Source organism: Toxotes jaculatrix, chromosome 19 (assembly GCF_017976425.1).
Source record: "Toxotes jaculatrix isolate fToxJac2 chromosome 19, fToxJac2.pri, whole genome shotgun sequence".
NCBI lineage: Eukaryota > Metazoa > Chordata > Actinopteri > Toxotidae > Toxotes > Toxotes jaculatrix.
In genome coordinates, this window is record NC_054412.1 from 10,613,850 (window position 1) to 11,174,460 (window position 560,611).

General features: G+C 40.0%; 20 protein-coding genes and 1 long non-coding RNA gene across 33 annotated transcripts; 7 read left to right on the forward strand and 14 right to left on the reverse strand.

Annotated features, from left to right (window-relative positions):
- Nucleotides 1-6,389: 6,389 nt before the first annotated feature.
- Nucleotides 6,390-14,309, reverse strand: LOC121199785. Its single transcript, XR_005896463.1, has 3 exons — nt 14,195-14,309; nt 13,094-13,134; nt 6,390-6,587 (listed from the first exon to the last, which is right to left on the reverse strand). It is a non-coding gene; the product is annotated as an uncharacterized LOC121199785 (long non-coding RNA).
- A 3,981-nt stretch (nt 14,310-18,290) lies between these two features.
- LOC121199379 (alpha-N-acetylgalactosaminidase-like) lies at nt 18,291-22,936 on the reverse strand. The gene is made up of 9 exons (XM_041064002.1): nt 22,715-22,936; nt 21,952-22,108; nt 21,256-21,396; nt 20,290-20,501; nt 20,107-20,201; nt 19,799-19,960; nt 19,449-19,646; nt 19,194-19,334; nt 18,291-19,052 (listed from the first exon to the last, which is right to left on the reverse strand). Exons 2-9 carry the CDS (start codon nt 22,104-22,106, stop codon nt 18,852-18,854), a joined length of 1,305 nt encoding a protein of 434 aa, XP_040919936.1. The 5' UTR covers nt 22,107-22,108; nt 22,715-22,936; the 3' UTR covers nt 18,291-18,851.
- An 835-nt stretch (nt 22,937-23,771) lies between these two features.
- LOC121199380 (alpha-N-acetylgalactosaminidase-like) lies at nt 23,772-27,015 on the reverse strand. The gene is made up of 9 exons (XM_041064003.1): nt 26,894-27,015; nt 26,140-26,296; nt 25,689-25,829; nt 25,202-25,413; nt 25,029-25,123; nt 24,783-24,944; nt 24,434-24,631; nt 24,177-24,317; nt 23,772-24,045 (listed from the first exon to the last, which is right to left on the reverse strand). The coding sequence occupies exons 2-9, from the start codon at nt 26,292-26,294 to the stop codon at nt 23,851-23,853; spliced, it is 1,299 nt and encodes a 432-aa protein (XP_040919937.1). The 5' UTR covers nt 26,295-26,296; nt 26,894-27,015; the 3' UTR covers nt 23,772-23,850.
- An 840-nt stretch (nt 27,016-27,855) lies between these two features.
- On the forward strand, nt 27,856-30,818 carry LOC121199378. Its single transcript, XM_041064000.1, has 2 exons — nt 27,856-27,899; nt 29,030-30,818. The coding sequence occupies exons 1-2, from the start codon at nt 27,857-27,859 to the stop codon at nt 30,418-30,420; spliced, it is 1,434 nt and encodes a 477-aa protein (XP_040919934.1). The 5' UTR covers nt 27,856; the 3' UTR covers nt 30,421-30,818.
- A 752-nt stretch (nt 30,819-31,570) lies between these two features.
- Nucleotides 31,571-40,284, forward strand: LOC121199377 (adenylate cyclase type 3-like). Of its 2 annotated transcripts, none has more exons than XM_041063998.1 (20): nt 31,571-32,251; nt 32,782-32,931; nt 33,896-34,032; nt 34,115-34,226; nt 34,398-34,525; nt 34,788-34,946; nt 35,025-35,184; nt 35,312-35,419; nt 35,644-35,720; nt 35,856-36,017; nt 36,175-36,262; nt 36,534-36,650; nt 37,504-37,772; nt 37,859-37,940; nt 38,147-38,305; nt 38,727-38,873; nt 39,008-39,124; nt 39,265-39,391; nt 39,481-39,605; nt 39,695-40,284. In XM_041063998.1, exons 1-20 carry the CDS (start codon nt 31,571-31,573, stop codon nt 39,875-39,877), a joined length of 3,288 nt encoding a protein of 1,095 aa, XP_040919932.1. In that variant the 3' UTR covers nt 39,878-40,284. The 2 variants fall into 2 exon arrangements, with proteins under 2 accessions (XP_040919932.1, XP_040919933.1); XM_041063999.1 differs by having other exon boundaries at nt 39,481-39,594.
- Nucleotides 40,285-41,549: 1,265 nt separating this feature from the next.
- wdr26b (WD repeat domain 26b) lies at nt 41,550-55,732 on the forward strand. The gene is made up of 14 exons (XM_041064213.1): nt 41,550-42,284; nt 44,366-44,465; nt 45,819-45,875; nt 48,025-48,161; nt 49,305-49,402; nt 49,520-49,676; nt 50,069-50,207; nt 50,779-50,919; nt 51,326-51,445; nt 51,939-52,084; nt 52,300-52,378; nt 52,491-52,620; nt 52,841-53,035; nt 53,266-55,732. Exons 1-14 carry the CDS (start codon nt 41,980-41,982, stop codon nt 53,289-53,291), a joined length of 1,830 nt encoding a protein of 609 aa, XP_040920147.1. The 5' UTR covers nt 41,550-41,979; the 3' UTR covers nt 53,292-55,732.
- A 2,182-nt stretch (nt 55,733-57,914) lies between these two features.
- Nucleotides 57,915-69,763, forward strand: si:ch211-57i17.1 (uncharacterized protein LOC565010 homolog). Of its 2 annotated transcripts, XM_041064528.1 has the most exons (10): nt 57,915-58,282; nt 61,447-61,555; nt 61,803-61,919; nt 62,448-62,589; nt 63,429-63,556; nt 64,021-64,170; nt 65,149-65,224; nt 65,443-65,508; nt 65,933-65,960; nt 66,373-69,763. In XM_041064528.1, the coding sequence occupies exons 1-9, from the start codon at nt 57,975-57,977 to the stop codon at nt 65,941-65,943; spliced, it is 1,107 nt and encodes a 368-aa protein (XP_040920462.1). In that variant the 5' UTR covers nt 57,915-57,974; the 3' UTR covers nt 65,944-65,960; nt 66,373-69,763. The 2 variants fall into 2 exon arrangements, with proteins under 2 accessions (XP_040920462.1, XP_040920461.1); XM_041064527.1 differs by lacking the exon at nt 65,933-65,960.
- A 132-nt stretch (nt 69,764-69,895) lies between these two features.
- si:ch211-57i17.5 (usherin) lies at nt 69,896-73,398 on the reverse strand. Its single transcript, XM_041064821.1, has 6 exons — nt 73,218-73,398; nt 72,109-72,290; nt 71,781-71,885; nt 71,296-71,367; nt 71,031-71,204; nt 69,896-70,766 (listed from the first exon to the last, which is right to left on the reverse strand). The coding sequence occupies exons 2-6, from the start codon at nt 72,163-72,165 to the stop codon at nt 70,677-70,679; spliced, it is 498 nt and encodes a 165-aa protein (XP_040920755.1). The 5' UTR covers nt 72,166-72,290; nt 73,218-73,398; the 3' UTR covers nt 69,896-70,676.
- Nucleotides 73,399-118,041: 44,643 nt separating this feature from the next.
- LOC121199626 (estrogen-related receptor gamma-like) lies at nt 118,042-145,139 on the reverse strand. Of its 2 annotated transcripts, none has more exons than XM_041064483.1 (8): nt 144,888-145,139; nt 132,265-132,516; nt 131,957-132,114; nt 130,127-130,243; nt 124,787-124,897; nt 124,101-124,283; nt 120,051-120,320; nt 118,042-119,916 (listed from the first exon to the last, which is right to left on the reverse strand). In XM_041064483.1, exons 2-8 carry the CDS (start codon nt 132,501-132,503, stop codon nt 119,672-119,674), a joined length of 1,323 nt encoding a protein of 440 aa, XP_040920417.1. In that variant the 5' UTR covers nt 132,504-132,516; nt 144,888-145,139; the 3' UTR covers nt 118,042-119,671. The 2 variants fall into 2 exon arrangements, with proteins under 2 accessions (XP_040920417.1, XP_040920416.1); XM_041064482.1 differs by lacking the exon at nt 144,888-145,139 and adding an exon at nt 137,339-137,728.
- A 677-nt stretch (nt 145,140-145,816) lies between these two features.
- gpatch2 (G patch domain containing 2) lies at nt 145,817-156,064 on the reverse strand. Of its 2 annotated transcripts, none has more exons than XM_041064877.1 (10): nt 155,929-156,064; nt 154,882-155,125; nt 153,543-154,087; nt 153,015-153,079; nt 152,570-152,767; nt 151,935-152,055; nt 151,385-151,424; nt 151,135-151,199; nt 150,816-150,904; nt 145,817-148,513 (listed from the first exon to the last, which is right to left on the reverse strand). In XM_041064877.1, exons 1-10 carry the CDS (start codon nt 155,976-155,978, stop codon nt 148,344-148,346), a joined length of 1,587 nt encoding a protein of 528 aa, XP_040920811.1. In that variant the 5' UTR covers nt 155,979-156,064; the 3' UTR covers nt 145,817-148,343. The 2 variants fall into 2 exon arrangements, with proteins under 2 accessions (XP_040920811.1, XP_040920810.1); XM_041064876.1 differs by having other exon boundaries at nt 153,540-154,087.
- Nucleotides 156,065-157,175: 1,111 nt separating this feature from the next.
- Nucleotides 157,176-174,004, forward strand: lpin1b (lipin 1b). 3 transcript variants are annotated; one of them, XM_041063807.1, is made up of 20 exons: nt 157,176-157,395; nt 163,931-164,134; nt 164,237-164,332; nt 166,121-166,407; nt 167,414-167,527; nt 167,625-167,748; nt 167,845-168,196; nt 168,350-168,443; nt 168,538-168,722; nt 168,823-168,916; nt 169,126-169,195; nt 169,894-169,986; nt 170,181-170,242; nt 170,365-170,503; nt 170,604-170,752; nt 171,251-171,337; nt 171,471-171,623; nt 171,770-171,884; nt 172,073-172,176; nt 172,288-174,004. In XM_041063807.1, the coding sequence occupies exons 1-20, from the start codon at nt 157,321-157,323 to the stop codon at nt 172,460-172,462; spliced, it is 2,772 nt and encodes a 923-aa protein (XP_040919741.1). In that variant the 5' UTR covers nt 157,176-157,320; the 3' UTR covers nt 172,463-174,004. The 3 variants fall into 3 exon arrangements, with proteins under 3 accessions (XP_040919741.1, XP_040919743.1, XP_040919742.1); XM_041063809.1 differs by lacking the exon at nt 157,176-157,395 and adding an exon at nt 157,937-158,000; XM_041063808.1 differs by lacking the exon at nt 157,176-157,395 and adding an exon at nt 160,977-161,214.
- Nucleotides 174,005-174,761: 757 nt separating this feature from the next.
- Nucleotides 174,762-182,065, forward strand: gnpat2 (glyceronephosphate O-acyltransferase 2). Its single transcript, XM_041063810.1, has 16 exons — nt 174,762-174,858; nt 175,940-176,140; nt 176,232-176,408; nt 176,551-176,680; nt 176,850-176,977; nt 177,069-177,144; nt 177,343-177,494; nt 177,814-177,944; nt 178,432-178,673; nt 179,490-179,747; nt 179,830-179,909; nt 180,097-180,237; nt 180,602-180,701; nt 180,805-180,898; nt 181,033-181,094; nt 181,258-182,065. The coding sequence occupies exons 1-16, from the start codon at nt 174,847-174,849 to the stop codon at nt 181,308-181,310; spliced, it is 2,037 nt and encodes a 678-aa protein (XP_040919744.1). The 5' UTR covers nt 174,762-174,846; the 3' UTR covers nt 181,311-182,065.
- Nucleotides 182,066-188,218: 6,153 nt separating this feature from the next.
- On the reverse strand, nt 188,219-221,910 carry itsn2a (intersectin 2a). The gene is made up of 38 exons (XM_041064212.1): nt 221,814-221,910; nt 215,539-215,610; nt 210,665-210,757; nt 210,477-210,540; nt 209,790-209,965; nt 209,152-209,373; nt 207,286-207,379; nt 205,242-205,384; nt 204,883-204,946; nt 204,327-204,464; nt 204,131-204,237; nt 203,776-204,038; nt 203,543-203,692; nt 203,309-203,449; nt 203,109-203,196; nt 202,875-203,014; nt 200,782-200,921; nt 200,164-200,581; nt 199,732-199,901; nt 199,449-199,509; nt 198,249-198,475; nt 198,106-198,146; nt 197,769-197,935; nt 197,634-197,667; nt 197,386-197,507; nt 196,114-196,210; nt 195,036-195,227; nt 192,136-192,257; nt 191,915-192,021; nt 191,345-191,528; nt 191,142-191,240; nt 190,866-191,033; nt 190,398-190,610; nt 190,150-190,271; nt 189,973-190,055; nt 189,648-189,731; nt 189,349-189,522; nt 188,219-188,926 (listed from the first exon to the last, which is right to left on the reverse strand). Exons 2-38 carry the CDS (start codon nt 215,543-215,545, stop codon nt 188,775-188,777), a joined length of 5,067 nt encoding a protein of 1,688 aa, XP_040920146.1. The 5' UTR covers nt 215,546-215,610; nt 221,814-221,910; the 3' UTR covers nt 188,219-188,774.
- Nucleotides 221,911-222,905: 995 nt separating this feature from the next.
- On the reverse strand, nt 222,906-228,610 carry LOC121199914. Its single transcript, XM_041064919.1, has 2 exons — nt 228,479-228,610; nt 222,906-227,641 (listed from the first exon to the last, which is right to left on the reverse strand). The coding sequence occupies exon 2, from the start codon at nt 227,611-227,613 to the stop codon at nt 223,267-223,269; it is 4,347 nt and encodes a 1,448-aa protein (XP_040920853.1). The 5' UTR covers nt 227,614-227,641; nt 228,479-228,610; the 3' UTR covers nt 222,906-223,266.
- A 396-nt stretch (nt 228,611-229,006) lies between these two features.
- On the reverse strand, nt 229,007-235,834 carry ddx1 (DEAD (Asp-Glu-Ala-Asp) box helicase 1). The gene is made up of 26 exons (XM_041065052.1): nt 235,662-235,834; nt 235,489-235,540; nt 235,289-235,352; nt 235,168-235,197; nt 234,938-235,034; nt 234,681-234,728; nt 234,460-234,543; nt 234,243-234,326; nt 234,084-234,160; nt 233,905-233,977; nt 233,710-233,786; nt 233,509-233,623; nt 233,092-233,230; nt 232,766-232,826; nt 232,519-232,617; nt 232,260-232,349; nt 231,897-232,085; nt 231,635-231,686; nt 231,303-231,449; nt 231,108-231,199; nt 230,858-230,930; nt 230,619-230,691; nt 230,463-230,505; nt 230,281-230,376; nt 229,815-229,935; nt 229,007-229,662 (listed from the first exon to the last, which is right to left on the reverse strand). Exons 1-26 carry the CDS (start codon nt 235,675-235,677, stop codon nt 229,532-229,534), a joined length of 2,223 nt encoding a protein of 740 aa, XP_040920986.1. The 5' UTR covers nt 235,678-235,834; the 3' UTR covers nt 229,007-229,531.
- A 153-nt stretch (nt 235,835-235,987) lies between these two features.
- nbas (NBAS subunit of NRZ tethering complex) lies at nt 235,988-377,227 on the forward strand. Of its 2 annotated transcripts, XM_041064337.1 has the most exons (54): nt 235,988-236,087; nt 236,590-236,641; nt 237,163-237,199; nt 239,086-239,163; nt 239,847-239,894; nt 241,064-241,107; nt 244,700-244,833; nt 246,299-246,432; nt 248,586-248,684; nt 250,459-250,597; nt 250,676-250,741; nt 250,871-250,999; nt 251,404-251,467; nt 251,979-252,172; nt 253,926-254,201; nt 258,143-258,268; nt 258,626-258,777; nt 258,927-259,064; nt 263,841-263,919; nt 265,705-265,809; nt 266,353-266,489; nt 269,627-269,713; nt 270,992-271,145; nt 274,984-275,169; nt 277,170-277,343; nt 277,710-277,843; nt 280,234-280,296; nt 281,974-282,096; nt 282,183-282,285; nt 282,529-282,606; nt 282,747-282,901; nt 286,717-286,829; nt 288,561-288,674; nt 292,150-292,263; nt 294,290-294,447; nt 295,667-295,750; nt 297,760-297,936; nt 298,606-298,719; nt 299,889-300,012; nt 305,097-305,173; nt 306,049-306,186; nt 313,842-314,065; nt 314,316-314,426; nt 329,087-329,337; nt 332,229-332,569; nt 334,411-334,635; nt 338,257-338,459; nt 341,340-341,429; nt 342,426-342,609; nt 360,898-361,037; nt 363,206-363,229; nt 365,650-365,797; nt 366,847-366,981; nt 375,955-377,227. In XM_041064337.1, exons 1-54 carry the CDS (start codon nt 235,995-235,997, stop codon nt 376,228-376,230), a joined length of 7,146 nt encoding a protein of 2,381 aa, XP_040920271.1. In that variant the 5' UTR covers nt 235,988-235,994; the 3' UTR covers nt 376,231-377,227. The 2 variants fall into 2 exon arrangements, with proteins under 2 accessions (XP_040920271.1, XP_040920272.1); XM_041064338.1 differs by lacking the exon at nt 363,206-363,229.
- Nucleotides 377,228-409,255: 32,028 nt separating this feature from the next.
- lratd1 (LRAT domain containing 1) lies at nt 409,256-411,612 on the reverse strand. The gene is made up of 2 exons (XM_041064525.1): nt 411,468-411,612; nt 409,256-410,957 (listed from the first exon to the last, which is right to left on the reverse strand). The coding sequence occupies exon 2, from the start codon at nt 410,918-410,920 to the stop codon at nt 410,132-410,134; it is 789 nt and encodes a 262-aa protein (XP_040920459.1). The 5' UTR covers nt 410,921-410,957; nt 411,468-411,612; the 3' UTR covers nt 409,256-410,131.
- A 98,288-nt stretch (nt 411,613-509,900) lies between these two features.
- On the reverse strand, nt 509,901-510,662 carry LOC121199672 (mitoregulin-like). 2 transcript variants are annotated; one of them, XM_041064554.1, is made up of 2 exons: nt 510,408-510,662; nt 509,901-510,217 (listed from the first exon to the last, which is right to left on the reverse strand). In XM_041064554.1, exon 1 carries the CDS (start codon nt 510,583-510,585, stop codon nt 510,415-510,417), a length of 171 nt encoding a protein of 56 aa, XP_040920488.1. In that variant the 5' UTR covers nt 510,586-510,662; the 3' UTR covers nt 509,901-510,217; nt 510,408-510,414. The 2 variants fall into 2 exon arrangements, with proteins under 2 accessions (XP_040920488.1, XP_040920487.1); XM_041064553.1 differs by having other exon boundaries at nt 509,901-510,222; nt 510,412-510,657.
- Nucleotides 510,663-511,025: 363 nt separating this feature from the next.
- scml4 (Scm polycomb group protein like 4) lies at nt 511,026-526,726 on the reverse strand. Of its 5 annotated transcripts, none has more exons than XM_041064013.1 (8): nt 526,634-526,726; nt 526,246-526,527; nt 521,488-521,761; nt 517,458-517,651; nt 516,299-516,428; nt 513,904-514,116; nt 513,099-513,244; nt 511,026-512,930 (listed from the first exon to the last, which is right to left on the reverse strand). In XM_041064013.1, exons 3-8 carry the CDS (start codon nt 521,720-521,722, stop codon nt 512,805-512,807), a joined length of 1,044 nt encoding a protein of 347 aa, XP_040919947.1. In that variant the 5' UTR covers nt 521,723-521,761; nt 526,246-526,527; nt 526,634-526,726; the 3' UTR covers nt 511,026-512,804. The 5 variants fall into 5 exon arrangements, with proteins under 5 accessions (XP_040919947.1, XP_040919950.1, XP_040919948.1 ...); XM_041064016.1 differs by having other exon boundaries at nt 521,488-521,733; nt 526,250-526,527; nt 526,634-526,720; XM_041064014.1 differs by having other exon boundaries at nt 526,250-526,650.
- Nucleotides 526,727-527,769: 1,043 nt separating this feature from the next.
- On the reverse strand, nt 527,770-540,583 carry sec63 (SEC63 homolog, protein translocation regulator). The gene is made up of 20 exons (XM_041064011.1): nt 540,349-540,583; nt 539,343-539,442; nt 537,652-537,766; nt 537,347-537,459; nt 537,125-537,186; nt 536,645-536,703; nt 536,393-536,443; nt 536,149-536,257; nt 535,878-535,972; nt 535,587-535,719; nt 534,939-535,031; nt 534,630-534,775; nt 534,397-534,544; nt 533,895-533,977; nt 533,624-533,692; nt 533,314-533,469; nt 533,045-533,221; nt 532,627-532,827; nt 531,180-531,284; nt 527,770-530,242 (listed from the first exon to the last, which is right to left on the reverse strand). The coding sequence occupies exons 1-20, from the start codon at nt 540,470-540,472 to the stop codon at nt 530,105-530,107; spliced, it is 2,277 nt and encodes a 758-aa protein (XP_040919945.1). The 5' UTR covers nt 540,473-540,583; the 3' UTR covers nt 527,770-530,104.
- A 1,003-nt stretch (nt 540,584-541,586) lies between these two features.
- Nucleotides 541,587-543,861, reverse strand: iyd (iodotyrosine deiodinase). Its single transcript, XM_041063760.1, has 5 exons — nt 543,570-543,861; nt 542,553-542,750; nt 542,272-542,431; nt 541,969-542,125; nt 541,587-541,822 (listed from the first exon to the last, which is right to left on the reverse strand). The coding sequence occupies exons 1-5, from the start codon at nt 543,766-543,768 to the stop codon at nt 541,640-541,642; spliced, it is 897 nt and encodes a 298-aa protein (XP_040919694.1). The 5' UTR covers nt 543,769-543,861; the 3' UTR covers nt 541,587-541,639.
- Between the last annotated feature and the right edge of the window lie 16,750 nt (nt 543,862-560,611).

The window sequence follows — 560,611 nt, forward strand, 5'->3', positions numbered from 1 at the left end:
CCAGTTCACTACTACAGATTCCTCCTCAGTGTAAACATTTTCCTCTTTCTCCCACATACACTGTAAATCTCACATCTCCTTTGACCTATATCTCGACTCCTGCCCAAGGTGCTTTATAGAAGCATAGAAATGATAAATGATTCAATGTGTACCTCTTATCTTTCATTTACATTACCTTCTCCTGAATAACTTTCATCTGTTTTCAAGGTAACTCTAAACGAGGTTACATTTTCCAGATTTTCTGTTGTGTTTGACAGCGTTATCTCATATCAATAACCTGGTATCTCGTGATACCGTGTTATGATACTGCCATGTCACAGGAGCTGAGCTTTTGCTGTAGTCATTCGGTCAAAGTTGATCCCTTCACGTTGTCAACCTTTCCCTCCTTTTATAGTTTTTTTTCACCCCACATCTTGCTCTTTCTCTCCCCCCTCTATGACTCAGCCCTCTGATCTCACTCCCTCAGGGCAGACACTGAATCATTTTTTTTTCCTCTTCTAAATGACCACGGCAAACTCTGACCAGAACATTTCACTGGCATCATCTGCCCAAGATAATAAACATGCTGTGCAGTGTCTCCTTGACTTTTCCCATAATGAACCCATCTCCTGTCCTTCACATACTCCTCTCACTGAGTAACATTTCACCGACAGTTCACTCAAAGTGCTGTAGAAACTGTAAAATGTAAAAAATATTCTGATCCACATTTGTTTATGTTGAGTAAACTTATGTTGTGAAAGCTGGGTTTAAAAACTCGCTATATGCTAAGCTAACAGCAATTTATAAACATGTTAATTAGTTAGCTAAGATTCCTTTACAGAAACTTGAAAATTTTAGGTAAAAGTAGTGAAACAGTTTAAAGTGATTGATAAACAGCTGAAATACTTAGTTAAAGTTAATAAATTGTTTCAATATTTAACTGTATGTATAAAAATAAAAAATCTGTATTAGATAAACCATTAAAATCAACCATTTAAATTATAGAGGAAATTGTAAAACAAAGGAATAAACACATACCTGATCAATTACACTACACTCTACACTATACTCAAATGGTGAGGAGTTCCTCATCTGCTAGGGTGAGTTTGGGAACCACTGGGTTACCAAATTATTTTATGACAATGATAATTGTTATTATCAATGATAATGATAGTTGTTATTATCATTGCCATTGATTTTGATGAATCACAGTATATAATGGTGTTTTTTGTGTTAAAAAAATAGTTACACGTGAAAAAAGGGGTCTGTGCATTTTCTACACACATCTTTGCACACAAAGGCATCTGCAACATGATATGAGCAATAAAGTCAGAGTTCGGCTTCAGACAAGTGATCTGCCAGTACAGCTACACCACTTATCCATGATTAATGGCTGCTTTTAAACATGTGAGACACCATAATGTGTCTAACAGCTCGGTGTGAAGTCACTGAGCCATGCCTCGTTGTTTTAATGTACACCCTGACTGGTGGTGCGGCTAATTAGCCATGGCTAATTGTTGGTAATGTGTAGCACAAAGACACGGTGTCCAGGAGCAGTAGATATTTGTGAGAGATTAGCAGTTTGAGGGGCCAGTGAAAGGTGAGATTAAGACATTCCCTGCATGTTCTCTGTGAAATCCGCCTATTTGTGACCACTTAAATCATTTACATGTGATTACTTTCGCTTGGCTGAAGCTTGCCAGTCTATCAAACTGCATGTTAGAGGAAAGCGAAATGGTGAGTTCAAGTTATGTGGTCAAGTGTCTGATAGCGGCGACCATTAATGAGAATGCAAAAAAAATTGCATTCTCATCAATGGTCAATTGTAAGATCTGGTCCAGGTTACTGTTTCTAGTGTGACCCCAGTACTCAGTTTGTTTTTTGTTCAGTCAAGTTTGTTGGTGGCCGTTTACAATTAACTTGCTGGTCATGTACTAAAGGCTGATTAGTATACATGTCTGTGTGTCTTTGTTCACCTCTTTTTGTTGCCTCAGGTTAGTCAGTTATTTACTACTTATTTACTAGGTCCCAACCCACCTGCCACATGATGTCTCTAGTCTTTGCTTACATTTGTATTAAGATGCATCAAACTGTGGATGAAGTGTCATGTTGATATGCGCAATTTAACACAAGATCCCTTGTTTTTTAATTAGGCCCACATAATGTGTGACCTTGTCGCATTATTTCTCATGTTGTGATCATACACTATATTGCCTATACATTAGGGTAATAATCTAAAACCCTAAGTGGATTAGGTGTAATCTGCTTACTGTGCTATATTTAAGGATTTTCACATACATGGATTGATAGCTACTGCCAAATCCATTCAGGAAATCTAGCACCCTATCACTCAAAGCTGTGCTAACTTGTAAAGCTGCGTCAGTAGGGCCTTCTGCTATATCACAGTAGGAAGTGCTGCCTCACAAAATACACACCTATATCACCGGAACCACCACTGAGAGGGTACTGATGTGAAACTGATGTGTCCCAGAGCACAGTACAGCAGCACTGCACAGACAACCGTATCACAAGTCCAACAGCTGCATCGCCAAGTGAACTGTTGCAGCATGTGACCCGAACAGCTGTTACATCATACAAGGAATTGGCTGCATCACAGGGTAAACCGTTGAGAGGCCTCTGTGTCACCACCGAGACTGGAAACTCAGGATGTGTCCAAAACCACTCCCTCGTTCACTCATTCTCCCCTCCCCATGTAACTGACACAGTTGTTTACTCAATAGTGAGCAGTAAAATCTGATTCTGGACACTTATTGATCATCATCATCATCATCATTTTGCGTCATCACTGTCAGCTCTAGAGAAGTAGAGTTGCACAACAGTAGTTTTCTCATCCATAAAATGTGAAGCATTATGTTTTAGGATTTGAAGAGTAAAATCTGAGCTGTGAAATTATTGCACTATAGGCTATAGTAAACAGAGGGGGATTTGGGATACAGTTACAGCAAGCAAAAAAAGTGGTCCTGCAGTGGTTAGCTGCCAGCCAATGAGAATTAAGTATTTTCTGTGGCCAGTGGTATAACAGATCTCCCAAGAGGAGATCTCTTATTACAGTCATTACTATCATTAGCTTTGAAAACAAGAAGTTCAACAGTCTCCCTGAAGAGAGTAAACTTTATTTGTTATGTGATCCAGTTGAGTCTGAAGATGGAAGCCAAGTTTCCATCCAAACATAGTGCAAATTTAAAAGGAATTTCCAGAAAATCAGCAAGAGAAAATGCAAATTAATGTGCAACTCCATTCACTACTGTTATGCAAATATTAGGAGCAGGTTCACCAAAATAGGACAGCTGGTGCTGCTAATTCTGACAATCTCCTGTCAGGAGCCATTAAAGTGTTGCACAGGAAGAGGCATAACGACATAATTAAAAGGGTGGCAATCAAACATCAAACAAATAAAAACAGTTTGGAAAATGTGATGGAAATGTGGCATATATGCTTGTTTCATGTATTCATTTGTGGAAGGTTACAGTCTCCTCATTGATCCACAGATTGGATGTTTTTGTCTGCCACCATTTTTCAGGAGCTTCACTGATAGAAAGTTCTTTGTTCTTTGAACGTAATGTTATATGTTCATCGCTGCAATGTATTCAAGTATTTTTGATCCTTTATAAGTTTATGCATCCATTTGGGCACCAGTGTTTTTTGCGTGACTGTCCTCCCAAGAAAAACGAGAGCGATCAGATATAAATGTTTACGTGCAAATGACAAAGTAGTCTGATGTTGTTCCAGGACCACAAAGTCTGTGTGTGGAGGAGTTTGGGGTGGTAGGAAGGATCAACAAAACATTGGCGGCCGCTGTTAATTTCCTGTTTCCTACAAACAGTGGGGTTGCTTTCTTGTAACTATGACCACGATCGTGTGGTCATTCCCTCACCTTAGCCAAACTGGTCATTATTGTTACCATGACAATGAAGGACCGCTAACATTACTAATTTTAACCGAAACCATGATCTTTCCCCAACCCTCACCATGCTGTTTTTGTGCCTAAACCTAACCGAAACTAAAACCAAAGGGGTTGTGAGATCAGAAAAATGCTTTATTTTTGAAACAGTGATTTGAGACAGTTTTAGAAGGTGCAGACAAACAAAGCCACCCTGGTAATGGTTACTTCAGATCAGAAGACGCTCTCATCTGTCTTCTCCGTCTTTGGAGGACATAAACCTACTACTATAAAGAAGTACCTTAATAAAACCACAAGCTCAGCTTGTCATTAAACCCATTCCATGCAGTCAATAGTAACCCCCTCACTGTGAAATCCTTCTAGATTCAGCTGCCAAGCACAGCAGAAGATGTCTGCACAGCGTTGTGATTTCATCTGGACATCGGTGGGAGAGACATCCAGGGAATACTGAAGATTTCCAACTTTAAAAAAAGCATGACTGATCCTACGCTCTCTATTTGCAGGCCAACCCAGGTTCATCTGGCAGGCTCAAGCTCAAGGACAGACAGATAAGAGGACACACACACACACTGGGCTTACATTCACACAAGTTTCCAAGACTAAATCAAATATTTATCAAATTCAGGCAAAAGTTAGAAAGGAATGAAACATTGCCTCAATATCAAGTCCGGCTGAAGACGGGGCCAGTGTGGGTAATCCATGCAGTATTCATTAAAACTCCAACATGTCAACCTCTTCACTTCAGCCTGAGGGAGTAGGTATATATGTATGTATGTATGCTTTGCTGTGGCCTTGTGCAGTAAGGCTATATGGACTTCACAAGGCATTTTCAGCAATAACAAGATAACAAGCTCCCATTAAGAATGCATGTCAGGTACTGCAAATGTACTATCAACAATCAGGCGAGCTTTAATGGGATTTCACTTCCTGCAGTGTGTACACAGACTGGATAGACAATGTTCAGTTAGAACAGATGAAAGAGATGAAATCTTAACCCCATCTATACCATGTACAGTGTATTTTTAAAAGCAGAATCCTTCCTTACTTCACCCAGGAGAAAATCAAGAGAGATAAACATGAACTCATTGACACCTGATCGTTACAGCCCCACATTACACTTCTCTCTCTCCTCTGCCAACTATCTCTCCTTTTCCCCTTCCCTCTGCCTCTCATACCTCCCATTCCTGCCCCCCCCCCCCCCCCCCCCCCCCGGCACTTGCCTGCCCCGAAGTGTATCTCATTTTAGCATCGACTATCTGTAAGCCAAGAGCTGCTGTCACCAGATCCCCCAGTCCTGCAGGGTTCTTAGGAATGGCATGTGTTCCCAATTGGCAGCTTAGCAGACGTCGACCACACAACTACAAACCAGGGGCTTTCTGGAGGCCAAGGTGGCCAGAGCTATGTTGTGTCTTGCAGCTTTTCGGTCCCATTATGCAGAAAACTTTAAGGCTGGGATTCACAGGGAAGCAGCTCCTTGAGGTTTCTGACAGAACAGATTTGAACGTCCAGGAGGCTTGTTTATCAGATGCACACAGGTTCATCTACAGTCTTGTGAGGGACAGGTGTTACTGCTTTGATTTTTCAGCAACCCCCTGTTACACCTTCCTTTCCAGCGCTTCTACACACAGATAATGTCAGTGTTACTTCTCAGGTTTCAGAAGGAAGCTGCACAGGGAGAGCCAGAAGTTTCTTGGAAGTGACGATGGCCTCAATTCATGGCGCAGCCAAATGTGTGGGTGTGATTGTGTACATAAATATAATATATATATTTAAGTATCTGACAAGCTTGTGTACCCGTCGCTCATTTATGTGTGACTAATTGAAAGCATGTTTATCATGCAACTCACACTCTAACACATATGCACACTTTTTCATTTACATTTCCTCCCTGGCACACAGAGCAAGATTTAAAAAAAGAAAAAAATAATAATTTATAGCTTTGGCTCCTTGAGCTTGTGCAGCAGAATGTCACTGGGAGTGGAAACATTAAGAGGGAATATACAGTAAAAGGTCAAGGTGAATGTGGAGACAAGAGCAGGAGCATTGAAACTACACCATGACTCTGTGTCTCTCTCTTTTCCATTTTCCTCCCTTTTCCTCTTATTGATTCACTAAAATCATTTTAGCTGAGTCATCCCAGATGTTTCTATCCTTTAAGCCACTCCCTACCTGCAAAGACTTGTATTTCTTTATTGTTCTTTTGTCCTATAAATGTCTTTTTGTTATGTTGTTTATTGACTGCTTCATTTATCTCACCCACACCCCACATGCAGCAATACCTGAACTGAGCAATAATTGAATTTCTCCATCCTTCTCTTGCCCTCTGCGCTCACTCTTTTCCATGTGTTTCCCCCCGAGGATCGACTGTAGTTGTTATAATCTAGTTTACTATTCAACTAGGACCCAGATGCAGACACAGGCACAGAGAGACACAGAGACAATAGTTGAGTTCAACAGTTTATTTCCACTTAGGAAAAGCAAGAGTTTGTGTTCCAACTAGACGAGTGGGCAGCCAGGCAAGGCAGGATGATTTCAGCTGACTCCCATGTAGGTGGAGGGGTGAATCCAGGTTGGATGGAGAGGTGTCTGAGACTGAGGCGAGGGACTGAAAGCGTGGGTGAGGTCTTTTCCACGGAACTGGGTGCAGTGAAGGTGGAACAAACAGGTGGTTGTGTGGTTGGTGATCCTGTGGCACAGGCGAAACAAACAGAGGTTAGTATCCACAAACAGACTAAGATTCTTCAAACAAAGATGAGTTCTTTTCTTAGCAAAGTCAACCAACATTTCTACTGTGAGTGATGACAGACGCATCGGCGAAGAATGGGCTGAAGCACCGGTCTTTAAATAACACCAGGAAGTGGGTGGAGTAATGAGCGGATTCTCAACAGGTGTGCCAGTGAGATGGCGGGAAGCGTGACGTCCCCACACCGTGTCCAAACAAAAACACACATTCAAACACAAACAGGGAGAACAGACACAACACGCCCAATAACACACACCAGGAAGGGGAACACAGCAGAAACACAAGGAGAAGGAACGGAGGCCCCTACCTTATCCTAACAGTAGTAACATTGGTGAGCCGTTAATTTTTCATCAGGACAAAAATGCATTTCGGCCATGTACACGTTAAACGTTATCGACATGTTAATTGCTGTTGCGTGAATGTTAGTTTGCTGACATTGACATTTAGCTCAAATCACCACTGTGTTTAATTGCGGCCTCAAGCCAAATATAAGTCTAAGTTGTGGCAGTGGAAATGGAGTGGGAGCATGAAAGCAATTTCTTAGAAACAGAGCTAGGCTACATGACATATTTAAACCTTCTCCCTCTCTCTCTCTCTCTCTCTCTCTCTCTCAGGTCATTTCCTCACCTTGTGTTGATTTTTCAGTCCCACTCCAGAATGTGTCTCTGTCTCATTTTATTTGTATGGAGCAGCATACACATTATTTTTGGGACATTCTGGTCAAAAAATATTTCATAGCATGAGGCGAACCATGCAGTAATGCAGTTGAGGGATTCCATTTACCTCAACCCACATCCTCAAACCTCTTTCTCCTGCAGACACTGGCACAGCCAGGCAGAAACATAGATATGCGCACTCACATGCATACGCTGACACACATACATACACAGAGGTAACCCAGTAATTAGGGGTACTGTAATTGTGACCTTGCATTGTAAACTTGCGGGGCAGTGTTGCCAGGGAAGGTTTGTTGACTGTAGGATTATGACAGGGAACTTAAATGGTATGTGTTTATCTACATTCTGCAGTGGTGAGAGCTGCCGTCTAAAATATCCACCAGGTTGTCGGTAATGGAGTTGGCTCAGGCTGTAAAGTTTAAGCGGTCATCATCGTCGTCATCATCACAATCACTGTAACTGGCAACTTCTCTTGATTTATTACGGGCTTGGCAGCAGGATGTTGGACATAAATATTAAATTGTGTCATGCACATGAGTTACTTTTGACTGCATAATGTTTGTTTGTGTTTCCGCGACTTAGCTTTTGTCCACAGTGGTGGCAAATTACATATGGTAAGTGCAAATTCTTTAAAAAATACTCAGGGATGTGACAAGTGAAGACAACGTTGTGGTGACTCACCTCCCTCTCTTGAACAAATAGCTGGTTCCCACTGGGAAAACTATTACGTTTTGGGGTTAACACCTTGTTTTTCGGTCAGTATTTAAGGTAAGGTTTGGGGTTGTATAGTTATGGTTAAATTTAGCTCCACCGCTACGTACACTAAGATTACTGTCTAAGGACTGAGAGGAAGATACTGGCCATCAACCAGCAATTCAGTTACACAAGATACCACACACACAGCCAGAGACCTATATGCTGTTACTGTCACTGATAATGCCAATAAATGTCTTCAGTTTAAAGATTATTCTACTTCCAAATGTTTGTATGTGTGTTTTGGTGCGAGGGTACCCAGATGGCCAGCAGGGGCCCTGGTTAAATTTAAGGTAAGTACTGAACAATGTTAATGGCAGAACTAGAAATTATGGAGGCAAACAGAGACTGAGACCGCATGAAATTATACCTTCAAGGAGCAAAACAAATGGGGAAACTTTCCCAGTTATTTTAAAAAGGTATCAGCTTGTCCACAGTCATAATGCCAGACACAGTGTCAAAAATTCCTTGATTCATTGCTTCACTGATACATTCATCTTAAACTGTCTGCTTTCTGTAAATTTTTATGTCTCAGTTTCCTTGTTCTTATTTTCAAATATATGTTCATGTCAGATGTTGAATAGCTGTCTCCATCATGTTACAAGTTGATGGACCATGAAAATTCCAGGAACAACCTTGGAAATGAGCCCAGGACTTTATCGTTCTATCCCTGACAGAAAAAGTCAAAAACCTCATGTGTTGTATTTTTATAAATATACTACAATGTTGTCAATGAACCAAAACCACAAAACCAAAGTCTTCAGGGAATTACTGAGTCAATGCAATGTCCTCCCATGTGAGAAAAACAGGAGACTGTGTGTGCGCGTGCGCGTATGTGTGCGTGTGCGCGCGTGTGTGTGTGTGAGAAAGAGAGACAGGTGGTTGTAATGACAAAGTCAAATATTTGACACAGGGTAATTACAAAGGTAGTCTTGTGACTTTATGTAGTCATATTTTCCATAGGTGTTGAAAATAAGGCTTTTGTTGTATCCAGTGACATGTTGTTAAACTGTACACATGAATGTATACATACCATAAGCAAACACACATACAGTACACGCACAAGCCTGCGTGCGAGCGTGTCATAGTTTTATAGTTTCGAGTCTGTTCATTCATCCTTTCATTCATTCAGTCAAGTTGTTTGAGCAAACGTTTTTATTCTGCTGTCATTTCAGATCCTGCCGCTCCCACCTGTCCTGCTCCTCCTCCCCATTCACCTGCTCACCTGTTCCCCTTTGTCTCATCAGTAAGTGTATATTCTGGTCCATTTCCACTCGCTTTCTGCCAGATTTTCTTTGTGTCTTGTGCCTTATTTTTTCCAGCTCTTTGGTCTTGTTTTGATGCTGATCATGTTTTGTTTTTGTTTTTGTTTAGTTAACTCAGCTTGACCATTTGAACTTTTTTTTGCCTGCTTGGATTTGTGTATCCTGTTTTTTTTTCTAAGTAAATACTGTTTACTTTTACATTTGCCTCCTGAGAACCAGGATAGTGTGTGTGTGTGTGCGTGTGCGTGCGTGTGTGTGCATGCACATGCAACAAGTAGACCATAACAGCAGGAAACCCAGCATCAGATTAAAATGAAACCTATCATATTTTCTCTTTCTTTCTCAGCCCCCCTTTTATTTGAATTCCCACACACAACCACAATAAATCCTCCCACAACAATATTTCCATTCATTCCACTGCAAATCACATTCATCAAAGTCACACATTTCCAGGCTATTATTCCTTTTTATGGCATTCTCAAACTCAAATTCCCATGTCCCAAATTTCCATATCCTTCACATGAGTGGCAGATCAGCAGATTTTTTTTTCCACCCTGCTCTGAAATAAACAATAGCTGCTTTTCGGGACTTCAAAGTGCTGGAGGGGGTGAGAATGGGTTGCTGGGTGCATAAAATATCAAGGTGAGAGATTAGAGCTTATCAGAGATTTCCTTTGAGAAAAAAATGTTTCTGCCTGTGGCTACTGCTTGCCTGAACAGCAACTAGCAGAAGTGGAAGAGGTGTCCATGTGTTGCAACAGGGTAAGAGGGTCAACCGCAGGTGGTTTATGAAGGTGAAGACTGTGATCTGCACAAGTTGTCCTCTGGTTCTCCAAATCTCTGCCTTTCATTTCTGTCCCCTGTGGCTCTTTTGCCAATGTGTGTTTGTGTGTTTGACCTAATGTACCCTCTGACCAGAGAAGCCAAATTACAGGAGAGCGTTGACTTTCCAGGAAACAAACAATTCGTACACAACCATACACTTTCGAACACCACAGCTTTTGCAACAGAATGGAAAAGGGAAAAAAAGAATTAAACAATCTCAAAACAGCCTGTTGAGTTCTTTACCGCCGTAAAGTCTAGTGGAATGGATTCAGTTTCCAGTGTGACTCATTAGTGTGGGGCAATGGAGACAAGGTCAGCTAAAACTGACGTGACACCAAGTGCCAGTCATTCATGAAGGTTTGGGTCATTCAGGCAGACATGTGGGTCTCTGAGTTCTGGAAGGAATATTATTTGGGATTAGATCCCCCATCACGGGTCAGGTAATACCCTACCGCCCCCCAGTGGCCATGGGGCAAATGCAAATGACCTTGGAGGTTGGGTCACATGCATTTGCCCAGTTGAGTAGACATGACAAAGTAGGATCAAAATAAATGATCTGTAAAAATGGTTAATGTAAATAAGTAGCAAAAACCTTATTAAAACCTTTGGGTACTTGTATTTCTTACATAACCTGTCCTTATGTTTACAGACAGGTGACAGTTTAAAGAAAAAACCTGAATAAATGAGTGGAGAAACATAACAAACGCAGGTTCTTCCCCACAGGTGCACTGCATGGTAAAACAGTCAGCATCCAGTCACATTCTTTGGGAGGCATAAAAATGCAGAGAAGGACCAGCTGATTCTGATTTTGTACCAAGATGGCAAGAGGGAAAAGATCTAAGTGACTTTGAAAGAGGGTTCATTGTTGGGGCACAGGTGGCAGGAGCTTCAGTCACAAAGACAGTTCAACTGGCTACTGTTTCAGCAGGAACAGTGACTAAAGTGACATCTGCATTCAGATCTATAGGGAAGAAAGTCAGTAAATAGGGTTGGAAGTGGTGGTCGACAGTGCACGTTTGATGACCATGATGCTTGTGTATTGGTGTGGTATGTAAGGAAAAACAGGAGCAGCTCTTCCTCAGGTGACTGAGAATGTCAGTGCAGGACAGACAACAACAGTTCGTCAATAATTACGTAGAGAGAGATCTTATAGTAGCGCTGCAGTGCATAAACCCCCCATTCCAAAGATGAATCTACATTTTAGAGTTCAGTGGTGCAAAAACGAAAGGCACTGGTCTATAGAGATGTGGAGAACAGGGACATGGTCAGATGAGTCATCCTTCACCATGTTCACCGCAAGTGGGCGAGTGCATGTGTGGCACCGAGAGAACAGCACAGCCCAGAACGGTGAGGTGATCTGGTGACTCTGTTACGCTGTGGGTGGGACTCTTTGCATGGCATGGTTTGGGTCCACGTTTTGCCCTTAGAGGTAAGGGTGACAACAAATCACTACAAATCAAATGCAAAATAAGTTGTTCTGAGTGATCACTTTTATCCTACGATGAAACTTTTCTATCCTGATGGGGGTGACCTCTTCCAGGATGACAATGCTTCCATCCATAGGGTGTGAGGCAGTCACTGAAGGTTTTGATGAGTATGAAAATGATGTGAATCATATGTTATGGCTTTCACAGTCACCAGATCTCAACACAGTTGAACACTTGTGGAAGTTCTTGGATGTTAGACAGTGCTCTCCACCGCTAACACCAAATGAGGGAATATCTTTTGGTGTTCAGAATAGTGTTCACCCCTCAGAGTCCAGAGACCTGTAGAATTAATGCCAAGGGGCAGTAAAGCTGTTCTGGCCACCTGTTCCAACACCTTACTAAGACACTTTTGTTGATTTTTTTTCCTTTAATTTCTCACCTGTCTGTAGTTGTTTTGATCTAAGGCAATGAAATAATTGAACAAGTTACCAGAATGCAACTACCTTGATAACATGTTACGATCTTACAATTCATTTATCAGTGTGCTTCCACTTCTTCAGGCAAGTAGCAATCAATGAACAAGATTGAGAGGCAGCAAGATAAAGCAAATCTGATTGTGTACCTGCTTGACACAGTGGTACCATAAGTCATTAACAGTGCCGTACGTGACAATGTTCACGCATAACTTGACTTGACCCAAAATCTCCCCTGACACTGTGGCACAGAGTAGGGGACTTTTACGTCACAGTTTTGACAAGTAGCTCCTTTCTTCAGCGCACACAAAGCCTCGACTGTGCTCATAATGGACTGAGAGAACAGCTGCTCACATGTCAGCTCCAAGACTGTGAACCACACTGACTTGTGAAAAAGGCCCAGTGCTGCAGGTCTCCACAGCACAGGTGGGCCGCTGGGTGCAGGTGCCCATCACACCCCCAGTAGTGCCAGTAGGACTCTAGTCAGGCTGCGTAAGGACAGCTGCTGCTTTTTGCACCCTGAACTCTGTTTCTCACCAACGCTGCAAGAAAGTGATTATGACAGAGACTCTAGATTTCAGGCATCAGCATCTTCTTCTTTCTGTTTCTATCTCTCTGCCATTTAGGAAGTTAATTAATAACACATGTGGATAACACTTCACTGCTAGACTGCAAAACTTGTAAAAAAAAATGGAAAGACATCTCTCTTTGCATATCTCTTCATGTAGACTTACATAACAGGCAGCTAAGACTACACACTCGTGTACATGCATAAGTGTATGCACACCACACATGCATACTCAGATCATTAGACTAAACTGTGCCCAGTCCCCAGAGTTAATGTTTAGACGGACTGTGACTGCTGAGATATACGCAGTAAGCAGCAGGGGCGCAGGGCTGAAGGTCAGACCCACATGTGCTGTTTGATCTTTTCCAGCCTACAGCAAGCCAAAATGACATGGATTTAAGGACCGGGGCGGGTGGGAGGGAGGTTGGCAAGGCAGCACAGTCTTCACAAGCTGTGACTTACCTACCTGACACAATGCTTTTACCGAAAAGAGACACGGTCACCTCGAGAGAAATAGGTCGATGAGAGAGAAGGTTAGAGAGAGAGAGGGGAAATGGAGGCTGACTGGGATAAGACAGGTTGGGATGCGTCCAAAAGAATGGGATGTTCAGGATACTTGTTTAACAACTGTGTGTGTGTATGTGTATGTGTATGTGTATGTGTATGTGTATGTGTATGTGTATGTGTATGTGTATGTGTATGTGTATGTGTGTGAGCATAAGAACTGTTGCTAAGCAGAGCAATAAAGTCATCATTATTGTTATAAAGGCAAGGTATCAACAATAGCACTTCTTTGTTTCCGTTCCAGCTCATATTAACATGGTGTTCCAGCTTTAGGAATATTTTGTCCTCTGAACTAAATAACACAGTGAAACAGTCAAGATTTTATCAATTTACCCAAAGGATCATTAAACAGTGACTTGACTGTAGAACATTTTGTATTTTAGTCTATTTTAATACCAGGGATAGTACCATTAAATGTAGCCTTTTTCAATACCGCCACTAACTGCAGTCATTTTATAGTCAGTCCAATTGTTATATGACTACGACATATGAAAATGTAAATATTAATGAATGAATAAACAAAAACAGCAATGCTAGCAGCTTGCAAGCCTGTATTTAAGACTAAAGACTAAACCTACAAGTCCACTACTGCATAGTCGGTATTTCAGCTAAATCATTTGAAATTGCCAGGCAAGTTTCATGTTCATTTGCATAGACTTGAACATTTTCAACTTTTGACCCTTCCCTTTTTTTTCCACACTGCTGGTCCTGCATTGCCAGGAAAGTAGAAAGTATAACATTCACCATGTTCACAAACTTTGTGTTAAAATACTCACATTTGCTAAGTAGCATTAAACATAAGGAACAGCTGATGCTGATGGGAATAATAATTTCTGGGTATGTACAAAACTTTTGCATGCTAGTGTGGCTAATAATGTACTGACAGCCATTAGGGTGTAGCAGTGCTTATGGTGTACAAGGGCAGTGTACTGAGCTGAAATCGAATCATGGTGATTTCATTGGTCTTAATTAATTCATCAATGACAAGCTATGACCTACTGTTCATGACACCTTGACTCGGAGACAGTTAATCCAAGTGCTGCTGTACAAAGAAGTGACAGATTGACACGCAGGCAGGCCAAAGTGATCTCGGTGACAGACAAACTCACATGCCTAGATGGGTGAAAAGACAATTGTGAAGGCCAGTAAGTGCAAGAACCCAGCTATAAAAAAAAGAAAAAAGTCTAAACGCTGATAGACACAGATAAAAATAGTACAGAAAATCATGCACATGGATATTCACGGACCAGAGTGAAGGTGAAGCATTGTTGACCGATCATGCTTCTGTTTTTATTGGCCGCCCCCACACATGACTCCTTTTTGCAGACTAATCTTGTCAGTCAGAGTTTCTACAGCATCATGCTGTGTTTCATTATGGACCCCTACCCAAAAATAGATGCATTCAGTGATCAGCAGTGCCTCAAATGGCATCATGTTACCTAACAAATTGTTGCTTTGTGAATGCATATCTGTGCAAAATGCAAAACTGTGACCCTCACCACACACGTACACACACACACATACATGCATATTCAGAAACACACTTGCCAAAGAGCTCCACCTGCTCCTTCCAGTCCTTTCCAACCATTCTTCTTGAAGCCAATTCTGAACAAATCCTGCGGCTGTGTTGGCTGTGCTCTCCTTCAGCCAGTGAAAAGGATGATGGGGTTTTGTTCTCCTGCCCAGAAAGGCATCGGGATCCGACGCGGAAACCTCAGACGGGGAATAGGGTGGAACACAGGAATACAGTGAGGGAATGGGGAGACCACACACACACTGTCACAGATTGACAGTATGTCTGCAGGAAGGTAAATGTGGTCACAGTACCCCGTGGGATCCAGGATATAGAGGATTTGTCTGTACAAGGGAGGAGAGGGTGAAATGCAAAGAAAGGAGAGAGATGTTCAGTGTGTCTGCACTGTCAAGAAGGGGAGATATAGAGTTAAAGGGAAAGAATGAGATCATGACAGAGTGTATGTAGTCAAAGTGTCTGTGTGTCTGTCTGAGTGTGTATGAGATAGAAAGAGAGAGAGCAGTATTGGCTGACTTTGACCCTCACAGGCTGCCAGTAAAGCAGGCAGCTGACAGCTTGGCCAGTTGCCACGCGAAGCCCAAGCCTCGGCAACGTGCAGCCTGCCTCGTACACAGCGGCGTCGTGGAAACAGTTACCAGGCACGTCTGTTTTACTGAGTCAACAGCGGCCACTGGTGAACAAATCCAGACATTCATTCACAAAAATCCCTACCACAGAACTGTTTCTTATGAAGTCTAGTGGTTGCAGAAGACAGTTATATGGAAGTAAAAACTGCACTATAATCAAAAATATTTTGCACTGATGTCATGTAAGGTTTAATAGTTGATGAGTCATAGATGAATCAGTAACTGTATCCCTCACAGTTGCAGACATAACACACTTTTCCCATCCTGCAAGCACATTTCCACAATTCCCTGGCTATACATGTCTTGCTAATGCACCAGCAGATATTTCCACACATTCTCACTCCAGCTGAAATAACAGTGTCTGTATAGAGCCAGCAGGACATCCTCTGCTATAATAGCCTATGGGCAGACGAGGACAGGACAACCTCCACCAGGCATCTAGAGTCAAAACCCAAATCAATTTAATGCCCCAGCAGATTTGGATTAAAGGAGACAGCAGGTCGAACAATGAATCTGCAGCAAGCACACTGTCCTTTGCTTCATGGGTGACAGAGTCCAAGAGAAGAAATGTAAGCCACTGTGGCAAGAGGAGGAGATGTCTGGTCTTTGCCTAATGCATGAGCAAGTAAAAGTAGGAGGGAAAAGACGTCAAAGCTGCACTAAGAGGCACGAGTGGTGCTGCAACAGAGAAGTCCTTGTTAAGTAATACCTTGCAGACTTTCCATGTTTGCACAAAATAAAACCGGAGTGTCTGGTCTAAACGGTAATGTGGTAGTAAGCAGGATGGTCCGTGCTGTCTGTCTCATCTGCTCTTGTGTCAAAATGGAAAAGCTGGGTAATGCAGTTCCGTGGCTGGGTAATGCAGTTCTGTGGGAATAGCTAAACCTAATAATAGAAAAGCAGACCACACCAGATTAACTATTCCTTCTAAAGGTGACGAGCCTATGTTAGCAGAGTAGCAGTCACCACCTTCACCATCTTTGTAGTTAACTCCTCCACTGTCCAGTGTTTCCTTTTCATGAGCATGTTTTATTGTATTTGATCAAAGGTTTGAATAGCAATAGGGGTCGAACAGTACAGAGGGATGAGATAACAGTGTTTCATACCTTTTCTGCACTGGATCAGACCTGAGGATGGTGCTGTTATAAGTCAGAAACCAGCTATGCAGACAGGCTGCACAGGAGGGAATGATTATGTCACCAGGGATGAGCTGAAGGGCACAATGCTAGTGTTTGTGTGTGTCTGTGCACGCAAGAAATTATGTTCACACACTTCGTTTGGCTACAAAACTGTAGTTTTTGTGACAATGCAGCAACGTTACATACCTCGGCAGGCACGTAACAGGCACAGCTCAATTACTTTTCTTTTTTGTAGCAGCACCTTAGGGGTTTTTAGTGTGTGGCCTCCTTTTGAGATCATGCCTATATTCTGACCTATATGCAAAACCCTGTTTGCATCCTATCCACCCCAGTGCAGCTGTGAGTGTTCAAGCCCACCTTCATCTGGATTGGATTTTAAAGGCGTGAGGCAGAGCGTGTGACTACCAGCGTGACAACAACGAATGTGTTGGTCGAATTAGCTGGAGGGGGGGGGGTCAACAGAACTGAATCAGCGGTGTCGGTTTTGGGGGGGGCACAAAGACAAGAGTGGCAACTGCGCCTCTCTGCAGCTGTGGGCCTACGTGAGCATCGGCAGGAACGCTCTCGTCTCACCCCCTCCCTTCCTCGTTCCCTCACTCTCTCCCATCTCTCTCATCCCAGCACCCCCCCCCCCCCCCCCCCCCCCTTTTGCTCATTTGCACCTTCTAATAGACCCCCCCTTTCTCCTTTGCCGAAATCCTTCTTTCACTGTTCTCTCTCTCTTTCTCTGTCATAACTCCCCCACTTCTCCCCCCGCGTCATGTTCCCAAATGGCAGAGACCTTGACAGTGAGAGATGTGTCGTGTTCAGAGAGCCAACGGATATCTGAGACGACTGAAAGGGAAAGAAGGGAAAGCAAAGATCCTTTTTCCCACACAAATACACACACACAGACAGACAGACAGACACACACACACGCAGCCAATCTGGCCTGAAATGACCTAGAAGGGATGTGTGTGTGTGTGTGTCACTCAAAGAAAGTTCAGTGTCATACGTACGCACATGCAGTAGCATGCATGCCAATGCACACTCATGTGACTACTCCTGTATCTTGAGACTGTGTGCAAACACAAGGCTTTGAGGCCAAGGTCAGAGGTGATACTATACACAAGATTTAACAGAATGAGACAAGAAAGAGGAGGATGAAAGAAGGGAGGAGCAAGGATGAGGAGGCAGAATGAATACAATGAAAAACTAATAGATAATTGATAAAAGAGAGGGGAGGACAAAGCACAGTGGAAAAGAGTTTATACACTGTTGTACTTGTGTAAAAATGGGAGAAGGTGATGTCAGAGGAGAATAAATCAAAACAGAAAGATAAAGGACCGAGCCGAATTGGATTCACTGTCCTTGTGGTGTTAAGCAGGTGCAATTTTTGGCAGAGGATGAGACTGGAAGGCCTGTGTTGCTACGTCTGTACACACTGAAAGAGCAGTGCTGACCTCTACTGGCTCAAAATGGCTGTGAGTCTGGTGCTAAATTATAAGGTTTCCCTTTTATTCTGAGCTGTATTCACACTAATGTGTCTTAAGTTTCTGCTAACTCTGTGTACAAAATGCCAGATTATTCTGTAAATGTACAGTGCACATTGTTTAGTACACCTTGCAGTAGCTGGCAAGGACAGTAGTACTGTATATAGCCCACATAGCAATTGTATAATTTAAAACCACCATGAGTTGAGACTCATAGGGAAGTGAAAGCGTCTATTTTCATTTTAGGAATAGATTCTGCTTACGTTCTTAGAAGCTGAACTGAAACCATGTCACATCCATCGATTTGGTTCATTCATGACTTGATTGAAAAGTAAAACTTATTTATTTAAATGAACATTCACAGAATCATTTCTTATAAAAACCTCTTTCATTTCTTAAACACAACAATTATCCTGAGGAGTGCAACAGATTCTTGACAGAATAAAACAATTAAACAAAGTGAAATTTCAATGTTCTGAAAAACTAGCATGGCCGTGGCCTTTGTCATACTTCTTTGTTTTTTTTTTTTTGGAACACAAGATACAAACTAATTCCCATATCACCACTTTTGTGACTATGAAGTTTTGAAACCTTTCACTTAATCAATCTACAAGTGCAGAATTTGAGCGAATGATCACAGCGAATTTCAGATTAGTGACATATCTGGATGCAAAATGGCTGTCCCTGAGCTCACAGTAGTGTCATTACTTTCAGTAGACAGTGTCTTATGATAACCTAATTTTAGTCACTGGCACTTTGTGGTTAATAGAGAAACAAGTCCTTTGAGTACAAGATGATGTGCATGTGAGGTATCGTCAGTAAACATTTCTGCACTGAAGCAGAATCAGTGATATGATTATCAGATGGAGTTCAGAGAGTGAGCGGTCAGAGCAAGACATGAGGAACGGCGTTTTCATTGTCACGATAGGCGGATCCCTGCAGTTTGCCACCTTTGTAGAACTGGCGGAGGTTCAGTTTGGCAGGTGCAGACACATACCACATGACCACACCTGTGGGGTTCACTGACACCACAAAGCTGGTGGAGTCCTTCAGCATCATGGTCTTGTCAGTGAAGACATCAAATATCTGAGGAGGTGAATAAAACTGTATCATCTGCTTTAAAGTGCTGATTAGGAAGAATATTGTTATTTCTGTGTAATGTAAATAGGACCAAGGCTAGACCTCTGTGGCACTCCATTACTGTCTAGAAGACCTTTAAAGACATACCTTGTAGCTGCCGGTGGTGTAGTTGAGCTTGCTGAGGGAAGTCTGGTAGCGGTAGGGCATGTCAGTACGACGACTGAAGAACACCAAGGCACTGGCATTTCCTGTCAGGGGGCGCCAGAACACCTCAATGCCACTTTTCTCCTGGCAGAGAGAAATGGATGAAAACATGTGAATAATCTCAATAAGACGTGAGTCAAAACTCTCCCCAATTCATTTCAATTTTTTAATCTTGAGCACTTGCAAGAAGTGTGTTACCTTGACAATTCGTCTTCCCTGAATGCCCATGGGGTCCTGGTTGATGCTAATGGCCATTTTGTTCTGCAGGATGGTGCGGGCCCCGCTGCTGATGGTGCGCAGGTCATTGGACATGAAGAGAGGAGCGGCCATAATTGCCCACAGAGCCATCTGAGTGCGGGACTGTTCCATGCTGAGGCCAAAGTCACCAATAACCAGCTGCAGAGGTGAAATGACATGAAAAAACTAGAATTTCATACTACATGTTTCTCTAACTTGGACCATTGGTGGGTCCTAACCTTAACAATGGAACATTTAGTAATCAGTATATATATGAATATGCTGTCAATCACTATGTCAGTTAAACCGACCATATCAGGGTCATTCCATCTTCCAGGTCCAGCTGCTGGAATTAGGACATCCTGGTTGTCAAAGAACCAGTCAATAATGTTCAGGACACTGTCCCAAGAGTCCTCGATGTCGCCATAGTTACGCCACAGGTTGCAGATCTCACCCAACTGAGTGTAGTTTACCTGAAAACACAAATACGTTTCACATTGTGAAAAAGTAAAAGTTGTAAGAAGGAAAAACAATGTTTTCAGTGAAATATGTTTAACTGTCAGGCCTAAAGCTTCAGGGTTAAAAATAAAAAACTGAAGACGTTTTGATTATACTGTACCTTTGGTGGAAGGCCACCCTGGTAGGCGGGCCAGCTGCAAGAGTAGCCAATAGGACGGCCTGTATCATTTAAAGCCTTTGACATGAGAGGGTAACCTGTCCAATAGAGAAAGAAGTATCAGACAGCATCAACACAGAAACATCTTAATAACCACAATGAAAAAGTCACTTCTCCTTTTCTTACCCTGCTCCTGCTCTGTACTGTTAGAATAACAGCCGTCGTATTTGAACATGTCCACCTCCCATTCTGCAAAGGTCTGAGCGTCTATCTTGATCTTATCCAGTGGGGTGCCAGGGTAGCCCCCACAGGTGTGTGTGCCCATGTCCCCGTAGATCCCCAGCTTGAGCCCCCTGTCGTGCATGTAGCGTGCCAGCTTATGGATGCCTCCTGGGAACCTGAGGTAAGTGTGATAAAATAAAGTTTTAATGTCATTCCAAAGTGCATAAAAAATTACTGATTAAGGATGTAATACTTGTCTAATGGTGAATCAAACTGTTCCCCTTCACCTAGTGAAGCACAGGTAGCAGACACACTACTCTAAATAGGTCCACTGTTTCATTCAGACTCCTTTTTTCAAGCTGAACGTTGTGAAAGAATGAAAAGATGTAGATTTAATTAAACCATGTATCGAAAATACGTCAGCTGATGCAACTACAATGTATAAAATCTTATCTTGCTACCATGCTAACACATTTACATTGTACATAACCACTAAAATAGTGAAGGTCTAAATCATAAAAGCCAGCGGTTGCTTATTTTTCACAACAACCATAGCAGGATTTTTTCACCTGCTTTCACTTCCACCTCTTAGGGAGGTCAGAGGTTTTTTTTTTATCATATTTATGCTGATGCTGCATGTCACACAGGTTCATGCTGAAGCTTTTTTATATATCATATGATTCATGACTGTCACACTGGAACATCTTTAATGGTTTTATTGACTCACAGGCTTAGAAGCTGTAGAATAGTGTTTGCACTGAGGAACAACAGCTTCTGTGTGTGTGTGTGTGTGTGTGTGTGTGTGTGTGTGTGTACGTGTACGTGTACATGTGTGTGTGTTTGGGCGCGTTTGGGTGTGTGTGTGTCGGTCTCTGTGCACACAGTATGGTGTATGTACAGTATGGTACATACAGTATGTATGTACCATACCTTTTCGGGTCAGGCTGCAGCCGACCCTGCTTGTCTCTCTCCATGGAGGACCAGCAGTCATCTATGTTCACATAGATGTAGCCAAGTTCCCTCCAGCCGTCCTCTGACAGTCTGTCGGCCATGTCGATGAACAGATTCTCACTGGAAGAAACAAACAAAGGTTTTATTAAAAGGTGGAATAAATTAATCAATTATAAACATACTTAAGGAATGTACTTCAGTAATATCACCGTAATTTGTTTTAATGTGGTGTTTGGTTTAAAATTGCTGATGGCCGTGGTCAAAAGAAGAGATTCTTGAACTGATAGGCAAAAACGTTTTTGGCAATTAAACAAAACAGATGTAAAGACATCTAAAAGGACTTTGAATTAATTACAATTGTGTTTCCTGTGAAACAATTCCCCTAATAAGTACCACACAGTTTATTTATATATCTAAATTTTATATCTTTCAGTTTACAACTTGATCCAGAACCTGAACTGGAAAAGTTGGACACTGAATATTACTTTTTTCCAGTTGTGATATCACCTAAAGGGCCAGTTCAGAGTTGCCTGTTTGTACTTCAACATGTGAAAAAGTCCAGCTTAATGTTTAAACTCGTCTAGTCTTTATAACAGCAAACTCCACCCTAAGATTATTTTCAATAGAAGCTCCAGTGAGATCACAGTGTGTGATATTCATATTATGTTGACTTGCCTGATGCAGTTCTTGGGGTCGTGCTCACAGTCAATGTCACAGCGGAATCGTTCCCATGCCAACCAGCCCATGGGAGGGGTCCTCATGAGACCATTGTCGAGGGCTAAGGTGGTCACAGAAAGCACTGAAGCAAACACAAGCACCGCCAGATGCATTCCTGCAGAGGAAAAATAAATCAAGTTGAATAAAATGGCACACGTTGTATGCTGGATGGCATCAAGGTTAAACACACAGTCTCAGCTGAAGCACAAAATGATTAATGACCATGTGTATAAGGTTCTACAGTTTCTATGTATTTATATCCTGCATCACCTGCAGCTAAATCCCCTATTTCCTTTGACAGATCTCTCTCACACACCTCCTGAGTCTCACCTGACTGGGTGTGACTGTGGCTAAAAGCAGCTACAACCTGCCAGGTGACTTCTACCATCGTACAGTCTTAAAAAAAAATCCTCTGACTAAATCAAAAAACGCAACAAGTCCTTGCAACACAGAAGATACAAAACCGGTGGAAACAAACCTGCATCACTAAACAGCATGACTTATCTCCTTTCACTGTACTACGAACTGTAAGTTCGTTAATACCCGGCACTAAACGGTTGTTCCTCTGTTATAACCACTGTCCAGTAATTCCCTTAATACAGTATATTTAGGACATTTAATCTAAATAAATGTATATAAAACATATTTTTAAATGGGTCTAACAGCCAGTCTTTGCTGGTATAAACAACAAACAACACGGTGAAAAGATAAATTTACTTACCGAAATTCAGTGACGGTAAAGGGAAGATGAAAGAGGAAGGACGGCGAGGAAGGATGCGTTCAAGTCTCCTCAACTCAAAATCTCTGCTGATAGCTTCACTCCGCTCGGTCCTTTAAATAAACCCCATGATAAACTCTTAAACACATCGACCGTAAAGAAATAAACTAAACTGCTCCTGCAGTAAAGAAAGCTACAGTCATGTGACACAGCGACATCAGCTGACCACAGAGCAGGAAGCGAGAGGGAAAGATCCGGGCCGCGAAACCCCCCTCCTCCCCCTTTTTTTCTCCTCACCTCAGTTCCTTCCCTTCAGTCATTTCCTCGTCCTTGCAGTCATTTTCTATTAATTTATTTATCAGTGGTTAATTAATAGTTTACTAATGCTTTATAGATCCGTCATAAACTATTAACGACAACACTGGGTTGCCAGGTTGTGGAAAAACCTCCTCCCAACATGATATTTTTGCTCATCTTTTTTAACTCGTTATGGAGACCCCTGAAGTGATCAAGTGCACAGGTGGTCATGCATTAATTAAGGGCAGTTAGTTTCTCACTTTCTAATAAGCCATCAGCAACTCAAAAGTTGTTAGTGGTGCAAGGTTAAGAGTATCAGAGTTTAAGAATTAGATGGGATGTGAAACTTTTATGTGAATAAAATCCATTACCATTTTAGGAAAACATGAAGTTATTAGAGGCAGAAATGAAACCATGTCCTGGACAAGTCATGTCTTAAAATCTGATTTATAATTGGTAAATACAGCACTCGAGACACCCACATGTTAAACCTGAACAAGTTATCCTAGAACAGCAGTTGTAGTCAGAGTTAATACTACATCAGGATAGGTCATCACATCATGATAATTGCACTTAAATGGACTGAAACACACAGATACCTGACTGAAGAGTGAGAAAAAAAAAAGTTTTATTCAAATTTCAGAATGCCATGTCAAAAAAAGTGCTTTCCTTTGGACTTTATCGAGATTGATGCTGAACATGTAGAAGTTGAGAGAAGGGTCAGAGAAATTATCTTCAAACACCAAACAATGTACGTGTGAGGTCTCATCAGTAAACACTTTATCAGGAGCTACTACACAGAGGCAGAATCAGTGATAAGATGGAGTTCAGACAGTGAGCAGTTAGAGGAAGACATGAGGAATGGCATTTTCATCATCAGCAAATCCCTGCAGTTTGCCACTTTTGTAGAACTGGTGGAGGTTCAGTTTGGCAGATGCAGACACATACCACATGACCACACCAGTGGGGTTCACTGACACCACAAAGTTGGTGGAGTCCTTCAGCATCATGGTCTTGTCAGTGAAGACATCAAATATCTGAGGAGGAGAAGACAGATGGAGAAAGTGAGATTCTCCTGCCATTTTCATATATTTGATTAAAACTACAAAAAAACAATAGTGCTGTAAAAATGCAGCAAATGAGTTTAGCACAAATAACTAGGACATACATTGTAGCTGCCGGTAGTGTAGTTGAGCTTGCTGAGGGAAGTCTGGCAGCGGTAGGGCATGTCAGTACGACGACTGAAGAACACCAAGGCACTGGCATTTCCTGACAGGGGGCGCCAGAACACCTCAATGCCACTTTTCTCCTGGCAGAGAGAAATGGATGAGAAAATGTGAACAATCTCAAAAAGACGTGAGTCAAAACTCTCCCCAGTTAATTTCAATTTTTTTAAATCTTGAGCACTTGCAAGAAGTGTGTTACCTTGACAATTCGTTTTCCCTGAAGGCCCATGGGGTCCTGGTTGATGCTAATTGCCATTTTGTTCTGTAGGATGGTGCGGGCCCCGCTGCTGATGGTGCGCAGGTCATTGGACATGAAGAGAGGAGCGGCCATTATCGCCCACAGAGCCATCTGAGTGCGGGACTGTTCCATGCTCAGGCCAAAGTTGCCAATGATCAGCTGCAGAGGTCGAAAATCTGTTTAACACTTGTGTCCCAAACCAATAGTACACAGGATTACTTGTACCATTAGTGCTTCCAAACAAAACAGACAGAGCATATAGCAAGTAGAATAAATGTGTGAATAAAGGAGGTGAGAGTCTTTAACAGACCATATCAGGGTCATTCCATTTGCCAGGTCCAGCTGCTGGAATCAGGACATCCTGGTTGTCAAAGAACCAGTCTACAATGTCCAGGACACTCTCCCAAGAGTCCTGGATGTCATAGTAGTTACGCCACAGGTTGCAGATCTCACCCAACTGAGTGTAGTTTACCTGAAACAGTTTCACATGGCGAGAGTTCAGGCGTGGATGGCAAAAACTTAAAGACCTTAAAAGTTTTGGACATCCTGATTATACCTTCGGTGGCAGGCTGTCCTGGTAGACGGGCCAGCTGCAGGAGTAGCCAATGAGACGGCCTGTAGCATTTAAAGCCTTTGACATGAGAGGGTAACCTGTCCAAGAGGACAAAGAGAGTCAAACAGGATCCAGTCAACAGGATCACAATACAGAGTCCATACTCCTGTTCTTACCCTGCTCTTGCTCTGTAGCATTTGAATGACAGCCATCAAATTTAAGCATGTCCACCTCCCAGTCAGCAAAAGTCTGAGCATCTATCTCAATCTTGTCCAGTGGGGTGCCAGGGTAGCCCTCACAGGTTTGTGTGCCCATGTCCCCATAAATCCCCAGTTTGAGACCCCTGTCATGCATGTAGCGTGCTAGCTTACGGATGCCTCCTGGAAACCTAAGATAGAGAGAAAAATATGAAACTATATCTAAATGACTATAACAAACATGTTGATGCAATTTGTAAGACTGTATTTCAATGTAGGGCTCAATTCATCCAACGTGGTGAATTATTCATTGTTACCTTTTACAAAACAATACTTTTGTGTTGGGTAAAGTGTGCAGCAGCAAAAAAAAAAAAAAAGTCAGTTGTTCAAGCAAAACTGTTTAACTCAGATGTATCAAACACTGTCCTTTGATGCTGAACATTGCACACTGAAAACTGAAAACTACCTCTTTGGGTCAGGCTGCAGCCGTCCCTTCTCATCTCTCTCCATGGAGGACCAGCAGTCGTCTATGTTCACATAAACGTATCCAAGTTCCCTCCAGCCATCTTCGGACAGTCTGTCTGCCATGTCGATGAACAGATTCTCACTGGAATAAAGAATCAACACATCAGATTATATTTTACATAATTTTTTAATCAAACTCTTAAAGATGAGCATGCAAAGAACTAGTACTACTGGTTTACAGAATGTGAAAGTATTTCCTGAAAGTATTTATTTTTCCATTTTACAGCAGTAACAAATCAAAGTCTTCTGGCTAAAAAACAAAACAAAACAAAACAAAAATATACATTTTGAGCACTTCAAAGAAGGAAAAGGGGGAGCTGGAAAAAAGTAGACATAAAACAACTGAAGTGTAGTTAATTAGACAAAGTTTTAGACAAAACATTTTTCCTTGCCTGATGCAGTTGTAGGCATCGTGTTCACAGTCTGTGTTACAGCGGAATCGTTCCCATGCCAGCCAGCCCATGGGAGGCGTCTTCATCAGCCCATTTTCAAGAGCGAAGGTGGTTACAAAGAGCACCGAAGCAAAAATGAGCAATGCCAAATGCATTCCTGCAGAGAGGGGGGAAGAAAAATGGTGTTTAAGTTGTTTGGACATATCACAAACACGATGACCTGCTGGGAATATGTTGTTTAACTGTATTTTCTTCATTTTATTAATGCTTGTGTGTGTGTGTGTGTGTGTGTGTGTGTGTGTGTGTGTGTGTGTGTGTGTGTGTGTGTGTGTGTTCTGAAAACAATTTAGTTTGGCCCACTCATCAACATGATCAGCAGTTGAAGCTGCAGAGTGCTGACACAGCCTCATGGAAGCAGTTAAGGAATGCTACTGGGCCAATTGCCCCATAGTCGGAACTCACACATGCATAGGTTCACTGCAATCAGGAACTGCTCATGGGTAATTCGGCTGACTTAGTGGAACCAAATTACCAAAATATAAACAAATTCGTGCAATATATTCACAGTTGTCTCAATTATGTCTAAGGGAGGTGTGTGTGTGTGTTTGTGTGTGTGTGTGTGTGTGTGTGTGTGGGGGGGGGGGGGGGGGGGGATTTATTTCCACTCTGCCTGAAAGCTTTACCAGCTACTAACATTTAACAAAATACACTGTATGTCTGGGCAGCCTCAAACGAATAAGGATGCGGCCTTTACCTGAAACCTGGTGAACTCAACCTGCTCTCGGCGGTCGCTTCACTCGTCCCCCGCAGCGCTACTCCCTCGCACTCGCCGCGTGTTCAGGTCGGTCCAGGACTGCCAGCTCTCTTATTTTTCTTCGTCTACTGTCTTTGTTGAGCATTTTGCCCCTGGCTCGCTTATATTAAATAAGACCCGCCTTGTTGACGCTTGGAAACCAATGAGATGACACATGACAACCTTTGACCAGACAGCCTCTCATTTGTCTTAATTGGGTACAGCCTAATGATCTTAACTGAGATGCAAAAGTCATTAAACTTTATTTTAAAAATACATAGCAAGTATAGCCTACCTCAAATTACACACAACAGAACTTGGGGGCTATATATATATACAACTTGTGTATTATCCATGAGATAATACACCTTTAAAAATTAAGGATAAAGATCATTATCTGTATATTCCATCATGGGCACATCTGTGTTTTCTACCATTAAAGAGAACATAGAACAGCAAATACTAAACACATCCAGTAGGAGGAGCACTAGGACTAGAAAAAGTCCATTCATTTCAGCTGCAAATGGTTTAACCCTTTTCACATTATATCTTGTATTCAGTTTTGATCTCATGAACGTAGAACAAAAGAACCTCAGAGAATGCATTGCAGTATTGGTGTCGTGGTTATGTTGTGGTTTTGAATACATAATATGGGAGCTGTCAACTCTACAAAACCTCCAAAGATAATAACTTTTTGAGACTGTTCTGCCCTCTCACTCACATTTTGGTGGGCGATGAGCTGTGTATCAGTAAATAAATATAAATCACAATACACTAACAGTGACAGCAGTCAAGATTTTTAATTTCTACACATATAAAACCTGACAGCATAGGTCGATCACCCTGATACACTCCAATGTTTTCTCTGGTTGGTTCTGCCCACTGTCAGTTAAATGTGACATCAAAAAGGAAAAGGCGGAGCTTATGAGCCCGTTGTCACAGGGAGCCATGACAGAAACAAGCCTAGGTAAGATCACTTCAGAAACACACTAAAAAAAAAAATGTCCATATGGAAGGCTAGAGTTGAGATTTTTAGCAAAAGTATGACTTAAATGCTTGCATGTGCTGGACAGAGGACTCAAAGTTGTTATTTTAACAGGATCTGAAAGCTACAGCCTGTCAGGTCAGAGTTGCTGTGGTGATATCTGAAATTAATCAGAAGACAGACAGAGCACAAATAATCATTTTTTTCAGAGAATCAGCTGCACTGATACAGGTGTATAAGTAGTGGGATGATCTGTTGAAATGTTTGTTGTTCTTTCTGTAGTTCAGCCTGTCTTCCTGGTTTTAAGTTTCAGCATGGACCATTTCAAGTGTGCTCGCTCTCTTCTTAAAGTGACGGCAGCCGTTCAGCACATTCACAGGACAGTCTCTTTGTAGAAATGGTGGAAGAAGTAATCAGATTCTTCTCTTAAGTAGCATATAGAAGCACGCCATTACCCCTAAAAACCCTGTATTCCAAATTTAGTTAATTAAAGTTCAGATATATTGTATTAAATATATATACCAAGAATAATAGTACTCCTGAACTATATTGACACCTTTTAAAGTTTCATACAATACAAAGTGAAAATTTCTGATAAATAGTAAGACCAAAGGACAAAATGAAAAACCTGTATTTCCCATGATCCAACTAAGTAGCATCTTTTACTACCCTGAAAAAGCCCATATCTTTCAAACTCCATGCCATGGTACATAACATGAGCTTTTTTGTTAAAAATTTGTAGTCCTGGGATGCTCCACAGCTCAGGCGTTAAATCACCAACTGTGAACCACAACATCCCTGGTTCAATTTGGTGACAACAGTTTTAATCCAAGGTTATTTAAGGTGCCGATCATGAATCACAGCATCCCTGATGTGGTCATCCAGTTTCTCTCCCTTCGTTTCCTGTAATCACTCTACTTTCAGCTTGCTAATAAAAGAATAAATTTCATAAATATTTAGAAACTGAAGTCTCGAAGCCCAGACCAAGATAACCCTCAGGGCATTATTTGGGTTTATTTCCCATAACGGGTGAATGAACTTAGTTACTTTCAATTAGCAATAAAAATGTAGAACATGCTCAACTTAAATCATCATGTCTTTACTCCTCCCAGGAATTTCCGGTGTGGTGTCGACAATCCTAAAAAGTGCTGCAGCAGGTTTTGCGTTTGGAGAAGCTGCAGTATTTGCAGTTGATTCCACACTGACTGAAGATGGCATCCTGTTGAATGCTGCAACTGTGGCAGCCCGTCGAACCAGTTCCACAGGTGTCGGGGTAGTCACGGCGTGCCTCGTGTTCACCTCAGCGCTCATTTCTCTGGGAAGTGGTTTCCTCCTTGCTGCCATGGTGATGAAGCTGTTGACCAGAGTTGGAGTGAGGCTGCCGTGGTTAGTGGAGGCCATAACTGGGGCCTCTGTTGTGGTGGGTGCTGTCGCTACTGGAGTGTTAGTGGGCATCCTTCCACCATGGATCTACGTTGCGGCCCAAGCTGTTCTCGTCCTTGTAGTCTACTCATACTCTAATATTAACGACATGACCACAGCTCTGTTAATCATCTTCACCACTCTCTATCTCAGTGTTGTATACGGTAGGATGGGTGTCCTACTTGGACTCTTCATCATGGGATTGACTATCAGTGTCCTTTGTGCCCTACGAAGGGCCCTGACAGAGAGGATGATACAAAAACCACAATCTAAGACCGGGTGCCAACTGCTGGAGAGGATATTTTTCTATTCTGTTTGCGTGGGAATTCTGGGATTTTCAGTGGGTTTAGTGGCAGGTGAGGCAGGAGAAGGGTCAGAGGCAGAGGTGGTTTTGATTCTGAAGTCTGTCCTCTGGGTGGCGTTTCTGTCTGCAGGGCTGCTAGGAGCTGGCCTGGGAACGGTGGCCATGGTTGGGCTTGGGCCAGAGGTGGCTGGGAAGGTCTCTTTGGGAGCTGCTATAATATCATCAGTGTCCTTGAGAGCTATTCTGCAATCAAGCTCTTCTATAGGGGCCCGCAGCAGCATGGGGGCAACGTTAGGAGCAGCTACAGCAGCGGGGGTGTCACTTGGAGCTGCAAGTGTAGCAGCAAAACAAGCCTTCGGATCTAGAAATTCAGCTTTAACAGTTTTAGGCTCCGTTGCTGTCAGTGCAGTTCTGGCCACACAAGGTGTAGGACTGAAAGCCACTCTGCTGACAACATCAGAACTTATAACCATCACTCTTGTTGCAGTGGGGGCATTTGTTTTGGGTGCACCGAAGAGCCCGTTCCACACTCAAGTGAATCTACAAAGGGGCCTTCTCATGGGCTCAGAGCTAATTAAAGAAATCGGCATGGAGACAGTCACCGCAGCAGCAGCACCTATTGGAGCTGGGGCACTTGGGGCTGCAGCGTTAGGCACCGCAGCTCTTGGGAGACTGGGGACTGTGGGAGTTCTGGTGGCTATATTGTTGGCTTTGGGAAGTACACTGAGTGGCATGACAGGAAAATCACCACCGACAACAAGTGCACACAGAGACTGACCTGCTGGTCACTACAATAATGTCCCCGAACACAAGGCCAAACACTTTGTGAGTCTAAGGAGACAGTTTGCGTGGATTTCCACGCGCATGTATGTATGTACATGTAGTTGCATTGCTGCATGTGTACACTGCAAAAAGTAAAGTTTTACGTTACTTAAAATTTTGCCCATTATGTGATGCTCTTTTTCAGATTTTTTTTGTTCGTTTGTTTTTAACATAAAAATCCTTTTTACCATTGTTCAAACCTGACAGTTGTGTCATGTACATGTATTATTGTCACTACCAGTATTTGATAAACAGGTGAGAAATGTTAACCTGGTGTGTTTATTCACTGATACACTGATCCCTGAGAAAACACAGGACTCATTACCATTAAACACCAGAGAATGAAATAAATTGTCAATTAGTTGACTTTTTGCAGAGTAGCCTTAATGATCTCTTTTCCTCACTTCTTCGCACCATCACTGCCACATTTCCCAAGACATGATTACAAGCTGGCAGTTACTTTGGTTTCATCTTAGCAACAGTAACAGAGGACTTGCTGTTTAGAAGAAAACGGAGAGGGGAGGGGGTGGGAGTGGGAGGAGAAAGAAGCAAAGAATAATATCAGAAGACAGAAGAGCATCTTAGAATAGATTATGTTGTGGAGAGCTCACTTTGAAAAGTCATGTAATACTCTTTGAAGTGATTTTATGTTGCATGATGATGGATATTAAGCTGATGCTCAGGGTTTTGCTGGTCTGCCATGATGGCAAACAGGACTTCAACTGCAACAAGAGGCTACAAAAAGTTTTTCGACAGCCTTAGGACAACAGTCTCTAAGAATCCTCTGTATTTTAAGCAGTTAAATAGTATAATTATATGAAGAAACATGGTAATAAATTCTCGAGGTAAGAAACTTTTCATGGTGGATATATGGTAAAACTAGTTGTTGGAAGTGTACTCTTCACCCTGGAATACGATTATTTTCTGCACGAAATGTTTTTAACTCATTTGGATGGATTTCTTCACTATTCACTAAAAGCTTGATAATGTAATTATTTCCAAAGCACAAAGATGGGACACATCAGGACTTTCCCGTGGATTCTGGCAATTTGTGCACTTCAGGAATAGTAACATGAATCAAGAGGATTACTTTCATTAAGCCAACATGTCTCTGAACCGGGTCCACACAACAGACACGGAGCAGTCTGCAGAGTACTCTGCGGAGTATTCGGCGCAGGTTCCCAGTGACCCGGGTCACGGTGCGGGTCGGACGCGCGAGATGACCGTGATCCAGTCGAGCTGCTGCCGCTGCCTGCCCCGCGCGGTGCGCCTCACCTTCACGCCCGAATCACTGGAGAGGCTTTATCAGAGCTACTTCCGTCGCCAGAGACAAGAGAACCTGCTGGTGCTGGTGATGTTTACCGCTCTCTTCAACAGCTTCATCATCATCATGTGTGCCGTGGTGTATACTGAGGACAAACTGGCGATGGTGGTGGTGGCAGCGGTGGGGCTGGCCGCGGACATTGTCCTCTACTTGCTATGCTGGTTGCAGAAGCTCCCAACCTCACCTGTCTCACGCGGAGCCGTGCCGTATATACTGTGGCTGATGATCACCGTCCACGTTTTATGTTACATGGGCCTGAACTACGAGCGTTTCCCTCAAGCCAGCGACTCAGTGGGCTGGCAGGCCTTCTTCAGCTTCTCCACCTTTCTGACACTGCCACTGAACCTGGTGCCTCTCCTGCTGCTCACAGCCCTCTCTTCTGGCATACACACCTTGGTTTTGGGGGTGACTGTTGCTCAGAGGTTTGATGACAACCTGCAAGGGCCCATGCTGGTGAGACAGGTAAATGTGGCCTCTCAGTAAAGTGACAAAAGCATTTGGGGGGTATTCAAGGTTTAAAAAAGGTAGGTGTGGATAGGAACGGGGAGGAAGGAGGAGTGCAGTGGGAAAGGAAAGTGTGTTGTTACATGTGTCAAGATATCTGAATTAATGTAAGTTTAAAAAAAAAAGATTTATTCATTTCTACATTTTCCTATTTTTTTTTCTTTTCTTTTCATGTGAATTCAATATTTACATTTTAAGACCTTTATTTTGAAAGGCCATTCCAATCTGCTGAGTTTATCTTGAATTTCTCTCTGAAAAAGAAATGTGCCAGCTTGGTTGGAAAACAGTTAAACAGTTAAATAAATTTGCTTCTGAAGACGTTTAGGCAAGAAATACATACATTCAGCATTTATCTTCAGTAATTTAGAAACAACAAAGTTTGAGTTTAAAAGAGATTAGAAATCTGTTTCCACATAGCATCATAAACAATGCATGCAACGTGTATGACCCCATACACACACAAACACACATTCTCTCTTCCTCTTCAGCTTTTAGCCAACATCATGCTGTACCTGTGTGCCGCCATTGTCGGTGTGATGTCATACTACATGGCGGACAGGAAATACAGAACAGCTTTTTTGGAAGCACGTCAGTCACTAGAGGTCAAACTCACCCTGGAGGAGCAGAGTACCCAGCAGGTCAGTGGAGCACAGAAACACACACATACGTATACACATTCACACATGAATGATTTCCTTAATGAGGTAATACATGTTCTTATTTTGGGAAGACATACACATACGCACAAACACACAAATACGTGTGTGAGGTAGAACGTCCTGTGCTGCCTAATTATGGTGTGTTTTGCTCAGAGCAGGGCTAATAGGTTGATTAGAGAGACGGTTGTTTTCACCAGCAGAGGCACCGTCAGGGACCAGACACAATATGATCATCTTAAGTTCTGTGACAAGTAATACAACCTTTACCAACACTGTGGGAAAATATGATTTGACCTTTTTTTTTCTTTGAGGATATTAAGTTTTCATTGTATATTTAATCCTTCCTCATTCTGCTTACAAGTTACCATTTGATCTCCGTTTGATTTGCTTTTTTAGCATTTCTTCTTTGATCCCTCCTTTTCTTTCATTTTGAGCTTCAATAGTGTCTAAACATAATTCATTTTTAGTGCAATCAAATTGTGAATCAACTGGCAATGATACAGTGTTCTGTTCACAGCCACTACCTTTAATTCACTTAAGTAAAAAATTATGCAACCTATACTGTCGCCAGCGTATTTTTTATTCATTTAGTTCCTCTGCTCTTGCTTCCCTCTTTCCAAGATCTCGACTGTGACAACAAAGAGAGCAGACCTGTGAGAGTTGTTTAGGCGGGGGTGAAATGGTTATAGGCAGATGAGGATGGAGAGAGAAAGAAACAGAGGAAAAAGTGGAGGTAGAATTCCCAAATTGCCTTTTAATTGGGGGTTTTGGTAGAAGACAGATAAAACCATCAAACCAGAACACATCTGACCAGATGACAGGATCTCTTGAGGATCCCTTTACTGCCTCAGTCATGCTACATACACACATGGGATAGTTTATTCTTTCTGTCATTACTGAACATGGCTAAACCCACACTTTCCTTGACTGTCTCTCCATGTAGGAGGAATTATTACTGTCTATTCTGCCCAAACATATCGCTGATGAGATGCTGCAGGGCATGCAGAACCAGGCCAATCAGAAAGAAGTCCAGCAGCAACAGTTCAACACTATGTACATGTACCGCCATGAAAACGTCAGGTCAGGTTCACAAAAAAAAAATCAGCTTTTTTGGAGGACTTAAAGTGAGGATGTTAAAGGAAGTTTTTTACTTTCACTGCAGTATCCTGTTCGCTGACATCGTGGGCTTCACCCAGCTGTCCTCAGCTTGTAGTGCCCAGGAGCTTGTAAAGCTGCTAAATGAACTGTTTGCGCGTTTCGACAAACTGGCAGCAGTGAGTATCTGTTTGTATCTTACTGGTTGTTGCACTGTTCACGTTTTATATGACAGATACGTCATCTTTTCCAACTTTATGGTAAATAAATGCTGCCAAAATAACTTGAGATGAAAGTTGAGGTATCGGTGATGTGTAATTTAAATCTGCACATCCGGCCTCATTTTACAGCAACATCACCAATTGAGAATTAAGATTCTTGGCGACTGTTACTATTGCATCTGCGGTCTTCCTGACTTCAGAGACGACCATGCAGCCTGCTCCATAATGATGGGCCTCGCCATGGTAGAAGCCATCTCGTAAGTAGTGCCTTTAGTTTCCTAGTTAAGAGTTACTATGTTACTAGTTACTGTGATAAAAGGGGAGAAATTACAATTAAATTAATTAAAGTATGAGGAGATATGGGAATGCAAAATAATAGATAAAGTTATTAAAGCTGTACATTTCTTTGGAATAAGAAGAGGCTCTGGAGATTTAGAACTTGAAAAAACGTTGGATTTTTTTCTCTTATAATGACTTCAAAGATACCACATTGATCTTCTGCTTCCCCTCTTGTTCCAGCTATGTGCGCGACAAGACAAAAACTGAGGTGGACATGCGTGTGGGCGTCCACACAGGTACGGTGCTGGGAGGAGTGCTCGGTCAGAAGAGATGGCAGTTTGATGTTTGGTCCACCGATGTCACTGTAGCCAATAAGATGGAGTCTGGAGGGATTCCTGGGTAAGAGAGTGTACTGTCATGGCGAGCACTCAGATTTTTAAAATGCATTTTATTTTAATCGGTGTGTGTGCTACACAGGAGAGTGCATATTTCCCAGTCCACCAAGGACAGTCTGCATGGAGAATTTGAACTGGAGGCGGGGAATGGTGGAGAGAGGTGCGAGTACCTGCAGGAGAAAGGCATCGACACTTACTTGGTTCTAGTGCCTAAACAAGAGCCAAAAGGGCTCAATGGAAATGTGAGTGGTTTCAGGCCTAAGGTTTGTTTGAGTCAAATAAATCAAATAATAAGTATTAAGAGAAATATAATTTTCATTTTTATTTATGTAACATTAACAGCTGTTGTTGCTGCTTCTCTGCCCTCAGACACCCAGCACATTGTCCAACAGAAATTCAAACCAGCTGATCAACACCACAGCAACCAATGGGAACGCGACCTCACCCCAATCCACGCCCACTGAATCTAAACAGGAGGTGAACTATAATAAATGTTTTTATTCGTGATCCATAAACCTTTGTTGAAGTTAAGCTTCGGCTACACAGAGGTTCATATCAGTACTCATGGGTAAAGAGTGTATTGACACCCATATATATAGAAACAACCACATAATGTGTGTAATACTCAGACTTTCTCTGAAAAATCTCATGTAATAAGTGCACTTGATCATCTCACCCTTGTCTGTTTTTCTTACTCTCAGAGGCATAAGATGGTTGAGGAACAAGTGATCAACAGACGACTGCAGCAGGAGCTGCTGGAGAGAGAAACGCAGCAAATGTAGGAGAACAGGATAAATAAAAAAGGGATAAGATGAGCAGATGAGATTGGAAGGATGTTAAATTTAGCAAACAAACCTGGATACAAATGTACTCAGTTATGAAGTAATACATATACGTCCTGTGTTTCCCACAGAATGAAGGATCATAACATCAACCCAGCGTCACTGCGTTTTGTGGATGGAAAGTTGGAGGAGCATTACTCCTCAGAGAAGGAGAAGCGAAGTGGAGCGGCCTTCTGCTGCTGCATGATAGTGCTCTTTTTCATCACAGCGATGCAGGTGTTCATAGACCCACTGTGAGTTTGTATATATGATCTGTGAATTCATAGTTGAGCCACTGTGCCTTGGACCATGTTTGAAACCAGAGACATTAATTAACTTATATTTTATTACATGTTTTGTTGGAGATAGTTTATTTGTCAGAAACTGACTGAAGATGTGTGCTTGTTCTAGGTTGGCTGTGAACTATGTGACTCTCGCAATAGGAGAGGTATTGTTGCTAATCCTCACAGTGTGCTCCCTGGCTGCCATCTTCCCCAGGGTGAGAAAGCAAAAAAAAGTATCCATGGTTGCCGTGATGGGAAGCAGAATTTATTGTATATACTGGAAAAGAGGAACACTGAAAGATATTTTTATTTCAATGACTTATTCTCAGAACTGATTTGTGACTTAAGAACGATGTTAACTTATAATTACAGACCATATGTAGAGGATTTGTGTGAGAATGTGTGCTCATTTTATTTGTTACATGGGCGTTTCTGCACAACACTCAATTTTATGATGATAATAACACTGGTGTTTGTTTGTCACAGATGTTTTCCAAGAGGTTGGTATCTTTTTCATTGTGGATTGATCGCACCCGGTGGGCAAGGAACACTTGGGCTATGGCAGCCATATTTGTTCTTACCATGGCTGTGATTGCTGACATGGTACGATTCCAAAGACATCACCAAGTTCTGATACACTGCATGCATGTGTATTGATGTTTTAGGGATTGGCAATTATTTTTTCTCATGGTTTATGTAATTTTATAACAGAAGAAAAAATGTATTGTGATATGGGAGCTGTTCTGGGATTTCAATTGAGAAACCATTTATTCATAAAATAACTAGATGGAAATATATGTTTTTTTCTAATCCAGTGAATTAAGTAGCCCAAAAAATTCAAGTACGTAGATGCACAAATCTCATAAATCTACTGTAACCATGGCTTTGTACTGTATATCATCATGCCATGCAACCACAGTATGTGTTGCATCTTTCCATTTGCGTCCTTCCACTTTGTCCTCATCAAACTATCAGTGCCATTTATGTGTCTGACTACATTGTTCCCTGTGGGGTCCATTAGTTGTCTGTCTCACTGCCTGCTGGCTCATTTGTCACGGCCCCACAGGAGCAGCCTGTTACACACACTGCTGCCTTCAAGGTCTGACAGGAATAGAGGACGCCAAAGTGAACATTCATTTCTCTGTCTTAGCTGTCATTTTGAGGTGATGGTCACACTTTGAAAAAAAAAAATGCCTGATGTTTTACTGTTCCTTTTGTGGTTTAGAGTAATAACCAACATTACATAGGTTCATACATTATTATACACAGGTTCATGTTTAAACACACTGAAATTAAGAAAAAAATTTACTGAATGCATAAATGAACTGTAAATTTTAATTTGCATGGCATGGTACCCACTACAAATGTCACAAACTGTCCTAGCTCATAAAAACCCAAGCTACATCACAGGTGTTCAACCGAAAATGACTCACTCTTTTTATTTTTGATGTTGCAGTTAAGTTGTGCACCTCCATCCCTCCGGATCTTCAACAGTTCCTCTGGCCCTGTCTTGGAGTCCCTTGGTGAAGGCTGTGCCGAAAATCCAAAGCACTACAGCTTCATGGCTGTTATGTCACTAATCGCAACCGCCATGTTGGTACAGGTCAGCCACCTGATTAAACTGGGCCTCATGGTGCTGGTCGTGACAGCAACTGGTGCTGTTAATATCTACAGCTGGCGGGACATTTATGACCTGTATGACTATGTGCAGTTTGCCTCCTACAGGTGAGACATGGAAAGATCAGTGTAAATGTAAGCACAAAGACCTTTACGTGTTATCGCTAAACCATTCTCTATTGTTGTGTTTCCAGAACATCTATAGTGCCATCAAAGTACCTCATGACCATTATGATTATTGTCATGATGATTGGCTTCTACTTCTTCGCCCGCCATGTGAGTCACTTTCTCGCATAAACCCACAGTGCCACACTTTGCTGACCCATAGCCCGTCTGCTACAGCCCTGGAAGTCAGCTACCACACAGAAAACATTCCTCCAACAAGGGGACAAAGCAAATTCTCTCAATTTGTAATGGCACATATTTCTCTCCAAATGCCTTACTAACTTACTTTCATCTTTTTTTATGGGGTGTGTGTGCAGTTGGAGCGTCAGTCCAGGAAGCTGTTCCTGTGGAAGATTGGCGTCCATGACCAGAAGGAGAGAGTGTTTGAGATGAGACGCTGGAACGAAGCGCTTGTCACCAACATGCTGCCTGAACATGTGGCCAAACACTTCCTGGGGTCTAAGAAGAGGGATGAGGTGTGCTAAGTTACAGTGTCATTTAAATATGTGGGTGTCTGCGGTTCAGTGAGCATAGAAAAAAAATTATATGAGTAAGGGATGTCAGGAAGGAGGAGGAGGAAGCATGTGAAACAACATGATGCTATTTAAGTCACTCCTGCTTATACCTTCATCAGTGGTGACAGACATAACTAATCAAAAGCAACTTAAGCAACAACATATACTTTTCTTAATTGCACCATTAAAGTAATGATAACACCATTTGTGGCACCTGCTCCTCATCACAATGCAATTTACTGCACTTCAGTGCCACCTTGTGGTTTCACAATTACATATTATTGCTCTCTGGTGTATTCTAATACTCAGTGATAATGGGCTTCATCAAAGGGAAAAAAAAGCAACATAAGAGCAAACTAACATCTTCATTCATTATTCATAGGAGCTGTACAGCCAAGCTTACAATGAGATAGGTGTGATGTTTGCTTCCATCCCCAATTTTTCTGACTTCTACACTGAAGAGAGCATCAACAATGGAGGCATTGAATGTCTCAGGATTCTCAATGAGATAATCTCCGACTTTGACAGTGTGAGTTCTAGCAGTATTCCTACAGCTTGTTGCAAATTGACTCTCATCTCCCTTCTTCATGGTGTGAACAAACTGCAGAGGTTTTAAATGCCTACGACTCCCAGAGACTAAGTCATGCCCACTTTCTCCACCAGTTACTAGACAGGGACGAGTTTCGCTGCATCACTAAGATCAAGACAATAGGAAGCACCTACATGGCTGCATCAGGACTCACCCCAGAGAGCAACACCAATGGATACAGCAACCGCAAGGTGTGACACTTAAACAGCTTCTGTTTTACAAATAAACATATATATTGCACACATAACAAGCTGGTACACAGTTTTATCTCCACTAGTTCTGTCACCGGTGACGATGGCCATCATGAGAGATTTATACTGTTGTTCCACAGCCAGAGGACCAGTCACTGATTGAGCGCTGGCAACACCTTGCTGACCTGGCAGACTTCGCCTTGGCCATGAAAGTCACCCTCAACAACCTCAACAAACAGTCCTTCAACAACTTCATGCTCCGAATCGGTCAGCGCTTGTGCATGTGTGTGTGAATGTTTGTCTGTGTGCACAATTGCAAACATATAAGTTCATGTTTCCATGTTTATCCCCTTCAGGTCTGAATAAGGGGGGAGTTCTGGCTGGAGTGATTGGAGCTCGTAAACCTCACTATGACATTTGGGGCAACACAGTCAATGTGGCCAGCAGAATGGAGTCCACCGGAGTGATGGGTAACATCCAGGTAGTACACACACACCTGAACGTCTCCTATTATTACTCCCCATTTTCTCATTTTATTGTCATTTTTAAACTTCCTTTTTCTGCCCTCAGGTGGTGGAGGACTGCTACGACATCCTGAAGGAGTATGGCTTCCGCTTTATCCGAAGAGGGCCCATATTTGTAAAAGGGAAAGGGGAGCTGCTAACCTTCTTCATGAAAGGCAAAGACAAACCCAGTAGCAATGGTGGTCCAGTGACCACTACCCTTCCACACCAAGTTGGGGACCTTTCTTGACAATTCTCACCAGATAAAATGTCATTAACACAAGGATACGTCTGGACAGAATGTCCTCTCCGTTTCTCTCATATACACAGTTACTTTACCTAGATCTTTTTCATACGCACTGTAGCAATGTAAAACTTATGGAAGTAGACCAACACAACAAAATAACATTATTATGAGCATTACAGCTGTGAAATACCACTTCACCCACAAAGAAATTTAAAAACAATAACTGATTCTGTATAGTTGTAAATAATTCAGGAAAACAGCTGAATATCTCGCAGAGCTCCTGCATTAAAGATTTTATCACTTTGCACTTGATTCATAGAGTGCTATGAGAATTAAAGCTTGGAACAGGCATATAAATTACTTTTGTTGTTTTACTTTGAGCTCAGGTCTTGTAAAATAATGTAGGTTGAACGCACTGTATTTATACTGTTAATAAAAAAAAATATTTGCACCACGTTTTTGAGATGTTTTTTTTTTTTTTTTTTTGGCATGTGGTGTGGATGGTAATGTTTGTTCATGTGTCTGTTGGTCAGGGCAGTGATTGAATGTAACATGTACATGCACCTTTTATGTGAAGGCATCCGGGTTGACCAGATAAATGACCAAGTTGTGGGATTAAAGGCCTTGCATACCTATAAAGATGTTATCAAGTATTCTGACTAATTAGAAATATCTTAAATAAAGAGAAAATTCCAATTTATGTTTTAAGTGATGGCACCAGTCTCACTTGTAAGATCTGTAATTGGATTTTGTTTTGTTGGGAAAATAGAAATTAATTATCTATGCCAAACAATACTGGATGCATTCATTATGTATTCATTCATTCAGTGTAACTGGTAATTAGAACTGATTAGGGTGATAACTCTTCTAATTATGAATACAGTGGAGGTTCCTCTGGCCAATTGTTGCTTGTTTATTCATTCATTAACTGAATAATTAATTCATTTACACATAAGCCCTGCTATCAAAAATCAAAACAACTGAAACCCATCTCTTATTATGCAGACTGGCTCCCTAGAATGGTTTATAGAACACTAAATGAAAACAAGCCAGGACAATATTAGTAGTTACACCTGTGCTGTTCCTGTCTGCTGTTAAAAAGACCTATTTTTGTTAGTGTTCCTCTCAATATTCATATGTAGCCTGATAAAAATAATCGTCTATATTAACTGGATACTATTAATAATGTTGATCATGGTGGTTTATAAAAGTGAGTGGAATTAATGTATTGACTAAAGTGATACCTAGACCAAAAACTTCTAAGGACCCAGAGGAACTGGCAGTACCCAAGGTGTGACAGTGGATGCATTTAACAGGGGAGGGGGACCCACTGAGGCTGCATATGACTACTAGGTCAGCATTAGTTAGGACGAGCTGTTGCTTTTTTAGGCCCATTATTGACGATATTTATTTCGGAGGCTACTTGATTTATTGAGATGTTAATGGTTTATTATGAAAATGTAAAAGCTGGACACCTGTGGAAAAACAACATGGGGTCCACACATTATGCTAATGCTAAATTTCCGATATATTAAATACAAGTCTCTGGAGACATTCAACTGAATTTCAATGAGATGTGTTATTGTTGTCGGATAATTATTATGCTAACTAAGTTCTTATGCGCCACCCATGGATTATAATTCTACCCGGAAGCCTGGTAGTGTAGGAATTTCCGGTTACGTCAGGGCGTTAGGACTCCATTAGAGCTGCAGCTGTTTTGAGAGAAACAACAACAAAAACGGGCTAACTGTCACGGCTACTGTAGTGACAGTCCGCTCTCAGCCCGACAACGAGGCCTTAAATCTGGAAGCTTAATCTTCATTTCCCACCCGGAGCTCCGCCGGCTTCTAACCACGGCCGCTCTCGGTGAGGAAACTCTGGCCTCCGCTTCCTCCTCCTCCGACTCGGACACCGGCGGAGCGTCGCCGCCCCCGCGGAAGAAGCACCGAGCCTCGGCGGCGGAGGGAGCAGGAGAGCCCGGGGCTTCAGCAGTTGTAACAGGCCTCTCTGGAGTTGTCCTAGGACTTGCTACGCACTCTCCGCACTCTCAAACCACCTCTGCCATCCACTTTAACCGAAGTGTTGTCAACAACCTCAGCAGCAGCATGCAGGCAAACGGGGCAGGACAGGGACAAGAATCCTCAGAGCTTTCCTGCCTAAACAGCGCACAAAACGGGGAGTCATCCTCTGCCGGCGGAACCCACTCCAATGGGCTTCTCTCCAGCACAGACAACGGGAATAGTGTCGGTACCAGTAACGGGTCCTCAACCGGGCCCGGTTCGGGGACTTCGGCTGCCTCTACGACCTCGGGCTCGGAGGTCGGTTCGCTGAAAAAGAAAAAACGACTATCGCAGGCGGAGGAAGATGTCATACGATTAATAGGGCAACATCTCCACGGACTGGGGCTGAAGTAAGTTTATTCAGTGTGTCAGTCGAGAGAAAAACTACAAAAGCATGTAACGTTAGCGTTGAACATACGAAGTGGAATCTGTATTACTGGTGTTTGGTGTGAAACTGCGAAATTGCTGCTGGTTAAAGCGCTACTAGTGTGCTTGACAGACACAAACATGGGGGGATGGGGTAGTTAGCCTGTGAGCTCGGCAGTTGGTAGAAAGAAGGGGTCCATCTTGCACAATAACAGTTAGCTTCATAGCTAACAGCACTACCCTGCGCTGAGCTGTTGTGTCCTGGCATCAAACCTTCACATAAACCTAAAACATAGGCCAACATTTGGCTGTTTCACAAGTCCATCGTGGGCTGAAATCTGTTTTAAATGCCAGTAGCGCCATGATGTGTTAATTAACGTTATAGATTTCGCACTGAATAAAGACATTACATCATCTAAAGCTTGTAACGTTTATTCAGGAAAAAACAAGCTCTACCGACTTGTTATTGTTGGCAAGGCACAAAATCAATATCATGGGAATAGAGAAACTTGATTTAGCCTCTTAATTGAGTGCACAAGCAGGATTATAGAGTTTTCAGTGTTTATTTTTGCGTTTTGAAGGGCTGTTGCGCAAAAAAATGCGGAGGAAATGTTAATGTGCGGTTTGTCAGCGTCGGTTTTCGCCCTGATGGCTGGTGGTTTTCTTCGTTTTCCAGCTTGGCTGCCCCGGGAAAATAACATGGTTTTTGCAAGACTGTGTGGGAGGAACATTAATAGGTCGGCCACACTGTAATAACGAGCATGGTTATGAAAACTGTCCTGGTTATTTTAGTATTCAGAGTGGACTCTCTCTCTGCTGCACGTCTTGAGCTGTCATTTAGATCAGCTCTTTTTTTTTTGATTCATCAGATCAATCACCATTTTTTTACAGCTACCTCATGAACACGATAACTTTCTTCCTAGATTATTGTCTTCATTTTTCCGTCACTGTCATTGTGTCAGAGCAATGTGTCAACACCCAGTCACAAATAGTGACATGCATGTATTAGGGCATGTTTTTATTTAAAGGCAGCAGTCAGTACCGTGGGCGACAGTTGGTCCTGAATTGAACAGAATCAGTTGGTTTCATGGCGGCTGAGGAATGCGCTTTCAGCCAGCTGTTTTAGATGGAAACGCAGTGTTTGAATCTAATTATAGCATAGTGGGATCTCAAGAAATGTATGTCTTGCCCTCTTCTTCAAAGTGGCTGTGGTAGCCACTGCTGGATAGCTAGACATCCGCTGGCCTCTTCCATCCAGCTGAGAAAGTGTAGCTTCCATAATAAGGCATTATAAAAGACAACCTGACATCGCTATGTTTACAAAGAGGGAGGGGGGGCTTACATGGCATTGCCTTCTTTGAAACAGAGCCCCTACATTTCAGCTGGGGAAATGCAAGTGAAATCAGTGTAGCAGCCAACTGGACGAGAGGCTCAACACAGAGCTGCTGCGCCACTCCATTGATACCTGAGAATGATGTCATCAGTGCTGAAGGTGTCAGCACCCTCCCTCACTCCCAACCCACTTACATTATATCTCTCACACACACACTCACTCATCCCAGCAGACCTGTTTGTGGTGGCGGAGTGCGTTTAGCAGGGAGGTGGTGTTTGGACAGATGGTTTTGGTTCATGGTTGACAGGCTGAGAGGGTGATGTCAACTGCAGTGGAAGCCGGGTTCATGTTAGTGGACCTCCCACTGTCCACAAATAATGCTCTGGTGACACAACTGCTCTGGGCTGGCTTCCTCCAGATACTGTTGACCATGAATTTGCCTTCGTCCCATTGTCAGCCAGTGACGTTGATATTGTCCCTGTGCTAAAATTATTGTTGCAGATCTCTCACTCACTTACTTGTCATCCCTTAAAAAAACTCCCTGGAAAGGCCACTTCACATGATCCTGTGCTAACCTTATAACAACATGCTGCGTGCAATATCATTCTTAGGCTTGATTTGTAAGTTTGATTTGTCATTTTTAAAGGCATCCTCTGTTTTCCCATCTGTCTTGTGTCTATATGCCTGCATAACTTTGTCTGGCCCTCTTCCTCTCTCTGTGTGTCTCTGCAGTCAGACAGTGGACCTGCTGATGCAGGAGTCAGGCTGCAGACTGGAACACCCCTCAGCTACCAAGTTCCGCAACCATGTCATGGAGGGGGAATGGGACAAGGTTGGTCTGGGGTTACCATGGTTACGTAATAGCAAGCACTTTGATAGACAGGGAATTAGTGAACCTTCTTGGGATCTGTCGTCCATATTGTGCTGTAGCTTGGAGTGCTTGTTTGGTTAAGAAACCAACAGACTTTGGATCAAAATTATCTCTTATGAAGTATCAGCCAAAACAAATGTGATTCCTATTAGAAGTGGCTGAAAATATAAACAAAACACATAGAGTAAAGTCTGCTTTTGGGCCACAGTTACACAAGTCCAGTCTTTAATTTTGTACAAGACTCATATACATTCTTGACAAGTGTCAGTGGGACATAAAACTATTTTCTTGACCAGCAGATCTTAGTGTTGAGGTGCCTTTGGACTTTGGAGCTGGCAGCTGTAGTGTTCATAGCTTTGTGGAAACTCAGCTACAGTCAATCACAGAATTAATGTATTTTCTGTCTGATTTGTGTTTGTCAGCATGATATTTTATCACTTTATAATTGTTAATATTTTGAACTCAGGGGAAAAAAAATATGACTTCAAGTGGTTGAGAATAATGTTTGGTTGGTCAACTAGTCTGAAAGATTTAAGGAACACAGTATATGGTAAAAGTAAAACTGATTATTATTGTTGTGTAAGATCTGCCAAACCGTTTTCTGTTGTTTTTATAACAAGGCACATGCCTCATTGAGGGCCTGATATCATATTAAAAGATCAAAATTAATGTTTATGAGAACACCCAAAGCATAGCACAGCATAAATGCAGGATTTTCGTGAGGGCTCCATTAGGTCTGATAGTGTGGAATTTGAGAACATTAGGTTTAAATTGGCACATTTTACAGATTTTTTTTTAAATCACCAGTCTTAGTTGTATTACCCTGTTCTGGCCACAGAATAGTTCTCATTCCAACATTTTAGAGCTGCTGTGTGAATCTTCTGGAATAATGAACCTGTGTAAGAGCTACAGGCTAGAAAATTAACGCCAACTTTGAGCCACATTGTGGTAAATTTTTGGATGCGACAGGCAGGTTTGTCCTTTCTACAAACAAATAGTAAACTAGATGTTCATTCAACATTTGTTTTGATTCCAAAAAGTATTTTTACAGGCAAAATAGCAAAATTATTCAGAATTTTTTTAAATTTAAAGGTACTATGTTTCCTTCTATAATTATAATAACAGCACTTGGACATCAGCTCCATTGTTAAAACCTCAGTTTACTTATCTTAGACATGAATGTGACCATAGATCTGTGTTACTGATCATGTAATAACTGTTTTTTTTTTTTACTGTGCATGGGTGGAAACTGCTGAGCTAACAATTTCTCTCCCTTTCTCTCCCCTCCATCAACCTCCCTTTGTTTTGGTCCAGGCTGAGAATGATCTCAATGAGCTGAGAGCACTGATGCATTCTCCCAACGCTATTGTGGTAAGCTCCCTTTGCGCAAACCTGAACTGGGCTGAATGCAGTCAGTTAGTTAGCAGGCACAGCTGGAGGTTCTAGAACGGTACCGGTATAATGCAGGGCCGCAGGTTCTTGTTGTGGAGCAGTGAACGTGAAAATGTTCTGGATGACGCCTGGGAAAGTGTAGTGAAAGGATGTCCCATTAGATTCAGGGAATGAGTCTATCAGTCTGTTTCACATAGAGCTGAAACAATTCGACAGATCAATAAATCAATCAATTTGTAGATCAACTGAAAATTACTCGGAGACTGTTTTGATCATTGATTGATTATTTCAGTTGTTTTTCAAGCTTCTTTCCGACATCATAGTAAACTTAATATATTTGATTTTTAAACTCTTGGTCATACAACTGAGGCGATTTGAAGATATCACTTTGAAAATTGTGATCAACATTTTGCACTATTTTCTGATATTTTATAAACTGAACAATTAATCAGATAATGGCAGATTAATCAATAATGAAATTAATAAAGAGTTGTGGCTCTTTTTCAAAACAGGTCCATTGTTTTTGCCTTATCTTAGTGTTTAGAGTATAATGCAACAACATACTTTGTATAGTAACTACTGACATAGATGGGGTGAATACTTATTTATAGTGAATACTTATGCAAACCAGTATTTTGTATTTGTGACTCATGTACATCCTTTTTCCGCTTTGTTTTCACTTTGACATTAAAGGGTTTTCTGTCGATCAGTGTCAGAAAAACCACATAAAATCTGCTATGATTCAGTGCTGTAAGACTATAAAACACAAAAACTTACATGGGGATTAAATACCTTTTGTAAGAATTATAGTTGCATGAATTTTAGTGGTTTGAAAGAGGATGCTTCACTTTTATAGAAAATATTGTTAATTCAGATGTTACTGTAAGAGCAACATCTGAGCTGTGTCCCATTTCCATACCTTGTAGTATTTCCAATCAGGTTTTGAGTACACACTGTGTCTAGTCTACGTTATCACTACACTGAAGTGATAAGAGTTTGCTCCAGGAAATCTTTGAAAATAGAAAATATATTTTTAGAAAAACATTTTGCTTTCTGTTAAAGCTTGCAGATTTGAAATCGGGAGTTTGGTTGGCCCATTGAAGTCTTTTTGTATCACTTTTTTGTTTTGTTACAGCAAAATGATAAAATGTATAAATTATTTGTATACAAACTGCCCTAAACAGTATAGTGTGAAGACAGGTATGGCAGTACTTTAAATTATTAGTTTGGAACTGGGTCTCGGCTCAGGTTAAGTAGCCTTAGCTAGCATGATAACTGAAAAAATGAGCTCCAAAAATGCTCCCCTGTGTCTCTGTCAAATGTCTATGTGGCTGCCCACTGCCAGTTTAGTTCTTAAGAGAATTGATGTAGCTGTAGATTTTAAACTGTATCTGTGATGTGAGTAGCCATTTTAGATCTTGAGTTGTGGCAGGTTAGTGTTATCATTGTCTGACAACATTGACCTTCACTTCACTTGTAGGCAGTCTGCTTATATCACAGGCCCAGTTGGAGGTGTGTGTGTGTGTGTGTTTTTGTAGACATTTGTAGGTGGATGTTTTCTTGAATTTATGTGTAGTAGGTGTAACTGTATTTGCACCAGTTGCCAGAGCTGTGGCTCCCACTGCATACCTGAGATAAGACAGAGACTCTTAATACAGCAGATGTCAATATTGACCAGCAGCAGTGACTGATAAACACTTGCCAGTGGTCTTCAGTATGAAGGAAGTAGGCAGTTGATGTTGACTTTACCATATGTCTTGGGCATATCTATAAATATATTTTGATAATGAGATCATGCAGCCTTGTAATATTTTACCACCACTTTGAGTTTTAATTACAAATAACGGCATAAGTTTCATATAGATATCATTTTATTATGTGTTGATTTATGTTGCAATCCACAGCTGTACCCCCAGCAATGTAAAATATTTTGGCCTTCTATAGTTGTGCAAACCATCTGTTGTTGGATCAGTGGTTGAAATCGTTTCTCATCAGTGTTATAGGGAAAGCAGTTTAAAGTAGTTTAACCGTATTTATCATTATTTTCTGTCTTCCTTCTCTACTCTTGTCTTTTTTCTTTGTTAATAAAATCTCTTCTCTTTACTTGTGTTTCTCTTCCTTTTCTCAGCGAATGAAGTTCCTGCTGCTGCAGCAGAAGTACCTAGAGTACCTGGAGGACGGCAAAGTCCTGGAGGCTCTGCAGGTGCTCCGGGGAGAGCTGACGCCTCTCAAGTACAACACAGACCGCATCCACGTACTCAGCGGGTACTGTTACAAGTTTGATACTGCATCTGTCTCATAGCAGTCATCAGAAAGTTCACCCTGTCTACATAAATACACAACTAAAAACAGCTACTTAATATACACATGTAGCTCTTAAAAAAGCTCTAAAATTGGGTTCTGTTAGAGGACTTACATATGCTAAATTTTACACTTGTATGATATAAATGGTTGTGCTTGTTTGCTGAGAAATAAGGCAGTATTAAATTGCCAGATATTGTAATGGAGTCTGCTTAGTCGTTGGGATGGAAAATAATTCTCACATAACAAAACAGTTTTTAACAAATAAAACCTGCTAGGAAAATTATATGATAAATGATGAATGAAGCTTTAATTTTTTATGTTGTGACACAGCTACTGTTTATTAAGTTAGCTGATACAATAAGTTGTTGGGTAGGATGCTGAATTTTTGTGTGTATTTTCCTTGAACAGGGAGAGCTAACAGTGTCACACAGATGAACAGTATTTACCCTTGACTTTTGTTTGTAGTCTGAACCCTCCCTAATATAGATTGCTGTCGCCAGATTTTAGAAATCAATGGCTTGAATCAATATTATTCCAAGCTCGTTATTAACTTGGTTCTCCAATATACAAATACTATTAATGTGTTCTTACATACAGCGCAAGTGTCACTAGCTGTGTGATAATCTAATCCATAGTCTGGTCAACACATAGTCCCCATTCTTTCGGCAAATACATTTTTGTCATACATTGCCTAATCAGTTAAACTGAGTGGAAATTGAGCATTCAACACCACCTACAAGCCTGTTCGTCAGTTGAAAGACTAATTTATTGATCTGTTGTCTGTCTTAGGTCAATCAGTCAGCTGTATCCAAATGTGTTCTTAACGCTGCTCTGTAATGCATTTCGGACAGCTTGTTCCTCAGTCAGTATCTGCATTTGATGCACTAAATTTCCTCATTTTATGTTCTGCAGCATACTGTATTTCAGGCAACTAAAGCTTTCATTCAGTGTGTGCTGTTTATCTCCATTAAATCTAATCTGTACTTCACAGGGGCTTGTACTAGGAGGAAATTTAGTACCACAGCAGTAGTTTGTACTAACTAGTAACTAATACCTTGTGTGTTGTTGTTTTGCTTGAAATGTTGTTGTTGTGTTTTTGTGCAGGTACCTAATGTGTAGCCATGCTGAGGATCTGAGGGCCAAGGCAGAATGGGAGGGCAAGGGTACTGCCTCCCGCTGCAGACTGCTGGACAAATTACAGAGTGAGGAGACGTGTCCATATCCTGTGCCTGTAGAGCTAACACATATTGTCATAGAGCTACACACATAAGCCATATGTGTGGTCAGTATGTTTTTTTTTTTTTTATCTTCCCTTGCAGCATACCTGCCACCCTCTGTGATGCTGCCCCCGCGGCGGCTGCAGACCCTGCTGCGACAAGCAGTGGAGCTGCAGAGGGACCGCTGCCTCTATCATAACACCAAGCTGGACAGTAACCTGGACTCAGTCTCTCTCCTTCTCGATCATGTCTGCAGCAGGTAGGTACTGCACAGTTAGCATGCTGCTCTGGCCCCTTTAGACCCTGCAGACTCAGTGTTAAATTGTCAGACCACAGCATCTGATATTAATGTATCAGCTGACCCCCTGCTGTTACAAAGCTAAAATGCTGCAACACATGCACTAAAAGCCTTGACCCCCCCCCCCCCCCCCCCAGCATCTCCCTCCCCCTTTATGGCTGCACTGCTTCTGTTCTCCCATGAGTTTTAACGTCTGTAATTTTCTCCCTTCTATGCTTGCCTTGTATTGTGTATTTGAATTTACTGATGTGGCGACATTTTGAGATACAGACAATATAAGGTAACAAGACCAACCATTGCTGCCATACGCAGCGAAGATTTGAACCTTTGATCTTTTTATTTCCCTCTCACAGGAAGCAGTTCCCCTGTTACACCCAGCAGATTCTGACAGAGCACTGTAATGAGGTGTGGTTCTGCAAGTTCTCAAACGATGGCACCAAACTAGCCACTGGCTCCAAAGACACTACTGTCATAATTTGGACAGTGGACCCGGTGAGTGTTAAAAATGTCTAAATAAATATACACAACCTCTATCTCACTACCTTTTTATGATTTAGTCCACAGCTAAAATCACCCTGTCGTGATGTAGTGGTTAGTTCTACTTGTATATTTAGCTGGCAGGTTTGTCTTTTGTTGTGTATCTGACAGTAAAGTATTTTCTTTGCATTTACACATAAACATCCTTATGATTAAAGCAGATGTAGTTGTATAGTCACCTAAATTACTTGGTAAATGTATAAAAATAGAATTTGTGTATCAGAACCAGTGTATTTTACAGAGGCCCTATAAAGGTAATATTATCAATAATAATAATAATATCTAAATATCTTTCATTGTTTCACATGTATCACTAAATACAGTATGTGCTCTTACATCCTTTTCTCTTAGGAGGAACCATCACTGGTATCTGTTTTTATTTAAAAGCTGTTTGACATTTCACCTATTTGCACTTTTGACTTTGGTTTGAATACTTGTAATCCAAGCAGCACTCAAAATGAGAGCCAGACCCTCGGCGTGTCTACATTAATTTTATCATAATCATCTTAATCCTGTCTTTGTGTAGGAGAGCCACCAGTTGAAGCTGCTGCGAACCCTAGAGGGTCATGCATACGGAGTCTCCTACTTAGCCTGGAGTCCCGATGACACCTACCTAATCGCCTGTGGACCTGATGACTGCTCTGAGCTTTGGCTCTGGAATGTTCAGGTAGCACCCCTCTGTATTTATACAGATATCAGATATACGGATATCTACTTTATACAGTCCTCTTGTGATATCTCTAACAGTGTTTCCATATGGCAGTCCCTTTTTTTCTCTGTACTTGATATCGGAAATACAAAGTAGAACATGTTAAACTCTTGAGCTAATTCAAATTCAGTAAACAACCAGAAAAGGAAAACATCCATTGACCCTCCCATAGATACTCTGTAGACGGTGTGTACTCACTGACCTCTCCTCTTCTCCCATCCCATCTCTTCCCCTCCCCTTTCTTTTCCTTTTATCCACCCCTCCCCCACTCTTACTTAACGTTTCTTCTTGCTGTCTCCCTTCCCCCCATTTTTCCCTCCTCCTCTGCTTTTCCACTGTCCCTGTCAATCTCCTCGTTGACCAGACGGGGGAGCTGCGGACCAAAATGTCCCAGTCCCATGAAGACAGTCTGACCAGTGTGGCCTGGAACCCCGATGGCAAACGCTTTGTCACCGGAGGACAGAGGGGGCAATTTTATCAGTGTGTAAGTGAATGGACAATTTTCCCCCTTTACTATCAGTGGATAGCATTGATTTCAATATGTGTTCATTAGTAAGTGCCCTTTTCCTCTCAAAAATTACGTATCACTTCTGTATTCAATCCATGCTGAATGCCTTCTCTGTCTTGAAGTTTTATAGTTGAGGGGGTTAGAAAAAAAGGGACGACACTGTATGTGAGTGAGGGTGTATATATAGCAACTGCTCAAGTGCTGCACTGACCTTAAACAGACAGCTTCAAGATAATTGTATCTTTCCATGTATTGATTTTCCAGCCACGAACCCTATGAACCCATAGGCATGTGTTTGTTTTTTTTTTAATGACACTTTGAAAGATGGTTTTATGCATGCACAAATGAGCAGCCACAAGAGAGAATCAAGACAATCTAGTGCGTCCTCTTGTACAATAAGGTTATTTGTCCATGTTTTCATTCCCCTGTCAAGAATAAGAGATGAGGGGTCTGCTGTCTGTGTTGTCAGGACCTGGATGGTAACTTGTTGGACTCCTGGGAGGGCGTGAGAGTGCAGTGCCTGTGGTGCCTGAGTGATGGCAGGACAGTGCTGGCCTCGGACACCCACCAACGTATCCGGGGGTACAACTTCGAGGACCTTACGGACAGAAACATGTGCGTGTCAACGTTCCTACCGCCTGTACTGTTGTATATGTAGATAAATGTTAAATGCTTAATTGAGTTTTCTGCTATTCGACAAACCAAACTGCAGTTAAAGCTGAGCCACAGATCCCAGTGAAATCTACAAACTCACTTTAAGTGGCTATCTGTCTAAGTGTTGGCATTTTATGTACCTGACTGCTTGTGTCTTGTTTACCTGTCCTTTACAGAGTTCAGGAGGACCACCCTATCATGTCTTTTACTGTTTCAAAGAATGGAAGATTAGCTTTGTTAAATGTAGCAACTCAGGTAAGCCTTTTAACCAACCTCACCACTGGCGGTATCTGTGTATCTGCTTCTAAACCACACAGCCACAGGCAGTTTCAGTAGTTATAGTCTGTTCTTCTACATCCTTTTGTAGGGAGTACACCTGTGGGACCTCCAAGACCGGGTGCTGGTGAGGAAGTACCAAGGTGTGACCCAGGGCTTCTACACCATCCACTCTTGCTTTGGAGGACACAACGAAGACTTCATTGCAAGTGGTAGTGAAGGTATGTTCAAAATATTTGAAGTTATGATACCAGGATTAAGGCTTCTTTTGATTGTGATTCACTAGCTCAGCTAGTGTATCACTAACTCTAACTCAGCACTCAGACTGCCTCTGTCCCTGTTCCCTAGACTTTGATTGGATTGTTTATTGACTGGCTTGTCTTCTCGCATATTCACTCACATGCATGTCTTTACTTTCACCTTGCCATCTCCTCTCCACAGACCACAAAGTGTACATCTGGCACCGGCGTGGTGAGCTTCCCATTGCTGAGCTAACAGGCCACACACGCACCGTTAACTGTGTGAGCTGGAACCCAGCCATCCCAGGACTCATGGCTTCCGCCTCAGACGATGGCACAGTGCGTGTCTGGGGTCCTGCACCCTTCCACGACTCGCAAGAGGCGGATGGACTCAACGGTAATTGCCAAATCTGTTTTTACCACAAGTGCAAGTGAATATTGTTAGTTCAAAAACTGTCATGGATACTCTCCACTTGAGGTAACTGACAAACTCATATCTGCGGTTTTAAATGTAAAAATGATTCTGTTGCTGGTCTCTATTATTGTTATTACTTAGTTATTAACCACCAAAATTACTATGACAGCTATATTTACCTAATGTCTTTTTTTTTTTTTTTTTTTTTTCAGAGAACTGCAGTAACATGGACAGTTGATGGTCACTCATGGAGCAAATGGCATCTCTCTTTGACAACAATCCAAGGATCCCACAATAAAACAAAATCTAAACGGGCAAACAAAATCTAACAACCTAAAGAAAGTCAAGAATAAGAAACAGAAGCCACCAAGACAAAAGAGAAAACAAAAAGTGAGAAAAACTTGTCTCCTGACTGGCCTAGACACAATGGTGGAGGTGATGACGGACACTCTGAAAATTCAAGTCCTCATCCAAAACCTGATCCTGACCCAGATGCCTGGAAAACCAGTCAATGCTCAGCGGGATACCACCGCCATCCACTGGTGAGCTGTAACAGGCTGTTCTCCTCCTCCAACTGACCCTTCTCCCCCCCGATCTTGCTGCATGGTCACCAGCCATGCCAGGTCCTCGTAGAGTTTCCCAGGAAACCCACCTCCACCTTGAGCTTGGAGTACATCAAGTCCCTGTGATGCCTCCAGACAGACACGGCAGACCAGCCGTCTACTCATTGGACTACATCTGTCTGCCTGTTTTGTCTTTCACGTTACCTGTATAATGTCTCCATGGACATGGGTGGGGTGTTGCTGGGGGAGGATGGTGCATAGGGGGATATAGCAACTCTTCTGTATGTATGTTTTTCCTCTTCCCCTCTTTCTTGCTATATTCTTCGCATTTGAAATGTTGGACAAAGGCCGAAAATCCACCATCAAAACACTGACCGACCAGCTGACAAAGAACACAAAAACAAGGCTATGCTAAATGTTGGAATTTTTTTTTATGATAGTCATAGCGTTTATTCTCATTTAAGAGGTGAATCTTAGCTTGAGTAGTGCCCGTGGAAAGCTTTAGCGTCAAGATTCCACTTTCAGTTTCTCGACACTAGGAAAACAAACTTTTTATTCCTTAATTTAACTTCTAACAAGGACAGTCGCTGTAATGTTTCAAACTGACAGCCTCCCCTCCTCCAAAAAAAAACCCCTCTGTCAAGCTAGCTACCGCACAACTCCATTACATCTGCCTAAGAGGAGAAGGACAGAGGGATTCACAGGTCACATATCAGCAGTGAGGGGGTCAGACGTTGTCGGTGAGGTGGGGTTTCCACTGTCAGGACATATACTATGACCCTTCTCAGAAGATATGCTTTCAGATGTGAAAGGGTTCAAGTGCATTTTTAACTGCACACCGGTGACTGCTGTCCCTCCTCTGTCTGTGTGTGTGTGTGTGTATGTGTGTGTGTGTGTGAGTGAATGAGTGAGCGATTATGCATACACACATTGTGAGAGTTGACATTTTTTGTGGGTGCAGGTCTAATTGGAGCGTGTGTTTGTATGTGTGTTCAATTCACACCAGCAGAAGATTCTCGCAACTCCCCTCCTCTCTCCCCTACGCTCCTAATCCCATAGTAAAATTGTAAAGAGGATTTTAAACCAATTCTAAGTTATCCAAAGCCCCATAGGGACCTCTATCTGTGGAACAAAGACTACTTGAGAGCCATTTTGTAAAAGAAAACCTTTTTTTTTAATCTGGGGCTTTGATTTTTACATTTGACGTTTATTTTTTTTTCTCTCCTTACCACGTGGCATTCAAATGGCACTGAGTTATTGGCATCCAATCACCTTTGTGGGGAGAAAAAGAAAAGGAAATATAAGAAATAGCAGTTGGTTCGAGGCATGTTTCAAAAGACTGTAAAGTGTTGTGTTATTAGCAAAGGGTCATTTCATATGAGGAGTCATTGATTGTAATTACTGGACGAGTAGCTAGCACGGCCCTAGAGAGAAGAGGCACCAATATCCAGAACCACGCTCTGAGCCCACAGTGTTAGGGAGTGTCATTGCAATCCTGAAACACACACAAACTGCCTTCCTGTTCATACAGTTGCACACAAACCTTCAGTATGTATGACACCCTCCCACTGCACTTTGAGTGGTCTTTTTGCTCTCTTGCACCGACTGCAATGGCATAAATCCGTAAGGTTCTCATCGCCTCATGGTCGCCACACTTTGCCGTTCTTTTGGCTGAAAAGGTTGCATTGGCAAAGACTTAAAACCTAACAGGAGATTGCTAAAGGATTCAAGCCCTCTTTATGCCTCTATGCACCCAAAAGCAGTGACTGATTTATCTAGTAGACATTATTAAACTCAACCTCTCGCATATAAGGCATAGCAGCCTCATCTCGAGGGTACCGCTCTTGGAGCTTAGAGAGAACACAGCATTAACTCCCCCTTTGCTCTCCAGCCAAGTTATTCAGTGGTCAGTGCACCATTCAAAGCTTTCTTCCTCCCTTTTTCAGGGTATGTAATGACTATTTGCTACAGACTGATATACAGTAAAAATGTTTAAAAACAGTGCTTTTCTGTCTGTTTTTATTGAACTTTTTTGTTACTTAAATTTTTTGTTCACATTATATCATTTTTGGTTGACCTCTATCCCTGTATGATCATATTAAAATATAACCAGACATTTGGAGTCCTCACTTTTTTTTGTAATCTTTATAATCCCTCTTAACTTTCTTTTATACATTTTTTTTGTTTGTATTCATTTGCATTTTATCTACCACTACTATTACAAATGAATATGCACAGTAACACCCATGCCAATAGGAGCGGGAAGAGTCTTTAGGAAGTGTGTTACCTACAATCAAATCAGGTTTGAACTATCCACCCCTCGCCTTTAAAGAGTTTCCTTCATGTGAAAATCTCCTTTATCGCATGTCTGTGTAATTGACCGAAATCTATCTCTTGGTGTGCCATTGTTGATTGACAGTTGCCACTTCTCTGACCCGTATCAAAGCCAAATCACTTGAGGCACACGGTGGTGTTTTCTGTAGGTTACGTTTGTCATGGTCTGATATTCACACTCTGGAAACCTCTTTCTCAACTCCTGGACAGCCGAATGGACTCCTCTTCCACACCAAACACGATTTCAGAAGGCTTGATCTTACACTCTTTAGAACCCAAACCAGAGGTTCAGTGAAGCCCATTATTCACCTGCTGGTGGCAAATGCTATGTCTGTATGCAACCTGGTGTCTACTCTGTTCTTTTGTCTGAGTTTACCAAGGGAGTTGTTTCTGATTTAACTATGTCTTATTTCTCTCTCAGAGGTGAAGGTGGTGGTTGTGGGTAGGGGGGCTGGGTGGGGAATACTAAGGGCTTACTGTAGCATCTCTAAGTTCCTTGGGCAAGGGCGGGAAGGGATGATGTGTGGGTTTTGCGTTCAGTGTGTTATTTACAAAAGTGATTGTACTGTTTTGTATTGTTGTGTAGGAAAAGTGTTATGTATGCATATTTTCAATAAAGCATTCAGGGTTTTGAAAAAAAAAATGGCCCATGGAAATTTGATGGGGCATGAGATTGTGAAGGCCACCCATCAGATGCCAAGAAAACGTAACCCCCCCCCCAATGATAGGCGTGCACATCCAGGTTGGCCCTGTATCGCTGTTTTTGGCAAAGCATGTGTCATGGGGTCTCTGGTGGAAAACACTGGGTTGAATTTCTGTCAAAATTCTTCTTTGTATTCAGTCCTGATTTCTAAATGTCTTGAAAGCAATGTCTGGGGCCAGACCATCTGGTAAGAGGCAGACTTCAATGCCAAAATTAGGAATAATAAGAACAATTGCCAATAAAGTGACATTATTTTGAGTAAGCTTTGTTGTTGGCCTTACATTTCTACAGAAAACCTGCCTTTTACTTTAGGAAGTAGGTGCACAATGCATGGGTGCTGGTAAAATGTGAGAATATCTTTTTTGGTTTGGTGTTAAAAATATAAATAAGTCATGAAAGGACATGAATTAAATAAAAACAACCTTCAACAATTTATATTATTTGAAAAAGAAGCAGGACGAAATACAATTTAATCATAGTGTGACATGTTTCAAAATCTATTGGAGTATTTCACGGTTCCATATATAATGTCTGTTATATACATGTTCACATGATTATTTAAGAATATGTAATATCGAACACTTTGGGCCTCCATAAACCTGCAACATCAGTTTCACTGCGCCACCTGGTGGTATCTTTCGATGTCTAGTTATCTTCTAACATTATGATGTAGCTGTCATCTCTGCATCCATCAGGATAACATCCACCCTTGTGGAATTTATTCATGTTTATTCAGAAAATCAATTGTAACTCATAAAATGTTTTCCAAAGAGAACTCACTTCCTTTGGATGAGTATGCATAGGTGTGCATAGGACAAAAAAACAAAAAACAAAAGCACATACACAACAAAGACAGACAACAAATCTGGAACAAAACAAAATATTTTAAAAGGCGTCGTAAAACCAGCAGTACATAACATTTGGACACAGGCGCACATGATAAAGACTTAGATCCACATTTTACTCAGATCATACCTTTGCAGGTGATCAGCTGATCCAACTTTATTCCAGCAACATTAAAGAGATGTTTTCATTAAACGGCAGATTAAATATAAAGTTAGAGGTGTTGCCTTTTCTGACCAACAGTGATAAACACAAACCGCACAACACTCTTATCTATGATAAAGCCCATTAGACATGGGTTTGTTTTGCTCCATCTGAAGGGGGAGGGGCGTGTACGCTGACGCCACACATGCCCGCCCCCTCCCTCTCTTTCTCCCTCTCTCTCTCTGCCTCACCGTCTAGTCCAGTGTCTCGAAGCCGAAAACAGAGCACCATCGAGGGGTCTAGCTGGCTGTCAACCTAGCTTCCCACGGCAGTCATGGCGGCGCCGTTAGCCCACTTCGACGAGGACTGGCAGGACTTTAACGAATTCAAGCCGTCCTCGGAGTCGGCCGACCAGCTGGATCAGCTGAACTCGAATGTGGTCGACTCGTCGTCGGGCCTAGACGATTTCTCAGACCTGGACAACAGTTTCTCGGGGGAGATCTGCAGCTTCAAATCGATGGAGGACCTCGTCCACGACTTCGACGAGAAGCTGACAGTGTGTTTCCGAAACTACAACACCACGACGGAAAACATAGCCCCCATTAAACCCATCTCGGAGGAGAGTTACTTGAAAAACGACGAGTGAGTGTGGTTTTTGTGCGGGTCTGTTTTTTTAAATTTACGCTAACTTTTAATCTCTTAGCTAGCTAACCTGCTTTAGCCTCGCCGAGGCTAGCCTAACGTTGGTGTTGCCCGGTGAGGGAATCTTAGCTTAGCTTTAATCAGTGTCGAGCAAACTTTACCCAGCTAGTGTGTGTTTGCTGAACTAGAATACACTCATTTGGCTGCCTCAGACTCCTAAATTTGGGTTTACTTACTTTAGTTTTAAAAATGGAAAAGCGGTAAAAAGTTGAAAATGACAAAATACAGTTTATTAACATAATTTGACTGTCTGGTCCCTTAGTCTACATTTTTATGCGTTTGTGATGCTGGTTGTGCTCATCTGTGTGTGTGTTTTTTTTGGGAGGGGAGGGGGCATGCCACGTTACCAGTACTCTGATTTCATGCTAGATTGGTTGATGTTCGCTATTAAACCAGTGATCCGTGAAGTGTATATTGAGAGTCAGTGACTGTCTGTTGACCCGTGCTTATGTTGAATATGTGAAACCCAACAATTGTGACATTGTCTTGAATTTTAGGAGCCCTGTTGTTCCCTCTCACTGCTAACAGACACAGCATGTCATGTTTCATACATATAATCTTTGCTCTCTTAAAGATCTCACTGTCAGCATCTCTACATGCCACCTTTACAGCCCTTGTTATCTCTGCTGGAGGTCCCCAGCAGTTTGTTGTCTGTCATAGACACACAAATGTCACAACTACATATCCACAGGACAGCATGCCATTACTTCACATCAACTTGTCCCATTAACTCCACACTCATCACAGACATCGCTGTAACTTCAGAGCTGCATGAATCAGCCTCCTCTTGCGTTCTGCTTTCTGCGTTAACACTAAAACATTGTGACACTGTTTGATCTGGTCACATAACGTATGCAAGCTCCCCGTTTAAGATGCACTGTGAAAAACAATGGTTTAGAGCTGAAATGATCACTTCCCTATTAGCGTATAAGAGCTAAGACTTGGTCAGTTGATTGAAAGTCTGTCGATAGAAAATTGTTTCATTCATTATCTAAATTGATCAGTACTTTCACTTGAACAATGACTCCAGCTCTACAAGGATATAAACTAGGTAGTGTGTTAATATTATGCTGGGTAATTAACATTGAAGCTAGTATTAGATAAATAGAAGTTCAGCAGCAGACCTTGGTAGCTTGGATGCTGAGTTTTTACTTGGATTTTCTAATGTAACTCAGATTTTATCTCATACTTAGAAACAAACAAAAGCTTGTAGTGACAGTTATGCACAGTTTATTGTGCTCTGAATGTCTGGGGAAATTTAGGAGGGCTTGTCAGATGGGGGCGGGGGGGGGGGGGGACTTCTATGGCTGTTATAGGTAAAGAAAGAAAGGAAGGAGGGAATGGAATAATTGGACAGCAGCCTGGTGAAGCCCAAAGAGCAGTGCCAGACTCAGTGAGAGTCTTTTCTGGATGGCTGCGCTTTTGCAGGACGTGCCTAGGCGCTTAACAAGTTCTCCAGTAAGACCATGGAAGAGACGAACAACAGGGATGACAAGGGGGAAATGTGTTTCGGTTAGTGTGTACAGAGAAAGCAAAATGTGTTTGTGTTAAAGCCAAGTCGTGCATGTGAATTATGTGTTTGCCCATGTGTACAAAAACATCTGCAGAAATGAATTCGAGCAAGTAAATTGGCACAGAGTTGAAGCAGAAACATGTGAATTGGCTCTTTGAAATCGGGACTAAGCTTGTTTTTAAACGCAAATGCTTTCAGAGAAACCGAAGCTAATGGTGCTTTTTGGCATCCACTCACGTGCCTGAGACAGTGTCATCGCTTGCGGCACAAAAGATATTTCCTGCCAGCCTTTGCCCTATTTAGAGCAACCCAACAGCCCCCCACTCACCAAGCTGTGCGTGAGCACTTCAGGGAGAAACATGCAAGTTACGTAAACATTTGTCTGTGTGTGTGTGTGTGTGTGTGTGTGTGTGTGTGTGTGTGTGTGTGTGTGTGTGTGTGTGTGTGTGCGCGCGCGCGCGAGTGAGTGAGTGAGTGAGAGAGGGTATGACGATGCAGAGCCACTCTGACACATGGGTTCACAGCATCCATCCTCGCTCTGCTCGCAGCAGTTAGGGCCATGAATAAAATCACAGTGACTTGCATGTGCATATGAATTTTACATCCTGCACCGACTTCATAATCTGTCAGGGTGTTTGAAAAACATCCACAATGTCTGCAGTAGTTAGTTTTTTTTTTCTACCAGTTCTACCAGTTTAACATTTTATAAAATTGTGCTTACCCTTCAATGACGTCTCCAACTCTTTCAGAATAAAATTAAATTAATGAGACTTTTATTTCCTGGAAGCATGAGCCGCAGCCAGCTACTGCCCACTTGAGAGTCTAATGCGTACTGAGTGTAGGGTTTGACAAGCACTGCATGTTTGGAGCTCATACTGACTGTTGACTATTCATTCATTTTTTAAAATAAATTTATTTTTGACTATATGTAAAATGTGTGCAATTATGTACAAGGTCCTTCAATATGTTTTCTAAAAGACGATGGTGGTTGCTTATTTCACAGTTGAAAAATAAACTTATTATGATTAACAGTCTCCACTCCATCATCTGTGCAACTGCAATATGTGCTCTACCAGCTTGCACGTTGCACAGCATTGTAAACATTCAACAGTCTGTTGGTATAATGTATACATGGTTTCTGAATTAGCCAGTCTTGCTGGCAAATTTAAATAAGGCTTCAGTGATGTGAAAGGACAGTTCTTCAAATGTGAGTTTACAGAAATGAATTCCAGATGGACTGCCAAAAAAAAGACCTTTGTTGTAAGGTCAACATGCCGTGCATGCGTCAATGTGTCTCACCGGGGAAGGGAGCGATTAGGGAGTTGTTGCATTCGTCAGTGGATCCAGGCGACTGCTGGGAGATACAGCAGCATGAACATAGTGAAGTGGTGAGGGGGTGGTCAGAGAAGAGGCCACAGCGCTGCCAAGTAATGCTGCGTCACAGTAAAAAGAGAAGGAAACAAGGCTTGTCTTATTTACTGTGCACTGAAAACCCTTCACCCTCTCTTCTCCAAACTTTATTTTGTCCCCTATGACTGTATATAATTCTCCAATCCTTATTAAATCATAAATCCTTCTTACTTTCTTCCAGAGTGTGGAACACTCTGACAGATAACTATGGCAACGTGATGCCTGTGGACTGGAAGACATCGTACACTCGCTCCCTACACCTGCCCACCCTCAACCTCACAGATCATGAGGTACCTCAGAGAGACACACACACACACACTGTCTGAGATGTAGACTCAGGCTACTCTTCCATAAATCTGCACGCTTTTTTGAAATCTTAACCTCCTCCTGAAGAAAAACCACTACACAAACTGTAAGCAGTTTGTGCTTCTCCCTTCAATCTGCTTAACCACCTGTTTGTTGTCTCATCCAAGTTCTCTCTCTCTCTCTCTCCCTCTGTGTCTCAATCTCCTCCTGCCCTCCTTCCCCGATGAACAGAAGTTTGATAACCAGTCCTTGGATCTGTCGGACGACGAGGAGCTGAGGGAGCAGATGGATATGCACTCGATCATCGTCTCGTGCATCAATGACGAGCCCCTCTTCACAGCTGAACAGGTGATTCATTCACACTGACATATGCACAAAGTCAACAGTGTTTTGTATATTTTATATTCACATAGTTATACACAGGATTATTTATAAATCAGATAGCTTTTAATTTAAATAAATAAATACATCATTGGTCATAATACACCAACCACCTTCAGATACAGTTACAGTTGTTAATATTGAAATGCATACATCAGGGGTTCTCCTGGTTTTTCAGATTCAAAACCATCAGCCTTGTGTCTTGTTGAGCTTAAAAATGAAGAACTACAAATTCTGTGTTTTTATTTGAGCCTCTGTGTTTCTGTGCTGAAGAGTGTGTGCAACTTTAAAACAGAAATGTAAAATTTCTGTCAAAGAATCTGACAAAACATCACAGTAGGATTCTTATTTAAGGTTATATTCAGAAAGGCTACTGGAGTAATTACATACTGCTGTGTTAAAACAAAACAACAGACATGAAACATGAAACCCCCGGCTGGTTAACCGGTACCTGAACATGTTTTCTACGTGTCTCTTTTCTGTGGTGTTGTCTAGGTGATAGAGGAGATAGAAGAGATGATGCAGGAGTCTCCAGATCCAGAGGACGATGAGAGTCCCTCCCAGTCCGACCTGTCCATGCTCTCTCAGGACCTCCACGCTCTGAAACGCTCCGGCTCCAACACCAGCTACGAGGACCGTGAGTACCACCCCTGAGTCGTTTGCATTTACAGTGGAGGGAATGATAAACACAAAACTTCTAAAGTTATTGTGCTCACCCTGTTGTGAGCACCAATGTGCTTCTGCGCCTCTTCACACTCCGCTGCCATTTGACAGCTATCTAAATCACTTAATGAAGTGTGATAGGTCACACAGTTCAGTACGTGAAGATACCATTCTTATGTAATGTCTCACAAATACAAACAGACAGCTATGTGTTATATAATCTACAGCATATATTTGGCTTGAACACAGTTTACATTATGCAGTGTGTTTTACATATTAGACCGCTCCTAATGAGTGTCACAGTCTATGCATAATATTTATTCTAAGCCATTTACTCTCAGTCGGACAGATAAAAATACACAGACACACTGGATGTTGCTACAAGACATGTAAAGTGTTAACATGTTTTCCCTTTAATCCACATCACATCACCTGAACGGGTGTAATATCATGTGCTTTGCATTTTATAGCTATATTTAAAAGATTTACATTTAACATTGAATTTACATTTAACCTTGAATGGATAACACATTTTTCTTTTTAAGAAGAGGTGTTTACCTTTTACATAAAGTGTCTGTATCTCAGTTTTTACAAAGATTTTTGTGTGACACTTAACTAATGCTTGTATTGGGAGCAGCAATATTAATTTAATCATTAACAAAAAAATTATAATATAGTCAAAGTATAACTTTATGAGCGGTCAAAGTACTTGTCATTTTGAATTCACATTAACACTTCTATGTTACCCACGCACTCAAGAAATGCATACATATACTACACATCACATGTAATATATCTGTTAACCATCCCCAGGCCTGCGTCAGATGTCTGTGTCTGAACTTACTGAGACTCTGGAAGAAGTGGAAACGGCCATTCGCCGCTACAGTGAAGAGCTGATCCAGGCTCTGGCCCTGCGAGACGAACTGGACTATGAAAAGGAGGTACTTTGATTTCTTCTTCTTTTTTTTTTTTAATCTTCTTAAGGCAAAAGCGTGAACTGGATCTGCGTCTGTTGTGTTTTTGAGAAGCCGAGAACCAGGCCGAAAATGACCAGATTATAAACAGCAGTCAGCTGGCTTTAAAATCATAATCAGTCAGACGACTGTAGAGTAATGCTTCATTGTGAAGAAGCTTTTAAATGTTAAGAATCAAATTTGAAAGTGGGGCCATTTGAACATCTGTTGTGCAGTGAGAGCAGACTGCAGTGCTCACAGGGTTCTGTAGGCCACTGAAAGAGGTCAGCGAATCACTGGCTGCTTCATTTTTGCAATGTTATTTGCTTCAGTGTTGTAGGTGTGTCATAGATTTAGCAGTACACGTATGACTAAAGTAGTGCAAAAAAAAGTGAATTGTAGTATGATCTTAAAAACCAACACAAGTACAAGGGAGTTCTGTGTAAAAACAGGTGAAGAACAGCTTCATCTCGCTGCTGATCGACGTACAGAACAGACAGAAGGAGCACCGCGAGCTGCTGCGCAAGAAGAAGAAAATCAGAAGCACGACTACGACCGGACCCAACGGCCAGAGAACAGCCAGCACGCACATACCAGGCACAGTGAGTCATGTGATGGCACAGTGTGGGAGGCATAAACAAAGACAAACACATATGCCCTTTATGCATGGTGACAATGATGACTAGAGAAACAGACACATGTATACGCAGCCATGCACTTGTTCAGAGTATAAATAGATACACATGATGCATGACCTGACAGTTTAAGGCTGCTTTTATTCTAGCTTTAGGGGTCTTTGCCGAGCCTTTTCCTTCTCTCCCCTAATATACTCTGTAGAAGCCTTATCTCTCTTCACTCTGTCTTTTTTTCCCTCCTTCCTCTCGCTCCTTGTAGCTCCTCACTTTGGAGGGACTCTCCAATGTCATTCAAAATGGTCTCCGTCAAACTTTTGGCAACACAGGAGGGGACAAACAGGTGCCCCTGCTCTTTCTCTCCACTGCAAATCAAACTCTGTGCTGTTCTTATTTTGCTTTCTTTCTTTTTTTATTTCCCACTGTAGTGTGTTTGTTTCCTTTTCTACAGCTACCACCACTTGGCGCTCGGTGTAATTTGCTCTCATTGCTTTACTCCTCTTCTTTTTGTGGGTGATTTGTTTGTCTCTTTTTCTCCATTTCAGTCATTTCTTCATCTATTTTTTTCACTTGATTTCAACAAAGTATTACTCAATCACTTGTCATTTTTATTTTGCAGCTTTTACTGCGTCATCATTTTATTGTTCCTTTTGTTTTAAGCCAAGAAGATGCTGTTGCATAATCACTGCTTTTTTTTCTTTGCATCAGTGAACATTTGCTCTAATAGGCCCCTGAAAGGTTTAAATCTACTTGCAGTTACACACAAATCTGCTCTCACTTACCATGTGTTCACATGATCCTCATGACACTGACAGACAGCATGTTTTAAAACCACGTCACAAGAGTTTTCTGTTGCAAGATTAAGTTAGAAAACAATTGAAGCAGTAATGGACAATATTTTTTTTTTGTAATTGTTCAGTTGTATTTTACATCATCTTTTCCTCTCAGTACCTGACCACAGTGATCCCTTATGAGAAGAAAGCAGGCTCCCCGTCTGTAGACGACCTCCAGATCCTCACAAAGAGTGAGTGCACCAACACACACAAGTACACACATAACGACAAAATTAGATGTGGCTTTCTCCTTGGCTTGTTTGTGCTCAGGCCGTGAGACATCATTTTCTCTGGTTTACCTCGCAGTAAGTTTTGTTTTCAAACTGTAATGCACTGCTCTATTCCTCTCTCCCTCCCTCCCTCCCTCTCTCTCTCTCTCTCTCTCTCTCTCTCTCTCTCTCTCTGTTAGTCCTCCATGCCATGAGGGATGACAGTGAGAAGGTTCCTGCCCTGCTAACAGACTACATTCTCAAAGGTAAACATACTTTCCATACTTTGACCTCAGGGAGCAAATAGCTGGGTAACTGCAGTCATGGCAAGATGTGTTTTTTTCTTTTTCTAGCAGCAAAAGCCTGAGAGGAATGAAAGCAATTTGTTCAAAGAGTGTGTACCAAAAGTGACTTATGTTTCGAGGCATGTGTCACAGCCAGGGGACTTTTGATTGTGTCAGTTCCACCTGACATCTAGTCAGACATTCTGCCCCCTTTTGCTCGAAAGTGGAAGTACAAAATTAATTTCTCCGTTTTCAGTGTAGCTGACAGAGAAGAGAAAACGATTAACACTCAACACAAACATTAATTTTGTGGTGGGGGAGAGGGGGTTGCTTTTCTTTTCCGCCCTTCACTGTTGACCGTGTACCCTCCTTGTCTCCCGTCTGTGCTGCATTGTCCTTTGGGTAGCTCTGGTATGAGAGCAGTGGAAACAGAGGTTTGTGAGGCACTGACACATTAACACAGATTCTTCACCTTCAGCCTTCTATTCTGAGCCTTTTCAGATGCCCCCTTTTCTCTTTCTCTCTCTCTGTGTAGTAGCACTTTCTGCCCTCAAAGCAGCAGCCTTCCCTCACTTGCTCTTCGCTGTAGCGCCTGTCGTGCTGTGCAGTGCTTGTGGCTGCACTACACCTACCCCCTCGAAAACACCCTAATTCACTCACGCACATAACCCCCCTTTACTGCGAGCTTGTAGTAGCAGCTGTTCACGTGTTTGCTTCTCATCTGTAGCTACTGTTTCCTCTTTTCTCACCTGACATTCCTCCCTGTGGTAGTTGCTCTTCCATGCTTTATAGCTCTCTCACAGAAATAACACTGATGATTAACTGACCCTGTTTTTGTCTCCACAGTTCTTTGCCCCACGTAAAGCCAAAGGCGAAGCCTCGCGTTCCCGGGACCTTCCACTGGACCATCGAAAGAGGTTTCTAGTAATCTGGAAGAACCCAGACAATGGATTAAAATCCAAACCTTCCCCCCTGTTTTTTCACGACATAGACTTTCTTCCCTTGTGGCATTTTGTTCCTCTGCCACTGTTGTCGTTCCTAAGATTTTAACTCTAGTTAAAACTCCTTGGTCTGTATAGTTATTTTCTTTAATCTTTTAACTTTTTATTGCCTGAGTCCTACAACCCTGTATATCCTGACTGCATGATGACTTATCAATGGATGCCAGTAATCAGTATTAGTCTGAGCACCTCACTTCCTGATTTGCCAGTGGCTCTTGAAAGGTAAAAGGTCAGGGAAATAACATGGGGTTTTTTTGTTGTTGTTGTTTGTGTTTTGAATCTTGTGGGCTTCATCAGCAGGCCTGTGCAAGGGAAATGCAGTCCAATCTGTTTTGTAAACTGAATGCATTTGCATCTGTGTAGTTCATGCTTGACAGGGAAAACAAATCCTGGCCGAATCTCTGGATCTTAAAGTGCCAGGCGAGTTATGGTGTCCAGTATAGAACCTTTAACGCTTTAATGGCATTTGTTGATCAATTGCGTTTAATGCCTGGAGGTTGAAAACTCTGCTTGCTAAGGCTGAAAAAGAACAAACCCTTTAATTTAAAAAATCCCAAATTGTATGCCCACCTGTCTTTGCATGTTGGCTTTGGGTTTACGCTCAATATTAGCTGTTAGTTGAATGTTGAAAATTAAATATTTTGTATACAATTAAGTGAAATTGCACAGTTTTGGGAACTTTTCACTTTTTAAAAAAGGGGAGGGGAAGGGTGAAACGACTCAAGAAAGTAATAGCTGGATGAACAAACATGTAAAGCATATTTTTGGATAAGGAGTCTCTCTTTTTTGTGTGTGAGATTAGGGCCTTGTCAGTAGCCACTTTTATGACCACATTGCAACATCATTTTGTAAATGCTGTCCATTGACCTCTGAGCCCTCAAATAGTGACCCCCATCGAATCGTCATCACGTTAGTCTGCAGATACCTCATGTATTACACTTTTGCATTATTAGAAAATGGCCTATCTTGTTGTATCATTAGATAAATAGTGTAGTTAAGATTATGTCAGATTTAATAATTGTGTAGTTAAGCTTCTGCTATAAGTTGTGGGTTTTCTCATGTCTGTTAACCCTTTAACTGTTAAATGTAAACTTTAGGGATTCTGTGGTAGCACTTCAGTCTGTCAGTGATCTGGTCATGTAGTAGTGGAATATGTGATGGATGTACTTTAGAGTATGTCTCACTAGATTAGTGTTAGATGAAGCTTAGATGCTCAAGCTAGCGGTGCAGAAAACACCCATGACATTTGTTGCCGTGCGTCCTGTTCCACCGATTCACCGTATCTGTCAGCATGAGCATGAGAATTTAAACAGCCTTAAAGGGGCGCTCCACTGATTTTACATATCATAATGAGCACTGCTCGGGCTGTAGAAACAGTTGTATGACGTCTTCTGTGGCTTTGGAGGAGCTTTGTTGAGAAAATAACCCTGACAATGTCATAGTGATGTCATCAGGGTTATCGTGGGTTGGGCTCGAGACTAAAAAATTCATTAGCAGGAAGTCTGTGTTAAAAACTCAGGGCATGGGGTTTGAAAGATGACAGTGTTTACCAAACAGGGAGGGATCTAACAAAAAGAGGGCATCAAGTTGCACTGTGGGAACTGTAGGATCCATACTAGGGGCTAAAAGTCAGAATATCGCAGCCTCTTCTTTGTTTTTTGTTTTTAAATGCGTGTTTTTCGCAGCTCCCTGCTTTTTATTTATATCAAATCACTGGAGCACCCCTTTAAAACGACGCAACGCCAACCTAGCACTGCTGTTCACCAAGTTGGTACACTAACGTTCAGATCACCAGCTACTACAGGTGCACCACACACTGTCAGATCAGGTCTGGTCTAGCTCTCAGGTACAATCATCAGTGTTAGAGGTTTAAAATCTTGTTCTGAAAGGTACTGACATTCCTGAGTCGCTCATTGTTCCTCACAGCATTTTAACAGCCAGACTTCAACTTGCAGCACTTTTTTAAAAGAATCTTTTCACGCTCTAAATCTCACTCTAAACACCTGGACGAGCAGAAGGAGGTACTTAATCATGGTAGCCTCTTGACTAAATCAGGGTAGCATTACAGATGTTGAATACGTCGTGATTTTTTTTTTTTTTTGAAACAGTCGTAAAAGTCCTGGATTCTGCTTAGTAGTAAAACTAGTAGGTGTAGCTAGCAGTGTAACGGTACATGCGAAGGCCTGTCAGTAGCATCCGCTCGGTGTAGCAGTCTAGTGACAATAACGTAGATGCAGTTGCAACATCCAGCAGCAAACTTCAGTTTTCTAGAATATTGATAGGTTTGATTTGTAAGAGAAGGTAAGACTCCTGAAAAAGGAATTTACTTTTACTGGTTTAAAAAAATGTGAAGCATAGCTTTCATGCCCGTAGCCAGAGGAAAAGGGCGCAAGAGGAAGAAAAAGGGTTATGATAAAGATTGTGGATGTTGGGGAAGATTGCACAAAGGGTTACTTAAATACGAGGGGTCCATTTATACTTTTGTAAAGGATAACAATAGCTCGTAGTGCTGTATTTAACTATTTGATGTACTGTTGCCAGCTTTGAAAACGTTAACAACCTAGCATGTGCTGCATGCACTTTACTGCCGCAAACACATTTCTAATTATGAATAATTTTATCTTGTTTACAGACAATATTAATATCACACTAAAGGGACAAGTGCATGCTGAAATGAAATGCAGAAAATCTTTAAATAAGCATTTATTCTTCACTGGTACAAAGATATGAAGTAGGGCAAATAAAATGCCATTTTAAGAAAACGCCCCTCAGCTGATCATAACCTGGTAAATCAAAAGCTTAAGTGAAAACTCTCGCGACACCAACTGTGTGAATTTATCCTTTGTTTTTATAATGAAGTGGCAGGCAGCACGGAGGTCACTGACGGATCTTGTCTCAGGCCAGAGCCCCTCACCTGGTCTCTTCTTAGCAGACATATCAGTGTAACTACAATTTAGAGATTTATATTTATATATGTACAACAAAACAAGCAACAAAAAAAAAGAGGCTGCTTTTGTAAATGCCTGAATTTTTTTTGTACATTAAACTGATTCCTTTGTGTTTTTAATGCAATATAATTCCCCAGTTTTGGGGTTTTATGTTTACTGTCTCATGTGGTACTGCAGTATATTAATTTATTATGTAAATGTTCATTTTGTAACCATATTATTGACTGTGATGGTACAAGTGTTTGTGCCCACATTGCATTGCAACTCATTTCAAATAAATTGATATGTGAGGACTTTAATATGGTTTGGGCTCTTTGTAGGGTATGTTTGTGTGCTGGTGTGTGTGTTTGTGCAAACTGTGAAAAACAGTATTTTTATCACAACTTTATTAGAACCATCATGCATCTATCCAATAGAACTATCAATCAATCAAGTACCAATTTTTAAAATCAATCAGGCTTTTGTTTAAGAGTTGCTCCCTGTTAACCAAACATCTTCCTCCTTCGTGTTTGATGCCACCATCTAACCAGACTTCATTTGCTCATCGTAGTTTGTTGACATTACTGCTCAGCTTCTGGACAAATGTCAAGTGAGTATTGACTTCTCATTAACTACTTGATAACTAAATGGCACTTGCAAGCTGCATCCACAAGACTGATTCAAGTTTCCTTGGATCCACCAGTCAGTGCAAGTTCACAACAGATTTTGCTGTTCCATTATCAAAAAGCCCCCACAGATGAGAAAATAATCACAAAAGATGAATTCAAATGAACTTGAATGTAAATTTAAAAAAAAAAAAAATTACACAGTATGCATCTTACAAAATTCTCTGTTCTGTATATTTCCTTAAAGAGTTCTCGACACAAGCAGGTGCTTTCTCTTTCCACTCAGTTTTTGTCTGGTCGTGTTTAAATATCAGCTCCGTGACATTTTACGCTTCTTTCTTCTCGTAGTTGCCACATTATGCCACAGTTGCCACAGTTATTCCAACAGTCAGGTCATGAATCATGTCGGGTTCCCATTCATTCATTTTTCATTGCAGGAGAGAAGAAACGTCGCCTCAGCTGTCGTTTACCTCTTGACAACTCCTAACCAGCTTCAGTGACACGTTTAACTGGTCAGAGTCGGACACAACAAAACAAGGTGGGTTTAATGCGAGTGTGCGGCCGGTGTCCTGTCAGGTTCAAAGGTCATCCTCGGGTCACAGGTTGGTGTCAGTGAACATGGTGTGCTCCTTTCTCACGGTGCTGAAACCTTTGATGGTGTCCACGAATTCCTCATCGTCCATGAACTAAAAGGGAGAAGAACAGAGTTCGTTAAACAGAGGATAAAGGACTCAATATAACTTGTAGTCACTTTAAAATGTTTGTTTTTGTTTCATAGGTATTTCCACGCCCGTTTAAATGTCCAGGTGTTTTAAAGTCTCTAATTTTTCCACCCATGTGCTGATATATTAGTGCAAAGATGTGAGATTAGAAAATGCTGTAGCCAGGTAACAGTTTTTCAAGTGGCTGTAGTTTGAACAGGTGCAGCATATTTTTTTCAGGTCTCTCACCATCCCACTGTCATGGCCTGAAATGTTTGGGTCCCACGTTTCATCGTCTCCTGTCAGGGACTTTCCGTCCATGACCTGGCTGACGCTGCGTCTCAGAGAGTTCACACTGAGGATCTCGAGCTCACGTTGAGGAGGGACCTCATTAGCGGGCTCGCATTTAGCTTCCAGCACATCCTGGTAAGACAAAAAAAAAAGACTAAACATATTAAGTGCATGTACAGCAAAGCTTTTGTTTATGTTTTTTTTTTTTTTTATAGAGTTTTACCTCTATCTTCATGCTGAAGCCCTTGAGTGTTACGGAGTTGGAGAAGCCTGTTGTGTCAGGCACAGTGTCAAACTGAGAGAGAGAGAGAGAGAGAGAGAGAGAGAGAGAGAGAGAGAGAGAGAGAGAGGGTGAGACTTTACCAAGAGGGGGAAATGTATACAAACATTACACTGTATAAGTAAATTCAGTTTCCCTCTTGTTATATATGGAGATATATTCCTGCCTCAGATTTTCTTGCACTTATTTCTTTGTGTGATGATAATTTTTCTGCAAAATCTAATATTTGTGCTGCAAACAGTCTTTTTCTGTGTTCACAGTTTGCTGTTGCGATCTCAGGAATGAGGAACAAATATAAATCCATAGTTACAATAGCCAATATAGTTCATTTAAATTATCCCACAATACAAAATAAAAACAAGTGAAAAAGATGGTCCCTAATCAAGTCTGATTAGTAAATAAAGAACCGGGGTAAATTGCCCTCTCACCAAAACAGAGTTGGAGGGTGGGTAAACAGCCATGGGGCTCCTCTTCTGCATGGGCAGTGCCACCAGCGGGGGTCTCTCTCGGGTGAAGGGGGGTTTGTTCAGGGCCTAGAGCAGGATGAGGGGAGGAAAAGAGAATCTATCTGGGGTTTCTTTATAAGAAGTGGGTCACTCACACATTCAGTACAGCGCAGTATAAACAGATTTAACCAAATGTTCCTGGGCTCTCCATTCTTACTCTCTCTTTTCTCATTCACCCGTGATGTTGGGATGACAGCTGGACCTTTCCTGGCTGTCACCCTCAACATATACACTGAGTAATGTCTCTCACCTTGTGAAGTATGACACCCAATACAACAGCCAGCAGCAGCAGGGAGATGCCTGCCATCACTACGATGAACCACAGCTCCTGGATGACAGGCTTGTCTCCCTGACCTCCCTCTGCCCTCTCACTGCCCCCTCCTCCTCCACCTCCTCCTCCTCCTCCTCCAGGAGGAGTGAGGCTCTGTGAATCTGTAGGGAAGCACACAACCAGTTTGTAAGTTTGATAGTAATTGTTAAATTTCAGACATCCAGCAAACAGTCCTCCTTAAAATAATTCACTTATTAAGACGTGTTTTTTATGTTACAGAAAAATGCCAAGAGCATCATTTTTGGGGGGATTTTATTATCATATATTCAGAAAAATTATCATTACCTAAAAATTTTTATCAGATAATATATGTAAAACATATCCTTTTCAAGGCAAATAATAATTTGTCAAATAATTTATTAGCAAACCAAATATTAAACAATTATTAATCCACTCCTTTCTGATAGTTTTACATGTTTAGCCAGATGCACATGGATGAGAGGCGACCTCACTGACCAGTAGGTCAACTTTAAAATTAAATTTTGACTTGCTCGTCTAAATCAGCAGGTAAACGAGGATGTTTTTTCTGTTGAAACCATCTTTTCCTGTTTGCCTAGACTTCTGTAAGGGTTCCATTTGATAGAAATACATCACAAGTCGATGCTGTGAGAAAGAAAGACGATCACACATGTACTGTGGAGGAGATAACAGTGTAACTGGAGACTTACTGGTTTGCATGGCCTAGTTTCTGGCCTGCAGATAGCACCACACTCCTTAATCAGCCACTTTTATCCATTTATATTTCTACAGACTTCTGTAGTCTTCAGTATGTCAAGACTTTGAATATGTATTGGTAGTTTATACAGTTTATTTATTGATGTGTCAGCCAGTGAGTATAACCATTCTGCTATTTCATGCTCCTTTCCAGCATGTTCCAGGAAAGGCTCTGCAGTACAAACCTATTTGTATCCAAGCTGTTGTAGGTTTTGACTTTCTTGTTATAGACTTACAGAAAGAGAAAAACGTGGAAGGAATCATAGAAACAAATAACTGCAGAGAGAAAGAAGTGTGTCCACCCAGAGACTCACCAGTGCTGAGGTCCGTGGTTCAGCCTGTGGCGGGGGTGCTGGCAGCCCCTCGCTGTGCGATACATCGATCAGAAGGGCAAAGACCCTGCTGGGCGTTTAGGATCACACCTGTCGCCCCATCAATATTTTACACCTGATACTTTTACTTGCTGACTTGCTCCCTTCGGCACTGCACAGATGAGGCGAGACTTGAGGAAAATATTTCCACGTCTTGTTCCCATGCCCAGAGGCTAATGCTGCCTAGGAAGCACAAGGAAGAGACATAGTATCAGAGCTAAAGGAGCCTCAGACAAACTGCATGTGTACTCCCCTAATCCTTAAAAAAATTCCCAGCAACCTTTGCTTTTCTGCAGCAGTGCTACAGTGCTATGGCAACAGCCAGGTGTCAGGTTTCAGTTTACCTGAGGAGGCATGGTAGACGCCATATCACCCCTCTGCTCCTCCAGTGTACAGGAGCCTTCAGGCAGCTGCATATTCAGTTGAACAGAGGATTTTTCTGCATTAATTAATCAAGTGTCACATTTTACTTATGGCCACATTTTAGACAGCTTCATCATTTGAGTTTTTATGTCCTGCCACCATGATAAATGTTACACTAGACTGGCAGAGCAAAAGTCTTCTGTCGCTTGTCTACGTGTTGACACTTTTATGAACACAATAATAGTCTCAGTGACAGCGTTTGGTGGTCTGCAAACTGCTACAGCCAAGCATTCCAAGTTAATATTAATTATTATACGTTTTAGTCTGAGTACAAAACAGGAAAAGATGTGCGTTAATGAGTTCAGGCACCACACACACACTGATAGCTTCTAGCAGAAATACTGTGTATTTGTTCCTCCCTGTGACTTAATTCATCAAAGAGCTTTTACACTGTGTTGAGAAGAAGCAACAAATGATTAATGCATTAATTGTCTTAATTACCTCATTAGCAAAATCAGTCATTTTATAATGAGAGTCTGCCCCAAAGTAACAATAGGAAATTTCTCCTTGCTATCCTAAACAGTGACATTGAAATTATATGTTGTGGCTTTTATGTTGCGTTAATATACAACTGAATATTTTATCATAACAAACCAAATCCTGTCCAAGAATAAACCTCCAAAAACTGAAGACTGAGGAAACTCAAACTAATTAGAATTTTAGGGTGAATGCTCGTTTTAAAAGTTGATCTCTTTAACTTACAAAAGCTTTTTTTTTTAACCTAATTTGGGCTCCAAATGTTTCTGAGAACAACATGACCTCAATGCTCAAACCAGAACACACAGTGTTCCTTGCAATATGCTCTATAACCACACGATGGCGCTAAGCAGCAGCTGCTGGTCTTGCTGTTTGCCAGGCAGGGTCCAGTTTAATGAGTCAATAGCTGCAGAGAAAGAACTCATTATGCAAGTACAGCTGCAGTGGCCCTTATCTTCAGTCCCAGATATTTTATTGCAGTAATGTCACGCTGAGGTTGAAAACAGCTGCATTCGTGCTCATGAACACATCTCACTTCTTGTCTTTCATTTCAGGACAGACCAGCACGGTTCCGGTGAGCTGAAGGCCCTGATGTGTGTCGTCCTCAAACGACCTCTAACTGTACATGTACAGTTGTCCATCTGCTGTGAGGGAATGATTGAGAATGACAGGTAAGAGGTACGGCAGCAGATTTAGTAACAGTTTGTCAGGGTGTTCGTGGTGCCGCAGGAAGGCATAAAACTTTTAAATGTGTGAGCAGCTCGGGTGGATGTCTGAGAGGATTTGAGGCGGTTGGATCAGGATCGCTTTGAAATATCTTGCAGCTCTTTGCTCGTGTTTTCTTCTTCTACCTGAAAATTGCTCAATTAAACATGATTCCCCAAGCCGTACGGGGGCCTCCCAGTTGATAGTATTTTAATAAGATTAATCTTAAATTCCCCCCTTCACTTAAAAAAATGTGGTTTATTTGGATGTTTAACCTTCACTGCGCAGAATGTTTTTGTTGTCTGAAACAAGATGGTTGAAAAGAGATCTTGGAAATATCTCGTTTGAACCAGTTAAAATCTGAGTGAATATTTGCACATTCACAGACTCTGGATTTGGATTTTTCAAACGGATGTATCAGATGTAATTTTAAGAATTTTTTCATTAACACAGTTTTTGTATGTAGTAAAAGTTTATTCCTTTATTAGTCCCTCCTTTTACCAAATGTCCTGAGTGGACCTCTAAGACTAACAGTTTGTGAATGTTGTAGAAAATGTCCTTAATAAAGATAGAAACTAGTGAGTTAATGATCATAAAAATTACAAATCATTATCACACCATGTAACAGGTGTAACATGCAGCTCATCTTCCCATTTATGCTCCTCAGTCTTATGTCCTTTGCAGGACATCAGGTGTTAATGCTGCAAATCACAACAAAAACACATCTGAGTGTGTTAATAAATCATGAGAATTATAATCATTATACATAATTATCTTTTTAAGGACAACATCACCTTCAAATTTCAGGCTCAGTGAGATCATTTCAGCACCATTCTTAAGATGAAGCCTTTCAGGATTAGTTGGGTATCAAGGGGCTGTTGCCTGCAACAAATTAACAACCAAACAAACAACAAAATCTGAAATCTGATTTAGCATGTATATGTATATATTAGCTACATAATCATATGAAACAAGGTGATTATTTAATACCTTATATATTGAGTCCTTGGTCCCCAGTTCCAGACATCACTGCTCTGTATCAGAGGGGCCTAAACATTAACTAACAGCTTATTTGATTTATTTTTACAGACAAGCTCTCCTCTGTCTAATACCCTAATCAGCATTCATACCTTGCTGTGATGATTCGGGACAATGCTTTTTTATTGAGGAAGTGATCTCACCCCTGAGTGCCAGAATCAGCCTTTTTTTACAGCCCATCTCCTCAGGGCCTCATCCATCACCAAGGTGTCTGGGCGACACGGCCACTAGACACATACTAACTCATTTAAGGAGAGGGGACATGCGGGGATATATCACTCAAGATCACTAACTCACTTACTGACGGCCGATGTGGTGAAAAATCTCCAGCTTGTCCCAAATCCCTCGGTGCGCTCCGTAAGTTTTAACCACAGGTAAATAAGGAGATTATTTAGCTTCTGCTGACAGAGAAGGAGGTGTGAAGGACAAATGGGTTCACTTGGACTTTGATTTGTCTTTCTATCTGTTCATCCATCTTTATTCTTCAGGTTTTCCTGGCACTCTCTCCTCTCCTCTGTTCTTCTCACATCTCCTCTTTAAATACCTAATATAATCTAGTATTATATTATATTTTATTATATTATATATTATCTAGTAGTAATGAATTTATCAACAACTATATCTCCTCCTATGAAGCAACCGTAACTGGTGTATGGACGGACAAAGTTGGAATTGAAAAAAAATATGGACAAGATGCAGCTGAAATAAACTTTGCAAGACGACCTTTATTGTTTCTAAGCTCAAGGACGAACATGCTCATAAACTGTTTTAATTTTTCCCGTGAATGATTTCTACGTGTGAAAAAAAACCCAAAACTGTAAGGATTTGTCCTTGTGCGATTGTTCGACGGGTTATTGGTAAATACGACTTTCAGTTTTACAAGCTAAAATTGATAAATACATTAATGAGTAATAAAATTGTATTTAACAAAATGGTCCATGTATGTTTTGGTATTTGAAATTTCCTTCAAATGCTGATATTAAAAAAATTTAAAAAGAGTGCTTATTTGATTTTCGTTTTAAAATACAAAAAACAAAATTGAAATAAGAGGCATTTTACTTTTTTGTGGGTCTGAAGGGAGTCCTCGAAATTTAAAAATTACTCAGATTTTTTTTTTTTCTGCTTAGCGTAGCAAAATACAAAATCACGAAGAGGCAGAAATGAAAAAGGAGCATTTTCTTGTGTCCGGAGACCGGATGTTATCATTTTCTTCTTATTTTATTTAATGGAGACCTGCTGCCTGCTACCGGCTGCAGGATTTTTGCCACCTACTGTTCTTTATTTATAATAATCTCGTGTTTGGGCGAACAGCAGAATCCAGCGGCCAGGAAGAAGAAGATAGTCTAGTTCCTGTCAGAGTGATGCACCCAACAAAAATGTCCTTGGAACCTTACAGCCAGATTATTTTAGCCATGGCTAAACAAGGCCTTTCATCTGCAAAAATCTCTGCACGAATTGAACAAGAAAGCGGGGCCAGAAGAGGATTTTCTGCAAGAAATATCAGAAAATTTTGTGCTGCAGTTTAATGAGACTGCCCGACACGTTTGGAGTTGGAGTTGGCAAAACCCATAGTTGAGGTATGAATCTCGTTGCGCTACAGATGCAATTTTATGCTCATTCATCGCTACTGCAAGGAATCACTGGTATCCTTACTGGTGCAAGCGTGTTCAGTCTGATTGAATGTTGTGTTATTCCTTGTATTAGAAGTCTCATTGTAAGGTCTATTGATAGATCAGTCACACACCAGATGGACTCTCTGGCTGAGACTCGTCTTCTGTCATATGTTGAAAAACCAAAAGATTTATTAATTGATTGGATTTCTCCTCTTTATGATGATGATAATGATGTTGATGTTTGATTTCGTCAAAATCGGCCAAAAAAGTCAAAAATTTTATTGGCGTCAAACTCGGCCAAAAAAAAGTCAAAAATTTTTTTGACCTCAAAATGTCATAAAAAACGTCATAGTATAGTATGGCGTTTTTTTCGGGCAAAAAAAGTCAAAAATTTTTTTGACCTCAAAATGTCATAAAAAACGTCATAGTATAGTATGGCGTTTTTTTCGGGCAAAAAAGTCAAAAAATTTTTTGACCTCAAAATGTCATAAAAAACGTCATAGTATAGTATGGCGTTTTTTTCGGGCAAAAAAAGTCAAAATTTTTTTTGACCTCAAAATGTCATAAAAAACGTCATAGTATAGTAAGGCGTCAAAATCGGACAAAAAAAGTCAAAAATTTTTTTGACCTCAAAATGTCATAAAAAACGTCATAGTATAGTATGGCGTTTTTTTCGGGCAAAAAAAGTCAAAATTTTTTTTGACCTCAAAATGTCATAAAAAACGTCATAGTATAGTAAGGCGTCAAAATCGGACAAAAAAAGTCAAAATTTTTTTTGACCTCAAAATGTCATAAAAAACGTCATAGTATAGTATGGCGTTTTTTTCGGGCAAAAAAAGTCAAAATTTTTTTTGACCTCAAAATGTCATATAAAATGTCATAGTATAGTAAGGCGTCAAAATCAGGCAAAAAAAGTCAAAAAATTTTTTGACCTCAAAATGTCATAAAAAACGTCATAGTATAGTATGGCGTTTTTTTCGGGCAAAAAAAGTCAAAAATTTTTTTGACCTCAAAATGTCATAAAAAACGTCATAGTATAGTAAGGCGTCAAAATTGGGCAAAAAAAGTCAAAATTTTTTTTGACCTCAAAATGTCATAAAAAACGTCATAGTATAGTAAGGCGTCAACATCAGGCAAAAAAAGTCAAAATTTTTTTTGACCTCAAAATGTCATAAAAAACGTCATAGTATAGTAAGGCGTCAAAATGGGACAAAAAAAGTCAAAAATTTTTTTGACCTCAAAATGTCATAAAAAACGTCATAGTATAGTCTGGCGTTTTTTTTCGGGCAAAAAAAGTCAAAAAATTTTTTGACCTCAATATGTCATAAAAAACGTCATAGTATAGTATGGCGTTTTTTTCGGGCAAAAAAAGTCAAAATTTTTTTTGACCTCAAAATGTCATAAAAAACGTCATAGTATAGTAAGGCGTCAAAATCGGACAAAAAAAGTCAAAAATTTTTTTGACCTCAAAATGTCATAAAAAACGTCATAGTATAGTATGGCGTTTTTTTCGGGAAAAAAAAGTCAAAAATTTTTTTGACCTCAAAATGTCATATAAAATGTCATAGTATAGTAAGGCGTCAAAATCGGGCAAAAAAAGTCAAAAATTTTTTTGACCTCAAAACGTCATAAAAATGGTCATAGTATAGTAAGGCGTCAAAATCGGGCAAAAAAAGTCAAAATTTTTTTTGACCTCAAAATGTCATAAAAAACGTCATAGTATAGTAAGGCGTCAACATCGGGCAAAAAAAGTCAAAATTTTTTTTGACCTCAAAATGTAATAAAAAACGTCATGGTATAGTATGGCGTTTTTTTCGGGCAAAAAAAGTCAAAAATTTTTTTGACCTCAAAATGTCATAAAAAACGTCATAGTATAGTATGGCGTTTTTTTCGGGCAAAAAAAGTCAAAAAATTTTTTGACCTCAAAATGTCATAAAAAACGTCATAGTATAGTAAGGCGTCAAAATCAGGCAAAAAAAGTCAAATTTTTTTGACCTCAAAATGTCATAAAAAACGTCATAGTATAGTATGGCGTTTTTTTCGGGCAAAAAAAGTCAAAAATTTTTTTGACCTCAAAATGTCATAAAAAACGTCATAGTATAGTATGGCGTTTTTTTCAGGCAAAAAAAGTCAAAAATTTTTTTGACCTCAAAATGTCATAAAAAACGTCATAGTATAGTATGGCATTTTTTTCGGGCAAAAAAAGTCAAAAAATTTTTTGACCTCAAAATGTCATAAAAAACGTCATAGTATAGTAAGGCGTCAAAATCAGGCAAAAAAAGTCAAATTTTTTTGACCTCAAAATGTCATAAAAAACGTCATAGTATAGTATGGCGTTTTTTTCGGGCAAAAAAAGTCAAAAATTTTTTTGACCTCAAAATGTCATAAAAAACGTCATAGTATAGTATGGCGTTTTTTTCGGGAAAAAAAAGTCAAAATTTCTTTTGACCTCAAAATGTCATAAAAAACGTCATAGTATAGTAAGGCGTCAAAATCAGACAAAAAAAGTCAAAAATTTTTTTGACCTCAAAATGTCATAAAAAACGTCATAGTATAGTATGGCGTTTTTTTCGGGCAAAAAAAGTCAAAAATTTTTTTGACCTCAAAATGTCATAAAAAACGTCATAGTATAGTATGGCGTTTTTTTCAGGCAAAAAAAGTCAAAAATTTTTTTGACCTCAAAATGTCATAAAAAACGTCATAGTATAGTATGGCGTCAAAATCGGACAAAAAAAGTCAAAACTTTTTTTGACCTCAAAATGTCATAAAAAAACGTAATAGTATAGTAAGGCGTCAAAATGGGACAAAAAAAGTCAAAAATTTTTTTGACCTCAAAATGTCATAAAAAACGTCATAGTATAGTAAGGCGTCAAAATTGGACAAAAAAAGTCAAAAAATTTTTTGACCTCAAAATGTCATAAAAAACGTCATAGTGTAGTATGGCGTTTTTTTCAGGCAAAAAAAGTCAAAAATTTTTTTGACCTCAAAATGTCATATAAAATGTCATAGTATAGTAAGGCGTCAAAATCAGGCAAAAAAAGTCAAAAATTTTTTTGACCTCAAAATGTCATAAAAACGTCATAGTATAGTATGGCGTTTTTTTCGGGCAAAAAAAGTCAAAAATTTTTTTGACCTCAAAATGTCATAAAAAACGTCATAGTATAGTATGGCGTTTTTTTCGGGCAAAAAAAGTCAAAAATTTTTTTGACCTCAAAATGTCATAAAAAACGTCAAAGTATAGTATGGCGTTTTTTTCGGGCAAAAAAAGTCAAAAATTTTTTTGACCTCAAAATGTCATAAAAAACGTCATAGTATAGTATGGCGTCAAAATCGGACAAAAAAAGTCAAAAATTTTTTTGACCTCAAAATGTCATATAAAATGTCATAGTATAGTAAGGCGTCAAAATCAGGCAAAAAAAGTCAAAAATTTTTTTGGCCTCAAAATGTCATAAAAAACGTCATAGTATAGTATGGCGTTTTTTTCGGGCAAAAAAAGTCAAAAACTTTTTTGACCTCAAAATGTCATAAAAACGTCATAGTATAGTACGGCGTTTTTTTCGGGAAAAAAAAGTCAAAATTTTTTTTGACCTCAAAATGTCATAAAAAACGTCATAGTATAGTATGGCGTTTTTTTACGGGCAAAAAAAGTCAAAAATTTTTTTGACCTCAAAATGTCATAAAAAACATCATAGTATAGTATGGCGTCAAAATCGGACAAAAAAAGTCAAAAATTTTTTTGACCTCAAAATGTCATAAAAAACGTCATAGTATAGTATGGCGTTTTTTTCGGGCAAAAAAAGTCAAAATTTTTTTTGACCTCAAAATGTCATAAAAAACGTCATAGTATAGTCTGGCGTTTTTTTCGGGCAAAAAAAGTCAAAAAATTTTTTGACCTCAATATGTCAAAAAACGTCATAGTATAGTATGGCGTTTTTTTCGGGCAAAAAAAGTCAAAAATTTTTTTGACCTCAAAATGTCATAAAAAACGTCATAGTATAGTATGGCGTTTTTTTCAGGCAAAAAAAGTCAAAAATTTTTTTGACCTCAAAATGTCATAAAAAACGTCATAGTATAGTATGGCGTCAAAATCGGACAAAAAAAGTCAAAACTTTTTTTGACCTCAAAATGTCATAAAAAAACGTAATAGTATAGTAAGGCGTCAAAATGGGACAAAAAAAGTCAAAAATTTTTTTGACCTCAAAATGTCATAAAAAACGTCATAGTATAGTAAGGCGTCAAAATTGGACAAAAAAAGTCAAAAAATTTTTTGACCTCAAAATGTCATAAAAAACGTCATAGTGTAGTATGGCGTTTTTTTCAGGCAAAAAAAGTCAAAAATTTTTTTGACCTCAAAATGTCATATAAAATGTCATAGTATAGTAAGGCGTCAAAATCAGGCAAAAAAAGTCAAAAATTTTTTTGACCTCAAAATGTCATAAAAACGTCATAGTATAGTATGGCGTTTTTTTCGGGCAAAAAAAGTCAAAAATTTTTTTGACCTCAAAATGTCATAAAAAACGTCATAGTATAGTATGGCGTTTTTTTCGGGCAAAAAAAGTCAAAAATTTTTTTGACCTCAAAATGTCATAAAAAACGTCAAAGTATAGTATGGCGTTTTTTTCGGGCAAAAAAAGTCAAAAATTTTTTTGACCTCAAAATGTCATAAAAAACGTCATAGTATAGTATGGCGTCAAAATCGGACAAAAAAAGTCAAAAATTTTTTTGACCTCAAAATGTCATATAAAATGTCATAGTATAGTAAGGCGTCAAAATCAGGCAAAAAAAGTCAAAAATTTTTTTGGCCTCAAAATGTCATAAAAAACGTCATAGTATAGTATGGCGTTTTTTTCGGGCAAAAAAAGTCAAAAACTTTTTTGACCTCAAAATGTCATAAAAACGTCATAGTATAGTACGGCGTTTTTTTCGGGAAAAAAAAGTCAAAATTTTTTTTGACCTCAAAATGTCATAAAAAACGTCATAGTATAGTATGGCGTTTTTTTACGGGCAAAAAAAGTCAAAAATTTTTTTGACCTCAAAATGTCATAAAAAACATCATAGTATAGTATGGCGTCAAAATCGGACAAAAAAAGTCAAAAATTTTTTTGACCTCAAAATGTCATAAAAAACGTCATAGTATAGTATGGCGTTTTTTTCGGGCAAAAAAAGTCAAAATTTTTTTTGACCTCAAAATGTCATAAAAAACGTCATAGTATAGTCTGGCGTTTTTTTCGGGCAAAAAAAGTCAAAAAATTTTTTGACCTCAATATGTCAAAAAACGTCATAGTATAGTATGGCGTTTTTTTCGGGCAAAAAAAGTCAAAAATTTTTTTGACCTCAAAATGTCATAAAAAACGTCATAGTATAGTATGGCGTTTTTTTCAGGCAAAAAAAGTCAAAAATTTTTTTGACCTCAAAATGTCATAAAAAACGTCATAGTATAGTATGGCGTCAAAATCGGACAAAAAAAGTCAAAACTTTTTTTGACCTCAAAATGTCATAAAAAAACGTAATAGTATAGTAAGGCGTCAAAATGGGACAAAAAAAGTCAAAAATTTTTTTGACCTCAAAATGTCATAAAAAACGTCATAGTATAGTAAGGCGTCAAAATTGGACAAAAAAAGTCAAAAAATTTTTTGACCTCAAAATGTCATAAAAAACGTCATAGTGTAGTATGGCGTTTTTTTCAGGCAAAAAAAGTCAAAAATTTTTTTGACCTCAAAATGTCATATAAAATGTCATAGTATAGTAAGGCGTCAAAATCAGGCAAAAAAAGTCAAAAATTTTTTTGACCTCAAAATGTCATAAAAACGTCATAGTATAGTATGGCGTTTTTTTCGGGCAAAAAAAGTCAAAAATTTTTTTGACCTCAAAATGTCATAAAAAACGTCATAGTATAGTATGGCGTTTTTTTCGGGCAAAAAAAGTCAAAAATTTTTTTGACCTCAAAATGTCATAAAAAACGTCAAAGTATAGTATGGCGTTTTTTTCGGGCAAAAAAAGTCAAAAATTTTTTTGACCTCAAAATGTCATAAAAAACGTCATAGTATAGTATGGCGTCAAAATCGGACAAAAAAAGTCAAAAATTTTTTTGACCTCAAAATGTCATATAAAATGTCATAGTATAGTAAGGCGTCAAAATCAGGCAAAAAAAGTCAAAAAATTTTTTGGCCTCAAAATGTCATAAAAAACGTCATAGTATAGTATGGCGTTTTTTTCGGGCAAAAAAAGTCAAAAACTTTTTTGACCTCAAAATGTCATAAAAACGTCATAGTATAGTACGGCGTTTTTTTCGGGAAAAAAAAGTCAAAATTTTTTTTGACCTCAAAATGTCATAAAAAACGTCATAGTATAGTATGGCGTTTTTTTACGGGCAAAAAAAGTCAAAAATTTTTTTGACCTCAAAATGTCATAAAAAACATCATAGTATAGTATGGCGTCAAAATCGGACAAAAAAAGTCAAAAATTTTTTTGACCTCAAAATGTCATAAAAAACGTCATAGTATAGTATGGCGTTTTTTTCGGGCAAAAAAAGTCAAAATTTTTTTTGACCTCAAAATGTCATAAAAAACGTCATAGTATAGTCTGGCGTTTTTTTCGGGCAAAAAAAGTCAAAAAATTTTTTGACCTCAATATGTCAAAAAACGTCATAGTATAGTATGGCGTTTTTTTCGGGCAAAAAAAGTCAAAAATTTTTTTGACCTCAAAATGTCATAAAAAACGTCATAGTATAGTATGGCGTTTTTTTCAGGCAAAAAAAGTCAAAAATTTTTTTGACCTCAAAATGTCATAAAAAACGTCATAGTATAGTATGGCGTCAAAATCGGACAAAAAAAGTCAAAACTTTTTTTGACCTCAAAATGTCATAAAAAAACGTAATAGTATAGTAAGGCGTCAAAATGGGACAAAAAAAGTCAAAAATTTTTTTGACCTCAAAATGTCATAAAAAACGTCATAGTATAGTAAGGCGTCAAAATTGGACAAAAAAAGTCAAAAAATTTTTTGACCTCAAAATGTCATAAAAAACGTCATAGTGTAGTATGGCGTTTTTTTCAGGCAAAAAAAGTCAAAAATTTTTTTGACCTCAAAATGTCATATAAAATGTCATAGTATAGTAAGGCGTCAAAATCAGGCAAAAAAAGTCAAAAATTTTTTTGACCTCAAAATGTCATAAAAAACGTCATAGTATAGTATGGCGTCAAAATCGGACAAAAAAAGTCAAAAATTTTTTTGACCTCAAAATGTCATATAAAATGTCATAGTATAGTAAGGCGTCAAAATCAGGCAAAAAAAGTCAAAAATTTTTTTGGCCTCAAAATGTCATAAAAAACGTCATAGTATAGTATGGCGTTTTTTTCGGGCAAAAAAAGTCAAAAACTTTTTTGACCTCAAAATGTCATAAAAACGTCATAGTATAGTACGGCGTTTTTTTCGGGAAAAAAAAGTCAAAATTTTTTTTGACCTCAAAATGTCATAAAAAACGTCATAGTATAGTATGGCGTTTTTTTACGGGCAAAAAAAGTCAAAAATTTTTTTGACCTCAAAATGTCATAAAAAACATCATAGTATAGTATGGCGTCAAAATCGGACAAAAAAAGTCAAAAATTTTTTTGACCTCAAAATGTCATAAAAAACGTCATAGTATAGTATGGCGTTTTTTTCGGGCAAAAAAAGTCAAAATTTTTTTTGACCTCAAAATGTCATAAAAAACGTCATAGTATAGTCTGGCGTTTTTTTCGGGCAAAAAAAGTCAAAAAATTTTTTGACCTCAATATGTCAAAAAACGTCATAGTATAGTATGGCGTTTTTTTCGGGAAAAAAAAGTCAAAATTTTTTTTGACCTCAAAATGTCATAAAAAACGTCATAGTATAGTAAGGCGTCAAAATCGGACAAAAAAAGTCAAAATTTTTTTTGACCTCAAAATGTCATAAAAAACGTCATAGTATAGTAAGGCGTCAAAATCGGGCAAAAAAAGTCAAATTTTTTTTTGACCTCAAAATGTCATAAAAAACGTCATAGTATAGTAAGGCGTCAAAATCGGGCAAAAAAAGTCAAATTTTTTTTTGACCTCAAAATGTCATAAAAAACGTCATAGTATAGTATGGCGTTTTTTTCGGGCAAAAAAAGTCAAAAATTTTTTTGACCTCAAAATGTCATATAAAATGTCATAGTATAGTAAGGCGTCAAAATCAGGCAAAAAAAGTCAAAAATTTTTTTGACCTCAAAATGTCATAAAAAACGTCATAGTATAGTAAGGCGTCAACATCGGGCAAAAAAAGTCAAAAATTTTTTTGACCTCAAAATGTCATAAAAAACGTCATAGTATAGTAAGGCGTCAACATCGGGCAAAAAAAGTCAAAATTTTTTTTGACCTCAAAATGTCATAAAAAACGTCATGGTATAGTATGGCGTTTTTTTCGGGCAAAAAAAGTCAAAATTTTTTTTGACCTCAAAATGTCATAAAAAACGTCATAGTATAGTATGGCGTTTTTTTCGGGAAAAAAAAGTCAAAATTTTTTTGACCTCAAAATGTCATAAAAAACGTCATAGTATAGTATGGGGTTTTTTCGGGCAAAAAAAGTCAACGTTTTTTTTGACCTCAAAATGTCATAAAAAACGTCATAGTATAGTAAGGCGTCAAAATCGGGCAAAAAAAGTCAAAATTTTTTTTGACCTCAAAATGTCATAAAAAACGTCATAGTATAGTATGGCGTCAAAATCGGACAAAAAAAGTAAAAAAATTTTTTGACTTCAAAATGTCATAAAAAACGTCATAGTATAGTATGGCGTTTTTTTCGGGCAAAAAAAGTCAAAAAATTTTTTGACCTCAAAATGTCATAAAAAACGTCATAGTATAGTAAGGCGTCAAAATCAGGCAAAAAAAGTCAAAATTTTTTTTGACCTCAAAATGTCATAAAAAACGTCATAGTATAGTATGGCGTTTTTTTCGGGCAAAAAAAGTCAAAAATTTTTTTGACCTCAAAATGTCATAAAAAACGTCATAGTATAGTATGGCGTTTTTTTCGGGCAAAAAAAGTCAAAAAATTTTTTGACCTCAATATGTCATAAAAAACGTCATAGTATAGTATGGCGTTTTTTTCGGGCAAAAAAAGTCAAAAATTTTTTTGACCTCAAAATGTCATAAAAAACGTCATAGTATAGTAAGGCGTCAAAATCGGACAAAAAAAAGTCAAAATTTTTTTTGACCTCAAAATGTCATAAAAAACGTCATAGTATAGTATGGCGTTTTTTTACGGGCAAAAAAAGTCAAAAATTTTTTTGACCTCAAAATGTCATAAAAAACATCATAGTATAGTATGGCGTCAAAATCGGACAAAAAAAGTCAAAAAATTTTTTGACCTCAAAATGTCATAAAAAACGTCATAGTATAGTATGGCGTTTTTTTCGGGCAAAAAAAGTCAAAATTTTTTTTGACCTCAAAATGTCATAAAAAACGTCATAGTATAGTCTGGCGTTTTTTTCGGGCAAAAAAAGTCAAAAAATTTTTTGACCTCAATATGTCAAAAAACGTCATAGTATAGTATGGCGTTTTTTTCGGGAAAAAAAAGTCAAAATTTTTTTTGACCTCAAAATGTCATAAAAAACGTCATAGTATAGTAAGGCGTCAAAATCGGACAAAAAAAGTCAAAAATTTTTTTGACCTCAAAATGTCATAAAAAACGTCATAGTATAGTAAGGCGTCAAAATCGGGCAAAAAAAGTCAAATTTTTTTTTGACCTCAAAATGTCATAAAAAACGTCATAGTATAGTAAGGCGTCAAAATCGGGCAAAAAAAGTCAAAATTTTTTTTTTGACCTCAAAATGTCATAAAAAACGTCATAGTATAGTATGGCGTTTTTTTCGGGCAAAAAAAGTCAAAAATTTTTTTGACCTCAAAATGTCATATAAAATGTCATAGTATAGTAAGGCGTCAAAATCAGGCAAAAAAAGTCAAAAATTTTTTTGACCTCAAAATGTCATAAAAAACGTCATAGTATAGTAAGGCGTCAACATCGGGCAAAAAAAGTCAAAAATTTTTTTGACCTCAAAATGTCATAAAAAACGTCATAGTATAGTAAGGCGTCAACATCGGGCAAAAAAAGTCAAAATTTTTTTTGACCTCAAAATGTCATAAAAAACGTCATGGTATAGTATGGCGTTTTTTTCGGGCAAAAAAAGTCAAAATTTTTTTTGACCTCAAAATGTCATAAAAAACGTCATAGTATAGTATGGCGTTTTTTTCGGGAAAAAAAAGTCAAAATTTTTTTGACCTCAAAATGTCATAAAAAACGTCATAGTATAGTATGGGGTTTTTTCGGGCAAAAAAAGTCAACGTTTTTTTTGACCTCAAAATGTCATAAAAAACGTCATAGTATAGTAAGGCGTCAAAATCGGGCAAAAAAAGTCAAAATTTTTTTTGACCTCAAAATGTCATAAAAAACGTCATAGTATAGTATGGCGTCAAAATCGGACAAAAAAAGTCAAAAAATTTTTTGACCTCAAAATGTCATAAAAAACGTCATAGTATAGTATGGCGTTTTTTTCGGGCAAAAAAAGTCAAAAAATTTTTTGACCTCAAAATGTCATAAAAAACGTCATAGTATAGTAAGGCGTCAAAATCAGGCAAAAAAAGTCAAAATTTTTTTTGACCTCAAAATGTCATAAAAAACGTCATAGTATAGTATGGCGTTTTTTTCGGGCAAAAAAAGTCAAAAATTTTTTTGACCTCAAAATGTCATAAAAAACGTCATAGTATAGTATGGCGTTTTTTTCGGGCAAAAAAAGTCAAAAAATTTTTTGACCTCAATATGTCATAAAAAACGTCATAGTATAGTATGGCGTTTTTTTCGGGCAAAAAAAGTCAAAAAATTTTTTGACCTCAAAATGTCATAAAAAACGTCATAGTATAGTAAGGCGTCAAAATCGGACAAAAAAAAGTCAAAATTTTTTTTGACCTCAAAATGTCATAAAAAACGTCATAGTATAGTATGGCGTTTTTTTACGGGCAAAAAAAGTCAAAAATTTTTTTGACCTCAAAATGTCATAAAAAACATCATAGTATAGTATGGCGTCAAAATCGGACAAAAAAAGTCAAAAAATTTTTTGACCTCAAAATGTCATAAAAAACGTCATAGTATAGTAAGGCGTCAAAATCGGACAAAAAAAAGTCAAAATTTTTTTTGACCTCAAAATGTCATAAAAAACGTCATAGTATAGTATGGCGTTTTTTTCGGCAAAAAAAGTCAAAATTTTTTTTGACCTCAAAATGTCATAAAAAACGTCATAGTATAGTATGGCGTTTTTTTCGGGCAAAAAAAGTCAAAATTTTTTTTGACCTCAAAATGTCATAAAAAACGTCATAGTATAGTATGGCGTTTTTTTCGGGCAAAAAAAGTCAAAAATTTTTTTGACCTCAAAATGTCATAAAAAACGTCATAGTATAGTATGGCGTTTTTTTCGGGCAAAAAAAGTCAAATTTTTTTTTGACCTCAAAATGTCATAAAAAACGTCATAGTATAGTCTGGCGTTTTTTTCGGGCAAAAAAAGTCAAAAAATTTTTTGACCTCAATATGTCAAAAAACGTCATAGTATAGTATGGCGTTTTTTTCGGGAAAAAAAAGTCAAAATTTTTTTTGACCTCAAAATGTCATAAAAAACGTCATAGTATAGTAAGGCGTCAAAATCGGACAAAAAAAGTCAAAAATTTTTTTGACCTCAAAATGTCATAAAAAACGTCATAGTATAGTAAGGCGTCAAAATCGGGCAAAAAAAGTCAAATTTTTTTTTGACCTCAAAATGTCATAAAAAACGTCATAGTATAGTAAGGCGTCAAAATCGGGCAAAAAAAGTCAAATTTTTTTTTGACCTCAAAATGTCATAAAAAACGTCATGGTATAGTATGGCGTTTTTTTCGGGCAAAAAAAGTCAAATTTTTTTTTGACCTCAAAATGTCATAAAAAACGTCATAGTATAGTATGGCGTTTTTTTCGGGAAAAAAAAGTCAAAATTTTTTTGACCTCAAAATGTCATAAAAAACGTCATAGTATAGTATGGGGTTTTTTCGGGCAAAAAAAGTCAACGTTTTTTTTGACCTCAAAATGTCATAAAAAACGTCATAGTATAGTAAGGCGTCAAAATCGGGCAAAAAAAGTCAAAATTTTTTTTGACCTCAAAATGTCATAAAAAACGTCATAGTATAGTATGGCGTCAAAATCGGACAAAAAAAGTAAAAAAATTTTTTGACTTCAAAATGTCATAAAAAACGTCATAGTATAGTATGGCGTTTTTTTCGGGCAAAAAAAGTCAAAAAATTTTTTGACCTCAAAATGTCATAAAAAACGTCATAGTATAGTAAGGCGTCAAAATCAGGCAAAAAAAGTCAAAATTTTTTTTGACCTCAAAATGTCATAAAAAACGTCATAGTATAGTATGGCGTTTTTTTCGGGCAAAAAAAGTCAAAAATTTTTTTGACCTCAAAATGTCATAAAAAACGTCATAGTATAGTATGGCGTTTTTTTCGGGCAAAAAAAGTCAAAAAATTTTTTGACCTCAATATGTCATAAAAAACGTCATAGTATAGTATGGCGTTTTTTTCGGGCAAAAAAAGTCAAAAATTTTTTTGACCTCAAAATGTCATAAAAAACGTCATAGTATAGTAAGGCGTCAAAATCGGACAAAAAAAAGTCAAAATTTTTTTTGACCTCAAAATGTCATAAAAAACGTCATAGTATAGTATGGCGTTTTTTTACGGGCAAAAAAAGTCAAAAATTTTTTTGACCTCAAAATGTCATAAAAAACATCATAGTATAGTATGGCGTCAAAATCGGACAAAAAAAGTCAAAAAATTTTTTGACCTCAAAATGTCATAAAAAACGTCATAGTATAGTATGGCGTTTTTTTCGGGCAAAAAAAGTCAAAATTTTTTTTGACCTCAAAATGTCATAAAAAACGTCATAGTATAGTCTGGCGTTTTTTTCGGGCAAAAAAAGTCAAAAAATTTTTTGACCTCAATATGTCAAAAAACGTCATAGTATAGTATGGCGTTTTTTTTCGGGAAAAAAAAGTCAAAATTTTTTTTGACCTCAAAATGTCATAAAAAACGTCATAGTATAGTAAGGCGTCAAAATCGGACAAAAAAAGTCAAAAATTTTTTTGACCTCAAAATGTCATAAAAAACGTCATAGTATAGTAAGGCGTCAAAATCGGGCAAAAAAAGTCAAATTTTTTTTTGACCTCAAAATGTCATAAAAAACGTCATAGTATAGTAAGGCGTCAAAATCGGGCAAAAAAAGTCAAAATTTTTTTTTTGACCTCAAAATGTCATAAAAAACGTCATAGTATAGTATGGCGTTTTTTTCGGGCAAAAAAAGTCAAAAATTTTTTTGACCTCAAAATGTCATATAAAATGTCATAGTATAGTAAGGCGTCAAAATCAGGCAAAAAAAGTCAAAAATTTTTTTGACCTCAAAATGTCATAAAAAACGTCATAGTATAGTAAGGCGTCAACATCGGGCAAAAAAAGTCAAAAATTTTTTTGACCTCAAAATGTCATAAAAAACGTCATAGTATAGTAAGGCGTCAACATCGGGCAAAAAAAGTCAAAATTTTTTTTGACCTCAAAATGTCATAAAAAACGTCATGGTATAGTATGGCGTTTTTTTCGGGCAAAAAAAGTCAAAATTTTTTTTGACCTCAAAATGTCATAAAAAACGTCATAGTATAGTATGGCGTTTTTTTCGGGAAAAAAAAGTCAAAATTTTTTTGACCTCAAAATGTCATAAAAAACGTCATAGTATAGTATGGGGTTTTTTCGGGCAAAAAAAGTCAACGTTTTTTTTGACCTCAAAATGTCATAAAAAACGTCATAGTATAGTAAGGCGTCAAAATCGGGCAAAAAAAGTCAAAATTTTTTTTGACCTCAAAATGTCATAAAAAACGTCATAGTATAGTATGGCGTCAAAATCGGACAAAAAAAGTCAAAAAATTTTTTGACCTCAAAATGTCATAAAAAACGTCATAGTATAGTATGGCGTTTTTTTCGGGCAAAAAAAGTCAAAAAATTTTTTGACCTCAAAATGTCATAAAAAACGTCATAGTATAGTAAGGCGTCAAAATCAGGCAAAAAAAGTCAAAATTTTTTTTGACCTCAAAATGTCATAAAAAACGTCATAGTATAGTATGGCGTTTTTTTCGGGCAAAAAAAGTCAAAAATTTTTTTGACCTCAAAATGTCATAAAAAACGTCATAGTATAGTATGGCGTTTTTTTCGGGCAAAAAAAGTCAAAAAATTTTTTGACCTCAATATGTCATAAAAAACGTCATAGTATAGTATGGCGTTTTTTTCGGGCAAAAAAAGTCAAAAATTTTTTTGACCTCAAAATGTCATAAAAAACGTCATAGTATAGTAAGGCGTCAAAATCGGACAAAAAAAAGTCAAAATTTTTTTTGACCTCAAAATGTCATAAAAAACGTCATAGTATAGTATGGCGTTTTTTTACGGGCAAAAAAAGTCAAAAATTTTTTTGACCTCAAAATGTCATAAAAAACATCATAGTATAGTATGGCGTCAAAATCGGACAAAAAAAGTCAAAAATTTTTTTGACCTCAAAATGTCATAAAAAACGTCATAGTATAGTATGGCGTTTTTTTCGGGCAAAAAAAGTCAAAATTTTTTTTGACCTCAAAATGTCATAAAAAACGTCATAGTATAGTCTGGCGTTTTTTTCGGGCAAAAAAAGTCAAAAAATTTTTTGACCTCAATATGTCAAAAAACGTCATAGTATAGTATGGCGTTTTTTTCGGGAAAAAAAAGTCAAAATTTTTTTTGACCTCAAAATGTCATAAAAAACGTCATAGTATAGTAAGGCGTCAAAATCGGGCAAAAAAAGTCAAATTTTTTTTTGACCTCAAAATGTCATAAAAAACGTCATAGTATAGTAAGGCGTCAAAATCGGGCAAAAAAAGTCAAAATTTTTTTTTTGACCTCAAAATGTCATAAAAAACGTCATAGTATAGTATGGCGTTTTTTTCGGGCAAAAAAAGTCAAAAATTTTTTTGACCTCAAAATGTCATATAAAATGTCATAGTATAGTAAGGCGTCAAAATCAGGCAAAAAAAGTCAAAAATTTTTTTGACCTCAAAATGTCATAAAAAACGTCATAGTATAGTAAGGCGTCAACATCGGGCAAAAAAAGTCAAAATTTTTTTTGACCTCAAAATGTCATAAAAAACGTCATGGTATAGTATGGCGTTTTTTTCGGGCAAAAAAAGTCAAAATTTTTTTTGACCTCAAAATGTCATAAAAAACGTCATAGTATAGTATGGCGTTTTTTTCGGGAAAAAAAAGTCAAAATTTTTTTGACCTCAAAATGTCATAAAAAACGTCATAGTATAGTATGGGGTTTTTTCGGGCAAAAAAAGTCAAAGTTTTTTTTGACCTCAAAATGTCATAAAAAACGTCATAGTATAGTAAGGCGTCAAAATCGGGCAAAAAAAGTCAAAATTTTTTTTGACCTCAAAATGTCATAAAAAACGTCATAGTATAGTATGGCGTCAAAATCGGACAAAAAAAGTCAAAAAATTTTTTGACCTCAAAATGTCATAAAAAACGTCATAGTATAGTATGGCGTTTTTTTCGGGCAAAAAAAGTCAAAAAATTTTTTGACCTCAAAATGTCATAAAAAACGTCATAGTATAGTAAGGCGTCAAAATCAGGCAAAAAAAGTCAAAATTTTTTTGACCTCAAAATGTCATAAAAAACGTCATAGTATAGTATGGCGTTTTTTTCGGGCAAAAAAAGTCAAAAAATTTTTTGACCTCAATATGTCATAAAAAACGTCATAGTATAGTATGGCGTTTTTTTCGGGAAAAAAAAGTCAAAATTTTTTTTGACCTCAAAATGTCATAAAAAACGTCATAGTATAGTAAGGCGTCAAAATCGGACAAAAAAAGTCAAAAATTTTTTTGACCTCAAAATGTCATAAAAAACGTCATAGTATAGTAAGGCGTCAAAATCGGGCAAAAAAAGTCAAATTTTTTTTTGACCTCAAAATGTCATAAAAAACGTCATAGTATAGTAAGGCGTCAAAATCGGGCAAAAAAAGTCAAATTTTTTTTTGACCTCAAAATGTCATAAAAAACGTCATAGTATAGTATGGCGTTTTTTTCGGGCAAAAAAAGTCAAAAATTTTTTTGACCTCAAAATGTCATATAAAATGTCATAGTATAGTAAGGCGTCAAAATCAGGCAAAAAAAGTCAAAAATTTTTTTGACCTCAAAATGTCATAAAAAACGTCATAGTATAGTAAGGCGTCAACATCGGGCAAAAAAAGTCAAAAATTTTTTTGACCTCAAAATGTCATAAAAAACGTCATAGTATAGTAAGGCGTCAACATCGGGCAAAAAAAGTCAAAATTTTTTTTGACCTCAAAATGTCATAAAAAACGTCATGGTATAGTATGGCGTTTTTTTCGGGCAAAAAAAGTCAAAAATTTTTTTGACCTCAAAATGTCATAAAAAACGTCATAGTATAGTATGGCGTTTTTTTCGGGAAAAAAAAGTCAAAATTTTTTTGACCTCAAAATGTCATAAAAAACGTCATAGTATAGTATGGGGTTTTTTCGGGCAAAAAAAGTCAAAGTTTTTTTTGACCTCAAAATGTCATAAAAAACGTCATAGTATAGTAAGGCGTCAAAATCGGGCAAAAAAAGTCAAAATTTTTTTTGACCTCAAAATGTCATAAAAAACGTCATAGTATAGTAAGGCGTCAAAATCGGACAAAAAAAAGTCAAAATTTTTTTTGACCTCAAAATGTCATAAAAAACGTCATAGTATAGTATGGCGTTTTTTTCGGCAAAAAAAGTCAAAATTTTTTTTGACCTCAAAATGTCATAAAAAACGTCATAGTATAGTATGGCGTTTTTTTCGGGCAAAAAAAGTCAAAATTTTTTTTGACCTCAAAATGTCATAAAAAACGTCATAGTATAGTATGGCGTTTTTTTCGGGCAAAAAAAGTCAAAAATTTTTTTGACCTCAAAATGTCATAAAAAACGTCATAGTATAGTATGGCGTTTTTTTCGGGCAAAAAAAGTCAAATTTTTTTTTGACCTCAAAATGTCATAAAAAACGTCATAGTATAGTAAGGCGTCAAAATCGGGCAAAAAAAGTCAAATTTTTTTTTGACCTCAAAATGTCATAAAAAACGTCATAGTATAGTATGGCGTTTTTTTCGGGCAAAAAAAGTCAAAAATTTTTTTGACCTCAAAATGTCATATAAAATGTCATAGTATAGTAAGGCGTCAAAATCAGGCAAAAAAAGTCAAAAATTTTTTTGACCTCAAAATGTCATAAAAAACGTCATAGTATAGTAAGGCGTCAACATCGGGCAAAAAAAGTCAAAAATTTTTTTGACCTCAAAATGTCATAAAAAACGTCATAGTATAGTAAGGCGTCAACATCGGGCAAAAAAAGTCAAAATTTTTTTTGACCTCAAAATGTCATAAAAAACGTCATGGTATAGTATGGCGTTTTTTTCGGGCAAAAAAAGTCAAAATTTTTTTTGACCTCAAAATGTCATAAAAAACGTCATAGTATAGTATGGCGTTTTTTTCGGGAAAAAAAAGTCAAAATTTTTTTGACCTCAAAATGTCATAAAAAACGTCATAGTATAGTATGGGGTTTTTTCGGGCAACAAAAGTCAAAGTTTTTTTTGACCTCAAAATGTCATAAAAAACGTCATAGTATAGTAAGGCGTCAAAATCGGACAAAAAAAGTCAAAAAATTTTTTGACCTCAAAATGTCATAAAAAACGTCATAGTATAGTATGGCGTTTTTTTCGGGCAAAAAAAGTCAAAAAAATTTTTGACCTCAAAATGTCATAAAAAACGTCATAGTATAGTAAGGCGTCAAAATCAGGCAAAAAAAGTCAAAATTTTTTTTGACCTCAAAATGTCATAAAAAACGTCATGGTATAGTATGGCGTTTTTTTCGGGCAAAAAAAGTCAAAATTTTTTTTGACCTCAAAATGTCATAAAAAACGTCATAGTATAGTATGGCGTTTTTTTCGGGAAAAAAAAGTCAAAATTTTTTTGACCTCAAAATGTCATAAAAAACGTCATAGTATAGTATGGGGTTTTTTCGGGCAAAAAAAGTCAAAGTTTTTTTTGACCTCAAAATGTCATAAAAAACGTCATAGTATAGTAAGGCGTCAAAATCGGGCAAAAAAAGTCAAAATTTTTTTTGACCTCAAAATGTCATAAAAAACGTCATAGTATAGTAAGGCGTCAAAATCGGACAAAAAAAGTCAAAAAATTTTTTGACCTCAAAATGTCATAAAAAACGTCATAGTATAGTATGGCGTTTTTTTCGGGCAAAAAAAGTCAAAAATTTTTTTGACCTCAAAATGTCATAAAAAACGTCATAGTATAGTAAGGCGTCAAAATCAGGCAAAAAAAGTCAAAATTTTTTTTGACCTCAAAATGTCATAAAAAACGTCATAGTATAGTATGGCGTTTTTTTCGGGCAAAAAAAGTCAAAAAATTTTTTGACCTCAATATGTCATAAAAAACGTCATAGTATAGTATGGCGTTTTTTTCGGGCAAAAAAAGTCAAAAATTTTTTTGACCTCAAAATGTCATAAAAAACGTCATAGTATAGTAAGGCGTCAAAATCGGACAAAAAAAAGTCAAAATTTTTTTTGACCTCAAAATGTCATAAAAAACGTCATAGTATAGTATGGCGTTTTTTTCGGGCAAAAAAAGTCAAAATTTTTTTTGACCTCAAAATGTCATAAAAAACGTCACAGTATAGTATGGCGTTTTTTTCGGCAAAAAAAGTCAAAATTTTTTTTGACCTCAAAATGTCATAAAAAACGTCATAGTATAGTATGGCGTTTTTTTCGGGCAAAAAAAGTCAAAATTTTTTTTGACCTCAAAATGTCATAAAAAACGTCATAGTATAGTAAGGCGTCAAAATCGGACAAAAAAAGTCAAAAAATTTTTTGACCTCAAAATGTCATAAAAAACGTCATAGTATAGTATGGCGTTTTTTTCGGGCAAAAAAAGTCAAAAAATTTTTTGACCTCAAAATGTCATAAAAAACGTCATAGTATAGTAAGTCGTCAAAATCAGGCAAAAAAAGTCAAAATTTTTTTTGACCTCAAAATGTCATAAAAAACGTCATAGTATAGTATGGTGTTTTTTTCGGGCAAAAAAAGTCAAAAAATTTTTTGACCTCAATATGTCATAAAAAACGTCATAGTATAGTATGGCGTTTTTTTCGGGCAAAAAAAGTCAAAAATTTTTTTGACCTCAAAATGTCATAAAAAACGTCATAGTATAGTAAGGCGTCAAAATCGGACAAAAAAAAGTCAAAATTTTTTTTGACCTCAAAATGTCATAAAAAACGTCATAGTATAGTATGGCGTTTTTTTCGGGCAAAAAAAGTCAAAATTTTTTTTGACCTCAAAATGTCATAAAAAACGTCACAGTATAGTATGGCGTTTTTTTCGGCAAAAAAAGTCAAAATTTTTTTTGACCTCAAAATGTCATAAAAAACGTCATAGTATAGTATGGCGTTTTTTTCGGGCAAAAAAAGTCAAAATTTTTTTTGACCTCAAAATGTCATAAAAAACGTCATAGTATAGTATGGCGTTTTTTTCGGGCAAAAAAAGTCAAAAATTTTTTTGACCTCAAAATGTCATAAAAAACGTCATAGTATAGTATGGCGTTTTTTTCGGGCAAAAAAAGTCAAAATTTTTTTTGACCTCAAAATGTCATAAAAAACGTCATAGTATAGTAAGGCGTCAAAATCGGGCAAAAAAAGTCAAATTTTTTTTTGACCTCAAAATGTCATAAAAAACGTCATAGTATAGTATGGCGTTTTTTTCGGGCAAAAAAAGTCAAAAATTTTTTTGACCTCAAAATGTCATATAAAATGTCATAGTATAGTAAGGCGTCAAAATCAGGCAAAAAAAGTCAAAAATTTTTTTGACCTCAAAATGTCATAAAAAACGTCATAGTATAGTAAGGCGTCAACATCGGGCAAAAAAAGTCAAAAATTTTTTTGACCTCAAAATGTCATAAAAAACGTCATAGTATAGTAAGGCGTCAACATCGGGCAAAAAAAGTCAAAATTTTTTTTGACCTCAAAATGTCATAAAAAACGTCATGGTATAGTATGGCGTTTTTTTCGGGCAAAAAAAGTCAAAATTTTTTTTGACCTCAAAATGTCATAAAAAACGTCATAGTATAGTATGGCGTTTTTTTCGGGAAAAAAAAGTCAAAATTTTTTTGACCTCAAAATGTCATAAAAAACGTCATAGTATAGTATGGGGTTTTTTCGGGCAAAAAAAGTCAAAGTTTTTTTTTACCTCAAAATGTCATAAAAAACGTCATAGTATAGTAAGGCGTCAAAATCGGGCAAAAAAAGTCAAAATTTTTTTTGACCTCAAAATGTCATAAAAAACGTCATAGTATAGTAAGGCGTCAAAATCGGACAAAAAAAGTCAAAAAATTTTTTGACCTCAAAATGTCATAAAAAACGTCATAGTATAGTATGGCGTTTTTTTTCGGGCAAAAAAAGTCAAAAAATTTTTTGACCTCAAAATGTCATAAAAAACGTCATAGTATAGTAAGGCGTCAAAATCAGGCAAAAAAAGTCAAAATTTTTTTTGACCTCAAAATGTCATAAAAAACGTCATAGTATAGTATGGCGTTTTTTTCGGGCAAAAAAAGTCAAAAATTTTTTTGACCTCAAAATGTCATAAAAAACGTCATAGTATAGTATGGCGTTTTTTTCGGGCAAAAAAAGTCAAAAAATTTTTTGACCTCAATATGTCATAAAAAACGTCATAGTATAGTATGGCGTTTTTTTCGGGAAAAAAAAGTCAAAATTTTTTTTGACCTCAAAATGTCATAAAAAACGTCATAGTATAGTAAGGCGTCAAAATCGGACAAAAAAAGTCAAAAATTTTTTTGACCTCAAAATGTCATAAAAAACGTCATAGTATAGTAAGGCGTCAAAATCGGGCAAAAAAAGTCAAATTTTTTTTTGACCTCAAAATGTCATAAAAAACGTCATAGTATAGTAAGGCGTCAAAATCGGGCAAAAAAAGTCAAATTTTTTTTTGACCTCAAAATGTCATAAAAAACGTCATAGTATAGTATGGCGTTTTTTTCGGGCAAAAAAAGTCAAAAATTTTTTTGACCTCAAAATGTCATAAAAAACGTCATAGTATAGTAAGGCGTCAAAATCAGGCAAAACAAGTCAAAAATTTTTTTGACCTCAAAATGTCATAAAAAACGTCATAGTATAGTAAGGCGTCAACATCGGGCAAAAAAAGTCAAAAATTTTTTTGACCTCAAAATGTCATAAAAAACGTCATAGTATAGTAAGGCGTCAACATCGGGCAAAAAAAGTCAAAATTTTTTTTGACCTCAAAATGTCATAAAAAACATCATGGTATAGTATGGCGTTTTTTTCGGGCAAAAAAAGTCAAATTTTTTATTGACCTCAAAATGTCATAAAAAACGTCATAGTATAGTCTGGCGTTTTTTTCGGGCAAAAAAAGTCAAAAAATTTTTTGACCTCAAAATGTCATAAAAAACGTCATAGTATAGTAAGGCGTCAACATCGGGCAAAAAAAGTCAAAAATTTTTTTGACCTCAAAATGTCATAAAAAACGTCATAGTATAGTAAGGCGTCAACATCGGGCAAAAAAAGTCAAAATTTTTTTTGACCTCAAAATGTCATAAAAAACGTCATGGTATAGTATGGCGTTTTTTTCGGGCAAAAAAAGTCAAAATTTTTTTTGACCTCAAAATGTCATAAAAAACGTCATAGTATAGTATGGCGTTTTTTTCGGGAAAAAAAAGTCAAAATTTTTTTGACCTCAAAATGTCATAAAAAACGTCATAGTATAGTATGGGGTTTTTTCGGGCAAAAAAAGTCAAAGTTTTTTTTGACCTCAAAATGTCATAAAAAACGTCATAGTATAGTAAGGCGTCAAAATCGGGCAAAAAAAGTCAAAATTTTTTTTGACCTCAAAATGTCATAAAAAACGTCATAGTATAGTAAGGCGTCAAAATCGGACAAATAAAGTCAAAAAATTTTTTGACCTCAAAATGTCATAAAAAACGTCATAGTATAGTATGGCGTTTTTTTCGGGCAAAAAAAGTCAAAAAATTTTTTGACCTCAAAATGTCATAAAAAACGTCATAGTATAGTAAGGCGTCAAAATCAGGCAAAAAAAGTCAAAATTTTTTTTGACCTCAAAATGTCATAAAAAACGTCATAGTATAGTATGGCGTTTTTTTCGGGCAAAAAAAGTCAAAAAATTTTTTGACCTCAATATGTCATAAAAAACGTCATAGTATAGTATGGCGTTTTTTTCGGGCAAAAAAAGTCAAAAATTTTTTTGACCTCAAAATGTCATAAAAAACGTCATAGTATAGTAAGGCGTCAAAATCGGACAAAAAAAAGTCAAATTTTTTTTTGACCTCAAAATGTCATAAAAAACGTCATAGTATAGTATGGCGTTTTTTTCGGGCAAAAAAAGTCAAAATTTTTTTTGACCTCAAAATGTCATAAAAAACGTCACAGTATAGTATGGCGTTTTTTTCGGCAAAAAAAGTCAAAATTTTTTTTGACCTCAAAATGTCATAAAAAACGTCATAGTATAGTATGGCGTTTTTTTCGGGCAAAAAAAGTCAAAATTTTTTTTGACCTCAAAATGTCATAAAAAACGTCATAGTATAGTATGGCGTTTTTTTCGGGCAAAAAAAGTCAAAAATTTTTTTGACCTCAAAATGTCATAAAAAACGTCATAGTATAGTATGGCGTCAAAATCGGACAAAAAAAGTCAAAAAATTTTTTTGACCTCAAAATGTCATAAAAAACGTCATAGTATAGTATGGCGTTTTTTTCGGGCAAAAAAAGTCAAAATTTTTTTTGACCTCAAAATGTCATAAAAAACGTCATAGTATAGTATGGCGTTTTTTTCGGGCAAAAAAAGTCAAAAAATTTTTTGACCTCAAAATGTCATAAAAAACGTCATAGTATAGTATGGCGTCAAAATCGGACAAAAAAAGTCAAAATTTTTTTTGACCTCAAAATGTCATAAAAAACGTCATAGTATAGTATGGCGTTTTTTTCGGGCAAAAAAAGTCAAAAATTTTTTTGACCTCAAAATGTCATAAAAAACATCATGTATAGTATGGCGTCAAAATCGGACAAAAAAAGTCAAAAATTTTTTTGACCTCAAAATGTCATAAAAAACGTCATAGTATAGTAAGGCGTCAAAATGGGACAAAAAAAGTCAAAAATTTTTTTGACCTCAAAATGTCATAAAAAACGTCATAGTATAGTCTGGCGTTTTTTTCGGGCAAAAAAAGTCAAAAATTTTTTTGACCTCAATATGTCATAAAAAACGTCATAGTATAGTAAGGCGTCAAAATCGGACAAAAAAAGTCAAAATTTTTTTTGACCTCAAAATGTCATAAAAAACGTCATAGTATAGTATGGCGTTTTTTTCGGGCAAAAAAAGTCAAAAATTTTTTTGACCTCAAAATGTCATATAAAATGTCATAGTATAGTAAGGCGTCAAAATCAGGCAAAAAAAGTCAAAAATTTTTTTGACCTCAAAATGTCATAAAAAACGTCATAGTATAGTATGGCGTTTTTTTTCGGGCAAAAAAAGTCAAAAAATTTTTTGACCTCAAAATGTCATAAAAAACGTCATAGTATAGTATGGCGTTTTTTTCGGGAAAAAAAAGTCAAAAATTTTTTTGACCTCAAAATGTCATAAAAAATGTCATAGTATAGTAAGGCGTCAAAATCGGGCAAAAAAAGTCAAAATTTTTTTTGACCTCAAAATGTCATAAAAAACGTCATAGTATAGTAAGGCGTCAACATCGGGCAAAAAAAGTCAAAGTTTTTTTTGACCTCAAAATGTCATAAAAAACGTCATAGTATAGTAAGGCGTCAAAATCGGACAAAAAAAGTCAAAATTTTTTTTGACCTCAAAATGTCATAAAAAACGTCATAGTATAGTAAGGCGTCAAAATCGGACAAAAAAAGTCAAAATTTTTTTTGACCTCAAAATGTCATAAAAAACGTCATAGTATAGTATGGCGTTTTTTTCGGGCAAAAAAAGTCAAAAATTTTTTTGACCTCAAAATGTCATATAAAATGTCATAGTATAGTAAGGCGTCAAAATCAGGCAAAAAAAGTCAAAAATTTTTTTGACCTCAAAATGTCATAAAAAACTTCATAGTATAGTATGGCGTTTTTTTCGGGCAAAAAAAGTCAAAAAATTTTTTGACCTCAAAATGTCATAAAAAACGTCATAGTATAGTATGGCGTTTTTTTCGGGCAAAAAAAGTCAAAATTTTTTTTGACCTCAAAATGTCATAAAAAACGTCATACTATAGTATGGGGTTTTTTCGGGCAAAAAAAGTCAAAGTTTTTTTTGACCTCAAAATGTCATAAAAAACGTCATAGTATAGTAAGGCGTCAAAATCGGGCAAAAAAAGTCAAAATTTTTTTTGACCTCAAAATGTCATAAAAAACGTCATAGTATAGTATGGCGTTTTTTTCGGGCAAAAAAAGTCAAAATTTTTTTGACCTCAAAATGTCATAAAAAACGTCATAGTATAGTATGGCGTTTTTTTCGGGCAAAAAAAGTCAAAAAATTTTTTGACCTCAAAATGTCATAAAAAACGTCATAGTATAGTATGGCGTTTTTTTCGGGCAAAAAAAGTCAAAATTTTTTTTGACCTCAAAATGTCATAAAAAACGTCATACTATAGTATGGGGTTTTTTCGGGCAAAAAAAGTCAAAGTTTTTTTTGACCTCAAAATGTCATAAAAAACGTCATAGTATAGTAAGGCGTCAAAATCGGGCAAAAAAAGTCAAAATTTTTTTTGACCTCAAAATGTCATAAAAAACGTCATAGTATAGTATGGCGTTTTTTTCGGGCAAAAAAAGTCAAAAATTTTTTTGACCTCAAAATGTCATAAAAAACGTCATAGTATAGTATGGCGTCAAAATCGGACAAAAAAAGTCAAAAAATTTTTTTGACCTCAAAATGTCATAAAAAACGTCATAGTATAGTAAGGCGTCAAAATGGAACAAAAAAAGTCAAAAATTTTTTTGACCTCAAAATGTCATAAAAAACGTCATAGTATAGTATGGCGTTTTTTTCGGGCAAAAAAAGTCAAAAATTTTTTGACCTCAAAATGTCATAAAAAACGTCATAGTATAGTATGGCGTCAAAATCGGACAAAAAAAGTCAAAATTTTTTTTGACCTCAAAATGTCATAAAAAACGTCATAGTATAGTATGGCGTTTTTTTCGGGCAAAAAAAGTCAAAAATTTTTTTGACCTCAAAATGTCATAAAAAACGTCATAGTATAGTAAGGCGTCAAAATGGGACAAAAAAAGTCAAAAATTTTTTTGACCTCAAAATGTCATAAAAAACGTCATAGTATAGTCTGGCGTTTTTTTCGGGCAAAAAAAGTCAAAAAATTTTTTGACCTCAAAATGTCATAAAAAACGTCATAGTATAGTATGGCGTTTTTTTCGGGAAAAAAAAGTCAAAATTTTTTTTGACCTCAAAATGTCATAAAAAACGTCATACTATAGTATGGGGTTTTTTCGGGCAAAAAAAGTCAAAGTTTTTTTTGACCTCAAAATGTCATAAAAAACGTCATAGTATAGTAAGGCGTCAAAATCGGGCAAAAAAAGTCAAAATTTTTTTTGACCTCAAAATGTCATAAAAAACGTCATAGTATAGTAAGGCGTCAACATCGGGCAAAAAAAGTCAAAGTTTTTTTTGACCTCAAAATGTCATAAAAAACGTCATAGTATAGTAAGGCGTCAAAATCGGACAAAAAAAGTCAAAATTTTTTTTGACCTCAAAATGTCATAAAAAACGTCATAGTATAGTAAGGCGTCAAAATCGGGCAAAAAAAGTCAAAATTTTTTTTGACCTCAAAATGTCATAAAAAACGTCATAGTATAGTATGGCGTTTTTTTCGGGCAAAAAAAGTCAAAATTTTTTTTGACCTCAAAATGTCATAAAAAACGTCATAGTATAGTATGGCGTTTTTTTCGGGCAAAAAAAGTCAAAAATTTTTTTGACCTCAAAATGTCATAAAAAACGTCATAGTATAGTATGGCGTCAAAATCGGACAAAAAAAGTCAAAAAATTTTTTTGACCTCAAAATGTCATAAAAAACGTCATAGTATAGTATGGCGTTTTTTTCGGGCAAAAAAAGTCAAAATTTTTTTTGACCTCAAAATGTCATAAAAAACGTCATAGTATAGTATGGCGTTTTTTTCGGGCAAAAAAAGTCAAAAAATTTTTTGACCTCAAAATGTCATAAAAAACGTCATAGTATAGTATGGCGTCAAAATCGGACAAAAAAAGTCAAAATTTTTTTTGACCTCAAAATGTCATAAAAAACGTCATAGTATAGTATGGCGTTTTTTTCGGGCAAAAAAAGTCAAAAATTTTTTTGACCTCAAAATGTCATAAAAAACGTCATGTATAGTATGGCGTCAAAATCGGACAAAAAAAGTCAAAAATTTTTTTGACCTCAAAATGTCATAAAAAACGTCATAGTATAGTAAGGCGTCAAAATGGGACAAAAAAAGTCAAAAATTTTTTGACCTCAAAATGTCATAAAAAACGTCATAGTATAGTCTGGCGTTTTTTTCGGGCAAAAAAAGTCAAAAATTTTTTTGACCTCAAAATGTCATAAAAAACGTCATAGTATAGTAAGGCGTCAAAATCGGACAAAAAAAGTCAAAATTTTTTTTGACCTCAAAATGTCATAAAAAACGTCATAGTATAGTATGGCGTTTTTTTCGGGCAAAAAAAGTCAAAAATTTTTTTGACCTCAAAATGTCATATAAAATGTCATAGTATAGTAAGGCGTCAAAATCAGGCAAAAAAAGTCAAAAATTTTTTTGACCTCAAAATGTCATAAAAAACGTCATAGTATAGTATGGCGTTTTTTTCGGGCAAAAAAAGTCAAAAAATTTTTTGACCTCAAAATGTCATAAAAAACGTCATAGTATAGTATGGCGTTTTTTTCGGGCAAAAAAAGTCAAAATTTTTTTTGACCTCAAAATGTCATAAAAAACGTCATACTATAGTATGGGGTTTTTTCGGGCAAAAAAAGTCAAAGTTTTTTTTGACCTCAAAATGTCATAAAAAACGTCATAGTATAGTAAGGCGTCAAAATCGGGCAAAAAAAGTCAAAATTTTTTTTGACCTCAAAATGTCATAAAAAACGTCACAGTATAGTATGGCGTTTTTTTCGGGCAAAAAAAGTCAAAATTTTTTTTGACCTCAAAATGTCATAAAAAACGTCACAGTATAGTATGGCGTTTTTTTCGGGCAAAAAAAGTCAAAATTTTTTTTGACCTCAAAATGTCATAAAAAACGTCACAGTATAGTATGGCGTTTTTTTCGGGCAAAAAAAGTCAAAAATTTTTTTGACCTCAAAATGTCATAAAAAACGTCATAGTATAGTATGGCGTTTTTTTCGGGCAAAAAAAGTCAAAAATTTTTTTGACCTCAAAATGTCATAAAAAACGTCACAGTATAGTATGGCGTTTTTTTTCGGCAAAAAAAGTCGAAATTTGCTTTTGACCTCAAAATGTCATAAAAAACGTCATAGTATAGTATGGCGTTTTTTTCGGGCAAAAAAAGTCAAAATTTTTTTGACCTCAAAATGTCATAAAAAACGTCACAGTATAGTATGGCGTTTTTTTCGGGCAAAAAAAGTCAAAATTTTTTTTGACCTCAAAATGTCATAAAAAACGTCACAGTATAGTATGGCGTTTTTTTCGGGCAAAAAAAGTCAAAATTTTTTTTGACCTCAAAATGTCATAAAAAACGTCATAGTATAGTATGGCGTCAAAATCGGACAAAAAAAGTCAAAAATTTTTTTGACCTCAAAATGTCATAAAAAACGTCATAGTATAGTAAGGCGTCAAAATCGGACAAAAAAAGTCAAAAATTTTTTTGACCTCAAAATGTCATAAAAAACGTCATAGTATAGTATGGCGTTTTCTTCGGGCAAAAAAAGTCAAAAATTTTTTTGACCTCAAAATGTCATAAAAAACGTCACAATATAGTATGGCGTTTTTTTCGGCAAAAAAAGTCGAAATTTGCTTTTGACCTCAAAATGTCATAAAAAACGTCATAGTATAGTATGGCGTTTTTTTCGGGCAAAAAAAGTCAAAATTTTTTTGACCTCAAAATGTCATAAAAAACGTCACAGTATAGTATGGCGTTTTTTTCGGGCAAAAAAAGTCAAAATTTTTTTTGACCTCAAAATGTCATAAAAAACGTCACAGTATAGTATGGCGTTTTTTTTCGGGCAAAAAAAGTCAAAATTTTTTTTGACCTCAAAATGTCATAAAAAACGTCATAGTATAGTATGGCGTCAAAATCGGACAAAAAAAGTCAAAAATTTTTTTGACCTCAAAATGTCATAAAAAACGTCATAGTATAGTAAGGCGCCAAAATTGGACAAAAAAAGTCAAAAAATTTTTTGACCTCAAAATGTCATAAAAAACTTCATAGTATAGTATGGCGTTTTTTTCGGGCAAAAAAAGTCAAAATTTTTTTTGACCTCAAAATGTCATAAAAAACGTCATAGTATAGTATGGCGTTTTTTTCGGGCAAAAAAAGTCAAAAAATTTTTTGACCTCAAAATGTCATAAAAAACGTCATAGTATAGTAAGGCGTCAAAATCGGACAAAAAAAAGTCAAAATTTTTTTGACCTCAAAATGTCATAAAAAACGTCACAGTATAGTATGGCGTTTTTTTCGGGCAAAAAAAGTCAAAATTTTTTTTGACCTCAAAATGTCATAAAAAACGTCATAGTATAGTATGGCGTTTTTTTCGGGCAAAAAAAGTCAAAATTTTTTTTGACCTCAAAATGTCATAAAAAACGTCATAGTATAGTAAGGCGTCAAAATCAGGCAAAAAAAGTCAAAAAATTTTTTGACCTCAAAATGTCATAAAAAACGTCATAGTATAGTATGGCGTTTTTTTCGGGCAAAAAAAGTCAAAAATTTTTTTGACCTCAAAATGTCATAAAAAACGTCATAGTATAGTATGGCGTTTTTTTCGGGCAAAAAAAGTCAAAAAATTTTTTGACCTCAAAATGTCATAAAAAACGTCATAGTATAGTATGGCGTCAAAATCGGACAAAAAAAGTCAAAATTTTTTTTGACCTCAAAATGTCATAAAAAACGTCATAGTATAGTATGGCGTTTTTTTCGGGCAAAAAAAGTCAAAATTTTTTTTGACCTCAAAATGTCATAAAAAACGTCATAGTATAGTATGGCGTCAAAATCGGACAAAAAAAGTCAAAAATTTTTTTGACCTCAAAATGTCATAAAAAACGTCATAGTATAGTAAGGCGTCAAAATGGGACAAAAAAAGTCAAAAATTTTTTTGACCTCAAAATGTCATAAAAAACGTCATAGTATAGTCTGGCGTTTTTTTCGGGCAAAAAAAGTCAAAAATTTTTTTGACCTCAAAATGTCATAAAAAACGTCACAGTATAGTATGGCGTTTTTTTCGGCAAAAAAAGTCGAAATTTGCTTTTGACCTCAAAATGTCATAAAAAACGTCATAGTATAGTATGGCGTTTTTTTCGGGCAAAAAAAGTCAAAATTTTTTTGACCTCAAAATGTCATAAAAAACGTCATAGTATAGTATGGCGTTTTTTTCGGGCAAAAAAAGTCAAAATTTTTTTTGACCTCAAAATGTCATAAAAAACGTCACAGTATAGTATGGCGTTTTTTTCGGGCAAAAAAAGTCAAAAATTTTTTTGACCTCAAAATGTCATAAAAAACGTCATAGTATAGTATGGCGTCAAAATCGGACAAAAAAAGTCAAAATTTTTTTTGACCTCAAAATGTCATAAAAAACGTCATAGTATAGTAAGGCGTCAAAATGGGACAAAAAAAGTCAAAAATTTTTTTGACCTCAAAATGTCATAAAAAATGTCATAGTATAGTATGGCGTTTTTTTTTTCGGGCAAAAAAAGTCAAAAAAAATTTTTTGACCTCAAAATGTCATAAAAAACGTCATACTATAGTATGGCGTTTTTTTCGGGCAAAAAAAGTCAAAATTTTTTTTGACCTCAAAATGTCAAAAAACGTCATAGTATAGTATGGCGTTTTTTTCGGGCAAAAAAAGTCAAAAAATTTTTTGACCTCAAAATGTCATAAAAAACGTCATAGTATAGTATGGCGTTTTTTTCGGGCAAAAAAAGTCAAAATTTTTTTTGACCTCAAAAAGTCATAAAAAACGTCATAGTATAGTATGGCGTTTTTTTCGGGCCAAAAAAGTCAAAATTTTTTTGGACCTCAAAATGTCATAAAAAACGTCATAGTATAGTATGGCGTTTTTTTCGGGCAAAAAAAGTCAAAAAAATTTTTGACCTCAATATGTCATAAAAAACGTCATAGTATAGTATGGCGTTTTTTTCGGGCAAAAAAAGTCAAAAATTTTTTTGACCTCAAAATGTCATAAAAAACGTCATAGTGTAGTATGGCGTTTTTTTCGGGCAAAAAAAGTCAAAAATTTTTTTGACCTCAAAATGTCATAAAAAACGTCATAGTATAGTAAGGCGTTTTTTTTCGGGCAAAAAAAGTCAAAATTTTTTTTGACCTCAAAATGTCAAAAAACGTCATAGTATAGTATGGCGTTTTTTTCGGGCAAAAAAAGTCAAAAAATTTTTTGACCTCAAAATGTCATAAAAAACGTCATAGTATAGTAAGGCGTCAAAATCGGACAAAAAAAGTCAAAATTTTTTTTGACCTCAAAATGTCATAAAAAACGTCATAGTATAGTATGGCGTTTTTTTCGGGCAAAAAAAGTCAAAAAATTTTTTGACCTCAAAATGTCATAAAAAACGTCATAGTATAGTATGGCGTTTTTTTCGGGCAAAAAAAGTCAAAAAATTTTTTGACCTCAAAATGTCATAAAAAACGTCATAGTATAGTAAGGCGTCAAAATCAGGCAAAAAAAGTCAAAAAATTTTTTGACCTCAAAATGTCATAAAAAACGTCATAGTATAGTATGGCGTTTTTTTCGGGCAAAAAAAGTCAAAATTTTTTTTGACCTCAAAATGTCATAAAAAACGTCATAGTATAGTAAGGCGTCAAAATTGGGCAAAAAAAGTCAAAAAATTTTTTGACCTCAAAATGTCATAAAAAACTTCATAGTATAGTATGGCGTCAAAATCGGACAAAAAAAGTCAAACATTTTTTTGACCTCAAAATGTCATAAAAAACGTCATAGTATAGTATGGCGTTTTTTTCGGGCAAAAAAAGTCAAAAAATTTTTTGACCTCAAAATGTCATAAAAAACGTCATAGTATAGTAAGGCGTCAAAATCGGACAAAAAAAAGTCAAAATTTTTTTGACCTCAAAATGTCATAAAAAACGTCATAGTATAGTAAGGCGTCAAAATCGGACAAAAAAAAGTCAAAATTTTTTTGACCTCAAAATGTCATAAAAAACGTCATAGTATAGTATGGCGTTTTTTTCGGGCAAAAAAAGTCAAAATTTTTTTTGACCTCAAAATGTCATAAAAAACGTCATAGTATAGTAAGGCGTCAAAATCGGGCAAAAAAAGTCAAAAAATTTTTTGACCTCAAAATGTCATAAAAAAATTCATAGTATAGTATGGCGTTTTTTTCGGGCAAAAAAAGTCAAAAAATTTTTTGACCTCAAAATGTCATAAAAAACGTCATAGTATAGTATGGCGTTTTTTTCGGGCAAAAAAAGTCAAAATTTTTTTTGACCTCAAAATGTCATAAAAAACGTCATAGTATAGTAAGGCGTCAAAATCAGGCAAAAAAAGTCAAAAAATTTTTTGACCTCAAAATGTCATAAAAAACGTCATAGTATAGTATGGCGTTTTTTTCGGGCAAAAAAAGTCAAAAATTTTTTTGACCTCAAAATGTCATAAAAAACGTCATAGTATAGTATGGCGTTTTTTTCGGGCAAAAAAAGTCAAAAAATTTTTTGACCTCAAAATGTCATAAAAAACGTCATAGTATAGTATGGCGTCAAAATCGGACAAAAAAAGTCAAAATTTTTTTTGACCTCAAAATGTCATAAAAAACGTCATAGTATAGTATGGCGTTTTTTTCGGGCAAAAAAAGTCAAAATTTTTTTTGACCTCAAAATGTCATAAAAAACGTCATAGTATAGTATGGCGTCAAAATCGGACAAAAAAAGTCAAAAATTTTTTTGACCTCAAAATGTCATAAAAAACGTCATAGTATAGTAAGGCGTCAAAATGGGACAAAAAAAGTCAAAAATTTTTTTGACCTCAAAATGTCATAAAAAACGTCATAGTATAGTCTGGCGTTTTTTTCGGGCAAAAAAAGTCAAAAATTTTTTTGACCTCAAAATGTCATAAAAAACGTCACAGTATAGTATGGCGTTTTTTTCGGCAAAAAAAGTCGAAATTTGCTTTTGACCTCAAAATGTCATAAAAAACGTCATAGTATAGTATGGCGTTTTTTTCGGGCAAAAAAAGTCAAAATTTTTTTGACCTCAAAATGTCATAAAAAACGTCATAGTATAGTATGGCGTTTTTTTCGGGCAAAAAAAGTCAAAAATTTTTTTGACCTCAAAATGTCATAAAAAATGTCATAGTATAGTATGGCGTTTTTTTTTTTCGGGCAAAAAAAGTCAAAAAAAATTTTTTGACCTCAAAATGTCATAAAAAACGTCATACTATAGTATGGCGTTTTTTTCGGGCAAAAAAAGTCAAAATTTTTTTTGACCTCAAAATGTCAAAAAACGTCATAGTATAGTATGGCGTTTTTTTCGGGCAAAAAAAGTCAAAAAATTTTTTGACCTCAAAATGTCATAAAAAACGTCATAGTATAGTATGGCGTTTTTTTCGGGCAAAAAAAGTCAAAATTTTTTTTGACCTCAAAAAGTCATAAAAAACGTCAAAGTATAGTATGGCGTTTTTTTTTGGGCCAAAAAAGTCAAAAATTTTTTTGACCTCAAAATGTCATAAAAAACGTCATAGTGTAGTATGGCGTTTTTTTCGGGCAAAAAAAGTCAAAAATTTTTTTGACCTCAAAATGTCATAAAAAACGTCATAGTATAGTAAGGCGTTTTTTTTCGGGCAAAAAAAGTCAAAATTTTTTTTGACCTCAAAATGTCAAAAAACGTCATAGTATAGTATGGCGTTTTTTTCGGGCAAAAAAAGTCAAAAAATTTTTTGACCTCAAAATGTCATAAAAAACGTCATAGTATAGTAAGGCGTCAAAATCGGACAAAAAAAGTCAAAATTTTTTTTGACCTCAAAATGTCATAAAAAACGTCATAGTATAGTATGGCGTTTTTTTCGGGCAAAAAAAGTCAAAAAATTTTTTGACCTCAAAATGTCATAAAAAACGTCATAGTATAGTATGGCGTTTTTTTCGGGCAAAAAAAGTCAAAAAATTTTTTGACCTCAAAATGTCATAAAAAACGTCATAGTATAGTAAGGCGTCAAAATCAGGCAAAAAAAGTCAAAAAATTTTTTGACCTCAATATGTCATAAAAAACGTCATAGTATAGTATGGCGTTTTTTTCGGGAAAAAAAAGTCAAAATTTTTTTTGACCTCAAAATGTCATAAAAAACGTCATAGTATAGTAAGGCGTCAAAATCGGACAAAAAAAGTCAAAAATTTTTTTGACCTCAAAATGTCATAAAAAACGTCATAGTATAGTAAGGCGTCAAAATCGGGCAAAAAAAGTCAAATTTTTTTTTGACCTCAAAATGTCATAAAAAACGTCATAGTATAGTAAGGCGTCAAAATCGGGCAAAAAAAGTCAAATTTTTTTTTGACCTCAAAATGTCATAAAAAACGTCATAGTATAGTATGGCGTTTTTTTCGGGCAAAAAAAGTCAAAAATTTTTTTGACCTCAAAATGTCATATAAAATGTCATAGTATAGTAAGGCGTCAAAATCAGGCAAAAAAAGTCAAAAATTTTTTTGACCTCAAAATGTCATAAAAAACGTCATAGTATAGTAAGGCGTTTTTTTTCGGGCAAAAAAAGTCAAAATTTTTTTTGACCTCAAAATGTCAAAAAACGTCATAGTATAGTATGGCGTTTTTTTCGGGCAAAAAAAGTCAAAAAATTTTTTGACCTCAAAATGTCATAAAAAACGTCATAGTATAGTAAGGCGTCAAAATCGGACAAAAAAAGTCAAAATTTTTTTTGACCTCAAAATGTCATAAAAAACGTCATAGTATAGTATGGCGTTTTTTTCGGGCAAAAAAAGTCAAAAAATTTTTTGACCTCAAAATGTCATAAAAAACGTCATAGTATAGTAAGGCGTCAAAATCAGGCAAAAAAAGTCAAAAAATTTTTTGACCTCAAAATGTCATAAAAAACGTCATAGTATAGTATGGCGTTTTTTTCGGGCAAAAAAAGTCAAAATTTTTTTTGACCTCAAAATGTCATAAAAAACGTCATAGTATAGTAAGGCGTCAAAATTGGGCAAAAAAAGTCAAAAAATTTTTTGACCTCAAAATGTCATAAAAAACTTCATAGTATAGTATGGCGTCAAAATCGGACAAAAAAAGTCAAACATTTTTTTGACCTCAAAATGTCATAAAAAACGTCATAGTATAGTATGGCGTTTTTTTCGGGAAAAAAAAGTCAAAATTTTTTTTGACCTCAAAATGTCATAAAAAACGTCATAGTATAGTATGGCGTTTTTTTCGGGCAAAAAAAGTCAAAATTTTTTTTGACCTCAAAATGTCAAAAAACGTCATAGTATAGTATGGCGTTTTTTTCGGGCAAAAAAAGTCAAAAAATTTTTTGACCTCAAAATGTCATAAAAAACGTCATAGTATAGTATGGGGTTTTTTCGGGCAAAAAAAGTCAAAGTTTTTTTTTACCTCAAAATGTCATAAAAAACGTCATAGTATAGTAAGGCGTCAAAATCAGGCAAAAAAAGTCAAAATTTTTTTTGACCTCAAAATGTCATAAAAAACGTCATAGTATAGTATGGCGTTTTTTTCGGGCAAAAAAAGTCAAAAATTTTTTTGACCTCAAAATGTCACAAAAAACGTCATAGTATAGTATGGCGTTTTTTTCGGGCAAAAAAAGTCAAAATTTTTTGACCTCAAAATGTCATAAAAAACGTCATAGTATAGTAAGGCGTCAAAATCAGGCAAAAAAAGTCAAAAAATTTTTTGACCTCAAAATGTCATAAAAAACGTCATAGTATAGTATGGCGTTTTTTTCGGGCAAAAAAAGTCAAAATTTTTTTTGACCTCAAAATGTCATAAAAAACGTCATAGTATAGTAAGGCGTCAAAATTGGGCAAAAAAAGTCAAAAAATTTTTTGACCTCAAAATGTCATAAAAAACTTCATAGTATAGTATGGCGTTTTTTTCGGGCAAAAAAAGTCAAAAAATTTTTTGACCTCAAAATGTCATAAAAAACGTCATAGTATAGTATGGCGTTTTTTTCGGGCAAAAAAAGTCAAAATTTTTTTTGACCTCAAAATGTCATAAAAAACGTCATAGTATAGTATGGCGTCAAAATCGGACAAAAAAAGTCAAAATTTTTTTTGACCTCAAAATGTCATAAAAAACGTCATAGTATAGTATGGCGTTTTTTTCGGGCAAAAAAAGTCAAAATTTTTTTTGACCTCAAAATGTCATAAAAAACGTCATAGTATAGTATGGCGTTTTTTTCGGGCAAAAAAAGTCAAAAAAATTTTTTGACCTCAAAATGTCATAAAAAACGTCATAGTATAGTATGGCGTCAAAATCGGACAAAAAAAGTCAAAAATTTTTTTTGACCTCAAAATGTCATAAAAAACGTCATAGTATAGTATGGCGTTTTTTTCGGGCAAAAAAAGTCAAAATTTTTTTTGACCTCAAAATGTCATAAAAAAACGTCATAGTATAGTAAGGCGTCAAAATTGGGCAAAAAAAGTCAAACAATTTTTTGACCTCAAAATGTCATAAAAAACGTCATAGTATAGTATGGCGTTTTTTTCGGGCAAAAAAAGTCAAAATTTTTTTTGACCTCAAAATGTCATAAAAAACGTCACAGTATAGTATGGCGTTTTTTTCGGGCAAAAAAAGTCAAAAAATTTTTTGACCTCAAAATGTCATAAAAAACGTCATAGTATAGTAAGGCGTCAAAATCGGGCAAAAAAAGTCAAAATTTTTTTTGACCTCAAAATGTCATAAAAAACGTCATAGTATAGTATGGCGTTTTTTTCGGGCAAAAAAAGTCAAAATTTTTTTTGACCTCAAAATGTCAAAAAACGTCATAGTATAGTATGGCGTTTTTTTCGGGCAAAAAAAGTCAAAAAATTTTTTGACCTCAAAATGTCATAAAAAACGTCATAGTATAGTAAGTATGGCGTTTTTTTCGGGCAAAAAAAGTCAAAAGTTTTTTTGACCTCAAAATGTCATAAAAAACGTCATAGTATAGTATGGCGTTTTTTTTCGGGCAAAAAAAGTCAAAATTTTTTTTGACCTCAAAATGTCATAAAAAACGTCACAGTATAGTATGGCGTTTTTTTCGGGCAAAAAAAGTCAAAAAATTTTTTGACCTCAAAATGTCATAAAAAACGTCATAGTATAGTATGGCGTTTTTTTCGGGCAAAAAAAGTCAAAAATTTTTTTGACCTCAAAATGTCATAAAAAACGTCATAGTATAGTATGGCGTTTTTTTCGGGCAAAAAAAGTCAAAATTTTTTTGGACCTCAAAATGTCATAAAAAACGTCATAGTATAGTATGGCGTTTTTTTCGGGCAAAAAAAGTCAAAAAATTTTTTGACCTCAAAATGTCATAAAAAACTTCATAGTATAGTATGGCGTTTTTTTCGGGCAAAAAAAGTCAAAATTTTTTTTGACCTCAAAATGTCATAAAAAACGTCATAGTATAGTATGGCGTTTTTTTTCGGGCAAAAAAAGTCAAAAATTTTTTTGACCTCAAAATGTCATAAAAAACGTCATAGTATAGTATGGCGTCAAAATCGGACAAAAAAAGTCAAAATTTTTTTTGACCTCAAAATGTCATAAAAAACGTCATAGTATAGTAAGGCGTCAAAATGGGACAAAAAAAGTCAAAAATTTTTTTGACCTAAAAATGTCATAAAAAATGTCATAGTATAGTATGGCGTTTTTTTTTTCGGGCAAAAAAAGTCAAAAAAAAATTTTTGACCTCAAAATGTCATAAAAAACATCATAGTATAGTATGGCGTCAAAATCGGACAAAAAAAGTCAAAATTTTTTTTGACCTCAAAATGTCATAAAAAACGTCATAGTATAGTAAGGCGCCAAAATTGGACAAAAAAAGTCAAAAAATTTTTTGACCTCAAAATGTCATAAAAAACGTCATAGTATAGTATGGCGTTTTTTTCGGGCAAAAAAAGTCAAAATTTTTTTTGACCTCAAAATGTCATAAAAAACGTCATAGTATAGTATGGCGGTTTTTTTCGGGCAAAAAAAGTCAAAAATTTTTTTGACCTCAAAATGTCATAAAAAACGTCATAGTATAGTAAGGCGTCAAAATCAGGCAAAAAAAGTCAAAAATTTTTTTGACCTCAAAATGTCATAAAAAACGTCATAGTATAGTATGGCGTTTTTTTCGGGCAAAAAAAGTCAAAAAAATTTTTTGACCTCAAAATGTCATAAAAAACGTCATAGTATAGTATGGCGTCAAAATCGGACAAAAAAAGTCAAAAATTTTTTTTGACCTCAAAATGTCATAAAAAACGTCATAGTATAGTATGGCGTTTTTTTCGGGCAAAAAAAGTCAAAATTTTTTTTGACCTCAAAATGTCATAAAAAAACGTCATAGTATAGTAAGGCGTCAAAATTGGGCAAAAAAAGTCAAACAATTTTTTGACCTCAAAATGTCATAAAAAACGTCATAGTATAGTATGGCGTTTTTTTCGGGCAAAAAAAGTCAAAATTTTTTTTGACCTCAAAATGTCATAAAAAACGTCACAGTATAGTATGGCGTTTTTTTTCGGGCAAAAAAAGTCAAAAAATTTTTTGACCTCAAAATGTCATAAAAAACGTCATAGTATAGTAAGGCGTCAAAATCGGGCAAAAAAAGTCAAAATTTTTTTTGACCTCAAAATGTCATAAAAAACGTCATAGTATAGTATGGCGTTTTTTTCGGGCAAAAAAAGTCAAAATTTTTTTTGACCTCAAAATGTCAAAAAACGTCATAGTATAGTATGGCGTTTTTTTCGGGCAAAAAAAGTCAAAAAATTTTTTGACCTCAAAATGTCATAAAAAACGTCATAGTATAGTAAGTATGGCGTTTTTTTCGGGCAAAAAAAGTCAAAAGTTTTTTTGACCTCAAAATGTCATAAAAAACGTCATAGTATAGTATGGCGTTTTTTTCGGGCAAAAAAAGTCAAAATTTTTTTTGACCTCAAAATGTCATAAAAAACGTCATAGTATAGTATGGCGTTTTTTTCGGGCAAAAAAAGTCAAAAAATTTTTTGACCTCAAAATGTCATAAAAAACGTCATAGTATAGTAAGGCGTCAAAATCGGGCAAAAAAAGTCAAAATTTTTTTTGACCTCAAAATGTCATAAAAAACGTCATAGTATAGTATGGCGTTTTTTTCGGGCAAAAAAAGTCAAAATTTTTTTTGACCTCAAAATGTCAAAAAACGTCATAGTATAGTATGGCGTTTTTTTCGGGCAAAAAAAGTCAAAAAATTTTTTGACCTCAAAATGTCATAAAAAACGTCATAGTATAGTAAGGCGTCAAAATCGGACAAAAAAAGTCAAAAATTTTTTTGACCTCAAAATGTCATAAAAAATGTCATAGTATAGTATGGCGTTTTTTTTTTCGGGCAAAAAAAGTCAAAAAAAATTTTTTGACCTCAAAATGTCATAAAAAACGTCATAGTATAGTATGGCGTCAAAATCAGGCAAAAAAAGTCAAAAAATTTTTTGACCTCAAAATGTCATAAAAAACGTCATAGTATAGTATGGCGTTTTTTTCGGGCAAAAAAAGTCAAAATTTTTTTTGACCTCAAAATGTCATAAAAAACGTCATAGTATAGTAAGGCGTCAAAATCAGGCAAAAAAAGTCAAAAAATTTTTTGACCTCAAAATGTCATAAAAAACGTCATAGTATAGTATGGCGTTTTTTTCGGGCAAAAAAAGTCAAAATTTTTTTTGACCTCAAAATGTCATAAAAACGTCATAGTATAGTAAGGCGTCAAAATTGGGCAAAAAAAGTCAAAATTTTTTTTGACCTCAAAATGTCATAAAAAACGTCATAGTATAGTATGGCGTTTTTTTCGGGCAAAAAAAGTCAAAATTTTTTTGACCTCAAAATGTCATAAAAAACGTCATAGTATAGTATGGCGTTTTTTTTTTCGGGCAAAAAAAGTCAAAAATTTTTTTGACCTCAAAATGTCATAAAAAACGTCATAGTATAGTATGGCGTTTTTTTCGGGCAAAAAAAGTCAAAAAAATTTTTGACCTCAAAATGTCATAAAAAACGTCATAGTATAGTATGGCGTTTTTTTTCGGGCAAAAAAAGTCAAATTTTTTTTTGACCTCAAAATGTCATAAAAAACGTCATAGTATAGTATGGCGTTTTTTTTTTCGGGCAAAAAAAGTCAAAAAATTTTTTGACCTCAAAATGTCATAAAAAATGTCATAGTGTAGTAAGGCATCAAAATCGGACAAAAAAAGTCGAAAATTTTTTTGACCTCAAAATGTCATAAAAAACGTCATAGTATAGTATGGCGTTTTTTTTTTCGGGCAAAAAAAGTCAAATTTTTTTTCGACCTCCAAAAGTCATAAAAAACGTCATAGTATAGTAAGGCGTTTTTTTCGGGCAAAAAAAATCAAAATTTTTTTCGACCTCCAAAAGTCATAAAAAACGTCATAGTATAGTAAGGCGTCAAAATCGGCCAAAAAAAGTCAAAATTTTTTTTGACCTCAAAATGTCATAAAAAACGTCATAGTATAGTAAGGCGTCAAAATCGGTCAAAAAGAGTCAATTTTTTTTTTTACTATACTATGACGTTTTTTATGACATTTTGAGGTCAAAAAAAATTTTGACTTTTTTTATGACATTTTGAGGTCAAAAAAATTTTTGACTTTTTTTGGCCGATTTTGACGCCTTACCATACTATGACGTTTTTTATGACATCTTGATGTCAAAAAATTTTTTGACTTTTTTTATGAAATTTTGAGGTCAAAAAAATTTTGACTTTTTTTTGCCGATTTTGACGCCTTACTATACTATGACGTTTTTTCTGACATCTTGAGGTCAAAAAAGATTTTTACTTTTTTTGGCCGATTTTGACGCCTTACTATACAAAATGCGTATAGTAAACGTCACTTACCATCTCTAAATGAAATTGTTTCAAAGTCTTCACCCACCCACCCCTCCTTCCCTCCCTCTTCTTCTCTTTATTGAGAAAGATGACACTCAAAGATATTATGAGCTTTGCATCATGGGGGATCATCTTTATTGCCCAAGAATCCACCTGAGAATGAAATAGCACGGCACAGCTCATCCAAACAAAGCTTATTTGCATCTTTGAACTTCTCTGTTGGAATAAGACATGACGTATGTACAGCAAAATGTACAGAACATACATTTAAGCTGTCATATTGCTGCCGTCATCTTGTCACAGAAATACACACATTATAGTGTCACAGTACCTTGCATTAAGAAGAGAAAAACTAAAATAAAGAGCACAGCTTTTTGTTTCCTTCCAAGTTTAATCCCTTCATTTAACGTGCAGAAAAAGAAAAGACAAATTTCAGACAGAACTACTCTTCACACAAAACACACAAGATTAACAGAGTGCCATCAACAGTTTCCCCAAACTTTATGGCTAAAAGCAAAAGTAGTGCACAAATTTCATCCTACACATAGATTTCTACCATAGAAAGGACATCAAGCGCCTCCCTAATCCAGATTATACAGTATGGCAGCCATTTCACATAGTTAAAGTTATATCTATGGGTCTACACGTCTCTATGACATTATGATCTTCAAGTACAGACTCCACTTATAATCATAGTTGTCTTGAATTTCATGATACGGTACACGTAGGTATCAGTGCTTGAGCAGAGAAGCTAGTAAAAAAATTATCTTACACTGACTCATTTAAAAATCTTTAAAAAATTATTATCCACTGTAATTGCTTTAATCTACTCTTCATTAATGCCACGTTAGTAAATAAAAAATAGCAAAAGAACAGAGCCACTTTTAAATAAATATCACTTTGCTGTTGTACAGTTGTATCACGACATGTTAAGTATTCTTTCCCTGAAAATTTTCTACTAAACTCAGGAGGCCGGTTATTGTTTCATGAGATGCTGATCACTTAATCGCTTCCCTTTAATCACCTATATGTGAATGTAGTGACTACATAGATATTTTTGCGATAGACAACAGAGCAGGGATGCAGGTTATGTGAATGTCTTACAGGCCACATAATAATGTTGTGGACGTTTGCTGGTATTATTCAATAGTATGAGTCTTTACTCTTTGGCAAGACTTACTGTACCTCTTAGGACAAATTTACCTTTTCTATACAAAAAGGACAAATAAAAATCAGATCATTAAAAGGCTCTCTAAATGCACTAGAATGCAGATTAACAGGCTTCAAGATGGATGAAATAATCCACAAGGATCTTCAAGTATCAGGTGGTCTTTTGAGAAAAGAAGCTCTACTTTTGGCATGTAACTGTAAATATCTCTAGAAGGCGATTTCTTCTGCTTTTACACTGTCTGGTCATCTGTCTTCAGCCTTTGAAGCGTGTCAACACACTTAAATTAGTGTCACAAACATTAAAAGACGACAACGTCCATGGCGTCAGGACACTAAATGCAAATTTGACTGCTTCTTCCAAACATTCATTGGAAGTAGAAGGGGTGTGGCTTTAAAAAAAGTATTCCAGCTGCTTCCCGGCGACTGCAAATTCAAAACTTTACTTTCAAACGCAAGCTGAAATGGACAAATACACGGTGTCATACCTCACCATTACCCGTTATCCTTCACTTCCTCTTGTCCTAACCTCTGTGCTGGAGATCAGGATGAAGCTAATCACCGTCAGTGTTCAGGTCAGGCTTTGGCCTCCAGCAGTTCGAGGAACAGTTTGTGCATGGGCACACGGCCGTCCTGTTTGATGCTGCAGAAGTGCTGGACAGCGCGGGCAGCTGTCTGACGGAGGAGAGGGAGGGTCATGATCAGTTTGCCAGCCCGCCGCGGGTCCTCTGGGTGGTGGGTGGCCTCGTAGTCCTGGAGGGCCCCATGAAGGACGTCCTGGAGTCTCTGAACTGCCTCTGAGTCCTCGATTTGCATGGAGTCTGATGGAGGAGAGAGGGAATTGAGAAATGAAGGTATGTCAAGAAATATAATGCTGAAATTAAACAAAACATAAGATACAGAAGAGTGGAAAAAGTGTGTAGATAAACAGAAAAAGTAATCACTAACTCTGTACCTGAGTTTGCCAGTGCAATGGCCTTGAGGACCACAAACTCCTCCTTGTCCAGCCCCATGGTTTTGTACTTCTTCACCAGCTGGAGGATGGCGTTGTTGAGGTCGAGCAGCCCCGCCAGCTTCGACTGCTCCTCGTCCATGATGTAGTCCTCGGCGTATACCAGCTTGTCCTCAAAGGCCAGCGAGCGGAACACCACTCGTAGGATCAAAATCTCCATCCAGCCGCTCTGCAGTAGACTCATCTGGTCTGCCAGGGAGAGGGAGGGAAAGCCTGGAAAAAAAAGACAGAGAATAAAATGGACAAGTTAGAGACACTGCAGTGGATTAGAACACATTTTAAATTTTGATTTATTTAAAAGCAGGGCCACACAGCAAAGGGCATAACAAAGGACAGGAGCAGTGAATAGTGAATAGGCAGTGAATTTAATTACACTCTGTGGGACACACCTACTTTGATTGACAATTACACCCCACAGGAGTATGATTAAACCTGATCATGTTCTCCACATAAACCTGCACACACACGTTTACTGTAATTAAACAGATGATTTTACAGAGCGAGGTGGAGGAGGGGTTTTCTGTGTTTTTGACACCATCAGTGATGGTTATCAGGATCCACTCCTCTTTACAGTCGCCACGGGAACGTCAGTGGCGCCCATTTCCCCACTATCGCTCCCTGATTGATTGGAAACGCTGTCTGTGCACAATTTCATTGGTCGATAGGGATCAGTATTCTGGCACCGGACCATTGATCAAGGACGGAGACCTGTGTGAATATGTGTATGTGTGTGTTTGTGTGAGTCTTCAGGTCTGTGATGAAATCTCAGGAAATATATTGATAGGTTTTAAGGTCAAATACAAGTTAAACCTTCAATAAAGAGAAAAAAGCGTGTCTTCAAGAGACAAAGCAAAGGACACTGAGGGCAACAAGGAGTGTTGACATTTGGGGAGAATTCTGTTGCCAGCGTTAGTTGTATCTTATCAACAACAACACACACAGCCAGTCACACCACTGTCGCCCTCTCACACACATTCGACAGCCAACTTGCAGCACAGACTCAAAAAGGCCAAAAGCAAAGAGGGCAGTTGGTCTTTAGCCAGCTCATCTGCCAGTCTGGCCCTCAGACTTCAGACCACATCACTGTCAATCTGCCTGATAAGAGCAGACACAGAGGAGGGGGAGCAGCCAGGACAGTAGCCCCGTCACACTCACCTCCCCCTGGGCAAAGAACTCAGATGGCCCAGGCCACTTTGCCCAGGACCCTGGTTCTGCCGGCGATGGGGGCCGTGTGGCCTGCCACTCATCCAGAGCTGATGTGACATGGCCATTACGCTGCTAGGAGGGGGCAGTCTTTTTTTTAATACCCATTCTCTCTGTGTATTTGTCTCTTCCTTGTACCTTTCTTTGTCTCTTTTACCCTCTCAGCCTGTTCCTTTAATGATACTATTGTCCCCCTTTTGTCAGGCCACTCTCACTTTTTCCATTTCTGCCTTTTTGTTCATCCTTTTTTTCTTTATCTGTCCTTTTCTTTCTCTGTCTCTCTGCCTCTGTCTTTTTCTATTGCCAACCAAAAATGTCCCTGCCACTTGAAGGACAGGGTAATGGAGTGATATCAGTGATAACTGATATCACTCAGTATTGATAAATTCACTCAGTATTGATAAATTCTTAGTTTTAGATGCTTTTTTTAATCTTTATTTTAAATGAGCCAGAAACTAAGATATAGGGAGGGAGAACAAATGGATAATAAAGTTAAATTTGGTTCAAGTTTTTGATTTTGATTTGGTCTACACAGTCTTAAAGGTAATGAAAAATGCTGTTCAGTTGTTATTTCAGAAGAAACTATACTGTTTTTAATTTAGTCTGAGAAACAACCAGAAATACCCCAACAACATCACATTATTCTTGAAGGATTGTATCATAGCCCCTGTGTAAATTAGCTGTGGTATTTGGACAAATATTTGTTTTTAGCTTTAAATGAAAGCATCAAATATTAAATGACACTAACTGATCAGATCTTTAAAATCTTATTGCTTTCTTTATTAATATACGTATCGCCTGTATTTGCCTCAGCTTGCCTGATGGAATTTCACCTATTGTTTTGCATTTTATTTTATTTTATTTTTAAGACATTTCAAAAGTTTCAGTGAGATGTGCTTGACAGTTGGATGAAAACATGGCTTCCTATCCCTTCCTCCCTCTCTCTCCCCCTCAGGTGGGTATCTGCCTCTCACCGTTGCTCCACTTTCTTAGCTAAAGCCTCCACTGGCAAAGGGCTACAAATACACCCATCAGTCGGACTCCGTCTGTCTCGTGCGCTGACAGAAAGAGCCGACAACGAGAGAAGAGAGACAGACAGCAACAGCCTGGGGGGTGTGAGGAGGAGGGGGAGGAGGAGGAGGACGATGGGAGAGTCTGTTATCTTCTTCCTTTTTTTAACAGAACAATGGAAATGTTGATGAGACACACCAAACACCAGCACACGCTCAAATGGTTGCTTCATGTCCACTTTGTAGGAAGAAATGTGGGGACAAATATAGTACAGAGGGATACACACACACACACCTGCTTTGTTTGTTTTGTAAGCATTTCAGAGACAAGACATCAACAAAAAACCCAGGTGTTTCCCTGATGATGTTTTGGGTGTGGATAACTTCAGTTAGAGGAAAAACAGGAAGAAGAGAAATCAGGAGATTACACCGGTCACTGCTGGAGCCTCCATCTAAATTATGATGATTCATTTATTGTGAATTTTTTCAATTCTTAGTTTAAACCTTTTAACATCCAGTTGTCCCAAGTTATTTCCAACAATCAGCTTGAAGCAGCTTGAAAGTCTGTCTGCACAGCATGACCTAGTAACAACTCACACACAGGCCAAATTAAGTTACAAAATGTAAAAGCAATTTACAAATAGTCGATTAATTGATTGACAACAAATTTGAGAAGTAATTCTAAGAATTATTGTCCTTTTTCAAGCAAAAAAGACAATAATTCTCCTGAGGCTAATTTTAAATTTAAGAAAACTTTTTTTATATAATTGCAAACTGAATATCTTTGGGTTGTTTGACTGTTGGTGGGATCAGACAAGCAGTTTGAAGACATCAACTTGTGCTATGGAAAACCGTAATTGATATTTTTACCATTTTGTGACATTTACTGACATGACAGGCAATCAATTAATTGATCATGAAGCAATTGTTATTTACAGCCCTAACGTGTTGTCAATCAATTTTTTGGTCATTTGAATAAATGATTAAAGGACTAATCATCAGCACTAACACCAGCATACGTTTAGTAACAGTACTGGTGTTCATTATTTGTGTCATTTTATTTCATTTAGGTTCCACATATTTAACTTTTCCTACGCTCGATCCAACTGTAGCTTTAAGAAAAATTAGTTTCTCGATTCAGAGCAGCTCACACCCGAACGTGGCCCCAAAACACACATCCCAAAGTGCAAAAAGGGCCTCTGAATAATGCTGTTTTCCATTTGTGAGAGTCTCCAAAGCAGACCTGCAAACCTCTGTTGCCGCCGCATATGATTACGACCGTCAACATCGCTGCACTCCAGCATTTTAATCCCACTAAGCTGTCAGAATACACTTCCCCTCTCTTTTCCACCCTCTCATCCTTCTGCTGTTCCTGTGTCAGAGGAGAAGCTAAGTGTGTCCTAAGTGTCGGGAGGATTTCTGTAATTCAGGCAGCACGGGGAGACAGCTGCAGCTCAGGAAGTGAATTAAAACATCCAGGTGGCCACTGGTCATTTGGTTGATATATTAGGAGTGGACACTGGTCAACAAGGGCATGGCACAAACACACACACGCAAACAGAGAGAGCATGACTGACAGATAACACACAGCCGTGCCAACATGCCCTCCTCTCTCCTCTGGGCATCCAGCGAGTGTCTTAGCAACCACAAGTCATAACAATCTCCTCCTCTGATCTGATTATAGACTTAATGTGAGCTAATGTGTGTGGGGAATTCTGTGAGCGAGCAAATAACTGACAGAGTGAGTGGGTGAGACAGGACGTTTTAGCCTGAATCGTACCTGGGATGTGTTTGGCCCAGCCGATGTTGACCACCAGCTCTCTGTCAGCCAGGTCGCACAGAGTGGTCAGAGCCTTGATGTCGCTCTCAGGTACGGTGGGGTCGGGCATGGCGAAGATGCCCTCGGGCTCGGCCACCAGCAGCAGAGACACTACTTTGTTCTCCACCACACCACCAACAGAGACTGAGAGGGAGAAAGACAGTGGGAAAGGAAGATTTTTATTTACTATAACCACTTTTATTTAATCAGGTAACCAGGTGACTGGGGTTAAGAGCTGCTTTGCAGAGGGCTTATCTGAAAAATACATTAGCTCATGAAAAGTTGACATTTTGGAGATATGTGTTTTTTTTCTCAGGACAACTGTTTTGTTCTGCAAGTGCAAAGTAGACAAGAAGTTCATCACAGCAATTCAAGGCTTCGCACTTCTCACTTCAAATATTACAGCTGGCAATGATTAATACCAACTCATTAGCAAATACCAGCTATAAAAATGATTTAGTGTTCTCACAGACAACATCACAGGAAACACGACTGGACTGTTTTAAACTCACAGACCACAACACAGATAAAACAAGAGCCTGTCATATCCACAATAAGGTAATCCATTAACGCAGACCGAATGGTTAACAATTAAAGTCATGTTTGTGTGCGCCATAGTTAATGTAAAGTTTTGTTTGTGCACCCACATGTCTTTTTCTGGGGCAAGGCGTTCTGTGGGTTCAGATAGGGGCTGTTCTCAGCATCTATTCTCCTCTTGTACTTCTGTCTGCCGCCTCGGACCCGGTCCAGTCGGACACCTACAAAAAAAAACCACAAACACGGGGGCGTTAATGATGCACGACCGTCACACTCTAAATATACACAAGGCTTGGTGACTTTATATTACAGGATAAAGTGGTAAAGGAACATTCACTCACATTTACTGGATAATATTTGATGTGTTGATTAAAAAGGGTATTTAGGTTGGTTTAGGTTTAGGTTTGAAGATTCTGGTAAATTTGGTTGAAATTCGGGAAGATTTCGGAAACAAAGTAATCAAAATAACAGCCAATACTATGATGAGAGAAGATGAGTATTTTTAATACAAGGACCATAACTCATTGTATTTCTATAAACATCGATGAGTAATGTCCGCTCAGTGACTCCAAATAATAAATTTATTGAAACAGAACATCTCAGTTCCACTTGGATCTTCGTCAGAGATAAGATTTACTGGTTTGGATTCAGAGTGCAGGCGTTAACTTTTGTCATCAATAAAAGACAATGACGGTACTTTCAAGCAGGTAACCAGTTTTCAGAAAGAAGGCTGGATGTTGGCCGAGTCATCTGCTCGCTTGTCTTGACGGACCCGAGGAGGCCGAACAGGACAAGTCTAATGTTGGCACAGCATCATGCATCCTGTAACGCGACACCGAGCTGATGACAACTGCTCATCTTAACAAGCATTGTGGCAACCTTGTCACCATGGCGATGCGGATTTAACAGTGTGTGTGTGTGTGTAGTCGGCAGTTAGATGAGGAGACGCTGAAAGTCACAGTCACCAAGTGCATCTCTAAAGAAAATGCATGCGCCCTGACGGGTGTGAACGTGACTCAGGAAGCCTTTAGTAGTGGTGTTGGGTTACCTGATCTACACAGTGTAAATGGCCAGAGCGGCCCTGAATAGATCTATAATGGCACTCACGTCTGTGAGAGACACTCTGAGGGTATTATTTGCCCACTTGACACCTCACAGTGATACTCCATCCCTTTGAGCCTGCAGCCTCCTGTACCTATTCTTACTTATGCAGATATTTATGGAGAGCATGCATCAGCCTCCACAGCATTAAATAACATAATGTCCTCCTAATAAGGCATATAAAATGTGTGATCCGGTCAAATCAGTTTATGGCCAGGTTCTTGGGGGGGGGGGGGGGGGGGGGGGCATTGCAAACCAAAGCTATTTTTTCTCATTTTATAGTTGTGCAATTAGCATAACAATTTTAAGGAGTTTCTGCTTTATTAATCAATGGATCCTTAACAGATATAGGAGAAAGAAAGAGTGGAAAGAGGTTCCCGCTAATAAAAATATAATGGTGTGAGAATGCAGTCCTGCTGACCTTTTCTGTAATCCAGTTCACTCTTCCATGAGACTATTATGAAATGTCATGCTCAGATGTTGTATGACAGTACACTTCCATATTTTAAGGTGGAACATTTTTGACAGAGAGACACTTGCAAAATGCTTACCTACCCACCTCCTTCAAAGTCCCATTATGATACTGTATGTAAACCTGTTTTATAGGTCTATGAGTTTCTTCACTTTGAATGATGGGGTTAGAGTTTGACTAATTTACATTAGAGATATCTGCGTTTGAGCTGTCTCCGGGTTTTATAACTAGTTTGAAGTGTGCAGGGCTCAGATGGAAAAAGGTGGTGTTATGTATCTTCCTGCACAAATCAGGGATCAACAATATTTGAATCAAAATCTGAAGATCGGTTGTTGGGTTGTTCACTCATTTTGCTAGCATTGTCAGTCAAATCTGATCAATTTGGTCCGACGATGGTTAGATGGGTAAGAAGTGAGTTGGCAGTTTGGGAGTTAAGAGGAAGGCCAGAAAAAGAAGAGCTGGCACTAGAGAAGATTAGTGGGGTATTAAAGAAGAGACTAGTCAGGTAAACTCAAAGCTCCCTGACCCTCCGGTGATGTCACGGGGGACAAATAGTGAGTGTTAATTGGCCTGGGTACTTGGCAGGTGCCGCGCTGAGGTGCGATATGAGGGATGAGAGACGTGCTTAATTGTGTATTGAGGCCAGATTTAATTCTCACTGTTGGCAAACACTGGATTAAATCGAACACCTCTGGTAGTTGATTTATAGAAAAAGTGTCCGGGTATATTTATGTGTGTGTTTGGATCTGACAGGTTATCCAAACACACACATCAGGGCTAAGTGTAACTCTTCACAGTGAAATGTGCTGACAACCAAAAGGCCAGGAATAGCTTTGGTGGATAACAACACAGACACACACTCCTCCTCGCTGTTCTTTTGTACAGCCCATCAGAGTTCGATAAACACCGACTACTCAGACATTGATCTATTTTTTGCCGCTTTCATCACTCAGCCTTTTTTTTTGAGAGTGTCTGGATGTGCGTATGAGGAGCTTTGCAAGTTCCCAAAATGCACACAGTACAGCAGGATCAGGATCAGGAGCGCGGACATGCAGACGCTGAGCCTGGCTGATCCATTGCGGCTACCCCCGGCCGGCATGTATTCACTATAAACAATCCCACGCTTCTCAGGTGGTGTGAAAAATGTACACATGACCGCCACCAATGCCACTGTGGCGAAAACTTCCCTGCATGCCACTTCTTTGTCGACAAATGAAAAGAAAAAGGATTTGGAAAGTTGGCAGCAGAAAGTGCGCATAGTCCCTCAGTTCTGTTCTGATGCTTTTCTCAGAATGCAGATTAACACAGCATGATTAACACACCTGAGACCTAATAACTTCAGGGAACAGGAACTGGGGACGAGACAGTGAGACAACATGAAGCAAGGAGGTTGTGTGATGAAGGTATTGCCGCACCAGTGCCCGTATTTCTTAGAAACCTACTCTGTTAAACCAGAAAAGTAGAGAATCACGCAATTACGTCTATATGATTAATTGTACGTTAAAAATATTGCACACATTTTCTTAACATGTATTTTTTATAATCCTTAGAAGCGACAGCAACTCTAGAAACGCTAAACAGGGCTTAATCAAATCCTGCCTGGGGTCTATATGTCTTTTAGCTGTGTATTTAATATGGCTCTGACTCTCCCCATTAAACCTCACAGCTCCACTGTCTCGGCCTTTACTGCGGCCTCTCCGGGGAAGAGGGGCATTACGAGACACGATGAAGCGCGTTACGAGGGCGCTTACGACGGGAGTTACGAGGGGCAGTTCGCATTTCACGGAGGTCCAGGAATCCCACAAGGCATCTGGTGGAATTTACGATGGGGGGAGGGAAAGCAAAGAGGGTGGCTAGAAGGGGCGGGGTTGAGAGGCGGACTGGGATGCTATTGATGCCCCTACCCTCTTAAAAGCAGCTAATTTAGAAAAAAGGCACACACTCACACACAGACACAGACACACACACTCACGAAAACACACAGAGGTGTGTGGATAAATGTGAGCAGAGACTGACATGTTTAAACAAACTCATATACACAAACTGATACGCGTGTAAAGATGCTATAACTCCGTGTATACATAACTCAACGCACACATTTGTGATCACACACAGCAGCAGCAATAAACAGATGCTCCTGTGGTTTAGAGATGAGTAGGTGGCATTAAAGGATCGTTCCAGTTTATTACAACTGGGATCTTATTTTCATAGTTTTGGCTCATCATTTCTATTGGTTATGATAGTACCATACTCACAAAAGTAACTGCTGAGATCTGGGAACATGGCGATATGGCGACAACAAAGTCTGACAGGCCAAGACAATTACACAGATTGTAAACAAGTCAGCAATCCAGTTTCTATATCACTTTATTTAGAAGTGAAACTAAAAGTGAGAGCCCTCAAAATTGCAATAGCAACCCCTCGTTACATGGAAAAACTGTGAGGGCAACTACAAGATGTGCGTATGTCCATAAACAATGTTTACAATAGACCGTTTAGGAAATAATTTTACCATTTTCTCTTCCAAATAAGTTTGGCTAACCCGGAGTTTTGTGTAAAGGGCCTAGACAGAAATTAAGAAAGTTTTGAGATGAAATCAGCTGATTTTGAAGTTCAACTTTGACCCACAAATTTGAGAGAGCTGGAGAATCCAGAGCTTTTTGCTGTTGCACCATCTACTTTGATTTAAAAGAAAAAAAAAAGAAAAAAGAAAAAGAAACCATAAACTGCTCTGAAAGAGGAATGGTTTGTAGACAGTTCTGAGAAAGGAATAAATTACCCCCCCCCCCCCCCCCCCCCCCAACCGCACACACACACACACACACATTTTATCTGCCCTCCTTTCTTTATTATCATCTCTTGGCCCTACACAGCAGGCAACAAGAGGCCGGTACAGTAGGAGGTCGCTAATGTTTTCCTTTTTGAGTCACTTCTAAATCTGGACAACAATATGTCACCAGGCAGGCACACAGTCAGACTAAAAGAGCACCTGACCGCTGTCACTGACTCTCTGTGGAATGTATACATGTCGCCATTGTCATTTCATATTTTTGCATGTACATGATGAAGTTTTGCATAGAAGAAATTAGCTGTATAACTTTTTTTTTTTCAATTACTATAATTATTTGGTGTGGGTTTTATTTTTTTTTTTTGTTTTTGCCTTACTTCAAACAAGAAGAGTCTGTACATGGGTATAAATACACTACCAGGTACTGTAGCACCATTGTGTCTATAATTCAAATTCAAACAGACAACACACAAAGCAATGAGCTGGGTTTGGTGGGTTACTTGTCCCATTCTCACTCATTACATTTTAATTTTTGTCTTGTCCCAGGAGCCCTTGGCAACACACACCTACATGCCTACATGCCTACACACACACACACACACACTGGCAGATTTCCAGAAGTTATTTCTGAGGAACACTGGTGAAGCAAAGACTGACACAACTGAACAGTTAGTGGCCGTCTCCTCCCTTCTCAAAGACACGGCTATGCATTGTTCAGCCCTGTGTTTACTACACACAGACCTACACACACATCACAGCTGGCACGAAGGGCCTGAAGTTTAACTGTCAGAGGTTTTAGGTTTCACAGGAGTTTACACAACTACAGTACATGCCATCACCAGTTTATCAGGTGAGACATTAAGAGAATCTCAGCTGGTAATCAGGGTATTGTTTTCTGGAATGCACAACAAAGAAACTGCCGTCAGACTTGTCTTAGCCTTCAGTCTCGGGCTGCTTTTTCTCCGTCTCAGCCGTCTAAAGGATGAGATTTGAACTTCTGCCAAGTCTACCGACCGATCAATCCCAGGAAAGGCAACTCAAACAATGTTTTGACCAAGGTCTGAAAGTCATTTTCAGTGTATAACTGACCTTCTCTCAACATGCCCACGGCCAGACATTTCACAAATCGACAGGCCTGGCAGGATTTCCTTCTTCTCTTGGTGATTTCACATTCGTTGGACGCTGGGCAGCTGTATTCAATGTTACCTGGAAAAGAAGAGAGAATACAGATTTTTTAAAATTTTAATAGTATCATTTACCATCTCTTTATTTAACTCTATCATAACAAAATTCTCAGATTTGTTGTTCACAGTTTTCATGTAAATTAATTTTACTTTATTTATTTATATGTAAATAAATAAAGTTAAATGTTATGTAAATATGACAATTAACATTCAAAAGCGTTTTTTTTAGACACCTTAAATCCAGCCCACTCGACACCCTCCATTCCAAAGCCCTCCAAACCCAAGAGGTGAGCCCAGAAATGAAGCCCCTATGTCAGTTGGTGCTGAGACTAAATGTCCCCTCTCAAACACAGTCCGGCCAGTCTCACAACAATAGTGAGAGTAAAGCAAATTATAAAACAAAAAAAAAAAGAAAAAAAGAAAGAAACCTATCTGAGACATTGGAAAGAAAAAACTAAAAGCCAATATCTCTGTTCTCTAATTCCAAGCTTCCATGAAATCAAAATTAAAAATACTCCTAGGAGAAGGAGAGAGGGGACATCTTGCTGCCAAATATAAGTCAACATGCCACAACTTGAGACATAGTGAGGAACATGAGTCTTGGTGTTGTTTTATTGTTCTATTTATGTTATCATAATATCTTAATTGGGTTTAGATGCTTTGAGACACTGATGCCAATAAAGCACCTTTGAATTTGATAACCTGCCATCATGGTTATTATTTTTCCAAACTCCCTCTAGAGGATATAATAGTTTTGTAACAGTTTTCACAGACTGTAAAGTATATGTGTAAATATATATTGTATAAATATATGTCATTATAGATAAATCGAATTATATTTAATTTAGATTTGTCAAATCTGGTCATGTCATTCAAAAAAGGCTAAGTCCTTTTTATTTGGATTTCATATTATTAGTAAATATCATGTATTAACATCAATATGTAGAAACATAATTCATTGCGAATATATTGGTCAAAATCTGTGCAATGAGATACACACACACACACGCACACACACACACACACAAAGTTCCCAACATGTAATCAGGAATAATAGCCATGGCAGCCAAATGTGCATGTTAAGCCCGATGGCATTCAGCCAGTTGCAGGCGCTCTCAGCTGCCACCCTCCATCAGAAACAGGAAGTATCTGATGAGCCAGACATCAGATCTCCCCATTTGATCTGACAGCCGCTCATCCTGTTTGCCCTTTGAACCCTTCTACAGTAGCCAACTTCTAGAGGTCTTAATGCAATGTAGCCTGCCAGGTCGTCGACCTGGGCCACGAGCCGACATAGCACAGGACAATCCCTTCAAAACACTCGCACTGCGTGCCGCTGGCTCTCGCTGCTAACGACTTTCAGGGCTGGAGCAAATGCACACACATTCAGCATCATTTGTTATCTGGAGCTTTAAAAGCCTAAACTCAAACATGTTGACTATATACACGATGAGCTGTAAGTTTAGCTGCATATCAGCTGTTTGCAAACAGGTCTTTATTTAAAGCCTTTCTGCAGTTTGATAAGCGGAAACTGTGAGCTAACTGATGGGGTAAACGGGCCTTGTTTATACCAAAACAAACTCTCATCGTCCGACTGCATCTGCACCATGTTGCTCGTAAAACAGGTTTATATGATGCAGGAAGGCATTATCAGCCATGCACAATAAATTCTGTTACTAAGTATAAAACGGAGCATGTTCATGTGTGTTTTGCGAGTTGTATGTCTGTCTCTTACCCTGGATGGTCCTCTTGAAGAAGGCCTTGCAGGCTTCACAGGAGGCCACGCCGTAGTGGTAACCTGAGGCCACATCACCGCACACCAGACACAGCCGCTTGGCCACTGAACCCAGCATGAACTCACACTTCACTTGGCCTTCATCCTCACCAAACCTCCTGGATAGAGATGGAAATAAAGACAGGAAGAGAGGGAAGTGAAGGGAAGAAATTAAGAGGAATGTGCTCAGATAGTAGCAGTGCTTCCATTTCACACCTGAAATGGAGTGAAACACAAAAAATAAGGGACAACGTGCTGTAAACACCAACCTGTTTGTTCCTCCATTGTTGGCCAAACCCACAGTGTGACCATAAAGACTTGGTGAGTCAAGCCCATTGCTGTGACCGTGGCCCTTTGTCAGGGGCCCGTAGCTGGAGTTTGTGTCCGAGGAAGAGCTTCCAGGGCTGGGCTGGGCCGGGCTGACGTCTCCCTGGGAGCTGGGGCTGGGGCTGGAGGGCTCACGCTTTATAGAGGAGGGACAGTTGGGGTCCAAGCCCCTCACTGACATCCTGCCCAGATGTCTGGAGGGAAAATTGAAGATTTAAAATGTATGATTTGTGAGTGTATGCATCTTATTGTAATACACATCAATGATGGTGAGAGATTTAACTCTCAGGTCAGCTTTATATAATGAGTCACCTTGGTGTTGTCATTAATATTAATGACCAGTAGTTGACCTTCAGGTCTGTGGGCTGTGATTGGTTTTATGAAGTCAGGCATCATTTACACTGATAGTAATCATGTAAGTGTAAGTCAAGTAATAACCAGGTAGGAAGAATTATTATCCTTAATTTATAGGTTCATATGTGTATTTTCAAACCACAGACAGAACCACAAGGGCTCAGAAAGCTCATGTAATTAGAACCAACTCTTCCCCCCTTTTTTTTTTTTTGGAGTACTTCCACCTCTCCCCCTCCAGATCCCTTTATTCATGCATCCATCCATCGTGGTCTTCTCTAAACCAGCCGTTTGTGTTTCCCCACATATGCAAAACTGCTGTCCATTACACTACTTTGTTTTCAAAGAAGAAGATTGCTTAAACAAACCTAGGGAAATATCCAGGCCAGCAATCATCCGTATCATCATCGCCATCATGTTCAATCCAGCCGCACTCGTCTTTCTCTCTCTTCTTTTTTTTCTGCCCCTTTCTATTGTCTCTTTGTGTCTTTCAGTCACTCATCTCACTTGACCTGTCAAACACTGCAAGCCTACCACAGTGAGCAAGCTGCTGCAGCAGTTAAAGCTTTTATTGTTTTATGCTTGTTGATTTTTTTGTTGTGTGTGTTGTACAGGAAAAGCCGACCCAAAATTCACTAAAAAGGACAACAAAGAATGGTTTCAAGAACAACATACTTCCCTTTTTTCTTGTTCATAAATCTAAACATTTTCTTTTCTTATTTGCATTTTAAAAATATTTTTAGAAGCACTGTCTATGAATATTAAAATTTGTATCGTTACTCTATTATTGGATTGAGATGTGACACCATGCTCTCTGTCACCACGCCGACGAGAAGAAAAACATCTGAGACCAGTTGAGGTGTACAGCAGGCTCGCAGGCATGTGATCTGCACTCACACACGCACACACACACATCCTCAAAAACACACACACACTCACATTGTGGCGTCAGACGTTCATGTGTGGGAGTAAAAATAAAAATCATACACAGTCTCCCACTTCTCCACGTACACTTCAGATTCACACGATGAGGAACACGCTAAAGCACACACTTACAGACACATTTTAAAGCATGTGTCTTCATAAACACCCCGACACATACTTGCATGCAACTGTTTGTCGCCAGGACAACTTTTAAAAAAACCCTCTGCTGTCTCGCACACTCTCGCATGCAGAGAAACACACACACACACACATCAATACATCTGTCCCAATCTAATCTCAGTCTGGTGAGGTTGATGTCCAAGTCAGTCTGTTTCCTGCCATGTAAATCAGTGTTCTCTCAGCCACAAGTCATTTGGTAGGCAAAGAAACTGGCTGCTTTTAACCACCCCCAGAGTAAACCATGGTCACGCGCTATTGACCCCTCTACAGACCCACAAAAGAAACACATAAAGACACACAGTAAAAGAGACTGACAACAAGAAAAGACAACAAGTAAGCCAACAAGTAAGACACGTCTTTAAGAAAATGAAGCAACTGTAGTAGTATAATGATACTGTCTGCTGGCTTATAGAGTTGGATATCAAACCCCAAAACTTTTAGGTACAGATAGAAATTTGCTCTTTGCTCCCAATATCAAAATCAGTGAAGAACCAAACTTGGCCTTGAATTTCATACATATTTTACTTTTTCTTTTCTTATGACAATTTTTTGATTTAAATCATGGTTTTGGCTTTTTTAGGCCAAAGCTTAGGTTAAGCTTTTGTACGACTGCCTGTTTTTAGACAACATTAAACTTGTGTTAATTGATTTTTTTGGTCACTTACAGTTTTGGCAGCTCACTAAGCTAAGTAAATATAACATGAAATATTTTTACCTCATAAATGAGTTATGGCAAATATGCTGGCAAACATTTGCTTCTCACACATCCAGCAGACACAAAGCAATATTAGCATTCATTTGGAATAATGTAAGCCCAATATTCGCTCTTCTTTTGGCTCTATTTTGGTCTCCACCAACTTCTGTGGGAAAAATTTTGATTGTAGCTGCTTTAAACTTTTAAGATGTTTTTGTTACATGGAAAAAAAGTTTTTTTCCACAGGGTAAGGTCTTAAAACATATGGTATTTTGGTATTGTATCAACATTATTATCAAAAAAAATTCAGATGACTCTGAGTCCTAATTTTAAACCCCCAAATTGTCCCTCACTGACCAGTGAACCAGCTTCATCCTACACAACTCTGATGCCATTTTGCTCCACAGCTTGGCCTCCATCTTCAATCTCACCAATCCACTTTGAAGACTATAAAAAGCAGCACAGTGAAGAGATTTCAGTTTCCTTTTAAAATGACTCAGTGGCACCCTTATTGGCTATCCATCACAGTCATCCATATTGCTGTGTCAAGTCTCTGACAGGTACAGAGTGAGATATACTCTGTGCTCTCCCATTATAATGCATCACAGGAGGTAGAGGAGGGTGAGGCAGCGAGGGGGGTGTTGGTGTTTTGCTTTCCTAATGAAATGGCATTAGAGTGGGGTGATCAAATGTGATGTGATATTCACTCTGACAGATTACTAATCTGCAACTCCATATAAAAGCCTATCAAAAGACGGTAGGTGCAGCTTGTACAGCCAATATTTGAGAGATAAATCAGAGTGGATGTGTGTGTCTGTGTCTGTGGGTATTCAAAGTTATCATAACTTACTCCCTTTTGTGTCCCAGTATCCAAAACAACTCTAATTGCACCCTGGCAACAAAGGCCAAAATGCGGCGTGAAACGACAAGGAAAGAGAAAGACAGAAGAAGAGGAGGAAGAAGAAGAGAGGCGGGAGGAAATTACAAGAGAGGCAGACAGAAAGAGTGAGTGTGAAAAAGACGGGAAGGGACAGAAAGAAAGGGGCAGTCCTGTGGCTCATTAACCTGGGGGTGTTGAAAGAAAAGAGAGAAGGCAACACTCACTTTCAAATGAGCACAGTCATAATGCAGACAATGACCCGCAGGGAGGGAGGGAGAGTGAGCGAGAAGAAAACAGGGAGGGAAGGAAATTCAGAAAATAAGAAGGAACTGACCGAGAGATATAAAGAACAAGGAGTAAAGGGAAATCTACAGACCTGGGGGAAGTGAAAACAAACCACAAGGCGACAGAGATTCTTCCTGCAAAATCTCAAGAACACACAAATACTTCTGAGGTCCTGTTGACTAACCTTTTGGCTCTAACCCCAACCCTGAGGAATATCTATTTAGGTCAGTGGGGTCTCAGAAGAGGGTTTTTTTTTCTTTCCTTTTCCCTTTTTTTTTTTTTTTTAACTAATGAGCCAGTAGGAGATGAGCAGGGATCAGTGGCACCCCAAGCCAGCCATAAGAGCCTTAGTCAGGCTTTGGACGAAGCTGTTAGCTGGGAGATGAGGTGCCTGTGGCTGGAGCTTGGACCCGTGGGCTCTGGAAACACGGATAGCGTGCCATACATGGGGATCATCTGCGGTCGTCACCGCCTTTTCCCCTATTCTTTATCTGGTTGCATCTGTCACCAACAATCAGTCGACCTGTACATCCACGTCTGCTTGTCTTCTGCCTCATTTTGGTCTTCTGTCTGTTTGTCTCCGATTCAATTTCAATGCTAAAATGCTCGATGAGATGTGCTCTCAGGGCAGAGTGATTATGCCACAGCTGATAAAAGCGCAGCAGTGATGATAATGAACATGATTTTTTTTTTATGATTACAGCAAAGAAAGGCAATCAAAAAGCAGAGTCTGGGTAATCAACCAGCTGCTTTGCACATCTCCTCACAAGCTTTCATTTGCTTTGTTCGTGTCGGCGTGTCTGCAGGTGGAAGATTTTCACCAGCACTTGGATGACCCAGGCAGTATTCCCACTCACCCACTCACCATCACTATCAACAAACAAACAGGCTGAACAATGACAACTGTAAGCAACGCATACAAACCTCCACAGCTGGGAAATTTTTATCCAAACTTTCTCGAAGCAAAGAGAAAGAGGGCTTTATATATTAACTTTTTTATATCAATCCCTTTTCCTTACACCTCAGCAGAGCAGCAGAGCCAAAATGCTTGAGTCATTCTTGAGGCATAACTACCAAACGCTCTGCAGTTTCAGATTCTAAATTTTGAGAATTTGCCGCTTGTCTCCCGATTTTAATATTACAAAAAACCCACTTAGTGGGAAGAACTAGAAAAGGCTGCAGGCCTAAAAACTGGTAATTAATAGCAAAATGTTTGAACTAGTTTAATTCAAAGGGAGATGGGGGAGGTCTCAAATGGTTACATGGCATATGTGCATTACTTTCTGATTTGTGTTATCCTTTCTCACTCAATTTTCCTCCAGAGGAACCTGATTCTCACACTCCAACTGTCTTATGTGATAAATACTTGTAGTAAGTTTACACGGATATGTTTGCCGTGCTTACAGTTGGAAAAGTTCTCTGAAGTATTAGGATCAAGTAGCAAATCATAGGCAGGGCATTGTAATGCTGTGAGTAACAACAGCACACAAATACAAAACGTGATAAATATGTTAACAGACGAAAACTGACGTAAAGTCATACAAAGACATAGTCCCACAAATCAAGCATCAGGAAGAAGCTGTCAGTCATTAATACTGACTAATTTCAAACCCAATATCGGCTCAGTTTACACCAGTGCAATACTTGATCATTTTGAGAGTGCACACATCTCGCTCTGTAGAGTCATTTTGAAAGTACTTACTCTGTGTCAGAGTGGTAGGTGAAACACTCTGGGAGGTAGAGGTCGACTAAATCCATGTGCACTCTGCCACCATACTCCGAAGAGGAGAAAAACGTTCTGTCCAGGGACGTCTCCTTGTTTCTGCTTTCTCTTTATCTTATTTTTTGTCTTCCTCTCCTCTACAGCTTTTATAAACTCTGTCTCTTGCTGCACTGATGTCAATTTCTCTTTATTCTGCCTCCAAACTTTGTCTCCATCTACTGCCCTCTCCCCTGTTATATCACGCTCTTAGCTCCTCTCATTGTTCCTCTGTCTGTCTTCTTGTCACTCACACTTCTCACCAATAGCCCCGGGCTGACTGGCTGCCTTTGAAGTCCTGACTGTTGTGACTAGCTGTGTGTGACAAGGGTCTCTAAGCAAAGCCGGCCCTCATGAATACCAAGCCACACCATTTGAATGGCCTTCCCCCCCAGAAAGCTGAGCTGGCAGCCAATTGGCTGTCGTCTGAGCCAATGAGAGCCGGGCTCTCACTGGGGCAGGTGGATATGACAAGAGAGGATGTGGGTATTTAACGGGTTTTAGTTCTCAGGATGGGAAAGTAAAGGGTGTATTCACACTTATTAGTATTTAACTTGATATAAAAGGACACATATGACATTACCTACCACTAAATATACATACAGAATGGAGATAATTTTACTACTGGCCCAAAAAACAACTTTGTTTGAACAACCACAAGTTGTTTTCAGTTTCAGATCTAACAAGAAGTGGGCTTTTATCAAACAAAACATGCCAGATTCCTTGTCTTATATGATTGTAAATTGAATATATTTGGGTTTTGGGGACACTGGTTGGACATAAAAAGCAAACTGAAGACATCACCTTGGGCAGTGACAGGTATTTCACACTGTTTTCTGTTAGTTTATAGACAATAACAAGATTCTATGACAATAGTGACAATAGTGATAAAATAATTTTAAAAAACTGCCTGTGCCAGCTCTAAAATGAAATCCACATCTTTCTACATGTATAAAAAAGCATATGGACGCTCACACAAAGACACATACATGCACAGTGTGTAACCAAGTCTTAACCGACTTCCAACTTGTACTTTAATCTGATCTAATCAGCTATGGCTATGTGCCTAATGTGATGCTTTGGGCCTTTCACAGACAACACACACGTGCACACAAAGTGAGAAGCACACAAAGGAAGTAAAAAAAAAATGCAAAAAAAAAAAAAAAGGGAAAAGAAAAGGTTAACAGGTGTAGTGAGATATGGTCACCGCACTGGAAACCGCAGCAACATTTAGAACCTTTAACCTTAAATCTCAGCGTTCATTTGTATATTTGTGTCAGTGATGCAAAATAAGTAAAATAAGGTTGTTTGATCACATGCAGTTAATGAAATTCTGATGCTTAGCAACATGCTTTCATTCTTGACTTAAATTGAATTCTGTCTACATAAAACATTAAATTGCATTTTTTACAACAGTAATAAAACAGTAATTCAGTTCATCAGAACGCTAATGAATAGTGTCGTTTCTCCTGTGAGAGTGAAGCAGCCCAGAGTTAGATGAGACTTACACAACCTGTGGTCACTATGTCCTAATCCACTTAAAAGACAGATAAACACGTGATCTGTCCAGGTCATCAAAAATCCCTCTTTATGCAGACACACAAACACACATTTGTACAATACATCCTGGCAGTGTGTTTGGTTATGCTGAGATATATTAAGATTCACTCTTGAGCCTTACCAAGAGGTCATGGGTCAAATTCAAATCCCGATGGTATAAACCCTGAGGTCCCAGCACATCATTCTTTACTAGACCACGGTATGAATGCATGCAATGGAGCATTGGCTATATAGAGAGTATAACAGGGCTTTCTGAATTAATATATGTCACAGTATCAGGCTCCTTGGGGAATGAATGGAATATTTTCAAGCTCAAACTCTGATGCGGAACATGTGGTTCTCTATTCATGACCAGCAATTCCCACAGATTTAAAATAAAAAAAAACATAACAATTTGTGTATCCTGTACACATTTTTAAATGTTTTCTCTCCAATTTTGTTGAATAAGTTCACTGAAGGGGGGAGGTTGCTGAAACCCCACCCCGTGTCTTTCAACATATGGTGACGGAAGAACAATTGTTTACAGTCAAAAACTCCCTCAGATGATCACAGTTGGAAATCACAATTTAGTCGTGCAGATGTCAGAGGGAGTTTTGGTATTCATAAGCCTCAGAATTTCTGCTCTTTTTCTTGTCAGCCTCGGTCTGTCGCTTCCTCTCTCATCGACATGACGTCGCACTCTGAGCTGACCCCTGCCAAACCAATCTCCACAGGAATGAAATCACCTGCACTAATCTGCAGCTCAGATAAAGGCCAGACAGGAGACTGCGTGGAGTGGGCCTTATCTCATTATGCACCACATGAAACAGCCAGCCAACAGAAACCCACACCGAATTAAAGCAGCCACATGCAAAGACATGTTACATGTGCAAACAAATATGAACGCAAGCATGTGCAAACAGCACATACAAAAGCCCATAGATAAAGAGTCTGATTTTTAACAGCAGATAATTTTATCTCAAACATAAAATAGAAAAGCCAGACAGGGCGCTACTATCGTATCAAATCTTCTAAAGTTAATGTATCACATAAAAAAAATTATCTACACAGAGAAATTATCTTTTATAAACCATTTAGGAAACTGAATGTTGACGTTAAAGCGAAGTGGCTCTTATCTGTCAGAGGCTTTTAGTTTTCCAGCTGCCATCAATGGATTCATTATTTGCTCAAACAAAGCTGAGGTGTTTTTCACCTGTTCACAAAGAGGAAAAGTGCCAGTTGAAATTAAAACAGAGATTAATAATTTTATCAGTGGCTGGTATTTTCCTTGGCACCAGCTGAGTGGGCTTGGGGCGCACCACAACAACAGTAAAGCACACTTGAGTCAAGCCAGAGTGGCGTCAAGCGAACCACTTGAAGGAAAGGAACACTCCTGAGTAGTTTATTTTCTCTGATAATTTCCTCATTACTGTACGCCACTGTACACAGTGTTTTTGTTTCATTTTGCAGTGGCTCTCTGTCAAAGTTTGACATGGTTTGAGACACTCATGGTGCCCAGAGGATGAAGTCTATTGACTCATCCTCGATTTTCCTCTAGCGCCACCACAAGATTCACATTTAATGCTTTGAGCGAAACGTCTCAACAGCTATTGAGATTGTTCACACAGGATGACTTGTAATGATTTTGGTGATCTATCAAGTTTTTATCTGGTGATAACATTAAAAATGCCGAATCCAAAGTGCCCAGAATCCAAAGAAACACCTTAAATGTCTATGTTTTGTCCAAATAACAGTACAAAAAAAGTTCTGTTTTCTGTTTATCAACTAATCAACTTTGTTGGATCTTATATAAAGGACTGATAAAATATACTGTAGCTAATAGCAGATATGCCGCATCTGAGTATATGTGGGTCAAAAAGTAACAAGAAATTGCAGCACAAAAATGTCAAAGATATGGTAATTTAGAAAAAGTGTGTCCATTACATAATTTGTCCACCACCAGAGTACAGATAACTTAATTTCTAAACCTTAAAATATCACACTCAGTACATGCTGTGCTCCCAAATCCTTACAAAAATAATAAAAATATAAGGGATGGTTGTCAAAAATGTTTGTTTTAATTTGTTTTAAAGTACCAAAATATTATTATTATTATTAATAATAATAAAAATAATAAACAAAATCAGCCTTAAAAGTCAGTATCCCGCTGGATGTCAAAAATGTATTTCATAAAAATTTGAAAGGGACAAAAAGCAGCTTGTACAGATGAGGTGCATTAAAGGGTTTACAAAAACAAAAAAAAAACAACTTCAGACAAAATAAATGACAAAACCAGGCACTGAATGACAAGTGAACTCAGAGCAGAGGACAATGACATGAACCTAAGCAAAATCCAGAAATGACAAGAAATAGAAACAAGCCAAATGCAGCAAAAGAAATCCAACACGCATGGCTGCAGTTAACCATCAAAAATATTTTTACACTGCTGAGGCTGAACCGAAGACAGGAGTTCAATAACGCAGCACCCAGCTGCCAGCTATTGACCCAACACCAGATGCATCCAGTTTTCTCAGAAGAAAAGGGAAAATGTGGCTGAAGCAAGCACCATTACGTGTGTGTGTGTGTGTGTGTGTGTGTGTGTGTGTGTGTGTGTGTGTGTGTGTGTGTGTGTGTGTGTGTGTGTGTGTGTGTGTACCCCTTTTCTCCCCATCCCCTAAACTCACAGCCACCAAATCTCAGCCCCTGGGGGACAGCTGTCAGATTGACTTCCAAAACTGGACAGTAACTCTGCAACTCCAACCACCCCCACCCCCACCATACACACACACACAGACACACATTAGCATCAGCTCTCAGATCTAGTGAGTGTAATCTGCTTAGTTTATGCCTGACTCACAGTCATCCGTCAATTACTGAGACAGAGGGAAAGACTATTGACACTGTGTGCAAACACCATTGTCTCGCTGCTCCGACACGGAACCTCTCACACACCCAAATGGTTTACAAAAGGGGGGAGACCGAGGGAAGTAGAAGGGGAGAAAGAGAAAAGGGAGGAGGAAGATAAGATGGAGGCATGTATCGAGAAATAAATAGAGGAAAAAATAAAAACAAGATACCTTATAATGTAAAAATAGAAAAAGGCTTCAATCTCTATGCATGCTTTACAGTTTGGTGTCTTTAAATAGATGGATGGGAGGGAAATGATACATAAAATGATGGATTGACTGACAGATGAGCCCCTGGAATAGGATCAGTTTCATTCTATTGATCTGTAGCGCACTGTACAGGGATCAGAGGTCTCACACACACACACACACACACCAGAAACCTTAGAAAGCCTCTGGGAGAAGCTCAAGGCAACGTAGAAATGTCACTTAGAGCTACTGGGACCTGCTGCTGCTGCTATCCTCAGCGGGTCAATGGTCTTCAAATGGTTTTCACTTATCTGGAGATCCTACAGTCCCACTGGGGAGGAAGTGAGTCACTGCTGGGAAACATACACACACAGGAAGGCATTCAGACAGCCAGGATTTTATTACAACTAATTTGGGATCATTGAATGAATTTTTGAAATTAAATGCACAGAGAAAATCTGTACAATTGCAGGCTCACACTGCTGGTTTTACCCTCCTTAGCTTAACTTGGCTGGACTGCCCCCTAGTGGGGGAATTTCTTTGACATTCACAGAAGCTTGTCACAGTCCCTTGAACTGACCACAGGTTTGATAAGGGTTGTTTAATAAAAGAAAAAGCAGCCTTAAGGACTCTAATGGAACTCTAATGTGACTGAAGTTCAAACAGTTTACCCTGATTACGGAGCACGCTCAGAGTTGAGTGCGTTTCATTGTTCCTCCGTCCCGTCATCATGCCACGTTGTCTTCTCTGGAGGTGCCCATCTGGATGTTCTTAGGCTGATTATGTAACCAAGCCTCCCCTAACAACATAATGTGGATTACCAAAGCACAGGCCCTTCATATTCTCAATAAGCAGTACTGGATTAACTGGTCAGCTTCTGGTCTAACATTTGCTTCAGTTCACCCATCCCCTGCCTCTCTGTGTTTGGACTGGGAGGGGTCTAACCATCACCTGACATTTTCTCTTGACCATATTTATATGTGGGGGGAAAAAAAATTAAGAATGCAGAACTTTTTTTTCCCCCCTCTTCTTCTTTCCTTCCACGTCAATCATCTCTCGAATCCTCAGATTTATCTTGCGACCTTTTGGAGGAACCCAACCCCTAGGTTGAGAACCATTAACTATTAACTACTCAACTGAACTGTATATAAAGTTGTTAAAATTATCTCCAAATAGACTTACCACAGCAGTTCTACTAATGCATTGATGAATCAGTACTAACAATCTAATAAAATAATATATCATAATATCAGTCACCAGGGTCATTTGTCTGTGGAATCAGTATTTTTGTAAATGCAATGTAATGTAAAACGTAAAATTATATTGACTTGCCTTGAAAAGATATGGTTCATACACAGACATACTGTCACAGGCACACACACACACACACACACACACACACACACACACACCTGGCTCCCAGAACTATCTCAGGTGAAAAGCCAACAGTGCGGGCCCAACACACACTGAATTCTGGGAGTCAGCACCACACACACCTACTGCTGATGTCAGGAACTATTAAACACGCTTTCACATACCCCAGCCCCCCATCCTCAACACACACACACACGCACACGCACACACACACACACACAGCACAGTCTATCTCATCATATCACTTTTATCTCCACAGGTGGTAAATTTAGCCCTCTGGCTCATTGTCAGCATGTGTACAATAAACAAATCAACACAGACGCACACATACAGACTAAAAGAGCTATCCTGTCATGTTGGTTTAAAAAAAAAAAAAATCTACCACAGCTTTGTGTATTCACCTTCTGGCTTTCTTTCCATCTACCCATGCATCCAGGCACCCCTCTAACGTGGCCTAACACATTCTGTCAGCAGCTCCACAGGTGAGCCAGTCTCATCTCACGACTCCGTCTCACACCACGGAGAGCTGATACCAATACTCGTCCCTCTTTCCCTGATTCCTTCACCTCCTTCCATTCCTCTGTCAAATCTCTCACACCATGATGCCACCTTTTCTCTCTTTGTTTCTTTTTGTCTTTTGTGGAAATTTCTGTGTTATGACTCCCTCCTGTCCCTCCTCATCAGATCATACGGATGCACCCAGGGGCGCTGCTAGGATTTCCAGGCTTCCAGGCAAGACTTGACAAAAAAGTCCCCCCTCCCCTCCTCACAAATGTCTCATGGCTCCCCCCTCAACCCCACCCCTTCTCCAGGATTTTGAGGGGGGGAGTCCTCCTCTCACAGTAACCTCATCCTCAGTGAGTTAGCCCGCTCAGCACAGCCCAGTGATTCCTGGCTACGCCGAGGTACACCAGTCAAAATGTAATTTTCTGCAAGATTACACATGATAATGACTCGCTTTGGAGGGCCGCCATAAATGATGACTTCCAATTATAGATGCATAACTATCGATCTGTCAACAGAAGCTGTGATAAAGCAGGAGAGGAGTGAGGAGAGCAGGGAGAGGGCTGTGGAGATGTACAGTAATGTTATGTTTACTGACATCTTTCTTTATACCACACACACACACACACATACACACAATGAAACAGTGGACGCTGCTGCAGACAAACTGAATAGCTGAACAACTGCTGAACTGCTTACAAAGTCCTACGTATAGGCTTGAAAGCAAGTATTGACGGAAGCCAATAAAAAGCCTGAGAAATGAGTTCACCTGGGAGCAGAGTAGACCTTCACCTGGTCAGGCGCACACAAACACACACACACACACACACCACTGCTTCCATTCAAACACCACACTGGACTGTTTCTAAGCAGACAGGAACAAAAAAAAAAAACACATCAGTCCATTTGCTGCAATTAAAATAAACCCTGCGCCTACTTCTTCCCATTTGCTCGTCTTATTGCTTTGGCTCAGTACTCACTGTCAGTTTCATCCACTGGCTGGCTGGTCCTCCGCTCTACAGCTGCAGTCAGTCAGTCAGTCTCAAGGACAAACGCTCCAGCTCTCCTTGCCTCCGGTCTCTGTAGCTCAGCGATGCAGCAGCAGCAGCAGCACTCTCTCACACACACACTTCCAACACACACCAATACATAAACACACACATTCCCCTCTCCCTCTTCCTCTCCTCTCAGCGTCTCACTCTGATCCAGTGCTGAGTTTACCTACCTACCTGCCTAGCTTGCTCGCAGGGGAGTCCTGAGAGAGTGTGTCAGACAGAAAGTGTGTCTAAGAGAAGTGGGTGGTGGGGAGGGGGGGTAAGGGGTAGTGGTGGTGGTGGTGTGGAGGACACAGCCAGCGTTCCCTTATATGCAGAGGGAGGTGGTGAGTAGAAGGGAGGGTAGAGGACACACAGCGCTCCTGTATTCCTATAGATACAGAGCAGGGTTTTCTATTGCAGCCTTGCAAAGATGGAGAGAGAGAGAGAGAGAGGGAGAGAGGGAGAGAAAAGAGGGAGGGAGGGGAGACAGAGAGAGAGAGAGCATCATATTTCAGCGATGTTGAGTCAGCATGTGAATGCGATGCATGTGTTGACGGAGTTGGAAATGTTTAGAGGGCATGTTCTTATGTGCAGTTTTGGCTTAAAGCCCTCTTCAAAGGAGGCTGTGAGTGAGTGTGTGTTGGTGCACGCGCTGTCTCAGAAGACTGGAAAGTTCTCCGGGTTTGTGTTTTAATCGATGGTTGTCATGGTCGGAGGCTGAAACGGAAACTGGCTCCGTTGGAACTGGACATAAAATGTATTCCAACAGGTTAATTTTACAGTCCACTGTTTCAGTCTGAGAAGAGAAAAATTTGAATCTGGCAGGAAAGTAATTTCAACCGCTAACAAACACAGTTCTCTGTTGGCAGCTTTATCACCTGGAGAGTTCCTTTTATTTAACTGGCAGACAACAGACATGGGCAAAAATTAGAACTCAATCAACATGTTGGCATGGCCGATATAACTAGCTCATTTTAGCATCTTACAGATATAATGTAATCCGGTATTGGTGTGAATATCAACCACTAACAAACAGGATGTTGTAGTACAGAAAGACATTCTTTGGTTTCTCTATCATAGAGATCAGTCAGGTTTATTTTTCAGCTATAAAAAATTTAATGTGTAAATATTTTGGTCAAAAACATTCAATAAACAAATTTAAGGGAACGGTATTGAAGAAGGTTATGGATTTAATTCTCAAATACTGAAATGAAATTGTTAGTTTCCTTGATATAGACCTGATAATAGATAGAAGATAGATAGAATAAAACGAAGGGCAACTTGAATGTAGCCTGGGAGGAACTCGCTGCTGCTCCTCACTCTACAGACCTTTATCACAGCAGAAATTTTTATGTCATAGCTGGAAGAGCACAGGTGTATTTAATTACATTAATCCTGGTATTGTACGTACTGCCTGACTGAAACAGATAAATTAAGTCCATCTGTCCTGCTATAAGAGGTCACATTGTCTGCTGTGAGAATGGTGCATTGATATAAGCACAGTTAATACTGATATCTTTAATAAGCACAGGGCTGGACTGGCTATTTACTAAAAGGTAAATCAATGTGCTAAATGCAGGGGACAAAAGTACCATTTTGAAAAGTGATGGGACGTGTCCTCCACTACTGCTAGATGAAATTACACCACCGGGTATGGGCCTAAAAAAAAAGCATCTTTTGGGCTCTAGGTAAAATAAATTATCAAATGAGCCATTGGCCATGATTTAGTATAGCAGGATTGGCCTCATAGGACAGAAACAGCCACACAGTTTAGGCAGTCTCCAAGTTTAATGCTTTTTTTCTGTCACTGACAGCCCAACTCACACTTAATTGGCCTTGGCCTAGTTTGGGGGAAAAAAAAAAAAAAAGGTAATTTTGCTGCTCCATGGTTACAACAAAAATCCAACCTCTTTAGAAGAAAAAAATATATTGTTACAGTTACTTCCTGCATAACCTCTAATTCATATTTCCATGTTCTTCTGGACCTCAATCTGTCAACTGCATTTAAATTTGTTTCAAATCTCTATTCAAAAAGATAATCTAAGCTGGCAGGCCAGTGTGATAACTAAGCAATATTCCCCAATAGTCAAAATACAAACTCATTAATGTATCACAACAAGGTGAATAGCAATGGATCAACAACTAATTAAAAAATATTACATTAATTAAAATAATAATTAGAGTGCTTCTTCTATTGCTTTAATTGTAGGTAGGTTCCGCACATCCACTCCTTTTAATGTAATACAACAGCAACACTCCTTTTTTTTTCTTTCAAATTCTGCAGACACTGAAATAAGCTATACTTATTAATTTTCTGCGCTTCACTAGAATTTGCAAACCTGGGTGGAAATACTGAAATGCTTAACCTGACAGTCATAGAGTCATTTTGTTATAACCTGTGAGTAAAGTCACTGAGCATGGCCACGGTAGGCTAATACTGCAGCGTGTAGTACAAACATTTGTCAGGATAAAATCCCTAAACAAACTGGGTAAAATAGGACAGTCGAGGAAGTCGTTGGAAAGGCTTTACCTCACGTGTTTTGTTAGTAAACGTCAGCAGAAACCTGCAGCAGCCACAGCTGCACATGCATACATAGTGGTGCTAAATGAAGGGGAAAAATTGTGGTCTTGATTTTTATCTTTTTTTGTTTTTGGGTAGATAAAAACATTCTGATGACATGACTTCTTCCATTAAACGTACGATAAAATGGATGGGAAAAAACATCCAGATATACCGTCACGCAACCATACAGTGTACCCTAACTTCATCATTAAAATAAAAACAACTTAAAATAAATCTTGAGGTACGGCCCTACTCAAATAGTCTTTGATTCCAAATTTCATATACAATATTGGACAGAACCATTTATCATTAACTCACTAACCAATACCACTTACTGAAAACAAACCATAACAAAGTTTCATTACTGTCGCGTTCTGGAGAGCTGCTCTCTGTATGCGATCAACAGTACCCCAAGTCTGAGGCCTGTGGCGCTGGCATCTGAGGTAACAGGGCTGAGGCAGCATGCCAGCTTAACACACCAACAATGAGGCATCAGTGTCATTTATTTTCTCCAACATGGAGTTTCGTGAGAGGACATGGTTGCAAGAAGTATTTTCTCCAGCTCAGCTGCAGTCTTTCACTCTCATGTCTGTGTGGATATCCCAGGCTTCCTGTAGTTTCCCCAATATGGGAAAGTTTCTCTTTCAGCTCAGACTCTAGGACAAGGCTCGCTCCTTCTTCCCTTCTTATGACTCACATGCCTGGATTATTCTGGATCTTTTTTAAAAATGTATTTTTCATCACCCTGAGCAGCATTTCATCTCCGTCACTCCTTGTAGCTCTTGGAGAGCCTTGTCCCCAGTCTGCTTCAGGTTCAGGATACAGAAACTGAGTGTTCAGTTGAAACCCAGACCTGTGCCTTTGGGTCTCTGTGTGGCCCGGATGGGCTCAGTGATGCCCCTTCCCTCTGGACCCAGGCCCATTCCCGGGCTCCAGCCCATGCTCTGCAACATGCGGTTCCCCATGTTTGTGTCTGGGATGGGAGGAGCGTTTTCCCCAACGACTCCTAAACGCAGAGGTCACAGGTTAGAAAAGAGAGACTTGGACAGCTTGTGTGTAAGTGCACACATCTTTCAGTCATGTAGGGAGAAATAAAAATTCAACAATTATCTATTACAATAAATCACATTACAAAGTAAAGTCAACTATTTTCATTGTTGAACAATTGTTTCAGGCATTTTTCAAGCAAAAATGGTAAAAATCCATGAGTTCTAGCTTTACAATTGTGAATATTATCTGGTTTTCTATGATAGTAAACTCAATATATATTGAATGTATGTATTGAATGTGGGTATTGGTTTGTAAGTCTGACAAAACAAGACATTTGAAGACATCAACGTGAACTTGGGACCATGTGACGGGCATTTTCTCTACATTTTTACAACTGAGAAAATAACTGGCAGATTAACTGATAATGAACATTCGCAAAATGAAGATCCGACATTCACATCACACCCTCTTTACACTGCGACTGGTCAGCCGGGCTCGGTATTTCTCTCTCTAACTCTTTTTCCATTTACACAACTAGTGCAACACCGAATGTCTTCCTGGGCAGACTGTCTGAAAATGTGGACCATTGTCCCCGTTTTTAGATGATATTGCGTCTGCCACCCCGGCCCTCAGCATCCCAGAGTGGAACGATTAGAAACTTATAAACACATTTGCTTTCCCTAATGGTCGGACAGCACGTCTTTAGAACTAGGTCTGACTGTACTAAGACACTGCCTTGCGTGCAACCTAATAAGATCCACCTTTCGAGCAGTTAGTGCAGTTAACTGATTCGCTGATTAACAGAAAGATAATCATCAACAATTTTAATAATCAATAAACTGATTAGTAAATTTCAAGTAAGAATAACAAACGGTTGTTGGTTCCAGTTGCTAAAATTAACCGATTATTAATCCAGTCAACCTCATCCAATAATGAAAACAATGAATTAATGGCAGGTTTAGCAGCACTGTTTGTAATTATAATTTAGCAATTGAGGACTCTCGTCCACTGACCTCATCACTCCATTAAAACTGTTAAGCTCCTCTGAAGGCGATACATCTAAGTCATGTAATCGTGTAATCGACTTAGCCACATTTCCAGTCGCGCGGCAAATAAATCCAGTGCGAGGACGACTACGCCTGTCTCACACAGACAGTGGTCATTTTGTCCTCTCTCTTCTTGGAACTTGAAATCCTGTCTTTATTTGTATGCAGCACAGGGAAAAAAAAAAAGCTGCCCGCCTCATTTACACACATGATAGTCAGGTCCCAGATGGGTTCAAGCCAGGATGTGAATCTGGCAGGCCTTTGCCACCAGCCCGCTGTGAGGTCGGCACCTGCTGGTCCTGAGCAAGTAGCAGACATGCTTGATATTTGCCACGCACCACTGAATGTGTCACTTTGGACAATGCAAATCCAGCAATTTACAGTACATGAAATTTGCATGAGTCCACGACCTGAGTGTTGCTGCAAGTCTGAACTGATTTCATCAAAATTTACATGCAAATAGCTATTTAGGTTTCAGTTACAGAGTTTGGTTTTGCTTTTGCTTTTTTGTTTCCTACACTCTCTTTTGTGTGCTCTCTGTTTCTCATATTTTCATTTTATAAACAACGCTTATTTGTGTGTTGGGTCAGGGGATAAATAGCGAAAGGGAGCTCACACCTGCAATAAAACTTTTATGATTTTTGAACAAGCTCGTACTCCACTGTGCGCACAATTCTGGTGTCAAGTTGTAAATTATGATCAAAAATGGGACACGGCCTCAGGCTAAACAACTTTAAATGGGACTTTAGAGCCTCACAGCTTCAGACTTTGCAACCTCACCCTTCCTCCTCCAAAAGCATCAACTGGCCCAGAGTTAAGGAGAATGGTTTGGGGGGTGGGGGAGGGGTGGTGATACACAAGTGTAACTGGCTACAAGCTAATCCAGTATCTCTGCTCTGACAGCATGACTTAGCCAGCTGACTCTTGTCCAACAAAGCTTAGGACGAAAAGGGGGTTAGGAGCTAAAGCAGGGTTTAATAAAGAGAGAGGAAGGGAGAGGGAGCAATACGATGGTTGAGAGACACCCTTCTCACAATTAACCCTTCTAAAAAATGCAGATGAAACTCTAACTTCCTATCCCAGTTCCTTGTGTTTACATCAGTGTATGCATGAGACAGAAGGCGAGGAGGAAAGCAGGCTGGTGAACATACTGAGCTCGGCCAGGAGGGGGAGGAAAACGAGAGAAAATGAGAGCCAAAAATACAATAAAAAGGGCAGTTGGTAATAAATGCCAGATGGTGTGTTAGGTGTAGCTAGGTGTGCATCCAATACCTGAAGGGGCGGTGGAACCGAGGGGGGCTGCTTTTCGCCTCCGCTTGACATCCCCTGTACAGAGAGAGCCCAGGTGCCCGCTGGTCTGTCTGCAAAACCAGCCAGGCAGGACAAAAATATGGCAGCATTAGTTTGATCTCAAATAACGCTACAGAAAGTATTCTTTGTTTGAAAAAAAAAAAAAAAAACACCATTAAACGCTGTGAAACCAATAGGGAGTTATGTCGATGAGACTGCAGCAGAGACACAAGCAGGTACTAAAGGAAATTAAATCTGGCCATAAATCACAGGTGTTTCAAGTTTGAAATGTTGTTCTCACCTGCTGGCTGTTTTTACCGAACAGCTTCTCCGATGCCCTCTGTCTGTCCGTGGGTCCCAGTGCAACTGAAGTGTCAGTGGAAGACCAGAGAGGAAAAACAAAAGTAAATGTTCAAGCAGCTGGCAAATTATCCTTACAATGACACACTTGTGTATATAACACCCTAGGTCCTTGTAGTAGATCCAGATCTAAACCTTGCACTTAAATCCATTTGACAGCGAATAAAATGCAATACAAAAACATGCCTCACCTGTCCATGTTCTCTCCTCGAGCCTGAGCTGAACCACGGCCTGTTGCAGATATAATAACGTAACTGTAATTTCCCATCAAGGCAGCGTTCCACAGACAGAAACCAGTCTGCTATTCATCACCATTTCTTGCTGCAAGTGAACGGTTGGCCCTTGTCCACCACAGGAACTTTCACAGAAACCCACAAGCCTTTCTTTTTGACATTACTTACTTGATTTCAACTGCAGGAACATTTTACAGTTTAATCCTTAATGTGGAACCAGTAAGAAAATGATCTATATATCATCTGCAGTCAAATAATATGTCTGTATACTGTACGCTGTGATCTGTGTTCTAGTTTACATTGTTTTAATATTGTGTTATTACTCCTTAAAGCTGTCTGCAAAGCAAATCTGCAAAGCAATTAAAAATTATATCTGAATTGATCTCAGAAGAAAACTGTGGATGCTTTTCTCAGTGTCAACTACTTTAGATTGGATTGAAAACATATATGAACAGTGTCACAATTATCAGAACAGTCAGAATCAATTTATATAAAGACAGGGACTCACTCATGGGAGTCCTGGGTTTGTCTACCCAGTCTGTCGTTGAAGCCCTGGCTGGAGCTGCCCTGCAGCCCCGCCTCAGACGCCTGCTGGTTACCATGGAGACGGCTCAGTCTTGCCTGGAAACCTGATGAATATATAGTAAAGGTTCGCTAGCTAGTTTGTTCAGTGTAACATTTAAGTGCAGAGAAGAGGTTGTGCTGAATGAGAAGCAGCTGAGCCCCATATGCCCACAGAACAGAGGAGCCACTGAAGATGCACTGTATTTCATTTAATACTCAGAAAGAATTGTATTGTTTTTGTATTTAACCTTGAGCACACACACACTAATGTTAATTGGGCTATTCAATTGTCATTTCTAATTATGTGTGAAAAAAATGTTGTTTCTATTTAATACCACATGCTAAAACCAATGCCAAAGTAGGAGGCTCCTTATATTTAATATACAGCAACACATTATTGCTACAGTGCCTTTTGCATCTGTGTGTGAAGTGTTTGCCTCCTACTGGTCATGAGTGAGATTGCAACAACACTGTAAAATTTATGAGTGTATTCTGGGTCCCAGGCCCTCACAATTATACTGTAAAAGTGAACAATATTCACATTATAATGCAGTTTTTCAGGACAAGCTTCCACTATACCTCTCTGTGCTCCAGGGCTCATGAGTGGGAAGGATCCCGTGAGGATGCTGTTAAAAACTGGGTCGGCTAGGTCCAGCTCCTCTGACCCAGTCTCCCTCTCCCACCACGGAACCACTCCCGCTATTCCACAAGCTCCTCCGGGCCCTGAACCGGAGCCCGGCTCACCCTCATAGAACCAGTCGCTCTGCTCGTCGTCGCCTGGAAGAGAGAGGACACACATCCCTGGTTCATGAGCACTGCTAAACAAGTATCAACTGTGTGACTCCAACTTTTTCTGTGTGTAACCATGTTAGGACATTGTTGTTCCAATGCACTTTCAGGCTGGACTCAGCTTAATAACAGGTGTCCCCTTACTCACTTACATATACCTGTGCAATCTACACCAAACAAAAAAAATTAGTTTTCCAGTTTAACCTACAGTTTTAGACAAAACAAAGTAAAGTACCTTGTCTCCCCTCATCATTGGTGTACAGGCCACCGTCACTGCTGTTACTAACGCTGCTGGTTTCACTGCAAAAGAAAAAGCAGGAAAAGGAAAATAGAAAATACAGTTAAGACATTTGCTGTGGGCTGGCTATTACTGAAGATTTAGAAATCTTCTAACTATGTTTTTCAACAAAATCCCTTTTTTTCATTTCACAACATAAGCAGAACCCAAGGCTCTTAGATGTTACCTGTAAACTAAACATAAGAAGCTGTAAAAGAACAATGGCCTGAAAAAACTGTCTGAAATTAGCAATTATTTCATTTTAAACCAGGAACTCTCTGACCAAGTTCTATGCCAGCTTTTGGTATCTGATTGTTTTTGATACTGTGCTGAGTGTTGATGTTTGGTACCCAGCCCCACAAACACCTTTACCTACAGACTCAGACACATATTTGTACATATAGTACACAGAAGCAGAGACAGAGGAGTTGCAATATCTGGAAACACAAGGCACAAAAAGAAAACGGAAGTCAAAACACTAACCACCTGTCACTCATGTCCTCATCCGAGCCCTTCTGCTCCTCCAACTCCATCTTGTCCTTGGAGCCTTCCACTGGAGAAGAGATGGTGTCCTCACTCTCGACCACCACCCCTTCATCTGCAGCCTCCACTCCTAGCCTGTGGGTGGCCAGTTTCCTCTTCTTCACCCTGTTTTTCCCTCCCCCCAGTCCTACCAGACCACCTCCACAGAGCTCCATAGCACCCCTGTCCTCATTCGAACCCAGTCTATGTGGTCTTCCACCAGCACGGGCTTTGGGGACAGGTGGAGGCCCGAGCATGGTGGAGGAGGGTTCTGGTTCTACAGGTGGGTCTACAGCCATACGTTTGACCTTACGTCGCCGTCTGAGGCTGCGAGTTCCCTCTGCAGACCCCAGGACACCCAGGTCGTCTGGCCAAAGTGGCCGCTTGCTTCGCCCCATGTCAGCGGTGAGAGGAGTGCGCCGTTTGGGGCCAAGTTGTTCATCCGAGTCACTGTTGTCACGGGCATGGCTGTTGGCAGCAGAAACACCTCCTGTGCTGGCACGGTAGTCCTGCAACAAATGTCAGTGTGTTAAATACTAGACTGTGATGCTGATGCTAAATTAAGAAACTGGGGGGGGGGGGGGATTGTGTGGATGTCAGGCTAAAGCAATCGAAGAGTGAGGCTAAATTAATGCAATACTGACAAATTTAAATGGGTAGAAAATTGTATCTTAAAAAATGTATCTAAACTCCTTATTGACTTAGGGTTAGGGTTAGGGTTAAATAAGGATTTGTACTAAGTACAATTCTAACTTCATGAGTAGGCCAGTGATTTACGTTCACCAAAGAATTAGACTGGGACCAGATTAAGGTTTAACTGCTCTTGCAATTGAGTGAGATAACCATTAAGATAGGCACAAGCTGAAAATGAGAAAAGAAGTGATAAAAGATCTTTCTGAATAAAGACTTCTGAATCACTGCCAAGATCTAAGTTTTTTTTGGGATGTGTACGTTTTCAGCAATTTGATTTAAATAATCCATATAATTAATGGTAAATAAAAATCAGTCTGATTATCAATCTAACAAAGGAACAGAGAGGAAAACAAGTTTCTCTTTATCAGCTCTATGTTGACAAAAACAAGGAGATGTTTCCTGAGAAATACTCACTAAATCTGATTATTTGAAAAGTACAAAAGGGGCTAGCACCCATGTGTTCCCTCCTATATTACATTTTAAAACATCAGGGTGAGGAAAACTGGGTGTCTTAAGCCCATCTGAAGTGTTTTGCTCAACGACCCTTCAGTCAGTTTGTTGACACAGGGTTTTAAACATCATGGTCCTCCATCCACTCACCCCACCTCACCTTATGTTCCTCCACACTGGACTCCGAACCCTCACTGAGGTGGCCCGTCTCCCAGGGTGGGTGTGGGTTGTCCGAGCGCCGTTTTCTACCCCTCCGCTTCCGAGCCTGCCTCTTCAGCAGACAGCCCACTGCCAGTGCATGGTCACCCCCATCACCAAAACCACCACGCGCAGCCTGCTCTGAGCTCTCCTCCAGCGCTGACACCAGGTCATGGACCAGCTCGTCCATCGTCCGGCGAAAGTGCCTGAAGTGGAGGAAAGAAAGGGTTACTGTTAAGCATGGGAGACACAAGCATACAACGTTTGTTTTATCGGGCAACTAGCCGTGTTTATGATAGTTATGGGTGCTCATGGGACACGTATTGGCACAGAAGGCCGTGTAAAAACAGTGAGAATCAAAGTAGATATGATTGTGGAGTTGCCATCAGTGGAGGAAGCGACGGGCAAGTGTGGGACCATCATAAGCGTCGTAATGTTAACTAGCTTAGCTGTAGGGCTGCCAACTGCTAGATGTGAGTGAGTTAGCCGTGAAACTCACATTTGCCCGATAATTAATTATTCACATATTACACATTTCTCCATCTCTTTCGACGAGCAAAGTTAGAGCCAACACCCGAGTAGTTCCTTGCTTAATACTTACGTTAATAAATCTCCCAAATGTCTAATTAAGAGCCTGCGATGTCGTTTGCAAACTCCTCTGAATTTAACACTAACACGACTCTGCTTTAGTTAGCGATTTTGGTTGTTATTAGCTTTGTAAGCTAACGTTTTCTCGCTAGCTAGCTAAGTCCACTACAACAAACGTCCACCTATGGTTACTTTAAAGCCAATTAACTATCGCTAAGTATCGACATTCCCAGCGCCAATGTATGGCAGTTTTAATGACTGTCGCTTGAAAATAAGCAACAAAGAAACCCTCTGACATTAAGAGCAGCTTTGCTATTAGCCAGCTAACGTAGCTAGCTTCAGCCCTCCAGCCGGCTGATTCACGAGAGTGGAGTGGACGTTAACAATATGTTACGTCTCAGTGATTTCAAAGACCACCTACCAGCCGGTTCCCGCTTTGCCGATGGTTTTTAGATTAGCTGCACGGAACATTAAAGCCGCCAAATACCAGATACCTTTAGCCAGAAACAACGGACAAACACTGACACACCACAGACACCATCCTGACACAAAAGCTAAGGATCAGCTAGCTGGATCAATATGCGACAAGAGGGGGACACCGTGAAGCCAGCTATGTTGCCTTCACCGTAAGAACGTACTGTAGGAAAATTTAAGATTGGCATCATGACATGAGAGGACAGCTGCATTGTCAAGTAATAACAGTAGTAAGAATAATAATGTATATGCATTTTAGATGTAATTTCCACTTTCGTTGTGTCTAATGTTGTGGTTGTCATTATTTAGACATTTATTATACTGCTTATGATAAAGCAGTTTTCTCCTATTCCAGTAATAATGTCACGTTTTCGTTACAATAGAGAAGACTGGGGAGGGCACAAAATCTGGCTAAACCGTAGGTCTAGAAGCACTTTTCATGGGACATGTTACAAAGAGGGTGTGTTTTGCTTCTATACATATTTAGTTATCAGTAACAATCAAGGACACATTGGGCTTAAGAAAACGAGTCATCCTTTTTGTAAATCAGATTTTAAATGTAGCAAGTGAAGGCAACTCTTAAGTCCTTAGCTCCGAGTTCGCTGTATTTACCTTTTTTGAACGCTGGAGGGCGGTGTAGTCTAAAACTGAATGAACTACAGAGATAGATACCATGATTGCAAGCAATCAGCTGGACTATCAAATATAAACCAAAGGTTACCAGTTCAAACACATCAGTGACAACAGTGTCATATCAATTACAGTGCTCACTGGAAGAGTCACTGGGTACCAGTGAGACTTGGACTTGACACCTGACCCTGTGCGACAGGTGCTCTGGTCTTCTCTGAATGTCATGTGGTCCACATGAGGTCAACAGCAACAACAGGTGTCACACTCACTGCGTTAAGTAATGAGAAATTTACACACTGAAAACACCATCAGACAGGCATTAAGGAGGGGGAGTTCGGTGCCAGGCTAATTGCCGTTCTCTGATTGGCGTGTGATCTTGTGTGACTGAGGAAGTCCACTCAAACTAACGTTCAGTCAAGCAATCCTAACAGGTGTCACCTCCTCAAATGCCTCAGAAGTCAGAGGGTATGGTGGATGGGTGGATGGTGACCACTCCAGGACCGTCTCAGGTTTCTGACTCGCGGGTCCAGGTAAATTTAGTAAGACGCTGTCCACTTGCACACAGCAGTCAGACTCTTGACATGCTCCAAGAGTGAAGACACAACTTCTAGACGAGACCACACTTGAGGAGTTTCATACTTATACAACTTCTGAGAGGTTGCTATACAGACAAGAGATCTACAGCTGGGATCAAACACATTATGGAATCATGATATCAGCAGAGGATGGTGAAGAGTTAGATGAGACTGTTGAACAATATGCCACTGACACCACCTGGAGTTGGGTAAAGTGATTTGTAAATTTTTTGCATGTGTGGAAGAAAAACAAAAGTATGAATTATGGGTAATAGACTATACACCTTGATGAACTCAATCAGTAGATCCAGAGTTGAAATTCTTAAGTATTATGCTTTTACATGCACATAGTTTACAACATGAGTGGAATGAAATGAGAAAAACAGTTTAGATACATGTATGCATGCAAGCTCATGTGTTTGTGTCCTGTCTTTACTCCATGACAGGACTAAAGGACAGGACTAAAGACATTCAGTATTTATCCTCTGTTTTCATTCAAACTTATCATGAATAAAATAGTAGCGACAACTTTTTAAAAGCCCTGGAGCTAGTTCTTAGAACGGAGACAGTGAAACCAGGGGTGTTGTGCTTCAATAATCCCCCATGTAAGACGATCTGCTCCGACTGAAGCTTGGGAAGGAGAAGAAGGATGTGGTTGGCAGGAGAAGAACCTGATGGATCAGGTGGTCTTCTCACCCCTTCTGTGGTTTTCTGAGTTTAAGTATTTGGTTTGAAGGGATTGTACCTTGGAAGAAAACAACACATTTGTCCAGCAAATTGACAACTTGCAACTCAGATTCATTGGTTTCATTAGGTAAGATAAAGGCTATGAAGTATCTAAGTATCTAATCACAGATGTTTTCAACTACATGTATTTGTGAGTCTACTGTATATTTACAGATTTCAAAGTTCTTGATCAGTTTGTAAACAAAATACCCTACAAGATAGTGGACGCTTGTATTTATTTATGAACTATGCACATTTTAAATCCTGAGTTAATAAAAACAAAATGTTCATCTAATTTTGTCCTCCTTTTCACATTCTACAGCAACAACTCAGCAATATTACAGCCAGGAGGAGGTTTAAACCCCTAGCTAATGCTCATAATCTCACTAATTAAGGACAAAGAGTTTTTTCCTTTTAATCTCTGTATCAGGGTTTGGCAGTTCCAGTTAATGTTTCTGTCAGGTCTTATGACTCTCAGGCCAGAATAGCCTGAGCCAATCAGAGGCCTTGATATCAACCAAGTGTGTAAAAAGATTATGCAATAAATTGAAATGACATCTATACAGACTAACCCGTACCCGTAGTTCATAAATAAATACAAGCATCCACTATCTTGTAGGGCATTTTTGGGAGACGTTAGTATGTAGAGTAATCAAATGGTTGCCTTGATACAGTACGATTGCTGCGAGGGAAGCGGTCAGCAAAATGTAAGATAGTTTAGTACTCTGGAAATCTCAACCAAATGAAAATGAGCTTTATGTTCTTTCCTGCTGACAAATGTTGCGGAGTGATTTAGTGACAATGTTATGTGACAGCTTGTTTCTTGTAGTCTGATATGGGTCACGCTACTGGCCATACATGTTAAAAATGAAATTGCCATCATGTGCTGTTTTGTGTCCTGGGTACATGGCTGAGTTCAGCTCTTCTTGGCAAAGCAGGTTGTTCTTACAAACAGTGTCAGTGAGGGCAGCTGTGGGGCTCATGTGTCCTTTAGAGAATCCAGCGACACTGACATAAGGACTGGCATGGCGACAGTCTGTTTATGTAGCACTGCCAGTATAGACAGACTGCTGGTAGTACTTTACCACTATGGGGTGTGTCATATCTAATTATTAAAGGATTGTTTGCAGATTCACTTTGTAAGCAAGATGGAAACAGTTCATGTCACGTTTGTTAGCTGATCTAAAAGAAAGTAGACCTCTGACAGGCAGAAAGTCTTTAGTTATTGCTTTATTATGTTTTTTTGTCAGTGTAACTTTCAGGGTTAACATCTTTCATATTTATAAGTTGTTTTGAACTTTAGCTACAGATAAGAGAAGCACTGTCTTACAAAATACTTTACCCATTGCTTATATTTAAAATTTGCAGTGAGGAAAAAAAATACTCAGTGTGAGAGAGAAATGTCAAAAGCACACTTTGTGTGCTGCATCTCACAAGAAAGGCCCCAGTTTAATCAGGGTTTATGGAAAGTGGAAACCACATGACAGTACATTTTACATAACATATTATGCCGTAAAAGGAATACTGTAGCTATTCCAACAATCTTCCCATTCATAAAACTGCTTAACGTCAGCTGAGGTTCCAGGTTGCTGCAGCTTCAGCACTTTAACGAGACAAAGTGGTAATGAAACTAAACATAATGAACGTGCAAGGTAGTAAACCACAAAACACACGTTCACACATACACACACACACACACATATACAACCAGAGCAGTACAAGATGAGACAGCAGCTGCGACAGTGTACAGTGTGGCATTTTGACATGCACTTCTTGTTACTCAACAACTTATCAACCTGCAAACTAGTTCCAACTCATGAACAAAACATGTTTTTGTCATCTGGTTGCTATTTTTTCCTCCTTAATTTGAATTCACAACAGTGTCATCTAACAGAGAGCTCAGCGTTGGTAGACTGTGATGGAAAAAGCCAAACATTCTTCCTTTTCTGGTTTAGCCCAGAAGGACTGCTTCACAGTCTGGAAAAACAATTAGTTTCTGTGCGCACGCACGCACACACAGACACAGACACACACACGCACACACGTTGAACTGACACTTGTTATAGAAGAGCTGCACGTGAGGCTGTTGTAGCCTGTAGTCTATCAAATGTTTGGCCCGTTGCCAGGAGGTCCTACATAAAGAGAGAGAGATTTTGTTGTCCAGATATTTTGGCTTCATTCCCACTTCTTACACACACACACACACACACACACACACACACACACACACATTTAACAGCTTAGTAGACCTACATGTAGATGCACTTAGTGCATCTATATGTGCCTCACTGTGTGTGTGTGTGTGTGTGTGTGTGTGTGTGTGTGTGTGTGTGTGTGTGTGTGTGTGTGTGTGTGACTGATTAAATATTTGGTTCAGCTCTGCATAAATGCAAACACCAGTCACCCACATCCTCCTGAAACACAGTCTCACCGCAGGGTCTCAGGCTACAACTGCTAACATCGCATGTGCCACCAGGCAGGGCTGTGATTGGCCAGAAAGATCACCTCACTGCATCAGACTGACTCGGTGACTCGAAGTGCTGACGTAGCCCCTCTATTTCCCGCCGTCAGAGCAGAGAGTAACTGCTGGAGACCATTTCCTCCCGTGCTCTTTAAACCGAGACGCAGTAGCGTGGGAAGGTTGCGCTGAAACTCACAACACAAAACGTTTTTGTTATAGGATAAAAATCACAATTTCGTTAACTCAAATTACAAATTAAAGACAACCTAATGAAAAAAGTAGAGAATTAGTGGCATTTCGGGGCTCGGCCGACTTGTATAAATAAATAATTAATATAATAATGAATTGAATAAAAATGAATATAAGTCATAAAACACACCAAAATCTTAAAAACTTTTGAGAATACCAACTATGACGCAACCGCTTAAGTGGCTTCAACAATGTGAGCGAGCGGCTGCTGTTTTGTTGCCACTGTGGCGGCCGAAGCGATGAGTTTGGCAACGCAACAGCTCAACAGCTGATTGGTCAGGAGGCGGGTTTCCGCTGCAGGTGATGTCAGCCCCTGACAAGGCTCCGCGAGATAGAGAGAGCGAGAGAGGCGGACTCAGTCAGTGAGAGAAATGAGAGTCGGTTTGACTTAAATAGTCCGTTTTTTTCTTTTTTCTTTTTTTTTGACGCTATAACTCGATGACAGCGAGTCAGGGGCTACATCACAGACTCAGACATCACCTCTATAGGGAAACAACTCTTCTATAATGTGTTGTTGTGCTGTCACGCGCCGCTGAGGAAACGCCAGTCTCCGTGTGTTGGTAAAGGCTGTCAGCATATTCAGCTTTAAAAGGTAGGGGTCTATATTTGTAATGTGTTTGACTGCACCTGGCCGTTTAAATGGTATGAGCGATGAATGGACCTTATCTGCTCTGTTTTTCTCACAGCTGGACATACCTGTCATGATCAATACTGTGTCCTTGTAGCTATTAATCATTTATCATACATTGCTTACATTTTCCATTCGCACTGTTGTACTGTTAGGATGATATGAGTCAGCAATTCACATAATAATATTTGATATTTAAATTTATTTCTCTTTAAAGGTGTGGTTGGATTATTTGGAGCTGAAGAGTAACTGTTAGGGACATGTAGTCATGTGTATGAGTCTTTTTATTTAAACTACTAATTCATCACTTACATCCTCCGCCTCCAGGCTGAGGCTTTTAATTTTCTTAAATACATTTTAGGTCTGTAGATTATATTTTGTGGGGCATGTCTGTGTCGTAAAAAGGGACTAATGAGACTTGGTGAAAACGAAAGTCTCCCTGCTCATACAAGCAACACATGATCTGCTGAGTGGCCCAGCCAGATTCCAGCCTGCAAGGAAATCTTCATAACTGCAGCTTTTTAAATCCATTGAACTCATGAGCAAACCACATCCAAACCACTAAAGGCTCTGTTTAGTTGTTCTGTAAATAAAGGGTACAGTTTTAATCACCACAAGTCATTTTTTAAACCAAGCAGTCCTGTCAGTGTTTTGAGACATTGTTCCTCTTTTTTTTTCATCTCATCTGTAAAATCTATTTTTGGGTGACGCTGCCTTGAAGCGTGTAGCATTGTTTCAAAGCAAAAGTCCTCTGCTTTGAAAATCAGCTGGGTTTACTGACAGCTTTGTAACTCAACACCTCAGTGAGAAGTGCAATTAATAATTTAATGTGGTGAAGGTCATCTATAAGAGATATTTCAAGATTCAGACATGGCCCTGACTCCTCCGATTCATTTGCTGGTCTAAAATTAGGACTCCTGGTTTTCTGTAAGGGGCCTCTTCTCCTGGTCACATGTTCTCAAAGAGGGGGATGGGGGGGTTAATGTTGGCATTGTTCTAGGCCTCTCTTCCCTTGTGCTGCAATCATTTTTGGGGCCCACTGCCAACTGAGTCAAGGTCAGACCCCCCTTCCTTGTATTAGACAAGAGTTAAGCTATACAAGTGTAATTTATCACATTTGGCCATTGGTGTTTTTAAATTTATTTAATTTATTTCCTTACATTCTTTACCTCACTCTGTGCTAATATTGCTCAGCGCTAAAGCTATATGCATAATGTCTTATTCCTTACAGTAGTTTGTTTTAAAGTAAAACTGTCACAGATATTTAGTGGGGAAATGTTTTTAACTCAGATGTAGAGAGTAGTACTTTAACACAGGGTTAATACTTGAGTGGAGAATCTGTGTGCCTACACTGAATAATGTGTAGTGATAACTGTGTTTATTGGCATGTCATATATCAGAGAGAACAAAAGATCATTGTCTTTTTTTCTGATATTTTTGCATGTTTTTACTTTGAAAGCCCTTTGTCAGTAAATTTGACTTGATTCAGAAATTAACAACAACAACAAAAAAGAACATCAGGACTAAATGTTAAAACTAACAGGAAGACCGTTTTCATGGTTTAAAGCCTCAGAAAAGATAACTTGTTTCTCCATGACTCAAAAACTCAGCTTATCTGCTTCATCGGGACGATGTGGGTGCGGTTTTATCAGATTTCAATGACAGTGACCAAACAACAAATGTCATCAGATTCTGATTCAGATGTTGCTAAATACAGATTGGTGCTTTTACATGACATCACCTTTTTATTCAGCTGAGTCCACTTCCACTTAAAACAAGAAAAGAAAGAAAAGCTATAGAAATTGAAGCTGATTGAGAAAATACGTTTTCAGGGGCTTCAAGGACTGAACTACATTGAAAGAACAGAAATGTGATCACACCACTTTTATCTTATGTTACTCTGCGGACATCATTAGTCCACAAACAAAAACTGTGTACAGTGTTTGAATAACATAGACTGACAAAGTGGTCTGTAGGTGTTAGAGGACAATGGAAAGATGAACAGCATACTAATCCTCACCCTGAGTCAAGTATTTGTGCGACAGTATCCATTTTCCTCAAATGACATTTACATTGACAACATTGACAGCTCTTTTCACACGTCGCCGAGGTGTTTTTGATCTCACAGCGCCTTAGTTTAGCTCTGCACCTCCTTCACCAGACGAGCACAGACTGGTCTAACTTGGTATGTCCTTTGACCTCTGGCATCTGAATGGAAAACAGTTGGACTGGATTTCCAGACTTGTCAGAAAGGGTAAAAGAGGCTGGGAAGGTCAAAGTGGCAATAGGTTCTTTTTACAGTATGTAGGCCACAGACTGTTACTGATCAGTTACTGAACAGGAACCAGCCACTATGTCCTCTGTCCTCAGTCATACCAGTCATAGTGCTGCTCAAAGACTGACTCCAGATCAGAGTATAAGAATAACTTCACCTCACTTCCAAGGACAGTTATGTGAAGGAGTGTTATACGTCATCAGTGGCTTGATTGACAGACTGAAGAATGGTACGGCAGTTGCCTGATCATAAACACCTCCTCCTCTGGAGTTCACGCCATGGTTGTGTCCGGTGTTGTGGAGCTTAGTAATCACGATTGCGTGATTTAAGTTGCAAATTTAGACCTTTTGTTATGGATGTAGTTTAAAGTTTTAACGCTGAATCATTTCTTTTGTCCTCCATCAGACCCGCCAGACCATGAACTACGTGGGCCAGCTGGCAGGCCAGGTGTTTGTCCAGGTCAAAGAGCTGTACCGAGGCCTCAATCCCGCCACCTTATCCGGCTGCATTGATGTCATTGTAGTGAGACAGCCCGATGGCTCTCTGCAATGCTCGCCCTTCCACGTTCGCTTCGGCAAGATGGGTGTCCTCCGGTCCCGAGAGAAAGTGGTAAGGAGATAAAAACAAGTGATTTTTTTCAGGTAAAAGTTCAGTGTTGTAGTTTGTTCAACTCTTAAATTCTCGTCTTCGCTCCCCTTCTCTCTCCTCCAGGTGGACATGGAGATCAACGGAGAACCTGTGGATCTACATATGAAGCTTGGGGACAATGGAGAGGCATTCTTTGTGCAAGAAACAGAAAATGATCAGGTACGAAGAACATTACTTTTCCTTTGGTGGCGACAGCTGTAACAGTGTCTGCATGTTAAAACATTTTGTGCATAACCATAATTGTTTCAGCACTGGCCTAATCATTACTGTCTTAGCCTGCAGGGGAAAAACTGACAGAGCAGTAAAGCACTTTGGAAAAATGGTCTAGACTGTTATATTCGTTGTAATTCAAATGGTAATACAGCATTTCAGTTCATTCATTGGCGCACGTTGATTCAAATGAAAACACACACCACTCTCCACCCCTGTGATGTGCTGAAACTTAGACACACCCATGTTTACAACCGAGAAGCATTATCCAAACTGTCTTTCTCTTCACACGCAGTCATAGTAGTTTCAACAAGGTCACGCTGTGTGCAGAGTTGGCACAGAAGCCAGGAATGTTTTCCTTTCCTTTTTGGCTGAACAGCAATCCTCTGTTCATTAGCAGCCGAGAGTCCTGAATGTGGCACTTTCCGATCCAGGCTTTCTGACCTATATTAAATGCTGTGGCCTCAAGATTGAGATGGAGTGCAGGTTCTTTGCAAAGAAATATGCTTATAGAAATTTTAAGTAGAGCCTGTGCATTTGTGAGATTGGCTTGACTATTAGAGAAATGCTTAAAGGTTGACAAATTAAATAGGTGAAGTCAGAAATCCTCTGTTCTTTGTAGTTATGCTTGTTTTATGAGAACCATTCAAAACTCAGTTTAAAATTCTTTTTCCTCAGTTCTTGGAAAGCTGGCGTTTTCAGTGTTTTGAGTTGTAGAATATAAAAAGTTGCGTCATGTGTGCTGTCACAATAATATTTTTTTTAAATTTTTTTTTAATTTTTTTTATTGCACACACATGAGGATGTGTGTAGCCGAAAGACATAAACAAGCTCTGAACTACTGAGGTTGGGGCCTGGCTTCAACAAGGGAAATGGGTGATTTATTCTCCCCAGAGTGGTGTCAGATTCCCAGCCGTGGAAGAGAAAGGAGGGGAGGAGGACTGTGTCTCTGAACCCTTTTTCTTGGCACAGGGAAGAAAAACGTGAGGGTGCATTGTCAGACCACAAATCTTTCGGTTGTACCACAGTTTTTTCCTTCACTCTCTCTCTCTTTTTCTCTCTTTCCATGCCTCTGCACACACACACACACACACACACACACACACACACACACACACACACACACACACACACACACACACACACACACACATTTAAACTCCCCCTTGCTTTGACAGCAGGAGACCCTCCTGGAAAGCCTTTTCCTTTCCTAGAAGGAGGGAACATAAAATAAAATAAATGTCCTGTCACAGAGGAAAGGATTGTGAGGAACTGTTTTGGATTGGCTATTTCATTTTGCGGGCAAAAAATAGCTAGAATCCATGCCAGACAAGATATTTTGGAAGTAGTGTTTTGTTTTTCAGTGTGTATGCATACGTGTCAGTGTTTGAAGTTAGTGCTAAAGGTAATATCACTGAATATCAGTTTTTATTTGGTCTAAATAACAACAGCACAAATGTAAAATACCTCTATAACATTTAATTTCAGCAAATTTCAGAAATATTTTTTAGCAAATATTTTTTAGCAAATATTTTTTTATACTGTAGTATTAAATCAGTTGTAGTACATATGATTTACTGAAATTGCACAGTTTCTATATGTTGGTAGTCTTTAGTGTGAAGATCTGGTTAAAATAAGAAATGGCATGAGGAAGCATCTCGTCTTCTAGGTCAAATTATTGTAAATAAATTTCAAAGAAAGCACTCATTGTTTCACTTCTGTTTCTCATCTTAACAGGAAGTGGTTCCCTCCTACCTGGCCACCTCTCCAATCTTGTCAGATGGTTGTGTTCTGTTGAGCTCCTCCCTGAAGGGGAAGAGCACTGGGCCACCTGTACAGACCCTGGGCTCCACGGGGAGCAACGGAGAGACCGGCAGCGGAATGATGAAGAAGAGGAGGAAGAGGAGGAGGAAGGCTCGTGCAGACAGCATGAGGAGAGAGGAGAGTGGAGACTATTCGGAAGACGAAGACATGTTCACCATAGACATCAGCTCCGATGAAGGGACGGAGATGGAGGGCAGCAGGTGAGAAACTGCGGAGAGAGAGCAGAGGGAAGCAAATGAGTGTGAGGGCGTTGGTAAGAGGAACAAAGAAAGCAAAAAGAAAGGATGTTAAAAAGTGAAGTAACTGGAAATCGTGGAAAAACAATGACATACACGTGAGGAGTAAGCGACGCACGTGACAGAGTGAGGGAGGGGGAAATGGGTGGACAGTGAGACTGTGATAAACAGTACAATACATCACTGAAATGAGCTTTGAGAGCAGCTGTAATGGAACTGGAGTCCATCAGGCAGGAATAAACAGACCAGCCTCTGTAGCAGAAAGGCCTCCAGCTGTGGTTCTGGCACATACACACTGATAAGACAATCAGGACCATATGGAAAACTCTCTATCAGCCCTGTGAGTTTTACTGAACATGAAAGAAGAAGTTTTACATGGGAAAAGAGGAAATAGCTTCACTCTGTGTGTGTGTATGTGTGTGTGTGCTTTTGTGAATGAGTACATGTTTACTTCTGTTTACACACATGTGCATATGTGGCTGCCACGGCGTAACTTGGCCTCTGGTCTGCAGTGGAGTATTTGATCCATAACAGCTTAGCATGTGTAGTATGCAGGTCAGGCATGCGGCTATAGGATATACATGCTGTATGTTAAAAGTCCACTCGCCATGAGTACAGCAGCAGGTGTAAATACGCATCCAATGACAGATTTTTTTTCATCTCTGCACATGTGTGGGATTCATTACATCTAAATTCCTGTAAAACAACACCAGGATGGCTTTCTCATTTGTGAACAGTTAGACTCAGAATTTTACACAATATTCAAATATCACACTGGGTGAAAAAAGACAGTTGCCCGTTCTTCTGCTGACTCAGTCTCAGTAGAGCATCCTGAGTTGTAGCTTTAAGACATGTTTTGAGTGCAGGCAGATTGGAATAAGTGCATAAGTCCAAAAACAAGTGGCAGCACTTGTTGCCACTTTTTTTTATTTTTGTTTTGGGATTTGGTTGAAAAGTGCTTGTGTTTCAGGTCTACATCTCGGGATGTCTTAAGGGACGAGACAACTGTTGGTTCAACTAGCAGTTCTTACAAACAGGCTGGCATCTACACCCGTTCGGATGGAGAGTGGAGTCCCATCCAGAGGTGCCCAACTCACACGAATAAAAATCTACACACAGCTACATGCTATAATAAACAGAAAATAAACAGATCAGAGTTTTATCATCTCTCCCTCTCTCAGCCCTGGAAACTCTCGCCCCACCTCTCCCAAGAGTGACTCTGAGCTAATGACCAAGCCGTCAGACACAGGCGATCAGAATCCAGCCATGCACTGGGCGTGGGGAGAACTGCCACAGGCTGCCACGGTAACCAAAATGTCCTCTGTGCATACATACAGATAAAGAGTGTCTCTCGTTGTTTTCAGTCCACATTCTCTTCATCCTTTTACCCTGTTTCTCCAGCCATCCTTCCTCCCAGTGAAATCCGACCCTCCATCTGTGTGCCCTGTCTCCATCCCTGTGTCTGAAAGCACACACTTCCGTGTGATTACCCATGAGACGTCTTCAGAACAGTATGGACCCTGCTCTGAAATATCAGCACTCAGACTGCTGATGCCGGAGGAGACGGTAGTCACAGAGGAAACAGTCGACACAGTTGGGATGGAGTCAGAATCCACGAGGATGGAGTCCCAGATAGCAACCTCAGAGACACAGGTTATGACGGGGGGACGTGTGGTGCCTCGTATGATGGCTGACATGGAGGAGACGATGTCGCGTCCGCTTGGCAAGACTGACTCGCCGTCCAAGAAGAAAGGTAACATTTGAAGGGCACTTCACCCAATAACACAATAAAATAACACAAAAAAACTCAATATAGTTTTTATAGTTAATAAAATAAAATCAGTTGTTTTTTTTACTCAAGTGTTTTGAATTGACAAGACAGATAAAAAAACTGACTTCATTGTAGACAAGAGAAGCCGCCATCTCGGTTCTGATGGCATTTACCTGGATGACATCACAGAGCTCGAGCCTGAAGTGGCAGCACTATATTTCCCTAAGAGGTATGTGGACACACGCATACCCAACACAGAGCTGTGCAAAATGACTTGAGAGTTTCTGGTCCATCCTGATAAACACGCCTCCTTTGCTCTGTAGCGAAAGCAGTGCAACGGTGAGGAGCATCTCAGACCCGGGCCTCCACAGCACCAGTCTGTCCCCTCAGTCGGTCAGCTCTGGAGGAGACAGCGGAGTGGACAGCTACTGTGACCCCATGTCTGACTTGCCGTCTATCGCCATCTCTCTGTGTGGAGGTCTTACTGACAACAGGGAGATCACTAAAGGTAAGATTCTCCAAACGACTGATGTCTAGATGTCACGCTCAGTGTTGTAAGCTGTAGCAGGGGGACAATGAACAAATAATGTGTATGTGTGTCTTCACAGAGCAGTTCCATGAGAAGATCATCTCCTACCAGCAGTTTGTGGAAAACCCCTCCATCATCGATGACCCCAACTTAGTTGTAAAAATAGGCTCCAAGTAAGACATTCTCACTTGTTCGAATAAGAAAATATTTGTGTCTCGATAAAGGCTGTTAGCTTTATAAGGATTTATGTGCCACACCGTGCAGTAAAAATGACCATGTTTTCGTTATTCTGTGGGTCCATGAGGTTTTTGTAAAGAAATTTAGGGGTTTTTTTTGCATAATTTATGGAAGTGATATAAATATATTTTGTTATCTCCTTCAGGTACTATAATTGGAGCACTGCGGCCCCACTTATGCTGGCTATGCAAGCCTTTCAGAAGCCTCTGCCAAAGGTAAGAAATTGATAAGCACACAGCACAGACACTCATGTTTCAGGCCCTAGGTTGGTTGTATTGCCTGCATACCACTCCCCCTTTTGGTTGAAACTGGTACTGCATCCTGTGTGTTCATATCTCTAGACATAGACAGTACTTCTACTCATCTATTCAATATGCTGCTTAGTGTCTAGGTTGCAGTATATAACCTGAAATCCTTTAGTGCAGCCTCAGTCAGACAAACTTCCATTGAATCTGTCCTGTCTGGCCACTCAATTTAAACTTTGTCTTCCCCTCTGTTCTCCCTCCTTCTTATTTTATCACTCCCTCCTTCTTTGCTTCATCGCTACATCTGTTCATCCATTAATCAGTCATCTTGCCTCACTTATATTCACTCTGGCTTGGAGTTCCTTCTTTGTTGTGTGACCGGTGTGCTGGGTTACAGCTCTGTATGTCAGAACCAGTGCTCACTTTTTTCTCATGTCCCTTTCTTCTGTTGTTTACTTTCTCTGCCTCCCTCATTCTCCCTCCCCCTATCAAACACCACCCACGCACTTGCTTTCTCTCACTCTGTCCACTTTATTTTTTTCCCCCATTCCGGTCACAGACACATTTTTGCTTCTGTGTCACTGTTTGTTGATTTATGGTCTGGTTTCAGTTTTTTAAGTGTGTTTTTATGGCGTTGTGGTTGTTTGGGGTTGTGTGCTCCACTCCAGGCCGCGGTTGAAAACATCATGAAGGAGAAGATGCCAAAGAAAGGAGGGAGGTGGTGGTTCTCCTGGAGAGGCAGAAACAACAGCACCAAATCGGTAATTTCTATGTTTCTGTTGATAAAGTCAAAGTTTCTGTAGGTGATGGTCTTTTCTCGGTCTGTGGCAGCCATGTAAATAAAAAAACAAGTCACTGTTAACAGACCTGAAACTGTGATTATTCCTTATTTAACAGACTTATATGCCATATGTTGAGTAAATGAGTGAGTAACACAGATTATCTTGTTTTGTAGGATTCAGTCTCTGAGCATGGGGCCTGTGGTTCTGCTGAGCAAGCTGGGAAAATGACAAGCAGGTAAAAAACATCCCTGGCTAAAAAAAAAATAATAATAAAATCTCATAGCCAAGGACTGAACAACTGATTAGTTAACTGATTAACTTTCCTATAAATATCAACCTCATCCCGTCTGAAAATAGGCATAAAGAAGAATCGTCCTCAAGTGATGAAGACCACATAGCAGCCAACCAGAGCACTCCCACCATCCAATCAGAGCCTGGGCTCGCATCAGGAGGCGTGTCTTACAAGAAAACACTACGACTCACATCAGAGCAGCTGGTGAGGACTTTGGTTGGAGTACTCTGCAGACTTATTTAGTCATTATAAGAGTTCTTACCTTCATATATCATTTGTTCTTTTCTTTCTCACACACACACAGATGTCTCTCCAGCTGCAGGACGGTCCTAACGATGTCGTGTTCAGTGTGACCACTCAGTACCAGGGAACATGTCGCTGTCAGGGAACCATCTACCTGTGGAACTGGGACGACAAGATAATCATCTCAGACATAGATGGAACCATCACCAGGTGAGTGATACACATAAATATATACTGTGTACATACATTTACATTTACATCTGCATCTACAACACAGTTGAACTGGAGTGAAAGTGGAGATACATATGGCAGAGTCATCTGAAAGCTGTGTACCCCTGTGGCCTAAATTACTTTTTAATGGATTGGAGGCCTCAGTAGGATCAAACCATCTTTTCACATCAGCATCGTTTGTCATTTTCACTCACTATTGACATTGGGGCAGTTTTCGATTTTTGTCTAAAGATTAAACACACACGGCTTCCTGCATGCCAAGATTTAACCTTTGATTTTTTCCGCAGTGAGATAAATGACATGGAGTGAGCAGATCAACGGCCCGGTTTTCATCTAACTTTTAACCTTCTCTCATCCTAAAAAGAATGTTTTCATATCTCTCTTCTTTTTGTCCAGGAAATCAGTTTTTATTATTCTTTTTCGTACTAAAGAACAGACACTCACATGATCAAATATCACTTGTGTGTTTGTCTACAGGTCAGACACATTGGGTCATATCCTGCCCACTCTGGGAAAAGACTGGACCCACCAGGGCATTGCCCACCTTTACCACAAAGTCAGCCAGTAAGCTTTCATTTATTAACACACATCTGATTGTTTTTTATCAAAGCTAAAAATGTTTTTATAAGCAAAGCGTAAATGCACAAACGGCTAGAGGATTCTGTACATATTTTATTTTGGACTCTCGCTCCACCAGAAATGGCTACAAGTTCCTGTACTGCTCAGCTCGAGCCATCGGCATGGCTGACATGACCAGAGGATACCTCCACTGGGTTAATGAGAGAGGCACCATGCTTCCCATGGGCCCCGTTCTTCTGAGCCCCAGCAGCCTCTTTTCAGCTCTGCACAGGTATCTCATCCAGACGAACACGCACATGCACATATTTCTGTAAAGTAAGCTTTCATAGCCTTCTGTGACTTAAGGTTTGTTGTGCTGTGCTGATTGTTGGATGCTGTTATATCTTTGTGCTGTGTGTGTGTGTGTGTATTTGACAGGGAGGTGATTGAGAAGAAGCCAGAGAAGTTCAAGGTGGAGTGTCTCAATGATATCAAGAACCTCTTCTACCCCAACACACAGCCTTTCTATGCAGCGTTTGGCAACAGACCAACGGTATGCACACACACACATCTGCACTTCTTGTTTACAGTACAGTTGATAGTATCTGAATTTGCTGGTGCTCAATGTAAAATTTATTCTATCTTGAGTTTTATATTTGAATAGCAAAGCCATTTATGCAGACTGTTGTATTATGTATATTATCTCTGACATTAAATCCCTTTCTCTTTTTATATTTGTAGGATGTATATTCCTATAAAGAAGTAGGAGTGCCACTTAACAGGATTTTTACAGTTAACCCCAAAGGCGAGCTGGTGCAGGAGCACGCCAAGACCAACATCTCATCGTAAGTCTTGCACATAGTTTACATCATCTATCCTGGGAATTACTTTAGAGAAGATCTTTAGTTTGTTTGGTCATTGCGTCTGATTGTTTCATCCTCCTCTCCTCTCTTCAGCTACGCACGCCTAGGCGAGGTGGTGGACCATGTGTTCCCCCTGAAGACGCGAGCCTCCTCCTCAGACTTCCCCTGCTCAGACACCTACAGCCACTTCACGTACTGGAGGGAGCAGCTCCCCCGGGTGGATCATCAGGGAACTACACCTCCACAGACTCCCAGTCCCGGCAGCTGACTAACTGTGGCCTGCTGAGCGACTCCCTGCAGGGCGGAGCGCTCACTGACTGACTGTGTGCTTGAGATGTTGCAGTCATTTGGACAGTGACGGTTACATGTGTGTGTGTTACGTGTGTGTGATATGAATCTGTAGATTTTTGTAATAGATGGAGCACTTTTTTTAAGTGCACAGTAGAGAGTCAACCTAGAAGGCCAATCTGCTGTGAATAGTCTTATAACGCACAACATGGATGTAAGCGCACTTTTATCCAAAGATGGCTTCTGTGGTCATCTGATTAGATGTATGTATATGAGAAACTATACTAATTTATTCAGGCAGCTTAGCACGTATATTATTTTGGAGTGAGTGTTGACATTATCTCAGTAGCTAGAGTTTCCACACAGTTTCGATGACATCTGTTTATAAGTGCTTCAGAACAATACTGTGCATACTTCAGAAAGCAAGTTACTTCAGCTTGTGCCAAATGTAGAATTTATTTTCGTACTCTGAACTTTTTTCAGTCCAGACTGTTACGGATCATCAGTCAACACAGAAATGCAAATACATAGCTAGTTTTACTTTATAGAAACGTGTGTTATTCTGTCTGAAAGAAACTAATCAAGTCAGTATTAAATATTAAATATGTACTACAGAGCACAGCGAATGAATGGGCATCTGTTGAGGTGTGGTAGCTAACAAAAGGACAGTCGAAATGAATGTTTATCGTTGAGAAAATTGATGCTGACAAGAAAACAAAGCACAAGTTTTTTAATAGTCATAATCATCAGTTTTATCTAAAAATCACGTATCAATCACATAACAACGTATCTGTATGTGCAAGAGGCATTGCTGGATGATTTTGTTTTTAAGTGCGAGTCACCGTGTGTTTGTGTTTTGATCAGAATGTCATTTTGCAAAACGTCTTGTAATTTATTTATACGCTCAAAGTTTATACAGAAACACGTCGATCGTCGTTGCCTGTATGACGGTCACATGTTCTGCTCTTCAAGATGACACTTAGTTTCATAAAGTGTGTTGTATTTATTTTATAATTTACCTGATGAGCAACTGACTGACATAAAAACATAGCTTTTACTGTGCTGTTACTGCCATTCCTCGTGGAACATCAGCATCAGCTGAGAGAGGACAGGAGGCCACAGCATTAAAATGAACGTCTGACCTTTTTCTTTTTTGTTTATTTTCTCTGTTACAGACACTTGAAGAGGAATCTTTATTTCTTACAATACAACAGACAACATGTGGTCATTAATGTGAGCTGCTATCATGGTGACCCATATCATTGCCTTTATAGTTAACAAAACCACCTGAATAGTATCAGTACAGTCGGTGTGAGTAAACCTGTAGTTTATGAGAGGATGTGTATATAATGCTTTAACAATGTTATTCTTTCTATGAAAGAGCTAAAAGAGCCTGAAAGTATTTGATTTTTGCCTAAACTGTGAAAATGATGGGTGATTTGCTCGTTCACTCCCTCCATCCCCTCTGTCGACCAGTTCACTGTTAAATTGGTGTAATCAAACTCAATAAAAATGCCTTGTTACATCAGTGATTGTGTGATAATGTTAACATATGTCGACCTCAGCGTTACTTTTTATAACAACGATGACTCCTCAATAAGGTTTATTCTCAACTTTGTGTTCTTCTATACTTCTATCTCTTTACTTGTACCAACAGTCCACTTATGGTTGGCTGATGGAGGCTGGTTGGTTGAGGCTACGGGTGCATATGGAGCAGGTGGAGCGACAGAGGCTTGACAGGGTGCAGGTTTACCCCAGCAGGCCTCCTCTTTCCAGCCTCCATTTCATGCTCATGAATTTTTTGCTCTATTCATGAGCAATTAATTAAATCATTTGTAAGTAATTTGGTTAATTGCAGGTAGACACACAGAAGTTAATTTGATTGCAATTAGAGCCTCATGAATAACATTTCTCACAAATCCTTAAGGAAAAAAAGGAGACAACACCTGTGATTAATTACCAACAAAGAAGTGAATGTGTCAGGCATAGCCTGGAATAAGGATGTGCTTGAATAAATACTGAATCTGTAATGCAGCAGTACTTTATTTACATACTGAGTGTGCATGTTTATGTCAACATACAGTTTATTCATGCACTTTCCTACAAGCAGCAAAACTCAGCTGTTCTCAGTTCCTCCACTGTCATGCACAACAGTGTGCGGGGTTACTAGAGAGCAGAGGGGGCCGCACTTCACAATGTGCGGGAGGAGTTTCCAAAACCCAGCGACACCATTGGCTTGGGCCCCAGGGTTCTGCACCATACGGAGGTGTAGACTGTTGAAGGAATCTTGGCGACTACGGAAAACGAAAGTCGATGAGGACAAACCACCGTCACCTGCGAGGGCTGTGTTTGTTCCCGTGAAGAATGACGAACACGGTAAGAGACCTGTTTTTGAAGTGGGCTTGTTTTCATCCGGAACACTTGTTGCATCCTTTCGGTTTGTGTTTGCTTTGTCGGAGCTTCCTCTTTCTGTGCAACCAAACGCTTTAAAAGTTAATAGTGACTATAAATTATAAAGCATCGGCAACAGTTTAGAATTAGACTGGATGAGTTTTCTGTTGTCAAGTCTTTTTCCTTTAAGCGGTAAATAGTGAACACAGATCTGTCCAGTAGATCTGAGGTGCATAAGCTGCTGTAACTACTATGTTTCTGATTAGATGTTGCTTAATAGCCACTAAACAGCATTAGACGGTCATAGTACAAAACAGAGGGACTGCAGATAATGAGTCAGTGAGTTGTTTTTGCTCATAACTGGAGAAAAACCCTCGTGTTTTAATATGTTGTAAGATATAGAAAAATACAATGCCTGATCTGCTATTTTTAAAAGTACATTTAAATTTCCCATTTAAAATTGTTAAAATCCACTCCTTCTCCCTCACTGATCAATCCATAATCTATTAATACGCAAACACACTGCTGGAGTTCACTGATAAGTTCATCCTCAGTGCGTACTGGACCACAGTTGGCTTCCACTCATTTACACCTCAGATTTAGGTTTTTCACACAACAATATCTCAAATAAGTGAAGCAATAATAAACAGAATCAGTCTTTCAAACTGTTTTACAACCTGTATAATCTTCTTGTGTAATGCTGACGAAGACAGTAATACGTAACTTTAATAACTCTGTTATACAGCTGGTGTGTATATAAATCAATATTAATTGATAACCTAATAATGTCTCTATTTTCTCAAGGCATTTGAACCTGAAAGGTTTTTTTTTTTGTTAAAATAGAAAGTAGAACAATGGTGTTCTGTGTCGCTTAGTTTCTGTTTGTACCCACAGCAGTTACTAACTACCTTCCCAAAATTTTCTCTTTCTTTTTCTTCTCTCACATACAGAAGTCATAAAGCAGCCTATAAATCAGCCATGTTCCTATTCCACTTGGTTCATTCTTTTTATTAAAGGTGTCAAACATCAACTTTAACTTTAACATTAGTATGGCTCTTTCCTCCAGTATAGGGATTCAGGCAGGGCAGGCCTGGAAGATGAGGAGGAGTTTGTGGATATATTGGATGAGAGGAGGCGAGGCAGTGATCTCGGTCATGCCTTCAGGACCTTTAACCCCCACCCCTACCAAGGAGCCCCACCTTGCTCCGCGGCTGATCTCAGCAAAACCGTGCTTGAATCCCAGTATCTAAGCTATGTGGCCAAAGAGGTGGGACTGTGTGATTTAAAACAAAAAATTTATCTAAGAAGTTTCACACTGCAACATGGAGTATGCTCATTTCCTTGCATCCATTCTTCAGATCGCCATGGAGACGGGCTCGTCGGTGGAGGAGGTGAGAGAGGCAGCTCATGGGATTTTGGAGGAAATGTCTCAAAACCTGCAGCTGGGGTTTATCAGGTTGATGGGCTACACGTTCACCAAGGTGTTCAAGAGACTCTTCACCAGCATCTTTGTCAACATGGACGGCCTCAACATGGTCAGGATGCATTAACTAAGCTCCACAGTAGTTATTACTATAAATCTAGCTACTGTAGATACACAGTTGCAGTTTTATTTGAATTGAAAAATTACTTTTTCTTTTTTTTTTAAATGCATCTTTAATTTTTCTGTCCTCGCAGCTTCAACAAGCCGTTCAGGAGACTCCTGTGATCCTGATGCCCAATCACAGGAGTTATGTGGACTTCTTAATCATCTCCTACATCCTGTTCACCTACGACATCCCTTTACCTGTTATTGCTGCAGGAATTCGCAAGTATCTATTAGAATTAAAACAGCAGAATATGATACATAAAATAGGGTTAAATTACAACATCTCTACTGGATATTAACATTTTTCTTGACTTTCTTTGCTTTCAGACTCTAACTTCTCCCTCTCCTTCTGTTTATGTCTCTATTTCCCTTTCTCTCCACTGTAAAGCTCTTGCAGGGATGAAGATGGTAGGAGAGATACTGCGTCGCTCTGGAGCTTTCTTTATCCGACGTGCCATTGGCTCGGACAAACTGTACTGGGCAGTGCTGTCAGAATATGTGAAAACCATTGTCAGGGTGAGAAATGGCCCCAGTATTCCTCAAAAAGCTTATTTGGCCATCAGGCACTGTAAAGAGTACATCCAACTGTTTAATGTCTTTTCTGTAGAGAGGATATGCTCCTATGGAGTTTTATGTGGAAGGATTTAGGAGTCGCACACTGAAGTCCCTGACGCCTAAGTTAGGTGAGTGTCCACCTGTTAACACAGTGTTTGACCCAGGTAATGCAAACAAGGGTACTTTCATTTCATATATTTAATCTCATGTTTTCATTCTAGGACATCCTTTCATTTTGAACTTGGGCTACATTTGTTAATAGGTGTATGTATATATCCCTATGCCTCTGCCTCTCCTTGTCCTTCACTATGTGTATGTGTCTGCAGGTATGATGCACATGGTGCTGGAGCCCTACTTTAAAGGTGAGCTGTTTGACATCTCATTGGTGCCCATCAGCATCAGCTACGACCGAGTGCTGGAGGAGTCGCTGCTTGCCCACGAGTTACTGGGTGTCCCCAAACCCAAAGAAAGCACCACAGTATGCCACTTTTCTTACTTCAGCAATAATTCATAATGGGTTCACTGAAAGAAGCCTCACCACCTTCCAGCAGTCACTGAGATGTAAAATTGTTTATAGTGAAGGTTAATTGGGTTCAGATGAACCTGACTGGCCCATTACTCCTGCCTGTTCCGAATCATATTTTGTTTCTTGAAGATGTAAAAATGCTTTTTTTCTGTTTATTGTACTTGCAAACAATACTGGGATATGTAGGTTTTGACTTCATTACTTTTTGTCTGAAGGGTTGTGTAAAAATAGAGCTGATTATTCTTACTTGTGATTGGGTCTTTCTCTGCAGGGTCTGCTGAAGGCCAGCAAAGTTCTCCGGGAAGATTACGGCACCATGCATGTGAACTTTGGCCGCCCTCTGTCAGTCAGACAGCTGTGTCAGGGCAAGATAAACCGCTGCCAGTACAATCTCATACCCAGGTTGAAATGTTCTTTTACAAATCTGTGCAAAAAATTCAATCTGTTTTTCTGCATGCGTACCATACTCACCATCCAGGGCTTAAATTAAGCCAGGATTTTAGAAATGCTGAGGTCAGGAGTTCAAATTCCCCTATTAGCTGCCAACCAGACTCTGTATTATTTTTTGAGTATTTTTTTAAAACAAATCACATTCATTCATGTATTTAATTATATTTCCTGTAAATGTTACTTTATCTCCCTACATCAGTGCTGCCACTAAAAAATTTAATTTGTTTAAACAAGTGTTACGATTGTAGAATGTAACCCTTTTCAAATAGTTGTAAACCCTCCAAATTTTCAGCAATGTTATCAAAGGAGTGTCCACAATAGTAGGAACAGTCACAGTCTTCTATTTTCCTGTTCTGACTGCAGCATGGTCTGTTTCTCTGCATCCCTCCTTTCTTCCTGCTCACCCCCTCCTCTACTCTCCCTTTGTTTCTGTTCACAGAGATCTTCCTCAGAAGCCCACTGCAGAGGCGCAGGCCTGCGTGAACTGGCTGGCTCATCTGATGGTACGAACCCAAGAAGAGGGCTCTCTGATCAGCCCGTGGTCCCTGATGGCCTGTGTGTTGCTCCAAGCTCCTATCACAGTCTTAACAGAAGAGGGTCTGCTGTGGCATCAGCTCACAGAAAAAACCCTCTGGCTCAGGAAGCTGGTGCTGGACTACGGCTCTCGTCTGAACTGGCCTGGTGGGTGACAATATGGAGTTCCAACAATATCTTTATGATTTTTTAAAAAGTAACATTTAATAATAACAAAAACATATTCACATTCATGTCCAAATGGTAAGAATACCAAAACATAAACCCTAAATAAATAAATGAGTATTTTAATTATACAAAAAACTAAGGAAGAAAGCCATATAAATGCATAAAAATAAATATAAAATAAAATATATTTAAATTTTTCCACATTGATTCTCATATTGTTTACAGATGTGGGACAGCACTGTTAAACCTGGAGTGAGTTTTATTATTTTGCTTTGCATTTGTGCAAATGCAGCTGCTTGAGCACATGACTGGGATAAGAGTTAAGCTCTCCTTACACTGGGCCTTTGCTGAGGCTTATGTTCACATCTTTTGATTGACCACTAGGTGGCGTTTGAATATTGCATTTCAAGTGAGCCAGACAAAGTTAATGCAGAGAAAAGTAAGTCAGTGCTTCTTCCCACCCCCCTGTTTAAAGTCTGACAGCGTCTCACCTCATCTCGGCTCCTTCAGCCCGGTCTGTGGTAGATCAGACAGATTAGGTGAATGTGAACTGGCACGAGCGTTCAGATTCACTTAGGAGATGTTCTGTGGATTAATGCACTTTAAGTAACTTATCCTAAGAGGACCCCACTGAACTGTTTCACTTTACAGGTGTTGTTTGTGTGCAGACTCACATATGTAGACACATAAACACTCACAGGCATGCACATATAAGCTATTCTGAGGCCAGTCCCCACCCTTTGAAACTCTGAACTGCTTATTAAAGAAAGGTAACGTGGCGGTCATTTTCTGTAGGACGAGCTGCGGACGCAGACGTGATGTCATCCACCGTGGCCCTCCATCGCTCCATAGTTCACCGTAAAGCAGGGCGTGTCTACCTGGTTCAGGACGAAGAGCCGGCCAGGGAGCGTCCAATCAGCCCAGAGGAGGGTGTTATGAGGGTAGCGGCGGCGGTGCTGATGCTGGCCTCCTATAGGAATCAGGCGCTGCACGTTTTTGTGCGTCCGGCCCTGCTCGTGGCGGCCATACACATCACAAAGAGCACACGCAGAGGTGAGGGTTGGACGCTGTGAAAATACTCTTGTACCCTTGTATTTTCCTCCTGCTTCATTGCGACCCACCCTTCTGTTCGCAGACGAGCTCTTCAGCTTCTTCTGCTTCCTGCAGGACCTCTTCTCCCACGAGTTCATCTTCATCCCTGACAAGTTAACTGAGGTAACACCCTCACCTGTCAAGGCTCGGCTTCCTCTGAGCATCTCAGGACAAAGGTCATAAAGAGGATTATTTTCCTCTTAAACACAGTAATACTTTTACTGTGCATGATGGCTTCTTGAGTCGTTGCTTCATTTGCAATCCAGACATGTTGTCTCTGATATTGTGTTAATGTCTGTTTATCAATCAGGACTTTGAGGAGGCGTGCTTCCTCCTGAAGAAATGCGGAGCAGTCCACATCAGTCCGCAGGAAGTGACGCTTTCAGACATGGGGCTGGAGGTGTTGTCCTTCCTGCAAGCACTACTGCAACCATTCATAGATTCCTATCAGGTTCTTCAACTTTTGTTTTCTCGGATTGTGATAACATATTATGCACGAACAGGAAATTCAGGTTATTTAGCAGGGAGAGGATGTAGTCAAGAACATTTTATTTCAGCATTACTGAGTCCAGATTTCTCTGTGAAAACTTTTAAGCTGGTACGTTATTTGAATGCAGGACATTTCCTTTGGGGGGAGGAGGTCTTGTTTCAGCTGATTCCAGTATTTTTAGGCAGCATATTTAAACATGACTACCTCTTAGGTCAACAAAACACAAATGAGTAAATAAGCATACATAAATTTTCAGCTCTTACTACAAGTAGAGAAGAAGAAAGTTTATGTTTTTCTGCCTCATCAGGTGTGTTTTTATGTCCAGGTGATGTTCAGGTACCTATGTGAAGATGAAGCTCATGTGCTCACAGAGAAAGAGTTCCTACCTGCTGTGAGAAACCTGGCTACAAAGCTCATCCTCTCAGGTAAAACAGAAAGTGTGAGAAATTACCTCTGACCTCTAGAGACACCTTCAGCCGTTAAACTCCGCAAATCCCTTCACTGTGATTATTTTTCTGCGTTTTGCAGGTGAGCTTCACACCTATGAAGCTCTTTCATCTGACACACAAAAAAACGTTTTGTCGGGTCTGCGAAGACTGGAGGCTGTGACAAAGTTGAGGGCGTGAGTAATGAGATTAGCTCCCTGCGAATCTGTTTGGTTTTAAGCTCATTCTCTGCGGTGGTTGAGAAGCTGTCTGCACTTCTGATGCCAAAGTTATGCGTGTTGAGTTTCTCCGTCTCGTTTTCTCGTCACAGGTCTGAGCAGAACGAGTACAAAGTGAACAAAGTGGCCGTTAGAAGAATCGGGGACATACTTTGTAAGCTGTGATATTATGATGAGGATAAAGCGGTTGCTTCGTGGCTGTGCCACAGTTTTGCAGATGAATATTTTGGTTTATTTTACTGTACTGCCTTTGAAATACCCTTTTTGTTCACCACAACAGCAGCCTGAAAGATTTCTCTTCTCCTCTCTCACTGTAGCTGGGAAAATCCCTCCCCACATGCTCCAGACGACACCTGACGCAAGACTTTAGTCTCCACTGGAACAGATCCATCTTCAGTATCAGCCCACGGTCCCGTTTACCTCTTCTTGACCCTTTCCCTCTTCTCGTCTTCTTCCTCATCTTTTTTCCTCAGTGCCTTTATGCAGCCTTCAGTAGAACTGCTGCACCTAAACTCTACACTCTGAGCTCTCAGACACAATATTTTATCCTGGATGCCAGACTTAACCTGGCTGCATTCCACTATTCAACATTCACTACCTCCCCCTCTCTGCATCCTTGCTCTCATCCTTTACAGATCTGACAGGGAAAAGATAAGTCTACAAAAACCTGACATGGTGACCCCAAAGGTGACAGTATTACTAATTTAGTTTGATGGCTAGAATCAGAACTAGTTGTTGAAGAAAGACATTTTTTAGATAGAAAACACGAGGTACTGGCGATGCCTGTGGATTGTGACACTGAACTATAATTTTTTAAAAATTTACATTGTGTTAATATATTTTTAACTTCCCGTCCTAGTTTTGTTATTGATTGACATGACTGATAGGATGAATGAGGAAACAAACATGTCTAACTAAAATTGTTTGCTGACATTTTAAGTGCAATCAGATAGAAAACACTGAATTATGACACTTGATTTTATGTAGAATTATATAGCAGTTAAGGTTTAAATAGCACAAGGGCACAAGTCCATAACCCATCACAAATATGTGAGATTTCATTTTGTTTGAGACATTTATTTCAACTTCTTTACATCTCAATAAATGTAAAATGAATGTAACAAAATGCACCATAGATTCTTTATCTTTTTTTTCCCCATACTTAAATATCATTTCTTCTCTGATTCTGTTGGTACTATTCCCTCAGCAACAGTGAGTGACACCAGAGTTGAGAAGTTCAACCTCCTGCCATCTTTGCCTGCACCTGTAACCCCTCAGCAGTTAAAAGAAGGCCTCTTATGTGCCAATTAACCAGTAAATTATTGTACACGGACAAAGCTTATCTATACACAGGTGGCACGTCGACCTTGATGCGTAAAGCGCTGACAGGGTCTTGACAAAACACTGAGATGTATTCCAAAACTTTAGAATTTAGCTTTTTCTCGCTCTCTTTGGCTCTGTGCCGCTCTTTGTCCCATCTCTCCTTCTCGCCGTTCATTTGGGAGAACAGGTTGATTTGGATGGTGCGCAGCGTCGCTGCTAGAACGTAGAAGCCTCCCTGCAGCATGTGGCTGAAGGCGGCGCCCACACTGAGCGCTGCGCCCATCAGGTTGGGCACCGTCTCGCACACCACACACATGCCCTCCAGGAAGTGCAGCGTGCCTTTCCTGGCCAGGGGCTGGCCTTGTTGGAGGTAGCCGTGGGGGGACGGGGTTTGCTGGGCATGGGTGACTAGGTATCTCGCACAGTCGGCGAAGTGGGTGGCTGCGCGGCGCAGCGGGAGCAGGGCCAGATACAGGTGACAAGCAGCTTTGGTCAGAGCATGGAAGAGCAGCCGCAGCTCAAGCACGGCGTTGCCTGGAGATAAGAGGGTAACGGGGTCAGCTGAAGTCTAATTTAACACTGTGGCTAATGTCAGCAACCATTACAAACAGCGTCTGCCACTGGATTAAAGTCTGTGCACCAGCCGTGTGGGCAACGGGTGACACCTGAGCACGCAAAGCCAGTGGCTCGGTGCGTTATTACGCGCCCCCGTTACACAGGATCCACCCTCTGATAAAATGAGCAGTATCACAGACTTTAGTTTTCAAAAAAATCAATTTCTTTTCATTGCAGCTTTACTTTTGTCAAGATAATATCTTGAAACCATTAAGCCAATATTAGAATAACAAAGTCTTTGAAATGTCTGAACTGAAGAAAATTTACTACACACAAAAGAACGTCCAAATAGTTTTAATGAGTGACATCCACAGCTACGCACGCGGCAGGGTTTATTCTAGTTAAGCTCAATTTGGGACACGTGCGTAAATTGAGAATATCATGATTTCCTGATCTAAGACGTCCCACTGCGCCATGGATCCGTGGACTGGTTTTGGGCCACTGATAATTAATTCTTAGCAAAACTAAAAAGAAAGATAATTTGTGTTTTTACCCTGAAAATGATACAGTTTTCAGCCTGCTCTGCATCTTATGCGAGGAGATAATTTTAATGCGGTAAATTTATGAAACCCGTTTCTCCCATAAGGTGGTTCCTGAAAAGCTTCCAAATCTCCACTTGCCATTTTCTCTTACCGTCTATAAAGCAGAAAATCCAGAGCAGGGCAATACTCGCTGCCAACGAAGTCCACCAATCCATGTAGTCTCCCCCCTGTCCTGGACCCAGGCAACGAAAAGAAAGAAAGCAGTGAAAATCCCAAGTTATGATCTGGCCAAGCCCTGCCCTGCCTCTACGCAGCTAATACCCAAACATTAAGTAGTCGCATTCTCCGCAGGTGTCGGAGGGAGAATGCGGAACACCTTCAAAGTACACATCAGGTGTCAACAGACGCATTAAGACCAGCAGACTACAACTCTTTAACCCACTGCACCTCACAGTAGCAGATTTACAGGCCCGAGGAGGCTCCTCAGACATGGAACTCAGACTCTCTGAACTCCCAGGGCTTATTTTTTAAATATTTTTGGGTGATTGGGTAAAATATTTAAAATTTTAAATACAAAATGTTCACCTATGTAGAAATGGCCTTTGCTACTGATTATTTCAGTTTGAAATAACATGCCCCTTACACAATTGATTTACCAGTCTGTGGGAATAAAGCCTATCACTTAGGTTGGATAAACTCAGTCTGTGTTTTACAGACACACGTGCGTGCTAACTTGCCTAAATAGACGTAACTGTTATTGTACATATATGAATCTGTGTATAATTTAAAATACGTGCAATATTTATGATTTCGACCAAATGTGTCGCTAAGGATTTCTCCCCACATTCGATTTTATTCGCTAAACTTTAAAGCAAATGTATATAAAGGTGAAACGCCGCGTGCCTGCTCCTCCTCCTCCTGACAACGTCCTTGCCGCGCGTGCTCGTCTTGGCTGGCTTGTGTGCCGGTGTCATGGCAACAGAAAACCTCCAGACGGTAGGACACCTGGAGGAGGCCTCTCCCCTTCTCTCCCCGTCTGCCTCTGCTTATAACTGAGGCTGGTTTGAGGGAAGAACAAGGAGCCGCCACACTTTCATGGCGCTTCTGACCCAATAACCAAGGAAGTTTTGGTTCATTTTGGCTCATTTTTTTCTGCTTTTCCCGTGAATATTCAACAAAGGTAAGAAACCACATTAATATGGGGACAAAGGCTCCCAAATTAGAGGTCTCTGTATGGGTTAGATTTAATTTAATTTCATGCAAAATTGCTCGTCCACAGTTTGTAACCTTTAAGTGATACAAATGTAGTCTATTTAGCCTGTAGCACTGAAGACTGTAGCAAATACCTGTCTGGATTCAGATTTATTGGGGTCAACAGACCACATAATGAGCTAATTATCAATGATGACACAACTTTTTTTTTTCTGATGATGCAGGGATGAGCCCCATGAAGAAAAGCACCGTCACTGGGGTGATCACCTTCCACACACCATTTTCTGTCAGCCTGTTGCAAATACCTGCTAATAAACTGGTAAATATTCACATGATGCACCACAGGCACTTTAATACACCAAATACAACCTTTAAAATCAGTTACACTGGGCCTGTTATACACACACACACATACACTTTCTGTCACTCTGCTTCACATTCAAAAAGATAAATTTACTGCTGGGTGCTGCCTAACTCATCAATAACAGCATAATATATGGAAATTTCCTCTCTTACATTCACACTCACTCACTCACTCACTCACTCTGTACTGTTGCCATTTCCCAGAGAGAGCACAACTGTTAACTCTTGCCAACTAATAATTTATCACCACTCTTTTAATGTCATGGAGGCTTGCGTACCCTTGCCAGCCTGGATAGCTTCACAGGGGTTACAATGCCCGTCTGAACGCATGGCTGAATCCCTTTCTGCCCTGTCTGTGAAGTGACGTGTCTGAATGTAGGATGCAGGAATCTCAGTGTCTTAGAAAGGCTGAATGAAAAAAGGTTTCAGGTTATGGACAGACACTGGTCTTGTCACTTAAATGAGGACAGCAGAAAGAAAAAAAATTCAAACCAATCACGTGACCAAACCAATTTACCACAAATTAAATTAAGATTGAGGCATTATTTCAGACAAACACAACAAAAAGCACAACAAGGACGGAAGCTGCTGATACCAAACCTAAGTCATGCCAAAAAAAATCTCCATGGTGCTCTCACATACATGTCCAACCATATGTGTCTGTGTAACAGTGAGAAGCGGCTCATGTTTCCAGGTAGTGACACGATCTGTCACTGCCCGTTGTGCTGGCCTCTGTCACCTTCTGTACACCTACATGATTGTGTCTGGTCTGTCTGCGAACTCAAGCTGGGATTTCCACGAGTCAACAATCCACTTGTGGCTCGGCAACTAATGTTTTCATGCATTTCTGCGTTTTAACCGTGGGTAACATTCACTGTTATGAAACAAGATGTAGGAAGATCTGTGGTGTAATTTCAGATCTGTAACTAGAGCATGTTTTTACATAGTTACGGATCACAGTTGTCAGTGTCCACAGAAGCAATCCACTTGTGTTTCAGGAGTGCAAGGCAGACCCTAGGGACGCCACAGACACCAGCAAGTTGCCATCTCAGCCAAGCTTGAGGCAGAGGAGCACCAGCGGATGTGTAAGAGCAGGGAAAAGGGACGAGGCCTCATCCTCTGGGCCACTGCCGGGAACCAAACGAGACCGGCTCTCTCACACCTCCCTCAGACAACTGCAGGTAGTGCAAACATCCACAAGCAGGCACACACAAAGACAAGGTGACTTTTCTTATTGGACGTGTTTCCATTTAGGCAAAGATAGAGGCTGGAAATCAGCAGGCGAGAGAAATAATCCAGCCTTTACTGGACACAGAAAATGGTTTTGTGAAGGTAAGATGCTGAACATGTACAGTTTCTCTAGCTTTTCTAGGAACTGACAGCACAATCTTTGTTGTATTTGTATGTGCTTACATTCTCTAACCTAAGTTGCTTTCCTGTCTGGATCCAGCTTTTTCCATATTTTACTCTTCATGATGTTACTAAACGATTAAAAAAAGACTTTAAATAGCAGGGAAACATATTGACTGGCTGACATTTGTCTTCATTGAGGAGCTGGAGAGGTTTCTGAGCCAAAGGGATGTGACAGAGCTGAGGAGGAGGGAGCTGCTGCACAAGCGCTGGACTGAGCGTGTATGGTTTCCTCTCCAGAGGAGAGTAGAGGAACACGTGTCTAGCTGTAACCCTGAGGAGGCCAAGAGCCGCCAGCGCTTGTACAATCACTACCTCCGTCACTGCAATGCCAAGGTTATGCTAAAACTCAGACTTTCCTTTATGCCTTGATAAATAATACAAAACGAAACAAAGCTTATGCAAGAGAGATGTATTTATCTAACTCAAGCTACTGTAATATCTTTCATCTTCAGGGTTTTGTGTTTCTGGAAACGTATGATCTAAAGGAGTACAATCCTTTTCTTCTCAACATTAAAAAGCCACACTACTTAAAGGTGATTTTTAAAAAAAATCTCCCTCAATATATGAAAAAAAAACCAGTTTTAGACATATTCAGATATTTCTAGTGTGTCTATTACTGACAGTATACTCACCGCTTTATCCCTAGCTCAATACAGCTGACTTAAAGGACTCGTTGCACCTTCAGTTAGACGAAAGACTGAGGGAAAAGAGAACAGCCCGTTCTTGTGAAGCAGGTATCTGAATATTTTCTTTCAATTTTTAACCAAAAGGAAATTTAAGACTTCGCTTTGAGTTTGAGCAGAAATTACTGCAGTGGCATTTCCTCCTAAATGTGGGGAAATTACTGTGAGATTATGTTACTTTTGAAAGAAGCAATAGCTCAATCTTTCTTATTCAAATGTACATTCAACATATTCAAGTTATATTCATAAGCAAAATGCTTTGCCTTACTTGGTCTGGTAGGAGCAAATAACTTAAGGTAAACATTTCTGTATAAAGCACATTACTGAGTCAGGTCACTAACTTTATAACTCATCTCCACTGGTGCTGCTGTTACATTAGTTTAGCTAAATGCTAAACAGTAGTTTTGCATTTATATTTATCCCATTACTGTCACTTGTAACTTCAGCTTGGCTCAACTCAAATAAATATAAATCCTAATTAGCTGTAAAGCATTAGACAGATTTGTGGTGGTTTATAAATCTATTCAAATTATAAACCAATTTCTGTTCTATCTTAGGATGTAAATACACAAGGAGACCAGTAGAGAAGCTACCTGAGCGTCATCGTCCTCTTAGTGAGTCTGTGTTGCTTCATGCGTCATCCAGTTATCCAGTCTCTGCATCCAGGAAAACTCCAGTGGATGATGAGACTGAAGGAAGGAAATCCAGCAGGTAAATGTATATATTATTAAGATAATTACTGTTTTATATTTAAACCACATTTTCTATAAAACGGCAGGATTTGCGATGACTGTGTGACACAGCTGCATCATTACACTAGTTAATAATCACAGCAATAAGTTGTGTGAGAAGTAACGTCACGCAAATGTGTCTCGTCCAGGCTCGACACAATACCATACCACGTAAGTGCAAGTACCACACCTGATGGAAGGTGCCGCCAGACCGGCTGCTGGTTCTCCACATGTGGATTTCGCAAACAACCAGCAAGTTTACAGCAACTCTGGTCTTTGCCTACATCCAAATAAAATCCTAGGTTTACACACATCTTCACCTCTATTCACGTCTAACTACCTCACAGTTTTCCCAGGTACCACACCTGAAAGTGTTATTGTGCAGGACTCAAGGAAAACAAGGATGAGCTGGGAAAGAAGTGAAACTGACAGCCACAACAAAGAAAAATATTTCCTGTGTCTACATTTTATTCGTGCCATTTTCAGGATTTAATGACGTACTTGGTCACACCATAAGTGTAACCTTTGACATTACATTGTACAGTAGTGTGCAACATAGAAATGCAAAACAGGGGGGTAGTATTGTGTACAAATTAGTGTATATGATACAAAAATATTAGATTTCTTAACCCTTCAGGAAAACTACCTGGTTGCATTTTAAGGCATGTCTGCGTTTCCAAGTCGTGAACATTAAAGTATTGGCTATTCACAATTTTTGCTGGTTTGTTTGTAGCAAGTATTCCCTTTTCCACAATAAATGACTACTTCTGAGGACATTTCACCAGTTTGTCACTCTACATTTTTGGCAAGGCCTCCTTCCTTTCTGCTTGAGGTCACTTTAAATGGGTCCAGATGGCTCAGGGCAGAAATAAGGTGGTTACAATAAAATCAAGAGCTCGTCTAACATTGCTTGCCCTGCTACGAACAGGCACTTTAAGGCTGTTTTGCTCATGTAAAATGTCTTCTCTTCATGATCTCTGTGTCCGAGGGAGTGTTTGGCCACGTGTTGTCTTCATTTGCTTGGCTCATAAAGCTGTAGATCTAGTTTTACCCAAACTTCTCCAGTGGGGACTTCATGCAGTAGCAGGCTTCGGTTTGCAGCACCTTTGCTCTCCATCTCTTTCTTGATAGTTGCCACAGGAACTTCAGTCCGACCCAGGAAATCTGGACAGGCAGGAAACGGTCATTCAGTACAACTGCAGTTATTTGTGCTTTTAAGATAAAGTTTACACACACAGCTTCAAAAGCTTTCAATATCTGAAAGTTCAAATAAAATCTGATAATATATTGGCTGAAGCAGCAGCAACAACAACATAGTCACTGAAAAAAAGAAGAGAAAAAGAGACAGTAGCATAAACAAAAAACAGAAGGATGTCTGGAAGCATTGCTTGGGAAAAATAATTGTTATAACAAGGCAGAAGCAGTCATCAGAACCTGGCAGGTATTCAGTGATCATGTGTGTCCCCTTCATCCTGTACTGTCAGGACAAATTGGACAAAAAGCCTTACGATTCATCCTGTTTGAGTCAGCATTTATGTATTGTGTGTGTCTGTGTGTGTGTGTGCGCGCCCGTCTTATCGACTAACCATCTGGTGAGAACTGGTCTTTCTCGAACACAGCGATGCACAGGACGTCTTGATAGAGGTCTTTAATAAAGAACTGGCAGTTGAAATTCCACTTGGGGTTCAGAGTGTCGCTGATGGGTCGGGAGGTGTAGCACTGAGCCCCCATCGTCAGCTCACAGTACGGGTTACTCTTACCTTTAGAGACACGATGAGGGTTTCTTAATTAACTAGTCGTTACTTTTGCAAAATCACATTAATGTACTTAGTATTTCCAGAAGAAACAGAACTCTGAACATTCGTATCCCGTTACAGGGCCTCACCATTGGGCTTACAGGCCTTGAGCTCCTGAGCTCCAGTGACAGTCACCAGCAGTCGGCCGATACCGCTGGTTTTAAGGGAACGTGCTAAAACAAACGCAGAGTCATTAGATGCATGAACAGGTTTTGTCAAGTGAAGTCAATTTTATTTATATAGTGCCTAATCATAACTGAAGTTATCTCAAGACACTTTTCATGTAGAAAAACTGGTCTGCCTCGACCAGTTGGGTTGGACACTAAATCCTGCTGAAACCCCCCCCCCCCCCCCGACACACACACACAGGGTTCACTTCACAGCTTCACTTAGTGGAAAAGTGGCTGTGTTAACCTTGGTACGCCTTCTCTCTCTTTTTCTTCTCGGTTTCTATGAAATGTTCAGATGCCGCTTTGATTTTCTGGACCCACGTCGTCCTGTAGCAAAACAGGAAACATCTGAATACTCCAGACAGACATATTCAGGTCTTTGCTGAGATTTGTGCAGATGCCCACATGCATGCACTTGTACCTCTCGTTCAAGGTCTCAGTTTTGAGCGTGTAGACACGATCGATGTGCGAGACGTGGAAGAGCGGCTCATCGCTGGATGGGTCGGGAGGCATTTTTACCAAAACCTCATTCAGAAATAAAGGCTGAAAAAGAAAATAAACTGATGAATGAATGACATATGATCTGATAATTATAAATAAACAAAACAACACTAGTAGTATTCATTTTATATTCCTTTGTCTGAGAAAAGCACTTCGCCTCTCGCTTACTGTTTTGTACATCTTCAGCTGTATGTTGGTCTTGGGGCTGAATAGCTTGTCTGGTCCTGAGGAGGAGAAGGGTTTGGCGCTGTGTGTGAGAAGGAGGAAATCATTGAAGAGGAAAGCCCACAGCTCCCTGCTGCTTTTGGTTTTGTACAGCCGACCGCTGTGGAGCAGCTTGCGGGGCCCGAGGCAGTTAGTCAGAGAGTTGAAGGCCAAGTGCTGAAAGAGAGACGGGGAGGCGGTAAGGCATGACTGAGGAGAGATGTAGGAAAGGAACCAAGTACAGCAAAGTGGTTTAGTAATTTAATGCATTTTCCTTGGTAGCAGACAACACAAATTTAACACTGAGGCATCCAACATAAAAAAAACAACCTTGTAGAGGCTGTCTGCATTTATACTGTACAGAAATGATAACATAACATTAAGCAGCTACACATGCCGTTATTCAAATGTGTTACATGTGGGTGTGTTTACCTCTATAGGTCCCTCACACTGGACGTGGCTCTGTATCCACTCCAGCCGGTCTGAGTTCTCCTTCTCCCTGACCCCCTCATTGACCTGAGAGCACAGCTCCTCAGCTCGCTCCAGAGCTTCTCTCAGGGGCATGCGGTCAGCATGGCCGTCTGGCGTGTGCTCCAGGATCTGAACAACAGAAACATGAAAGCAGACAGATAGAGAGAGGTGGATTTAGACATCGAGTATCATTTTAAAAAGTGGTAATTAGACACGTACAGAGCATTTTCCACGTACATTCTTGATTAGCAGGGGGTAGCGTGTGATCCTCTGCATGGGCTTGAGGAGGAAGCTGGACAGTGGCATTCCTTTACAGCGGTAGTTAGTGGCGATCTTCTGCTCAAGACGAGACAGCCAGTGAGAGAGATAAAGATTTATATGTTATTATATTATCTCACAGAACCCTGTGTGCCCTCTCTGTTTTTAACACAGCTCAGTACCTTGAGGAAGTCTTTAAAGTCGGGCTGGTTGTGGGTTTTGCTCTGCAAAAGGGCAGCGGCGTTGAGCTGGCAGGAGCAGAAGCTGATGTAGGGCTGCATGTGTGCGAGCTCCGACGCCAGCAGGTCTCCTATGAGCTGAACCGGCATGTTGTCTCCTCCTGTCTTTTTCCGGACACGCAGGGCCCTGGAACACAGATGATGATAATGATGATGTGAAACACTTAAAAGATTTGTCTTACACCTTCAGGCATTTGTACTGAAGTCAAACAGAGAAGTCAACAGAGTGGAATAACTCAAACTCTTGGAGTCAGTGGGCTTTTAGAAATGGACCAAATCTCAAGTGTTGCTGCTCTGATCTCCAGCTCATGCAAACAGTTGTGTGTGTGTGTGTGTGTCTGTGTGTGTGTAAACCTGTTCTTTTCAGTTTGCAGCCCAGAAATAATAAGAGGGAATTCATAGTTGCAGCAAAATAGATTAAAGACATTTAAACAGGATGGTTAACGGTGTGTGTGTGTGTGTGTGTGTGTGTGAGTGCGTGTGTGTGTGTGCGTGCGTGTGTGTGGCACCTACTTGAGCAGTTTGGTGTTACACATAATCAGCTCTCTCCAGTTAACAAAGATCACCGCCATCTCATCTTCTGTTAGTCGGCCTGATTCAGACATGGGTTTGTAGAAAACCTGAAATACAAAAAAAAAAACATAGACAGAAACAATTTCAGTGCTTCAAATTTCTGAGCAAGGCAGACAATTTTCTAAATATCCCTGAATGTTTGAATGCGTGTGTGTCTGTACCTCTAGTACCAGCTCCAGGTCCTCCACATACGTCTCCTCAGTCTGGATGAGCTCATGGATGTAACCCTGTCTCTTCCTCTCCTGAGGGGTCATGGTGTCCAGCGTCATCAGGTCGGCACACCCTATAGCGCACATACACACATGCCCATGCAAACAAACACACATGCAGGCATGCATGCGTGCATGCACGGACACACACCAGCAGCATGTTCAAGACAAAACACACGCACAAACACCTTCCTGTCAAATCACTGACATGCACAAAGTAAGCACTGTTGTAAAAAACGCTACGCACATCAGCATGTTAAAATCTCCCTTTATTATCAGTTCTATGATATTTTATTTACATTTAATGCACAGACAAGAGTGAGGCACATTGTAGTTGCAGGACTTAAGGAACATACCAGGGAATGCTAACGCTAACAACACTGCTACTGGGGACTCTGGCTCAAAGAAAAATGAAGCACCTTTCACGGTGGAGTGCTGGCTCCCAATGATTGCATAGATGTAAATGAATAACGTAGCTAATGCTGGAGTGAAAGAGCAGTGGAAGACTCAGTTGGTAGTTCAAGTCTTTGAGGTTCAAACTTGGCAAAAGTTGTAAAGATGTAAATGTCAGCAGTGTGGTGTCGTTTCCTGTGAATCTATTCTTCACCGTGGGTGTGCTAACATCCGCATGTTCTTCTTTTTTTTTTTTTGCTGGTGATATCACAGTTCAGGATGAGGAGGCTCGATTTTATACTGGGAAGCATTAATAAATGGAAGAGTGCATAAGAAATGATGATAGTAACACAGTCAGTTTTAATTCAAGCAATGTGTTAGCAAGCAGCAATAAAGGTTACTGGGGATTTAAGCAACAGTGAGTCTTCACATTGGTCCATTTTCAGCAAGGTTTAATGTTGTTAGTGCAAGAATGAGTGACCCTGTTAAAAAACTCTTTATCATACTGATTCATAGCCTTAATTTAAAAAACTAAATGACTTCGCTCTGATGCCATTTACATATTATTTTAATTATACTGTGTAACCAAACTCTTATGATCTGTATTTCCATTCATTTTTTAGCAAAACTACACTTTTCATGCTTTTGTATCAGAGGGACAAAAGCCTCTAAAACTCATGTAAAGCTGCCTCGCTCTCTTGGTTAATTAGTTAATTAAAGAAAACACGAGAGAGGAGAGAGCACGCAGGGGGTAAGTGTGAGAAATCAATGCAGACTAGGAAAAGACAGAAAAGGAAATTTAAAAAAGAGCAGGTAAAAGAAGCAAAAAGGGGGAGGGCCAAAAGCAGAGAAGAACATCACAGTCCTAAACAAGTGAGATGGAAAGCGCAGAGCTGGGCTGTTCTTGCTGGCGGCTGGGCCTCCTGTTGCGACAGGGCAATTCGGAGTGGCTCAGACAGAAAGGGTGAGGAAGAGGAGGAGGAGAAAGAGGAGGAGGAGGAGAGAAGAAAGCCAGCATTACTGTCCTACAGAGGAAAGAAAAAAAACAGAGATGAAGTGGAGGAGCAGGGGGGGGGAGGTGAGTGAGATGAGGGAGAGACGGAGAGACAGCAGACATTAATATAGTTTTAATATTAATGTTGGACTCTTACATGCAGGTGCATTAATAATGCATTTCTGGAAATGTAAATGTTATTGCCAGTCACATCAGCTGGAACATGATGGTAATTTCGTACATTTTAATTCTGTGATGAAGCGAAGACTTTGCTTGTATACTGGGCTGTGAATAAGTCACAACATGTTCATTAGATTTAAAGTTTCATTATGTTTTGTGTCTGCGGCTTTAACAAATTCATACTAATTAAACGTCCAGTGTGTTCACTCTTGTTAACAGAGATCCGCTGCTGAGGAGAACATGTAAGCTATGAATACTAACTCAAACATACACATCCTGCTTCCAAATGTTTTTTTTTTTTTTTAATTTCCAGACCAGCTATGTGTGAATGAGCAGTGAATATACATGAGTGGAATCACACCCATCCCGACATACTGCAGTGATTAGTGTACTGTAAATACAGTAGCATGTTCTGTGGACAAACTCATTGTACGTCCCAGTGAAAATGAAGGTTCCATTTCAAGAAATGTGACTGATTAGGAAAAAAAATGTGCCTCTTTAATTTGAAACTCACCAGTGATTGTTCTGTTTTGTTGACCCAGTGATTTGTAGGCAAAGCCTGTTTAAAAGAATAGTTTGCCATTCTGAGAAATACATCTATCCACCTTCTTGCTGAGGGTTAGATGAAAAGATTGACGCCATGACAACAGTGTGAGAGTGGTATCAAGCTTCTCATCTAACTCTTGGTGATTCTCAAAATGTCAAACTATTCCTTTAAATGATTTTAAACTGCTGGTGCAGTCTGCTTAGGGAAACTTAAAAGGCCCGGTCCATTATGTTTGCTTGAATTAGAGGAAATTTAACATTTATTTAACATTATTCTTCTAAATTTAACAAGATTCAAGGTGCCGTCCATTTCACAAACAATATGTAGGAGGACTAAGCCTTTTAAGTGCAGTGGGTTAATGTTCACCAGTGATCCCTCAGTGATTGACAGAAACCAGCTACTTGAAGCTTACCGTCAGTCTCTCCATGCTCTGACATGGATGAGGAATCTACTGTACCTAGAGTGAGCCAAGTCAACCAATGAGATTTACCAGCAGCAAGACGGAAATTTGTTTCTACAGCTGATAAACATGTTTTCCATTTGAAACCACAGGCTTATCTCTCCCCACCAACAGGACTCTCACAATAATTCCAACTCAGTGGGTGAATTATTGATTTTCTCTCAAATGGTATGACAGAGAAATATTGTGTTATATAAAAATTGTCCCTCAAGACAAAAAAAAAAAAAAAAAGGTTGTTAAGATGAAAACAAGAAACAAAAACACTGGGGTTTACTCACATTGCTGGCTGGGGTCTGATTCTGTTGTCATCTTTACATAATTGGTGGGCAGTAGGCCTGTGACCCCGTTAGATTCTCCCTTCCACCAATCAGGGTTTGTCTTGTCCAGGATGTTGATCAACTGACCCTTGGAGAAGCTCAGCTCATCTCGACTGGCAGCAGTGTAGTCGTACATTGCGATAACTTGGCACACTGACAAATCAGAGACACAAAAGGTGTTATTGACGGAACAGGGTTCTACACACTGACTGTACATAAAGAGGTTCTACATGAATACACTATTTTCAGACAAAATTAAATCAGTTTTGGTTATTTTACATGAGACAGTCGTGTTTCTGTTTTTCTATGTGCTAATCTCAAGGTTGATTCACTGTCAATTCAGAGTTTTCTTTTTTATTTTAACTCTTAATAAATAATAAGAACTAAAGCATTTTTTTCTGAAAAACACATGAAATGGTTTGTGTCTAGCCATGCATATTTAATGTTAATGTCGAAACCCTTGGATTTGAAGCCTAGTTTTCAAGGGCTTTGGATGTTTCAGTGTACTTAGCAATGAATTTTCAAAAAACTCTCCAGTCCATTGAAAATGCCAAGTCTTTTTTTTATGGTTTTCTGGGATTATAACTGAAAAAGAATTGCTACGGTAATTGGATATTAGTAAAGCGACCGTCAGTGCTGTTCAAGTGTAAAAATTCACAAAATGCCAACTGCTGCACATGGCAATTTTGTCAGGAAGTGTGTCTACTGATATTTCTACAGTCATTCCATAGGTTAATCACTTACGGATCCATAGAATTAAAGTAATTTAATGGCATTTGCACCACACTTGTTTCATGCATGAATTCATAGTTTATAATTTAAAAATATGGAGGTACTGAATTGCGACCACAGTTACTGGCGGTGTTGTCTGGTCAATTGTAGCCTAGAATTATCAATGTGTCCTGTTAAAGTGATTCTGGATTACCCTTTGGTAAAGTATTACAATAACACAGCGATCCAAATACGTGAAAACACACTAGACAGATCATGCTCACTTATCACGAATAGGATGTTGTGTTCAGAGTGTGTCAGCCATCACCTGGCAGGGGGGAGGGAGAGGACTTGCTGCTGGCGGGACCCAGGAGTTTGACGTGAGAGGAATGAAACCAGCCCCTCTGCCGCTTCTTACCCCGAGCCTGGAGGGAAGAGAGCCGGTGAGAGTAAATCAATCTCCTGCTGATCCAGCTCTGAATTCTAAATCGAGAGATGAATTGATGAATCGATTTTGTTGGGCACAGCTCTGGACCTCCAAAATCTCAGCAGTGCAAACAACAAATTATACCGAGCCGTGATAGGTCTTTAAAGGCAAATTTATGTTCACGGCCTTCATAAATCCAGCCGGAGCTTAGCCTCAAGTCTGTGGAATAACCGAAAGATTGCTGTTCACTGTCTTATCCTACTTGACCTAACTTTATAAAAGTTTAACTTAGCATATTAATTACTGAGGGCATTGTACAATTTGACAAAGCTGTGGCATCACTGAACCACACTATTTAAATTTTGACTGTCTTGTCCAAACTGCTCGCCCCCTGCTGCTAACTTGACTCAGCTGTCTCATTACTGTACGTTCAGGAGGAGCTGTAATCAGAGCTACAGCTGCAGCCTCAGCACAAAATAGGCTGTGAGGATTGACCTCTCCCTGCTGTGGATGTATGACCTATAGACAACCCTGTTATTACTCCTGTAACCTCCTGTGCTCCTCTTTCCAGCCCCTCATTGGTCTGACAAGTCAGCAGACAGAAACACATCTACAGTATTAGCTGTAAAAAAACAAAACAAAAAAAAAACATTAATGCTTTTACTTTCTGTGTACTTCTAGCACATGGACGTGATAGATTAAACCTAAAAGGGTGAACAAGTAACAAGCAATTATATTCCATTATCAATTAATCTGGTGATTGTTTTCTTCATTAACTGATAAATCATTTGATGGCAAAAGATTTATTATAACAATTTGTTAATACAGTACTACATTATTTTTGGTACATGATGTGGTACATGACTCATATTTTCTCAGTTTCTTTCACACGCAGGGAGAGAAGAAGGGCCATGAATGTGGATATTCAAATATTCCCCTCAGAAAATGGGCAGTGGATTAAAGAGAACTGCAGTTTTGACAGATGAACTGTGGTTGTACAGCGCTCCAAGGTGCAACTGACCTCGGACTTTGAGCCAAGGCACAAACCTTGTTATTGAAATGTTAAAGTTTTATCAGCCAACATTATTCTTTTATTCTTGCTTCTTAAAAGACAAAAAAAAAAAAAGAGACTGCTGTAATTATTATAGAGCCCCCAAGGCTCCAGTGACTTACCTGCAGTTCCCCGAGCCACCAGCCGGTGGAGTTCTTTGCCAGAACCACAATCAGTTGCCCTGGAGACAGATGCAGCTGATGAATCGCCGGGGCAACGGAGGTGGTGACTGCCTGAGCGATCTCTGTTGACCAAACAGACGATGACTTTAGATCAGGTAAATGTCGAGAGGATAACAGTTAATCGGCAGATTCTGACTGTGTGAGTGCTTGTGTGTGAAATGTATGTGAGCTGCTGTGCTTCTTCTCACCAGGTTTCTTGGTTGGAGCTCCGGGTCTTGATACCTAAATTAGTTAATAATAGAAAATGTTCATCACTTATTTTGTTTTATTAACAATAAAAAAAAATCTATTTGTTTTGACTGATTACATTTCTGTTGACTCACCTCTGGCTCAACAGGTCGGACGTAGTTGGAGGGGAACACCCCTGTCTGGTCTCCGATGCATCCTCGCCACCATTCTCCTTCTCTCTCTGTCACCATGACAACATCCCCCTCAACAAACGTCAGGTCTCCCACCTCTGGGCTCTCATACGTGTACAAGGCCACATACTCTGGTTAGGATTAAATAAGAGAAGATAAGGCAGAGCCACACATCAGACCAAATTAGTGTGTGAGCTAAGCCGTCACTGAGACAGCTGTAACAAGTTTAACACAGGATATTATGATTAAATATACAGAACAGACCTTTTTCTTCTTCTTCTTGCAGATAAACTATACTTACCCTCTAGCTGAGCAGAGTCAGATGTGTCAAATCCGTCCACACTATAATGGGAACAATCCACAGTCAGTTAAGTTTTAGATTATACTAAGATTTTACATCAATCAAAGAGAAGTGTGTGTCTGTTCCTGTATGTGTGTTCATACTCTGTATTGCCACTCGTCTCCAAAGCAACATAGCTCTTGGGAAACCATCCCTGTGTCCCGTTGAGCTGTCCCAACCACCACTCGTCCTTCTGCTGCAGCACGCTGATGATGTCACCCTGCGAGAAGCTCAGCAGCGCAGTGATGGCGTCACCGGAGGACAGACTGAGGTGAGTGTCGGAGGTGGCCGACCACGAGGAGACGGCACGGGCCAGCAGAGGGGCCGAGGGCTGCGTGAGATTAGAGGCGCAGCAAAGGTTTCACCATCAGTTACAACTGAACGATTCATTTATGGAGTCAATTAAAACCATAAATTCATGGAAGATCCTCTTAGAATATCGCAGCTGCAACGTAGCTTTAACTTCACCTGACACTTTTAGATCATGAGACATAACCTACAAATGCCAGACCTACTAACACTGATGTTATCTGTTGGGACACAGAGATCTGTAAATGTCTGTGTGACCCGCAGAGAGAAAGAGAAACTCTCAGCAGAGAAGGGCTATAAATACACAGCCGGGCTCCTGTTGAAGTGTCAGTGTTAGTGTCAGCAGCAGTGTGTGTACCCCAGCCAGACCTAGTTCCTTTACCGCCAAAGTCAGTTTATAGCCCAGATATACTACGAAGGCAGACATCACTACACCACCAGGAAACCCAGCTAGAATCCATCCCACAAAATAGAAACCCATGACATTTAATATTATATAATATTTTAACCAGGCTAGCCGTGTGGCTATGGCTAATACCTACAAAACTACTGACATACCCATCAGCCTCAGCTGTACTTTGTATTTAGTGCTAACTGGCCCATTTGGGCTTTCTAACACACTAAAATAAGATGGTAAACTTGGTAAACATTATACCTGCTACACATTAGCACACTAGAATCTAGCTCAAGTCTACTGTGCCTGTAGACGCTCTTGGTTGTTTTAATGTGATGTCTGGACGACAGAGTAAACACAGTAACCCTGAAAACAGATGACTCCCATGTTGCTCCTGAATAAGACATGGCTGCTTCTTCCAGAAAATTAATACTAATCTCTAAAATGACACAGCAACAAGACGAGGTTTCATTTCTGCTGCTGAAATATATCACTGGAAAGTTTATGTCCATTAAAAGCTATTTCTTTTTTAAAGAGGCCTAGGTCAGACCCAGTTCACTGCGTGCTTGGAGTGAAAAGTAAACAGTACTTTCCTCCTCACCTGTGAAGCGTCTGATTGGGCAGGAGCAGTGCTGTCGCCCGTTGCCTCCCCATCTGGGACTCTGGGTAAAACATGAGGGACAAACCATTAGGGAAGGAGAAAACGGCAGAATAAAAACAACCCAACAGTACTGTGGCATAAATTATAATGCCCAAGGTGACTGTTACAGACTAGCAGTCAGCGAAAAAGCTCAAAACTGTTCTATATTTAGTGCTGAGAAACTGAAACATCAGACAGAAAAGGTCCTTGACGATGTCCTATCCTCTTTCTTCCTGTATGTTACCCTATGTTAAGTTGTGGCGGTGGACAGGACGTTTTTCCGGGCGAAGAAGGGGCAGTCTCAGTCGTGGAAGGTGTGGGACATTTCTCCGCGTAACTCTGGGGGAACCAGCCCCTGTTTCCACGGTAACTCCCGCACAACCAGCCAGGCTCACCGACAGTCTGCTCATCCACCTGCATCGTGGAAAATACAGTTTAATCACACTCACAATCAGACATAACAAGGCGACGATGATAAACATAATGTTTCCCCACTGCGGTTGTCTTTTGGATCAGTCAGAGACAATTACTATTACACAACAATAACACACAGTTTACACAACAACTGCTTTGACAACTCTCTCTTTGCACTTGACCTCGTCTGCTTCGGGTAAACATGTATCTGTGAGTCACACATGTGCAGTGTGTGTTTACAGTGTGAGTGTATGTCTCGTACCTCTATGAGACAGTCTGCGTCTATACTCAGCTCATCTGCGTTGCGGGCAACAAAGGAGTACAGGGCTCTGTATGTGGTGAGCTTCACTGATCGCTGAGCCACCAGTGCTGGCTGCTGTCCTTCTCTTTCCTGCTCCTCTTTCCTCCTCCTCTCTTCCTCCTCTTTCCGCTTCCTCTCTTCTTCTTCCTCTTCCTCTTTTTTCCTCTTCTCCTCCTCCTCTTTTCTTTTTCTCTCCTCTTCCCGTGCTTTCTCCTGGGCCGCTCGGAGGCAAGCCTGTGCCTCCCTCTCCTCCTCCTCCCTCTGTCTGGCCCTCTGCTCCTCCAGGAGCCTCCTCTGCCGGGCCTCCTCCTCTTCCTTCTCCCTCCTCTCCCGCTCCCTCTGCTCCTGCTCTCTCCTCTCTTGCTCTAGCTTTGCCTGTCTGTGGGAAGTAAATTCAGCTTTTTAAAAGCCTTCGTAAGCATTAAACACAACACGGAGAACATGTGTTTTATTGGAAACGAAGTTCACTGCAAAAATCTGCTCAAACAAAAGCAGGTTCAAGTAATGGATCGTGGGGAATAATGGTGCTGCATGCACCAAACACGGACAAATACAAGTCAGTTGATTGCTCACACTCACCTGGCTGCCTCCTCTTCCTCCCTCCTCCTCCTTTCTCTCTCCTCCTCTCTGCGTCTCTGCAGCTCCCTCAGTTTCTCCTCTTTGACTCGGTACAGGTCGTCCAGGACAGACTGCTGCTTCACCTGCTTCTCCCTCAGCTCCTGATGCATATTTAGTACATGGGAGAGACGTAAGGACACAACCACCAACTGGCAGAACAATTGTCCTAATGATTCACAACAACTACATGTCAGCTTTAACTCTACTCCATCCACAAAACAGCCATCTGAAGTTGATGTGCAGTACTGTAAACAGAATTTGTATTCAATCTAAAGAAGGTAATAGATGAGTTTTAAAACTAATCTCTGTGTATGTGATGCAATAGTACAAATGCAATCATTCCAAACATGCAAACCTGATGTAAAAAAAAATGGAAGGAAGCCCACACACTGGCAGCAATTCACAGAAACATTCAGATATGTGGACGTATGTATGAGCTGAGATCATTGTTTCAGTCTTTCCAGCACTGTGTGTGTGTTTTACCCTCAGGGTACATCCTGTTTACACAGAAAGCACAGGCTATAACAAATACCATGGAGAGAAACAACAACAACAAAAAAAAAGGAAGACAAGGTACCAAAGCAGAGCTCCGTTTAATAATGAGTCAAAAGACAAAGAGGCAAGGATGAGTGAACAGATTGAATCATCACAGGATGAAAAGGAAACAAAGATTGTGGCTTATGGGAAAACAAGAGGTGAGATGGGAAAAAAAAATAAATAAGGAGGGATGGTGAAAAAGATTACTAAAAGGGAGGTGAGGAGAGAGAGACATAGAGGAAGAAGGATAACCTTGATGAGAAGGAAGAGCTGGCTGAGGCAGGCCAGCAGAGACAGAAGGCCCCGCAGGACACAGTCATCCATATCCCCAAGCTATGAAAGAAACGCACAGTTCGATGACGGAGGGAGGGAAACGGGGAGGGACAGAGGAAGAGGCATCAAAAGGAAAAGAAATATATGCACAAGTAGAGAAAAGAAGAAAGTCAAGGAATACGAATAACATCCAGTTAAGTGGGAAGCAGGAGAAAAAGAGAGGGAGGAGAGAAAGAGACAGGGGTTAAAAGACGTTGGGGAATAAAAACAATTGAACAGAGCAAAAGAGAAAGAACAAGCTTGTTGATGCTGCAATTATTAGTATCAGACTGATGATAGATCGTGAGAGGGAGGGACATCATTCTTCACAGGTATCGAATTATCACGCTTTCTGCCAGCGAATGTGTGCATCCGAGACTGTGTGTGTACAATAATGGTTAGGTAACAACGTTTTCTTTGCCTGAAGGGTGAAACTCTAGAGTAACTGTGACCAGCTGAACAAGAATCCACAACAGCACTTTAAAACTCCCTGTTTTTGTTCTATTCTTAATAAAGCCTGAAAAAAAAAAACTCTCTACAGACCAGTTTCTATTCCTTCAATGAAAACTTTGAAAAATGTTAACATCAAAGCTTTACCATAGCAGAATGACAATTTTGAATGCATATTGCATATTTTTAGATTGATTTAAAAAGTTTTTTTTTCTTCCAGGCAGCCGTTTGTTTCCATTTTTTCCCCTGTAAGGTATAAAAATCAACCAGACTCATGAAACTTCTTTATGTCATGTAATTTTAATGCAAACTTGACATTTACTGCAGGAATCTGATTCTCGATTTTCTGCATGGAAATTAATGGAAACCAAATGAATGGGCATTCAAATTTTTAAATCACACCGGAATAATATGGAAAACAGTTACTGTAGTTGTGAACTACAAGTGAAACATGCAAAACCTTTGGTATGCTCCTTTAACTTTGCTTGTTTGTCAGGTGTCTTTGCATTTTTACAATTCAGTTCCCCCCAGGCCTCTTCACTATTTTCTCAATCTTGATTTTCTGCCTCCCAACAAGTGACGAAGATATTAAGCATCACAGATGCTACATCCAGGTCCTACTACTGCCCGTAGTGGTCTGACTTGGCCCGTCCCGGATTAATTTGGGTTAAGTTGAATTCAAATGCTCTAACTCCATTGAGGCAGGCTAAAAATGTCTTTACCATATCCTGAACTGGTCTGTGCTGATCACTGACCTTAAGCTCCTTGTTGTACTGCTCCATCTGGGCCAGTTTATCTGTCGTTTCCCTCTCCAGAGTGTCTAACTGGTCCTTCAGCCTCCGGCAGTTCACGCCTTTCTCGGTCACACTTGCGGTCAGAGAGGTCAAAGTCCCCGCTACAAGCCAAAGGTCGAAGGTCAGGGGAAACTTTGAGAATTTAGTGACAGATATTGTGTCTGTGTGTTGCGCAAGCAGAGATTTGTTACCCACATGAGAGTTTGTTGAGGGTGATGTTTCGCAGCTTCTCAGTCAGCCTCTGTTGTTCTGGGACCAGCTGTGAGAGCTTCCTCTGCCAATCCTGTGGCCAACACAGAGGTACAGACATAGAAATTTAAAAAAAAAAAAAATCAAAATACATTCAAGGAAATAATTTGAATGCAAGAAGTGTAAACAGAAACATTTCCTTTCACCTCAAACTGAAGCTGCAGTGTGTTGATCTCCACGATGCGAGCGTCTCTCTTCTGATTGACGAGGTCCACCTCTGCCTTCTGAATCCGCCTCTTGCTCTGAGCGTCACGGAGACGGTCTGAGATCTGCTTGTGCTTGTTGCCCTGGAGACCAGATGACACCACTGCGTAACCATACTTTCATCGACACTGGATGTTTGAAAGTCTGCACATGTATGAGTGTTAATGTATTCTCACCACAGCCTCCAGCTCCAACTCTAGACTTTTCTTCTTGGCCCTGAGTCGAGAGATTTCTTCCTGCTCCCCCTCTCTCCTTCTGCCCAGCTCCTCCTTCTTCCCTCGCTCCCACTCCTCCCTCCGCTGACGCTCCATCTCCTGCTTTGCCGCCTTAAAGTATGAAGATATATGGTCACTAGAAATGACAGTCTAGATATTTAGCATCACACAGGCGAGGAAACCGAGCCACTCACCTCCTTCCTTTCCAGCTCCCTCAGCCTCTCCTCCTCCCGCTGTCTCTCCATCTCTCTCTGCCTCTCCAACCGTCTCTCCTCCTCCAGCCTCCTCCTGTTCTCCTGCTCCCTGGCCTCCCTCTCCCTCCGTTCCTGAGCCTCCCTCTCCTCCCTCTCTCTCCTCTCCCTCTCTTTCCTCTGCTCCTCCTCCAGAGCCAGTCGTCGTTTCTCCAGCTCGGCGCTGCCTCGTGCAAAGTTCTCCTTCAGCTTGTCCTCAAAAGACACTAAGAAGAAGAGGAGGAGAGATGTATGACACGGGGGAATATGTGAGATACACAAGCATAACAAAACATACTGTGTGCAGAGCCTGCCATACCACTGCTCTTGGTCTTTTGTGGAGGTTCTGCCTCTGTTGTGTCTATTAAACAGGGAGTTATGTAGGGTCCCGTCCCATTGACAAGCTCACTGGACTTCATTCCTCCTCTGAAAAGAGAAAAGGGAGTGTGTGTGTGTGTGGGTGGTTATATTTCATTAACAAATCCAGTAAACATGTCACTCTGTGCGTATGTTACCTGAGAGAGGGAGGTACCAGGTCTTGAGGCAGTGTGAGTGGTAGAGGTCGGCCAGTTTTAGCCATGTCCACCAGATGCATTGCCAGAATGAACTCATCAGCTCGTAGCTGACCATCCTTATCCACATCTGCCAGAGTCCTATGTACACGTAACATAGTGAGTCACATGCTTAAGCAATAAAGCTGAAATCTGTACTTTTGTTTTTGTAAGAATATGTAAAGAATATATGATTTTATAGAAGCATCACTAGGTTTTGGCCAGTTTGGACCAGTTGAATAAGTTGTAAACATTGACAAACTATCACCCATAGCAATGTTTGTATGGGGAACAAGTTAACAAACAGCTGCTTATTTACACAGCAAACACAGCAGCAACATTAGTGTTCAACTGGAGTCATGTTTCTGAAAACCTCACAAATAAGTTCAGTTTTAATTCTCTTTTAGCTCTAGCCACACATGCAATCATGAACTTCAAAAGACACGCACAGGGCGAGGAGTGTTTACGAATTGGATCACACTTACATGGGTAAATATGCACACACATATCTTACACTCACCAGATGGTAGCTAGCTGAGTCTGGGTAAGGTTTGATGCCATCAGCGCATTTCTAACCTGAGGTCCTGAGAAGTAAAAATTGCATCAGAAACAAGAGCACAGTGATTTCCTTACACCAACTGATGTGTATGTGTATGTGTGTGTGTGTGTGTGTGTGTGTGTGTCTGCCTGCCAAGTTCTGTCGAGTGGGGTTAAGAGCAATCACAAGAGTACGTGAACAAACGTGTGCAGTTCTCGACTGACCCAGAGTGTGATCTGTCAAACTTCAACAAGACCACTCATGAGCAGCCGAGCCGTCCTGAGAAGCTCGTGTTTATTTAGGTTGGAGAGCGTGTGTGTGTATGTGTGTGTGAGAAGTACCTGATAAGTAGCCACTCATGAGCTTGTCTAGCGTGTTGAACTGCTGACGGTACTTCAGTCTGGAGGCCTGCGGAACGGCCCAGTCACTTGCACCCGTCTTCGGAGAGTTACTGGCCAAGGATGTGGTGGAGGAAGAATTTGAACTATGAACAACGAAAAGAGAGGCATGTCAGTGTGCCAGGATATCACCTAAAAGGAAATTACACAATGATATTATGTGGTCAGCGTTCCCTTTCTCCCTTGTATTCAAGCCTTGACTTAAAACCACTAATTGCCCTGAGACTCCCTGGTGTTATTTCTCAGCTCTTAATTAGCGGTAGAGGAAGTTAGTGCAAACGACCATCTACACAATGACTCTCTGAAACAAGACAGCACTGTACTCTCAGGCTGCGCTAATCAGCCATGCTGTTTTTATTATAAACAATATCTCTGGAAGAATAGCAAAGGCAAGGTCCATGATGCTCATTTGAGAAAAATGGAAAAATGTATTTTTTTTTCAGTCATTATAGCTGAGTGGAAACTTGCAACAGTCCTCTGAAATAAAAGGAGAGGTTTCAGGGAGACAATGGGAGATGAAGCGAGGGATCCTCCCTCTGCCCAAGGGTCTTTTTCTGTGTGGGTTTATGCATATGAGAGTATGTGTGTGTGTGTGTGTGTCTGCCTGCATGTGTAAATTGGTATAGTAAAATTCCCTCATATTAAAACTTGTTATGTGTCTGGAAACAAAAACAGGCAAGAACAGTGTGTCTAGAATGATATTGGGATGGATGTATTAGTCAGAACTGGAAGGGAAAAGTGATCCGGGTGGTGCTGCTGAATCTACCTGTATTTACTTCCTGGCAATCTGGTACCCTTATTGAGGCTTGCCTTACCACATACACCTGAGGTCAGGACTTTTTGTATGAACCACTAGGCCATTCAAAACTATGAAATCGGACACTACTCCTATCTTTTTCCCAAACCACACAAAATAACATGGGAAGGATCGAGGATATTAGATACTACTGTTGAGAATCTTGCAGTGAATATGGGTGTCAGTGAAACTGCACCAAACCTCTTCTTTGTTTACTCCTCATTACGTCCCATCTCAGGCAGAGATTAAGCACTTTCTGTCTGACTGGCACACATGTAAAACTACAAACCCTTCAAGTCACTATCTCAGATTTCCACTTCCCATTCTAACTGCTAACATTACTGCTAATGTTATATGGCTGATAACGTGTTATCAGCCATATAACATGTTACTTATTAAGTAACATTAACAGTATCTAATGTGATAGATCTATCTAAAAAAAATTATCTGATAGTGATAGATGAAAAACAACCACCAACTACACAGAAATGCATCCAAAACTGTCACTCAAAACACACAATGAGAGCCCAACTGTGCCGCTTGATGTGAGGTCAAGGAACCAACAAAGTCATTAGGCTTCATCCTCTGGGGATCATGAATATCTGTGCATTATTTCATGGCAGTCCGATTAATAGTCTGGACCAAAGTGGTAAACCCAGCAATTAGTATGACTAATAAAAACAGATGGAAACTTCACAATAACAGTGACCTCTTCCCATAAGAATGACATTTGATTCCTGTTCTCCTCTAATGTTTGTGACTCTAAACAAGCCCACTTCCTACTGTTGCCAACTGGAACATCTGATGTCAAAATGACCTTCCTGTTCTCCCTGTTATCTAAGTGTTTCATCTGCCTGCTTTGTAAGCAGCACACTAATGGGCTGGCTTGCCTGTGCATGTGAGCTGTGGTTTTAACCAGCATTTCCCTAAAAATCACTGTATAATAAATGCTACATCTTAAAAAATATACTAAAGCTTACTTAGAAATGACATATTAGGTTCTAAATTAATATTTCAACCAGACCCTGATGAACTGACTGAGGACATGGTTTTTGAATATGGCTATTCATTAATCCTTAAATGTGGACCCTAATGTAGGTGTAAAACTAGCATAATTATCTCTACAGGCTAGTGAGGGAGTTTGCACAGTTATTTTGTGCAGTATGCATATATTTACAATCTGGGTCTCACCTGCTGGATCCAAGGTCCAGGAGAGAGTTGGCTTTTGACATGCCGGGGGTTGGAGAGAACGCCATGGGCGAAGAGAAGCCAGAGAGAGGGAGTGCTGAAAAACAGTTTGAGGCAGTTAGTTAATTGTTAAATTTCATTTTGACAAATTCAAGGAAACGTGAGATGTGCGAATGTTTTTGTGCATGCAGAGCGTGCATATAGATTTCTTATGCAATCATCAATCTCTGACATACTGTAGACATGCAGAGTGCTGTTGCCCTTGAATGTGTGAACATCTAATCTTATCTCCTCACACTTTACAGTCGCAGCACACAGAGCTCCAGCAGCAAGGTTATTGACATCTGGCTAAAAACAAAGCGATCGCAGTTGTCTGCAACCTTGTGCTAAAGAGGGTTAGTAGTGAGAGCTGTAGCAATCATATATTTTCATAAGCAGAGAGATTGGGATAACAACTGAGGGAACACTAAATGAGACAAAAAAAAAAAAATCACATTCATTCGTATTAGATTGCTCATTTCACAGCCAAAAATTCTACTTGAGCAGAGAGAGTGAGATTAAAGAGAGCAGCCGAGGGAGAGATGAAGAGAACAGAGTGAGATGAAAGAGAAATCGAAAAAAAAATGAATAAATGAGTATGTATATATTACATATGCGCACCCACACCTGACATCGCTGAATGTTTTCCATCTAACAGGTACACTAACTGCAGTAAAAACTGCAGTAACTCATCTCCTTGGTGATGAAAAGCAGCTCTTACTGCATACCGCAACATACACGCATATAAACGGGTAAGTAAGTGCATAAGACCTCAGGGAGTAGGTAGATAAGGTGTAGCCCTTTCATGCTGGATGTGTAATCCACACTACAATGCCTGAATAACTGACCCTGACACAATACTCATAAATATTACACACCAAGATTAGGTTGCACTACCTACACGTAAATCCTTTACTTAGGCTGTTTGTTAAGTTCTTCCTAAGTTATTTATTTGGTAGTTTCACATTAACGACTGGTCAAATGGGAATGCATCATAAAAAACATTTTGTCATACTGCCAAAAATAATAATTTTTAACTACTAATACTTTCCAAATTTAGGCATTGCTTTGTTTTATTTATACATGGAGAAATATGTGTGTTTCAGTGTTAATTTAGGATTAGAGAGAAATATCAAATTATTCTAATAGGCAGAATTAAGTAATTTACTGCCATAATGTTTTGTAATATAAATAAAGTTGTGTTACTTTTGTAAAATGTAATTTAAAATCATTCCAGTTTACATACTTATTTGAAAGCATTATGGTCGAGTGCCAAGTCAGATCTGTTGATTATGGATCATATGTCAACAAGCTAATGTTAGCTTTGTCAGGTGGCTCGGTTAGCTACATTGCAGTTACACCTGGCAGTTAGTGAGTGTGAATATTTAGTAACAAATTTCTTTTTGTTAATAGTTTGTACTTCATTCAAATTTAATGTTGCATGAGTCTCTATTCTGTCAACACTTTGTTGTAAGTAGACTAAATGAAATTACAAATGCAGTTGGATATCCAGGGATACAGACTTTATGTATCTGTGCACAAGTTAATATCCATTCCCCTTCAGAATAGATATGTAGCACAAGCTACACAGCTTATCTATACCAGTCAGCGGTTTTCTCCACACTCTGTGTTCGCCTCTTGCCTCTTGCATTTAATCTCACAGTAACGTGCCAATGAAATACCCCTGTTATGTGAGATATATACGGAACATAACCCCACATTTTCAGTGTATGTTCACCTTCTTGACTCAGGGTGAAGAAGTTTGAATGAACTACATCTATCTTTATTTGTCCAACGAGCAAATCAGAATGGTTCTACTGCAGAACCAACCTGCATTGTTGGGAACAAGTGGTGGGGTGAGGAGGCTGACATTGCCGTTGGAGAGTCCAGAGTTTCCCAGGGAGGTGATGAGGGGCAGAGTCATTGGCGTTGGCACCAAGGGTTGCACAGAGGGCATGGGGGGGTTAGCCGGGATGGGTGTTAGGATGGACATGGCTGACATAGCTGACATGGATGACAGACCAACTGACAGGTTTGGCATAGAACCCATTCCTACAGGGAGGAAAAACACAGGTGAGAGTGATGAGTTAAGGACACGGACTGATGTGGAAGTTAATTCTAAAATAGGTTACTTTCATTTTGCAAAACATAAACCCCTCACATACTCATGTAACTCCACTGAATTAAAAAGTGTTCTTTGGGTCAGTATAGGGCTTGCTGCCTATTATTCTCTGATAGCTATCATTGCTTTGTAAGATCAATCATTTTGTAAGGGTAGCTATTTCTTTTTCAAATAAATATCAAATAACTATCCCAGTTTGAAATGAAACTCTTCAGATTTATCTCTTCTTTTTCCATACTGGCAAAATAACACTTGACAGAGGTTATGTTCTCAGGGAAAGACTGAAAAGTAGTATTTTTGAAACCGTAACATGGTTATAATCTTCTCAAAAACCTTTTTTTTTTACCGAAACGTGCCGATGAAGGAATAGTTGAAGCCGAATTGGAGACAGGCGGCTGCTTCATGATGACTGGCAGGGCAGAGGGCAAATTGCGCCCCTGTAGCTTGAGTTTAATGAGCTTCATAGCTATGGAGAACTCCAGTCTGTCCATCTTCCCATCGCTTTCCATGTCAGCTAAGTTCCTACAGGAGAAGGAGAGAGAGAAAACATGATAAAACATGATCTGTTTACAGCACACTGCACATGCCTAGTATTTCTTTTTTTGAGACAATTGAAACTGAGTCACTCAAGGGACAAAGCTGTGGTAGGACTGAATTCCAGAAGCAAATACCAAAACATACACACTGTCTGTTCTAGTTTACAGTACACACACCCATGCACTTTCCTCCCCCCCTCGCTCTCTCACATGTGGACACATAGTTTACTAGGTGGGGCAGGCTGTGAAGGAAGTGAGTGCTCAATAGGAAGTTCAAAGCAGGACCAAAAACAAAGACTGGAACCACTGACCCACTTGCTCCGAATTAACAATACATTTTGCATAAGATGTCTGTGAAGATTCTCAGTCACTCCAGGTCATGCTTATCCAAGAAGAGTTGAATCAAGGGCAACTGGACTTGGTTATAGATACTTGAAGATGATTCAATAAATTTTGGTTTAGTAGTTAGTTTCACTAAGCTGTTAGTTGGTACTTACCAGATCTCAGCCAGGACAGAAGCGGGCAGGCCAGACTGGAGGAAGAATTTCCTTGCTTGTTCTCCTGTGGATGGACAGAAATCACAGGGTTTCAGAGAGACACAGCTGATACACATGGCTCACTGGTGACACTTCAAGATGCTATTCATAAACAAACATTTGGTCTATTTGTTATGATGACAGCCTACCTGAGACATAGCCGAGGATGGGGGCGAGGCTGTCAAACTGTTTGTCGTGTTTCCCCCTCTCCTCTGGAGTGATGGCCCACACACTGGCTCCACCTGCACATAAGGTAAAAAAAAATGCCCCCCAAAAAATAGGGAGGGACCAAAAAGTTATATGAGCACGAGGCTCTGGACTGTTTTATTTAAGCCTGGTGATGCTGCATAACGTAATAAATAAAAGGGCAGTTGTACTTAGGGTGGTGCCTTGAGCTAATTGCTAACTTTGGCATGTTAACATGCTCCCAATGACAAGGCTAACACGCTGATGTTCTGCAGGTAATGTTTACCACGTTCACCATCGTAGAACCACTAAAAAAAATCTAACAAAGATGCAAACTCACAAATGCACACATACCACATAGATACTGCAATTTATTGTAATATTACACATCAACAGATATTACTGGTACAACTAGGAAAGAACTTGGTTATGAGATGATCAAGCAAACAACATTGTGTTGGCTGTGCTTCACCCGTAAACACACACAAATTCTGCCACACATTTAAAGTTCCCAAAGCAGACGTGCTAATACAGAATTCAGTATACAGTGTTTTATTTTTAACTCATTATCCAAAAAGTCTGCATAATTTCATCCCAAATGAAATCTCCCACTTAGATGAAACCACACTTAACCAACTCCCGACAATGATTAATGTATAAAAATGTCCAGTCAGCTTTTTTTCTACTTTGCTCTAGTCTTGCATATCTCAAGGTAAGTTCAGGGTTGGCCATGAATTAAATATAAAGTCAGATGTGCTGCATGAGGGGTATGAAACTCCACTCTTACTCAGTTTCATAAGACTTCTTTAATAGAAGGGGGGATGAAAGATTATCATCGGAGCTGATAATCAATTAATCATAAGGGAATCTGTGAAATTAATCAAATCATAACACAATCAGGGCATAATTAAAAAGGCTTTTCCTTCACCGCTTCCACATGACTTCAAAGCTGTGAAGCCATTTTTAAGAAAAGAATTGTCTGTATGGATATTGTGAACAGATGGATCTGTCCATATGGCAGTAATTGAATGACAAAGATGTAGATAAGAAAATAAAGACAGATAATGAGTCCAGACAGCAGAGATGTAGAATCAGAAGGAGAATGAAGCACAAAAGATGAATTCAAACTAGAGTAGCTGAGTGATGGACTAGTTTATCAGCTAATTCAAACAGTAGAAACGGCCAGTGATACGACTGTAAAGCGGATATTTGCAGCGTTACAGACTGAACTCAACTGGGAGAAGAACAGAACAAACTTTGTCTATTTCCAGCCCCTGGATGAGATGAGCTTCCTAACCAGCTCATCTTTCTCTGCTCGACAGCAACAGACGGGCCTCCCTGATGCCAATGGTTGTTACCATAGGAACCACAGCGGTACAGCCCTCAAACAAAATGTTTACACAGACTTTTCTCAACAATGAGTGTTTAGTTTCATGAGAATCTGTATTTAAATTAAAATGTATAACTGATTAAACTTCTCTCATCAGCCAATCATTGTTTTAAAGCTCCCTTAAACATCTTAGTATGAAACTGTCTGATTTGCCAAAAGAAATCTCCCCTCATAAGTTCAAACAATTTTTACAAGGAAAACTAAAGTAACCGAATTAAACCTAAAACCGATCTATTATTTAAGAAATGAATAAATAAACACATGAGGACATGACTGAATATGTAACGTCAGTGAAAGATTTTGACATAAAATAAATCTAATTTGGAGGCTGTGATTGAGATATTTAAGATTGCTGAATGAAAAATTCATGGCAAAGCAACATAAAAAATAAACATGTCTGTGCAGCGTACACAAAGATGAAAACAACAAAAAGACAAATTTCATTCAATCTAGTGTTTCTTTATATCTATGCATAATAATTTTAAACTGAATTTGAGCAGGAACATTACAGCTCTTTAAGTGAGACTGACTTTACAGATGTCATCATATTCAGTACCATGGGTGGTGTCACCAACAGTATACTTGCACCATTCTGACTCTGATTCTTGTCCCAAGACGTTAGCAGACGTTAGGACACAGGAAATTATTCTCTCTCAACTTTTCAACTCAACATAAACAACAATACAATTATCAGGGGAGATTAAGACTCCTGTCTTATCTCTGGAAGATGTAAAATATTCAGAAAGACAGGACAAAAACTGTATTTGTAATAGGATAAGTTTAATGTTATTGCTGGGAAAAATAAAATACTTTGGGATGTTATGGGTGTATGTCTTCATAGACCTGGTATCCATTCTGTGATTTATTCACCAGCTTCAGGAAATACCACCCTGCCCATGATGGAACTTCCTCCTCAGCACTAACCCAAACAAACCCACTGGCTCTTGTTGACCGCACACAGACATGTTACACATACGTCTTTGAGGAATGGCACAATGGACTGCTGAGACTGGGGCAACTGTAGAGTTGAAGAGAGAAAGATTCAAAATTTCCTAATATGTATGAGCAGACATAATCAAAAACACCCAGCTGTTCGCTTCACTGAGAAATGTCTGTTTGATGGCAAACTCTGTAGCTGATTGCCTTGAGCTGGTTTCAATATCTAGACAAACTTGCTCCACGCCAAAACACCAGTGTAACACCTGTTCAGGTACTTGCTTTTTCCCTAACAGAGCTCTCAGTGACCGACCTACTTTTGGCATTGTCAGCAAAATGCCGCCGTTAAAGAGGAGAAAGTAATTAATCTCGCACAGAGATGTGAGTATTCTTCACACTGTCTCGTTGGCTTTGACAGACCTCATTTAGAAGCTATTGTAAGTGAGAAAAGGGAGGCGATATTTAGCACAGTGCCACTGGGACATGAAGCTAGCATGGCCACATCCACAGGCCCGTCAGTTGATTCAGCGCGTGTATATCAGAGAGGGCTGAATGCTCTGTGAATAAGTGGGACACTGCAAAGCTTCTTACACAGCAATGGCTGAATCCATAGGGGTCTTATGTGGCTTGACACTAGTGTTAGAAACACTAGTGTTAGAAACATATGGCCACTCAACATGAGACCAGATCAAAAGATGCCAAATTTCTGAATTTGCAGTAAATAAAAAGCTAATTATGAGTATTTCTGGCTGTAGGATTTTAAAATCTTTTTTATTAACAAATTTTTATTTAAATGACATAAACACAGAAGGCCTCAAGTTTTCAGGTTCAGGAGTTTGTCCAGTTATTTGCTGTACTTTATTTACTTATTTTTTACATATTCTAATTGTTTTGAGCTGTAACCTTGTTGACATTCGGCAAACACACTTTCTTGCTGAGGGTTAGAAGAGAAGGTCCATACCTCTCTCATGTTTGTAAAGGTAAATATGAAGCTGAAACCAGGAGACAGCTTAGTATAAGCTTTATTTTTTCCTCCACGTTTTCAATGATCATTTTCACTCTTGTAGGTTGCAAATTAGTTAAATGGGTAAAAAATTATTAAAGTCAAAAAATATTACTGTTATTACTGGACACACGCTGTGATGGCCACTATCTGGACCTCAATACTGAGAGGAGCAGCTTCCTGCTCAGGAACCTAGAACACAGACCCTCAACAAATACACAAGAATCCTTCACCTAATATTGACACAATACAGTCCATATACAGAAAAAAAAGTCAAACTGTACCACACTTCACCTCCTCAGCAGCTATGACACAAAGAGCCTCTGCCTTGTGTGCTTTTAGTTCCCTTTGTCAGCCTGTGTGCTGTTGTCTAGGTGCTATACAGTCCTTAGGAGATGCTCAAGTCAAACCTCCAGACACCCAGCACAAGTCTTCTGGGGGAAACCACATCACTGCTTTCATCACTATTTACACATCAAACACTTCACCTGGGGAGGACAAGTTGACGTTTCAGATCGCTACAGTGGATCCACAGTGTCTGCACGTTGCAGCACTTCAGTGTACACAAACACACACTTCTCTCCTTCTCTAGGAGTGTTGCATACTGTCCACCTGTTCTGGAAATTCACAGACTAATGACTTTACAGTTGCCTCATTGCAGATTCACTGTGTTAACAGAGGAGTGCAATAACGCAAAGAGCTCATCCTCCCATGCTGTGCATTTCCATGGGGAAACTTATCACATACTGATGTTGTGTTTCTGAATTGCTTTCTCCAGTGTCAATGGGATTAAAGCACAGAGTATAGTCAAGAGGTTTGGCAGTTTGTTAAACTGCAGAATTAGTCATGTGGACAAGATGCATCCAACACACACCGACACGCACGCACACACACACACACTTTTGTTCTATGATCAAAGGAAAGAGGATTAACACACATATACACACACTAGTGACCAGTTCGCTCCATACCAAGGACAAAAAAAAGATGCATCACCTTTAAGACTGAGAAACAGTTTCCCCACACAAAAACATGCACCAGCATAGCTCATGATTTGCATGAAATTAATTTAAAGTAATTATTGAATATTATTTCAAGCTCTCTTCGCTGAAGAGATTTATACAACGCAGCAACAATGTCCATCAAAGATGGTTTGAGTTAAAAGTCTGATCTTTCAGTTCAGCGACAGATCAATAACCCATTAACACAATCTCACTGTTCTCAGGTATTGTCTTCACAACAGCTCACAGCTTATGGTTGGGACAAGCAATCGCACACTACAACACAAAAAAAAATCAAAACATCGGACTGAAACAAATGCACTCATTTGCTACTTATTGGTCAGCTCCGTCTGTTTCTGCTTCTTTTTTTCCTCATTCATCTATTCCATTCAAGTTCATTTTCAGCCTGACCACCCTCCCTAAAGTGGATCTTTGCCTCCCATGGACAAACACATCAAGAGCACACACACACAAACACATATTAAGATGAAAACAAAGTGTTCTTACCATTCATGGCTGCAGGTGGAGAGCACGGGCACAGAGGGAAGTCCTCTACTCAGCTGGCTAGCTCTCAGACATCTGCAGAGAAAGAGAGAGAGAGAAAGATGAGAGTGTAATTGTGTGAGTGAGAGTGTGTGTGTGTGTGTGTAACGGGGCAGTGGGTGTAAGTGAGGAATGGGAGCATGTATGTGTGAGTGAAAAAGGAAACAGAAAGGATATAAATGCGTGCAAGAGCAAATGAAAAAAATAAAAAACTCATCTCCCTGTTAACAATGCAAGGAAGGCACAGCGAAGAGCTAACACGGTGAGGGATGACAGAGCAAGGGAGGGACAGAGGAGGGGAAATAAAGAGAGAGGAGGGGGACAAAACGAGAGAGAGGGGAGGATGAGGACAAGAGAAGGAAGAGCAGAGATACAGACAATGTCAACAGGGAGAAGTAGGCAAGACGAGGACAGACAGTTGAGGGGATACAGAGGAGGGAAGAATGACGGCGGTCTGGGAGGAAGGCAGCATTTATCATTGTCTGCTCTCGGATCACAGATGGCGGCTCAAGCCAGCAGGCTTCTGCAAATCTTACTGTGTCTTTATTTCTCCTCTGCTAATTTATCTGTGACATCTGGGTTTATATGCAAGTGCCATCCAATTTGGCTTCATCTTTCATTAGAAACATAAATATTTATCTTAGTATTAGGAATTTAATCATTGGTTTTATGACAGATTTAAATATTTGTCTTGTTAGGGATTTGATATTTGTTTCACTAGCAACATAAATGCTTGTCTCATTAGGAATATGAATATCGGTCTTGTTAGACATATAAATATTTGTCTTATTGGTAACATAATTTTTCCATATTAGGATTGAATATTTGTGTTTATTAGGACTATAAACATTTGTCTTATTAGATTTTTTATTTTACCTTATTAGGACAATAAATATTTGTCTTGTCAGGAATATAAATATTTGTCTTGCTGGTGACATAAATATTTGTCTTATCAGAAATACAAATATTTATGTCTTATGAAAAAGACAAATATTTGTGTCATTAGGATTAAAAACATCTGTCTCACAATGAAATACACTGTTGTCTTTTCAGGAATATTTGTGTAGACATTTGTCTTAATAAGAGTATTTGTCTTGATAGGGATATAAATATATTTCTATTATGGATATAAATATTCCTCTTTAATAGGGGTATGGATATGAGTCTTATGACAAGAATTTGTCATCAAGGGCATTTAAGATAAAGTTAAATAATAAAAAATAAACAGCCCATATGCATCTGCATCACACACACACACACCTATACACACACACACACACACGCACACAATACACTAAATGAAGATTTATGGATGCATTGAGTGCGGTCTGCATCCACTGTGGTCTGTGGGCAGGGAGTTTGGCCCACCTGATGAGATTCCTCTACAAGATCTCTGGCAGACTCCCAGGAAGCAGAGAGAGAGGACAGATGAGCTCATATAGGTAATACTCTTAAATTGGAAAATGGACCCTATGTGCTTGGACTTTTTTTAAACACCATGGCAAAGCCTGCCACGTAAAAATCTTCTGCTAAAGAGGCTCCATGTCGAGTCCATCTTTTTATGTCTTGATTTTTCTTTCTGTTAATCCTCTCCCTTTGCTCTGCTACTGGCGTTGTTGCAGCCGAATCATTTTTCAGTTCAGTTGCTCTGGCAATATACTCCACATGTCCTTGATCGTTCATGCTTGCCACATATTCAAATTGAAAATGTACACTGTTTCATGGGGGTAGCTTTCCTCCTTTTTCACCCACAGCTCAGTTTCCCGTTCCTGAAATTTCTCATTTCATTATTCTCATTGTCAATCCTGTTCTTCAGATTCTATTAGTCCCTCCACTCAGATGCACCCCTTCATTTCCTCTTGTTTTATCTATCTATCTACAAGCCTACAGCTAACAAGCAAGGTTTCTCCTCAGCTATGACTCCTGTCAGGTCTGAGCAATCTCCTCTCTGCTTTCACCAAACCCTCCCCTCACTTCACTCTCCACTCTATCACTCTCCATTTCAGCTCCCCTGTTTCTTATTCATTCCTCATACCAACATGCATCCCCTCCTATATGATTCACACCCAGTTTCTTTCATCCCTTGCTCTCCTTCTGCTCTTGTTACACTATTGCTCCATCACCGGCTTCCCTCTCTTAGTGTGAATTCCTGGAGGGGAGACTGTGGTTGTTGTAATATAAATCATTCTCTGCACATGCCGACACTGCCAATTACTTAAGAGCAATGAACCACTCGCTGTGGCGTGTGCCTCTGCATGCACTTAAATGTATGTGCTAGTGCACGTGTGCGAGCTCACACACACACAAGCAATAAACAACACACGCACAAACAAGCAAACAAACCATGATGACATTTCAAGTCCAAAACCATAAATCCATCCAGGAAAATGCAAACAAAAATGAACTGACCATACAAAGGAAGGAAGCAGCCACATGAAAATGTTGTAAATCATATTAAAATAACAGTTAACTGTGTGTTTAGTCAACTTCAATTGTGTGACTGTAAGGATGACAGTGATAACGCAAAATGAGGATGATAAGTAAATTTACCCAATTTACCCTTCACTATTTATGCTCATTTTGAAGGATGGAGTTTGTGGTACTGTTGAATTGTATTGCGTTATAAAAATAAGTCTTTCTATTATTTTGTTCACTCCATTTACATGAATGCTGGTAGGCTAAATAACAGAAACATCAACCATGTGGCAGCGGTGCAGTGCATAAAATCATGCAGATACAGGACAAAAGCTAAAGTTGACACCAAACACCAGAATGCGGAAAAAAAGTGATCTCATAGACTTTGACTTTTTTGACTTTTGGTTGGTGCTTGGAAAAATTAAGCCTGGTCTGATGAATCTGAATTTCTGCTGAGGTTGCATATGATTCAGTCCGAATTAGGCATCAAAAGCATGAATAAATGGACCCAATGTTCCTTATGTGAACAGTCCAGGCTGTAATGGTGTAAAACATGTTTTGTTGGCTCACTTTGGGCCCTTAAGTCACAGCCTGTCGTGGTATTGTTGCTGCCCATGTGCATCTTTTTATGGCCATGTTTTACCATCTTCTAACTGCTACTTTTACACCATGATAATGACGAGGCTCCATGTCAAAAAGCAAAAGTAATCTCAAACTGGTTTCATGGACATGACAATCTCCTGTAGAACCGGAGATTGGCAGCATGAAGGCCAAAATCTGCAGAAATTACATGATGCAATTATGTCAACATAACACAACAGAATCGCAAAGGAAAGTTTCCAACATATTGAGGAATCACTGCCACAGAAAAGTGAGGCTGTTTTGAGAGCAAAGGGAGAAACTACAGAGTATTTGTATGCTGTTCCTAATACTAAGTGAGTGTATACTAAAGCTTCGACAGTGTTTCACCTGACTTGAAGCCAAGTAGATGATGACAGAACATTCATTAATGGGTGAACTTTTCCTTCACAATATATGTCTAGTTGACACAGAAGCCATTGCTTAACAGCCCTCTGAGCTATGTGGGTGTACATGTGTGTATATACTGTAACTCCTTTATGGAAACACTGTGTATGAAGGTATTTAGCAGAGTCTCATCCGCCCTCATACACAAACACTCCTGTACCCTTAGGTGTGTGTGTGTGTGTGGTTTCAAACACAAGACAGTATCTCCTATTGGCTATGTTGTTCAAACAGGACGCATCCTGGATAGAAACAGCACAGAATCAACAGAAGGCGCGGAGGACACCCTCTACATCAACACTGACTGCACCTTCAGAAGCTCACAACTGAATCTTTCACTCGCGCTTTGCTCACGATTCCTAAACACCCCAGAAGAGCTTTAAAGAACTTGAGCACCTCTGAAATGTCACGATGCACTTTTGATTTGATTTACCTTACAGCTCACTCCCTGTTGCGAACACACACGTTGTGTTTCAGAGACACATTGGAAGTGAGTTACTTCACAGTATGGACAGCCCCCGTCCAACTTCTGAACGTCTAAATGTAATTAGATTCATTTTGGACCTTGGCTCTAACTACCAATCTAATGAACTGACACATGAAACTTTAAATATCAGGTCAGGGAACAGACAAACTTACTGAACTTTAACACTAATGTTTGAATCTGCTTCTGGGGATCACGATAAGGCTGAAAATGGTGTAACATCCATCCATCTCTTATGTGGGTCCCTGTTGCAGCGGCAGCAGCCAAAGCGGAGCAGCCTTGATGGTGTATTGATGTTTAGAAATGCTACATGGAGCACTTTAAAAGTTTTTGATTTGGGGAACAGCTTGAGTCACTCTTACGGCCAGCGGTTTGCTGACCCACTGCACAGAGGGAGAAAACGAATCAAAGAACCTTTGACTCTGCCCCGCATGCTGATTGACACCTGTGTTCGCCGCGCCGGACCGGTCGGATGTGCGTATCAATGCGTCGGCCTGTGCGCATGAGTGTGTCTGACACACACTCCCTCACACAGAGGGGGACCCTGTTCTAGCAGACACAGCCCAGGAAGCTTTGCTGAGCCCGGGGAAGAAAGAAGCCAGTGTGTTGGAGTGTGTCCTGTGTGTATGTGGTTGTGTTTTCTGCCTATTCACAAGAGCACAGAGGAACACACGGATACAAAGAACATCCACACACCTCTCTCGGTTGGGCTGCAGGTGAAAATCGGGGACGCTTCCACCAGAAAGAATCCTTCTTATATTTATCCTTTTGTTAAGTATGTGGGTCAGCTCAAGCAATGGTACACCAAAGCCTCTACTTCCTCTGTACTCCCCTCCCCCAACTCTTAAAACGCACACTCAGCAGCACGTCCTACCTCAGATTCTTACCTGTGCACCAAGAATGATGCCAAATTGTCAAAAAAAAAAAAAAAAAAAAAAGATTCACATTCATGATGGTCCTTCGACTGACGGAAGAAAATACACCCTGAACGACCTTTGGCTCCCACTTCCAATAAGAGAATGGATGTATATGTTTATGTGTGTGTTATGTAATGCTTTGTTTCTTGGCAGGTGAACATGCAACAGTCCCAGTCCCAGTCCCAGATGCCACTGGAACTACAGTTTAGGTGGACTTTGCCTCTTCAGCAAAGAAAGCCTCCTCTTCCTGTTTTCACTGAGAGCAGCAGAACACACACACACACACACAGACACTAAGCTGTCTCTATAATTAGTCTATATTGCAGTCAACGAACACAAGCATACATAAACCCCTAAACTTGCACCAGTCGCCTCATGCAAGAATGGAAAACTGCACTGACGTTAAACAGCATAAACATCTGATAACACCTTTCTACATCAAACGCTTTAAAGACATAAAGACATGAGGTCCAAATCACACCTGACAGCCTTCAAACAGGAGGTCATGCTAGTGTTATATTTTCTGTGGTATAGAGTAAGGCTATCACACATTCTCAGCAGACCCCTAAGGGAAGATCCAGAAATATCAGGGTGATTTTCTTTCTCTTTTCTTTCTTTCTTTCTTTTTTTTTTTTTTTAGCAACATCCGTAGTCACTTGTAGACTTGCCATATGAGTACACTCAGGGTTTAAACCTGTCATTTCCAGTGAACAAACCTCTGCAAATAGTAAATCTATTTCAGGGGGAAAAAAAAGGTGATTAAACTTTGGAGTTATATTTCATGGCTTAAAACAATAAATCCGTTGTCTACTATACTCATAGCGGCTTTAGAACCCAAATTAAAATGGCCAAGAAACATATTTCCAGCGTTCATCACGCCACACATTCAAGACACATGACACTGTCCATGGCAATTTATTGTCTTGACAACATAGAAGCAATTTGTAGCTCACAGCACCTGCTTTGCTCACTTACATCAGACTTTTCTTCTCTAACCTGAGTTAGGTTTTTTATTAGGCTATTTATGAAAAAGCATTTAGACATATTTAGAATTACATATAAGGTCTGAAGAACCATTTTCTTTCAGCCAGATGGGGTGTTCTTCATCTAAAACGGAGACAATAGGCAATCTCACTCAGGGTTTAGAGGTAGGTTTGAGACATCCACATATTTTAAGGTGGTTAAAATTTTACAAAATCAGATATACTGCAGCTAATGAAACCACCGTAGGTGAATACGCTACACTGCCTCGCTTTTTAAATTTCGGCTTTAATAAAGCAGGACATCCCACTTACCTTACAAGAAAAGGTAAAAACAAGGTCAGCAGTGACAGTGCCTCTCACGTGTGTCACATTTTGTCCTGTCCTGTCCAAACATTTGAATGATTTCTGCTCATTTACCTGTTGCAGTAGCGTAGCGGCGGTGATCCGACATCCACATCCAGGCTGGCAATCTAGCTGCTGGAGAGGGAGGTACCGATCCTGCAGCCGGGGCGGGTGTGGACTGGAAATGGGCGTCTCCAGAGAGTCAAGTCACACGGATTTACAGAATAATACTTCCGGGCACATCTTTCAAAGTAAGACTCATTGCTGCTCATCAACAACATTTTAACTGAAGCCAGATGAGGTTAAAGCGATTTTTAATTTGAGAACAAATCTTACAAATATAAATGTAATTAGTGATCCTTTGTTGTTTCACTTTGAGACTTTTATTTTGAAGGTACGACCACTTGACCTTAGGTCCCCAGCAATTTGTTGTTTTAAGCAAGTAGTTGTTGGGACAGGTGGTAACCATATTCCTGTTGGACCTGATAAATGCTTCATTCACACTAATTACTTTGATGCACATTGTTGTACATTATATTTTAATCAAAACCTCTGTGCGGTTTAACCATGTGAATCTGTTGAGCCAGTTGTGCATCATTTCCTTTTTTCTTAACAGGCCTATGTGATGAGTGAATTCCTGTGAGATGCAGTTATCTGTATTTAATTGCATATCCCTGGTTTAAGGGTTTAGAGAGCATAACAAGTTTTTGCTGCCCCCAGAGGAAACAGGAAACCTGCTGGTCAGGAGCACCACCAACAGCCCAGTTTCAGTATTACCATTACCATAAGCCAGAGATCTATTTTATGTTGTTCATACATTGTTGGAAGACACTGAACTTATAGCACTATTAACTTTATCTACAGTACATCAGGTTTTAAAGTTGGAAATGGAAAAAATATTAATAACAATATTCATTCAATTTATGAAATGACTTTACACAAATAAGTCATGATCAACATCACAATTTTACAAGTAATTTAAATTATATTTCTGTACAATTCAATAGTATATTTTCATTGGGTCTAAGATGATTCTCTGAAATATTTGAGCAGAACACAGTATAAGACAAGATGCTTTCAAAACCTGATATAAAATGTACTAAAAAAGCAATAAACAATACAAAAGTTCATCAAGATCCAAGTCATGTTCTTTTCTATAGTGTTTATTTGTATTATAAGGGTATAAAAATGATCTCAAGCACAACTTTATCCATTTACATCACAGGTTCAAGAGATGGCGACACATTTGCAATCGTTTTGTTTTCGTCAGTAAGTAGTCACCAAAACATCAAAAAAAAGTAGATATATGACAGTGAATAAGATCAGTAAAGACACTAAAGAACAATATAGTGCAAGTAAAGACATTTTTTTTTCATTCAATCAGCTTTTTAAGTACAAATATCATCATAAAGTAAACATTCCTGCAGATTTAAACTAAGACTAAAAACGCATTCCCCTTTAAAAGCAGTTAAGGAAACTTCATTCAAACTGGAATTCTTACTGACATGTCTCCTGTCTGAACCATTATTTAGTTCATTAAGAATCTGTCCACTTCACCTTCTCTGTGTGAAACAACTCCATAATGGTATGACTCAACAGGCTCTTCTTTGATCGATGTACTCTCAGTGTCCTGACACACGGTTATCATGGAATACTCCGGAGATCCTGCTGCTTCATATGGGACCACATATTTGATACCCTCGCTGTAAGATTCTGTTTTCACACCACTCTCAGTGTTTGGACATACAGCTAGCATAGCATATCCTTCGGGTACTTGTGGTTCATTCAGGTTGTAATACTGGACATTCTCTGTCTCTGATTCTCTGTTTATGGTGCTTTCAGAATTTGGACCTATGGTTACCATGGTATATCCGAGGGATTCCACATGTTCACCATGGACTAAGTACTTGACATCCTCATAATGATGAGGATAATACTTTTCCTCAGAGTCTGGTTCTGGTTTTATAATGCCATAATGTGGATCATCTTCCTCCTCTTTAATTCGTATGTTTCCCTGGAGAAGTTTGTCACAACCTGCACTCATTGGACTCTCAGTCATCTGCATTAGTGCCCCATGAACTGTTGGGGGTTTTGAGTCCTCATCTTCAAACCAAAGTTTCTCGTTAGGTTTGACTTCATCAAGAAGAAAGACATGACTGACACCTGAATGGTGTCTCACTTGCTCAGCAACTGTACTTCCTTCTGCTGTTGTCTTGTCTGTTTCTTCCACAGAAGAATATGAACGTTTCACATATTTTCTCTTTGATTCCAGTCCTTTTGATGCCTTGCGTTCAAACACCATTGGTAATTTGAAGATATCATTTGCCCTGTGTAAATTTTTCCGGTGGTGTTTGACCATTTTTTTGACCTCAGATGCAATGGCTATGGAAAATTCCCAGCGCCTGTAATGCTGTGAGCTTAAGTCAAAGTTATAGTCAAGGATGTCATACACAACACCTGGAAAATACTGTCCTGATTTCCCCGTTACAAATTTATAGATCTCCATCACTACACCCCTAGTCAATAGCGCCAAGTCCAGTTTTTTCTTTGTTTTGTCTTTGTCTCCTGATTCTGATTTCACTTCTAAGTCCAGGCCTATTTCTGTGCACAGGGGAGTGCAGATTCCACTCCGCTTATTTTTCGTTGATTTTACGGAAGCTGCCACCATGGCTTGTTCCTTCTTTGTTTGCAGTGCCAGCATCCTTTTTTTCGTTGTTTCCTTTCTTTCATTTATCTCCACGGCAGACACCTTCTTAAGTTTACTCGCATCCCTAGGAGAACATGGCTGAACAACAAAGACATCATCGAACCAGGTGGGCGTTTTATCAAGTAGTGCCACGATTCTGCGGAAGTGCACTGCAGGATTTATATCTGGGTTCTGCATGTCAAAGCTGAAGTTGTGTTCAAGGATACCATTAATAATTTTAGTTCTTGTTCCACACAATCTTCTGGCAAAAAAGGCCACTTCCTTAATAGCCCCGCGTGTCAATACGTGCAAGTCGAGTTTGTCTTTCGGGTGCTCTTTGTCCACACAGAGGCTTAAACCTATTTTCTTGCAGCGACGGTAACTGTTTGTTATTTTCTCCTCTGTTGCATGGAAAGCAGAAGACACATCATTTGGTGTCTCGTGTGTGCTGGTCATAGAGTCTGGACGAGGATGAAGCATGTGGCCAGGGTCAGATTCACCCTGATGAAGTTTATCATTTCTGTCTTGATAACATTTGGGGCAATATTTTGCTTTTAGATATATAGATTCTTCTACGCATCTTGAGTCAGGGAGTTCAAAAGGCATTTGCAACATTCTGGGTTTATTACATTTTAAACTCCGCGCTCTGGATTTATCCAGAACCAGCTGTGCAAAGGCACTGCGATAAAACTCATTGTTCAAATCAAGATGAAAATTATACTCCAGTATCTCTGTGATGAAATACTTTTGGGATGATAGCAGTGCTGTAGCAAAAGTGTTGAGTTCAACCATGATGCCATTAGTCAGCAAATTTGGATCAAGATGAAGTTTTAATCCAGATCCTACATTGAAATCCATGCCTAATTTCTTGCATCTGGAATAAGAATAAAATGGACAATGCTCTACATGAGGCACTGAGAGGATTTGCTGTATTTGTTTGGTCCGCAGTTTCCACAGCCATAAATCGAGGTTCTTTAACTGCTCAGTTTCAGCAGAACTCCCTACATTTTGGTCTGTGATTGGACCCTGGAAAGAACCAGTACTACATGCATCTGAATGTGGGTTGTTCTGGCAATCCACTTCAACAATCGCTGACAAGCCGTTTGAATGCCTTACTCTCTGGGAGGATGATAAACAGGTCAATCGATTTCTCTGCTCCATTATAACATGAATTCGAGCGAGAATAGTTTTAGCAAGTTCGGAATCTTCCCTTTGACAATCAAAATCAAAGTTGTGTCGGAGGATATCAAGGCAAATCTCTTCAAAAGTTCCACACAACTTCTCAGCAAAGTTTGTCACTTCGGTCATTGCTCCATTGGTCAGTTTGTTGATCGCAAGTTTTTTATTTGGTTGACTGTTATTTACGTGTAGCTTCAGACCAATTTCCTTGCAGAAGGGATAAAGGTCTACGCCATGTTCTTTAGTTTCATCAGGTGAATCAGAGGAACGCGGTGGAATAATATCACACTCCTCTGTTCTTGAGTTGCTGCTGAGTTCAGGACTGTCACTGTCCACGGTCTGATTTGTCCTATTAACTGATGACACAAGACCAGGAAGTTCAAAAACCTGTTTTGAGAATTTGACTGCATCTTCGCTATTTTTAAGCTGCCTTACTCTATTCATAACTTCACAAGCAAAAGCTTTCCTTTGGCTTTCGCTGCACAACCCAATGTCAAAGTTGTACTCAAGAATCTCTATGATGGTATCCTGCTGGGATGAACTCATTGATAAGGCAAAGTTAGCAACTTCAAGCAAAGTACGATTATTTAAAGAGTCAATACTGAAGTTCTGCTTTGGGCCAAATCCAACATCGAATTCTAGGCCAAACTTCTTTAACCCTTTGAACAGGCGGTACTCCTTGTCTATTAATATCTGGGTCCGTTTTACAAGATTCGCTCGCAGTTTCCAAATGTTGCTCTCTGTTTCCATTATCTCCTGTTCCATGTCACATTCCTTTGGTGGCTTTTGTGAATCATCTTCACTTTCAGCATTTTCTGAATCTGTGACTTCATCCGGGTCTAAAGGACACATGTAGTGGTGATCATCCTTCGCTGATTCACTGGTGCACAAATCAGTGTGTTGAGAGTGTACGTTAGTCTCAGCTTGTTCTCTTCTGCAGCGCTTGGTGATGCGTTCACTTGTTGTTGAAAGAGCTCTCTTTTCCTGCTTACTTTCTAAATCACATTGCCTTCTTTCAGTCACTTCCTTAAACTGATATTGAGGGGCTCCCCCCTTGGACCGTGCTGTTTGAAAGCATAATGGTTCACTATTAAACTCAGCAATGAGTTGCTCTCTCCTTTTCAGCAAGTCTAATACTCTGAACCAGACTTCACTTTTCCCCTGTTGACTTTTAAGATCAAGTTCAAAATTATGCTCCAGCACACTGAGAACAAGAGATCTGTAGGATGCAGTCAGAACTCTAGAGAAGTGGACTAGTTCTAACATCACACCCTTTGTCAACAAACTTGGGTCTAGACTTTGTGTTGAGTCAACATCAAGGCTCAGACCAATTTCTTCACAACAAGGGAAAGAGAGGGGAAGAACATCCTCTTTTAGTTCTTCTGTCGACTGAGGCCCTGAACACTCAAATTCATCTTCAGTATCATTGTCATCAACATGTGGTCCAGCCATCTCCTCTGTCTTTGGTTCTTGTGAACACTTCACATCTTCATGTTGTCTTTCAACAGTACCATCCATGTCCACCAGGACACTATTAGTCTTGTGTTCTGTAGATGCCATGCTTGGTCCATGTTCGCTGTTGCTGCCACATTCTGTCTCCGATGACGTGTCAAAGAGACTAAAAGCCTCGTGTTTATCTTTAGGATGTTTTTGGATCAGGTCTTTGACTTTGTGAAGAATTCTGGCAGTAAACTTCATCCGCTGTTGCTCGTTTTTCAATCCAAGGTCAAAATTGTTCTCCAGAATGTTTGTGATAAATTGCCATTTACCCTTGATTACTGTTTTGGCAAAGTCACAGACCTCAAGTAGGACACCATTTGTCACTAAGTGTAAATCCACTTTTTTCTGTATGTTGGATCCAACATTAAAATCCAATCCAATTTTCTTGCTGGAATGGAAGAGTTCTGGACTTGTTGAATATTTCTTTACATGCATAATGCGCCACTGCCATACAGTGTTGGCATCCATCTTTTTATTGTCCTTCAGACTACAGCCGTCACCACTGTCCATCGTGAGGAATCTTCCATGTCTTCCTTTCCTGTATTGTAAGTCCAAGGGGAGACAATTATAAATAATACACACTATATCCTACCTTTAAGATACAAACAACATATATTCATTTATTATTTAACATTGATCAGACTAAAACACTAGACACTCTTCATATTTTGTTGTCTGTGTGGTTCGGACTACTGATGAATCCCTCCCCAATGATCTAAACTCCTTCCACACAAGACTTGAAAGATTTGAAAATTTTGCAAGGTTTGAGAAATATAATCCATCACAAGTGGCAGACATCATCATCAGCAGCCTGACCCCATGACTATCAACGTCATTTCTGTGGTAAGGTGTTTGAAAAGGACACAGGCCCAGAAGTGTCCTGATGGTCTTGGGGAAAAAAAAAGTTACTTTTCAAGCTGTAAGGCGAATTTTCATGATAAGTTTTGGTTTATAACCTGTTGTCTGACATTTTGTCTGTACGGCAACCAGAGACTCAGCAGTCTCCAGGACATGAATGAAAGTCCATGTACTCTGCAGTGATTCAAATATGACTGTGTGTGAGACTCAGTGTGATACAGCTACTGCCAGAAACACAGTCCTTCAAATCCCATAGCCCTCACATCCATTTGCACAAATACCCAACATCTGACCGCTGATTATCCTGGATACAGCAGCAGGCACATTAGGATTTTCTAGTTTCCTCATAAGAATCAATCTGAACCTACTGAGTCTGACTGTTTGTATAAGGTGTAACAGTGTTAAAATGGGTAACAGTTTCTTTCTCCCTCCTCCTCGCCCTGTGGAAATTTCCACACGGAAAAGCAGGAATCTCCGCCATGATCGGAGCAGGACAAAAAGACGGGCGCAGGCTTACCTATTATGGGCTGAGCAATCCCTCTGCTATTCTTCTCGCTTGTTTACACCAGTTTTCCCCGACAATATCCATGGTATACAGCATATAAAACAAATCTTCGCCAAACATCTGCAGGAGAATGATACGAAGCTCTAGCCGGAAGTGGCGACGAAAGTTAAAAAAACGCGAAACGCGAGCACTTCAAAATAAGAGTCGAAGATTGGATTGTCAGTGAATAAAAAAGGATTTTTTACAGACATACAACTGTCCATGTGTACAACGAAATAATAGGATTACATTAGTCCTTTCAGTTTTCATAACTGGTTTGACCCTACAGAGAATGATATAGGATCTTTCTTGAAAACTTCTCCATGCTGGCAGTTGAAATTTCTGCTAAGCAAGCTGAAATTTCTGGAGGTATTCTGAATACATTTTTTTTTAAAGGGTATTCAAATGTTCAAATTCAAATATTCATATAGATTTTTATTTCCTGAGGAATTCTGAGGAATAAATAATAATTAGAAAAACGAGAAAATGAATCCAAACAGATCAGGCTACTAGAGTTTATTTCAGAAAAGAAAACATCAAGCCATTTCAATGCATTGACTTTTTAGCCAGATACTCCACAGAGAAACTTAAATACTTCATTCAGCTGTATCAATCAGAAAACTAAACACAAAATCTAACAAATTAGGTCTGAAGTGCAGTGAAGGCCTTTGAGACGGAGTCTCTCAAACAACGAGGGCAGCAGTGTTGACAGGCTCACATGCTGAATGCTATTAAATCTAACAGAAATCAGGAGTCTGGTTATTCTCTGGATGCTGACTGCAGCAAAGTTTGGCGTACCCAGTGTGATGCTGGCATCTTGAAACTTGTATATATAAATTTAATGTAAGTTATTTATGAGTTGTGTTCTTGTATTTATGTCTGATTGGAAGCAACACTTGCAATATAACTGCACACTGCTGTTTGCTTGCACAAAAATTCACTATCCTGTAGCTAAACCATGTGATAATGTTCCATTTTCTTTATTCTGTATGAGCAGCCTACAGTGCTGGGCCAGTTGGGTTGTGTTTAGAAGGCTCTGAAAAGCTGGTTTGGCATGTATCCCAAGTGGAGGAAGGATGTTTGGGCTTCTCTCTCAAGGCTAGCCAGTTCCTGGACTGTTGGAGCTAGCACATCCACATGGCCCTTGTAGTTACCACCTAGGCAAAGACAACAGGTTAAGTTTTCAAGCCCGATATAAAAGCAGTGAATATAATGTATGTCTATAGCTGTGCCTCTGGACCAATCAATGCAACGATTACACATGGATCAGTGGTCCCCGCTGTTTTCCCTCCTTGCTTTTGTCACATACCTCCCAATGCCCTGCGCTGACCATAGGTGACCTTTCCATCAAACTCATCCAAAGGTACTTTAATGTCTGGCTCGCACTGGGTGATGGTGCACTTCAGATGCTCCTCTATTTCTGACAGGAGCTGTGATCAGAGGAAAAGGAAAAACAACACAAACGAGACTGAGAGTGAGGATGATGAGTGGGGAATGGTGTCATATTGTGAAAGGGGCTAAATCTGTGTGTTTGTGTGTGTGTGTGTGTGTGTGCTTGAGCTTTCAGTGCTGTCAAAATGAAACCAAACTTCACTGCCTACGAGGGATTTACAGTTTCTCCGAACCCAAGAGTGCTGTTTCTTCCAGGATGACAAATGCTCCTGTTCCTTATCAAAATGACTTTAAAAACCCTCTGCTCAGTCAGAAGTGGTGTCATATTTCAGAGAGAATTTTACTTTCTGCCTCGACGTGATTAAGTTTGTGTCTTTGTTCACCTCTTTTTCGTTGTACCAGATGGTGCAACCTCCGTCCTCCTTCAGTCGGGTGTTGTAGCAACCTCTGCCTCGATTCGGGCAAACGTGGTACCACACCTGCACAGATTGAAACATGTATTTAAAACCACTTTCAATAACTTTGCTTCTTTAAAATCAAGAAATCAGTGGATTATCCACCTTACCTTCTCTTTTTCCATAGCGACTAATGAAATGGCCAGTCCCATTCTGTGAGTTGGGAAGGGAAATGATATGATTTCAATTGTAATTTTTAAATCAGTATTATCATTCATAGTGTCATGATAAAATAATAATTTCAAATCATTCACCAACGAATTTACCTCTCGGCTCTTCCAACTCTGCCGATACGATGGACGTAGTTCTGCTTCTCATCTGGCAGCGTGACGTTAATGACTGGAGAAAAAATTATGAATTTTGTGAGATGTGGCGGCAGAGAGTGGACTTACATATATATATATATATAAAACACAGCACAGTATTCTGCTGTAATATAATTGGCATTTGAAGAGGTATGTGGGAATGTAGGTTTAATATCGAAAGTGTAAAACATTTCTCTTACCGTAAGGAACTCCATGGATGTCAATTCCTCTGGCAGCCACATCTGTGCAGATCAGGAGCCTCACCTCTTTTCTCTGGAAGAAAAAACAAAACAAAACAAAACAAAACAAAACAAAACAAAACAAAACAAAACAAAAAACAAAACAAAAAACAAAACAAAACAAAACAAAACAAAACAAAACAAGGAGATCTTAAAATACACGATAACTGGTTGTACTTTGTCAAAGAGCATCAACGTTTTGTTCTTATACCTTGAAACGCTCCAAGTTATTTTTCCGCTCATTGGGCTTGCGATCACCATGGAGGCAAACACAAGAAAACTGGTGGCTTTTACTGTCTGGACCTGACGAAAAGAGGCCGAGAGAGGATTTAAAAAAAAAAGAAAAAAAAAAGGAATTTATACAAAGTGATATTCCCACTTTCTAAACAGCACTAATGCCTCCTACCTCCTCCTTGTTGGATGAAGTACTGTTCCATGTTGTCACAGTCGATCTTGGTGCGACAGAAGATTATGGCCTGGTCCATCTTGTGCTCTTTGATGGCCCTCACTGTGTACTCGCCCTTCAGCACCTTGATGGCTTCTGACCACATTTCTAAAATGCGCAAACACACATTTTTTTTGGTTATTGAGGCCTCATTCATGACTACAGAAAGAGGGAAAGTGCTAATTTAACATCTATGTTTTTATTTGTATCACAATTAAGCTTCCTCTTGAGGTACATCTAATAAAAATGACGAAATTAAAATTGTCAAAAATCTGCTGCTTATCTGCTATTACCTGCAGAGTTGGCTCCTGGTCTGGTGTTATCTTTGGCATGAACTTCATCAGTCTATCAACAGAAAAACAGATAACGGAAGAAAAACTGTGTCATGACATTGATCTAAACCAAGAGAAAGACATAAGAACAACCTACAAGCTTTGAAAACTCTTTCAACAAAGTTTGAAAGATTTAAATTTCTGAAAACAATGCTTCAGCATTTCTGATATGAATACTCCTTTCATCTTTTTGTGTGTCCTTGGCCCAGCATATGGGACTCACCCGGATGTGGTTCTTGCCCAGACGTTCCCAGAGACGATCACTCTTAGGATTGACAGGCACCACCACATGGTGGACAGTCTCCGGAACAGAGTCCTCCCCCTTCAGGTCCACCCACGTGGGGAAGTGCATGATACGCTCGGACAACTTCTTCACGTCAAAGGAATGCAGGGTGGCTGAGCACACAATCACCTGGAGAAAAAGGTGAATCAAAGACAAATCAGATGTGTAAACACAGTGTGTCCTCACAAATAGCTAATAGCACTTGGTACAAGTACAGCTTGGGGTTAGAATATGAAACATAATCTTATGATTTCTGTCATCATGATAACATATTTTCATCACTAAAATGTTTTTTTGTGTTACCTGCAGTCGTTTGCCATCAGAGGTGACCTGTGGGATTTGGTTATGGATTCTGTTGATAAAATCTGTGTAGCCTGCAGACAGGAGGCCATCCTGAGGACACGCAGAATCCAAACAAATGGTTAGTTACATCAAGGACAGCTAAGCCATATAAATTAATCCTTTAAAAACAGTAATAGTTTATTCTAAGCTGTGGATAATACATGCATCTGATGTAGAGGGACCTAGGAGTTTTTAAAGTCCAGTAAAGTATCGAACATACACACTCATCCAGGACCAGAAAGCGGACTTGGGACAGGCTGAGTTTCCCAGTGGATATGAGGTCGTCCAGTCTGCCGGGTGTTCCCACCACAATGTCGACCTGGTGAACCACAAACCAACGTCAACACACAGAGGGCAGAAAAGATTAATGGTGAGCAACAGAGCAAAGATGATGTGTGTCAGTAAAAACTGTTTGAACTCTATGGGGAACAGTGACTGAATGTGTGGAGACGGAACATGTCACATACCCCCTGTTCCAAAGCAGCCAGCTGCTCCTTGGCAGCCACACCACCAATCACCAGCAGTTCCCTGAGGTAGCAGATTGATAAATTATACACTGAAGCCCACATTTTTACTTGAGCACAGACTCCATCTGCTGGTATCAAACTGGAATTACAAATATATTGGGAAATGCAGGCAAATGTAGCACACAATGACTAAGTATAACACAAATGATAGGGATAGATATGGATCACTGGTTTTCTTGAATTTCTAATTAATCAAAAAAAAAAAAAAGTCATGTTTTGATAATATGTGTGCCAACCTGTGTCACTGCCAACTCAGTATAACCTACCTGACTTTGGGATTATCCACATATTTCTTAAATTGCTTGACATTGTTGAGAGTTTGCTCAGCTAATTCCTTAGATGGCTCAATGATCAGGGCTTTGGGTGCGTTGGATGATGCTTTCACCTGACTGACTTTAGCGCTGCCTGCACATAAAAGAAAAGGACCATTACTCGACAAAGGAGTCAATCAGTGACATGTTTTAGGTGATGCTTTTTGTCAATAAAAGATTTTGTAGCTACTTACTTTTTTTAAAAAACATTTTCAAAGGTTTTATGTTTTCTCATTTGAATTTGTAGTAAACATTAAATTATCAGTGCTACTTTTAACTGTATGATTCTTATTTAAGCATTACTTGTACATTTTTCTGTCTCTTTTCAGTATATTGGTTTGCTGCACCTGAAATAAGGTTGCATCCACACACCTGTCTGAGAAGATTTCACTGTGTGACCCTCTGGCGCCTTATCCAGGGCAATAAACCCACTCTTTGGGGTGTGTTTAAAGTTTTCTCCTCCAAAGTTGAACTTCAGCTCTGCATTCTGGCAGACAAAGAAGCAATTTGTATGACGTTCACCTGGCACATGTTTCTTTCCTAATGTTATTCTGAATTGTTCTCTAGTGTTACCTTGAGCACACAAGAGGCAAAGAAAGGCTGATTCCTCAGATTTTGAGGGATTTCAAAAGCCACACCGAGGTCGTTACCTGGAAGAGGAAACCCGAGAGAAAGGGGCCAGAAACATAAGCACTTTTCTATTTACTATCAACCCCAGATGTCTTACATAATCATGATATAAAAAAATTAGAACTACTGACACAGCACCATTTTTGGAGAAGGAAATTTGGCCTTTGTCTAGATCCAGGTAGCATCCAATAGTGTCATGCATAGTAAACTCCTGCAAAGAAAAAAGACAACAAAGAGAGAACATGTTTTCTTATTACCCAAATTAGCCTCACAATTGTTTTCATATTTAATGCCATGGGCCATTCATCAGCTGTTACCTCTCCATAGCTGTCAAACTGCTTATTGTTGGATTTCTTTCCAGTCCCTCCAAAACCAAAACCATACTTATCAGTTCCTGTAAAGAAAGAACTGAATTAATTTTCTATTGAGATTGATTGTTTTAGCTGTTATATGCTGTGAGAACTAGAAGAGCGTACCCAAGTCCAGTGCTGCCTGACTGGTGGACCAGCCTACCCGACACAGGCCCTGATCATGGCAGGCCACCTCATAATAATACTTCCCTGGGCACAGAAACACGTGTACAAGGACAGGTCACTTTTTCAGAGAAATAAACAATCCTCTCATTTTTGTTAGTCTATCAAGTAAATAGTTGGTTCCCTGTGATACGCATCTTATCCTAACTGGATTACACACCTTTGGTGACACCTTTTGTAGAGCGACAGCCATGCCACTCTTTAAACTCCCTGCTCTGGCAGCACAGCCCATCAGGACCAATTGCTGTACAAGTAAAAAAACAAACAGTGATGTGATGACGAGGAGAGGGCACAAAGAACAAAACTGGAATACATACAGTTGTAGTTAGACTGTCCAGTGCTGGATAATGACACTACATGCTTATTTTGTTCTGCTCTTACCAAAGGCTGTACTTCGGTCGTAAGGATTCATCTGCCAGTTGTTGAAAACTGAGATAAAAAAAAGAAAAGAAAGAAACACAACAGGTCAAACATCTGCAGAGCACAGAACACTGAAATCATACTGTCCATTGTAATGGATTATAAATTATGACACTGGCCTGGCTAGGTCTATTAGACCAGAGAGTTCTGTACAATGTTATTTTAGCTGCTTCATAAATCACGCAGACTGCAAACGACTAATAGTGAAGAAATCTCACTAGCTCCTCCAGTCTTGATGGTGGCTTTGCCCTTTTTGCCCTCCTGCTGATCGTTCAGGGTCTCATACACAATCTGGATCACTGGGATGCTGAAGGCCTGAGGATGACAAGTATTATACTTTTGCTTTTTTTATGCTACTTGATTTCATGTTTAAGTTGTTTAAGTAAAATTAAAAGCAAACTGCAGAGGTAAAGCTGTATTTAAAACTGTGTGGATGGAAAGTACTTACTCCTGTTTTACCACTACCAGTTTCTGCTGCCTAAAAAAAAAACAAAACACAAACAGAAAATAAGATGTAACACTCGCAGTCGTGTGCACATTCTGTGTCTGTGACAGAGACTTAGACTTACCATAAGTACATCTCCTCCACCAAGAATAAGGGGAATAGACTCTGCCTGGATGTCAGTAGGTAGTCTGAAATCCAGTGATTAAACCATGTCGGTGTCAGTTGTTAGGCTTACGGCATATTATGGTCTTATATCACAGTAAATGCATGATTTAGCAATAATGATGTGCACGCTAAGCAGGTTGCTCAGCCTGAGTCACTTACAGCCAGTCCATCTCTTCCACAGCCTGCGCGATTTCAGGCATAACTCCCATTTCTGTTGAACAAAAATCATACTCAGTGATTAAATGCCGTATATAGCTTTTAAAGACTGTTTGACATTGAAGTCAAGTACAAATAAGACACTAACATGACAAAGTCAGGATAAAATTTCTTACCAGAAAACGCTGCCATTATTGCTGCTACGAGTACAACCGGATATAACGTGTTCACAATTTACGGCTCGGTGCGACCCGTTCAGCAGCAGCGTGTCGTCGCAGCGCTAATAATATTGGTTCCGCATGGCGAACTAGTTCATAAAATACTTCAAAACACACTTGTCTTGCGGATTCATGTGTGTTGTACATATTCATTTGTTATCATCATATTGCAAAATGAAGACGTCAAACCGGTTTTGCTGAACTTTAACCTACAATAGTCAGACGCTGTTTCCCGATAAAGTCTGTCCCGTCCCAAGCGCCGTAGATGAGCGTAAGCTGCTTCGAGTAAATATGGCCGAACAGAGCGTAATTGAAGGCGAAGATGAAAACATTTTATACGACTTACTTGTTATTACTGAATGGCCACCAGAGACGGACACTCAGGTAAGTCAGGCTTCCACTTTTTTCCATTCTCAGCCCGCTGTGTAAGTCTTGTGTTGATTATTTATGTGTAAAAATTGCCTCTGAGTGTCCACTGTCATGAGTTGTATCGGGTCAGCAGCGCAAAGCCACGTAGCACAAACACAGTAACTGTTAGTTTCATTGACAGCTAAATAGTTATATTCTCAAGTCACATTGCAGCGGAGCGTAGATTTCATTTTGTATCACTGTCCGTCGACATGCACTTGTTTCACTTGCAATGAGGTTGTTTTTACGTGGCAACATTCACATTTTGCTCCTGTTAGTTAGCCAGACAGCGTGTGCCCTGTCAGACAGACGTACACGCGACAATCAAGTTACCTTTGCCACGGCATGAAATCAACCCATGCTAGGTTCATCTGAAATTCCTTGTCAGTACGCGCTAAATAATGAATCGACCACAACTATATTTGTTTGAAGGAAGAGATGAATGATAGTCTCACCTGTCACATTCTAACATTCGCAGTTACGAGGCAACAAGGAGCACAACACCTCTATTATTGCAAAAGCTGTGACAGGTAAGTTCTGTCTTTTCTATGCAGACCAAAGGGACTGTTACTTAAAGGACTATTAAAGTTATTATGCAGGACCTATTTGAGGATAGACATCTACGTATCTGCCCCAATCTGAAATGAAGTAAGATAGTAAAGGCACCCGCTCACAGACAGCTCAGTCTGCAAGATATGAAAACCTGTAATAGATGATAAATCATATATGCTAGTTGTCTTGGTCGAGATGGTGTGTCAGCATGAAAGTTATGATACCAGAGTGTCTGTATATTCAAGAAAACAGTTTTTTTTTTCTTCTTCTAAATCCTGCAGTACAAGGTGCCAGAACCTTTGATAAATAGTTCTTGGTCTTGGGGAGTGCTGTAGGGTTAGACCACTTTTGCCTTGGTCTTGGCAAAGAGACTGATTTTCAGGCCCTGCATGTCCAAGATCAAGATACTCTGATCTTAATTTAGAATGTGACAAGAAAATAAGACATTATCATACATTTACCATAGTTCTGCATACTAACTGTGACAAATTCCTTACAGGGCCATTCCGCTTAATTCTGCACTATTTGTGGTACAGGTAAGTTAATCATTATAATGCTGTATCCAAAGGCTGACAGGCAGGGCAGTCTCACTAAATTTACATGTGACATGCCATTATTTATCCAATGTACTGGACTGACATGCCAAAAGAAGCTGTGTTAGATAGTGATTTTTTTTCTAAACAGACTAAATCACACAATTAACATAAAAGCATAACTATGACTTTTAAATATATGATTAAAATGTTTTTTTTTAATTAGCCACCTTATAAAAGGAGAAGTATTTGTATAATAAAATCTGATGACTAGCAAAACTTGCAACACAAAAATGATCAAAACAGCAATAGAATCTTTAGAACTGAAAAGTATTTGGTTTGATGATTAAAAATCAGTGTATTTTGGTCGAATGTTGTTTTGTATCACATTTAATTGTTTTCTGATGATAACAACACCAACACTGAACAAGAAAGAAAAGTTCCCTTCCACTACTACAACTACCTTACCTTCTAAATGTATGCATGTAACCATTTTCATTGCTGTTAGAGCCATGTCTGCTTACTCTGATTGTTTGATGAAACTTACACTATGCGTTTTGATTCAACCTGAAATAAAAATATTTGTGTACCGCTTTTTTATATGCAAATTACAACAGCCAGCTTTGTCTTGTAACCCTGTTGTAATTCTTATATACGTTCTTGTCAAAAGTTGTAATGTAGAAACCATGAAAATACAGGGTTATGTCCAGGAAATTGTTTAGCAGAAGTGGTGAGCTACGCAGATACTATCATATCTCATCTGGTGATCAGTTAGTTAGTAAAACAGTCAGGACATGATGCCCTAAACAATAGCCATGATTATTAAAATTGTGATATTTTTGTCCTGAATATGTGTAGTCATAATATAATGTTTCATCAGTATTACATCATACAAAGACACTGAATAATCAAAGTTTAGCTGAGACATTGGTGTCTTTAATATATAGCATAACACCATTTAAAAGTCTCACTGAAAAAAAATCCTCTATTCAAGATATTTATTTCTTCAGAGTTTTTTCAGTGTGTTTCTGAAAATACTGACCTTGTTTGCTCTGTTCTCACTGCATAGTATCTGATGTAACATGTTAGCAGATGGCTGGATGTGGCCTGTAGTGGACTGTGTAATGCTGTCTAGCATCAAGGCCTGCTGATCCTCTCAGCAGGTAGTTGGCTAGTACCATCAATAACCTTGTTAAATATTTAAGAACTCCTCCAGCCGTGCTTGTTTCTCAGCTCTCCTGGATGAAAAAGGATCAGGAGTTTTATTTGATACAACTGAAGAGAGCAGGCAGGCTGCCCCACACATGCTGTGACATTCTCATCTGTTGAAGGGGGGCAGAGAATTATTGAGAAATAATACTGTATTGTATTATTCTGGCAATTTGTTTCAGAGTAGCCAGAATAATACAGTACAGTATGTTTGTCAAAAATGAAAAAGTGAAATTACACTGAAACTGTAATGAAAGGGAAAAACACCGCATGTGAAAATTTAACATGTGTCTCCAAGGAACTAAGAAGAAAAACTCTGAGTTAAAATTAAATTACAGTGGAGAGACAACAAAGTGTAAAAAAAACCCCACATCTGCTGTGAGATTACCAACAGTGTGAAGATCATCACACTGCTAACTGTTTGAATGTTTTTTCACTGACTGGTTACCTGTCAACCTATCACAGTAGACATAGTGAGCAAATTCATTCACAAACATAATGTCATCAATAGCAACGTGTCTTAAGGGGAAACTCCTTGCCAGGGGCTTTAGGCATCTTTTAAGGGAAATGCTAGTAATAAGACAAGGACACTGTGAATACGGCCCCTGTTTGGCAGTTATCAACCTTCTTAATGATTTAATTTTCTGATTGCTTTGTTGGTTTGATCCTGTGAATCTCAGCCCCTCCAGCTCGTCTCTACCTCTTGGTCTCGTTCGTCTGGCAAACAAGCAGATCAACTGGCAGCTGGTGCTCGCAAGGTGCAAAAAAAAAAAACACACACACAGACACACACACGCTCTTTGTGATCAATACCTGAGTGAGGGTTACTTTGTTGCTGACATGCACTAAGCCTTCCCCTCTCCTGGTTTTCTTTCCCTGCCCTTGCCTGTCCCCTCAACCAATCATTTAATTGTACTCATTACAACAGACAAACCAAGTAGAAAGGCAGTTTTTAATTGGCTATCGATTCAGCCGTGTAATACAGTGTTAAGCGTGGTCAATTGACGCCGGGGATGTCCATTAGTTTGATGTGCTTGATCCTTCCATTTCGTTTTTGTCTGCCGTTATATCTCTCTCATTTCATTCCCTCTGAAACTATCTTTGCTCTGTTTAATGCTCCAAATTATTATTGTTCCTCCTCTCTTTAAGCCATCCAGCCTTAGCAGTCCTTATCTTTTCCATCCAAACTGCCATGCCACACATATTTACACCCACAAAAGAACTTTCTTTTCTACAATACCACTGGTAACTATGTGTTTTCTTCCTTAATCACCTTGGATGGTCTTTATTTTAGCTCCCTCTTTGATTTATATTGTTCATAATGACATTTGTTTGCTTATTTTTCCACATTCACTCCTCTTACCCTCTGCTCTCTTTCTGTTCTCTCTCATTTGTTGGTTTCTCTTGTTCATTTCTGACCATTTGCTTGTTTTCTCCACAGTAATGGCAAACTCTTGGCAGTGGTTCAGGACCAGTGTGTGGAGATTAGGTAATTATTGAACTCCATCCTGCTGTTTTAGGCACTCAATCTGTGTGCGCGAGTGATAGAGAGCCTTTTAATTAATGGGGTGATTTATCTCATCTCTCTTAAAAAGCGCCTCAGTCTCAGCTTTTTTTTTTCAACGCAGTTAGTCATTGTAAAAATATTTAGCATTTTAGCATACTTTCGGTACTTCAGGCAAAATAAAATTAACGCTGACAATTTGAAAATACCAGTGTTCCCAAAATGTTTTCATTTGTGTGTGTGAGTGACAGAGAAAGAGACCAAAGCATAAATTAGTATGTTTGTGCTTATTTTGACTCGTAATTATTTTTAGACACAAATCCAATTCCCCCCTTACAAAGAGAAAATTTACTCAGTCAGCAGTGTGCTCTATTGACACAATGCAATGCTTTAAATGGAGCAAAATTAAAATGAAAATCAATAGCAATGAACCTGGTATACAAACACAGTGGCTTCAAAAAGTACTCTGCACTAAATAAGCCATTGTGGCAAAGTGAAAACATGTTTTTTGAAATTTTTGCAAAACTATTAAAAATGCAAAACAGAAATCACTTTCTGAAGCCGCTGTATGTCTCACTCTCCTGAGGCTAAGGAGACAAATTCGACTACGTGAAGCCTTGGCCTGAAAGACTCTTTTCCTTTTAGCCCTCCATGTAATTGGAAATCATTTTCATACACATAAAAAGCTGAGTGTGTTTCTAGTCATTTAACTCAGAATTGTGTTTTGGCTGACGTGTTGTAACTGAGAGCAATCAAGTCTGTCCACTTAGGTCAATATCATTAAGCTTGATATTGTGGCTTTTCTCTCATGTCCTTTGTTCACACCACTGTTGTTTAATCACAGAGTGTTTTATAGCCTTGCTTCACGGCATTAGTTGGTGTGAGTGGGTGTTAAGTCAGCTCAAGGCCTTATCCACTGAGCTCTGTTAAGAGTCTGTCTAAACACTGCCTACTCTGAAGGCCCTGTCTGCTTGATCCATTGAGCTACTTGAGTTGGCAGGCTATCAGCGGCTGTTATAACCCACTTTATATCAGGTGATATGAGACGACGTGTGTGTGCGGTTGCACCCTCGGGTGTGTGTATCCCTGTCGTACAATGTAATGCCATCGCTTTTTCACTGTTTTTTTTTTCTGTGCGTATGTTTGCTCCTCAGGTCTGTGAGAGATGACTTTGGTTCAGTCATTGGGAAGTGCCAGGGTAAGACCCTCTCCACTTGTTCGCATCAGTCACATACTGTGGTTCACAGTTAATGACAGCTAAATCCTTGTACAGCTCACCTCACTAAACACCCCATTTGCTTTAAAAATGTGATGGTTACTGTTGTGTAGTACACTTCCTGCAATGTGAGTGAATGTGCTTGTAGCCTTTTATCTGGTATGTCTGTCTTTTTCAGAGCTGTGGTGTGTGTGTCCTTGTGTTCTGCTCTGCTGTCATGCATGAAATCAGAAAAGAATTCTGAAAATAAATTGTTTATATTGTCACTGTGCTATGGCACCGAAGGTTAATAGAAAAAAAAATACTAAATTATCGCTCATGCTTAAATAGAAGAAAACAAAATACAATAGATAATACATACATATACAGTTTTTTATCAGTTTTGTCTTTGGTCTCAGATACCATAGACAAGGAGGGACAAAGGATCCAGTCCACATTTGATTGTGAACCTGTGATTTTAATTTACTGTATGAATAAATGTGTGTGCATGCTTGTGTTTGTACACATCTACTTTGAGTTTGTTTCATACGGAAATATATATGGACATTGGTGGATAATTGGAATGTGTGAGAGAGAGACTGAACAGCAACAAAGATAATCACCCCCATCCCCTACACTGCTGCTCATTAAACACGGTTTCAAACTGGCTGATAAAATAATTTGCTTTGATTGTTTGATTGGCTATTGAAATGGCCTGTTGTTTTGGTTTTAATTGCTCTGTCTAAACATGGTGAAACCCAAACTTTTCAAAGTTCAAACTTTTTCAACTTGATACAGAATAAAGTTAAATACATTTAGATATTTCTTATTGATATAGTTTTTTTTTTTTTTTTTTTTTTACTTAAAAAATTACTTATTAGTAATCAAAAATGTTTATGTTCGTAATGGAAGAAATCACTATGTGTAATGCAAAGCAGGACATTCATAGTGGTGAACCCACAGCAAATGATCACCCGACTCTGAAGTTCCCCTCAGTTTTGTGAAGTTAGCAACCAGCTGATGAACAAAGTGGAGCATTTAGCAGCTAAAGTGCCAGATATTTTTCTCAGGAGTTGGTGTAGACCAAAAAAAAGAGTTAAAAGCTGAATGAATATTGGACATACCAGGTGTCCAAAAACTAATGTTAAAGCTAATGCTGCTCTGTGCTTGTCAGATGTATTAATGTTAGCTAACCATAACAACTTTGTAAGAAGATATGGCAATATTGCTTTTACAGATTGTTGCACTGCCCACAACTTCTGGCACCAGCTAGAAGTAGCATCTAAATAGACACAGTTGTAGAGGGCAATGCATGCAAATACCCAGCAGTCTCCTCCAAGATCCAAAAGGAAGACACTATATAAATAGCCTGAAAGCAACAGCTAGATTGTAGCTACTTTCATCAGGATCAATTCCACAATCAAAAACAAAAGCCATCAGAATCATTTGTAAGTGGCTATTATCACAAAACGTCTACATGCACTGAAAATCTTTAAACAACAACAAAAATCTGTTTTTTTTACTCATTTTGTGCATGTATACATTGCCCCAAAAACATCACGAAAACAAAGCAAACGCTCAGTGAAAGGCCCAGAACGAAACTTTTGTCAATATTTTCTATCTCCTCTTCTTGCCTTCCTCCATCTCCTTTTCTTTCCTTCTTTAATTTCCTTTTTTTTTCTCATTTTCATCCTCTTTCCCAACCTTTTCCTGTCTCTCCTTCTCACTATATTTGTTCTGCTCTGGCTGGCCGTCATTATGGGCCGTTGTTCTAATGGCTCATAGTGTGGATAACAGTAGCCCCTGGGCCCGTGTAAACCTCAGCCTTCCTCCTCTTTTTCATTCCATTTCATCTCTCTTTTTTCATGTTACTTTTACTTCAGTTCATTTCACGGAGATTTGTCCTAATGGATTTTGCTGTGATCCTGCCTTTAATGGCATTTGCTTTTAATGGAGGCGCGTGCATGTGTGCTTGTCTGCGTTTTCGCTTGTGCGTGCTCTCGTGTGTATACATCCCCGCGTGCGAGTGTGTTTCCCTGCGTCCACACCTGTGTATCACTCTCTGTCTCTTTGTCTTTCTCCCGCCTCGCTCCCTGTCTGCTCCTGTTGCGGTGGGAGTTGTCTCCCACCTCTGTACATAATTCATAAGTGTTGAGCTCTGATAAATGCATCTATGAGGCTTTAGATAGAAGTCTTCTATTTGGTCGTTGGGTGTAATTTTCCCCAACTTCAGCCCCCACCATTGCTAGGAGAAAAAAAAAAAACAAAAACAGGACAGTAGCATCCAATTTTCCAGCTCCCCAAAAAAGCCATCTATGTGGAAATGGAGCCCTCTCAGCCGCAGAACAACATACTGTATACAATTCATAATGGGAGGCGAGATAGCAAGGGAGGCAGTGTGAGAGTGAAATAGAGAAAAGATTGGAGCAAAAGAACGAGAACAGAGGAGACGCTTGGTACCTATGGCTCTCATAATGGCTCCATGTTCTTGTCTGCTCCTCCTCAGCTGAGAGTCTCAGAGGTGTGTTAAATTGCCTACTTCCTGAGGTGCTCTCTGACACTTAGGCCTTAAAATTTGGGGAGCTATTATTTCTCTCAGTGGGCGCTGGATTCATTGTTTCTCGCCATCTCATTCTCCCTCTCTTTGTCTGTCTCGCCTCCCACTTCTTCCCTTTGTTCTTCATTTAAAATTCTAGTCATACAATATCCGATGCCTCCATTCGTTTGCAGTATTGCCCACCAGGGGTTGCGGCAGCGTTCCTTGGCCAAGAAATTCAATACAATAAACGCCAATAGCACTGTTATGTGATATCAACAAAAACATAACTTCCTTTTCATAACTTTATTGCTTAGCAGATACAGCACCCGTGGTGGCATATTATGCTTCACACTGTTCTCCAAATACAAAAAACAAAGAACAGCCTGTTCTAAAGGTTCTATCTACTTGTACCTATTCTAAATATTCTACTCAGCTTATATATAGAGACTACACCCTATTACCCCCCATACTGTCTAATGTGCCATGAGATAATCAGGTATTCAAAACAGACTCTGGATCACGGGACCTGCCAAACTGCCCCAGCTCTTCTATCAGAGGGAAGTATGACAGCGAAGCCTTGAGAGAGTGCCAGCAGGCAGAGATATGCTTTCTCACAGCGATATGGTTACACTCACAGCACTGCTGAGCCAGCAGATTGGTAAAACAGTAGCCTATGCTTCAATAAAAGCTGGATTTATGATCCCCCCCTCCTATCCGTGAGCATGCATGTGAAAGTGTGCGTGCGCGTCTTTGACAGACAATTATTGAGATGTATTACTCCAGCTATCCTTCATACATGAATTGGATAGGTCCTTAGACACACTGCGCTGATGTATGGCATTAACTTTATCCTTCTTCTCCCATCTGTATTCATCTTGGGCGCACCACAGAACACCAGGGATTATTCATAGAGAGTTTTCTCATCTGGTTTAATAGGAAATCCTCAGCTCCCTAAATCTCTTGGCATTCGTTCTCCTTCTCTTTTCTGTCTTTTATTTGTGTGAGCTCTTAAGTCTTCTGTTTTTTTTTTTTTTTGTTTTTTTTTGTCTCTTACAGTGCCAAAGGACCCAAACCCCCAGTGGCGAAGGGTTGCATGGAGCCACGACTGCACCCTGCTGGCCTACGCCGACAGCACTGGCACCGTGCGCCTTTTCGACCTCATGGGCAGCGAACTGTTTGTCATCCCGCCGGTAACCATGCCAATCCCTCCTCTTTGACGTCATCAAACAACCTCTATTCCCTGCAAGCTGTCTTTGTGTTTGATTTTTTTCCCCCTTTTTTTCTTGTCCATTGATACTAATTATGATTGTAATTAGATGTAGCATATGGACACCCAGCATTCGTTTGGCTTCCTTTCAATGTTATCTTCTTATTTTCCTTCATTTTCACAGAGGATCTGTTCAATTACAGTATGTTGCATCTAATTTCATTTCATTGTAATCCTGCCTTGATTTGTCATTGGAAAGTGCTGTATAGGCTCATGTTATTGTTTTCTTTGTGTGAATGAAGTCATAGGGCAGGGAGTAAAAGACTTGATGCTGTGCTACAGCAGATCTGACTTTACTTGTAACTTTTCAGTGACACAGTGATGAGGATTCAGACATCCATAATCTTGCCTCCAGAGATAAGTTGGGCCACGCTCTGCTGTTTCAGTGCAGCACAGATTTACTGGGCCCTTTGAGCCGCCTGTCACCTTTGAAGAGAACGTCTCCTCGTCAGACACCCTCTCTGCTCCCTTCGTCTGTCACGCCTGCTTTCTAATTCATTGTCTGCCGCTTTTTCTTCTCCCCTCTTTGCTCATGGTGTCCCATTCCCCCTTTCTCCATCTTCATCACCTCCCCTCTTTAATTTTTCACATGCCTTCTGCTCCTCAGGTCTTCCCTAGATCCTTCTTTCCTTCTCTTTCCTCGCATGCCTCTCATCCTTGCATCTCTCAGTGACTCTCTCTCCTCGTGCTGTCATTTCAAGTCCGTCTGCTGCCCCTCCCCTCGCTTTAATGCCCTCTGTGTGCCACATATTATTGTCCCTCCATTTCTATCCATCATTCCTTCCACTGCTTTATCCGTCCTGTCAGAGACTATGAGCGCAGACACTCGTCCTTCTCCCCAGCTGCACTCATCTTTCGAAGTCTGTGATCCTCATTCCTTTAGTGCAACACTGCTTTGTTATGCGTCTACAGTGTGTGTGCCGACACACTTACAACAGCAGCAGCCCCCCACCCCCAGTCTGCTGTACTGTTTCTCTTGTTTGTCGCTGTTAAGTGCACACACCGGTGCTATTTCTGGAGATGATTAAAAAGTCAATTTGACAGAAAGTGTGCATGGATGAAAGAAATTAAAATTTGCCTATCTTCCCTCCCCCTCCCATCTCGCTCACTTTCTGTCTTTCTTTCATTTTCTCTGTCTCCTACTTTGTTTCCTGTCCCATCATTTTCTTTCTTTTTCTGTCTATTTTATGTTCTTTATCAAACACTGCTGGTATGATGTATCTTTGTTGTTTGCCCTTGTAAAAACTTGGTGGGGGCACAAACTGATAGATAATTATGCACGTTTCTCTCTCAGGTATTTTTCTCTTATGATTTCCTTTACCACTTACATCAGTCACTTTCACGCTGCTGCTGACTTTTCCTTCTCATCTCGCTCTCTCTTGATCCAGGCGGTGAGTTTTCCTGGGGATTTCAGTTGTGCAGTGGCAGGCCTGATGTTCCTGGAGTATACAGCCAGCGCGCAGTGGTCAGCCGAGCTGCTAGTTATCACGTATGGTGGCGGGCTCAAGAGCTATCTAGTCAGGTGAGAGACTATAGAGAGAAATAACAGTGTTCTCAAAGCACCTTCTTATTAGTCACAACAAAGGTTCTCATATCAAGCATTATGTCAGATTAAAACACAGTAAATGCTTTGGCAAAGAAAAAGTATCTGAACTGTTGGGAATTACCTGGTGTTTTGCATTAATTGGTCATAAAATGGGATCTGATCTTCATCTAAGTTGTAAGTATAGACAAACACATTGCTAAATGAATAACACACAAACACATAATACTTAATGTCTTTGAACGCACCCATTGAACATTCACAATGCTGGTGGAAAAAGTAAGTGGACCCAAGGATTTAATAACCGGTCGAACCTCCTTCAGCAGCAGTAATCTCAAAGTTAGTTCTTCCTGTAGCTGCGGATCAGACCAGCTCAACGTTCAGGAGGAATTTTGGACTGTTTTTCCTGACAGAACTGATTCAGCCTGTGGGGGTCAGCTCTCTTGAAGTCATTCCACAGCATTGCTCTTGGATTAACGTCTGGGCTCTGACTGGCCCACTCCAAAAGGCAGATTTTCTTTGTTTGAAGTCATTCTGCTGTAGATTCCCTTCGATGTTTAGGGTCATTGTCCCGCTGCATCCCCCAGCTTCTACTAAGCTTCAGCTGGCAGACAGCCACCCTGACATTATCCTGAAAGATACTTTGATAAACTTGGGAATTCATTTTACCCTTGATGATGGCGAGCTGTCCAGGCCCAGAGGCAGTGTGAATGCTTGAATGATGTCTTCAACATGGATAAGAACAGACTGCGTCGGTTCAGAGTTGTAACTTAGATAAATTCTGGTAATTCCAAAGGGTTCATTGACTTTTTCTTGCTATATGGTTGTTTGTTGCTGTCTCATTTTTTGAGATTTTTCAGACAGGCAGCTCACTTGGACACCTAGCACCAACTCTGAGCTGTTACATTATCTCATTTAAACGTGTGTCTTGTATATTCTAACCTTTATAGGACAGTGCACGCTATTTTAGAATTTGATGCTGCGTTTTTGTCTGTATGTAAACATTCTGGGGCGTGACACCTCTCTTTGAATACCAATTCCCTTGCTTGCCAATTCTCATTCAAACACACAGTTTGAATATTTCATTAATAACATCTGACGTTGTGCGTGTGCTTTCCTCATGGGTGCCCACGCCTTCCCTTTTTAATTTAGCATTTTATATATATATTTGACATTATTTCAGAGATTTCCCATTTCATTCTGTTTGATTGCTATAGTCACACCAAGCCTGGGTGCGCTGACACTCAAAGACACAGGATGAGATTGTGCATGTGTGTTGAATCCCGATCAGATGACATCCTGCACTCCACGACTTCCCTTCAGTTCTGCGTGCAGTAATTTTTTCCTGAGAAGAGAGGGGAAATGCAGATTTATTTTTCAGTTACAGGCAGATAAATGGTGTTAACTGCCTTTGAAGCCATAAGAGTGTGGGTGGGTGTGTGTGTGCGTGTGTGTGTGAGGAGGTAATTAAGATGTGGGAGACATTTGCACCAGATTTACTGAAAGTGCTGGCTTGTTTTTAAAGGTTCATTTTCAGTATGGAGCTTATACTCCGTCTTCCTTTTCATATGACTGCATTCCAATATCGTCGCTCAAACACTTTGAATTAGAATTTCAGAATTATAGCTGAGCCTTGACAGTATGTCATCTCTCTCAGTCTCTTGGTCTGTGCCAGCACTTCTGCATGCATGTGTGTGTGTTTGTTCACGCACACACACAACTGCTGCGCTGTATCATAAACACCTAAACGTCTGGAGGAAGCTGAACAGTGGGAACCTTGCAGATCTCTCTGTTATTTCCCCCTTTTCTTTACCTCCATTTCCCCTTCTCTCTATACAGTTTATATTGAAAGGAAACATTTCCCCAGTGAAATATCCCATAAATTACACAACAAATTACAAGACATCTCCTCTAGTACTAATCTAATTTAGATGGCGCACTGAAATTAGATTATATATTTTGCCATGTCTCACTTTAATTGCAGCTGGAATTGAAATTGCTCTGTCATCTTCCCCAAAACAGCTTTGTCGCACCATTAACATTTTCAGTACCAGTGTTCATGTTTCGATTGTGTATGTGCCAGAGTTCAATTATAGGTGACTTGTCCTGTGTCTTTCCTTTCCCTCTCTCAGTGTGGGAACCAATCAGAACTTTCAGGAGAACCACAACTTTAGTTTCTCTGCCCACTACTCCCACGGCATCACCTCAGCTATTTATCATCCTGGCCACCGGTAAGTAAATTGTTGCCAACAATCCAGCAGCCCATCAGCCTGGAGTGCTTGTGGAATACAGTCGAAATAATGAATATTTTGGAAAATGGAACATTTTTTGCCAACATTTAGCTTTTAATCTATCAATGACAGTGTAATTACTGCTTGTAGCGTTGACTTGACATTTTATTTTCTTTTGTGGTCTCTGCAGTCTACAGCCTACTTCTATTAGAATGGTGTTTTTCATACATTTAAATTCAGACTACAGACATCCTTATACATCCTTTGAATCAATTTGCTATCCTGAAACCCATCGCAAATTATGCTTCTTGATGCCATGTACGGCTGAAATATCTGAATTTGTAAGTTGGTGAGTGATTTCAGCGGCTTTCATCATCTGACATCTAGGGGCAATATGAGTACACTCCCAACATGTCGTCAATACGCTCGTAAATATGTATTATATTGATTACTGTGCTAAGCTAGCTTTGGGTTTACTGCATTACAGTTCATTTTAACTGAAACTTTATTTTACCAGGAAAAATGTTGGTTTGCGGACAGGTTATGGTTATGAAATATACAGTATATACTATAAAAACATCACTAGATAGGTTCTGAGAAAGGTTTTTATACACACATTCCTGCACAGGCATAAGATGTTACATTATGGAACGGGGCCAAGGGGCTTTCTCAGGACTATATGAAGCAATCACTCTAATGCAGTACCTGCAGGAATTGACTATAGGAGTCCAGAATGTCCTTGGTCTTCGTCAGCACTTGGCAGTCAAAGATTTTGGTTAATTATGTCTGGCTCACACCCCGTGACCTTACTGTTTTCAGCACGCTCCCCCAGTCTACACAAAACAGACTTAGTTTGGCCTGTGAAGCTTGGTTTGGCAGCTTAATAGATTTTGGCAGCTACTGTCAAATGTTTGCCAACTGATAGATGAGACAAACTCTAATGATCCCTGTGTGAAAACTGGGTCAGCAACAGAGAGAACAGGCTAGAAATAAGAAAAAGACAAGAAACTGGATAGAGGAAAAATATTTTCAACAGCTGAACCTACAGATGAAAATACAAATGGTATGTAAATGAAGATATAACATGTTTTATATTGTGTGGTGCGCAGATGGGATTACAAATGCTCAGAAATGTTTCCAGATGTGCAATTAGACATTGTAATCTTTTCATTTTCAGAATTACAGACAGAATTTATACAGTGCATGCATGTGCAAAATAGGCAGATGTGCATCATGGTTGCTAGAAGTGGTCCAGCATCTGTTTTAATGACACCTTAGATCACATTATAAGAAAAGGTAGCCTGTATCAGACTTGAGCTACTATGTTAACATAAGAAAAACACTTTCTATCAGTTTACAAACTCACCCTCAGCTTTTGGATTTTACTAAATATCTAGTTTCTCTGCACCAGGGGGCAGTGTTGAGCTGGACAGCTCTGCTTCATCCACACCTCCCCCCTGAGTTCCTGACCGCTGTCACATCTGCTCTGTTTCACTTCAAAGACAGACCTACAGATCGCTGTGGTCATTGTGGTTTTGTTTGTGTCTTAACTGTGCCTGGCAATTGATTCCAACCAGACATTCACCTCTGAGAAATAACTTTTTAATCCAGTACTTTGCTAAATGGCACCTCACTTGCCTGAATACTCACTGATACTCTGACTGAAACCCGAGCTCACAATGACCACCTTCATTCACTGTCTTTGTTATGTAGTGCTGATTGATCTTTTGGGCCACAATCATGGAGGTCATTACTATATGCGTGCGTTTTCCAGATTGCTGCTGGTGGGCGGCTGTGAGTCGGGTGATGACAGTGCATCCAAGGCCTCTTGCTGTGGCATCACAGCCTGGAGGGCTCTCTCCGGCTCGCCGCACTACAAGCAGGTCACCAGCTATGAGGACGATGTCAATCCAGTGAGCGCACCACACTCTTACACACGTTCATGTGTTCAAGTATTGAAGCAATATCTAACACATATTGTCATCTGTTAGAATCAGAAGAAAGGTTTCTTCAGGATCCCCAGCTTCAGATTCTTTTCAAGACAAGGAGATGAAAAGGTAGCACAGTGGCTCTCTTTTTTGTTTTTAAGTTTTACCTCATTGCCAATGAGATGTTTAATTGCAAGGGACCAGGGAGCATGTTCTTAATCCAAAGATTGTGTGTTTGTGTGCATTTATGTTGTCCAGGACGGTGTATTTCGCATGAGCCTGAGCCCCGATGGCACCATCCTGGCTGTCATCCACTTCTCTGGTCGTCTGTCTCTGTGGGACATCCCCTCGCTCAAGCAGAGGGCCACATGGAGCCAAGACCAACAGGTACACCTCGGAGCTGCTTATATGTATGTGTGCTGTGTGTATGCATGCCTGATTTTGCTTATGCAGAATAAACCTGTGTCCTGATTATATTTCGTACATTTGATGCTTGACTGACTGTATTAATGTAATCTCTCTCTGGCCCAAGTGTGAGTGTGTGTGGAAGGAGAGTGATTGTGTGTATATGTGTGTGGATTCCCATTAGACATTAAGTAACGTGGCTTAGGGGGAACTTATATTTGCAGAATGTTTTGCCGATTTATGCGGCATGTGTGTATGTTCTGCTTCATCACCGGTCTGAGCTGACAGAGCTTCTGTGTGTGCGTGCTGTAAGTGTAAACACGGTTAGCAGATTAATTCCCCCTCCCTTCTTCTTCGGTTCCTCCGTCCTTCGGTCCTCCCTTCAGCCAGGATTTGAGGAGATCAACCCAGAGTGGAAGACGTCGCTGGAGAGAAGGAAGAAAATAAAAGGTACTTTGGCTCGAAGGGTTAAAGAGAGCCGACCTTGTTGCTGACACAGCAGTGCACACTGGATACAATTTAATGATCTTTGACATGTCTTATTCACTGAATTATACAGTTAATTATACATACAACCATATGCCAAGGCTAGCAAACATTTTTCTTTTGCTTTTGAGTGTGTGCGTATTTTGTATACTTGTGTAATTTCCTATATGTGTATGAGTGTGTGCCTGTTTATGCAGCTGTACAGTGTTTTATTTTATTTTTTTGACGGTTTTGGGCCAGTAGTGATGACAGCTGTGACAGCTTGTGTAAGCAATAAAATAATCTGTGTTTAAGTCTTTGTCTCCTGCACGACACGTGATAAATATGTCCACAGGTGTAAAAATGTCTTAGAGGATACAATAATTTCAATAAAGTTAATAGGGGTGAAAGTGTACGGTCTGAAAATCTGGGGACCTCTTCTGGTGCACAGTCACATCTGTATAACTGCCCTTATGTCCCTTCACACCTGTCCCAGATAAGGAGCAGTACTACCCACTGGTGGATGTGAGCTGGTGGAGTGACAACGTGTTGATCCTGGCTCGCTGCTCAGGCTCCGTCACCGTCTCATCGGTCAGGACGCTCTGCAACCTCCTGGGCAAATCCTGCGAATGGTTCGAGCCCTCACCTCGAGTCACCGCAGCGCATGACGGGGGCTTCCTCAGCCTGGAGGTAAATGTCAGGATTGTGGTATGCATGTGCGGTTAAGTAGACAGTGAGAAGGAGTTTATGAGAATGCATGTTAGGCTTGTGTAAGCATCTTTTAGCGATATTCATACATTATAAATCCACAGGACTTTAAAAGGCATATTATAGAAAAGGGGACAATTGTATTTCATCCTTTTATCGATTTTCTAAACAATTTAGTTCAGGTTTGCACAGGATTGGATGCCTCTTCCCAGCATGCACTGGGCGAGAAAAAGGGAACAGACTAGACAGGTCACAAGTCTGTTATAGCAATGTCAGGTATTTTGTTTGAATTGTTAAAGACTGACATGAAAAAGTGCATTTGAGGGCACTCTTTCTGATGCAAAGTGAGTCTTTTGTACAGGAAAATCAATCACAACACAAATGTGTGCATTGATTTGTGATAGGTCCTTTGTATTGTGAGCTGATTTGATTTCCCTAAAGGACAGGTCTTTTTCTGTCAAACACAAAACCAAAAGTCCTGCGTGTTTATATTCATGCAGGAATTTTCATTTGTGAGCATCTTTGTGTAAAAGCATGTGTATGTGTGCGTATAATGATCGCAGAGAAGCGTGATGATGAAATATGTATCATCCCTGCTTCTTTATCCCCCCACAAATACCCTGATACCACATCACCCTTCTCTTTTATTTCAGTTCTTTGCTTTTCTATGTTTTTTTTTTTTTTTTTTTTTTTTTTATCTGAAAGCACTGGGAGAACAAAGGAGATAGATTTCTTTACCAGCCAGCTGCCAACTTTTGGGGAAAGGTTTCATCAGCCTGCTTTAACATGGAGTAAGGGGGGATGGGTGCTGTTGTATCTACAGCTGAGTGTGTGTTGAAATTATCTTGAAGATGGGGCTTGTACTGCGTGTACACCTCCACAGATGTGGAATAATGTGACCTTTTGTATTTATGAGGATTAGTAGATGCACACCTTCTTGTGTGTGAGGAGTTGGGGTAGTGTATTAGTGCAGCACTATGGAAGCTACCTCAGCTGCTTATTGATTAAAATGCTTAATGTTTTACAGGTGCTAAATGTTTCATAACCCCCAGCTCTCTCCTGCAGGGGCCAGTGTTTTATTTTTCTCTAGCGAGCTAAAACCCAGAGGGGCATTGCTACAAAATATGAGGACTTGCTACAGCGTGCAAGATGAAAAATGGGCAAATAATTTTTCCCCCGACTGAGGCAGTCACAAAACTACAAAACAGGACAATACAAGTTGAAGAAAGAACTTTGGCGGCTTGAATTTAGATTTTCTATTGAGCAGCTTGACCTTGTTGTTGTTTTGTGTTCAGGCAGCCTGCTGATCTGGCATGAGGGCATGAAATTAAGTGTGTTTACCAGCCTAAGCTCAGCTAGATGTAAACAGCGCTGCACTGCATTACATGCTTCATTTTTCTTTCTTCACTTCCTGCAGGAAAATAAATGTCCATACTCAGCAACATAAAGTTTTCCTGGGCAAAGGCTATAAAGACTCACAGGAATAGGTGTTCTTCTGTTTTGCAGCCCTCACTTTATGATTTAGGCCAAAAAGACAAATGTATTTAAGATAAGGTAATATAAGATAAGTCTTTGTTGTCATTGCACAATCATATGTTGAACAAAAGTGCAATGAAACTGAGGTACTTTCATATAAATATGCCTTTATTATCTCTTCCACTAGTGTAATTCAAATCAATGTTTAAAACTCTTCTGTATTTTGTCTTACCTATTTTATCATTTTTGTTATCCACAGTGTGAGGTGAAGCTCGCCCAGAAGCGTGGGCGCCTGGAGAGCAACCTGAGCGGCGGGGCCAGTGAGGACGAGGAGGGCGATGATGGAGGAGACTCTGACTCAGACGAAGAGTCCTCGGCCAAAGCCCGCTACTTTGGCTACATCAAGCAGGGTCTGTATTATGTGACGGAGATGGAGCGCTTCGCCCCGCCACGCAAGCGCCCCCGCACCGTAATCAAGAACTACCGTCTGGTCAGCCTGAGGTCAACAACGCCAGAGGAACTATACCAGAGGAAGGTAGGAGGCTGTCACAGCTTGTGAATGGTTGAAGTGTTAGTGTTCACTAATACCGCACATGTTGGTGATTAATCAAACTCTATTGAAGCACTAAACCTGAGCATCTCCTTTATCAGGGGCTTTGAATTTTGTCTCCAGAATGTCCTTTCTAGGCGAAAGCTCAAAGAGTGTGCTCCTTTTTAATTTTTGAAGACTTCCTGTGAAACCTGAATCCGTGAGCACTTTAAATTTTGAAAGTGCTTGATTAAAGGGAGAATAATGAGACCCCTGCGTGGCGACCGTTTAACATTGTCTTTTGCTTTTGTAGAATGCTGTGCGATGGAAGGAGGCAGCACATCCACAATTGGGGAGAAAATAACGAGTCATGTTTTTGTTATTGTTTACTTATTCATTGCAGCACACACAACAAAATGCTTATGTGCTTAGGCGACAAAAGCTTTCGTCCGTGTTCGTGCTGGAACACCTTCATGTTTGCATTTGAACGTTCTTTCGGCTCAGCCATCTAAACAACAATTCCAGTGCTGATGTGCAGTTCTCTTTCTCTCGCACAGTACTATCAATTTTATTTTGGCACAGAAACTGATATTTGGTGTTTTAAAAGATTCTTTGTTCCTAATTATACAGGGCCTTTTCTAAGGCCTCCATCATGTTCAAACTGATACATGAATCATCACATCCGCCTCACTGTAATGCCAGTGTTCATGTTTTAAGGACAGTTGTCAGTTGTCTTCAATGGTGGATATCACACTTACTATTAAGCTATTCATTTCTTTTTGGCGCTTAATTTAGCAGAAACTGAAGGACGTCATTTGAATCCGTTTGGTCACTGATTGAATTATAACAGGCTGATCTGCAAAATTGGTTTCTGACTTAAATAAATCCTGTGCCAGCTCAGCGAAGTGCTATTGTTTTGTTGGATCAGCTCCAGAGTGTATGTTGAGGAGAAATGAAAACCTGGCAAGATGTTCAATCTGCTTTAAGGCTATTTCTCAGACTCAGGGTGTTTTTTTTGTTTTTTTGTTTTTTTGTTTTTTTTTTGAAATGCTAACTGCTGCATTAGAAATATGGCTGTTGTTGCTACTCACTACAAATTACAGCAAAGACAACAACATGCTCGATCATAAAGCACGGCGAGACTGGGATCGGCTCTTGACGGCCCCAAGTTTGAGCACGGTTCATCAGTCATTTTTATGACCCATCATCTGCTGCCTTCTTCATCATTGTCATCATCATTAGATGCCATTAGTCATCACCATCAATCCTACCAGTAGAGACTTACAAAGTAATATATCATTATTATCTCTTTGTAACACTTGGTACACGTGGCACTTCACCAGCTGCTGCTCTCCTGGTTTTTTTTTTTTGGTAAGGATTGTCTGCACATTTGTGTACGTGTATGCAGCCATATTTAATTTATTGTGTGTGCCAGTGCTTACATATCACTTGTGTTAGATCTGTACAGTTTGGCTTTTCAACTCTACACATATTCACTCACTCACACACAGAAACTAGACTGACCCGATCTCTCCTCCCAGATTCACCTTAGTCAAGATTGTAGTCCAATTGACTGTGAATAGACCAGAACAAGTGAATCTGGATCATTTCCTCAAGTCAGCCTCTTCATGTGTTTAAGAGTTTGATGATGCGTTCAATGGGCTAACCCTGCCTACGTATGAGTAGCCCACTGGCAGGGCTGCTAACAGTTTTATTAGCTGAATCCAGAGAGAGAAGGAAGCAGTTTTTGATGTCCTCCTACGAGAGGTTCAACTGAGTGGGGTTCTTATTGCCCTCGAGGAACCACAGTCTGGTTAATGTGTTGCTTTGTACTCCTACACACAGAAAGAGATGGATACTCACTGTGTATGTCAGTCAGTTCGTTTGCGCACATGTACTTTAATGCACGTTGTGTGGGCCTGCATAAACTGAGGTGTCATGATGTTGCTGGAACCAATAATTTTGTGAGACACTGATATGACACAAAACCTCTTTTAGATTCATTATGTGTTGACGAGTGTTGCCAGGATAATTCAGTATTAGTAATAATGATAACAACAACAATAACAGCTGCTACCAAAGAATAATGTATGGTATGGTAACAAGACTACAGCCATGCCAGGGGCACTGTTAAATTGTGTTTAAGTACAGCTGCAATATGAGCTAAGGTGCTAACATGCTGAGGTTAAGTCTGATCTCTTTCACACATCCATGTGTTAAGCAGTGTGTAATGTTGACCATGGTTATCGTGTTCGTCATCTTATTTTAGTGTGGTAGCAAGCTTTATGTTTAGCATTAAACACTTTTATGTGCGCATTGTCATCATTTTGGTAATCTCCTGGCTTGTTGTCTGTCAGGTCAAAACTTTTAAGTTGTCTGCTACTTTGGTTCATGACCAAATGCCTGACAAAGGAATGATTAATGACATTACTGTCAGCCCATCAGCATCAAGGTTACCCAATGCCAGAACTCAAAATATCTGCCAAACCACACTGCTTTTAAAATCCAACTTTCAAAATCAAACATTGCTGTCATTGCCAAATGCATTGTAATATCTACAGAGTAACACCCTAAATGTTAATGAGCCAAATAAAAGCAGTTTTCCCCAAACAGTTTTTGCACTTGTGTAATTAGATACAGTATATTACCATAAATAAAATATAGCTCTGACATCCAGACCAGTAGTTCTCAAACTTTTTGTAGTTTCAGGGAAGAAATCCAGTGTTACTCTGTGTGTGTGTGTGTATGTGCTGCTACAGAGTCAGTGTGGTACGATTTTAAAATAAATAATTTCATTTGAAATATGGATTTTTATTTGTAGATATTATCCATGTAATTTGAATGCAAAGTAGGGCTACTCAACCAGCAGACAAAAAATTCAACCTGCGGCAACACTTCAGTAGTGGCTCAATTTTGCGGGAAAACCGCAGACCTGGCAACTCAGCATGCTAAGTAGCAAATTTTATCATGGTAACACACTCAGCTAAGATTGTGAATGTGGTCGACGTGCCTTCTAAAAATCAGCATGTTAGTTGTCATTGTGAGCTTCCAGCCGATGTTAGCATTCATTTTTTAAGCACCATAGTGCTAAGTGCACCTGCTAGTGTGCCTGTATAGTTTTAGTCTTGTTATTATATTAGTGACGTATTGTGGATGCTGTATCAATTATTAAGTCCCAGTTTCTGGCTCCCGATTCTGCCTTTGGGTTTTCTCCCTCTGTCCATTTCATTTTCTCTCTTCAAATGTGCCCAAATATTTTATCCCCCTTCAGCCATTCTCCTTACCCCTTTGTAGCAGACCCAATTCAAACTGTGTCACGTTGCTACACAGACTGAAATCTGCATGTTCGAGCTGTTCCTATTCAGTGTTTGAGCATTCACCGTGCATACTCAGGATCTCGGAAGTGCACAGGTTTATTCAAAACCTTGGCTTCTTTGTCCTTCACTGTGATGGAAAATTGGGCCATGAACTTTTCTCCTATCTGTTTCTTTTTTTTGCTTAGAGATTTGCTTCAAATACCATGTGGTTTGAATTCATATAATGTATTTTATTACTTTAATTCTGTTAAGGAACACAGGGCATGAAGATTGAATCCGTAATATACCCTTGGGACGATAATTGGATATTAAAATACATAAAAAGTACCTTGCAGGATATGAAATGGATTAATTGTTTTGCAGTTGTGTTTTTTGTACCCATCTTAAGTTTTACATCTGAAAACTTGCTGTGCTATTTAATTAGAGCTGCTGTCTGTTCATTTCCTCGACAAGCCTGCCATCAAACGAGTTGTGTCCTTTCATTTTACAAACACTTGTCTGCATCACCTTCAAAATAAATGTTGATATACATTTGTTTTAGTGCTGTATGGTCCACAGTGTTAAGAAAATATGCATATGTATAGATCATGTCCTGATAATATGTTTATTATGTGCGTTTTTGTTTCATAGATTGACAATGAGGAATATGGTGAAGCCCTGTCTCTTGCCCAAGCCTATAATCTGGACTCTGATCTGGTCTACCAGAGACAGTGGAGGAAGAGTACTGTCAGCATCGCCTCAATACAAGATTATCTGGTAAGAGATGGAAGAAGTCAGAGAGAGAGATGTGAGGAAAGGAGGAGGAGGGATGTTAAGGAGAGAGAGAGAGAGAGAGAGAGAGAGAGAGAGAGATGAAGAATTGTGTCAAAGTTTTGGTTTTTATCACAGAATATTGAACGTCTGGTGTAAAATATACAGTAAATGTGTTTTGGTGAGTGGGAGAAGCTCACGCTTAAGTGCAGCACAACCCCCTTACTCTATTTCACGCATCGTTTTTACCAATTTGTAGCAAATTTTCACCTCCCCCCTCCGTAATTCGTATCTCATTTTATCCCATCATTTTTTTTTTTGAACTCATTCCTACTCCTTCTATGGCCTACGTCCCCCACCCAGAGCAAGATCCGCAAGCGGTCATGGGTGCTGCACGAGTGTGTGGAGCGAGTCCCGGAGAATGTCGATGCGGCCAAAGAGCTGCTGCAGTATGGCCTGAAGGGAACCGACCTCGAGGCCCTCATAGCCATAGGAAACAGAGAGGACGGGGGCAGGTAGAGCGCTCACAAGCACATGAAAACACACTGACACAATCCTTGCACATATATAGTCTATAAATGACAATCAGTTGTGACACTCATGTTGTTTGTCCATATTTACTTTTGAACTAACTTTAATGTGTGATTTCATTGCTCTCCTCCAGGTTTATCATGCCAGGTGATGTCGATCTTGATGACCTACCTTACGAAGACATCCGCTCTGATGATGAGGAGTTGGAGATGAAGAAGGAGAGGGAGAACTGGAAGAGACAAGAGCTGCTGGCCAAGGTCGATTTTACCAGGTACACAGCTTATCAGAGGGTTGGTTATTCAGCTCAGTAATTCAGTCAGGCAGGTGAATACTCGAAATCACAGCAGGTCAAAATGCTGGTTATGTCCTAAATGTACAGAAAACAGAGGATTCATTTGAACAAAATAATCACTAACAATGGCTAGAAGTTACAGACACCATCCTGCTGCTGGAGGAGCCAGGCTCTCTTGGCAAGCATCTGCCTTGCTGGTGCAAGTTACCAAAGCTTGATTTTAAATATAATCCTTTTGCAGTATAATACTCCTTTATACAAAAACTGTGGGGAGCTGTTTGTTTAATTTTTCACTAAACTTTTAAGACAAGTGACTAAAACACTACACACCAACAGCCAGCTTCGAAGGCTCAGTAGCATTTGTTGGGTGGGTGGAAAAAATCCCACCGAGGGGAACCTGATGCTGACCCAAGTGAGTCGCCTTGTCAGCAGGTTGTTGCCTGCTGTTTAGAAAGATTAAAATAAGTCATTATTATTCCCTGGATCAGCCGGGAAAAGCGACTGCACTGTTGAAAATAAAGAAAAAGAGACATTGCGGTGAAAGCAAGGAAAGCAGGAGGAAATGGGAGAGAAGGCTGCCAAATTTAACACTGATTGTTTGATTAGGTCGCTCACCGGAGAGGGGATCATAAAGGCAGGGACATTAATGAGGATGAGGGAGAGAGAGAGAGGGGGAGAAAACGTTGGTGGAGATTAGTAGGTAATCTGCTGGAGGTAATTTATGCCTTTGTTGTCGAGTGCCCAGGGAAAGACTAATGAAAAACCCTTTAGTGATCACTAATCACCTCTCATACACACACACACACTCACACACAGACACACACACACACACACAGATGCAAATACACATACCCATGTATCATGACACCCTCTTAAGCTTGAGTTCATACACATATTACACATATGTTAAAATGACTGAATGTAAACACAAAAAATGTGCACGTAATCAGAGGAATGATGCACATTTAAAATGCATATCACAAGCAAGCACAACACACACACACACAGGTACTTCAAGCTTCAGTTGCTTGTGCTGTCTCTATTGTTCTTCTCACATCAGATACTTAACTACTGAGCCTCCAGCCTGCATCTGAATGAGGAAGCGGTGTAACATAAATCCTTTGTAACGTCGGCCCCACAGTTCCCTGTTTAGTTTTCTTGTCCCTTTGCTTTGTTTGGTTTTCTTTCTATTTAGCTCATTGTGTAATAAAACTCTTTAGCTTTATTGCAGACCTGTAGTCATTGGTAGATAAAGAAAAGATGGAGGATAAGAAAAAGATAAAAGGCCGTGTAAAAAAATCGATAATTTACAAACATTAAAGAAACCATTACATTAAATCCACAGTGAATTGCCTCCTTTAAATATGCCTTTCTCTATCTTTGAATCAGGGTGTCTGTCAGGCGTGCTCACACGCGTACCCCCAAAATGTGGTGTTTGTGTGCGTGTGCGTGCGTGAATGTGTGTATTGGGTGCAGCAAAGCCCTCACTAATGGATCTAACCATGTTGCCTTGAGGCCTGCGGCTGAGGCCTAAGACAGATAATAATTCTCTTAATTTCTTTTTAACTACACCACCATTACAGAAATGGCCTGGTATCGATCACAGCTGCTCCGTCCATGTCTGTGTGTGTGCGCGCTTTTTGTGTGTGTGATGCTTTTGTGTGTCGATAAGGACTGTATTAAACTACTGACTGTCCCTGTACATGTTTTGAGGTCGTTTGTGTATGTATAGGGATGAATTATTGAAAGACATGAACAACCAGGACTTTTTTTTTTTACTATCACTATCAGTCACTATAGTCACTATACTATTACTATCAGTCAGTATAGTGAAATAAAGTGTGATTATTCTTATCCCATGGGCTATAAACTTTTGGATTCACTCTAAAGATCATGATTGACAGTTCTTGTCCAGGAGAGAATCACATTTTCAATAATTGGAGTCAGACCCACTCAATTGACTTTTGCTATCCTTTGTAAGATACTAAAAGATATTAATTTCCCTCTTAGTTTAAGGGACCCAATAAAGTGATGGATGTTAATGTACTTCTCCAGCCTCTCTTGTTACTACCAGCTATGCTCCTATAGGCAATGTGTTCCACTTGCTCTGCATTCAGTTATCCTGAAATGTAGTGTCACATAAAATACAGACTTCCTCTGTGCTTGGTTATTGTTTTTTTTTCTTAACCGTCCTGCACCACCTCAGTGTTGTTTGTCCTGCATGTTTTAAAACTGTCGTTTCGACTGCATGTGCAAAGTTTTATCTTTCAGCCTGTTTCTCATCAGTCTGCGTGTGCATAATAAAGTATAATTCAGAATCCGCCAAGGGCCATTATTACTGCTGCTCTGGCTCGCCGCATATAGCAACAAGATGGACAGTACTGCAGGTGTTTTGTGTGTGCGTGCGTGTGTGTTTGTGTGTGTGAGAGAGAGAGAGAGAGAGCAAGATGGGAGGAAAAGACCGTGAGGATGAGATTTGCTGCAAGGTGTTTATGTTCATGTCTGATCAGATTCAGACCTCAATCAGAAGTCTTATTTTCTCATTTGCTCCAGCTTTGGTCTTGTGTGTATTTGTGTGTGTGCGTGTGTGTGTGTAGACTGTGTATGCTTTTACTGTGACATCCATGTGCATGTGAAAGCATGAGCTGAAGTATTTTTGTCTGTATATACAGTCCAATTTTGTCCATTGCACTCTGTGATAATTGCACACCACATCTGTGTGTGTGCGTTTGTGTGTTCATATGAGTGTGTTGGTCTGTTTATGCATTTCAGTCACTGCCCAGTACAGTCATATTGGGGATGTACAGAGATGGAGGAGTGATGGCATCTGATTGTAAAAACCTGAAGCTCTGATAACTTTGAAATACAAGATGCACACAAATGTGCAGACACACAACTTGAACCAATCGGGCTGCAGTCTCCTTACATTAGACAGCATGTGCAATGATGTGTAACAGTCTGAAGCACAGTTAAAATCGCGCACATTACATCTTAAACCTGACATTGCCATTCAGATGTGTCGCAGTGTTTTTGTTCATTCTGTCCCTTTCGTAACCACATTTTCCCCTTGAGTCGCTGTTTATTGTAAGGGCAATTCAGGGAACCAATATAAACCTTTACAATGGCACAGGCACTCTGCTGCCCTTTTGGTGTACAGCCAGGTTGCCCATTTGTATGTGTAACAGTGTACTACACACTGTTTATGCTGTACCTCAGTGGAATTCAGCAGCAGGATTAGCAATTTAGAAGCAAGAGACGTGTCGCTGAATTGAACATTCAGCCACCTCTAACCCGTTGGTGGCCATTTCCACCATGCCACTCTCTCTGTGATCTGCACTCAGGGAAAAAATGTTTAAGACTTTTAATCAGCGGCTGATGTTTAACTTGGAGTTTTGGTTCTGTAGGCTATTGTGAAAGTTCATACATTTTTATTAAATACAGTGATAAAGAAGAGACATTAGCATGCTAGCTGCTCTGTTAGTTAATTCACAGTGCCACTTTGAGCTAAACGCTAACATCGACATGCTCAGAATGACAAATTCTAAAAACGCACATTTACAGATTTTACTTTTCATCTAAGAAGCAGTCTAATAGTAAAAGAAGAGCTTTACCAAAACTTAAGTAAACCAAATCAAAAATGACAGATGTCCTGCCACCATGCTGCCTTCTTCTTCTGAGACCATTTTGTTTATGTTGGAGTTTATGATTGATGCATCATTCAAAAACCCTAGAGGACAACAGGAAAAACAGTTTTCTAACATCTCGTCTCATCTCCGATCCATCTCTCCCCTGCCGCCCTGCTCCTTCCTCTATCTCCACTTTTCTTACTTTGCTCTGAAGAGGCAGAGCAAAGCAATAATTACCACCAGTGCGAGTGCTAAGCCGCCACTCTTTGATGTGCCAGAGAGAGTGTTCAGCCAGTGTTAATCTCTGTTAGCCTGTGTAGAGGAGCCCTGATAAGGTCTGATAGCGCGCTCTGTAATGAGGGATTAGGGATTAAGACGGCAGCGGAAGGGTCAGCTCCCCTGTGGCCACGTCGCGGTTGATCCAGGCCAAGTTTTTAGGGAGCTTTGGGCACCGCTCCACCTGTTCAGGTTCTTTTCTTGTGAACTGCACTTGGATGGTGTGTGAGCATTTGTTTAAAAAATGTTTTATTTCACTGAGAGTGTGTGTGAACTGATGGGGCGTACCTGACCAGTCACAGTAGTTTCCAGCCTTGTGGTCCCTTTCTCTTGGGCATACCTTGAGTGATTGAGTTTTCGGTAGATCTCATATAGCCTAGTGCCTTGGTGTGTGTGGTCATCCAATTTATTTATGGTCGTGATTAAATGACATTGAAAATGGATTTGATTCTCACAGGGCAATCACTCTCTTCATTGACAACTAGCATCCCATACATAACAACTGAAGGGTTCTTGTAGTCATAAGGACTTGATTTGTTGCCCTTAGAAATTATTAGGTCTAGAGGGCATTATGTGGTTTTGTGGTCACCGGTCCCAAGCATTGTTATATAGTTCCCTGTGGGTATACTCTATTGGGTTAATTTACAGTTAATTTAAAGTTAGAGTGTGTGTTTGTGCAGTGAACAGACTAAGCCTGAAGTTTGATTTGGCCATGAAAAAACAACCCATCAGATTATTCAGATCTTGTAATTTCAGTTGAGGTCTTGTTAATGTTAATTGTTAGTGTTGTGTTGAAGTGCTTGTGCAGGCATGCTGTTGATTTGTGTGTGTGTGTGTGTGTGTTCATGCTTAGGCTGACTCTGGAGCAGAAGGAGCTGTGTCGGAGCCGACTGAAACTGCTCTCCTACCTGGACCGTCTGGCCACATATGAGGTAACAACAACCTCTCACCATTAGTTGAGTACTTCAACCCTTGTAAATCCTGCACTGAACTGTTACATAACCTGAAGACATACTGACATCTCCTAGTCTGCTCTCTATTTTCTCAATTAATCACCCAGTTTACTTATTTTACACTCAAATAAGACTCAGAAAACTTGAACATTTTTACATTTGAAGAACTGGAGCCACACAGATTCTTTTTTTTTTTTTTTTTTTTGTGGAAAAAGTAATAAATTAATTTCAGCTCTGGATTTCTGAATCAAAATCTGAATCAACCAATTTGCAAGTGTAAAAGCTAGACTCACTTGTGAATTACTGAAGCAACAGTTTTAGTTCTCCATCAGCGTCTGTATTTGTATTCAGCTGCATTTAACAAAAGCATATCTATTCAGTCAGGCATACGTGAGATCACGACTGAATAACACAGCTGATCCTCACAGATAGATACATCTATAAATCCGTCCCCCCAGAGGTCAGTCAGCCCACACAGTTTCTATTCACTTATCATGACCTGGCAGGGGTCAGTGAGTACAGGGCAAAATTAGGGTTAATTATGGATCAGCCATATACCAATTTGGTGCTAATTGGAAATTCAAAATACATCACTCCATATGTATCTGACTGTCTGTCTGTGTTGAGAGGAAGACCTCATACGAAGGAGTGCGTTTGAAGTACCATTAACTAGTTTTAAAATTATTAAGTTAAAGTTTGAGGGTCACTAAAGGACTATATTACGTTTTCATTTACATGATTATATGAGCTAATTCAATGTTTTCGTTAAACATTCTGCATTACCCGCTGGCAACTGAATGCTTTCTCCTTTCATATCCAGTCAACCAAAGCACAGAGACTTTTCTCATCTGCCTTTTAGTGATACTTTCTCTTAATCCTTCTAATCTCTTACTGAAAGTAGACGCACTGCAGGTGTACAGTATAGAAGTGTCAGTGCACGATAGATATAAAGTAGAACTTTGACACGAGCAACTACCTAACACTGTGGATTTTAGATTTACGATGAATAGTGTTAACATGCACATCTTCACAATAAATCACAGATGAACGGGGCCATACTTTCTCTCATGCTAGAGAGGAGAGAGATGAGATTTTACACTGCTAGATATTCAACTCAGACAGAATGACGTCTCGCTCTTTATTCGGACATTGTCATGGTAACTGCAGCACTCGTCAGATTCCTTTTGCCCCGATCCATTTTCTCTGGCTGTCTATGAATATGATATTAAGGTTTTTATCATCCCGACTTGGGCTGGCTCGGTCTGCATATGGCCCATTCAAAGGCCATCCATCAGACACACACACACACACACACAGCTGTGCACACATACACCTCTACACAAAGACACACACACACATACACTGTGGCCTGGAGGATGCTACAGAGATTTTACACACACAGACACACATAAATCCCTCTAAGCCAAAGGCCAGGACAACAAATGTTCCCTCCTGACATATGCGTATGCACACACACACACACACACACACACTCATACCTTCCAGATGATTGCAACTAAAAGGACAAGAGAGCTGTATGCTAGAAAGTTAAATAGCATCTCTGTTGACTTCATTTGCAGTCACATCTCCTGCTCGCTCTTTTCCTCTCATCTTTAGTTTGACTTTCTTTCTGCTCACACCATTTTCTCTGAAAAAATAACCCTCTGCTTCACAATTTTTCTTTTTTTTTTTTAATTTTTTTTTATGAACCACAGTTGTATCCCATCTTTCTCTCTTCCTCTCTCTCTTGCTCACACTCTCCAGGAGATACTTGGCGGTCCTCATGCAGCGGAGCAGAAATATGATGCAGAGTTCTTCAAGAAGTTCCGCAGTCAAAATATTGTTTTGTCAGCGAGAAACTATGCCAGGGTAACATCAGGCTCTCACTTCCTCCAAAATCTCTCACTAATTATCTCACTTAATCTGTTCATTTTAGCTGTCTGCAAATCCATTTGGCACTAATGTGATATACACTCAGTTGGCTTTTTTTTTTTTTGTTTGTTTTTTTAAGGTACACGTAGTTAAAACTAATAAGATTTAAAACAACAGTCCTGCAATAAGTCCTACCTTCATGAAGGCTAAAATGTTCAGTTTTTTTTGAAGGCGTTGATTCAACTGTATGATCATTTTTGAGGCCGTAGTTTGTGATACTTATGAGCTGTATTCTGTTATACAGAGAGGTGTTTCTTTTAATAATTATAATAGACAACTGAGTGTATTTCTCTTTATGTCCTACAAAAGGATTTTGGACTTATTTCTTTTCTAGTATATGGCATGATAAGTTACTGCTTTATGTCAAATAATTACATTTAGATTGTCATGTAATCACATAATGTGCAGTTTTTTGTACCATTTAAAATCAACGTAGTCAAAGTTTCTGGTTGTTGGATCATGCATTTTTTTTGTCTACAGGAGAGTAATGTGCAGGCTCTGGACATTCTCTTCACGTTCCATGGGGCAGACCTCCTCCAGCACCGGCTAGCAATCCTTTACAATTTCCCAGAAACCACCTCTCCACATGAGTACACCATCCTGCTGCCTGAGGCCTAGTGAGACACACACAAACACACACAGACATAAAGATGTGAATGTTGCAATTCTGCTTAAAGACAAGGGACAGAAATGTTTAGTTCTTAAAATGTGTTTTAATGAGAATTGAGCAGTGTAGGCTAAAGCACAGCGTGGATCATGCGCATGGTACAGGAATCCAGTCGAGCAAATATAAAAACCTGCCTTCTCTTATAGAGGGCACAGTTTCAACAAGATTTTCCACTTCAGTAATCCTGTGGAAATTAAGAGAACGTGTCAGGAAATTTTTAATTCAAATTGTGTGGTTTTACAGACACTGACAACAGAGTGAGGATTTCTATTTTTTTCATTCTAAATCTGACCATTTTATTTTTGTCTATTTTGGTGTCCTCAGTGTTTTAATTTACTAATTTAATTTTTACTACTCTATGGAACAGAAAAAACAATTAGATATACGGATGTGAACACATTGATGATGAATATGAAAGCACTTAGAAAGTACTTGAAAGTGATTGTTTTCTATAAAAGACTGTCTAAACTCAATCTTAAAAGGCTAAAAAGTGACAATTTGCACTTGTAGCCCAACTGAAAAACTAGTAACCTTTCATTTTATACTTCCATATATTTTCTTGATTCTTTTTGCCCAGCAATTCACACTGTGAACATAGAAACAGCAGTGTAAAAACACACACATTACCAAAGGGGAATGTGCCCTTTTTGATGTCTGAAAATCAACTTTTACACCTCTGTGGGATGCACAAGTCGCACTTTCCACTACATCGCAAATTAAAATCATCCACCACTGGAATCAAGGCCTTTCTCACTTCTTCTTCTTTGTTGTCACCTTCGCACAGCAGGAGTCTTTTTTTTTTTTTGTGTCCTTGAAAAATGCACGCACACACACACTCAAGCTTTTTCTTACATTACACAAGTGTACACACACAGACAGAGCCACAGCTCAAGGGTTGACACTGGCACACACTGCAACAAAATAAAAGGAAAGTGACTTAATTGCCACTTTTATATTTGCATAGAAAATTTGAACTGGATAAAGTGATATAATATTAGCTGCAGTGATTGCAACTGCAGTTTTTGTTCTCGTTTTCACCTTACAGAACATTTTCTGCTTCGGGAATGAATGAATGCTGAAGGGGAGGGAGTATGGGAAAGGGGGTGTGAGAAGGGGATGATGGAGGAGTGTTTTGGAGGGGAGGAAATCATTCCTCACCCGTTATGGTTCAGTAATAGAGGTGACAGACTCTTCATTTCCCCTTGCCTTTCCCCCTTCCACCACTGTTCCTGTATTCTGTCTGCGACTGTTTAATGTATTCAAATACCACATCTACATTTATACAAATATACACATGCACAAGATCAAAGTACCCTGGAGTCATGAGCTAAAAAACATATACCATATAGAAATAATTGTTCTTATGGTTTACACACACACATTCCACTACTGCTCGCTTTTATTAGCCATGTCTGAGTTTGTATGGAGGTCAGGCGGTTGTGGCTCTGCATCCATCATGGCTCTGCCGCTGTGGGGCAGTTTCCTATTTTCCCCAGCCTGTGAGCACCAACTGCTACTCCAGCAGCAGTTGCTCCTGCACTGCAGCAGACGGAGCTGGCTCAAGCCATCTGTTTGGAGCTCACTCGCTATAATACTAAAGTCTTCACTGGAAGGGGGGAAATATTATGCTGTAATATTGATCAGGTCTACTCCTCTAGATGCAGGGAAGAATGCAGGATAGTTGTGTTTTGCTAAAAACTTTGCCTGTAGCTCGAAAGGGGCGGCCCTGTGGAAATAAAAATAAGCTCAAATGCCAGCTCCAAGTTTGCTTTGCATCTCCATTTTCCTGCCACCCCACTTCCCTGCCTCTCTCAGGCTTGATGTGAAGTAGATTAGGGGAGCGGGCGTGGAATAATTCATTCCTCCCATCGATATCCGAGTGCTCACACCAATATTTACTCTCCACCATCTAACCTGGCTGTCTTTAATGAGGAAAGAGGAGCAGGGAGTTAGGGAGCGAGAGAAAAAAAAAAAAGAGAGAATCAAACAGGCTCAGTTTCTGTGGGCATTTTAGAAGAAGCGGGGAGACTTCTCGATCTCTGTCATCACAGTGTTAAAATTCCGATCTTAATGGATGAACTCGTGCGGGAGTGTTGGTAAAAATCACCCTACGTTTGCGTCCTGACATAAATCACATCAGCTTCTTGGACACTTCTTATGTATTTTGTGATTGGACAGAATTTATGGCCGTGTTAAAAAACTGCTGCGGCGTGTGTGCACTCGGCCTTTAACTGCACCAAAGCTGTAGATGATTTGTAGCCCGCACTATCTCCTTGAGTTTTACAACCATAGTACATATTTTGCTGTCTACAGACAAATAGATAACAAGAAGAAATGCATTATTCCTAGAATAAGAGATAAAACAGCTTCTGTTCACCCCAGTGTCTCAGTATGTGTGCATGCATTGGTATACATCTGCGTGTGTACGTGTGTGTGTTTAAGTGTCTGAGTCTTGTCAGCACTGACACACCAGGTTACAGAGTCATTCTTCACTTTGGTTTCTTTTCTTGTGTGTTCCCTATTTATCTTCCTCACACCTGTCACAGTCAAGGAGACCAGGAAGAAGTAAAGCTTAGCACCAACATGGCGTTTAGAAAATAAAAGTCCCTGCTATTTACAACCGAGGCACAACTCGAAAGTCTTTTCCAAAGTTCTTTGACTTGTTTATTGTTGTGATTTTGTTTTTTTGTTTTTTGCCCCACCACCCGTTTCGTCCCTTATTATGCTCCACTGTTTCCATTTGTCATATGTTGCTACCTCTTCCCAGAGTGTTTTCTTGTAGTTTATGACCGTGTTTAGTTTGAGACGGTAAACGTCTTTGCTGATTTATCAGCTGCCATTATAGGTGGTGTGGTGTAGTACAGTTTTGACTCCTGGTCATTAGTCTTTGCTCTGATATGTGCAGCTTTTTTTTTTTTTTTTTAAACTTGTGTGGGCTTTTCCCTAAAACTGACCCTTCTTCTTCCAATTTTGCATTTCTCTCCTCCTCCCTTTCTCTATATCTTACACCACCTTTGACTCTTTCTCTTTCCCCCCGCCTTGTTCTCTCTCTCTCTCTCTTTCTGCCTTTCTCCTTTGCTTTCCCAGTCTGGATGATGGAGGTGAGCTGGTGTTGATTCCATGGGACGAGCAGAGACACAGAGAGATGGACTGGTGCGAGGCAGAGGAGTGCAGGTAAACGGTTAACTTCACACTTGACATGTACACACTCTACTTATGGAATTGCACATAAAGCATTGTAATGAACCAAGCTTGGAAAATACATCATAATAAACTCTCTTCAGGCTCATGATAACAAAGCCTCTCACAGTGTAGGATTGTTAACATTCATGCTCCACACAGGACAGATGCTTGTGCTGGCATCATTATGTGAAACAAAACATGACATCCTATTATCCAAATGTTAAATAGAACCATAACAAACTAATACCAGATCTTGTTGCACTGCCAATTTATGCCATTTGCCTGCTTCTGAAGAGAGGCCAGCTTCATTTACAATTTTATTTAGCAAGCTCTTCTTCTTCTTTTTTTTTTTTTTTTATTGCTCTTTGGTGTAGAGTCATAATATCAGTTGGCAATTGTGATATACTTGGCCTGAAATTGCAGGGTGAAATTTTGATACTGTGTGGAGTTAGTGTGATGCCAGCAATGTTTAAGACTGTGTTTATGGCATGTTTTGTCACCCATCCTTCTTTTTTTTTCTCCATCCTATTTTTCTTCCTCCTGTTTCTGTTTCCCTTCTTTTCTCCATCTCTAACTCTGTCTACTCACCCCGAAAGGATAAGGCTGGTGATGGTCTTATGTTTTTGTTATTCTCTGCAAATCGCACAAAAAGACCAAAGCCAACAACGTGTTAGTCTGCCTCTCGATGCTTTCTTACCCTTTCTGTGACCTTCAGCCCCAAGCCCATTTGTTTCTACTGAAGCTGTAAGCCTTTAAAAATGGGTCGTGAATATATTGTTTTCCTTTTTAAAAATGATGAAATAACTCCCCCAAACAGAAGGGTGCTGTAGTTTTTAACAGACTTTACTCAAACTAGAGTAATTGTTGCATCTCTCCGGGACTATTTTCAGCTGCGGATTTGGTGCTCTTGTGATAATTTACAGCAGCAGGACAGTGTATGTGGCATCAACTCACATCAAACTACGGTGCCTGTGTTCATTGTAATGAAGGAACGAATGAAGGAACACGTCACCCAATACAAAAGTGTGACTCACTAATGTGTTTTTAATGGTTTCTGGACAACAATAGGGCTCTGTGGGGCAGAGGAACTGGCTATGTCAGGAGCCAGAAAAAGAGAAGGAGCGGTTCATTGTTGATTTTGGTCTTTTCAGTCATTTGGTGATTGTAAGAAAAATACAGAATATGACCAGACTTATTTTTTCCCTAAAAACGAGTAAATGAATGAAATACAAATGTAAGCAAAACACTCCTCTCCCATGTCTTCCTCAGAGCGATGCTGGACCAGAACTTATTTGATGATGACAGTTTCCTGTATGAGGAGGCTCCAGAGCTGCTGAGATTCCGCACAGCCACACCCTCCATCGAGCTGCTGACCGACTGGTACCAGAGCAGAGCCCAGGATATCGACTCCTGCTCCAGACAGGTACGAACACGCTCGTGACACCGGTGTGCTCCGACTCAGGCGCTTGTGGGAAGGTTGAACCTCCTTGTACCACAGCTTTTCACGCCGTGATTGCCCTGGTGTGCAGAAGCTCCTTTTCATTCTTTCTATCACGAGACGAGACTGTCTGAAAGTATGTGGCGCTGTCCCCATATTTAAGTTGTTACCCTTTTATGACAACAGTTTTTCTTTTTTTTTTTTTTACCCCATCTTTGAGTTTGCCTGTTTGCCCTCTAACATGCTTGGACAGCACTTCATACAAATTAATTGTTTTCTACTATACCTCTGTCTTTATCTTTGAAACTTCTAATTGTATCCTGAAACTGAGAAAAACTCTGTTCAGGCAGCTTGCTGCCATGGCAATAAGGAAGCGTTTCTCAAGCATTCTGGCTTTCAACAACTGCCACATGCACAGAATTGTGGGAGTTTTTTGTTGCCCTCGCTTTCACCTTGCAATTAGTTTGTTCGTCCCTTGTTAATGATCAAAATCAGCTCCAACTGGTAGAAATTTCTCTATTAAGGTGAAACATTTTGCACACCCGTCTCAGTTTCCTTCTCGGGATTCTTGTACTTAATTGAAACTTACAGCAGGACAGCAGCAGAAAAGGAATTAACAGACATCTGGCAATTGGGGGAGATAATTGCCATTGCACACTTCTGTTCTTTGTTCTCGCTTCTTTGATTGGAGCAGAAAAATGTGACGAGCTGTGATTCAGACTGCAGAAGAGATGTTGCCAACCTCCATCAGTCAAGGTCATTTTGACAGTCATTATCATATTTGCCATATGGACTTCTAATGAAGAGTAACCAAAGCTTCTGTCATCTGCGTTCTGTTGCTGTAACTGAAAAATAGGACTTGATAGGACTTGTTTAGTGGAGTAATGGGATGTAACTGCTGGAGCTGCCCACTCCCTCCACCCACACTATCCACACCGCAGCTCTTACCTCCTTCACAGTGATGGATCAAGGTTGTCACAGTGCTCTCTTTGTCTTTGCGAAAGGACTAACTGGGGTGCAGTCATATCCTTCCCCTTCATTTCTCCATTTCAGCCCCTTCACTGGGTGTAAGGAGGATGGAGGAGCAGAGATTTGGGGGTCCATTGCTCACTTTTGAAGACAACTGGGGAATCGTGCCTTTCATCATTTACTCAAGAAAATAAAGGAGACGCTGAGCGACAGTGTGTGTGTGTATCTGTGTGTGTAAAAGGAAGTCTTTGTTAATCTCTAGGAATCACACCAGCTCTCTTTCATTTTCTCCCTTGTTCCTCTTTAATTAGACCTCCTCTCCTTTTGCTCTCTCACGCGTTACTCCAGGAGCCTCTCGGGACCGTCCCTAACTCTTATGTCTCTTGCCTTTCACATACTTCCTTTTCTCACTCTCCCACACATACAGACATGACAGAGAGAGACATTGGAACAGCTCCGCTGCCATTTGTTGAGCTTTTTCGCTTTATTTTTTTTCCCCGTCCTTCCTGCCCTCTTTACTTTTTCATCTCATTTGTTCTCTCTCATTTGCGGCCTCCTCCCATCCCTCATCTGGCCGTATTTATGCTTGGGAGAGCGTTTTAATGGAGGAAAATGGGGTTTGATTAAAAGGAGCCACATCAGAGGACGCATGAGTGTTCTAAACCAGTCGCAGAGCGGTAGGAAGCGAGGCACTGAATGGGAAGATTGACAAGATGACTCAGAGAGAGAGAGTTTGAAAAAGTAGAGAATGGAAGCCCAACAGAGAGAACGAAGGGAAAAAAGCGATAAATCCTGGGCCAATGCAAAATCCCTAGTTAGGTTAGAGTGTCTTACAAACAGAGAGAGGGGTGGACAGCACTAACATATGTTGAGGTAAAAAAGAAATCAGTCTCATGGAAAGAGACGTCTGTGCAAAAGAAAATCACCCAGTATAAGGGGTGAAAGGATAGTAATAAAGGACATTAAAAACAAGTGTTGTTTGAGACACTGTTGGCAACAAAATGGCACGAAATGAGAGGGTGGTTTTGTAAAAGCAGACAGAGAGGGGAGACAGGCATACAGAGAAGGCAAAGGGCCAGACTGGGAGTTCAGACGAGGGCCAACCATGATGACTGTCGCAAAGTTCTGTTAAGAGGTGGGAAGAAAGAGAAGAGGATAAAAAATTGAACACAGTTGAAGAGAAAATGTGAAAATTATGTTTGAAAGAAAGGACAGAGATAGGACAGTCAGGAGAGACAAAGAAGGATCAAATTGAGTTGGAAAATTAAACTGAAGACTTTGTGAAATCCACTGTGGTGGTGAGAGGGAGACAGAGGATACAAGTTGTGTTACAGAGTAGAGAATGATGAGGGGAGGGCCTGGAGACGAGGCCGTAATTAAAAAGTGAGAGATTTTAACATCTGAATTGTCTGCGGTTAGCTGGGGAATCTATCTCTGGAGAGCAGCGAAAGGGAGAAGGAGGGAGGGATGGAGAGAACGGGGGAGGATCTTTACTCCTGGTTAGATCAATAGACTTCTCTCTCTTGTATCTAATTGCTCAGGCTTTGACTCAAAGTGATTTGGGTTTTTTCTTGTTGTCTGTGCTGTATGTGTGTGTACATTTTACAAATGAAGGCAAGCCATTATTTATTCAGCAAAAATGTGTTGAGATGAGCTGAGGATGACAAGATTGCAGAACCTCTGTGTGTGTGTGTGCATGCATGTGCTCATGTACACGCATGATGCTGGGCTAACCGCTGTGTCAATGAGCTCTCCGTCTGTAAAGGGTGGAGAGAAAGCAATCATCACTACAGGGCCTAGTGGCATCTGGTATTGATTGGCTAGCATCCACAGGTGGCTGAGCATCGATTGGCTGGGCATGCTGCCAGCATATAGGTGGTCGGATATTGATTGGTTGCTCTTCTGGATGGAATCTTATCGATCAGAGTAGCAGGAAGCCCGAATCTTTCCTGTTTTATTGTACAAAGGCTAATGATTGGATATTAGTAATGACTGACGGGTATTATTTGGTTTCGGATTGGTTGGGATATTGTTGTTTTGTTCATGTCCCAGTTCAGTGATCCCCAGCAACAGTTTTTCAATGATGTGGCGCATTGCTGTAAACAGTCTCTTTATTCGCCTGCTGCTCAGGTATCTTTGACTTGGTTTACTGGATTGTAACATGGTAGTGAGCTACAAGGCAGTTCATGTACAGTATATAGCAGTACAGTGCAGTACAACAGCACTACAGAGTACAGCATCAGAGGTAATTCAACAAATGTCACAGAGTAGAGATTTAATATTATAGGTTTCGCAGGTGTTGGATTTGTATAGTGCCTCTGTACTGCATTGGATTGGAATATACAGTGGCCATGATATTTGTTTCACCCTGTGGAGTTTCCTTAGACAGTATGCTGTTAGAAGTGAAGTGGTAGTAGGAGGGTTAGTTTTTAGTTGTGCATGCGGTATTGATCTAGGGATAGCAGTATCATTCGGTTAGTTGGTCAAAAAAGATCAAAAAATGTCTGAAAACTATTGGATGGATTGACATGAAATTTTGTACAGATGTTTATGGTCGCTGCAGGATAAATGCAACTGACTTTGGTGATCTGACTTTTCCTATAGTGCCACTTTAAGGTTAGCGTTTGTGGTTCAGCATGAAATGTCTTCACAGTTGTCTGAATTTCCATGTACTTTCATGTGCACATTCAATATAGTACATACTGAAGACTAAGTCCATAATAGCATGGTGTCATCACTCAATAGATAGATTGACCATTGGGCTTGTCTCCTAAAAAACTATTTGATAAGAAAAGAAGGATTTGTCTTTGCTGTTTCTTTCTCTCACTAACGGGCATTTCTCTCTGTCCATCAGGTGGACTGTGCCCTGTCACTGGTGCGTCTGGGGAAGGAGCGGGAGATCCCAGGGCTGGAGCTCTTGTGCGATGACTTGGTCACCATGGAAACCCTTGTGTATGAGACATCATGTGAATTGAGTCTGACTTTCAAAGATCTGCAGCAGTTAAGTGACATTGACAAGCTCCGCCTGCTTATGAAAAATGTAAGTGTCATAATTTGCACCTTTCACATTTCACATTTTCACTGGCAGACGCTTTGTCATAATATGTTTCAGAAACAGAAATAGGTTTGAAATTCATATTCTTGAAGATTAATTAAGTCTGATTAAATTGCTAACAACATCAGCTATATGCTGATCTGCATTTCTTGTCTAATTCATAGTAAGTGAGATAGGTTTTCATTGTCAGTAAAAATAAGATAACATTTTATTTATAAGTTCCACAGTGTGGTTACTTCAATCCTTGATTTGTTACTTAAACGAGACATAATGAATGCCAATTTCAGTTTAAATAGGCAACAAAGCGAACAGAAAAATCCCGCAGTGAGAAAATATTTTGTATAGGAGTCCTAGAGTAAATGAGTTTCTTTTCATTTCTGAAATACCTGACATTTGACAACACAAAATTTCCATCCAAATGCGGCAAGAGAGCTATGAAAGCCAGTCTGTAGCAGGTAGTACAGTTACAAGTCCCCTTGGAGTACATAATATGAGATGTCCTCTAAATTGTCGCTAATAACTGCCAGCTTTAGCCTGTGAGGACCACTGCCAGTAGGATCTGCCATATAGGCAGGCAGCCAGCTAATGTTGTTGACTGCACTAACACATGCTGTTTGACTGGAACTCCCTTGGGCGCTCTGTGTGTGTGTGTGTGTGAGTGAGTGTCTGTGAATGTTTACCAACCTCGCCTAGATTAAATCTCCCTCTTTTCCTGCGTCTGATGTCTTTCTTTATCAGAGACACAGTACAGCAAAGTAAAATGTTTGTGTGTGGGTGTTCAAGTTTGCATTTGGCATCTGAATATTTTTTGAATCTCATTTTTCCTCTGGATTCTCTCTTATCTGTATATCCTGAGTCAGAGCTGTCGCAAGGTGGGTGCAAGGCCCTGCACAAACTTGACATGCATCTGCACAGTTCTTAGCACAACCCACATACTGTAAATATTATAGTTCAAGTTTAATTGCATGGCACGTTTTGATGTGGATATATTTTAAAGTACTAAGCGATGTTCTAAAAAACATGAAAACAAAAGAGATGAATCTATATACAGTATATGAACAATGAAATTCTCCCACGGGGTGTGCATCTGGTATTGACCCCTCCAGGTTTCACACTTATTATGTGCTCACAGTCTTTATGGGCTAACCACCTTATAATGTGCTCATGTAAGTCTCTGTAAAAGAAAAAGAAAGTAAAAGAAACAATTTACAGTCAACAGCCTAGCACTTTGTTTGAATATGCAAGCGTGTGTAGCCCACAGTGACACGTCTTGCTCATGTTACTCGGAGAACCAGGGTTACTTAAATAAGACTAGACTTTTCCAGATCTGTCTGTGACAGTGGTGATATAAGGGGAAAAATGACATCTCAGATTCAGGGGATTTTTTATTTATTGTGCTGTTTTATTTTATTGGTTATATTTAACAGTTTTGTAAGTGATTTAATTTTTTCAATCTAATCTAAATTGCCCTTCTTTGTAACACACAAGAGCCAATGCTTGATTTGTTCAGATGGCTCCTTCATTGTATACACTACTTTTTCAAAAGTAATTCACAGAAAAAAATGTGTGTTGTATTTGGGCCAGTGCAGTACTTTATATGCAAGATTCGTACTGAGCATGTTTAAATTTCAGTTAATATTGCAAGACGATTTGCAAAATTAATGATGCACAAAGAAGACCAAGAAGTACAATAATAAAACAGAGACCACAGCAGCCCTGACCTTAGATCAGGAGGGTTTCAGTTTCATCTTTTTTACTCAACACAGGCTAGGCATTAGCTGTTGAAAAAGATAAAATCATTATTTGGTTTTGGTCAGTATTTTGAAACAAGATGGGAAATAATGTCCACGATAAAAAAAAAAAAAAAAAACATTATGCTGCAAGTATGAGTTTTGTCCATAAGCATAAGTAGCCAGTGGGTGTTTATATCCATTTTAGCGTGATGTCTGAACTGTGTCCTTATGCAAATGTCTTTCTATCACCAGTCCAGCAATGAGCGCTATGTGAAAGATGCCTTCCAGTGGATGGTGCCATTCCTGCACCGCTGTGAGGGACAAAAAGAGGGTGCTGCTAAGTCTCTGCTCAGAGAGTATCTGGTCAGCCTGGCCCAGCGAGACCTCACCCTGCCCCTCATCGTCTTTCAGCACTCCAAACCTGACGTAAGTGTCCGAACACACACGCGAACGCAAGTGTAGAGGCCGTCACACTTGGGTGACGATAAATGGAGGGACAGCAAAATGAAAGCACACTCACACACACACATTTTGTCTCCAGCTGTTTGTGCCATGTCAGGGCCAGTGTTGTAGCCCTGTGCTGTAAATGTTATATTTATGACACCATAAGGACACAGCCAAGGACAGGTCTCCTGGCTATTAGAAAACAGGCAGCACACACACAAACACTCAAAGGGAAGAAAATACTCAAAATGATACATTACCTCAAAAGAAAAAAAAAAGAAAAGACCACAGGGTTGGTCATGCCCTGATGCACACACACACACTGACCTCTCCTCTCCTCACCTCCAGTGCCAGCAGAAGATCATCGGGGACCCAGACCAGCTGATGGCGGTTGCTCTGGAATGCATCTACAGCTGTGAGAGAGATGATCAGCTCAGCCTCTGTTATGACATCCTGGAGTGTCTGCCTCAGAGGGGCTACGGGTCAGACACACAAACATGCACTCAGAAAGCCTTCCATGATCACACACGCACACAAAGTGGCTAAATATAATGTAGTTATGTAAACCATGAAGCAGTCCACCACTGCCTCATCTACAGTAACCCACTGGTCCCACCTCTTTGCTTTTCTTCCTCATTTCCCTTTCTGTCTCTCTCCTAGGACCTGTCAATAAACCTTTCACCTCTGTTTCTGTGTCCCTCCCACTGCACCTTTCTTTTCCTCCTCCTTCTTTCTTTCTTTCATTCTTAACTCTGACTGTGCAGAGCCATCAGTTAGCCTAGCTTAATTCTATACAGTATTTCCTACCACCTACTATTGCTTCTTCTGCCCCTCTCTTCACCACCTCCTGTGTAACACATTTTATTTCAAATGGCAAGAGGGCCCATCCTTTAAGTCTCCCATGAGGCTCTGTGGGTATGCCGTACATTTGAAGGAAAGAAAGTGATAATAAAAGACTATGAGGGAAAAAAATCAAGAGCTGTAAAGTGTCACTGTAGCTTACATTAATTGAAATGACGTATTCTTAGATGGATAATTCATGCTGTGTGCATCTTAATTTCAAAATTGAATTTCAACAGCTGTTTTCATACATGCTCTGCAACCCTGAACTTTTCCAGACATTACCCAGTGGAGTTACATGTGTGAATGCAAATGTCTGAATCAGTTGAAGTGGATATTAAACAGACTTTACCTATTTCCTTTGTACAAAGTCTACTTGATGTCCGATTGAGGACATCCGGGCAATGTCTGAATCTGATTCTCCGGAGTTCATATGTGAAGATGGCTTACTATAACTTACCAGACTTTTCAATAAATCATTTTGTGACCTTTTCAAATGGCTCACATAGCTGGCTTTAGCTGCAGCGTGTTGTGCCGTGCTGTATATGTATTTCCATGACACACACACAGCAGGGGATAACAATGCACTGAAACAAGATTTTATGGTCCTGCTTGGGAACAGGGCCACTCTCAGCCCAGGTGTTACTGCGGTTACTCTTGAGGATATTTAGCTAGTCATAACCTGCTTTTGATGCGCTCTGTTTTTTTTTGTATCAGTCTTTGCAGATGGGTCTGTTTTTTTTTGCTCAGGTGAAAAGATGTGTGTTTTAAAATCAGATAATTCCTACTAAACCTGTAGACAGTGACTTCTGTGGCACTGGAAGAGACCTAGCTAAGGTGCAGGGTAGGAACTTCAGACACCTGAGTGAGAGCGCATGTACAACATCAATCCTGTTCTGCTTCACATTCTTTCAAAGTGTTCAGAAAGATAAAGAGCTTCTAGGTGACATATGTGGAAGAGAAAGCAGACATAATAGTATGTGGCAGTATCAGATAGATCCTGTGTTATATTTTTCAAGTCAATGTCAAACTGCTTGCTGCACCAAAAACACAAAGCCTGAAATATTCAGTGCTATTAAGATGTATTCTCTTAATTGTCATTTAACACTGAAGTTTTGCAGTTGAGCTTATTAACTGCTCAAATCAGGGTAATAAAAAATACATGACTGCATATAACTCTCATAAATGTTACTTTCTAAATCAGTACTGTACTGGCATTTCACACTAAGCATTTCACTTTGCCAGACAAGCTTCCTTTCTGCAGTGTTTGGATTAGCAATGCTGCAAGGCTGTACTGGATATTCAGTCCCTTCAACTTCACATTTCTCCCAGGAGTGAGTTCTCTGACTTACTAAGCTCCAAAATTGCCACCACAGCCTAGAATATTACAGATTCGCGAGCTCGGATAGAAACGACGACTTAGTAGTTTCAACCCAATTTTCTGTTGGGATTTTTTTTTTTTTTTTTTTGAGACAGCTCAGAAAAATGTAACATGCGTCCACCCTGGGCAAGCGGGGAAATGCAGAAATGGGCAAGGGATTAGATGGTGAGAGAGGGAGAAAAGGGTATTAAAAAGAGGAAGAGCAGGAGGTGGAGCAGCAGAGACAGTCAGAGAAGAAAAAAGAATGATGCAGGGAAATGGATAAATGGATTCAGAGGTCAAGATTGTGAGTGTTTAAAAAAAAAAACAAAACAGGAACAACATACAGAAGGTTGTTTCATCGGGGTCAGTACTCTAGTGGGGGACAGGCCAGCCTGACCCAGAATCCTTTGCCTCAAGGCAAAGCATCATGGGGTTTTATTTATTTTTAGTGGGGAATCAGTACAATCTCACAGTAGTAGGCCACACACACGCCCACACATATACAGTACACTGTACAAGCATAAATACACACATAGGCATGCACTTGCTCATTGTGCACACACTTCATTATGTAGAAAGCATTTCTACTTGATGTTTACTTACCCCAGACTTTGCTTTTTAATGACGCAAACACAAAGTAACCAATGCTTTTGTGTGTCCATCCTACAGACTGGAGACGGACATCACCGCAACACTCCACGATCAGGTGGACAAACTTGAGAAGCATCTCAGGTACAGCAGCACTCTCACACCATCTTTCAGCTGTCATTCCCGCTTTCTCCTTTGTCTTCTCCTGTCTACCCAGTTCAGCCGGATGAGCAGGCTGCAGTTGAATTTTCAAGCAGAAACTAGTTTCAGGCTCTCCCAATATAAGCATTTGGTTCTCTTCCTCGTCCTCTCTCACAGCTTTAATTGAATGTCTTTGGGTTCTGGACTATTGTTTAAACAAAACAAAGATTCAGTCTGGCTCTTCATCCATACATTTCTGTTGTACCAAATTTGCAGGGCATTTAAAGTGTTGAAAAGAGAAGTCCTTCAGTTTGGTGATTAACGCTGCATTGGTTGGGAAATGTTCACTTTGTAGCAGTGCTTATTCTGTCCCTCCCCCATTATGGGCCTGATGGAAAACACCCAGAAGGAGAAGAGACATGGATGCACAGTCAACACACACATATACACTCAATATCAAAGGACCACTGTCTGTCCCATGGTATTCAAGCAGCCTCTGGCATTTTCTCTCTTACAGGTCAAAATCAACTACACGTCTCACTCTCTCCCTCTCACTCTCTCTCCCCCTCTTTCTCTCTTATTCTCTCTCTCTCCTGCACTTCCCTCCTCAGGGTGAACGTCTGAACACAGAGAAGTGATGAGGAAGGAATAAGGATGAAGGCAGGGGGAGGGCACGAGCCTGAAGGGAATGGGAATGTAGATGATGATGAGGAGGAGGAAGCAGCAACAGGAAAGCCTGTGTTAGAGCTTAGTGTTGGCCTTTACAGACAAACATCCACACATATTTACATGCAGGCACACACAACCATGCACAAACACACCCCGAGGAGCCTGGAAAGTGTGTTCATGTGTATGAAGCATTGTGACTCACACACACACACTCGTACCCAGATGAATCAGGCAGTAAATGCGAAGTGTCTGCTCTCCGAGTGCCTCCAGAATAAAAGCTGTTTTCAGCTGCTGCCACTACGACTTGCTGGCACATTAATATGTGCACAGGGAACATGCAGACACTCCCACACACACACATTCACACTCAAGCAAACACACGCACGGTTGTAAATATCAGGGCTTGTTGTCTGTCTCTGCCTTTTGCTTACACTAACACACATATACAGTGACGCACACACAAACACACACACATATACACACGCAGGCACCTGTTTACTATGATAATGAGTTGCGGCAGAGAGCGAACATCTGTAGCAGCACGACCCTGTTGAGACTGGGGGTGCCATGCTAATCCCACACCAGCACACGCATGCACACACACATACATACATACACACTCTCCTTCCCTCGGTTGTATAAGACTGCCGCTGTTCACATGCTCCTAAACGCACACAAACACACACTTAAAAAGAGGGGCTGTCTCGTTGGCGTGCGTTTTATCATGTTGCTCTTCAGTCTCGCTCTACACTTTCTCCATCTGCACCGTGGCTTGCAAATGACTTTCTGCTGCCAAAATAATGAACAGCTTAGAGCGTACACATCCTCTGTCTTTCTCCTTCTCACTCTCCCTTGGATTTCTCAGGTTTTTTTTCCCCCCACATTTCTTCTCTTTTGGCATTTCCTGATACCTACTGCTGCCAACCATCCTGTCTGCTCTGGTTGCTGAAAGAACGTGTTGATTAATTTGACTCGAAAATGTATGTGTCTGTATGTACTTGTTCGTAATAGTGTGGTGGAAGTACTGGAGAAACACGGTTTACAGAAACCAATCTCGTATGTGAAGAACAGCCAGAACAGCGAAGAGGAAGCACACCAGCTAATGGTCAAACTGTGCCGCCACACTGGCCGCAAGTACGCAAATGCACACATACACTTGAATACACACAAAATGTCCTTCAAGATCCCATGAATCTTAAGTCAATTTAACGTGTGTCTAGAAATCCTCCGGTGAGCGAGACAGTGTGGAGAGGACTACTGCAGGACCTGCTTGACATGCAGCAGAACGTCTATACCTGTCTGAAACCGGAGACATGTCACCAGGTACTGCACCTCAACAGAGCAGCTAAACCCACGTTATACAACTAATACTCAGATTTTATTAGATTAAAAAGTGTACCAGTAATTAAAGGTGAAAATGTTTCTGTATGCACATTTTGAACCAGAGTTTAAATGAAATAAAATGACGATGCAGCTTATGAAACAATGTTAAAACTTTCGCTCACTTGAACACTGAACACTGTCTCTTCCTGCATAATATTTCCTCTCCTTCCCCAACTGCTGCAGGTTTTTGTTGAGTCCCTGCTGTGCTCCAGCCGTGTGGAGAACGTACGCCTCGCAGGGCAGCTCATGCACTGCTCCAAGGTATATTTAAATACGACTCGCGACTCTACTTCAGAGTTACACTCACACTGCCCATTGGGGTCTCCGGATATTAAACCGCCCATTATGAATTCTAATGCTGCAGTCTCATTGATGTCTTGATTTTGAATTAATGTTTCCAGGTCAGCCAGGATATTCCTGTCAGCTTGTCATTTCGGGGTAAAGGTTACGCTCTGAAGGTGGCCTATGCCAACAGTGTGGAGTTGGTGCTGGCTGCTGCCAGAGAATACTTCAACTCTTCCACGACGCTGACGGACCCCTGCATGGGCCTGGCTAGGTGAGAAGGGAATTGCCTTTAAGCCGGGAATCTCTGCAAAATTTTGCTATCCTTGCATAATGACAATAAAGACTCTTGAATCTGGAATCTTGAATCTTGAAGGGAAATGAGGAGTATTCATTCTTTTGAGGACTAGTAAGAATTTTTTCACTGGTCATTTTCTTTACGGGGCCAGTTGAAATTTAGAGCCTGACTTTACATTTAAATTAGTTTAGATTAGAGTTAAGATAAATGTTAGAAATTCAGTATTTTTTTAGTAAATTTATGAATTGCATGTAATTTCTGATCAGACTTGTACAAACACTGCCAAGCCGAAGTGTTTGTATGCTATCTGAGATTTTGACCTTGCTTGTTGTGATGAATGAGAAAAACCATTTATTTCTGTGTGGGTGGATGATGTTTTTGTGTTCGCATGGATGACCAGGAAAAAAATAGTGGCGACTGCTTGTATTTCATCTCCTACAGTATGTTACATGAAGTTTATACCAAGTATTTGCAAATCTGCGTGTTGCTGGTTTCAGATCCCAGAGGGGCGTCAGTGGGTGTCTAACCTTAGGGTTATTCCATCCCAACTCACCTAGGACCTAAATAATAAATGACATGAACAGGGGAAAAGTTCTGAATTCTGGGTGAGTTGGCATGGAATGACCCCTCACCGTCTGTTCGTAGTGGAGAAGTGGGACAGAAATTGGGTCGTCATTCATTTATAGTAACTAATACATAGGCCCCCCTCCACACACTTGGACAACATCATCCATTGTACCACTCCCACTGTGTGCGTGTGTGCGTGCCTCTATGTGTGAATGTGTGTGTGTGTGTGTGTGTGTTTGTTGCATGTGAATTTGAGATATAAGACAGAAAGTGGTGTCTGAACATGTGCCTGTCGCTCTGAAATTAATAGTCCATGCCGACTGGCAGCCTGTGTCCTTTAGATTAAAATAACTGCTCCACAGACACACATTTCAGCCTGTGTACTAAATACCAAAGACACACAGACACACACAGACACATACATGCTCAGAGAGATACGCTAACTGCACCTGCCTGTGTCCTGAACGGATGCGGTCAGTGGCACTTAGCAAGAGTTTACGCAAGGACAAAGAGACTCTTCTTAAAATAACACGGGGATCCCCTCCAACTGCTGAAGTGATCTCAAAGCATCACTCTGGAGAGACAGAAGTGTGACACAGTCACACAGAGAGACTGAGAGATGCTCATAAACACTCAAAAGAGACAAACGTCAAACAGAGTAGTGACAGGCCCTTAAAAACATGAAAAAAAAAAGTTTAGAGTTTGTAAATAAATGTTTAAATCTGCACTAACCAGTATTTTTCTAATCACAACAGATCAAATGACGATGTGTGGTATGAATGGGGTTGCATGTAGTGACGAATTGTCTTTCATCTCATTACTTTGGTTTATCATCCCACAGCTTTAGTGTACACTGTACGCCACCTGTCAGGTGCCAAATGGCTAACAGACAAAGTTATCAGTTAGATGATGGAGCTTTTAGTAGCTAACAAGCCAGATATTTCCCACAGGAGTTGGTGGAGACAGAAACGGAGCTAATTTGACTTAAATGCGAGTACAAATACATGATAATGTTGCCCTGTATCTGCTGGATGTGCAACTATTTGCTAACGTGTTTCCCAGATTCACTTTATTGGGTGATAACATGACAATAGTTTGTTTATAGCTATTTGTGCTCCCCCCAGGTGGCCCAAAAATCAAATAATGCAGCTTTATGGCTTTGAAAATCATTAGATTCTTAAAATATAGTTGAGCTCTTTCAAGTAATATAAAATAAGCTCAACTGTTGTTACTTTTGCTGTCAGTAATACAGGCAGTAAGGTGTAAGAGTTATTGTATTAAGGTTTATTATGGTGCTTTGGCTTTAGGTTTGTCTGACATGCTTGTCATTATCAGAACCAGACGAAATCAATACATAAATCATTTGTTTCAGTGAATGCAGTGTTGTCAGATTTGATGAAACATGATTTTGATTTTCAGCTCAACTTTGTCGTCGTCAGCGTGTCTGTTTTTCTGCTCGCTTTAAACTTCAGGCCAGTTTCATTAACTTGCTTTCACTTCAGTTCTAGATAGATGAAAGGTTGTCTAAATGTCTTGCTTTGTGAAACTTGCAAGGACTCCGGTGAGAAAGATGCCCAGATTTCAACAACCATAATGCAAAAAAAAAAAAAAGTGAGAAATAAGCCCAAAAATGCCGATTTGATTCGTTGTCAAACCGTCTCTCTGGTATTTGAGAAAGCTCATCTTGTGGAGATCCTGAGTAGGAGAGAGCTGGAGCGGAAATGACACAGAGACGGTGATTGCGTCAGTACGCTGCTGCTCGATGTGCTGGTGTGCAGCTTGGTTTGGCGTTCCACTGAAAACCTCTTTACAGTTGTTAACCCGTGTGTGTTTAACAGAGAGTAGTTATCTGCAAATTACAGAGTACATGCTGCAAAGCACATCGTGACTCTTGAAACTGAAATAGAATTATTCGCCATCGTCTTTTCTAAAGCCGTCTCCCCTCACAAACACACACACACACGCGCCTGCAGACCCTTCACAGCATGAGTACATAATCAACATGCCCTCTTTCTGTCGCTCATTCGCCCATCCACACCTCTCATTTGCCAGGACAAACCTCTTGTTCCTGGCAAGAACACCAACCATGCTCAAAGAGTGGGAAGCTGCTTACAGAGTGTTTTGCTGAGTGTGTGTACTCTAGTTAACAGTATGGATTCATGCAGTTTTTTAGATGCACGGTTTTGATTTATTTACTTATGCAGATAAAGACACTACTTCTTCTTGGTTAGCTGTCTTTGTTCACTAACTGTGAGGGTTAAAGAAAACTGTTTCTTCCTTGAATACATATCTCAAGGACAAGTTCCCTCCTCTCCACTCCACTGATTCTGAGTTTTTCTTTAAGCTGCTGTTTTATGTGGGATTTATGTTATTTAAAAATTAATCATTTAGTTTTTTTTCCCTTCTTCTCTCTGTCTCTGCTGTATTTTCCCATGCTGTATAGCTGTGTGATGAAAAACCAAGAAAATGAATGTATACTTGCATTTTAAAGAGGCACACACACACATTCACTGTGCTGTTACATATGCTAAGTACTGTGCTGCATAATCCTATTAAGGGTAATGAGTGTGGATTGTGTTGCGAGAGAAAACTCCCCTGTTGTAGATCCGTCAAATTAGTCTAGACTTTGTAAATAAGTTTGTTTGAGCAGTGGCACCACATTTCTGATCACGATGTTGAAACTTAACAAACTTCACTGACTTGATAAACACTTTTCGCTACAACTTTGAAAATCTCTACCAAAATAAGCAAAACTCATTTAGTCCTTCCCACTTGGTTTGTCTGTCAGTCAGTTCAGTTGCTCCTCCATTTCTGAAAAACTGTCAGATTAAATGCATGTGGTTTGTTTGAACTACCATCACCCATGTTTAAAATGAATTTGTCTTGATGTAGAACACAGTATATGATTTTAATGGATTTTAATTTCACTTTTCCTTCCTGATATTTAAGGCAATAGTATAACTTTTTGGAAAGTATGCTTATTCGCTTTCTGGCGGAAAATTTGATGACAAGATGAAAACCGCTCTTATATATTTCAACTTTATATGAAGCTATGGATAGCACTCCTTTAGCTTAGCTTAGGATAAAGACTTTACACTATACTTTTTATACATATTAAACAAATATAATAGATAGAACCGCCAGAAGAGCCGGGCTAGCTGTTTCCCGTGAATCTTTGTTCTGATGAATATAGCTGATTTGTAATGATCCATTGTCTTTGTTAGGGCCTGTCTCCAGCTGATCACGGACTGTCCTCCAGCCGTCCAGGAGGAACTGGATCTCATCAGTGCCCTTAGCCAACTGGAAGACTTCAATGTCAACATCCTCCCCTTGCAAGGTAGTGAAAAATGTTCGTGTGTGTCTCTGGGAAGAACAAAAAAACTGATTAATTCACCACAAGTGTGTTTATTTTCCTGAATTTTGTCGACTTTGCAGTTGTTTGTTCATTCTGGTGTTTTTAATTTAAACTCAGGACATGTAGAGGATGTAAGGACGCCCACCTCCCTCACCCATGCACCATCCAACCTGTCACCATCCCTGCTGTCAGTTCCACCAACCCTCCATATGTCACTTCCTCTTGCCACTATATCTAAATATATGGTTATTTATGGATCAACTGTTGAGCAAACAACATCTGCCTGATGGCCTAATTAGGATTGAAGTGTTTGGTCTCTCCTACATATACACACCCCCCCCCCCCCCCCCCCCCCCCATCGTTTTTTTATATTCCTGCTCCATCTGTAAACCTGACCAATCAGCATTCACCTCCACACTCTTTCTTTCTCTCTCTTCTGACTCCACATCGGTACCCTACTGCCATGGCTCTCTGTTAAAGGAAACTGTGGAGCCAGAATGAACCAGCTTGGCCCCTCATCGCCTCACCTCTGAACCGAGGTGTTGTTTGCCCCCGAGGCCTCCTCCTCTGCTTTGCCCTCATCAAACTGAGCTGCCAGCATAAAACCACTGTGACAGAAAGAGCCATAAATTGCCATCTCACTTTCTCTCTCTGTCTCCTTTCTGTTCTTTCTCTCTTTGCATCACTTATCCCTTAGTTTTTCTTTTTTCCACTCCTTCTTTGCCCCCTTACTCTCATTCCCCTTTCTCCTTGCTCCCTGCTGTCTACTTGCATTATTTTTTCACCACCCACTTATTCTTACCTGCAAGACAAAGTGAGAACACGAGAGTTTAGAAAGAAAGTGACAGAAGGAAGGAATAGGGGAAATAAACAGCACAGGAAAGAAACATGGAAAGAAGGGCCGAAAGAAAGGGAGTTGTGGTAAAAAAAAAAAAAGTCTTCAATTATTACTTTTTTGTGCCGGTTTTATATCAGTGATTATTTTCTCAAGCCTATTTCTAGTGCTCAGGGCCAGGCTGTCTCCATGGCTCTGTCTTGCCTGTGGTGTCCTTGTACCAAGTATTTGTACTCACCCAAGGACACACACACACACACATACTGTACACACGCACACAAAAAAATACACATTTCTCTTTTTCACAAAATTTAAAAGCCCCAACCCTCACACTGGGTTTGTGCACTCTCAGATAAACACAAGTATGAAGTCAAAGGATGTGAGCATACGTAATCCATCTTAGGCTGTCTTCTGCAGCCCTCCGACAGAGCCTAAGGCAATGCTTCATAGACACCACCTCCCCAGAATTCCCTCTAGGTCTCGCCCAGAGTGATGCCAAGCCATAAAGATCCTCAGTGGGGTGCAGAGAAAGCACAGAGGGCTGCAGAGGCACTAAACGTGCTATTTCTCAGGTTTTCAGTGCAAGCTTAGAAAAATATGAAAATGTGTTTGTTTGGCAACTTCTATTTCTTGAACTCATATTATGAAAAAGTCTGAAACCTATCTAAAAAAATTAGCATTATATACATATCAGATAGAGACACAGTAGATATACATGTGCACACATGATATGTAGAGAAGAAGCTTTATTCTAGGACTGAAGCTAACGATTATTTTATGGATTGTACGTGTGTTTACATCTGTAACTCGAATATAGTAATTAGAAACAAAACATGTCTGACACCCCTCCTCCTCTGTCTTCCTTGCCTCCCTCCCAGTGCGCCTGCGATCAGACCGTCTGTCTCTCATAGAAGAGTGCATCGCCCACTGCTCCACAGCCTACAAGCAGTCTACCACTCTGCTGAATCTGGCCTCACTTCTGCGAGTGGCAGGTACCTAAAAAACACACACACACAGTGACACACAACAAGTCATTTTTCTCATTATCTCCACTGGCCTCATTATATCTTTACCGTCCCTTTTTTTTCTCCATTTTATTATGTTAAAAATGTGTTTGAGATTAACACTCAATGAACAAGAGTCTTCTCTCCTCCGATGGCAGTTTCATGACATAGCTCATGAGATTAAGAGAGAAAGGACCGCCTACACGAGGCACAGAGATGTACCCCAGCATGCGTGGGTACTTTCAGCGAGTGCACTGACAGTTCTCACACAAGAGGGAAATTCATCTTCATGAGCGGTGTTGCCGCTTGCAAGCAAAAATCCATACTAAAGCACTCACACACACACGCACACACACACACACACACACACATACAGAGAGACTTGTTCCACTATCCCGGTGGGGACACTCATTGACATAATGCATTCCTTAGCCCTTTGCTCTAACCTTAACCATCAAAAATAAACGCCTTACCCTAAAATCAAGCGATTTCAATTTTCACCATATGAGTTCCCATGGATTATTGTTCATCACGGTGTGCACTCAAGTTGAAGTCCCCACTGGGATATATGAACAAGTACACACACAGACACACACCCCATGGAGGAGCGAGCAAGTTTCATTCCCCAGACACACTACTTTGTGTGCTCTCTAAACCTTTTTTCCTTTGCTCAAATTTCACATAGTTTTGACAGTGCGGGACAGGTTCAGTACTAAGCCATTAAGTCGTTTCTGTACACCAGGATTTGTTAAGTTTACATGACTCCGTTGTTGACTGTTTCATTCTGTGGTCAGTTTTCACCCCCATGTTAGCCGTAACATATTATCTGAGACTGGTGAATTTTCCATGTTTAAAAAAATGAGGAGTTCTTGGGTTTGTTGTACTTAGAATCCAGGCATACAGTGTTTGGCCTCTTTGGAGCCGTGTTCATCACCTCATGTTGCTTTAAAAACTCACGGATAAAAAATATTGATCCTCCAGCGTCTTTTAATGCTGACATATGCTAGTAGGAGGCTTTCAGCTTAGTATGATTTCTTAAAAAGAAGTTGTTGTAATAATGATTTTAGTTACTCCAAACTTTAAGTCTATTTTTTTTGAGTATTTTTCTTTATTCTATTTTACAGAAAATATCTGAAAGATTATTGGCCTCTCAGTACCACTTGCAGAGCTGTGATTGTCGAGAAGGAATGCACGAAAAAGAAGTTTTAACAGTAAAATTCGACCAAAAGATAGATTTCAATGCAAGCCCTTTGCCTATGTAGAGAATGTAGAAGGAAAGTTGAAAAACACTTTTTGGATTAATTCTCAGTGCACTTTGGAACCACTTACACTTAAAGAGGACTCGGCTCTTAAAGCCGCATCACACACTCACAAAACTTGCCAAGAAAGCCTCTGACGAGCCTCATCTACGAGTAGTTTCAGTAAACAGATTTCATTTCTTTAAACTAAATATTTCTCTCTTTAGGAGTTACCGTGATTAGAGACTCCTGACTGAGAAAGATTTTTTACATCAGTCTACTTGTGATAATTCCAAATGTAATTTTCCTACTTTTAATTTATTTTATTATATTATATATTTTGTGTGAGCTCTTGCATCTCCCATTTGGGATTCCAGTTTGCAGAACTGTATCACAGCAAAATTCACAACTTCATGAATTTCTTAGATGAAATTCATGAAATTAAAAAAAAAAAAAAAAAAAGTCCATATTTTATGTATTGGGACCTTTTCAACCCCCAACCACAATTCCCCAACGTGACCAAAGTAAACTGACAACTCAATGGAAAAAACAAGATGTCATCCTGTCTTCCCAAATGACATGAACATTTCTGTTTTGTCTGTCTCCATGTTTGTTTTCTCTTTCTTCTCTTCAAGAATATGAGCTTGCCTCTTCTGTGTCCTTCTGTGGCTCTGTTGCCTTCCTCTGTCTTCTGTCCTCTGTCTCTTAACTCGCAGCTCACTCTGTCTTCCTTGTCTGAGGCCTGTCAAATAGCTAAAGGAAACCTGCTAACCGGCCTTGTGGCATTTCTGCGTCTGAGCTGCTCACTTTCAGTCAGCAGGCAGCTCTCACTGTGTGGTTTCAGAAAAAAAAGAGGCAGAGGGAGATGAGAAGAGGAATAAACAAATTTTTAAATAAATAAATGCAGGGGGGAGGCTTTTGAAGGGCGCATAGCTCCAGGGCCCTGTGGTGAATATTTAATGCAGGTATCACCAGCATGCCGGTTAAAAACCCTAAGGGTTTAGTTCCTGCCTTGGTCTACAGAAATGCTCTGTAAATCATTCAGTCTTATGGGGAACGGGTAAGAAAAAACTTGTTTTTGTCTGAATGAATCAATGAGAATGAAATTCCAAAAGAGAATTAAATTGTGCTGACATGGAAGGGATTCTGGTGATGACCCAGTAAAGAGCCTCCGGAGATCACATGTAGTCAGAGCTTATTAACTTGAGTGTTTTCTGTTTGTTGTTTTTCTGACATTCCTCACCTTTTCATCCCACCCTTTGATTGGTCCATCAAGGACAGGTAAAGACTTCAATTGGATTTCCAAGATGTATGATTTAGATCGTCTTGAAAAAAGGGCAGAGGATGGCTTGATAAAAGCATTTGGTCTAGAAGAACACAGGGTGAATGAAGGCGTGCTGACAAACACACATGCACACAAGCCATCTATATTGAGGTCGTGACAGCTTTTGAAGACACCCTTTCACCAGTCACCCTGAAAATATTTGACCAATACCTCTTTCCCCCCCTCGCTGTAAACACTGCATTTCTATCTGTCGCTCACTCCGCACACAAACCCACGCATGCACGCACTTACACACACATACCAATCCAGTACCATCGCATTTCTTCATCTCAACCGCTGATCTTTGATCTTCAGTGTACAGGTTTGTTCAGAAGTCCTGTTTCTGCCCGTGCCTCTTTTGATCGCTCTGTCCTCTCCTTTTTGTTTATTGAGCCTACACTGAGATCAAAGGTTGTCCCGAGTCGCCACATGAATGTTAACACCCCAACCGATCCCATCAACATTAAGATATCAAACTGAGATTTATTCCTGTTTAGTAAGACAGCGAGAATTTTTTTTTTTTTTTTTTTTTAATATTTCATACTCCCTCTTTGAGATGAAAAGACACGGCAATAACCTCATTTACTCAAGACACCGATTAATATGTTGACTCGGGCTTGGTCTGTGGTGCTGCTAATACATTTAGACGTCCTTACATTCCAACTTTGAGCCTGTGTGTATGTGTGAGTGTAGTCAGGTGGAGATTTAATAAGAGGTTTATTAAGCCAGATGTTATATGTGATGTGCAGGATTATGAGATTTGCTGTGTTGGCTATGACAGCTTGACATTTCTCAAGATGAAAAAATACATTTTTAAAATGGGAAACGTGTCTATGTTTGTGTGTTGCGCCTCTCCAGTGTTGATGTCTGCCTAAATGAATATCTTTGTCTGCGTGTCCAGGAGATGACGAGGCCACGCGAAAAGGCCAAGTCCTGACCCTGCTGGCAGAGCAAGCTCTCCAATGTCTGGACTTCAAGGCTTCTTACATCCACTGTCAGGACCTCATGGCTGCAGGTAGGTAGATGACACTGAAAAACTGTGAAGCAGTACGCAGCCAGGTGGTTGACAGAAGTATCACAAAGTGCACTGAAGCTTGTGGAGAAGCTAATGTGACCATACCTCCTACCTGTCTGCCACTTTTCTCAGTTAGAACATTAGGTGAGTTATTGCAATTTTTACACAAGTCAGCTGCACCCTCCTCAGCTTATGACAAGCTCTACCAGAATCAAAGTGTTATACGCTCTATTTTGCTGTTTGTCAGCAAACAGCTGTGAGCAGCGAACTAGCTTCAGTATCATGACCTTAGTTAATAGAAGGTCATGGAAGCAAAGCTCTTGCTAAAGCTAACACTCACTTAACTAGTTTTATCACATTGGTGTGTGTGGTGTGAGAGTGGTATCTCATCTAACTCTTGGTAAGAAAACCAATGAGCATATTTTTCAGAATGTTGAGTTGTTCCTTTAAACCTCCCAGTATAGTCTAAGTATCTAAACCACTTACTGGAAGTGGATTAGATACTAAGTGGAGCCCTAAAGTAAATCCACCCAAATTATAATCGTTGATGACATTTCAAATATCTTTGTGTGCCCCAGTATGCTCATCAAAGGTGAAATGCCAATGGCACCAAATAAATGGTTCAGATAATAAGGTTAAAGTGGTAATTGGATGTTTTTGAAAAGTCTCTCCGTAAAACCTGGTTGCCTCATCCACGATAAGCTACGTCTAAAGGAGTCCCAGAAGTCAGAAGTAATAGAGTTGATGTCATTACTGATAGAAACGATTGTTAAAAGTGGAAAAGATTCTGCTTTGTCAAGAAAAAAAAAGAAAAAAGAACGGAGTACTGCATGTAATTTACTTTCAACTAGCACATTCTACAGAATGAAAGAAATAAACTTAAACTGAAACCAACTGCAATTAAGGTGAAAATCCCAAATTTACCAAAGATGATTAGAGCCTGTGGCAACCACACAGGTGTCTCTTCATCTGTTCTATAATTACCACCTACATTGTGGTTTTTGTGCTCTTTGATGTCACTTTAAGTTGGTGTCTGTAATGGTTTTTTTATGGATCCAAACACTTGAGAATTACTTGCTCTGGGCCTCTCACATCCATGGAGGGATTTTGTGTCTGCTCATGCACAAGAACAATAATAAGGAGTATGATATCACAATAATACTCCAATCTCTACTCCGTCCTCTCCTCAGACTTTCCCTGAAGGGATTTAAAGCGGTCACTGAGATAATGATATTTTGCCTGACCCCCGTTTGATGTTACGCCACAGAAGAATTAAAGTGAATAGAATTTCACAGAGTCTTCCCACAGCATTGAGTAACGGTAGACAGTGCAAATGAGAAAGAAAAAAAAGTGTCGGGGAGAGAGAGAAGGTGTAATCAGATAAGCACCAGTGTTCTCTGTCTGAGAACGCAGTGGGAATAATTGAATCTGTTTGTAAGAATGAAGTCAGTGCGGTGTGTTGGTTTTTGACTGTGATGAAGCTGGAACAAATGTAGCGCAGTTATTACAGTGCGTCGGGCTGATATTTTTCTTCAAGGGGAAACGTGTTGCAGGCTTAAATGTGTATTAATGTCCCAAGGGCTTGGAAGGTTACGCTTTATTGTATTGTCACATCTCAGCATTATATTCTCTGCATTTGTGTTCTTCAAATTCCTAGATTTCATATAATATGAGTGTATGCTCTATTTTGTGTATCATTAGGCCTTGGTCGTCTGTCTGATAGGACTCAGGGTGGGTTAGCAGAGATGGAAGGACACTGATAGAACTGAAAACTACCTCTGTCTCTATTTGTGTGAGAAGAGAGTAAATTTGTGTGTTTATATTTGACAATTTGACCTCATGTTGCGTATCATCTTCTCTTGCTGCATGATGTGTTAATGGATTCTTTTATCGCGTTTGCTGTTATCTCCCGCACTCATTTTCACTTTAATTCAAAGCCGCCAACCCCCCCCATCTCGCCTCCCTTGCTAGATTTCACTGCACTTAACCTCCCTGCCTTGTTTACCTCCATCTGTTCTTCCTCCAGGTTACAGTCCAGCATGGGAGGTGTGCAGTCTGCTCGGTCAGTGTGAGGGCTACGGAAACCTGGAGGCCCGGCAGGAGCTTTTAGCCTTCTCTCTCACCCACTGTCCCCCGGACAACATCCACGGCCTCCTGGCTGCCTCCAGTGACCTGCAAAGTCAGGTTAGTCTCTGCTGTACCTTCCATTAGGATCTGATGAATATGGATTTCTATTGTCTTGCTTTGGGTGATGGTGAGACTATACAAGCAATACAAGTCTTGAATTCCAGTTTGAGTAAATACTGTAGATCCATAAGTTTTAAGGTTTCTCAGACGCCAGAAACACTGCAAAGAGCTTCATAATACCCTGACACATGCTTTTGCAACTTTGGAAAGTTATCACTGTGGTAATTATTTTATTTTTTGTCATGGCAGTTACAAGGTAAGAAGTTGTAATGCAGCATTCATATTGCAAAGGAATCTATCATCTTCAAAATGCAGTCCAATTACAGTCCAAAACACAAAGCTTTTTAGTTTACTGTCACATAAGACAAAATCTGTTAAACCCAAGTGTAATTCTGGTTACTAACTACCTTTTGTCTGCAGCTATTTTTGTGTCCAATTTGCCTCAAAAATTCTGTGGCACAAAGCATCTCAGGCAAAGAAACAGTGGCTGAGAGAAGAAGGTTTCATGAATATAGGAAAGAACTGACAAAACAGCAGACCAGTAGACAAATTAATGTCATTTGTTTACAAATGGGACTGGAGATCGTACTGATGAACCTTTCATACTGGTGTAGAAAGACATCAAAAAGGGACTCTAATGAGGCTAGTATCAGGTGTTTTATCTTAAAAGTTATCCACTGATCTAAGATGACCATACAGTGTTTACTTTGTCAAACAGTGGTCCGCAACCAAGGGAACAAGGTTGCATGATAATTCTAAGGGGTGGCAAGATGATTAACAAGGTAGGAAAAATATTTGTGCCACAAAACTAATTTTTATTTTAGACACTTTTCTCTAAATTAAAATAGTGGAGTTTCAGCTTATCAGGTCTCTAGAAAGTATTCAACTAAGATAGCTATGGCGAGAATTTGTCAGTAGTAGCTTTGCTTTAAAGGGTCACAAGAGTGAGCTCTTTAGCCGTTAGTGCAGATTTTCTTTCTCTACCTACAGCTAAATATTGTTCCAATGACCAAAACAACACCGACTCGAAAGAAAAAACGATGGTGAACACTCCCTCCTTTCACAGCTTTGTGCCTTTCAATTCGACCAATTGTAACCACATTTCAATTTTTTCATATAAGCAGTCAGATTTTTTGGCTGGAACAACAGGTTATGTAAGAAAACATCAAATCCCTTCTCATGTTTATCCTTCTTCCTCCTTGTTTCTGTCCTGCAGGTGTTGTATCAGGCAGTTAACTATCAAATGGAGCCTGTTATTACAGAGAGTGGGCGAGAGGCAGACGAGACAGACTCTGTGAAGGTTTGTGTGTGTTAATCTTCATGTGATAATTTGTTTTTTTTTTCTGTGCGTTTACGTGTTTTCCCGTATGTCTGCTCTTTGTCTGAGCTGAATGTTTCTCTATTCCTTTGTGGGTGTGTCTCTGTCCTTTTGTTGGATTCGTGTGTTTTGCTATTACTCCATATTTGATGAGGTATAAATCTAGTGTTAAGGTTGCTCGGCTCCCTTGTTTTATTTATGCCTCTCCTTCTTCTTCCCTTCAGCACTGCCAGCTTTATGATGCCTTGAGTGGGTGTTAATGTTTCATGACTTGCATTGCATCCCCTTTGTGTGCGGATGGGTGCTCATTTGAAGCTGTCTGTTGTCATTTTATTGTTGTATTGATGTCACTACTCCTCAGCCGTATATATTTAAGCCCTCTAGATGTGCGTGTGCGCACTCTGGGGGTGCATTTATTTGTGTGTGTGTGTGTTTTTTTTTTGGTTTTCTGGGGTTTTTTTTTTAATGTCTTGAGTGTATGCGTGTTTGGGTTCCTTTCATTCCCTGACCCTGAATCCCCTGCCAAATAAAGTATTGATGAAAGGCACTAAACGATTTGGCCCCAGCCCACTGACCCTCTAAATGTGGTTTTAAAATCCCTTTCAACTGTGCAGTAACCAACATACCATGGAAATTAGTGGTGTGCTTTCAAAAAGCACAACAAGAATGTAATTCCCATCCCACTGCGCCATTCACTTGTTAATTTTTTGTTCATTTTAAAGATGACAAAAGCTCTTTATTTGTGAAAGAGGTATCTTTATTGGTCCTTGAGTTTTCATTATTCTCAGAATGGCTGAACAATAGAGGCAAATATTGATTTTACTTTAATGTTGATTTGACAAAATCCTGCTTTGCTTTGGAGGAATAGTTTGACATTTTGGCAAATATGCTTATTCGTTTTCTTAGTCAATACCATTCACATGTCTGTGCCTTTAAATATGAATCTTGAATCAGCAGCTGGTTAGGTTAGGTTAACTTAGCTTAGCTTAGCTTATCTGAAACAGCTAGCCCTGTCCAAAGGTAAGAGAATCCATCTCTGACATTCTCTAATCAGTGCATTATATCTTGTTTGTTTAATCTGTACAAAAACCAAAGTGTAAAAATGACAAATCACCATTTAATGTGAGTTATTTGCCAGACTATTTCTCTAGTCGTGGGAGTCATTGACAACAGTTGAGATTCCAGGAAATAGCTGCTCGGAGCCAAGACTCAGTCCAGCATATAACCCGCCATTTAAAAAAAATTATTAAAAAAAAAAAAAAAAAAGTTTTAGTGAGCTTCAGAGGTGCTGGTCGCCAGGTTTTGTTGCTGTTTGACAGAGCCAAGCTACCTGTTTCCCCTTGTTTTCAGTCTTAGGGCTGTAGCCTTATATTTGACAGACAGATAAGTATTATCGATCTTTTCATCAAACTCTACACCAGAAAGCACATAAGCCAAAATATAGAACTTTTGCTGTAAGAAACAAGCAATTCTATTTTCTTTAAGGTGTTTCTGTCTGAGAGGAAAAATCACAGAGCTCTGCTGAGTGTAATGAATCTGCCCCCCCTACTCCACAGTCCTTTACCAGTGTGACACTCTAATGTCTTTCATGCAGGGATTGTTGTAGTTCCCTTAAGCAGTACACAAACAAACTGACAAACACACAGAGCCCTGTGCTTGCTGAAGTGCTCCTCTGAAGTACCTACTGTTATAAAAAACAGAACCACAACCATATCTAATGCCTCACTGGTACTCAAGGGTGCTCAGCTCCAAATTTTGGTTTAATATCACAATACAGATGTAGCTCTCAGATGATAATGCTTTTCATTTGGAAAAAGGAAGTGTTCAGAGGATCCTGTATTACTAATTCAGGATAAATCCAAGTTGCAAAGACTTCTGTTGTGGCCACTACTGCCAAGACAGAGGACTGGCGTATTAGAATAACATGTTAACATAGTTAACAATAACATTTTTGTCCATCCTTCCACCACTCTTTCACCTGCTTGCTGTAGGCCTGTGCTCCCACTGTGGGATCCTCTGTGGGTAAAGCGGGGGACCTTCTGCACAGGACTACAGCTAAGACCATGGAAGTGCTGACTACTACAGGACTTACAACCAAGGCTGTGCTGACCGCAGTCAGTGACCACCGCTGGTGGAAAGAATCGCTCAATTACCTCCGGCCGCTTCATGTAAGAACATTTTGACTGTCTTGTTTTTAATTTATGACATCGGTGCTGAAGCTGAAGACAATTTTCCACATTAGGGACAATAAAGTGAACTAACTAAACCCTAATGAGTGAACTAACTACAAACCATGTGAGTTTAAATGTGTGTGGTTTTGTGTGTTGTATTGATAAATGTATGTTTATGAACTCATAATCAGTACTGTGCTGTGAAAGGCACGATCAAGCTGCCAACAATGCCAACAGTGCAATTTCTCTAGATGTATTTGTTTTAATGCTTGTTTTTAACCCCACTGACCCCTGAGCTGCACAGTGTATGTGCGCATGAAATGTCTGCCCGTGCCCCCATACCTCACACACCCCCGCCCACAGACTTCATAGGCTTCATTCAAAAACAAGCAATCAAGAGCTCATCTCTTGCATAATTAATTGGCTCGTCTGTTGAATATTTCAATATCTGGCGGTCGCTGGCGGCTGGACTGGCTCGGTGGTCACCAGGGCGGAGATTGACAGTTCGTGTGTGTGCTGGGTGGGTAGGTGGGGAGGGGTGACACTCGTGGTCACAGGTTTCTAAGGAAAGAGAAAAACGGAGAGGATGTGAGCTGTGGGACAGAGAGAGATGACACTGCTGTGGGCATGTTGTGAAAGTTTAATGATGTTTTGATGGCTCCACAGGGTCACGGCACAGGAGCCACTAGTCAGGAGGGGGCTTGTGAGAACTCCAACCTGGAGCGTCAAGGCTGTAGCCCCTTTTATCAGGAGCTCATTGAGGATCCCTATGTAGACCTGGTGAGTGGCTTAAGACCCGTGTGGCTCTTGGCTCATTATTTTTTATCTTCCTCTCACATTTCTGTTGTCCTTATTCCTCCCTTTTTACCTCAGGACACCTTCTTAAATTATAACAAAAATGCCTGAGTAGGTTTATGACTCAAGGCATTTAATTAGATTTTTTTTCTCTCTTTTTTTTTTTATAAATTCCTTCAAAAACAGTGCTGAGACCAAATGAATATTGATTTCAGTAAATATTTTTAATTCTAAAAGCAATTTGGAGCAGTACTTTCCAGAAAAAGAAGGACAAACCTAAGACTGATGGTATGATTGTGACCAAAATTAGAGAAATGGCAAAAGATATAAAACACTAGCAGTAGTGGTACTGTATATATTAGATGGGGGGATAATAAAAAACCAAAAGAAAAGAATGTTGACAGAGGGAGTTATGGGGGTAGAAAAGAGCAAAAGTAAGAAAAGGAGTAGTTTGACCTTTATGCCTAGAAAATTGTCGCCCTGGGCTATGACTGGGCTTTTTACTCAGAGACACAAATCATGTGGATGGCTAAAAGAGTGGACGCGAGGGGAAACAGAGAAGGCCGATACATCTCTTCTCATGACATTTTAATAGGCCTCTCCAAATCCTTTCCTCCGCTCCATCTCCAGCGTTCATCCATCTTCCATCATCCACCTACCAATAATGGCTCCCCACGTCCATCTGTCTATGAGCCAGCTGATCAATGGGATTGGTTTTTTACCTTAACAGTTTCAATGAAGGAAGTGGGGCGGGAGGAGAGGCTGATTGAGAGAGAAAGAGAGACAAATGCAACAAGACGGAAAGATGGATAGAGTGAGAGTGGTAAAGATAGACAGGAAACATTCTGTGTTAAAGCGATAGCTCTGAGGCCAGCGAGAGCACAAACTTCGTTGTTCACCCCTCAGACACTTGAGAAATGTGTCCAAGAATCCTATAAACGAATTATCAGAAGGCCTGGTGCTGAAAAGCTTTATTCGGATCTGAAGATCATTTGTTTACTCAATCTCTCATCTGTCTGACTTCCTGGGAATTAAGACGCTCAGTCACCTTAATCACATCTCCCTGTGTCATCTTCTAATCTGCGCCCATACTGTGGGGATTCCTTCAGTGTATGTATTACATGTCTTTTTCTCTTCTCCATTTGTTCTTGTAGAGTCAAGATGTGTATTCGTCCTACAAAAACATGCCTCAGGAAAACTTTGCGGAGGTTTTGCTGAGAACCAGCAAATTGGCCGAGGCCAAAACTGAAGGAAAAACCCTGTTTCCTGCTACAGAGGGTAAGCAGAAAAGGCCCACGAATGTGACACGCCGTTACACACACACATATTTATCCTTATATCTTTGTGAGGACGCTCATTGACATAATGCATTCCCTAGCCCCTTACCCTACCCTTAACCATCTGGACTGAATGCCTAAACCTAACCTAAACCCAATTCTAAGCTGAACCCTAAAACCAAGTCTTAACCCTCAAACAGCCCTTTAAAGTTGTGAAGACTGACCAAAATGTCTTCATTTTCCCAAAATGTCCCTCACTCTGTGAGGTCTAGGCTGAAATTGGTCCTCACAAGGATAGATGTACAAGTACAAAAACACACTTTTATACAAATGAAGAAAGTGTAGTGTGTCCTTTTTCTTGATGCAAGAGAAATTCTGGGGCTTGTATATTAAACCATTATTCTGGGTAGACTAAGCCTGACTTTAACCCTGAATTGGTTGACCAAGGCGAGAGGGATTTTAGAATCAGATCTGACTTTGTTCCAGATCGATTAATGCTCAGTTTGAGTCACTGTCTTGCAGTTTGCTCAGTTCCGATTTCCCAAAAATCTGCTATACACTACAGTAAGCTTGTTTTCAAAACTCTTTGAGAAGTATTTTACATGTTGTTGCTGAAGCAGTCTTGACTGAGAGTGTGGTGTGATAGAAATAAAACTGAACTCGTGCTGCAGAACAGATAGACCATATTGTCTGCCATCTGCGGCTCCGCATTTTTTTTTTCTTCTTGCATTCCATTTGTAGTACAATTGCACAAAGCAACATTCTCATTGTTGTGAACATTTCTGGGGACTGATCAAGTTGTTTAAATGAACTATTAATTATTATTGGAATTGTCAAGAGACAAAACTGTGTGTACATTCAGTGTGATCTCTGATGTTTTATGGAAATAAGCTCCTAAATATCCATGTTTATTTCCCAGGCTGTTTAATATTCACTCGCTGGCTGACAGGTGTGGGACCCGATGTGGAAGACCATGTTGGGTTCCACTCCTGTCACAACAGGACAATCTTGAGTCATCTCAAACTGGTTTCATGAACATGACAGTGAGTTCAGTGAACTTCAGCGGCCTCCCCAGTTGCCAGATCTAAATCCAGTAGAACACCTTTGGGATGTGGTAGAACAGGAGATTGGCAACATGAATGTACAGCTGACAAATCTGCAGAAATTATGTGATGCATTCATGTCAACATGGGGCAGAATCTCGAAGAAATGTTTCCAACATAGTGTGGAATCAACGCTAGAATTGAGGCTGTTTTGAGAACAAAGGGAGGAACTACCCAGTGTTTGTATGGTGTTCCTTATGAAGCGCTCTGTGAGTGTAGTTCAAATATTTTATGCTCATTTAAGGCTTCCTTTAATTTCCAGACGTTTCACATGCTGCTTTTATTTTATTCTTTTTTCAATGTGTGAATCAGAATGTGCTTTCTAAGAGTCAGTGAGAGTTTAACTCTAACCGTTTCTCTGTGCTTCATCTCAGTGAAGCTGTGGCATTGGTTCGCCTCCCCTCCTCACCCTGCCCTCTTCTCTCCTCTCATCCGTCTAGCCAGGGAAGCCCATATGTGGTGGACTAGGGGACAAGACGGGAAGAATAGCCTCATACTGATTAATTAATGTATCCCCACGGCAACAGTAAATAATGACGTGTCACTGCCGCCATAGCAGAAAGATAGCATCAAGTCAAAACATCAAGGCTATGCTGTGTGATGGATCACAGCAGCTCGCCAAAATCAATGCCACTACAAAAATAAAGAGCAAACGTATGTGTGTCTGTGAGTGTGTTTGAATACTAATACATGGACACTGGCAACACACTCTGACCATGGAGGGCCAACGTTTAGATATGCATACACACATTCTCTCATTCTCACACACATAGACACATGCGCACACTCAAGTTCCACCAGATCCAAGCTATCTCTCTCTCTCTTTCTCTCTCTCTCTCTCTCTCTCTCTCTCTCTGTGCTGCTGTCATTCAAATGAATATCTCTCTTCTTAAAAGTCACCTTCCCTTCGGAGCTGGAGCGGAGTGCGACGTGTCGAGAAAGAGAAAAGCCAGTCTGGACGACAAGGCGTCCGATAACAACCTTCGATTAATGACTCCCGTATCGGCCCGCCACGCCTGCTGTCCTCAAAAACAGACTAGGAGATGGCCTTTAAGAAAATAAATACATTGATTTTTTTTTTTTTTTTTTTCACCTGCTCCAGATAAGCTGGAGGTAATTAATGATGACACAAGTGGAAAGTAACTCGATAGGATTGAGCTGAGTAAGGTGCAGACATGAGCACTCGGTGTGTGGAAATACAGAGACACACTTATTTGCGCTCACATGCGCAGCATGGAGTTCTGCCATTGGCCACACGTTGACCAGACCATAACCAGTTGTCTTTCACACTGCCTGCACAGGTGAAGCAGTAATAAGTCACTGTCTCACCACCCTGCTAACAATGTCCACGATTTAGCTGACACAGGAGCATGGGTGGGGGCTGTGTGTATGTGTGTGTGAACAGACATACACACACTCGCATACAAATACGCCCAGTCTCACGCACCCAATCCTCTACGTGGTGTCTCTTTATCACTCTCTCTTGTTTTCCTCTCTCTCTCTCACACACACACACACGAGCAGGAATACTGTATGCTTTTTAAATCAGGGTTATCTATTCTGTGTGTGCGTGTGCGTGTGTGTGTGTGTTTACCCCTCTGGTAATTCCTGTCCCGATGGTATCAGTAGCTTTAGAGAGGCGTGTAATCAGCTCATTCTGAGGTGTAGCTCATTGAAACCCGGGGGGTAAGAGAGGAGGGGAGAAAAAAAATGAGAAAAGGAGGAGGGTGGGCACTCTGTTTAAGAGAGCTGTTATAGATCTTTAAACTGATGCATCACTCCACCCCGGCTCACACATGCACACGCTGAACCTCCAAAGTGTATGTGTCAGGTATTGGCCCAGTGTGCGCACGTATGCATATTAGTGTGCATTTTGTTCTGCAGTGTGTATGTCTCCCTCCCTTTTGCCCCCGCCTCTGTCTCTTTCCCAGTGTCCATGCTCTACTTTTCTCTGTCTGTTCCATTTTGTCTCAGGCTCTTATCACCAACACAGGCTTTTGTTCTCCTTGGGTCTGAGACTACAAAGTGATTCTGTCTGCTGCTGCTTCTCTCTGCTCTCTCCCACTGCTTTCACAGAGTGAGTGAGAGAGTTAGTGGCTGATTAACAGAGGGAGTCTGTGTGTTTACAGTGTTTGGTGTTCGTTTAGTAAATTGAAATATTTTCTGTCAGCATTGAGAGTGTGATTTTGTGTTTGTGTGTGAGACGGTCACAGGCTCGAGGCAAACAATTTGGGATAAAAGTCTATCCCTCTGCCCAAAGTTCTGTCTAGACTCCAAATCCCATCAGCCTTAGAGGCACCACAAAAACATGGGCTTTGTCCCAATTCCATACTACGCACTAATTCTAAAGAGGATTTGAGAATATTGTCTTCACATTCAAAAAGTGACAAAATCAGGTACACTCAATATATATATATATTTTTTAAAATTTGTGCTGTTGAAGTACGCTATCATCCCACAATGCAATGCACTAAATGAATAGTGCAGCTTCTCACAGCTGCAGAACATTAAAGCTAATTGGAGATGGTGGTGACGCGGCTTGAGAAAATGTTTGAATGTGTGGAAAAACATTTTCCTCTCTCTTTCTGAGGTTTAATTGGTCGTGGCGTCTTGAAGTTGAATTGTGTCCGTTGGCGCACTTTTTGCATAATTTCCTGTTAGTACAAAATGATTAAGTGCATTCATTTCTTGTGCAAAAACAGTAAATAATGGCCATAAATATTCAACTGGACAAAACAATCCCAACTTTAAGTCACCTTAAGCCTCTTTTGGAGCTTTCAACCAATATCGCGTGGTTTTCATCAGCAGTTGGAGCCTGCTCATTTGTCATGGAGACAGAACTGTTGAAGACAGTAACTAATGATTATTTTAATTTACAATTAATCTGCTAGTTATTCTCTCGCTTAATCAGCTGATTGTTTGGTCTGTTAAAGATCAGCAAAGAGTGAAAAATGTGATATTGTGTCTTGCAATTCAAAACCAAGACAGATTCAGGTTAAAGGGGGGTAAGAAAAACAGAATATTCCCATTTAAGAAGGTTGAACAAGTTAATTTTGTCATTTTTAAATCAAAATCATTGTGGGCTGTTATGATTTCTTCCATAGCTAGAGTAAGTGGGCCTTGAGTTAGGTTTGTTTTTGTCAAACTACTGTTTCCAAGGTTGAGAATGAACTGTAAAAGTAATATATAGTATACAGTAAGAATGTATTTTAGAATTGGGACACAGCCATTAATGGTTTGGGGAAACCTTTAGTCATAAATTGCAAATACCCAGTCAGCATCATGGGCTCGGCCAGATCACTGGTTCGGACAGACAAGTCAAAACCAGTTAAACACAGATCCTTTCTTGATTCTTATAATCAAACTCCTCTTCCTGTCTGTGCTGTTGATAGATGTGCATAGGCCAATTTGGCATTCAGGGGATTCAACTTAAAAGTGCACTTAGATGAAGTTTAGACTCATCTGGAGAGCACTTATTAGAAGTGGGCATGTACTTACTCTTTGAATAATAAATACTCTCTATGCAAGAAACCATACACTTACACAGGTGCACACAACCGACGCACTTTTGTACTCAACATATGCAAGCACACGCACGCAGGCATGCGCACAGTAGTGGGGGGGGGGGGGGGGGGGGGGGGATTTTTAATGATTTTTAATGGAGCTGTTAGACTTTGGAACGCCCCCCCCCCCACACACACCAACCCTTTTCCTCTCGTCTCCCTCTATTTTTACCTTCTCTCTCTTTTGTGTGGCCCACAGAGAAGTGTATTCTGACAAGCACTGTCGTCTGTATTCAACAAATGTGGGATGAGAGTCTTCCAAGAGGGGAGGGCTGGTTGTTAATCCTCAGTGTTTTAGTTAAAGTCTTTTCTTCTTCTTTCTTTCTCTCTCTCTCTCTCTCTCTCTCTCTCTCTCTCTCTCTCTCTCTCTCTCTCTCTCTCTCTCTCTCTCTCTCTCACCATCCCTCCATCCTTTCCAGTTTTGCTGCAGCTGGCCAATGATGCATTTCCTAGGGACATGATGCTGGCTCTGTCCTACTTACTGGCCCTGCCTCAGGTAGGTGGACACACAGTCTCACACTTTCACACATATACACACAGCTTTATTTTAGACATGCATACAGACATACTCTGGTCTTAGTAACAGTGTAACTGTGATTGTATTTTAGTATGATTCTGACAAATGACTGAGTGGATATGTATCCTCTATTGATCTCTTATGTTCTTAGTTGAGCTATTGTGGTCGACGGTTTGTGTCATCAGTGTGTCAAAAGCAAAGTTGCACTTAAAGGTCACCACAATTATGTTGTTACTCACGTAATACACGTCATTTTCCAAATAGTTGAGCGTCTCCCTCAATTCGCTCAGCGTTCACACATTCTATAAACATGCCCAACTCGCATTCTGTTGCTCCTGCACTGGTTTGCCGTGCCAGGCCCCGCCAGCTGTCAGAATAACAGTCTGATACTCTGATAGCTAAGAAAATGAAAACACAGCAGTAGATTGTGTTCAAGTGGAGGTAGTGAAAATCCCTCATGAGTCTTAACACTTGCCGCATCACCAGTGAAACACTAAACTGCTGGAGTGGATATTACATAGACAATTCCTGGAGAGCTTGTTAGCTCCAATCGTATTAAAGTGACGTTGCTGACAAACTGACTGACTGACTGTGCGGGTTCTGCATGGGTTGGTACGGCACCATGAAAACAGATTTTCTTTTTCTGAAACCAGTGATTTATTGATCATTGAACTTATGATTTTTAACTGTTGTTTTATTTGTGGACAAATTTTAAGGAAATGGGACCGTTTCTTTACAATAAAATATTTTATATTTTTTACTCTCTCACAGCCGACATAAAATTAATATTTAAAATGCCATGATGACAGTTTCTCTTGTACTTTCTTCTTACATTTGTCCATCTGTACACGTAGGTGTTGGATGCCAACAGGTGCTTTGAGAAACAGTGTCACTCAGCGTTGTCGCTCCAGCTGGCAGCCTACTACTACTCCCTGCAGATCTACTCCCGCCTCAAACCCTGCTTCAAGGACAAGAACCACACTCTCTACCAGGTTAGCATGGAGCACCAGTTCTGTGTGTGAGGGACTGTGTGTGTGTGTGTGTGTGTGTGCATGTTTGAGTGAATGAACTCACAGGGTATTATGCTGAATATGCCATCCTTCCTGTAGTTGATATGATTCTCTAAACACCAAAAGCTACAAATTCCCACCTCAAATATAAGTGGATAAAGTAACGATTACCAAAAAACAAGACTTAAAAGATACAGACTGAATCTGCAAACAAGCTTAACGGTAAAGCTGGGCTGACAGCGGACCCAACATTGGTTTGAGCAGGTCGGTGTTTGAAGGAGTTTCTTGAAATCTAAAAAGGCTTGGTTCAGGTTTTATCTCTTTAGGCAGAACATTTTTCAGCTGGGGCCAGTAATACCACATCAAAACACTGGTCACCCATCTGTTACAGAATTTGTAGAAGGAACTAGCAGAGCAAAAGTGGGCAGGTGGGTGTGTAAAGGCAGGTGGCTTTTGACAAGATCACAGTGGTAACAGTGGGCTGAACTGTTTGTCTTTTTAGTGCTAGAGTTTAAACAATATCTTAATTATAAAAGCCAGGATAGCAGACACTTGATCATAATTAACTGGCTCTTAGACTCTTTAGATTATATGAAGTTTGTTGGAAATGGTAGTTTAAGTCTGTTTTTAAGCTGTTTAAGTTACATTATGTTCCTTCTTTCAAAAGTTAATAAAAAAAGCCACCAACACCAGAACTAGAATATAGATCAGAATATATGAGAGAGAACAGGAAAAAGAGGATAGTGGTGGCAAAAGAGTGGCAGCAGGAGCATCGGTGGGTGATTGGTGGAGAATAAAGAGAAGAAATGACTGACCTTTTCCTTGAGTGGACTGTGGCTCTCACAGGTTTTAGTCCAGGTGGAAGGAGGGGAGGTAAAATGTTGAAATATAAGAATGGAAGAGGGAGAGAGGTCTGCAGAAGAAGTGGATAAGTGTGTCCCAGTTGACATTCAAGGTCAGGACTGTGCACAAAAACACACGCTGCAGTTATAGTCAACACTACACACTACGCACACACAGACGCGCTCATCCTGACACACGAACACATCCCATCCTAATGGTAGTAATCAGTTCCCCAAGTCCATTAACTTAAACTATATACAGTTTTTTTCTCCTCTGCTCCACACTCTTGCAGTTGTACCTTCATTTTTAGCTCCTTTCATCTTTTTTTTTTATCTCTCATTTCCTTTGATTTTTTTCTTTTATTGTGTTCTTCAAGAGTGAGTGCTTGTTATCGTTGTGTTCCAGGTCCTGCCTTCACTCAGCTCTTAATAATGAGTTAGTGGCAACTTTTACTCTAACACTGATAGAAGCAAAAGGGAAGAAAACCTTTCAGCCCTGGATTTCTTCTTCACTCCTTCACTATGTCCCTTTCCTTTCCTCATTTTTTTTTCCTCCGTCAGTTAAGTTTAAAGAATCACTTTGTTGGCATGACAGGTATGTATTTAAGTGTCTTCATGCTACTTTTTTACATCCACCTTATGTTGCGCTTTCTGCTATAGTTCCTCCCTCTTTCTACGCTCGGTTTGGAGTTGTCTCTTTTCCCTCCCGTAGGCCTGTCTCGCTCGCGTCGAATCTCAGGCCTCTCCGTCCACAATACTATCTTGACTGTGCATGCTTTATGCATTTCTCTTGTGCTTTCTTTAGCTCTCTCGCTCTCTCTTATCTTTTAAGGGCACACATTGTACAGCGTGTGATATTTAATTTCAGATATGTATGACAGGATATCTGAATTACGTGTGCATGCTCGCTTTGCATTGCAAATGAGGTTAGCAGGAGAAAAAAGTGTCACATACCCAAACATGCGGTTTTAACATATTTATGTGTGCGTTGCCTTGTTTGTGCGCCTGCTTTTGTTTGTGTGTGGTGTTTATATGTAACTTCAGGCTAACATGTTCGTGTGCATCAGAGTGTTACATCAGTTTTCGTCTGACAGTGGGCGGTCTACTTGTGTGTGTGTTTGTGTGTGTGCGCTGTGATATGGTGTGTCAAGCTGTCTCCGAGTGTTTCCCACTCTCCACTTGAATAGCAGTAACACTGTGTCTCAATAACTCTCACGCTCTTTCAATTCTCTTGTCACTATCACATAATTTCATACTCAAGTAGTAAGACACCAAACACTCAAGCCACTGAAGTCATTCAGTTGCAAATAGGAACAGAACTCTCTGAGGGTTCTCTCGAGGTGTTTGATGTGTTTTTAAAGCCTCAATCAACAGACTGTTTCCTCACTATTCCTCTGAATATAAAGCTTTTGGAACTGAAGCTGCCTGCAAAGAGAACTTTGAAACATAAGGTGAAGGAAACAATTCATTCAATTAAATTAACTCTATTTTCAGAACATGTTTAGTAATAGTACTAAAACATAATCACATAAAATGCATATAACATGCAATAAAAGTAGCATTAAACACATCTTCTGTATATACATATTAATTAATATCACATATAATAAATTTCTGCTTCACCCCCGGCACCATAGATGCCACATCTTCGAAATATAATGTAATATTATTACTTTTACCATCACCACTTTTTACCACTACATCAGTTATGTAAAAACAACATCTTCATAGCATTACCATAAATGTTACACCAGGACACGGTGCTTTGACCCTGGTGTCATTTGGTTACTTCTCTTATAGTAACTCATCTCAGCTAAACTGACAGCAATGCTTAAAATACACTGTGTAGCACATTAGTTAAGTTATACTGCATTGATCCCTGGGGAGAAATTTGCCCTCTGCTTTTCACCCATTCTGCTATAACTATTTAGCAGCAGTGGGTAGCCACAGCGCAGCCCAGGGACCAATTCAAGTTTTGAGGCCAGTGCTTTGGCCATGGGTAGCCTCAGAAGAAACACACCTAAGATACATGTGTTTGGACTGTGGAAGAAAACCCACACAAATACGCAGAGAAACAACCCCCTTGGTTAGACTCTATACCCTAATAATACTTATCATCTTTCATATTATTGCATTAATATATTTGTCTGGAGGTGTTGCAACCATGTAGGTCTGCCATCATGTACTATCTGTTAATGCTGTCGCTTTTTTAATTAAAGGAAAGAAAATTTCTCTCCCAAAATTATAGCCCTATTTTTTTTAAACTCTTATCCTGTTTAGCTGTCTTGTGTTACTCGGCACACAGGTTAATAACATACAGCCCTCTGATTCTGTTACCCGCTATTGACTTTAAAGGTCTTTATCTGTTTCTTTCCCATCCGATTACACCTCCTAGGCATGATGGAGCCTCACCAGGCTCAGTGACACGGAGTCCCATTATTCCCCAGGGCAAAATGAGCTGATTTCCACTTGCTCGCACTGGAAGTTTTCATTATAACAGCTAAAGTGCTCATTTGCGAAATAGAGGCGCACTTTGCCGTAATTGTTCTACTGGTGGTGTTTACACGGTATTGCACAATAGCCTGTGTTTATGTAAGTGTGAAGGTCTGTTTACCTGTGCTTGTCAATGTTTTAATGTGTGAGTTTTTCCCCTTGGTTGTGTGTGTGAGAATATTTGTGCTTAGCATAATTGTAGCTGTGAATGTGCGGCGATGTGCTGAGTAAAGAGATTGAAATTTTCCACTCAACCATTTATCTTCGCCTGCAGTTGAGTATCGATCACTCACACACAAACATATATTTAAAGAATACACAATTGTACTACAGACACACAGAGCATGACATTAGAGTTTATCATGCAGAAAAACTGCTTGGCTCTCTGAATATCTCATTACGATATTTAGCTTTTTAATATAAAAGACCACAAATCACTGTTAGATGCATTAGATAGATAGATGCAATTGATATACTCAGACAGAGACCGTGAATTGGAAAGAATATTTTTTACCTTTATTAAGAATGCACGTTGGATTTTCAATTCTGCTTGACAAAACTCAGTAGAAATTATATCAGTAAAAAAGGTAAAAGCATTTTCCTAATAGCGGTGAGATCACTTGATAAAACAGCACTTTGCTCACATCCAGTGACATTTTGCATTGCCTTTGGTCATCGTACATACTTTTCAATTCATGACCACACCAGGATTCAAGCTGCTGGGTCCGGGAGCTGACCTTGGAACTGCCGGACCAATGAGGCAGCTCCCTGTTGTTGAATTGACTGGAATAATGAGTTAGACTGAATGACTTCCCCATCATAGAAAAGCACCACACTTCCAATGACTTCACTTTCCTCTTTTTGTACAAATTGTTCACTCGTACAAATTGCACCCTTGTACCACTATCATTAGCAGCCTATATTTTACCCATGGGAGGCCTCTGTAGAACAGAGTAGCGGCAGAAAGGGCCTTATTAGACAAGGATGCACTCTAAATGCACTGTTGCAGTTGACTGGGAATGTTTGAGACTAAGTAGTCGCTAAACCTTTGATTATATGCACTGGTTTGACTGTGCTAAGTTACTCCTGCTCCTCTTGTTTGTATCTTTGCAGTCTTGGCAGGCTTATATCTTCGCTTGTGATCAGTCGCCTTCATGGAGTGTTATGACCCACAGTGCAGCCGAGCCTGTTTATAGAGTGATTATTCCTTTAAAATTGGTGCCCCCCGATTCCTCTCCCTCTTGCATTCCCCCTAATTATGTGCACATACTGTATACACCATTTGCTGAATTAGTGCTAATGAGGCCACTGTCTGTATAACTAAGTGTTAGGCAGGACATAAACACAACTCATTAAGATCATTACTAGCTTACTCTGTGGAGAGGGAAGGAATGACTGTTTCTCTGTAACCTCTGTGTGATCCTCACCACGCAAAGAGACAGAGCGTGTTAAAAACTAGATAAGGCTGAACAGGTTTGTGTATATGTCTGTGTGTGTGTGTGTGTGTTTATGTGTGTGGCATTGATGATCTAATAACTTGCAGAGAATAGTATTACATTGATTTAACAGACTTTAACTCTTTAATACAGAAAATCCTTTGGGGGTTGTTTGTATAAATTAAAACAATTTTGATTGTGCACCCTTGTAATGAATAAGACTGAAGACAAGGGCTGCAGGTCTGCAGGTCAAACAGTGGTGTGGTAGAACAGACAGTAATACTGTATGATATCATTTTAAGATTTAGTGAATCACAATAATAAAACTGACTGCCTCGGGGAGTTACTATAACAATATTTATTTCACATATTTATCCAGCCATCTTGGGAAAGAGGCAAAAGGATTTTTGATGGGTCTACAGAATGAAATACAATAACATGGGACATTAAGACTGAAAATGAGAGAACAAGCATAGCTGAGCAGATTTGAGACCAAGACGCACACTTTCTCTTTTAACTCTGCTCCTTCTTAAGTGGAATCACAGGAAGGAGGGGAGCAAAGAGAAAAGAGCCTGTGGCAGCAATGGAATCGCTGAAGGGGGAGTTGGAGAGAGTTGGCTTCCTCCCAGCTGTGTAACATCACACGCTACCTTATGCAATTATACTTTACATACAATTTATACATTTTTCTTTTTGAAGAAAACTAGAAGTGTCGTTTGAAGATGCTTTGAAATTAAATAAGCATGTAATTAGGTAAGATGAAGAAAAAATGAGGAATGAATGTTGTCTGTGCTTAATTTGCAGACAGTTGGGATAGCGAAGAAAACTTAGAAAGAAAAAGGATCCTAGAGATTCCTTAGTAATGAAGCGCTAGGGTTAAATGATTTGAGAGTTGCAAGGAAGTTTAGCGAATGGAGAGGTAAGGAAGGATATAATCCAGATAGCCAGAAGGACAAAGTAGTGTAGATGAATGACGGAGGCAGTGAGAGAATGCAAACAGTATTTCATCATGAAAGCCTTATTTCAATAAAGTTCTTCAAACACGGGGCCTGTCCATCACAGTCCCAGCAGACTTTCTTCTCCCTCTCTCTGTGTTCTCCCTTTTGTGTCAGTCTGAAAATGATGTCCAAAATGGTGCCAGCATTATCAAATACCATTCTCCTTTTTCCTCCTCTCCTCTACATTACTTTCTACCCCCTCCCCCCCAACTCCCTATCAACTTCCTGTCTATATTCTCCACACTTTTAAAACTCTTCCCTTTCTTCCTCTTCTCCTCACTCCACCCTCCTGTCCTGCTTTTGAACTGTGAATCTGCCACCATGACTGCCACTATTGCCACATCTAACGGCACACACACACATATGGAAGAGACATACAGAGACAGATACACACACACACACACACACAGACACACCACTGTTTTCAATCTCACACTTTTCCAGCAGCCATAATTACCTTATGCAAATAAGATCAACAAATAAACCATCCCATCCTGCTGGGCAACAGCATATAAGATGCCGAAAACCAAATTCATTTAATTAGAACAGAGGTGATGAGAGAGATACAGCATTTACCTGCCTCTCCTTGTGCATGACACTCTCGCAAATGTGTATCCACGTCTTACTCCTAATAGGCCTGAATCACGGCAGCAATTATGGTTCCTGCTACAATTGCCCACATTTTCTTGGCATGTAGGAAGAAGGGCGCATATTGAATTACCTGATTTAACTCAGGTGCAGCTGTCAACGTCTTCTGGAAACAAACTTATAGAAGTGAGGCCAGGCTAGTTGGTCAGGCCAGGGCTACCTTTTTCTGCCAATTTCTGAAAATTACAACCATTTTTGAAAATTGCCTCATTAGTTTGTCACGGCAAAGCAGTGGAAGACTTGTAAAGTTTTAAATACCATGCAGCGCAGGGCCTTTGAAGTGTGTGTGTGAGACATAGTTTAATGATAAACCTTAAGGGCAGTTGGTTGGTCCAGTCTGGCTTAAACAGTGTAGTGCACCTCCTGTATCTCTTTATGGGCAAGAACAGCATTTGAAAACAAAGTAGGGGTGAAAAGATAGAGAAGAAGAGGGAGTCTGTCACATAAGGTCCTCTTGTTCCCTGTGGTGGATATTATGTTATGTTAAACAGAAGGGAATATACCAGGTAAGCAAAGGAAGTTCAGCGTCAGCAATACAAGGCATACAGAAATAAATCTTTAAATAAAAACACCTTTGATAACTCAACATCCCAATGAACAGTAAGTGCATTAACATCAACACAGTTTTTATATACATTTTCATATTGAGCATAAAAAAAACCTCAGTGGAGATAACATATTTTTAAAAAATCAACATATTGCAAAAAACATTTATGCTTGGCTGAGGTGAAAAAGTTGTTGTAAATGCAACAAAGTGCAATACAAATAAACCATGATGTACATAAAACATGTGACTTAAATGCCCACTGACTGTAACAAAAACTGTTTCTGTGTTGCATAAACCAAAAAGGTTTACATTTTTTATTAAACCGAAAAATGAATTCAGTGATTTCAGTGTTAAGCAAAGCACCACACTTACAGTGCATAAGTGGAGGAAGTTTAAAAAACCGGGAGCTGGCAGGAATCCCAAAGGTTTAAGTCTTGAAATCAGTACCCAACATGTTTATTCCCCTTCGGCAAAGGGGCAGGGATCTGCCAGTCCAGTTTTTATATGCTTAAATTCAGAGGAGTGGGCATGATAATAATTCTCAGGATTACCAAATTTTGCTTTTAGCATACTATCCACTCCATATCCTTCTTCTGTGTGAGGCCACCAGCATGAAATAACTCATTCAACAGCTGTTTGTGTGTAAACATGAGATTTATTCCTCTTTTCACAGGCCGACCCAAAGGAGCTGATTCGATTGGTCACACAGCATGTGTCTGCATATTCGGGTTGGCCGGAGGAGCTGCAGAAGTTGATCAGCCAGCTGCATGTGTACAACGAACGTCTCACGGACTTCACCCAGGCTCAGGTGTTACAAGGGTTGGGCCGTGGTGTGGACGTCCAGCGTTTCAGCTCCGACTCCAACTACAAGAAGGAGACCATCCTTGGCCTCACAGAGTAAGGGACTTAAAGTATTATACTGTCAATACCATGTTTCCCCAACTGAATGACTAAACTTTATTGACCATAATTGCAGTTAGAAATATAATTTCTACTGTTTGTACTGTAGTTAGTGAGGTGTTCTTTATTTGGTGTGATACATTTTTTGTACCACATATGCATATGAGTGGGAGTCCTTTCTGCTTAAATGCAGTGAAATCTGATCATTATTTTCATCCTCTCTGCTTGTGTGTCTGTATGTGTTTAGGACACTGGATGACAGCGTGTACAGAATCGCTCTGTCTCTGGCTAAGCGCTACAGTGTTCCTCTGTGGGAGGTCTACATGACTCACCTCGAGTTCCTCTTCACAGATAGCGGGTACACACACACACACACACACAGACTCACAAATACAAACACCATCACATAAGCTCTCCCTCAGCTTTTTTTTCATCTTATTTTACTCATCTGTGTTTGTTAGTTTGCATCACTTTTGTCAACTCAATCAGTTTGAAACATTTAGTCAGTCAATGTGCATTGGAAACACCCCAAAAATGTATTTGTTTTGATAAAGAAACATCTATTACCGTGTCTGGTAAGTTTTGTTTGTGCACACACCCTCGTCCCTCCCTCCTGTTTTGAAAATCCTGAAAAATGAAATTTGAGTAGCACCATTGCTTTTGAGTTATAACAAAACTCGCCAACATAAAAAGCGTACTTAGAACACCCTATGTTGTGAGGGTGTGTGTATGTGTAGAGAGAGAGGGGATGTGAGTGCATCAGAGTCTATTTCCATAATTTATTTGCTCTCTGACTTCATAGCTGTGGATCTGACTAGCTCTGCATCTTTCCTTGTTTTAAAAGAATGCCTTTTCAGCAGAGTGGAGATGTGTGTGAGTGTGCCTGTGTTTGCACGCACACGTATGTGGATCTGTGATAAATATCCCCCTGTCGCATTCTGATATAAGGAAATGGTTTATGGGCTTCACTTAACGATAAATTACAACCCAGGCCTTCCTAAAACACTACCACACTTGCTGTGTGTATGATTTTCCATCAAAATCTCAAGATCATGACAAATGCATGAAGAATATCCATACTATAATCTTGACTAGAAGCATCTGCAGTATGCGTATTGATTTGAAGCATGGATGGACGCAGGGACTGATATAAATAGGGCAGACAGGGGAAAACTTAAAGAAAAAGCTGCATACAGACAGAAGGACGGGTGCAAGATGGAGTTTAGGCTTTTATTGGTCCCTGCAGGGAAACTGTTAGCACACCTGCTATATACCAGGGAACTTATGCTAATAACATGGTCAGAGGGTGACAAATAAAAAAATGCATAAATGTATTGCAGGTTAAATGAATAGAGAGAGCTGCTGAGCTATCACGGTTAAGTGTTACAAACAGGATGGAGAGAAAAGGTCATTAGGTAGAGAAATACCTCCAGAATCAGTGTGTTCAGGGAGGGAGGACCAGATAGATGAAGGAAGAAGAGATGGATGATAGAGCCAGAGTGTCCCTGAGACAGTCCTATTACCACAGAATAAACTCTTTAGAGGAATCAATGCACTGCTAAACACTGCCATTGTCAGCTGTTCTGTGTGTGTGTGTGTGTGTGTGTGTGTGTGTGTGTGTGTATCTTTGTAGATGTATTCTGCAGCCAATTTTATTGACATTATAATGACGGCCATTAAACCATTTAAATGACTTGTCCAAAACAGAAAGGTGCTGCCGTGCTTTCAGAAGTCACCTGCCAAATCACTTGTAGCTTGTGCCTGTTTTCTTTGAGCTTTTAATGCGGTACAATTAGCTCAACCAAACCGTCCATACTCATATTTTGTATATTTAGTTTGGCTTTACCTGTTCCAAACTTATTCAGTAACACATGTTGTCCGAAAACCAAGTTTGGCATTACCTCTTTTTTTATATTGTCATGCAAGATTAAATACTGGCAAACATCATCACTGACAACATCACTAATACCAGTTTGTCTTACTGGGTTAGTTGTCGATTTGTTTCGGTTGAATGAATGAACCCACAAAAACATCAGGTTTGACATTTCAGACAACACCCAGCTCCAAGCTCATTTCAGTTCCTACCTGCTGCCAGCAGTTGCTGACCACTTGTGCTGCTTTCTTCCTCAAATCACTCTTCGCCCATGATGAGAATTAAATAGTCTTTTGTGGCACCTTCCCTTCTGATTCATCCCCAAGATGTGTTTTGCTTTGAGCCTAATGAGGAATCATCAGAGACAGAGAGGACGCCTTTGAATTCTCTACCTGCTCTCTCCAGTTGCACATCTGGTGACCTCATCTGGCAAATTCAACTGTGAATTACATCTATCAGGCATTGGCAATGTTACACACTGTACAGTCCTAACTGTGTGGCTCCTAAGGTGCCGAAATGATATAAGTGTATAGTCTGTAACACCGGCAGTTGATTAGAACTTTTCAGCTCCTAGACGATAATATCCTGGATCAATAGGAAGTACCTTAAGACGGCCAATTTTTCTCTGTCTGTGATTCCTGCACTGCCAGAATCCATTGCAGTGCCTCCTCTGTGAAGACACAGAGAGAATAGTGAATTGCCATTATCACTCTCTGTGTTGCTTCAGTTTCACCTTAGTGGTTTTATTTCTTAATAGTTTTGTTCTTAAACACTGCTTTTTTTGTAGAAAAGTGTGCATTATCAGGAAGTGATTGCTGATTTTCAGTATCATCAATTTCTGCAAATGAGACTTCGCACATTCATGAGGATGTTGACATGCTGCTAGCTTTCTAGCTGTCACCTGAGTGAAAATACATGCTGTTGTTTGCATCGTACTTCTCTAGACATACCACGTTTAATTATCTCAAATATTTCTCTCAGATTAAGTTAGTGCAAACAAGTGTCTTGCTGTGTGTTCACTTGTGTGAGCTTAGCATGCTGATGAGCTTCCATGACCGGAATTTAAAAAAAGCATATTTGTAGCTGTTCTGCCTTTGGGGCACATTTTTGTTCGTTGAGAGTAGAGACTGTTATTTTGAAATGCATACCTTTATTTTGACGTTTGTTGGACGCGGAAGTAGACGGACGCGAGCAGAACGTAATGCTAAAAAAAAAGTGAATGCAAGTTGGCAATGAGGGACTGCGGCGTACGTTCTCAAATAATTAAAACGGACTTCATATAACTCCTTGCAGAAGCAACGTCTGTATGTATGCATTTATACAGTTATTTCATGCCAATATGTTCAAGAAACAAAACGAGTTTGGAGAGCTGAATAAGAAATGGTTATCGCTACGTTGCTAAAGCTAAACTACTCTTGGCAGGCTGTCGGGAGCAGTTTGTTGATTGTTGACGTTGACTTATGTTGAAATGAGGATTAATTAATTAGTTGTGACTTTATGATTTTCTGAATAGAGTTTAAGTTTACTGAAAGTACAAATATCTAATTGTTATTTTTAGTTTCACTCTGTATTCAAAGCGGTGCCAACGATGTGTAATAAACCCGCAACCTGCTACAAGGACACGCCTTGCATCATTGAATCAGAGTTTATCTCACTGTCTAGTTGAAATTTCAACGAGGACAGTACAGTAGCTTTCAGTGAAAAGACGGAACAACCTGGAGTTCTACAACTGATAAGACATGGAACAAGCAAAGTCAGACAATGCATCAGTGCATACAAGAACTGCAAAGAGCTTTCTCTCCTCCACGTCCAGCGCAGCGGCTAAAGCACGAGCCAAAGCAGAGGCAGCAAAAGCACGGGCCTCTTACGCTGAGAAGGAAGCAATGCTTAAAGTACAAAGTGCTGCAAAAGAAGCAGAGCTACAGTTAGGCAAAGCAAAGTTAGAAGCTGAGCTGAGTGCCCTGGCGTTCCAGGGAGAAGCAGCAGCAGCCATCGCACAAGCTGAAGCATTGGAAGCAGCTGAGGAACTGGAATCAATAAAGCTGGAAACCTCTGCTCAGGAAATGTTACAAAAGAACATTGCAGTAAGGACTCAAGAATATGTTCAATCACAGGTGGAGCTTCGGTCACAGAGATGTCAGGCAGCCACACGCACCACAGTACCTAGTTCAGCATTGCCAGAAGAGAGTTTTGTCACGTGGCACGCCCTGTCACAAGAGGAGCACATCAATGACAAAAGCAATGTTCAAGTTTATTCTGGTGAGGAGGGATTTCAGACTGAGACTAAGCCAACTCGTCACGCCTATGGCCCTTCACTAAATGCAGCAGCACCAGCTCACGTTCCTCAAGGTATCGCCATTCCCAGCAGTGTAGAATAGAATAGAATAGAATAGAAATACTTTATTCATCCCAAGCTGGGAAATTTCGCTATCACAGCAGCAATACACAGGCACTCAGCCTCCAAACATAAACCTCTAATGGTAAAAATAAACAGTATAGACATTATTTACAGAAATAGGAATTTAAAATAAGAGTACAAAAGGAAGTGTGCCATTTGAATAGAAATATAAAATCTAAGTACAAAAACAAAATGTGCAGTTGAAGCTGAACCTTGTGTCAGATCTGTCATATACAGCAGTGTTATCTGTGACACAGTGATGAGGTGTTAAACAGTCTTATGGCATGAGGCAGGAAAGATTTCCTGTAACGGTCCTTTTGACAGCGAAGCTGTCTGAGCCTTTTGGAAAAGGCGCTCCGTTGTCTGTCCAGTACAGGGTGGAGAGGGTGATCAGGGTTATCCATGATGGATAACAGTTTGTTCAGTGTCCTCCTCTCCACCACTGCTTCAAAAGTCTCCTGTCTGCAGCCAATGACAGAGCCAGCCTTCCTGATCAGTTTGTTCAGTCTGTTGGCGTCACTGGCTGCAATGCTGCCCCCCCAGCAGACCACAGAGGAGAACAGAGTGCTGGCTACCACAGACTGGTAAAAGATCTCCAGCATCTTACTGCACACATTGAAGGACCTCAGCTTCCTCAGGAAGTAGAGTCTGCTGCAGGCCTTCTTGTACACAGCTGTGCTGTTGGTCTTCCAGCTCAGTCTGTTGTCGATGGTCACTCCCAGGTACTTGTACTCCTCAACCACCTCCACATCCTTACCCAGGATGCAAAGGGGCTGTGAGGCTGTCCCCTTCCTCCTGAAGTCAATCACCAACTCTCTGGTCTTGTCCACATTAAGCAGCAGGTGATTTCCTCCAGCCCACTCCACAAATCTGTCCACCAGCCCCCTGTACTCCTCCTCCCGTCCCCCGCTTATACACCCCACAACTGCAGAGTCATCAGAAAATTTCTGTAAGTGACATGACTCTGAGTTGTACTGAAAGTCAGAGGTGTATAAGGTGAACAGGAGCGGAGAAAGCACAGTGCCCTGTGGGGCTCCTACACCACTCATCACCACATCAGACAGAACACTACCCAGCCGGACGAACTGTGGCCTGTCTGTCAGGTAATCAGTGATCCAGGAGACAGTGGACCCACCAGCACCCATCAGCTGCAGCTTATCACCCAGTAATGGAGGCTGGATGGTGTTGAAGGCACTGGAGAAATCAAAGAATGTGATTCTCACCGTGCCTCCACCACCATCCAGGTGTGAGTGAGCTCGCTGCAGCAGATAGATGACGGCATCATCCACCCCCAGACATGGCTGGTAGGCAAACTGCAGAGGGTCCAGAGAAGACCTCACCTGCGGCCTCAGGTGAGCCAACACCAACCTCTCCAGCACCTTCATCACATGGGATGTGAGGGCAACTGGAAGGTAATCACTGAGGCCAGATGGAGATGACTTCTTGGGTACAGGAACCAGGCAGGAGGTCTTCCAGAGTAGCACCTGAAACAGAACATTTGGCTCGATACCTGGCATGACGTTACTTGGTGAGTACAAGTCTCTACCAATTTGACGACAGACCTTAAAGTTACAGAGCATGGTACTCATCTTTCAATAATGCCACTACAGACATAGGACTCACAGCCACTGAAACATTGGATCTGCTGATTAAGTGGCTTGGGCCAGAGTCTGTCAAACATGTTAAAAGAATTCGTTCTGTGCATGCTGGAAACCCAAGTCTAGCTTTGCAAAAGGCCTGGACACGCCTTCAGGAATGTTATGCTGCGCCTGAAGTGGTGAAGAAATCCCTGTTTAAAAGACTGGATGAATTCCCAAAAACATCTGCCAGAGACTACGGAAACTGAGGGACTTAGGTGATCTTCTCATGGAGCTCCACGGACACTGCCAGGGGTTTAGCACCCATAGTAGAAAAACTTCCCTATGCTCTCCAAGAGAAATGGCTCAGTCGGGTCAAAGTTCAAGGAAGAAAATGGTGGATGTTTTCCTCCGTTTGACTTCTTTACCAGTTACATCTGCCACGAAGCACGTAGGAGAAATGGTCTTTCTAGTCCACACTAGTCAGACTAGTGCGGACTAGAAAGACCATGGTATACAAACTGATGAAGCCCCTTGAATAAGAGGCGAAACGTCTTCCCAGACAAATACAAGTCCAGTTGCCTTCGTCCAGTTGCCTTCGATTCAATTTGAGAGAGAGAACAATGACCTGGATGAATGAGAACATTCACAGACAACATGTATGTGATTCTGGATGATCAAAGTAATCGTTCGCTGGCACAAACTTAAGACTTGTGCTGGGCCAATTGACACACCTGGCCACAAAGCGGAAGGGTTCCAGATTGAATCTCTTGACGGAAAAATTGTCCTCTCACTTCCACCGCTAATTGAGTGTGATGAAATACTTAACGACCGCTCTGAAATCCCTACCCCTGATGCAGCCCGCAATCACCCTCATTTGAGAAAAATAGCAGAGCACATCCTGGAACTTGACTCCAACGCAGAAATCCTCATCTTGCTGGGGAGAGACATTTTGAGGGTACACAAGGTCCGTCAGCAAGTGAATGGTCCTCTCAATGCCCCTTTCGCACAGAGACTGGACTTGGGATGGGTCCTGATAGGAGACGTGTGTCTCGGGAATGCACACAAACCAACTGTGTGCACATACAAGACAAATGTGTTGGATAACGGCCGTCCTTCTATCTGCTCACCCTGCGACAGTTCCATTAAACTGGTCGAGAATCCATGCCAAGGCAAGGAGCAAAGGAGTAAATCCTGCAAAGCATCACTAGAGATCCTAGGGCAGAATGTCTTCAATGAAACAAGTTCGGACAGCAAACCTGGCCCATCTGTAGAGGATGCAATCTTCTAGGAGTTGATGGACAGAGAAGCATTTAAAGGGGAATCAAATCACTGGGTAGCACCCCTCCCTTTCAGACCTCAGCGTCAACTGCTGTCCAATAACCGCGAGTACGTGCTGTCTCGCCTAAACTCACTGCAAAAGACATTACAAAGAAAACCAAAAATGAGAGATCAATATCTTGAGTTCATGAACAAAATTTTTCGGAACAAGCATGCAGAGGAGTCCCCACCATTGGAAGAAAAGGAAGAGTGCTGGTATCTGCCGACCTTTGGAGTCTTTCACCCACAGAAATCAGAAAACATACGTGTGGTCTTTGACTCCAGCCCTAAGCACCAAGGGATGTCTCTAAATGACGTGTTGCTGAAAGGCCCTGACCTCAATAACTCCCTTGTAGGAGTTTTGATCCGCTTCCGGAAGGAGCAGGTTGTAGTCCTCGCTGATATACAGCAGATGTTCCACTGCTTTCTCGTTCGCAAAGACCACAGGAATTACCTGAGATTCTTCTGGTACAGAGACAATGACATGTCCAAAGACGTCACTGAGTATAGGATGAGGGTCCATGTGTTTGGCAACAGCCCATCCCCATCCGTAGCCATCTATGGACTCAGGAGAGCAATTCAGGAGGGCGCATGCAAATACGGAGCAGACACAGTCCATTTCGTCGAACGTCATTTTTATGTTGATGATGGCCTCATTAGTGTGTCCACTGATACTGAAGCAATTAGTCTCCTGCAGAGGACCCAAGCATTCCTCAGTGAATCTAGCCTAAGGCTACACAAGTTTGCTTCAAATAGCAAGGTTGTCCTGCAAGCATTCGCGCCAGAGGACCGAGCAGTTCTGAAGGACATGGATCTCGGTAGTGAAACCGCACCAGTGCAACACAGTTTTGGCCTACTATGGGTGACCACAACAGACACCTTCACGTTTAAAGCATCCGAGGATAAGAAGCATTTCACACACAGAGGTGTTTTGTCCACAGTGAGCAGCATCTTTGATCCCTTGGGCATGCTCGCATCCGTAACGATTGAAGGGAAAAATCTACTGAGAGAGTTCAGCATGGCTGAGAGGGACTGGGATGCTCAACTTCCAGAAGGGAGGTTCAAAGAATGGGAAGCATGGACAGAGTCCCTGCATGATTTGAACAAGCTGCACATTCCCTGTGCATACGTACCAACATCGCTCACCAAAGCTGAACATAGAGAGCTATGTGTGTTTTCTGATGCATCCACAAAAGCCATCAGAGTTGTGGCGTATCTCAGGATCATTCAAGCTGAAGGACAAGTGGATGTAGGATTCATTCTAGGGAAAGCTAAATTAGCTCCACTCTCTTAACCCACCATCCCACGTTTGGAGTTGTGTGCCGCAGTACTGGCTGTAGAGGTTGCTGATCTTATCCAAGATGAACTGGACCTAAAACTGGACTCAGTTGAGTTCTACTGCGACAGCAAGGTTGTGCTCGGATATATTCACAATCAGACCAAACGTTTCCACATCTATGTTCACAATCGAGTTCGTTGCATTCATCAATCAACCACCAGTGGTTCTACGTCAACTCAGAGGACAACCCAGCAGATCGCATCAAGGTCAGTTCCCGCATCCCAATTGGCACAGACAACATGGTTCACTGGGCCAGCCTTTCTGCACAAACCAAATCTTTGTCATGAGAACGCAAAAAAGACATATGAACTTTTGTACCTAGACACAGATTCTGAGATACGTTCTGAAGTAAGCAGTTATCAGACACAGACTCACGAACAGGGTCTCAATGCCCCACGGTTCCAACGCTTTTCATCCATGCACTCACTCACCAGGACAGTTGCAACATTCATCCACATTGTCAGAACTTACAAACAAAACAGGTCAGGCAGATGCAATGGGTGGCATCATTGTGGGTTCCCACGAACTCCTGATGAGTTGTCTCAGGCTAGTTATTACCAAAGCTGCCCAGGAAGAGTTTTTCTACAAGGACATTGCTGCTCTCACACGCATGGGGTCAGTGCCCAGAAACAGTACACTTCAGAAGCTGAACTCTGTTTTAAAAGAAGATTTGATCTGTGTGGGTGGCAGATTAAGACATGTAGAGCTGAGCATGGCTGAAAAGAGCCCTATCATCTTGCCCAAGGACAGTCACGTTTCCCTGCTTCTAGTGAGACAATATCATGAACAAGTGAAACATCAGGGCCGCCACTTTACTGAAGGGGCCCTCAGAGCAGCAGGCTATTGGATCATAGGCGGCAAGCGGCTCATCACCTCAGTTTTGCACAAGTGTGTAGTATGTCGACAGTTGCGTCGCAAAGTAGAAGGACAGCTCATGGCTGACTTGCCACCAGAGCGTGTACACATATCCCCACCCTTCACCTATGTTGGGGTAGATGTGTTTGGACCCTGGCTAGTTGACGCACAAGGGGTGGCCAGGCCCAAAGCAAGCGGTGGGCTATGCTTTTCTGTTGCATGAGTTCAGGAGCAGTGCACATCGAGATCATTGCCTCTTTGGATACTTCCAGCTGCATCAATAGACTCAGGCGTTTTTCGCATTACGTGGACCTGTCAAACAGATACAATCACACTGCGGGACGAACTTTGTTGCAGCAGCAAAGGAGCTGGGATTGAGTCACAAGGAACCACCACAGTGCATAAGTTTTTGAGTGATCAGAACTGTCTGTGGGTGTTCAATCCACCACATGCATCCCACATGGGGGGGTCATGGGAACAGTTGATAGGATTGTCAAGACGCATCCTCGACACTATCTTGCTTAAAGATAACATTCAGCTTACTCATGACGTCTTATGCACTCTAATGATGGAGGTGGCTGCTGTCATCAATGCTTGGCCTCTTGTCCCAGTCTCCAATGACCCAGAGTCACCTTTCATATTGTCTCCTGCTATGATTCTCACTCAGAAAGTGTGAGTTCCCCCTCCGCAAGGAGAATTCACAAACAAGGATCTCTACAGTAAACAATGGACAGGTGCAGGCCCTTGCAGATGAGTTCTGGCGCCGCTGGCGTCAGGAGTATCTTCCTACTCTGCAGACCTGGCGGAAGTGGACTGAAACAAAAAGAGATGTGAAAGAAGGGGACATCGTACTTCTAAAGGACTGTCAGGCTGCACGGAACAATTGGCCAATGGCAAGGATAACTGATGTCTTTCCAGGAAGAGATGGCAGAGTCAGGTAAGTCGAGCTTAAGATAGGTCCAGGTTCCTCAAAGGTTTTCCGCAGACCCATCTCAGAAGTAGTTCTTCTTTTGCCAGTGAATTAACAAGCAAGGTTTGGTGATGGTTTAATGGTGACCTAATAAGGTCAGACGGGGAGTGTTCTGCCTTTGGGGCACATTTTTGTTCATTGAGAGTAGAGACTGTTATTTTGAAATGCATACCTTTATTTTGACGTTTGTTGGACGCGGAAGTAGATGGACGCGAGCAGAACATAATGTTAAAAAAAAAAGTGAATGCAAGTTGGCAATGGACCGCGTACGTTGTCAAATAATTAAAACGGACTTCATATAACTCTTTGCAGAAGCAACGTTTGTATGTATGCATTTATACAGTTATTTCATGCCAATACGTTCAAGAAACAAAACGAGTTTGGAGAGCTGAATAAGAAATGGCTATCGCTACGTTGCTAAAGCTAAACTACTCTTGGCAGGCTGTCGGGAGCAGTTTGTTGATTGTTGACGTTGACTTATGTTGAAATGAGGATTAATTAATTAGTTGTGACTTTATGATTTTCTGAATAGAGTTTAAGTTTACTGAAAGTACAAATATCTAATTGTTATTTTTAGTTTCACTCTGTATTCAAAGCGGTGCCAACGATGTGTAATAAACCCGCAACCTGCTACAAGGACACGCCTTGCATCATTGAATCAGAGTTTAGCTCACTGTCTAGTTGAAATTTCAACGAGGACAGTACAGTAGCTTTCAGTGTAAATGTGGATCATGCTGTTGCTACACATACAGTTAAGGTACAGTATGTTCTGTGTTCAGCTGCAGTTGTTTCATGCTGCTGGTTCTGCTATTTAGGGATTATTGATGTGCTGTCCACAGAAACTCTGCAAGGTTTGAGCCCAGAGCATGACCATGACCCAGAGCATGACTGTAAGCATGCTTCTAGGAGTCATAGGGGAGAACCACAGAGAGCAAGACCTGGTCTGACAAAAACAGCCACATAACCTTTCGATGAGTAATGGTTTCACTTGTACAAAAACAGTATTTCTGACTGAATTGAAACAGTAGTTACTTTAGACAGGACATGCCACACACATGGCACATGGGCAATTAGGTTTGACACTTAAAACAAATTATTCAGTACATTTGTGCCATCAGCTCCTCATTTACCATGCTGTTTCGGACTGCCACATGTCACTGCTGAATGGCTATGCTGCTTTTTCCCTCCACCACCTCAGCATCTCCCTGGTCTGTATGCGATCTTTGAAAAATATATTTGTAGTGTGATCCATATAAAAATCAGTTTCTTGTCAGAAATAGACCACAAATACTGAATAAATATGAAATGGAACAAATATATTTTTAACCACTCTAGTCAAAAGGGCTATAGAGATAGCAATATCAGGTGGCCAGTTGTGTGGTCAACCATATTAGTACCAATAAAAAAGTACGGTATTAGCATGCTAACACCAGCACTGGGGAATTTTGGACTTTTATTCATCAGGTGAACAGTGAAATAACTAAATAAATGCTAAAGGTTTAAAACTTATTCATCTTAATATTATTTTCAAAAATCAATGCCCTCAGAGTCTGGGTTATTCTTTACAAACCCAATATTATCACCATTTCCAAAACATGGCTACATAGTAAAATCTCTGATGATGTAATTAAAATTGACAGTTTTGTTGTGTATAAGGCTGATAGGGGTTTTTGGAGGTGATGGGGTGGCCACATATGTTTCTGCAAAAATGTTTCTGAGTGTGTCACTGGCTTGACCGTTCCTCCTGCAATGACAGAAATGTGTTTATTTGGTAGTGTAAACCTCATTCAGTTAATTAATGAACCTACTAAAGTGGATTATCATCTTTATTGGTTGGATACTTGGCACTAATCCTTAAGTGATCACTCTAGTACTATTGAAATATTATTATTCTCCTCCTAAATATATTAGACTGAGACAATGCAAAAATATTACTGTAGAATTGGTTTATTCAATCCCAGCCGGCTGCTATCAGCTGGGATAGATTTCTGTCTCTGTTTGTCTGTTTGCTGTGTATATTGTGTAATGCTCGTTTGTTTGTATGTGTTTTATAATATTGTTTTTGTGTCCGTGGGACCCCCCTCAAATATGAGATGCTATATCTCTTCAGCAAATTCTATTCAGCGATTTGTTCAAGTTGCGCACAACTTGTGCACTGCTTTTCTTTTCAGAAAACATGTTTTGCCACAGAACAAAAAGCCAACAGCAGCAGGTGGCCTGAAGAATGAGAAGACAAGTGAAAAGAACACAAGCAAAACACCAGAGAGAGGAGAAGTAGAAAAAAAACCTTAGAGAATCACAAACAAAAGTTGAACGGGGAAAGATACAAAGAATGAAGAGGCAAAGGCACAGTAAAGCTAGTTGCAGGCAGTCACCGAGGTACTTTCAGCAATCTGTGGCTGTCTGCAAGTGTGTTAGTGTGAGTGCAAGTCTGTTTATCTGTCAGAACAGGACAGCATCAAAGAGGACAATGTTTCCTCTGGGCTCTCCATCGGAGCTGGCTGGGAGGCTTTCGCTAATGAAAAAAAAAAGACAACGGCAGCAAATGACGATAAGCTCGATAATGTAAATAACACTAATCATCCTCACAACAGGGGCCCTAATAAGACTGGAATCAACAGAACAACTAACTCAGAGTAAAGACTCTCTGTCACTTTCCCGCTTGTTTTTCTCCTAAGTGCACAAACAAATAGGCGGCCTGTGACCTCAATCAAGGTCTGATGTTTCACTTTTTAATCACATTAGCTCCAAAGTGACTGAAAAGGCAAAAGAACAACAGCAAGTGAAACAACAGCCTGTCCAAGTAGGAGTATTTTGTGGGGGGTCATGGGTTTACACAGGCGTGAATACAGGCAGCTCTGAGCAGTGGTTTGTGCCCAGTGTTCGTGTCAGACTCTGGTTTTGCTGAGTGTTTCACTGTAGTTTTTGAAATCCAGGCTGTCATCGTCTTCTCTATCCACTGACAAAAGGTGTTCAGTGTGTCTCTCTGCTCAGGTTGGGAACACACACACACACTCGCTCTTCTTTCTCCACGGCTTTCAGCATCTTTTCGTTCAGCATCCCTGTCCCTGATAGTTTTATTACTAGTCTTCTGCACGCTTGCTTTGCCGCTGCTGCTCGGTTGGTGGTATTCCTCTGTGTACACACGACAATTTCCCCTCTCCGTCTCGGTTGTGTTTACGTGGCTGTAATATCAGCAGCTTCTCATTACAATCTTTTCTTATTTGTTTCAAAAGCCGGAGCGAGGAACCGATTTAATCCGGTTGAATATTCCTCATTCTCTGTGCATTCTCTCATCCCTCTCTTCTTCCCCGTCTTACATTACCATATTCTGTTTGGTGTCTCTTCCATCATGTCTCAACAAAAATAGCCTCCTAATATTCTTAAATTCAGAGGCATATTTAATTACCATGGTAATCAGACAGCCAGAATTAAACTCTAAGGAAGCTTTGGCGGAGCAGTGATGATTATTCAGCACATCATTGTTGTTTATGCAAGCTGTAAATTTCTTTTATTTTTTATTTTTTAACGATCTGTGTTGCTAATTTGTTTACAAATTACTGTCCAGCAGGGGGTTGTAAAAGTGTGTTTGTACTGTAGAGTTCAGTACAGGATAATTGCGCAAGGAAATTTTCTTTTCAAGAGGACAGATGTGTGTATGCTGATTTACTTTTTCATTGTGAGGCAGTTCTGCCTGTCACACACACACACACACACACACACTCACACACTCACACACTCACTCACTCACTCACACAGGGCTTAATTTGTACTGGGTCCAGGTGGAACAGAAACCGGGACCTATTTGATAGGATCCTCCTTTGTCGCTATCAAAATCTGTGAATAAATGTTTTAATTTCTTTTATTTTTTCCCCCCTCTGTTTAAGCTTTATGTATCTATAGTATCTCTGTATTCTCAGCAGTAATCTATCAAATCCCCATCTTTTCTTGAGGAACTGGATCTTTGGTGATAAGCCTGCAGATTGTTGTGCTGTTTTTGCACACCAGTTTTCAGATGCTACGCTACAACCACATAGTCTTTGGTGCTGGTCGTCTTCTTCCTTTGATTTTCTGTTGATGAAAGTTGGGTTTTTGTCAGTATTGCTGTTTGTCTTATCAGCTTCAGGCATGGTGGCGATTGCTGCTTATGTGAACAACTTAGATCTTAATTTGTATTTTTTTTTTTTTTTTTTAACAAACTGCTGTTTTTGATGCCAGAATGTTGTGTTTCACATCCTGTAAACTAATCGATGCTTTTTTTTCTGTAGAGAAGACATATCTCACACAGCAGGTTTTTACAACAGCAAAGGTAACAAAAGCTTTGAATGCTCTGAACTTGGGATAGGCTGCATTATTATCAGCCACGACAGTGTGGCTGGTATTGTTTTCACCTTATGAGTCTGTGTGTGTGTGTGTGTGTGTGTGTCATCATGGCAAAATGTGATCCTGGAGACACCTACTGTGCAGAACTACCATAGAGTACCTACCACAGTGGTTTTTAGTGCAATATGTCTGTGTCACTGTGATAGGATCACAACTGTGCAAGATATGAATGATGGAATGAAAACTTTATGTTGTCAAATACATTCAGTTCTCCTGGTTTTCTCTTCTCCTTTCCCCTTCTTTCTGTTTCTTTTCTTCCTCCTCCTCCTCCTCCTCCTCCTCCTCCTCCTCCTCCTCCTCCAGTCTTTCCACCAAGGATATTGAATCCCGGAGCGAGTTCCTTGGTCTGTTTGACACTTTGAAGTGTAACCCCCAGGCCTTTTACAGCCACATGACCAAGTACGTTCTGCCAACTGTGGAGGGCACCGACCTGGCCCGCCTGCTCTACTATTACACCCTTCTGGATGCTGCGGGCTGTGAGCCTTACGTCACCACCACCATCAAGCCAGACTCCCATGTCAAACTGCTCAAGAAGCTTCGAGCTGTTGCCAACGGTGAGAGGAACACAGTTTTATTTTTATTTCTCTGTCATTGCAATGCAGATGGTGCAGCTGCTGCAGGAAGGACAAAATGCAGGGATAATATGTCTGTTAATATCACAAAATGTAACCACCTGACACAGTGGAGTTTACCTCGAAGTTCTGTTTCAGTCAGTTCTGATTACAGCAGTAATGAACATTACGACCACTAAATCAGATCAGCATTGCCTCAAATATTCTTGCTTTAAAAGTGTGTAATTCTCTTTATTTATGAAGCAATAGGAAAATTCCATAAAAAAAGGAATTAATTTGGTTGTGGTCAATAAGAGCACTGCTTAAAAATACCAAATTGAAAATGATGGTGCAGAATTGACAAAAGCCCCTGGCTCTGAGACATAACAAGCAAACACAGCCCTAGGATTCCAAGGATTATTGGTGGGAAAATTGGCCTTAAGCATTTAATGTCAAGAAATCGAGTCCAGTGTTGAGGACTTGAATATAATCTCTCTTGACATGATTGATGATTCACAGACAAAAGTTGACATTCCTTCTAGCTGGTAGATAACCTCTGAGCCACAGATTGTCGTGTAGTCTTAAAAAAAATACATCTGACAAAACTATTCACATGTCCCTATAAACGACAAGAAAACCAATCCACCTCTCTATTAGTTGTCAGTCTACCTGACACACAAGCTCCTGAAACAGCAACAGCAGATGCTGTTTCCCCTTAAATTTTCTGTGGCTGCACACTCTCCAAGGACGCCGTGTCCAGGTTGCAGTGTGTCACCGGTTCAGCACTCCGGCTAGAGTGCTCAAAAACTTTGTTGTGTACGGGTGGAGGTGGTGTCACTTCTCTGTGAAGTTCAGTAAAGGTCAGCCGGGTGTCAGCTGTGTTTTCACGCCTCACTTCTTCCTGCTGCTCCAGATAACACCGCAGCTTTTACCGGTGACACATGTCTCTGTTTAACACCCTTACACACACATACACAAATCACATACACACACCTTTGAGTCATCCACATCAAGACTTAGAAGCATTTTTGCATAATCTAACAAAAACGGACTTTGCTTTAAACTCAAACTGCCACTGCTAAATTTCAGTCTCACTCACACACAATTACTGTGTCACATCACAGCTGTTTATGGCTGAAAATGCAGTCTCCAACTCCCTTTTCGACCCCATCTGACTTGTTAAAAGGCAAATAAACAATCTGCATTGTTTTTATATTTTAATGTAGAGCTAGTTTGTCCTGGTATGGTAAGGAAAAATGTAAAATGTCTGACTTTGTGACATTAGCACGTACAAGCTAACGCTCTCTGTATCCCTCTCTCTCTCTCTCTCTCTCTCTCTCTCTCTCACACTCACACACACACACACAAATACACACATATGTAACTGCTGAAACGTAACCCTCACATTCACACTGTAGCAAAACTGACACGCAGGCTGTTGTGTGTCTCCAGGACCACCAAATTTCTACTTACATTATCCAACTTTGAGACGCACACACTCTCAAAATGGCTAATTTGCAGACACATGCAAGATAACACACACAGACCCACTTACAGAGGCATTCAGATGTTGTAGAGACAGGTGGTGTATGTCCAATATTCATCACAATTTTTCAGACACAGTACCAGGTGACTGTCTGAGTGGGCTCTCCTGAGGAAGGGGATGAGATGCTGCTTGGGTGTGGAAGAGAGATGGATGCAGAGAAAGGAGTGGGTGGGGCAGGGGAGAGGCAGAGAGAGAGAGTACATGTGTAAGTGCATGTAACTCTTATCGGCAGTTTAAGTGTCCATCTGGGCCTGTCTGAAAGTATTGTGTGTATGTGTGTGTGTGTGTTTTTGTGTGTGTCTGAGGGATTCCAGTGTTAAATATTTAAAGCCCAGACAGGCTGTGGCGTTGCCACAGTAATGTGTCTGTCTGATAGCGCTGGAGACCAAGAGCACGCCACCAGCTCTCTCTCTCACACACAAACACACACACACCCACACATAGTACTGCAGTGGTAGGAGATATGATGCCCACAGACAAACTGCACACCTTTGCATGAAGACACAGACACTTTCACACAGAGGTCTCACTCAATCTTTGTTGTTCACTTCAGCCTTACACTGTCTTATGCATTTATCTTTGCGCAATATGTAATGGAATATTGAACATCCTGTGCATTTCAGGTCACTGTAATCATCCTGGAAGTGCTAAATGGTATGCACATAAAATATGTAAATACAGTAATATGGCATATACTGCATACATAGTATAAAGTGCCTTCAAATAGGCTTCTGTTAACAGTGAAGTGTTGGATATCCTGTAGTGGTTTTAAATGCTATAAGCTTCTCACACAGTGTAACTATTGTATTATGTCCCTGCAAATATATATATACTAACTGTATGCATAGTGCCTGAAAACACCCTTTGTGTTTTTAATGTACATGTCATGTGCCTCTGCATTGTTAAAAGAACAGCAAACAGTAAACAGTAAAAAGAACTGCATTAAGCACGATAATAAAGAAATTGTGTTACATATTCCACAGTGTAAAGGTAAACATAGAAACTAGCCTTTCATTACCTTAGCTTCTTATTACTTTGCCGAGCTTTTGAATATTTCTCTTTGGAACGCATTGAATATGTGTAATGTATCACCACTTTAACGGTACAGTCGCAACAACCACGGCACAGTGCTGCAGAAGGTCATGTGTACAAGGACGACAAGGAAGCCTTCTTGTGTACTTGTTATTTATCTTCATATACACGCAGTGTACTGTTAGCACACAGGTTGGATGAAAAGGAAAACACATTGCCCAGATGTACAGTATTCCTTATTACTCAAATGTTATACATGTCACACACAAATGCCAGTATGTGTTTAATGCTTAACAAATGTCGGTCTCTCTTGCAGGCTTAGACTACCGGAAGCTGACTGATGAATCCTCGGATCCGCTGGCCACTCTACAACCAGTCTTAACCAGTCAGAATGTACTGTCCATCTCCAAACTTGCCAATCGGCTGCCAGTGCCTGGTGGTGGAGGCGCAACAGTCTCTTCCAGTGCAGTCCACACAGTTTGGCTGCAGAAGCTGTTTTGGAAAGGAGACCCCCAGCTGCTGAAGAGACCCCCACAGAGTGACCAAGACTACCTGCATGCTTATGACACCTGTGCCAAGTATCTGGACAGGCTGGTCCCTGCCGACGCTGTCCGCTTCCTGGATAGTATCACCTTCTCACCTGAAGCAGCCAAAAATGTAAGCAACAGCGTTGCTTTCACCATTTTTTTTTTCATATGAATAACTGTATGCCAGACAGAAAAGAGAAAATCGTAGACTGAGACAATACAGTGTGAAGGGGACTCTATTTTCTATTAGTGTGTCAGACAAGAATTGTTTGGGGTTGGGCAGACAGATAGTTTGTAACTGAGGTAGTTGGTTCCAGGTAGCCACCTAGATAGACCTAAATATTCATATTGTGTAACAATAAAAAAAAAAAAAAGGACTGTGGGGATTTTCAGTCACTACATCAAACTGTCATATTCCTCACTCTGTACTCTTTTATTGTCTGGTCGGTCGTCTCTCACACCTCCGGCTAAATTTTTGGAACGTCAAAAACCCTTCCTAATTTCAAATATATTATTCTGTTCACATCTACACTCTGTCGCCTCAAGGCACCAGTCATGAATTATAAAAGAAATTATAAAATTGCACAAGAAATGTCAGCCACATAATTACAGCACTCTGAAAAACTGTCCTGCAGAGGACTTAAAGTGCCTCAGCGCACCTTATCAATAGTAGCCCACTGATTTTTTTTTTTTCATACTGGCACCCCGCCATCCCACCTCTCCTGACACTTTCTTTTCTTCCGTTTTTGTCTTTTGCCCTCTCTCTTTTTAGCCGTGACTCCAAGAGAGCTAATTGATCCCTCTCTACTTCAGAGCCAATTAAACTACAATTCCCAGCAGGCACTATTTTCCCACTGTGCTTTTTAACATGCATATTACCTCTCAGGATCCCGCTGTCTGCTCCCTCTCCCCTGACAGAGAAGCATCTCTTCCCTTTTTTCGAACCTTTTTGAACCCTCGAATGGAAAACCTTGACCTCTCTTACTGTTCTGAATGCAGCTAACCTTTCACACCCTCATTGCCCCACAACAATGGATCAATCCATTTCCCAAGGCCAAAGGGCAGATGGATGGCTGGGATTTATCTTACCTCGTACTGGATGTATTTTTGATGGAAAACAAAGAGTGTTTCCATTTTTCCCCTCCTCTGAAGTATTGATCTCAGATAGCCTCTTTAGTAGAGGCATCCTCCCCTCCTCAACCCCCAACCTGTTTTTAGACTTTGCCGAAGGTCCTTCACTGATGTTGACTTTGAATGCCTACATCTAGTTCTATAGGGGAGAGACCCACTTGCACATAAAACAACAAAGACTTTTTACAGTCTTGTACAGAAACGTATATAAACACTCGCCCTTCATAGAAATTGTATAGGTTTGTCAGGAAACTCCATTTGAGTGATTGTCCTGTCTTGCCAGAGAAAGGTGCTGTCAGCCAGAGTCGAGATATCTAGCAACTGCAGAAGTATGAGTAGCATGTGTCTGAGTGTGTGGCTGAGGTAGCTGTAAGTGTGAAGTTGGATGATTTTTAAGTGTCTTCTTGGTGTGAATCTAAGTGTGGGGCTTTTCAGCACCTGTGTGCTTCCACGGAAGAGAGTAGAACTTCCCACAGCCGACGGCCCTCTCTTCTCCCCATGAATGGTTAACCCGCTCTCACCGAGTAGAATCAATTACACTAGGCTGGCAGCTATGATCCTTCTCTCTCTCTCTCTCTTTTTCTCACACACACACACTCTTCACACATGCACACACTCATACTACTCAAGTTCCTGATGGTATATTGGTGCAGATAGACTGGGTTATACCTGCCTCTCTTGGACACATTAAGTGTGACATTAATGTTCATAACCTGTGCACCTCTCTCTCCTTCTCTTCGTTCAATTTCACCCCAATCCCCTCCCCAATTTGTTTTCCTTATCCTCTTCCTCCTCCTCCTCCTCTTTGTACTCCATCCATCCATCCTATTCCTTCTCCAGCTGAGTGTCCAGGCAAGGTCGGAGGTGATAAAGCGAGCCACAAAAGCCCTGCGCCAGCTGGGCGAGAGGAACAGGAAGAGAGGAGCCGATGGTGGCGGGGAGCAGGAAGGGACGGACCCAGCAGGGATGACTTTTGATGAGGCTCTAGCGCACCTGCAGCAATCACAAGCCCACCTGGACACTCTGAGCCATGCCTTCATTCTGTCTCTCAAAGACAGCCAGCAGGTAGACCCCATCTGCCAGGCATTTAGGCCATTTTATTTTTTTATGAGCAAGGAGTCCTGTTTCTGTAATATGTGGTTATAAAAACATGAAAGTTCCACAGAGATTTCCCCCATTGTTTAATGTAAATGTTTGGTAAAAAGCAAAATTTAAAAAGAAAAATTACTAAATTGCCAAGAGCAGGGGCTGACATGGTTAATTCTAGTGTTTTTGTTCTTGTTAATTAACAGGCAAATTGACCAAACAGCCATTTGCCCAAAACTTATGATTTACAGACTCATTCACAGCCTTTGTGACACAGACACACACATGCACTTGATCACTCTCACTTCTTGTTCCCTTGCCTGTTCATGAAGTCACCTTTAGTTTGACATACAAGTTGTGTCTGTCCTTTTTTCTGGGCTTGTGTATATGCGTGTTTGCGCGCATGTGTTGTATATTTCTGGGGCGGTTCTGCTCGACTAAGCTCTTCCCAGCCTCACTGGGACCGGTCAAGGGTATATTAATGTAAATCCATTGGCTACTGTTTCAAATGAGCCCTGCCGTATGGCCATATATACAGTACGTACACCATGCTGTATCTCATTAAGCAAAGTCACACTGACTTACCCCACTGTCACCTCCCTGTGGCTGGCTGTGTGTGTATGTGTGCGTGTGTATGCACAAAATGAATGCAGAGATAGAGAGAGGAGACGTTATGATTTGGCGAGCTGAGTGTTGCTATGCGACCATGAGATACCCATGAAAACTGGTCATTTCCGAACCCCACACTGTGCGAGTTAATAATATTTAGCTTCTGTTTTATCTGTGTTTAAAACCACATTCCCAACATAATAGAGAGGAAGATATAAGCATTACCAGGCAGGGCTGTAGGCTAAAGTCACAGGTGCACACACCCACACACACACGCTGCAACCTCAACACTGTAACTTCCCTTCTACTGGTGCAGGAAGCGATTGTATCCTTGGAGATAGATAAAAAGGATATAAGAACCAGGAAAGGGCAGATAGGTAGAGAAAGATAGATAGAAGGAGCCCTGTAGGCTCTGTTTGGCTGTACTGTGGTCATTTATCAAGTGTACGTGACCAGCTGCTGGGAATAATAGTGGACCGTGGAGGAATCCACCACAGGCGCATTGACCTGCCATGAGGACAGCAAATTACACACTGCAGATATTGTATGTGGTACAATGGTATAGTGTTTCTGAAAATGTGTCAATATCCAGTGCCTGCAAGGAACAGTGGTAAGAATATCAGTTTATAGTTTATAGTGCTACAGCAAAACCTTGCAGTGTTCCCCTGATATTATGAATACAATGCGGTAGGGTATCAAAACAATACTTATGATAATTAGGCTTCATAGTAGCATGCAATATTACCACCATTAACACACACACATCCATGCATCCTTCTATCCTTCTGTCCAACGATATTCAAGTCTCCAGGCTGGTAAGGGTTGTAGTGGCCCAAGGGCGCAAAGAGCTGTCCAAATTCCCTTTTCCCCACCAGCTTCCTCTGGCTCTTCCTGGTGCTTCCAGGTTAGCATGGAGAGCTAACCCCCCCCTTCATGTCCTGGGCCAACCCCAGAGTTTCCTCCTAGCTGTTCATGCCCACTAAACATAAAAGAGGAAGCAGCCGAGGGGCATCCCCACTAGATGCCCAAACTAGCCACCCTGCGGAAAAGCTGTACTGCACTCAGCTGCTGATGGCTGCACATCACACATCACAGTGAAATCTGAAGAATTGCATCATCTACCAAAAGCAGTGATACCACTCAAATGTTACCCACCAGACACCAGGGCCTTGATATCCTGCTCATTAATATCGATACCATATGTCATTAATATCATATATTAAAATCAATATTGTGACCCTAGTATCCTGTGTACAAAAAGCAGCACCAGCCACAGTGCAACACTTTAGGTGCAAAGACCATTAGGCTTTTTTTTTTTTTTTTTTTGAATTTTTTTTTTTTTTTAGATCTTCAGCTTGCTAAAAGTCTGCCACCCTGAGATAACTAAGACACCAAAATGATACATGATACAGCAACATCTGTCTTTGCTCCTTGGCATTCCCCTGGCAAGCAACAAAACTGTGCATTGCCAGCATTATTGTGCTTCTGGCTTCTTCAAAACCTGTCACACCCCCAGGTTTTCACTTCTTTTTCACTTCACTTCTACCTTGTCCATTTACTGTGGACTTCTCTATCCTTGAAAATTCTGTATCTCAAGCTCTTGAGAGACTCTTCTACCACTAGTGTCAACAAGCATGTTCTTTGGTTGCCTCTCTGACAAGCACCAGCCACTGCTGGTATTAAGATAGAAGTTTTGACCAGCATCTGTTCTGACTCCATGTCCACAGCCATAATTTTAAAGTGGCAGTCACAAAGATTCCAGGTCACAGAATTCCTGGGGGCAGCAAAACAAACTATTGTGATTTTAATAAAGAAGTCAGACAATGAATGACCTATTGTCCATCATTCTGTGAGCACCTGGTGACACAGTGAACGAGGACACAGTGAAAGGAGCTGGTTACCTAGCTGTGAAGTTGGGGTTGTGGAGCCCGTCGTCTGCAGTATCTCAGTGTGGCTGCCTCTTCTTCTTCCATCACTCCCTGCATTATTTCAAACTGCCAAAAATGATATTGTCTTATTTTGTAGAGGCGTCTTTGATGAATGATAATTGCTAAGCTCACCGTCAAACACATTACGTTTCCTGCGACTAATTCATAATAAAAGTGTAACTTGTGTTTTATCAATTAAGCACTTTTTATATGAAGCTGCAGCAGTAGGAAATGTTCAGTTTTCATTAGTGGTAACTTAATATTGCATTTTTTCTATGCATTTCCCCACAGACACTCAGTTTGTTATACTGAGGATATGAGAGGTGATTGATAAGTTTATGGCCTAAGGTAGAAGGAGATGAGTTATACAGTTATAAATATTGCAATACTTTCATCAGTCAGCCATAGGCTCAATCATCATTGTGTTACTTTATTCAGCTATAGGTAGCGACTTAACATTTATTTAAATGAAAATCTTCGAGATTGCCACTTTAATGATAGTTTTTATTCCGAAAAAATTTAGATAAGGAAATATTATATCCCAAATTTCCCCAAGGGACCCCCAAATTTCCCCAGGGGACCTCCCAAAGGGATTAATAAAGTATATTCTATTCTCTATTCTATTCTATTATATATGTTAATTACATCTGTTACCATTAAAGTTTCTTTTTTCTTAAATATTCACACATCTATTTAAACAGACAGACACACACACACACACACACACACACACACAGACTTACACACATACACACAACCATTTCCTGGGTTGAGAACTTTGTAGTTCTTACACCACACTGCACTCCTCTCACTCTGCCTTTTCTTTTTCTTCACTTCCTGTCTCTAAAATCTTTAGCCTTTTTCTCCTGCCATCTTGCATTATTATTTGTGTCTTTATTTGTCTTTTCTAATGTGAACCTTGTACATTGTGAATTAGTCTATCACCATATACTTTATTTTGTTTTTCCGTCTTCTTTCCCATGTAATATTTTCCCCGTCAGGTCAAGCATTGTATGTCAGCTCTATCATACAACATCACTCTTGTTTTGTTTCTCAATTCCAGGAACAGCTTCAGGGTTACAGTCAACTTTATGATTTATCCCGATCCGAGTGGTCGAAAGTACACGACCTGGCAGTCACCATGGCAACTGATGGGCAGCCTCTGGAGTGCATTGGAGAGCTTCTGCATGTGGCAGTTGGACCCCTAGACCTGTCTGTCAAAACCGTGCTTCGTGATGCAGTGGCGAGAGTAGTGGCCGCACTCAGGTATTACGTTTTCTTATTTCTCCATAAGACACTCAATAAAACATGCACTGAACAATGACACAGAGAAGCTTAGCCATATACTTTGTTGCATTTTGGAAAACAGACTTCTTCAGCTTTGTTGCCTAGAGTTCTAGGTAGCTCAGCCTAAACACTGGAAGCAGGGGGAAACAGCTAGCCTTGCTCTGTCCACAGTTCAATGGTACTAACATCTCTAAAGTTCAGTAATTGACTAGGTAACAAATTAATCCATTCGCAAAGCAGGGATGTCTCCTAAAAGTCAGTACATCAGTCAAGATAACCCTCAGTCGACTGGCGTTTTGTGTGTCAACTCACAATGCAGCACCAACGCACCACACAAACATAAAGAAGATGACCCACACATCTCCTGCTCCAGGAGTCAGAACGCTTTAAATTCAACACATGCCTCTGCAGCTACTGTTTACTTTTGTGGATATCACAGGTTTTTTTTTTTTTTTTACTGGGTTATAAATCATAGATGGTGTTGCACACTGGTAGGCCCCCTGTAAGCCCTGAGTTGTTCTGAAAGCAGTTAATAATAGGACAGCGTTGAAAAAAATTACACCGCTGTAGGTTTTGTGCACTGTGTGCTACCGAAGATATCGCCCACTGCAGCGATCGTAAGGAAGGCAAGAAAATCAGGTTGTCAGTACATGTAATTCCATTTTTTTCTTATTTTAATCTTTTTTTTTTTTTACATTCACTGTTGGGCGCCAACATTATCATCTGCATGCACCTCTTTCATACCTGTCTGGTCAGATTACACACTTATGTACGTAAAACATACATCTATATATATATATTGAAGCCCCTGCCCCCCCCTCTCCAAAAACACCACCTACTACCTGATCTCTGTTGGTTTTTTTTTTTTGAAAATCTACTGTATATTGGTCCACTTTGGGCTCAGCATGTTGGTGGGAAAAACACTGTCAAAACAAGTGCCTGAAGTGTTGAATTGAATCTACAGTAGCTGCCTGTGGGAGTTGGGCTCATAGCATTTTATTGGTGTCTTCCTGTTCCCTGCATTCAAAAGGAAGTGAGAGATGATTCACCCCCCACGTGTGTGCAGACCTGCGAGGTTTTAGGGACATGCAAAAAAATGCTTATATATAGTTTCGCACATATTCTCATCTAAAAAAAAACAAAAAACAATATTTTGATTATTGGTGGTATTATGTAACAAAAACCAAAACATATTAGCAGCTTTCCTTTGTTTAACATTTGCATAGGCTGAAATGGAAGACTTATTTTCACTGCAGTTTTTTTTTAATGTTTGTCCTTTATGCTCTGAGAACCTTGTGTGCTGATACTGACAGATCAATGAGCAAGGTTTTGCTGACAGGGCCAGATATCATCAGGCCATCCGATTGGCTAGATAAATGAGTACCAATCGCTTTGATTATATTTCTGCCTCATTTCCTGCTTCTTTAAGGCTGCTCAATGGCGCATGGTGCAGATAGGTGGCACCTGCTTTTACACACACACACACACCAGAAAACGCTTGTACACGTGCATACACACTCACACATTTGTAGTTAAATGGACATGTGGGCACTATCCCTGATGAACACACAAACATACACACTCTTTCTTGCATGCACACACTCTTCCCCTTTCTCTGATTCATTATCTTCTTATAATTAATGCAGCCTGATACAGCTGTTCCCTTGCAGATCTCACTTGGCTCTGACACACACACACACACACAGACACACACCCTCAGCCTGTGCTCATGTATGTGTGTGTGTGTGTGTGTGTGTGTGTAGGATTGTGCACACACAGCCTTATGTATTCACTGGAGTTCTTCTTTCCCTTGAACGTGTCACTCAGTGTTCTTGCATATGAATATCCCTTTATTCATTCAAGTATGACTCTGTGTGTGTATGCGCGCCTGTGTGTGAGTTTGTGTGTGTCCGCTGTTGCAGGGCTTTCTCGAAGCATTGCGTTTGGCAGGTATGAATGAGCCGGTCTTGTTTTTGGCTCTCTCTGGAAGCCTTCAAGTCTGGTGCAGCAGGGATACCTGAGCCTCACACTAATGGCCATCTTTTGTATCTGTCATAACTGTTCTGTGTTTGTGTGCCTTTGAAGAGAAAATGTAAGAGGTAAAACGCAATAAAGAAAATGCTGCGTTGTCTTTCTACCTTTTGCAAGATCATTTGTATGTTGTGTGCACGCACACATATGTGGAGCACATATGTGTGCAAGCCTGGAACTGGGTGCGTGTTTGTGTGTATGTGTATGCACACGAGCCCAGCAGCAAAGTGGAGTTGAGTCAGGGGAAATCACCCTTTTTTCCCCTTTCTGTCTTTGTGAAAAATGGTGCTCCTCTTGCAACACACAGTGTACACACACACACACACACACTGCAGCAGAGCCCACAGCCAAACTTGGAAATACACTAATGACGCTGCAGAAAGATCACACATTACTTCTTTAAGCTCACCTACTATTAAGTGCCATTAAACCTTTCTCATTTACACTTTATTTAAAAAGTAAAACCTCTTTTATCAACTTTAAATGATTGAATTATTATATATTCTGGTGAATTTCACCAACATGCCCACAGAGCCTGTGAGCGTGTAATGCTGGAGATGGATTTAAATGTTTTTCTGTTGCTTCATGTCTCTGGGACTTTAAATAACTTTGTGATGATCACTTTTTACAAAGCAACATTTAATTGCTGCCAAACACATTTTCTTCTTCTTCTTTTTTTTTTTTTTTTAAACTAACTGTCCCAGAGAAGGAAGCCTTTGATTTTATTTTCTCTCAGCTGTCGTCCCTCGACATTGTGGTAATTTCGAAATCTTAGTTTAATTGGCATATTATGTAGAATGATTGTAGTGATGTGGTTTTGTTTTTCAGTGGAGACCCAGGCGCCCTGACAAATTACTCCCAACCCCTCAGGGTCCTGGAGGCCATGGTGACCGCTGTGCACAACAATGTCCAGAGTGGGTAGGTTATGGGTGTCATTTATTCTTTTTAGATAATTTGATCCCAGCCACATGTACATCATCCAAATGAGTGTCAGTTTTTGAGTCACACAGAAATCACACAAGCCCCTCTCTTTATGCTCTCCCTCTTTTTGGCTCTATTCAAGGCCTGAAGTTAGGACCTGCTGAGTGTCAAATGCCAGTAAAAATGTTTGTTTGGTACCTGCCAACCTGTTTGGCATGAAAAACCATTTTGACGCAACACCTGTTCCTGCTCTTTGTGACCATAAGCCAAACAAATTAAAGCAAAACAATGGCTTTGTAACAGAACGCCCTCTAGTCGTCTGCTTTTACTGTAGTTATGCACAGAGCGATGCCACCTAAGCTTCTTCTTTGCTGTTTGGATTACAGTTCATTATCGATTCATCTTTAGATTATTTTCTCGATTGTTAAAAATTATGAACAGTGCCCATCGCTGTTTCCTATAGCTCAGTGTGATGTCCTCAGATATTTTTTTCTCGTCCAACCAGCAGACTAAATTACAAAAATATTCAGTTTAATATCACAAAACACAAACAAGAGCAGCAAATCTGAAAAGCTGGACCCAGTAAATGTTTTGGCTTTCAGTTTCAAATCTAGTCTGGTATGGTTCACTTCCTAGAACAATAACAGGTGTGTAAACAAAAAATAATTTTTGTGTAAATTAGTCTTGATTAAGTTTCAATTAGAATTTTTAAGTTGGCTTGGATGTCTGCACTGCCTTGCATTTTTGCAGGTTTGGAAGATAAATTTTTGTGGAAACATTTCTATCTAATATCTATCTTTTTTATAGTGGTACATATTTTTCTTGGCAAATTTAGGATATTTTTCAGCCTTGTAAAGATGCGCCAAAAAAGAAAAAGTTTAGGCTTTTTTTTTTTTTTTTTTTTAGAGCAACCTCTCCACCTTGCCTCTCTAACTCTTTCTCCTTTATCTCTCCTTCACTTCACCTGTCTGTCTGCTCGCCCTCCTCCCTCAGTGACAACACGGTGACTTCGGATGACCTCCTGGCTTGGCTGCGTCCATTCTGCGGAGACTCGTCGCTACCTGTGCAGCCTCGGATCGATGTGCTGCAGATCCTGGAGAGTAACTTCAGCCTCAGAGACAGTGACGTTCGTCTTCTGCTGCTCTACAGAACTCAGGCTGTTCTCAAAGACAGAGAGGTAATGCGCACAGATGCTCTCACACATTCCTGCAGCCATGCACATACAAGCAGCTATGACTCATCAGGCCTCACTTGAGAGAAACAACTTTAATCCCGAGGGCTCCCAAACACTGGTACTTGATCTGAAGTAGACTACACATCTGCGTATAGTATTTTTCTTTCTTTCCTCCAAGGTTGTAGCATCAAATACCAGGATGTACATTTTAAAATTCAGCAATTGATGGGTAGAGAGAGGAGATAAGTGGAGGGAGAACGGAGCAGAAATGGGGTAGTGAATAAACTAAGAGGGTGGATAAATTACTCACGTAGCCCATCAAGAAACGCGTGAATGTTGACATATACATTCTCATTATGAAACAATATGGGCTTTGGGCTGTAAAAAAGGTTGATGTACTGCTGAAGGAATAAGTAAGTAGTTGTAGTTAATGTCAATTACACAAGCTGATGCGAACACTGCAAATTTCAAGGAGCTGAGTTCAGGATTGTGTTTTATTTGAAACGACCAACTACCGGGAGGTGTTTCAGACTGAAAAATGTTGCTCTCTGTCAAATCTTTATAAAGGAGTTGAATACTATTCCTCAGCCTTTTTATAATAGTTGATAACCAACATTTCTAAAGGTATTCCAGTTATCACAGTTGTCAAAGACCTCTCTGCAAAAATGCTTGTATATTTGTAGACCTGGTGAAGAGAAAACAAATAGGCAATCTAAGAAAATTTGATTCAGAAGGTCAACTGTGCATCTAAAAAGCTCAGTTTTGAGGATAAAGATATGTGTTCTGTGTTTCATGAGAAACCAGAAACACAGAAGGCTTTGAGTGAGACACATCCCCAGTTTAGGATAACATACTATATATACCAACACACCATAATAGTGAATCATCAGTGGAAACAGAACATCATTATGTTATATTGAAAATCTGTGTTATGTGATGTTATAGTGGAAACGGGTCTGCAGAGGTGATTTGGGAAAAAAACATAATATTGCAGTTAGAGATTCAGTACTTTAGGTTATTCACAACTAATATCTTGGCAATAAAAATATCTATGTGTAGAGTGTGTAATATGTTGCACATGTGTGTATTTGCATGTGTGGCTCTGCCTGCGCCCTCCCCCCTCCCTGGTGTAACCTACCATTGAGTGGCTAGTCATTAAGTTTCCTGACTGATTAATTAATAGCCCAAGCTGGTTAATTAATGTGTAAATGTATGCGCGCAGCCCTGGGCCATTGTCAGCACAGGTAGACAGGTGTGTGGGCCCGGACTCTTTTTAACTAATTGGGTGCACTCCCGACATTTGGCAGGTTCTGATGAAACACACACACACACACACAGGCAGGTGCACACATGTGCTCTTAAGGGAGTGCACACCCAAGGGATCAGTTAATTAATCTTGTAAAAGAAGTCTTGGTGTAAGAGCGAGATGAAGTGCCACTTTCTCTCGTCTCTCCCTAAGGCATCCAAAAGGCCTTTAAATGTGTGAACAGGGTTTTTGTTGCCAAATGTCTCATTTAAGTTTGATTAGTCCATTTTTTTTTTTTTTTTTTTGGAAAGATTTTTCATATCCACATCTCAACCCAAGACACAAGTCCAAAGCCGTGCACAAACACATTCACATGCACTCACTCTTTTATTTATTACATTTTGCCTCCTAATTGGAGCGACACTTCATTGTTTCCACTGGCAGTGGCCCGGCTGAGAGCTGTGGCACAGTAATCACGTTGGCTAGGCCAGCACCAACCGTAAGCAGGGTTGGCACTAATGCTGGTGCCCTGAAGCCATGCCAGAGACTTGGTAGTGCACCTCTCTGACCTCATCACATCAGCTTAGAGCCAGAAAGAGAGGAGGAAGAGGAGGAAGAGGAGAAGGACGTGGTGCACAGAAAAAGTCAGACACACACAGAGACGAGGGGGGAAGGAAAGAAGTTGGTATTGTTCCCCCTCTGTCCCCCTGGTCCCTTAACTAATCAGCACAACTCCCTCCTAACTGTGTCCCGCAGGCTACCCGAGAGACACACACACGCACGCACTCACACACATTCACACACAAAACCACTGTATCAATCTTTCACCGCATACGCAGCCCTCCCGTGCAGTTCACACATGCTTATGCACCCTTCCACAAACGGACTGCCTGCTGTGATTTCCATGACAACCGTGCTGTCAAGCCATGGTGTGTGAGTGAAACTGATGCCAGTAGTATGTTTAAGCTGGAGTTTCTCGCATCTTTCCTTTTCCGCCAGTTTGTTTGCTGTTCTGACAAAGGCGTCTGATTAGCGCTGTCGTCTGCGATCAAAGGCAGCTGCAAAATGGCTGTATGCACTCACAAACATTCATGTTGACACACACACACACTCCCAGCTGTGCACAAATTTTCATTCATCAGGATGCATATACAGACACACACACACGCACAGAAATACTGTACATATCCACAATCCGTATGTTTTAATTCAGGAAACAGATGTACTGTAACTGAACAAGGCTGAAGAAAGCGTGGCTTTGATCTTAGAAATTAATCCCTCATCTCCTCATCCCTCCTCTCTCTTCCTGTGTCTGATGTGGAAAGTCTATAACTCCACCTCTCTTTGTATTCTTTCCTCACTATCAGCAATACTGAAAAGCCATTGATGAATCAAAAGATGAAAGAAAGACGTACTTCACAGAGCTTCCAGGCACCTCAGAAGTCATTATTTTATTTATTTATTTATTTATTTCCAAATTAAAAGAAAAGGAAACTAACATTAATTTTTTTTTTTTTTTTTTGGAAAGAGTAATATCATGAATGAGCATAAAACAGTGATTATTTTACGGAGCAAGAGGGAGCAGATTAGACGAGATGAAACTACAGGCTTTCATTTGATCATGTAATTATTCAAAACTGATGTTATTTGTCCCTTATAATATGGGAGAAACTGTCTTGGTTAATTGTCATTGATAAATCACACACATTATGCAAGGCTTGCATTATATTCTATACGCGTCTCTCTCTTTTTTTTTGTCTGAAAGCCAGGCAGAATATTTTTGTAAAAATGTGGCTACTTATTAAACAACAATGGGACTGAAAAGTAAGTCATTAGTTGGTGGTTCTGCTGTATCTGTATTCATCTGCTCTGCTGAAGTGACCTGACCATGACTGCTGACCCCCTGGCAGAGGGGACAGCGCAGAGAGATAATTATGATATTCTTTTACAATGCAAAGGAATTAGTTTTGTTGACTCACGGTGATATGAGTTGCAGTACTTAATACTGATATGAATTAAAGACTGTGACTACTTTGGTTGGGTTAATAGGGTCAACTGAAGAAAAACTTCAAGCAAAAATGGGGAACAAAAGATTTTGTTTAAACCACCATAACAAAGTCAAATATTTATTTTATTTATTTTTTCAGTTAACTTTTTTTTTTCTACTCAGACATCAGTTTTGTGTCTCTGCTCAGAGGCATTTAAAGGAATGGCTCAACATTTTGGGAAATATTCATATGTGCTTTCTTACATGAGTTAGATGAACAGATTTAAACCACTCTCGTGTTTGTAGAGTAAATATGAAGCCAGTTATGTTAGTTTAGCTTAGAGTAGCACAAAGACTGGAAGGGGGAGGAAGCAGCTTGCCTGGCCATGTCACACTGTACAAAGTTCTCCAATAATAATAATAAGAATAGCCCTTTACATGTTTCCTAATTATCACAATAGCATCCACCAGCCCATACAGGCCAGTAACAAGACTATTTCCTGACCAGATTTGAATTCAGGCCACTGTATCTGTGATGATCAGAACTGATTCAGCTTGAAGGTTATTGGCTTCCTCTTTGTTTTCATGTCTGTTGATAACCAGGTTGTGTGTGTTTCAGGCTGCATTGTGTATTCCTACAGATCTGATTCACTTGCCATGTAAACCGCCATTCTTGCCTCATTGCCTTGTGCGCACTTCAACAGTATGTCAAGAAATCCTCAGATCCTCACATGGCTGTCCAAGCCTCCCCACTCCACGCATGTTTCTGTCGATGCATCCTCATCCATATACAGTGGCGTTTTTGTATTATGCACCCAGACACACACATACACACGCACGCACACACACACGCGCACACACACACACACGTATTCCAGCTGGCCTGTGATAGGAGCAAATGAATGCTGCTATGATGGATGCTGTTTAGCCCAATGGTGTCCAGGCTGGGTCAGGCTGGGCCATGTCAGTGGAAAGGCCACTGCATGATTCACAGCCACCGCCTCACACACACACTCACAGAGCGATGATGGATCAGAGGGAAACACAGAGAGGGAGAATCAGAGAGAGGAGAGAGGTAATGATGGATCAGAGAGAGAGAGAGAGAGAAAGATTCAGAGATGGTATTGAAACAGAAAAGGAGAACAACAGGCCACTTGCCATTCCAATACATCATCCTTGCTCCCTCCTGCAACACACTCATGCACAGACACACACAGAGACACCTAAAGAGGGAGGTATTAATGAGCCCAATTGAAATGCTGACATTTAGACTGGGGGAGGGGGAGGAAGGATACAGGATAGCAGGAAGAGAGGGTGTGAGAGGTGAAGCCAGGGATAGATTTTGTGACTTCATCTTGAATGATTAGTCATAACAGCAGGGCGTCCAAATGTCACCGCTGTTGAAATTGGACGGTCTGCTTTGTTGGTGTGCATGTCCGCGTGTGTATATTGTGTTTGGCCTTTATGTCACTAATAACAATATACTTATGGTTATTTGTTTATGGTATTTCACAGACAAAGAGGTTGACGTGTATGTGTGGGTATATGTACCCATACTGCATGGCTGTGTACATACATGCTTGTTGAGGTAATGCCCTCTTTGCTGTAGATTGTAATTACTGTGCTAAATCCCATGGCAGTGCTAGCATTAATACCCCCAACACACAAACACATAAACACATAGGGTGAGCCCGGTCACTGTATCAAGGTCTTCACACCTGTGTGCGCTCTAAATGTTGCAGCGTAAGGGAAGGTTGCAGATAAAATCACCTGCACGTGCGTGTGCATGTGCATGAAAAGTCATCATCTAAGCTCATCAGCAGTGATCATGCTACAAGCCCTTTTCCCCCTGTCAATGTCATGGATCATTTGTTGTGACACACTGTTTTGGTGCTGTGCTGTTTGGCCTTGCAGTGCACCGTCTATCTAATATGGATGAACTGAGCAGAGCAGAGCAGAACAGGCTGTGTACCGTAGTTGCACTCTGTCAGCTTCCAGTCGACAGCTACACAGCCTCTGGCCCCCACATGTTAACCCTGACCCAGCCCTCATTTGACTTTTCCTCTGGCACGTCTTCATTTTCTTTTCATTTCTCTCTCTTGCACTTTCCCGACGATTAAGTCAACTTTTATTTTCAAGTCGTAGATTTTCACTTAACTTTAGACAAAAACATCTCATTCATTTCCAAAGCGAGCTTCCCTTTTTGCTGGTCATTGGTGAGTCTTGTTTCTGATCACATCTCTGCTTTGATCAAATTTGGTTTTATGCAAGGTCACACAATGTACAGCACTTTATTTACTTACTCCCATACTCCCCAAATTCTGCTTCTCCTTTTTTCTTTTTGTCTCCTTCACGACGTCTCCCCCTTAGCCTCTTTGTTTGCCTTCCCTGTTTCTCTTTCTGCAGAAAGATAGGACGGTGATTCTCATTTTGTGTGCACCAGTTACGCAGAAAGTTACAGGATTCCACCTTTTCTGGACACAGTGTCCTAAGGGTGGAGTTTATGCACACCTGCACACAAAGAGGTGCATCTGCATATCTCAAAGAGATATAGTGTTTGCATTGGACAGTCCACAACCACGTGATTGTTGTGTATACTTTCTTACATGAGATATTAAAAGCCTTAAGAACTGTGAATATTTGAAGTGTATGTTTGACACTAAGTTTAATTATTATTTAATTTAATTAGTGTGCATGTGTTTATGATTATATGTCTATATATTATTTATATAGTTATATATTCTATATATATTATACATAGGATTTTCTGTATGTTCATGCTTGCTTGTAATAGACTGGTAACCTGTCCAAGATGTACCCTGCCTTTCACTCAGTGTCAGCTGGGATTGGCTCCAGCCCCCCATAACCCTCATAGGATAAGCTGTATAGCTAAAGCATAGACGGATGGACGGATGTTCATGCCTGTGTGCATCTCCCCTCCTGCCATACTCCACCAGCCGTATATTTAAATGTTAAGGCTTCTGCAAAGCCATAGTGCCAAGATAAGCCTCAGCCCTGACACATATCCAAGAAAGACAGTGGAAGATGACAAAAAGGGCTGCACAGATGGATGGTACACTATTTTGTTGTAGCTAAAATATTTGTTTACTATGACAGCAACACAAACAGAAACACAAGTGTGGGAGTGTTGCTTGACAGAACAATGTGTTACCATTAGGCCCCTGTGATGCGCGCACACACACACACATAGACACACATATACTCACATATTGGGTATAGTCAAATGGGAAAAGTTGAAAAGAAGTTGAAAAGAGGAAAAGAACTTCAGGAGTCGTCACACTAGGGATTGTGTAGGGGGGAAAAAAAAATGACCGGGCTTTCCAAAGGTGAAGGCCAGGTGGAGGGAAGAGTCTGTGCAGGGGAGCAGAGAAAGATTTGTCTGATGAAAGTGAATGAGCCTGGACTGGAGGGAGAGGGTTATACAAGAACAGAGAAAGAGAACAGAGGCTCTTTCCAAGTAGATAAATAATAAATGTGATGGGGATGAGGAATCTTATGGCCACACTCTAATGCAACAGGTCAGGGTCACTGTCGTGATAGCCAAGCCCCAGCAATAATTCCACTTGTTTTGTCAGCTTTTATCTATCCCCCTTGGCTCCTTGCAAAAACTTTATTTATGCTCCGTTTTTAACTCGGAGGCAGGAGAGAAGAGCACAATACTTTGTCCACTCGGTGGGGATCACTGATGATTCAGTCAAAAACCAGCAGATAGTGGGCAGTGAAAATAAACTAAACAAGAAAAGAGGGGATGTGGAGAGGGAGACAGACAAGAGGAAAAATAAGGAGGAAAGAGCCCGAGGACAGTCGAAGTGATAGGACTGGGAGGAGAGAGATTGTAAAATCTAACTGGGATGATTCGGCCTGAGCGTGTGTGTTCATCCAAGCTCAAACATCCTATTTGCCTATATCTGAATTCATGTTTAAACCCCATGCAATTTAAATTTAACATTGAAAGCATTTAACTTATTCTCACATTAAGTATTTGCATGCCTGTCCATGTGTCTAGCCATGTCTTTTTTTGTGTGTGTTAGTGCACACACACCACATTATTTAGTATCTTCCCTCCTCCTTGGCCCTGCTCACACCCTGAATATTCATCAGCCCCTATATGCTTGCATGATTAAGGAGAGGTTAGAGTCTTGGTGCAAATGGGTTTAATATTAAAATATACTGTAGAGGCTGCTCGTGTGTGTGTGTGCTTAATATTGATGTCTGGCTCTGTGGCATCATGTTAAGCAGGTGTGTGTCAAGATGGTTTCAAGTTACAAGCTTGTACTTTCCTCCTAAGCTTGATCTCCTCTTTCTTTCTAACCACTCCCCTTCTGTGTTTTGTCTTCTGAGCTCCCTCTGTCTCTTATCTTCTTTCCCTCAAACTCTCCTTCCTCTCTCGAGGCGTGTACCATCATGTATACTCAGGTGTCATATTAGACAATGTGGCTCTACCCCAGACTACAGGGAGAGAGAGCACGAAAAAACACAACACATAGAGGGAGCGGTGTAGAGAAGCTATATTTGTTTGTCTTTGCACTTGCATCCTGTCATGTCATATTTTGCATGCACATGGGTGTGTGTGTGTTTGTTTGTTCTCCACGGGCGCGTGTGTCTTTATCTTTGCACTTATGTTTTTCCTGAATGTTTTATGTGTTTCTCTTTCAAGTCGTAATAAACTCCATAACCCCCTACAAGCCCCGAGGCTTTGCCCTTTTGGTGGTTGCGTCTCTTTGCTCTCAGTTTGTCTGAAACCTGCACTCTCTTATCATCCCCGCTCGCTTCCTCGGCATCGCTCATTCTCTCCCTCACTCTCCCCGGCCTCTCGCTCCCTTGTGAAGTGTGTGACCTCTGCAACTTTATTCTGCCCATCGCTGGGGACATTAGCCAGAGCGGGTCAATGAATATTGATGAGCTCATTCAGAGCGCACTCAGTAAAGGCCAGACACAGAGATCTCTGGATCCCACTGCTCTACCGGCACTCCCAGTCCAATACACTGACATGCCCACATCCCATGTTCTCTCTTTCTCTCTCTCTCTCTCTCTCTCTCTCCCTCTCAGGTCAAGGACTGAGATAATTGCCAAGTCACAGAGGAGATTATCAGGCAGTTTTATTGATGGGGGCAAAAGTTCACTTGTGTTTTACTAACAGCTCATACAAATTCAAGAAGACACCAGGCATCTTTGACTTCACTCAGAACATTACCTTGACCGGTGCAGTGTTGACTTTGCAGATATTTTTAAATTGACGCGATTTCTCATAATTAAAAAACTCCCAGTAAATTCTAAAATGAAAGATGAAATATTTTAAAACATTTTAAAATGTTTTTACACGTTTACATTACTGTGCACTGCTCTGCTGCCATCCAAAGCCAAAACACAGTAACTACGTATTTTGTTAAAGCTTCTTTAAGACCAAAATCTGGCATTTTGATGTCTGTTTTGCCATACAAATCATTATTATGACATAGAAATATATAAAAATCCTGTACATGTAGACAGCTAAGGCAAGAAAGTTGGGAAAGTGGGTTCTTGGACTACACTGTATACTAAGTGAAAGCCAGCTTTTGAGATAGCTACAGCTAGGGGAGCAAGAAACAGAACCAACGATGGAAAAATTTCTCTTGTGGGACTGACAGTCACAACATTTCAACATCAAGTAATTTACAACAAGTAATGGCAGTCTTTATTGTAAAACCTCCAGAAAACAATTACCTGAACAAGGAGCTGGATAATGGCCATTTTAATTTACCAAACTGACACCATTAAATGATGAAGTTGACTCTGGAGCATTTTCCATGCTGTGATATTTAATAATAAAAAAAAAAAAAATGCTATCTTCCATTTATCCTGCTCATTTAATACAAAGGTGGCACTGACAGGGCTCACCGTCATGATTGGCGGTAGTAATAAGATGTGACGAGTGAGAGGGAGAGAGCTGTCAACACAGACAGTGATAGTAGGACTGATCATTAACCTGTCCACCGCAGTGTTACGCACAGAGGAGATGATTAGTTCACCACACACTTTAACGCGTCAGCCACAGGGTCAGCTCTTGCTACCTGAGAAGACATGTTCTCGTGGCCTGCATGTGTGTGGTGTCATATAATAACTGGTGTGTAAATGGGGCCTTTGTTGAGTGTATTCTCAGTTGTGCTGAATTAGTGTGTGCTCTCGCGCACTGCGTGACGTTGACGCCAGTACCTGTCATTTCTTCCTCGATAACTGGTAATATAAGTGTCCTTTTCCATTACTTGGATGTCTCATATCAATTCCATTGCATTACTGGATTGTTTTGAAGCAATCAATACCGGAGGCTGATGCACTTTCAGATTATATTTGCGACAGTTAAATTGTGTGTTTGAAAAGTTTTTCCTTATATAAGCTACAGAAAAGAAGCTATTACGTATCTGTAGGCACATACAGGCATGTATGTGTTGGGTTGCCCACCCCCTCAGCTGATTGTTGACCTTTACCTGGCCTGTATTGTAGTGGCGCAGTCCACTGGCAGCTCCAACCACAGAAGTGTTTTTTTTTCCTCCTGAACAAAACACCCTTTCTGAAATGAAGCTCTGATGAGAGTTATTGATGTTAAAAAGTTCAAGTCGTAATTATTAAACTTTAAAGAAACTACAACTCGGTGCTTGACCAGTAGCACTGATTTTTATGTTTCACAAGTGCTGTGAGCTGTCCCTCAGACACCCCATGCTGATTGTGAGTGATTGAGCTTTTTGTCTTCAGCATTTCCAGGCTAGAAATAACTTGGCTTTTCTGATTTGTTTTGTTTTGCTTTTCAAACCAGTATGTTGTTTTGATTAATTACACCAAAGCCTACATGCGGTCTGTAAACCTGGTTGATCAATCACTGTAATCCTTCTGAGCTGTGTCTGATGGACTTTGATGAGTTCTCATCTTGTTTGTGATCAGTTAAGTCACCACATGAGTGTAGAAACAGTTTCCTCACGCATTCAATATATAGCATTAGCTGCTTGAAATAGTCACTGTCTGTTTCACTGAAGGTTTAATGTCCAAAAACCGTTTTAGTTACTTAATATTTGCAGAGGCAGTCAGTTATTTTAGTGCCCATTGCCCCTTGAGAACCTTTCAGAAAGACAACAAATATTCCAAGATTGCTAAATGGTTGATCAGGCACCCAAGATTTATATATTATCTCAACCTCATCGTATACATTTGGTGGAAACAACGTGAAATTGTCAACAATTAGCTACACTCTAAACAGCACGTGATATGAATCCTAGTGGAAATGTTTGAAGTACCTTTTCAAGTTGAAACAAATGATAGTACAATAATTATAAAGACAAATTTGCATGATCATTAGTTTCTCTGAAAGCTCTGGGTTGTTATTACAGGTTCAAAGTTGTTTTGAGTCTAATTACTCCGGAAGATTGTTTCATTTGCATGTGAAATTGTCCAATTTGAGGCAGACTGAGGCAATAATTTTAAGCCTTACAATAACAAGAAGAAAAAAATATCCACAAGTTATTTCAACTTCTTCTTTTGTTTCTTCCAAACAGCCCACTATTGCAGTATGCAAAAGCCTTATAGTTCTTGTGCTGTAGAATATTACTGTGTAGGAAGGCGCACCAGATACTGGTAAAAGCAAACACGTTAATGTTATCAGTTAATGCTGATGAGTACAACAATGGTATTAAAAGTCAGTAACTATTGATATGTGTGGTTTATTTAAGATAAATTATAAGTGTCTGGAAATAAGAAAGAAATAACCGTTAATTCTCTTCTCTCCAGTGTCTCTCACGATTCTCTGTATTTGTTTTGACTCAGACAACAAAACTCTGTCTTCCTAATCAGGGCCGGAGGACGGTTCTCATTACAAGTGGGGTGAGATTTTTCAAGTAGGCCACTAATTTACACATATTGACTGATACTTTGATCCCAGTTTTCTCATTAAATATCTTGATTGTATGATGCTACGGTTCCTCAGGGCACAGTCAAAATTGGTGCTTGGATGAAAATAACTGTAAGGGCAGCTGATACACACATAATGTATTTTTTTTTATCTACCAGCGAAACTCTTTTATTATATATCTGAATATTTATGAATAAAATTACAAATTGGGCCTAATTAACATTTTAAAAGGCATATGTAGTACATTTCTAGCCATTTATGCTTGAAAATTGCTTTCGCTTGCTTTCTATTAGGCTCGTTCGACAGCAATAGGCTGTTAGTTGTGGCAGAACAACAAAGAACAAACAATTAAGCAGCCAGTTCATCAAGCCATGGTATGACAACCACTACACTCCAGCATAGTTTACTTCACAAAGCATTCCTTTTCAGCACCATGGACAGGGCCCATTTAAAGATTGCAGAGCTTTATCTGCTCTAAGAGATGTGGTGAAAATGCCTGTTGCATGTTCACAAAATAAAATAAATGTCAGTCAGCACCTTTCAACAGCGTGGTAATTACTCTATGAGGGCTTGACCTTGAGCCTTTATGTTGCTTTCCATAACCTACACTGTAGTCTTTCAGGTTGGGTGTTAAATGAAATCCCCCAATGCAATGGCAAAGAAGCATGTTTTTTTTTTCTTTAATGGAAGAAAAGACATCATAATTTCCCTTCTTTTTCAGTCCCCTATTTACCTTTTAATCCTTTAAGGACCTTCGGGCTGTTGTGGGCTGATATTTAACTTAGCAAGCTGACAAGTCCAAGCTGATGTGACACCACTGATCAAAGTGACACATTTAGCAAGAGGCACATAAAATGTCAGCTTGAATCTTTAATTTTCTGTCCATGTTGACACCATTTTTTTTTTTGTGCAATAAAATTGGCAACAGCATGTTCATTTAATTATTTATTTTTCATTTACAAAAATGTAGAGAAATAGTTCCTGTCAACCCACCCTAACATCAAATAATGAATTTAATTACTAACCATCAAAAATAACATAAAACAGAATAAATAAAAGTCAGGAAGGGCTGAAGCTCCCTGTGGACCCTCAGTATGCACACCTTAGCTCTTACAGTAGCTGTTGTTGACAAACACGCTTATTGTCTACAAATAAAATACCTCAAAGTCTGGTTGGGGGCTGAAATCACTGGATACGCACACTTAATGTTTACTCTTGAAGATTTAGAGCAAAGCAGGGCATTCTTCATTCACCCTGTGTGTGTCTAAAATTACCGACAGTATTACCTTCAAGTGTCACCTGTGTGTTGAAAGAAGTTTGAATTTAAAAGACTACAGCAGAGCGCTTTGATGTTAGAATATTTATTTGGCGAGAGAGTTTATTCCTTTAGGAAAGATGGCGACATATGGAGGAAATTATTTCACAGGAGTGTATTGAAGCTCTGTTTCAGTGGCATTCAGCTGATTGTTTTTGATTGTGTGTGCGCACACCTGCGTGCCTGTTTGCATGGTCCTTATTATGTTTTATTGTGTGTGTGTGTGTGTGTGTGTGTGTGTGTGTGTGTGTGTGTGTGTGTGTGTGTGTGTGTGTCTTCCTCTAAAAGGAGTGAAAGAAGTCTCATGCCAGTAACTCTCAGGAGGAATAGATGACTCCACTTTCATCTGTCTAGCCAACCCTCTTTCTGTCGCTCTCTCACACATGCACACACACACACACACAGTTTTGCTTTATGAAGAGTAAACACATCATCTGGACTTGTCTACTGCAGTCTTTTATACTTCATCTCCATTTCTATCCTTTGGTGAACTGTGTTTTTTGTATAAGTGTGTATTTTCACCCACGTGCTGTCTGACAGTTTCTACTCTGCCTATCGATTTGCCCCAAAGCAGCTCAGTCTCTCTCTCTCTCTCTCTCTCTCTCTCTCTCTCTCTCTCTCTCTCTCTCTCTCTCTCTCTCACACACACACACACACACACACACACACACACACACACACACACACACACACACACACACACACACACACACACACACACACACACACACACACACACACACACACTTCCTCTCTTTTCCCCCCTGTTTTATTATCATATGCTGAAAGCAGGGTTAGACTGCATTGCAGTTTTTAATCAGTGGAGAGATACCCCTTCTGACTACACAAGCTTTTTTTTGGCAAACTACAACACGCTCTCTAATTGCTGTTCATCCTATAGAAATGTGATAGTGACTGTGTTCTTGTACAGCTTTATAAAACTTCAGAAGTTATCACATTTTAGTTCAGGGTGAAGGAAGGAATTTAATCAATGCAGGTCTTCAGCGCTACTGCAAAACAAGTCAGTGAATGTGGATTTTTACAAAGGTCATTGCCAACGTACCGCTTATTAACCCTATATTGCCTTTCAAAGCACCAGGGTTGAAACTACTCACGAGTGTAGGAAAAAAAAAAAAAAGAATCGCAGCACTTAGGAAAATGCAATACCCATTTTAACAGTATCTCTTTACACACGTCCACCAAGGTACACACACACACACAGGGCCCTGGCATCCATTGAGTTTTTCGCTTTTTCCCCTTTGTTGAAAAGAGAGAAAGCAATAAAAGTAGCTGCTCGTAACTGCGAGTTGTCATGTTTCATTTACTTCAGCCTTCACTTGATGGCTACATACACACTACTGGTTAAAGCTGCATGTCATTGACAATGCGTCAGCTTCGACACCGGAAAAATTAATTAACGAAACAGCTTTGTCCTTGTATTGCAGCGTAGAGCTGGTAAGTCCTTGTATTATTAGTATGATAAGAAAAAATGATTTGTATTTCAGTCTAATTTAACCCTGTTTGAATGGTTAGCTTACATGATGCTACGTGTTCCAATAGTTCCTCTATTAGTATGTTTTCACTTTTAACATCGCAAAAGAAAAGGCTCTTCGGATGAGGACTAACCAGAACATAGCGCTGTCTCAGGAGTTGTGATTGGAATTGCTGGTGTGTAATCTTACCCAAATCTAATAAAGAGCAGGACAGAGCTTCTAACATAACCCTCAACTCTGATAGCATCCAGGATCAGGCTCCAAAGAGTGGGGAAAAACTACACTGTGAATGTGCCACCACTTTTAAACCGTTTCCTTACAATGGCCATAAAACAGCCCTCTAAACTCTTTAAATGCTGTTAGTCACTCTTATGGGAGCACCGTGTTTGCCTCTTTGTGCTGCATGGTGAGAGATGCAGAGCTCGACAGGACTGCTATGTCTAATTACATAATGAGCAATGAAAAGACATTTGCTATTTGGAGGAGAGGTTCAGCAAATGATTAATTTAAAAACAAAAACAAAAAAAAAGTTGTCTTCCAAACAGGGATGCGGTGATGGGCCATAAAATATAGAGTCAGTTCACAAATACATTGTGCCATTAGCATTATCCTGCTGTCTAATTGATCTGGGGATAGACAGATGGGGGTAGGTTGGGTGAGAGAGTTCCTGAGATTGAAATTATTTAAAAGCAGAATAGCTGGAAAAAGCACATACATTAGATGAAAAAGCAAAAAACTGTGTTGAGAAGCAGATATAAATATCCAAAGAGGTGGACAGATGGGTGCATACAGTGTGGATATATATTTAGAAAGGCTGATTGACTGAGAGACCGATCTAATTTGTCAGCACTTCTCTGCTAAGTGTTATAGTATTGGCTGACAGACTCGTCTCTCCTTCTCTCCCTCCTCTTTCTGCCCTCCTGCCCTCTGTTCTTTGTACAACACCACAGAGAAAATGTTGATTTTAATCACGAGGCATAATTAATTACCATCCTTCCTTGTTAAGAAAATAAAAGCCTCACAGCCACATAGTAATTGGCAGCAATTTAATCTGTGGTCTACTGTAGGTGAGTTTTGATGAGTTTGTGTATGTGTGTGTGTGTGTGTGTGTGCATCTTTGTGTGCATCTTTGTGTGCAAGTGTGTGAGAGGATGTGGTACGGGGGTGTCTATTTGCATGTGAGAAAAGTGCTTATGTGGACATGTCTACATGTCAATTTTTTGTGTGTGTTGTAGTGAGAACATGTAATCAGAATATCTTCAGGGAATCCCAAGGTCTTGCGTACCCTTGAATTTTCAAAGATGATGAATAAATGTGGCCATAAAACTTATCAAATGCTTCAATAGCTTCAAAGTGTTCAGTATTCAGTGTTCATAACACAGTAAGGCAATAACAATGATGAACAGGCTTTGGGTTGCAGTTTGCATTCAGTGATGGATTTGAGAGCTTTAGATTGCAGTGAGGGCTTTTTACAGGTAGTTAAGATTCCATTTCTGTTTCCCAAATGACCTCCATTTCCAGAGGGTCCTGAGCTTCAGCTTTGCTCATTTATTGCTCAATCCCCCATCATAAGGCGCTTCGCTACAGCGCCAAGCACGGATCTGCTGTTCTGCCTGTTATTTAACCTGTGCTTTTTATGCATAAATTAGAGATTTACTATGCCTAATGTCTCAGAATCTGTAGGAGTATCATATGCTTATTAAAGACATCAGCTGATGTGAGTACTGCTTAATAAACAGTCATCTGTTGGACCAGTTGTAACACAATTACAACAGCAAAAGGATTGTTTGTTACCCTTTTCTGCACACTGTTCATTGACAGTCAAATAAATGATGGACAGGAGGCAAGTCTGTGAGATTTAGGCACAGTGTTCTTGTTGTGGTGTTGAGCTGTATTGCAGTTGTATAAAGAGAAGTGTTTATGTTATTTAACTGTCTCCTTATTGATATAAATGTCCATGGAATCAACACCTCATCACAAACAAAATTATATAACTTTCATGAAGGGAGGATTTATAGCAGTTTTCATTCGTTTTAGCAAAGTGTACCTAATAAACTGCTAACTGAATGTGTATAACACTGACCTGAAGTGAGTACAGCTCATTCTGAGAGGACCATGAATGTCCGTATCAAATTTCATGGCAATCTGTCAAGTAGCTGCCGAGACATTATGAATCCAAACGACAAATGTGAACCTCATGGTGACGCTAAAGGAAAAGTCAGGGGATCAACAAAGTCAGACTGATTCATGCTCTGAGGAACATGAGTGTCTGAATGAAAATTCACAGAAATGCATCAAATAGTTGTTGAGATATTTCAGTCTGGACCAAAGTGATGGACTGACTGACATCACCATCTCTCGAGCCACACTGTGAGCATGGCTGAACATGGCCTTGAGTATGTAAAAAAACACTCAAGGACACAGATTTTTGAAAATGTAGAAAAACATCAATTTTTTTCTCTGTCTATCCATGTCTTAAGTGAGGGTTTTTGTCTATTCCATCACTCTTTGAGGACCAGAATTACCTCTCCTCAGAGATCAGCTGTTCGATAAATCTATGACCAGTAGACATTTTATGGCCACCCAGTTAGATCCTTTATCAAAATTAAAGTTGTCACATGCAAAAAGAAATGCCTCCTTTTGAAACATACTTGTGTGACATTAGTTATTGCCATGGCTCTAGCAAAAGCGACCTTAATTTGCTTTTGCCTGCACAGTGACCTACACAGCATAAAACAGCTCCCCTGCAGCCCTCCACTATGGCTTTTTAACAAATATCTCTTTGATATATGTTTTATTTAAAGGCTTTGTAATCCAGTTATGTAGACGCAATAGTCACATGCAGTGGGGCATGTGGTTCTTCTGGCCGCGTGAACTCCACAGAATTTCAGCATTTGAACATTCACTCAGCTATGCCCACTGCTGTCAGGCCATTTAAATCAGTATAACTAATTTTCTTTATGTAACAGTGAAAAGTTCGATTATAACTTTGAAGGCAATTTTGCATGATGTGCAAGAATCATTGTGGTGGTCTTTGGCATCTTAACGCAACTATTTTTTGGTATGAAAAACACATTGCATGGTATAACAGCCGGACTTCTCTAGAGCGCTCACAATTTATCTTCCCTTAAGAAAAGTATTTACTGCCTCAAAATGCATTTCATTAAATTCTTGTTAATAGGACAGCTTCATTTGCTAGCCCAAGTGTGAGTGCTTTGGAGCTAGATCGTCACCAGTACTGATAGAAGTGCACTGATTGAATCTGTATTAAACCAACTTCATTACAAAACTGTTCTACGATTAAAAATACAGGTTTAAAGAAGAAGTTTTTATTTACAGGTTTGTTCACAGAAAGTTCCTGGTGTCTTAAAATGTTTAAAATAGGCTTTATACCTTTATACTGATAAAATATCGCCAGGCTTTACATAGAAATCCAGTCGTGTAAATCTTAGAACACCACTGAGGCTGAAAGTATGTTTTATGAGTCTGGCTGCAAGTGATGTACGTGTTGTGGTTTGTGTGTGTGTACATGTAATGCGTGCGCGTGGGACAGAGGCTGTCTTTGCAGCAGCCATGCTTTGGCAGGTTGTAGTTTTCCCCTCAGAAATCAGCCGCTCTCTGAACTGTTAAATCACACTAGAAGCCAACCTTTGAGAAGAAAATTAATTACTTTCCCTCCGCTGCCTCCTCCTCCTCCTCTCATTTTTTCCACATTAACCCTCCCTCATTCCTTTTCACTCTCTTTTCTCGCACTCTCCGTCTCAATCTATCTTTTTCTCATAATAGTATAGAATAGGTTTAGCCACAGGTGATTTTTCTTTTTTTTTTATGTGCCATTACATGCAAATTCTTGTTCCTTCCCTTCACTCCCTTATTTGAAGGCTTTGTTACTAGTGTAGATTGACTGTGTGACTGCACAGTTCATTCAGGTCTTGCTTTGGCAGAAATGTCTTGCTCACAAACTCTACTGCAATCATTATGTTGTCAAGTTTGTTGAGAGCATGCTTCATTTGAAATCAATGAAAACTGCTCTCCTGTTTCTGTTGCGTTTGTGTTGTATTGTGTCCCGTGGAAGGGGCCAAAATAATAGATCAGCGAGATGCACGTCTCCGTGGATGATGCTGACATTTATCATTTTTTTCTGTGCCACTGCACATGTGGCAGGATTTTAAAGAAACAGACGGTCACTCGGGCCTGAGCACTTCACTTCAATTACCTAATGTGTGCTTTGTTCTCAATGAAGTGAGGATATCTTACAATCAGAATTTTCACAGCATGCCTTCGCTTTTTTGGTCTCAAATTGATTTACCTTTCTCATCAACCTGCTTCCTCTTTTCCACCTTTTTTCCTTAGGTCCAGATAGAAGATGTAGAGAATGAGGACAAACGATACGCGCTCTTCCTGGAGCTGCTGGAAGCTGCTCAGAATTGGGAGGACTTTCAGCTGCTCATGCTCCTCCTACAAGCATGGCCACCTATGTTGAAAGAGGAAGTGTAAGATAAATTATTATTCCTGTTTCCTTATTTTTGTACTTTTCAAGGTTAAAGTAATTATTTGGCTTTCTTTCCCACATGTGTAGAGTGGTATCAATAGTCTCATCTAACTCTTGGCAAGAACACAAATAAGCATATGAATGCAGATAATGTCATGTTATTACAGATTGTGTGCAGAACACCAACAGTTTAGCTGCTGATTTACTCTCCATTCTTTCTCACTTCAGTTTGTTTGTTACAGAAATCAGGGACATATGAACACATTGACGTTGTAATAGACAACTTCTGTGCAATGTGTTCTCATTTCAGTAAGAGTGGGAATGGAGAATTGTGATTCTAATCATTCACGGGCACATATTGCCCATAGACTTTTAGAGTTGGAAATGAATGCAGGCATCTCCACAAAGCTTCAGGCTCTGGGTTTTTCTTTTTTTCTTTTTTTGCACCAGCTGGCATCTTATGAGCCTCAGCCAGTGTTGGCTCTACTATCGATAAGTGCCTAATGACGTGATTGCTCTTCTTCTGCTCCATTGTTCTCGATTAAAAGTGAGCGATACTCTGAGGACCACTGAGACAATACAGGGTTATGCTGTCTGGAGCTTCCAGTTCAGTCAAAGCAGACGGCATATCAAGCAGTTTCAGTGAGCAGTTTAAAGCAGAGTTCTTATCCAGCAGTTGTTAAAAACTTACAAAGACATGTACAAAGCTGTGTACAAGTTAGCATTATAAACTCTGACGACTTTGCAGATGAACAAGAATTACATATGTTCGTTACTGACGCATGAGTTTACAGGCCCACACAACTTGCCTGATGGGATACATGCTCGTTCAGTCAAAAGAAAACACCATGCCAGGATCAGGCGGCACAGTGCTTGATCACTGTGTGATCCCCGTGACCACGGCCCTACTGTAACTGCCTTAAGTGTTAAGGTGATCAAGCAGGGGGAGTCTCAGAATATGTCACACTGGACGAGAGAAGGCAAGGTTTTTGCACATCTCTGTTTGCATTTTAGTCATATCAGAAGCACTGTGAAGACAAAAAAAGACAATAACTGATTAAGAACCACTCTGTTTTTCTTTGTATTTAGAGAGAGAGACTCTGTTGTTTGACTCTGATGTTTGAATGATTGCAAAGAAGATATGCCACGGTTTATCAAAATGTTTTTCTGCTCTAGAGCATAACCCCACTGAAACAATTAGCAAATGATTTCAGTGCATTTCGACATGCTTTCCTTATTTATTTCTAATTTTAGACTAGAAATATAGAAATATCCACCCCCTGTCCTACTGATATCATAGACACACTGTTTTGTTTACTGTGTGAATGAGGTAGTACATGAGGCAGCTGCCTGCGGGAACTTAGTTTGATCAATTAGCAACATTCAGCACAGCAAACTACTCTGATAGTTCCTGGGCCGTCAGAACGTACCACCCCAGAAAGATTTTTTGGGGCCATAAACTATGACTGAGGAGCTAAATTTAGACCTTAATTCCTCTGGGTTGAAATGCAGATAAGACTCCTGAGTTCCTGAAATGGTTCCTGGGACACTGGAACAGTTTGTGCTGTGGAAGCAGGACATTAGATGTAGAATCATTTTTCTCACTCACTTTGGGTCATTTTGAGGCTGATATTGTACCATCTGATCCAATGTAAGAGACAGCAGCTGAGTGTGGAGGTGAAAAGCAAGATAAGTGAAATCAATGAAGTTCAAAATAAGATGAAAATCTTTTTTTTTTCTTTTTAGAGTTGTGGCACTGAGAGAGAACAGAATGGAAAGCTTCAGGAGAAAGCATGAAAAGGTTATTATTTATCAGAGTATTTGTAATGAACAGTAGAGTTGTCATTGGGCTTGTGAGAAGTCATTATCTCTTCTGGCACAGTGCACATTCAACTGTGAAGCAGCAGGAGAGACGGGATTAGGTTTGGACAACACAGCTGCTTCAAGTTCACCCCTGGATTTTACTGACACTCCACTGACTTTGTCGGTGTAGCAGCTGTAGTCAAGCCACTACTGCTGGGACATTCAGACATAATATTCTTTTTTTTTTTTCTTCTTCTAACGGCAGACTGATCTGGCAGTCTGTATTTCATATTCAAATGCAAACATAATGTTACAAACTCAGCCTCTGATTATGGATTTTGTTTTTTGTTTTTCTCGTCTCTTTAGTCGTCCTCATTTAAACCGCTCAAGGTAATTTGCTGCAACACGCATACATACACCATCTATGCTGTAATGTGCCTCTTTGAGTCATAGAAGCCTGAAATTTAAGTCTGATCTGTGTTAACTGTGCATTTTATATGCAACGGCTGCTGCTGTTCAGCGCTCGTAATTTGAGACATAAAACTCAGAATAACTTAACCTTCAAGTGCCTCATTTAAGTTGGTGAAGACTTGAGGGCCTTATATCTTACGTGGTTAACCTTAACCACTTGTCTGACTCAGCACTTAATCCTCGTTAGGATGGAAGTGTGTTTACTCTGTGTGTGTGTGTGCTTGTACTTCTTTCTTTGTGCGGACCAATTTGAATTATGGACCTTATGGAGCGAAGACATTTTTGCCGTTCCTCACTTTCTGACACAGCTTCAAAGGGCTGTTTGACTCATGAGACTTGGTTTTTAGGGGTCAGGTTAGAATTAAGTTAGGGTGGGGTTAGGCATTCAGTTGTGGTGGCAAAGGTTACCTTAAAGGGCTAGGTAATTCATCATGTGAATGAATGTTCTCACAGAGATAGGGGTACAAGTTTGTGAATGTGTTTGTGTGTCTGTGGAGTGAGGATTTGTTCCAGTAAGACTACAAGAGGCTGTTTTGGGAGCTATATTGAGTGTTGCATCTCAAAAGCTTATCCTTTAGTCTGTCTGCATAAACTGAGTCATGATTCAAAGCACGACTGGAGGCTGGCTGTGACTCACGCTGCACCCTATGACAGATTTGGCGAGAGCACAGACACTCAGTCGCATTCAGCAGTACCTCCCTGTCCCCCTGGTAAAAGCACAGGAAGTAGCCGTGTGCCAGCAGTGCAAGTGGACTCTGTTTGCTCCCTTGGCCGCATCGTCTGAAGGTGAAGCAGCTTGTCAGGATGAGACACCCCCCTAGCTGGATGGAGAGCAGCCTTTTCCACTGACAGGCACTCAAAGGAGCCCTGCTGTCTTTGTCTCCTTCTCATTTGCAAGCTCTCTCTATCACTCACTCACTCTCTTCTTTTGCAGATATACATAGACACTTAGGATCTTACCACGGGGCCTCCTTCCTCTATTTAGGACACACTTCAGCAGCCTAATCTGAACTGAGGCTTCAACCACTTGAAAACTTTCCATGTCTTATCATATAACCAAGGACTTATCAGCATGTTCTCATCTACCCTTTAATCATGTGAAAACAAAGCACACAGTATGTTCATATCAGATTCCTCCTCTCATCTCCAATCTCTTCCTTTCACTGTTTCTGGCTGTTCAATATTTAATGCACTGCTAATCATGTTGATCACATACATAACTTCCAGCAGTGCTTGCATGTTGACGCCTAATTTCGAACCACTGGAAGCATCTTACCTCCTTTAGAGTGGTGCTTCGTTGCTTGTTTCTGTTAGACGAGTGACGGCACTGTTCTAACTGGGGTTAAAGAATTTTCCCCCCTGTACATTATGGGAAAATTTCAAGGCTCAAAAAATATAATTTGATTCTCTTCCTGAGGCTTGGCACAGACATAATGAGACTTTGGCTTTGCATTAGCAACTGCAACCTCCATAAGCACTAACATTAGTGTTAGCCAGCATATATAGGGGCTTTAAAATGGTACTGACTCCTTGTCACGCTAATGATAATACTAATAAAGTAACCAAGATCTAATTAACAGATAATGAGTTGTTCTGTGGTTTCCATCCTTTTTGTCTCCTATCCCCAGTATGTATTAATAAAGATCCATCAAGGTCATACTTCCTTAGCATCATTGGCATTTGCCGGCCTTGGTGGGAGTTAATCGGTTACTCAGGAGGCATTAGCAAAGGTCTGGAAGAGCTCATAAAGGAGCGTGTAAACAAAGTGACACCTCTCACTGCTGGCAGCTGTTCCCTGGTGTTCACACAGAGCGGGAGAAAATGCAGCATGTAGGTGTTTAATATTAACTGCAAGGAGTTTTGTGGTCAAACATCTTTCCTCCACACTTACGTGTCAGCGTCAGAATTCATTAGATCGTCTGCAAACCCCTTGATAATTCTGTCTGCTGTCATGTCAGCCTGTGACTTGAAGGGAGCTTTATGCTGTTATTCTTATGTGGCTGTTGTATTTTTATTATTCATCATGTACATTTTCATGCAGTATGGTGCACATACAGCAGTCAGCTGCTCTAACCCGTTCATTGTCTGACACGATTACCATCTGGCGACACAGGACTGCGGAGTAATGGATGAATAATATTACTACAGTTTTACATGTTGTGATATTGTTTTGATTTTACTGTGTATTGTATATTAAAGTATACAGGGCTAATATTTTAGTTGTTTTTAATGTACTTCACATGCTTACTTTTATGCCAGTCTATGTTTTCTCTGTATTCGCCTCAGCGGAAGACTGCACACATTCATATCCACAGCCGTGTCTTGCTCTCTGTTTCCAGGGCACAGTCAGAGCGTAACCCCTGGGTGGTGCTGACCTCGGCCCTGCTGACCCGCTGCCAGGGGTCAGAGGTCAAATTAGACCTGGGTCAGCAGGTAGTCACCATGGTGTGGGCTCTCTATAACACCAAACACAAGCTCCCTGTACAGGTAATCAGAACACACACTCAGAATACACACTTTTGTGTAATTGCCCATGAATGCATCTGAAAACCCGATCGAATTTGTCTGGAAGTCTACCTTTTAGAGTAAAGACTATTTAAATAAAAGATCCAAATTCTTTTTCCACCACTACAATACAGTGAGGATAGTGAAAAGTCTTATCTTGGACCAAAGTGAAATCTGTCTTCCACACGTTTTCCATTCATCAGCTATCACCACTGCCATCAAAATACGGGAGTGAGCGTGTTTTTATTCAGTGTAACATCAGTGCGGTGCCAGCATTTTACCCCATATCTTAATACAGGAGCCTAAAGCTATTAAGCATGTAACCCACAGCAACGTGTTAGCATCAGCTCAGTGCTTTTTGCAATGTGCTATAGGCACTAGCCGCTCTTTGATATCTGACGGCCCCTAATGCTATTCATGCCCTGCTGAGCACCATGGAAATGGTAAGCCTAATGCCATTCTGTATGTCTAGCGCCAGCTGACTGTGATATTAGTTTAGCGCTAATGCTATTCAGTGTGAATAGGCTAGTGTCCGCCTTGCTGTCTAATATTAGTGTGGGAAGAGGGTGGGGGTGTGGGGGGAGGGGGAGAAAGAGGCCTTTTACTCTCTTCTGAACAGCTTTAATTTGAATCTGCTGGAATGAAACCGCCAGAGCATGTGGGAGTTAGATTGCATTGTGATATCCATATATTACTGGATGAGACTGCAACAGGACTGTGTGTGTCTGGTGAGTGTTGTGTGTCTGTGTGTAGACCTTTTTAAAAGTATTATGTGCCTGTGTGTCTGTACAGTGTATGCACATCGATTAACCTTCACTGTTCCTCGCCTACTCTCTTCCCTCTGTCTCCTGCTCTCCCCTTTTCTTCTCCTCCCCTCCTCTTTTTCACTCTGCCTCCTGATTACATTTTCTACTTTTACTTTTTCCTCTCTCCTTCTGCCTTTCATCCATTCATCCGCACATTTATAAACTCATCTATCCACACTTCCTCTCTCTCTCTCTCTCTCTCTCTCTTCCTCCCTTCTTCTCCAGTGTGTCAGACACATAGCCAACTTGCTGCTCCAGAACCAGCCCAGCTTTCAGCAGCCTGCGCTCAAGCTCATGGCTGAAAGCCGTGATGAGGAACTGCTGCAGCTGACTCTGGATCAGATCAACAGCATGACTGCAGTAAGTGCTACTGTAAAAGTGCGCATGGTACATATTCAGATGCAGACAAAGTGGACTCCACTTTGGACAGAAATTAGGGTTGCAGATTATTATTTTATATTATTATGACCATTAAATTAATCTGTTAATAATTTTTAAAGAACTCGTTAATTCTTTATTATGTAAAACTTGACAACATAGTGAAAAATGCACATCAAAACTTTCCTGAGCCCAAGGTGATACCTTCAGCTTACTTTTCTGGTTCAACTAACAACACAAAACCCAAAAGTTTTCACTTTTCAGCAATGCAAAGACAGTAAAGAGCAGCAATTCCTGACATCTGAGAAGGTGGAACAAGGAAAAGTTTGACATTTTTGCTTGATAAATGGCTTAAAAGCAGCCACAAGAGGAAACGGCTGATGAAAATGTGATGGAGGAAAGTCTTGTCTATTCCCTGACAAGAGGAGGCAAAAATGATAAAACTCTCTTTACTGTTGTAAGATAAGAATAAAATTTTCCAAATCACTCTTAACATTCAAATAACCTAACGTTCATCCTCTTGCTAACTGTCCTCTAGTTTTGGGAAGCCGCAATCAGATAAGAGAGTAATCGTTTAAGACTGTGTGGGCCGCTCTCCTCTGTTTTCCGATCAGATAAGCAATTGTCACAAAGTAGGCCTCTCAGACCCAGCAGACCCTCCCTTTGTTCCTGGATCAGATAAGAGAAAGCCTCACTATTAAGTGACAGAGACCCTATTAAATGAAACATTAAAGCTCCTATATCGGTACACCTGAGCAACACGCTGCTTTTATCCCACAGAGAAAGGAGAGAGCGGGTCTGAGGGAAGCAGGGTGTTGACGGTGGTAAGAGAAAAGATATGTGATTTAGATGTGGGAAGAGAAAATCAAATGGAGGAGGAAAGGTTGTTGAGAGAGAGATAGGATAAGAAGGGGATTTACAGAGACAGAACAAATGAATGAAAATGTATAAGTGACCAAGACGAGGTAGAGAGGACAGAGCAGGATCTCTGCCTCCACATTCCCCGTCTTCGGCCTAAAAGAGGAACACAGAGAAGATACGTTGGGGAGAGTTAGAGAGGGGTTATATGAATGGAGTAAGACAAGTATTGTGTCACACTGCTTTGAGAAATAATCTCGCCTCTGCTACCTAAGAGCTGAATGAGCAGGGGCATGTTCGGAGCAACGCAGAGCTGTGTTCATCTGAAGATAACATCAAGAGAGACAAAGAGAAATCGTCTTACATCTAATACATCTGATAGTGTGTTGGCTTGGTGCTCACAGTGGAGCTGTATGCACGTGTCTGCAGGTGTGTATTTGTTTACGTGTGCACTTCTTCAAGGGTGTGAGAGTTTCTCTTTGTCTGTGTGAGAATCCATTTGCTGAGGTGTTTTCATATCTAGTACATTTTTGTACTAGTGTGTTTTCAAGTACAGTGTTTCTGAGTGCCTGACACTATTTTAAAGGACCTGTTCACTCAGTTTGTCAACACATAGGGATGAGGGAGGTGGGGGTCTAACTCAGGATATCTGCTGATACAGAGAACCAATCCAATACCAGTTCTCTCTTCTCTCCAGTTTTAAAACCTCTGCACCTCACTTCTTGCAACTCATCATAATCATTTAAGGTAACATGAAGTGAGGGATTGCTGGGTCAGCAGCCTGCAGTGACTGAAGGAATGTAACTGTACGTGACTTTAGAATGACACTGACAGCACCATAGTATCATGATGATACTGATCCGGTTTACTGAATCCAAGCTTCTCTAACAGCATCCACACACTGTGTTTGAGATCTCAAAACTTTTTGAACTGAAACAAAAATGAACAGGTTCTTCATCGGTTGTTTTTGCCTGATAAACACAGCAAAACTGCATTTTCCCCCCAAGAAAAACTGATTTCACTACATACCTCTAGTGCTACCAATCCATGCAGATAGTTTGGATTTTTATCTGTCAAGGTTTTGAGAAAGCTGTGTCTGAAATTTCTGCTCAAAGTGCTTTACAATAAAGAACTTCCATGCAAAATGGACATTAAATAAACAAAAAACAGGGATAGAATGCTATAATTAACCACTGAATAAAAAAACATGATAAAATAAAATTTAAAAAACTTAAAAAAAAGCAGAATATATAAAATGCATAAAATCAAGTAAAATACAGCATTTTAAAAGAAGTGCATGTGTGCAAAGCAAAGCGCAGGTACTGAATAGTTCACACTGATGCTCCTCTAACCCTTGTGCCTCACACGATTTTCACCATCATGAGCAAATTTAAGCTGATAGAGGAGGACGGCGCTTGGACGCCTTTTATCGGATCTACAAATAGCCTGGATTTGTCAGGAGCTGGCCATTAGCAGATCAGTAGATCTTAACCGGGGAGGATCAGAATAACTAGATTTTAGTTCAGCTTGGTTGATCAGAAATTCAGTGAGCGTACTGAGGAAGCTTAACTGTTAATTGAATATTGTTATTATTCTGTCCTTTAAGCGTTTCATTGAGGTTTGCAATTTTGTCAATTTTCTTTTCATTTATCACAGAAAACGGCGTGTGGTTCCCTAAATGCCACTAGTAATTTGTTTACTTGCATTTTGTTGTCTACATTAGCAAGCCTGAGGTTGACTTTGGCCCCAGTGCACCATAAATTTATTAACTCTCGCACTCTGAGTGATTGACAGGCCTTATCTTCAAGCACTGCCCCACCGTTGTGTGTGTTCCCGGGCACTTTGCTGTGTATCTGATGTCACAGACTAGTGTGCACATTGTTTTCCTCAGTGTCAACACAGTTTTGTTTTTTTTTTTTCGTAGAGGAGATGCCCCTAAGATTACGATTAAAAAAAAGATTAATTCTAAAGATTAGTTTTTAATTAAAATCGTGTTACAGAAAACCAGTTAACATGAGAAGTAAATGGAAAAAAAGTAATTTATGTGGCTGTAGTGTGAGATGTGTGTTAATTTTGTTTCACATTTACTGTATCTTGCTTTCCTGCGATATGATAGGTTAATAGGTATGCTGAGCGCCGTTAGAGGCTACAGTAGGCGTTGAAGAATAGAAGGAGGGAGGAAAGACAGAAGTGGGAGTAGCGTGGATAATTTTAAAGGGAGACAAAGGAGTAGTAGAGAGAGAAGGTAAATGTATATTGCTCTTAATGATGCAGGAGTACATTGTGTGGGCATACAGGCTTTTATTTCTTTTCTCTGGAAGAAGCAAAACGTGTGGCTTCTCATCTCCTCTCCTGTCTTTCCTCAAAGTCACTTCCTTTCCTCTCCTCCCTTTTCCGCTCGGCTCCTCCTGGTGAAGATGTATGGTGCTGTGGAAGAGCAGTGGAGCAGGGAGCCAGGGGTTAACACCACCCTGACTAATGGGAGACAGAGATAAGGGGCTGATAAAAGCTGTTCTGCCAATATGAATGAGCTGTCAGTGCATCGTACAGCATCTATGGATCCTGCTGCATGTGTGTGCAAATGGAAAAAGGGTAGAGTCTTAAATATGTATTTAATGGCTACATACATGCATGTGCCAGGTATAGAAATAAAGAAGGTTAAAGAACAGCATGGTTTTGTATTGCGGAGTATTTGTATTAAAACAAGTAACATCAAATAATTTCACTTGAACATGTTCCTGTTTGGGTGCTTTGCTTACATGCTTGTCTATATTTTCACACGGTTTATTCTATTTTCACTTTTAACATTACAACAGAAAAGGTTTATTGGATGAAGACTATTTGGAGAGAAAAAAACACAGTTATGCTGGCTGGTGTAAACTTCCCCGAATCCAATAAAGATCTGGACAGAGCTATTGACTTTAGCCTCGCTAGCATCCAGGACAGTGACGTAAATGTAGCGAGTGAATCATATGCTAATTCTTGGCCTTGGAGGTAACGGTACTGGGTTACTGTAGGAAGTTAGTTGGCTGGACATGCCAACACTTACAGCTTATGAAGCTTATGATAGAGCATGTTGTTATCCAGTTCCTTACACATTTGCGCCTGCCATGTCTTCTTACATTTGATAAGCTACGATTGGATAATCACTGTTCGGGGGGGAAGGGTTTATGGATCTGTTAAGTAATTAATTAGTTGCTCTACCTTTTTCTTCTTCCCTGTCAGTTTTTGCACCTGTCACTTGTTTTTATTTGCATGCATGTGTCCTTGTGTGTGTGTGTGTTTGTGTAATCAGGTTAAAAACCACTCCAAGGTCTCCCAATGTAACACAAACACCTTGTCTGCGTGCCCAGTGGAGTGAAGACAGTGGACTTTGTGTGTGTGTGTGTGTGTGTGTGTGTGTGTGTTTGTTTGATTGAGTGATTATGCGTCTAATTGCTTGTTTAAGTGGGCTTGTTTACAGCTTTGGTGCCACATTGGCCCCGTTAATCTAGTTGTGTTTGCTTGCAACTCAGTGCGCTGATCCCTGATTTGCTCACTGCATGTATGTGTGTTTGTGTGTGCTCATGTGCGTCACGGCCCACTTTTTATTTTTATTTTTTGGCTTCACAGCCTCTTCTTCTGTCATTTTCAATCATGTCGTGCTGTAAGCAAGGGCTGTTTGGTGTTGTGTGTATGTGCATGCAGTTTGTAGCACCACTAAAGCCTAGGGACAGTTAGGATGGAGAGATCGGAGAAAGGAGCCTGATGAAGGAGAGAAAAGGAGGAGAGGAGGAGGAATGGAGATAGTTGTGTGTTGTCTGGCATTCCAAAGACGCTTTATGATTTAAATGATAAAAGAAGGCTTGGCCATGCATTATGTATTAGGCATTGTACGTGCACGGTAATTCCAATTAAGCTCTCAGCCGGGTTTAGCTCAAGGAGAGAGGGAGGGCGGAGAGAGACATATACAGGAAATGAGAGACGTGCAGAGCAAGAATAGAAAACAAGGGTGTGAAAAATTGACCAAACCAATCAGGCAACATTTAGCGACCATTGAAAACAAGCAGGAAATACAACCTTGGCTGTCTTTCACAGGGCGAGGCAGCAAGCAATGAGAAGGTAATAACAAGAGCGAGAGGGGGGTTGGACATCTTATGGCCGCAGTTTGATGTGTCAGTTCTCTTGTCACGCTGAGTGTTTGTTCATTCACTCACAGCGCACGCAAGCGTGCACTGCGAGCGTGAGCACACACAGACACGTGGCAGAAGATGCCTCTTGTTTTCGCTTCACTGAAGAGTCAGACAAGGTGTTGTTTGAACCTTTAGAGAAGACTTGGAGGGGCTTTTAACCTGACACACACACACACACACACCTGTGCACAAAAATACATACACCCTAGGACAGGTTTTCATGTTCTCTAAGCTGTTGACCTTTCAGAGAGAGAAAAGAAGACATGATGGATGTATTCCCTCTTCAATCAGATTCTATTTGCGCTGACCTGTTTGTAAAGACTGGGTCTGAACAGGCTGCTTAGGAAAGAGAAAGAGTTGTGAGGAGGGAGGTACAGCAGATGGGATGGTTAGCTGTAGAGTCGACTCGGACGTAAGAAAAACTTAAATAACTATGTTTGACCTTTTTTTTGTCAAATATTGACACCACTCTCATGTTTTTACGTTAAATAGCTTAGTTAGTTAGTTATGCTTAGTTTAGCATTAACACTGGAAGAAGGGGTGTAACGTTTGCGGCTCTGTTAAAACCACAAATGATCGTTTTTTCACTTCAGTTTTTGTACAGAATAAACAAACATGTTATGCCATGTTAATTAGAGAGCTTTAGAGGTGCTGCTAGACTGATTTTGTTGCTGCTGGACAGAGACAGGCTAGCTGTTTTCCCTTGTTTCCAGTCTGCATGCCAAGATAAGCTAATCATCTTCTGGCAGTAGCAGCATTTTTAATGGACGGATATGAGAATGATATTGACTTTCTTGTCTAACTCTGTGTGTTTCCCAAAATGCCGAATTATTCCTCTAATTGCCGTCTGCTTGGAATCACTCATTTAGACAACAGAAATTTTCAGAACGATATGATCATATCGTCGTGATGTGATTCCACTGAAAGTTGATAAATGAAAATATTGAATTATCACCCATCACTTCCATACTTTCATGAAGCTTCACAGTACTAGGAAGTGTAAATTAGTTATTAAATTAATTAGATTAATTAAAGTATTGTCAGTAGCTGCAGAGAAAAAGCGTAGCAGGAAATTAACTCAGCGATGTCTGTAACTTCAGTAAAGAGTAAAAAGGAAGGAAAGATTTTACATTCAAAACGGGATGTATAAGTACAGAATATTTGAACTTCGTCATTACTGTCAGCTGTCTACCATACACTGCAAACTCACGGTGGGTGCAAACGCTGGACGAACATCGGTTCCTGAAATGCGACTGAGCTGCTCATGATATAAAAAGGACGTAAAGTTATCCGCTCTGCTCTGATATCAAGATTCCCCTCCATCCCTCCATCTCCCTGCTGCTCCTTCACATCTATTTTCAGCTCCACTGTCAATCTGACTGACTTGAGACTCAAATCTGCTGTCTCTCTTGACACCGCCAGACAGTAATAGCCTGGGAGGTGTGTGTTTGTGTGTCTGTATGTGTGTGTCAGTGTCAGTGTGCATGGAGGACCAGGCCTGTGCTTGAGCTGTCTTCCATTATGGACCAATAAATACAGAATTTAAATATATTTATACGTAGTGGGTGTTTCTGTCTGTGTGTTTATAATATGTCCATATTCCCTGTCTTGAAACTGGTCACAGTACACAGCAACAAGACTGAATCCTTGTCCTCTAAATCTGTACACATCTCATGCAGCCCAAACTCGGTGCATGTTATAATTTGTGCACGTGCTGGTTGATACTTTCTAAACTGGTCTCCCCTGCAGCCATGCAGGTGTGGTATGTGAAGCATCTACCGTGCTGGCACCTGCATTTCCCCTCCCTGATGGATGATATTGCCACACATTTCAATCAGAGTGACATAAATATGTCCTGCGTCTTACTTTTGGACGCCACCTGGCAGAGCTTTGCGACCAGCGGTCTTCACTTGTCTGCCATGCAGATCTGTGTGTATTGTGTAGGTGTGAGCTCTCATTACAGGCAAACGTTGCAGGTGATTTCAGTGATTTGCACGCCTTCAGGTCAGATCAAGTCGTATTTATTTGTTTGATCATATTATGCTTCTGAGTGATACTGAGCTTCAAAATAGGTCAGTGTTCACTGCAGCTCCACAACTTATACGTATGCAGAACATTTGTTCTGGGCCTCTGTTGATGCTCCAAAATCAAAAGTTTGAAGCTGAGGCTGTTAAGTTGTTTTGAAGTGCCTCTCCTCGGTTCTAGTGTGCATTCAGCCCTTGGAAACAGTTGGTGCACTTAAAAATGTATGTATCTGATGCTTTCAGTGCATGCCTGTCTTTCTCCTCTCCGGCTCGCTCCCTCCATCTTTCTCTGTCATACATTTTCCACACTCCTAAGCCTTCCCGTCTCTCTCGTCTTTCTTTCCCCTAATTCTCATTATAACTGGATGACCCCTTCATCTACCTCTCTCTCTCTCTCTCTCTCTCTCTCTCTCTCTCTCTCTCTCTCTCTCTCTCTCTCTCTCTCTCAAGATTCAAAATTTCTCCGTCTGTCTTCTCTCTGTGGCGCTTCTCCCTCCCCTCGGCTTGTCATGATTCATCTGGTCCCGTCTCTCAATGTAAGGGAGAAATTAAATATTAATCATGCATGACATACTGTATTTCTCTAAGTGTTATATGTCAACCCTCGGTCTCCCTTTCTTCGCTGTACCAAAGCAACCATGAACTTATATTTAAATGGTAAATGTATTTAAATCCAGAATGCTGTTACCGAAACTGTGACTCTTGGGACACAGTGATAATGTAAAAGTTATTTTGTGTGCAAAATATGATCAGTAATTCCATAAGGGGACAGTGTCATCGTCAATGACAGCAGTTAAATGTCGCTCAATTCTCATGTGAGACGTTCAGGTTCACTAATATCCGTCATCACAGAGTGAAGTGATCCTTTTTAAAGGGTTTAATGTTTTTAAGGATGAGTTGTCCTTCAAGGAGAGAAAAATGGAGCGAGGCCGGCACAGAGATGAAAGATTTTAGAGGTGAGAGAGAGAGAGAGAGAGAGAGAGAGATTCATTCGGCTCTGTTCCCTTTCTCTACTACATAAGAGAAGACATGAGCTGCACATTTATAATTGATCTGCCTCAGCTCCAGAAATACCCCAAAAGGGACTCACTGTTGTCTGTGTGTGTGTGCGCACACATAATGCGTGTATAGTTGAGCAAGTGCAAGCTTAATAATAGAGACAGCAAACAGGTGAGAGTGTGCAGAGGAGATGGGCTGAGTCATGGAGATCGGCAGAGTGACGGACTTCCAACCCCAGCACTCAGCCTCGCTTCTCCATGGCCTGTAAACCACACACAGCAGCCCCAACGGCATTTAGCTGTTTGAATTTACATGCGGCTCATTGATATTAAGAGGCAGAAGATGGGATTAAAATATCACATAAAGGTTTGTTCATGTCTGTATGAAAGTGTTCAGTATTGTTTTGGACAACCCATACTCTCAAAGCTGCAAGTAACCGCATAGAAAGAGAGCAAAGGTTTGTGTGTGCATTTGTGTGTGTGTGAAGGCACATGCCATGGGAACGGTGGTGACCACTGGGTCGACACGGGATGTGACCTAACGCTCTGGCCTCATCAGGTTTTCTCAAGCGTGTAGCACTGTAATCACAGACAGACTCAAAACAGTGCCACTGCAGGAGGAGGCTACAATAACTTGTTTCCACAGATCACTGTGGCTGGTAAATCTCTAAATCTAGCAGCCATTCATTGTGTTATCAGCCAGGAGGTGTTGAGAGTGGAATAGATCTGCTGAATGATAGCTAGTCACCTGGCAGAGACCGGTTGCATGTTTGCCAAAGTTCTGGCTGTTTTTCTTGGCACATGTTCTTTGCAGGGATGAAAAAAAAAAAAGGCAAATGTGTTTAAAAAAGAAGTCTATCGCCACATGTGTTTTTACACTTTCTTCCTCCCCTCTCCCTCCAGGAGACAGCTTCCTCCTGCGACACCGAGCTCCTGTCACTGCTCCTGGACGCTGGGCTCCTGGTGGGCTGCGTCTCCTCAGCCCTATACCCCCTGCTCAGCTCCCACATGCTGTCCCACCAGCAGGAGGGGGGCTGGGACGTGGAGAAGGCCGCCGCTGAGCTGCTGGCGGCAGGCCACGGGCCCGAGGCGGGCTCCCTGCTGCTGGCTCACCGTGGCACCCACCAGGCCCAGTTCACCTTCAATTCTGCCTTGGCCGTTCTCAGGAAGTGGCTGTGAGGGAAGGAGGGAAAGACGAGGGAGGGGGGTTGGGGTGTTGGGGGCTCTACAAGGTGTGAGGAAAGGATCATGACGGGGAGGCAGTTTGGACCCCAGCCATGTACCACGGTAATAAAGCAGCTTCAGGGAAGGAGAGCGGGACGGTGTTGAAAGAGGAGTGGAATTAGATTGGATTGAGATCTGAAGAAATTAGCGTGAGGCGAGAACACAAGTGTTATCAGGCTGTACCTCTGCATTTTGTTCTGTAATTGGGTTTCGGGTTCATCAACTGAGGACACGTCAGCAGCAGCTGCAGTCTCTGCCTTTTAGGTATAAGAGCGGATACCTTTAATAGTGAAACATCTGCTCAATTATAAACACACACACGTAAAACACAAACCTCTGCTGTCTTTCAGTCATGAATTACTGTTCAGACCGAGGGCTGGTCAGAAAATGCACTGGTTTCTTGCGTTTATTTGTGTTTAGGTGTGTGTGTGTGTGTGCGCACACATGCGCTGCGTCCTATTGTGTGATAAGGTAATTGAGCAATAGCCGGGAAGCAGTGGGTGGATATTAGCCTATTGTTCCGTGACAGGTTTGCCTCTTTGACGTCCCATCGTTAAACACCCTGCCTCTGCTCCATTGTTTTCCCCCTAATAATATCTAATTAATTCCTTCTAAACAAATTAGCCCCGCAGCTGCCCTGCACCCTGTGTGTTTGCATATGTGTGTGTAGATGCACTAATACTGTATACGAGCACCGACGCCCCAGCGATATCGTGTAGAGCTAATGATGATGAGGACTAAATGCGTATGTGAGTGTTTACACATGCAGTGATGCTGTCAGCACGGTTTGTTTCACTTTATAAAATACAGGTCTCATTGTGTCCCACCCTTCAGAGCTGAAATAAAGACAAATCTCATCACATTGTATTGTATTCTATTTCTGCCTAGTGTTGGAGGAACACAGTTTGGTAACATTTAAATCACTAAGCACACTATTCATTAGATGCCTGTGAATGTTTGGTGTGTGATTTTTTTTTTAAACAGTTGTTTTTTTTTTTTTTTTTTTTTTTAAAGTTGACCATGTTAACTGTTTTACTTTCTTTTTAATGAATGTTTTTGTTTTTTTTTTATAAAGATTTGAGTTCCACTTCATAATGAATTCACTCAAAACATTTGCATTATAATTACGCCATTTTCAAATTGTTCCAGGATAATTACAGTCCTCTGACCGGGTGTGTGTTTTTGCTTGACCTGAAATGCACTTTCTGTTTTGTTACACAATCATTTTAAAGCAGTTTAGTGAAGTGCTTTCAGTGGTCAGCACGAACAACTCCACAGAGCTTTTGGAGCAACCAACTGCTCACACCTACACTGCAAATCTGCTGTCGCCAAAAGCATTTATAGCTTTTTTTAAAAATTTCCTACCCAGTCCTTGATTCTGTTTTTGTTGTTGTTGTTTTTTTTTTTTTTTTTTTTGTTTGTTTTTTTGTGAGAAATTAGGTGTAGGGCACTGATTTTGAAAAAAAAAAAAAAGCAAAGCATTTGTCAAAGCATTAGAGGGGTGATTTTTGGGATTTATTTTTTATTTTCTTCTCTTTGGACTGTGTGTTCAAAATGAAACTAATAGTGTGATGCTGACTGCAGCTCCCCAGAGCAGCCGGTTTTGTTTAGTATGTGCACAAAAAAATAAACCTGCTGTATCAAAGTAAAATATTATTTGAATGAACAGTAGGAGGGAATGCGGGGCCTGGGTGCTGATAAGGCAAGATGAAAGATCGGCTTTTTCCTCTCACCGAATCTTCTAAGATTTGAATTTTTTTTTTTTTTTTTTTTACATCCATTGAGTTACTAAGGAGACAGCAGTGACCCTGGTGTAAACACTGTGGTCACTGGCACATTAAAGGCCATGAAAACATATTTTGTCACTCAGCTTCTTAGCCTGAGCGATGGGATCCTGCATGAGCTGACTGGAGGGAAAGAATGTTTTCAGGGTCTTTAAGATTTAAAACCAAGTTATCAGTGGCTTTAAAAATGCTGCCCTCATGTCTGCATCGTGCTTTAGTTCATTATGCAGATGCAGCTGATGTTGAACACCAGCTGTAACTGTACTTTGATGGTTACTGTATGGAATTGTGGCACCAATGGCTTCAAAGCATATTTAAATATGTTCAGACAGTAATAAGCAGATCATGTTTCCATATTTGCTTGTTAACTTTCTCCTGCTGCACTTTAATCCTTTAATTACAGAATAAGCTCCGAAATGATTGCTGCTTGGAATTTTTGTGAAGACTTTTTCTGCCACCTCCAAAGACAAAGCAGAAGTCCATTCCTTCAAATTCCTGCACAGTTAAGTTTCTATTTAAAATGTTCTCCTAATCTTTTTGCTCACGGAGGTATCTGCCCAGCCAAATTATTATTTTGGCTGGGCTAAAAGTATTGCAAATGACAGAGGGGGTTACTCTGTCATTTGCAATACTTTTAGCCCAGCCAAAATAATAATATATATTATTTCAGCATTGTGAAATATTCAACAGTAATTCACTTTGGCAGGCAACATTTAAAACAGCTGCCAGAGTAGAGTAGCTCGTATCCCTGACAGGCCAGAAATTGAATAAAGGGCCGTGGCTCAGGGGTATTTACCCTGACAGCAATATTGCTGTGTTTCAAATCCATTCATAAGAGATGGGGTTGGGGTGGGTGGTTGGTCTATAGTTCAAACGAGAATAATGAATCTCCCCACCTGTGGAGGGGAGAGAGGAAAATGAGACAATGCTTGTGTCAGTGATGGGCCACATGAAAATACAGCCAGACGCAAAGCTATCAGATGGGCTTTTTGCAGGTCTGGCTGTGTTAGGGAAGTGTCAACATTATACCAGAAGAGGAAATAATACTGTGGAGATTAATAGGTCAATTTCACAGCCTTCCAGTCCTCAACTCATAGCTCTGCCATTTTGTGCTACTCTAAGCCAGTGTCAGACATTGATAGTTATAAAGATGACTGGGCCTTGCAGACTTAAGAAAATGCACTAATGTTCATTCCCTCGTGTCAGACAAGTTCTATCAACCTTGCAAAATGAATTAAATTGGTCTCCAATAGTAATTGACCCAGGTTTGTTCATACCCTTGAGCTACAGCAGGAGTCTGCTTTTGGTCCTGGCCAGCATGAAATCAAGTCTTTGTGCCGCACTAACAAGATTACATGAAGCCTCGTGGTAATCAATCCTGAAGCGTTAAATCCTCCAGTCATCAGGTTGATCGAATCAGTGCCACCAGACGCACACCTTTGGCTTTTAACACTGTAACAAAGTGGTACATCTCAGATAATGTTTGAGCAAAAGCTGCTGCGTCAGGCTAATATTCTGCCAACGCTACGTGACAGTCGAGGGATTATCCATCTGTGAGAGAGAGAGAAGCATTGAGATCTGTCATCTAGGAAACGCAAAAGAAAGAAAATATGTAGAAATCTCTGGATGAGGAGAAGGGAGGCTGAATTGTACATACTGATAAACAGAGAGAGATTAGAATCTGTTTAAAAAAAAAGACAAAAACAGAAGAAGGATAGGGACAAAGGAAAATGGGGGCAAGGGAGAATGAAGACTGAGTGGATTAATTCTGCAGCGTTTTCATTGGTAGGATGTTTTGACCTACCTTGATTAGCAGCGTTGACCCCCATAAACTCCTGGGACTATTCTTGTGCTTGTTTGCTTAAAACACACACCCACCTGCAATACCAGTACCAAACAGCCTCTCAGTGACCATGCTGCATCTTAATTCTCAGCATCTGTCTTTTTTCTTAGCAAAGATACAGAGTGAAAAGAAAATTAAATGCGAGTTTTCTTTTCACACTTCCAACATTAATCAGCTGACTGAAGTGCCCCTCTTCTCTTTGCAGCTGCTATAAATCTATATTTTTACATTAACCGTATATCAAATTACTATGTGTAATGTGAAAGGAACTCTTGTAATGATGAACCTACAGAGAATTGCCACTTGACTCTGCAATTCCCTTCAGCTCTACTCAGTGCTTTTGGCTTCTTTCAGCTCATTGTTTTGATTTCTGGCCCACAGCTTTAGTTTTGGTTCATTCTCGTTCATTCTGTCATAGTGATATGTTCAGCTACACCAGGCACCTGTTTTCCATGAAAACAGGTGCCTCTAAACTCTGCCCAGTACCAAACTGCAAAGTGAACATCTAGCTGGCAAAGAAATTAGAGTACTTAGCTGCTAAAGACATTTTTTGAACTGTTGGAGACCAAAACAGTGCTAAAAGAAGAGTGAAAAATAGACTTACATCTGGCAGGTGGCCAGTAAGACAACAAATGAATGCTAATGTTGATCTGCATCTGCTGGATGTGTAAACTATTTGCTAACATAGTCACCATATCAGCGATAATATGACAGCACTGTGTTCACAGCTCGTTTCTGCACTGTCCACAAGTGGCCATTAAAAAATAACGTCACTGCAAGTTTAACCAGGAAAATTTGGCCATGACATCTGTAAGTCAAAGCTATGCTTTTCTTTGCTGCTCTCAGCTGTCATTTCAGTGTCCATTCTCTCCTGATTTGCCTTTGTTTGAAGCTGTAAGTTCTTTAAATTTGTAACAGGTATGTTTTTGTGTCTTCAAACGCATGTAGGAGTTAAGCCAAACACTCTTTCAAAATAGCTTTGCCCAGTTTCATTATGAGCTCTAACTCTGTAAATCTCTTTTGAAAGCAGTGTTTTTTTCTACAGAAACTCCATCATGTCTTGCATAATATGCATGCTTTTAAGAACTCCTAAAATGTTGATGGTGACAAAGCCATGCTGAGGATAAAAGGGCTCCTGTCTGTACAGTTCTCAGCCTTCAAGTTCCTTTTCAGCTTGCACCATCCTCTCATAATTACCTGAAGTATAATTTCACTTTCATTGACTATCACCTTGATTTAACATTCAAGTCAGACTTCTTTACTAACACATTTCTCAGTCACAGTAGTGACCCCCCCCCCCCCCCCCCCCCCCCCCCCACACACACACACACACACACACGCACACACACAGATAAGTGGCCAGGAATTCTCATCTTTACAGTTTTTTTAAACACTTTTCATTTTATTCTTGACACTGATTGTCACTGCTGATGACAAACTCAATGGAAGGATCTATAATTATGCTTAATGATGAAAATTTCAAGGTTTCATTTACACCTGCTCACTTTCTAATAGAGTTAAATAGTGAGATGGTCTTTTGATGTACTATTTCAGGAATATTTGTTCTCAAGAAGCAGGACAAGAATCTCTTTTGGGCTCTCTTTCGTGCTTGGGTGAACAAACAGACTGCAGGCAACTCTGGGAAATGTTGTTAAGGTCTACCTCCCCTACTACTGGTGTTTGGTAAACACAGTGTCACAACCTGTCAAGTGTCAGCATCCTTTTTTTTATCTGTCAGACAAAGCTCTCGGTGCAGGCAGTGTCAGCCATCATCGCAATCCATCCACAAGGTGAGAGAGAGGAGGTGCAGGGAGAGTGAGGAGAAAGAGAATTTGTCCCCCCAGGGGGAAGCTGAATGAGATGGGATCTTACAAACTCTCTCCTCTGCTGAATGGAGGTTATCTCTTTGAAACAAGGCATTTAACTTGTGCCTACTAGTCCTCTGTGGAGTCTGCAGTGTGAGAGAAAGAGAAAAGGGAACATAAAAGAAGAGAAAGGGAGTAAAAAAGAAAAAAGTGTTTGCATTCCAGGAAATCCCTCACATGCTTTCTGCCTTGTCAACAGACTGAATCCTGGGAAATCATTCACCCTCCAAGGCCACATTTGTTTCCTTTGCCTCGCTATTTTTCACCCATCCTTTCTTGCCTGTCTTCGACCTGCAACCTTGCCATCTACAGTGTGACAGTCTGTCTAGCACCTCCTGTACCTGTAGTACACTGTTGTACAAAACGTACCTTCTAACAGATATTGTAGGAGTAAGGCAGCTTTGAAAAGAGAAAGCATCGAATATAAATTATATAAGACCAGAGAAGAAAGCGTGAGATAAGCAACAGAGATAGGAAATTCTTACATAATAGAAGGAAGATAGGACGACGAGATTTGCATTGTGTGGAACAGCTCCAGTGAAACAGAGCAGAGGAGAACAAGGACATTAGTGCAGGTCTGCAACCTCCATTAGGACTTAAGTGAAAAAACAGCTGAAATGCTGTTTTCACTGATATGTACACTGAAAAATGGTGCATTTCACATTCTGTCTTGAGAATTTACTTACTGACAAATCGAGGGTCTTAAGTTGAGTAATAGACTCACATTATTTCCTTCTCCCTCTTTGGCTGGTACTGTAGTGGGCAGGAGCTTATCAATTAACTCACAGACCCCAGTGTGTTAAAAGCGCCTGGCAGAGTTTCCTTGTAAACAAACAAAATTATGTTTACATTCTCACCAAAATGTACTGTGTGAAGCCCTGAGTAACATGTCGAATGCATTTCCTTCTTCATAAAATATTTTCAGAGCAGACAAAATGTGGAGCCACTTGTAAAAACATTGCTCCATTGCGCTGCTAGTGGTCAGAAACTCCTGGTCTTTTGCTGAGCAGACTACCTTCAGATTTTTTTTTTCCTTTTTAGATCAACAACACAAACTTGAACAAGAACATCTCTGATGGATTTCGTTTGATGTGTGTGGGGCCTGCATCTGAACTAGCCACTAATGCCAACTCGAGGTAAGCCCCGAACAACCCACCATTACACAGCCACCAGCTTCTTTCCATTGTTATCATATTTTTTTTCTCACACAGGCACACTTTAATTTAGAGAGTGACCATGGCCTAGACTCTATTCAAGAGCCGATTCCCAGTCAGTCTCATAACATTACTGGGATGATCGTCTGGAATCTGTTATTCCATTAAGCTAATTTTAGTTGTCAGCTCTATCTTTGGGATTATTGCTTCATGCAAGTGCAGCTGATTAGTGATGCTGGGCAAAGACTGAGGCTTTTAGCTTAGAGAGTGTCTAAATTCAAAGCGTGGATTTGTAGATGCACAGGGGCTTGTGTCCTGTTGGGCTTTTATTATGTTGGTGCTGAGATTGTTAAAGTCCTCGTAGAAGCTTTCTCATGTTGGAAGAGCGGGAAAAAAAGGCAGAGATCATAAGTAAAAAGATGGAAGGAAATGATTCTGTATGATAATATTATGAGCTGAGTACTGAACCTAATAACTGTTTCTCTGTAACAAATGACCTATATTGAAAGGGTCTCTGTGCTAGTGTAGTTAAAATCACTGGAAGCTCTGATGACATCTGTAGTGTCAAATTCAACTTTAAAATCTTTTCAGCTTTTAAAATTTCCTAAAACAAGTGAAACATTTTGCCAGCAGCACGAGGTTCTTCTCAAATGTTGAACCGTGGCAGAATGAGGCCGCAGCTTAAAAAAAAAAAAGGAATATGACATTCGATATGACGAAATTGATGAAACAAGTTGATTTGCATCGAAGACGCGTTAATTTCACTCCCACAGCTGGTAAAATGTCCGATGGGTTGTAACATTTAATAATAGATCAGTGTGGTTTGTTTGCACAGTGATTCTATAGAAGCAGTTCTATGCTGCCTGTGTGAATGCTTCTGTGTTAAAATAATGAAAGAAATTAAAACTGCCTTACTTCGCATTATAAAAACTGCTTGATGTGATAAGGCAAGAGCAACAAGAGGTTATGGCATTACAAAAATGTCTCTGTGCTCAAGAAAAATGTATCTATAAGCATCAAATGTTTCCATAGCAGCTGTTTTAAATGGAGGATGGAAAATATGTCAGTAATGGGTTGTATTTCACGCATCGGCATCAGCACCCCATCCTCTTTTACAGGCACACGCGTATTCATATCCTCCAAGCTGTTACCGACTGCCGTATGTTTCTCAAACTGGCAGGTTGTTCAGTTGTTTAGCAAATAGAAAGAGAAAGCTGGAGAGGAGGTGGAGAGCTGATTTGAAACTGGGGACAGAACAGTGTGGGTGGAAGTGCAAAACTGGGGATCCAGAATGACTGGATTGTTTGTGCATGTCTAAGGACAAAACTGAAGAAAGAAACAAGTCAGGAGATGGAAGGAGAGAGGCTGTGAACCGAGCTGATCTGCTAAATCAATATGAGTATGAGTAGCAGGGGACTGGGGGAGATGTTTATATTTATGTGCACACACACGCACACACATATATGCATGTAAAATTCCCCACTCACCCCTGCAGGCGGTCTTTTTCCTTCAAGCTCGGGGCCTGAGGCCTGGGAGCTTGATGGTTCTGCACTGTATCTTAGCTGTTCCTAGGACTGTGCTCTTCTGGACAGAGATCTCGGGTGTTGTTCCTGGGATCTGCTGGAGCCACTCTGCCAGTCTTTATGCTCGGTTTTCTGTGGCCTTCTTGTCTAGGTAAAATACAGATTTGTTTCATACATGACACAGAAAACATGATGTAGACATCATATGGTGTCAGTCAGAATATGTGATACTGTCAGACAGGGCAGAACAAAATGATTCTTTCCAACCTTACAGGTACTTATGAGGGAAAAAAGGCAGTTTTCACATTCCAGGTATTTCTCTATATTATTAAAAATTTCTGACTAAATAAACAAACATCTAAATCAACGTGCAAAGTGCTTTATTTCTTATTGTCAGAGACGAGGCAGGGCGTCTGGTTTGCTCTGAGCGAAACTTTTCCAACATACAATCCAACATAATGACGGACAAATCAAAGCTAACCCACGATGGCAGCAACAACAGGAACAACAGGTGTTTGTGTTTCTAAGGGACTCAAGCCAGAGGAGAATGAGGCAATCAGTTACCATGGCGATGGTAAAAGAGGAGGAGGAGGAGGTGGGGGTCGCAGAACTGTTTCGTTTGGAGAGTGTCACTTACAGGCTTTGATGATGATAAGGGCTGCTGCCGGGGTAAACAACATCAGAGCGTTAAAATACTGAGAGAATTGGGCACTCCAGAGGATCAGGTTGCGTTTGCTGACAGCTTTTTTTTTCTCTCCTTCTCCAACTAACCTCCTCCTCCTTTTTACTTAACCTCCCAAAACATCTGCCTATCTGTCTCTATCCCACCCTTTAATCCCCCCCACCTCCCCCAACACATGCACACACTCACACATACACAAACACTCACCCATCAGCCCAGGCTACCTGCTACTCTCACCCTGCAGGTGTCCTGCTGGCCTTGTGATGAACAGCAAGGATCGCCGTAACCATGGCAACACTCTGACACAGACTTCCATCCGTGTGTGGGGTGGGGATTTGGTCAATAAAAAAATATATATATATATATGTAGTGTTGGAGTGTGTTTGTGTGTGTGTGTTTGGCCCTCTGTTTGGAGAGGTAAAAGCCGGTGAAGTGTTTACTGGATGCTCTTTTTGGGAGGTGTGACGTCCTCCGGGGGTTTGTTAATGCGTCACACGGCGGACGGATGTCACGCTGCCACTGGATAGATGTCGTCAAGCCTGCTCCAGTGAATGATTCTCTCACTTTCACGGGGTGAGAGGGGGTGGACGGGGAGGGGAGGGGAGGGTATAGTGGGGAGACGAAAGGAGAGTGATGGACAGAAAACCAGTGAGGCAACAATTACAATGGCAGGCAGCGAAGCTTTTGAATCCCTTTGAAATGGCAGATAAAGAAAGAGGGAAGTGAAGAGAGGGCAATGAAAAGAAAAGAAGCAAAAAAAGAAAAAAAACCAAAACAGTGATGAGATAACAGTCCTGGTAAAAGCCGAGTGGGAGGATGATCCAGAGCAAGACGAGGAGAAGTGATAAATTAAGAAAGGAATGTGTGAGAAGGATGTGAGTGTGTGAGAGAAAAAGACAGCTGAAAGCAGGAGTGTGTGTGTGTGTGTGTGTGTGTGTGTGTGTGTGTGTGTGTGTGTGTGTGTGTGTGTGTGTGTGTGTGCGCTAGGAAAAAAGAGAGAAAGAAAGATGAGACAGAATGAGCGAGAGGGAGGGTGAGGGAGAGATGAGAGCAGCAGAGGATGTTGAGCTGAAATCTTAACTAACAGAAGCGCTGGCACCACGCTGAGAAGAAGAGCTGAAACCAGACATCAGGGCTTTAGGCTAATTAAGAAAAGAAAGAAGCCGTGAGTGTGTGTGTGTGCATGGGTATGAGTGAGTGTGTCCCTATGTGAATGCCGTTGTGGATATAGATGTGTTTGAGTATGAGAAAAGAAGAAAAACAAGGTGTTTGTGTGTGTGTGTCCTCTTTGTCATAATGTAACTTCATGTCACCTCACGTACCCTAAGACACTTTACCTTACTCTCCCTGTTCGCCTCCATGTTTAGCTGCTTGTCTCCATCATTTCATCTTTGTCACATGTCAAACTGCTGTTTCTCTTTGTGTGTGTTTATGTGCCTTTGTATCTGCAGGTGTTTTTCTCGTCTTAATTACCGAAAGATATCCATCTGGCGGTGGAATGAGCTTCAGAGATCAGGCAGCAAAACAATATTATCTTCTTGTTAGTTGGGTCATAGTGCTGATTACTGTTCAGCGTAACCAAACTGCAGTCAGGCTGCAACAAAATCAGTGACATTGTGTGAGCCCATGATCCATATGTTCTCAATTAGATGCTCCACTTTTTGTACAACCGCACTTTGATCCTATTGACCATCAATCCTATTAGTTTTTATAACATGTAGATGTAACAGACCTTCGTCATCATGACAACTAAAAGTTAATCTCCAAGCTGTTTATTTGAAGGTTAAACCAAAAGTGAATCCAAAATGCTGATTTGATCCCTCATTGCAAAGAAAACCTGTGCACGCAGAGCCACAATAGATCAAAGCTGAATCGCAGACTGTTTGCAGAATCCTGTAGAAATAACCTAAACCTTTTCTTTTGTTTTTTCTTAAAAATAAGTATGGTAAGACCTGGGTTTTGCTTGTGTGTTTTATTTGAGTGATCATCCGACTGCTTTGGTTTCTCACCCTTTTTCTGGGCACCGAACTGCTTGGTTCCCTCATCACTGATCTCAGTGTTTTATGTTTCATCTTCATCAAACAAACCAGTTATGTGTTTTAAATGAAGATGAGGCTTATCACTTACAAAAGAATCTCTTTAAAGAGGTAGAATAGAGAAAGGAAAATGTCAGTTAAACATAGTCTTAAATACTAAGAGGGAATTGCTGTGAAATTAGGTAGCAATACGTAACAAAGAACTGAAATTAATTGTTTGTCTTTCCTGGAAACTTTTTGTTTTGGACATTTTTGTCTGTTTATAGCAATTTTCCATTCAGCTATTATATTGTTTCATACTTTAAATTTTGTAACAAGTCACTTAATAAATGTAGCAACTAATACTTTCTCCATTCCCCTCATAACTAGTACCAAATTGTGCCAACCTTTCTTGGAAATATCTAAGTAATTCACAGCTAAATACCAGGAAATGTGAGGACGGTTTCAAGGAAATTAGGAAAATGTCCTGTAAATGACCTGTAAAAAAAAAAAAATGAGAATGTGCTGTCTCAAGAAGCAAAAACGAGGATTATTGAAAAAAAAATGATCGTCACTGGCTTGTTCTGGTTTCTGAGGCAAATACGGTGTCGATTAAGTTTGAAAACTCTAATTGAGTTCAGCCGGATTAATGCAGCTCTCCAGTGACTAATTAAGTTGACATCTGTGGCGGTTTGTGTACTTGTTAATTCATCCCCTCAACAAAACACACTTTTTCTTGTGGTGAGGCCCTTTCTAATTCTCCAATAGTCAATAAAAAAGCTCACTAATGGATGACACACTTACCTGCAGTCTATGTATTATCCTGAAAGTCTCCTTTTTCTTCCCTGTCTCTGTTTGCCAGCACTAAGAAGGACTGCATGAAAATTAGTTGTCTGATTACAACCTGATTGAGCCTCTGCCTCTCTTCATACACAATCAGCACTGCAATGGACACAATAATGTAAAAGCTTTCTATCAATTTACTCATCCCCATTTCATTGCCATAGTAACTAAATATAAAAACAACCCAGACTGACTTGTGTTTTGTGCACTAATTTCACTGATTGGGGAAAACAAGAAGCCAAAATGCAAGTAAACAGCAATTTTATTGTCAATTTATGGGCCAAAGATGGTTTTATGAGCACCAAAGGCAGACTCAGTACACAGATGTATTGTAATAGTACCACTCTGCTTTATGGAAACACACCACTTGAGTCTTTCCGCATGTTTGAAAGCCAGTGCAAGTCTCTTTAATCTTTGAAACCAATAGTTACTGTTTGGACTGTCCATCAAGCCAGTGCTTTTTGCCTTGAAAACACTTACCTGTTGTTATTGGAAGTGTCTTCTGACCAGGGTTTAAAAAGGTTTAGGGGTATGTGTGTGTTTGTGTGTTTGTGTGTGTGTGTGGGGAGGGGAGGGGGGGCTGTAGAGAAATCAGAAGTATCACAGCAAGAACAGCAGGTCTGTGATATTTTCAGTGTGTGGAATATTTCCATTTCCTGTATTGCACTGATATGAGTGAATATGCGTTTAATAAGTATGCATCTAAAAGCACGCGTGTGTATGTTTTTGTGGGGGTGTTTGTACATTTCCAAGTAGATTTTCACTAAATGTATTCTCAAGTCTTGGCTGGCTGAAAGGATGATGACTGTAATCAAGCGGGTGCCTTTCCATCACACCAAGCTCAAATGCAGCGATGACATTTCCAAAGGTGCATGCTAGATGGAATATTAAAACACAGTGTCACGCCAACTCTTTTAATGGCTTGTCTTTGTGCCTTAAAAGCCGCTTGACATTTCCTTTCAGGGTCCCCGGCGGTTTGGTTTGGCTTTCTGAAGTTTTGCTAAATTTTAATCCAGTGCTTTGGATTTTTGCACGCTTCATATGCATTTGTTTCTTTCAGTTCTGTTTTGTCAGGCGGTAACGCTAGAATGAGCTCTCAATCAGCGAGGCAGGTACACATTATTTCTCTCTCTGAAGGTAAATGAGATTACATAATGAATTAGAGATTCTTTGATAGGCTTATGGGATGACAAAAAAAGGTGTGTAAGTGTGGAGACAGAAAGAGCAAGGGGAGAGAAGGTTGGACAAAAAGAGAAAGAAGTGTGTGTGTCAGCATCTTTTCTTTACTCCGGGCTGAAATGGAGCAGGACAACCCTTCAAAATACTACTTGTTTGAAAACACACACACACGTAGAAACGCACAACTTCATACTTGTTGACCTGATAAGATCAGAGGTAGCAGCATACATGCCTGCCAAAAACAAAAAAATCCCTTGGGTTTTTCAGGTAGTGAGTAACCATCATGTCTTCTCTTCTTCTCTTTCTTTCTTTCTTTTCCTCTGTTGTCCTCTGTCCTCTCTCTCCATCTTTCCTCGTCCTGAAGCTCTTTTGCTTGCTGAGGCTCATTCAGGCATCGGAGACGTGCTCAGAATCAATTGTCTGATTTATACAGGAGACAAACACAATTAAAAATTGATTTGTGGCTCATTATTGACCAATGTGAATAATTAACCAAGGTCTCATGGCCACGCACGCACAAGTGTGTTTCTGTGCATGCTTGTGAGTGTGTGTGTGAGATTTTACTGCATATTCACACATTGTTGAGGCCATATGTTGCTTTATAGCAAGTTGTGCTCACTTGCTATAAAGCAACATACACACACACACACACACACACACACACACACACACATCAGCTGCTGTAAATCTTTAGTGTTAAATTAACTCTGCTGGTGTGTGTGTGTGTGTATATAAACACTCTGAGCGTCTTAAATTTATCACGGTTAATGAGTGTTGATTTTGCAGTGACATTATTAGGTGCTCACAGTGTTGATTGTTCTCTCTTAAAGTTGATGTGGCTTTGGGATAAAAGTTCAGCTTTATCAAAGTGTTCATGTCAAGTGTTAAGTTGACACCATGCTCGTTAGGATGTACACAGCCATGCCAGAGTTTATTTAACACAGAGGCTTTTAGAATACCTTATTTTTAAGATGAAGCCTACGTACGTACAATGTTTGTTTCATCTGTTAAGTCATTATACACAGTACTGTATGTCTCAGACCTCAGTAGTCTCATTTAGAGACAACATGGAAGGATGAATTTTGACACTTCGCTCCTGCAACGAAAAAAAAAAGAAGAAAAAAAAGAAAAAAAATCACACTGACAGCCAAATTGGGTGATGTGTGAATTTTTGACAGCACTTTGCTGGTGAAATTTTAGACAAATTTGTAAAGATGATACATTTTGCTCTGTCATTTACTGAACAGATGCCAAATAAACATGGCTCTGAATTGGTAAACACGTTTAGGCTGAACTCTGGGGAAACTTGAAGCGATGATCCATGTTGTTGTTTTGTTGATTAGTCCTGTTAGGTTTCTGGTGAAGGCGGCCTCTGTGAAGAGCTGAGTTCATCATGCATCCAGGTTAACTGCTCATCTCAAAGAAGTACACGACTTTAATATTGTTGTCTCATGTGGCCTAAAATGCGATTGTTATTAAAAGCCAAGCCACATCTGTTCGGAAATTCAGAAAGAAAGTTCCTTGAGTGTGCTCTGCTTCTCTAGCTCTGCTTAAAACAAACCAGGACTTCATCCATCTATCTCACCTCACTGTCGCTTCTGACAATTTCCACATCCACCTCCTCACAATTACCTATCATTGCGTTGTCATTGCCTCCACCATCCTATTATGTACAAATGGAGGAGAGGGTTTGACAGTTTGTCAGGCCAGGCAAGATAAGATGGCCATTTAGCAGACGTTTGCTCTACTATCGTCTGTCTAGATTTAATTATACTGTTAGCTCTTCTCCAAGGAAAAGGCTTTGAAGTCACTATGTCAGGAGAGCGGAGAGACTAAATGTGATCTGTAATACCGGCAAGTTTACAGTGTTGGAGCTGTAGGGAGATTTAGGAAGGATTTTAATGTACTGCAGCCTTGCAGTTTTGATCTTGAAATTAATAACCATGTGTAATTATTTCGGTATTGTGCAGAATGAAAAGTGCCCTGTCATATTTAGACCTTGATTTAATACGAAGCTTCCAAATTACATGAGCAGCTCAGTCTGTGGCAGCCAAAGGGGAGCACCGCTGCAGAGCCTGAATGCAACATTCCCACCAGGATAGTACAGTCTGTAAAACATGCACTGCAGTTGTAGCCGCAGGCAAAAGAAGTGTGACCCTTATAAAATGTGATGATACAATGTAGGGAGCAGGAGTGGGGGGTATCGTGTAATGAGCAGGGAGACTATCCTTCAAACCAAGGACCTGAGTTCTGGTAGACGTCCAGCTCCACTTAAGAGTCCTTGAGCAAATCACTGAATCTTGACTGAGAAGAGAATTTTCTGGAGGGGATCAATATTCATAATTACGGCATGAGCATCCTTTTCAATCAAGTGGAAACACAGAAAGTACAAGGAGACCCTGTACATGATTTTCAGATAAACACACATCATATTCTTGTCTTAAACTACATGCAGCATCTGAATCTGAACTGTGAGGCCTGGAAGAGAAATGGATGTAAAATCTGAAATTGAGCTGTCCTCCCCTTTTAACATCAGAGATGCTGCTTTTTTTTTTTTTTTTAAATCAGTCTCCTGCTGTTGCCCTTTCCCTCCTTCCTGTTCTTTTCTTGTATCTATTGTTTCATTAGGCCCCATCTATTGTTGCATTTGCTCTTTTGGGCCTAGCTCCTTTTTCTTTCCCTATCAGTTGTTTGCCAGGTGGTGAGTCGGTGAGAGCTGTCTGATTTATAACAGCGTAGAGAGCCCTGCTGGACAGGAGTCTTCCACTGGGAATTCGGTAAGTGGTTATGTGTCCGTGTGAGTGTGTGCCTGTGTGTGTGTGTGTGTGTGTGTGTGTGTGTTTGTTAGAAAGAGTCAGTGTGTTTTGGTATATGCAAAAGAAGAGAAAAAGTTGCAACTTTTATTTGGGGCCTAAAACCAGGTGTGTGTGTGTTACCATCTCAACCAATTATTTTCATTGGTTTCTCTTAGCATGGTTACGTGCTTTGAAACCAGTCACCCTAGCTTGTTGTTTTTCTTGCTGCCTTAATCCACATTTTGTGTTTGCATATTTTCTCTTTGTCTTTCCTTGCATTGCTTCTTGTATTATTTCGTTGTCTTTCCTGTTACTATACATTGAATCATGTTCTTGGTTTTCACAAACTAATTGGGATAGAAATGCACAAGTGATGCTGGCCTGTCTCTCTGCCTGGCTGTCTTCACTGTCTGTCTGCCGGCCTGTCAGCCGATCTGCCTGCTGCTCGTTCTCACTCTGTTTCCAACATTTTCTCACAGTGATGTAAAGGAACCAAAAGGTGCTAGGTTGCTAAGGTAACCAGTCTTACTATCATTCCAGGATCTATCACAAGTGTGTTCAACAAGCCAGTTTGAGGTTGAAATTGGGAATAAAAAAATGAGTCACGCTTGCTGTAAAAAAAATTAAATGTGGTGGTCTACAATGAAGTAGGAACCCAGTAGTCTCGCAAATATTTAAGAAAAGATTCCTCATATTAAATTTGTTTTAAAAGTCAGACTTTGGGTTAATCTTAGTATTTCATGGTTTATTGTGTGCATAGTACTAGATGTGTTTTAAATGTGCATTTTGGATCACGTGATAAGTCCCAATTTAAAAAATGGGCAAATGTAATTTTAATTGAATGAAAAGTCCTCAAAAAATTTGCCAATTCTTTTCAATTTCTTGTAAATAATTTATTAAACAGTGTGAATAGGCTAGGCCAAACTGGAAGCCCATTGGAGCTACTGTGACCCTTTGCACTTTCATTACATCCTCTGGTGTCAAAATCATTAAGACATCTATTATGTTAAAATAAACATACATCTTTTATGTTTGGAGTCGAATTGAACAATTTGAACCAACAAAAAAAAAGACTGAAATTGAAAGTGTTACCCAAGTTCACACTTCACTTGCGAATGTCACTTTGTGGTGTGACCACCACTTAATGCTGAGCATGTCTCTTGTGCACAGCCCCAACTCAGGGACTGTATCATTTAAAAAACACAAAGTTGGGTCCTTCAGAGAACCTGACAGTCAGACTGAACCCAAGTCTCATCCCAAAATGAGATGGCCCCCTTTGACAGACTGATACACACACGATTTCCACTCATTTGCATTAATTGCTTCTGACAGATTTAGTTCAACTTTTATCACAGTAGAATCGTACTGGAAGACAGGATGAAGAAAACAGAGAGAGAAACATAAACAGTGACCTGCAAATGAAACGGTCAAATCAAGCTCGTCTTATTACAGAAGTTTTATAAGATCTCCTGTAACGCACAGCAGAGTCCATCCTGTTGGGCCTGTGAGAGCTCAGGACAGGCAGACACAAATAGATGAAACACACTCATGCACAGAGACACACTAAGGGGAAAGTCTGGCAATGGTTAGGAGTTAATCAACCTGTTAATTGCCCCTCTGTGACAGGTTGGTGTTTTTGTTTTTATCTCTCTCTCTCCTTCCTTCATCCCGTCTTCCTCTAAGATCCTGCTGCGGTAAAAATCGGACCCAATCAGTCATTTGCAGAAGCAATTAACTGCAATTGGCCAGGGCTGGATGGGAACTGTGCTCTACCACAGTGTGTGTGTGTGTACCTGTGCGTGAAAGTGTGCGAGCTCTAGTGACATTCTGTGACTTATTGTTTTCTACAATGTTCATTCAAGAAAATACTCAGCGTGGGCTCAGGTTTTTGTTGCTAAAGAAACGGTCCGACTCTCTGGTCAAAAAGTCTTTAGGGTTCAAACTGCTCTGTGTGGATTATAATTGTGTGTAACTTCAACAGTTTCCTTGAGTTTATTAAAAAAAAAATCATTATTGAAGCTGAAAATCTTATTTTAACCAAAAGTTATTTTGCCAACTTCTGTTAATATGAAAAATATTGTAAATCTCAGATAACATTTGTTTCCCCAGAACATACCAAAGGGAAGAAAGTACAGTCTAGAGAACAGTAAAACAAAAATAATTAGTTCCAGGTATTACATTTAAAAGTCAAACCGAAATACTGTATGTAGGCTGATTTGTCTGCTGATGATATTATGTCTCTGAGGGTTTGAATTTACTCTTAATTGCCTTCTAGCATGATCTCTGCACCACACCTCGAGGGCAAAACCTTATCAGCTGTACACCTGTCAGCTGTTGGTGTATTTCTTTTGCAAAACAAATTAATTACTCTAAAAGGATTTTTTAGGTTTAGAGCTGCTGTGGGCATGACTGGGATGAAAAATTGAAAATGCTACAAAACTGAATTAGATTAATTAGGGCCCGAGCACCGAGTGGTGCGAAGGCCCTATTGTTTTTCTAATGTTTATTATTATTATTATTATTATTATTATTATTATTATTCCTCCCAAACAACTGCATTTTTCAACCCCTTCCCATGCTCTAAAACGCCTGAAATTTTGCACACTCATCAGGTCTGGTGAAAAATTTGATATTTTGTGGTCGTTGTAAATGGGGGGGGCCAAATGGCTCCGCAGCGCCCCCTTGAAATTTTCAAAACCCCCCTCCCATTGGGCTTAGTTTGTCATAGGTGCATGAAAATTGGTACACATGTTGATCATACCGAGACACACCAAAAAGTCTCTTGACACCATGACCTCAACCCAACAGGAAGTCCGCCATTGTGGTCGGAAGTTGGCGATTTTGGCGAATTACACCATTGGTATGCGGACGAACTCGTGCTAGGGATTTCACCTGATCCACTTCATATTTGGTGGACCTCACCTCAAGACCATGATGATCAAAAGTTATTCAAGGCTTTTCTCTAAGTTAAAGGGCGTGGCCTCTGTGGCCCGCCAAAGTTTGATGGCGTTTGGTGAATTTTCCATGACATTTTGAATGGCTCTCACGTCCACATACTTTATCCAAACATCTTCAAACTTCATGAGCTTGATCAGGGCTCTGCCCTGAACGCCTCCATATGTCAAACTCCCGCCTTACTCGTGGCGTCCCCTGCTGGTAACAGGAAATGACCTATTCTTACTCTGAAGTGTACTGCTCCTTAATAGTTGACACCATCGGCTTGGTTTCTGCTCTACAACCTTCCCAACTACTTGGTGAAGCTACATTATAAAGGCCGTGAAGCTGGGTGCAATGGCATCTGTGTGGCGGCGCGGCAACTGACGATCCCTCGCCGTGAAATTACGTTTGGATTTGTAATGACCTTAACCACCTCCTATGATCCTAAAAATTCATACACACGTTCTTGGGGGCTGGTCCTAGACTCTGATGGGGTTTTTGTAATTGGGCGGGGCAAAATGGCTCAACGGCGCCCCCTTGAAGATTTAAAATACCCCTCTCCATATGGGTTTTTTTGGAGTATGAAGATGAAAATCGGTACACATAAAGAACACTTCCAGACGCAAAAAAAAGTCTCTTGACACCATGACCTCAACCCAGCAGGAAGTCGACCATTTTGTTTTTGGCGGCCAAATTTCACTGCTTTCCACCACTGGTATGCGGATGAACTCGTGCTAGGGATTTCACCCGATCAACTTCATATCTGGTGGACCTCACCTCAAGACCATGATGATCAAAAGTTATAAGAGACTTTTCTCTAAGTTAAAGGGCGTGGCCTCTGTGGCTCGCCAAAGTTCGATGGCGTTTGGTGAATTTGCCATGACATTTTGAATGGCTCTCACATCCACATACTTTATCCAAACATCGTCAAACTTCATGAGCATGATGAGGGCTCTGCCCTGAACGCCTCCATATGTCAAACTCCCGCCTTACTCGTGGCGCCCCCTGCTGGTAACAGGAAATAACCTGTTTGTACTATGACGTGTACTGGGGAGAAGAGGAGAGGACATAGGAGGCCTCTGGTACTCTTGGCTGCGCCGGCTGCGACTCCGGCGGGTCGCAAGGGGTGCGAGGGCCCGTCATCGCTGCTTGCAGCTTTAATTTGGTTTGTCTTTGTTTTTCTTGATATCTGATTTAATTTTTAATTCAAACGGTTATTGTTAAGTGTGTTTAAAGGCCAGCTGGGTCTCATTAAATGAAACACACATACAGTACGCTCACAGCTGCTGATGGTAGATGAGCAAGTGTTAACAGATAAGTAGGCGTGTTGAATGCGAGCACTGGTTGGCAGCAGCTACTTGCTGTCTCCTGCCTGTTGTTGTGTTCATGTTTTCACACCATTTGTAACGGGTTTGTGTTTTTTCTTTGGTTCCGCTGTGGTTCTTTGGTTCTGTTGAGATCCTCAAAGTCTTGAAGGACTCTGAAAGCATGTCTCAGTTCCCTTTTGTTGCTTATTGTTGTATATTGTATTACTGGCTGTGTATGGAATTGACCTCAGGTTGTAGATAATGAAAGAGGATCCATTTTTCATGATAGCTACACAGAATATATTACAGAAAAAAGAAAAAGATTTGGAAGATATCCAGTTACTGTTTTAGACTGTTGAAAGGCTCTTCTGGGAAGTGGATGGGATTTTTTGTGCTGAATCATGGTTTTGCACAAAAATGGCACAGTGCGTGTGCATGTGAGTGTGTACGTGATTTACTCATCTACTTTAATGTTATACCCTGCTTTATGTGCATGTGTGTGTGTGGATATGTGCATCCTTTGCCCTTCATTGGGGATGCAGAACCGCTCTATTTTTGTGCCTCACATTTCTCATCAATATTTTACTCCCTCTCTTCCTCCTCTCTCCTCTTTCTCTCTCTCTCCCCCACTCTCTTACTTGGCCATCAGAATACGGTTTTATCTATGCTTCGCCACACACCATTGAAGGACTGGCTGGCTGGAATCCCGTTAGGACGATATGAATTGCGTCTGGTGCTATAAAGAAACTGCCACTGGCAGATGGTTGCAAACAATCCTTCTGCTATTTGTTTTTAACCTTTATTCAGCCGCAGTAGGTTGACAGAGTCCAGCACATGCCCCGCACAGTTTTCAGCTATTCACAGAGGAGTTGTCCAGTGCAACCAATCTCTTTGACACAGGGTCATTTAGCAAATCCACTGGAGCAGTGGTGGTCAAGGGCAGGTCAGTCGATGATAGCAGTTAAATGCAGTTTTGTCCAATTCTCCTACTTGGATTGTCAAATCATATCCCCCCCGCTGAGTCAATTCCTGCTGCCCCCATCAACACTAATGACACCACGCAGACAGAAGGAGACAGAGGGGGAGTTAAAAGAGCAGAGACCCCATGCAGAGCAACATAATAACAGTGTGCCCCCCATACTGATGAACCAGGGCAGATGCTACAAATGTAGCTGAAGCTCCAAACGTTTAACCTTTGAACGGACATATCTGCAGGTGGCACTCTTTCAGTTTATCTCTCCGCTTCTTTGTCTTCTTGCAAGGGCAAGTCCAAGATGAGCTTGGTTTGTACCCTTTATATTACAGGACTGTAAATTCCCTAAAAAGTCCTTGAAAGGTTCCTGAAAACTCTGTAATTTGACACTGATTATAGGAAAAACTGCGACAGCATCCAGATGATACATGTCTTTTTAACACCTACAAATTAACACCTACTTTTAATGACAACTAAGTTAACTAGTTTCAGAACTTTGTCTCTCTTGATGCAGTTGCACCCTTCGCTTCAACTTGTGTAACGTCATTCAAAAATCACTGTTTCGGTTTAATGAATTGATTTAATCCAATTAATCAACTCATTAAACTCAAAGGTTTGGCAAAGTTCCTGCATATAATAATGTCTGACACTGAAATCTCCAAAATGATTTGTATCCCTAAATTATGAGGACAAGTGGAGCGTTTTCTGTATATAATTATATACTGTGGTTATTGAATTAAATTGCAACAACTTAGTGATCAGACTTTTGAGGCAACACCTGTTGCTGTGGTTTTCTAGTTTGTATTATTATTATTGTTGTTGTTTTCAATAAAACATTTCTAGGAAGTTTTTCTTTATCTGTTGCTGTCAGGTCATGTGAAAAACACATTTTGAGTCCATCAAGCAAAAACTGTGGCAACTGCTCACACCCACCCACAGTAGCCAGCTGATAGAGAGAAAATGCATGCTTACTAATTAACTATCAGGCCACTTTTGAAAATTTGGCTGTGCTCCAGCAACGTGTGTGTGTGTGTGTTTTTTTTTCCCTTTATGTGTATCAGAATAAAGGTGAAATTATAGAGGGCATTAGCCCCTTTGCCTGCCTTTATTAGGCCACACATGAAGGCCTTCATTTCATCAGAGCCGACACCCTCCCTAGGAGTCATTTCTTTTTGCAATTTTCTGCTCGGTTTCCTGTTCCATTACCGGCAGATTATGCTTTTTCTCTGTCTTGCACATACACTCATTTATGGATGAGCTCACTCACAAACACATTTGCAGCACTTACACACATACATATATATACACACACACACAGCTGCACACACATATTGTGAATGCTCATGATCCAGTGTACTATTGTTACTGGACCACTGGTTGCTGAATGGTGAATGGGAGAGTTTACTTGGAGGAGAGGACAGTAGTTAAACCAGCACTGAATTGCTTTCTTTACTATGAAAGTAAAATCAATGCCAAACACATTACCTGTATGGATGATTTAAAGGCACTTTGTGAAAGGAAAGGTGAGGTTTTACTCCCTATTTCATCCTATTTTCTCTCTGTGTGCTTACTTATGTGTGTGTGCAGTTTTTGTGTGTGTGTGTAAGGGAGATTGGCAGGAAACTCAATACAATATTAAACTGACTTTTAAAGTACCAATGCAATATGTAATATGATTCTTTTAAGAGGGCATTCCGCATGTCACAGACACTGGGGATGCAGAAGCCAGTGCTTCCTTGGTGCCAGTCCCAAGCCCTAATAAATGGGGAGGGTTGTATCTGAAAGGGCATCCGGTGTAAAACCTTTGCCAAATCAAATTTGCTGATCGGACGCTGGTGACGTCATAGCGATGTTACAGGTGTTATGTTTACTCGACCTGTCAACAGAAAGCCTGCATTACAGACTGGGGGCATGGAGTTTGGAAGATGAGAGAGACTCATTTTAAATAAATTGTGGTGTGTGTGGAGCATGTAACTTAAACATCCACTGATGCTTTTTAGTGGCAGTGACTAAAACTTCAGATGAGTATGGACTGCACAGTATAACTTTCCTCACATTAATACATTAAACAAGCATAAATGATTGATTTTGTTTGAGGTTTGACTGGCAGTCTTTTAATTTTGCACACTCTTCTTCTGCAGTGGTCAAATGACATCCAACTGGAGAATTAGTGCCACCAACTGTTTACCTTGTTGCAGCCAACTCTTCATTTTCCCACAACAGTAGTGGATAGCAATGCTCGTTAATTTTTATTTTCTTTGTCAGTTTTCTGGAAATTAGTTTAAAATTTGAACTAAACTTGGAAGGACAGGACCAAAAGCTTCACTGTACAAACTCTCAATCTTGTTAAGCATTTAAACATTTTTCACCAAAGTTCTGCAGCTTTTTAGGACTGCAATACTAAATCACAGCAGTAGTCTTAAAAGTATTATCTGTAATATTGAAATTGTGATTTTTGTTTACTTTGTGATACTGGATTATACGGAACACTTGTTACTGTCAGTGTTTTTCAGGATGCTACACAGGACTTGGTCTGAATACACTTTAAAGGCTTGTTTTTGCATGGCTTTGGCAGGTCAAACAACAGGTTGTCAAAGAAAAGAGAGAGAGGGAGAGAGAGCGAGAGGGTGTCTGGTCTGATGGTCTGATTTGAGCAACACATCCGGATGTGAAAGAGGATAAAGCCATCCATTCTGGTGAGATGCAACAACATTAGAAAATCCACTGCAATCCAGCCCTTGCAATATGAGCCAATCATTGCTATGATGTTAACATTCTTTTTGATAACACAAACCCTAAGAAAAGAAAACCCTACATAAAACAAAGGTACACTGTACAACAGCCTTTAAATAAATCCCACTCTCGTAATGTTTAGTTTTGTCAGGCCTGTGCCAGAAAGGTGTTGATGTTATGATGTAATTTTGTAAGCCTTAATGGACGTGTTGTGAAATGGTGGGTACTTAACCAGGTGAGCTGCCTGTGCACCCCTAAGTAAGTAAAGAGGTTGTACACATTTAAATTCATTTGTAAAGAAAATATCTGAAACCTCTTTACACACAACACAAGCTCAGCACTACACAGCTGGCCCTCTGCCCAAAAGTCTTTATTCCACCCCAAAACTAATCTCAAGTAACATGCTGTGCATGTTAATAATCAATAGAAGTCACTGGTAGACCACATTTAGCTTCATGGACCCATTCAAAATCTGCAAGACCTGAAATGTGCATGGCAACTAAGTTGTGATGTTCTGTGAGGTGCTTTTCTTCAGCTTTGTGGTTTTCTTCCCAGCGATTCTGCAGCCTCAGGGCTTCTCTCCCATAGGGAAGAAAAAGAGGTTGTTTATGAATATATTTCATCACAATTTTTGTCATTGAAAATAACACTAATGTATAGATTCAGTCTGCTCTTCCTGCATTGTTTGGCACTATTAACGCATTTCCCCCCATCCATAGTGCTTATACTGTATATTTTCATTTCTAACAGTGCATCTGTGTGTGTCTTTTCCTGCATGGCTTGCCAAAAAAATATATTTTTTCTAAAGTGTTGATGCTCCAGAGTGTATTTAAAAAAATACATTAAAAACAGAAGATATTATTTGGAGGCGTGCAGACAAACAGCAGAGGACTCAGAGCCAAAGAGAGAGCAGAGCCTGTTCTTCTGGTCCAGAGTCTTGGTGTGATGGTGGGCGAGAATAGATGCTCTGTCTGGGTCACTGAGAGGTGAGTGTGAGAGGCTGAAGAGTACAGGAGGAGATGAGAAGTGATAGACAGTGTTGAAATGAGTGTGGAGGAATCAAAGGGCGAGAAAGATACCAGAAAAGGCAGCAATTTGAGAGTGTTTCAGTGTTTTTCTAAGACACGTCACAAATCGTGCTTTTTTTTTTTTTATGGCAGGCCGATGTGTCATCGGTGGAAATGTGAGGGAGGACACAATTGTTGTCAAAAATAGTAACCACTCTAGGCTGAATGTGTGTATGAATGTTTCTGTGGGTGCAGCACTGCACGGCAGCCATGCTTTGGCAGCTGTGTGTGTGTGTGCGTGTACCATCATTCAGTGATTACCTCCTCAGGAAATTGGTGTGTGTGTGTATCTTTGTCTGTGTCTGTGTCTGTGTGTGTGTGTGTAGGTTTGCTCTACACTGAGGATTTCATTAAGCTCAGTCAAACAACATCAGCACTAATAGATGAGTGTCAGTGGTGTTATTGACAAGTGAGCTATGATTCATTCTCGACCTCTTCATCCGTAAACCTGTTGGTACTCACTGATACACATGGCTGGCTTTGCTAGTGTTTATTAAAGGTGTTCATTTCATCCTTGATTTGATTTTTTTTTAATTTATTATTTACAATGGAGAGTTTTCAGTTTCAGAACAGGTGATAACAGTTAGATCAACTCCTGAGGATATGAAAAGCCCTGATCAATTGAACACAGATAATATGATTCATCGATTCATCAACAGGAGGAGGAAAAAAAAGAGCTCAATCCTCCTACTTCTCCCCAGCAGAGTTGGAAATATTAATGAATGTGTATGCAAAATATGAGTATATATTTAAGAAAAATAAGTAAACTAAAGAACTTAAGCTGACATAACTGAAGAGGTGGCCCTCAGTCAGAACAGTGGGAGACCTACTGCTGAAGGCATGTCTGGTGGAAGCTCTGCGTTACATATTTGAAAAATTGTGAGGTGGCCTGCACAAAATTCTAACAAGGTGGGAAACTTTTCTAGGTAAAAGGTCTAATTTAACTGTCTACTTTTCTTCATCTTCTCACAGCCACTGATGGTGTGATCTGTTTGGTGGAGCCTTGTGCCCTAATGGACCTCTCATGCAGTTGTAAGTACTCTTTATGCTCCACATATCATTCACCCGCACAGCCTCACAGTGGCAAGAGACAGGCAGGCCTATTGAGGTTAACACCTTAAAAATAACATCATTAACAGTTTATGATAGTGTTGTGCCATCATAAAAATTTACGCCTTCATTATCTCTAACAGAGCAATTCCAGAAATTACAGTGAGGAAAAGGGTCCATCCACCTCCACAGCTCAACTTACCTCAGTTAGAATGCTGAACAAACAGCACTGGCCCATTACTTACAATGAAAATAAGTGGACCTGGTGCTGTGAAATTCAGTGTCATTTTTGTGTTCCAGTGCCTCCGTGTGAAATAGCTGTACAAGGTGTGTTTAGAGAGACAAACTGAAAAATCTGATTTAGAAATGGACCACAGAAGGCTGCAGATGCAAAGGACCAAAATAGAAATAGAATTGCTGGAACATCAGTTAAAGGTGGTTGAGCTGCCCACAGGCTTTTTTGACAGGTGATTTTACTTGTTTGAACAACATAAAAAAATAACTATTGTGCTGCATTTGTACTTGCAGGGCATAAAGACAACTTAATGAAACAACCGTTAAACCTAGCTAAAGTCTACTATGCCATCTATGCAGCGAATCACAGCAGGAGACCCTAAAATATGTCAGATTAACTGACTGTGCTGTTTATTCAAGAATATGCAACACGTAAACACAAAACAGAACAAATGAAGGTCTTGAAACCAGATTTTTACAGTGTCCCTCTTAAAGACAAGGCCTTGAGATTTGGTAATAAAGCAGGGCCTTACTATGTCTGTTTATCCTGTATATTCCCAAACAAATTTTCAGTTAATGTGGTAATCCAGTCCAGTCATTTTTTGTCTTGTTTTTTTTTTTTTATTGCTCAGCCCTATCACACTAGTTTTGCTGTAATGAGCTAAAAATGAGCAGTGGCTCACACACTATAGGCCTGGGTGAGCTCCATGCTTATTCACCAACATCTCACCTCTTAAATAACATTAGCAGGGCACACACTGACTTTCAAATGACCACGTGCTTGTCTTTTAGCTGCACTTCAAGTTCTTATCCAGAGAGAGATTACCACAGTCCTCATATGAACTTCTGCAATGTGAGACTGAGAGAGAGAAAGAAAAGGATCTCAATTCAAACTCTTCCGGTGAAAATGAATTCACTGAGAGCATTATTCAACAGTGCACAACTGTAAAAGGCACAACCTAAATTTCTGTGTGTAAAGAGTAACATTAGGAAATAGTAAAATATAAACCTTTACCGAGGAAGCACTCAGGAGTATAACGGGAGCATGTGTGTAAAATGTTGAGAGAATGACATTTAGTGGTGGGTTATTCAGAGCAGGGCAGCCAGGAAGGTTGTGAAATGCTCATAATGACATTTACAGTAACCTTTTCCTGTGACTTTTTAAGAAGGGTTAAAACCACAGAGACGGAAAGATGGGGCTATGTTCGGTCTTTTTCATTAATCAAACTGTGATTGCGCCATGCCACAGCCTGAGGGCAATTTCTCTTCTCACTTGTTAAAAAGTGAGGAGGAGGACGACGACATTAAAAAGTCAGGGCTTTCGGGGTGGACTGCTGGTTACAACATTCGTCCTTTAACCAGTCAAGCCAGGGTCGAGGCCTGTGACAGAGCTGCTGGAGTGTCTTTGAGCCAGACCAAGAATCCCTGCTAGTTCTGACCTCCACAGGGGAGCCAAAGCAACTCATTATCATTAACAAAATGAATTCAAACCGCACGCTCTTGTTAAGGATGTTTTCATGAAAATTCAGGTTGCATGAATGTTTTATCATCGCCAAATTGCTCATTATTATGTACAAATGTGTTTTGGAAACTATTGCTATCCACATTAATTATGGAAACAAGCAGCTAAATGGAGCTGATTTAAGGGGAAAGGGGGATGCTTTGTAAAACATTGATTATGAAAGACCTAAGAGCAAATGCAATAAGACATTTACAAAATGTTGGTGAATGGGGCCTACTGCTGGAAATGACTTCTGCGGTCAAAACTTTTCATTTCATTCTTGTCCAAATTAGATTTCAGCTCACAAATGTCATCCTCAAAAGGTCTGAACGCCATGGTTTCTGATTTTTTTCTGTCCCTCCAAAAGCAATCAAACATCTTTGTCTCTGGCGCTGAGAGTAACTTTAAAGGTAATGTTTGTAAAACTACGAAGGCAAATGAATGAAGGATGCTCTTGCAACATTTGAAGCGCTTGTTGACAATATGCTGCTGACATTTAGCAGTCACTGTCTCCTGATGGAGGCGGAGGGGCACTGAGGACAGAGCGCTGCAGCTGTGGCAGAGCACATATCCTGAGGCAGTTCAGTCCCCAAACTCAGTGAAGCACAGTCAAATGTTGGAACACCTGCCCTTAGAATAGAAAATTTATGGGCTGTAGGAAATGGTACTGTTGGGTGTTATCACCTAAAAGTGCTTTTTTTTTTGCCACTGACCTTTAAGAACTTACCAAAACACATTTCTGCACAAAGAACATAACACTTGCTGTGACAATACTGTTGACTGTAAAAAAAAAAAAAAGAAAAAAAAAAGTATTTTAGCTGGTTCTTCAGACAACAAAAAACAGCAAGTAAGTCCCCTAAAGATTATTCAGTGGAGCTTTGGGATCAAGTTGGTGAAAAGAATTTAAGTATATTTACTCAAGTACTGTACTAAAGTACAGTTTGGAGGTACTACTTTACTTCCAATTAATGCTACTTCACCTGCTGCATCTCAGAGAGAAATATTATACTTTCTGCCCAACTACATTTATTCAACATCTTTAGTTACAAGTTACTTTTCAAATCTAATCAAATACGATTCACTGTTTCAGATTAAACTACTATTAGTTCCACCCCGACCAGCTGCAACATTAAAGTACTGCTTACGTGCTAATGTAGTAATATAACACTGACAGGAACCATTATCCATAATTACTATTTCATGTATATTTTATTGTTAATAGGTCTGTGTTTTACTTGAATGCTGGACTTTTTATTTTTAAAATGTGGCACTGCTACTTTTACTGAATAAAATCTGAATACTTACACCATGCTCACACCAGGGCCCAACCAAAAAAAAAACAAAACAAAAAACAGAAAGAGAAATATATGAAGTAAATCCACACTTGATAGAAATACCACCTTGCAGTGGGTACAAAAAACATAGACGCACTGGAACCTTATATTTAAACTAAATTTGAATTGCACCAACAGCTTTCTACAGAATACATCACTCAGTCCACAGTGGCCAGCTGCAGACTAAGGAGATTGTTTGAACAGAGGTGTTTATTTGCATGTCAGTTAGTCCACCTGTTGCACCTAATGTTGGGCGGGGGTTGTTTGCATACAGGTTGTTTTTAAGGAGGAAGCAGGAGTCTTCCTTTGTTTAGTGTAAGAAAACTTGGGATCCCACAAAGCACACAGAGGTGAAAAAAGGCAGGAAAAGTGAGACAAGAGTCTTCTCTTAATCTTAATCTGATGAAGGTCATGTGACTGAAATATTACATAAAGTGAACACAAGTGACAGTGTGCAGAAGCTCTGGTTCCTGAAAAGACCAAAACCAACAGTGCGTTAGTCCATCTCCCAACATTTTTCAGCTTCCAAGCCCACTAGTTCTTAAGGTTTTAAATCTTGTAAAAACAGGTCACGAATATATACTTTCATTTAAAAATAAAAAAGCTACATATTTTTTTAAAAACTGCTGAGCGCTGTAGTTGTTTTTTTTTTTTTTTTTTAGCAGATTTTATACAAACAGCAGTAAAAAGTGCATTTGTGAAATATTTTCATCTGTGGGTTTGGACTTTTTAAAGCAGAGCAGTGGGGTGGTGTATGTGGGATTGACTTAAATTAAACTACAGTGCCCATGTTCGTCGTAATAAAGTAACATCAGTGCATAGTGTGGCTCACTGATGTGTTTTGTACAACAGTAGATTTGTAGGACACAGACTATGCTGGAATCAGGCTTTGGCTAAACAGGCAGTTTCCGGTAATCGGATGAATTCATTGTTGGCTTTGGTGTTTTCATTGGATTTGTTGACAGTTTGTTGGTTAAGTTGTTTAACTGATATAATAGTGATCCTGTGACAGACAAGGATGCTGCGTTTACTGTAGGTTTTGTGTTCAGCTAACAGACTCCTCATGTTCATACCAACCTATTACAGGTTTAATCAGTCCTCAACAAAGCCAATGCTTTGAGGGCACTGATAAGCAGGTCCAGTTGACCATGTAATTCAAATTACAAATGTGTTGCAGCATGTAATCAATTTTAAATGTCAGTATGTAGGTGCCAGTTCAAACACAGAAATACTACATGTGTGGAAGCACACATTTTACAACAGATGTTTAGAGGAAACCATTGTTAGCAGCGGTTTATCAGCATGTAACCCATTTACCGCTGCCTCATTTCCATCACCAGCTGTGTAGTCCTTGTTGTTGAATGTAACGCCCATCCTAAAGAACGGCAGAGGAAGAACATAACACATTCAAGTCTACTGGGAGTCCAGTGCCAGTGTCTAGATTAGAGGGAGATCCTCTTAAAAGCATCGTGCCGACAGGATATTCTGTCTTGTTCCCTCCTCCCCAGAACATCTCCTCTGAGACCACTGATTTAGCTGGCAGCAGGCTAGCTGCGACCTGCTTTGTCCAGATGCACACACACTGACGCACACACACTGACACACACACATACACACTGAAGACAAACCCCAGTGTGAATTGAATACATCCATGCCACTGCACAAAGGAACAATAGCTGGTCCCAAGTGAGTCGGTGTGTCAGAGAGAGAGAGAAAGAGGAAGATTTAATTGTCGTATGTTTGTCTTACATGAGTAACTATTAAGGCTAACAACTAGCTTTGAGATGTGGAGAGTTCGCACGGTCACAGACAGACACACATACACACAGACACAAGACCTCAGTGGATATATAGCACGACAGAGTTTCCCTAGTAACAGTGTTTACTTTCACACTGTCGTTGATGGATACAAAGATGTAGACCTTCATAAATATACATGCACACAGCATATGGAGCAATACACACACACACACACACACAGAGTTGTCTGAGCTCACACAAACAACCTGACACTCACAGCTTTGGTAGTTAGGTCTCACACTTTCACCCACTCACACACTCATATATGGTGTATAGAGCTAAAACTGAAATGCACACACATACAATGTCATGTCAGATAGCAGAAGCCGCTTCCCGAGCTAACAATGAGGTGTGCGTTATCTGCCTGGAGCTCTCTCTCTCTCTTTCTCTCTCTCTCTCTCTCACACACACACACACACACACACACACACTAGTAAATCTTTCTCTGAGGCCTATTAGTCACAGAAAACAAACACATAAACTCTAACACCAGCTGCCCCAGTACCCTGATTTTTCGAACTCGCAGGGGATGTATGACACACTCACACACACATTCACCCACCTGTCACAACCTCAATTTAACATCAAGCCTGTTCAAAATGTACAAGAACAGAACAGTCATCAGTGAGCAAAACAGAAGAAAGCAAAGAAATAAAACAGCAGTAAGCAGATGTTTGTCCCAGTCCATATGGAATACATGTTTGAATTATTAAAATATGTCTAAATTCAGACTAAAAGACCTACTTCAAACCTAAAATATCAGTTTGAAAACTTCCACAGTTTGATTTCCATTTTATGCCATTTTGAAAATAAACTGAATTTTATGTTAATGTGGCTTTTGCAAAGAACTGAAACACTGTGATTTTGGGCTTTGATAAAAACAACGAGGGCTGAGGGGAGTAAAGCAATACAGAGCAATAATGAAGAAATACTGGCCAATAGAGGCTAAAGAGAATGAGAGGAAAGGGAGGGAACAAGACAGGAAGTGTGTCAATATATTCACAGCAAAGCCAATAGAATATAGTATTTGGGTCAATAGCTGGAGAAAATCTTCTCAAGGCACATTTACAAGATTCACAGCCTTATTAGTCTGTGTTTTGACATTGGAAATGTGTGAGGGCTGAGACTGCAACATCTGCACACTCAAACACACAAACCACGGACAGGAAACCTGTGTCTGGTTGAGCTTGTCAGCGCAACAATCATCACCCTCCACTCAAACAAAATCAGTCCCAGCAGAGACAAAAACACACATGGTAAATCCCAGCATGCATGCTGGTTTACCAGCATGCTCTCTCCCTCCCTCTCTCACACACATACAAACACACACAAACTCCTTGTCTAACTCTTCCCTCCAGTTGGATTTAACCAAACCAACTACAGCGCTGCTATTTATGATGACACTGAGGTGAAAATCATTTGTAGCTAGAGGTGAAGATTCAACTAGACAAGCTGTACAGTGGCAATATAATATTTTGAAAACCTCTCCACTAGCATTCACACTGGCCATTCATTTATGTATGCAAGCAAAAATGAATCACAGGTGCAGCAAGCTGGCAGCTTGAACAAAGATACGTCTTACAGCAAAAACATTTCTATGAATCTACTCTCTGGTCCTTTCAGACTCAATTAAGCAAAGGAAAGGAGACAGGCGAGGGTGGATGGATGTCTTTATACTAGTGAGGTGATTGATTCCCACTTTCTCTGATACTACAGCAGATCACAAGCCCGAGAAAACGAAGGCACAGTCTGATTCTCACAGCAGAGGAGTAGCAACATCAATCTAGAGATAAAGCCACTGCTACACTGATACAACACAAGTGCCATAATAACACAGTGTGTTTCTCCGTGATAAGCATTATATGGAGGACATCTTGTTCACATTGCAGATGTAAAATATGAGCTAAGAAGCCAACATAACTTGAATAGTGCTGTCGTGAAGAATGAAGAAAACACAATCAGGAGATTTCAAACCTGCCTATGAATGTCTAGGTACCAGCAGGATAAACCCCACACACACGGAAATTTAGCCTGTGGCCAAATGCTGTATGTTCCCATTGACTCTATACAGCTGCCTTTATACTGTAGCTCCCAGATCCCATATGGATTTTTCATAAAGCCTTTATGGGTTTGATGCAGATGACCATTTTACTGCCTCCAAATACTGTGGAGATATATGAAGCCTATTTGGCTTGAGGCAGGTCAGGAGGCACCAGAACATCAATAATTCATATAACCTCGTGTGCTCGCCTGTGTGTATGTGTGTGCGTGTGTGAGCCAGAGAGAGACAGAGTGAGAGATCATTCCTTATTGTACATTGTACATTGACCAAACAACACCTGCTAGACCAAGGGATTATTTTCATATTTCAACCTCCATTTATTTGAACCAAAAAGAGATCAGGGTTAAATCCACTAAACTTAAATACAAAAATAAGGGACTCAAATTGAAATCAATATATGACTACAATTTACACATACATCCAGTGCTGTGGATCAGGATGACAGCATTGTGAAAATGACAATACTCTTGATATGGCAAAAAGGGGAGCTTGAACAAGCCAAAATGCTTTGTTTAGGCAATTGCGTAGCCATCTGGGACTGTCAGAGGTCTATGAATCAGTGGCTTGGATCTGTGTTATGTTCAGTCCCGGTCTTAAAGCTAACAGTAAAAAAATAGAAGGGAGACTTTTCGAGAGCCACCCCAGATCCTATCTTTCATCTTTTTCCCCCCCGATCTCTCCCTCTCACGGTCTCACCGTCTGGTCTGCCGCAGCAGGCGCCCTATGCAGAGAAGGGGCCAATTCCATTATCCCGAGAAATTAAACAGAAAACCAAACCGAGCCGTGTGCGCTATGTGCGGGTTGTAAAGGTGATTTCGCTGTTCGGGGCAATGGGTTTAGTAGAAATCGTGTGTCCCACTCAACACGAATTCTAATCTGAAGGGGCGTTGTCTGTTTATATGGCCGCTCTCTCTCAGTTTTCAACCCTCTGCAATTTGATGGAAATTCCACAGAGCGCCTGTGGTCCAGACGTAGCCCGAGATCCATCCGTGACGAGCAGACAGTCCAAAACCAACAGGTCCTTGCATGTGTGTGCGTCTGTGTGCTTGTGTGCGTGTGTGCGAGTACATTTGTGTGTGCGCAAGAACTGTGCGTCCGCGCGCCTTGGCGAGAGGAGGCAGCTGTGGGGGGAGAGAGAGGCGGGTGGAGGAGAGGATATCAAACGGAATCCCTGATCACTCCTTGCCCCCGTTAACCAAAGACAGCTCTTTGAGAATTCCACTGGCGTCCACTCGCCTCCTCTCACGGATCATGTCCTCCAGGCTGCGAAAGACCAGAGTGTGCACTCCACTGCCGGACAGATGCACTTTGAGGAAATACTGCTGCTCCGCTGAGTGCGCCTCTCCCCCGGCTTTGAACTCCCGTTTCCCAAAGCGACACCAGGCTGCGAAACTTTCCGAGTTGGTCCAGCATATCTCCTCGCTGCTCAGGCCCAGGTGTCCCACTGCGTTCTGCATCACCAGGTCAGGAGGAAGCGGTCGGTATCGGTATCGATTGTTGACTATCCTCCCGTGTCGACCGTTGCTGATCTCAAGCAGGCTGTCCTTGCGGATCTCGCCCTTGTGCAGATGAATGACTTGGTCGTCCTGCTCGTAGATGGCCCAGTGGGGGGCTTGCGCGGTGGCCACCAGCTCCAGCAGGTCCCCCGGTTTGCACATAGTCAGCAAAGTTTTTGCCGAGTACACATTCAAGTCCTCGTTCTCCCGCAGCTTGGAGAAGATGCATTCCTGGGAGCAGAACGCAGAGTACTCCACCTCGCTGACCGAGAAGGGTCCCTCCTCGGCCGGGCTGTGGTCCTTGGTGAAGCTGCAGTCAGACGGAGTGCGGTCGTCCACCTCCTCCTCTTCGTCAGAGAAGAAGTAGGCGACGCCGACCCGAAGCTCGTCCTTCTCCAGCCCGGACGGATCCCCCGTGGGCAGCTCGCTGTAGTTGAGGTGGGTGATCCGATCCAGTTGATTTCCCATCAATGACCTGGCAAGGCAGAGGCATGGACTGCGGTGTCTGAAAGGGACAGGGAGAGAGGGTGAGAGATGGAGAGAGTCAGAGAAATGGGTGTCAGGAGAGTAAAACGCAGCGTCAAGCAAAAAATAAATTCACTTTCACAGGGAACCACACATTATGCACAAACGCTTGGGTGCGTTTAAATCCCTTTGGTCAAATTGATGAGAGAGTAGGCTAAGAAAGCACTCAGCACTTCTCAGCAGTCACCTATAGAGAGGGACAAGGGCTCTCTCGTGTTATTGAGCCGAAAGAGTAGACTAACACAATCAATGATCCTCTGCCCCTTGCTCCCTTCACACCCATTAGTCAATCATTAATTCCAGTGGAATGTGAAAAGAGTCCCATGCAGAAGAAACAAGGAAACGGGAAAGAGGGGTGAAATAGTCTGAGGAAGGCAGCTGCTGCATTAAAAGAGTGAGGAAAGAGAATACACTGTAAATAAAGGCCACTGTTGTGTCTTTACGCACGGCGCAAAATGAAAAGAAACTGGAGGGGAAAAAGAGAGGATACCTGTGCGCTCCCCTGGTTAAATATCCTTATGGTCCATTAGTACAGAGGGCTGCACGGTCCCCTGCTCTCCTCCTTTCTCTTAGTCTTCCCTGTTTCTTCTCGCACTTGTCTCTCACTCTTCGCACCGCGCACCGGCCTCTCCGGCTGTCGTGCGTGCTCGGACTTCACTTCTTTCAGCGCCAGCTCCATTTAAGTACCAAGGAGAGCTCCGCCTCGGCCGGCGCGCTCCGCCTTCGGAGGCTTCCACTGGAGCGCAGTCACGGGTCCATTACCGCCGGGCCAATGGAAGCCGAGCGGGAATGTGCCAGTCAATGAGATGATCCAATCAGGGGCGAGCAGGGCGGCTAGCGGCGATAGGCGGCTGTTACCGTGGCATGGTTTTTGTTGTCAGAGAGCTGTGGAATTCTCTACATGATCAGCAGAGTCCGTATAGGCAAGTTCAAGGCAACAGTCACCAGTGATAAGAGCCTGCATATCTCAGGAGAAGCATATGAAAGAAGGCTGAGGTTTTATTGCGCTCTGGTGTGCTATAAACATCTCTACTATCTCCAAAAAAAAGCTCCAAACCTGCGCCCTTATCGTGCGCACACTGTTGCTGCAGGACATGACAAATGTGTTCCCACCTTCCTGAATACACGAGTAGGTTCTGTCCTTCAGTTCCCATGCGTAACTTGTAAATTATTTCCACATGCTTCACTAGCTTTACTACACCCACTGCATCACTTGTTCTTCCGTATCTGTCAGTGTGTGTGTGTATTTGTGTGTGTGTGTCTGGCAGAGACTGAAGGGAGGGGCTGGAGGCAGGTGTGTGTTTGTGTGCAAGGTAGGAACAAAAGAAAGGACTCTACAGGGAGATTAATACAAACTCTATCATATTTTACTTTGCACTGATGTTGTGTCTAGGAACAAAATATGACTGATATGAAATGCATATCGAATTTCAGCCAGTGACTCACTTTTGCATGCATAATATATTGTATACTTGCACACTGAGTTTGCAAGATAAATGTGAGTACACTTATGTCATCCACACTCTGCAGTCACGTCTCTCTTTTCATCACCACTGCCCAGAGGAGATAACCATCTTGCCTTTTATATCAGACCCCTCTCTGTGGAGTGAATGTTTTTGTCCGTCTACCTGCACATCAGAAATCTGTTCATTTTTTCATTTTTCTTTCTTTCTTTCTTTCTTTCTTTTTTTTTTCTGGCAGCATCCGGTGAGCTCCTAAGAGTCTCTCTCTCTCAGATGGTGGGAGATAGCAGCTCTCCAGTTGCTGACATAGAACAGTCCCTGGTCTTTGTTTCCACTGGCGACAGGCAGAGCGGATGGTGGCTTTTTCAGTAGGTGAGATATGATTGTGCAGATTTAACACCCTCTCCCACACACACACACACACACACACACACACACACAAAGGACAAACACAAACAGCTGTGGGTATGTCCTTCTATGTTGTTTACACTTTCATCAGAGAGCAGGTGTGCGTACTAACTGACCACCATTTAATTTATGTGTGGAGCTGTTTATGAATCAGGACTTACCTTTGTGTGTGTCCATGTACTTAAAGTTAGAAAGAGAGGGAGAAATGATTTACACATATATATTTATATTTGAAAGAGTTGGAGTTTTTCTTCACTCCATGGGCAGTACATTAGCCTACACACACACATACTCAAGGTATCACGGGACTGTCAGCAATGGGATTGGCTGCAGCTCCTACGGGCATGTGGTCCTGCCACCAATAATTTACAATGAGCAGAAATGAGTTTCCTTTGTAGACGCTGCCTTCTTCTTGGACACATACATACTCTACTCACTCTCTCTAGCTTTCTTTCTTTGTCTCTTTCCCTCTCTTTTTCTCTCTCTCTCTCTCTTTCTCTTTTACACACGCACACACCTAATCATATATGCAGCTGGTGTAATAATAAGGCAGGGTGCAGACAGTACTGGAATAACTACTGAGACAGGGTGATATTTCATAACCCCAATAATTGGATATGTCTCTATTCCCTAATTACTAACTAAATCATATACGCTGCAGCGCCATACCATGCAGATAAAACAGACTGACACATACACATCCAGCTGTCCACAAATTTATGCACAAATGTGTTCATTCAACATCAGTGTGTGTATGTCTCTCACACTCAGACTATAGTTTTATGGAGTGTGAGACTGAGAAAGCTTTTGGTAGACTGTATACATGCGATATAAAGGGTGTGTCTGTTGAGAAGAGAAGGATCTACATCAAGTCACAAACCCTTGAGGCACAAACAAGAGGTGTTTGTGTGCATATGTGTAGAGTTGCTGGAGTGGAGTATAGAAAGAGTGAGGAGCGATTTTCTAATGTATGCATGTACGTGTGTTTTGAGTGTTAGAGCTGATGTCAGACCTGCATCGCCTGCGTACTGTATATCTGTCGGTATGCTGGTGGTATTTTAGCATTCCGTCCTTCAAATCACTAAATCCTGAAAAGACTCCTTTTTCTTGCTTGTATTAAAAGAAGAAAAAAGCCCCCACGGTAGCAGAATGTACAATGTAAGCTTTTTTTGTAATACTCTATTGATCCCTGCGGGAGAAATAATCTTTTTGCTTGTGCCTTTTCAGGGAGGTCAGAGAGCAGGGTCAGTTGCAGAGCAATGTAGGACAAAAACCAAGCATTACTTTAAACTGTGCACAGCTCAAGCCTGAGTCAATGGCCTGTTGTAAGACATACAAGATGGGGGTGACTGATATTTGGTAAGTTTGAGTCTAAAGGTGAGGTTCACATGGTGGTGGAGCAATAGGGTGGTGCACCTTGAGTCATAAGCATTTAAATCTCCTGCAGTGTATTCCTTCTCTTAAGAGGCAGTGCTCTGTGTGTTCTCACTCTGACAATTTTGTGACAGAGTAAAAGGTCTGAAGATGATCCACCACAAAAGTTTCTCCCGAGACGGAACTGAATATCATTTTGTGGAGATGAATATATATGGCACCTTAAATTAAATTAGTGCTTGGGTACCATGTTTTTCTGGTTGCAGGAAAGTTGACAGTTCTGTGATATATTAAGTAAAGAGCCAAACAGAACAGGCAGCAGAAAAGCCAAACCCTGTGTCTATAAAGGTTGCAGCTGCATCAGCAATTACTCCACAATTGCCCCCTCTGTGTGTGTGTGTTTGTGTGTCATGGTACGTAATGACACTTATGTAAATGCTGGCTGACAATTATTCACACCAGTGCCACATGTGTATATAGATGTAATGAATGTTGTTGTAATTCATTTCCCCCAATGGATATGTATTTCTGAAATAAGCTGGCCAAGTGTTTTGATTGCCAAGTGCTTTGCCTATGTTAGAATTTTAAAAAAAAGCAAAAAAAACAAACAACAACTTTTATTAAGTACTGAGTGGCTGTTGATTGATCTATATATTCACACATTTGCACAACAAAGTATTTGATTTATTCGTGGTTTTAGGGCAACATCACATTTAGAAAACAATGTATAAAAGCTATACCCTCCAGCATGTCTTTTGTTTATGACTGTGATTGTAGCTGCTTAGGTGCTGCATGTGGCAGGCGCCGCCATCATCATCATCATCATCATCATCATCATCATCATCATCATCATCATCATCATCTCTGTAATCACAGTCAAGACTTTCCTCTGGGGTGTTATTTCTTGCACTGAGCACAGTCTTTACCTTAGTGGGAAAGGGGAGCAGTGGAGCTCAGTGTCTTTGCTTGGTTAAACCGTATAATAAGCAATCATTGAATAAAACTATACACTGGAACTATTCTAGTGGCATTAATGAATGAAATTTATTACTTTAAAAGTAATTTATGTAACCATTTTTGTTTCACTGAGCGATGTTTGAGGGACGCCTCACTCTATTCACACAATCGTGCATGGGAAGGTGTTTTTCTCGAGGGCACATATGTTATGTTTTGTTATATTATGCTACGTTTTGCTGTTATGTTATGCCATGTTCTGTTCTGTTATGGTATGTTATTCTATACTATGCAATGCAGTTTCATGTTGGTATTCCATGCTGCGTTGTGATTTTATAGAACCACCCTGTCTCCTGTGTGGTACGGCGTGACACAGTCACATAGACTTGTTTTTGTTTTTAACTGTAATCTTGCTGTTATGGCAATATGCTAAAGTCTCTTTCCATCCCATCTCTCCCACTGTCTCTGTCAGCACCCTTCCTTTGGATTTTTGTAAGAAATTAAACACTGGGCCCAAATTAAGGGATAAATAGATAAATGGCAGAAATCCTGCTGGAAATCAGACAAGCTGTCCCAGCATATTAATGATGCCATAAGTGGAAGATGTTTGAATGTCAGAGCGTCATCTGTTTTTGTAAGCAAGAGGAGAGAGACATTTAGAGATGAGGACCCCGCTGTAAATGATAAAGGCAAGGGTTTTATTTCTTGTTTTGGAACGTTCATAAACAGATCAAGCATGCTCGCCTAAAGTTACTGTTTTGGACAACTATAGCTTTAATAGAGTTGTTTAGTAATGTCTAAACAGTCGAGTCTTTTACTGGCTTAAAGACCCTGGTGCACATCCAGGCAGTCACATATGGCATCAAGCTGTCCCAAGACATGTTGCAATTCAACAGGGGAAGAAATTGGAATAGTTTGGTCACGAAATGTTCCTTTTGCCAGTATGAAGGATTGATTTGGCAGAAGTGTTTCTGTATATCACCAGTTCCAAAAGTCTCCCTCCATGCTTCCCCAAATACAGCCAGTCCTCCCATTGTGATACATAACAACTTCATCTCATGTTTGTCTTTGTGCAGCAATGTCCATCTACAAACCAGGGATGAATATGTTTGTGATTGTTGGATTTTTTTATGCGTAAAGTTATGGGGTTTTTTTATAACAAAAAAAAAAAAAAAATTGAAATTGGATTGAATCTTTAGTTATATGTTCAGATTATACTTTTTACAGTGTTTTATCTAGACTTTTATCTAGACTGGCATCATTCAAATTGCCAATTTTTCTTTTTCTCTTCAGAAACATTCAGTAGTAATTCAATAAATATAAGGGTGGATTGATAAACTCTTGGCCTCCTACATTTACATATGCAGTCCAGCAACTGTGGTGCATACGGATCCCTTCTCTGTAAAAGTTGACATCTTAAACCTTCAGAAAGTTTTCCACAGCAGTAATTACATCATCATCACGGTCAAAATGGCGACCACTGACCTCCTTCTTAATCTTGGGGAAGAGGTAATAGTCTGAGCGTGTTAGATCAGGTCAAATCAGGCCACGGACCTCCATAGTTGATAAGCCCTTGAGATTGAGGTAGCAGATGACTGCACAAAGGTTGATCTTGTCCATTTTCTCAGACAGTGTCACAAAAGTTTTGAACTTCAAACCTTCTACATGATTGCTTAAAGGGCTGAACTGCACTTGCATGTAACAAGAGCTATTTAACTCACCGTCTTCTACCTAAGGCCATGAACTTATTAGTCACCCCTCATACAAAAAATATTTGTGATTTTTCTAACATTACTTCTGTCTTTTGTATGAGTGTGAGTGTATATATGTATGGCCAGGTTTTTTATATGTGTGTGTGTGTGTCTCATGTGTTTTGTTCCAGCTCCATCTGTCTCCCGCAGAAAAGCAGGTCTTTCGTCAGGTCTTATCAGCTCTCCTCAGACTGTGGACTGTGACTCATTCAGGAGGCCCTCGTCTGACACATCAGAAGCCCATCGATGTGGCCGAGAATGTTAACTTCTGCAGATTCAACTCCCCTCCATCACCAACTTAATGCTGCTACCGTCGTTCTCCTCTGAAAAGAAAACCTTTTGTAGACCTGTGTGCACGCAGGGGAAGGCCGACGTGCTGAATTCTATCTTTCTGTACTGAGCTGACAGAAGAGAATTATAGTTTAGTTTGATCCTATGAAGAAATCATACTGTGAATGTCCAATGTGCTAAGTCGCCAGAGGGCTGTAGCTCACTAAATTGTGCATTGGCATAAATCAGGTAAGATTATACTCACCAAACGTGGTTTATTAACTGCTGTAAGTGAAACACTTTTATCTTTCTTTTTCTTTGCTCTGTCTTTTAAACATGTTGAATTTTGTAGGGCAGGTCAAGAGCAATGATATACTTTTCTCAAAACAGTTTCACAAAATGAAATTAACATAAGCTGTGAATAGAGATTATTGCTTAATAACTCACAAATGAATCTGTTCCAAGCCAGTCATGTATGGAGCTGCAGTGACACTGGACCTTCTGAGTTCTGTCCCAAAATAACCTCTTTCAAAATCCAGTTGATGTAACAACACTAATCACTGAAAATCCAGCCTTGGAACAGATCCTTTCTCAACAGTATTTCACGTGGTTGGTTTCATATGACTAGATAAGGAGGATAGGTTTTTGAAAACCAATTTAATGTCATTGGTCATTTAATATCTGTGTTTTTCAGTTTAACAAACACAATTTCCCATGTGCTCTAGACCTTTACGGGTTGTAGCTCAGCAAAAGAGGCGAGTTCAGGGAAGAGTCAAGGAGACATGTCTGTAATGCTGACAGCAGAGATTACAGCTGAAAAACTGGAAACATATTCCAGGAACATGTTTAGCTTTTTCAGAAAGACAATCTCAGTCAGTGGCTGCATTGAGGTTCAGAAGCAGAGGACAGACCGAACGTGTCTCTGGTCACAAATGACAGTTACTTAATCATGATTATTGCTAAAACATACTCTAGAGTAGCAGCAGCACAAGGGAAGAGGAGTCATCAAGTCAGCAAACTGAATCCAAGTCTGTTAAGCAACTGATCATACTACAGCCAGTAAGGTTGTAGAAGTAAAATCCCTGAGTGAATAAGGGTGCCTCTTATTCCTCGACTTTTAATTTTTAACTTAAAGCTTTTGTTGTTTCTACAAAGTTACATTGTCTTGCCTTTAGAACAGATGGCTTACTTCCTAATAAAATGCACAACAAACTAAACAGCTAAACATCCAATTTACTTTTATTTTGGGGGAAAAAAAAGCCTCAGATAGAAAGAAGAGCGTCTGCAAAGAAAGAAACAACTCAACAGCCACAACAAGCTAAAGAAAGAATGACATGAATACGCAAAGTGAAAAAAATAGTTATGGTGTGGCAATACCGACCACAAACATTTCAAGGATTTTACTGTCGAGTTAATACTTTGGTTTTGAATTTATTTATCAAAATAGATTTCCTGCTTTTACTCATACAGATTACAGCCATTGCTCACACCCTGAATCTACAACCAAAGAAATGCTAAGCTCAACAGAAAGATTGACTTCATTTATATTGTGATATATTGTATAAACTTATAAGTAGTTTTTTTCCCATATTGACCTGGCCTACAAATCTTCCCAGTTTCTTTCCTCCCCTTTTATCTTTCATCTCTCATGCTTATATTTGTTCATCATTCCTTTCCCCTCTCCCCACCCTTTATCTCTCTCTGGTTGGTGTAGTCCATTGGTATGCAGGGTGATGTTGGCTGGTGTTTGCAAGGGAGGGATAAAGCGGTAATCAGTGCCAATGAAGCAGCTCTTGTCCCAGAGCACAAATGTGCCAACATCAGCAACACCACTAGACCATGTGTGTCTGTGTGTGTGTGTGTGCACCTCTTTGTGCAGATGAGAGTGTGAGAGAGAGGGAGCTGTATCAAAGAGGTCAGACAGAGGTCATTTTTTTGAACACAAATGTTATACGACTGCCACCACAATGCTGGTTGTGCAATTTGATCACAGCCATCAAAACGCAACGGTTACTGTTCCTAGAATTGTTCCTGTTCCTTCCAGACATACATGTTATACTCTCTACACATAAATCCTGCTTGTACAACCTTGGAAACACTGACCCAATTTTCACGGTCCTGATGCAACGGATGTGAAATTTATTCTAGGATGACTCTTTGGAAAAATATGGAACAAGATGAATTTGTTGTTTTTGTTTTCTTAACATTGGAGCGACAAGGATTTTAATAAACAGCACAATACAAATAGTTGTGCAAGCTGAAAAATAAAATCGAGTCACATGTCAGAATTGAATAATGACCGATGTCATTCTTTATCCTGATCACCTATCCATTGACATATCTCTGGAAAGTCAGGAAAAGTGACCACTGAACATCGTGTGCCAAATTGCCAATGAGCTAAACCATCAAATGCTTCAGTAAACCAGCTACCTGCTCAGTGCATGACTGACACTGCAGGCAAACAAACTTCACCCAGATAAATAAAAGATTAAAATTATGAACTTAGAGATCAGTGGCTTTAATGGTGATTATCCTCATACATGTTTTTAACCAAAGCACATTCACAGGCACATTTACACACATTAACTGCCCCCGGCCCATTTCCGTTATCTCTGTCAACAAAGTTGTTCGATCAAAACTGTTGACTGAATATCTGCCTGAGTGAAATGTGTTGACTGAGACGACTGTTCCAGGTGGTGGACGACAGACACACGCATGGTGCGATGCTCAAATTCAACATGTTGTTTCTCCAATTATGTTCACGTTCCATCTTCTGCCCTTTTTCTCCCTTGTTAATCACAATATCAGGTTTTAAAAAAAACAAACATGCACAGTCATGTTATGTTGTTCTTAGTTCGCACTCATGGTAACAACACAAAAGTATGAGCTCATTTATGCATGCGTGTGTGTGGGCCTTCTGGGTTCTCTCCTGCCATCAGGCAGGGCATGATGGCATTTTAATTCTGACCACTTGTACGTTTTTCTGTGGCATTCAGTTTGCATTTGTTTGACATTTTTGCAGAGCTTGACAACTTAATTTCTCGTTTTAGTGTTTCCTCCATTCTTTCAACAATGGCAAAATCTCACCCACTGTTAGAAACATGAAAATTGCACAGCATTGCTAGATGTTTTTTTAATTTTCTAAATTTTAACCTCTAACAGGAGGACATACAGAACTTCTTCTTGTGGTTTTAGCTATAACAAATAAGCAGAAATTCATCACTCAGGATGTTATGTTTGGTATGAAAAAACTCTGAACAATTATCACAATCAACTAAAGCTCAAGTTTTAATGTGTAAATGGTTCCAAAGGGTCAAAGGTTTGAGTCAGCGAGTCTTTCCAAGAGGAACAGAGGAATTAACATTCATGAATTTAAATTACAAATTGGGCTTTTATTGTCAAAAGATGGATGATACTAGTTGCTTTCATTTTGTGATGGCACACAGCCAGGATTTTAGTGGTGAGCGGTGTTTTTACTGGATGTGCAGACGAGCTGTGTTTTCACCTCTGCATGGTTGTTTTTTTTATTGACTTGCTGTGAATTTGACTGTTAGGACAGATGCAGTGGGGGTTTGTTAGTTATTATCAGGCACAACAGTGCAATTTTGTTGTCAAGCATTTGTTGCACTTCAGGCGCTTCCCACCTGCTTAGACCATGCCCAAGGTGCACATCGTACAGCTCATAAGCCTGTGGTTTATCCTATTACCATGGATTTATAAAGAAATGTGCACATGAACAGTATTATTAAAAAGCATATAAAACCATTGAATGAATGCCAGGCAATTTGATACACAACATCTTTTTTTTTAAATTCACAGTATCTATATGACATTGTGGTGTGAATAACTGACTTGGCATCATGAATGGCATGTGGTTGTCCCAATATCACCAAAAAAAAAACTGTCGATACTTCTGTGTACTGTGTGCTGCTTTTCACTGAAGTGTTTCCAACAGCGCCACAGTTCTCCTTGGACCACTGCGTCACAGTAAGCAAAAGTGTTATCTCTCACCAAGTTAATTTAATTTAAGGTGCCGTGGATTTACTTGTGCCGATTCTGCACCTCCAGCACAAGGACATTGAGTTCCCCTTGGGAGAAGCTTTTGTGGCAGCTGTGCTGAAGACTGTTCTCATCAGGAAATGCAGAGTGCACAGCTTTTGCAGAGAAGTAAAGGCGGCGATGATAAGATTGGTCATGACTGATGCCAGCCGCTGCCAAACTTACTGATAAAATTTTTCCCCAAATTCCAACCCCTTACAATCTGTGCTGCAGTTGTACGCCTCTGGACTGAAACTGCCAAGTCAGTGGCCACAGCTTGAATTTCAAAAACAGAGACTTATTTATTTAAGACTCTACTTTGTTTTCTTTTAATTGCTACGCTGCTACATTCAGCCATCTTGGAGTTGTTAGCAGCTTGCAAATGCAGGGCTGACCTTGAGGGTCTGGTTTCAAAAAGGTGTGTGGTGAGTTTCCTTCAGAGTATGCCCATGTAGTCGCACATGTTTTCCTCCTGTGTGTGCATGCGTGTGTGTGTGTGTGTGTGTGTGTGTGTGTGTGTGTGTGTGTGTGTGTGTGTGTGTGTGTGTGTGTGTGTGTAGATTCAGCATGTGACTACCTCCTGTGTGGCCTGGTCTCTTGTCTGACACGCCAACCTAATCTGCTATCAAACAGCCTTGCAGACCTTTGCCTCTTACATTGGCCGCCTAGCCCTGATTAGTGTGTGTGCAATGCGTGTGTGTGGAAGGAGAAGTGGAAGACAATAAGGCATGATGTAGGGGGTTCAAATCAGGGGCAAGGTAGAACGTTCTTGTTATGGATTATAGGACCCAGAGACACATGCACACACACACACTCATATGTACACATTCAGTGCACACATGTTCTAACCCACGCACGCCTACACACACAAGCACACAAAGATAAATTAAAGGCAGAACTTTGTTGGGGAATCACCTATATTTCACTGTGGTAAAGTTGTGGTGATTGCGATGCAATTTCTTCCCTAGAGTCCCCTAGTGGCTCAGTAATACCTCAGGAGGCACACACATAATAAAAGCCCTCTTTCACAGCTACAGAGACAGTAAATTTCAGAGCCAAACCTGTGTTGGCTCATGCCCTCCATCTTCATCATGTCTTTCATACACAGTCATTCTACACGCGTTCACATGCAATATCCTGAATCAAAAGCACTTTCACTTTCTCTTGGGATTTGCATTTTCACTGTTCAACACGCACTCCATACAAAATTTGGGCAGAGTTAACCTCTAGCATTAGCTGCTCTTGGGCTGAACTATAACAGAACAAAGGCTTGTTCTTTCACAACATTTATTATGATGGCAAAAACACTAAACTGCCTACTTACAAGCTTGGATCCAAGCTACAAAAGGAGTATTGTGTGGCAAGAGCAGTAGCATTTGCATTAGCTGATTGGCATCAGCTGCTTCATTCATGCTTCATTACCAGTGGCTCATTCATTAGCTGCTTGGCTACCAGCTGACAATTAATGTCCAGTCATATTCACAAAGATGTAGAGCGCGGCCATTAAAACCTTCTCTCTAACACCTCTCATCATTAGGACCCACACCACCGGAGAGTGTCTCAGTGAAGTTCATCTCTTGCTCCCTCTTGGCGTTTTGTTGTCAGGACCGTGCATCATTTCATTCAATAAAGATTTGCTGACGAGGGAACAAAGCTCTTTAAAGTTGCTAACGTGGCAAGTTCACATGGTTCATTCAAAAGGAATATTTGTTTGGCAAACCATTCCTCACTTGTAGAGCAGAGAAGGGTTGAACAAAAGTGGATGGTGGTTTCAGCACAGCTAATAAATGACAATAGCTTCATCCATTCTGAATTTTATGGCTCTATGTTCCCTTAAAGTGTAGCGCTGTCAAGACGGTTTGCATCGTTTGAGCTTGACTTGATATACCTCCCCTTCATGAGTTGGTCCACTGATTGTTCCATTTCCATTGAAATTATTTCATGTTGCCACTTTAAATGATCAGTCTTTGCTCTGCTGACTTTGTCCTTTTTCTTCTTTTTTTTCAGAAGTTTCAGTAAATTTCAACATCTGGGCAAAAAGGAGACTTTGGGATGGAGGAGGAGGTTGCTCTTGTTGTCCAACAGCAGAGGGGACTCTTCTTGTGGTGTTGAGACAGGGGCTACCCCTGTGCTGGCTCTTTGGTGTCCTTGGATGCTGCTTAGGGGGTTTGGATTGCCACTGATGTCTGTGGGAAGGCTGGCGTTAGATCTGGTTTGGCTCAGGCGCAAACTCAACACACTTAAGCTCTTCCTCAGATAATGACTCTGTTCACATCCTCTTTGCTTTGTCTTTGGTCCTTTCTTCTCCCTCTAAACCACAGAATCACACAACAAACAAGCAACAGCATAGGCCACAGCTATCCTTGAAGAGAGCTCTCTCCTCAGTTAACCTCCAGAGGCTCTACGATCCCTCACAGGCTCATAAACCCTCACAACAGCACAAACTCCCATGTTTATTCATAAATTATCTGGCATTCAGCGATACCAAATATCACTCTGTAAACACACCCCAAAACAGCCGGATTTTCTCTGTAACCGTTTTCTTAGTAAAGGTGATAATGGCATTAAAATCACTGTATTATTTTGTTTAGGTGATCATTGGTATTTCTCAATCGCTTTATTGTTCTACACCTTTTGTCTTATCTCTGTTGTCTGGTGTTTGTTCTCCATACAGAGAGGAAGAGAAAAAGAGGAAGAAATATTTAAAAAGTCTCCTCCTATTTGGTTGTGAGAAAATAATTAAATAAAAATAATAAATGTAAACTTACTCTGATTTGAGAGGAGAGCTTGTGTTGTATAATGGGCTACGAGCAGCGACCAATGCAATTAGTGCAGCTGCTCTTTTGTGTTCCACTGTTTTTGCTAATTAGAAAGTCAAAGGAGGAACTGGACAGAGAGCCGCCAAAAAAAGGAACCCACTCTGTACAACCACAGACAGAAAGAGAATCATGTTTTGTCCCAGTTATTTTTAAAACTTCGGGACCTGAATTGAACTCAGCTGTCCCCTGGTCACGGACAATGTATTCTACAATTTATTCAATGTATTGCAATGGATATTCTATCCTGTATCTTACAGAAATGTATTGAAAGAACCAAAATGTTGTCTAAGGTTGCAAGAGACTGAAAACATTTCAGAAAGTAAATTGCTTTGCAACAACTGGTACTACAACTTCAGGAGGAAGTCCCATGTACATCCCATGAAATGTAGAGCCATTTAGTGTTTGATATAATGTAGCTCCAATAAAATGAGAATGTAGCCATAGAGCCCCATCCAGAATTTCAATAGCCTTACCAAGAAATCACAAGAGCCATTTTCATGTGTCCAGACCTTGTCCAGAGTTGTCCAACATTCTGGTAATATGAATTTGACAGTTGACAATTTGAAATCATCTGCCTATTTTAGAGTAAAGGTGCTCTGTACATCCCGTGACCTTCAATTTATGACCAGATACCAGAAATTATTCAAGATGACTGTGGCCCATTTTACACCTAACAGTGAGTAGTGAAGGTTTTGAAATGTAGGACAGAGAACCGACCCTCTCCCAGAGAGCTGTGGGGGTAAAAATGGCTGCTCAGTCAGTTGGAGGTCAGACATGGACTGCCTGAAAAGATGTTTTATTCCAGACACAGGTAGCGCAGGAGAGTCCTGCTACCCCACTCTCCCCTGGGCTTCATGTAGCCTGTTAAAATGCTGAAGGCTAAATGCAGACACACATGAACACGTGCACACGCTCTTGTGCTTGCACACACAACGGCATCGCTCAGAGCCCGCTCTGATTTCCCAAGTCGTCCTCCTCTAGCTTAACATGTATCCGTGCATGCGAGCATGTGTGACTGTAGTACCGTCCTCCAGATGAACTCTTGAGTGTTTTCCTCCTCTCCACCGTGTGCCCTTGGCCACTTCATACCTCTGATCCTGAAAAACAAATGTTTTCCTCGCCTCTTTCACCCTTCCCTCTCTCTCTTGTTCTCCTTTGCTCCCCTCATCCCAGTGCAGCCCACTCCACCCCTCTCTCGACCTCTCTTCACTAACCTCACTCTGTTTTTCTTTTTCTTTCCCGTCAGCCTTTCTCTCTTTGCATCCCTCCATCCTTACTTTTTTTTTTACCTGCCTCGTTTCCCCCTCTCCTTTCTCTTTCCTTCTGCCTGCTTGTTGCCTGTGAATACTTTCCCTCCCCTTGCTGACAATTCTAGTCAATAATCTCAGGATATACTATGTGCTTTGAATCTAAAAAGGCCTGCCATTTTCTGCAGCTCGGGGTGCTTCAGTATGGCTCTCGGAGTATCTGTCTTTCTCCACCAGCTTCCTATGTCCATTTCCCATTTCCCCTCCATTTCTGCTTTCTCTGAATATGCTTTTTTAAAAAAAATTGCTGGCAGTGTCATACAGTACCCTTCAATTTCTCTTTACTTTTTCCTTTCCCTCATTCCTTCTTTCTACCCCCATCAACACCCCCACACCCCCCTCTCTCCTTCTCAGTGTGTGAAGGAGCCTTTGTTAAATGTGTGAAAGGAGCAGAAGAAGAACTTGGCAGAATAAGAATTCAATCAGTGAATGCCACCAAAAAATAAGCACAAAAGGTGACTCTCGGTTTACCCAGACAGTAAAGCCATGAACGCTCTGAAAGTCAGTAGCATCTTTTTCAAAGTATCTCTATAGTTTGTGGTGACTGTGTTATGGGAATTCATTGTGAAAACATTAGCCATCCTGGTCCACATACAGCATTTGCAATTAGAGGTTTTTTTTTATGTGAATAATCCAACTCGACCTGTACATCTGGAGGTTAAGTGAATACAAGTTATTGTTGTCTTTCCTCGTACTTGTCAGCAGCTACAGCTTGTTGTCATGAGCTATGATGAGTGGTTGCAAGGAAAGGAACAGTTATACTTTACTATACTTTGGGATTTTTCTTGATTTAATTGAACAGTAAATGAAAAAAGAGAAGTGGAAAAAAATCCCTCTCCAAAATATAAATTTAAAAGTTTTTTAAATGGAAAAAGGTTTTTTTTTTTTTTCAAACTAATTCAAATAAATTAAGATGGTAGACAGTAGAACCAATATTCCTACAAGTTTGGGTACCAGACAAACAACCACCCCTGAAGGGTGAAAAAAACAACAACTTTTTAACAGATGTGGTAATGCCACACTTTGCAACTGCAGTACATAAAGACTGATTTATTTCCCACTGCTGGTCTTATGTTAACATTTTGTATAATAGTAGTCAACTACTCTCTTGTTTACTTTGGATGTTTCTTCAAGTTTCTCTTTTTTATAAAAGTTTTTGTTGAGTCAAGACGTTGGAAATTTCATGAAATAATCAATACATTCTCTAACTTGAACTTTAATTTGTTTTCAGACAGAATGGACAGATTTTTAACTCTGGCTCAGCTTACATTTTTTTGGACAGATTCTTCAATATTGGATTTTTTTCTTTCATGTTGTCATGTCTCCGAGGACCTGGCTGAATGGTTAACTGCTCTTATAACAAACAAAGTCATGAGGGCCCACTGAAAAATTCAGACTTGTGCTCTTTTGTCTGTAGCCCCAATAACATTCACTCATACTGTGGTCTCTGCCTGTAGGCTCCACTTCACACACAAGCTGTCATGTGCAATGAAAGCTTGTGATGAATGCTGTGGCACAGTTTTCTGTTCACCTTTCAGAGTGGCTGGTTTGTAGAAATCCCTCTAAACAGAAATGTAAGTCCAAGATGGATCCTTGACAGTGTTTTTCTGCGCAAACCTCATGAATATATTTAAAGTTGAGTGTAAATACTGTATGTAAGGGATGGTATGATCCTGGCTGCATCTGACATGTTTGATACCTCACTCTATGTGTGTTTGTTTAGTTTTTGCTTTGCCTGTGTGAGGTTAGACGCGTCTGTACAGATTTCTGTGCAGGGGATGCTTTTGTCTCATTGTGACTTTCTCCCTCTTTCTCCACATCCTGCGTCTTTTGTATTGCCCTCCATCCCTCCTTCCCCTCTCTGTCGGCATCCTATTTTCTTCTCTCTGTGATATTTCCTTGCTGTGTGGTGCATGTCATGTGTTTTGCTGTTGTGCTGTCAGTTCAGCCAGTCTGTGGCCTGTGCTTCTGTATGCATATGCAATTTCATTACTGATACTCCCCAGTGACAGCAAGTTCAGCTCTGTATGGCCCTCTGCTCCTTTCTAATATCCCAGGAGATATTGTCTTGTGTAGTGGTTGTGGTGTAGAATAGTTTGAATGTGTGTGTATGTGTGCGCGTTTGTGTTTGTGCAACAGTAGAAATTGTATGCGCTATGGCTTTTTGTGGATATTTCTGTTTGTGGATGTACAATTGATTGTGTGTATCTGTATTGATTGTATTTATGGAATGCAGTGATTATATAACGCATAGGTCAAAAACACGTCACATCAATAGACTGTAGGTTAAAATTTTCTTAGATCTTTCTGACAGTGTCTCCTGATTACTAAATGTAAAATGTAAAACTTCATAGAAATAGTCTGACATAATCCAGTTTTGAATCTTCACATGAAAGACATTGCTTGATTGCCACTCTCATAATCACATTACAGCTCTATCAGTTTGCTGCTCAGGATGAATCTTTATTTGTGTTTGATCATATAAAGTGAGAGAGTACATACTCAGTTTTTTGAGGCTGTGTGTGCTCAGGAAATCATGGCTCATGAGCTGTGTTCATCCATTTGAGCGGAGTGTGACAGACAAGCACTGAGAGGCTTGAAGGAGAACAGGCACATGGACAAAACGGCACTCAGTGAGGGACAGTCCTAATCGCTCCATACACAAACAGGTTGTCACTTGTAAGACAGCCGAGGCAAAAGGTGAAATTAAACTTGAAAGTTATATTTGTTGGCAACGGCGTCCATTTGCATTTAAATGTGTTCGACCTTCCCAGCAGCAAGGCCCCTGCTTCGTCAGATGGGTTGGCAGTAATTACGCCCAATTACAAGTATCTGTTTTGCCTTTTCTTTTAATTCCTGCATCGCCCATGCGTGAGGAGGAGGAGGACTCGTGTCAAGAGCCTGTCATTTAAAACAGGCAAATCACAGACAACCTTGGTGAGCAGAACATCTTGCCTCACTTTTCCTTACGCATGCTGGCACGCTCAACACAGACTCAACAGTACTTGTTTCATACAGTAAAGTCAGCCACCAATCATCTGGTCTTGGGAAGACCTTGAGTATGTGAGTGGTTTTCCTGGTTAGTAATTCTACTGGCTGTGCTTATGCGCAGAGTTGAATAATTCAACTCAGGCTCATGCATCCTCTCCTGTCTGTCCCCTCCCTTCTCTTAAGTCTATACCCAAAACATTGACTTGATCTCACCTATCTATCTCTGTCTAAAGTGCTCGAGCTCTTCATTTAGTTCTGAGCAAAGAAACAACATGCAAATACCTTCTGTACTCATCATGCAGGATGTATATTCACTATCTTTCTAACAGCAAGGACGCTGCTTTTCCTTCTTTAAAAACATCAGACCCAGGTTTGAAGGTGTAGTTGATGATTTATGTGGAGCTGTATGCTCTATTGCACTTTTTTTCTTGTAAATTTTGGGGATGTTTTGCTCCACTGGCTCATGGCGTCCTCACATGAGCACAGAGTAGCCATTAACACACCTCCCGCTTGTGTTAGTTAGTGATGAAAACAAATGAACCTATCTCTGCAAGAGTGGGCAAATTAAAGACTGATGCTGTGGGGCAGACAGAGGACAAAGTTAAACACACTGAATGGACATTGAGAGTATCTGAAATGGGCTACATCTAACAATCAATGGACTAAAACAACATGAATGAAAATAGTTATCAGCTTTTGCAAACAGCAAAAGTGTTCCTGATCAGTGTTGTTAGGCCCCTTTTAGCCACACTAATGGAATAACTTTTGGGGATTTTTATCTGGCACCATCATCAGGGCAAAATTTTAATTAGTCCAGTGATTTGGTTTAAGGCAAATTTCTCATCATCCTCAGCTGCTGAGTGGGCAACACCACAGAAATTGGTTTTGATCTGAAGGGCCAGAATCAACAATAGTGATACTTCTTGGCACTAAAAGAACTTCTGAATACATTTTTCAGTACCACTGATTTGCCAAACATCAAACATTTCTTTTTACTATCTCTGTAAATTCATTACTCGCATTTAATTGAAAACACTAGCTGAGATTTTTAATAGTGTTTATGTATCCAGGTCATCTTTTTTTGTTGTTTTGGTTTACATCAGTACTTCTAGTACAGTATTGAAACCTGTAGTAGGCCCAGCTTTAAAGCAATCTCCATATGTCACATTGGAAAACAAGTTCACACTGTTATTTTAAAAACTGATCATTTCTAAACTTATTATTAATCCTAATCGCAAATGTTCAGTTGATTCTGTCCCACTGACCCAGTATTGTTTTATAGGACTTATCGGCAGGGATCCATGAGTCCATGTTAGATCTCAGGTAAGTATCTCATTGCCATCAGCTCTACCTCCATACCTCTTTATTAAATACAGTTTCACCCCTCCATGTCAGCTTGGTTAATTTTGGCCCTGAATTAATACTTTTTTCACATTAGTCATACATCAGCTAATGATACAGACAATTTTGGCCTTGTATTAATAGTGGCTTTCATTAGCCTTGACACAGCTAATGTCTCAGCTCATTTCATTCTAGCTTTCTCAATGCTTTGTTGTCATTACCACTCCATCAGCTAATGACTCAGTCATTGTGACCATGCTTTTGCGTTCACTTCCAATTTTAACCTGTTTGAAAATGTCATCCGCTCTTGTGGGAATGACTACAACTTTGACTGGCAGTGTATTTATCACCTTTAACCTTTCAAATTTTTATTTTTACATCCAGAGTCTCTCCTCTTGGTTCATAAATGTGTGCTTTAGATACTTCACACACCAGACTCTCTTTTCTTAAACTGCGACCCATTTTGTTTGGGTTAGAGGGGTTTCAATCAAAACCCAATTATAGTCACATTGACACACAAACAGAATGAAAATCCTCTGGCCTATAGTTATTGGATCCTTTGCCCTCAACTGCACAGAGTATCATCAGCTGTATAAATATTTTTCATTATATCAAATAATTGACTAGATTCTTTTGAGCTGTCTGTACATCGCCCCTCACCTGAGAATTGTCACTTCATTTGGTGGATTTTTCTGTGGGCGTTTGTGTGTATACTTATGTGTGTGCTGGCAAACAGCAAAGCAGCAGAGATAGCTGATCTTCCCATTTCCTCATGTAAATAGAATCTTGGTTTCATTTATGAAGGCTTTCTGAAAGCTTGGGGATCAAGGGCTGATATCCCTCAGATTCTGCACACCCACACACACACACACTCACAAACAAGCACGCGCACACCTACAAGCACATGGTACCTGCTCATAATCAGTGCAAGGTAGATCTTTTAACTTTTATCGGGCTCTATGGGTAGAGTGTGTATTGGTCACAGACAGGAAGCTCTGTTTCGCACACAAGCGTTGCATGTGCAGAACACGCTGCGTTTTTTAGGGCAGCGGATGCTGCAGCTATTAGCAGTAATTATGAGTGAGTGAGAAAAAGGTCCATTCATTTGTTACTTACACACCAAGGAACACAAACAGCAGAGCACAGAGGGAGGGAGAATGAACAGAGAGAGGCAGCTCTGTTTGTCCGAGTGACACACAAGCTTCCTCGTTTCAGAGATCTTTTGTGTAACAGCAGAAGTGCACTTGCATTTGTCCTTCCCCCATTTGACAAAAGTGACTGACAAGTCATAAAAGGCCTTAGAGGAAGAGAAGGTGAGGACTGTAAGAGCATAACAGAAACTGTTAGAAAATGGACATAAAAATAGCATATATATATATATATATATATATATAAATATATCAATGTCGACACAACAGCAAGTCAGACAAAAGAACTTTTACATTTATTTCCACTGTGTGACAAAGAAAATCCCCTAAGATAAAATATGATAAAAACAGAGACAAGGGGTCAAAAAAAAAAAAAAAAAAAAACAGGTGGGGGTGGGAAAAACGGTGAAAGCCCTGTGAAAACATCTCTTCTAAAAACAAACAAGACAAGAGTGAAATTCAATATGACAAGCAAAGACAAAACTGCACTGGAGAACAGAATCTAATTGACAGCATGAAAGAACATGGTGGAAAATAACAAGAGCCATGAAATGACCAGCAGGGAAATAAACAATAATTAAAGTTGCCACCATGCAGAGAAATAGTGTAAATCCTGAGGGAGCATTCTGTGGTAATGAGTGGAATATATGGTGCATGTGTGGGAAATAGTGTTTTCAGTGTATATTGTGACAGATTACAAACCCTTGCTCATCAAAATGGATTACTGTCAAAATATCTTGATGCAAGAAGATGAATTGAATCAAGGACAACTGTACTTGGCTGTAGATCTTGAAGATACTTCACGTCTCATCCAAGAGACTTTTTCTGTTATGTGCTGACTGGTGGGGGGAGTCCCAGGTATTTAACCTCTGTGGGGTTGTTATCAAGGCCAACAATGTCAGTTGGTTCATTAGTGCAAAGTGTTGTTTGGTTTCATCATGCAGGAACCGCAATACACTCAGAAACTGGCCCATCCACAACATCATACACCTAAACACAAGAAAAGCAGTCTTGTGTATGTTGTCCAATACAGTGAGGAACATGAGGAATACATCAATACCCTCTGTGTGAAATATTTATTTATTTATTGCTGCTTTCAAGACACACCTCATTTCATGTCTATTTAAATAACGTATATTTAGATAAGATTGAAATAAGAATCTTAAATAAGATTTAATAAGATAAATAAGATTAAATAAATGTAATTAAATAAGATCCTTTCAACACAAATACAATATGGCAGTTTTGTCAAATGGAGGTAGATGGCAGGAGCACCAGCACCAATCCCACTATAATGTGCTGGATTAAATTATTGCTTGTGCAGTGCTAAAAATGCTACTTGTTATATTCGCATACTTTTCTAGGACAATAGATGGATTAGGTGTTTGTGAATTCGAACATTTATTTAACAGGAATCTGATCTAATTTTCATCTCTGTGTATAAGCTTTTAGCACCAGTGGGAATTTCAGGAGTCTGCCCCATGATTCAATGAAAGCTACATTTGCAATCAGTGTCAATGCAGCATCCAAAATACTATAGGGAAGAACCTCAAGCTAATTCATTTCATGCAAATTTTAAAATCTGAATAATGCTGCAAGAGCGAGAATAATTTTGTATCATTTAAATGCATGAACAGATCCCTCCACACTCCATTTCCCCCATACCATAATCCATGCTCAAGTGTCCTCATAGCTGCGAGTGAGCCTACATCTGTCCTTCTTTTCATGTTTTTATTTACTGACCTACAGTCTCATGCTGAGTAGTACAATCTCAAATCTCAATTGCCCATATAAGCAAAACCAGACCCCACTCAGCAATTCCATACAACACAAGAAGACTACAGTTAAAGTCCATTTGTGTAAATTAAACAAGATGGCAGTACTACGAGCATACTTCACACTAATAAAGACACACTGCTCTCCACCTGTAATATTTTAGCAAAATATGAAATATTGGACTTTATTCAAACTCTGTTCAGTATTAATTTCACAACATAATTACAACATAAAACCAGATTTTATCATGATCTGTAACAGTACATGTCCAATTCTTTGACAGGGCCCTTATTTTATTTTGAAACTTTTCTCAATCTTCTAGTCTCCCCCCAGTCAAAAATGTCCCCCAGTCTTGTTGTGATTTCACTTGGATGTTTGAGCTGCTGAGTGATGTATGTGCACATGTGCAGAGTCTGAAGGCTGTTTTCACTTTCATCTGCTGACGGGGGAAAGTTTCTCTGTGCAAACCTTAAATTGGACTTTAACACGACATGAATGATGAACGACATGAAGGATGAACATCGCTTTGTGGCATGCTCCACTATGTGACATTTTGAAAGTGTGATGTGGAAAGTTGAAGCTTCCAGTGCGCATATGCTGAAGATGGTCTTTTCAACAAACTTGTTTTTTTCACTGAGGCAGAGGGAGTAGCTGTAATTTCAACAATTTCATTTCATTTTTTTTTTTTTTTAGGGAAAGTGTTATCAGGCACAAATAATTATTCAAAATAAAGCAGTTTAAAGTGTCTTAAAGTGTGTCTGCAGGGGCTCTTTAAGTGTTTTCCTGATGATTTTCTGCATATTGTAAAGTACATTATGAACTTATGCAAAATGCATTGCCAAAGGAAATGAGAATAAATCTGACAAAGGATGTATGGTGCAGCAAAGAAAAGGATGAGGCAGATGGACAGAAAGGCAGGAGGTGGAGGCGCAGAACAGATGAATAATAATCATCAGAGAGATTTAGTGAAAAACAGCGCTGCGCTGTATAACCACATTACTGCTGGCTCTTGTCTCACTGTCTGTCATTTGAAAAGACACTTTTATTATGACAAAGCATTCATTTTTTATTGTGTTTTTTGATTTAATATTTGTATATGTCTTCTCCCTCGCTCTCTTTTTATTTTTATCACTTTATTTTGCTTATGAGTGTGTATGTGCACAAGATGTGTGTGCTGTCTCCGCTAATTTTCATGAAATTTCTTGGAAAGATTGAGGGCTTCAAAAAGTCTTGTGTGCATACACACAGATACCAACATGAAGCAGTGCACATAAAGGGGGAAAAATGGCTCTTTTATGAATTGCATCTACTCTATTTGTATTTGATTTACACTCTCCTGATAGGCCCATCACCGGGAACAAAGCACTGAGCTGTGCACGATGGACACTGTTCATGAATGGAAAGACAGTGGAATGAGGGGAATGCTAGCTCTGTGGTGGTGGGTGCACTGTGGGTATCGATAAACAGAGGACGGAAGAAGGGGGAAAAAAGGTTGCCTGAAGATATTTATATGCGGTGGTGCTTCTGTGCACTCATGTACTGCGTACGTGTGCGTTCTTGAGCATGTTCACACATATTTCAAAATAATACCTGTAAAGCCTGCTCTCCCCAGCCTCGCTATCCATGCGTGACTATGTGTGTTTACACCAGCCACTTGATGTAAGGCTTCCTGTAAGTATTACCGTGGCAGTTAGAATGCTTACAAGTACACATTCCGTTTTCCCACTTCTCCTCTTTTGTGCTTGCACAGACACACACGTATACACGTCCGGTCAGGGGCAGGGCTCGCATATTCACAGCTCCTTCTTGAGCCTTTCTTTGTGGAAAGTCCCTCTCACTGCTACAACCTCAAACACAGAAGGCCAAGGAGAGACAGATGACGGGGTTGTTGATGAGGCGATAGGAGGGATGATGAAGATAACACAGAAATGTGTAGAGATTGGAAGACGAGGAGGGGGGGTGGAGGGAGGGGGCAGAAGGAAGAGGAGCGAGAAAGAGGTTACAGAGGTGGCTGCTACATCTAGGATGATGAAAATTAAAATGAGGATTAGGAAGACAGGGAGGGCAGAGAGACAGAGAGAGATGAGGAATGGTGTCACAAGAATGCCCTCACCTTCCTTCTCTCTGTGTCAGGTAATATTTCTTTCTCTCTTCTTTCCTCTCTCCTCTGCGGTAAAAGAAAGCCTGCAGCCTGTTTGCTGGTCATGCCCTCAGCGCCTGATACTCATCCTACTGAAGCATTACATTAACTGAGGACTCTGTGTGTGTGTGTGTGTATGTGAGAGAGAGAGAGAGAGAGAGAGAGAGGAAGAGAGAGCGCTCTGAGGGGGGTTTAAGTCAGATGGAGGATTTCTTCCTTCATGGACACAGATCTGGGAACAGCTTTCCCTTAAACCAAATCCTTATTCTAACCATCCAAGCGCTAACGGAACTACAGACTTAGAGTCAGCGTGTACAAGCAGCTTCGCCCTCAGCCTGTGGGAAGCAGCTGAAACACACACACACAGTCTAGACACATACATGTGACTGTGTTCCCTTTCCTATATCAGCAGGCTCCATCTTATGGTTGACCGCACTGGCTGCTCACTGTGCCTGGCAAGTTTTCCCTTTTCTGTCATTTTGTGTGTATGCACATAGAGAGTGTGTGTGTGTGTGTGTGTTTGTGTGTGCAGGGATGCGGTTCACTGTACAGTATGTATCTAACATCTCCATGCCATCACTATTCTCTGTGAATATGGCAAAACATCTCGAGGAAGGCCAGATTAGCATCTCACCACTGAGATTAGCATTTTCCGCCCACATTAACCAGTTAATGTTCACATTCAGCAAACAGCTGGTCAGTGCAAATGTTCAACAAATTCACTAGAACGCATAGAAATGTGTGTGTTTGTTTGTGCGGCCAGTCAGACAATGTGGGCCCTTCCTGCCTTTCTCTCTCTCTCTCTCTCTCTCTCTCTCTCTCTCTCTCTCTCTCTCTCTCTCTCTCTCTCTTTCATCTCTTTTATCAGCACACAGTGTGCCCAGAACATCGTTCTCTGTCATCATTAATACGGATGTCTCCTGCGTAAAATATTTGATTTCAGCACCATTAAGACGGCTTGTTTGCAGACATGAGAAGATGTGAGGCATTCCAATTCGCATGTGTTTGTGTGCGCGTATGTAGAACTTCATACATTTACATGAAAATGCACATATTTGTGAAGGAGGGTCTCACACACGTCATTGCCCTTATCTGTGTCCTTGCTCACATCTTAACGTGTGTTTAAGTGTATATCTGTTGACTTTTGGTGTGTTTATGTGTGTGTTTCTGGGTAGCTGGTGTGTTATATGGGGAGGCTGACCTTTGGGTGCGCTGATACTAGATGAATAGTTCATTAGGGTGCAGAGGCACCAGCTAACGGTCACATTCTCAAACAGTGGACAGGCGGTATGAAGAGACCAATTAGGATTGATCATCAGCCCCTATTAGCGTTGTTATACTCTGACGTGTTGCGATTGCTTAATGAGAAGAGTCTCATGAGAGGTAAGAGGATAAATGAAAGAGAGATATAGTGTATCAGCCTCCTTTGGGAAGAGTTTTCCCATAGCTTTCACTGTATGATATTTTATTCGGTCATATAGGTGGTGACGGGGAAGGAAGGGATGGATTAGACTACTGATTTACCTACTACTTACTACCTTTTACTGGACACATTTATGTGTGTCATATATTATAGAAATGGGAGGACCTGCTGGTTTTATAAGTATTGTGTTTTCCACCATATATTCCTGTGTGAAAGTTTTCTTTTAATGATATTTTCAATATTTCTCAACATAAAAGGTCTCCTGGTTAATTTAACAGTTTAATTATTTCAACTTTGTTTAGGAGAAATCCATTTATTTCTGTATCAGTTTTGGCTCTAAATACTATGATACCCATGAGCCTCAGCTGATATTTCTGTGGAGAGGAAGCTGGTCAGGGACACGAGTTCAAAACACTAATTTACTCATTTACCCTCCTCTTCTGCACTGCACTGCAAAATATCGTTGGCTCCCTGCTTTCACCTTTGCATTTTTACCAAAGAACAACATTTTTTAGCACTTTAGTACTGATAATTCAACCCAGAGAGTCTCATGCCCATCCCAGACTTGGAAGTGCTCCAACTGCCAGTCACCCACGCAGCAAAGGAAATTGCTCGTCTGGATTTCAAAAATAACTCATCCTGAGAAGAACAACATGAGTTACATAAAAAGCCACAGGACACTGGTATAAGGGACACAGTCGAGAGACCAATGGGATAAGTGTGATAATCTGTGAATGTAGTCCATTCCATTTTGAAAATATAAAAGATCTCATCAGTGTAACTGGGGTTCCTGTAGCATTTTGCATTTAAGTTCAATATTACATTTCACTAGGCAGTGCTGTTTTTAAACCAGGTTTTAAAGCACCAAAGCATGCCTTACAGCAATGCTTGGATAATTTAGTTAGCAAGCCAGTGGCGAGATATACACAGAGGCATAAAAAAAGAAACTCCCTTTGAATGTCTTTCATGGGAGGGGAGAAAATGGGAAACACTAATGCAGATGTGAGAGGTTTTCCATTTTCATCTCATCATGAATAACAGCCTGAGAACCTACTGGGAGTGAATCATCAACAAGTAATCAGTGTGCACGACGGTGTGTGCAGGCTTTCTGGTCAGGAAGGGTGTGGCCTCTGATGAGTGTTAGGCCAGTCTTTATTGCTCTTGCTCCCCTTTGGCCTCTCTCTGCTGCTCTGTCTCTCACTCCCTCAGTCCCATACCACCCCCCCACCCGCCCCAACTCCATCCGTCCTCTTCAGTGTTATGGTGACGGATCCGAGTGGCACGGCTTATCCCGGCATACCAGAGCAGCTCTTTGGATCATCAGCCTCTATGCTGCTAAGACCCGGAGATGAGAGAGGGAGCGGAAAGACTTTTTTCTTTTTCCCCTCTTTCCAACACAATGGAAAGCGATTATTCCCTCCTGTGCTTTGTTCCTTTGTTCCCCTAATAGTGAGCACTCATGGATGCCACGTCTGCTCCTTTGACTCTGAGAGGCGACTTTGACACCTATTGACTCACAAGCCTTTGTGTTCATGGCTTAAACAAGAAGACGGAAAAAATATTCTATTTGCCAGCATTGTTATTTCCACATAAGTATTTTGCTTTTACCAAGATAGCCTCAAACTGCAAAAGCTAACGGGAATCTATTTTATATTTATTAGCTGCAGATGAAGTATTTTGAAAGTTTAGAAGTAGGTAAAAAAGGCATTTAGCCTGTGATACCCACACATGCAGTAAATACAAATGTAGGTCATGTGATTTTTTTTCAAAGCTTTGATTTTCTTTCATTTCAGCTCTCCCCTCATAAAACAATCAATAAATTATGAACTGCTCATGTATTAAATAATTGAATGTACTCTGTTGGATTTGACTTTCACCTAATCACTTGTGTTTTTTCATGGTCAACCCAAAGATGTATTTCTACTCCCATCTCAAATGATCCAATTTATTTTGCCATTGGATGAAGGTAGAATAAAGTTTGTGTTTGTCAGCGGGAATAGTGTGATGCCTCATGCAATTTTTATTCTAGCAGGTAGGGAATCGAAGCTAAAGCTCAGGACACCTGACCGTTGTGAGGCTTGACCTTATGACCTCAGTAGTAAACATCAAGCCTGAAATCAGTGAGATAAAATCACAGGGACGCTGCATCACATTCATGCCTTGTTTCCTGTGAATCAAAGCATGTGAAGCTAATCAGAAACCAGAGCTGGAATGACAGATTCCGCAACCACAAATTAAAACTACCACACAGAGAGGTCACATCAACATTTCAGATTGCTCTGGTCTCGCTTTGTGTTCCCCTCAGTGCCCCTGGATCATGTGATTGCTCATATAATTCAAACGTATGTTTTTTCTAATGTCAGACATTGAATGTCTGCCAGCATCTTGCTAAAGGTTGGTGGGTGGTGAAAATGCCAGAGATATTAGTCCAAGATTTTATCATGTTCCGACAAATTGACAATTTTTTTTGTTCCGTCCTTTAATACATCCTTTTAACATTTTGCTGTTTAAATTCTGGCAGAATCCACATATTTTCAGCTGCCCATCCTGAAATAATATCAGTGAAGGATAGCACTCTTAAATCTTTATGCCTCCTTAGACAGGTCACAGGTATTAAATTTAGCAATAAAGCTGGTCCATTATTTCTGGGCGCTCTGTGCTTGTCAGCTGGGTCACCTAGAGGTTTGCTTCTGGTTTCCTTTTTCAAGAAGACAGAGAGAGACCCCCCCCCCCCCCCCCCCCCCCCACGATGCAAGAGCCCTAATTAATTTTTCATATTAGTTACTTTTTAAATCTAACTCTAGCCAATAGGCCCTGGGCAGTACTTTGAATGTGCGCACTAATGTTTTTACGCTCTCCCTCACCACTGGCTATGATTTAATAACATCTTCCTCAGCGCTGTGTCCAGGCAGGGCTTGTCTTTTTTTTTTTTTTTTTATTAGAGAGCCTTAATTAGCTACAACTTGGAGCCCATCTCCATCTCTCTGCTCTACTCTCCCTCTCTCTGTTTCTTACAGCCAGAAGACAAGCACTGCCTGTCACTCTTCTTCTCTTCTCTTCTCTTCTCTTCTCTTCTCTTCTCTTCTCTTCTCTTCTCTTCTCTTCTCTTCTCTTCTCTTCTCTTCTCTTCCTTATTTTGTACTCCTCACACCCTCCAGTCACACATACATATATATGTAAGAAATAACAGGTCCCTGCCTTGGGCCATCAAAGTCTGAGCTATATCTGTGTGTCTGTGTTTGTCTGAGGCTATGTTTGCATGGCTGACTGTGTGTTTGTGTGTGGTGCTATATGTAACTAATCTGATATTCACATGTCCTCTATTTAACCTGTACACGTAGCATACCACAGGGGACAGCCAAAAAGAGCAAAAAATAGAGACACACAAACAATTTGGCAAGGCTGAGCACAGACACACACACACACACTCTAAAAACATCTGATGCATCTTAAACTTGGTAAACATGTAACACGCAAGGAGTTTACGGCCTGTGGATATGAGGGAAAATAAGAGAAAGGAGAAGAGAGAAGGCAACAACAAACACAGGCAGACAGACGAGGAGACAGGTCGACAGTGAGATCGACAAACAGGCAGGTAGACAGAAAGAGAGAAATTCTCTTCAAGCTCCTGTTCTTGCTGAGATTGCACCTTTTTACACACCTCCAATACAGATGAGGTCATGCTGAAGTATGAGTTTGAGTGAGTGTCCGTGTTTCTGTGTGTGCGTGTGTGTGTGTGTGTGTGTGTGTGTGTGTGTGTGTGTGTGCATATGTTTGGCCGTGCAGTTGCAGATGAGTGGAGGTAATGGCATCATATTGTGGTTACAGAAGGAGTAAAGCTGTAAAGCAGTGCAGTATCTGAGTTGGAATGGAAAACAAGGACGAGAACGACTGCATGTGGGTGGGAATGCGTGTGGGAGAAAGGGATGCATGAGCGTGTATCACTGTAGCTCGCCTATAGGTAAGCGTCAGGTGTCACGTGTTAAATAACCCTTTATTTCCCACTGAAACACACTCGCAGTAATCAGGGTGACTGTCAGAGCAGCCACAGTCCCAGACCACTTTGCTATGACTTGATTAGGATGATTATAGATGATAAATGAACACACACACAGTCAGACACGCACGCACACACACAAGCTGATTGCATCTGCTGAAAAACAATCACTCCCTATAGCGGAGCCACTTTGTGCCAGTGGAAGAATGGGGGAAAATTACCAGTCAAAGGGAGCAGCCTGCAATCTCGCAGTGCGCGAAAGGCTTTCGGTCTAATTTGAAATAATTTTAATTTAGAGTGAGTCTTGTGGACAGCGTGTATTATCCCACCATGCTATTGTGCCTGGAGAACACTCCACTAATCAGGATTTGAGTTAAGTGTATTTCTGCCCGCACAGACCCAGGGAGTAAAAGGAGAAGAGCTGTTTCAGCCCACACATATGGCCCCTCAGCCCTGCCATAATGGCAACTCCTTGAGGTGGTCTAAATCACAGTTGAGGAGGGGTGTTCACCAGACTTTGGAGTTTGCAGGAACTGGAAGTTTTACTCAGTAAACTCAGGTAAAGGAAAAGTATTTGTCACATAGACTCTACACCAGAGTTTCTGGAAGTAAGGTTGATATTGAAGGCAGATCATATTTACTGCATCAAAGCTGAATTTCTGTGGGTTTTTATATCTCGCGGTGGTGCTGTTTGTTCTGAACTTGAAAGAGATTTTTTTTTCTTTTCTGTGTTGTTGAATATGTAAGGCTGCAGCTCTAAATCTCTGAGATAGGCCTGTCTTTATTGCTCTCGCTCCCCTCAGTGACCACTCAATGTCTTACATTTGCGTCCCAGTATGCCCACACACACAGAATGTGGTGGAAAAAGCTCTCAGATCCTTCAGTTTAATAAAAGAAACATAAAAGTTCAGAAATATTATCAGAGAAATCTACTTAAAACAGCTTTTAAGTTAATGTTTTTATACTAACAGTGCATCTAAGGACAATCTGAAAACAATATGACAATGTGAAAGTTGTGTAAATTAAGTATTATCACCTAAATGCACTTAAAGTATCAAAAATAGAAGTACCTTCCAGAGAAAGGGCTCCTGTCACTAATACTTTTATATACATGTACAATATGTCACAGTTTAAGTTGCTGGTACTGATGCATCAGTGCAGAAGTAGCATGTTACTGGCCATAGCTGGTGTAATCACTTTAAATGCGCTTAGGTAGTTTGGTTCAGTAGCTCCCAAGCTCCTTCGCAAAGGTCACAACAATAAATCTGAGTTATCGTGAGAACATAACTGGGAGAGGAAAGAAGAAAAAGATGACACAGATTTGTATTTTTTTTTTTATGAAATATTGAATAATTTGACTTCTTTTGGCTTCAAACAATTATTTAAATGAAACCATTTGAAAGGATTAGTCAGTCTTTGGTGCTTGGAGCTGCTAACAACTCCCAGACATCTAAAACATGATAAGTGGGTCCAAGTAGATACTGCTTTTTTTGTAAGGTTACTAAGACAAGAAGATGTGGATTATGTAAGATCTAAAAAACAACTAGTTACTACAGCTGCCAAGTTAATGTAGTGGGGTAAAAACTATGATATTTTAAGTACAAGTACCTCAAAATTATTCTTTTGTGTACATGTACTTAGTTTCCAGCACTGTATGCATGCTGTATATGCGCAAATGTAGCTCACAGACTCACTCACACAAAAATGCAATGAAAGTCCCTCAGTCTTATTATTCAGAAGGTTCTGTCTTGGCTCTTATCTCCAGCCACAGCAGCGGGATGGCTTTAGAGAAGGTTTTTTTTGTGAGAGGGAAAAAGTATGGACCTAGTTTGAGGGACCTCTGTAGGCGTCAACACTTTCTCCGAAGAGACAGAAAACACAAAACAGAAGGGAAACGGCTTATATCAGCTAAAGATTTCACTGAATTGAAAATGAAAAGCAGGGAAACGTATTGAAATACTTCTAATCCTTTGACTAGGCATTTCCCTTTTCTGTCTCTCTCATGTGATGACTGACTCACTTACTTTATTTCTCTTTATGTATGTCTATTATCTCATCAGTGGCCACAGGTGTGCCAAAACGTCTTTTTCTGGACTCACATTTCTCGTCCCCCCTCTGCTTGTCTCCTGCCAAAACAGTTGCAGCTACGGCCATTTTGACCTACTTCTAAACAATGCTCCCCCCCCAACTCCCTTTTACTTTCTCTCTCACAGACACTGGTCGCTCTTTGCAGATGCAGTTAAGTTGTGAGGAGGAAACACTCATGGGGAAGTCCGTGTTCCCCTGTGCCTGAATGCCTGAGAGGTAACCTATTTAGAGTGCAGAGAGAAAAGGAAAGATGGTGGGGTTGAATATCAATGCTGTTTCAGTTTATTGGGTCAAAACGATTTACTGAATGTGTCTGAAAAGACACTGAAAATAATAGAGGAAAGATGTGGGTGAGACATGTTCACTGTTAATGCCTGCTTCTCACTTCACTGCAGTGCCTGAGAGCAGACTCTGTGGATGTTTTCAGATTTGCAGCAAAATCAATAGCAGTCCATGGATCATATTCAGTGACACCAAACAGAAAGATGCAAGTACATTGAAGGGACCTTCCTCCAGCAGTTTCTTCTCGCTTTACATCAAATCCACTGTGCACAAGCATTTTTCTTAACAGCAGAAAATGAAGACAGGAAGCCTGGACTTTACCACTCTGTGTAAAATTTAATACTAAATGCTGCACCTTTGATAGAGACAGTCTCACTGCTCTGTTACTTATGCTTTGAAACAGAATACAATCTTCACCACATGCTGTAAAATATCTGTTTCAGCAAGTAATTTAATCTAGAAATTACTCATTAAATTTTATATTTCATTGAAGAAAAATCTCCACCTATAGGTGGAGTTAATTTCAATCAAGTGCAGCACAAATTAGCTTCTTTCAAGTTGTTTCTTCAAGTGTAATTTCTCATCACGATACCAGTAAAATGAATTGCCCTTTCCTGCCTTGTTTTATGATATTTCCTGAAGGTTCAGTCACACTAGAAACATGAGGAACTATCTCTTTCCAGTGGCAGAACTTTTCAAATTTTGAAGAAAAAAATATTTTAAGGTCGAATATGAGACTTAATGACTTGTAAAGCTCTGTAACTGTTGCAGTAAAATTGAGTTTTATTGCGCTGTGAAACTAATTTCAGGCTGCAGGAGAAGAGATAAATTGCCAGAGTGTATCTCAGGCCAGAAAGAGTCCCTGAGAAGAATTTTATCCCCTGCATCATCTCTGGACACACCGTCTGCATATCTTGCTACTATAAAAGTGTTTTTTTTTCCCCACACTACCCACTGACAGTCTTTTGCTTGGTGTTCCAGATGGCACAGTTGGCAGACAACACATTTGACAGCAGAGACATAACATTTTCTCTGAAACCCAATGAAAATCCAACTTAGAAGTACAGAAGGCCTCTGAGTTGTTTTACAGTATGGTGCCACACCTTTATTTATATTGGAACATCAGTGAAGGCCAACCAGCAAAAGTGAAAAGTCAGAGGGAGTATTCATTCAAGATATAACGTGTATATCTGTGTTAATGCAGCTAATCAGAAAGGTGTGATTGGTGTTTGTCTGCATGTGCTTGCATCTCTGCACTGATGGGTCTCTGTGACTGGGAGCAGCCACCTCATCTGACAGTACTGATCTGAGCAGGATGGACATCTAAGGGCACTATTCAGGACACACAGCAGGGTAACAAGCAACATAATGGCACGAGGTCACCTCTAAGAAAGCAAAGGAATAGACAACAAACTGTTTTCTTTCCAGTTCCCATCAGCTGTTTTCGTCAACAGCACTGGTGAGGCCTTATGTACAGAAGACATGCAAGAGACCAAGAGATGTGCTCTTTAACTCTCTGTTGGGGATACTGTGCTGTACGTTGGTAATAAGATAGTAGTTAAAGACAAAGATGTTTTTCTCTCCGCCTTTTGCTTAAAATTGATTCACTCAGCATGGCCCAGGCAAGTCAAGTGTGTTCAGCAAAAGGGAAAATTAATAAGATACAGTAAACATTAAACATTCATTCCTTCAGGGCATCTGCTACATTCCATTATTCATCTAAGAGCATGCTATATGTAAATGAACAAATTCCGCTTGACTGTGACATGAAACATGAACACTTGTATCCCTCTCTGCCTTGTATATCCCTTAAATGAAGGATTTGAAATGAGACATCATGCATATTCATAGTTTTAAGCTCTTTTGTCACTGTCAGTCGGTACTATAAAGGGTGTTATTTTGCTTTGTAACCATGTGTACATGTGTTATGGAGTGCGGGGCTCTTTAAGACATTGTAACTTAAGTACACGTAAAATATTTGTATATGGGCAAAGTAATATTTTACAAAACATTTTACCCAGAGAGCAAGCGTGCTAATTTTAAGCAACATCCCCAAAATCACAATTAGAAGCTGCCCAGTAGAGTAGAGCCACAGCGGACTAAGATAACATGTTAAGTGCATTGCTCAAGAGCACATAAGCAGTAACTGCTTTGTGAGCATACACTGTTTTTTTTTTTTATCCTCTTTGCCCTTCATTTTGACCCAAAGGGTGTTCTTTTAGTAAGCCTGTCTCCTGAAAGGTTCATTAAAACTATAGTGTGCAACTTATCTGCCGTGTTTTTTATTCCCATAATGAAGAAATGTTCATGTCGAACGAATCTGCAACCAGTTAGCTGCCAGTACAAAATGCAAGACAATTACACGTCCTCAAAAATCTGTTCCGTAAAGCAAATTAGTATTGTCTAGTTGTCTTTAGGTTACAGCATATTTCTATGCTACCACTGAACTTGAAGTGAGGTTCACCCCACCACCACCTTACACAACTTAGATTAGATGTTTCAGTCCCTGCACTGATGTATGTTGGATGATTCAATCCCTCTAGTAATACAGGATAGAATGTTTCAATCCCCTCAGCTCATATGGAGCTGCAGCCATGGCCCTGCGGGGCACATACACCAAAAGTAAATCCAACAGCTTGTGAAAGTCCAACACCAAATCTGACTGCTATCTCCATCCTCAGTACCATGTGAGCTGTGACCCCGGGAAGGATACAGCTCTCAACACCATAGAAAAAAATGTAGCCTTGCCTTTGAGTGTTTTTAACGCTCCTTTAATCTAAAGCTGACTGCGTCTGTGCCAGCTGCAAACGTTCATGTGCTTGTACAGAGACCCACTTAAGTGGCTCATTGCACACAGTAACATCGGGCACACTTCCCCCGCCATGCTCTCTGTCAATGTACCTGGCAGTGCATCCACTCACGCCATTTACATTTCAAAGTCAAACACATTTGCACAAACACACACACATACACAACAAACACACATAGTTGCCATCTGGTATTCCTGGTTTCTCTCACACCCGCACATTGGTTTCCAGACCGAACGAGCGAAGCCTACAAGGCATTTGCAGTGGGATAAGTTTATAAATGCTCATATTGATGCACAGTAGTAGGAGTGGATGTTTCTGCATGTATTCCTTTAAATTAAGGCTGTGTTTGTGTGTGTCACAACCCTGTGGCTGTGTGTATGTGTGTGTTTAAGCACCTGTTTACATAGTCTACAGTTCATACGCATCCAGCTGTGCGTGTCACCAGCTCTTTCCTATGTGATCTGAATATGTACGTGGGTGTTGAGCAGGTCTGTGAACGTGTGTGTTGATGTGTGTGTGTGTGTATTTGCTGGCTTATGGTAGAGGCTGTGGCATTGAGGAGGCCTTATCTGTCGTGTTCAGAGAGGTTGCTCTCACAGGAGATAGAGCTCTCAGCCGGAAGCATGGGCGCCACTGAAAAGACTTCTGACACACACCTACAGCTCTGGCTCAGACAGCAAAAGAATGAACCGAAGGGAGACGTGGCGAAAATATCGAGGAACAAATTTCATATTCAGAGGTGAGACGGCGCGTGATTTAAGGGTGTTTGCGCGTGTGTCGATGTGTGCGTGTAATCTCTGTAATGTATGAATCTAATGTAAATTGTTTCCAATCTAAAAAAAGCCCTGCTAATGTGTGTGTGTGTGTGCATTAATGTCTGTTTGCACACGTGGGATTTTGCTTGAATACGTATTGTCTCAATTTTATGCATTTCATTTGTGAATGCACTTCCAACAGTGTGTCCTCCAGAGGTGGTGTGTGCATAATTTACACAGCAACATGTGAATTTGTGTGTATATGTGTGGGCATGCGTGTGTTTGTGTACCAGCATCCGAACACCTCTGGGGCGTCCATAAGGCTGAATGTGAATCAGGGTTAATGTGCTCACCCCTGGGCAGGCGAAGCAGCTCTCACTCTCTATTAAACTGTCCTACGTGTGGGAGAAGATGAGCCTCATTATATCAGAGTCCCCAGCTAATGACCACTAATCCCTCCCTACTGAGGAAAAAGTCAGAGAGAGGAAGTTGGGCTGAGAAAGCTAAGCTCTGAAATGTAAAGAAAGATGGATTGAAAGTTGAGGAGCCCCCTCATCTTGCACTTCTTCCCCTCTCTGTTTCAGTTGCAGCCACACACACACACAACTCTCATTCCTGTCCCTTCTCCTTCGTTCCGTCATGCAGAGATCAGTGCGAGGGAAACGGACTGTGAATGCATTAGTGTCATCATCATCATCAGGGGACACGAGGCTTCATCTGTCATCATCCTGCGACAGCCAGGGCAGTTCTCCACAGGGTGGGCTATTACTCTCCATTAACCATCACACAAACACACACGCACACATACACACACACACACACTCACACTGGGACGGGTAATGATGGGGTACATCAGTGGGCATCCTTGGCCTCCAAAATCTGATACATAATGTTTTTTCATCACTGTCTGGTTAAAAATGTATAAATCAATTTCCCTCCCAAAATACTGTGCCATCGACCAGAGGCTTTAAGAATGTTTTTTTTTTTTTTTACCAGGCTCATGCCTCTGCTCATCCAGAATGAAATGAAATTGTCTTCTCTCAGCAATACCCAGCCTCCATCCCTACTGTTATCAGTCAGGGATAGAAAAATCCACACACACACACACACACCATAATGAAGATGAGGGAAAGATGGGGGAGAAAGGCATGGTGGGGAGATGAGAGTGTGAGGATGGCAGAGTACGAAGAGATTTTTCAGCAACCGGTATGATCAATATTTCTCTATTCTTCATTCTATTAGAGTGGCTCAGAAACAATTTTCTGTTAGCCCTCACTCAGACTGGAATAAAATCTTCTTTCTCTCCCATACTCTCTCACTCCGGCTTCATTTTCACTCTCCAACAGAGGTGACAGTTGTGAAACCCTTACCGTTACAGTACAAGTTGGTTATTATTACTAACAGTATAGAATGTCTCTGTACAAGTGCATCAACAGTTAAACCAGCCTTATGTGTAGTATATCTGTGTATTATAAACTTACTCTGAATCAGACAGGTGTTTGAGATATCTGGAACAACATCAAGTCTCATGAAATGCAAGATAAGGCAAGGGCCAGTATCCAGTTGTTTACAGCTTGTCCAAGTTACGTCTCAAGTTCTTTTGGGCAAGTCCAAGTCAAACCAAGTCTTTTAGGCCATGTACTTAAGTCATTTAGGAAAATTCGAGTCTTAGGCTCACATTTAGGTCTCAAGTCCTTCACGACAGCTCTGCATTTATTCTACACCTGCTAAGACCCGACCCTGATTCATTACACTTAAAATATGTTGACTGCGAGCTGTTACACAGCAGACAGGTCCTGTGCGGAGCTGACGTCCAGACACACAGTGACACAAACACTTCAGATAATCTGTAAACTAAATCTAAGTATCTCTGTCATGTTTTTTCAGTCAGGTTTTTCTTCATCTGCGCCATCAACAAACCTTTCATGATGAGATGGCAGCATTCCTACTTAGTATGCTGCAGCCTGCATGTACCCAGTTTCTCAGCTGTTATATCTTACATCAGTTGTCATGGCCCTGAGGGGGGCAACCCTCTCTGTCAGCCCATGACACTCAAATATCATAACTCAAACAGTCCGAGGGGAAGATTACATGGTGCATCATGCCATGACAGCAAAAGACTCTGAAAGGCAGCACTTATTAGCCACAGGCACAGCAGGCTCACCAATACATAAGCTCTACACTTTTAGTGATTACTCTCTGCTCTGGGACTGTGCTGAGTTCAAGGATGCCTGACAAATGTTTGTTTTGTTTTTTTTGACCCATTCACTTTTAACTAACTATGGTTTTAAACATGTGAATGTCACTCAGGAGAAAAAGTGTTATTTAAATGCAATATAAACTTGAAAATTATATGGATAAGTAAGTTATTACAGTAATAAACATTTTTTGAAAGAAAAAACATTTTAAACGATATTCTCAAGTGACATCAGCTTTAAAATGTGTGAGCATCATCATGATTGCAAGATAACACCACTTTAAAGTCAGTCATAAGAAAACCCTCAAAGTAAGTGTATTGAAATGGGTGGCATCATCTCATCTCGTTGGGACATTATCCACTTGCTTCAGAAGTATATTTTAAGTACTGCAAAGAAGTTAAAATATGGCGATAAAATGGGTATATTTGCGCTGCACACAAACACAAACCACTTGTGCTTATATCTCAAGCAACTCATTCAAGGGCATGTCAGTTCTTGACTCATCTAGAAAGCACAGCAATTTTCTGTAACGATTACCCAAAGCCAATCACACAGGCGCTGATTAGCACTTCAGTGCCTGCTTTGGTTGGTCGCACTCATTTCCAGGAACGAGGAGGCAGTCTCTGGGAAAATAACATGGAAAACACAGACGTACACTCACTCCAATAACACTCACACAGCACGCACAACCCATAGCTATCATGTTGAGTCATAAAAAACAAACCAAAGGAGAAGAGAGTTGAGAGGGGGCACAGTTTTACCATGAACTTTCTATGACACTGAGCACCACCAGTCAGTAACACTGACTGTGAGGTGTCGGAAGTTTAGTGAGAGCAACAATTCAGCGCACAAGTCTTGGATGCCATTTGTGTAGAGGACGAAAGGGTCAAAGAAAAAAGGGACAAAATTGAAGATCAATTACTCATTAGAAACCATGCTTCCCCTGTTATTTGTGTGCCATTAAGCAAATGTTTATTTTCGAACCAAAGAAGCTGGCTGAATTGATCTGAAAAGAAAGGGTAGAGGGGTAAAGATAGAGTGAATGTAAACGAGGAGAAAGAAAAAGTCTGTGTGTGTGTTTGAGTGAAAAAGAGATGAATAGAGAGAGAGACAGGGTGAATGTGAGTGACAGGGTGTTTGCAAGGAGGATTTGCAGAGTATTGATCTGTTGACCCAATGATCACTTTGATTTAGTGTCGCTCACTTCAGCCAGATCCCATGATTTAATTGGGAGCACTGAAGTGATACTATGTGACGCTGCGGATCAGAGTATCCTCTTCCTTTCGGATTCCTCCTTCTTTTGCAAAGGACTCAACCGGCCCAGCTATGCTCCATTCAATTTAGTTCAACAGCCCTTTTCAAAACAACCGAGCCGTCATTATATGTGCGAGGTGCATTCAGGGCAAAGTTAGAGTATTTCTGAGTCAGATGCTCGCTGGATTGGGTCTTTTGATCTCACCAAATGAAAGCAAATCTGAGAGTTTGATACTTTTGTCAGAAACAGTATTTCAGAAGATGTGTTTTGAAACTTTTTAGATTACTGGTTTTATGTTCCTTCTTTTCACTTTCTTCTATTTTCCCAGAAGAGAAAGTTTCAATATACCCAAAATGAAAGTTTGGCATCGTCTAACAACTCCCATCATTTACAAGGGCTATTTCTGGGTCTGTTATTGTCACTCAAATGTCCTAATCCTCTGTGGACCTGTGGAGGAAATCTAGTGGTCTGGGACTCAAAAGTGGATGGACAGATGGATGGATGTGCACAAGGATGCGTGAAAGAAGGTGCCCTGAAAATTGGATTTCTCTCGCTATAGCCTCTTAGACAAGGGAGGCTAAAGACAACAGGAAAATAGAAAAGAGTCTGAGAATGTAGAGGGAGCAGGCGATGGAGGGTTATCGTCAGGGGCCCTGTCAGAGAAAGCACTGAATTGTGGCATGGCTCTTTTTCTCCTGCCCAAATTCCACACCCCATTACCTCCCCCATAGCTACACCTGCCCTTTGCCACAAAGGTGGAGGGGTGGCTTCGGGTGGTGGAGGCAGAGGAGGGTGACACATACGCACACACCCAAACACACCTTCCTCTTGAGACAAGCTGTAACAGTGAGGCAGGAGCGTCAGGATGAGGTCCCGGTCCGCCAGATGTAGGACGCAGACGGAGCTACTCAAGTGAGCTAGAGAGGGAAAGAGGGATGGAGGGAGGAAGAGAGGGAGGGAAGGATTGGAATGGGATACACAACTCATGATAAACACATCCATCCTCATTATTGTAATAACCCGCCTGCCACGCACCAGTGCAGCCTCTCTCTTTGCCCTATCTCTGTCTCTCACCATTGGTCGCTTCTTCTCCTTCATGCACACACACGTATTGCTGGCAATACATTTCAGCTAGACGTATCTGAGCTCCTCCTCTGCTATCCATGCAGACAAAATATCTAATTTCAGAACTGCAGAACAAAATCACTTTTTGGTGCAATATTGTCAGTCAGGAAAAGGTTCCACACCAATACTTATGTTAGATTACGGATGTATGTTTCCCGTGGCTTCCGCATTGTAAGCCTATCACCTATTCCCGCTGTGTCCGTGGTCCATGAGAAAAGCTGAGGGAAGCATGGGCAGGATTAGTGCACTAGCCATGGGGCTTAAGGCACTAAAACAGACAGACACACACACACATACACACAGATATACAACTTCCTGAAAATTCAACGTCCTTACTGCTCTGCTCTCAGAGTGATTTGGTTCCTCATAGTCAACATCAAAATCTCTCATAATGTAGTCAAAAAGGTACTAGGTTTTATTTGAAATTGCCTCCAAATTTTGGCTTCAATCACTACTTATACTAGATGTTGCTGCTGTTCTTTTCCAGTGTCTTAAAGGTGGAAGTTGCAAATCACTTTGCTGATTTTAATCTTTTCATTCAGTTCAGCATAAAGAGTTGTAGTCAATGACTATATGTACTTTGATTTTTTTTTTTTTTTTTAAGCTCGCTGTCTGCCCTTCTGTGACATTCAGCACTGAGTCTGACTGTCTTCAGTTCAGTATGCTGCTGGTTCATTGGCTCACTGTCAGTCATCAGTGAGGGGATCTCCACTACTAATAAGCTACTGATCTGGTCGATCTGACGATAGTGATTCAATATTCAGTTCAGTTTCAGCACTCAGTATTAAATACCGAACATCTCTACAACAAATGCCATTTTTCCATCATTGCTCAGTAATGTAATTGAGCATGCAGATAGATCTGAAAAGTCTCATAGCATGGTGTATTGACATGCTGGTGGGAACTTGACACCTGCTGCCCAACAGCAGCTTTTCCGACTTACTTGGTTTACTCCACTGCTGTTTTTTCCATTAGTACGTTTTTATTTGCGTAAAGGTCACATTGTGCAGACAGGTTCTAGTTTCAGTAACATTTCCTGGGCTCAAATTGTTTTATGGTCACATTGTATATCTTATACTGAAGTGACTTTGTGCAGAAAGGTACATATATTTGTTAATTTCCTGATGCTTGTTTCTGTCTTTCTGAGTTCTGTTACGCTGTTGTTGGTTCATCAGGGGGTGAGACAGAGCCGGGGGAGATGAGAGGGAGAGAATAATCAATTTCTCCCCCTAGCACACCTCCATCACTTATGTTATTAATAACTAGACTGATAAGAGTGTGTAATCAGCCTTGGGGAAGACCTGGCCTATCGACCCCAGCAACTGACAGAGCGAGAAGAACAAAGATGGGGGTGAGAGTGAAGAAAGTAGAGGAGGTGAAAGCAAGGATAAAATAGAAACAAGGTTAAGCCAAGTAATGGAGGGGAAGTTAAAAAAAAAGAGGCAGATATTGAGAAAGGTTCACGTTGTTAAAAACAGAGATCAAGGAAGAAGAGTAGACGTGAGGAGTTAAATAAAAAAAAAAAAAAACATGATCCAACAGGAGATGGCACACTGACACAACAAGCTGACGATAAGCCATCATGGCACCTTTGGCTGGCTATCGTTTGCTGGTGTCTCCAGCACATTTGGCTCAAGTCAGCTTATTTTCCCTCTCTGGGGCTTATTGGGCAATTCACAACGCTGAGACAACAGTAAGATGGGTTGTTTTATTTGTTTTCTCTCAATGTTTTTTGGACTGTGACTGCATATTGCTGAGTAGTTATTGTACTTACTAGTGCTACCGTGTACTACTGTAGTCTCAGAAGTGTGTTCAAGTACAACTTTTAAGGGAAAAAATAAAGCAACATAAAGTAGTTGATCAGCACTTCTATGTGCTACTTCAGTGTGGTGTGTCAGGGCCTGTAGACAGAGAAGAGAGAAAGTGAAAAAAAGTTTTTGGGCAGCATACAATTGAGGGAAGGCACAAGAGTGCAGAAGCACCCATTCAGTGTGTTGGTGATCTCTCAGCTGGGGGTAACTGTCAGTCTGACAGCTGGTATAGATCCAATCTAGCCCCACTCCGTCTGGCAGCTTTAGTAATTGTTCATATACAACTGGTGCTGCCCAGCTGAAGCTGCAGTATGTGTGTGTGTGTCTGTGCTGATGGTCAGGGCCTTTGGATGCTTGCGCAGAGCACATGGAAGGCCAGCGGGGCTGCTGTCCTCTGGCTTCAACCGGTGCCAGTTGTTAGAAATCACCTGCTGCTTTGTGCACAAGTTGCAAGAAAATGTTGACACATACACACACACACCCAGACTCATAAGGCATATACACACATGCCAGCAGACACTTCTGGAATAGAAGATTATTGTTTATTATTTAAAATGTTGGAAGGGTAATGTTATTTGTATAAAACCGTAAGGGAAACCTTAAAAACCTACATTTTGTACAAAGTTTAAATCCATTTTTAAGTTGTCTGCTTCTCTTTATACATCTCCTTTGTGAATGATAAAGATTTGTTAAGAGAAATCATTTAAAAAATCAGTGGCTGTTGAGATAATGTAGAGAAAACTGAATGAATTTAATAAAAGGTATTTTAAAGAGGGGTTTAGTGCATTAATTCTTAAGTTATGACCAAGAAAGTGTTTTGTGAGGTTACAGTGAACTTGACTTCTGACCTTTGACCACGAAAATCTAATCAGTTCATCCTTGAGCCCAGGTGAACGTTGAGATATCACGTTCATGAGAATGGGATGGACGTACAACCCGAAAACGTAATACCTCCAGCCACAGCTGTTGCCAGCGCAAAGCCATGATAATAAAACTGTAGTCATGGGATGTGTTTAGCATAATCAGATGTGCTTCACTACAACAGAGTGCAGTAGGCATCATAGCAGGGTGCACAAAATCCCCACACATTTTCTCTATGGTACTAGAAGTAATGATTAGGCCATCAAACTGATTTGATGGTAGTGTAGGTGGAGAAAGCCAGCGGGGACACTTGTGCCTCTAACCAGTCCACACAGATGCAGACAATGTGACTGCTGCTGCATCTTGAATCCAGAGCTTACAGAAGAAATTTAATGATTTGATGACTTTGTTTTGGCTGCAATGAAAGTCACACTGAGTAAATACAAGAGTTTCTCAGGGGGAAAATGGCAAGGAAGGTTTTCCAAAGATGAGAAAACAAATCCCAGAGTAACATAAAAGAAAAAAAAAAAGATGGTGCTACAGTATGTTGCAGCTTTGAAATACAAGCGGACACAATCTTAAGACTCATCGAAGTGTGGAGAAAAACTTGTTGGCACAGTCAGACACAGTAATATTGCAGGACAGATGCAATAAAAAGTGGGGAAGCTTAAGGCTCTGCATACAGCAAACTTGATGGAGTCAAAGAAATCTGTTCGGGATAAGAAAGATGGCCATGAAAAAAAAATCAGATCAGCAGGTATAGAGAAACAGCATGATGTGCCGAGCTTGTTTTACAAGCAAAGCAGGGTCAGCGCATGACCTGAGAAAGTATGGAAAGGAAGTAACACAGTAGAAAAAACTTTTGGAGTATACAGCAAAATCACATTTTATTAATTACACCTGCAGTCAATGATGTGGTATAAGTAGAGGGATTTGTGATGTGTGGGAAGCTGGGCTAAGAGATTCTGTTGTGAATGCACATTTATGCCTGCAGTGATTGGTGTATATATATATATATATATATATATATATATATATATATATATATATATATATATATATATATATATATATCCAACTCTCAAGCTTCCACTATTCCACTATAAAATCATTTTTGAAAAAAATGATTAGAAAGTAGTTTGAATTAAGTAATACTTCACAGCACAGGTATGTCTGCCAACCAAGTGAACATCAAGGCCATGGAGGAAGGCCAGGGAACAACTGCTGATGCCTTGTTAGAAAAACTGGTGAGTGCCATGGTGCCATCAGTTGAGATGTGTCAGACTCTGGTATTTTTCCAGATGGAGGAAGCAACATAAAGCCTTGCAGCGACACTATTCACCATCCAGCGCGTTGAAAAGAACAGATGTCAGACAATTGACCAGTGCACAAATGCCTTTTCCCCTGCAGATCAGTTTTCTCCAAATCCTCAGAGAATTTGCCATATTTAAGTTCTTTCAAAAGTCTCTTTCAAAAATTGTGACCATTTGCATGGATTTGAGATGAATAAGGACAAAATATCATACCAAACATAACATAACAGTTCAGGGCTTCTGTTAATGTTTAAACAGGCAGGAACCACGTCTCAGTTTTTACACCTATCAAGAGTATTTTGAGTTAACTCCAGCTAGGGTGAGCACAAAAGCAGACAGGTAGATTTTGGGCCGAAAGCTGATAATCCCACAGGAAATAGTGAGCACCACCTTGAAGCCAGACTTGTTGTTGTTGTGGTCAGAAGTGCAGCAGACTGTGCATTTTGTGGAGCTCACAGTACCATGAAGAGAAGCTATATGAAAGGAAATTCTTAGCACCATTGAGTCTGCAGTAAAGCTGGAACAGCAGGGTCTGAAAGCTAAAGTGTTGCTTGGTGAGATTGGATTGTTGCAAAATCATCTACAGGAGCAGATAAAGCAGTGATGGGAGATAATGAGACGCTTGTGAAGAAGCCCACTGAAGCACTGAAGACTTGGTGCTCTTGCGTACAGGTAAGTTATCAACCTGGAATGTGAGCTCGGTAGAAAAGATGGGGAGTGTTTGTCGATATATTGATTTGTCTGCACGTTATTGGCAATTGCATGTTGAGTGTGTGGTGTGTTCACAATACAATATGTGACGGAGAATAAGGTTGTAATGGTGTCATTTAAATTGCAGACAGCTTGGTAACGTAAAAGGGAAGGTGACTTGTCGGACTTAGAGTGAGGACATAAGGCTATTTCCTGGAGGGAGTAAGTACCAATGTAAGCTTGAGATGTATTGAAGTTACAAAAAATCCCAGTAAAAAACCTTTGTTCATTGTTGGCCAGCATTAACACAGATCTCCCTACCACCATCATAAAAATACCACATGAGTAAATATTTCTTTGGAAGACTGGTGTTACGAGGTGTTCTGAGGGCTCACGGTGGAATGCCACCTTTACCAAGTTTTTCCTTTAATTCACCACCCATATGCAAATTACTGACAGCTGACAGCTTTTAGTTGAGCTCTGTTTCTAGATAGATTTGGGTTTTCAAACAGCTGAGTGGGCTTTTTCAATCAGCAGGGTCAGCCATCCAATTAGCCTGTTGTCAAGACCAATAGTGACTTAAGAAATTATTGAGTTTTGTGTGAACAAGCCATAAGTCAAAGTGTAGGGCAGTGAATGTGATTACTGAAGAGGGGGCTGCTTCTGGGACGTATTAACGGAGCCTGCTGTTGGTGTCATTGGTTTATCTCTGTGAAATATTGGTGAGTGAATGTGCCTACTTGATAAAACCACTGACAAATGCATACTTTCAGCCAGCATTTTTAGATTAGGTGGTAAGTGAATGGTGCTGTTCGCCACATGGTCTTGTAGATCTGTATCAACATAGCCTGATGTCTTCTACCATAACCACATTACCTAGGGCAGTACATCATCCTGAAAACAGTTCTGTGTTGCTGCTGTTATTGTGCCAGGGATTGTTACATGATACTGCCATAAAAGAAATATAATGAAAAACAGTATGAAAATGAAAAAAAAGATAATGTAAGAATGAAATTAATCATTTCTGTCTCCTTGTTCTCCTTCCCCTTAGTGCTCTGCAAGTCATTCGCAATCCGAACTGCACAGATCATTCATGGAATCCATGACAACAAACATGTACACGCATCTCTGAGTCCCCCAGCAATCACGACAACAACAGATAAAGCAGCATGCCCATAGGCTAATAGTGTTTTACGTTGGTGACTCACTTCCAAAACGAACAGATGTGCCTAGTTTTCCTGCTCACACTGCAGAACGGATAGTACGAATCATAAAGGTAATAAACGAACATGTCAAACATATTTCTAGACGCAGGATTACTGTTGCATACTGGGCGTGTTCTCTCTAAAGGCCATTACATCCACATAGATATACATTACTTACTTTGAGGGGACACATTATTCATGTGCGTGAGATAGTTGTACACAAGTGTGAAAATTGGATTCACATTTAATGGAACATGAAAAAGAAATGATGGAGAAATGGCATAGGTCCAAACACTGATATTGGATACATATCATTGACTGAGACATGCTATGTTACATCATGATAACACAAGTTGTAGAGATACACACTTTACACAGTTACATACCCATATAGACCATACTTTCTGCCCTGTATAGTATGCTTTCATTGGAGGTAAAGTAGCGGAAAAGGATGCACAGGGATGAGTCAGGAAATCTACCTGAGGTACACAATAAAAGTCAACCAGAATTTATCAGCCGCAGTTATAAGCATTCATCTGCTATAATTTAAAATGGCATGAATGGTATGAATAATATATAATACATAATATATATTATATATATTAATAAGTAATACAACTTTTCTCTTAAGACTGGTTCAGCTACTCTGAGGAATCAGTCAGAGTTGTTATGTCACCTGAATGATAATACCCTCGGACTCTGAGTGGCTAGACAGCCAGCAGAACGTCAGCTTCACGCTTTGCCATGAAGGATCTTATCACCTCACGTGACACAAATCTTTAAAGTTTCATCTGTAACACATGGCTTCATAGGAGTTTTTCAGAAGTGGAGATTTCTGCCTGCCTAGTCTGTTCCCTTGCTCATTTGGTCATTTTTCCTCGATGTTTGTTCTCTTACCATGTATCCATGGTGAAAATCCTCTTACCAGTTGACTTCTAGCCTGGTGCCGCCAGTTGTGCTGTTGATGTAGTGATAAGGTATACAACCAGGAGTCTGCATAGGGTGTTTTATTTTGAGAACTGACTGGATGCTCCAAGCTGTTCCTGGGTCTGACATCCTGCCTGACTCGATCTGCTCTATACAGCTTGATGTGGCTTCCTAGGCCCATATTTTTAGCTAGACCTGTTCAGTCACACAATAAAGGCAGAAGTTAATTTGTTCCTGTGATAGAGTGATCCCTCTCAAACTGATAGTATCCTGAGCTTGCATTTTACTGGATAGTGCCAGAACAATTTTGTTGTAACAGATTTTACAATTTAGAGCAATTACTGTTTTATCTCCATATTTAAACTCCATGACTGTAGCTGAGTTTGAGGGTAGCAGTTAACACACAGTTAGGAAGCTTCACTAAAGCAATATGTTATGTCTTGCAGCCCATTTGTTCCCACCACAATGGTTCTGTAGACAGAAGCAGCAACACAGCGTCCATACAAACACGCTCATTGTCTAAACTTGAAAACGTATCTTGACACCCCCTATTTTCCTCCCTCTCTGCCTGCTCTGCTGTCCTTTAACTACGGGCTTCAGCGGATGGGGTGATGCTGGCTCCCTGTTAGAGGCCCAGCGAGAGCACAGAGAATTGGGACTGATTGCATTTCAAACACAACAAAGTCACAGCTGAGCACTGAACAACTCTCGCCCCGGAGACTCACTGCTCAGACAGACACAGAAAGAAGGATGGGTGAGGTTGAAGAGGCTACTGACGGGTGAGGGAAAAGTTTGCGCTGCAAAGTCTTTTCATTGTCTGACCCCATTTTGTTTTAATTTAACTAGCTGCTCCAGGAAATACATTTGTGTTTGTGTATAAGACGTTTGCAAGGAAAGATGGAGGAGAAAGAATTTGTTCACTTGAGAAATGCGCACATCTCTGATTATATGTGTGCGTGCTTTAAAACAAGATACATTAGCTTCTATGTGTGTGCTTAAAAAAATCAAACAAACAATATGAGTGTTTCCCATCTCTTAAATTGGTTGAGACAGATTCAGCCGGCACGCATCAAAATACAGAATCTCACCATCGGCGTCCTTCTCTCCCTCGCCTCCTCCTCCGTTCACCCCATCCAATGTGCTGTCAGTACACAAGCACAACTCAATCTGCTTCTAATGATTGCTTTATTGGTGAGGCGAGGGTCTATTCACTCACGCAGGCTCGCAACAACTACAGGCCAAATCAGTTGGAGAGAGGGGAAAAAGCCAGCGATGGAGGGGCCAGTGGGAGAGGATCTGAGCTATATTTACTCTGGACTAAATAATACTCTGGACTAAATAATGGTGAACTTGGCAGAGTTTCAATCCCAAGTGCTGTGCAGCCAAAATACAAAAAAAGTCTTCCATTTGAATACTGTATACCGCATGTCGTTAAATTTCTGAGGAAGTGCACAGCAGTTTCAGCATTGCCTATAGCTTAACTAGGCACAGCACAACCACTTAATGCAGAAGTACAAATGTAGTTTTACCCTCGTTCATTTCAAGATGGCTTTATGTCATCTTTGGAGCCATATTTTGGTTTTAGTACTAGGGGAGTGCACATAGTACTACTTTGAGTGCACATATCTGTCATTAAAGTCCATGATAGACCATTTCTTAGACCTGGCTCAGGTTCTGAGACGTTTCTCTGTGAGCGGCGTGCTGTACATTTCATTTCTTTATGACATCTTTATTTTCCTGATGGAATCCCCTGAGACAATTCCTGAGCTTGGACCATTTCTCATGAGGATATAAATCTCTCTCTTTTTTTATTCTCATATAAACTTTCAGTGTGAGCCTGCAGTGATTATCATATCTAAGAATAATTCTTGACAGCCAGCCTCAGCCACCATAACAAGATTAAATCTCCATGTGATGCTGGTTAAATTGAGCTCAGAAACAAAGTAAAGCTACCATTGCCCACCCACTTGGATTATGCTTAAGTATTGTCTCCTAACAAGCATTACAATATCTTGTAAGATCTATGAATATACTGTATACACGCTGTCACAAAAGTTTTTGCTCCTTTTCTCTAGAGGCACAGACACTCTAGATACAACATCAAGTTGTATCACTATGCTTCAACGATGCTTTAACTTGCATGATCCGGGGATACTTTGTGTTTCATTTGTGTTGACTGTTCCCATATCAAAAATATTCAGTGCATTCTGCTAAACAATACTGTTTGAATCACAAATTACATTTGTCCAGAGGACTTTTATTTTGGCACTGGGAGCATGTTACATAAATATTGCATAACAGAGATGTTACTATAAACACTGATTATTTATTCACGGATGCCTCCTGAAACATGTCTTGAACCTTTTAAGAAAGTGCTATGGAAACTCATTTCAAAGAAAGTGATTCAGTCTTTCATTTCAAAAGAGACTGTGGTAATCCCACAACTGGAAACAGAAATGAAGCTCAGACAGACAAAAAAAATCTCAAACCATCTGATCCCTGTATCTGTGAGAGCTGCAAAGATCAGACAGAAGCACATGCTTGGCCGCAGAGATGAAAATGTGGTGGAGAAATAAAAGCAATTTTTATTTATCAGTTCTGTGCATCCACAAGATAAATGAGCACTGTTTGACTTTTCTGTTGAGGAAAATGCCTAGCTCCTCATGTCACACTGAGAAGTTTTTGAATTAATGAAACACGTTCAAGAAGTTCTTTATTAACATCTGTTTATTGCAGCTGGAGGACAATCCGCAATGCAGTGAATTTAAATATATATTCTTGTTGTTTTGTACTGCGAGTGAAGTGGTAAAGGTCAACATGCAGATAAAATCGACAAACTAGTTTGTCACGGATCAAGAGATGTAATTGTTGCAGTGGATGTTTCAACCAATCTGTGCCCACATTGTGCATCCACCCTCAGCTTGCACATTTGAATAATGACTAAGCATCAGAAAATCACTTGGTATCATTTCTCTGCTCCCGCAGATGCCTCTCCAAACACATCCCCATGTCCTCGCTGTGTAATATAGAGACTGAGAAAAGTGCTTTCTGACAGAAACCTGGAGCCAAGACTCTACAGATTGTTTCTTTACATCTGAGAAAAAGAAATTAAAGTATGTGTGTGTGACAGAGAACGATAGAGAATGTGTGTGTGTGTGTGTGTGTGTGTGTGTGTGTGTGTGTGTGTGTGTGTGTGTGTGTGTGTGTGTGTGTGTGTGTGTGTGTGTGTGTGCGTGTGTGTGTGTGTGCAAGCATGTGTCACTGCTGTAGAGCATCACTGAGGCTGGAGAGAATGAAGTTGCTGACTGGTGCTGGAACAGGCCTTGTAAATCTGCTTTTATTCCCCTCCTCCACCTCTTCTTCCTCTTTGTCTCATTTCAGATGCGTGAGCCATTCCAAGAGAGGATCACTGATTACTGGTGTGCGTATCAGTACCCTGTATACATGTGTTTATGTGCGTGAGACAGAGAGAGGCTGGGAAATAGGTGTGTTTTTTGCCTGCGTGTGTCTGTGCGATTGTAAGCGGCGTTCGGCTTGAGCAAATAAAGCCCTCATACACGCTGTTGTCTGTGTGTGTTTGCGTGGGTATTTGTGGTGTTTTGTAAGAGCAAGAGGATCACAAATTCCTCTCAAAAGCTTCCCTCCCTCTTTCCCTTTGCCGTCTCATTTTGATGCCGAGTGCCAGCACTGCCAACAGATCCTCTTTGTACTGTATGTCTTTGTGTAGAAAACGCACACCCTGCCTTTGCCCATTACACTACAACTTCAGTGCACTGCATGTAACACATTTGTCCAAATTCAATAAATAAGGAAGCCCTGTGTTTTTACTGGGGCTTGTAGTGATCATCTTGTGGATGGTGGGAGCTACTGACGCTCATTTAAATAACTTTGATTCAAATGAGTGACAAAGGAAAGACCAACATGAAGAGTCTTCTTAAGGCAGGGGCCACCACGAGCTGCAGGAACATCTTTTATGCTCCTTGTCACTGATTCTCCAAGTACTCTAAAAGATCTTCCCTCAATTTGAGTTTTGATGATGGTGTTTGAGAGTGCCATGTATCACTTTGGTCCAGAATCTCCCATTGCTGTTCAGCTCAGATGAGATCTGTAAGTGCGTAGGCTATAGCATGTTATTTAAATCATTTTCATACTCATCATACCAGTCAGTGACCCCCTTGCCCTCTATGGATGCATCTGCATTCATTTATTCATATTTTTCCTTCAATTTGTCACCCGTTGACTCATAAGGTAGTCAAGGAGACTGTTCCATAAGAGTGAGGCAGCAAGCACATAAAGAGGTGGCTACAGAAGAACTGTGAGGATCACTCGCCCTAAGGAGCTGACAGGAACTGAGGGTTTTTGACAAATTCATGCCAGGCTCTGGTCCTGTCTGCATGCTGTGATGTGATAGATGTTAAAATTAAACATTAGGTTTGAGATATCTGTCTTAAAGAGCCCTTTAAGACCAAACAATTCTAGGAAACTGGCAACTTAAAGGTTCCTTTGCTTGCATTCCTTTTTCCATTTATGGTTCTTCAGATGCACCATAAACTGTTTGCAACTGTTTACAAATTAAAAAAAAAAAAGAAATTCACACATTTTTCACTCATGAAAAAATGTCATAATGTTGTTCTTTGCAAGATGTGGCTCTGAACGGATGTAATGAATTAATGAAAAGGTGACTTCACCCCCTCAGAACATCTGTCTCCAGAGTGGATGTTCTGCTGAGTATTTGATGGTTACCCATTTCTCCACTAAAATGTAACCACAATGAAACTATAAGCAGTAAAAGATTTCTTTCTTTCCCGCTTCGTTTACTGCAAATTGTGAAAAGGACTTTGTTCATAGTGGGGTCTGTGGAGTATGTAGATGGACTGACACACTGTGTCTGCAAACACATATTGCTGTTGATTTTTTAAAAATGTAACTTTTAATTAGTCCTGAGCATCAAACATTTTCTAATCCCCTGTCCTGACTGTTGACTATGAGCTATGAGTTTTTCCTGGAGACCATTGCCCATGTTATTTGTTTCTGGATTTATTGAAGAGTGGCAAAGATTTGACGAACATTTGTCAGCTTGCCTTTTGTCACAATGCTTTCTCACATCAAGGTAAAGTGGTCAGTCACTTTCGATTTATGGAGCTCTGGCTCACTCGTTCACCATTATGATTGTTTAAGGGCGCACTTTATCAGCGCAGAGAGGTTTAAACATCTTGTATGTCTGTGTGTACGATGGCTGGCCAGTTAATATTTGGTGAGAGTTACATGACCACTGTTTATGTCTTTATATTTACACCCTGACTAGTCTCTTCATCATGATGGATAGGCAGATACAGCAGTAGAACAGACACTGTTTTTATTGAGCTGTTACACCAAATGCATTTTTACAAGTCTACCCTGCACCTTTTGTGTATGTACTATGTGTGTGTAAGAATGTATGGTGGGAAGGGGAGAGAATTCTAACACTAAAACACTGGCTTTGTGCTTCAGTTCAGGTTCAGTCCTGGCTGAGCTTGGGCCCATATGAATTGGGAGAGGTTGGCCTAGAGCTGAAATTTCAGGTCTGAGCCAGCCTCTCTTGTGGGTGCATGAAGACTAATGAGGTGTCAGAGGCATGTTGGTTGTGCACTGGCTGCTAAGGATTGTGTATGAAGGAATGTGATGTTTGTGTTGTGTTCATTACAGCTGGGCTGATAGATAAGTGTGTGTACACGCGTGTACGTACAGTAGAAGCCTGTACAGTACATAAAAGCACAGCATAAACAATCCCATCCCCTCCTATTTGTTTGATGTAGCTTATCGGATCGGCCTTGCTGCAGCACCGCTGAGAGGCTGACTTTGTTCAGTGGGAATGACAGCATGCATTTATCACAAGTCTCTGCAAATTAGCATGCTAGCGTGCACAGAGCAGCTAGCACTTGCTCCTGGGGCACCTGAGTTGTTATTGTGCATTGAGTGAAGGCATTATCACTGCCCTGACTTGGCGCTCTGACACAGGTTAGGGCTAATCATCCCCTGCGGGAGAATCAATAGCCAGCGCAATTCACTGGGAGGGGGCAGGAAGGAGAGAAGAAAGCAAAGAGAGGAGAGGAGGATAAAGAGGATTTAGCACAAGGTGTTGTTAAAGCAAGATACAGGTGGTTTTGATGTTTTAGCCCATTACAGTATGCAACAAAACTGAGTACACCCCTGGTCAATATCACTTAAATGTTAAGTAATTACAAATCCTCCTCGTTTAAAGCACTTTTGTTTGTTTTTAGCCAAAGCCTCAGAAGAATGAAGCCAATTAAACTGGAAAACTGAAATGTTTGACTAATTAAACTATAATTAAAGGTCCCTATAATTAAAGAACCAACTGTAACAAATGTCAGTACATTCTTCATTAGAGAGAGTAATTCCTTTGTATTTTAATATTTTACAATATTCCAAGCGTGATGTGTTGGATTCAAGTCAGGGACATGTGTAGCGAGGTCATGGTTTTCGCTTTTTTCTTCTTTATAAACTGCTGTGTGATTTTTGCAGTGTGTCTAGGATCATTGTTATGTTGGAAAAACCCTGGGAGTCATCTTTTCATTCAGTATTTGGGTATACAACCTTTCATTCATAGTGCCATCTAAAAATGTCATCTCTGCTCTCATGCAGCCCCATATCAGGACTGTCCCAACTCCATGTTTCACGGCCGGTGCTGTGCAGTCATCTTTTCATGTTCTTTGGCAAAGCTCAGCCTTCAAATTTCATGCCGTTTTGTGAGTAGTAGTTTTCTTCCTGGAAGCCGTCAGTCAAGGATGACTTCATGCAACGTCCTTTGCACTGTCTGATCAGTCACTGAAACAGCAATTTTCACAGTTAATCCTTGAGTCGAGTCAGAAGCACTTCCCCATCTGTTTTTCAATGCAAGGTTGCATAAAAAGCAAATTGTGAATGGCATCATTTTTTGAGGACAGCCCCAGCAGCCACTGCATCCTCTGTTATCGGTACTATGGCTCTTGGTACTGTACCTCCACTGCTGCTGCAACAGTGTTTCGCTTTATGTTGCCAAAAATAAATAAATAAATAAAATCAACTTGCAGAGAAACATTTTTCATTGTTGTTGCATTCAAAGAAAGTTTCACACCCAAAATGCTGCGAAACAGGATATACACGCATGAATTTGGCCATCACTCAGGCTTCAGTAGACGTGAATGGAAGTTGGAGCAAATATTCAAATACCAGAAATGTAATGTGACCAAGCCTTAAGTCAAAATCTGCTGTGACAAAGTCCTGTCAGAGTACATCTTTGAACAGAATGCTCTTTTACCTGGTTTCTGTAGAGGTTCTGTTACTACACTGAGGCAAAAGGCTGTAGAAATGGCTTCAAATGAACTGGGTATTTAAAGTGATTCAGAGCCTCATAAATGCCACAAAACTGACACTTAGAAACTGACATTTACAAATGAATCCACAGAAGCTGTTACACATGAAGATAAACAATATTGGCATAATTCAACAAAAGCAGTAAAAGCGGAGTTTTTTCTGACATTAAAGGTAAAACAATGTTTTCTACAATGTCATCCAGACAAAAAAAATGTTTTAAGCAAAGATCCAATGAAAGGATGTTACTTTCGTCCCCTCCTGCACAGGTGTGTCGCATCAGCAGCTAATTAACAGTCAGATTTACCCATGTGTGATGTCAGCTCTGACACTGCTCTGCATACCATACGTCCTAATCTGTCAAAACACTTACCATGTTACTAATCCTAATACTCAGAAATTACATATAATAGTTGATGGCAATTCTGATTGTAAGAATGTTAATTGAAAGGATTTTCTGTTGTATTAAATAAACAGATTTTTTCACTGAGGTGTATTGCACTGACCACACTCAGTGTGGACTTGAGATTCTGTTCATTTTGGTGAGTGCTGCTGCTAAATGATTTATTCAGGTGCTGGAAACCATGACACTAAATTCCCAACCTCTGCCTGCAGGGTTAGGCTAACTAGAACTTTGTGGCTTCATTACTGGGTTGCATTTTGTACATTTGGGTAGAGCCTTCATTTAGTTCTCATATGCTGCAGCAGATTTTTTCATACTACTTTGGTTCAGACTTCCTGGTTCTACGGCATACATGCATACATGCTGTAAATGGTTTATAGCTTTTATTCAGCATAGTATTCAACACCCATTCCTACCCAGATGGGCCACTTAATGCTGCTTAAAATGCAACCTCTGTGTTGCCCCTAAAGAAAATTGCTAATTTTACTGCCTAATTAAATGAAAGTTTAAAAAAAAAAGTGACTTCCTTTCCTACTGTGTCCTTTCAGAAAAGCAATTAAGAGAGTTTACATTGCTTTTTGGCATCATTTGGTTTTAATCCAGTTAAACCTGGCCTTTGATATTCTCTTCCAGTCATTTTTTCTTTTAAAAGAATTTGGATCCTGAACCTGTTTCAATCAAACAGAAACAATCAGCACGTTCTCACAAAGAATCAAACAGCGTAAACCCAGAAGGAGCACTCACTGAGGCGTAGCTTCTGTGTGTGTGTGTGTGTGTGTGTGTGTGTGTGTGTGTGTGTGTGTGTGTGTGTGTGTGTGTGTGTGTGTGTGTGTGTGTGTGTGTGTGTGTGTGTGTGTGTGTGTGTGTGTGTGTGTGTTGTTTTTTTCTTCTTCAAACTAAAGTCTGGACCAAAGTCTGAAAAATTATTTATCGATGAATCCATGTGAATCCATGTCAGTGAATTATGAGACCAGAAGGAAAACCCGCTGGACTCGCCAAAGTACAAAACACAGCCACACACAGACACACATGCCCGAACATTAAAAAACAGACAAGAAAGCCAAGACAGTAGTCCCTCTTTCTGTCTCTCTCTGTCTATCTAACTGCATTTGGGCAAAGTGCCTGAACCAAAGCAAATTAATTAGGCAAACAAACTGCATACTGGGGGAAAATTAGACCTCCACTTATGCGGTGCATTCATCATTTTCGCCTTTGTCTGTCTTTTTTGGGTACTGCTCCGGTGCTTGATGTTGCAGGCGGCAACCCCCACCCCAACTCCGGGGAGAAGAATAGTCCACTGTGTGTTGGTGAATATTTTGTTCTGCCTCATCAGTAAAGTCTGTCAGTGGAACGTTGAAAAGAGCCTATTGAAATATTGGTTATTTTAGGAATAAAATACTCAAAATATTCAAACAGTAAAACTATTGTTTGGAACTGTTTGATGATGATGGGCCGGGGAACGAAAACAATTTAAATTTAACGATTTTATCATTCAAAACAAATGTCTTTTACAATAGATTTGCATAATTCGTCCATTTAAAACTGCAGCAATGCCTGGAACTGCTGTTCAAGTTGAGGCAGGGACAAAACAGAGAAGTAAAAAAGTTGAAAAGAGAGGATCTTATATCTCACATTTTCACTGCTCATGCCTCCCTGCTTTCTTGCCTCCACACACAAACGCACACATACACACACATGCTGGTGACAGTGTTATGACAGAGTAAACAGCCTGAATGTGACAGCTAATAGAAGGCTCACGTATTAGAGTGAAGACATCCTGCTAATCCTGGTTTGGAAGCCTCAGAGCAAACCAATCTGACCGTGGCAGGGCCGGCCTATATGCTCATGTCAATATTGAAATAGAAATGTAAAGTGAACATATGATAAGCGGCACACTAAGCCATGTAATTACCATGCATAACTCCACACAGCACTCTCTCGCGAAATCCCGGTGGGCACTGGTATTTGATGTGCTCACATATCAGCTCTGTGTGTGTATGTCAGGGTGTATGTGTGTGATATCCACAATATGACAGTTCCTCTTCTTACTCGCGCTCAGCAAATGATGCTATTTGTGATTAGCCTTTTTAGTAAGTCATCCACCAACTAAGAGAACAAATCAATATAAACACCGCATGATAAGACAAAAACAAGCCTATTATGGATTCGATGGATTAAGTTGCAAATACCACAATCATGCAAACTGATAAATCAACAGCTGAGAAAATGTGAAGTGAGTAAAATGCAGTGGTATGCGGTGACTTCTACAGATGGGCAAGCAGAGCCAAAAAACCAACTGCACACCCACTACCCCAACTATGCCTTTTCTGCCTCAATATGCTGTGGCAAACTTGTCAAACTTACTGCTGATTTTTCTCAGAAAACTCTACACATGTTGACCAAGGTGATTAGTTAGTTAGATAACAGCTTGTACTGATTTGAGATGATAAATCACAAAGTAATTCACTCGTTTAGAAATGATATGACACAACGGCAGGTCAACCTAGCTTCCAGAGACAATAGTCTACTGTAGTCACAAGGGGCAGTAAATTACAAGTTGAATGCAAACAGGCAATTTTATCCTTTAAGGGACAGAAAGCTGTTGAATAGATATAAGGGGAGAAATTGTTCAGCTTCTAACTGATGTCAATTTTTTAGCTTTAACTGGTCAAACACGACTTGCCTTGCTTGTCCTGATGGCACAACATCCTCAGAAACTAAATGAGCACTTAGTCTTTTCCTCCCATTTAGCGCTAAATATAATCATGCTTATCTGTTTTGTTTGTTTGTTTGTTTGTTTGTTTGTTTGTCTGTCTGTCTGTCTGTCTGTCTGTCTGTCTGTCTGTCTGTCTGTCGGGTGTTTCTAAAGGGTAATGGCCAAGAGCTTGTTTGAAATCGACCGTGTTGGTTGGATCATTTTCCCTGTCCACAGTTCTGATGGCTGGCCTGACAATAATAATTCCAGTATCTGGTTAGCTAAAGTTAGCATGAAAACTGGAAATGGGAAAACAAGTATCTTAGTTCTGAACAGTTTCTAAAACAGAACCTACATCAGTTTTTAGATGTCCAAGCTGCATGAAAGTTTAACTCACACCCAAGATGTTTTTGGCTTTGAAACTATCTTGTCAAACCAGAAGTGTTTCCATGGCTTGGAACTGAACTCAGTACAGTTTCAATAAAACTTTTATGGGAGCCCTTAAACCTCAAGAATCAGTCAATTGGCTTTCATATTGATTGCATCTCATAAATTACTGTCCATGACTGTGGTATATGTATGTGGAAATATACGGTGGAGATCAGCAGCGTGTGAATTCGAGGCTCTCAAGTTTGTCCCATTAAAGTTATAGCACACTTATGAAAATTAAGGACATTAAAACAGATTTCAATCATGGGAATATCCTAAGATATTTGACACACTTTGAGTCAACGTACTACACAGGTAATTAAACTTATCCAGCTTCTGTGGAAATTGAGGCTCTTTACCAGTGTTTACCTCTTTGACCATAACATTAAAACAAGACGATTTGGAGAATCATTTTCCTTCCTCAGAGACTAACATGTTTTTTTTTCTTTTTTCACTAGAGCATTTCCCTTTCCCCAGACTCTAAAAACTGAAAGTTAACTGAAAAACTCCATTATGCAAATAATCAATGTGTGTTATAAAAGACTTATCAGAATCTAATGGGCCCATGCTGACATTCAGTATAATGAAAGTGGTATCACTTGCTAATTTCATGTAAAATATATAACGACCAAATTAATTTAGATAATAGTGACTGGAAGAGAACGTCAACAGATTACTAATGTGCTCAACATGAAGAGACAGCTCCACTTATCTCAGCCCCAACACCTTTAAGCTCCTTGAGCGAGGAGACAAACAAAATGTCTGTTGCTCAAGTGACAATATTGATAAGCATGCCTAAGCTCACCTACTCGCTTACGAAAATCAGGACAAACTATAATAGCCTGCGATATTAAGCAGAGTGATACAGCCTTAACTTTAGGGAGTTTTCCTGAGAGACAATGTTTGGAGGAACTCTGGCATATCATCTGTCTTCATTTGATTATCCAGACAGCCAGAAAGACACTTGTATTGTTGGGACATGAAGGACTGAGGCTTGCAGACTTTTCAGGCACTGTAGCAGGAGGATGTGTCACTTGCTGAAGTAATGCTGTGCCATATCAAAGCTGAAACATCAGGAAGCTAATGCAATCCAAGTAACAAGCGGCCTTTGATGCCACATTTGATAGCAAGCAGATGTTCTGCAGATGATATAGAGTGTGTGTGTGTACAAAAGTCGTGTATGCGCCTCTGTGTGCATGTGTCTACAATTTTCCACTAAAAGCCTAACACTTTCTCTTTTCCTTCTTTGTCTACAGGTGTAAGTGCTGCAGCAGAACAGGATTGCAGAGTCAGAAATGTAAGATCAAAGGTAAAGGAAAGACGGACAGAAGATGAAAGAGGGCAATAAGGCTGGCCACAGATGAAATGAGTGGATCTCTGCGTCGCTTTCTGCCATTGCAGGGAGGCATTATCAACTTTTGGATTCAGCATTTATCATCCAGCAATAGAGCTGTGATGGCAACTATCAGACATTTTGCAAAACACCATCAAGAGTTCTGATTTGTTCATCTGTTACAAAAGCCAGAGTGGGTGCAAAGTGTGTTCATCCTCCTGACAAACAAAATATTATCTGAGTGTGATTACACATTTGATTAAACTGCTACTCTGTCAGATTTGAGGATAAATGATCAAGGCTGATTATGATCAACCTTTTATCTCTTCAAAATAGGTTGCCCTCAAGGTCCAAGTTGAGATTGTTTTAGCTTTACAAACTGTCTAAATTAAGGAAACGTATTTGAGTGACGTCCCCTGTGAATGCCTGAATGCTGGGCCAGGTAATCACTGAAGGGATAAAAAATGTTTTTTATTAGGTTGGCATTATTTATCACTCTCTCAAATGTATCCTTGGTTAAAGTCATTTTTGTCTCATTCCCTATTAAGCAGAACTGAGAGTGCTTTATTTCATTACAATCAGGATCATCAGAGGGTTTACCACGTGAAGTAGGTTGGGGAGGGAAAATACCTTTTTAAAGGTTGATTAAATCATTAAACGAAGGCCTGATTAAACTGTCAGTACTGTGGTGAAAACAGAGAGCAAGAAAAAAAGGAGCTGAATGCCAAAATCCATTTATTTACCCAGAGGCTCATTAATTCCATTTTCCCCTTCTATATGCACCACTGACCCAACTAAATGGTGACAAAAAAATGGCAAGACAAAACGAGACAATGGGATGCAGAGGGTAAATATTAAAACTGAAAATAAAGGAGTCGAGAGCAATAGTAAATTTATGCATCTAGTAGAAATGTAGATTGTTAAACAAAATTATTTTTACCCTTAAACCAGTCTTTATCACCAGTTATCTTTTAACTTATTTCTAAGTATTTGCAGACACCCATGCATTTTATTCACCACAACAATTGGCATCGCCACAGTTGCTAGAATTTTAGTGAGATGTGATTAAGCCAATTTTTATCTTAACTTTGGTGACTAATAAACCTCTCCTTACTAAAGTTCAACTGAAAAATTAGAAAATGTCTAACAAACTTATTTCTTACAACTTAGCAACCTATTTTATTCTTTGTTAGTGTTACTCAAGGTGAACATTGTTTTGATCTATCATTGCTTGTAGCACACACAGGCTAGAAAAACAGACCCTGTCACTGCAGAAGAACTGGGACGAATCCTCCCATTCCCTCACTTGCCAATACTTATGCAGCAGCGACTCAAGTTTCCTTTGTTGTGTATGGACTACTGTGATTGGTAGCATGATCTAACAGAGTTTGAAAAAGGCATGATGGAGGTGCCATGTGCAATACTGCAGACTTACTGAGCATTTCAAAGACACCAGTCCCTAAGGTGTATAATACATGGACCACAACACAAAATATCTAAATTTTAACATCTGCTATGGGGGAGCCATTGGTGAAGGAACATTGGAAACGTCTTTGTTCAGGCCAGAACTGGCAACAACAATACAATAGTGAACATCACAATTCATTTACAGGGTACAATGAGCTATTTTGGGCCATGCTATGAATCACACTTAGACCTCTGTAGGGGATAACAGTAGTCAGTCACATAGGGTATCTCACCTGTCACTGATAAAGCATTTTTACAGTAGTTTGTGAAAATCAGGTCCGGGCAAATGATGGCTGAAGTCTGGTTGGGTGAATCCCACTTCCAAGTGAACTGTCACAATAGTTGACTTAGACTGAGGTGTGAACAGCAAAGGCATTTGTAACAATATAGTCTTAGCTCAAAGGTCCTCTTACTAGGTTTTCTTCATACTGTGAGATGCTGTTGAAAGCTCTGTCACGATTGCTGCCCTGACTGTTTATTTTGATAGAAAGCTGACCTTTGAGCTTACTTACTTCACACATTCTTCCCAAATGTCAAGAAACAATCTTCATGGGTATTATATAAAGCATGACCTGTGTAGTATAGTGTCAGGGAGGGAAGGTGCAACTATTTGGGTGACCGTCAACTGGCATGTGTAATCAAATTTAAATCCAGCTGATCCTGTGTAAAAAGTCATCCAAATTAAATGATGAAATATATCGCTGGACTCCAGAATGACGCACTGAAGCATTTTTCTGTCGCTCTATAACTGCATTGCCTGATTTCCTCTTTTGCTCCTGTCATAATTCTTATGGCCGCTAGAGGGTGTTCGCTCGAACATGAACATAGAGTATGTTGTTTTGGGACACTTCCAGAAATGATAGATTATGTTATTTCTCTTGGGAGGACAGTCTCTCCTGGATCACTAACTGGTAGAAAAAGCACTAGAAAATGAAAACTCCATTCAGAAATCATTAGCGAATGGAATATTCTCTACTGGAAAGCCACTGTAGGTAGATTCACAAGCCAGATTCTTTCAAAGAGAGAGTGTAATATTTGCTGAGAGTGTAATATTTGCCACTGTCCACTTTGTATCTTAAATATGGCACAATATTTAGGAGCCAAACAGACTTTATTTTTCCTTGCTCAATCGACTTGAATGGAGGTCCAAACTTTCCAATTCTTAATAGCATAATTGGCATGCTTCTACAGTAGCTGTTGTCTACTGTGTGTAGTGAAACAATTTCCATACATATTCTTTAGATTTGTTCAGTATATTTATTACAAATCTCCTTAATGGCACTGTAAGAAGCCATTGCCAAAAATTAAAATTATATCTCCTGATATTTTCTCAGGTACATGATAGTAAAAATTGATGGCTCCTTCATGTGACAACACCTGAATTATCTAGATAACCTACATATACAAATGGTTCCTGTACTAATCCAGTGGGTTTAGCTAGTGGCTTTTTAGAGTTTGACCTCAAGCATGGGCAATTCTCTCCGTCCACTGAAGAACACATGATTCTTCAGATGAAGTTAATGTATGAAAATCACAGAGGCTGAGGTTTTAAAGTTTAGAACTGCAGTAATATATAGCCCAGACCACTTAGAAGCTAAATGCAGCTTGAGAATGGTGTCATGGTTAATAAATACTTCAATCCTTTCCGGGTGGCTGAGATCACACATTGACAGTAACATTTTCTTCTGGGTCTCCTTCCCTTCTCCCAAATATAAATCAAAAAAAGCAGCGGATTTCCTTAAGTAATAATAATCATAGCAGAATACTTTATTGATCCACGCTGGGAAATTCTCTTTTAACAAACCCCTCGCCACAGGCCATCCCACAGCCTCGAGTGAAAGAAAGCGGAAGAGGAAAAGAGAAGAAGGAACATCTCATTCTTCTCTCACAAGGCCTTAGATGACACTGAGATGCTCAGTATTCATTCAAAGACCCTTGACAGTTCTGAGTGCAGGAGAAAAAGGGACATTCAGCTCTTTGATTAGCTGTTTGGGTGCTTGTGTGAAGTAAAGTGAGAGTGAGAGTGTTTTCTGCAGTAAACGGAGCACAATTAGGGCACTCTGTGAAGTGGCACTATGAGAAATGCTGTATAGAAATGTTGTTTGTTCTCACTGTAATTGCTGGGGTGTTTAATATGATTGCAGCCATTTACTTTCAGATGCACACCAACATGGTGGCTCTGTGTGTGTGTGTGTGTGTGTGTGTGTGTGTGTGTGTGTGTGTGTGTGTGTGTGTGTGTGTGTGTGTGTGTGTGTGTGTGTGTGTGCGTGTGTGTGTGTGTGTGTGCATGGACTTAATTTCGTGTGTGTGTGTGTTACTGTTTCATTTTGGGACATAATTAAAATGCACTTTAGATTCACTTTAGACTCACAAATTGCTGCTAGGTGAAACTTGTGGGTCGCTTCGGCAAGTTAGACATGTAAACCTGTCCCATCTCTCAATTCATTTCACTTTCAGAGAGAGAATGGTGCAGAACTCAATAATGACGATATGCAAAAAGGCCCAGAATCTAATTTCTACTCTATCCATCTGAATTACAATGCCATCATTATTATTCCAATGTTGGAATTATACACTCCATCAGCTGGAATAAGCAGTTTCCACTGACGAGCTGACTTTGTGTGTGCATATTGCCCTTGCTGAAATTGTGGGTATGTGTGAGTGTGGCATGTTTATGAGGGAAAACACACAAACTAAGCTTTCACACATAATGCACACATGCATTTTCTTTTTTTCTGTGTCAAAACGAAACTTTCTTAAAAAGGAGTAATTGTCAAATGTACAAAAATTTGTAACCAGACATGCTATGAGTTGTGAATACACTAAATGTGATGGATTTTCCTTAGGGAGCGACTGTGTGTTTAGATCCTACTACATTAATTTGAATTAAACCAAAGTTGGACACCACACTTTTTTCTTTCTCTGGCCAGCTATGTTTAAATAAGGATAATTTCAACCTAAATTCAACCTTATGGCATTGACAAGACACCTGTGCTAAGCTAAGCTAACCTGCTGCTGGCTGAAGCTTCAAATTTATTGTACACACATCAGAGTGATATCGATCCTCACATCAAACTCTCACCACGAGAGTGAACAAGGTGTTGAACTTCAGAATTTCTTTAAAACTTTTAATCACAGAGGGCAGAGACAAATGCATCAATTATTTCCAATTACTACACAACATTTAATTGACTCATATGACCCATTCTCTTGCACCACTAACCTTAACCCAAAAAATATAGAGGAGTGTCATATAAATCTCTGTAATTCTAAACACTTGGCTGCTCACTGTAAGGTTTGGGTAACACTATGATCTATTTTGTGGCAACAGCCTCAGGCCAAACATTACATATTTGCCCTATAGTGTTTCCATTTTTTATCCATCCATCGTTTTGCTGACTGGTGTAAAATGAGCATTGCAGCTTCTCATGGCAACCAGACTTCATTAGTCTTGTGTTTTTTGTTTTTGTTTTTTGTGCTTTCTAGTGTTTTCAAAAGTAGTCCCCTAATGAATAAAACTTGGTCTTGTTGCAAGTTTATATTTACATGGTCCTTCTGTAGTAGACTTCAAAACTTGGTGTCCTTCATGTGGCTCTTCAGTCTTTCTCAAGCATTCATAGTTGTCTTCTTTTTTCCCACTGTCTGGTCTGCTTTCCACTGTCTGCATTTTAAGAATGCAGTGCTTAATGGATTTCATAGGTGAACATGTTTGAGCTCAGAGTAAAATATAGCCTAGATCCAAGCTGTTAGACATAAAAAGTTTGGGCTCGTGTTGAAATTTATCTGGCTGATCTAAGATGTATATGTCAAAACTCTAGGACAGTTGGTGACCTTGGTTCATTGTTGAGACAGTAAAGCAGTAAAGTATATGGACAATACAGTACTTTTTTAGCAGGTCTAAAACAACTGCCAAGAACACAACACACATTTTTTTGGAGACGTATTGATAAGAAAAAAACAGCAGTTTGCAGGTGAGGCAACAGTGTTGACTAGAACCAGCTCAGAAACATTCTGTATGAATTACTTTTGGGGTACTGACGGTTCTATATTAAAGTCTTTAAAGAACAGTAAAAGCTTGTGGCTCTCAGAGTGTTTTTACGTCATAACTGAGGAGCGTAAACAACAAACACTCCCTTGAGTGTCCTCAGATTGTTCAAGTATACTAAAAGAGAGAGATGAGAGGATGTGAGCGAGGCTCTGTATATAGCTTAATGCCACATCTGTCATTCATTTGGTGCTTTTATCCCGAGCATCTTGAGTGCATCCATTTAGCATGGGCACTCACAGTGGGAAATGATGCTCTAACCCTGCAGTGCTACCACCAAACTCTACCCATTATGCCCCCAAGCACACCCAGAGAGTGTTACATTCTCCTAGGTTCTATTGAGCTTTGTCACATCTTTCAGCTCTTTGTTTTTGGTTTTACATGTAGCCCGCAACTTTGCTGTTTTGGTTCACGGTCCTCAGATGTATATTATGCTTTTATTAATAGTAAATTGGACATGAAGTTAGTAATAATCCTTTTGGGTTGTTATGATAAAGGGTTTGGTTTTGGTTGTGATTTATAACTCATCTATAAAGCATTATATTAAAGATGCAGAAAGCACGGGGACAACCGATCACAATGTCGAAGTTTCCTTTAGCTAGACAACAAACTATGGTGTGGTCGGAAGTTTGATATACGTCATAGTACAGTAAGGCTTCAAAATAGGCCATAAAAAGTCATACTTTCATATGGCCTCAAAATGTAATAAAAAAAAATGTCATAGTATAGTAAGGCTTCAAAATAGGCAGAAAAAATTCATACTTTATTGTCAAATGTCATAAAAATGGTCATAGTATAGTAAGGCGTCAAAATCTGCCAAAAAAAAGTCAAATTTTTTTTCGCCTCAAAATGTCATTAAAACGGTCATAGTATAGTAAGTCGTCAAAATCGGCCAAAAAAAGTCAGTTTTTTTTTCGCCTCAAAATGTCATAAAAACGGTCATATTATAGTATGGCGTCAAAATATGCCCAAAAAAAAATCATTTTTTATTTTGAACTCAAAATGTCATAAAAATGGTCATAGTATAGTAAGGGGTCAAAATCGGCCAAAAAAACTAAAAAAAATTTTTGACCTAAAAATGTCATAAAAAAAGTCAAAAAATTTTTTGACCTCAAAAAGTCATAAAAAACGTCATAGTATAGTAAGGCGTCAAAATCGGACAAAAAAAGTCAAAAATTTTTTTGGCCTCAAAATGTCATAAAAAACATCATTGTATAGTATGGCGTTTTTTTCGGGTAAAAAAAGTCAAAATTTTTTTTGACCTCAAAACGTCATAGTATAGTATGGCGTTTTTTTTTTGGGCAAAAAAAGTCAAAAAAAATTTTGACCTCAAAATGTCATAAAAAACGTCATAGTATAGTATGACGCCAAATCGGACAAAAAAAGTCAAAATTTTTTTGACCTCAAAATGTCATAAAAAAAGTCATAGTATAGTAAGGCGTTTTTTCGGGCAAAAAAAGTCAAAAAAATTTTTGACCTCAAAATGTCATAAAAAACGTCATAGTATAGTAAGGCGTCAAAATTTGCCCAAAAAAGTCAAAAAATTTTTTGACCTCAAAATGTCATAAAAAACGTCATAGTACAGTAAGGCGTTTTTTTCGGGCAAAAAAAGTCAAAATTTTTTTCGACCTCCAAATGTCATAAAAAACGTCATAGTATAGTAAGGCGTCAAAATCGGACAAAAAAAGTCAAAAAAATTTTTTTCGACCTCCAAAAGTCATAAAAAACGTCATAGTATAGTAAGGCGTTTTTTTCGGGCAAAAAAAGTCAACTTTTTTTCGACCTCCAAAAGTCATAAAAAATGTCATAGTATAGTAAGGCGTCAAAATCGGACAAAAAAAGTCAAAATTTTTTTCGACCTCAAAATGTCATAAAAAACATCATTGTATAGTATGGCGTTTTTTTTTCGGGTAAAAAAAGTCAAAAATTTTTTTGACCTCAAAACGTCATAAAAAACGTCATAGTATAGTATGACGTCAAAATCGGACAAAAAAAGTCAAAATTTTTTTGACCTCAAAATGTCATAAAAAACATCATAGTATAGTATGGCGTTTTTTTCGGGCAAAAAAAGTCAAATTTTTTTTTGACCTCAAAATGTCATAAAAAACGTCATAGTATAGTATGGCGTCAAAATCGGTCAAAAAAAGTCAAATTTTTTTTTGACCTCAAAATGTCATAAAAAACATCATAGTATAGTAAGGCGTTTTTTTCGGGCAAAAAAAGTCAAATTTTTTTTCGACCTCCAAAAGTCATAAAAAACGTCATAGTATAGTAAGGCGTCAAAATCGGACAAAAAAAGTCAAAATTTTTTTCGACCTCCAAAAGTCATAAAAAACGTCATAGTATAGTAAGGCGTCAAAATCGGAAAAAAAAAGTCAAATTTTTTTTCGACCTCCAAAAGTCATAAAAAACGTCATAGTATAGTAAGGCGTCAAAATCGGACAAAAAAAGTCAAAATTTTTTTCGACCTCAAAATGTCATAAAAAACGTCATAGTATAGTAAGGCGTCAAAATCGGACAAAAAAAGTCAAAATTTTTTTCGACCTCCAAAAGTCATAAAAAAACGTCATAGTATAGTAAGGCGTTTTTTTCGGGCAAAAAAAGTCAAATTTTTTTTCGACCTCCAAAAGTCATAAAAAACGTCATAGTATAGTAAGGCGTCAAAATCGGACAAAAAAAGTCAAAATTTTTTTCGACCTCAAAATGTCATAAAAAACGTCATAGTATAGTAAGGCGTCAAAATCGGACAAAAAAAGTCAAAAAAAATTTTCGACCTCCAAAAGTCATAAAAAACGTCATAGTATAGTAAGGCGTTTTTTTCGGGCAAAAAAAGTCAAAATTTTTTTCGACCTCCAAAAGTCATAAAAAACGTCATAGTATATTAAGGCGTTTTTTTCGGCCAAAAAAAGTCAAATTTTTTTTCGACCTCAAAATGTCATAAAAAACGTCATAGTATAGTAAGGCGTCAAAATCGGACAAAAAAAGTCAAAATTTTTTTCGACCTCAAAATGTCATAAAAAACGTCATAGTATAGTAAGGCGTTTTTTTCGGGCAAAAAAAGTCAAAATTTTTTTCGACCTCAAAATGTCATAAAAAACGTCATAGTATAGTAAGGCGTCAAAATCGGACAAAAAAAGTCAAAATTTTTTTCGACCTCCAAAAGTCATAAAAAACGTCATAGTATAGTAAGGCGTTTTTTTCGGCCAAAAAAAGTCAAATTTTTTTTCGACCTCAAAATGTCATAAAAAACGTCATAGTATAGTAAGGCGTCAAAATCGGACAAAATAAGTCAAAAATTTTTTCGACCTCCAAAAGTCATAAAAAACGTCATAGTATAGTAAGGCGTTTTTTTCGGGCAAAAAAAGTCAAAAATTTTTTCGACCTCAATATGGCATAAAAAACGTCATAGTATAGTAAGGCGTTTTTTTCGGGCAACAAAAGTCAAAATTTTTTTCGACCTCCAAAAGTCATAAAAAACGTCATAGTATAGTAAGGCGTTTTTTTCGGGCAAAAAAAGTCAAAATTTTTTTCGACCTCAAAATGTCATAAAAAACGTCATAGTATAGTAAGGCGTTTTTTTCGGGCAAAAAAAGTCAAAATTTTTTTCGACCTCAATATGGCATAAAAAACGTCATAGTATAGTAAGGCGTCAAAATCGGACAGAAAAAGTCAAAAAAAATTTTGACCTCAAAATGTAATAAAAAACGTCATAGTATAGTAAGGCGTCAAAATCGGACAAAATAAGTCAAAATTTTTTTCGACCTCCAAAAGTCATAAAAAACGTCATAGTATAGTAAGGCGTTTTTTTCGGGCAACAAAAGTCAAAATTTTTTTCGACCTCAATATGGCATAAAAAACGTCATAGTATAGTAAGGCGTCAAAATCGGACAAAAAAAGTCAAAAAAATTTTTGACCTCCAAAACTCATAAAAAACGTCATAGTATAGTAAGGCGTTTTTTTCAGGCAAAAAAAGTCTAAATTTTTTTCGACCTCCAAAAGTCATAAAAAACATCATAGTATAGTAAGGCGTCAAAATCGGACAAAAAAAGTCAAAATTTTTTTCGACCTCAAAATGTCATAAAAAACGTCATAGTATAGTAAGGCGTCAAAATCGGGCAAAAAAAGTCAAAATTTTTTTCGACCTCCAAAAGTCATAAAAAACGTCATAGTATAGTAAGGCGTCAAAATCGGACAAAATAAGTCAAAATTTTTTTCGACCTTCAAAAGTAATAAAAAACGTCATAGTATAGTAAGGCGTCAAAATCGGGCAAAAAAAGTCAAAATTTTTTTCGACCTCCAAAAGTCATAAAAAACGTCATAGTATAGTAAGGCGTCAAAATCGGACAAAATAAGTCAAAATTTTTTTCGACCTTCAAAAGTAATAAAAAACGTCATAGTATAGTAAGGCGTCAAAATCTGAAAACAAGAGTCAAAAAATTTTTCGACCTCCAAAAGTCATTAAAAACGTCATAGTATAGTAAGGCGTTTTTTTCGGGCAAAAAAAGTCAAAAATTTTTTCGACCTCCAAAACTCATAAAAAACGTCATAGTATAGTAAGGCGTTTTTTTCGGGCAACAAAAGTCAAAATTTTTTTCGACCTCAAAATGTCATAAAAAATGTCATAGTATAGTAAGGCGTCAAAATCGGGCAAAAAAAGTCAAAATTTTTTTCGACCTCAAAATGTCATAAAAAACGTCATAGTATAGTAAGGCGTCAAAATCGGGCAAAAAAAGTCAAAATTTTTTTCGACCTCCAAAAGTCATAAAAAACGTCATAGTATAGTAAGGCGTCAAAATCGGACAAAAAAAGTCAAAATTTTTTTCGACCTCCAAAAGTCATAAAAAACGTCATAGTATAGTAAGGCGTTTTTTTCGGGCAACAAACGTCAAATTTTTTTTCGACCTCAAAATGTCATAAAAAACGTCATAGTATAGTAAGGCGTTTTTTTCGGGCAAAAAAAGTCAAAATTTTTTTCGACCTCCAAAACTCATAAAAAACGTCATAGTATAGTAAGGCGTCAAAATCGGACAGAAAAAGTCAAAAAAAATTTTGACCTCCAAAACTCATAAAAAACGTCATAGTATAGTAAGGCGTTTTTTTCAGGCAAAAAAAGTCTAAATTTTTTTCGACCTCCAAAAGTCATAAAAAACATCATAGTATAGTAAGGCGTCAAAATCGGACAAAAAAAGTCAAAATTTTTTTTGACCTCCAAAACTCATAAAAAACGTCATAGTATAGTAAGGCGTTTTTTTCAGGCAAAAAAAGTCTAAATTTTTTTCGACCTCCAAAAGTCATAAAAAACATCATAGTATAGTAAGGCGTCAAAATCGGACAAAAAAAGTCAAAATTTTTTTCGACCTCAAAATGTCATAAAAAACGTCATAGTATAGTAAGGCGTCAAAATCGGGCAAAAAAAGTCAAAAATTTTTTCGACCTCAAAATGTCATAAAAAACGTCATAGTATAGTAAGGCGTTAAAATCGGGCAAAAAAAGTCAAAATTTTACTCGACCTCCAAAAGTCATAAAAAACGTCATAGTATAGTAAGGCGTTTTTTTCGGGCAAAAAAAGTCAAAAATTTTTTCGACCTCCAAAACTCATAAAAACGTCATAGTATAGTAAGGCGTTTTTTTCGGGCAAAAAAAGTCAAATTTTTTTTCGACCTCCAAAAGTCATAAAAAACGTCATAGTATAGTAAGGCGTTTTTTTCGGGCAACAAACGTCAAATTTTTTTCGACCTCAAAATGTCATAAAAAACGTCATAGTATAGTAAGGCGTCAAAATCGGACAAAAAAAGTCAAAATTTTTTTCGACCTCCAAAAGTCATAAAAAACGTCATAGTATAGTAAGGCGTTTTTTTCGGGCAAAAAAAGTCAAATTTTTTTTCGACCTCCAAAAGTCATAAAAAACGTCATAGTATAGTAAGGCGTTTTTTTCGGGCAAAAAAAGTCAAAATTTTTTTCGACCTCCAAAAGTCATAAAAAACGTCATAGTATAGTAAGGCGTCAAAATCGGACAAAAAAAGTCAAAATTTTTTTCGACCTCAAAATGTCATAAAAAAAGTCATAGTATAGTAAGGCGTTTTTTTCGGGCAAAAAAAGTCAAAAAAATTTTTGACCTCAAAATGTCATAAAAAACGTCATAGTATAGTAAGGCGTCAAAATTTGCCCAAAAAAGTCAAAAAATTTTTTGACCTCAAAATGTCATAAAAAACGTCATAGTACAGTAAGGCGTTTTTTTCGGGCAAAAAAAGTCAAAATTTTTTTCGACCTCCAAATGTCATAAAAAACGTCATAGTATAGTAAGGCGTCAAAATCGGACAAAAAAAGTCAAAATTTTTTTCGACCTCCAAAAGTCATAAAAAACGTCATAGTATAGTAAGGCGTTTTTTTCGGGCAAAAAAAGTCAACTTTTTTTCGACCTCCAAAAGTCATAAAAAATGTCATAGTATAGTAAGGCGTCAAAATCGGACAAAAAAAGTCAAAATTTTTTTCGACCTCAAAATGTCATAAAAAACATCATTGTATAGTATGGCGTTTTTTTTCGGGTAAAAAAAGTCAAAAATTTTTTTGACCTCAAAACGTCATAAAAAACGTCATAGTATAGTATGACGTCAAAATCGGACAAAAAAAGTCAAAATTTTTTTGACCTCAAAATGTCATAAAAAACATCATAGTATAGTATGGCGTTTTTTTCGGGCAAAAAAAGTCAAATTTTTTTTTGACCTCAAAATGTCATAAAAAACGTCATAGTATAGTATGGCGTCAAAATCGGTCAAAAAAAGTCAAATTTTTTTTTGACCTCAAAATGTCATAAAAAACATCATAGTATAGTAAGGCGTTTTTTTCGGGCAAAAAAAGTCAAATTTTTTTTCGACCTCCAAAAGTCATAAAAAACGTCATAGTATAGTAAGGCGTCAAAATCGGACAAAAAAAGTCAAAATTTTTTTCGACCTCCAAAAGTCATAAAAAACGTCATAGTATAGTAAGGCGTTTTTTTCGGGCAAAAAAAGTCAAATTTTTTTTCGACCTCCAAAAGTCATAAAAAACGTCATAGTATAGTAAGGCGTTTTTTTCGGGCAAAAAAAGTCAAAATTTTTTTCGACCTCCAAAAGTCATAAAAAACGTCATAGTATAGTAAGGCGTCAAAATCGGACAAAAAAAGTCAAAATTTTTTTCGACCTCAAAATGTCATAAAAAAAGTCATAGTATAGTAAGGCGTTTTTTCGGGCAAAAAAAGTCAAAAAAATTTTTGACCTCAAAATGTCATAAAAAACGTCATAGTATAGTAAGGCGTCAAAATTTGCCCAAAAAAGTCAAAAAATTTTTTGACCTCAAAATGTCATAAAAAACGTCATAGTACAGTAAGGCGTTTTTTTCGGGCAAAAAAAGTCAAAATTTTTTTCGACCTCCAAATGTCATAAAAAACGTCATAGTATAGTAAGGCGTCAAAATCGGACAAAAAAAGTCAAAATTTTTTTCGACCTCCAAAAGTCATAAAAAACGTCATAGTATAGTAAGGCGTTTTTTTCGGGCAAAAAAAGTCAACTTTTTTTCGACCTCCAAAAGTCATAAAAAATGTCATAGTATAGTAAGGCGTCAAAATCGGACAAAAAAAGTCAAAATTTTTTTCGACCTCAAAATGTCATAAAAAACATCATTGTATAGTATGGCGTTTTTTTTCGGGTAAAAAAAGTCAAAAAATTTTTTGACCTCAAAACGTCATAAAAAACGTCATAGTATAGTATGACGTCAAAATCGGACAAAAAAAGTCAAAATTTTTTTGACCTCAAAATGTCATAAAAAACGTCATAGTATAGTATGGCGTCAAAATCGGTCAAAAAAAGTCAAATTTTTTTTTGACCTCAAAATGTCATAAAAAACATCATAGTATAGTAAGGCGTTTTTTTCGGGCAAAAAAAGTCAAATTTTTTTTCGACCTCCAAAAGTCATAAAAAACGTCATAGTATAGTAAGGCGTTTTTTTCGGGCAAAAAAAGTCAAAATTTTTTTCGACCTCCAAAAGTCATAAAAAACGTCATAGTATATTAAGGCGTTTTTTTCGGCCAAAAAAAGTCAAATTTTTTTTCGACCTCAAAATGTCATAAAAAACGTCATAGTATAGTAAGGCGTTTTTTTCGGACAAAAAAAGTCAACATTTTTTTCGACCTCCAAAAGTCATAAAAAACGTCATAGTATAGTAAGGCGTCAAAATCGGACAAAAAAAGTCAAAATTTTTTTCGACCTCAAAATGTCATAAAAAACGTCATAGTATAGTAAGGCGTCAAAATCGGACAAAAAAAGTCAAAAAATTTTTTCGACCTCCAAAAGTCATAAAAAACGTCATAGTATAGTAAGGCGTTTTTTTCGGGCCAAAAAAGTCAAAATTTTTTTCGACCTCCAAAAGTCATAAAAAACGTCATAGTATAGTAAGGCGTCAAAATCGGACAAAAAAAGTCAAAATTTTTTTCGACCTCAAAATGTCATAAAAAACGTCATAGTATAGTAAGGCGTTTTTTTCGGGCAAAAAAAGTCAAAATTTTTTTCGACCTCAAAATGTCATAAAAAACGTCATAGTATAGTAAGGCGTCAAAATCGGACAAAAAAAGTCAAAATTTTTTTCGACCTCCAAAAGTCATAAAAAACGTCATAGTATAGTAAGGCGTTTTTTTCGGCCAAAAAAAGTCAAATTTTTTTTCGACCTCAAAATGTCATAAAAAACGTCATAGTATAGTAAGGCGTCAAAATCGGACAAAATAAGTCAAAAATTTTTTCGACCTCCAAAAGTCATAAAAAACGTCATAGTATAGTAAGGCGTTTTTTTCGGGCAAAAAAAGTCAAAAATTTTTTCGACCTCAATATGGCATAAAAAACGTCATAGTATAGTAAGGCGTTTTTTTCGGGCAACAAAAGTCAAAATTTTTTTCGACCTCCAAAAGTCATAAAAAACGTCATAGTATAGTAAGGCGTTTTTTTCGGGCAAAAAAAGTCAAAATTTTTTTCGACCTCAAAATGTCATAAAAAACGTCATAGTATAGTAAGGCGTTTTTTTCGGGCAAAAAAAGTCAAAATTTTTTTCGACCTCAATATGGCATAAAAAACGTCATAGTATAGTAAGGCGTCAAAATCGGACAGAAAAAGTCAAAAAAAATTTTGACCTCAAAATGTAATAAAAAACGTCATAGTATAGTAAGGCGTCAAAATCGGACAAAATAAGTCAAAATTTTTTTCGACCTCCAAAAGTCATAAAAAACGTCATAGTATAGTAAGGCGTTTTTTTCGGGCAACAAAAGTCAAAATTTTTTTCGACCTCAATATGGCATAAAAAACGTCATAGTATAGTAAGGCGTCAAAATCGGACAAAAAAAGTCAAAAAAATTTTTGACCTCCAAAACTCATAAAAAACGTCATAGTATAGTAAGGCGTTTTTTTCAGGCAAAAAAAGTCTAAATTTTTTTCGACCTCCAAAAGTCATAAAAAACATCATAGTATAGTAAGGCGTCAAAATCGGACAAAAAAAGTCAAAATTTTTTTCGACCTCAAAATGTCATAAAAAACGTCATAGTATAGTAAGGCGTCAAAATCGGGCAAAAAAAGTCAAAATTTTTTTCGACCTCCAAAAGTCATAAAAAACGTCATAGTATAGTAAGGCGTCAAAATCGGACAAAATAAGTCAAAATTTTTTTCGACCTTCAAAAGTAATAAAAAACGTCATAGTATAGTAAGGCGTCAAAATCGGGCAAAAAAAGTCAAAATTTTTTTCGACCTCCAAAAGTCATAAAAAACGTCATAGTATAGTAAGGCGTCAAAATCGGACAAAATAAGTCAAAATTTTTTTCGACCTTCAAAAGTAATAAAAAACGTCATAGTATAGTAAGGCGTCAAAATCTGACAAAAAGAGTCAAAAAATTTTTCGACCTCCAAAAGTCATTAAAAACGTCATAGTATAGTAAGGCGTTTTTTTCGGGCAAAAAAAGTCAAAAATTTTTTCGACCTCCAAAACTCATAAAAAACGTCATAGTATAGTAAGGCGTTTTTTTCGGGCAACAAAAGTCAAAATTTTTTTCGACCTCAAAATGTCATAAAAAATGTCATAGTATAGTAAGGCGTCAAAATCGGGCAAAAAAAGTCAAAATTTTTTTCGACCTCAAAATGTCATAAAAAACGTCATAGTATAGTAAGGCGTCAAAATCGGGCAAAAAAAGTCAAAATTTTTTTCGACCTCCAAAAGTCATAAAAAACGTCATAGTATAGTAAGGCGTCAAAATCGGACAAAAAAAGTCAAAATTTTTTTCGACCTCCAAAAGTCATAAAAAACGTCATAGTATAGTAAGGCGTTTTTTTCGGGCAACAAACGTCAAATTTTTTTTCGACCTCAAAATGTCATAAAAAACGTCATAGTATAGTAAGGCGTTTTTTTCGGGCAAAAAAAGTCAAAATTTTTTTCGACCTCCAAAACTCATAAAAAACGTCATAGTATAGTAAGGCGTCAAAATCGGACAGAAAAAGTCAAAAAAAATTTTGACCTCCAAAACTCATAAAAAACGTCATAGTATAGTAAGGCGTTTTTTTCAGGCAAAAAAAGTCTAAATTTTTTTCGACCTCCAAAAGTCATAAAAAACATCATAGTATAGTAAGGCGTCAAAATCGGACAAAAAAAGTCAAAATTTTTTTTGACCTCCAAAACTCATAAAAAACGTCATAGTATAGTAAGGCGTTTTTTTCAGGCAAAAAAAGTCTAAATTTTTTTCGACCTCCAAAAGTCATAAAAAACATCATAGTATAGTAAGGCGTCAAAATCGGACAAAAAAAGTCAAAATTTTTTTCGACCTCAAAATGTCATAAAAAACGTCATAGTATAGTAAGGCGTCAAAATCGGGCAAAAAAAGTCAAAAATTTTTTCGACCTCAAAATGTCATAAAAAACGTCATAGTATAGTAAGGCGTTAAAATCGGGCAAAAAAAGTCAAAATTTTACTCGACCTCCAAAAGTCATAAAAAACGTCATAGTATAGTAAGGCGTTTTTTTCGGGCAAAAAAAGTCAAAAATTTTTTCGACCTCCAAAACTCATAAAAACGTCATAGTATAGTAAGGCGTTTTTTTCGGGCAAAAAAAGTCAAATTTTTTTTCGACCTCCAAAAGTCATAAAAAACGTCATAGTATAGTAAGGCGTTTTTTTCGGGCAACAAACGTCAAATTTTTTTCGACCTCAAAATGTCATAAAAAACGTCATAGTATAGTAAGGCGTCAAAATCGGACAAAAAAAGTCAAAATTTTTTTCGACCTCAAAATGTCATAAAAAACGTCATAGTATAGTAAGGCGTCAAAATCGGACAAAAAAAGTCAAAATTTTTTTCGACCTCCAAAAGTCATAAAAAAACGTCATAGTATAGTAAGGCGTTTTTTTCGGGCAAAAAAAGTCAAATTTTTTTTCGACCTCCAAAAGTCATAAAAAACGTCATAGTATAGTAAGGCGTCAAAATCGGACAAAAAAAGTCAAAATTTTTTTCGACCTCAAAATGTCATAAAAAACGTCATAGTATAGTAAGGCGTCAAAATCGGACAAAAAAAGTCAAAAAAATTTTTCGACCTCCAAAAGTCATAAAAAACGTCATAGTATAGTAAGGCGTTTTTTTCGGGCAAAAAAAGTCAAAATTTTTTTCGACCTCCAAAAGTCATAAAAAACGTCATAGTATATTAAGGCGTTTTTTTCGGCCAAAAAAAGTCAAATTTTTTTTCGACCTCAAAATGTCATAAAAAACGTCATAGTATAGTAAGGCGTTTTTTTCGGACAAAAAAAGTCAACATTTTTTTCGACCTCCAAAAGTCATAAAAAACGTCATAGTATAGTAAGGCGTCAAAATCGGACAAAAAAAGTCAAAATTTTTTTCGACCTCAAAATGTCATAAAAAACGTCATAGTATAGTAAGGCGTCAAAATCGGACAAAAAAAGTCAAAAAAATTTTTCGACCTCCAAAAGTCATAAAAAACGTCATAGTATAGTAAGGCGTTTTTTTCGGGCCAAAAAAGTCAAAATTTTTTTCGACCTCCAAAAGTCATAAAAAACGTCATAGTATAGTAAGGCGTCAAAATCGGACAAAAAAAGTCAAAATTTTTTTCGACCTCAAAATGTCATAAAAAACGTCATAGTATAGTAAGGCGTTTTTTTCGGCCAAAAAAAGTCAAATTTTTTTTCGACCTCAAAATGTCATAAAAAACGTCATAGTATAGTAAGGCGTCAAAATCGGACAAAATAAGTCAAAAATTTTTTCGACCTCCAAAAGTCATAAAAAACGTCATAGTATAGTAAGGCGTTTTTTTCGGGCAAAAAAAGTCAAAAATTTTTTCGACCTCAATATGGCATAAAAAACGTCATAGTATAGTAAGGCGTTTTTTTCGGGCAAAAAAAGTCAAAATTTTTTTCGACCTCCAAAAGTCATAAAAAACGTCATAGTATAGTAAGGCGTTTTTTTCGGGCAAAAAAAGTCAAAATTTTTTTCGACCTCAAAATGTCATAAAAAACGTCATAGTATAGTAAGGCGTCAAAATCGGACAGAAAAAGTCAAAAAAAATTTTGACCTCCAAAACTCATAGAAAACGTCATAGTATAGTAAGGCGTTTTTTTCGGGCAAAAAAAGTCAAAATTTTTTTCGACCTCAAAATGTCATAAAAAACGTCATAGTATAGTAAGGCGTTTTTTTCGGGCAAAAAAAGTCAAAATTTTTTTCGACCTCAATATGGCATAAAAAACGTCATAGTATAGTAAGGCGTCAAAATCGGACAGAAAAAGTCAAAAAAAATTTTGACCTCAAAATGTAATAAAAAACGTCATAGTATAGTAAGGCGTCAAAATCGGACAAAAAAAGTCAAAAAAATTTTTGACCTCCAAAACTCATAAAAAACGTCATAGTATAGTAAGGCGTTTTTTTCAGACAAAAAAAGTCTAAATTTTTTTCGACCTCCAAAAGTCATAAAAAACATCATAGTATAGTAAGGCGTCAAAATCGGACAAAAAAAGTCTAAATTTTTTTCGACCTCAAAATGTCATAAAAAACGTCATAGTATAGTAAGGCGTCAAAATCGGGCAAAAAAAGTCAAAATTTTTTTCGACCTCCAAAAGTCATAAAAAACGTCATAGTATAGTAAGGCGTCAAAATCGGACAAAATAAGTCAAAATTTTTTTCGACCTTCAAAAGTAATAAAAAACGTCATAGTATAGTAAGGCGTCAAAATCGGGCAAAAAAAGTCAAAATTTTTTTCGACCTCCAAAAGTCATAAAAAACGTCATAGTATAGTAAGGCGTCAAAATCGGACAAAATAAGTCAAAATTTTTTTCGACCTTCAAAAGTAATAAAAAACGTCATAGTATAGTAAGGCGTCAAAATCTGACAAAAAGAGTCAAAAAATTTTTCGACCTCCAAAAGTCATTAAAAACGTCATAGTATAGTAAGGCGTTTTATTCGGGCAAAAAAAGTCAAAAATTTTTTCGACCTCCAAAACTCATAAAAAACGTCATAGTATAGTAAGGCGTTTTTTTCGGGCAACAAAAGTCAAAATTTTTTTCGACCTCAAAATGTCATAAAAAACGTCATAGTATAGTAAGGCGTCAAAATCGGGCAAAAAAAGTCAAAATTTTTTTCGACCTCAAAATGTCATAAAAAACGTCATAGTATAGTAAGGCGTCAAAATCGGGCAAAAAAAGTCAAAATTTTTTTCGACCTCCAAAAGTCATAAAAAACGTCATAGTATAGTAAGGCGTCAAAATCGGACAAAAAAAGTCAAAATTTTTTTCGACCTCCAAAAGTCATTAAAAACGTCATAGTATAGTAAGGCGTTTTATTCGGGCAAAAAAAGTCAAAAATTTTTTCGACCTCCAAAACTCATAAAAAACGTCATAGTATAGTAAGGCGTTTTTTTCGGGCAACAAAAGTCAAAATTTTTTTCGACCTCAAAATGTCATAAAAAACGTCATAGTATAGTAAGGCGTCAAAATCGGGCAAAAAAAGTCAAAATTTTTTTCGACCTCAAAATGTCATAAAAAACGTCATAGTATAGTAAGGCGTCAAAATCGGGCAAAAAAAGTCAAAATTTTTTTCGACCTCCAAAAGTCATAAAAAACGTCATAGTATAGTAAGGCGTCAAAATCGGACAAAAAAAGTCAAAATTTTTTTCGACCTCCAAAAGTCATAAAAAACGTCATAGTATAGTAAGGCGTTTTTTTCGGGCAACAAACGTCAAATTTTTTTTCGACCTCAAAATGTCATAAAAAACGTCATAGTATAGTAAGGCGTTTTTTTCGGGCAAAAAAAGTCAAAATTTTTTTCGACCTCCAAAACTCATAAAAAACGTCATAGTATAGTAAGGCGTCAAAATCGGACAGAAAAAGTCAAAAAAATTTTTGACCTCCAAAACTCATAAAAAACGTCATAGTATAGTAAGGCGTTTTTTTCGGGCAAAAAAAGTCAAATTTTTTTTCGACCTCCAAAAGTCATAAAAAACGTCATAGTATAGTAAGGCGTTTTTTTCGGGCAAAAAAAGTCAAAAATTTTTCGACCTCCAAAACTCTTAAAAAACGTCATAGTATAGTAAGGCGTTTTTTTCGGGCAACAAAAGTCAAAATTTTTTTCGACCTAAAAATGTCATAAAAAACATCATAGTATAGTAAGGCGTCAAAATCGGACAAAAAAAGTCAAAATTTTTTCGACCTCAAAATGTCATAAAAAACGTCATAGTATAGTAAGGCGTCAAAATCGGGCAAAAAAAGTCAAAATTTTTTTCGACCTCCAAAAGTCATAAAAAACGTCATAGTATAGTAAGGCGTCAAAATCGGACAAAAAAAGTCAAAATTTTTTTCGACCTCAAAATGTCATAAAAAACGTCATAGTATAGTAAGGCGTCAAAATCGGGCAAAAAAAGTCAAAATTTTTTTTGACCTCCAAAAGTCATAAAAAACGTCATAGTATAGTAAGGCGTCAAAATCGGACAAAATAAGTCAAAAATTTTTTCGACCTTCAAAAGTAATAAAAAACGTCATAGTATAGTAAGGCGTCAAAATCTGACAAAAAGAGTCAAAAAATTTTTCGACCTCCAAAAGTCATTAAAAACGTCATAGTATAGTAAGGCGTTTTTTTCGGGCAAAAAAAGTCAACTTTTTTTCGACCTCAAAATGTCATAAAAAACGTCATAGTATAGTAAGGCGTTTTTTTTCGGGCAAAAAAAGTCAAAATTTTTTTCGACCTCCTAAAGTCATAAAAAACGTCATAGTATGGTAAGGCGTCAAAATCGGACAAAAAAAGTCAAAATTTTTTTCGACCTCCAAAAGTCATAAAAAACGTCATAGTATAGTAAGGCGTTTTTTTCGGGCAAAAAAAGTCAAAAATTTTTTCGACCTCCAAAACTCATAAAAAACGTCATAGTATAGTAAGGCGTTTTTTTCGGGCAAAAAAAGTCAAAATTTTTTTCGACCTCCAAAAGTCATAAAAAACGTCATAGTATAGTAAGGCGTTTTTTTCGGGCAACAAACGTCAAATTTTTTTCGACCTCAAAATGTCATAAAAAACGTCATAGTATAGTAAGGCGTCAAAATCGGACAAAAAAAGTCAAAAATTTTTTCGACCTCCAAAAGTCATAAAAAACATCATAGTATAGTAAGGCGTCAAAATCGGACAAAAAAAGTCAAAATTTTTTTCGACCTCAAAATGTCATAAAAAACGTCATAGTATAGTAAGGCGTCAAAATCGGACAAAAAAAGTCAAAATTTTTTTCGACCTCCAAAAGTCATAAAAAACGTCATAGTATAGTAAGGCGTTTTTTTCGGGCAAAAAAAGTCAAATTTTTTTTCGACCTCCAAAAGTCATAAAAAACGTCATAGTATAGTAAGGCGTTTTTTTCGGGCAAAAAAAGTCAAAAATTTTTCGACCTCCAAAACTCTTAAAAAACGTCATAGTATAGTAAGGCGTTTTTTTCGGGCAACAAAAGTCAAAATTTTTTTCGACCTTCAAAAGTAATAAAAAACGTCATAGTATAGTAAGGCGTCAAAATCTGACAAAAAGAGTCAAAAAATTTTTCGACCTCCAAAAGTCATTAAAAACGTCATAGTATAGTAAGGCGTTTTTTTCGGGCAAAAAAAGTCAAGTTTTTTTCGACCTCAAAATGTCATAAAAAACGTCATAGTATAGTAAGGCGTTTTTTTCGGGCAAAAAAAGTCAAAATTTTTTTCGACCTCCTAAAGTCATAAAAAACGTCATAGTATGGTAAGGCGTCAAAATCGGACAAAAAAAGTCAAAATTTTTTTCGACCTCCAAAAGTCATAAAAAACGTCATAGTATAGTAAGGCGTTTTTTTCGGGCAAAAAAAGTCAAAAATTTTTTCGACCTCCAAAACTCATAAAAAACGTCATAGTATAGTAAGGCGTCAAAATCGGACAAAAAAAGTCAAAATTTTTTTCGACCTCAAAATGTCATAAAAAACGTCATAGTATAGTAAGGCGTCAAAATCGGACAAAAAAAGTCAAAATTTTTTTCGACCTCAAAATGTCATAAAAAACGTCATAGTATAGTAAGGCGTCAAAATCGGATAAAAAAAGTCAAAATTTTTTTCGACCTCAAAATGTCATAAAAAACGTCATAGTATAGTAAGGCGTCAAAATCGGACAAAAAAAGTCAAAAATTTTTTCGACCTCCAAAAGTCATAAAAAACGTCATAGTATAGTAAGGCGTTTTTTTCGGGCAAAAAAAGTCAAATTTTTTTTCGACCTCCAAAAGTCATAAAAAACGTCATAGTATAGTAAGGCGTTTTTTTCGGGCAAAAAAAGTCAAAATTTTTTTCGACCTCCAAAAGTCATAAAAAACGTCATAGTATAGTAAGGCGTCAAAATCGGACAAAAAAAGTCAAAATTTTTTTCGACCTCAAAATGTCATAAAAAACGTCATAGTATAGTAAGGCGTCAAAATCGGATAAAAAAAGTCAAAATTTTTTTCGACCTCCAAAAGTCATAAAAAACGTCATAGTATAGTAAGGCGTTTTTTTCGGGCAAAAAAAGTCAAAATTTTTTTCGACCTCAAAATGTCATAAAAAACGTCATAGTATAGTAAGGCGTCAAAATCGGACAGAAAAAGTCAAAAAAAATTTTGACCTCCAAAACTCATAAAAAACGTCATAGTATAGTAAGGCGTTTTTTTCGGGCAAAAAAAGTCAAAATTTTTTTCGACCTCAAAATGTCATAAAAAACGTCATAGTATAGTAAGGCGTTTTTTTCGGGCAAAAAAAGTCAAAATTTTTTTCGACCTCAATATGGCATAAAAAACGTCATAGTATAGTAAGGCGTCAAAATCGGATAAAAAAAGTCAAAATTTTTTTCGACCTCAAAATGTCATAAAAAACGTCATAGTATAGTAAGGCGTCAAAATCGGACAAAAAAAGTCAAAAATTTTTTCGACCTCCAAAAGTCATAAAAAACGTCATAGTATAGTAAGGCGTTTTTTTCGGGCAAAAAAAGTCAAATTTTTTTTCGACCTCCAAAAGTCATAAAAAACGTCATAGTATAGTAAGGCGTTTTTTTCGGGCAAAAAAAGTCAAAATTTTTTTCGACCTCCAAAAGTCATAAAAAACGTCATAGTATAGTAAGGCGTCAAAATCGGACAAAAAAAGTCAAAATTTTTTTCGACCTCAAAATGTCATAAAAAACGTCATAGTATAGTAAGGCGTCAAAATCGGACAAAAAAAGTCAAAATTTTTTTCGACCTCCAAAAGTCATAAAAAACGTCATAGTATAGTAAGGCGTCAAAATCGGACAAAAAAAGTCAAAATTTTTTTCGACCTCAAAATGTCATAAAAAACGTCATAGTATAGTAAGGCGTCAAAATCGGACAAAAAAAGTCAAAATTTTTTTCGACCTCAAAATGTCATAAAAAACGTCATAGTATAGTAAGGCGTTTTTTTCGGGCAAAAAAAGTCAAAATTTTTTTCGACCTCAAAATGTCATAAAAAACGTCATAGTATAGTAAGGCGTTTTTTTCGGGCAAAAAAAGTCAAAATTTTTTTCGACCTCAATATGGCATAAAAAACGTCATAGTATAGTAAGGCGTCAAAATCGGACAGAAAAAGTCAAAAAAAATTTTGACCTCAAAATGTCATAAAAAACGTCATAGTATAGTAAGGCGTCAAAATCGGGCAAAAAAAGTCAAAATTTTTTTCGACCTCCAAAAGTCATAAAAAACGTCATAGTATAGTAAGGCGTCAAAATCGGACAAAAAAAGTCAAAATTTTTTTCGACCTCCAAAAGTCATAAAAAACGTCATAGTATAGTAAGGCGTTTTTTTCGGGCAACAAACGTCAAGTTTTTTTCGACCTCAAAATGTCATAAGAAACGTCATAGTATAGTAAGGCGTTTTTTTCGGGCAAAAAAAGTCAAAATTTTTTTCGACCTCCAAAACTCATAAAAAACGTCATAGTATAGTAAGGCGTCAAAATCGGACAGAAAAAGTCAAAAAAATTTTTGACCTCCAAAACTCATAAAAAACGTCATAGTATAGTAAGGCGTTTTTTTCAGGCAAAAAAAGTCTAAATTTTTTTCGACCTCCAAAAGTCATAAAAAACATCATAGTATAGTAAGGCGTCAAAATCGGACAAAAAAAGTCAAAATTTTTTTCGACCTCAAAATGTCATAAAAAACGTCATAGTATAGTAAGGCGTCAAAATCGGGCAAAAAAAGTCAAAATTTTTTTCGACCTCCAAAAGTCATAAAAAACGTCATAGTATAGTAAGGCGTCAAAATCGGGCAAAAAAAGTCAAAAAATTTTTCGACCTCCAAAACTCATAAAAAACGTCATAGTATAGTAAGGCGTTTTTTTCGGGCAAAAAAAGTCAAAATTTTTTTCGACCTCCAAAAGTCATAAAAAACGTCATAGTATAGTAAGGCATCAAAATCGGACAAAAAAAGTCAAAATTTTTTTCGACCTCCAAAAGTCATAAAAAACGTCATAGTATAGTAAGGCGTTTTTTTCGGGCAACAAATGTCAAATTTTTTTCGACCTCAAAATGTCATAAAAAAACGTCATAGTATAGTAAGGCGTCAAAATCGGACAAAAAAAGTCAAAATTTTTTTCGACCTCCAAAAGTCATAAAAAACGTCATAGTATAGTAAGGCGTTTTTTTCGGGCAAAAAAAGTCAAATTTTTTTTCGACCTCCAAAAGTCATAAAAAACGTCATAGTATAGTAAGGCGTTTTTTTCGGGCAAAAAAAGTCAAATTATTTTTCGACCTCCAAAAGTCATAAAAAACGTCATAGTATAGTAAGGCGTCAAAATCGGACAAAAAAAGTCAAAAATTTTTTCGACCTCCAAAAGTCATAAAAAACATCATAGTATAGTAAGGCGTCAAAATCGGACAAAAAAAGTCAAAATTTTTTTCGACCTCAAAATGTCATAAAAAACGTCATAGTATAGTAAGGCGTCAAAATCGGACAAAAAAAAGTCAAAATTTTTTTCGACCTCCAAAAGTCATAAAAAACGTCATAGTATAGTAAGGCGTTTTTTTCGGGCAAAAAAAGTCAAATTTTTTTTCGACCTCCAAAAGTCATAAAAAACGTCATAGTATAGTAAGGCGTTTTTTTCGGGCAAAAAAAGTCAAAAATTTTTTCGACCTCCAAAACTCTTAAAAAACGTCATAGTATAGTAAGGCGTTTTTTTCGGGCAACAAAAGTCAAAATTTTTTTCGACCTAAAAATGTCATAAAAAACGTCATAGTATAGTAAGGCGTCAAAATCGGACAAAAAAAGTCAAAATTTTTTCGACCTCAAAATGTCATAAAAAACGTCATAGTATAGTAAGGCGTTTTTTTCGGGCAAAAAAAGTCAAAATTTTTTTCGACCTCCAAAAGTCAGAAAAAACGTCATAGTATAGTAAGGCGTCAAAATCGGACAAAAAAAGTCAAAATTTTTTTCGACCTCAAAATGTCATAAAAAACGTCATAGTATAGTAAGGCGTCAAAATCGGGCAAAAAAAGTCAAAAATTTTTTCGACCTCCAAAAGTCATAAAAAACGTCATAGTATAGTAAGGCGTCAAAATCGGACAAAATAAGTCAAAAATTTTTTCGGCCTTCAAAAGTAATAAAAAACGTCATAGTATAGTAAGGCGTCAAAATCTGACAAAAAGAGTCAAAAAATTTTTCGACCTCCAAAAGTCATTAAAAACGTCATAGTATAGTAAGGCGTTTTTTTCGGGCAAAAAAAGTCAAATTTTTTTCGACCTCCTAAAGTCATAAAAAACGTCATAGTATGGTAAGGCGTCAAAATCGGACAAAAAAAGTCAAAATTTTTTTCGACCTCCAAAAGTCATAAAAAACGTCATAGTATAGTAAGGCGTTTTTTTCGGGCAAAAAAAGTCAAAAATTTTTTCGACCTCCAAAACTCATAAAAAACGTCATAGTATAGTAAGGCGTTTTTTTCGGGCAAAAAAAGTCAAAATTTTTTTCGACCTCCAAAAGTCATAAAAAACGTCATAGTATAGTAAGGCGTATTTTTCGGGCAACAAACGTCAAATTTTTTTCGACCTCAAAATGTCATAAAAAACGTCATAGTATAGTAAGGCGTCAAAATCGGACAAAAAAAGTCAAAATTTTTTTCGACCTCCAAAAGTCATAAAAAACGTCATAGTATAGTAAGGCGTTTTTTTCGGGCAAAAAAAGTCACATTTTTTTTCGACCTCCAAAAGTCATAAAAAACGTCATAGTATAGTAAGGCGTTTTTTTCGGGCAAAAAAAGTCAAAATTTTTTTCGACCTCCAAAAGTCATAAAAAACGTCATAGTATAGTAAGGCGTCAAAATCGGACAAAAAAAGTCAAAATTTTTTTCGACCTCAAAATGTCATAAAAAACGTCATAGTATAGTAAGGCGTCAAAATCGGACAAAAAAAGTCAAAATTTTTTTCGACCTCCAAAAGTCATAAAAAACGTCATAGTATAGTAAGGCGTCAAAATCGGACAAAAAAAGTCAAAATTTTTTTCGACCTCAAAATGTCATAAAAAACGTCATAGTATAGTAAGGCGTCAAAATCGGACAAAAAAAGTCAAAATTTTTTTCGACCTCAAAATGTCATAAAAAACGTCATAGTATAGTAAGGCGTCAAAATCGGATAAAAAAAGTCAAAAATTTTTTCGACCTCAAAATGTCATAAAAAACGTCATAGTATAGTAAGGCGTCAAAATCGGACAAAAAAAGTCAAAATTTTTTTCGACCTCCAAAAGTCATAAAAAACGTCATAGTATAGTAAGGCGTTTTTTTCGGGCAAAAAAAGTCAAATTTTTTTTCGACCTCCAAAACTCATAAAAAACGTCATAGTATAGTAAGGCGTTTTTTTCGGGCAAAAAAAGTCAAATTTTTTTTCGACCTCAATATGGCATAAAAAACGTCATAGTATAGTAAGGCGTCAAAATCGGGCAAAAAAAGTCAAAAATTTTTTCGACCTCAAAATGTCATAAAAAACGTCATAGTATAGTAAGGCGTTTTTTTCGGGCAAAAAAAGTCAAATTTTTTTTTGACCTCCAAAAGTCATAAAAAACGTCATAGTATAGTAAGGCGTTTTTTTCGGGCAAAAAAAGTCAAAATTTTTTTCGACCTCAATATGGCATAAAAAACGTCATAGTATAGTAAGGCTTTTTTTCGGGCAACAAAAGTCAAAATTTTTTTCGACCTCCAAAAGTCATAAAAAACGTCATAGTATAGTAAGGCGTCAAAATCAGACAGAAAAAGTCAAAAAAAAATTTGACCTCCAAAACTCATAAAAAACGTCATAGTATAGTAAGGCGTTTTTTTCGAGCAAAAAAAGTCAAAATTTTTTTCGACCTCAAAATGTCATAAAAAACGTCATAGTATAGTAAGGCGTTTTTTTCGGGCAAAAAAAGTCAAATTTTTTTTCGACCTCAATATGGCATAAAAAACGTCATAGTATAGTAAGGCGTCAAAATCGGACAGAAAAAGTCAAAAAAAATTTTGACCTCAAAATGTAATAAAAAACGTCATAGTATAGTAAGGCGTCAAAATCGGACAAAAAAAGTCAAAAATTTTTTCGACCTCCAAAAGTCATAAAAAACGTCATAGTATAGTAAGGCGTCAAAATCGGACAAAAAAAGTCAAAATTTTTTTCGACCTCAAAATGTCATAAAAAACGTAAGGCGTCAAAATCGGACAAAAAAAGTCAAAATTTTTTTTGACCTCCAAAAGTCATAAAAAACGTCATAGTATAGTAAGGCGTTTTTTTCGGGCAAAAAAAGTCAAATTTTTTTTCGACCTCCAAAAGTCATAAAAAACGTCATAGTATAGTAAGGCGTTTTTTTCGGGCAAAAAAAGTCAAAATTTTTTTCGACCTCCAAAAGTCATAAAAAACGTCATAGTATAGTAAGGCGTCAAAATCGGACAAAAAAAGTCAAAAAATTTTTCGACCTCAAAATGTCATAAAAAACGTCATAGTATAGTAAGGCGTTTTTTTCGGGCAAAAAAAGTCAAAAATTTTTTCGACCTCAAAATGTCATAAAAAACGTCATAGTTTAGTAAGGCGTCAAAATCGGACAAAATAAGTCAAAAATTTTTTCGACCTCCAAAAGTCATAAAAAACGTCATAGTATAGTAAGGCGTTTTTTTCGGGCAAAAAAAGTCAAAATTTTTTTCGACCTCAATATGGCATAAAAAACGTCATAGTATAGTAAGGCGTTTTTTTCGGGCAACAAAAGTCAAAATTTTTTTCGACCTCCAAAAGTCATAAAAAACGTCATAGTATAGTAAGGCGTTTTTTTCGGGCAACAAAAGTCAAAATTTTTTTCGACCTCAAAATGTCATAAAAAACGTCATAGTATAGTAAGGCGTCAAAATCGGACAAAAAAAGTCAAAATTTTTTTCGACCTCCAAAAGTCATAAAAAACGTCATAGTATAGTAAGGCGTTTTTTTCGGGCAAAAAAAGTCAAAATTTTTTTCGACCTCAAAATGTCATAAAAAACGTCATAGTATAGTAAGGCGTCAAAATCGGACAAAAAAAGTCAAAATTTTTTTCGACCTCCAAAAGTCATAAAAAACGTCATAGTATAGTAAGGCGTTTTTTTCGGCCAAAAAAAGTCACATTTTTTTTCGACCTCAAAATGTCATAAAAAACGTCATAGTATAGTAAGGCGTCAAAATCGGACAAAATAAGTCAAAATTTTTTTCGACCTCCAAAAGTCATAAAAAACGTCATAGTATAGTAAGGCGTTTTTTTCGGCCAAAAAAAGTCAAAATTTTTTTCGACCTCAATATGGCATAAAAAACGTCATAGTATAGTAAGGCGTTTTTTTCGGCCAAAAAAAGTCAAAATTTTTTTCGACCTCAAAATGTTATAAAAAACGTCATAGTATAGTAAGGCGTTTTTTTCGGGCAAAAAAAGTCAAATTTTTTTTCGACCTCCAAAAGTCATAAAAAACGTCATAGTATAGTAAGGCGTTTTTTTCGGGCAAAAAAAGTCAAAAATTTTTTCGACCTCCAAAACTCATAAAAAACGTCATAGTATAGTAAGGCGTTTTTTTCGGGCAACAAAAGTCAAAATTTTTTTCGACCTAAAAATGTCATAAAAAATGTCATAGTATAGTAAGGCGTCAAAATCGGACAAAAAAAGTCAAAATTTTTTCGACCTCAAAATGTCATAAAAAACGTCATAGTATAGTAAGGCGTTTTTTTCGGGCAAAAAAAGTCAAAATTTTTTTCGACCTCCAAAAGTCATAAAAAACGTCATAGTATAGTAAGGCGTCAAAATCGGACAAAAAAAGTCAAAATTTTTTTCGACCTCAAAATGTCATAAAAAACGTCATAGTATAGTAAGGCGTCAAAATCGGACAAAAAAAGTCAAAATTTTTTTCGACCTCAAAATGTCATAAAAAACGTCATAGTATAGTAAGGCGTCAAAATCGGACAAAAAAAGTCAAAAAATTTTTCGACCTCCAAAAGTCATAAAAAACGTCATAGTATAGTAAGGCGTTTTTTTCGGGCAAAAAAAGTCAAAATTTTTTTCGACCTCAAAATGTCATAAAAAACGTCATAGTATAGTAAGGCGTCAAAATCGGACAAAAAAAGTCAAAATTTTTTTCGACCTCCAAAAGTCATAAAAAACGTCATAGTATAGTAAGGCGTTTTTTTCGGCCAAAAAAAGTCACATTTTTTTTCGACCTCAAAATGTCATAAAAAACGTCATAGTATAGTAAGGCGTCAAAATCGGACAAAATAAGTCAAAATTTTTTTCGACCTCCAAAAGTCATAAAAAACGTCATAGTATAGTAAGGCGTCAAAATCGGACAAAAAAAGTCAAAATTTTTTTCGACCTCCAAAAGTCATAAAAAACGTCATAGTATAGTAAGGCGTTTTTTTTTTCGGGCAAAAAAAGTCAAATTTTTTTTCGACCTCCAAAAGTCATAAAAAACGTCATAGTATAGTAAGGCGTCAAAATCGGACAAAAAAAGTCAAAAATTTTTTCGACCTCAAAATGTCATAAAAAACGTCATAGTATAGTAAGGCGTCAAAATCGGACAAAAAAAGTCAAAATTTTTTTCGACCTCCAAAAGTCATAAAAAACATCATAGTATAGTAAGGCGTCAAAATCGGACAAAAAAAAAAGTCAAAATTTTTTTCGACCTCCAAAAGTCATAACAAACGTCATAGTATAGTAAGGCGTTTTTTTCGGGCAAAAAAAGTCACATTTTTTTTCGACCTCCAAAAGTCATAAAAAACGTCATAGTATAGTAAGGCGTTTTTTTCGGGCAAAAAAAGTCAAAAATTTTTTCGACCTCAATATGGCATAAAAAACGTCATAGTATAGTAAGGCGTTTTTTTCGGGCAAGAAAAGTCAAAAATTTTTTCGACCTCCAAAAGTCATAAAAAACGTCATAGTATAGTAAGGCGTCAAAATCAGACAGAAAAAGTCAAAAAAATTTTTGACCTCCAAAACTCATAAAAAACGTCATAGTATAGTAAGGCGTTTTTTTCAGGCAAAAAAAGTCTAAATTTTTTTCGACCTCCAAAAGTCATAAAAAACGTCATAGTATAGTAAGGTGTTTTTTTTCGGGCAAAAAAAGTCAAAATTTTTTTCGACCTCAAAATGTCATAAAAAACGTCATAGTATAGTAAGGCGTTTTTTTCGGGCAAAAAAAGTCAAAATTTTTTTCGACCTCAATATGGCATAAAAAACGTCATAGTATAGTAAGGCGTCAAAATCGGACAGAAAAAGTCAAAAAAAATTTTGACCTCAAAATGTCATAAAAAACGTCATAGTATAGTAAGGCGTAAAAATCGGACAAAATAAGTCAAAATTTTTTTCGACCTCCAAAAGTCATAAAAAACGTCATAGTATAGTAAGGCGCTTTTTTCGGGCAAAAAAAGTCAAAATTTTTTTCGACCTCCAAAAATCATAAAAAACGTCATAGTATAGTAAGGCGTCAAAATCGGACAAAAAAAGTCAAAATTTTTTTCGACCTCAATATGGCATAAAAAACGTCATAGTATAGTAAGGCGTCAAAATCGGACAAAAAAAGTCAAAATTTTTTTCGACCTCAAAATGTCATAAAAAACGTCATAGTATAGTAAGGCGTCAAAATCGGACAAAAAAAGTCAAAATTTTTTTCGACCTCCAAAAGTCATAAAAAACGTCATAGTATAGTAAGGCGTTTATTTCGGCCAAAAAAAGTCAAATTTTTTTTCGACCTCAATATGGCATAAAAAACGTCATAGTATAGTAAGGCGTCAAAATCGGACAAAATAAGTCAAAATTTTTTTCGACCTCCAAAAGTCATAAAAAACATCATAGTATAGTAAGGCGTTTTTTTCGGGCAAAAAAAGTCAAATTTTTTTTCGACCTCAATATGGCATAAAAAACGTCATAGTATAGTAAGGCGTTTTTTTCGGGCAACAAAAGTCAAAATTTTTTTCGACCTCCAAAAGTCATAAAAAACGTCATAGTATAGTAAGGCGTCAAAATCGGACAGAAAAAGTCAAAATTTTTTTCGACCTCCAAAAGTCATAAAAAACGTCATAGTATAGTAAGGCGTTTTTTTCGGGCAAAAAAAGTCAAAATTTTTTTCGACCTCCAAAAGTCATAAAAAACGTCATAGTATAGTAAGGCGTCAAAATCGGACAGAAAAAGTCAAAAAATTTTTCGACCTCCAAAAGTCATAAAAAACGTCATAGTATAGTAAGGCGTCAAAATCGGACAAAAAAAGTCAAATTTTTTTTCGACCTCAAAATGTCATAAAAAACGTCATAGTATAGTAAGGCGTCAAAATCGGACAAAAAAAGTCAAAATTTTTTTCGACCTCAAAATGTCATAAAAAACGTCATAGTATAGTAAGGCGTCAAAATCGGACAAAAAAAGTCAAAATTTTTTTCGACCTCAAAATGTCATAAAAAACGTCATAGTATAGTAAGGCGTCAAAATCGGACAAAAAAAGTCAAAATTTTTTTCGACCTCCAAAAGTCATAAAAAACGTCATAGTATAGTAAGGCGTCAAAATCGGACAAAAAAAAAAAGTCAAAATTTTTTTCGACCTCCAAAAGTCATAAAAAACGTCATAATATAGTAAGGCGTCAAAATCGGACAAAAAAAGTCAAAATTTTTTTCGACCTCAAAATGTCATAAAAAACGTCATAGTATAGTAAGGCGTCAAAATCGGACAAAAAAAGTCAAAATTTTTTTCGACCTCCAAAAGTCATAAAAAACGTCATAGTATAGTAAGGCGTTTTTTTCGGACAAAAAAAGTCAACATTTTTTTCGACCTCCAAAAGTCATAAAAAACGTCATAGTATAGTAAGGCGTCAAAATCGGACAAAAAAAGTCAAAAATTTTTTCGACCTCAAAATGTCATAAAAAACGTCATAGTATAGTAAGGCGTTTTTTTCGGGCAAAAAAAGTCAAATTTTTTTTCGACCTCCAAAAGTCATAAAAAACGTCATAGTATAGTAAGGCGTTTTTTTTTTCGGGCAAAAAAAGTCAAAATTTTTTTCGACCTCCAAAAGTCATAAAAAACGTCATAGTATAGTAAGGCGCTTTTTTCGGGCAAAAAAAGTCAAAATTTTTTTCGACCTCCAAAAGTCATAAAAAACGTCATAGTATAGTAAGGCGTTTTTTTCGGGCAAAAAAAGTCAAAATTTTTTTCGACCTCCAAAAGTCATAAAAAACGTCATAGTATAGTAAGGCGTTTTTTTCGGCCAAAAAAAGTCAAAATTTTTTTCGACCTCAATATGGCATAAAAAACGTCATAGTATAGTAAGGCGTCAAAATCGGACAAAAAAAGTCAAAATTTTTTTCGACCTCAAAATGTCATAAAAAACGTCATAGTATAGTAAGGCGTCAAAATCGGACAAAAAAAGTCAAAATTTTTTTCGACCTCCAAAAGTCATAAAAAACGTCATAGTATAGTAAGGCGTCAAAATCGGACAAAAAAAAAAAGTCAAAATTTTTTTCGACCTCCAAAAGTCATAAAAAACGTCATAATATAGTAAGGCGTCAAAATCGGACAAAAAAAGTCAAAATTTTTTTCGACCTCAAAATGTCATAAAAAACGTCATAGTATAGTAAGGCGTCAAAATCGGACAAAAAAAGTCAAAATTTTTTTCGACCTCCAAAAGTCATAAAAAACGTCATAGTATAGTAAGGCGTTTTTTTCGGACAAAAAAAGTCAACATTTTTTTCGACCTCCAAAAGTCATAAAAAACGTCATAGTATAGTAAGGCGTCAAAATCGGACAAAAAAAGTCAAAAATTTTTTCGACCTCAAAATGTCATAAAAAACGTCATAGTATAGTAAGGCGTTTTTTTCGGGCAAAAAAAGTCAAATTTTTTTTCGACCTCCAAAAGTCATAAAAAACGTCATAGTATAGTAAGGCGTTTTTTTTTTCGGGCAAAAAAAGTCAAAATTTTTTTCGACCTCCAAAAGTCATAAAAAACGTCATAGTATAGTAAGGCGCTTTTTTCGGGCAAAAAAAGTCAAAATTTTTTTCGACCTCCAAAAGTCATAAAAAACGTCATAGTATAGTAAGGCGTTTTTTTCGGGCAAAAAAAGTCAAAATTTTTTTCGACCTCCAAAAGTCATAAAAAACGTCATAGTATAGTAAGGCGTTTTTTTCGGCCAAAAAAAGTCAAAATTTTTTTCGACCTCAATATGGCATAAAAAACGTCATAGTATAGTAAGGCGTCAAAATCGGACAAAAAAAGTCAAAATTTTTTTCGACCTCAAAATGTCATAAAAAACGTCATAGTATAGTAAGGCGTCAAAATCGGACAAAAAAAGTCAAAATTTTTTTCGACCTCCAAAAGTCATAAAAAACGTCATAGTATAGTAAGGCGTTTATTTCGGCCAAAAAAAGTCAAATTTTTTTTCGACCTCAATATGGCATAAAAAACGTCATAGTATAGTAAGGCGTCAAAATCGGACAAAATAAGTCAAAATTTTTTTCGACCTCCAAAAGTCATAAAAAACGTCATAGTATAGTAAGGCGTTTTTTTCGGGCAAAAAAAGTCAAAATTTTTTTCGACCTCAATATGGCATAAAAAACGTCATAGTATAGTAAGGCGTTTTTTTCGGGCAACAAAAGTCAAAATTTTTTTCGACCTCCAAAAGTCATAAAAAACGTCATAGTATAGTAAGGCGTCAAAATCGGACAGAAAAAGTCAAAATTTTTTTCGACCTCCAAAAGTCATAAAAAACGTCATAGTATAGTAAGGCGTTTTTTTCGGGCAAAAAAAGTCAAAATTTTTTTCGACCTCCAAAAGTCATAAAAAACGTCATAGTATAGTAAGGCGTCAAAATCGGACAGAAAAAGTCAAAAAAAATTTTGACCTCAAAATGTAATAAAAAATGTCATAGTATAGTAAGGCGTCAAAATCGGACAAAATAAGTCAAAAATTTTTTCGACCTCCAAAAGTCATAAAAAACGTCATAGTATAGTAAGGCGTTTTTTTCGGGCAAAAAAAGTCAAAATTTTTTTCGACCTCAATATGGCATAAAAAACGTCATAGTATAGTAAGGCGTTTTTTTCAGGCAAAAAAAGTCTAAATTTTTTTCGACCTCCAAAAGTCATAAAAAACGTCATAGTATAGTAAGGCGTTTTTTTCGGCCAAAAAAAGTCAAAATTTTTTTCGACCTCAAAATGTCATAAAAAACGTCATAGTATAGTAAGGCGTCAAAATCGGACAAAAAAAGTCAAAATTTTTTTCGACCTCCAAAAGTCATAAAAAACGTCATAGTATAGTAAGGCGTTTTTTTCGGCCAAAAAAAGTCAATTTTTTTTTCGACCTCCAAAAGTCATAAAAAACGTCATAGTATAGTAAGGCGTCAAAATCGGACAAAAAAAGTCAAAATTTTTTTCGACCTCAAAATTTCATAAAAAACGTAAGGCGTCAAAATCGGACAAAAAAAGTCAAAAATTTTTTCGACCTCCAAAAGTCATAAAAAACGTCATAGTATAGTAAGGCGTTTTTTTCGGCCAAAAAAAGTCAAATTTTTTTTCGACCTCAAAATGTCATAAAAAACGTCATAGTATAGTAAGGCGTTTTTTTCGGGCAAAAAAAGTCAAAAATTTTTTCGACCTCCAAAAGTCATAAAAAAACGTCATAGTATAGTAAGGCGTTTTTTTCGGCCAAAAAAAGTCAAATTTTTTTTCGACCTCAAAATGTCATAAAAAACGTCATAGTATAGTAAGGCGTCAAAATCGGACAAAATAAGTCAAAATTTTTTTCGACCTCCAAAAGTCATAAAAAACGTCATAGTATAGTAAGGCGTTTTTTTTTCGGGCAAAAAAAGTCAAAATTTTTTTCGACCTCAATATGGCATAAAAAACACCATAGTATAGTAAGGCGTTTTTTTCGGGCAACAAAAGTCAAATTTTTTTTCGACCTCCAAAAGTCATAAAAAACGTCATAGTATAGTAAGGCGTCAAAATCGGACAAAAAAAGTCAAAATTTTTTTCGACCTCAAAATGTCATAAAAAACGTCATAGTATAGTAAGGCGTTTTTTCGGGCAAAAAAAGTCAAAATTTTTTTCGACCTCCAAAAGTCATAAAAAACGTCATAGTATAGTAAGGCGTCAAAATCGGACAAAAAAAGTCAAAATTTTTTTCGACCTCAAAATGTCATAAAAAACGTCATAGTATAGTAAGGCGTCAAAATCAGACAAAATAAGTCAAAAATTTTTTCGACCTCCAAAAGTCATAAAAAACGTCATAGTATAGTAAGGCGTCAAAATATGCCAAAAAAAAGTAAAAGATTAGTAAGGCCTCAAAATGTCATAAAGAATGTCATACCGCGGTATGGCATTAAAATATGCCCAAAAAAAAGTCATAGTTTAGTAAGGCCTCAAAATGTCATTAAAAATGACATACAGCTGTAAGGCTTCAAAACATGCCAAAAATGGCTGTCTTTTATTGAATTTTTGACATACGGAAGTTTACATTCATAACCTAAAAAGTTTTTTACTGACTTCACATCCATGTCACAGTCGGAAATGCATGAGTCCATTAGCTTTAGCTGCATCACTTTAACAGTCCTTTGTAAATGTTATTAGTTCCACCTGTTCTTTTCTGACAATGGCAAATAAAAGCTCCTGCTATTCTGTTGTTGTGTGTTATGTTTCATTCATGTCAAATTTAAAAAAAATACAACCTGCTTAGTTATAAAACAATTCATATCAGCCTCCAACTTGTATTTTCAAATCGGTTGATTTTGAAGGAGATATACACTGTTTATTTGTAACTGATTTCACTTGCTAATGAACATATAACACAACAAATATAGCCAATTTAGACTATCTGGTGTGGCTAAAAGATTAGCACAATGGCCATCTTGAAATAAAGGTTTGCCCTGTTCTTCCCTTTCTACCGGCACTGCATGATTGGAGCACTATGAACTCTGTGGTCTTACTTGTGTGACTTTGGTTGAAAATATCCAGTATTTTTAGCCAGTTATTTTTAGCCCTACAGATTGCACTGCCATTGAGGCAGTTGGTCAGTCTGCAACTTTGGTCATGACTTGAAATACCTTGACAATTGTTTGATGGATTGCCATGAAATTTTGTACAAATTTTTATGGCTCCCACAAAATGAATCCTACTGACTTTGGTGATTGTTGATGTTAGCATCATCGTTGTTAGTATGTTCATTTTAGCAATTAGCTATAATCTAGTCTTGAATTTTCTAAAAGCAACATCACCAGAAGGTCTTTCATTATTTCTCTGCTCTCCCTATCTTTAACACTGAATAAATCTAGTCTCCTCTTCTTACTTCTCTCCTCTCCCTGTTTTGCTGTTACCCAATAGCCACAGGGCAAAATCACACAACCAGAAAACCAATCAGGAATCTTATTAAACATGACACTCACTGAGCACTCTCAGTATAGGTGAAGGACGTAGGCTCTGAGGTCTACCTGCCAATTAGGAAAATCAGATCAATCGTAGAAGTCAATGTGAACTCTTTCTCTCACTCTTTCTGCCTCTCTTGCACATTATCTCCTCCAGTCACTATCCCTCTCGTCTGCTTTGAAAATACACCATCACTGCTGTTGCACACAGTCACGCACAGCTTGGTGCAAAAAAAAAAAACTGAATAGACAGTCGCCATCTACGCATTCGCACGCACACACAGCAACACTCCAGCAAGCTATTCATCACAATTTACCCACAGAATTAGACACTTACGGACAATAACACCCTCTCTAGAATATCATCTAAAACAGCTACACGCTTCTCCACCTATGACACTCTTTTACCCCTCCATTTGTCAACACACTCTCTCACACTTTTTAATTTCTGCTAAGCTGTCTGTCTTCCCTCTTTTTTCCCTTTAAAAACTAGGCTATACCATTCAAGTGAATTTAAAGAGAAAGTAAAAAAAACTGAAAAATGCCTGAGAACACTTTTTGTTATGTTAATCCACATATTATGTGACTAGATTCCAAATTGTAGCCATAGTCAAGTTGAGTATTTGATCTATTTACAAATATGTTGTGCTTTTGGATATCTGACACTGACACGTTCTCTTTATTGGTGTTGTTAAATATATTTATGAGTAGTCTTGTGACACTGCCTGTAGGCAGCAGTATAACTGCAATGTATGTTATGTTGCTTGAACTAAGTTGCATTATATGTAAGGATGAGTGAAAGTTTATATGTATTCAGGTTTAGTGAAAATGTCAGAAAAGGGAGTTCACCCAGGACAGTGTTGATATCAGATAGGCCTGTGTGTGCAATACATAAGGCTTCCTACTATAGTTTTCTAATGACAGGTTTTGTATAATACTTTCCCATAAGCTTGATATGATCCAGCGACTTGAAATTCTGTTTACTGGACAAGTAATTAAAGACCACCCTTCCTGTTACTGTTACCACTCTATTATATGTCTACAATTAATTAATTTATTTTTTTTTTCATTTTTTGAGCACTGACAGATACACTAACACTTGCTTGCACTTCTTCCTGTACCCTTAAAAATGAAGTATACTGAGATGTTAAAATTCTAGGAGGAAGTGAAGCTCAATACAGATTCTTCGTATTTATCTGTCAACTTCTCCTGCTCCCTCTTCAGTACCTTCCACCTTTTTTCTCATCAAGCTGCTGATGGGGTGCTACAGAAAAAGGGACTTCTTAAGGTCTTGTCCAATGCTTGCTGAGAGGTAGTAATGGGTCTGCTAGACCGGTGATGATGAAGAAGAGAGATCTGCTCACAAGATCTAATTTCAGAGCCACTGACTAGAATGCTGTAGGCAAAAACTTGTTTTGTGTGCATGAAGTGTTAAAGTGCACCAGCACCACCTATAGACAAGAAGTGTATGTGTGCAATTTTTAAGCCAGTAACAATCATGAGAATAAACATTGTGTGAATATGTATGCACAACCTTATACACTGAAACTGTAAATTCGCTTCGAATAACACTTGTATTATTGAGCATGAAAATTCATCTTTGACACTGTAAACAGCTGTTTAACATAGAGGTTTGACAAAATGAACAGCAACATCTTACAGTCTGATGTGACTGAAAGCTGCAAATAAAAGTTATTAAGTGAACTCTCAGTGAATCTTAGTTTGACAAATTTAGTATTATATATATATATATATATATATACACACACACATACATACATACATACACACCGTGGCCTCTGTGTTTAAACACTGCACTTGATAGGTCTTGCTCAGGTGATGTGGTTTAACATTTAAACAAATCTAGTCCTGGTATATTGCCATGTCAAATATCTAATACAGCAGTGACAACAGTGTCTGAAAAGAGCCCCCAGTTAAGTTGTGATTCTCACTTTCATCCAACAGATGGCACCCTCACTCTGAGTAAAACCTGTGAAGTCTGAAACAATTAAATTGAGCTTTTAATGTAGCAGTGGTAAACTGGCAGCTAGTCAGGTTCCAGGTTCTCATCCACCTGTAATGAAGACTAACTGAAGAAACTTTTGTTGGTAAATGGACTGTATTTATGGAGTACAAATATTGTAGGAGCAGAGCAACGCACTTTATAGTTACTCACATTCCCCATGGCACACACATTTGTCACAGATACACATCGATACACCAGTGGTGCGGCAGCAGAAATACAATGCACTGACGTGTTTGAGGTTAAGCATCAAAACATTTAGGTAGCTGAATTGCCACATCTAGGAGTTCTGGACTTGAATAATATTATTTAATATTGAATATATAATATTATTTACTTGATTTTAGGGATGCACCGATACCACAGCACCCAATACCACTTTACGGGAGCGGGACGTTCAGTTGGGTGGTCAGGTGGTAATTGAGAGCAAGGAGGAGCAATGTCGGCGGTGTGGAGGTATTTCAAAGTGGATAATGGTGACAAAAGTAAAGCGAACTGCAAATTATGCTCTGCAAAGTTGTCTTGATGACCAGCGACTGTCGGTTGTTGATAATGTGGGATTTAGACGTCTTCTCAGCGTACTGGAGCCGAGGTATGAGATTCCTAGCCGATACCACATCACTGTCACAGTGTTGCCAAAGCTACACGACTTTGTGAAGAGGCACATCCACAGCCTGTTGCAAGACATTTCAGCCCTCAGCTTCACCACTGATATTTGGACGAGCAGCGTTAGCCTGGTGCCCCTCATCAGTTAAACTGCATAGTGGATTGACAAGGATTTTACTACGCGAAGAGAAACTAACAGACTAACAGCTGATAATGCAGAGAAGCTGCTTTTCATTAAAAAAAAACTTGCCCCTCACTTTTTCAAAATAGACTTAGTTCTCACCATATATAATGGAATGTTCAAATGTCAGTCTCAGCAATTTCTTACAGCCAGAGAATGGAACAATATCTGATGAAAATAAAACACATTTTCAAGTAAATGTACAAAGAGTAATGGCATTAATAAGTACACATATCGGCACTCGGTATCGGCAAGTACTCAAATGTAAGTACTTGTACTTGTAATCGGATTGAAAAACTGTGGTATCGGTGCATCCCTACTTGATTTCATACATTTTAAACTCTATTGTCCATGTCACTGTTGGATCAACTCAAATGTGTGGCAGTGATGTGGATGTAAAATGCAACAGTGACAAGAGACATCACATGAGGGAGCCTGTAACCCTGAAAGCTGTAACCTCAATGTGGAGTACTGGCTTTCCAAATTTAAAAAAAAAATGACAACAACAAAGCAAGATAAACATGAAAACACAATAATTTATTTTACCACATATGAAGCAGACAGAGACTGAGACCCACTGAGACAAAAGAACACCAAAGACAAAGTTCCCATGTTCTTCCACATTAGTGTCTGAGGGCAGACAAGAAGCTTCTGAATGCAGGTAAAGGTTGTGTCACCTAAATACAAGTCCAATCTTGGTTTAAAAGGTGTGGTAGGAAAAGCAGGTAGTGCAGGACACAGGTCGGTCATGATGAAGTTTCTGCTCCACAGTGACAGACTGTAGCACATCCAGGATCCAGCAGCTTTAGCATTCACCAAATTGAAAAGTCCCAAAGTCCCCTGGTTTGTAAAGGACAATCCAATGATTAGACACTGTTCATAATGGAAATGACGACAGGACAAACAAATAAACTAATAAACCTGTTTGAGAAAGTTTTTACCTCTACTTATGCAGCTACAGACTCCCCAAAGGATCACAGGCCTAAGTTACTCTCATTTCCCAAAGCAGCTAAACAAATTCCAACTCACCTTTCAAGCCAAATCCAGCTTCTTCTGTGTTTCTGACAGTTTATCTTGCAGTCGTTTCTTCCTCCAGTCCAGAAATTTCCTCCTCATTCTGTTGGCCTGCCAGCCCGCCACGAAGCCGGCGGCGAAAGAAACCACGACGGCAACTTGTAGCGTCCTCTCCGAGAAGTCTGCCATGTTCACCTCTGGCTGACAGATGCACACATTTGTGTAAGCCGCATGAAATTCTTTGCTATACTGATACAGGAAGTGAATCGCCTGTAACCACGCGATACTACAGCAACGTTAATCTCGCGGTTTTCGAAATAAAGGTCCCGGAAACCATTGAAACTCTTTTCAGTTCACCCACTAAACTACTAATAATACTACCACTACTACTACACTACTACTACTAAGAATAATACAGATAACAACAACAACTATTATTATTAAAACCAATAATAATAATAATAATAATAATTTGGACCCTTTTATAACCTTTTTCCATTGACAGAAGATACAAATTCTAATGTAGCCAGAGTTCATTGAAAAAAAAAAAAGCATGTTTATTTTGCCTGGAAAAAGTGTGCTTTATGAAAATGTAAAAATAATAATAATAATGTAAAAAGGAAGGAAGGTCAATAGGGAGTAAAATTTATTTAATATGGGTCACAGGTATGATAAAAACTTGTTGAAAACTTTTGAAAAAACTTCAGTTGGAGGACACAGCTCTTGCGCAATTCACTTCCCCCATTTCTTGCAAATCACTTCCTAGCAATCAATTTATTCTAAAAAAAAAAAAAAATGAAAGTTTAATAAAGCCCATAGCTCACTAGGGCTGAAGACAGTCATGAAATATAGAAAGAATTCATACATAGACATACGTGCTGTACTTCACACAGTCTGTTTTTGGCAAACAGACTTTAACGAATTTAAGCAAAACTTATAAAACACAAATACCAAAGTGAGTAATGAGTACTGTACAGAAAGTTTTTTAAAAAAGCGTTGTGTTCAACCTGCAAATACTACATGAGATTGATCATTAATGTGTTTACAGGTTGTTTGTACAATGTCAAATCACAAAACTGCATTTGGTGGCTTCAAAAATTATCATTATTAATGCTCAAGACATTTTACTTAATAGTTTGTCACTTTTTAAGTTTAGAGATAAAATACTGCTTTATCATTTGGCAGAACAAAACACGACTTAGAGGAGATTATAGTCAGAATGCCAGTAGAGGTATTGCATGAGAAGAATGTAAACTGTAGCTTTATGTGGAAGTCACATGAAGTGTACGAGAAGTGTGATTAAGAGTGATTCAGTGTTGTGGCTGTAGTGGCATTAAGTGTCTGAGTAAGCACCAGGTTGTATGGGTTTGCTGTCCACCATTTTGCAACTTTCTGAAACACTAGGAAGGTTGCAAAGTGGCCCGTAACTCAGTATTGTTATTTTAAAACTGGTGAGTGTACCATGATATTCAGTTTGTGAGAAAATGATAAAAAATCCCCAAGAGTCTGTCTGTGTCTCCTTTTCTTCCTGTCATGTTAATAAAAACAGTGTGATATCAAGCACCTCTGCTTAGTGAAATACCTCATGGCTACACTGAGCTGTGGTTTGTGGTAAAAATGTTCCAATCACTTTTCTTGGGGGTGAGATATATCAGTTGTTTCTACTGCAGTTTTACGTCTTTCAATGTCAAGATCTAAGGATCTCTGACGTACAAAACTTTGTCAGCTGACACATCTTTTAGGCTTGATGGTTGTGCCCCAAAACGGATCAGTAAAAGTGCCGCTCTGTTCTTGATTTTTGGGGACTTTTTTTTTTAAATAGTAGCTTGCACTAGCTGCTTTTCACAGCCAAAAGAATTCAATATCAACTGAACGAGGACTTTGAGAATTACCTGCATAAACATCAGCATAAGTCTGGAACAAAGCAGATTATATTAAAAGACAGCAGCAAGACTTTTTTAAGATTAAATATGATTCTGAGGTAAAGCACCATATAAGTCTGTAAAGATCCCTGTCTTTGTAGGTCTTCAGAGGTGTTGGATACAGTGTCCATGATTACGATCTGCACAAATCTATGCTGCTGAACATTTGACATAGTTAAGTTATTACAGGTCACATTTCAATTTACAGCAGCTGCCATCTGTATCGAGCCGAACTCTTTACAATCCAAAGCCATTCAGATATCCAGTAAACAAATATGAGAATGAAATAACAGTTTCAACTGTAAACAGTCTTAATATGTACAGTCAACATGTCCAATTTGTCGAGGCAATAAAAGCCGTCAAGTACGTAATCCAAATCCAAAGGCGCTCATGATGTATTGCTGATGGCTGAGAAAGTCTGAGAGAATCAGCACTGGTTCAGTTTTAGTGAACAGTGATCAGGGGTTTGGCTCCTCTGCAGAAAAATCACAACCGATTCTGTTTAAGCCTGTCGATGTGGTAACAGAGTTTGAGTGCAGGGCCCAGCTTTAGTCCCAGATACTTCATCATCATCTCACTTTTCAGCAGGAGCAGAGCATCTCCATCGATCTCCTGAAAAACATCACAGAGCCACGTTACCGATAGGATCTACAATATAACATGTATTTTACTTGTTAGCATGGTTAACTTTACTCGAACAACAGAACTGTTCCAATACATCTTGTATTATTAGTATCAGTCAATGCTCATGGGCTACTATATAAAGTAGTCTGGACTGACGTGCTTCCTGAAGGCATCAGCATAAGGTCCCAGAGCTTGGGGATCAGCATCTTTGATAAACCACACCACCTCCTCCACACCCCAGCTGGAAGGGTCCTTGCCAGCAGGTCGTTTGCATTCTCCAGAGTCAGGCATTGGGATGTACCCTATGTAGCACAGAGAGAAAATCAAAGTGAAGGTTTTATGCTCAAATGCTTAAAATTATGAGGATCCAAAAGACTTTATTTGCTTTCTTGCGGAGAGTTAGATGAGAACATTGATACAACTTTCATGTCTGTTTAATATGAAGCTAGACCTGGGAAAGTATTAGCATAGCTTTGCACAAAGACTGGAAACCCGGGGGGGGGGGCACCTGGCTCTGTCTGAAGGCAACATAATACTCCCGCCAGCACCTCTAAAGCTCACTAATTAACACGTGTTATCTTGTTATTTTGTTCAAAAACCAATGTGTACAAATGACAATTTGTAGTTTTACAGAGTGTTAATTGCCTGACTACTTCTTGGCTGGGCTCAGTGACTTCCTGGCATTTTCTCTTTACCTTGAGGTTGCCAGGCAACCCACCAGAGACTCCAGTCACAGACCTAAAGTCTTTGCAGCATTAGCATAGCTGTATGCCACTCATGCAAACAAAGGGAATCAGTAAAGTCACAGCACTTCCAAATATTTCTGGCTGATTACATAACTTTGATATTTACCTTTGGTTTTGTGTTTAATGTGTTTATTTAATGTGTGATTTTTGTGGTATAACACTTGTGCACTTGTATTGTTGGCAAAAGTACATCAGACGCTAACACACAGCCACACCATTTCTGTTTCCATCCTGGAAGCTCCCTGGGCTTGATGCTTGTCTGCACACACCCATCGGAGTAGAACAACTGCTGCCACGATAACCATAAGAGTGCTTTGTTGGGTACTGTGATGTCATGAGGTTGAAGGCGGAGTCACTGGGGTCGACAGCGTAGCGCTTGGAGTCCACCGGTGGCTCGCATAAGAAGTCACCCAGCATTGGTGTCTCTGCTGAAGGAGGAACAACAGGAAGTAGCATCATTGAAGCCAAGCCCATGCAGAAAATACCTTTGTTACTATGGAAATGTCAGTCTGTCAGCAGGTCAAAGGTTTCTCTTATCCTGTGAAATATCTCAACACTGGTACAAAATTTTGTACATGGTCCTCAGAGGATGGATCCTAATGACTTTGGTGACTTCCCCCTTTAAGCAAAATCTATCAACAACTATTGATGAAATCTAGTAGACATAGCCATGTTCCTCTTGAGTAACTGTAATTACTTTGGTAGTTGCCTGACTTTTCATGTAGTGCCATTCTTCAGGTCAGCATTTCAGTCTAATACTTTGGTTTAAGACCAAGTACCTGCAAAACTAATGGCATCCACCAACGACAGCTTTGTACAACAGATGTCTATCAAAAATTTGTGAGGAGCCTACTATCTGTTTAAATATGAACATTTTATCTTGCTTTCATACCAATATAATGTCGGCAAACTTCAATGCTACATTAGATAGCAGTTACATTTTTCATGTCCTTGAAATACTGAGTAATAAATACATATCTAATCTGTGGGTAAGCTATGCTAAAGCCCCCTCAGTCTGTTACTAATTCCTCTGAATCTGCTCCCTTTGTGCCAACTGTTTTTCAGCTTGTCAGTAATGTAGAGGCCTGCCGGTTATGCCAGAGCTAGGCAGTCATGGATTTACCTGATGACAGATTTATAAGATGGAAACACTCCATTGAGATGATTCTGAATTACCTCAACATTGTGGCTGCACAAAGGTTAGATTTATTTTATTGTCCTCTGAAAAAATCAATTATGTGATAAGATCTGTGCTTGTGATTTTGAAGGCTTACATACTGACACACATAGATACACAAAGTATAGAACTGCCTCTGTGTCCTACAGTAATTGCTTAATATTTTAATACTCAAGATACATATATGCTTATTGGCAAATTTTAAATATAAACACAATCTCTGTTCTGGTACATCTAAGAACAAGCACATTTCTTACATCTTTCGATTCCAATATCTCAAATGTCCTTAAACAAACCATGTAAATACACATAAATTATGGCAAAATACCACAAAATTAATGTAAAAAAATAATATAACACAATTATGGGTATTTGAAAGGGACTGTGTGCAGCTTCAACAGTATCCCAAATATTACCTCTAAAATACAGGGACTGTTTTTGAAATCCTTCTCCATTTCACCAGAGAAGCAATTTACATATCTGTCTGGTTGGCACCATAGGGAGAAAACTGGTTTTAGTGTGTGTGCACATGTATGTGTGTGCGCATGCTTTGCTGCTGTATGTCTACAGTGTGACATCAAACACGTTTCATGATTTGCAAGAACAAAGAGCAAACCGCTGGTCCTTGACACATGAGATTCCCATTCCCACCTCAAATACACTAAAGGCAATCTTTAAATATTTGCTTATTCAGAGCAGGTCAGGCTGTGGGGGGAAAAGGAAAGAAAAAAGAGAGCAAGACATAGAGAATGTACATATGAAATGCATTTTTTTTTGTGTGAGAAAGATTTAAAAAATGTCTGACTTTCTCCAGAGGCAAAGCAGGAGAGGAAAGCTAAGTAGTAAGACTGAAAGAGAATATGTAAGATGATATGTTTGGGTTATGTTCGAAGGCATGTATTTCTCATTTTGAAGCATGTAAACATACACACAGACACCAGTGCTGTTTTTGATTCAACATGCAGACATGCATAAGAGTCAGTGTTTTACATCTGAAAGCATATCTCCTCACAGAAAACAAGTGATTGGTGTATTTGGAGAACAAAGAAGAAAGAAACCACACTGATACTTGTAAAAGACAAGTGTATTTAGAAAATTTAAGTCACAGTCAGAGCAAGGATGAAAAACAGAACATACAAAAACAGAAGACAGGAACGGAGAGCCCTTGTCATACCACAAAGTCACACCACCAAGTCAGGCTGTGAGTATTAAGTAACTGTAAAAATATTAAAACCAATTTCCTCATACTGAAGCGCCCCAGGTCTCAAGCTTAAAAAAAACATTTGACCTTTTAACCTGAGTCAAGCCCTTGCTTTTCCAACATCATATCCCTCTATCCCTCTGTACAGATCTGTTAAAATTTATGACCATTTTACTAGATAGAAAAGGTTATGAAGGTTAAGATAACTGTGTGTGTCTTTGTGTGGTGTTACCTGTTAGGACCTGTGGTGTGGCAGAGTGGGGGACGATGGCAGCGTCCTGTGGGATGGAGCCCATCTCAGGTTCTGGTGTGCTGTTGGGAGGAGAGTTGGCCAGTGGGGACATCACCATCCTGGGCTTCAGCTACAGACACACACACACACACACAAATCGGTGATGTTCTTGTACAGCTGTAATTCTAATTATACTTCAGAAAACAACACACTGGATTGATGAAAATTATTAGGTCATAACTACTAGTGGATAGCAGTTTTAAGTTTGGCTAGTGGGTTTGCAAGAACTTGCAATGTTAGCAAACACAGCTAAGGCTAAAATACATATACTATATACGACTAGAGGAAAGATCAGAATTTAAAGCAATATGAAAGGTCTCAAAAAGGCACTGGTGGTAGTAAAACCAATTCCACTATTCACAGTATTATCACAACAAATATCAGTGCCGTACCAATTATACAGTACATACCAATACCAGAGCCAGTTACCACATCCCTGGTTTGACACTGCTCTCTCTCTCCCCCGATATTTCATGTTTCCATCTACACTGCAAGCTGTTTAATAAAGGTAAAATGCTAAACCAAATCAAATACCATCACCACTTGTAAAAATCATACCAGTACTAACACTTTTACTATTAGCAGTTTCAATACCAGTATTGGTAACAGCATAGTAACAGTCCTAATAATTCTATTTTTAATTAAAGGTGCTATGTGGAGTTTTTACCAATAGTGCTGCTATAGAGCAATGTTTTGATGAGCAGATCACTGTTTTGTATGTTTCTCTGGATCTATGAGCATGAGCACTAAAATGCACACTCATGCTGACAGTTTGACACTGTTTCACTGATCAGTTGATGCTGAAAGAAGTCTACCAACAAATGTGCCCGCAAAAGAACACGCTTTACGTGTCTAACCGTGAAGCATAATCTTTACCTGCATGACTACATTGATTGGGTGTTGGGCTGTGAGTGCTGCCACAGTGTGGGTGACCCTAAACCCAATACTATGACTGATAGTATCCTTTGTAGATACAGAGAGAGGACTGAAGCTCCTGCTGCTTTCACTACCACAGCCTGTGTAGACAATGTTTAACTCTCATGGTAAAGAAATAGTAATTTCAAGGATTAAAATGAAAATAAAACAATGATTGACTAACCTTAAATCCAGGTTTCCTGCCTCTCTTCTTTGGGACCTTGAGGGGTTCTACGTAGTGACACTGGAACTCCAGCTTACGGACGGGAGGCCGTCCTCTCTTTCTGCCAGGAACCTTACCCTGGGGCCCTGCGATAAACTGTGAGCCAAGAGCAGGAGTCTGCATTTCGGAGCCGACAGAAAGGGTACTCATCAGACCTGACAGAGACAGAAAGATTATTAAATTGAAAGTAACAGGAAGTGGCAGCTTTAGACTGCGTGCACCACTGCCTCTGCTCCAAACTGGAGCGGAAACTTAGAAGTACATGTGAGACTACTCCCTCCCCACACACACACACACAGACACACGCCTGCAGAGAAACTATAGGAAATAGAAACAAAGCAACATAAAGCCTTGCACTGTAACACACCCCTCCCCCTCTCCAGCTGCAAAGATTGCAATAAATATCATTACTGCACAGACAGAGAGAGAGAGACAAAGCCATGCACACACACACACACACACACACAGAGGAAGTGAAAGCAAAGCACATATATCCACAACACCCACACAATCAAACAATCAATCAAGTGCACACACACACACACACACACACACACACACACACACACACACACACACACACACACACACACACACACACACACACACACACACACAGAGCAGTGGTTTCAAGTGCTTGTCTAGGTACCATTCATCCACACGGCCCTGACTTTCACAATACATCCCTGTTTCAATCACTCTATCCCTCTTTCTCTCACTCTCATTTAATTCATGCAACACAATCCCTTACCTGACATAGCCCTTGAATATGAAGCTGTGCTTTTACAGAGGTTGATGTTGTGCTAATTAGCTGTCTTATACCTATTATTCTTCTGTTTCTGTTGGCTAAATAACATACACATCTGGCTTGACTTCAATATAAACAGACTGGCAACTATTATAGAATAAAATCCTCTTCCTGTGATGACAAATATTCTGCCATTGCAGAAATAGGAGAAACAGGAACAGAGACAGACAGAACATGTGAATATGCATGATCCCTACCATCCTCTTTCTCTTCCTCAGACCAAATCACGGAGAAAAAGCAGGATGAGCAGAAATGTCTCATTCTGAGCATTGCCTACCATGCACACAGCCGTCTGGTAATCACTGTCTGTGTGACACTTCACTCCAGCAGCAGGTTTCTGGATATTCCCCTGATGGATCTCCAACAGTCTGCCTCTACTGTGCTCTGCTGCTACACACTTTCAAGACACCGGCAACTCTCTCTCCCTCTCTCTCTCTCTCTCTCTCTCTGTTCCTCAATCTCCAACCACCTTCCTCCGAAACAACCCCCTCCTCCCATTCTCTTCTATCCTAACCCCCTTCCTCTGTGTCCCCTTTCAGTCGTCATAGCAACGCGCCTCTAACATCCCGCGGCAGCCGGCAGACGTGCTGAGCTCAAAGCGACGTCTGTGTGTGTGTGTGTCTGTGTGTGGCTGTGTGGGACTGTAATGTAATTACAGTTGCCGCAGCTCAGATTTTTTTTGTCTGTCTTCAAAAAAAAAAAAAACTTAGAGCGAGTGACAAGGGATTCAAGCTGTGCAGTGTTTTGCGCTACAAGCGGACGGGTTACAAACAGTAATTTGTACTGGAACCATTTCTGAGGAAATTCAAATTGTGGCTCAAGAAGCATGTTCTATGAATGAGTCCTGTCTAAAAAAAATCTAAATTTGTAAAAATCTTTTAAATACTCTTATATACGCTTTTCTTGTACAGGTAGAGAGATCAGCTCTTTTGGAAACATCAAAAGGTTCAAGCAGAAGCCCTTCAGGATTACTGTGCTGCTTTTGTTTGTGATAAAAGATCATATTGCTGTCAAAGCTCACTGCCTTCCTTATATGTACAGACTTCCTCTGTCTTTGTGTCAGCTCATGTATGCTGCTTTTGTTTTATCTATAATGAAAAAAAACACACATGGAAAGAAAAAACAGCCCAGCCAAAGGCAAGGTTGTGTGTGATTTCCCTGCTGAGGTGCAGGTATTAAAAGCAAAAGCAGGCTCCAGAGTGCTTCTGTTCTCTTATAGGCTACAAGTGTAGAGTACAACTCAGGCTTTACCCCTTGCGACCACATATCGATTAGTTACGCTCAGGTTGCTATGCCGATTCCCATTCGAAGCTGCATTAGTGGGTTTTAACACTCAATCAAAATCAGGTTAACCTTTCAAAGGGAGGAACAAACGCCCGTGTGCCCTCGCTCGCACGCACTGCCGCTGCCAGCATGTAAAGAGATTTGTCAGGAGTCGGCTGTAAAGACGTCGCTCACAAGATGTTTTAACACTGAATGTGACAGGCCGGGCAAATTGTATTGTTTCATTGGTAGAAGCCTGTGCATGATTAAAAAAAACCAAAGGGACAATAAACAGCCAGATCAGGACAATAAGGCTATGATACTGAGTGCTGGCACACATTTACACACTTAATCTGCAGTGACCGTGATAGTAGGAGGCCTGTGTGTGTATGTGTGTGAGGGAAGGGAAGGGACCCATAAATCATAAAAGTAATTACACAGTGAGATTAATCCTGATGTCCCTCCTCAATCAGTCCTGTCCCATTACGGTGCATCACATTACAGACGGAGACATGCTGAGAGAGGACAGATAATCATCTTTTACTTAAAAAAAATTGGATAGGGGCGGGGGACCATTAACACTGACTGACAATATAAGACAACACCATTTGTTTTTGCAGGCAAGGGGAAAGCTCTGCACCACAGCACCGCACCCTAACACAACACATTTGGGACAGGAGCCTCATTTGTTTCTGGCTAATTAAGCAATTAAGCGATCAGTGAACCCCTACGCCCAATACTATTTTCCAACTAAGGGATATTGTCTCCTGTTGGAAGCCGAACGTAAGAGGAAGGCATTTGAAAGCTGTTGGAGCCATGGCGTTATGGCCACAGTAATGCAGCAATGATCAGCAATGATTAGCATAACTTAATCACTAGCTTCAGGGGGATGGAGATTTGTATCTGTTTTCACTTATGCAGAGGGGAAACTGCAATGAAGTGAGTTATGCTAATGCCTCTCTAAACTGCACACCTACACACACAAACAAATAGTATAAACACTGTCACACACAAACACACACACACATCAAAATGCATGCATAAAATACCTGCGTTTTAACCAGTAACTATATACCCTTGCCTGCTTGCAGAATAGATTAGTGACTGTGTACGTTTATGCGTGTGTGCGTGCGTGCATGCGTGTGTGCGTGTGTTTTCTAATCAATGTAACAATGTAACAACCCCCCTGAATTTATTTACAGCTCAGGCAGGGCGTCACCATGGTAACAGACAGTGAAATCGGATCCTGCGCCAGAGTCATGTGATAAGGTGGGAATAAATAAACACATAAACAGCAATGTGTGTATTAAATAGGCACACACACACACACACACACACACAATCTGCCCCTCCTTATCTCCACTGAGACCCTTCATAACACAACACTCTCCAGAAGAAAGGGAAGGTGAAGAGTATTGCTCTTTTCATCAGCTTCTGTCAGAGGGAGAAAATGGGGAAATTTGAAAAATGGCATCCAAGAACACTTAAATGGCCTCCTCTGCAGACACTCACACACATCTACATGTTTAAATAGGCTGCACATGTTTGAAATTAGGCTTTTTAAGTAGTCTTAATGATGTTAAACTGTGGTGGTACATTTATTCAAGTACTGTGCTTCAGTTTTCAATTTTGAGTAAAAGGTAATTCACTTTAGTATTTCCATTATCTGCTGCTTTATGCTTTATACTCCACTACATTTATGTGACAGCTGTAGTTACCTCTGCCTAAGAGGTTGTTTTCACCCATGTTTGTTGGTTTGTTTGCTTGCTGATTTGTTAATTTTCCAGCAGGATTACAAAAAAGTACTGAACCCATTTGCACCAAACTTACAACAAACTACATACAAGATATAAAAAAGTGTATTGCCAAACTGCCTTCAAAATAAAGCGCTGAGATTCACTTTTTAGAATCACTTCTTACTTTGTGCACAGGTGTCAGGTGCCTGGCTTCTCAGTCCTCGCCCAGCTGGCTCTGACTCCGCCTCCAAGTCAACCAGGTGCCAACAGCCTCGTCCCCGGTTGTCACGTCGATCCAGACGCAGACGAAGACGGACACCCTTGCTGAGGACGCCGGGTAACCAGGCAACAGGCGGCGGAGAAGGGGTCAGTTCCACTTGGGAGTCAAGGTTGAAGTCCCGCCCTCCTCGCAGTCTCATGCCCTCGCACCCTGCTAGCGTAGGGTTACATACATCACACTGGAGAATAAGAGAGAAAATGCTCAACAACAGCCATATACTGTACATCAAATCATATATGTGTAAAAAAGCATGCTGCACAGGTCTATAGGCCTGCTGTCAAAAGTAAGTGTATGCACATTTGCTAATGAATTTGAATTCTATAAATCACCCTTCACTCATAACAAAGTACTCCATTTCTCAACATTAATCACATCTTTTAGAAATTAATTTCAGATCTTTCAAAGGTAAAATGAATGTGACAATGGTAGAAAGCAGGCAGACAGGCAAAAAGGGAGAAAGAAAGATAGAAAAAAGATGGGGAGAGTAGAAGGAGCATTAAAAGACAAAAAGAAGCTGGGGGAGGGGATTGTGTAATTATACCACCGCGTGTTCAGAGGTCAAAGAAATAAACTGGAGGCTAATGGGAGAATATGGCATTACTAATGATAAAAGTATTGGGGACAATGTGTCTATTGTGCTGTAAAGTGAATGCAATTTGGTCTCCAGGGCGCTGGATTTACTGATTAACTTTCACTAACTAAGCTTCATATAAATCTCCACTATACTGGATGGAACAAAGGAGAGTGAAGACGAGAAAGAAGGAAGCTGTGAAACTTGTTAGAGCTGACAGAAATGTTCACATTATCACCCTGTTACCCTGCTCTGCAAGCTGATCTTATTTTCTGTTTGGTGATTGTTATTTCTGTAATAATTACTGTTGAGAGTTTACCCAGGGCTTTATTTACCATCTTCAGGCTTAGGGTGAATAATGCTTGCAATTTTATAGCTCATTTTGCCTACTTGACGGTTACATTTTGGGTTCCACCATTAGAGATTAAGCACAAGCTCTGAAGCATTCTGTCTCCTCACAAAAATGATATTAATTAAAAGCAGTCTATGGTTTATACAAAGACTTCTTCATTCCAAAGCTTTATGGATTATCAGTAAATACTATTTGACAAGGAGGGAAGGATAGTCCCATAAAACATAATTACTCTTCTGCCAAAAATTCATTTATTTAAAACTTAACCGCAAACAATGAAGCGACCGTGTTTCCTAAATAAACACACTGTAATTAATCTTGGTCTTCCTCAAGCAATGCAACAGTGAGGAGAGGTTAGAGAGTGGGGTAGTTTCCTTCAGCTAAATATATGAAAAGCTGCATCAACAAAAAGAATCAACTATTTTTAATCTATAGTTTTTGCAAAATCATTGGCTTTACTTGTTTGTTCAAACATTTTACCAATATCCTATACGGTATCTTTATGCCTTGGAAGGTGTTTTACTATTATATTAATGTCAGTGTAAATCAATGATAACAAGAGTCTACAGCCATACTAAAGCAACACTGTGAAGTTGGACTTATGGTTGAGATAGGTAGATAAAAATAAATGACAAGGAAATGGTGACAGAAAATGACAAGGGGGGGATATTCAAATTATGTTCTGTTTGAATGAGATGCAGATTTAATACATTTGAATATTTCAGGAACTATCTTTCTTAGAATTAACAAAATACACACAGGAAAAAAATTCACTCCAGTGCTTTTTTTTTTTTATGGTCAAAAAAATGTGTAAATTAATAAAAAGTCAAAGAGATATAAGAAAAGAAGACAGGGGAAAAAAGTTGACAATAAGAAAAAGGAGTAAAGAGGGGATAAAACTCTTCTCAGTGCTGAACTGTCAGTTTCGATCAGACTGGAGATGAAAAAATCGGCCCTCAACCCCAATATTTCACGTTTACCAAAAAAATAAGAAACATCAAACAGTGATCCTGAAAAAAAAAAACATGAAAGAAAATGGTTCCTCTCACAAACACACACACACACACAGCAGCTATCTGAAGCACCATGAAACAACCAGAATGAATGATAAAAGTTAGAATTGATGAAACAGAGTGCAATCCATCCAACACACACACATTCACAGACACAGACACAGACACACACACACAGGGGGAATGCTTCTGTTTCTATCTAAAGGCTCTGGGTCCCATGAGAGCAGAAAATGACTTTATCTTGCCACTTTACCAAAACACTTGTGGCTTGGAGCCCTGCCAGGAGTGCAGGAGTGTAACTGCTGGAGAGATTTCTTTAACAAAATCAAACATGCACAGACACACACAGACACGCACACACACAGCTGCTATTCATTCCCATAAGCTGTGGCAGATACAAGAAGTGATAGAGAAAGCACCTGAGAGACTTGAAAGAAACTCAGGTTTATGACTTTCGTTTTCGCCTTGAAGGGTGTGCATTCTGCATGTTCTTTACAGGCATAACACTGTCTCTACTCATATGACGTTTGTTCTGCAAATTCACGTCACCACAATGAAGTACACATAACATAACTTACATATATTTAACGGTGAGAAGACTACATTTACTGGGCTTTCACACCAAAAACATATATTGTAAATAATCGTGATAGATGGGAATAAATAAATAAAGGTGCTCTCCGGCCTTAATATCAAAGGCACAGCTTTATCATTTGTCTGCAGGCTGCTATGAGCTTCATTTAAATCAGAACGTGGACCACATTTCCAAACATTGTATACACAAAGTATTGGCATGCAAGTCTTTTGCCAAGAAGTCCTGGTTTAATCAGTGTACAGTTATATAATTACTGGATTTAGGGATGAATGAATGGATGCATAATCACTTAGTTTGGTCTGTGAACATGTGTGAAAAGGGTACAAAATGCCCAATGCAATTTCCCACAGCAAAATATTTTCTACTTACAGTCTCAGAGGACTAAAACAATCAGAGGAAAATTTACATTTTAAAAGCTGGAAATAGGAAATTTTGAGCATTTTCTTTTAAAAACATGCCTTAAATGATTATCAAAATTAATACTGTTGCTGACTAATTTTGGTTTTTGGTTAACTTATCATTTTTCCTTTCTCCCAAAATCAAAAGATCCATCCTTGTGTGCCTTTAGAAACCCTTCATAGAGCATATCTTGGGGCCAAAGTACAATTTGTCAGGCACAAAACCTGCTTTAAATTTTTCATTTCAGCTTTCAACTGAGTACTTGTTTTGGAGAGATGTAGCAGCTTTCTCATTGTGAACGCTGACCTTTGCCTGCACAATGCCGTATTCGTGTGTTTGGTGTAAAAGCCTCATCACTTCATTTTATGCAGTCATTGTGAAAGGACCAATAATGTGCCACCCTGTAACCATTTCCCTTTGCAATCTTTTCTTTATTAGAAAGAAAACATTGCCTTACAAGGGGAAAGAGGCTAGAAACAAACTGTGGAATGTCCTTGTGGTTGTACCGTAACAGCAGCTGTAGGCGACTCTATATGTCATGTCTTTCCAGTACACTATTTCATTAAAATTAAGCAGCAGAGTAAATAGATTTACATTTACTTAGTTAGACTTTCTGGCTTTACACCTGTAATTAGTTACCTTCACCAATACTGCAGTCATGTGCAGCACCGTCTGAACCATCCCGTGATGACAGTGGCTAAAAAGACAGCTCACAGCGGGTTACAAACTCTGCCCTGCTATGAACAGTGGTCTCAGGCCTTGGTTTTAGCTCTAGTATCTGCATTGCCATGCAGCATTTTTGATTCCAGAGTAAAATATTTTGATAAAAGCAAATAAAAAGGAGATGTTTTCTGTAAGGTTAATTTGAATCCACTGACCTCCACTGCCCTGGCTTCAAGCCCAAAGTCAAAGACCAAGATGTTCCCGCTGATAATGAAAGCAGAATGATAGCTGTTTGTTGTGTTCTTGGCTATTTGCATGCTTTCCAGGTATTCCTCGGCTATTGCAGCAACACACGCGCACAGATACACACCACTAGCATCACTCCATGCTTGCATTGTTCACTCAAGCAAATTATCTCCAGTTTTTTGAGAGTCAACTCTTAACTGCCAGAATATTCAAATTTATAGCATAAACTTAGGCCCATGGAAGAGAAAAGAAGAGATATTACTGTTGTGTTTTATATCTAGTTAAGACAGACAGACAGACTAGAAATAGACCCACAGAGAGGTCCAACTCCCTTGGGTGCACCTTTCCCCTAAGGGTTCTCTCTGTTACTATCTTAAAAAACACAGTTTGCACTTGTCTGCATTCTTTATGCAAATAAGAAGATATGAAGAGCCTGCTGCCCACTGCAAGCAACTTTTCTGGTGTCATAAGAAAATACTGACTTTGGTCTAAATAATTAATTAAAGCTCTACCATGATAGTGAAAAAGACACTCTTGCAATATCACAAGGAGATAAAATACATTTTAAAAATTTAAGACCTAAGTCCTTTATGCTCCTATATAGAATATTTAGTGCTTAGAAACATGCAGTGACATTAACAAACAGCATATGGCATCTATTCAACAGACTTGTATAGAGACTGAAGGGAGTTTGTGACCTTGATGTAGGTTATGCAAGTACAACACTGTAGTATATTAATAGCCTACAATTAATTATAATCATTGACATGTAATAAGGGATAATAAGGGAGATAAGGGAATGCCTCTAAGTTCGTGTCTTTACCTACGTCGGTGGTGTTGATTCAGCGGCGAGAATCCATTCGTCCACAGCGGGCTGCTTTCGAAGAGACCGTGAGCCGGTGAATGTAGCGGAAACACCGTGGGTGGTTGAGTGGGTGGGGGGACTCTGGGCCTGGATCCGTCCGGGGTCCACCCCTGCAGATGCGGCACGGTAGCGGGCGAGTGCCGCGCGGGCTGGTCTGGAGAACCGCGCGAGGCGGGAAACGAAGCCGCAGATTCTCCTTCCCAGCGGTGTCCGGAGATTTTGGGCAGGAGTTGTAACGTCCTCAAGGGCGCAAGTTTGAGGGGAGAGAGAGAGAAAAGAAATGTGTGAAATAATCGTAAATGGTGGATAATTTTCCTATGTAGCTATTAAGCTGCCTCTCATTTACCTGCACTGGTTTAGTCTACCGAGTTGGGGGGGTGTTGAGATGGCACGGTAAATAAAACAGGAGCACTCAAACTGAAGAGGTTCAACCCCCTTTTGATAACACATAAACAGTCATCGATAGACTAGGTGTGGGCGTCTGAGCTGAACCAAGCTAAAATAACGAAATTCCGTGTAATACTCTCTATATACCCATTAACATTTATTGCGTGCCTCCTGTTTATTCACGTTTGCATTTGTACCTTTGCATTAATACTAACACAGATATACTAATTTCCCTTTTCTGTGTCCATCAGCCTAAAAAGTACAGACATCAGCCTATTTTTGGAAAGGTATAGGTATCATATTTGTTTTATCATCATGTTACCCTGAGGAACATACCCTAAATTTGTGAATTCCCACACCTGTTCAGATACAATCTATGGCTCAGGAAACTATATGGCAGTTACCACTGAGACTCTGTTGACCTCCAGTGGAATATACACCATGTGAGTGTTAAAGTAGAACAACTCAAACAAACCAGATTTTGACACACAGGAGACTTAGCCAGAAGATTAGGTAACAATGAAGGAGCAATTGGCAAAGAAAAATTTCTAAAAAAGAAGGCACATACATTTAAGCTGTCTCTTTCTGAGCCATAGCTTTGCTGTTGTGTATCAGCATCTGGACATCAGCTGCACAACTGTTCAGTTTAGAAGTGACAACAAATCAGTTTTAAATATGAAGTCAAACTGATATTATTGCAATGAATATGTCAGGCCTTCAAAGTAAATGGGGTTTCATATTTACAAACAACTGCTTTTAACACAGATACAACTTTATGAATACAAAAAAACATCAAGACACGTCCTCTCTCATATCTCACAGCCTTTTTTTTTTTTTTTTTAAACATTCATAGTAATATTAAAATATCAAATACCTGTCTGTAATCAGCCCCCTACAGCACATGGGGAAAAATTAAACAATCTCATTTAAAAGTTTTATTTGAAATGATTTTAAATACAAATAATATATTTTTTCCATTTACAATGACAGTTCCTTTGTAAACAAAAGTGGCAGATAGTCATTGGGTAGTTTGTCCAAACTGAGACGGCGTGTCGGCCAGTCGCCCGGACGAGGTCTGTTATGGGAGAGATGGTGTCGTATTTAACCTCACTGCAGTTTTTTTTTTTTTTCCACACAGCGTAAATCACTGATGCTACATTCTATTGCAGAGCGATAAATACTCAGAGTACAATATTACCTGTTAGCATACACCTGCTTTGAACGCAATTACAGGAGGGTACAGTGCGCGCATGTCAGTTTGTTTGTTTGTGTGAGTGAGTGAGTGAGTGTATGTGGTGTTGGGAGAGCCTGCCCACAGATATTCAAACCTTTATCTCTCCCACACTAACATGACACTAGAATATACCATAACAGAAACACTCAACTGTTGTGTGGATATTCTTGGTGAAAGATTTGTTATAAGTTTTAAAAACTGAACTGTCGAGTCGTCAACATACGGTGAGAGCCCACAGAGCAATTCAAGGAAGCTCTGATTTTCCTTTTTTTTTCCCCACTCATGAGTCGAACAGATGTAAAAACAAAGGTTAGAATGAAAGGGAACAAGACAAAGGCCTATGGGTTAACATTTGTAATAACTACAGTTTAACTGAGACAAAAACAAAAAACTACATTTAAATGAAAGGGGATTCTCTCGATTAGTCAGAACTGCTTTGTATTATTCAGACAGAAAAACTACAAAAAAAAAAAAAAAAAAAAACACAACAAAATCAAATCTTCCAGGAGATTTGTTGGAGGAAAAAAAAAGAAAAAATCCATCTGAAATGGCAGTAATTGCAAAACTGTGTTCTGCTTTAATGACTAAAGACAAAAGGTGCTGGACAGAATATGCTTAGTCTTATACTACAAGTTACTTTCAACATATTTTTGTTCGAGATACTTTTCGGATCACGAGTGCCATGTGTGTCAAGGACCTCAGACTCCAGTCCCTTTAACACAGGCCCAGTCACATGCCACGCTTGACTGCTAACCCACTTTCAGCAGACAAAACTGTACTTATTGGAGGCTTTACCATGGCAAGATCAGTGATATGTATCCCAAGACTGGGGAGCAATAGGTTACTAAGGTGAGACTAATTCTAAATTGAAACAAAGGAAAAACACAGTTGATTTTTTACAAACACAAAAAAACTAAATGTTTTTTTTTTCCTGCTCTCCCAAGAATCACTGGTGCATAGCACCCAAAGACTTGTATGTTGTGGTATTTCAGTTGTATTCATAAGGCCTTTTTGGACAATGAGTATACACTGGAATGTGCTACAATTGTACAAAAAAAAAAAGAAAAAAGATGAAGAGAAAGTAAGTCACTTCTCTGAAAAGCCACAAGTATGTATATATCTATAATTATATATCAGTATCTGAGCCCCTTAAAAAGACTGAAAACTCACAACTTTTATGTAGTATATGAAGAAGAAGAAAGAAATCTTAACACTGCAAGTTTTGTCATTTTCCCCCCATTACACTTGAGGTCATATTCATTTCAAGAACCATCTGCTTTCAACCAACAGTTGTCTCTTTCAGAAAAATACAATTTGATGTGGATCACAGGGACAGAATAGGCATCATTAACAGAACCGACCGGAGATCGGTATCTATCTGTAGACATCCCCTTCAACACACAGAAAGTACAAGTACATACAAGCGACTGGCTGGTGTGACAGCGGAAAAATTAAAACAAAAAACAAAAACAAAAAACAAAAAAAAACTGATGAGACTTAACTGTGCCCCTGTGAGTTGAAAGAAGGAGCAAACGTCCCAATGGTTGACTTGATTGCGATCCCCAACAAACAGGGCTAAAGCTCACACTTCTGCAGTTTAAGTGTACAATAGAAAGTATCATTGGTGAGGAAAACATCTGTGCTGAGTGATTTTAAAAAATTAGGAACGAGAGCGGAGTTCATGTGATTTTGTTAATTTTGCAAACGGAATTAGCTGTTATACATCCCCTCTCCCCCTCGAGAAAAGAGCCCAGATTATAGGTCCTCCAGTCCACAGTGTGTCAATCTCTCATACCTGTACAAACACATACAAGGTTACAAACACACAGCACACACACTCACACACACCCTCACATGCGCAGCCACTCGCACACACGGGCCTGGTTAAGTATTCACAGAATTCTCTTCCGCCAGCAAAGGAAATTGAAGGAACAAGTCTCTGTAGAAAAGGGGGAAATGGAGGGGGTGGGGTCACAGTCCATGTCATCAGGGTAAAATGGACAAGAAGGAGGAGGAGGGCTCTGTATGTATAAATTGTCCCCAATGATTCAGTGTGTGTGTGTGTTGTGGGCAAGGAGTTGCTGCTCCTTGTTCGAGTGCTGTCGTGGGGTCAGGAGTGGGTCGGTGGCTAGTCCATGGGAGAAGGCTGAGTGTGTGTGTGTGTGTGTGTGTTTGTGTGTGTGTGTCTATCCGCATTCAGTCGTTGTCCTCGTCATCGTCTTCACTCTCCTCGATGCCGTCGCTGTCCTCCTGTTCCTCATCCTCCTCCTCCGTATCTGGGATGTCCCACTGTGGGTGGTTGTCCAGCATGGCCTTGGCCTCGTGGACCTCCAACTAGGAAAACACAAGGGACGTACAAAGTTTAAGGCATTGACCTAGCATAGTTTACAGACCTCTGACTGGAATACTTCATTTTTAAACCATCAAACCACAAACCTAATGTACATATCTGCAAATATTAAGATGCCTTTATGTTCTTCTATTTTTAGATTATTTGTATTATATTTTTCTGTTTGATATTGGAGTATATGTTTACTGTAAGGGGGGTATTGCAATATTTTTACTTAAGAGCTAAAAAAGAAAACATGCTTCGACAACTAAAACGTTCAAAATCAGATTTTAAGTACTAAAATTATGCATAAAAGCTTAGATGTTTTTAAAAGTAACATTAAAGATACAGTATTTTAAGATAATTTCTGATTAGCTCCCAAAACTGACTGGTTCTTGACCAGCAACTGCAACATCACACTTCAAGTGCACTCTAGCTAAATGTCTTGCAGGTGCTAGAAAAAAAAAAAGCCATACAATTCATTCTCTAGTTTGGCTTGTTACAGTTACCCTTATACCCAACACCTCGGCAGCAATTAACACCATTGTTCAGCGAGCTTCTGGTACATTTTGGCTGTGGCTGTTAGATCTGTTGTCTCAGCTGCTTTGGCAGGAAAAGAACCAGTTTATCCAGGACAATTTACACTGGCTAAAGAAATGCCTCATCAAATTACCCATGAAATCAAACACACACACTTATATCTTTGTGAGGACACTCATCGAGATAATGCATTCCCTAGCCCCTTACCCTAACCTTAACCGTCCAAACTGAATGCCAAACCAAAACCCAATTTTAACCTGAACCCTAAAACCAACCCCTCAAACAGCCCTTTAAAGTTGTGAGGACCGACCAAAATGTCCTCACTCCATAAAGTCTATGCTAAAATTGGTCCTCACAAAGACAGATGAGCAAGCAAACACACACACACAGCTTTCTTGTCACCTTGAGTGGTTTAATCTGGTCCAGTCCCAGGTAGGAATCAGAGCGGAGGATGACAGAATATTGGTAATTGCCCGTTTTGGAGGGTGCTGGAAACTTCAGCTCCACCTGGTAAACAAAACACACAAATATACACACACACACACACACACATCTAATTGTAATATCACTCAAAGTGCAGTCATGTACTGTAGCTGGGTGACTGAGGGCATGATTGCATGTGGAACTGTTACTGTTGATGTCTAAATAAAATTGAAACCAAGTATAGAAACAAGGTTCTCCTTCTTTTATTCATCAAAAACAGCAACACTAACCAGGAGGAGGCCAACCTGTAAAGGACACACACGCTAACACTGCCGAATATCACAAACTTTAAAAGAGGACCCACTGTTACTGATGACGCATAATCATCAAGCTGCAGAGGGACGCAGTGCGGTAGGTAATCACAAATGACCCACCACATGATGACGGGGTCCAACTGTAAATATTAGACCAGCATTACCCCAAGCTGTGATTACTATGTCGTACAATTACATATGGCAAACATCTAATTATCAGCACATTGAGGCTAATTATTATTCAGCGTGTGAGCGGAGAATGAGCTGTGAACACAGCTGCAATTTACTGCCCTGCCTCGTTGATGAAAGCAGCTCTTCTGCCCTCCCCGAAAAACACGTCTGTCAAACGCACAGCGTACGAGGGGTCTCGCAACACAAACAGAAGGAATTGTTGAAGTGTCGGAGTAATTGATTGCTAGACAGCGAACTGTTATGCATGGGTGGGTCACCTCTTGCTATTACACTGCTTCAGAGTGGGGACAGCTGGTCATGCAGACTTACACAGACCTCATTAGGCCTTTACCTTGCCGTCAATCCTTATTGCTGCTGGAGAACAGTGGGATCAGAGGTGCGAATTGTGCAAAATAAACACACACACACATATATACACACACACACACACACACACCTCTGAGGAAATAATGACACAAGTGTAAAAGGTTGCTTAGCAACAAGATGTGTGAGGGGCTACGGTGCACAGGAAAAAAGAGATGTGAATATACACACCTTAACTTATTAAGACCTTTCTACTCCTCTAGGATTACAGCATAAGCCACCCTCAACGTATTTCAATATAGTTTAAGCGATTTATCGAGGAGTATTTGGTTCCTGCTTCTCAAATGTGAGGATTTTCTGCTTTTTGTCAGTTTAATATCACTGTAAATTTAATATATTTCGGTTTTAGTCTGTTGGTTGGACAACACTAGTAATGTGAAGATGTCACCTCAGGCACTCAGAAAATATAATGGGGATTTTTCTTATTTTCATGGACGTTTGTATTATGAAAAACTAATAAAAAGTCATACTGTGCAGGCACGTGCTCACCTCCTGTGAGCTACTTTTTTGTGTATCCATTTGCCCATGAGAGCACACACACACACTCACACACTCACCTCTTCTGTGTCTTTTAGTGTGCAGACGTGGTAGGGCATGGAGACGAGGGTCTGATCTCTGCGGTCGGCGATGTAGAGCCACCACCACTCCTGCTTCTCCTCTGGGAAGTAGAGGCTGTAGACGGGGTGCGTCACCTTCGACTTGGTCTCGAGCAGGGCCCGCTCTCGCCGCTGGATGCTTTGCTGCAATGCCTCCCACTCCTGTCGAAGACATGTGGACAGTGGAGGATGCAGCCAGCGTTTCCTTTGCATTCATAAAACTTTGAATATGTGAATGATGCATTTTGGAGGAGTAATAATTGTGCTGCTGGCTCTTTTTATCACAGCACATCAAGAGAATGAATATCGTGGCCTCACAACATGATACATCGTTATAAGTCTGACACAAACATATGTAACTACATAAAAGTTCCCTGACCTCCTCATCGTCGCCAGCTATCTCATCCACCTCTGTGTCGCTTTGCTTGTCGCTGTCTTCGTCTCTCTCGCTGGGAGAATCCTTGTTAGCTTCGCCCTCGTCTGACTCGCTGCCCTTGTCTGAGGCCTCGTCCTCTTCCTCCTTTGCTGTTGCTGCTGCTGTTGCTGCTACGACATCCTGCGAAATCAACATTGATATCAAGAATTTATGGGTTGACGTTAGTTTATTATATGACAATTAATCAAAGTCAGCAGTGGCTGGACACGTACATTTCCTGCCACGTTGCCATTGGCCTGCTTGGTTTTGGCGGGCACAGGAGTGGCCTTCTTCTTGGTTAATTTTTTCTTCTTGGACTTGGCTGTCTTCTTAGTCCCTTTACTCTTGTTCTGCCACACTTTGGTTTTGGCTTTACTTGAATCTCCTTGCTTTACACACAAATATACACACAAAAAAAAGGATAGGTGAGCACTGCAAGTTTTCTTGAACCATTAAAATTTTAATCATGACTTAATCAGATCCAAACTTCTAAATAAGTCTGAGTTGACATGTGCTCTGTGTGTGTGTGTGTGTTATCCTTACTGCTTCCTCAGTAGTGGCAGCCTCCTCTCCTGGACATGGCGTTGACTCCTGCTCTTTTTCAAACATGTCCTGCACACACATTTCACAGATGCAGTGAATTCATGCTTTTCAGCAATGCATACAGTAAACAGTGCACTCTAGTGGTCATTCAAGGAAATGCACGAACAAGGCAGCAACATCAGAAATCAATTTGACTCACACAAGGCTGCTTTCTGGTAACGCACTATTATGAAATTATGTCAGTGTTTAACCTAATGAAATAATTTCTTACCGCCATTCTCTTTCTGGTCAATGTGACAGTTACTGTAACAATAGAGCCCGCTGTGATGTTATTGCTGTCTTCATCATCAAGGACTGTAGAGAGAGAATAAATGGAACTTTTAAACATCACAACATAGTCAAGTACAAAATCTAAAAATGTAACATATCAGCAATTTAACAAAGCTATGCTAAGTTCATGGTTGCTTCCACTGGTTTGTCTGACATTAGGAAAGGAATTAAAATTGTACCTTAAATCAGGTTTGTGATTAAACTCCATCACAATTTCAGCAGTTTTTGATCAGTTAGTACTAAAACATTGCTTGAAAGACCAAGACAACCATTTTTCTATCTCTTTCCACTGTCTTCAATATACTCTATAGTCAATAGGTAGCAGCAAACAGCCGACCTTCAAGTACCATAACATGTGCAACCATTTCACTGACTGCTTGTGGAAGTGCTTCAAGCCAAAGATGGCCAAACTGTGCCTGTTTGTGTGTATTTTTCAGACTGACCCTGCAGTTTGGTATCCATAGTGATGTGAGGGAAACTGCCCAGCACAGCCATGACCTCGTCGTACTTCTCCTCCCCCAAGAAGCGCAACATGCTGCGTCTGTCGGAGTCCTTGAGACTCACCAGGTCCTGAAGGGTCCGAACTTTATACTAAAGAGGAAAGGAGGTGTGATGTAGTTACTTTGAATTTCTCAAGTCAAATGCGTGTGTGAATATACAGACGCACAGCAGGTACCTTCTTGGAGATGCAGTAGCGGAGGTGCTCCTCCTCAAAGTGGGGCAGCTGCAGAAGTGGTGACTTAGACTCCTGTAGGCCCTGCACTATCATCTGGGTCAGTTTCATACAATTCTCTATGGTAACCAGTCGAGGAGCATGGAAACCTGGACAGAGGCACGGTAGTGTGCACATATTAGCATTCATGAAAACTAATACAAACGTAATGAGAAAGCTCCTGTGTGGGTTCAAGCTTGTGACAATCTTGTAAACAGTAATAACTCTTGTACATATACATATATACATATAGCTATGTGTGTGTGTGTGCACCTCCTCTGCTGTTGGCCATCATGGTGAGCTGACAGCCCACGTTGATCATCTCCTGCAGGAGAGCTGGACTCTTCCTCACCACAAACCTCTGATCTGGGAACAGAAACATACATGCATACCATGTTCTAAGCAACATGTTTCTGACCTGCACAATCATGTATCATGTTTGAAATCATTGCAAAGATAGCACTGTTACACAAATCGTTTTGGATTATTGTGGAATTATAAGCAAAAAGGCCTGCCCGTCCATGACCTGGGTCTGCAACAACTTTTCAAGCAAGATTCTGCCTATATAATGAAAGCACCAGCTCTCAGTCGACCTTCTCCAGTGTGTTTTTTACAGACATTTAACAGCAAAACTAAACTACTCCTGAGAGCTTGTGATAGTTGAATATGCTCATTACCTCTGCGTAGGCGTGTAAACATACAAACAGGGTAGGGTTGTGTATTCCCAGTGAATGATGATGTTGTGACTTTGCATTTTTACTCCAAAAAAGCTTGTGCAGCTGTTTTATTTCCCATTTTTGGAAATCTAAAGAACCAGTTCCTGGCAGTTTCTGTTTTACAGAAAATATAATATCTGATCGGCTAGTACCAATTCTTTAGACAAGTACAAATGGCAAATATTTCAGGTTTTCAGTGTCCTACCTTCCTCTAACTCCTCTGATACGTCCATACGTGCGAGGTGAGCAAGCACTAAGACCCTGGCTTTTAAGCTGTAAGGATAACAGAATGGAGGCTCCTTCTTCTTCACGTTGATGTTTCCTAATTCACGGATTAACTGCAAGAGACACAGGACAGGTTGTTTATGAGACACACTTAAGGTTAATCTGAACTTCTTCAAAGTATTTCCCTTTGAATTCTGGACAGTCCATCTCTTCCACACACACAGATGCAGACCCACAAGTCAAAACACATTGTGTTGATATTTGTTGTTACCTGTGGCACTTCGATGTTGTCTGTTGGTCGTATGGTGGCTTCTTTATTGCTGCGAGGGTCAAACTCGAACGCTGCCGTCAACACCATGGCCAACCCTGGAGGTCACATGTAGCGGTAGTTAAAAATAAGAACTGACCAAAAAAGATAGGAGTCATAAATATGTCATGTGTATTGTTTCCACAAATCATAAGACATAAAAATGATATCATATCTAAAGGGGACTATTTTCTTTGTGAAAATGTCCACAGAATAGTGTGAAGAGGAAACTCACGCTTCATGTTCATGTTTGGCGTCTTGTACATGAAATGCATGAAAAGCTGGGTAGTGTTGATGAGGATCTGGTCTCCACTGTAGCGGATGGAACGGTACCACCATGTGCCCTAAGGTAGATAGGGAAAAACACGCGGGACAGAAGAAATAAAAGTGAGACACCCAGGGAATAAGAGGAAGTAAAGGCACCTATTGGATACATTCTATTGGACCGAAACTGGCTTTAGAAAACGCTCATGACTTACCACAACAACAGGAAGGATGACCATGAATGCTAGTCCATACACCAACAGCACCTGCAATGGTAAACAATAACCATCAGACCAAATCACAGTTTAAATAAGACATGCATCAGTATGTATAGTGATCTTGGATAACATTAGGGTCTTTGGGTTATTGATAGCATTGGCTCTCTGCTAGTTAAATACAAAACACGCAAGCAAATCAGGGAAAGTTTATCACATAAATCTACATTAACGCAATCAATGAATATATACCAGCATTGAGTTCTTCTGGTCAACAATCCAGGCAGGCAGGGCAATACCAAAGCTCGTAGCTAGAGAGGGAGACATAAGAGGCAATGAACCAAAATGGAAAATTCCCCATTTATATTCATTAAAAGTAACATCCTTAAAACTCACAGTTTTAAAACTGTGAAAAATTCTTGACAATGTTCAACGATTACTCTTCTAATCTAAACAACCACATAATCTATTCTCAGAAGCCAACAAAGTCTGTACAGAAACATTATTTTTGGTTTGATAAAAGTGTGTACAAAAGTGGGAGACGCTTTTTGATGATAGGTACTTGGTGTCAGCTCTCATTGGAATGAATGGGCTGCTGTGTGTCAGGGCATCTTCCACTGTTTTACACATGCATGGCTACAAGAGGCTGACTCGCCAGCATCAAGCACAGATGGTGTGTCAACACATAAAAATGCAAAAGCCTACTGTGGGATTGAGAGCATCTTATCTTACCTCCTGGACCATCTGGGTTACCGTACATTTCCCAGTTCTGTCTCGACTGTTCATTGGTCAGACTGTGGAATAAAAAAAAAAAAAAAAAAAAAACAAGAAGACAAAAGTAAATTAATCAGTTGAGACTAAATGCTGGGCTGCAGCCGGTGATTACTTTCATTATTGATTACAGATGCAGTTCTGCTGTCTGGATTATGAAGTCAAGAGCTAGATGACACTTACGCAGCATAGGCTTTGGCAATTCTCATGAATGTGGCCTCATCACCACCTTTGTCAGGGTGGTACTTGAGCGACAGTACACGGTACTGCTTCTTGATTTCTGACAGAGATGCACCCTGAAGACAGAAATATAATTATAGCAACTCTAAAACCACACCATACATAACAGATACAATCAAGTTCAACTTTTTTATAGTCACCAAAGTCCAGAGGAATTTTTTTTTAATCTCAAGATAAAAATAAATAAACTTTCGGGACTTCAGTTGTTTTGTAGAATACAGCTGAGTTCATGTTTTATGTGTGTTTACCTGGTCCAAGTTGAGGACTTCATAAGGATTGTACTCCTGGTACTCTCTGTCCAGCTTGGACACCTTGTAGGCTAGCAGCAGGAACACAGCCCACCCAAACAACAAGGCTGCTTTCCTGAAAATTGCAACACACAAACAAAAGTTGTTCACACAAACGTCTGTACTCTCTGGAGACAACATCAGGCACGAGGCACTTTCTCACTTTCTCATTATAACTTTTAAGATATTCTGCACAACCAATCCTGCAGTGTACACTAGCTTTCTGCCTTTTAAAGCTACAAAAATGAGGTTATAACTTTATTTTTTTTGCAAATTCAAACATTAAAGAAAGCTCATCTTAATTTACTGCGTACGACCAGAAGAGATAGGACATGTTCTCACATTATTGTTGTTTAGTATTTATGCACGGAAGTTGAACTTGTTTCCATGACAATGGCAAAACCCTATGGCCTGCTCTGCAGCATCTGTTGCCTTGACAACTGCTCACTAGCCTCAGAGTTGTCTGAGTAGCTCAACCAGAAAAATACATGATGGATTCCCATAATCAAAACCATCATTAAGATACAGTTTCAAGGAGGTGACACATACTAAAATTTGGAGAGAAATGTTAAAGAAAATCATTTTGATTCATGCCACTGAAAAAGCATATTAGATGCTTCCACTGGTTTCAGTCACAAGTGCAACAAAGCAAATAAAGAATTTATGAATTTTGAGGGGGAAAAAACAGGATGTAGGTCTGGTGGCAGAACAGGAAAGTGGAAGTGTAAAGCTAAAAAGATGAGAAGGCAGAGACAGAACAAAGAGGAGATGCTCAGACAGACACACTGTGATGAGGACGCAAACGAGTGAGAGGAGACAGGCAGAGTGCGACAGCGAACAGCACTCGAACACCCATCTTTTCATTAACCCACACACACAGCACGAATAAACAACACTGAGAAAACAGGGTCATGTTAAGAGAAATGTCAAACAGAGCAACACAACGTTTACACTAGCAGCACACGTCACAGAGAGGTTTACACATGAAAACAACATAAGCCAAACTTGTCCCAAAAATTACCCAAAAGAAGCACTTCCACACACGCAAATATACGTAAGCTCCAGTCTGTCTACACTGTAAACAGCGTGGCCTATGTCTCATCTTCACACCACAGTGACAACGTCTCCTTCCAGCTGGAGAAGCACACTGAGTGGAGCAGTGAGCTATCAGGAACAGCTCCAGCGATGGGAGGCTAAATGAGCTTTCTCAAAGCAAAGTCAGGCGAGTAACACCCAAACAACAGAGGTGATGTGAAATTTGGCAACAAGGAGAAAGGAGCAAACCTGTTATTATACTGCCAAGCAAGTCAAGGCCAATCATGTGTCAAGACATTTGCATGGGAGTAATCCAGCTGAAGCTGCGCTTGTATTAGTTATAATCCGGTAACATAGTTCCACAAATAACTACAAACAGTAAATAATTCAGGAGTCTAATCAACTCAAGGCTTCTCAGGCCAACTTCAAGTGAGTTACCTGGTGCTATGGAAGAATTTCTGGGAAAAGGAGGCCTAGTAAGTCATCTCATCACCCACAAGCTGCATGTTGACAAGCATTCGCCCTCCATGACTCATGTTTATTTGATTCACCCTCCCTGAATCATGGTTACTTTCACAACAAAAACTGCCAATCCAAATCCAATTAACTGGACTCACTTTAGTGTTGGGACGATGCTCTGCTGAGACTTCATCAGCCTGAGCCGGTACCACAGACACCTGCCATGTACCCTCCTCAGGCTCTTCAGACGCAGTTGTTCTGCAAAGAGGGTGGACATGAAGAAATTTTTGACACATTAGTACTGTCAAGCAAGTCGCAATCAATACTGATAATGTCTCAGAGATTTGCCGGTGCTTAAAGTTAACACTAACATTCCTCCTAAGAAAATATTATTATTGTAGATATGTTAGCCAAGAAGGGAGAGGCATATGTTCACTTCATTCAGTGAAACAACAGAAATTTGTACTACTTTACTATAATACATCCTGGACAAATGAAGATTTAATTAATGCCATGATTTTAGCTTGGATAACCTCCATTCCATGCAATGTGCAGTCTTAAATTGCAAGATTAACATCTTAACTGAGAAAAGGAAGCCACGTTAGCAACATCTTAGGCAATCTATGGTGAGCTGTCATTTAGCTAATCCAGGTAGACCAGCTGAGTAAAGTTTGTTCGCTTATGTTACATAACCCATGTTAGATATGCTGTGTTGTTGACAAACAGATAGCTGTAGAAAGATAAGGATATATCAGGTTAAGGTCAATAAAGGCACAAAGACGTTGGCTTTTAGTGTTGAAGCTTCGGCTGCACTAGCCAGCACTTAGCTCCATGTTTACACACCTAAGTAGGCAATACTGGTTGGGTAAGTGGAGTTAAGACAGATGGATGGATATTAGTAAAGCAGGATGGGTAACTGTGTTAACACTGGCTGATTTGTACTAAGCTCTGAACACTGAAAGAGACGTGGATTGGCTAACATTAAGTTGCTGCATCGTTAGGTTAGGTTGTACAGCCTCTGCATCTAGCGGCAAGCTAGCCAGATTAACAGACTGCCAAGTGGTGAGCTTGTACCAGCCAAGATGCTTTCTGAACACTTCACATTGCAGTGGCTGAGGTTAGTTAGTTAGCTAAGTTAGCACAGAGCCAGACATCGGGCCTTACCAGCATTCTGATCCCGGGGCCAGAGGTAATATGTGGCTGGGATCACAATGAGTCCGACGAAGGACGTTAGGAAATAGAAAAAGGTATTGCCGCTGTCATCGTACTGGAACTGTTGTCCGGCCATTTCGTAGCGGCGCTTGGGTCGCCCTTCTTCTCCACCGCTGCGCTTCCCCCTTCTAGCCCAATGTGTGCGAGTTGACAGACTGTTAGCTAGCCAGCTAGCATCCAGCCAAGACAGCGCTGATCATCGGTGTACGTGGTGTACGCCTGCGCAATGTGGCCTTTCTTCTTCTTCTTCGGTGGGTGATTCAGCGCTTTCCCCCGAGCATTACTGACCCCCAGAGGTGGAGATGAAGATAGACCGAGGCGCAGGTGCCACTGCAAAAACATACCCGATGACTTCAGTGAAGAATTACCCGCTCAAATTAAAAACTATATTATGAGAACCTAGTGCGATAATTTTGAGGTGAAAGGAGATGACAGGGCAGTGTTTTTGTCAGAGTTGGGTCATGTTTTTGCAATATTATCTTTAGAGTTTTTGTTTGAAGAAATAAAGAAAATCAATGAAAACCATCCTCATATATTCACTGTAAGGTGTTGTTGCCCTTTGAAAACATATAGCGACACAGCTGCCATGTGCAGAATAACGCATTTGAAGTTGTGCAGAGCTTTAGAATATGATTTTTGTAGGAATAAACACACAATGTTGCTGATGTTACCATGACCTTCATTTCACAAAACAATTTGCTCCCCACATAATTGTTAATGACTGATAAAAAAATTGTGGGTGGGGGTTGTGAACTTTTTTCAGCTTCCAAAGGGGGACATGCCAGAAAAAGTTTGAGAACCACTGAGCAATGCCAAGGCAAACAACTGAAACAGGCTGTATTTTATTCTTGGCAGCAGTGGTGAAAACCATCAAGATTTCACTTTGTTTGGCAGCGTGGTTGGCTTTTAAATGTCTTCGCACTGTGCTTGAACCGGTGGACTTTATCTAGCTCTATGCTTGTCAGTCAGAGATATGAAGTCTGTGAAGATACTGATGGCACCACTTTTGGTTGTCTCGCTGATGAGTTAAGCACTTGAACATGGCTGCAATGGCATTCAGCTCTATGTTCCTTCTATACTATAAAAAGGCTATAGTTAAACTCTAGCTTTGGCTTGTTTGCTTTGTTTCAAAGCAAAATACATGCATTTTAAAGTCATATTAAGTAAATGCATTGTCACAAAAGCTGACGAAGAAAAAAGTATTTTGCTTTTTGTATTTTATTTTCTCTGCAGATTGATCCTGTCACATTTGCACCATAATGTCTCTTAGAGGCTTGCGTTTCAAATCAGGTACGGTGGCGTCAGAAGCAGGGTAACCCACAGGAAGCAGCATCAGCAGCTTCTCATTGGCTGGCCGTTTGAGGAGCAGCCTGAGCTGAGGGCCACAGTTCAGGGGAGTTGATGTGACGGTAACAAGACCTACATTCTGATGAACAAATTGACAGAAACAAGATATTCAGTCACTTTTCCAGACATGTCCCATGTCTTGCATGCTCTTATCTGAACTGTATTTATGACCAATAACACAGTGATGGATTAGTCTGTAGTTCTATGTATGACTTAATACTTTACCTGTAATGCGGCCAACAGGATTCCGCAGGATATGGAGACACTGATTTCATTGTAGTAGTGTGTCTTTTTCTTGCCATTTGGTAGAATCCCATAGGTCTGTTTGAAGATGAGGACCAGGTATGGCGCAACATCCAAGTACTCCTTAATCCAGTTCGTCCTGCAGGAGAAAGGAAGTTGTGAGAAAGAGGAGAGGTGTGAAATTAGACAATGGCTTGGTGACTGAATGTTGTCAGTGCTTTAAAAGTTACTACTTAAATCACAAGTGTAGTGATATGAATGTGCGGAGTAAGTGTTGGTGCTCACCTTAATTTGGCCAAATCATGGACCCACTTGTCCCCCATCCTCTGACGGTAGTTCACCTCCTCCTCCTCCTCAACTATCAGTCTGATCTGGTGCTTTGTCTCTTTGTCTGACACCACAACAAACGTCCAGGGCTCTGTGTGTGCTCCACTAGGGGCCGTACCTGCCCAGAGGAAAAAGAGGTGAGGGGCCAGTACACAGAAAAGACTCCAAAAGGCAAAAACATTACATAGCTTCATCTAACTCAGTTTATTGCAGATTAATAGTGGTCAATTTGCACGTGCCTGCAGTGCGGATTACATTATCAATGACCTCTCGTGGGACCGGCTCTGGGCTGATGAATCGGACAGACCTCCGCTGGTTCATTAGAATGTAGAAATCCTTGGATCTCTCCAGCATTGTCTCCTCAGGGTAACGTCGTGGCGAGTATGGCACGTGTGGAAGGTTCTCCTCCTCATTACTGTCCACCCAATCACCATCATCTAAAACAATGACAGACAAAAGGTATTTATCAGTGTAGTTACCAATTAATTTTCTGTCGATCAATTAATCAATTCATCTATTAATCATAGCACCTCTACAAGAGTCAGCCATTATAATTTTCCTACATCACCAGCCTTTTTTTAAAATGAATAATCTGATTAAACACAAACAAATCTGTAAAAAAAAAAAAATCATTGACTCATAAAAAAAGGCAAAAACATGACTATCTCTCATAAAGCAGGAACAGTCTAATATAAACCATTTCAAAAACACTCAACTCTTCTGAGACCACGTAAAAACGTGTAAAGAAAATAATTGTTTACCATTTAAAATCTCCTAATATTTCTCTAAATAGTTCATGTCATTTTGTGTGGTCTTTAATAAATTGCATGATTAAAAATAAATAAATAACGGGCTTTGCGGGAACGCGCACAGCGAAAACCAGACAGCACACTGATTTCAAGGAATTGTTTGGACATAATCATTCACCGCTGGGTTAATCAATAATGATAAATGACCCGTGGACGATGTGGACGTGATACGGAGACTGACACTTGCACGTTTCATTTTTCCTGATATTTTCTCTATTTGATCGTGAACGCGCATTTAGGCTACTGGTGACAGGCTTCTTGAGAACTGAAGAGGCCTCTTCGATGAGAGGTGAAGCGTTTTCAGTCTCCACAGCCAAGTCCATGTTTTTACCTTATTCCAGCTCTGTTTATTGTATTGAGATTGTTGTGGCCCACACATAATTTGTTCTTAACTTTCATAACTTCAGCCCTGTCGAGTCAGCAAAAAAGTTTCTCCTCAGCTCTTACCGTACTGTCTTGTTATTTCCGTATCGTCCTGTAAGTCCTGATCCACCCACGGTCTAAAGTCCGATTTTGATGCCGCTTTACTTTTGGCCGGAGAAGTCGAGGTGGTGGTCTCCGTCCCCCGTGACTTCACCAGCGTAAAGCCTATCACCAGGCAGAGAACCACCGCCAGCACAGGCGTGAGGACGGACAGGAGAGCCATCACTGCCGGGCTGCAGAGAAGAGGATACGGGCTCTTGGTCGTTCGTGTGGCTCGGCTGAGCTCAGACCTGATGTTATGAAACACTGTAGGACTACTGTTGTCCGGGGTGGGCCTATATACGCTGAGTCAGAGTTATCTTTGTGAGAAATGTCCCATCAGCTTGCAGCTTTGCTGAGAAAAAAAAAAAAAAAAAAAAGCACAGGCCCGTCATGACTGGCTGCTGCTCTTTTAATGTCTGAACTTTGTGCATTGTGTTAGATCCACAGAGCAGCCCTGATGCTGGTTAAGTTGGGAAATTACTGATGTGGACCAGCACTAAATATCATAGGCTGATCACCAAGTCATCAGGAAACCACCATGACCATCATAAAAGAGTTTAAGTCAAAGTGTCAAAGTCCTTTAATGTGCTATATATTCCAATAATTCCCGTGTTGAGCAGTCAGTGTGTTGTTATATGGCCAAAGGTTCATATGAAGTTGCTTAGCTAATTTACTGTAAATTTCTCTTTAGACATTTTCCAGTAATCTGACGGTTATCTTTGCTGTCTCAGTAGTTTGCCACCTCCACTTGTCATCTATTAGCAGAAAGATGTGATTACATGTCTTATTATTTTTATTTCTGTTGACTGAGCTTTACTTTAAAGTAAAAAAAAAAATTCTGCAACTAACAGGTGTTACCCACATAGGACCAGGTGAGCAAAACAGGACTTAAGGACTTATAACCAGTAAGTGGCCACAGCCACAGCTTGTCAGGCGTATACATATTGTATATATACAAAGGCCTATTTTATTGTATCGTTAAATCATACTTTGTCTTATTTTATTTTTTCTTACTGTTTTGATGTATAGGAATTTATAGAAATTTCTTTCTTTGATGTTAACCACATTCCCTTGTGCTGCTGGGTCAAACTGAATTCCCCCTCCAGTGGATCATTAAATGTATATCTTATCTCCAGTTCTGTAGCTATTTACACCCAAGTGCTAGATACTGTTGTACTGTATATATCTGTTCTTACTTTTTCTATGATTGTTTGGTATGGTAACCTGAACATCAGGGAAACAAACTGTCTGTGCTATATTGTGAAGGTGGCTGTTAAGGTGATAGGTGTCCCACAGACCCCCACCCCACCCCCAATGGCTATCTTTGACCAACAGGTTCTTTCAAGTGCAATAGGAGTTGACACTCCTTTGCTCACTGTGCTATAGCCCTGCTTAATCTGCATATGTAATTTAGCACAGAGATTTTCTACTTGTATCATTGTGTTTTGTATATTTTATGTACAGGAAACATTTTTGTACCAAGTTTCCCATCTGGAATAATAAAATGACTGAACTGAACTGAACTCTATGATATTTGCACTTTTACTTACTATATTTACTTTCACTATTATATGATAAACATGCTTTGATATGGCGAGGTACTGACTTCATTCGTCTAAAATTTTGGGTTTAATACTAGAGTCTCTGTACATGTATATCACTAATTCTAAAAACACCAAGAATACCTTGCATTAGTTCTGCCTATTTTTAGTTTTTGCTTTTTTTTTGCAGAACATAGCTAAGAAGTACTATATTCACACTTTGACCTTGGGCTGCGAGCACATAAATTGCATACCTGTGCAGAGCCTTGAAGTTATTACATGATTATATATGTCAGAAGAACCAAGGCATAAAGTCATGTTCAGGTCATAAACTTCACCTTTGAAACTTTGATAATATGCATGTAAATTCTGTTTGTTCAGGCTGGTTGTTCCAGACATTTGGTCAATTTCAAGTAATACCACCTTTGTGTTCAGCTTCCAGCTGTGCAGCAGTTGTTACAGTAGCTGGAACATTTCCTCATATTCTTTGTATTTCCAATGGTGGTCAAGTCATTTTTGAAGACATGAGCCCACATTTCTCTTTGGGCATCCCAGCTGGTCAGAAAATATTCCACAGGTTTCTAGTCTGGGCATTGTTCTTTCAGCTCCTGCATTCCTGATTGATGGTAGTGGACTGAAGACTTTTGTTCTTTGGTCAGAAGATACTCTGCAACTTTCTTTTTGCAATGCTTGATAACATGAAATAAGCACAAAGTACTTTTGCTCCCACAAAGTTCTTTCACAGAACTTTAATTTCTGTAGCATCTTTGCTGACAAAGAACACTGATGTTCCACCAGCTTGGATTTCCCTGTTTGAACAAAGTAACAAGTATTTGAATATTTAATTGACCTATCACGTTTAGCTAATCCTAATTCTATTTAAACATCACCAAATATTTTGATAGCCATGCTGAATTTAGATCACAGAATAAATGAGTCTCAGTGAACACAAAGGGCAGAACCTTCACCGTAATAACATTAGTGATAGTGAAGTTGTTAAGTTAGTTTTATACTTTCCACATCGAGTCCCTCTAGGGTGTGAGTGATGCAAGTTTTGTCATAAGGGGGTGTATGCACGGCTCTGTGTGGTCTTCTGTGTACCCACCAATAGCCACTACAGTACAAGGGCACCAACTGCGTTGGGTCTGCACCAAGTGGACTAGAAAGTTGTATAATAAGGACAACTACATGTCCATGGTGTCTGCAGCAGTCCATGAGCAGGTCCATAAGGGATCCAGGGCAATATTGACTTTTGGGGGGTGGCCAACTTAGTTTTGCAGTTTTGTAGCTTTGCAACTTTGTACTGTGATAAAAGTTGTTTCCATCATTTTGTCAGTTGCCTGCTTAGGTAACCATAGAACAAGTCTGCACATGGACCATTTTAATTTGAACTAGACAATTCCCCTGTGGGAAATCGCGAGAGTGGTGCGGTGTGCTGTGCTGTCCCATTCATTGTCTGTACTGTTACTGTAAAGCAGAAAACAAAATATATTCATGACCTTTGTAAATGAAAGAATGATGAAGAAGAGAGGGGCCATAGGGTGGATAGAAAAGGGTCCAATTCACAGAGGGGAGAGGAATGATAAAAATGGGCGAGTATGGAAAATCACTGTAGGAAGGAAAGAAGGAGGGGATGGTAGAGGAAGGATACAGAAAGGATGGGTAGATGGGGACGGGGGCACAGAGGGGTTAGGAAAGGGAGGAAAAGATGGATAAAATGAGTAGGAGATGTTAAGAGGAGTTAGGGAAGAAAAAGGACGGAAGAGTGTCAATAGTAATGTGTCACTTAAATAAAATTAAATAAAATATGAACAAAATACTTTGGGTATCTAATTACATCACATTCAGTTATATCATGAACATACTAGTAGTTAATAGTATTAAGTCATACATACCAGAGGATCAGCTAACAATCAGGAGAAAGCACAAAAACAGCTAATACCAACCTCGCAGTACAAACTGAGAATGGTAACCTTGGAAACAGCAGAATATCCCATATCATAAGAACCTAAAGTTAAAACAATAATTTGCTGTTTTCTTCTGTTAAACATACAAATAATTCAGATGCCAATACAGATTTGTAATTCATTCATAAAAAAACTCACTTGGTAAAAATGCAGCTTTAAGACAGAATCAGCAACAGTCTACATGAACAATAACTACTTACAGCAGCAGTATGTCATGTTAGTATCACATCTTACGTCGTATGAATCGACTCAGTTTGACCTTATTCACTACATAATGGAGAAGTTCTGGCTAATTGAATCCTGTTAACGATACCAAATTACTGCCAAAATCTGAGCACTAAATAAAAACAAAATGAAGAATTAAACACTATAAAGTACAAGATTTTCTTAATCCAAGTGAGAAAATTAAATGAGAAACATACGAGAAAAGGGACAAAGAAATCGTTTGACTTCAACCTGCATTTTTTTTTAATTTAATTTTTTTTATACTTGCACATGTACAGTTTCTCCAGGGCTTGGATTCAGGTGTTCAAATTCAAGTATGTCAATAGAACATAGCTGAGAAAGAGCAAATTAATCATTATTATTCAACCTGGTAAACTTGGCACATCTCACTGTGTTCATCATCACCACTAGATGGAAAATGAAGCAAATATACCCAAACTGGGTGCATCTTTACAGTCGTCTGAGCTATCTGAGTCATCTCTCTGCCAGGCTTCCTTCCCTTACCCTGTCCATCACGCAATAAAAAAGAAAGGTGCGAACCCACCTACACTTAAACCTGACCCAAATAACCCCACGTCGCTTAATTCTGCAGTGAATCTGGTCCACGATTGACCGTATGTAGCGCTTTACAGGGGTGGGAAAAATTCCCCTGCCGGGAGGCCTCCCTATGTGCCGACGCCAAAAAACGTAAGAATCGCAAAACTTTTCCTCACCACACCTACTTCAACCAAGAAAGGTCCTACTCCAGTCTCCCCTTGGAACGAAACTTGGCAGAGCGAGACGAGCCAGTGTTTAACCTCAAAGTCCAACTCACCCTCCCTGTACAATAAAGCTTCTATCAAAATTTGGGTGGTGATGATGGTCAGGACACAGGCTGAGCAATCAATATATTTCAGACTTGTCTGTGTATCTCCACCATTTAATGATGGAAAACTTAACAACTTACTGACATAACTATGATTTTACTCAATTTCAAAAAATCACAAATGTATCTTGGATGTCAATTCATTTTTTTAAATGCATTCATAAAACATCATCCATGGGCTGAATAACTGCTTGAGAAAGCCAACATCACAGATCCAGCTGTGTTTCGTTTGAACTTTTCTGAGACCGTGTCCTCTTGAGGCATCACAAGAGTTTGTAAAACTTCAGTTCCAACAACAGGGATAATATATGGTCACAGTCTGTGCTTAATCAGCACTTGAGCTTCACTACACAGAAAATCAGTCCATCCACTTCCTAGATGCAGCAGACTCACTTCCTGGTCATGTCCTATAGTTTGAAGAGCAGCTTGCAGACTTGTGCAATGTGGGCTGCAACAGTCCTTCAGGGGTGAGGTCCAGAGATCTAGACGGTGTCCAGGGCTTGGTGGATCAGGTCAGGTCACAACATTCCCCTTCCAGCCTTCCTTACGGTTGGACATATGATTTGAACAGAGAAAAGAAAATCATTAGCTAGCAGTAAAAAGCAAACAGACTAAAGCAAACCCTCAATATGACCTCAGATCTTACCTTTGGTTGCTGCTCTCTCACTTCCCCTGACTCTGGTGTCTGCTGCTTTCACAGACTGGTGGAACAGTCCAGTGCATCCATCCCTGCAGGGTGGAAAGTACTGCTGGGAGTCTCCAAACTCATCTATCCATCAGTCCATTAAGTCAAAACGTCATCACATTCCAGTTCTGTATTGCCTGTGGAACTCCTCCTCAGCATGTTCTGCCGTGGTTTTGTGATCTTTGCAAACCCTTCCACAGAGACTCAGAAGTAATTACAAAGTCCAATGTCCTAACATACATGGAGACAGTCTGAGAAGACACTACTGTCTCCTACTGCACCTTACACCTTTTGCAGACTAATCATATCAACAGGTTGACAGCTCCATGTGTTGGGATCAGAGACAGAAAAGTCCAAATGTAAAGCGAGAAAAAAACAAAAACAAAAAAAACACACACACACACACAACACAAATGATCAAGCACTACACAGTACAAGGTTTTCTTCATCCAAGTGACAAAGTTAAATAAAGTCACAATGACAAAAATTTAAGAAAAAGGATAACTATGAAAAAAAAATACACATAAATATGTAAAGTTAAACGAAAATAAATAACATGACAAGTATATGGAAAAAGGTGCTAAAGGACAGAGAACTGACAAAGTAGCCATGTGTGCAACAGACAATGTAAAAGTAAACAGCATGGATAAAGAGCGTAACATTATCGCTAGAAGTTCAGCCACAGATTAAAGCCTCAGTTCACTTATAACTGAACTACAGCAGCTACAGAATAATTTAAGCAGAATTTATGGTCTGTCCAAACTTCAACATGTCTTCCTCACTCTGTCCCTTCAATCACTGGAACGAGGCCTTAGCTGTGTCTTCCCTTCTAGTGTCTTTGGCATGTTTTTAAAACATAGTGAAAGGTTTCTCTACCATCTGTAAACGTCTCTTCAGGTTTGCCTTCTGAAATGGCTGTCACTCTGTTCACATTTGTTTATAAAGATTAGCAGTTCTACTTCAAGACAAAGCCGGTTATCCTTTACACCTTCTCTTCAATTCAGCCCATGACAATGTCTCATTTCCAGCATGTCAATAACACGTAGCTCAGTAGGAGCAAATTAATCATCATTGTTCAACCTGGTGAACTTGACACATCTATTAGGTTTTCACAGTGGTCACTGCGTTCATCATCACCACTAGATGGAAAATGAAGCAAATATACCCAAACTGGGTGCATCTTTACAGTCGTCTGAGCTATCTGAGTCGTCTCTCTGCCAGGCTTCCTTCCCTTACCCTGTCCACCACGCAATAAAAAAGAAAGGTGCGAACCCACCTACACTTAAACCTGACCCAAATAACCCCACGTCGCTTAATTCTGCAGTGAATCTGGTCCACGATTGACCGTATGTAGCGCTTTACAGGGGTGGGAAAAATTCCCCTGCCGGGAGGCCTCCCTATGTGCCGACGGCAAAAAACGTAAGAATCGCAAAACTTTTCCTCACCACACCTACTTCAACCAAGAAAGGTCCTACTCCAGTCTCCCCTTGGAACGAAACTTGGCAGAGCGAGACGAGCCAGTGTTTGACCTCAAAGTCCAACTCACCCTCCCTGTACAATAAAGCTTCTATCAAAATTTGGCTGGTGATGATGGTCAGCAATGCAACTATGCTCAGGACACAGGCTGAGCAATCGATATACATCAGACTTGCCTGTGTATCTCTACCATTTAATGATGGAAAACTTAACAACTTACTGACATAACTATGATTTTACTCAATTTCAAAAAATCACAAATGTATCTTGGATGTCAATTCATTTTTTAAATGCATTCATAAAACATCATCCATGGGCTGAATAACTGCTTGAGAAAGCCAACATCACAGATCCAGCTGTGTTTCGACTGAACTTTTCTGAGACCGTGTCCTCTTGAGGCATCACAAGAGTTTGTAAAACTTCAGTTCCAACAACAGGGATAATATATGGTCACAGTCTGTGCTTAATCAGCACTTGAGCTTCAGTACACAGAAAATCAGTCCATCCACTTCTTAGATGCAGCAGACTCACTTCCTGGTCATGTCCTATAGTTTGAAGAGCAGCTTGCAGACTTGTGCAATGTGGGCTGCAACAGTCCTTCAGGGGTGAGGTCCAGAGATCTAGACGGTGTCCAGGGCTTGGTGGATCAGGTCAGGTCACAACATTCCCCTTCCAGCCTTCCTTACGGTTGGACATATGATTTGAACAGAGAAAAGAAAATCATTAGCCAGCAGTAAAAAGCAAACAGACTAAAGCAAACCTTCAATATGACCTCAGATCTTACCTTTGGTTGCTGCTCTCTCACTTCCCCTGACTCTGGTGTCTGCTGCTTTCACAGACTGGTGGAACAGTCCAGTGCATCCATCCCTGCAGAGTGGAAAGTCTGCTGGGAGTCTCCAAACTCATCTATCCATCAGTCCATTAAGTCAAAACGTCATCACATTCCAGTTCTGTATTGCCTGTGGAACTCCTCCTCAGCATGTTCTGCCGTGGTTTTGTGATCTTTGCAAACCCTTCCACAGAGGCTCAGAAGTAATTACAAAGTCCAATGTCCTAATATACATGGAGACAGTCTGAGAAGACACTACTGTCTCCTACTGCACCTTACACCTTTTGCAGACTAATCATATCAACAGGTTGACAGCTCCATGTGTTGGGATCAGAGACAGAAAAGTCCAAATGTAAAGTAAGAAATTAAAAAAAAAAAGACAAAACAAATGCTCAAGCACTACAGAGTACAAGGTTTTCTTCACCCGAGTGACAAAGTTAAATAAAGTCACAATGAGAAAGAAAATTAAGAAAAAGATTAACTACGAAAACAAAATTAAAATAAAAATAAAACATACACATAAATATGTAAAGTGAAACTAAAATAAATAAAATGACAAGTGTATGAAAAAGGTTCTAAAGGACAGAAAACTGACAATTTGGGAGCAATGTGTGCAACAGACAATGTAAAAGTAAACAGCATGGATAAAGAGCGTAACATTATCGCTAGAAGTTCAGCCACAGATTAAAGCCTCAGTTCACTTATAATTGAACTACAGCAGCTACAGAATGATTTAAGCAGAATTTATTGGCTGTCCAAACTTCGACATGTCTTCCACACTCTGTCCCTTCAATCACTGGAACGCGGCCTTAGCTGTGTCTTCCCTTCTAGTGTCTTTGGCATGTTTTTAAAACATAGTGAAAGATTTCTCTACCATCTGTAAACGTCTTTTCAGGTTTGCCTTCTGAAATGGCTGTCACTCTGTTCACATTTGTTTATAAAGATTAGCAGTTCTACTTCAAGACAAAGCCTGTTATCCTTTACACCTTCTCTTCAATTCAGCCCATGACAATGTCTCATTTCAAGTATGTCAATAGCATGTAGCTCAGTAGGAGCAAATTAATCATCATTGTTCAACCTGGTGAACTTGACACATCTATTAGGTTTTCACAGTGGTCACTGCATTCATCATCACCACTAGATGGAAAATGAAGCAAATATACCCAAACTGGGTGCATCTTTACAGTCGTCTGAGCTATCTGAGTCATCTCTCTGCCAGGCTTCCTTCCCTTACCCTGTCCAACACGCAATAAAAAAGAAAGAAAGGTGCGAACCCACCTACACTTAAACCTGACCCAAATAACCCCACGTCACTTGATTCTGCAGTGAATCTGGTCCACGATTGACTGTATGTAGCGCTTTACAGGGGTGGGAAAAAAAAACCCCTGCCGGGAGGCCTCCCTATGTGCCGACGCAAAAAAACGTAAGAATCGCAAAACTTTTCCTCACCACACCTACATCAACCAAGAAAGGTCCTAGTCCAGTCCCCTTGGAACGAAACTTGGCAGAGCGAGACGAGCCAGTGTTTGACCTCAAAGTCCAACTCACCCTCCCTGTACAATAAAGCTTCTATCAAAATTTGGGTGGTGATGATGGTCAGTAATGCAACTATGCTCAGGACACAGGCTGACCACTTGATATACATCAGACTTGCCTGTGTATCTCCACCAGTTAATGATGGAAAACTTACCAATTTACTGACTTTTGATTTTACTCAATATCAAAAAATCACAAATGTATCTCGGATGTCAATTCATTTTTTTAAATGCATTCATAAAACATCATCCATGGGCTGAATAACTGCTTGAGAAAGCCAACATCACAGATCCAGCTGTGTTTCGACTGAACTTTCTTGAGAACGTGTCCTCTTGAGGCATCCCAAAGTGAAGAGTTTGTAAAACTTCAGTTCCAACAACAGGGATAATATATGGTCACAGTCTGTGCTTAATCAGCACTTGAGCTTCACTACACAGAAAATCAGTCCATTCACCTCCTCGATGCAGCAGACTCACTTCCTGGTCATGTCCTGTAGTTTGAAGAGCAGTTTGCAGACTTGTGAGATGTGGGCTGCAACAGTCCTTCAGAGATGAGGTACGGAGATCTAGGCGGTGTCCAGGGCTTGGTGGATCAGGGCAGGTCACAACATTCCCCTCCCAGCCTTTCTTAAGGTTGGACATATGATTTGAACAGAGAAAAAAAAAAATCATTAGCCAGCAGTAAAAAGCAAACAGACTAAAGCAAACCTTCAACATGACATCAGATTTTACCATTGGTTGCCGCTCTTTCACTTCCCCTGACTCTGGTGTCTGCTGCTTTCACAGACTGTGGTGGAACAGTCCAGTGCATCCATCCCTGCAGGGTGGAAAGTTGGCTGGGAATCTCCAAAATCATCTATCCATCAGTCCATTAACTCGAAACTTCATCACATTCCAGTTCTGTATTGCCTGTGGAACTCCTCCTCAGCATGTTCTGCTGTGGTCTTGTGATCTTTGCGAATCCTTCCACAGAGGCTAAGCAGTAATTACAAAGTCCAATGTCCTGACATACATGGAGACAGTCTGAGAAGACACTATTGTCTCATACTGCACTTTACACCTTTTGCCGACTAATATCAACAGGTTGACAGCTCCATGTTTTGGGCTCAGAGACAGAAAAGTCCAAATGTAAAGTAAGAAATTAAAAAAAAAAAAAAGACAAAACAAATGCTCAAGCACTACAGAGTACAAGGTTTTCTTCATCCGAGTGACAAAATTAAATAAAGTCACTTTGAGAAAGAAAATTAAGAAAAAGATTAACTACGAAAACAAAATTAAAAAAAAAAACATACACATAAATATGTAAAGTGAAACTAAAATAAATAAAATGACAAGTATATGGAAAAAGGTTCTAAAGGACAAAAAACTGACAATTTGGGAGCAATGTGTGCAACAGACCATGTAAAAGTAAAGAGTAAGGATAAAGAGAGTAACACCATCACTGGAAGTTCAGCCACAGAATAAAGCCTCAGTTCACTCAATCGAACTACAGCAGCTACAGAATCATTCAAGCAGAATTTACGGTCTGTCCAAACTTCAACATGTCTTCCTCACTCGGTTTCTTCAAGCGTCTCCTTGCTGAATAACCACTTGAGAAAGCCAACATCACAGATCCAGCTGTGTTTCGTTTGAACTTTCCTGACACGTCTCCTTTTGAGGCATCACAAGTGAAGAGGTGGTAAAACTTTGGTTCCTACAACAGAGTAAAAAAAATGGTCAGTTTGTGCTTAATCAGCACTTGAGCTTCACTATGCAAAAAATCAGCCCATCCAGCTCCTCAATGCAGCATACTCACTTCCTGGTCATGTCCTGTAGTTTGAAGAGCAGCTTGCACACTTGTGCGATGTGGGCTGCAACAGTCCTTCAGAGGTGATGTCAGGAAATCTAGGCGGTGTCCAGGGTTTGGTGGATCAGGTCAGGTCACAACATTCCCCTTCCAGCCTTCCTTAAGGTTGGACATATGACTCGAACAGAGAAAAAAAAAAACACAATCATTAGCCAGCAGTAAAAAGCAAACAGACTAAAGCAAACCTTCTACATGACCTCAGATCTTACCTTTGGTTGCCGCTTTCTCATTTATCCTGACTCTGGTGTCTTGTGCTTTCACAGACTGTGGTGGAACAGTCCAGTGCATCCATCCCTGCAGGGTGGAAAGTCTGCTGGGAGACTCCGAAGTCATCTATCCATCAGTCCATTAAGTCAAAACTTCATCACATTCCAGTTCTGTATTGCCTGTGGAACTCTTCCTCAGCATGTTCTGCCGTGGTCTTGTGATCTTTGCAAACCCTTCCACAGAGGCTCAGCAGTAATTACAAAGTCCAAAGACAGAAAAGTCCAAATGCAAAGTAAGAAATAAAAAAAAAAAACCAAATGATCAAGCACTACAGAGTACAAGGTTTTCTTCATGCAAGTGACAAAGTTAAATAAAGTCACAATGACAAAGAAATTTAAGAAAAATGTTAACTAAGGAAACAAAATAAAAAAAAAAAACACAAATATGTATTCTCACACACATCTATTAGGTTTTCACAGTGGTCACTGCATTCATCATCACCACTAGATGGAAAATGAAGCAAATATACCCAAACTGGGTGCATCTTTACAGTCGTCTGAGCTATATGAGTCATCTCTCTGCCAGGCTTCCTTCCCTTACCCTGTCCACCACGCAATAAAAAAAAGAAAAGAAGAAGTACCTACCTACACTTAAACCTGACCCAAATAACCCCACGTCGCTTGATACTGCAGTGAATCTTGTCCGCGATTTACCGTGCGCAGAGCTTTACAGGGGTGAGAAAAATTCCCCTGTGGGGAGGCCTCCCTATGTGCCGACGCCAAAAAACGTAAGAATCGCAAAACTTTTCCTAACCACACCTACTTCAACCAAGAAAGGTCCTACTCCAGTCCCCTTGGAACGAAACTTGGCAGAGCGAGACGAGCCAGTGTTTGACCTCAAAGTCCAACTCACCCTCCCTGTACAATAAAGCTTCTATCAAAATTTGGCTGGTGATGATGGACAGCAGTGCAACTATGCTCAGGACACAGGCTGAATACTATTTAAAAAAAAAAAAAAAAAAAGTTTTACTTTGGAGATATACATCAGACCTGCCTATCTCCATCATTTAATGATGGAAAACTTACCAACTTACTGACCTAACAATGATTTTACTCAATATCAAAAAATGTGATCACAAATGTATCTCAGATGCCAATACAGATTTAAAATGCATTCAGAAAACATCATCCATGGGCTGAAAAACTGCTTGAGAAAGCCAACATCAGAAACACATTTTCAACTAAAAAATAGCAGTGTTCTATCTATAATTCTATTTAGACCAGTCAAAATACAGGCAAGTCATAATCAAAGTTTTTGTCCTAATCAGTTATGATGATCTTAGAGCACATGTGGAGACAGTAAAAAATAAATATATAAATAAAAATTAAAAAGTTCATTCAAACATTCAGATTCTGAGTAAACTAAAATACAGCAGGAAATGCAATTAGAGTCTAAGAGACGGCAAGCACACCAACATGGCGGCTGTAGATGGCTCCTTGCTCACACTCTACCTTTTACCTTAACAGTAATCTTCTATATACATTAGACCTATGACACACATATTCTTGTCTTACTTTAGTTGTGAGGACACACTGAATCATAATGCCTTAGCTCCTAACCTGACCTTAACTATCCAAACTGAAAGTTGAAAGGAGGGTCTGACTTATCAAAAAGCCTGTTTTTTTTTTTTTTGGTTTTTTTTTTGGTTTTTTTTTTTTTAAACAAAGTCTGTTATTTGTCCTTCCACACTTGTGACTATGGTCACAAGTAAATTTGTCTTATTTGAAGCATTTTGTCATGTGACAAAACTGCTGATATAAATCACTGTACATTCTGCCAATCATCTGTCTGCTTTGGAAATTTGGTGGGGCAAAAATCAACCACATTAGACAGAGAGAGACTGGCCCTAAGCAGCCCCAATGCTGGGCCCCCAGATCAACCTCTAGCAGGCTGATTAGAGGGAGAGAGGGAGGGAGAGACACAGAGGTGTGAGTGTGAGTATGTGTGTATGTGTGTGAGAGACAGCAGGACAGAGACTGGCACAGCAGCCAAGACAAGGTAAAATGATGGCACGGTGGCCAAAAAAACATCAGATATCATATACCTCTTGAAGACTGGACAGACACGATGGACAGACAGCAGCCAGGTTGGAAGGATGGACAGGAACAAATTCTGTAGGAGGAAAAGTTATGGCACGGCGGCCAGACATCCCAGCATCAAAGAACCGAAAGTTGATTACCTCGTATAGCCTCTTGATCCCACGTGGTCAAAATCGACGAGCAAACAATAATCAAACAAACAATAATCAAACAAACAAACAACTGCCCGCCCGACCGATAGAGAGAGACCACCAATGGCAGCCACACTGGATGGACAGGAACAAATTCTGTAGAAGCAAAAGTTATGGCACGGCGGCCAGACATCCCAGCATCAAAGAAATGAAACTAATACCTCGTATAGCCTCTTCATCCAACGTGGTCAAAATCGACGCTACAATGCTGCAAAGGGGTTAGGGTTAGAGTGCAAGAGTGTGTGCGTGGGAGAGAGAGTGACAGACGGGCAAACGGTCGGGCGGACAAATAATTATGGCATGGTGGCTGTGTGTGAGACAGAAAGAAAAAGAGGGTGAGACAGATTGGCACAGTGGCCGTGTGTGTGTGTGTGTCTGTATGTGTCTATGTGTCTGTATGTGTCTATGTGTGTGCGTGCGCATGTGTGCATGCATGTGTGTGTGTGCAAGAGACACACACACACACACAAACACACGTCAGCAGCAAAATAAAAACTTCACTTACAATTAGTTGATTTATTCTCATGCTGATCTGTTTGTGGACCTGAAAGAAGAAGAACCAGTTCAGTCTGAGTCTGCAGGTCAGAGCCAGTTCACCTGTGAAGACACAGAGTGGACTGATCCTGTCCAACACTCACACTCTGTGGACATCAGTTCACTGAATATAAATCCATCTGTGTGAAGCTTTATACACACACCTCACACTTCTCAGGGAATAATAATTTCTCCTGCTGTGATTGAGCTTCTGGAACATTCCTGTCAGTTATTGATCCTATTGGAGACTGTGATGTGTGAGTGAGGATGACTGTGGTGAAGCTGAAAGATTAAGATTTTCAGACTGACTGCAGGTGGTTTAGAGATCAGCAGCATGTTCTCTTCACTGAGCAGCGTTTCACAATCTTTAAAAATTGTTTATTGATTAAATTCTGCTCAAGGAGTAAAACGGAAAATCAACACTAATCAAACTGATGACGGTATTTTACCGTCCGAGTTTCACTCAGAGCGAAGCACCACCTTAACCCAGGCCGCTGCTGCACCTGTGAGCCAAAGCAGCAGGTGCGCTCCAGACAGCCACAGTCTGCGCGCATTGACCTGCAGTTCTGGACTCCAATATAACTAATAAATGTTTATGTGGGTAAAAACTCTGAGGACTTACAGGCCTTTCTCCACATACCCCTGATAACCTGAGCACGTGGGAGGTGAACTGAGGGTTTACTAACGTGAACGTTAGTAAACGTCTGTCCCGCTGTCCCGCGTGTCATATTCAGCCTTTATCTTTACCACATGAACCACATCACGGTCCAGAATTTAAATATGTCAAACCACCAAGACTTAAGAAATATTTACTACAGAACCAGGTGAGCTCCACCTTAAAACATAACCCCAGGTGGCACCAGCGCAACATGGCACCGTAAACTGTGACTGTTTTCGGAACCATGTTGTTGGCGCGCTCGGTGGGGCTCGTCTGAAATGTTGTGTGTACTCACTTTTCGTAGAAAGTCCAGAAAGCTGTTTCCAAACCGTCTGTCCAAGGTGAGCGGTGCGATGGAGACACGCGCACTGAGGCTATGTGCGCGAGCGTGTGCGCGGGCGTGAGCAGAAAATGGCGTCCGTGGCTCACGTGGTGGAAAGGCCTCTGTTGCAGCACCTGAAGAACAGATATTCACAGGTTGATACACCTGGTCTGTTTCCATCAGTGTGCTCACACTGCCTCCATACTCACTCAGAAACTCGGTGGAAGTCTGTGTTCCGCGCACACGCGATCTCCTCGATCTCCTCCAAACCGGCGCGGTAATGGAGGACTCGGTGCACTGTGTGGTGGTCACACTGGTACCGTGGTTTAGCTGAACTACGAGCTGAAACCAGCTCCAACACACGGTTCAGCGTCCGGTTTTATCAGGTTACACTTTGACTCAAAGTCCCGGGTCTTCACCTGATGAACAACAGTATTTCACAGATTTGAATAAACTCACAACCAGCGTCTTCCTGTCCTCCTGTTTCTAGCGCGCTCCCGGCCTGCACCTGGCGTTTTTAACTCCCACCCCTCTAACAACCAGGTGGGTCGTCATCTCTGATTGGCTAATGATTGGCCAGTGATAATTGAGCCAGACCACAATATCACAGGTCATGTGTTACGAAACAAAACACAGAAACCAATAGGAGTGTGCGATACTACAAAATTTGGTATGATCCGACACCAAGTAAATACAGAGCCAGTACTGCTGATACCCATACCAATATCAATACTTTTTTACTCAGTAAAGCAGCTTATCTACTTTTGTGTAAGGCGGAGCAATGCGTCATAAAGACGTGAAAGCAATATGCAAACTTGAATGAAAATTGCAAATTTTAATTTTCATGATCATTGAATGATTTTGTGATTTTTCAATTTTCAATTAGTTGATCATGATTATGATCATAATAAAACACAGGACAAAGATTTTAGGCAAATAAAAAAATACTTTTTAAATCAAAATTTAAATTTTACTTTTTCAGTTAAAGTTCAGTTTTTAACAGAAGAGGGCAAATAAAAAAAGTGCAAATAACTAAACAAAAGCAAAAACTACTATTGGCTGTCATTCACAACCTTTGGCTAAGGTCCCCTTTTGGTTTCTGTCCCCATGTTTAGAGCCACAGATTTATAGGTTTTTGTTCAGAAACAATAACATGTTTACATTTTTCCCTTTTATTGCACTTGCTGCAATTGCAATTGCTGACCACTAAATCTGCTACTGTTACTATTTTTATCTATATTTGACTTTTACTGCAGTTATTGTGACTACTGTTATCACTGCTAATCACAGTAATAATTTGTCTGATCCTACGAATGGATCTAATGTGCCTGCACCATGTCAGGACACTGGAATCCTCACAGGACTTTGTTTTCTCTTGTTTTCTTGTATGCTGATGTTTTGCCTTTGGGAAATTTTCAGAGCACCTCATAGGTGCTCCGGTGGGCTCACTATCGGCCGATTCGGGCCTGTCAAACTACTGATATTTGTTCAAAAACCAAACATGATATTGCCAAGCAAATTTCATCGTCAAAGGCAAGAGACCTTAAGGAACACAGTGATGTATTTTTTTTTGGTCCTAGTGTCAAAAATGTGGATAATATGGCGAGTTTAAAAAAGAGTATTTTCTGCTTTTCTCCAAAAATCCTCCTCTCGATTTACACTGGAGTCAATGGAGCAGATGAGAGTGATTCATGTCGGTAAAATGCTACAAAGTTGGAGAATATCACTGTTGTAGAGTTAAATTTGTGGCTGTAGCTGTCGTGTGAAGAAAAAATTTCTGAGACTTTTTAAAAGCCTCTACACTCTAAGCGCCCACTCTAGGCTGGAACATTCAGCAATACACACCCATTTTAAACTAAAATTTTAGGTGTAGGAAAAACAAGAATAACAATAGTGTGCCGTGATACACCCCACACCACTAATTAACATACTTCTCCATATGACCAACAGATGGCGCAACGGACTCTTTCAATGCCTCATTGAAGTGTTAGGCTTCAGACATACTCAGCATATTGGTGATTCAGTTTCAGGTGTGCACAACCAA

Bases quoted from the DNA above. Each gene is read 5' to 3' on its own strand.
- LOC121199379 (XM_041064002.1), bottom strand. From the start codon at position 22,106: ATGCATCTGGCGGTGCTTGTGTTTGCTTCAGTGCTTTCTGTGACCACC. The intron at 20,202-20,289 runs GTAAGAAAAGGA...TCTATTGGACAG, and splicing joins CAGTACAGAGCAGGAGCAGG to GTTACCCTCTCATGTCAAAG. The intron at 19,053-19,193 runs GTATGTCTTTAA...TCACCTCCTCAG, and splicing joins ACACCACCGGCAGCTACAAG to ATATTTGATGTCTTCACTGA.
- LOC121199380 (XM_041064003.1), bottom strand. From the start codon at position 26,294: ATGCATTTGGCATTGCTCATTTTTGCTTCGGTGCTCTTTGTAACCACC. The intron at 25,414-25,688 runs GTAGTTTTCAGT...TCTCTATCTTAG, and splicing joins CTGCAGCCTGACCCAAAGAG to GTTTCCAGGAGGCATCCGTA. The intron at 24,318-24,433 runs GTAACACACTTC...TCTCTCTGCCAG, and splicing joins AGGGAAAACGAATTGTCAAG to GAGAAAAGTGGCATTGAGGT.
- LOC121199378 (XM_041064000.1), top strand. From the start codon at position 27,857: ATGAGCCCGTTGTCACAGGGAGCCATGACAGAAACAAGCCTAG. The intron at 27,900-29,029 runs GTAAGATCACTT...TACTCCTCCCAG, and splicing joins CATGACAGAAACAAGCCTAG to GAATTTCCGGTGTGGTGTCG.
- LOC121199377 (XM_041063998.1), top strand. From the start codon at position 31,571: ATGTCTCTGAACCGGGTCCACACAACAGACACGGAGCAGTCTGCAGAG. The intron at 38,874-39,007 runs GTGAGTTCTAGC...TTTCTCCACCAG, and splicing joins TAATCTCCGACTTTGACAGT to TTACTAGACAGGGACGAGTT. The intron at 39,392-39,480 runs GTCAGCGCTTGT...TATCCCCTTCAG, and splicing joins CAACTTCATGCTCCGAATCG to GTCTGAATAAGGGGGGAGTT.
- wdr26b (XM_041064213.1), top strand. From the start codon at position 41,980: ATGCAGGCAAACGGGGCAGGACAGGGACAAGAATCCTCAGAGCTTTCC. The intron at 52,085-52,299 runs GTGCGTGTCAAC...TGTCCTTTACAG, and splicing joins GACCTTACGGACAGAAACAT to AGTTCAGGAGGACCACCCTA. The intron at 52,621-52,840 runs GTATGTTCAAAA...TCCTCTCCACAG, and splicing joins CATTGCAAGTGGTAGTGAAG to ACCACAAAGTGTACATCTGG.
- si:ch211-57i17.1 (XM_041064527.1), top strand. From the start codon at position 57,975: ATGGCGGCGCCGTTAGCCCACTTCGACGAGGACTGGCAGGACTTTAAC. The intron at 58,283-61,446 runs GTGAGTGTGGTT...ACTTTCTTCCAG, and splicing joins AGTTACTTGAAAAACGACGA to AGTGTGGAACACTCTGACAG. The intron at 62,590-63,428 runs GTGAGTACCACC...AACCATCCCCAG, and splicing joins CAACACCAGCTACGAGGACC to GCCTGCGTCAGATGTCTGTG.
- si:ch211-57i17.5 (XM_041064821.1), bottom strand. From the start codon at position 72,165: ATGGCAGGCATCTCCCTGCTGCTGCTGGCTGTTGTATTGGGTGTCATA. The intron at 71,368-71,780 runs GTGAGAGGGCAA...TCTCTCTCTCAG, and splicing joins CACCCTCCAACTCTGTTTTG to TTTGACACTGTGCCTGACAC. The intron at 70,767-71,030 runs GTGAGAGACCTG...TCTCCCTTTTAG, and splicing joins CAGGCCATGACAGTGGGATG to TTCATGGACGATGAGGAATT.
- LOC121199626 (XM_041064482.1), bottom strand. From the start codon at position 137,394: ATGGATTTAGTCGACCTCTACCTCCCAGAGTGTTTCACCTACCACTCT. The intron at 124,284-124,786 runs GTGGGTGCACAA...TCTCCCTCTCAG, and splicing joins CTTGCCCCAGAAAAAGACAT to TCTCTGTTGGTGGTGTGGTG. The intron at 119,917-120,050 runs GTACAGAGTTAG...CTCCTCCATCAG, and splicing joins CATTGCACTGGCAAACTCAG to ACTCCATGCAAATCGAGGAC.
- gpatch2 (XM_041064876.1), bottom strand. From the start codon at position 155,978: ATGTTCCGTGCAGCTAATCTAAAAACCATCGGCAAAGCGGGAACCGGC. The intron at 154,088-154,881 runs GTGAGGTGGGGT...CATTTGTTGCAG, and splicing joins CCAGTGTGGAGGAACATAAG to GACTACCGTGCCAGCACAGG. The intron at 151,425-151,934 runs GTGAGTCCCTGT...TATCTGCAACAG, and splicing joins CAAACCCAGGACTCCCATGA to GCCGTGGTTCAGCTCAGGCT.
- lpin1b (XM_041063807.1), top strand. From the start codon at position 157,321: ATGATATCAGCAGAGGATGGTGAAGAGTTAGATGAGACTGTTGAACAA. The intron at 167,749-167,844 runs GTAACCAAAATG...CTGTTTCTCCAG, and splicing joins AACTGCCACAGGCTGCCACG to CCATCCTTCCTCCCAGTGAA. The intron at 169,987-170,180 runs GTAATTTCTATG...CTTGTTTTGTAG, and splicing joins GAAACAACAGCACCAAATCG to GATTCAGTCTCTGAGCATGG.
- gnpat2 (XM_041063810.1), top strand. The intron at 177,495-177,813 runs GTATGCCACTTT...CTTTCTCTGCAG, and splicing joins AACCCAAAGAAAGCACCACA to GGTCTGCTGAAGGCCAGCAA. The intron at 179,748-179,829 runs GTGAGGGTTGGA...TTCTGTTCGCAG, and splicing joins CACAAAGAGCACACGCAGAG to ACGAGCTCTTCAGCTTCTTC.
- itsn2a (XM_041064212.1), bottom strand. The intron at 198,476-199,448 runs GTGAGGAGGAAA...AATCTCACGCAG, and splicing joins CCCAATCAGACGCTTCACAG to CCCTCGGCCCCTCTGCTGGC. The intron at 192,258-195,035 runs GTGAGTAAACCC...TGTGCGCTATAG, and splicing joins ATCAGACCCCAGCCAGCAAT to GGTGTGCCGACCTGATGACG.
- LOC121199914 (XM_041064919.1), bottom strand. From the start codon at position 227,613: ATGGACAGTGGTGACGGCTGTAGTCTGAAGGACAATAAAAAGATGGAT.
- ddx1 (XM_041065052.1), bottom strand. The intron at 235,198-235,288 runs GTAAGTCTAAGT...TTTTTTTTTTAG, and splicing joins GTGGAGGAGATGTACTTATG to GCAGCAGAAACTGGTAGTGG. The intron at 233,231-233,508 runs GTGTGTGGATGC...TTTTATGTGCAG, and splicing joins AGTGAAATCTTCTCAGACAG to GCAGCGCTAAAGTCAGTCAG.
- nbas (XM_041064337.1), top strand. From the start codon at position 235,995: ATGGCCGAACAGAGCGTAATTGAAGGCGAAGATGAAAACATTTTATAC. The intron at 277,344-277,709 runs GTAAGTGTCCGA...CCTCACCTCCAG, and splicing joins TTCAGCACTCCAAACCTGAC to TGCCAGCAGAAGATCATCGG. The intron at 363,230-365,649 runs GTAATTTGCTGC...CTCTGTTTCCAG, and splicing joins CCTCATTTAAACCGCTCAAG to GGCACAGTCAGAGCGTAACC.
- lratd1 (XM_041064525.1), bottom strand. From the start codon at position 410,920: ATGGGAAATCAACTGGATCGGATCACCCACCTCAACTACAGCGAGCTG.
- LOC121199672 (XM_041064554.1), bottom strand. From the start codon at position 510,585: ATGGCAGACTTCTCGGAGAGGACGCTACAAGTTGCCGTCGTGGTTTCT.
- scml4 (XM_041064013.1), bottom strand. From the start codon at position 521,722: ATGAGACTGCGAGGAGGGCGGGACTTCAACCTTGACTCCCAAGTGGAA. The intron at 513,245-513,903 runs GTGTGGCTGTGT...TGTGCTACATAG, and splicing joins CCAGGATGGAAACAGAAATG to GGTACATCCCAATGCCTGAC. The intron at 512,931-513,098 runs GTCAGTCCAGAC...GATGTTTTTCAG, and splicing joins CTGATGCCTTCAGGAAGCAC to GAGATCGATGGAGATGCTCT.
- sec63 (XM_041064011.1), bottom strand. From the start codon at position 540,472: ATGGCCGGACAACAGTTCCAGTACGATGACAGCGGCAATACCTTTTTC. The intron at 539,443-540,348 runs GTAAGGCCCGAT...CCCTCTTTGCAG, and splicing joins GCCCCGGGATCAGAATGCTG to AACAACTGCGTCTGAAGAGC. The intron at 533,470-533,623 runs GTAAGGATAACA...TTGTGTGTAAAG, and splicing joins CTGCCACTACTGAGGAAGCA to CAAGGAGATTCAAGTAAAGC.
- iyd (XM_041063760.1), bottom strand. From the start codon at position 543,768: ATGGCTCTCCTGTCCGTCCTCACGCCTGTGCTGGCGGTGGTTCTCTGC. The intron at 542,751-543,569 runs GTAAGAGCTGAG...TCATTGTTTTAG, and splicing joins GGAAATAACAAGACAGTACG to ATGATGGTGATTGGGTGGAC. The intron at 541,823-541,968 runs GTAAAGTATTAA...TTTGTTCATCAG, and splicing joins TCCTGTTGGCCGCATTACAG to AATGTAGGTCTTGTTACCGT.